At 45.0% G+C, this 576,716-nt stretch overlaps 1 protein-coding gene across 1 annotated transcript; it reads left to right on the forward strand.

Moving 5' to 3' along the window:
* The first annotated feature begins 53,827 nt into the window (after window positions 1-53,827).
* On the forward strand, window positions 53,828-327,992 carry CPZ (carboxypeptidase Z). The gene is made up of 11 exons (XM_069203449.1): window positions 53,828-54,113; window positions 101,766-101,795; window positions 204,665-205,039; window positions 246,312-246,527; window positions 249,295-249,491; window positions 252,477-252,638; window positions 273,166-273,324; window positions 289,670-289,805; window positions 295,796-295,935; window positions 311,098-311,197; window positions 326,990-327,992. Exons 1-11 carry the CDS (start codon window positions 53,918-53,920, stop codon window positions 327,352-327,354), a joined length of 2,076 nt encoding a protein of 691 aa, XP_069059550.1. The 5' UTR covers window positions 53,828-53,917; the 3' UTR covers window positions 327,355-327,992.
* The last annotated feature ends 248,724 nt before the right edge of the window (window positions 327,993-576,716 follow it).

Below are 576,716 nucleotides of genomic sequence, written 5' to 3' on the forward strand. Positions count from 1 at the left end.
GGGATTTGAAAGTGTTGTTCCACTCATGTTCTGAAAAGTTTATCCAATCTGTGCACATGGAGTTGGAAGGCATGGTGTCAGTGTTGGTAGGTCCTGCAATGGTGATCTGGATGCTATAGTAGTTGGTCAAGGTGAGTTGCATGGCGTGTTTGTACTTGACTCTGTCATTGGATGTTAAAATGGGTTTGGGAATGTGTCCTGCAATGTGGGTAGAATAGGTGACAAGTTGCTTTGGGCCCCTTGTTTTTGATGCTTTCCAGGAGGTTGGTGGTGTTGGTGTCACTGGGGTCTTCGAGGTGGAAGTTGAGATCTCCTAGGATGATGTATTGTTTGTCAATGGCAATCTGGGAGATGAGGTCAGGGATGGCGTTGCAGAAGCTGGAGCGTGGTCTCCCATCTGGAGCTTTTCCCATCTGGGCAGAGTTGGAAGTTGAGGTGCTCCATTATCAAGGTTGAGCAGTCTGTGGAGGTTGCACAGTAGATGGTTTCCTTGTAGTTAATGGCAATTCAAACCCATGTTTGTTGGTTTTGATACTGGTGTGTTATATTCCGGGTGGCAATGGCGAAGTCTGGTTCGGAGGCGGGATTCAGCCAGGTCTCACTGAGGAAGATGACATCCATGTGAGGTATGAGATCGTGTCCCAGATCTCTGTGGCATGCTTGCCAAGTAATTGAGCGTAGAGTAGAATGCACTGGAGTTGTGCCTTGGCATTCTCAGTTGGCGTTGTGTATGCGGTTGTGTTTGCGGTGTGTTTGTGTTATTGGTTGCTTCAGTGCTGCAGGTGAAGCAGCAGTGTTATCAGAAGAACGTTCCTCTGGTTGTGTGCAGAGATGTGCAGCAGCAGTGGTTGTTGTCGATGCGTCTGGAGTCCAGGGCTTGGAAGTATGTGGTGGTGTAGCTGGCCAGGGCCACAGGGTCAGGGTTCCTGGCACTAGGCGCGGTCCAGGCACAGATGGGCTTGCCTTTGGTGCGCTAGCGGTACACCCACTGTGTGCTATGCAGCCTCCATTACTAGATCCTGTGCAGTCGGTGGGGCTCTGTCAGCAGCGAGAAGCTGGGGGGAAGAGCAGGAAAACCGCAGGAATGTGACCAGGCAGAGCAGTGGGGAGCAAAAGGAGACTTCAAAACAGCAGGAAGAAAAAACAAAACAACAGTGGCACACAGCAGCATTAGAAAGCACAGTACATAGTAAATAAGGCTTATATAAGTAAATAAGACTGATACACCCAGTGGAAAACAGTGGAACAAAATTCAGCAGCAGTAGAGAGCTACACAAACTTGCAGCAGCAAAGGGGGTTGGTACAAGGCCTGTGCATAGAGAATACCCTCAATTAAATTATAAGGAATGCGTGCGACAAGGACTTGCCAATGAAACACTAAACCCCAACCTCAAGGGGGGAAATGTATTGTTGCCTGTGAATGCTGCAACTGTTCTTTGAATGATTAGAGTTAGAAATTAAACACTTCTTTGGCTTGTAAAATTAGTATTTGGCTGGACCTTCATTTATTGCTACTACCAGCTTTTTGTGAGTTCTGAGCTGTGTTCACAAATCTATGTCCACATCTCCCTCCCCCCCCCAAGGGAGTCTTAGGCTGCTTGTTCACACCTACCACTGAGAGTCAAGTGCAGAAGGAGTACTTGGCCCAATTGCTCAGGATCCATAGAAGGTCGGGCCCTGGAACATCAGGAGTCAAATGCATCAACCCCACGATTGGGCCCAGTAACCCCTGCATGCCCAGTAGGCAATTGAAATTGGTTTTGACAAGGAGATACTCAGCTATTCGCTTAGCAGTTCTCACCATATAAAGGAAGAACCTTGAAAGGCCATCTGCAATGTCATGGTCAATCCCTGGTCTGTACTCCACTGTTCAGTCCATGCCCTGTGGTGAGGTGGACCACCTCAACTGTTTGGGGTTTTCCTCTCTAATATGCATGAGCCATCTGAGAGGTGTGTGGTCAATGTGAACCTGGAAATGAGTCCAAAAAAGGGTATGGTTTCTTTCATGGTTTGATTACTGAAGAAGCTAAAGCTTCCCCCTCTATGACCCTCCACTGTGGCTCTCTGGGTAGTAGTCATCTACTGATAAAGGGAGCTGGTTGATACTGAACCTCATTGTTTAACTGTGATAACACTGCCCCAGTCCTATGTTCTGTTTGAACCACAAATTATTTGATGAAATCAGGTGTCTCAAGTACAGGTGCTGGGAATATGCCTCCTTCAGGGTGTCAAAGGCCTTCTGACTCCCCTCCGTTCATGTAACTTTCTTTGGATGGTTCTTTGAAGTCAGGTCCATCATGGGGCTACAATGGTGCGATAACCTTTGTTGAGTCTTCTCTAAGTACTTTCAGAACAAGGAAAGCACTCACCTGAGTATGGGTTTGGGGACCTTTTCAAGTCATGATTGTCTGAATCTTGGGCTGGAGAGGTGTCACATGTCCTCACCAACTTGGTTGTCCAGCTACACTACAGATCCCTGACCTATCTGTCACTTGCTGGTCTTGATAGTCAGCCTGCTTCTTGCAGGGTATAAAGTACTTCTCCGAGGTGGGTCAGGTGCTCCTGATAGGTGAAGCTGAAGACAGGAATATCATCTATATGTTCTGCACTAAAGGTCTTAAGTCCAGACAGTACCCTGTTCACCAGCCTGTGGAAGGTGGCAGTGGCATTCTTCAATCCAAAGGCATTGCCTTAAATTGAAAGTGGCCTTCAGGAGTGGGGAATGCTGGTTGCTCCTTATCTCCCTTAGTGAGGGCAATCTGCCACTACTCAGAAGTCAGATCAAATGTGCTGAAATACTTGGCAACCATGAAAATTGTCAATGAGCTCACCAACCCTGGGAATGGATGTTTTTCAGTTTGTGATAAACTTAACAGCTCCGGGAAAGTAGTGTGCATCAGTCTTTATGATGGCATGATGCAGAACCTGAATTCTGGTGACCATATTCTGGTTTGGCCTTGGGCACCAGTGCACTGCTGAGCTGGCCTGGGGACCAATAAAGGGCTCACTCCCACTCAGGGACATTTTGGAAACGTATTCCTTGATGCTGGCCCTTACCTTGTCTGACAAATAGGTAAGTTGCTACCAGTGTAAATATTATGAACACATCATTGGGTAAGTCTAGTTGTCAGTGAGAACAGCCCTACAAATGGCAGCAACAAATTGTGACCTTCTCTCTGTTGCTACTCTGTGGTATTGACTCACCTGGTTCCAAACGCAGGGACGACACTGGAGTCGGTGCTAGACCCCCACTACCTCCCAGGAAGAAGCTGGGCCCAGTGGCAACTTCTAGAGGGGAAGAGTAGAAAGGACAAAATAATAAAAGAGCACTTGCGGTACAAGTTCTGCTCAGTGGCAGTACTAATCTGCATAACGGGGTCATCACTCTTGGGACCTTCTGGTTATGTTAAGGTGGATGTACACAGGGCCAGCACTTCTGATTTTTGTACAGAAGAAGCTATCCAATAGGAACAACAGGAAGAGGCAATTACCATCTATACATCACCTCCTCTAGACCAGTTATAGTACAGTTTCTTCATAAAGAAAACATAAGAGCAGAATAACAGGTATTCAACTCTTGAAGAAGAACTTAAAATACTGGTTGGAGGGTGAACTCAGAATGTGATTGGAGTTACTGGCACTCTCAAGGCTGCACCCGGTACATGCATTGGCACCAGGTACATGCATTGGTGTCGGGAACACTCACAATGGAAATTAGAAGCAAGGTTGCTCTAGGTACATAGGGTTGAAATTTACACAAACTCTCAAGGTATGCTAAAGACCTGGTTACTCCCGGAAATAGGCTACACAGAACTGGGTGATACTCAGACCAAGGCTATATTTGGCACAAGGTTGGAGTTACAGACATTCTCAAGGTTGTAATCAGTACATTGGCTAGAACTTGGAGCAAGGCTGTACTAAAAACAAGGTCACTCTCAGCACAAGGTTGGAGTTACTAACACACTCTGAAAGTTGTGCTCAAAACATTGTTTGAAGTCAGGGAAACTCTCAAGGTATGCTAGAAACAAGGTTACACTTGATACACAAGTTGGAGTCAGGGATACTCCCAAGATATGTTAGAAAACAAGGTTAAAGTCTGTACATACATTGGAGTCGGGAACACTCCAAAAATATGCCAGAAAAACAGGCTACACTCAGTACATAGATTGGAGATACAAGGTTTATTCAGCAGACACTCCAATCCATTAGCAACACAGTTCTGGAGCCAAAGTTTGGAAAGAGGGTCTGGAGCCAGGCCCAGCAAGAACACTGAAGGCTAGAGTCTTGAAGGGAATTACAGACATACCTGAAACTAATACTAAGGCTTAGCACACACAAACCTGGAGGTAAGTACTTAGCCTGGGCAAGTACTTTCAATTGGAGTTCAAAGATGGCAGACAGGTCGATATAAGAAGCTCAAGAAGAGGCGGAATCGTAGCTCATGTAGAAAGACACTGGAAGTGTCAACAAAATTAGGATCTTGGTGTCAACAGGAAGGCTTTGAAGGCTAGAGTGCTGGGCGATTACAGGATTGATGAAAGTCTGCCCAACTCTGGAGATAAGAGCAGGAACGAAGCATGTGCTTGACAGGAATGCAGATAGATCTGGGCAAGTCAAGAAGTGAGTGCAGAGAAGTTGCTTGCAGAGGACTGAGATGGGTGCAAGTGCAGGTCAGGGTACAGGTACGAGGCCAATCCCAGATGCAGGCTCCAAGGGGTTATTTATACAGGAACCAGCAGTGTTCCAGAGAGGCACATGTCCCCATGGAATCTTCCTATGAACCTGGGGAAAATTAGGTGTTCCATACAATGGATATGAGGCCTAACAAGCAGCAGGTGCAAACAAAAATTGACAATAAGTACACTGGAACCTAAGTGCATGATGATACATTCCAGTGGTTCACAGTTGAAACATGACTATCCAAAATAGGCAAGTGATATCTGCTGGTGCTAACTAGTCTAAACTTCCAGAGTAATGGAACTGAAGGACCAATAGTTCAGGCCTTTGGGAAGGACAAAGCCATGGAGCACTCAACACAGAAAGGCGCCACAAATCAAATCAAATCAAACATATTTATTAAGCACTGCTATTCACCCCAGGGGCATCCAGGTACTGTACTGCGGTTTCAGTCAAAGAGCCAGGTCTTGAGTCTCTTCCTGAATTGGTCCAGCAATGGTGCAGTGTGGAAGTGGAGAGGCAGGTCATTCCAGGCTTTGGCGGCGAGGTAGGACAAGGAGCATCCTTGGATGTGGCTGCGGCCAATGTGCGGTGTCTGAGAGAGGATGTGCTGTATTGAGCATAGGTTTCCGGTCAATATTTGGAATATCAGGCAGCGGTTGAGATAGACTGGACGTTGGTTGTGGAAGGTCTTTGTAGGTGTGGGTAGAGAGCTTGAAAAGGCATCTTTCCTGCATGGGGAGCCAGTGGAGGGCTCTTAGGTGTTGGGTGATGTGTGTTCTCCTGGGCAGGTTGAGGATCAGTCTGGCTGCTGCATTTTGGGTAGTCTGGATTCTTTATATGAGAAGGTGGTGGTGCTGGTATAGGCAGCGTTGCTGAGTTAATTCAGCTGGTGAGGAGGGCCTGCATTACAGTTTTCCTAGTGTTGATGGGAAGCTATCTGACAATTTTCCAGAGCATGTGGATCATGCGGAAGCAGGCTGCGGAGACAACGTTGGCCTGTCATTTCATGGAGAGTTCACTGTCCAAGATGATACCGAGGTTATGGGCGTGTTCTTTCGACGTGGGGGTTATTATGTGCTGTGTTGGCCACCAGGAGTCATTCCGGAGGGCACTGTGTCTGGCGAAGAGCAGCACTTCCGTTTTGTCTGTGTTGAGTTTCAGGCTTGTCTTTCATCCATGTTGCAACATTCTTCATGCAGTTGTGGAAGTTGGTCTTTGCCGATGTGGAGTCCTCTGAGAGGGAAAGGATGAGCTGTGTAATGTTGATATGATGGGATCTGACAATGTCTGTGAGAGGTTACATGGAGATGTTGAAGAGGGTAGGGCTGAGAGATGAGTCTTGGAGTACGCCACAGATGGCGTGCTTGGGTTGTGAGGAGAAAGGAGGGAGGCTGACTCTCTGGTTGTGTCCCGTGAGGAAGAACGCATCAATCTGAGCGCATTGTCAGTGATTCTATACCATCATAGTTAATTGATGAGTGTGCGGTGGGAAACGGTGTTGAAAGCTGCGGAGAAGTCCAGGAGAAAGAGGACGGCTGACTCTCCTCTGTCAAGTAGAGCTTGGATTTCTCCGGGAACGGGAGGAGGGAGAAGGGGCCGTAGTTCTGAAGCTTGCTGGTGTCAGCCTACGGTTTCTTGAGGGGGGGTCTGACCTCAGTGTGTTTATATGCATTGGGAAAGGTGGCTGTCGTTATCGAGGCATTGAGGATGAAGGTGAGCTGGTCGCTTATCCTGGTGCTCCCGAGGATGAAGAGTCAATGGGGGCATGGGTCAGTGGGGGCTCCTGAGTTGACGTCAGGGTGGTCATTTTCATTGTGCTTAGCTGTTCCCATGCAGTAAACAGGTGTTTGGAGATTGTGGTTGATGGGTTGCCAAGGCGGTCGGAGGGTTAGGAAATCAAATTTCTGCTGATGGTTGCTATTTTGTTGTCTAAAGTAATCGGCAAGTGCATCACAGAGTTCCTGTGAGGGCGGGATAGAGTTCTGTGTGACTGATGGGCAAGTGAATACTCTGATGATGGTGAGGAGTTCCATGGTTTGGGTGAAGCTGTTCTCGATCCAGAGTGTAAAGGCCTCTATTTTTGCAACTTTGAGTTAGAGGGCTGACTTGTAGATGGTACGGTTAGTGTTGTTTCTGCTGGTTCGCCAACTTCTTTCCAGTTGTTTACATTTGCTTTTGGATGCTCTGAGTTTGGGTGTATACCAGCTGGCTCGTTTGGTGGGTCTGTGTGTCCTGAGTAGTGTGATGGGGGCAACATGGTTGATTGTGTTGGTGACCAAGGCATTGAAGTTCTCTACTGTTTAGTCCAGGTTGGTGATTCTGTTGGGCTGCAAGGTGCTGAGGGTATTGGTCAATTATTGCTTTGTGACCTTGGTCCAGCAGAGGTATGGGTTGTATGTTGGTAGGGGGAGGTGTGCGGGGAACCGGTGAGGGTGAAGTGTACTATAGAGTGATCCGTCCTACTGGGTTCTGATGTGTGGCTATATCTGAATCTGTTGCTGGGTGTGAAGATGGGGTCTAGCATATGTCCTGCTTTATATGTGGGGTCAGTGACTATCTGTTTGAGGCTGATGTTGTCTAGTCTTTTCAGCAGGTTGGTAGTGTTTGTGTCTCAGGAGTCATCTAGGTGGAAGTTGAGATAGCCCAGGAATTTGTAGTGTTCTGATTTGACGGTGAGCGGGGTAATGAATTAGTGTTACTGAGGCCAGTTCTTGGTCCTGGTGGTCTGTAGATGAGAGTTCCTTTGATGTTGATTCTGGCGTCGGCATGGAGCTGGAAATTCATCTGTTCCATAATCGGAGTTGTGTCATCATTGGTGATGGTGCATGTGATTGATTCTTTGTGTATGGTGGCGAGGCCCCCTCCATGTCTGATGATGCAGTTGCGGTGTTTCATCTTGAAGCCACTAGGGGTTGCTATAGCAATTTCTGGGGCAGATGCTGGGAGGAGTCAGGTAATGAAGGCCATGTCCAGGGCAACAGTGGAGATGGAGTCCCAGATTTTGGTGGCATGTTTGGAGAGTGATCTGGCATTGATCAGGATTCAGTTGAGTTGGACCAGCGTGGTGTCAACATCTGGGGGTGGAGTGGCCTTGTTCAATGTGTGTTGATAGGTGTTGGGGTGGCAGAGAATCTGCAGTAGATGCAGGTGAAAGGTTCTTCTGTGGAGCAAGGTGATCTGAGGTAGCAGTTGTTATTGTATGCATGATCCAGGGCACAGAGTTCTTCATCGGAGTACCCATGAGAGTGTGGAGGTGGCTGGGATCCTGGGACTGGGCATGGTATGGGCATGAAAGGGCAAAAACGGGCTTGCATTTGGCACACCAGAGGTGCACCCGCTATGCATGTCCACTACACAGCCATGCTGCGGTCTCCATAAAGTAGCCCTGGGAAGTGGGTCGAGCTGTCCTGGGGGCAGGAGGGCAGGGGCCTGGGTGGCGGGAAAAGATGGAGCAGGAGACACTGTGCAGGAAAATTAGCAAACAGGGAAGAAAAAGGAGACAGAAAAATGGCAGAAAAAACAATCAAGCAATCCTTAGCAAAAGCAGTCACACAAAAGGAATGACATGAAGCTGGCGAGCAGTGACTAACACACATAGAGCACAAGATTGAGTCATGATACTCTGCCAATGTAGGGGAGAACACTACTCCCTCCACAGACTCATTCTTGCCATTGTGGGATATGAATCTGGGAGAAGTTATTCACTCCATCAGTACCCATGAGCATGGCCATGTCTGCTTCTCAGAGTGAAGCTTAAGATGGTTGACATGAGTCACACTGTGGGGGGTCACTGCGGGTACCAAGATCCACCAGGTAGGTGAATTACCCATCTTCTCCACTACTGGGCAGTGCCAAGTTTATTTGTTCTAGAGGGCCCTGAGAGTCACAGGCTCAGCAACCCACACTTTTTGACCTGATAGGTACTCTACTAAAATTGTGTTTTGGTCAAAGCAGTGCTTGGTCAGCTCCTGACTGGACTCCAAGTTCTTATTAGCCGTTTTTATGTTCTTAGTCATAGTGGCTTGTTTGGGTTCCTTGAGAGGCTTCTCCCAACCTTATTGGTCAAGACTTCAGTTATCTCTGACAGCATACTCATACAATTGTATAATGCCCAATCCCTTTTGTGGTACCTCCGTGTAGAGAAATAAAAGGCATGGAAGTAGGACAACCCACTTCTTAAACAGTTTCTCAGACAACCCCATAGTCATGTATTTTAAGGTCTTGTTGAATATCTCCAGGGATCATTGGTTTGGGAATGATGAGGAGCCCTCTAGTGCCTTAATTGAGACATCTACAAAGCCAACACTGGATTCTAGTGATTCATAGTATATGTCCCAGAATGCTTCCATTACTCTTCAGAAGTGAGGCCAATCTTTTGGACAAGGATATACTTCATGTGAGTGTAGGAGCTCGCTACCCCCTCTTCTAGGGACAGGCGTGTATCCTTCCCCTACATTGGGATCAATTGCCACAGTAGGGCTTCCATTACTGTTGACCCACCCTTTGCATTCTTAATGCTTTTTCATAGGAGGTGACCAATTTGTCAATGCCATCCATCACCACACATGCAAGACACATCCACATTGATCTTTTTCAGACCCCAGGCATCCTAAACTGGCCTTCTTGTCCTCCAAGGTTAGTGTATTTTTTTAAGAGTGTGAGTTTCTTATCCTCCAGTGCAATGGCTGCCAGTCTGACTTGTAACCTCCCTTGCTAATTGCTTGTCACTGAGCTCGAACTGGTCATTTCAGAAGGGCTTTTGCTGGCGGAGCCTGCTTTACTTTCAGCCCTGAATGGTACATCTGAAAACTCATTTTGGGACATGTGGTCCTCTGCCCTTTCATCCATTGCTTCATCCTCAGAAAGGATCTGTGCTTGATAGGTTTCTTCCCAGGCCTTGAATGCCCTTTCATAATCTGCCATCCTGTCATCTGGCTCAACTTCATTTGCCTGTCTCTGAACAGGGTCTCCCACTGCACCACTCTGAGAGTTGTCAGGGTAGCCAGATCCATCATCCTGTTCCCTTACACTTCTTAAAAGGAGCAGACATTTGAATCAAAAGTAATTTGTAAAATATAACAATTGTCTAGTCAAAGACCTGATACCAATTGAAAATAAAAATAACAAAAATCAATACTTGCTTTCAGTTCAATTAAGGGATGTTTAATTTCCAACTTGAGTGCTGAGTGATACTGCTTAACATAAGTTCTGAAATCCACCACTGAAAAGTAATTTGAGAAAGTGGATTATTAGGTTGGGTGGACGGTAGTCCAACAAAAGGAATAAAGTCACTATTCTAGTTAGGTCCAGTAAAGGTTTCAGTAATTTAAGCCTCAACTCAACCCTTAGTAGTTGTGCCACAAAGCACACAGGCTCAACATAAGGAAATGGGAAACCATTTAAAAGTACCTACACACTTAAAAGGTCAAAAGCAAAACACAATACAAAGCCACTCAAATTTATAAAAATAGAGAATAAATGAATGAAGAAAATTACATCAAAATGACAAAATCCATTAAGGGGAATCATTGATATGACTTTTTATAATTCTAAATGAAAATACAGCCAGAAAGCAGAAAGCACCAACTGTGGTCATCAGGTTGCACTTCACTGTTGCCTACGTGAGATTTAGGACCCAAAGCAATGGAGTGTGGGTTAGGTTCAGAAACCAGGCATGACCTCGTCAGAAGTTGTACTTTCTAAACCAGTCTCTGAAATGGAAGTCAAAATTCATCAGCAGGGAAAGGCAGCAGGCTGTCGCTGAGAAGGGCTCCATGAGGCCAGATAGCTGTTGGATGACTGGTGAAGTCATTGACTTTTGGTAGGAAAGCTCTGCATGAGAAATTTTAAATGTGTGCCCAAGGAACATCCCTCACCAGCCAAATTCTTTTGGCCCTTTCACCCGGTGAACTTAGTCACGTTTTTGGAGCATGAATCCCTCCAGCAGTTCAAGCATCCAGTTTAGCTGAATAAGGCTCAACAAGGCCAGATATCTTCTATGCAATGTCCTGCTGAAATAATTTGCTGCTGTGGAGAAGCACTGAGTGGGAGCAACCTAAATCTTTGGCACATCAGCAATGCCTCTTCATTGGATTGACTTGGCAGGTTTGTCCAAGTCCTCTGGAGGTAATTGGAGCTTAAAAGTTACAGGTTTTTCAAAATGTTAGGAGGAGTACACTTTGACAGAGCGAAGGGTCCAAAGACCTCAGTATTAGCACTTGGGGGTCATGACTCACTCGAGCAAAAGCCACCAGCAGGGTCAGTGCAGGTCCAGTTGGAAACAGTCACCTGGCCTCTTCAGGAAAATGGCTTCTAGCAGCATGCTGTGTCCCTGTATCTTAACAGAAGGCAGACATCTGACCCTTGGAGTCCACTTCTTTGTCCTGGGTGCCATTAGGTTCAGGTCCAGTCTTCCAGGTCTCTACATAAGTCGCAACAGCGTGTCCAGTTCTTCTTCTGTCTCCCACGGGTCCAGTAGTATTCTGAAGAAAGCACCTATGGGTGCTACATTTATTCCTTGCACTATCCCATGGGTGAGGGTGATGCTTGTCCACTCCCTAACCAATAGAGAAAAACTTATCCCTGTAAAATAACCCTCTTCTGTAGCACTTATCCCACACTGCCCCTCTGCCTAAATCCAAGATGATACAATCCTTATCCCTTGTGCAGCGGCTGTGTGTGCACCCCAGAGGTATGGCCAGGAAAATGGGGAACTACTCCATTTTGGTCACTTCAGACCAGTTCTGGAGGCACCTACTCTCCCACTCACTGGAATTGGTGTCTGTCTGGCTATTTGGAAAAATGTGAATCCTGCTCAGATGTCAGCTATAATTTGGCTGTGACAGGGCACATCTATCTGAAGTTATTCAAGTTCCTGGACACAGCCCAGATGATCATCCTTTTAGAATAACAGAATACTTTCCCATATCCAAGGCCCTCTATCAGATCTGTTGCATGATCACACCTCTTTAAGGGGGCTTTTCAGCAGCCAAGTGACAGTTGGGAGCTCATGCAAATAGGCTTTCCAAAATATGTACTATAAATCTGTCTACACGAATGAATTGTTAAATAGTACAAAAAAAAAAAGAAACGTGCAGGTATTTCCTAGCCAGAGGTAACATTATGAAATTTAATATGGTATCCCAATGTTTTCCTATTTAACAGCTAACCCTGCTACAGTGAAAATGGCTTTTGGTGGCCTTTTTTACTGTAAGGGCATTATTAAAATTAAACATTTACATGTCCTAGTTTTAAATACGATGCATCTTGCCTTATAGGAACTTAGGCATGACTTGTGAATATTTTAGGGTTTAGGCCTGTCAAAAAGGGGATATTCTGACAAGTCGAATTTGCAGTTTTAAAACTACACAGACAGGCAACAGTGGTAAGTCTGTCATTATTTTTGCACTGTCACTGTAACAGGATGCCAATGTGTGCTACAGTTGGACTATCGACATTTAAGTTACAGACCCTGGGTACACATTTTGTATAATAAAAAAGGCCTTATAGATAAGTTGAATATGTCACTTATGAGTGTAGCCAATATTGACATGTTTCAGGAGTCCGAGCACATGCACTGCAGCCTGCCTGGCTAACAGAGTCTCCATGCACAGAGCCAAATAATCAGCAGCACCAGTCCAGAAAATGATTATAGAAAAAGAGTTATTTTCCTACAACCCTGTATCTTGTCTTCCTTAACTCCTCCTCTCTCCTTTTGGAGGAAGCAAAAGCAGTTTACTATATTTCACTTGTTAGTGCCACATGGATTACACTGGTGTTGCCACATAAAGTGCTAAGTAGTTAGAGGTTCCTCTTTTTACATGTTTTAGGTGGAAGAGTCTATTCTCCATTAGAAGCATGTCAAGCAGGGTTCAGATCGAGCCAACACATTAAAGGATATACCTACTTTTTGGAAATGACTATCTTTTGTGTGATAATCACCCAGATTGTTGCCTTTACTACCCTGTTTTTGCTGAGCCAATTTTTGTTTACTTTAGAACAATTTACTCTTGCTAACCAGTGGTACAGTGCTTGTGCTCTCCCTTTCAAGCATGGTCAAATTGGTATACACCTAATTGGTGCATTTATTTAATTTACTGATAAGACCCTAGTAATTGGTACTACATGTACTCAGGGCATGTAAATTAAAGGATACAAGTGGGTTCCCACACTCATTTTGTCATCCCCTAAAGTAGCACTGTAAAACATGTCTTGGACCAGCAACTTACGTTCTGTAGAGCAGTTTTACAACTGACATTTTCACCAAGTGAATCAACCATTTGCCTGACCTAAACCTTCTTTTTTATTACTTAGAAGTCACCTTTAAGATATGTCCTAAAGGTCAACAGATCAGGATGGATGGTATTTAAAAAGTAGAATATGTGTACTTACGTTTTACATGGTCTGTTATTGAATAAATCCTAAAGTAATTTTCATTATGGCAAGGCTAACACTGGGGTAACTTATTAAATTTAATAAGCAATCATTCCAGTTTGGTAACAGCAAGGAAATACATCTCTCACTCATTTGAATTTTAATTTAAAATACCTTTTAATGGTAAAGTCAGATTTTAAATTACTGTTTTGAAAATGCCATTTTTGGAAAGTTGCCATTGTTCTGACTAAACTAAATGTGCCTTTCTACCAGTGTCCAGAATCACATGACTGTAAACGGTTGTCCTATGGTGAGATGTGTGTTCCTTCCATACAGGGGATAGAAGGGGCTTGGGTGTGGGATGGGTGTTCCTCTCCTAAGTAAGATGACCTAGGGGTTGTACCTAGTCCTTCTTGAACTTCAAACTTTAACTTGAGGGCTATACTTCTGACTTCAGAAGATGCGTGCCCTGGCACTGGCAGTTACAACTCACACCTGGGCCTCCCTATTCTTTGCTTCAGTAGCCAGGCTGGCCTAGACCGAGGGAAAAGGGAAGAAATTACCCGAATTAGTTTAGGGCTAGACAAAGTGGGTTTTTCCACCCACGGGATGGCACTGAGTTTAAAAGTGTCAGCCCAAGAACCTCTCATCAGAACAATACTGGAACTGTGGAGACTCAAAAGATAAACTGTCTCACTATTTAAATCACTATTTAAAGCCTGATGGAAGAGTGGACCTGTTTGCCTAGAACCCAGGACCCTAGAAGTGACACGCTGCCAGAAGTCTTTCCCTGCAACTGCCCAGTTGATCAGTACCAACTGGACCTGCCTGGACCCTGTTAGTAGCCTCTGCTGGAGTGAGTCCCAAATGCCACGTGGTGCCTTCCAGGCCTTGCGTCATTGGCTAGGGTTAGAGTGTACTCCTACAACCTTAAAACTGCAAGAACTGGCCTTAAAACTGCAAGGACTGGACTCCAGGTGAAGAACCAGAGGTTCCAAGCTCTCTGTGTCAAAAAGAAAACTCCCCAGTTCCCTCGCATATGTGAAAGGAAGTCACTGAGGGCAGTGCAGAAACTTTACCTGACTACAAACAAGATCTTCCCAGACAGACCCTGGACTTTTGTGCACGGAGTTCCTTGCACCAGGCAACGGCTACTGAGCATTGACCATCAACTCAAAGTTCCACTCATCAACCAGTGACCACCTTGCAGTCTTCCAGCTAACGCAGGGTTCTGACTGAGGCCTGGGATTTCAGCAACTCGCTGTTGATGAACCCCTCTTGGAACCCAATCATGGAAAACCTAGTTGAAGAAACCTTCTCTAGTGAAACAGGATTAAATAAGAGGACTAACTTTCCATTTGGACATACCTGGTCCCTGTATCTGACCCATGCTCCACTGCGGTCTGCATTAATGTTTGACTTTGACCCAGTTCAGAATGATCAGATAATCAGAAACAGTACTTTGTTCTTTTTGGCAATTCTTCTGAAAATTTAAATAATCAAATATCTGGTTCTACTTGTTGGATGTTTATTATTTTAGTGTAATTCTAGTAGGGATTTTTCCTGTACTGTATTTTCACTTTAGTACTGTTTGAGTGCTGCATAAATACTTTACACATTGCTTCTAAGTGAAGTCTGACTGCTTTTGCACCAACAAAGGCTTAAGCACAGGTTTATTTATTGACATTTTTGCTTATTACTTAAGTGCTGCTCTCACTCCACTCAATAATAACCCAATTTCTTACAGTACTGATGCCACCCAACAGGGTTCTTTAGCAAGTTGTTTATGGATTAAAGGTCTCCATGGGTTCAGAGAAATCAGAGTAATTATCCGGAAGATGACAGGCTATATCACATGCTTTCCTACTTGTGAGTAGTATTTCATAGAAATATTAAAGCACTTCCAATAACTGACCCCGGTATGGTGGCCATGGAGCACATAAGCAGCCCTAAACATGTTGGACCTCAGCCTCTGGGTAAACCACAGCCTTATCTGAGACTAAAAGAGAAAGCAAAAAAATAGAAAGGCATTGCAAATTGTTTATTTTACAAAGTCTAAATTGGAATTAAAATGGGCATTGTCAGCTGATAAGAAACTGCTTGTTTTTGCCAAAGCTGAATGTTACTGTAACTGTAAACAAAGTTGAGGGCAGACCATTCATATATGCAAATTTTTTATTTGCCAGGTCACTTTCATCACCAAGTTGCAGGTCCACTGCTATTAGGCACTCGCAATATCCCACAGATCAGCTTGCTCCCTACTTTGAGGAAAAGATGTGGTGTGACGGCCAGAGCTGCAGACCTTGGAACTTGGAACTGGGGAACCAGGTTTGAGTCTCCACTTTGACTCAACATCCTGTGATTCTGAGCAAAACACGTTGGCCCATATTTAAGAAAACTTAGCACCGCCTTTGCACCATTATTTCTGATGCAAAAGCAACGCTAACCTAGTGCCATATTTATATTTTGTTGCTTGACCCACCTAGCAACACCAGTTCCAGAGTTAGTATAATTTTTTTGGCAGTGCCACCCCACCTCGCATCGTTTCGGGACAATAATATGCAAGGTAGGCGTTCCCTTCCAAAAAAAGACACTGTGGTGGTCATTCTGACCCTGGCGGTCTTTGACCGCCAGGGCGGAGGACCGCGGGAGCACCGCCGACAGGCCGGCGGTGCTCCAATGGGGATTCCGACCGCGGCGGTAAAGCCGCGGTCGGACCGGCACCACTGGCGGGGTCCCGCCAGTGTACCGCGGCCCCATTGAATCCTCCGCGGCGGCGCAGCTTGCTGCACCGCCGCGGGGATTCCGACCCCCCCTACCGCCATCCAGATCCCGGCGGTCGGACCGCCGAGATCCGGATGGCGGTAGGGGGGGTCGCGGGGCCCCTGGGGGCCCCTGCAGTGCCCATGCCACTGGCATGGGCATTGCAGGGGCCCCCGTAAGAGGGCCCCTAAATGTATTTCACTGTCTGCTGCGCAGACAGTGAAATACGCGACGGGTGCAACTGCACCCGTCGCACAGCTTCCACTCCGCCGGCTCGATTCCGAGCCGGCTTCATCGTGGAAGCCTCTTTCCCGCTGGGCTGGCTGGCGGTCTGAAGGCGACCGCCCGCCAGCCCAGCGGGAAAGTCAGAATTACGGCCGCGGTCTTTCGACCGCGGAACGGTAACCTGACGGCGGGACTTTGGCGGTCGGCCTCCGCCGCCCGCCAAGGTCAGAATGAGGGCCTAGATCTCTAGCGCCATATTTACTCCCTGACACAAAGACAATGCACGATAATCACCCGGTTCAAAAAGATGATGTTAAGTCTGATTAGCGTCACAATTTAACACCTGGTCAGACCAGGCATTAAAATTAGGCCCACATGCTACTACATAAGGAAAACACACTGAAGGAGCATTGGCAATCGCCCCGGACAACATGGATCTGTTATTGCTCAAGCTCGGCACATGCCATAGATGACAGCGATGACAACCTGCCCTACCAGCACCACCGCAGCAACCCCAAACACCACCACAGCAGCCACAAAGGCAGCATAGGAGGCGGGAGAGGATATTTGGACAGTGCACAACCATCCTTGTGCTGAGGGAACAAGATGTCATCAGACTCTATCATCTGAAGCAGGAGTCAATTGTACGCCTGCTGCACTACATTGCGCCAGATATCACTGCAAGAATCGAATCTCCAACAACTATGCTACCCATGACCAAACTCCGGTCTGTCGTCCAAATGTTGGCATCAGGATTGTTCCCGACAACTGGGACACAAGTGGGTGGGATCTCCCAGCCATCCTTCTCAGCCTTCCTTCCAAAGGTTCTGGCCGCAATCATGTACCTCACACCCCACTACACCCGGTTCCACAACAACCAGCAACTGCAGCAGGAGACCAAGCAAGGTTTCTAACAATTTGTTGGGTTCCCGCATGTGCTGGGTGCAATGGACTGCACCCATGTCCAACTTGTGCCACCTGCTGCAATGGAACACCTCTAGAGGAACCACAAACACACCCATTCCATAAATATACAGGCCATTGTGGACCAATGTGGGCTCTTCACAAGCATCCTAGCCAAATATCCCGGCAGCGTCCATTATGCCTACATATTCTGGCATTGCACCATCAACGAGAGGTTCCGGGATGGACAATATGGCAATGGCTAATTCGTAGTTAAGCCACTGTTATAAACGGGGTCTCTAGTTGGCAGAGATAGTCACCTTTGTCCAAATAGGGCACACAATCCGAGTCAGGGTAAGTCACACACTATCCAAATTATCCTGTGCCCACCCTCTTGTAGCTTGGCACTGAGCAGTCAGGCTTAACTTAGAAAGCAATTGGCAAAAGAATTTGTGCAATAAATCAAACAATAACACAGTGAAAACACCACAAAAATATACCACACAGGTTTAGAAAAATATAAGATATTTATCTAGTTAAATTAAGGTCAAACAATTAAGAATTAATAAGCACAAGTTGATATATCACTTTTGCAAGTTTAAAAAGAGTCTTAAATCTTAGAAATCAACAGTTGTCTCTTGGTTTCACAAAGTACTTGGTTCGTGTAAAAAATAACACGCTTGGAGACCGCAGAGGAGGAGATGCGTGGAAAAATAGGGCGTGCATTTTATTTTCCGGCGCGGCACAGACAATGTGTTGTTTCTTTCCAAGCTGCTAGGGGTTCTGCATCAATTTCCGGCACCCAGGCTTGGTTCCTCACTGCAATGTGGGGATTTTTTTTATGCTCAGGGACGATGTTTGGAAACTTTGGGTGTGGGGGACGAAGTCACAGGCATTGTGTCGATCTGGTGAGGTGATGTGTTAAATTTTCTGTTGCACTGCAGGTGCTGCGTCTATTCTTCACTATGGAAGTCGGACTGCGTCGTTCCCGTTTGGCTGTGCGTCTATCCGGTAGGGCTTTGTGTCGAATTTCCGGTGGCAAGGCGCTGTGTCGAATCTTCACTCGGGAAGACAGGCTGCCTTGTTCCGGTTCGGCTGTGCAGTGATTTTCTCACCGCGAGGCAAGCCAAGAGGTGTGTAATATCCAGCAAGTTGCATGTCGATTTTCGGCACAGATGGAGTTCCTTGAAGAGATGAAGTATTTTTGGCCCTGAGACTTCAGAAAACAGGAGGCTCAATCCAAGTCCTAGGAGAGCACTTCTCAGCAAAGTCAAAGGGCAGCAGGGCAACAGAAGGGAATCAGTCCTTCTCAGCAAAACAGTCCAGAGGAGTCCTTTGGGCAGGCAGGCAGTTCCTCTTGACAGGTTGCAGGTTCAGGTATATAAGTGTCTGATTTGGTGGGGTTAGGGACCCAGTGTACGTACCCCAAAATGCCTTTGAAGTGGGGGAGACTTCAAAGAGTGGTTTTGAAGTGCACTAGGTCTCCTTTCAGTACAGGTCTGTCTGCCATTGTGTGAGGGCAGGCCACTAGCCTTTGAAATATAAGTGTTAGGCCCTCCATCCTCATAGCCCAGGAAGACCCATTCAGTATGCAGATGAGTGCAGGTGTGGCTGAGTATCCTGTGTTTGTCTGAGTGAAATGCACAAGGAAGCTGTCAACCAGCCTAGTCTAGACGTTGATTGGAGACAGGCTGTAAGGCACAGATGGATTTTAAGTGCAGAGAAATGCTCACTTTCTGAAAGTGGCGTTTCTAAAATAGTAATATAAAATTCAACCTCACCAATAAGCAGGAGTTTCTATTACCTTTCTGGCCATACTAAATATGACATGTTTACCCCTTTCTGATTAGAATCTGCCACTCAAACAGTATATGAGTGTAGCCCTAATGCTGCCTATGAAAGGAGCATACCTCACAGTACTAGAAAAAGAATTTAGGAGTTTTCCACTACCACGACAAATAAAACACATATGTAGATGTCCTGCCTTTTACCTACATATCACCCTCCCCTATGGGTTACTTAGGACCTTCCTTAGGGGTGACATATGTAGAAAAAGAGGAGTTTAAGGCTTGGCAAGTATTTTTAAATGCCAAGTCTAAGTGGCAGTGAAACTGCACACACAGGCCTTGCAATGGCAGGCCTGACACATGGTTAAGGGGCTACTTATGTGGGTGGCTGGCACTATCAGTGCTGCAGGCCCACTATTAGCTTTTCATTTATAGGCCCTAGGCACACGTAGTGCACTTTTCTAGGGACGTATAAGAAAATTAAGTATGCCAATTGAGTATGAGCCAATGTTACCATGTTTTTAGGAAGAGAGCAAATGGCCAGAAACAATGAGGTCAGAAAAAGAAGAAGAGGAAGGCAAAATGTTTTGGGGTGACCCCACAGAGAGGCCATTTCCAACACCTACCATACCAATTATTACACAGACAACACACCAAACTTGTACGACAAACAATACATACACCACACTAAACAGACATGGACAGGGAAACACAAATGTACAGACAGCAACACATATGCCACATGCCCCACTACAGCGCATTCATTGCACATCACACACACACACCCATATGTACATTATACAGGCACAACCTAACTGATACACCACGTGAAAGACAGGTTGAGCTATGTACCCTTTGCATACAGAAAATGGACACAAACCACTACAAGTTTCTGCAGGTTGACATCTAAATACAGATGCCTCACACATAACACATAACAAGTTATAGCTCATTTATGTGAATGGCATTGGACATGTCAGCGTAAGAAGTCACTTATGGGCACAGCCCCACATTTGTCATGGTGTAGAAGTCTTAGGCGGCACCAATATCAAATGCCATCCAAGTGTTGCCATCATCAAATACATATCACCAAAACATAATAGACGTACCCATTGTGTTCACCTTCACCTGTCTGGTCCATTGTACCGCACACATGGGAAAACAACATCACCAGCCATGAAAGACCATGTGTAGGGAAGGACACCTCACAGCACACCTACAATCATACTTGATAATTCCACAACTCCCTAATATGATACCACAATACCAACAGGGGACTGTGGTACCTGGATTACTGACAATGTACTGGGAGAGGCTAGAGATGCATGTGGATGAGGACTGGTCATACGATGCAGGGCATTGAAGAAAATAATTTCAATCACACAGGTGTCTGAACACTCACGCATACACCACAAAACATACCATACAACTGTGCCACACTGTGTCCATGATCCACAAGCATATACATTTGCCAGCCAGCTATTTGCAACAACAACACTTTGTGCAAGGGAGCTTTAACAAGGGAAAAGGAGTGGGATAAACATGCTACACACAGGGCATAACACACAAAATAGGTTCAAAGTCCCAGAACATCATTCTTCTGCAGGTCTAAAGTGAAGGGACTGAGGGCCACATGTCAGGAAAGTGGCGCAGCATCGACAGCAATGCCACTGTAATTGTGCTCCTTTGCAGCACCCTACTGCCACCATGTAGGAGCTGTATACAATATATGGCGCACTATGGTGCAGAGTAGGTGCAATAGTGTCAAGATAATGGATGTCATTGATGGACTCTATAGGAGTACTGACAAAATACCTGACCATTTCATGCACAGTACATAGGGCCCCATTCAAATAAATGGTGTCCCCCCTCCTTATGCCTGCTCTGTGCAGGTGTTCAAAGTATCGACAAGAAATCATGCCTAGGAACCTTGGAGAATCCTCTGCCCCAATTTTGGTAGACCTGCTATTGTGTGAATCTCCCCCTTGTACACATGATGCCTGGCACAGGCATAATCATCCAAAAAGGATCACTAAGTGTCACATTGCATGCGTAGTGCCACATGAAAACATGGTGGCCTGAGTGTGGCCTTATAAGGCTACCATAGCGTCAATACAAATTACACTATTGTGGTACATGGAGGTGGTAGTTTCCACTAACATTAGGGCAGAGCCTCAAATATGGACAACACAACACATATTTTGCATAGTCGAACTGTCAGTCCAGAAATAATTAGACAATCACCAGGTCACTGGGGCACAACCCATGATAGTAATGTCCACCACCACACACCAATACAACCATTTAACCAACCAGGAACACACACAATACCAGAGGCAAGTCTAAGTCACTACTCCACCTAAAACTTACATCTGCCATGGCACATAGGTACCCACAAATATGCATGACTGACACATGTTCTCACATTCCTTCGCAGCCGACCAAGGTTACGGCATCAAGCAATGGGTGGTGACTGCTTTTGGCAACCTGACAACAGAGGAAGAGTGGGCCTACAATGAAGGCCACAAAAGGACACTAAGGGGGTAATTACAACCCTGGCGGTCAAAGACCGCCAGGGTTGTTGTGGCGATTGCACCGCCAACATGCTGGTGGTGCAATCCAAGGCATTATGACTGCGGCAGAAGCCCCGCGGTCACACCGCCGGGACCGGCAGTTTCCCACCACATTTGCCCCAGCGGTGAGAATTCAGATTACGAGTCCCCGACCGCCAGCCTTTTCCTGACGGTTTGCGGTACGGGGAGTCGCGGTCCCCCTGGGGGCCCCTGCACTGCCCATGCCACTGGCATGGGCAGTGCAGGGGCCCCGTGACAGGGCCCCATGCAGCTGTTCACTGTCTGCATAGCAGACAGTGAAAAGCGCGACGGGTGCAACTGCACCCGTCGCATGGCCGCAACACCGCCGGCTGCATTTGGAGCCGGCTCCTGTGTTGTGGCCGAGATCCCCGCCGGCCCAGCATGGATCTCATAATGACCGCGCCCTGGAGTGTGGCTGCATTGGTGGCCACCCAGCGGGCTGATCTTGGCGGGCGGCTGAAGCCGCACACCAAGGTCATAATGAGGGCCTAAATGTGGTAGAGAGTACATGTGGGCCCTGAAGTCAGGGTTCAGGTGCCTGGCTCTGATATAAGGAAGCCTATTGTATGCACCACCGCTGGTATGAAAGATAAACCTTGTATGTGCAATCTTGCATAACATTTGTAATCAGACTAATGTCCCCTGGGATGAACTGGTAGATGTTCCCAATTAGGAGGAGGATGACAATTAGGCAGCACAGGTGGAAGGGGAGGAACAACAAAAGACTGCAGTAGGAGTTTGCAGAAGACAACAAATTATACAGAGGTTCTTCACCTACAAACTATACAACAAACATCACCCTGTAAATATCACTAGTAAACATTTTGCACCGGATTGTCCATGGAGTGCTCCTAATTTGCTTCCAATACCATTGGTAAGTTGCCTATAACTCAGAGAGAGGGAAAAAAACACAACAGTTGCAGCGAATGTTGGAATTGTGATTTAAGAGGTCTAGCACCTCCATGACACACATCAGCATCACATTACTCACAATCATGGGGCTCTCTAAGGCCTAGATCCATGCACCAGAAATACCAAGTGGCATAATGTATGAGTTGAGCAAATTCTAGCCCCTTGCACCACATCATGCCTACACCAGGCAAGATGTATGCAAGGTGGGCGTACATATGGTAGGGTGTTTTTCTAAATGGTGTACTTGAAACTAAGGAACTATACTGTGTCACATCTCAGTCCGGTAGCTTTAACGCCAGAATTGAGCAGGTGTGGCACCATTGGTATCAATGGACCATTATGAACTGGTGAACTGGTTAGGGTTAGGGCAAAGGTTTGGCCCTAACCCTGCACAGTATATCTATGGCTTTACATGCTGTGAGCGCTATTGGCCCCAATCCTGCCTCATTGTGTGCTGTCTTTTAAATATAGCACACACATGTTGCCTGTGGCATGCGCTAAGGGCCACAAGACAAGTGTAGCAGCAATGGGGGCTGCTCCTCTCTCCACAAATATACCACATTACCAGGAATGATCAATAAAATGGGAGAATGCACCACCACATGAATGTGTGGCTGGAATGCAGGCATAGTCTTTAGCACTTCCAATGTACATTGCTGGACACATGCCACTCAGTTGTGACATATGCCTGCAGCTAATCTGGAAATCTGAATACTGCTGTACCAGTGTATGGCCCAGGTAGGAAAGGGTTAGCAATAACCTACAGTGGTTGGTTTGTGTCTGCAAAGTAACCCAGTAATGTCTGTATGACACTATCACACGTGACATATGAAAACATACCTCTCAATGACCCACACATGTCTGACCAAGAGAAAGTAACATACTGGGACCAAAACCCTAAAATGTCTAGGTCTCCCACGGCCAATCCTGTTTGGGTTGTGCATGTAAGTCTAGCAATGTACAAACATGTGACAGACCCATCCAAAATTGTATGGGTGAAGAAGGAGACAGAAATGTTGCATGTGGCATTTCACATAATCATAGCTGAGAGGACTCCACACACTAATAAGATACGCTCATAGGTTGTGAAATGCAGAAATGAGTGCATTCCCATGTGCACCAAAGGATGTGGAAGAACAGCTGAGAAACTTCCTCAGACACTTGGAGATACAACATGGGGAAGACACACTGCCACTACACAGGTGCTGTGACTGGTGTACTGTCATGTGTGTGTGGAAGTCATGTAATCTAGCAAAGTCTAGAAATGGGAGTGATACTATCACTTAGGCAGTAGAAGAAGATGGGTGCATCTACAAAGTCTCACGTGGTATCCTGTCCATATATGAAGGGACAATGTTGCAGTAGAAGATCTGCACAAAGGGTAAGTAGCCTGAAGAATGCCAGAACTGTAGGACCAAATCTATTCCAAACAAGATATGCTGTCAATGTTGGAGAAGGAACACACATAGACCAATACTGACTGTACAACACAACAATGTTACCATGTGATCACCAGACATATATTCACGGAGGACGTCTAGGTCAGTACATAACCCATTCATGTTGGCAACAACAACAACTATGTACTTGTCCATCGCATACCATTGTGACAGAAGGCAGTGGCAGATGACATTATCTGTCCCATGGGTTGGAAAACACAAGCAAGTTACACAAGATATAAATGCCCTAACCAAGCATCATATGGAAAATCCAAACAATGTATAACCATTTGTGTCTAACCATGCCAAATGATGAGACATGTCCTACACGAACAAGCAGCCAGTCCCCTGTACATGATGGGGCAAGCATGACATCAAGTAACCCAAAGTAAACCAAACATGGTAGGCCATGGGATCACAATTGTGCAGGTGTCTGTCTGCAGGGCACTGCACATTGTGCTGCTGAAGAGCAATGATGATGAAGGTAGAACCCCACCATATGCCCTCTAACTCCCCTGCTGAGGCTACATTGACTCTTGACGCAGTCAGGGGCCTGCTGCTTGTGCACAGTGCATTGAGCTGAGTGGAGCACCACCAACATGCATCAATACATGCAATCATGGGTCTGTATGGGTGCACAAAGTGACACAGGAGCAATGATGACCAAAGTGCCATTGTTGCCTGACTGCAACCCTGCAATACAATTGTATGCCAGTGTATGTAACAGTCTAAATAAACATGTTTTGGTCAATTGTACTGTATGTACCAAGGGTGTGCCTTCCACACATATGTCTGAATTTGCTGCACAAATGTACCACTTCAATGGCTCAGGCTTGGTATCGTGCATTGGAGTATGTACAAAAGTCAACTTTCCACTAATGAAAATATATATGTATCACATGATCATACATAGACCTATATGACCTTTAGATATTTTCCCACATAGGGAAACATAGGTGGCATATATATGAATGCAGAGCCATGAAACAATGGCCAACATATGTCCATGCTGGAAGATAGATGTGGAAGGTGTCATATCGCATTAACACATGGCTTTGGCATTCATTACACATATCAGTACACCATCTCCTGCAAATATATGCCTGGGGATCTATACGTTACATGTGTAGCATAGCATCATGAATCCTGAAATGTACAACACCCCACACTGTGGACACACATGCACTCACATTGCCATGGGTTATGTGAAATCAACCCAGCTATAGTCCACAGCATCCTATTTGTCCGACTTGTCAAGGGTATCACATGCATGAACATCTATTGGACATAGCCCATCATATCTAAAGCGGTGTGGGCAAACGTAGATTTGGAAATCAGACATGACAATGTTGTAGACCCACAAATATGTGTTACACATGTGGTAACATGTATGTTGAAAAAGTCTACCAACACATGCACATTTCAAATAGTAGCAGTCATCGCATGCATCACATACACGTGCAAACATATGGTAACACATTCTGATGTTACCGTTACATATATGAATTCACATGCACACACACACACGTAGTCATAACATACTGACTACATAGATGAATAGCCCCTATAACAAGGAATGAGAATCTCGGTGCACTGTCAGCCTTTCCAACAATATCCAAGCATTCCCATTACGAGTCAAAAATTCTGGCGCAAACGGCAATTCTCCATACATCGCAAAACAAGAAAAGGACGCCTGGCCCCTGCGCGTCAATCACAAGCCTTCATGTATAAAAAACCATGCATGACCGTCATGCATTAAAAAAAAATGGCGCATATCAGAAAACGTGACGCACACTCCGAGGAAGTGATGAAACAGTACTTCCTTTTTGCAAACATGGTACAGTGATTTCACTTTTACTTTACAGTCTTTTTGTCTGTGATTGTGAGAGGTTGGCTAGTGCTGTTTGAGGAGTAGTGTTTTTTCAGGGTTTTGTGCTGTGTCCTGTTGCTGTTCTGTCAATTTTGTCATTTTTGTAAGTTTTGTGTAATATTATTGTCCTGTCATAGTATGTGTTTTGTCAGGTGTTTGTCTTGGGGCAGCGTAGTCTGTTGGTGTATTTGGGTTTAGGTGGGGTAGTGTTAAATTATTTTTTAGGGTAACATATTGGCAGTGGAGGGACAGTGCAATATGTCGGGGAAGGGAAGAGGCCAATGCACGAGTGGAGATGAACTGGGCAGGTTCATCTGGTTGGTGAAGCACTACCTCCCCATGATGTTGAATATGAGTGGCCGGGTCACCCACGACTACCCAACGGAGGTATGGAAGCTGCTGTGGGGCAAGGTGCTCCACTACCTATGGAGAATCTTTGGTATCATGCGGAAGGACCACCATCTCAAATACCAGTGGGCAGATGTCATTGCACGAGAGGGAGATCTCCTGGATCCCCTGGTGATTCGGATTGGTGGACCAGTTGGTAAATACCCTTTCTGCCTTGCAACATCCTCATTTGCATGTGTATGAGAGGAGGACATAAGGTTGACTGCACCTTATTTTGGGAAGGGTTAGGACAGGAAGTTTAGGGCCAGATGTATCAAAACTTTTTGCATTTGTAAACGGTGCGATGTATGAAAGGCATTCGCAGTGCAAAAATAAGGAATCGCTAAAATAGCGATTTTTTGCGAATGAGACATGAATTTGCGTGTCGCAAACAGCATATCGCAAATAACAATATGAATTACCGAATCCGCTAAATCGGGACGCTATTTGCAATACGCTGATTACGACAGGCAAAAAACAATTCGCAATGCGATGCATCAAAAAATCGCAAATTGCGATTATTCGCAGAATGGTCTTTTGCACATACAATTTACCACAAACTGAAACCAGGTGGTAACCAGGTGCAACCTATATAAAGATGCCCAGAGTGCCTCAGCTGCTCTCCCACAATGGCTGCACTCAACGTAATGGCGAGGAGAATGAGGATCTTGGCAGGTTTGAGGAGAGGGAGGAGGAGACAGGAGCGCATTTTCAGAGTGCGCATTACCCTTTTTGACCAGACTAAAGAAGAAATTTATGAGAAGTACAGGTTAAGCTCAGCCATGATACTTGAGCTACAACCCATGCTGCAGCGCACAACACACATGACCAATAGCGTACCATCCCATGTGCAGGTATCATGTTCCCTGCACCTACTAGCCTCAGGGAGCTATCAAGGGGTCATAGCAGCAGCTGGAGGGGTATCACAGAGTGCCCTCTCTATATTTTTCAACGTATTCCTCAATGCCATGCTGAGCAGAATACAACAGTACATAAGATTCCCCAACACCCCACAGGCATTACAATAAACTAAAATTATTTTTTACCAGATAGCACAGTTCCCACATGTCCTAGGTGCCATTGATGGGACACATGTAGCAATCTGTCCACCATCGGCCAGTGAGTATGTGTATCGCAACTGTAAAAACAATCATTCTATGAACATACAGGTGATATGCAACGCCTCCTACATCATCACCGATCTTGTGGCCAGATACCCAGGGAGCACACATGACTCGTACATCTTTCGCCACAGCAGGATTCACAGAAGACTGCTAGCTGGCGAGTTTGGTGAAGGATATCTACTAGGTAATTTCACAGTTTACAATGTTGCATTGATGTAGGTGTGATGTCAGATATCACAAGTACTCATTTTACTCTCTGTGCATTCAGGAGACAGTGCCTACGCTGTGCACACCTATATGCTGACGTCCTACCTGAGCCCTGCAACTCCAGCAGAGAGGAGGTACAATGCTGCACATAGGGCAACCCGCAATGTGGTGGAGCGCACTTTTGGGCTACTGAAGAGCCACTTCAGGTGCATCCATAAGAGTGGAGGTGCACTACAGTACAGCCCAGAGACGACATGCAAAATTGTGTCCACATGTGTTATCTTGCACAACATAGCAACATAGCAACCACCAGGGGCATACCAGTGGAACTCACGGAGCCGGACTCAGATGAGGTTGATGATCCTTTACCACCCCTTCAACCAGCATACAGGAGCAGTGCAACAGAGGGCAGGCAAGACTTGCTGATATCACACACATCAATTTTTTATGTAAGTAATGACAACTCCACTTCAATTATATATATTTCTGTAGTTAGCATCTTTATTACCTTGTCTTCAGGTAACAAATGTGTCAATAGGACATAGCTATGCACAATAGGCAGACATGAACGATTAACAGTGTCACACTATTAGCATCATAGTATAACTATATTGCTACATGTTTAGGTAGTCCCGTGTAGCCCTCAACATCACTTCTTAAGTCCACACACTCCACATGAGTGCTCAGTGCCCTCGCTGGCACCTCTTGTAGCAGGTTCACATGCAGTACTGTGTCTGGCACTGCGACGCCTTGGATCAATCACAGGGACTGGCAGACTGCTGAGGCTAGAGGACTCCTCACTATCCCCTAAACCCAGTTCGCTGCGAGCTGATTGACAGATCTACAGAAGCTATCAAACATTCCCAAGAATTGGTGATGGCACCTGCGCTGGCTGACGCGCTCCCGCCGTATCTCAGTGCAGAGTTCCCCAATGGCATGTGTCAACTCCTTGGTGTTTTCAGCTGCTGTTTGCTGTCCCTCAGTCAGAGTCTCTAACTGCTTGTGTAGTAATCCCATATTGTAATTGTGAGACACAAACTGTCTGTGCAGTGACCTCATGTGTTTGCATTGCAGGCGCCACACCTTCAGCATGGAAGCTTCCAGGCTGCCAAAGATTGATGGGCCCTCGCCTTCAACTGTGCACTGTCTGCCTGCATTGTGGCACCTCCTGAGGGGAGTTGGCTGTTGCTGGCACAGGGACTGCTGTCTTCCTGTGGGACTAGCCTCTGGTGGTGGTGTGGGTTCGTCTTCTGGCATCTCATCTGAGTCCAGGTTATACTCTGGAAGTGGTAACACCCTTGCCCTGCGTCTAGTAGAAGCAATAGTGTAGGACTCACTGGTATTTGAGTCAGACTGTGGCTGTGTTTCTGCTTCCCCCACTTTTTCAGATCCTGCAGCAGCAGGGACCGGGGCCTCTGCAAGGACAATGTGCAGCATGTCAGTTGTTACATTTTTCACAGAATTTCACATTGTTGCTTTAAATGTACAATTGAATTGTGTCACTATAAGTTGTTTGCGGTGTTTCTCTATGCGGCTGACCACACTATCTTACTATTTATGTTGTGTATTTACCTTAGGGTTGCGTACTTCCACTCCCATAAGGCATAGTTGTGTTGCATGTAAGATGTGACATGGACTACTTTTCACTGTGCATCAAGCTAATATCTATTTCCTTAGGGGCATTTGTACATGCACGTATGGGGATACACATAATTACTGGCCTTACCTTTGCTGGTGTTGGGTGTCCCTGAGGTGTCAATGTCAGTAACGCCACTGACAGCTTCTGGAAGCAATGTGGACTCCACCAGGTCTTCCATGGGGGTGGACGGTGTCTGGGTGGATGGTCCGCCTCCGGTGCTCCTTGCCTCCTTTAGCCTGCTGGCCACCCTCTCTTTGGCACAGGAACGCAAGTCATACCATCGCTTGCGTATCTCCTCCACAGAGTGCTGCGCAACACCCATTGCTCATATTTTTGTCTGGCTGTCAGACCAGTTTCTGCTTCTCACTCTCAGGTACTTGGATTGAGTTCTTGCCAAATAGTTTATCATGGTTCCTAACAACCTCCTCAGTGAGCACCTCCAATTCTTGCTCACAGAATTTGAGCTTCCTCTTCCTGTCTCCCTTTTCCTTCCCATTTCCCACATTGGCCATGTTGCTGTTTGGTCCTGGCTTGCTCACAATGCTGGCTCCCTGGTGCTGGGCTCTGTCTTTCTCCCTGCTCCTGTGGGTGTGGCTCCTGGAAACAGCATGGGCTGACTCACTTCCTGGTTGTGATGTCATCAGGCTGTTCCAGTTTGCCGTTTTCGATATTTGCGATTTTCAATTACCGAATCGCATTTTTTTTAGTAATTCGGTATTTGCATCTCGCAAATTGCGTTTGCGAATTTTAAGAAATGGCTATTAGCGATTTTCAATTTTGATATAGCTATTTGAGTATCGCTAACTGGAATCTTGATACATCTGGCCCTTAGTGTCTTAACCAAATGGCATTTAGGAGAGCTTAGCAATGCACTGGTTGCAGACAAATTGCACATACCTCTTTGTGTACATTGATTATCACATATACACCATAAAGTGTAAAATATCAGACACGTGCAACGGTGCAAGAGTACATGTTTCTCATACACAAAATGACATGTCCATCATGGTAATTACAACTGTGTAAATGAAGTCAGTAATGTTGAAGCAATGGTAAACATGACACAGGGGTATTGTCAGTCATGGGTGTGTGTGTGCCGAGAGTCATGTATGTGCAGAGTGACATGACAGTTACAGAAATGTAAAAAGGAGTGATTGCAACATCTGTGTCTAATTTTTTGAAGGTGACGTTGCCAATGGAGACAACTACTACCTAACTATATATAATTTTTTTACAATTGCAAGCATTGTGGCTGTATGAAAGGCTGGTGCCACATGACGGCAGAACCAGGCCTGAGGAATGCAAGATGTGTATTCCTGCCGTAGGTGACAACCAAAAAATATAGCCTTAACATCAACTTGGTTACACTATTCCTTTATTGGAGGCAAAAAAAAAAATCTGCCTAAGGCTGGTTGATTACCTGACTGTTTCCTTGTCATCAAAAAACCAATTTCCACTTTGCATGTGTAGCATATTCATGTATGTTGCTAAGCATGGCAAGTGTAACCATACTGACAGGGTTGCCAACATCAGTGTCCTGACATCTGCCATGATATGCCATATGTTACATATGGCACACACATGATGGAGGTATATGTTGGTGCCATGAGATTAAGAACTGGCAAGCATCTGAGTGGTTGTCTGCTTATTCACATAGATCATCTACAAGAGTCAAAGCTTTAGCCAATGTACAGTATACTGTCCTCCCATATTGTTAAAAATATGTATCTGAAACCTGTACATATGACTGCCACCCAAATCTGTGCATGTTCTTCTGGGATAACTATGAACCATATATGTGAGAAACAGGTGTAATGCAGTGCTCGCTGCATTGGATTTTAAACACAGACCTGCCCTGTATTTCCTAGAGTACGGGCAGGCCTGCGTCTGCTCCTGCACCAGCATATAACTCAGCACCCAGCACCAACACAGGCATACTTGTACCACAGTGCAAGTGTGTCTGGGTTGAAGGGAGTGTCTACGTGCAGGAAGTTATCACTTCCTGGACATAAACAATCTACAATTGAGATATGCCACTTCTATGTGTGCTGCAAAATGCAGGGCACATAGTAGTGCCAAAACATCTGCCATGTTAGTTTGTAAATGTGCAGGAAGGGACGCCTACCTGCACATAAGCAAACATCCCTGGCATTTTATCTCTTTTCTGTGTGCCTTCAAATGGCGCACACATATTAGAAGAAAGACACATGGAGGTATTAAAGTATTCCTCACCTTCTCTTTGCCATGCTAACACCAAGCCTAGGGTGTTGTTACCCTTTTAGCGCTGGCAGTAAGTATGATGTCTTGTAAATCTGGGGCAGGGGCAAGCTATGGGTGTTACAATGGGATGGCCACTGCAACAACCATTGTATGCCCCTCTGACGCTGAATACTGTGTCAAGTTGGCCCATATGCACATGGAGGCATTACACTATAAAAAAGGCATAACAGCTCATTGTACATATGGTGTAGTGAAAAACACCAGAGGAGCATCACAGAAAGTGCTCTGGTGGTGGCAGGGTGTCTGTGATCTGGCCCTTTGTCTTACAGACAGAAATGAATGTAATAGTTGGCAGTTGTTTATTCCTAACAGAAAGCTGACTAGCTTACTCAGGTAAACAAGTTAAATGTGTAATAGTTGCCCATGCTCATAAATGTTCAAAATTCACAAAGTTATGTGTTCATGTCATGTCTTGCAGGTGGACATGCATCCTACAAAATTGTAGAGTAGTCCCAGTTGCAGCCAGTAAGTGTCATCTTGTGTGTCACATGTGTCATTCCAGGGTTTTGTGTGAGAGGATATGATGCGTAAAATGCGATGTTAACATGGCATGGGTGACCAATAATTTAACATCATCTGAGTTTGGGTTTTGACATCATGTCTGATGCAAAGTTCAGGATGGAGATTAAGTTATTTGTTGCACAAGTGCCAACATGTGCTGCTATCACATTGTGGGTGTTAGCAAAAGGAAAGCATGCCCACATACACAGTGATGTCAGTCAAGACATGTGACAGAGGTGCTGTTTATTTGATTAGCATGCCTGTTGCCAACATATTTGTCACAGCACATGTTACAGCACTGTGTGCCACATGTTGCTTTAATTTACTCAGGACATGGTGCAAATGATGTACGTGTGTTGAGGTCTCCAGTGGGCTTATCAAGGAAACACTTGCACCCATGGTGCCTCACTACTCTTCTGAAGCAAAATGAGGCAATGGCTGTGCAAGGAGCCTCATTGTCCTGGGCAACAGTCATTTGAGTACACATTGAGATTTCAGCTCTACTCTAGATGGATGTGGGACATGTCTACGGATCGTAGCAAACAAGATATGTGCAGATTAACCAACATGATCTATCCATCACGATAACTGTGAGTGAGCTTGGTCACATCAAGTGGGTATAGAATGTATATGTTGAGTATTTACCTCGTAAAACATGCATGTGCACAGGTAGTGCAATATTATGATAACTTGTTGCTGCAACCTGTGCAGCGCCACCCTTCCGCCCCTTAGGGCACCCCTACCACCACCATGTCTGCACTGCCTAAGAAATTTAGCACACCATGCCTCAGGGTAGGGGGCAATAGGAACAACATCCTTAGACAATATAGATGTACTGTTCAGGCTTAGGGCAAACAATATTGGCACTAACCCTGAACTGTACATTGGGACCCATTGTAAGCAATGATGTGTCCCCCCATAATGCCTGCTCTGAGCAGGTGTTAACCAAAGGAAACATAACTGATGCATTGGCATCTCTTAGAGTTACCAAGGGCATATTTCCTGCCCCCCTACTGGGTGAACCCCACCTTGCATCCATGATGCCAGGCCAAAGCATAATGTAGTGCAAGGTGTGTCAAAGTGGTGGAATTCATGAATTGCACTACTTTGTGACTATGGCAGGGATTTGGAACATGTTGGGCCACTTAATCCTCACAAGTAAGATGAGGAAAATGTGGCGCAAGGAGGCACTAGTCCAACTTACCTCTGGGCCCTAATGGTCAAAAACGGATAGCCGTTAACCCTGTGACATGAACATGATACCGTAGATGGCTGTTAGGAAGTTTAGTCTGGATTTGGTGATTGACATTATTTTGGATTGTCTGGTGGATAGCATGTGTCATTTGATGATGCTATGTATACTGCATGGTTGTTCAACCTCTACCCAATGGAGTATTTGATGTCATGTTCTCCTCATGTTTTAGCTGCCAGTATGACCCCAGCACAGAAGCGTGCTTTTGATAAGAGGGCTGAGCGTTTCTACCACATCATAGAGGTACAAGCAGGGTACAGGAAGATGTCCAGCACATATCAGCGGGAGAAGTCATTAGGTGTTTGACTTGCTTTCCCCATGGGGGACCTCTTAAACAGGCCACAAAAGGGCAAAGCACATCAGGCACCACGTCAAGGGTCAGGGGTGCCTCGGCTGGTTCAACCCGCTACACGTCCACAGCACCAATGGCAACACAAGCACAGCAACAGCCACCTGCAGCAGCCACATCCTCGAGCTTTGAGGCGGATATGAGGAGGGACATGACAGCCTTTATGGCCAGGTTGGACAGAGTGGAGCAGGACAATGCTCGCAATTTCAACTCCTAAAGTACTGAAAAAAGAAGCTGTAATCCAGGATATGGACAGCCTCCTAGTTCTTTCCATTCTCCTGTTCTATTTTGTAATTATCTTTAGTGGGTTTTAGGTAGGCAGTAATAGGTTAGGTAGCATAGATTAGGTTAGTTGTAGTATAGAGTAAGTATAGTTGGGGGTGGGTTTTAGTTTCATGTTTTGTTTTGAGCGTTGTATGTTTGGTTATGTGTGGGGCTCTATGTTAAAAAAAAATACAAACAAATATTTTAAAAAAATCCATTAAAAAGTGTCCAAAAATATATATTTTTGTTTAGGATATAGGTTTATATGTGTGGCTTTAGTTTATGTTGTCCTACTCATATCTTGTCTCTTAAAGGGGGGACAATGTTTAGTGTGTGGTGTTACATGTATAAGATAAATTTAGATTACAATAGATAGCTGTAGGGGTAAGTTTAGATAAGTTAGTAAAGGTTAGCTTACTGTAGGATAGTATTTAATTTAGGTTTTTATAAGGTGTTGTTTTTAAATACAAATAAATCCTGTCAGCTGTAGACAATAAGCTGTCCATGATGATTGAGTGTCTTGCTCATGTGTGCACTGACCAAGTTAGAGGAATGCCTTAGAATATGTTTTCTATATTGATTTATATGTTTACTATGTGTATCCCCTATGACCAAGGACCTGTCTGATTGGTTGCAATATGACATCAGCTACTCAAAATATTTTTCCTCCCCAGTTCTTGACAATCACATTGTGTATGTATTTAAAATCTTTGATAGGCAAGAATGGAACATCAACTGTCAACGCTTAGGTCTGTCACAAATATTCTTGTAAAGTGTAGCACATTTTACTTCACCTTATTTGGGGTATGTAACCTGGCACACTGACAGCTGTCCGTCACTGATCAATTTTGCCTTTTCAGTTCCACACATATTTGTTGTACTAGTGCTATCATCAGGGAAAATTATAGACACTTGAGTTGTGACCCATACATGCCATATGTCAACTTGCATGGATATCTGGTCAATACATGTTTTTAAGGTTCTTAAGTTGGTTGTAGTCCACAACAATATCAGTCAACTTTTTCAATTTAGAGTCCTAGTGTGTGGTTTTGTGTCTGACAGTAACCCACACATGTAATTAGGTTATGTTCTCATTGACATAGCTTCACACAATGCATACATTTAGATGAGTTGATGGATCACAGTAAAAGATGGTATGTTACATGTGAAGATGGGAATTTATTTACATGTGCAAGTTTATTCTGCAGTGCAGTACAATGTCCAGTTCACTGACCACATGAGAGATCCTGAGCCATTTGATGTACATTCAGAGTCCAAGGGTGAGGGACATGTCATGAGACATGGGTAGGAGAAGTGTGCATTAGTGGGAGGTGAAAATAGGTAGCAATTGAGACATGACAGTCCATAGCAGACAAGTCAACAGTGGTTGAGTTTGAGTAAAGAGGGCATGTTGCCGGCTGTCCCAACACTGGCATAATCTTAAGCACAGTACTAAGGAGATACTGTCCAAGTGGCACAGACTGGTGCTACCGGGTGGTTTTATGTGTGAATGTTGTTCCTTCCACATCTTCAACCTCTGATGTGTGTGGTGCCTCCTGTGCCATGGGTGGTGCTGTTGTTGAAGTTGATGGCGTCGCACACAAATCAGGGGATAGAGATGTGGAATCAAAGGTCCCAGCAGCTGCTATTTGTGGGAACATATAACTTCAGCAAGGAAGAACTGCAGATTTCTCAACACTGCAGCTACATCAGGGTGGTAGGCAGCCATGTTTTCCCTGAGTGAGCCCACTTCCCACTGTATGGACTCCATGGCATTTTGAATCACTCCCAATCTCTTATCTATCATGCTGCTGCCACTTTTGGAGGGCAATTGTTGAAGCCTCTGCCTCATGACAGCAGCTATGGCAGCCAGGGACTGCTGGAGTCCACATAGCAGGGAGTGGGTGCATCTGAGGGCAGCTGAGTTTTCCTTATTTGGAATGAGTCACCTCTGCACTCCCTCTAGGCTCCCTGCCATGGTCTCCATCCCCACCCACACATGCTTGGCCAGCTCCCGCTGACTCCTACTACTGTCCTCTGAAAGGTGATTCTGGGTCCTCAGAGTTCAGGGCTGTGGCAGGACTCATTGGTGATGTGTGTTGGTAGTTGGGTGGTTCATGTTGAGACCCTGCAACACTGTGGGGGTCACCAAGGTACCGCCGTCAGAACACCGCACCGCGGTCGAAAGACCGCGGCGGTGATTCTGACATTTGCCCTGTGCTGGCGGGCGGCCGCCAAAAGACCGCCCGCCAGCCCAGGGCAAATCAACCTTCCCACTAGGATGCCGGCTCAGAATTGAGCCGGCGGAGTGGGAAGGTGCGACGGGTGCAGTTGCACCCGTCGCGTATTTCAGTGTCTGCTGGGCAGACACTGAAATACTTTTTGGGGCCCTCTTACGGGGGCCCCTGCCGTGCCCATGCCATTGCATGGGCACGGCAGGGGCCCTGCGGCACCCCCTACCGCCATCCTGTTCATGGCGGGAGAGCCGCCATGAACAGGATGGCGGTAGGGGGTGTCAGAATCCCTATGGCGGCGGAGCGCCCCATGGCGGAGGATTCATGGAGGATTCAGACGGGCAGCGGAAAGTCGGCGGTACACCGCCGACTTTCCGTTTCTGGCCGCGGCTGAACCGCCGCGGTCAGAATGCCCAGCGGTGCACCGCCAGCCTGTTGGCGGTGCTACCGCCGACCTCCGCCATGGCGGTAATTACCGCCATGGTCAGAATGACCCCCTGTGTGTCTTCCCTGCGACTTGAGGTGGTGTCTAGAAGGAATCTAGGACATCCTGGAGAGTCTCTTCATTGATGGTTGGCAGCTGGTAATCTGAAAAAATCCAGGACAGGCAGATTGGTAGTAGGTAAGACATCATCTTCTGCAATGGGACGATGAAATGTCAATCTTTGACTGTAGTGGCTTTTGACATGGGTCATTATTTACTTGCTACTGGTGGTTCAGTGACATGTTACAGATCCCAGGATGTAGTTGTTTATTATGTGTTGCACTGTGCGTCACACATGGGGCAACCTTTCAAAGTATTTTGTGCATTGATCCCACACCACCATATTCCTTGCAGGCCCTTTGCCCTAGCCACTGACAACATGGTAGCACGTCATTTACATTCCTATTCACCATGGTGGACATTCCCACAGTACTGTAATGAGTGTTGTCACTATTTTGGTGCTTTACTGCATGGGCACCCTGAATGATGGCATTAGTGCAGCATAGCACAGGGAGGTCTATTGCTTACAATGCTTGTGTAACTTTGTCATTCGCCTTTAGCAGGCCCCACACATGTGCTAATTGGATGCCACAGTGCAAGCTTTATGGATTGCCAGCCACATTAGTTCATCCCTCTCTACATTAGGGACATTTCCTTGAATACAGCAAATCTGCCACAGGCATATATTGGTGTCAGTATGTACGATATCAATCAATGCAAGCATTTTGAGAGTTTGTTAATGTGGCACGAGGGGAATGGGCAGCTTGGATCCACATTGGCAACTATTTGTATGATGGTATTGTTGCATTACGGGCTCCTGACATTGTGTCGGTAGTGCAACATTGATGCCACTTGTGCCTATTCTTACGCATGAAGGTGTACTTTTATTCACAATGCCAACCATTCCCACAACACAGGCAATCTTGCTACAGATTGAAATGGGAGCTACTGGTACAGCAGCACAAATGATGATCACAGACATGCCCAATATGTTGCATATATTCACTTTTGTGCCCATCCCCAAATGGTGCATGGAGGTGTGTGAGAGTTGTTGTTGTTATTGTTATTGGGCCATCCTGTGCGAGTTGAATAGGACATGTTGCACACTGTTGTCCTGTTTTTTCTAAGTGGTGCAGCTCAGTTCAGTGGCAAATTTGCTGCACCATGCTGTGTCACTTTTGAAATATTAGGGATAGACAGTATTTACAGGAATACAGTGCACCCCTGCGTTTCCCCGGTGCTTACGTTTAATTAAGCTCCCTGCACCAACACAGGCATCCTTGCACCATAGTGCATGGGTGCCTGCTTTGAGGGGATAGACTGTTTATATGCAGGAAGGTATCCCTTCCTACACATAAACAATCTATTTTGGTGATTTGGCATTTTCATGTGTGCTGCAGGATGCAGCACACATAAGAAGGGCAATGATACGAGGAGGAAGGAAAACATTTTGCCTTGTTGTGCCATTCTAACAACACCCTTGCGGTGGTGTTGACTTTAGTCACAGCCTCAGGTTAACATATAGGCCCTCATTACAATCCTGGCAGATGGTGAAAAAAGGGCTGTAAGACCGCAAACAGGCTGGTGGTCATTACCGCCCCATTATGCAATTGGCGGTTTGGAATATGCCAAACCGCCAATGTCCCGCACCGTCCGCCACGGCGGTAACGACCGGCAGGCTGGAGACAACGGTCTCCAGCCCAGCGGCCGTCACTAGACCGCCGGCGGTATCAGGAACCCGCATACCGCCATGGATTTTGTGGGGTTTTCTACTGCCACAAATCCATAGCAGTATGCACCATCAGAGCCAGGGAATTTTTTTCCCTGGCACTGATTGGGGTCTCCCCCTCCCCTGAGTCCTGCCCCAACACCCACGAACCCTATACCACCCTCCAAATGTAGTAGGAGCCTCTCCCCACCCCCACCCCCACTGAAACCCCCACACATATCCCCCACACCCCCCACACGCATGCTCACACCACTCACACACATACACGCACACATACATGCACACATGCACACATACATATACATTACATTTCCCTTACATACATTACACCCCCCGCATGCATACACGGACTCACACAACCCCTCTACACACTCACACCCTCATGCACGCACACGTCACACCACACAACACCCCCCACCCCCCTCCCCAACGGACGATCTCCTTACCTGTTCCGGTGATCCTCTGGGAGGGAACAGGATCCATGGGGGCTGCTCCACTGCCAGCACCCTGTCACCAGAACACCGCCACGCCGAATACTGGGTCCTATTACGGTGGGCGGTGTTCTGATGACGTGGCGGTGACGGTGGAGCAGCCTCCACTTTACCGCTGATCACCAGTATGGATGCTGGTGGCTCTCCATCCAAAAAAGGGCACAGGGTTGCCAGCAGTCATAATATGGTTGGCGGAAGACCGCCAACACTGGCGGTCTTCGGCCCGGCGGAACCTCAGCGGTCTTAAGAAAAGACTGCTGATGTTGAAATGAAGGCCATAGTCTTGGATTTGGTGACGTTAAGCCACTGTAAGTGGCTTGAGACCATGTTGTGTATATGTCGGAGTGCATAGCGCCACCAGAGCATCACTAAAAGTGAGGCTCCAGTGGCAATGGGGCCTTTTGATTCTAGCCCTATGTGTCCCAAAGCAACCCATTTGAATGCATTCAGTGTAGTCTATGTGCCTCCCCCTTCTGCCATTTGTGAAGCTCCAGATAGTCCCTCCTGCAACTTACCATGCGATTGTGATAGTTCTTGGTAGTCTGTGCTGTCCTGTCCTGCAATTCCAGTGACCAGGTCCTTCAGGATGACTGCTGCTACCATCTCCTCCAGCTCATCTAGGTCCTCCTGGGGTGCAGGACTTCCACCTCCAGTCTGCAGTGCTGCCTTTAAGTTCCTGGCCAGTTTTTCCTTAGTTCTGCACTTGCAATTGTGCCAGCACTTCTTACAATCATTGACAGTCCTCTTAACCTCTGCCACACTGTTGACTTTATCCACTACTGCCTGCCATATAGCCTCTCTCCTACCTATTGGCAATTTGGAGCTAATAAAGAGCTGGTGTTGGTGCTCCGTCACCTCTCTGACCAAGATGTCATTTTCCTCATCACTAGCACAACACTTCTGCTTCCTTTTCTAGTTCTCTTAGGACTTTGCTGGTCCCTCCTAGCTGGTACTGGGCTGATTGTGATCTCTCTGGGGTCTCTCCTGGCCTACATTCTCCATCTTGTCTCCCACTTTTTTTTCTTGCTTGCACGTTTTGTTTTTACACTAATGCTGTTAAATATGGCACTAACACATTTAGCATTAAAAAAAAACATGCCAATATTCATGCTAACACCACTTTTCTAGCATTGGCATCATTTTTCTTTTCGACATGTCGCAAAGGTTAGCGTAATTTTTTTTTTTACGCTAACCATTCCGTAGCGTCATTGTGAGTAATTTTTTTAATATGGCACACCGATGGCACTAAGGAATGGCATTAGCTAGCATAATGTTTTTGACGCACAACTGCACTAGTGCAGTTGTGCTTCATTTTTGTTTTAAGATCCGGCGCACCATGGCACTACTTAGGGTCATTTTTTTACACTAGCTCTGAGCCGGCGTTAAAAGTGCTGAAAAAAAGTATCCAAGAAATCTCTTAGATTTCTTTGCACCGTTTTTTCAGCCCCCCCTAAATGGTGAACCCCCCTTTGCATACATTATGCTTGGTGCAGACATAATGTAGCACAAAGTATTAGAAGCGGCACAATGCACTCATTGCGCCACTTTGTAAATCTGGCACAGCAATTTTGGCCTCGTTGGGCTATACTAGTGTTGGACTTTTTTCCTTTTGCAGGATCATCTCCAATCGTTTTGCCTCCTGCCTTCTATTTTTTTTACCCACATTAGTAGCCCTATAAGTGTATATTTAAGGTAGGACATAAACTAATGTGTTTTATATGTCCTGACAGTGAAATACTGCCAAATTCGGTTTTCACTGTTGCAAGGCCTATCTCTCTCATAGGTTAGAGGGGCTGCCTCTAAACATGATTAAAGCATAGATTCCCTTTGGGAGCGGATAGACATGTGGTGTTTGTGGTCCCTGAACTCACAATTTAAAAATACATATTTTAGTAAAGTTGGTTTTGAGAGTGTGTTTGAAAATAACACTTTTATAAAGTAGGCATTTTCTTGCTTAAACCATTCTGTGACTCTGCCTGTTTGTGGATTCCCTGTGTGGGTCCGTTTGACAGTTGAACTGTTTGCACCTCTCTCTAAACAGTGACACAAAGGGAGCTGGAGTGTAGCCTGCATATCCTGAAGAGCCATCTGTGCTAGGAGGGAGGGGAGAAGTGGTCACTTACACCTGAAAGGGCTGTGCTTGCCCTCATACAATGCAGTCTCCAACCCCCTGGTGTGTGTCTGGGGCCTGGCCTGGGCAAGGTAGGATCTCACAAACAAGAGAGACTTTCCTTTGAAGTAGGCCTACTTCAAAGGCCAAAATGGGTATAAGAAGAGCACCCAGACCCCTGAAAAAAGTGAATCACTTCTGGAAATAAAGAGGAACCTCAGCCAGGAGAAGAGCTGAAGAGTTGAGGAGAAGTGATGCTCTGCCTGTGACTGTGCTTTGTGGAGCTATCCTGCAGCTGCTGCTTTTGCCTGGTGAAAGGGGACAAGGACTGGACTTTGTTGTGCATTCCTGCATGTGAAGAAATCTCCAAGGGCTTGTCCTGAGCTTGCCTACTGTTGTTGAAGTCTCAGGGCCATCAAATACTTCCCCTGCCAGCACCTGGACTCTCTGCTGAGACTCCTGCCCTGCCATGTGGTGCCCTATCCAGTTCCTGGGGCCTTGACAGGTGAAGCTGGCAGACCAAGATTGACAATCCACGCACAGACCGTCCTGCGGGGAAAATATTGATGCATCTTCCGAGATGCGGCTGAGAAAAGACACACCGCCGGCTTTGCGGCTGAAACTGACGCTCCACCTGCATCACGGCTTGAAGACCGACGCAGGCAGCTGGAAAAATGATGTGCAACACCCGCTGACGGAGGCTGGTAACATCACAACCCACATAGTGTGGTTTTGCTGATACCGTGCAGCAGGATTTTCAACGCAAACCTCGCTGGGCGCAGAAAAAAGACACAAAGTCTGCCCGGACCTGAGTACTTGCCCGGATTGACACATCGCTCTCCTGTGGAGAGGAATAGCGACACATGCCGACCCAACCGGAGGAGGAGACCAACGCACGGTCTCGCATGCAGGTGAGAAATTGACGCATCGCTAGCCTTTTCCGCCATACACTCGCTTGTGCATATTATTTTGACGCTACCCAGTTACTTTTCAACATTAACAGCGTTTTTACTGTTTTCTCAAAGATTTAAGACTCTTTTGCTTTTAAACTTAATAACTTTACTTGTGTATGTAGGATTTCTGTTGTTTTGGTCTTGTTTTGTTTAGATGAATATTTCCTATTTTTCTAAACCTCTGTTGTGTAATTTTGTAGTGTTTTCACTGAGTTACTGTGTGTGTTGGTACATATACTTTACACCTAGACTCTAAAGTTAAGCCTGCCTGCTTGTGCCAAGCTACCAAGGGAGTGAACGGGGAGGTTAGCTGAGGGTGATTATCCTTTACCCTGACTATAGTGAGGGTCCTTGCTTGGACAGAGGGCAACCCGACTGCCTAATAAAAGACCCCATTTCTAACTACTAGCACACAAAACAAAGTGGTGCAAGGAGGTGCTTGGGGCTCTTATTCTGACCTTTAATCTACCCATACATACAAAAAATGATTGTGTCCTTATATAATGTAACTGGTGTTCATGTAAAGGTCTGCTTCAGGTAGAATTTGTACAGTAGAGAACTGGAAAAAGGATAAAATAAGTATCATCTTTGCCTTGGTTTCCAAAGAGTTGAGTCAGGCCCTAACCTGAAGGGTGTCTCCACTTATCCATCTCCTACTAGTACATGTTAGTAAAGTGTCTCTAGCTCTTTTGGTGGCCTGGATAAGTCATATTCGATTCCCTGATTAGGTCACTTTTATATCCTGTCCTGTTGCATTGTCGCAACTATCATGTGAGGCTCTTCCCTGGACCCACTTCCTCCAAAGTTTTGGAATATGGCTAAAATGGCTCTTTCACAACATTTGCTTGAAGTTTGTAATGACTCCTTAATTAGTGCCTTGATACCAAAACAGTGGAAATGAACACTGACTTTCCCTTTGCCGAAGACACCTAATGCAGATTAAACTGTTCTGATTAACTTTCATCTTATCTCTCTTATTCTGTTTGCTGTTAAAAAATTGGAACGGTATCCCAACTTAATGCTGTCAGGATTCTTGGAGCAACACCACCACATTCACGACTGTGTACAGTCAGGTTTTTTGTCAGACACACAGTACTGAAAACTCCTTATAGACAGTTTAAGATGATCTGAGATTATTAGTAAAGAAGGCAGATCCTTTTGCTTTGGTTCTTCTCAATATGTCTGCAGCATTTTGACACAGTTTCTCTTTCCATTCTTCTTTCCAGACTTAGGGAGGCCGGTATTGGAGGAGCAGCCTACAAATGGTGTAAATTCTATTTAGAGGATGAATACCAAGCAACCTATCTCTAACCAAAGGGTCCCGCACAGGTCTGTAATTAGCCCCACATGTGCAATATCTACATACATCCACTGGCTACTCTAGTAGTCGTTTCATGTCACTTGAATGAATTGAACAAACAACACTCAAATGTTCATTGCCTTGAATAGCACAGGGGTGGATCCACTTGAGGCATATCTATACAAACATTTTCCCCTGGACTTCTTGTTAAAATCCAATCTTTCGCTATGTGGACTGTTAATTATCAACCTAAGAGCAACAGATATAACATCAATATCAAAAGTAACTAATTATGCTCCATCCACAATATTTAGAATCTCACCAATATTTAAGAAAATGCACATGAAATGTGTTACACCTGACAGCCTTAGGGTGGTCACCCCGGACTTTTTGGATATTGCTTTTGCTGGTTTTAAGACTCTGTGCATTTTACCACTGCTAACCAGTGCTAAAGTGCATATGCTCTCTCCCTTTAAATATGATAACATGGGATCATACCCAATTGGATTATTTAATTAACTTATAAATCCCTAGTAAATTGCACTATATGTGCCCAGGGCCTGAAGATTAAATGCTACTAGTGGGCCTACAGCACTGATTGTGCCATCCACTTAAGTAGCTCCTTAATCATGTCTCAGGCCTACCATTGCAAAGCCTGTGTGTGCAGTTTCACTGCCAATTTGAATTGGCATTTAAAAGTATTTGCCAAGCCTAAACCCCCCTTTTTCTACATATGTCACCCCTAAGGTATGTCCTAGGTAACCCATAGGGCAGGGTGCTGTGTAGGCAAAAGGCAGGACATCTAACTGTGTAGTTTACATGTCCTGGTTGTGTAAAACTCCTAAATGTGTTTTTACACTGTTGTGAGGCCTCCTCCTTTCATAGGTTAAGATTGGGACCACCCTCATATACTGGTTGAGTGGTAGCTGCTGATCTGAAAGGAGTAGGAAGGTCATATTTAGTATGGCCAGAATGGGGATACAAAATCCTGCTGACTGGTGAAGTTGGATTTAATATTACTATTTTATAAATGCCACTTTTAGAAATTGAGCATTTCTCTGCACTGAAATCCTTCTGTGCCTTACAATCCACGTCTGGCTGGGTTCAGTTGACAGCTCCCTTGTGCATTCACTCAGACATACCCAAAACACAGGATACACAGCCTCACTTGCATACATCTGCATTTTGAATGGGTCTTCCTGGGCTGGAAGAGTGGAGGGCTTGAACCTTACATGTCAAAGGACAGTAGCATGCCCTCACACAAAGAACACAAAGGACTGCCACACCCTCTTCTGGAACCCTGGCAGACAGAATCGAACTGAAATGGGACCTTGTGCACTTCTAAGCTACTCTTTGAAGTCTCCCCCACTCCAAAGACACATTTGGGTATTTAAACAGGGCCTCTGCCCCTACCAACTCAGACACTTCCTGGAGAAGAGAACCTGAACCAGAATCCACAAACTTCCCAGAAGAACTGCCTGGCTGCACAAAGGACTCACCTGACTGCTTTCTGTGAAGGAATGCTGCCTTGCTGTTGCCCTGCTGCCTTGCTGCTCTCTGGCTGTGCAGAGAAGTGCTCTCCAAGCGCTTAAATAGAGCTTGCCTCCTGTTCCCTAAAGTCTCAGGACCAAAAAGACTTCCTCTCTACAAGAAGGACTCCTTGTGCGGCACAAATCGCCACACAGCCTGCCAGAAACGACACACAGTCTGTATAGTGGTGAAAAATTCACTGCACGCCGAACCTGAACGACGCAGCCTGACTTCTCAACAAGAAGATCGATGCGGCGCCAGCGTAGTGACCGGAAATTTTACACACTGCCCACTGGATCGACGCACAGCCGAGCCGGAACAACGCAGCCCGACTTCCAGAGAGGAATCGACGCAGCACCTGCCGTGCGGTAGAAATTTCCAAGCAACGCCCACGGGATTGAAGCAGCCCCTGTGACTTCACCCTGTCAGCACTGGAAATTCATGCATCGTCCCCAATGGCTGAAAACCCCGCAACCCGAAGAGAATACAAGACCGAGCACCGGAAATCGACGCAAAGCCTTCCCTGCGTGAAAACTAAACGATGCATCGCTGTGTGCAGCCCAAGAAATCGATGCACACCTCCTTGTTTTCCACGCATCTCCTCCTCTGCGGATTGTTTTGACCTGCATTTATCCAGATACATTTTATATATTTTTCTAACCACTGTGTGGTGTATTTTTGTGGTATTTTACTGTGTTATTGCATGATTTATTGCACAAATACTTTACACATTGCCTTCTAAGTTAAGCCTGGCTGCTCAGTGCCAAGCTACCAGAGGGTGGGCACAGGATAATTTTGATTGTGTGTGACTTACCCTGACTATAGTGAGGGTCTTTGCTTGGACATGGGGTAACATGACTGCCAACCAAAGAGCCCATTTCTAACAATAATATAACATATTGGGTTCTGTCTGTTGCTTCAGTATGGAAATATTCTCTACCCACTGGAATGGCTAATGACCTGGGTTCCCAAAGGGGTTGAGGAATAGCTGATGCAACATAGCAAAAGATTCATCGATCTCACCTAAATTCAAAGGGAATTTGTAAGCAACACAAGGGCTAAAGAAATACCTTCATCCTGCTGCAGGGGGGGGGGGCACAAGTAAGGTTTCCATTGAACAATATGGTCCTCCTCAACCTGGAAAACACCATCTATTAGGCCAATTCCAGTTCACCATGTGTTAACTTTTTTTGTAACAAGACATCAGTGCACACCCTAGCCAAGGTCCTGTGCCCCCGGGACCTCTTATAGACCTGTGCCTTGCTCACCATGCTCCAAGGCCAGAAGTGAGGAAAATTAGGTCAAGCCAGGGCATAAAGGCAGCGTACAAAAGGGGGGCTTTAAATTCTGCATGCATCTTCCATAAATGGCACAGGTTCACTCACCTTCATCAAAGCTGTGTCCATGTTGAAGAGTATGAGGTATTATGTAGGGAGGGTGCCTTCCCACGTTCAGTATAACACTTTGAAAACTGTTATGCACATTCTAGAAGAACCATTTAGCATAAATCCAATTTCTGATCCTTTCAAAATCATCATTTGGAAATTCAGGTAGGTTTGTGAGGGCTCAGATGAAGGATTACATCATGAAAGTCACACCTGTTCATTTCTGTAGCATTGATCTGCCTCTTGAAAATTGTGAGACCTAGCATTCTAGGCGTGGTTTTACCTCTTAACTTTTGCCTTCAACACTCCTGTTTTGCTGGTTTCATTATTGCTGGCTTTAGGACTCTGTACACCTTATCACTGCTAGCTAAAGTGCTTGTGCTCTCTCCTTAAAACATGGCAGAATTGGATCATACCAAAGTGGCATTTTAAATTTACTTGTAAGTCCATAGCAAAGTGGCATTACCTGTGCCCAGGGCCTGTTAATTAAATGCTATTAGTGTGCCTGCAGCACTGATTACACCACCCACTTAAGTAGCCCTTTAAACATTTCTCAGGTGTGCCAGTGCAGACTGTGTGTTCAGTTGTAAACTGGCATGTCGTCCTGGCAAAAATAAAAATTTGCCAGGCCTAAATCTTCCCTTTCTATGCAAGTAAGTTACCGCTAGGGTAGGCCCTGGACAACCCAGAGAGCAGGGTGCAGTGTATTTAAATAGTTTGAAATGCACTTTTTAGTTTTACATGCCCTGGTTGTGGAAAACTCTTAAATTTGTTTTTCACTACTGCAAGGCCTGTATCTCCCATAGGCTAGCACTGGAGTTACCTCATAACATCTGATAAGTGCTAATTGCCAAATGGGAGAAGGTCACTATTTCAGGTTTGTTGTCTTTGGAATTGTAACTCCCTCATGGTGAAGTCGGATTTTAAATTACATTTAGTTCCTGTCGCCTTTCTCTGGGTTACTTGATTGAGTGTAATTGACAGTTGGGCTTTGTGTATTTCACCTAGACAGCCACTCTCAATATATGGATTAGATGTGCCTGAATAGACTGTCACTGCCAGGGTGGGAGGGCAGAGATGGGCACATCCCTACTTATACTTGAAAAGGATGTGTCCTGCCTCTACACTAAGTGGTGCATACCCGCTTGTAGTTAGACTAAGGTCATGTCAGGGAGGACAGTATACCTGGCAAAGACAAAAGCATTGGTGGACCTACATTCCGCAGAATTTGTAGAATTACTTTTAAAAAAATTGATATTCCACAAATATGCAGATTGGGCACTGCAGTGTGCAATGCATAACCCTCTGTGGCCTTACATAAGAATGTAGGGACACCAAGGGATATCCACTCCAGTGCATACCTCAGAGCCCTTACATACTTATGTTAGGGCACCAATGTGTATGCACTGCAGTGCAGTACATACCCCTCGGTACCCTTACATGAGTATGTAAGGGCACCAAGGAGTATCCATTCCAGGGCATACACCTCGGTGCCCTTACATACTTGTGTACTGCATATGGTGTCCTTACATGCTTGTGTGAGGGCAGCAAGGGGTATGTACTGCAGTGCATACCATTTAGCACCCTTACATTAGTATGTAAGGGCACCGAGGAGCACACCATGCTGTGCAGTGGTTTAAAGAGTGCTGGAAGAGGGAGCAGTCCCTATAATTTTAAAAAACAATGCAGATTAAACTTTATCTGCAGTGGTTATTAAACACAGAAGGACTGCCCCCTCGTCCAGCACTGTTAAATTAAAAACCACAGCAGAATAATTCCGCCTTGCGAAGTGACAGAATTTAGTCAGTAGTTCTGCATTTTGAGAGTAACGTGGAATTATAAAAATCCTACAATTACGCCAGTAGAATAAAAATTCCACCCACCATAACACACCCTTGGGATGGGCTCACACAATGCTCCACACAACAGGATTTAGGGTACACTTGTTCAGCAGGCATAACTCAGTCCCTGTAGCCAATCCTGAACTTGTGACTTTGCCCCAGTCTGGCTTGACCAGATATCCACATCTTTTTTGGCCCTATTTTTACTGAAAAGTTTAAACTTGCATATCTTCAGTTTTACTAAATACATTTTTGAAGTTTTGGTCTTGTGTTATTTATGAAATGTTGCTTTATTTTTCTAAATTGATGTGGGATTCTTCTTGTGTTGTGTTCTCACTTTTTTTACTGTTTGAAGTGTTGCATAAATGCTTTACACATTGTGGTGGACCTGGTCCTTTTTGCAGGTTCATCCCCAGACTTTTTGCCTCCTTCCTCCTATTTTTTCTGACCTCTTGCTGTTGGCTGTTGGCTCCACAACTCTGAGCACTTTATCAGTGCTGCCTTCTCATAGGATTGCATTGGAAATGTCCTGCCTTATGTGTAGGGGATATTGTCTGATTTATGAGGGGTAGCGTAGGCATCTTTGGCATGGTTGCAATGGTAGTATCATTACAGAAATGCCACTACTAAAAAGTGAGCATTTCTCTGTGCTTATGACTCTGGTGTTTTGTAGCTTGACTCCAATCCATGTCTAGGCACAATGACAGTTGGGTGTTGTGCATACTTTTCAGACAGCCTGTACACAGTGAGGATGGAGGTGTCACAGAGGTGCATCTGCATTTTGAATGGTCTTCTTGGGCTGAGAGAAGGGGAAGTTGGGGCACACCTGCATCTGTAAAGGCTGTGCCCTGGCCGAACACAAATGGCTTGTTTACCCCCAACTGAGGTTTGCAGCCTGTGCTGAAGGAGAGAGGGGGCACTCCCAGAGCCAGTTGTAATGTTGGAACCTCCTCTCCCCTTCTTGTTAAACCATTGCAATGGGAAGGGCAGGGTCCCCCAGGGGTCCTCCGATTCCCCCATTTCTCCAGCCTGGCGGATGGGGACTAGTAATCCCCAGGGCAGCACTGCTTGCAGCACTGCCCTGGTGGATTACAACCACCAGGACCGCCAAGACCGTCAGGCTGCAGGCTGGTGGCAGACTGGCGGTGTCGGCGGTTCGACCGTGGCGATCCGCCACGGTTATAATGGGGCTGTCGGACTTCCACGACCACGGCGGTCTGACTGCCACTGTAACCCTGTCCATCTGGCGACCGCCAGGGTCATAAAGACCCCCATAGTTTCAAAAATGAAAGTCAAAATGCCTCAGTTGAAGGGCTAATGTAACTGAGGTAACTTTCTAATAGTCCCTTTTCCTTTATATTTATTAAAAGTCTGACTTTACCATTGAGTTGGCTTTAAATAAATATTAAAAATGGACATTCAATTGCTTTTCTAGCTGGTCCCTAGTGTGGGTTATCAGAATTCATATTTAATATTGCTTCCCTGTGTGTCTCATTGGATCAAACCACCTTCAAACAGTTAAAATAACTGTTGCATGCTACTCCCTGTAAGGAAATTTCTACACGTCCTACTTTTCAATACCCTTCACCTTGTCTTGTGGGCTACGGGGCCTACATATGAGTATCTTTAAAAAATTTAAAAGAAGTTTTGTCTTGTCAAATGGGTCATTTTGACAGGTTAAGCTGCTGTTTTAAAACTGCAGCAACCAGGCTACAGTAGCAGGCCTGAAGTAGTGTTTGTCTTGTTAACACTAGTGAAAGACACAGTGGCTCTGTAGTCCTTGTATGACATTTAACTTTCCCTGTCATGTGTTATTTTTGGAATCTGTATACTATGGTCTTAAAGTGAACATGAATACGCCTATAGGGAGTAAACCAATTTCAACAAGTTTTAAAGGTCAGGACACATGCAGTGGGGCCTGGTTAGCAGTGTCCCAGTGCACAGTCACAAAAAACAACATCAGTCCACAAATATGGAAGTGATCACACAAAAAGAAGCACTCTCCCACAAGTGCTAAGTAAAAACACAAGTTAAGGTGTGTTTGTCTGTGTCTGTGTGACTGTGTTTACATGTGCGCTCTTATAAAAAGTGTGGTTTTAAAAGGGCATGGAGCTTAAAATGTCTGTTGCAGCAAAAATTGCACCCTTACATCTGGCACATCTGACAACACTATGGACATATTTCCAAAGCTAAAAGGTTTACCACATGGCCATGCAGTCCCAACAAATTATTTTCTTCCTATTTTTGTAATGGTAGATCTGGTTGTCGTCTGCTATTTTAGAGTATTGAAAGCAGATGCAAAGTCCAAGGCTAGATCTCCTAGAATTATACCAGAAGTATAATTCACTTCTACGTAAATTATAGATAAATACAATTCAACAAGTGGAGCTGGGTAGGATTAAAAACAGCATTTGAAGCTGGTGTAAATTTGTGAAATATTTCTTTGCACTGACTGCAAATGAAGTACATGATGGTAGTTTGTCTCCTGACAGAGGGGAAGGAGTTGCTGTCTCTACACAAGGGCCCTTGAAAAATGATACGCTGGTGATGCAGTCTGAGCTGAAGGAATCACAGAAACAGCCATGTCCACAGACTGGATGCCATAGTCTTGGGGTAGTCTGAGCCTTAGAGAACATTGTGAGAACTTCACCAGCTAGCTGGACCATGTGGAGTGGCCTGGGGTCACCATACCTCTTAAGCCTTATAATCATAAGGGGGCTGCATGTTCTGTAGTCACTAGTGCCCAAAAACACTAAGTAGCAGCAGTAGTTGAAAGCATGGCCTAGGGCAATCGGGCACTGGCCAACAGCACTACATGAATGGTATTACAAGTAGTGAAATGATTGGTGTATGTCTCTACCTCCTTGACTGTGGCTAGCTAAGAAGGACATCTGGGAAAGACTACAATCTGAAGTCTTCAGTATGCATCTCACACATAGGAGATTCTCATGCTGAAGGCATTAACACCCTATGCATTCTTGCTATGTCACTGTTCATTTCATTACTACTGAAGTGTGGCATTACAGAATTCCACTGGTATATTCTGTCCATTACTGAGCATCTGGTAGGATAATCCTTTTAGCTTATACATTCAAAACATCATTGAAGAAATTGTCACTTCGCTATTTCCAAATTTTTGGTGTCCCTCTTCACTCTCTAGAATATCAACAAAACACATTTTCCATGATTATTAAAGTCCTCCTTATTGCTTCTAGCAGTTTTCCTGGTCAGACCATAGTTTAATTAACATGTCCAGTGAAAGCAGGTTCTGTAAACAATCTAATATCTCTGCAAAAGAATCTTAAATTTTAACCTTCTGAATTTACACAACTACTTCAGGACTATATGGATCTAATTTATAGGCACATGGGGGATTTTAGTACTTCTGTATAATGTTCTTGTGCATTGGATACTATTCTCCCTTACCCACCTACAAACCTAATCCCATAAAGATCAATCAGTGGTTCACAGATAACCTTTGCCAACTGAAACGTGAAAGTAAAATATAAAAAGCAATTGGAATAAATCAAAAATACTTTCTCATCACATCACTTGCAGCATGCTATCTAAGGCTACAAATCAGATTGCTTCAATGTTAAAGAGAGAAGTCCCCCAATCATGGATTACTGAGACAGCTAATTAAGCAAGATAACTTTCTATCTATTGGAGATATTAGCCTATATTTTAATGACTAGCCTTCTGATACCTTCAAATGACATGTGTAACAGCAGCCTTACCTTCTCCACTAACATAATTGATGCTCTAGGTTTGAGTATCTCCTCCATAAACCCCTAACCTGATGACCCTCACCCAGTAGTACATACCTGCTCTGTCTCTGTTCATGAGTTTACAGCAGCCGTTAAAGGTAACTTGGAAAAACCTTGATGTATTTTTCCAAAATTCCTCCCTTCATGGGATCTTTGATAAACATAAATGGTTAGCCTGGGCCCACTGCACTGATTCGATTTACCAACAGACTGATCAATATTTTGCTCTCTCTCTGAGAGTAAATATGGGATGGCCTCAAAGATGGCATCATCACCACTACTGTTACATAAACATTCAGTAAAACTAGAAAAATCTTTCAAACTACTGATGTATCTTAGACTTAAAGTGTGTCCAAAAGGCACTTGAAACTTAAAGCAACAGCTCTCCATCAATTTCCATCCCACCTAGAATCAAACGATCTTCTCATGAACTTTCATTCATGTTTTAGATCCCACAGCAACACAGAGTCAATACTTGGAAGTATCAAGGAAGACATAATCAATAGCTGTGACCATAATGAACTTTGATAATGATTTTATAAGACCTTTCAGTCACCATCCACCACAAGATGTTGATCGTCTCACTTTATTAGGGTGTTATGGTGTTATTTTAACTTACCTCCTTCCTATCATTTTATGTTTGTTTTGTAAAGCATTGGACAAATCCTTCCAATGGCCTAGGGAGCACTGAATCATATACTCAGAAGATCAAAAATGGATTACATTCTGGTTAATGACTGAACATGTCTCAAAGAGTTTTCAACCAGGACCTCTCTACAGAGTAATCTCCAAACTTTTTGCATTCAACCCTCCTGTTTTCAGAACCAATTTGTATTTGGTTTTTAGGTCCCTGTGCACTTTACTACTGCTAACCAGTGCTAAAGTGCATGTGCTCAGACCCCTAAACATGGTACGATTGGCTTACACTGTTTGACACATTTAATTTACTTATAAGTCCCTGGGAAAGTGATATACCATATGCCCAGGGCTGGTAAATTAAATGTTAATAGTGGGCCTGCAGCACTCATTGTGCCACCCACTTAAATGTCCATTTACAAACATTTAAATAAGTTGTTTTTTAGCAATCACTTTGATTTGACAAATTAAGATTCTGTGTGGAGGAAATGACGCAGGTAGAGAGCTCCACGTGGATGATCCTTGCAAGTGATACCGCAAGCCTCTGAATTCCTTGTAATGTAGGTAATTTTACTCTACTATCTAAATGAGAAACTTAAAATATCTAGAGCGAAAAGGGGTTCCAGAAATGCCCAAACCCTGCTTAAGGAGCACACAACCACTTCAGTCGAGACGGATACATGAGCCAATCATTCTCTGGTAGTGCCATTAGAATCTGGAACTATCTGCCTCCCTCAGGCCATCTAATCACCTGCCTAGTCACTTTCAAATAGGACCTGAAGCTCCTATTTGACTGACACCTTGCTTAATGAACCTCGACCATACTTAAGTACTTTCTACACCAGGATCTGAACTAGCTTTGTTAAGTCACTCCACCATCTAATTCCATGCTTTAACTATGTACGACCTTTGACCAACTCGTGCAATTGTCTCTTGTCGGTGCTTAATTACTGTAACTGGCTGTAACCCTTGTAGTCTGCTAGTGCTGTAAAGCGCTTTGATGTCTTCCGGCCATGTCCACGCTATTTAAAAATACAAAGATAACTAAATAAGAATAAAATAAAATGCAAGAAGCCACATATAGGAATTATGAGGCTGCTTACGGTGCAGGCGCGCACAGCTAGAGGCTTACAAGTGTGTAAAACAACGCGACTTTCAGAAAATTTGAAGCCAGGTATTACGTGTCAGTGTGAATTGGCGCAACAAAGAAAATTGTAATATGTTGTGGATTGACTAGGTGGAGGTGATTTTCAGATGCAGGATTCCACTGAGATAATGAGTACTTGGCATCTGTTTATTACAAGAATAAGCTTCACTTACTTACAGCGCCTCATGTGCCCTTAGACAAAAAAGAATGGTTTGGGGGGGGGGGGGGGGGGGGGGGGAGGGGAGGGGTTGTTCAAATGTGACAAAAAAAAATCTTACTAAAACTTTAGAAGAGAAATAGTTGCGTCTCCTATACTCCCGGCACCAAACATGTTTAATCTGCACCGACGGGAGGCCACTGGTATTTTTGCTAAAAATGCATTCTCATGCAAACACGTCCACTCCGTTTGCATTCTCAAATTAGATTGATGGTAGGATGCGATCGCGCTCTAAACAAATCTACATACTCTCCTAACACAATTATTATTCCCTGACAGCTCCTCGGCACGAGATGAGTAAATCTCCACCAGAAAGACGCAAACTGGAGAAATCTCGATGTACCCTTTCATCCACTGAACGAATATATGCTTGGACACTCACACACACCCTCCCACAGGAGGCGCAAACAAACAATGAAGCCATTAAAACAACATTGAAGGCTGCACGACCTCCGCCACTTCCCCTCCAGCGCGCGTGCCAGCTGTAACATGATGCCACGGCCATGTGTGTTTTTTTAACTTTCAAGGAGGCAGTTTCAGCTGCATGGGCGATTTACACCGCTGCCTAGTCAGGCAGTCAGACACAAAGAACAGGCACAGCAGAGCGGAGACTGCCACATCACTGTATCTCCTACACAAAGAGGGAGTAATGATGATCGTGCTGCTCGGACTGTTGCTGAGCCCTTTGGCGGGGATCGTCCACTGCTCCCCGAGCTGCAGTCCTATGGATGAGGCACTAGGTAACACTGCTTTTTTTTTTTTTACGAATGATTCATTTTACAACCGGACAGGGTCTGCGTGTGACTGTATATTGCTTAAAACATGTGTAGTAAAGTTATGTGGGTAGTCAGCGAACCTGCTGCTTTCATGGTGTTTGGCAAAGTTCTGATAGAAGAGTTGTGTTTACTTTTACTGAAGTTTGATAACACATTATGATGAAAGTACTTAAAGCTGATATGTCAGAACTAGCCATTGGAGGATTGGTGCCCCATGTAGTGATTGCGGGCGAGCAATGAGACGTAGACTCCACAAGTACACGACATACGGTAATGTCTAACTCTTTGGACGTTGTGTGGAATGGGCCACGCGTTTTTCTCTCAACCCACAAAGAACACTGAGGACCCCGATAAGAAGACATTGCAGTTCATTCCCAGCATGTTGTTGAGCGGATGGTTTTCCTTCATAAATTATGTCATATAGAGAACCACGCGGTTACAAAATTGTATTACCTGTAATTGAAGCTAACATTACCGATGCAACATTTTTAATAGCAAAAGTATGACTCGGATTTCAAACTCGTGCCATCAGTTTAAATTGTGTGTAACTGACGCGCTTTATAATGATTGCAAACCAGAAACAGTATGGCATGTGGGGTAGGTAGAGACCACGTGTAATTCAAACAGTGGCATGATTTAATCAATTATAATTTTGCAATGGTTGCCCCACTTTATGGTTTAATGTGAGACAGATTTTTATCAAACACTTTCAACGTTACATAACAGAAACTAGTTCAGGGCATCCCATTTGACGTCATATGCTGCTTAAGCTAAAACATCTGGCTGTCTAGGTCAATTTAATTAATAGCTCATTTTTCAGATCTTGTTAGATGTATGGTTTAATTTTAGGTTAGAGCTCATGTCGTTGCAAAACAAGCATTGTCAAGCATATAGATCTGGTTTTAATGAGATAACGCATGTAAATAAATAAATGAACAATTGCTCTATGCTTGTATTTTGGGTTTGGGGATATAGGCAATGAGATGAATGCCACAGCATCTGGGTCTCACCCTGGGACAGTGAAACTGGGGGCAGTGGCGTAACAAAACTTGAGAAGACCCCCTGCAAAGTACCTGGGGAGGGCCCCACTTCCCCCTGGACCGAGTCAGAGGGCTGCCGCCCATGCACAGTGTACTGCGCAGATGGGGGCCCCCTGGAGCTCGGGCCCCCCCTGCACCGTAGGGGCTGCCGGGACCTTTGTTACGCCACTGACTGGGGACAAGGAGACACCAACAGGAGCCACAAACAACGTGGTGGGATGAATCACTCATGTGAAAGCCACTCATGTGAAAGACAGACAGTTATTAACACCTGGACAAAGACACTACCTACAGGGAGATACCTAGAAGCATGCTGAAATAGAATACAGGGAGACACCTACATCAATCAATCAATCATATATTTTTGGAGAGCACTACTCACCCATAGGCTCTCAAGGTGCTGAACGGGCGTGCCCTCAGAGATCTGTTGAAGAGGCAGGTCTTGAGGTCCTTCCTGAACTGAGTCAGCGATGGCGGCTGTCTAAGTTGAGGAGGTAAGGTGTTTCAATCTTTTGCTGCCAGGTATGAAAAAGACCTTCCTCCAGCCGAGGACTTCTTTATGCAGGGTACATTGGCGAGCGACTGCTGGGACGAGCGGATAGGTCTGGAAGGGGAGTATCAGGTGATGCAGTGGTTGAGGTAGCTGGGTCCACTGTTGTGGAGGCTCTGTAGGCATGTATGAGGAGTTTGAAGTTGATCCTATTCTCGACGGTGAGCCAGTGGAGGTTTTTCAGGTGTTCTGTGCTGTGTTCCCGGCAGGGGATGTTTAAGATGAGTCTGGCAGGTGCGTTCTGAATTTGTTGCAGCTTCTTAAGGTCTTCTTGGAGGTTCCGGCATAGAGTGCATTGCCATAGTCAAGTCCGCTTGTGATTAGGGAGTGTAGCACGGTTTTCCAGCAGTCGGTTGGTATCCATCTAAAGATCTTCCATAGGAGTCAGAGGGTATGAAAGCAGGTGGAGGCGATAGGGTTGACTTGTCTGGTCATGGTGAGCATTGAGTCGAGGATGACACCAAGGTTTTGTGCTCAGTGTGTATGGGTGGGGTGCCTGCTAAGTGTTGGGGGCCACCAGTAGTCGTCCCAGGCTGATGAGAAGGGTCCCAGGAAGAGGATCTCAGTTTTGTCGGAGTTCAGCTTAAGGCATCTCTCCGTCATCCAGGTGTCGACTGCTTCCATCCCATCCCTGAAGTTCTTCTTGGTTGTTGAGGGGTTCTCAGTCAGGGATATGATCAGCTGGGTGTCATCAACATAGAAGACAATATTCATAACTTAGTTCCTGACGATGGGGGAAAATGGGATCATGAAGATGTTGAACAGTGTGGAGCTCAGTGATGATCCTTGGGGTACTCCACAGCTGATGCAGTAGGTTCTGACAGGTGTGGTGGGAGCCTGACTTTCAGTGTTCTGCCTGTCACGATGGAGTGTATCCATTGAAGGCCCTTGCCGCGTTTGCCTACTGCGTGGAGTGTGGCGCATAGTGTGCGGTGAGACACTGTATCGAAGGCGGCTGAAAGATCAAGTAGGATCAGGGCTGCTGTTTGTCCGAGGTTGGGAAGGGAGCGGCTGTCATCTGTGGTGGCGAGCAAGGTGGTTTCTTGCTGTGGTTAGTTCTGAATCCTGAATGGGAGATCCAGGATGATGTTGTCCTCGATGTGTTGGCGTAGCTGAGTGTTGATAGCTTTCTCAGTGACTCTAGCTGGGAAGGGCAGCAGCGAGATGGGGCGGTAGTTCTTGAGGTCCATTCAGTCAGCTGTGAGGTTCTTCATAAGTGGGTGAATCTCGGCATGCTTTCATTCTTCGGAGTAGGTTGCTGACTCTAGGGAGCAGTTGATGTTCTTGCAGAGATCGAGTGCAATCGAGGCGCTGGCCTTATTGAAGATGTAGTGGGGGCAGGAGTCGGTCTGGGCTCCAGAGTGCATGCTGCTCATGAAGGAAAGGGTCTCATCTGTCGTGAGGGGGTTCCAGTTGTGCAAGAGTCATGGGGTTTCTGAGGATCCTGGCAGGTGTGTTGTTGGTGAGTTCAGAGAGTCTTGGGGTCTGAAACTGTTGTAGATGTATTTGATCTGATGGAAGAAGGTGACCAGTTTGTTGCCGAGATCCTGAAATGGAGGGATGTTAGTGGTCACAGCTTGTGGTTTGGCAAATTCTTTGATGACGTTGAAGAGTTCTTTAGTGTTGTGTGTGGTCCTGCAGGGCGGATTTTCTGGTGGACCTGATGAGGCCGTGGTGGGCTCTTGTGGCGGACATGAAGGTTGCAAGGTCTTCCAGGGATTTGCTGTTCCTCTGTTTCTTCTCCAGCCTCCTGCATGAACGCTTTGATTCCTGGAGGGCGGGGTGAACCAACTGGCTTTCTTGGATGAGTGTTTCCCTGTGGTCGTCCGTAGAAGGAACTAGGGTGCCGGCGCAGTCAGTGATCCATTTGTGGAGGTTGTGAGCCGAGGTATCAGCATCTATTGTTTTGGGGATGGTAAGTTGCTGAGAGTCTTGATGAGTTGCTCCTCTGAGGTCTGGTTCCATTTCCTCTAGGAGGGGCCCGTTGAGTGAGTGTGCGCTCTGGGTGTGGGGACGGGAAAGTTGATGCAGTGGTGGTCGGTTCAGCGTAGCGGGGTTGAGTTGACAATGGTGATGTTGCTGTTGGTGGAGAAAATGGGGTAGAGAGTGTCTCTGGTGCTGTACATTGGTGAGGCGACCAGTTGCTTGAGTCTGATTGTGTCCAGGTTCTCAAGTAGTGTTGAGGTGTGGTGGTAACTGAGATGTTGAAATGGAAGTTGAGGTGGCCGAGAAGAATATAGTTGCTGGAGGTGAGTGCACGGGGGGCTATGAGGTTGATGATATCACCGCTGAACGCTGGGCTCCGGGTGATCTGTAGATGAGGATGCCATGATTGGTGGTCTTAGGGGTGGTGTGCACTTGGAAGTGGAGTTGCTTCATGAGGGGGTGACTTTCTGTGTGTTGATTGTCAGTCGGAGGGTGGCCTTGTTGGCGATGGCTATGCCGCCTCCTGGTTTGGATGGAAGGTCCTTGCGTAGCAGCTTGTAGTCACTGGTTATGGAGATGTCCGGTCTGGATGTTGGGTTGGTCCATGTCTCAGTGAAGAAAGCGATGTCCAGGCGGGTGGTGTCTATCAGGTCCCAAAACTCAATGGTGTGTTTGTGCAGGGAGCGGACGTTGAGGAGGATGCACTTGAGGTGGTCTGGAGGCATTCAGCAGAAACATGCATGCAGAAACAGAGGAGCACAGAAAATGTGGGAGGAAGACACATACACAGTCACCAGGCACCCCCATGTGCAGATACCCCCAAGACCAAATGCGAGTGTTATATTAATTGTAAATCAATTATCTAAATGATTGGAAAGCATTGTGACCCTGAACATTGAGATTGTTGTCATGAAAACTAGTTGTGTTTATGAATCATAGAATTACATTGTGAATGTTAAATGTAATAGAAAGCCACAAAAAGTAAATAGTTGTTATAGATGTGTAAATATTTATATGTAAAAGTGCAAGAAATTTCACAAACTCTTTGGGCTGGCAAAGGAGAATAGCAGGACTGAGTAAGCAAGTGCAAAGCTGGAGTAAATGAGAGGATGGGCAGACTAAGTGGGTGTGAGGAAGAGAGGCGCTAATTTCATGCTAAATGCAACCTTCCAGAGATTCTGATGGGTCTCTCTCAGCCCAACATTGCAGTGGCCATGGGGGTTTTATTGTTAACTGTCTTGCCATAGAGGTTTTACGGTTAACTGTCTTGCCGCAGTCTTTTGTTTCCTTCTTTCTCGAATATGAAAAGTGCACAGCAAAAGAATGTTTCCTGGCTGACCATGATACTGTTTTCATCCAGGCCAGTCATTTCTCTGCACTGATGCTTAAAATACGAATTAACCCGAAGACATTCTTAGAGGGGCCAGAGAATCATGCTGAAATAAAGAAAAGATAGAGCTAGTAAGGACAGTAAGGAAGCAAGAAATGACGCGTAAGGACAACAAACATATAGAAAGGTATTCACCGAAAAAATGGATCTAGCAAAATACTGAAAGAAAATAAAAAAGGGGGTGACATAGAAAACATGAGTCTCAAAGAACCCAAAACACAGCAGAACTCTATATTCAGGCAAAAAAAAGGTTAGTCCACCACTTTCCTGTGCAGACTAGTGCTGTACCACATATCTCCAAGATAAGATCTATTGCTACCGACCCTCTACCTGCTCTGTTTCTGCAAAGCAAACCATATATGGTTCTCAAACTAGTTCTAAGTAGATGGGAGACACAACTATGGGACTGATTAAAATCTTGGGGGACAGAGTTACTATGTCACAAATGTGGCGGATATCTCGTGTGCCACAATACCATTCCATTATTTCATATGGAAATTGTAATCTGCTGGCTGGAATAACGGTCACATTCGTGACATGGCAACACACCCGGCAAGATCTAAATCAGGCCCTATATTTGCTATAGTACCGAAAATCTGAAAAACCTGCCTCTTGAAAATTTGCAAAATATCCAACTTCAGATTCTTAAAAGCAAACTTAAAATCCACTTTATCTGATCTCCTTTAATGACTACACTATTCCACACCCTATTCCTTCTTCCACTGACTTGTTGGCGCTATGTACCACACCATTGCCCGTGGTGCATGAGCTCATTGCAAAATGTGTCAACAAGGTAAAAATGCTTAATATACCGTAGGCCGTTTGTCTAGATCATTAGTGCCAATTTTAATTATGATTAGCTCGTCTGTGCTACAATAGACACACACCAAACATAATAGTTGATTAAATGATTACTTGATTGAGTGAATACTTTCACTCATATAGCTCAGTTTTTGAAACCACATTTGGTTTAGCAAATTCTAGTCACTGACAATGACAAATGAAATTATGGGACAAAGAGATGGCTTATGAAGCTATTACTTAACTAATATGGGCAGATTTACAAAGATGCCATGCAAGGCAACACCGCGAGCAAAGTTGATGCACTGAGTTACATAAGAGGGAGAGAGCAGGAAAATGCAACATCTACTAAGATGTGGCACTGTCCTGTTCTCTCTCTAATGCTGGTGCACCATCAGGCTGACTAGTGCCACACACACATCTTTGCATCCTAGTGCGAAGGTGTCTGTGTCATGTCTAGCATTGGTTTTGTACTGGATGGTACACGTTAGGAGGAATAAAAATATTTTTCATTTTTAACACCAGCTTCAAAGAGGCATTATTTTTTGGCAGAAAGTCCTATCTACTATTGTGAATCGGTAGGGCTTTGTGTCAAAAAGTAGCATGGGAATGCCCCTGTACCACCCATGGTCCCTTGGGGCAAAATAATGCAAAATAATGTGATACTTTTAGGCAACTTTCTAGATCAAAACTTGAAAGTAAACCCTAAATAAACATAGTGCAGGTCTGCAAATGAAGAGCAAAATGTAAATCTGTCCCTTAGTTTTATGGTAAAGTTATTTGTGGATAAGGTCTGTGGAGCAAGGCTGTGGTGGACAACCCTGCACTTTCAACTGCCCTCTGCCAAGTTCCGGTTTAGATAAACTGAGCCCAAAAGCTTCCTTGAGTAAATATATTTTGCTGTGTATCTACGCTGGAGAGTCCTAGGCCAGAACAGTATGTTAGCGTAGCATCTTGTGCCTGACGTCTTCTTTGAAAGGGGATTCACTACATCAGAAGCCAGGTGAGTTTGTCAAATATTGGAATTACACTGTCTATTTTCTAGTGATTTAGTATAATCTGACCTTCTACGTTTTAGAAGTCTCTCTGAATATCTCAGAATAACCATGGTGGTTTTGGGAGGCCGTGCAACCAGTTTATTATTACAGTTTGGCTTCTAAGTAAGCAAAGCTTCTCCCAACGTGTACATATAATTTTCGAAAGTGAATGGACTTGCACGTCTAAAAAGACATTCAGCTGGCGAAGTGCATTTTTTTCTGTATAGTTTTACATATGGCATAATCTAATTTAAAGCATTTACATCCCCATTCCCGAAGAAAGTTATGACATATGACCAATCCAAGTGACACCTTGTTGGGATATTCAGAAAGGTTTGAGATTCAGACATAGGCATAACACAGGACACATTTGCACCTGTTGTCCTAGTCTCTAGTGTTCTTATATTTTGTAATGTAGAATAGACGTCTCTGAAGGGGTAAGGATGCTCAAAAGTAAACTATTTATATTTCACTGACGTTATTTGAAATACATCTTTAATGTGATTCTGCGTGTAAACCACACATTTTCTCGGTGTGAGATTTACACCAGGAAACAGTCCTTCCGAACAAGATCCAGTTTGCACTGTTTTCAAGCTTTTAGCAGAGGTACATATTCCATTGAATTAGCTTGAAGGGGTGTGCATACATTTTGCGCTCAAGGGAATGATGAGAATGTATAATATATAAGCTATTTTTAATTACGTTATGTTTAAATTATGACACACTGAGGAATAATTTTATATCGTCATATCCGACTTTGACATATAGGTTACGATAACAGAAAACTATTCATTCAGTTGCTAGATTCTCACCATCTGCAAATACCCTATGCTCATTGAACTGTCCTCAGGTCTTTACTCTATGGATGCCAGTGCATTGTCTAATGCTAAATCCAGATAACACTGAATAGCTTTGTTTATCTCCTCTATCAGCTTTCAACTTCAATTGGTTAAAGTAGGATTCTAGAATAAAAGTCCAATACAACAGCAAAACATTTTAGGATGTCACGGCTAAATAATGCCGGTCCTATCATAAGTCGAATTGATGGTAGGGCAAGTTTTATTGTGCAATCGTGTATGTGTGTTAGTGCAACAGCTGGGGTAGAGTCGTATGCGTGTGTTTTTTTTGTTTTGTTTGTTTGTTTCTATGTGTGCAAAAAGTGAAGAACCTCAGAGATGTTTTAAGGCATGAGCAAAAGTAACTATAACTCGTGCCCTAAGGTAACTATAACTCGTGCCCCTGCCATGCTCAGTTTTTTCATCAAAACATTTTACTGCAAATATTACATTGATATTATCAATGATGTTATCAAAGATGTCATGAGGGCTGTAATGTGTGGGGGTAATTAGCAGTAAGATCACCTTTCAGTATGAGCCTTAAACATTCACACTTAAAGAAAAAAATAAAAAAATAAAGGATAATGGCATGTGATACACCTGGACTTGAACCCTCAATGCTCAGTGTGAGGGTCTGCAACCAATTCATTTTTTAAAAATAAATTTTTAAGGTCTTTATGTGCTATCTGGGACTACAGGGGGGGTAGGAGCCTCAAGGCCTTCCCCTCAGTCCCTAATGATTTTTTTAAAATATATTTTATTATATGGCCTTTACAGGCTATCTGTAACAGTGGGGGGAGCCTCAAGGCCTCCCCCACGGTCACATTGCTCCAGCAACCAAGGAGCTGCTTTGAGTAGCAGCTCTGTGGTTGCTGGAGCAATGCTTTCATCTCTGTTCCCTGCATACATCATTGCATGCAGGAAATATATATGAAAAATGTGCTTTCTGACAGCGGGATGTGTTTGACAGGTCCCGCTGTCAGATAGTGGACTTTGTTTGCTATGACTTGGATGCAGCTGTCAAAGCTGTGTCCTATGGGGGGCACCTCGGTACATAGCAGGAGCCTGCCCTGGGGGTGGCAGTCCCCAGGCCCATCAGTGGCTCTCTGAGGGGGGCACGCAGTCCCCCTCCAACGTAGAAGAAGCCCTGAGAAGGTGGTGGTCCCCAGGTCCTGGGGGTCTGAAACAGATCCCTTTCACTTTTTTTCATAGCCCAGGGGATGTGATGGTCTCTGGGACTGAGGGGTGCCCGCACAGAAAATGATGAATGTACCACATGCCATAAACGTAAAGACCCTGGGAGCTGGTACCCCCTCCACACATATTTTATTTTGTATGCATCACCCTGGGGAGGTAGTGGCCCTCACGGCTAAGGGGGGGCAGGCAGCCCCTCATTATGTATAAACGATTCCCTTGGGAGTTGGCCCACCCAGGGACTTCAAAAAGACAAAGCACAGGAGCCTACGTTTCATTTTGTTTTAGAATTTTCATTGGATCCGCTGTGACTCATGGTGAAAATTTTAAAAAAATGCTTTTTAGCTTTGGGGGAGGGGAGTCCCTCTGGAACCTCACCCCGAGAGCTAAGGGGTCAGGGTGTCTGTACCCTGGCCCCTTTTCTTTTTTTAAACATTTTTTTCTGGGACTTGGATGCAGAGTCTCTAGATGGCTGTCAACACTTCCTGGTAGAAGGGGTTGACAACCAATCGGATCTCAGCACGAGATCGGGAGGGGTTGCGAATCCTTTGAGTCCCTATATATACAAATCTGTTTTCCCCATAATTTCTCAAAAACTACTGAATGGAAATGAATCACAATAAATCAAAAGGTCGCTTTTTGGACCAGGACCTACCTTTCTGTCAAATTTGGTGTGTTTCTGTGCTATCGCTGTTCAATTTTTCCTATGGAAAAATGTATGTGAAAAAAGTGTTTTCTCGGCCCCCCATACAGATCACCCCAAATTTTTCCAGACAGCAGCGCAAGTGAGTATGCTATTTTTTTGGAAAATTTCAAGAAGATTCATCAAGCAGTGCCAAAGTTATTAGCAAGACAATAAACACTCTGTCTATAGAAACTTGGTCCTAACTATAACTACCTAGCTGTGACCGCCACCAGATATTATAAATATATATATATATTTTTTAAAACAAAGGTTAAAATAACCTTATAATAACGTGAAATGTTCAGTAACAGTGTAACATTTTAAACTCTAAAAAACACTGAAATTCACCAGTTATAGTAATATTTATCTCAAGTAACTTCAACTTTTGCTCTAAGGTAACTATAACTATAACTTGCAACTTCGCCATGCACAGTTTTCTCATCAATATTTTCATTGCATATGTCCCAGTGATTTCATCAATGATGCCATGAGTGATATATTATCTGGGGGTAATTAGCAGTGCATGGCCTTCAGACGTGCGCTACAGAGGGTTGGCCGCAGGACCTGGCCATAGGGATCCCATCCCCGAGGGCCTATTTTTCTTAAACGGCTAGGGGAGCACGTGGCCCCCTTCCCTGAGCCTGTTATGGCCCTTGAGATTTCATCTCCCAGAGTGATATATATTTTTAAGAGAGTGCATGGCTCCCTCCCTGATACTCATTTTGCCCTGGGGAACACATCCACCAGGGACACTAGTTAAAATTAAAGAGGAGGTGGCCTGCGTGGCCCTCCTCCCTGAGCTGTTATCGGTTCCGGTAACCCCATCCCCTGTGGCTGCTTTACTTAAAGTTGTCGTGCCCTGGTGCCCACCCAGGGCACCTACTCTGTACTCATTAGGGGCTGTGGGGGGAGCCCCAACCTGATCCCCAGGTGGAGTGGGATCCGGTATTGGAGTCATATTTTGATCTGTTTCCCTACCTGCATCCTTGCAGGCAGGTAAACAGATTTAAAGTCTGATTCCAACCAGTGGCAGCATTTTGAAAGCTCCTGTCAGCTGAGATCAGACTTTGTGTTTGCTCCTGCTTGATGGAAAATTGAAAAACGTTTCCCCCAAGCAGGATTAAAAATAGGTTTACCTGCCCGCATTGGTCCGGGCAGGGAAACTGCTATGTCCTGCTGGTGGGCTCCACAGGACTTAACTAGTGATCCAGGTATCAGATCTCTGGTCACCCGTGGCCACAGATGGTTCAGGGAGGATGGCTGCACAATCCCCCTCCCTTTTGCAAAGTTTAGAGGCCACAGGGAATGGGTTCTTGGGGCCTTTGGAGGATTGGGGAAGGGGGTGAGATTTGAGGATCATATAGAGTTTAGCTGACACATAGCACGTCTCCTCCAGGGGGAGGAGGTCATGGCTGACAAGCTTTCAGACTTTCAGCCAGACTCTAAATGTCTCCTTAGTCTCCAAATGACAGATTAAGGTGGGTAAATTGCAGGATTTTTCACTATTTACTCAGAAAAACCTCAACAAAACTAAACTATAGGAAACTTTTGAAAGCATTGCATAAGAAAGTCTTGTGCAAAATGTCAGCGCAGCTATGTTTGACAGTGTGGCAGAATAGTTTATAGTATATTTGTAGAATGTTTTCTGGCACTTTGTGCGCAAAGCAATGCTCCTAAAATAACTGCTTGCTGGAGGGAGGACAAAAGTGGTGTAAAGTATCAGTGAATTATTCCCAACTTTCTCAGCATTGTTAGACAAATAACCCAAATAACCAATGTTAAGAAAGATCCGTGATAGAACATGGGTAACAGAATTATTGTGTGGACAGAATAATGCATCAAAATAACGAGGACCAAAATATCAAGAAGGTAAGTACAAATAAGTATGTATACATTTATTATTTTTAACTGCACATCTATGTACCTTGAATAGATATACATTGCAATGGTACTTTTACATGGAGTTGTATATAGTAAAACTTTGCTTATCTATTGAAACTTACGTTCACAATATTTTTGTCCTCAATATTCTTGATCGGATATTTAGTGCCCATGATATTTCTTTCACAATATTTTGAATAAATACCATTAAGACATGTCATGACTTTTGGATGTGTGACCTCTTCTCAATTTTGTGACAGTTCTATGGAACACGCCTTTTAGCGTTAGAAAATGCCTATATGTTTTCCGCATTGGTAGACGTTTAACGTTTTGTGGTGACAGGGTTGTCCTTCTATCACTAATGCCTCGCTATGCTGAAGCACTGAGCTGAAAAGTGTTCAGGGGTTTCACTTGTAATTGGACTGGACAAATATTTTGTTTGCTGTGTGCTTCCTACAACTGTTAAGTAACAGCAAGCCAATATATCAAAAGTTCTTAATGAAGAGATGGGTGTAGATTTTCATCCATGCACTGATATATTACTTTCTCTGTTAGCCTTCTCAGTCTTGGCATGTGTCCATCATGGAAGACTATCAAGAGTCAAAAATCAGAAACATTTCTGAATAAGATCTGGTTCTTTTGATGACCTCCCAGAGGCGTCTCTATAGGGACACCTTTAGACCCAGTGTCCCAGCTCCATTTGTTACTGCTCCTTCCTCTTTAAGGCCCCACAACCGCAGTCGCTGTACTTGCAGGGAGACAACACAAAAATAAACAACACAGTCACTGAGTCTTGCCATGTACAATTAATCCAGCTAACTGTAAAATATTTCAATCTATAAAAAATATACACATAAAATATTTTATATATATATATATATATATATATATATATATATATATATACATACTTGCGGTCACCAGTAGGTAGTTATAGTTAGGGCCATGTTAACACAGGAAAAACATTTTTTGACTTGCCTGTATCTTTTGCGTCGTTTGAACAATCTTCACAAAATTTTCCTAAAAAAGTGTGCCGGTGATTCTTGTTGTGCATGGAAAGTTTTGGAATGATCTGTCAAACAGTGGAAGGGAAAAAGGGGAGGGTATAAAAAGTGTGTTTTCCATGTTAATTCCAATAGGCGTTTTGAACACGACTACAACCCGATCGGCTGGATGGAATTACACCAAATCGGGCAGAAAGCTAGATTTCCTTCAGCAGATTGTGCCTTTTGTTATTTGTTGTTAATTCGTTCAGTAGTTTTTGAGCTATAAAAGGGAAAATAAATTTGTATATCTAGGGCCACAGATCATAACAACGTTGCGATTATCATGACAAATTCCAAATATGCATGCCGATACGACTACTCAGGAAAAAGGTTTTGGCAGAAATGTGTTGGAGGGAAACCTTTTTCCTGAGTAAAGTGTATTTTGCAGTAACTTCAAAGGAGTCCAGGTCTTTCGTTCTACAGAGTATCATGTGTTGTACATTTGGGTTACCGGGACCCTACCCGGACCGCCACACTACAGCCTCTGCACTCTGGGCAGTTGGACTGTGTATATGTAGGAAAGTCCTCCTTTTTGCCCTGGTCACCCGAAACGTTTTGGACAGATATTGGTGGGTACTGACTCTTGGCTGTGCCCTGGGTACTGCTAACCAGTCCCAGGGCCAGTTCACTGGGCAATGTATACATGCAAATGAGGTTGATTATAATTGGCAGTATTAACCTACCTATAAGTCCCTAATATATGGTAGGACATGTAGGTTTCGAGCCCCAGCATAGGTAGTGCACCCATAGGTGAACTAATGATGTGCCCAGTGTCATTTTAAAGGCAGGCCTGCCTTGCTGGTTTGCTTTTAAACTAAAGTTACATGCAAATTCGACTTTGGAATTAAAAGTACTTATGAAGTCATAAACTACCTTATTGTTACATATAAGTCACCTCTAAGGTGGGCCCTAAGTGCCCCTAGGGCTGGGTGCTATGTAACTATAAGCAGGCACCTTATAGAAAGTGTTTTTGTAAACCCTAGTGAGGAAAAATAGCCAAGTCCGTTTTTCCCCACACTATTGTGAATGGGTTCTATAGACTTAAATGGGGATAATTTATTTTAATTAATGAAGTCCCAAAATGAGCTAGATATTTCAAGTTTGGTATCAAACTGATGATTGTTATAACAAATCCAACAACTTGCCATTGGTGAATTTAATATAACTAGTTCAGGAAAGAAATTTTATAACTCTACCTGAAAGTTGACAACTTCAGCTCTGTAGTGCCCTTCTCTGTTTGGCCAGCCTCTGGCAGCCTGGCCAGGCTGTCTTGATGAGGTGTGAAGTAGTCTGGGCTGAAGACAAAGCCAGTGCCTGGGGGAGGAGATCTGCCTCAGCAGATGGTAAAACAGGATGGGGGAGAGGAGCCAAAGGAGGAAAGGACATTTGGAGCAGCTCAGGGCCTCCCCCATTTCCTGCAAACCCAGACAACCAGGTGCCCTCTTGATTAGATTAGGAGAGGGCAGGAAAGGGGTGTGTTAAGGATTTCAAGCCATACCAGTAGGTGGACTCACGCAGACCTAACCTCCAAAATTTAGTGTCTGCCATTTTGGATTTTTGAAGAATGTTGCTCCCTAGCATTGATTTTTGCCACGTTTCCCAGGAAGTGGTCATCCAAGAGGGTGGTGGCATGCCTGTGATTGGACAGTTGTCCCCACTGCTTTTTACTCCAGGAGCAAGGAAAAATATGGCAGAGCTGCACCTGCACTTCAGATCCCTACCAGGAACAAGACAAGAAGAAGAAGGACTGCCCTGCCGGACCCCTGACCTGCACCTGGACACTGCACTCTGAATGACTGCACCAGCTGCACACTTCAGCTTCACTGCAAAAATGACTTTTCCTGGATTCAACTGGTTCAAGAAGCGACTCCCTGTTTGCTACAGGTAGAAAATAGCTAACCCGAGTTCACTGCATCAAAACCTGAAGAAACTGACCAGCTGACCACTGTCCAGTGCTCATTTTTGGAATTGAGCCAGGTGTGTTCTGGGAGTTGGAGTCCTACCTCTCAAGGAGCAACTCAGAGCTTCTGGAACTCTGGGGTGAGCTGTGGACTCCTAAACGACCTTCCACGACTTTCTGGAAGAAGATCCAGAAGTTTGGAGAGCTTTTGGAAAAAAGCTCCATAAAGGGACTGGCCTGACGTTGTGAGTCAAGCCGGCTTACGTCAAGCGTGACCTGGCCTGACTTGCAGGTTTGTCCCGCTGAAAAGCTCCAGAGCCTGAGACATCCATGATTTCACTGGGGCTACTGGAAAGGCAATCCGACAAATTGGCTTGCTGAGGAGGGTCGTCTGACGTCGGACAGAAAAAGGTCCAAAAAAGTGACAAAGTCTGAACGTAAAAAGCTGATCGGGACTTCCTGCGCAGGGTATCTGAGGAAGGCTCCAGGGACATCGGATCTAAATTCAACTTGGGCCCGGATGAAGATTTCCATCCTGAAAAATCGTCTAAGTACGAAGGTAGAATTCTTCAAGAGGTCTCCTGTGACACATATGTGCTCCAAGGAGGTCGGATCAAATTGGTGACTTTGTCCCGGTGAGAAAATTCTTCAAGAAAAAGACTACGTCTGAAGGTAAACCTTGGACCAAGGCCTCCTTCTTGCTGTAGCCGAGCAGGGCTCAATTGTGGTCAACCTTAAAGTTTGACTTCTCCCCGGTCGTGGTATGATCTAGATATAGATATATATATATATACCCCCACTGTGCATGGTCAAAGGTTGTGCAAGGCGGTGGTTGGATTAGTGTATAATAATTAAAATGACTTTACGTTAAAAAAGCCATAGAAATTCACTGAAAAAAACAAAGGTTACTGAACATTATAGTTAGGTACTGAATTTATTTGTATACAACCCTTTAAACACAGCAGTTATAGTTAAAGGTATTTCAAGTAACTATGACTAGCGCCCTAAGGTAACTATAACTTGCGCCTTCACTATGCACAGCTATTTAGTCCACATATTATATCATTGATGTCACCTTCTATGTCATCTTTGGTATTATCATTGCAACATTTGGAATACAATTATTGATGAGAAAACTGTGCATGGCGAGGGCGTGAGTTATAGTTACCTTAGGACGCAAGGTATAGTTACTTGAAATAACTCTCACTGCTGAATTTCTATGGTTTTGCATAAGTCACTTCAGAATTTAAAGATAACGTCTCTGTAACCTTTGTTATTTTCAGTAAATATACATAAATAGATAGATAGATAGATAGATAGATAGATAGATAGATAGATAGACACGAACACAGACACATAAAACGTTGATTTAAAAGTAAAAAAAATAATTTGTATATTTATTACCTACTAGTGGTTGCCAGTAGGTAGTTATAGTTAGGACATTGCTTGTATAGGAATAATGTTTTTTTCTGCTAATAATAAAAGGGGGGTGGTTCCAAAATGTGTTTTCGCCATGTAATCCCTCATAGGGATTTTAGACACATCAACAAACTGACCTGCTAGATGGAACTACATCAAATTTTACAGCTGTATCTTGGTCCAGAAAGAGTACTTTTTGTAATTTGGTGTAAATCTGTTTGGTAGCTTTTGAGTTATTGAAGAGAATCTAGAGATGCAGATCCACGCACCAACAGCAATGCCTTGAACGTAGCCTGATAGAAAAGTTGCAGGCGCCATTCTGTGGTGCCATTTTGTACACAGGCAATCGATCCCGAGGGGCAAAAATAAAACTTAAAAGTCATAGAAGTCGTTAGGGTAGAGGTACCCTGACCCCATCAGACTGATATAGGAGTCTGTGAAGGGCCCTTCATGGGCAAGAAAATTGCCAAAAAACATTTTTTGTGGGCACAAGAGGATCTGCGGATCCACTGCAGAGTTCAGCTCAGCCCACCATGTGAATCTGTGATAAATCCACAGATTCAGTCTCCAGTTAAAAAAACACATACACCCATTCACCCACACAGCCACTCACATTCCCCCTCACACACCCATTTCCAGTCACAGACCCACACACCCACTTACTCACCAACACAACCACTCGCACACCCACTCACAGATCTACAAAACCACTTGCACACCCACTCACAGAACCACACAGCCACTGATACATCTGCTCGAAGACAAACAAAACCACTCACACATCCACTCATAGACCCACACAGCCACTCACACATGCACTCACAGATTCACAAAACCAATTGCACACCCACTCACAGAACCACACAGCCACTGATATACCTGCTCGCATACCCACTCACACACCCACTTATACACCCACACAAACACTCACACTCACAATACAGCCACTCACAGACAAACAAAACCGCTCACACATCCACTCATAGACAGCCACTCACACATACACTCACACACCCACTCACACGCCCAAAACACCACACAGCCACTCAAACACCCACTCAGAGACCCACAAAACTACTCACACTCAGTCACAGACCAACACAGCGACTCACACACCCACTCACACACTTACACACCTAATTACTCACCCACACAACCTCTCACACACCCATACAGTCACTCGCACACCTACTCACAGACCCACAAAATGAATCACACACTAACTCACAGACCCACACAGCTGCTCACACACAGACACACACACACTCATATACTCAGACACCCACTTACACACCAGACAACCACTCACACACCCATAAAGCCACTCACACACCCACTTACAGACCCACAGCATGGAGTTGGCTTCATATGGGGGGGTTAGCCACAGCTCAGGTCCTGTGGCCAGTCCCCTGCTGCTCACAGCTGAAGGTGTGCACAACGTGGGGTTGACTGCATGCAGGGTGTTTGCCACAGGCCAGGCCCTGCTGCGAACCCTTGGCTTGCATTTCTGAAGGCCATTCGTTGCAGCAGTTAGAGGAATGTAAGGTAATTAAATATTACTTAATATTAAAAAAAAACTATAAATTGACTGAAAAAAACAAAGGTTACAGGGACATTATAGTTAGGAAATATAATAAAAAAGTTAGAAATTCACTTAAAACAAAGGTTACAGGTATGTATGGTTAGGTTCAGATTTTATACACATAAAACCATACAAATTCTGCTGTTATCGGTATCTCAAGAAATTAAAACTCATGCCCTAAGGTACCTATAACTCGCACCTTTGCCATGCACTACTAATTACCTCACAGATTACATCAATCATGACATCTTCTATGACATCATTTAATAATATCACTGCAACATTTGCATTAAAATTATTCATGAGAAAACTGTGCATGGCATAAATTATAGTTATCTGAGAGCAGGATTAAAAAATAGAGTGATCTGTTGTGTGACACATGTACACATGGTAGCTGTATTCTGTATATGACTATGGTGTTATCAGTGATGTCATGATTTTTGTCATTTAACCCCTTTGCTGCCAGGCCTTTTCCCCTCCTGTGTCGAGCCTTTTTTTGGCTATTTGGGGCAGTTCGCGCTTAGGCCCTCATAACTTTTTGTTCACATAACTTACCCACACCAAATTTGCATCCTTTTTTTCCAACATCCTAGGGATTCTAGTGGTACCCAGACTTTGTGGGTTCCCCTGAAGGAGACCAAGAAATTAGCCAAAGTACAGCAACAATTTCATTTTTTTTTTTAAAAAAAGGAAAAAAGGGCTGCAGAAGAATGCTCGTGTTTTTTTCCCTGAAAATGGCACCACTGTAAAATCACCATCTTCCCAGCTTTCAGGAACAGGCAGACTTGAATTAGAAAACCCCATTTTTCAACACAATTTTGACATTTTACTGGGACATACCCCATTTTTACTATTTTTTGTGTGCTTTCAGCCTCCTTCCAGTTAGTGACAGAAATGAATGAGAAACCAATGCTGGATCTCAGAAAGCTAAACATTTGTGAAAAGTAGACAAAATTCTCAATTTAGCAAGGGGTCACCTGTGTAGATCCTACAAGTGTTTCCTACAGAAAAGAACAGCTGAAGTAAAAGAGTATTGGAAATGAGGTGAAAAAAACAGCAATTTTTCTCCACATTTTACTCTGTAACTTTTTCCTGCGATGTCAGATTTTTTAAAGCAATATACCGTTACGTCAGCTGGACTCTCCTGGTTGCGGCGATATATAGGGCTTGTAGGTTCATCAAGAACCCCAGGTACCCAGAGCCAATAAATGAGCTGCACCTTGCAATGGGTTTTCATTCTATACAGGGTATACAACAATTCATTTGCTGAAATATAAAAAATGAAAAATAGGTATCAAGAAAACCTTTGTATTTCCAAAATGGCTACAAGATAAGGTGTTGAGAAGCAGTGGTTATTTGTACATCTCTGAATTCCGGGGTGCCCATACTAGCATGTGAATTACAGGGCATTTGTCAAATAGATGTCTTTTTTACACCCTGTCTTAAGTTTGGAAAGAAGAAATGTAGAGAAAGACAAGGGGCGATAACACTTGTTTTGCTATTCTGTGTTCCCCCATGTCTGCCAATAAAAAAGGTACCTCACTTGCGTGGGTAGGCCTAGCGCCTGTGGCAGGAACTGCCCCAAAACGCAACATGGACACTTCACATTTTCACAAAGAAAACAGAGCTGTTTTTTGCAAAGTGGCTAGCTGTGGATTTTGGCCTCTAGCTCAGCCGGCACCTAGGGAAACCTAGCAAACCTGCGCAGTTTTGAAAACTAGACACCTAGGGGAATTCAAGATGGGGTGACTTGTGGGGCTCTGACCAGATTCTGTTACCCAGAATCCTTTGCAAACCTCAAAATTTGGCCCAAAAAACACTTTTGCCTCTCATTTTGGTGATAGAAAGTTCAGGAATCAGAGAGGAGACGCAAATTTCCTTCCACCCAGTGCTCCCCAAGTCTCCTGATAAAAATGGTACCTCACTTGTGGGGGTAGGCCTACCGCCCGCGTCAGGAAAAACCCCAAAACACAACGTGGACACATCACATATTTTCACAAATAAAACAGAGCTGTTTTTTGTAAAGTGCCTAGCTGTGGATTTTGGCCTCTAGCTCAGCAGGCACCTAGAGAAACCTAGCAAACCTGCGCAGTTTTGAAAACTAGACACCTAGGGGAATCCAAGATGGGGTGACCTGTGGGGCTCTGACCAGGTTCTGTTACCCAGAGTCCTTTGCAAACCTCAAAATTTGGCCAAAAAAACACTTTTTACCCTCATTTCGGTGACAGACAGTTCTGGAATTAGAGAGGAGCCACAAATTTCCTTCCACCCAGCATTCCCTTGTGTCTCCTGATAAAAATGGTACCTCACTTGTGGGGGTAGGCCTAGCGCCCGCGACAGGAAAAAACCCAAAATACAACATGGACACATCACATTTTCCCAAAGAATACAGAGCTGTTTTTTGCAAAGCGCCTAGCTGTGGATTTTGGCCTCAAGCTCAGCCGTCACCTAGGGAAACCTAGCAAACATGCGCAGTTTTAAAAACTAGACACCTAGGAGAATCCAAGATGGGGTGACTTGTGGGGCTCTGACTAGGTTCTGATACCCAGAATCCTTTGCAAACCTCAAAATTTGGCCAAAAAATACTTTTTGCTCTCATTTCGGTGACAGAAAGTTCTAGAATCAGAGAGGAGCCACATATTTCCTTTCACCCAGCGTTCCCCCAAGTCTCCCGATAAAAATGGTACCTCAGTTGTGGGGGTAGGACTAGCGCCCGCAACAGGAAACGCCCCAAAACACAAAGTGGACACATCACATTTTCACAAAGAAAAGAGAGCTGTTTTTTGCAAAGCGCCTAGCTGTGGATTTTGGCCTGAAGCTCAGCCGGCACCTAGGGAAACCTAGCAAACCTGCGCAGTTTTGAAAACTAGACAGCTAGGGGAATTCAAGATGGGGTGACTTGTGGGGCTCTGACCAGATTCTGTTACCGAGAATCCTTTGCAAACCTCAAAATTTGGCCCCAAAAATACTTTTTCCTCTCATTGCAGTGACAGAAAGTTCTGGAATCAGAGAGGAGCCACAAATTTCCTTCCACTCAATGTTCCCCCAAGACTCCCGATAAAAATGGTACCTCACTTGTGGGGGCAGGCCTAGCGCCCGCGACAGGTAAAGCCCCAAAACACAAAGTGAACACATCACATTTTCACAAAGAAAACAGAGCTGTTTTTTGCAAAGCACCTGGCTGTGGATTTTGGCCTCTAGCTCAGCCGACACCTAGGGAAACCTAGCAAACCTGCGCAGTTTTGAAAACTAGACACCTAGGGGAATCCAAGATGGGGAGACTTGTGGGGCTCTGACCAGGTTCTGTTACCCAGAATCCTTTGCAAACCTCAAAATTTGTCAAAAAAACACTTGTTCCTCTCATTTCGGTGACAGAAAGTTCTGGAATCAGAGAGGAGCCACAAATTTCCTTCCACTCAGCGTTCCCCCAAGTCTCCCGATAAAAATGGCACCTCACTTTTGTGGTACAAAACTACCTGTTTTTGCAGGGGTGGTGGGCGGCAACTGCGTTTTTGGTCCTGGGCTCAGCAGCCTTCTAGGGAAACCTACCAAACCCAGATGTTTCTGAAAACTAGACACCCGAGGGAGTCAAGTGAGGTGTGACTTGCATGGATCCCCCAATGTTTTCTTACCCAGAATCCTCAGCAAACCTCAAATTTAGCTAAAAAATCAATGCACTGGGACAAATTTCATACTACCCAATGTTCCCCTCAGTCTCCCGGTAAAAATGATACCTTTTGTGTAGGTGGGCCAAGTGCTTTTGAAAGGGAAGAGCCAAAAACATGTTGATATTGAGGGGGAACCAAAGGGGATCCAAAAGGGCAGTTTGCAAAAAAGCATTTTCAGGCCGACAAGTGCAGCAGAATTTTTATCAGTATAGATGAGACAATGCTGAGTGGTAGGAATTTTGTGGATTCCTGCAGATTCCGGAAGGTTCCATCACAAAAACGTGGGAAAAATGTGTGATTTCCAGCAAAGTTGGAGGTTTGCAGGGGATTGTGGGTACAAAAATGGTGCAGATGTTTAATTTTCAGATGTGTCTAGGTCTTGTGGATTTTTCTACATGGCAGCGTCCCAAAGTCCATAAAGTGCAGCCCTCACCATTCCAAGTGGGATGATTTTGAGAGTTAGCCAAGCTCTCATGGCCCAAATGTAAAACTAAAACCCAAAATAATCAAATGTCTTCTTGCTTGCTGTGGGATAAGATGTTTTAGAGTCCGGGGGAGAGCAGAAAGACTGTTACCCCCTTCAGTTGGGAAGGGGGCATAACCAGGCCCATACTGGTTGGTAGCCACCACCCCAATATTTTTAGTTTTTTAAATTTCCCTGGCATGTAGTTGACTTTCTTCCCCCCAGGGTGTGGATCAGGGGTAATTGCCCTATCTGCCCACTGGTGGGCAGAACAACTTTGGCCCCATTTACCCCCACCCTCTTATTTTCGAAAAAAACCTTCCCTGGCCTCTGGTGGGCTTTCTGTGCCCCTTGGGGGCAGATGGGCCTTCTAAAAACCCAAGGGGGGCAGATATGGCCAACAGTAATGTGCCCCCATGGGAAGCGACCCTTACCCAAGGGGCTGCCCCCTAAAGAAAACACACGCATTCACACACACCAATCCCTGGTGCTTAAGTGGTTTCTGCCCCCCTTGGGAGCAGATTGGGCTAACAAAAATCGGCCAAATGGTCTAAATTCAAAATTGGCCCCACAGGGGAGCGACCCTTGCCTAAGGGGTTGCTCCCCACCGCTAAAAAACAAAAACAAAAAAACCCCTAAAAATAATTTCCCTGGTGCCTAGAGGGTTCTGACCCCCCGCGGGCAGATCGGCCTAAAACCAATAGGCCTATCTGCCCCCGGGGGGGCAGAAACGGCCTAAAATAAATCCCCCCGGGGAACTACTCTTGCCTAAGGGGTCGCTCCCCTTGCGTGAAATTGGCGCAAAAACAAAGATCCCTGGTGCCTATTGGTTTCTGCCCCCCTTGTGGGCAGATTGGCCTAACAAAAATCACCCGATCTGCCCTCAGGGGGGCAGAAATGACCTAAAATAAATTTGCCCCCCACCCCCCTGGGGAGCGACCCTTGCCTAAGAGGTCGCTCCCCTTGCGTGACATTGGCGCAAAAAAAAGATCCCCGATGCCTAGTGGTTTCCGCCCCCCTTGGGGGCAGATTGACCTAACAAAAAACAGCCGATCTGTCCCCAAGGGGGCAGAAATGGTCTAAATACAATTTGCCCCCAGGGCAGCGACCCTTGCCTTAAGGGTCGCTCCCCATCTCTAAAAAAACAAACAAAAAAAAACACACAAAAAAAAAATCGTCCTGGCACCTAGAGGTTTCTGCCCCCCCTGGGGCAGATCGGCCTAATAACAATTTGCTGATCTGCCCCTAGGGGGGGGGGGCAGAAATGGCCTAAAATAAATTTGCCCCTCTGCCCCCCCACACCCCTGGGGAGCGACCCTTGCCTGAAGGGGTCGCTCCCCTTGCATGACATTGGCGCAAATAAAAAGATCCCCGGTGCCTGGTGGTTTCTGCCGCCCTTGGGGGTAGATTGACCTAACAAAAATCGGCCGATCTGTCTCCAAGGGGGGCAGAAATGGTCTAAATACAATTTGCCCACCAGGGGAGCGACCTTTGCCTAAGGGGTGGCTCTTCATCTGTAAAAAAGCAAACCAAAGAAAAACCACACACAAAAAATTAGCCCTGGTGTCTAGTGGTTTAGACTGGCCTCATAGAAATAAGCCAATGTGCCCCTAGGGGGGTCAGAAAAGGCCTTGAAAAATATTGCCCCCCTGGGGAGCGACCCTTGCCCAAGGGGTCGCTCCTCTCATGCCAGTTTCATACAAAAAGAAATCCCTGGTGTCTAGTGGGCATTTCAAAAGCCGGATCACTTTACGTTCCGGCTTTTGAAATGCTCTGAGAGACTTCAAAGGGAAGGAAATTCCTTTCCTTCCCTTTGAAGCCTCTCAGGCCCCCATCACATGATCAGAAGAGAAGTGCTTTGCATTTCTCTTCTGATAGCGCTGGAAGCTGAGCTTCCAGCGCAATGGGGAAGTAGCCTCTGATGAGGTCAGCGGGCAAATGCTCTCTGACGTCATCAGACGTCACTAAGGGGGGTCAGGGGGGGGTCGGGGGTGGAAGGGGAAGGGCTTCCCCTTCCATCCCTGCCTTTAAGCCCACAGAGGGAGCGCTAGTGCTCCCTCTGAGCTCTGTGCCCAAGACGTAATGGTTACGTCCTCAGCACACGAGCACTGTGCCGCAGGACTCAACCATTACGTCTGTGGCAGAGAAGGGGTTAAGATTTCATCAGGCCAGGCTCTGCAGCCAACCCCAGCAATGCATGGCCAAAGGCCTGCACAGCAGGCGGTTGGCTGCCTGTGGAGATTTTATGCATGTGCTTCCAGCTCTCAGTTATGCACAGTTAAAAGGTATGCTCAGAGAGGGAGATGGGTGAATGTAATAATAAACTTAAGAATGAAGGAAAATAAAACATTTCCACATAGATAGATACTGTTGGAAATGGATTATTGGTAAGGTAAGTACCTACACTTAGCAATAGGCCACTAACCCCCGCTAGGTCCAGAAAGGTCTCATTAAATTAACCCCAGCTCAACCCTTGCTAGCTTGGCACTGAGCAAAAAGGCTTAACTTAGGAGACAAAGGGCTCGTGAACTCGTGAACAAGGGAGATGCGACTACCGAAATGCGTTGGGTGATTTTTGTTTTTTTGCCAAATTAAACTAATATAAAAAGAGACATCGAGTGACTGAGAAGTTTTTTTCTGTTTTTAGAAAAAACACAAAGAGGAATACGAAAAGGGATTCGCAATCCCGTCTCAGTCTGCTGTGGGGGCGCAGACCTACGCGTAACAAGTTGGAAAAATATATATATATATATATCCTATGCAAATAGCAAAAGACTTTGAGGCTGATTGATTTCACGTTTGGCTTGAGGCTGATTGATTTCACGTTTGGCTGTCGGAAAAACCCAACCACCAAACTCCCAATGCGGAGACCACCATGTGTTGGCGAGTTCCCCTCCGGCCCCATTACGGGTTTTTCCACTGGGCTGACCAGAGGGAATAAAGGTTTCTGCTGGACAGCCCAGTGGAAAACGAGCAGCGGCGTTGGACCCAGCTCAACATGGAGCACAGGGGTCACTCTGTAAGAGGTTGTATGGGTAAGTGACATTGTATGAGTAGCTGTATGGGTCAGTGAGTGGTTGTGTGAGTGCCTGTATGAGTGAGTGGGTGGTGAGTGGCTCTATGGGTGAGTGAGTGGTTGTGTGTGTACTTTTATGGGTCTGTGAATGGGCATGTGAGTGGTTGTGTGGGTGTGTGAGAGGTTCTATAGGCATGTGAGTGCTTCTGTGGAGGAAGTCATCAGTGATTATTAGATATTACTTTACACTACAAAAAATACAAATTCACTGAAAAACCAAAGGTTACAGAGACATTATAGTTAGGTTACCATTTTACCAACCCAAGATCATAGAAATTCAGCAGTTATTGTTATACTTAATTTTGGTAAATTAAATGTTGCTAGTGGGCCTGCAACACTGATTGTGCCACCCTCATAAGTATCCCATTAGCCATGTCTCAGGCCTGCCAATGCAAGGCCTGTGTGTGCAGTTTCACTGCCACTTTTACATGGCATTTGTTGGACTTGGCCCTTTTTCCAGGGTCATCCCCAATCTTTTTGCCTCTTTCCTCCTATTTTTTCTGACCTATTTTTGTCGGACTCTGGACACTTTACCACTGCTAACCAGTGGTAAAGTATATATCCTCTCAGTGTAAATTGTATTGGTGATTGGTTTATCCATGAATGGCATATTTGATTTACTAATAAGTCCCCAGTAAAGCGCACTAGAGATGCCCAGGGCCTGTAAATCAAATGCGACTAGTGTGCCTGTAGCACCGGTTGTGCCACCCACATTAGTAGCCATGTAAACATGTCTCAGATCTGCCACTGCAGAGTCTGTGTGTGCAGTTTAAACTGTGCCAATTCGACTTGGAAAGTGTACCCACTTGCCAGGCCTAAACCTTCCCTTTTCACACAAGTAGGACATCCCTAAGGTAAACCCTAGGTAGCCCCATGAGCAGGGTGCAGTATATGTTAAAGGTGGGGCATGTGCTGATGTGTTTTACATGTCCTGACAGTGACATACTGCCAAATTTGTTTTTCACTGTTGCAAGGCCTATCTCTCTCGTAGATTAACATGGGGGCTGCCTTTAAATATCCTTAAAGCGCAGATTCCCTTTGAGAGAAGATAGAAATATGGAGTTTAGGGCCTCTGAACTCACAATTTAAAAATACATCTTTTAGTGAAGTTGATTTTTAGATTGTGTGTTTGAAAATGGCACTTTTAGAAAGTAGGCATTTTCTTGTTTAAACCATTTTGTGACTCTGCCTGTTTGTGGATTCCCTGTCTGGGTCAGTTTGACAGTCGGGCTGTTTGCACCTCTCCTCTAGACAGTGACACAAAGGGAGCTGGGGTGTAGCCTGCATATCCTGATGAGCCATCTGTGCTGGAAGGGAGGGGAGGAGTGGTCACTGAAAGGGCTGTGCGTGCCCTCACACAATGCAGTCTCCAACCCCCTGGTGTGAGTCTGGAGCCTGGTCTGGGAAGGCAGGATCTTGTAAACAACAGAGACTTTCCTTTGAAGTTAGCCTACTTCAAAGACAGAAAGGGGTATAAGAAGAGGACCCAAAGCCCCATAAAATCAGATTACTTTGATGATTCAAGAGGAACCTCTGCCTGGAGAAGAGCTGAAGAGCTTAGGAAAAGTGCTGCCCTGTGACTGTGCTGTGTTGGATTATCCTGCAGTTGCTGCTTCTGCCTATGCAGGGGGACAGAGACTGGGCTTTGTTGCATTCCTGCTTGAGAAGTGACTCCAAGGGCTTGGAGTAGAGTATTCCTCCTGTTTTGAAGCCTCAGGGACAGGAAAGGCTTCACCAACCAGACCTGACTCTACTTGCTGTGGACTCTAGCTTGCCAGAGGGGGCCATTCCAGTTCCTATACCCCTGGAAGTAAATTCCTTGAGAAAATACAGTCAAACGATGCCAGACAATGCTGTGGGACTTCACAAAGGATATCGCTGCCCAGAACCGTAACGCCGCTTGCCCCGAGGCCATGGACCTCGCTGAGTGTGCCGAATCCAAAGACCCCATGAGGCTGTGGACCTTGTAGAAGTCTGACGACCCTGTAGGCTACGCATCACTGCAGCCTCTGATCCCACCTGATTTTGCTGACACCAGAGTGTCATAAGTCCAACATCCGTGAAGATCAACATCATCGCAGTGCTTGTGGCCCTGTGATGTCATTGCGATCCCATGAGGTTGCCCAGCTGCATCGTGACTCCACTGGACTTCGTATCTGCTGGAACCAAGGGACCGACTTAGCATCTCACACCCCTTCATCTCAACCGCCCTGTAGTGAGGACCCGACGCCGTTGCGCAATGCCACAGTCCTGCCCCGGGCACTGGAACCAACGATGCCGTGGACCCAGCGAAACTGCTCTCCCCGACTCCGTGCACCGGCCTGTTTTCTACTTGTTTCTTAAGGTACTGTAACTACTCCGTAAACGGCGCAATTGGAGTTGCACTTTAGGAAACGACTCTGTCACAATGCCACGTAATACCAAATTGCAATATTTGTACCTCAAGGCACTGTTTTCTTGCTTTTAAGTGCTAAATTCGTATTTATAACTGTATATTGTGGATTTTTATCGTATCTGGTCTTGTTTATTTAGGTAAAAAATGTACTGTTTTTCTAAACCTGTGTTGTGTCATTTTGTAGTGGTTCACTGTTTTACTGTGTGTGTTTGTAAAAATACTTAACACATTGTCTCTGAGTTTAGCCTGCCTGCTCATGCCAAACTACCCCGAGGGCGAGTGGGGATTAACTGAGTCTGACTCTCCTTTACCCTGACTAGAGTGAGGGTCCTTGCTTGGACAGGGGTAACCTGACTGCCAACCGAAGACCCCATTTCCAACAGCATTTTATATTTCATGTAAGTCACCCCTAAAATAGGCTCCAGATAACCCATAAGGCAGGGTGCTATGTAAGTAAAAGACAGGACATGTAATTGTAATTGTATTTATATAGGGCTTACTACCCCTGATGAGGCATCGAATCGCTTTTTGGCGAGTAGCACGCTACTCCGGAACAACCCAAGAGGAATTAGTGATGGATTAGTATAGGGAAATATGAGTACAGTATTATTATTATTATTATGAGTTAATTTGAGCAGAGGATATGTGAGTTTGTTAGTTGGATTCACTAGAAAAAAGGAGGGATAGAGGAGAGAAGAATCCAGAAGTGTTAATTGGGAGCTAATAGTAATAAGATGAGGCTTGGGATTAGTAAAGGAGAGATGGAGGAGGGAACAGTCTGTGGAAAGGGTTAGGGATATCATAGTAGCAGGAGGGGTTTGGGATGAGTCGAAGGTGAGATAAATGATGGAGAATTTAGAAAGGTTGTTTGGGAGATCATGGTAGTAAACTGAGGTTTGGGGTGAGCTAACTGCTGTAGAGGAGGGCCAAGCTTATGCAGGGTTATTTTGGAAATGAACATGGTAGAATGGGATTGGGATGAATCAGAGTGGGGATGGAGGATAGACTGATGGAGACATAGGGTGATGGGGAGACATAGTAAAGCTTACTTGTAAGTGATACGTGTCCTTGTAGTGAAAAAGTCCCGAAGTTGTTTTTTGCTATTGTGAACCCTTATCCTCTCAATGGACAGCATCAGAAATGTCTTTATATTCTTTTAGTTGGTAATTTCGGATGTGAAAGGAGTGGCATTGTCACTGGTTATGTTTGATTTTAGAAATGCCACTTTTAGGAAGTAGGCATTTCTCTACACTTATTGCTCTCTGTGCCTTACAGCCTGTCTTCAACCTATATTGGGTCTATGTTGGTTGACAGCTCTCCTTGTGCATTCCACCCAGACAGCTGTAAACACAGGACACTAAGCTCCATCTGCATTGATCTGCATACTGGCGGGTCTTCTTGGGCATGAAGGGTGGAAGGGTTCTCACTTACACTTTAAAGGCTAGTGGCCTCACCCCACACAAAGGACTTATAACCCCTGACGGATCTCCTGGCAGACAGGACTGAGTTGAAAGAGGAAAAGGTGCACTTCAAAACCACTTCAGCACTAACTATAAGTTGTGACCCTGCCATGCACTGCTTCTGACCTCACCCATGACATGTTTTATGACACCATTTATGACAGTACCAATGACATCCCAAATGACATCATTGATGATATCACTATGACATCACATGAATAAAGATCCTACATAGTAGATACTAACTTTTGTAAGGAGCCTTGAGTTATTATATAGAGTCGTCTCAGCATGACCATTTCTACTTAATACTGAAACCTGTGTCCACCAGGCATTAAGCTATGAACATGTGCTAGTTTTATAAAAAAAAGATTAACTCTCTGTATAGTTTTCACCACAGTATGAAGTATGTTCTTTAGCATCTTCAGATTGTGATTCTTTTTACCAAATAGTGTTTTTTGACAACTGTTGTGTAGAGTGTACACTGTTCCTAGTAGATTTGTTAATATTCTGTGATGTATTTATCATGAGACAAGGGTACTAGGGTAACCTCTGTTTTACCCCTCATGCTAACTGGGACCGCCTCCTCACCAAGCACCATACTAGCCAATCCTGGTGTATGTCCACTAGTTGAGGCTGGACCCTCTTGAGACATTTGGCATCTCCCTACATGTACCCATACCTATAGCACTCATAGCACTTGGGGATTAACTTCTCTGACTCCTTCAACCCACTCTTCTTGCGGTCATATTGGGACTGAGTATCCTTCCCCTGAGAACTATTTTGAGGGCTCTTGGAGAACTCCTTATTTTTATGTTTTCTCCCCCTCTCCCCTTTTTCTTTCATTAGTGAATTTATCCATCCATATGGGGATCCCCCTCACATATCTTCTTGTGGACCCTGGTGCCTAGCCAGTGGCCCCCCTTCTTAGGAAGCTTCCGGGGGTCAGTGAGGTTACCATCAACTATGTGTTGTCGAAGCTTTGTAAAGCAATAGATGAGCATGTGCTCCCTGTTAATCAAATTGTACAGAACTTTGTAGACATCCACATCACTAACTTTCACCTAACGATCCAATGCCTTGCTAAAAGTGATATACAAAATCCAGCTGGGACGGGCTATCCATAAACCTCTGCCTAAACTTCTGAAGTGTGAGACCATCTTTTCTGATACACATGTCCTTCATGAGTGGATACCTCACTCTGACCTTCTTCTCTAGAGCCAACAGTGCATTGCTCTCTTCACTGGGAATCTGCCTCCAGAGACTGGCTCCCCAGTCCTCCTCGGGGACCCTATGCATCTCCGAGGCAACCTCATAGGCCTCAAATCACTTGTCACAGTAAAGTCAGGCATCAGGGGCTAGTTGTATGAATCATGTTTGCTATTGCTGCGAATCTGGTGGCCCTTTTTGACTAAAAAAATGCATTCTGGTGTGTATGTTCCCAAATTAGGATTTGCTAACATATTACCGAATTGCAATTTAAAACTACAAATACATACTGATTCTGTATTTGTAAGTGGTGTGTTTAGGGCTTCTCTTCCAAATACCTAATCAGAATGTGATGTATGGATGTTTTGCAACCAAAATGTGGTCACAATACAATTTCGCTTTACTACCAACTCAACTCAAATTTGGTGGTAACCCATATGGGAAGGCTGGGATTCCTAATGGGTTGAAAATTGCAAACTTCCTCATTCACATTCATGAGGTACTTCGATTTGTGACCCGCTAGTAATTGCTAAATGAAACTCACAGTTTCATACATTAGAAACAGTGATTTCCTAGTTGCAATTTGCAGAAAATCTCAATTAGGAAATCATTTTGTTTTTTATGTTAGTACATCTGGCCCCAGTTCCTTGGGAATGTAGACCCTCCTGTCTTTTTTGGGCACTGGGGTATCACTGCCACCATTGCTGCAGGTTGCTCTGAAATCTGTTTGGCTTTTAAGTCCAGCTCTTTTTTTACTGATCCCATGAGCCAGTATAACTTTATTTTCCTCTGGGCCTTTATTTTTCCTCCAATGCTCTTTTTGCAGCAGCTGCCTCTGTGGTTGCCCCTAGTTTCAATTTGGCCAGCTTCAGCCTGAACTCCCTTTCAGCCTTCCTATCCTCCAGCTCCCTATGGGACAGGGTTTGGGAGGACACACTGCTCACTGCCTTGGCAGGGAGCTCCATATCTGGCAACAAATTGTCTTCCTCTTCCTCAGGGTGCTGCAGCTCAGGGTCTGCGGCCAGGCCTTTCTCCTTTAATTTCTCCTCCTCCTCCTCAAAACCATCTTTTCCTTGCTCCACTAAGGTTGTTGGCATTTTTTGACTTCTTCCAAGGCTCAGAGGGCTACTTGGAAGTCCATCTTTGTGGCCTTCTTTCCCAAATTCAGCCCACTCTCCTTGCATAGCCTCTCCAGCTCTGTCTTGCTGAGGTTATCCATACTGATCCGCTCAATCTTCATTTTATGCAAAAGGAGGTGAGGTAAAATTAAATTTGGAAAAATAAAAAATAGCCAAATCAGTAACTAGGAGATTTTGTAAATGAAATCTTATTTGATGTTGGATTATTTTTGGGGTTTTAGTGTAACAAAATTACTGAGTGGAACTCCACAAACACAAGTACTGGATCCTTCCATTGAACACCAATATTAAAAATTGGGTTATTAGTTGAAGGACGTATACATCCTTCTCAAACACAATCTTTGCAGGGTGACCCACAAAAGTCACCATTAAGCTTTTCTGAACCCTTAGGTACCTTGGCACAAAACCAGTCAGGCCTAACTTAGAGGCACTGTTTAAAGTATTTATGCAGCACACAAACAGCATAATTAAAAAAATAAAAGGAAATCAAAACAAATTAAATCTAATCAGTACAACCGAAGGTAAGAAATTTTAAAGTTTTAAGTGAAAGGTAGCAGCCAAAAGATCAAAACTCCAACTGCAGGCACAAAGTCATGCATGACCCGGGCAAAGTCAAAAGTTATGGCTGACCACCATAAAGCATGGTTTGTATACAAATGCTGGAATGGGCCCATTCTCGGCTTACCATCAGACTTAGAAGACACTTCAGAGAAAATTTCCTGAGAAGGTAAAGTTCAGTGGGGCATGGGGACCACCAGTGTCTGTGGAGGAGGCGTCATCATCAGGGAGCCGCTCAGCAAAGATGCAGTGAAGACTTCTATAGGCAAACTTTGCCATGTTTTTGAAGTTGAAAATCTCCAGTAGGGACAAAGCTGCAGGCTGTAGCTGATGAGGCCTCCACATGGTCGGATATCCTTTCTAAGAGGTCCCGCTGAACAGGATTTGCTGCTGCAGAGAATAACATAGCAGGAGCTACCACAAAGTCAGACTGAGCAGTGCTGGACCTCTGGTGGATCGGCAACCAGGTAGGTTCTGTCCTCTTCAGGTTCTCATGCCACTTTTTGATGAACATTTTTTAAGCCCCAAGTTTTAGGTTTTGGCTGGAGGAGCATCTTTAGCACCACTTCTAAGGGCCCAGGACTGGTTGGGAAACATTTGGGGCAGTCAAGGCTCACTCCAGGCAGAGGCCAAGTGGAGGGTTCAAGGTCTCTAGAGCTTGCTATGATTCTGTTGCTTGCACTGGAAGCCAACCAAGTAAGCCTTGAAGTAAATCAGGTGGTCCTGGGATCAAGCAGTAAGGCAAGTCTCAAGTATCAGGGCAGTCCTCTGGTAGCAAACAAGGCAGTTTTCAGAGGTACAAAAGCAGGCCTCAAACAGCAGAGCTTTTGTTTGAAGTACAAGGTAGTCTTTCTGGTGGCCCTGGACAGGTCCAGAAGTGAATTGAAGCGTTAGTCTAAGGGTCCAATATTTATGCCCACCTTTGAAGTGGGGGAACTTTCCAGGCTACCCCTCATCTAGCTCTGGAGATTTCCTTGTTTCCACTGCCTTGGCTCAAAGTGGTCTAGGGTGGCAACAGGCTGGTGTCAAGTTCCTTTGTGAGTGTGCTCGAGCCATTGCTTTAAAATCTAAGTGGGGCAGGGAACAGCTCTGCCCCACCCATCCTAACAACACCTAGTTGACCTTTGTGTAACTGTCTGGGAGGAATACACATAGGCCAGCTTCCATTTTAATCTCAGTCATGTGATGCATGACAAGGACTACAGACCCCAAATGGTGAGGACAAGAAAATGTCATCTATCTAAAAGTGCATTTTCAGAATTGTGACCTAAATTCTGACTTTACCATTTCAGAAGATTTTTAATTATAATTCTTTTGAGACCAGACATTACATTTTGACCTCTTCCTAATCAAAGGTTAGCATATATTAAATGTAATAAAGTAACCCAACGTAAGGTTGAGGTAGGCCTTACACTAGAGAAAAATGAATTTTGGGGATATTCACTACCAGGACATGTAAATCGTTAAAACATATGTCCAGTCCTTTAAATACAATGCACCCTACTCTCTGGGCTGTTTAGGACCCATAGGGGTGATATTTACAAATAAAAAAGATTTGGACCTGGCAAAAGGTTAATTTTACCAGGTTGAATTAGCACACAGACTATAATGGCAGACCTGAGGCTTGCTTTAAAGGGATACTTAAGTGGGTGGTGTAGTATTTTGAGACTATGTGCTCTAGGACTAGGCAGATCTGGATGGACTTAGAGAGGAGATTTCACAACCTGCTGGGCCGTGTTAAGGTGTGGTTAGTAATGGCTATGATGTAATAAGTGATTTGGTGTGTGTTTGTATGCAGAGGAATAAAGATGTCTAATCAATAGTCCAGTGTGTGGCGTGGTCTTTGCATGCTTCTGGGCTGGGGGATACGCTACAACTGGCGATGAACATAGGATACACAAAGATTGTCTATCTGCGTGGCCAACCGGATGCACTACAGCGGTCTTCTATTTAGACAGAAATTTTGACATTTGATGCCCAGACTTGAGCTGGTCCAAATCCAGGTGACCTTCTGATCTAGGACAGTCCCCTAATCCCTCATCAAAAAACAGGGATTGGGGGATTCTCTTGATCACGCCCTAGATTTGTATTCACAGATCACATCTGTCTCGGCTACATGCTCTGTGATACTCAATACTTTGAGGAAAAGTTTGGGCTTTCTTCCAGGGTTCTGTAGGAAAGCAGTTAGCAACACCAAGGTCACTTCAAGACTGGACTATGGTAATTCCCTGTATTTGGGGCTGCCTGAATAGTCTATTCAGTGTCTGCCTGTGTGTGGTGCAGAATGCTGCAATTCGATTGCTGCTGCAAATTCCTTGGTTTCAGTCGGTCTGTGCACATCTTTGGAGTCCACACTGGCTTCTGGTGCAGTAAAGAGGGAAGGCCCAAGATATGTTTACAAAATCTAGTACAGTGACATATTCCTCTTCTAAATTTAAGATCAACTGTCCCCATGCTTCTTACCATGCCTAGAGTTCATGTGCATGTACTGTAGGCCACTCTTTTACTTTTTTGGCAGCCAAACAGTGGGATTTCATGGCATTTGATATGCGTTTGGGGCTGTTATTGTCCATCTTTGAGAAGAATCTGAAAATGTGGCTTTTCAGTCTTGACTAATGCACGGTATCTTAGCATCAGGACACACTAGATTGGGTAGATGTTTTGTGCTTTAAAAAAAATCATGTTTTAAGTGCCATGACATATCAAAATTGAAACAAAAGCTAAAATGGTTTCTTTCTCAGAAGCGGTGAAGGGCCCTATACTTCCTCCATACCTGCCACGCGCTCCCAAAAAACAAAGCAAAACAACATAATGTTGGTGACCCAAGAGCAGGTCTAAAGTCTACAACATATGACAGCAGTATATAAAGGATAATATCAGCTCCCAGGGTCCAAGAAACAAGTCTATCCACTATTCCAAAAATGTAAGAGATGTGAAAATAATAATCCACAGTGTTTCATAAACTGGATACTGAAATGGCAGTAACTTAACAGCAGAGCAACTTCAGTGTTGTGGTGTAACTACATACGATGCGCTCTGCCTCGCCCCAGATCCAGCAGAATGTGGCGAGGGGGCTCTGAGATTCCTGTATCTCATAGATATCAGTGCCCGTGCTTTAATGCCGTTTTTTGTGCAATGCAATGTTTGGACTTCTTATCATAGGCACATTTTTGGCCCCTTTGTAATGCAGTGCAAAAGGATGTGCAAAATCAATAACTTGCTGCGATGACAATTCTGTGCACATTTTGTAAGCCAGCTGATGAACAACATTCTTTTTGATGTCCTTTATGCCCTTATACTGTGGCCGCATTGATATTCACATACCAATAATCTGTGGATCAACCCTTAAATGCCGGTGTTTGAACACATTTCCTGCAGTAATAGCTCATATTTGACTATTTCTCCAGCCTCATATTTCTCAGGTCATAGCTGGTGAAATGTCCAAGGACATCAGGACTGCAGCTTTCGTTGAATGTTGCTTGTCATCCCGATTTGGCTGTAATTTAAGTTTTTGTCCGAGATAGGAGTATTTATTACTCACTTTTCTTTTTTTCTTTTTTTATGCAGATTAGCTCTCTCTCTTTCCATCAACTTTAGAACCTGAGACTGCAAAAGATAGCCAATGCTGCTTAAAAATGCGAAAGAGTCTGCAGCAGATCCTGTCAAATTTAATCCTTAACTAGTGCTTAATTTGAGCCAGTTGCAGGTGGGGCCCACTGAAACTCATTTTTGTGGACCAGAACCGAGAGCAAGAAAAAAAAACATACATGGAGGAAAAAAGGAGGAAGAGTACATTCAAAGACTTTGACAAAGGGATAAAGCAAGAACCAGCAAGAGTAGGATAAAGGGCAAAAAGTGTAAAGTGTTGAATTAAAGCGGCATGTGGTAGAATTAAGACTAGCAGGGTATTCTGCACTCCCACATTCAATAGCACGGGAGACGGGCTTCTGAACAGAACACCGGGACCCTGCATTTAGAGCCAGATGTACAAAAGGTTTTAGATGTAAAAAAAGGCAAATTGGGCCATTTGCGACCTCTAAATAGCCTTTTGCCATGTACCACACCCATTTTGCGATCCTGTAACCTATTACCAAATCGCAAAATAGGGTTTGTGAGTTGGTATTAGGAAGTGGGATGTAAAGGACATCCCTTCCTAATAGCAAGTCACAGGGTCATGTACGAAAGTTTTGCAAACGGAATACGGTCAGAAAATATTCATGTTTTACCAACTCCATGAAGGAGGTGGTAACCCATTTGCGAATGTGAAGGGGGCCCCAAAGGGACCCTTTCTCCTTTGTGAATGTGGGTGCCAACATTTTTTAACAACTGGCAGTTCTCATTTTTGTTTTTGATTTGCATCATCTTAACCTTTAAGGAAAACGGTCTGCATTACAAAAAAAAAATTTGCTTTATTTAAAAAGCAATCTTAGACATTGTGGTCTGCTGACCCCAGCAGGTCATCATCCCTGTGATTACATGCCATTCCCAGTGGTTCGCAAATTGTGGCTGGCCACATAAATACTGATGAAGCAGGTCCGATTGCAACTCACTGGGAATCACAAACAGTGTCTGAGACACTGTTGTACATCACAGTTTGTGATTTCAAAATAGTGTATCGCTAAAATTCACTTTTAGGAAATCACAAAACCACGCTTTCGTTCATCTGACCCTTAGTCTATTACACATGTAGCACAGTCCTTAACAGCACCTCAGGCGACATTTGTCTGCAGACATCAATATTTACCATGGTCCTATTATAAGAAGGTGCAAAATGCAGCACTCAATTTAAATACTGGAATAAGGAAAAGCTAAACGGACTCACTGTGGAAAATTGAATTATCTTAAAAGTAGGTCGAACAACTCTTTCGGCGTGCACACCTGGAAATCCAGATGTTCACGTAATGAATCAGCAGTGCTGTTAAACTCCCCTCCTGTAAATGAAACCTAAAACCCTAAAGTAGTTTTCTCTAGAGGCAGCAGGAAACTGTTGCCAGACCATCCTTAAAATCTGAAAATTGCATCTAATCAGATAACACCTAATGCATTCTTAAGATTCTTGTAGACTAATGTTTAGCCTTCGGTGTTATTGGCCTGCTTTTTATGTTAGTTGAAGTGTTTGGATTATTTGTGTTTGTACATTCTCTATTTCTATATCTTTTTAACACTAGTACGAAAGTATTCAAAATGATCGATGTTTATATTCAAATTAAATAAGATTAGTATCAATATTCGCGACTTTCAAAAAATGCAAATATAATCCCTTTTATCTCTTGTAATGATAATGACTCTGACCTGTTCTAATTCCACTGCTGCTCAATGTTGAAATTAACATAGACAGTAAGACAATGTACAAATACTTATTTAGTTCCTATCAACGGCAGTTCATGCTGCCGAAAGCATCGACAAAGAAAGCAGAAAGAAAGGCTGTGCATAAATCTGTGCTTGGTTTGATTTTGAAAAGTGAAAAATATGTTGTTTGAACGCAGGTTTCTCATTGGTAATTCAAACATATATTATGTTTGATGTGTTTACCTGCAAATGCAGCAAGCACTAATCATGTTAAAATGAAACAAATACTGCCAAAATCAACAGGTCTGATGTCCTATGTGTGTGTGTTTTTTGTGTGCGTTTTAAGGCTGTCCAAGTAACTGCAGGGTGGATTATTTGGTAGTCGTTTGCAGCTCACACAACAACACACGCTGAAGGAAGAACTCACTTCCAAGGGGTAGGGAGACATCATCTCCGACCTCATCCAGCGAGGTTGTCTCGTCTGAAAGATTTTGCATTAAATTGAAATCTGTTTCTGTTTTTGTGTCTTCCCACTTCCTTTTACTCTATGGTGTTTTCGCTCTCTCTTTTCCCTTTTTTCTTCTCTCTCTCTCTCTCTCTCTCTCTCTCTCTCTCTCTCTCTCTCTCTCTCTCTCTCTCTCTCTCTCTCTCTCTCTCTCTCTCTCTCTCTCTTTCTTTTTTTGTTTTCTATGTTGTGGGTAAAGGAGGAATGTTATGTATATCACCTGGATAAGCCCATGCATGTCACCACGTAGTTGAAGGGGTGTTCTGATAGCTGACAAAGGGACTAGTGGTTGGTTTGTATAAGATAATGACAAAAAAGAAATAAAGGTGGCCATGTTTCTGACCCCGTGGATTGTTCTACCAGCTACAGCCTGGGGTCTGATCTGTGCTTTCTCCATGCCATTCACATTTCACAGCATACAACAACCTCCAGCCTTCTACCTTCACAACGAGTTACAGAACCTTAAAGGATCTCTCTTGCTCTCTTATTTTCCTTCAATTCTTTTATATTTTCAGGCAGCTATATTTATTATCTTCTACATTGCAACCTATTATGTGTAAATGTGGGCTAATCTCTAGTTTTTTTTTTTTTTTTTTTTTTAATCTGTTTATTAAACACAATCTTCACACAACAATACAATAGCTGTACGTTATTTTGCAGTTCGTTTATACACTTGTATAATTTTACACAGCATTGCTACACCGTAAGGTGTCAAAGAGAAAGGAGGGGAAGAGGGGATGGAAAGAGGGGAACGAGGGTAACTGGAAGGGAGAACCTTTATAACCAATCCTAAGAATGCGAGGAAATTAAGGGCGGGGTAAAAGGAGGGTACAGTGGCATTTAGCGTGCAAGCTATTGTGGGAAGTGATTGCGGCTTAAGGGGTCTGGCCAATCACTGACGGTATCCGTAATTAAGGTGGAGATCACCTCAAGGGTATAAAAAGTGTCTGTGGTGTTGACAGGTTCAAGGGCAGGGATATTTTACATGTTATAAATGTATGTTACATGCATGTATTAACGCGTGGGGTGTGACTGGGCACAGCTAAGAAATATCATTTGAGGAAGAAGGAGGATATTAGCGATGAGTGCATTTGAGGACAATCAGAGTTGATGCCGTGTGGCTAAAGTATTAACAGTGTCAGCCCAAGCTGTGTTGTTTGTGTGTTGTATCCTGTTCACGGGAGATACATGTCGTCTCTGGCCTCTATTGCCACCACGAACGTGTCCCAAACCTCCGGGCCCGCAAGAATGAGACCTCTGTATTGTAGCAAGCGCAGCGTCTGGGCTTCAGCTTGAGATCGGCTATGTAACTCATGTAGCCATGTCGCGTGGGAGGGGGCATGTGGAGCTTTCCAATGTGTTGCTATCAAACGTTTATACACCACAAATGCCAGGTCTATAAACCTGTGCGTATGTTTGTCTGTTTTGGCTCGATGTCGTATGCCGAGTAAGCAGGAGTCAGGCGTGGGTACCAGGGTGTGAGATGAGATCTCTGCTGTGATCTCCGTCACTCGTTGCCAGGCCGAGTTTATCGAATGGCAACTCCAAACCATATGATAGAAGTCAGCTGCTGGTGTAGCGCATCTGGGACATGTTGGCGTTGTATTGGGGTAGATGTTTGGGATGCGAGCTGGTGATAAATATGATTGGTGAAGATAATTAAATTGGGTGTAACGTAGGCGAGGATTACGGGATATTGATTTGATTGTTGCGAGGGCGGTAACCCAGGTCTTCTGTGGTAGTGGGGTAGGAAGGACAGAGTCCCAGCGCGCTTTCGCGTGTGGCAGTGTTGTGCATATTGCTTCGAGCAATGCTTTATATAGTGTGGTAATAATGCTCTTTGAGCTGCCAATGGTTAGGATAGTGGTGAGCAGTGAGGATTCGGGAGGTTCCGAGTCTCCTACGCCCCAGATATTGTTGAGCAATAGCTTTATGGCATTAAATGTTAGATAGGCCCCATTTTGCATAATGCCTACAGTCACCAGTTCCGCAAAAGTATGCATCGCGGAGCTAGAGTATAAATCACCTAATTGCAGCGTGTTCATTTCTTGTGTATCATGGTGTATTGACAGGGTTTGGGTACCCGGCAATTGAAGCAGTGGCAACAGAGGCGAATAGGGGAACGATGTGGTCTTATTTTGGACATATCTGCGCCAACAGAATCGGGCTGCCTCTCGTAATATTAGTCTGGAAGGCGTGTGGGGAGTGCTAGTTAGTATCGAGAGCAGCAGCCCCTGTGGTGCTGTATGTGTCTGTAACATCTTGCTTTCAACCGACGGGGTGTCTCGTAACCATGTGGACAGCCATGATAATTGAGCGGCTGCATAATATCTTTCAAAGTTAGGCATTCCCAGTCCACCCATCTCCTGCGGGTGTTGCGTTATTAACAACGCCACTCTGCGTCTATCTTTACCCCAGAGTAAATCAGTTAGCATTGATTGCAGCTTGTTAAAAAAAGAGCGTGGTAAGCACAGCGGGAGAGCTGTAAAGTAATACAAAAACCTTGGAAGAAAATCTCTAGGTTTATTTTATGTTCATTTTAGAATGTTCACCTCACACGGGGGCATTTGACAAACACCCCTTGACGTTCATCCCTGTGTGGGTTTGATAGGGATGAAGAATTTGGTGACGGTTGGATTAGGTGTTGTGCCATGTTATTATTTACTAAAGATGCTTCACTGCTTACCTGGATTGCAGATAGCTGTAACTCCTCATCATGTGATCGGGTACAGGAGTAGAAGTTACAGTTGAATCACTGTGATGGATTTCGTCGGTGTGGATTTAAAACCAGGATTTGTGCGTAACGGAGATTTTATATTTCGGAAACCCAGTAAGGTAATTAAAGTCAATAAAAACAATGTGATAACAGACAATGGTAGAACTTGGAATCTTAGGAGAGTGGTTAAATGTTCTAAGTGCATTCCTACTAATTCTGTTCCTCATTATGAGGCGAGTCTGGCTGGTGAATTTGCAACACTACATAGTGGAAGTGATCGTTTTTGTGGGGTAAGGAATGAGTATGTTCCTTCCATAGTATCTGAAACTGGGATTGAAATCAATCCTGAACTGGAGTTTAGCCAGTTTTATAGGACAAAAGTGACACAGAAGTGACATTGTAACTTCTTGTTTCAAGTTAGAAGGAAGATTGCAAGCCAAATCTGTGAAACAATGTTTTTAAATACATTTTTATGTGCATCTTCCTTACCTCATATACTTTTTAGTGGTAGATTCTAATCTAGCCCTGTCATGTTTTGTATGGCCAGAATGGTCATAGAAAATCCGGCTTACTGATGAAGTTAGATTTGAAGTTAGATTTAATATTACTATCTTAGAAATGCCACTTTTAGAAAGTGGGCATTTCTCTGCACTTACTGCCATCTGTGCCTTACAGCCTGTCTCAAATCCACGACTGGTCTGTGTTGGTTGACAGCCCCCCATTGTGCATTCCACCCAGACTGCCGTGAACACAGGACACTCAGCCACATCTGCAGTTGCCTGCATACTGAATGGGTCTCCATGGGCAGGAAGGGTGAAGGGGTTATCTCTTACACTTCAAAGGCTAGTGGCCTGCCCTCACCAAGGACTGGTAACCCCCCACAGGGATCCTGGCAGACAGGACTGGGCTGAAAGAGGAACTTGTGCCCTTCAAAACCACTCTTTGAAGTTTCCCACACTTCAAAGGCACTTTTGGGTATATTTACTGGGTCTCTGATCCTACCAAATAAGACACTTCTAGATCTACACCTGAACTCTGTCAGCGGAACTGCCTGGCTGCCCAAAGGAGTAATCTGGACTGCTTTGCTGAGAAGGACTGCTGCTCTGTTTGTTGCCCTGCTGCCTGCTGTCCTTTGACTCTGTTGGAAGAACTCTGTCTTCCCCAAAAGTGCTCTCCAAACGCTTGGATTGAGCTTGCCTCCTGCTCTGAAGTCTCAGGAACAGCAAAGACTTCACCTACTAGCTTTCAGCTAGTTTTCTGACTTCAAGGATGCCAGGAAGGAATTTAGCGATACCAGCACCTATGCCGCAGCCTGCTCCCTCTCTATGGGCATTGCTGCATGCAACTATTGCGGCCTACAACGCAAGTCCGACTTTGCCACAGCACTGCTGATGTCACACAGGGTCATCACAACACTGTGAAATCGACACATTACGTCTTGACCGACTGGATCCATCAACCCCGCCAGGTCAGAAGGAAGTGACGCATTGCCACTGACACTGCACCTGCTCTCCCTGCAACCAAATGTAACCAATGCTTCTCCTCTCCCTGCCTCGCAGTGCCTCCACACAAAGAGGAGCATAACCCCTGTAGAGTGTCTGGCACCAGGCAAGGAAGGGCAGGGACCTTGTGCACTTCAAAGTCTTCTCTTTGAATGCTCCCCAACTTCAAAGGCTCAACTAGGTATACGTAGTGGACCCCATATCCCAGCAAATCAGAATTCTGCTGGAACCAAGGATATTCTGCCAGGAGGAAGAGCTGCTGTGCTATAGGAGGGACTATGACAGTGCTAACTGCATTGCTGTGTTGTTCTACTGCCTGTTGATTGCTGTGCTGTAGGAGAGACCGCTACTTTGCTACCTGCTCTACTGTGTTGGCCTGTTGCCTGTTGCCTGCTTCACTGCTTGACACATGGAAAGGGGTTCAACAATGACGCCTTTTCTGACCACACATATACAATAAAAATGTATTTTGAATCAGGCCTTTAGGCCTGATAATGACATTGACGGACGGGATTACTCCATCTTAATTGTGACAAATATCCTATCGCCATATTACAAGTTCCATTATATCCTATGGAACTTGTAACACGGAGGACTGGATATCCAATACATTTGGGACAGAGTAATCCCCTCCGCCAAGGTCGTAATCAGGCCCTTAGTGCCTTGAAGTCTGAATACCATCAGCATTCTGTGTTTGTATATCTCACTGACCAGAGTCATGGTGCTCTGGCTTCTATTTATCTGATTTATGAACACTGGGCTTTCTGATGTATTGAGTAGCAGTGCCTCACACCAGTTAAAGGGAACTGTACAAAGTAATTTTTTCTTCACTTGCACTCGTATTCTCGGTCTTTTTCTGAACTATTTTTACTGGTATTATGACTCTGTGCATAGTGACACTGCTATTCTTTGTGCCCTTTGTGCCCCGGCACTGAAATGGGATAGACAAAACTGGTTTCCATCAATTGGTATATTTAAATTTCCTGTAAAACCATGATAGATAGCATCGAAACTTCACCACGTACATGGTAGTTAAATGTCATATGTGGGCAGTGGTATGGATTTACACTACCCACATATGTGACAAATGTAAGTGGCTGCCAGGAGCTCCACTATGTTCTGTCAGGGCTGCAGTTTAAAACATGTTATTGATGCACAGAAAGGAAAAGTTCCATGGAGGAAAGATTCTTTCTAGATACTGATATTTCGTCCATAAAGTGTGCCTCATAAGCCCACAGGGATCAATATAAAAACTGTTTTATACTAGATATTGGAAATAGTGTGCCCTAGCAGTGACTAAATACCCAGAATATGTTTCATTGTGTAGGTTCATTTAGATTCTCCATGAACAGATCTAGTTACAATTAAACTCTTTAATATATATTTTCACTTGAGAAAATACTAGCAAAATGATTCAAAGTTATTTTCCACTCAGCTTTGTAAATCTAGTTTCATGGTGAAAGTAGATTTTTGATAGCTTTTGATACATTTATTGACAGGAAGTGAGGGGGCACCTCATGCAAATAGGAAAGTAGTTCAGGCGGGGCAGAGCCCCTTGCAATGATGATAAAAGGGGTGGCCAATTTCTAGCTCCTGGGAATTTTTAAAAGGAAATGAAGTGGAAGCATTAGAAAATGAGGTAGGCATAGGGCAAGCAAGTAGACAGGATGGACTGGCAACTCACCACCTCCTTAGAACATGTCCAGAACTGAGAAGGCAACATCTGAAAAAAAGGCCCTCCTGTAAATGAAAGACTCAAGGACTCCTGACTCTCCTTGGCACATAGGGTTTGGAACTGCTCGCTAGGGGTTGAGTGGATGACCACCTATTTTCCTATTCAGAAAGCAGAAGGACTCCTGATTCAAAAAGGTGACAACAGAGGATTTAACCCCTCAGAACTCTTGCATGAAGAGATTCTTTGTACCTAAATACTTGAATTGAGGACCAAGTGCAGCAGGAATGACCAGAAAGAACTTTTCCAGCAGTAGGGAAAAAATGAGGCGTAGTGTTTTTTCCACTTCCAGAGGGCTGGAACAAGGAGTTCGAAAAACTAAGAGTGCAAGTAAAAGAGGGATGTACTGCTTGAAGTTTTTGCCACACTGAAAACAGGTTTATTGACACTTGGCAGTAAAGGTTGCTGTATCTGTCCTTCTGGAGCCCTGCCCAGCAGCAGCTTCCAAACTTTTCCTGCTGGAGGATTTTGAGAACCAAAAAAGCGCTAAGCCCAAAGGTGATGTCTAGGACCAGGACAAATATTTTGATTGACAAAGTGTCTTAGGGCTACAAAATTCATATTTGTCCGGTTTGAAGCTTTTGCCTCCAAAACAAATAGCTTCAGGTGGATAACAACATATCCAACTTCAAGGCATCGTCATCTTTGGACCTTACCCTGTTGAAAGTTCCATCATGGCTGGCCTAAAATCATACCTAGATTCTGAACCACAGCAATTTGATACTTTACATTGAGGAGTTACCTTTTACATGTGTTTTTACTTAAAACCTTAAACATTCCTATCTGCTGTTCTCCTTGTCGGATTCTGCAAATGTTTGGTGTATTTTTTTCTTATTGCTTGAAATAGAATTAAAAAATAAAAAATAGAAATTCACTTAAAATACCAAAGGTTACAGGGACGTTATAGTTAGGTTCACATTTCAAATGTGCAAAACCATAGAAATTCATCAGTTATAGTTAGAGTTACCTCAAGTAACTATAACTTGTGCCCTAAGGTAACTATAACTCGCGCCTCCGCCAAGCACAGTCTTTTTGTTAAAAATGTTCTTGCAAATATTACATTGGTATTATTAATGATGTTATCAAAGATGTCATGAGTGCCTTAATTTGTGGGGTAATCAGCTGTACATGGGGAGGGCCCGAGTTATAGTTACCGTAGGGCACGAGTGATAGTTGTTTGAGGTAATTCTAACTATAACTGCTGAATTTCTATGGTTTGTACGTTTAAAATGTGAGCCTTACTATAACTTAATAATGTTTTTTTCAGTGAATTTCTCTATCTTATTTTAAATTATATTTCCTAAAAATAATGTCCCTGTAACCTTTGGTATTTTCAGTGAATTTCTATGTTTTTTTATCATTTAGTAATTTTCATTACTAAATGTTAGTCCAATCACTGCCGCGCATGGCCTTTGGCTGTGCACGGCGGGGGTTGGCCACAGGGTTTGGCCTCCGGTCAGGCCTGAGGCCACCCCCCTATAAGCACTCAACCTTGTATCATGCACAGACTTCACCCGTGCACAGCAGGGGTTGCCTCCAATGGCTGGTCTGCAGCCAGTCCCTGTGGCCAAACCCCCTCACCACTCAACCCCATGCTGTTGCCAGCCCTTAGGCTGTGCGTGGCGGAAGTTGGCTGCAGCCTCTCTGGGTGTCAGAATAGGTGTGAGAGGGTTATCTAGGGTGAGAGTGGCTGTGAGAGTGTCTGTCTGGGTGTGAGAGTGCATACATCAGTATTCTAGTGGGTGTGGCAGTATGTGTGCGGGTCTGTGAGTGGGTGCATGAGGGTATCAGTGTATCTGTGAGTGGGTGTGTGAGAGTATGAGTGGGTCTGTGAGTGGGTGCATAACCGTCTGAGTGGGTCTGTGAGTGGGTGCATAAGGGTCTGACTGGGGTTGTGAGTGGGTGCATGAGGTGTGTGAGTGGGAGAAAGAGATTAAACGAGAGAGAGAAATAGAGTAAGAGGGAGAGAGATAGAGACTTTTTGAGGCTTTGATGAATGACATACTTAAAAGTAGATGTTTTTGCACAATTTTAAAAGAAAAATGTATTTGTCATTTAAAAAAAGTAAGATGATCTTTCATATGAGCCTTAAATATTTTCACTTTAAAAAATAAAATAAAAGAGGGAAACAAGTCCAGCTGGACTCGAACCCGCAATGCTGAGTGGGGAGGTCTGTGATCTTCACACTGAGCTATTGTTTTATTTTTTTACTTACTTTTTAGCCCTTTATTGGCTATCTGGGACTGTGGAGGAGCCAGTAAGAGCTCCCCCGCGGTCCCTACATGTTTTTTTTTTATATTTTGTAATCTGCCCCTTACAGGATATGTGGATCTGCAGTTCCGTGGTTGCTGGAGCAAACCTGCATGCAGAGAACAGAGATGACAGCTCTGCTTCTTGGCAGTGGGACCTTTTTGACAGGTTCTGCTGACAAAAAGCGGAGTGTTTGCTGTGACTTGGCTGCAGCAGCCAAGACACAGCAACAGCTATGTCCTTGGGGTGGGCACTCCGGGACATAGCAGGAGCTGGCCCTGGAGGGTGGTGGTCCCCAGAGCCATCAGTGGCTTCATGAGGGGGGTCACGTGACCCCCCCCCTCCAAAGTGCACATATACCTGGGGAGGTGATAGTCCCTGGGGCTACAGGAAGTCTGAAAATGACCCCCTTCACTTTCCTAACTCTTTGCCCCGAGGAGGTTGTGGCTGCGCAGCCTCCCCATATACAATATAAATATAGCCCTGGGGAGGTGGTTGTCCCCAGGGCAGCAGGGGGGCGATGGGCCTCCCCCACACAATTCACACATTTTGGCCTAGAGAGGTGGTCCCGAGGTATGGAGGCTGCTGGTCCAAATGCATAAGTGGCAAAAATCATCTCGGGAGGTGATGGTCCCAAGGGCTGTGAGGCCCCACCACATTCAAAATAATCAATGCCGCCGGGACCTGGCTCACCCGGGGGCTTATGAAAGAACAAGCACAGGAGTCTGCGCTTGTTTTTTTTTCATCTTTTTGCTGTGAATATCACAATTTTGCAGCAGAAAAATTTCTCAAAAACTACTGAACGGATTTACACCTAATAAGCAAAAGATCAATCTGTGTACCAAAGATAACTTTCTACCAAATTTGTTGTAAATCCGTCCAGTGGTTCGGGCTGTAGACAAGTCCAAAGGTCTGATGGGAATTAACATAGGGAACGCAACTTTTTTGACCCCCCCCCCTTTTTCTCAGCCCCGGCTTCACAGATTACCCCGAAACTTTAAATGCCCAACAAGAATCACCACAACACTTTGGAAAATGTTGTGAAGATTTGGCAAACGGTGCCAAAGATATAGGCAAGTCAAAAAACGCTTTTTCTTTGGAAACATGGTCCTAACTATAACTACCTTTTGGCGACCACCGCTAGGTAATATATACATATATATATATATATATATATATATATATATATATATATATATATATATATATATATATATTTAAATATATATATATATATATATATTTATTTATTTATATATATATATATATAAAATCTGTAAAGTTAGTACTGATTGTTGATTTGTTTAACTCTCTCTCTGGAGAATTGCCTGATGCTTGATCCATAACTATCAGGAGTCCAGAAAAATGTCATCGAGAATTGTGCTGAGGCCTAACCAGGCTGAGTATATTAAGTTGGTATGCTTTACCACTTCAGTAATCAGCTCACTTTCTAACAGGAAGAATTTGATGTCTTTGATCATCTAAGGGTTCTTTCTAGTGAACTATGTCTTCGATTACCTGCGCTAGTACATTCATTTCAGTTCATGACAGTGCTATTTGCTTTAAAGCCCGTTATGCAGTCTTTCATACTTACTTTACATAGAATAATTTATGGTGCGTATTAGAAATGAGACGTGCCTCCGAGCTGCATGCTAGACCCACTGCCCCTTCATAAGACTTGTTTAGACCTTCTTCCACAGGGTCACGTGGCAAACACACAGTGAGAATTGTCATTCTCAGTTATTCCAAGCCCTATATTCTAAATATGAAGAAAACATGTATTACTCGGATATAACAAAACAATTCGCAAACTGGCTCAGCGTGGTTGTTTCTGTCAAATCTATCGTTTTCTGTACACATTGAATACATTTCTCAAAATAGACTTAATTCCAAAGGCTTAATATAGTCCCTTTTGATTGCGGTAAACCCTATAATTTTGCCTAGAATTATGAAAAAATTATACCCATTTAGTGATGTACGAAGGCGTGGATTTGATCCGCACAAGACAAAGTGTTTTGTAGCCCAGAGACTACATTCTTTAGCAACATATACACTGTTTTTCTGGTAACTAGAATGTAAACCACAACCACGATAGGAATGCATTTGTTTGTACAGAGGGCAATTAATTCGTTTCATGACCATATGTTCTATCTTTAAGCGAAAGGTTTGCAGTTTTCTGTATTCTCAGAGTCCAGGGATGTCACACAAGTTCGCATTTTTCTACATTCGTGCTTACCAAGAACATTTTATTTATATGATGTGTAGACCGTATTTTGGAAAATGCTGCTGTGCTACTGTGTGTAAAATGCTAATATCGTATCCTGCATATGTTGCTCAAGAATAACTCATGTTTCTATGGGTTGTTTTCAGGGGAGTGTCTAATCCAAAGAGAAAAAAAAGGTAAGTATATTATTTCTTATACAATAATGGCGACTAAAGTCCAAATTATGCATTGTAGATGCCGGGTGTGTAATAAACGGGTAAATAAAACGTCATATATTTCTGCGGGAAGTCTATTAAAGGTATCTCAAAGTAGACAAGTTTTTTAAATGAACTAGGAGTGGTATACGTTTTTTGCACGTGTCATACATAGCCCCTTGCATATAGTCGAGTCGTGGGTTTCTCACTTTATGTCGACATCTGTGTTGTCCGATTTCTTTTGTAAATTACAAACAACAACAGATAAAGGGCATCTAGAATCTGTGAATAAATAGGTATTCTTGTTGAATCCTTGGAAAATAGATGTCAATGGACACTATACCAGTTTATAAGACATGTCTTTAGAGAACATAAGGTACTTGCATTAGCATCTCAGATTCTCATAATATCAATGATATCATTTAACATGTCATGAGTGACATAATATATGAAGTCATAAGGAGTGCATGGGAGGCATTGCTTAGTTTGTAGAAAAAAAATAGGTGACAGGGCCCTTGTCAGGAGGACACTGCAGCATGCACCACCCATTGCCCCCTGCCAGCACTGCAAATTACACTATCAACACAACTACTAACCATCACACTCCTACAAGTCACAGTTCAGACTGTTTCATGTAGGAATAGCTTGGTTGGCAGGTATTAGTCATTTTTGATTTATGTTGAATTAATAAACAACTGTTTTGCTAATATCTAGAGTAGACAAACAGCGTCTCCTTGTGGCAGACTGTTGACAATTAAGTCATCAAGAACCACTGGCTCAGATTAAGCACAGGTGGTGGACAAGTACTAGTTAGCTCTGTAAATTTTAACTGGTGAACTGTGAAGGTTTTGTGTTTTTTAAACATTTGTTTTTACCGTCTTTCAACACCCATCACGTCACTTTAAACTTTGTTTTTTGCAGTGAATTTCTAGGGTTATTTTTAAAGCGTGGTAATATGTTATAAGCATATCTTACTATAAAGTTACTTTAAACTTTTTCAGCTAATAATTATGTGTGTGTATGTTACACAGTAGTGGTCGCCACTAGGTATTAATAGTTAGGTTATCATAGTACATGGACTTTTTGCTTTGCTAAAAACTTTATTGCCGTTTAACAAATCTTAACCTACGCTCCTTCCTTGAATGTTTTGGAGTGATCTGTCAAGTGGGGCTGAGAAGAAAGGGGTGCATCAAAATGCAATTTCCAAGTGCACTTTCCATAGGGAATTCTACACACTCAGGCAAAACGACTGAGCGGAATTACTCTAAGTTTGGCAGACAGATCTTTACCTAGAAAGCTTGCTTTTTATGATTTGGTGCAAATCTGTTCAGTAAAAGAAATTTAGGTTCACAATTTGTACATATCTGGATGGTTGGGTTGTGGTAGTCCCTTGGGCATGCAACTTCAAATATTCGAGTGATTGGACTGGTCAAGGTTTTTTTTTTTTCCTGTCGGCTGTCTCACTCTAACAGAAGTGAGAAGCTCCAGCAAATATCACAGAAGCTCACATTCTGACAAACTGGTTGCAACATTAAGAAAAATATTGCGGTCACTATTAGGGGGTGCATGGATTTGTTCCCCATGTACCGAAAATGAAAAAAATAATAAAGTATGGAGAGTATCCTCCTAAACCTTGTGAAGGGGTCCAACAGGGAAGCCAGTGTGCAAGAAAATACAAATTTTGCAGTACATTGTCTTAATTGAAGATAACCTGCTGTCTATTATAGCCTTATAGTCCGCTGAAGTGGGCTATACCAGCCATTAAAGACCAGCTCCAGCGTTAAAGGCCAGAGCCGAAGGGGAGGGCTTTTAACAAGGGAGCAGGACTTTAAAGCCAGTATAGCTCAGCGACAGAGGGCTATGAGGCTATTAAAACATTCTGCCACTAGAGGGCAGAATGTTCTAATAAATAAAACAAAGGCCTCACGAACCCAAGGGGATTCATTGAAATCCCCTCAGGCTCATGAGGCCTTTGTTCACAGCAACAGCTGTGAACAAAAACATTGGAATGTTGGTGCTCCAGGCTTCTACAGTCCATTAGAAGCCTGGAGTACTCCATTGGTTTCAAGGAGCTCCCAACATTCCAATATTCTAATTTGAGTTCTTTCTACTTTGATTAGTTTTGTATTTCATTGGTTAGTTTCAAACCATAAATGATCTACACTAATGAACCTTAGCTTAAAAGAGGAGGGTGTCTACTTTTTAAAATATACAGTTTTACAGGTAACCCAATGAGTTTGGCACAAGCTCATCCCACATCTGCAGAAAATGTAAACATTGGAAATAATGTTCACCAAAATTGCAAACACTGTGGTAAAAAAGTTTTTTTCACAACTCTGCCTGTTCTTTAAAGCATTTTGAAGTCATTCTTAGCATTAAAAAAAACACTCACTTTCTTGCCCATCCCATTTTTTTACCCCCCCATTACCCTTCCCCAATTTTTGCAATATTTTGGCTGCTTTCTTAATTATGTCATGAGAAACGCACAAACCCTAGGTACTTTGAGCTTTGCCATTGTGTGTGGAAATGAGAACACAAATAAGGCCTGGATATATTTATCAAAAAATAACTCGGTACCAATGGAGAAAAGCATCAACCATTTAAGGGGTTAAAAGATGTGAGTGCTAAATATATGATCTGTTATTTTTCAGTCCCACCCTTCCACATTTGTATTTTCGACAAGTTTTTTTAATAAAAACTCATCCACTTCACTTTAATACTAGGACTCACTAACTGAGTAATATTATGGTGAGTGTTAGAAATGGGGTCTTTGGTTGACAGTCAGGTTACCCCCTGTTCCAGCAAGGACCCTCACTCTAGTCAGGGTAAAAGAGAATCACCCTCAGCTAACCCCTGCTTACCCCCTTGGTAGCTTGGCAGAGCAGTAGGCTTAACTTCCGAGTGCTAGGTGTAAAGAATTTTTACCAACACACACACAGTTTAGACAAATAGGAAATATTTATCTAAACAAAACAAGACCAAAATGACAAAAATCCGACATACACAAGTCAAGTTAAGAATTTTTAAAGATTAAACTAGAAAAATAGCACTTAAAAACACAAAATGCTTCAATGAGATGTTAGCATGGCGTCATGATGGAGTCGTTCTCAACAAGCCGACACCAGCGGCGCCGGACACAGAGTCGCATAGATAGACCCCCAACTACAGTACCTTTTGGTGAAGGGTGAAAACAAGTCGATGTGTGAAATCGGGGATCGCGGAATCTGTGCGAAACGTTGAATACGTGCACTGCGAGCGGTGTTGGTCACGACGGGGTGCAGAGACTTCAACGGAGTCACGGACTTCAGCGGGGCTGCAGCGGCATCGGACCTGCGAAGGTCATTGCGTTCCAGCGAAGATCACGGTGTCGGTTGCAGGCGGCGCCACTGGATTCAGCAGTGGCATCGGTCCGAAGTCGTCCGAAGTCGATTTCCTTGGATTTCCACCAGCTTTTCTTTCAAGGGCCCAGGGTCTGGATAGGGCACCACTTGTCAGAGCAGGAGTCTCTCCAGAGATTCCAGGGGCTGGCAGAGAGAAGTCTTTGCTGTCCCTGAGCCTTCAAACAACAGGATGCAAGCTCTAAATCAAGCCCTTGCAGATTTCTTCACAAGATGGAAGGCACACAAAGTCCAGTCATTGCCCTCTTATTCTGGCAGAAGCAGCAACTGCAGGATAGCTCCACAAAACACAGTCACAGGCAGGGCAGCACTTCTCCTCAGCTCTTCAGCTCTTCTCCAGGCAGAGGTTCCTCTTGTTTCCAGAAGTGTTCTAAAGTCTGTGGTTTTGGGTGCCCTTCTTATACCAAATTTCTCCTTTGAAGTAGGCCTACTTCAAAGTAAAGTCTCTTGTGAATGTGAAATTCTGGTTTGCCCAGGCCAGGCTCCAGACACTCACCAGGGGGTCGGAGACTGCATTTTGTGAGGACAGGCACAGCCCTTTCAGGTGTAAGTGACCACTCCTCCCCTCCCTCCTAGCACAGATGGCTCATCAGGATATGAAGGCTACACCCAGCTCCCTTTGTGTCACTGTCTAGTGTTAGGTGCAACCATCCAGGGAATCCACAAACAGGCAGAGTCACAGAAATGGTACAAGCAAGAAAATGCTCACTTTCTAAAAGTGGTATTTTCAAACACACAATCTTAAAATCAACTTTACTAAAAGATGTATTTTTAATTTGTGAGCTCAGAGACCCCAAACTCCACATGTCCATTCGCTCCCAAAGGAAATCTACACTTTAATCAATTTAAAGGTAACCCCCATGTTAACCTATGAGAGGGACAGGCCTTGCAACAGTGAAAAACAAATTTAGAAATATTTCACTGTCAGGACATATAAAACACATTACTATGGCGGTCATTCTGACTGCCGCCGCCCGCCAAAGTCCCGCCGTCAGAATACCGCTGTGCGGTAAAAAAAACGCCGCGGTAATTCTGAGTTTCCCGCTGGGCTGGCGGGCGACCGCCAGAAGGCCGCCCGCCAGCCCAGCGGGAAACCCCCTTCCATGAGGATGCCGGCTCCGAATGGAGCCGGCGGAGTGGAAGGGGTGCGATGGGTGCAGTTACACCCGTCGCGATTTTCAGTGTCTGCTTGGCAGACACTGAAAATCTTGGTGGGGCCCTGTTAGGGGGCCCCTGCAGTGCCCATGCCATTGGCATGGGCACTGCAGGGGCCCCCAGGGGCCCCACAACACCCGTAACCGCCAGCCAGGTTCTGGCGGTCAAAACCGCCAGAACCAGGCTGGCGGTAATGGGGTCGGAATCCCCATGGCGGCGCTGCCTGCAGCGCCCCCATGGAGGATTCCCCAGGGCAGCGGGAAACCGGCGGTACACCGCCGGTTTCCCGTTTCTGACCGCGGCTGTACCGCTGCGGTCAGAATGCCCATGGATGCACCGCCAGCCTGTTGGTGGTGCATCCGCGGTCCCCGGCCCTGGCGGTAGACAACCGCCAGGGTCGGAATTACCCCGTATATGTCCTACCTAAACCATACACTGCACCCTGCCCTTGGGGCTACCTAGGGCCTACCTTAGGGGTGTCTGACATGTAAGAAAAGGGAAGGTTTAGGCCTGGCAAGTGGGTACATTTGCCAAGTCGAATTTACAGTTAAAACTGCAGACACTGCAATGGCAGGTCTGAGACAAGATTACAGAGCTACTTATGTGGGTGGCACAACCAGTGCTGCAGGCCCACTAGTAGCATTTGATTTACAGGCCATGGTACCTCTAGTGCACTTTACTAGGGACTTACTAGTAAATCAAATATGCCAGTCATGGATAAACCAATTACATACAATTTATAAAGAGAGCATATGCACTTTAGCACTGGTTAGCAGTGGTAAAGTGCTCAGAGTTCAAAAGCCAACAGCAACAGGTCAGAACAAATAGGAGGCAGGAGGCAAAAAGATTGGGGATGACCCTGCATAAGCTAAAAAGTCCAACAGTGAGGTACACTTGCCATGGTTTATATTCACAGGTGTCTCAATTCCTCCACCCAAAACATTTCTATAGTTCATAATCAAATTCTTGTATCGTATGAGTGGGACATGTGCAACATACACAGTGTTAGAGGGAGTCACCATTGTGAAAAGGGCTTTCCTCGGTTCCCTAACTCAAAGTTAAACAAGGATGATACTCTGCAGAAAATTCCACAAAGCAGGGGTTCTACAGTGTGTGGGGTTGGTGCAACCCTGGATATAATAGCTACTGAACATTAAGGAACACTTGCATTACTGAGTCAAGCTAATCTTTATTGGATCCTCATCTTCTGCCTTTTCTTAGAAATGCTAAGGAAGCATCCAGTGAGCAGGTTGCCTTATCAGGGCTATTTGCATAATTTAATGAGCTTTCTCTCCAGCCCTCCAAATGTAATTAACCACACTGAACGAGCTGACTGAGAGGAGTTTAATAGTCTAAAATCTCTATATTTTATAAATGCGTTTTCGTAAGCAAAATATGTCTTTGTTTTTGGGGGCTTCATGAAAAACAACATACCCATATGCAGTTATAAGTGTTTTGTGAAGTATGTAAGACTGCATGTATTTTGAGTTTGCTACTGGCAGTGCTTGTTTTAACATCAGGGTAATCAACAGCAGAAAAGCAGCGCAGCAGGCTATAAACAAGCATTTGTAATTGCATTAGGTTTTCGCCTATGTCAATTCTTTTTGATTTTAACCACATACCAAATACATCAGCTAAGCCTCACACGAGAGATAGGGAAGAGCTCTAAACCTTCTGAAAAAAACACTGCTACCATTGGTGTGTTGTCACCATCTTTCTGGGGACAATACTAAATAAGGCTGCACTCAGACGACTGTAGAAGCTGTGCCCAACAACCACTTTTTCCTGCTTCTTATAGTGCAATTGGAAAAGAAGGACATGCGGTATATAAAAGCTCCAAGACAGTAAAGGAAGAGAGACATTCTGAAACAGACGAGCGGAGCCTCAAAGACCATCAGTGCTCTAGTGATGACACAGGGGATGGGGTGATGCTATCCACATCACTATGTTTATACTTTTGAACAAAAAGAAGTAAGTTAGCCAGACATATTTTTAGGTGTTTGACTGCACCAACCATTCCAATGAAGATCTATACATCCCCTCAAACTCAGCGCCTGGGTGATCATGCCTGGGAGGCTGGCACTGCAGTCACTAACAACCTTCGCTCCACTGAGCACAGGTGAAAGGGGGCATGTGGAACGAGCTGAACAAGAACAGGAAGGGGTGGGCTGCTTGGTATGGGGCAAAAACCAACAAGGGGTGGGGTACAAGAAACAACAAATTGGCATGCACGGACGGGACAACAAACAACAGGAGGCATTAAAATAACAGAGAGAGAGAGAAGGAGGAAGGGCAAATGAAGGAGCTGCCATTTGAGATGAAATCCAAACATGCAGTCCTAGGGAGTGTTAGCAAGAAAGTACAAAGTAAAGATTGCTGTCTCTTTAAAAAAAATCTCGTAGTTTTATGACCTATGGGGCGAGGAAGGTAAATGTAGGTGATCAAAGCTGAAGATGTAAATTGTTGCCCAGCGTAAAATGTTTCCTTCTTAAAATACACATAGTATGCGGGAGAGCTTATGCTGTTGCATGCCTTGCCATATGGTTAAGCAATCTGTGTTTCTGTTTTGTCTTTGGGCACAGGGGGTGGCGCTATAAGAAACCCAAACATACTGACTCATTCCTTTGTTTCGAGCCATAAGCTATTACTACTGCTTTGCTGGCCACATGATCACTGTAAAAAACAAGGCAAAATGTTAAGCATATTCAAAATGAGTACATGGCTAGGTTTAAGAAAACTCACGCTCTCTACAATACATAGCTAAAGGCATAGACAGGACTTTCTTATAACACATGGGAGTGCTTTATTTATTCAAGCCTAATAGTAAGTTTGTTCTTGAAATAAGTTCATGTTTCTCCTCACAAGTTACGAAAAAAAAAGAGAAAGGCCAGGCGGCGCTACAACAACGATCTCATTCTTCCCCGACGGGCCTCAACAACAAAAAGCCTTGCAATTAAATCCAAGAGCTTGGGGTCACTACAAGCCAAGGCTGTAACCAAAACCCTCCACTCATTAATAAATCACTATTGTTGGACACAGCCCTTTCCACAGGGTCATTCCCCAAACTTTTTGCCTTCTCCTCCTAATTGTTCTGACTCTTTTTGGCTGACGTTATGACTCTGGACACTTTACCACTGATAATCAGTGCTAAAGTGCATGTGCTCTCCCTTGTAAACTTGGCATGATTGCCTTATACCTGATCGGCACATATAATTTACCTGTAAGTCCCTCGTACAGTGGTATCTCTATACCCAGGGCCTCATATAAGTAGCCTCTCATACCAGTCTCAGGCCTGCAGGCGCGGAGCCTGCATGCACAGTTTGCTGCCACAGGGACCTAGCATCTAAATTTACTTACCAGGACCAGAACTCCCCTTTTACTACATGTAAGTCACTCCTAAGGTAGGCGTTAGATAGCCCTAAGGACAGGGTGCTTTGTATGTAGAAGGCAGGACATGTGCCTGGTTGTGTGGCCTGTCCTGGTAGTGACAAACAGCCTATTTGGTTTCTCACTGCTGTGAGTGCTGCCTGCTCATAGGATTGCATTGGAAATGCCCTGCCTTATGTGTAGGGGGTATTGTTTGATTTATGAGGAGTAGCGTAGGCATGTTTGGTATGGTTGTAAAGGTAGTGAGCAAAGTTGTTTACTGGTGTAGGTGGATTTTTATTACTATTTCAGAAATGCCACTTCTAGAAAGCGAGCATTTCTCTGTGCTTATGACTCTGGTGTTTTGCAGCTTGACTCCAATCCACGTCTGGGCAGAGTGACATTTGGGCCTTGTGCATGCTTCTCAGACAGCCTGTACACAGGGAGGGTGGAGGTGTCACAGAGGTGTATCTGCATTTTAAATACTTTTCCTGGGCTGAGAGAAGGGGGAGGCGGGGCACACATACATCTGTAAAGGATGTGCCCTGGCCTCACACAAAAGGGTTGTTTACCCCCAACTGATGTTTGGAGCCTGTGCTGGAGGAGAGAGGGGACACTCCCAGAACCAGTTGCAACTGGTTGGGATCTCCTCTCCCTTTCTTTGTGAAACCGTTGCAAAACTGAGTATAAGTACAAGGGTGTTTTCCCCACAATTTGGAGACACTCTGAACTTACCCGTAACTGGACACAAAGGCCCTCATTACAACCCTGGCAATCGGTGTTAAAGCGGCGGTAATACCGCCAACAGGCCAGCAGAAAAAAAAACTGGCTTACGACCATGGCGGAAACCGCCAACATAGACAGCCACTTTAACACTCCGACCGCCACGGAGGGACAGACAAACAACATGGCGGTAACCGCCAACAGTCAGGCGGAACACAATGTACCGCCCACACTATTATGACAGGCCAATCCTCCACCTTTTCCGGGGCGGATTCAATGCTAACAAAAACACGGCAGAAACAGGACTTGGAAGGGGAAACACTCACCTCTACACAACCCACGAGGAACCAGGAAGCCATGGAGCCTGGACTCCAAATACTCCCTGCGCTTGTCTTCCTGCTCCTCTACCAGGAGCACGACTGACAGCGGCGATGACCACGGTGAGTACTGCACCTACAAAACAGGGGAGGGGGTAGGGCAAACAGAGTGACACACACACGCAACACCCCCACCCCCACCCACTACAACACACACACCAATATATGCTGAAACATTACATTTACACCCGCCAACCCCCCCCCTTGAAGAACGCAATGACAAAAGGAAATGAGTTGAACGATTGTAATCATGTAAAATCCATTAATCAAAATTTTATATACACTATAAACAAATATGTACACCAAGAATTCAAGTCCAGGTACTGCACCAATATAGTCCGTGGACCATTGGGCCCAAAATGCATGGGCGAGGCCCACACAAGATACCTGATCGAAACGGAGAGAACACTGCAGGGGCATCAGATCGAAAAAAACAGGCACCTCATGGGGAAGGGAAGGGGGTGCACCTCAGCCGGATGAGTGCACGACGCTAGCTCCACGTGGGGGGTCCATGCCCATTGACGTATCCTAGGGAGGGCAAAGCCACCGTCTCTCAAGTCTCTCCAGTGGGTGGTTTGCCCACTGCTTTATCCTGGGGAGTGCAAAGCCACAGTCTCTCAAGTTGGTGGTTTGCCCACTGCTTTATCCTGGGGAGAGCAAAGTCACAGTCTTTCAAGTCTCTCAAGTGGGTGGTTTGCTCACTGCTGCATCCTGGGGAGTGCAAAGCCACAGTCTCTCAAGTCTCTCAAGTGGGTGGTTTGCCCACTGCTTTATCCTGGGGAGTGCAAAGCCAACGTCTCTCAAGTGGATGTCTTCCTCCACCGTTTCTGGAGGGGGCTTTGTGCCCAGAGTGCTTCATCCTGCCAAGGACTGAGGTAGTGGATGCCTTTCTCCACAGGTTCTGGAGGGGGCTTGGTGCCCAGAGTGCTTCATCCTGCCAAGGACTGAGGTAGTGGATGCCTTTCTCCACTGGTTCTGGACAGGGCTTGGTGCCCAGAGTGCCTCATCCTGACAAGGACTGAGGTAGTGGATGTGATACTCCACTGACGGTGGGGCAACATGGAAGCTGCCCAGGCCCCTGGAACTGACCACCAGCCTCCTACGAATGACCACTGGGGATGGCAGCCATGTCTGCGGTGGTGCCACTGGCTCAGGATGTGGTGTGGCCGCTGGTGGTGCTGGCGGCAGGCTCAGTAGCTGTGGTGCTTGCGGCGGTCATTGGGCAGCAGTGCTGGTGAGGGCTCACTGACCTCGGTGCTGGCGCTGGTGTCACGAGCGGCGGTGCTGGTGGGGGGCTCACTGACCTCTGTGCTGGCAGCGGTGTCATGAGCGCCGGTGCTGGTGGCGGGCTCACTGACCTTCGTGCTGGCGGCGGTGTCATGGGCGGCGGTGCTGGTGGCGGGCTCACTGACCGCGGTGAAGGGCACAGTGTCTGCCGTGCTGGTGAAGGGCTCATTGCGTTGGGTGCTGGCGGCGGTGCCCGTGTCTGCAGTCCATGTGGCGGTGCCAGTGGCGATCTTGTTCGCTGTGTAGGTTGACGGTGACGTTGACTTGCCATTCTTTTTCAGGCCCTTCCCCACCTTGGATGGTGGCGCAGCTGTCTTGCCACTCCCAACTGTTGTCTTGGCTGAGCCCTTGGTGGTAGGTGTTTTGGCCTTCTCCCTCCGGGATGTGGGCAACTTCTTCTGTTTTGGAGGTGGGGGAATGTCCTTGGCCTCGCTCCTTGGGACACTGGCAGCCCTGTTGCTTGGCGCACTCCAGAATCCGAACAATGCTGGCACCACTGTGTCTGGTGATGTGGTGGCTGAGGTGCTGGGTTGGGACCTGGAAAGGCAGGTCCTAGGGGACCGAAGGGGTGGGAGAGGTGAAGGGAAGAGGTCAAGGTTTGATAGTAAAAGTTTTTTAGACACACTGGGACGGGTAGATGGAGGGGGTTTGGGAGTGGAGGAAGAGGTAGTGGTTGTAGGAGGTGTTAGTTTGCTGACTTTGGGTGAAGGTGCATGGGCTGGAGGGTGGGTGTGTGACTGCGTTTGTGTACTTTGGGAGGAGGGCTCACAGACACTCTGGTAGAGGACACAGGGGATGTGTGAATGGTAGTGGGGGTGGTGATTGCACGTGAGCGGTGTGTGGTGATGGGCGTGCTGGTGATGGAGGTAGTGGCTGAGGATGTAGTGCATGCAGGTGTGAGTGGAGACGTGACAGGGAGGGAGGAGGGAGACGTGGAGGAGGGGGACACAGTGGAGTCAGTGGATGTTGGAATGTGTGCATGGGTATGATGCTTGTGTGAGTGCCTGTGGGATGTGTGATGCTTATATTTGCCAGAGCTACCCTTGTGTGTTGAGGTGTGTGCATGCTGGTCTGATGGTATGCTTGGGAAAGGCTGAGGTACTGGGGATTGGGTCTGGGTGGAGGAAGTTGGAGAGGGGAGGTTGGACACGGGGACAATGGCTGCCATCAGTGCTGAGGCCTGAGTCTGAAATGCTCGCTGTTGGGCTGCCTGGCCAGAATGAATGCCCTCCAGGTATGCATTTCTCTGTTGCAACTGCCTCTCTACACACTGGATGGCATTCAGAATGGTAGACTGCCCAACAGTGAGGGATGTCAGGAGGTCAATGGACTCCTCACTGAGGGTAGCAGGGCTGACTGGGGCAGGGCCTGAGGTGCCTGGGGAGAAGGAGATGCCCACCCTCCTGGGTGAGCGGCCATGGGGCACAAGCTGAGGGGCTGCTGGGAGGGCAGTGCTGGTAGGGGCGGTGGCAGCTGTACCTGTAGATGCAGGGGCACAGAGGGGCCCACCACCGCAAGGGATCTCCCGTCAGAGGAGGAGTCGGTGTTGCTAGTCTCTGCTCCAGACCCCCCCAATGGAGCTCCCCTCGCCCTCTGTCCCACTGGTGAATTCTGACTCCGTAGTCTCACCCTCCAGGGCCATGTGGGATGCAGCTCTCTCCTGCTCCGGTGGCACAGCTCCTCCACCTGATGATGCTAATGCACACAAGAACAGGGAGACCACAAAAAGGGGGAGAAAGAAAGTAGAAAGACATGTTCAGTACATGCAATACTGCTACCGTTGGCGGACATTACAGACACAGCAGCCCTCTGCACAACGCCATGCACTTAGAGTTCCCTAATTCCTCACAGGGACATGAGGTACATGGCCTATGCCTGATTGCTGCGCACATGGAAATCACAGGAGCCTGACTAGGTGTAGATGGCTCTTACTACTGTTGGGGTGCCACTTAGCCTGCTTCACAAAGGGTCCTTGCCTACAAGGCTTGCCCTAGCCTAGGGGAACCCACAGCCCACCTCCCCACCCAGACACCTCCAATGCGCACAGAGTCAGATGGATGTGACTGTACTCACCCCCTTGTGGCTGTTATGATGCCCTCAAGCGCCCATCCGACTCCGGATACAGCACGGCCAGGATCTGGAACATCAGGGGGGTCATGGTGCGACGGGCACCCCTCCCACATTGGGAGGCCATCCCCAGCTGGGCCTCCGCCATCTTCTTGCTCCAGCGGCGAATGTCCTCCATCTTTTACGGCAGTGGGTGCTCCGTCTGTGGTGGACCCCCAGGGTCCGGACGTCCTTGGCGATGGCATGCCAAATATCTTTCTTCTGGTGGGCGCTGACCTACAGGAATAGTACAGGGGAAAAGGTACAACATTAACCATCCGGACCGTCACAGTCATTGGCCCACGTTCCCACACTTGCCCTGACGCACATACACTCACAGTCAGATCATGCACGCCTCATCCCCCCCCATCTCCCATCCACACCACTCCAAACAGGCATTGCCCATACAGCATGCTCACAGTGTACTCACCTGTTTGTCTGGAGGACCGTACAGTAGCATGTACTGGGGGAGGACCCCATCCACTAGTTTATCCAACTACTCCGATGTGAAGGCAGGGGCCCTTTCCCCAGACACATGAGCCATCGTCGCTTCCAGACTGAGGTCACAGCAGCACTTGCAGTGTAGGTCCTCTCTTGTTGAAGATCAGGTATCAAGTGAGTGAACAGAGAGAAAATGGCGGTCACGTCCGTGGCGGTGCGTACCGTCACCGCCGGCGTACATCGTCATTGGCTCCTGGGACCCATAGGGTCCAATGTTAACCAATGCAGGATTGCGCCGCGGTCTTCGATCGCCTACCGCCACTGTGTACAATGCCAGCGCAGTTTCCTCATATCCCCTTGTCCCACATTACAGGTCAGGCAGCCGCCATTTCAGGGGGCCACATGGCATTAATTTTAAATCGTCACACATATCTAGGCCTTGCATACACACTAAGACAGGCACATAGCGGATTGACAAATGTGTGCAATAAGGTTGTTGTTTTAGTACCTCAGTGTTGGCTGACCCTCTGATCGCTGTTCTCATCCATAGAGCACGTCCGCAGGGGCAGGTGATGAGATGGCGGCATCCTCCGGTGTACAGACCGCTGGTGGACCTGTCGACAATGAATGAGTGACATGTAATTGTCACCTACAGACTTGATCGTGCCACAATCCATGAAATGTGTGCCCAGTTGGAGGCAGATCTGATGTCAGCTATCCGCCATCTCACAGGAATTCCCCCTCTAGTGCAGGTCCTGTCAGTACTCCATTTCCTGGTAAGTGGGTCTTTTCAAACTTCAGTGACCATAGCATCAGGGATGTCCCAGCCTATGTTCTCAACCATGTTGTCCAGAGTGTTGTCTGCCCTGCTGAAACACATGCGCAGCTACATCGTTTTCCCTCAAGTGGAGGATTTGCCTACAGTGAAAGGTGACTTCTATGCCCTGGGACATATCCCCAACATCATAGGTGCCACTGATGGGACACTTGTGGCCTTGGTACCCACCGCAGGAGTGAACAGGTGTACAGAAACTGGAAGAGCTACCATTCTATGAATGTGCAGATGGTGTGTTTGGCAGACCAGTACATCTCCCATGTGAACGCCAAGTTTCCTGGCTCAGTGCATGACCCTTACATTCTGAGGAATAGGAGCAATCCCTTGTGTGATGGGGCAACTCCAGAGGCCCCATATGTGGCTATTAGGTGAGGACAAGGACCCTAAACAGTGTGAATAGTTGTCTGGGTCTGGGCTTGTCCCTAACGGTTAGTGTGTGTCCCTCGACATTTACAGGTGACTCTGGCTACTCCAACCTGTCATGGCTACTGACCCCAGTGAGGAATCCCAGCACAAGGGCCGAGGAACGCTACAATGAGGCACATGGGTGAACTAGGAGGGTTATAGAGAGGACCTTCGGCCTCCTGAAGGCCAGGTTCCGGTGCCTCCATATGACAGGTGGTTCCCTATACTACTCACCAAAGAAGGTGTGCCAGGTCATCGTGGCCTGCTGTATGCTGCACAACTTGGCTTTGCGACGACAGGTGCCTTTTCTGCAGGAGGATGGTCCAGAAGGAGGTCTTGTGGCAGCTGTGAAGCCTTTGGACAGTGAAGAAGAGGAGGCAGAAGAACAGGACATAGACAACAGAAACACTGTGATCCAGCAATACTTCCAGTGAGACACAGGTAAGAAGACATCACTGCCTCCTACATCTGATAAAAGTGTTTGACCTATCATCTGTCTGTCACATTCACCCAGTGTATGGACCCTAATTTGTCACTTTCCCTTTCGATTTCACAGATGTGGGTCCCACTGTGTGACCTCTGCTATGTTACCTCATGGACTAGAGCTGTGTGACATAGGTATGTTGACAATACAATGGACATTGCTATTTCCCTCAGTTATTGCAAATACACATTTGTGAAAGCACAGACTGACTCCAGATTGTTTTGTGATTCAAGGGTGTTTATTTAAGTGCTAAATAGTGGAGGGGGTTGTAAAATGGGCAGGGGTGATGGTGGAGGAATGTCCATGGCAGAGTCCAGTCTATTTGTCTCACAGGTGCATTGTCCAAAGGGTCATAGGAAGTGGAGCTAGGGCAGTTTAAGGATGGACAGGGTGACAAAGTGGGACAGAAGGATGACATTCATGGTGGTCTCATTTCTTGGCTGGGGTCTTGGCATTGTTCTCTGTCTTTGTCCTGAATCTCAGGGACCGCTTGTGGGGTGGTTCTCCATCTGCAGGGGGTGGGGTGCTGGTGTCGTGGTCCTGTGGCGGTGTCTCCTGTCCACTAGCGCCGGCAGAGGTGTTCACAAGGTCCTTAAGCACCCCTACAATGGTGCCCAGGGTGGTGTTGATGGACTTGAGTTCCTCCCTGAACCCCAAATACTGTTCCTCCTGCAGCCGCTGGGTTTCCTGAAACTTGGCCAGTACCGTTGCCATCGTCTCCTGGGAATGGTGGTAGGCTCCCATGATGTTGGAGAGGGCCTCGTGGAGAGTGGGTTCCCTGGGCCTGTCGCCCAGCAGACCTCCCAGTTCCCCTGTTTTCCTGGGCCTCTGTCCCCTGAACCGTGTGCCCACTACCACTGCGCCCAGGTCCCTGCTGTTGTTGGGGTGGTGGGTTAGCCTGGGTTCCCTGTAGTGGTGGACACACTGCTGCTTGACGTGTCCTGGGGACAGAGGTATGGGCCCGCTGGGTGCTGTGCTGGTGTTTCCTGAGGGGGGAGGCTCTGTGGTGGCCTGTGACTGTGTGAGGGGAACCGACTGTCCCGAGGTCCCAGATGGGCCGGGCTGGTCATCTAGATCCAGTTGGACAGAGATGCTGTCATCACTGTGGGCCTCTTCTGTGGGGGGAGTGGACATGTCTGGAACCTCCTGTCCGGTGACGTTGGGTAGGGGTCGGCAGGGGTGTAAAGGCATGATTATTGCATCTGTGTGTGCCATGGTGTGCAATGGGTGAGTGACCCTGTACCCCAGTGCTTACATTCTTGTGTAGGAACTTGTGTGATAATTGTTTAGGGGTCTGTGTGGGTATGTGTAGTGGACATGCATTGGTGATGGGTATCCATGCTTTGTTGTTGCATGCAGGGATTGGTGTTGGGATGTGTGGTTTGTGAAAGTGGGACATATGTGAGGAGTTGAAGTGATGGGGTGAGGGTGGGGGTATGTGATACCATGCAGGTACTGATTTGGGATGAAGTAGTTAAAGATTTGACTTACCAGAGTCCATTCCTCCAGCTACTCCTACGAGGCCCTCAGGATGCAGTATAGCCAAGACCTGCTCCTCCCATCTTGTTAGTTGTGGGGGAGGAGGTGGGGGTCTGCCGCCAGTCCTCTGAACCGCAATGTGGTGTCTTGAGACCACGGAATGCACCTTCCCCCGTAGGTCATTCCACCTCTTCCTGATGTCATCCCGTGTTCTTGGGTGCTGTCCCACTGCGTTGACCCTGTCCACGATTCTGCGCCATAGCTCCATCTTCCTAGCTATGGAGGTGTGCTGCACCTGTGATCCGAATAGCTGTGGCTCTACCCGGATGCCTCAGAAAACCTGGGGTGTCTTTGCGGTGCCATGGGGTGGTGTGGCTGATGTGTGAGGCGGTGTGTGTTGTGATGTGTGGGGTGATGTTTATGGGGTGTGTGGTGTTTTGTGCGTGGATGTGCATGAGTGATGGTGTTGTGTGCCTCTGTATGCTGGTGTGGTCTTTGCTTTGCTGTCTCTCTGATTCTTCCAAATTTTGCGTTGTAAGGGTTTGTGGGTAATGTGGGTGTGTGTTATATATTTTATTTGGTGTGTGGGAGTGGTATGTGTATCAGGTGTGTTTTATTTCGAATTGTCCAATGTGGTTGTGTTTTGTAAAAGTGTGTGTATTTTGAGCGCAGCGGTGTGTACCGTCAATGGTTGAAAGACCGCTGCGTGGATTCGTGGGTCCTGATAGTGTGGGCATATTCCTGTTGGCGTGACGGTGGAGGTTTTGTTATCGCCGGTTTATCACTGACCTTTGGTGTGGCGGACTTGTGTGGGTGTCTAGATTTTGGCGGATTCTGAGCTGTGGGTCGTAATAGCTGTGGCGGAATTCCAAGGCCCCGGCGGTGTGTTGGCGGTCTTCTGCACGGCGGTAAGCGGGATTTACCGCCAATGTTGTAATGAGGGCCAAAATGCTTCTGGAGGGACTCACCAGGAACCACCTTGTACTACTGCTGCTGCTCACTTGGAAGAACTGCCACTGACTGCATTCACCTTGTGCTGGCCGGCTTCTGGGCCCTGCCGTCCTGTGCTCCATTTTTGCTGTTATCCCACAGGGGCTGGGTGTTGTGTCCGCTGACCCCTGCCATCATCTAGTAAAGTACCTGTAAAGCACTTCTGCCTATGCCCCTAGCGTTGGGAGCACTGTGTTTAATTATCCCCCAGCGCTTTGAGAGCACTTCCTCTGCTGGTTGCCCTTTCGCTCTGAAAGCGCCTTCTGGAATCCTGGAATCACCTCTGTGACCCGGGCGCTGTAAAATTGCCCCCAGCGCTCGTGAGTGCGTTGCCGTCAAGTTATTCACCGATGTTACCTGGGTGCCTTCAGGAAACAGAGCGCATCGGAATCGTACTCTGTCCTGTCCCCCCGGGGCATGAAGAAAGGGAAAAATCGGAGCAAGCGTACTCCTACAGTGTCCCCGGGATGAGGTACTCTCAGTGGAGCAGCCCCAGGGCACAAGCAGGCACCTACTTTGGTGCCTGCTCATCGCTGCAGCCTGAGCGGGCCTTTCTGAGTCTGAAGGAGACGGACAGGGAAGCAGGCCTCATCGGAGGCTCCCTGCCCCACCGGGCCTCTCAGTTGTCCTGGCGATGGGCAGGGGGAAAGGAAGCCTCATTGGAGGCTACCCCTGCCCCACCGGAGCCCACATTGTATTTCTTTTTGTGACCGCGGGTCAGGTCCCCTGGTTGGGCCCCATATTATTGTTCTGGCTTTGGCCTCCCCCTCTGGAGGGCCAGTTGCAGCCCAGGGCCCCCCCAGAGATCAGGGGCCTGATATAAAAACAGGAGGGGGTGCGTGCTGCCCCCCTCCCCTCGAACATCAGCCTAAGGCCCAGTTTTGCACAGAGGCTCGCCGGAAGGCCCCCTTGTTTTCTGCATGGCATTAGAGGTGCCCTTTCATGACAACAACAGGTACTTTTTATGAACATTTGGTTTCTAAATGTTCCTGATATGGACATTATTGATTAGTATGTTTACCTGTCTCTTTTGATGATGTGCCACGTATGTGCTGAGGTTCCTTTTATGGGCATTCTATGCTGCTATGTTTTATTATTTGCCATATATTTTTATAATGTTCCTGGTATGGACATTTATGATATTTCTATGACAAGTGCATTTCTTTGGTAAGTGATTCCTGACTACTGCTTACGTTGTAGAATAATAAGTAATTTCTGTGCGCTATTATATCTACTGCGTATTCTGCAGAGTACCATACGATGTTCTGACAACTGCTTTGTTTGGTCTAATTATGTTTTGTACAATACAGTTTATTTTTTATATAACTTGGTGTTCTGTTTCCTTTGTGGTGGGGATAGTGCATCACGTGTGTTGTGTGTGTTGTGCAAACGCTTTCCACATTGCCTACGGGTTAGGCCTGACTGCTCCTGCCAAGCTACCAAGGGGGTGAGCAGGGGTTATCTTGGACGTGTAAATCTCTTGCCCTGATTAGAGTGGGTGGGTTCTGCCGGGCTTAGGTGCATACCCTAGCCAACCAGAAACCCAATTTCTAACAACTATCATCACCACGCCACTAGCAGGGATGGATGCACTGTACTTAGTGTGAGTGAACATAGAATTAAAACAAATACCTAGATTCTCAGCAGAGCTTTAGTAAGGTGCAGTACTCTTTTGAAGGAATACTGGACTTAAAACAAGCAAAGTCAGGCACACAGCTGCAAGGGACACAGCCCACTCGTCCTGCATGCTCAGTCAAACAAATACCTTTGATATGGCCATAGTGGGGTCTCTGCAACAAAAGGGAGCAATAGGATAGGTGAGTGTGCATTACCCCCAGGGGACTGGTGAGTGCTGTATCAGAACTGGGATCACAGTTTCTCCACTGAGACCAGCACAGCAGGCTGAGCTGACAGCACTTGGGCACTGCTGTAGATTCAGAGCAAGGGTGTAGATCTTTTAGTGACAGCAACGGTGCTGACAGGCTTAAAGAAAGTTCCAGAAAGCAGATTGAAACAGTACTTGGGCTACAGGAGACTGACAAGAGCAAACACATGAGAAAGAACAGGAAATAGCATGCTACAGCCAATAGAAATGGTGGAAAAATAATGGCAAGCACAGGAACCAATGAAAAGCAAGGGGGTGGATGTAAGCCCTTTCCAGATAGGTATTAAGGTAAACGGCCTTAAGGCTGACTCCCGAACAACGAAGTCCTGGTTAACGAAAGCGGAACACCGCTTTCCTTAACCATGACTTCGTTATTTTGTGCCTTAACCACGCATGTGCTGAGCAACGCACATGCGTGGTTAAGGCACAAACAAGGGAGTCGGCTGAGGAGGAAGACGCGACGAGGCGACGATTCAGGTAAGTGGGGCGGGGTGGGGGGTTGGGGTATTTTCTGTTTTAGGGGTGGGGGTCGGGGTTTACGTTTTAGGGCCGGGGGTGGGGGTCAGGGTATTTTCTGTTTGGGGGGCGGGGGTGGGGGATGGGGTTTTAGGTTTAGGGCCAGGGTTGGGGGGTCGGGGTATTTTCTGGTTTAGGGGCGGGGTGAGGGGTTGGGGTTTTAGGTTTAGGGCCGGGGGTGGTGGGGTCAGGGTATTTTCTGGTTTAGGGGCGGGGGTGGGGGTTGGGGTTTTAGGGGTGGGTTGGGGGTCGGGTAATTTTAGGGGCGGGGAAGGGGGTTGGGGGGTTTCGGTTTAGGGGCAGGGTGGGGGGCTCGGAGTAATTTTAGGGGTGGGGGTTGGGGTACTTTAGGTTTCAGGGATGGGGTGGGGGTTGGGGTTGTTTTAGGTTTTGGGGGTAGGGTGCGGGTTAGTTTTAGGGTCGGGTGGGGGGTTGGGGTTTTAGGTTTTAGGGGTGGGTTGGGCGTCGGATAATTTTAGGGGCGGGGTGGGGGGTTGGGGGGGTTTAGGTTTAGGGGCAGGGTGGGAGGCTCGGAGTAGTTTTAGGGGTGGGGGTTGGGGTACTTTAGGTTTCAGGTTTAGGGCTGGGGGTGGTGGGGTCGGGGTATTTTCTGGTTTAGGGGCGGGGGTTGGGGTTTTAGGTTTTAGGGGTGGGGGTCAGGTAATTTTAGGGGCGGGGTGGGGGGTTGGGGGGGTTGAGGTTTAGGGGCAGAGTGGGGGGCTCGGAGTAGTTTTAGGGGTGGGGGTTGGGGTACTTTAGGTTTCAGGGATTGGGTGGGGGTTGTTTTAGGTTTTGGGGGTAGGGTGGGGGTCAGTTTTAGGGGCGGGGTGGGGGGTTGGGGTTTTAGGTTTTAGGGGTGGGTTGGGGGGGTCGGGTAATTTTAGGGGCGGGTTGGGGGGTTTAGGTTTAGGGGCAGGGTGGGGGGCTCAGAGTAGTTTTAGTGGTGGGGGTACTTTAGGTTTCAGAGATGGGGTGGGGGTTTGGGTTGTTTTAGGTTTTGGGGGTAGGGTGGGGGGCAGTTTTAGGGGCGGGCGGGGGTAGTTTTAGGGGCAAGGGTGGGGGGTTGGTGTGGTTTTAGGGGGGGTCGTGGTAATTTTTAGGGGTGTGAGTGGGGGTTAGGGGGGACGCATGCAGGAACAATGGATGCCTGTCACTAATGCCTTTACCAGGAATGCCTTTACAACGAAAAATCGTTGTTAAGGCATTCGTGGTAAAGGCATTAGTGTTAACAACGAGGTCGTTGTTCCGACCTCGTTGTTCTGGCATTCGTTGTTCCGGCAGGCGTCGTTCCGACATACAACCAGGTATTAACAATAGATTTCACAAGCACAGCTCAAGCGCTGTGCAGGCAAAACCTAACAAGCATTTTCAATGCAACGGGTCTCGCATTTGTTCGAGTTAGAGCTATTAGCGTTGTAAACTCCTAATCGGACTTTTCTTGCCACACAAATAAAAAGAAAAAAAATGCAGCGCGATCGCACTATGTAAAACGCAGGCGATCGCGCTGCGTGGAAAATGAACAGATAAAGCAGTCTGGAAAGCATGCTGAAAACATCGAGCCTCGTATGTTCTTAGTAGTTTACCGGTGCTGTGTAGGCGGGCTAAACACTGGAAAAGGCATGCATTCAGTATGCATGCCTTTTACAAATGAAAGCAAGCGGATTTTAAAAGGCAAGCCGACAAACTAATGAAAGTGACTGACGTGACCTGGGCGTGGTTGGAAGCCCAAAGAGAGATTACAGCATGGGATGGAGCGCTTTTCGCTCTCCAATAAAAAAGGGCTACAAACAGCCAAACTAAAATAGCTGCTATCAAATTTTATTTACTACTTAGGAGTGTCAGCCTTTTCCTTCTATAAATATGTTGCCCCATTGCACTTAGCTTTTAGCTTGGTACACTAGGTCAAAGAGATATACATTCTGGACTGTAGGAATAATTGTTCTATCTACAAAGTCCATAACTGTGTAGTTTGTTACTCGACTAGGCATTGCATACTCCATCTGTTAGTAATTTGCTTTATATTAATATTTTACGCCTCCCGTTTGAGCCTGGTGAACCTGTGAGTGTGATAGGACTGCAAGGTTGCAAAGAATCTTATTTGCACGAAATATACTATTGCGGAGACAATGTAAAGAGCCCTCAGGCCATAAAAAAGTGGCAACATGTATTTCGGATAGCAGAAAATTTGGAATAACGCCCTGAGAAGATGGCATTTCTCAGAGTCAAAATATTCCCAGAGCATGTCGGTTAATCCCAAAAGAGACAAAGACAAACATGATTGCATATTGTTAGGGTGTTCCATATAGCTACAAATATGTGCTTAATGTTTGTAAAAAAGGGGTAATTTGGAAAAGATATGAAGCAGGAGATGAGGATTGATAAACAGTGCATTTAAATAGACCGAAAACAATCTGAAGTGGCCATAATTCAACCAGTCAACCACTAACTAGCAAAAAGACCCCTAAAGAAATGGAGAACAAGTAAAGCTTAAAGACGGGTTGTTAAATATATGTAGAACAAATGCAACATTTATATTAGGCCTGGGCGAAATTATAATTACACCGAAGTAATCGGCATGATTTCAGTAATTGCGCATTATTATTATGTTGCAAAATTACCAAAATTACGCTCTTTCTCCAATATAAGTATTTAAGATTAATTTGGGGCAAATTTCTACTGCAGGAGCACAATACCAAGGAACTAAAAAAGAGTGAGCTGCTGCTGGCTGCTGCTGTTCGAGTCTTAATGCATGTAGAACCATATTTATACTTTTTTTGCGCCGCATTTGTGTAATTTTTTGATGCAAAAGTGACACAAACTTACAAAATACAGGCCCATATTTATACTTTTTTAGCACCCCATTTGCGCCGCTTTTTGATGCAAAAGCGGCGCAAATTTACAAAATACAATTGTATTTTGTAAGCTTGCTCCTCTTTTGCGTCAAAAAATTACCGAAATGCGGTGCTAAAAAAGTATAAATATTGGCCACAATATTTTGTAAATTTGCGTCTCTTAAGCATCAAAACATGACACAAATGCCGCGCAAAAAAAGTATAAATATGGGCCGTAGTGCTATCTTCATAGCGCAAAATGTATCCTCAGACCCATTGTGGATGCAAGGTTTACATTTTACTTGAAGAAAGATGCTGGATTACACTTTTCATCTAATTAAGTATAACTATGCCAATAATTACTCTACAGGGAATTACACCAGTTACTCCCCCCATCATTTATATACAGTTTGTTGGAGTTTTCAGAATAGTTTTACCTTCAAAGCATGAGGGCAAAAGCAGTGTAAGCCAAATAAAACATATGCACTCCATCCTCAAACTTAAACAGAAAATGAACAAAGGGAAACATTTGATTTTACCTATTATCGTATTTGAGATTAGAGTGAAACTGTTTCCTTGTAATTGAAACAAGGTGCCCCTGGCTTTTTTACATCTGTGATAAAAATATCATACAGATGTACAGGTACCTATAAAAGTGGAATATGAAACACTACTTCTTTTGAAGAATGCCAGAGTATGAGCACTGACCGGTCACAGATGTCACATCCCTAGAACTATCTTCAAAGAATAATTCAGCGTTTACAGCAAATGCTTGGTGAATGTCACTCTTCTCTTCACACATGTGAACATTGTTTACTCATTTGTGGAGCTCTGTATATAGAACATCAGCTTTCCGGTGGCTGTATTTACTTCTTGGCATCAATGTTACTGTTTATACCTGGCAACAGACCATCTATTTTCAACGGAAGTGCACTGCTTTTAAATCCGTTTTATTCCCCAAACTCTATCATTGTTAAAATGTAAAACTTCTGAGAAATGGCACGACAGGTGGTTAGCAGGCTTTTAGAAACACGCTGATATATTCCTTAGCACTGAGAACGAAGACAGGGGTTTCTGGTCTCTTATAGCTTAAATGAAACTTTTTAGTGCTAAAAAGAAGTTTCTTTTGATGTGCGGACTGAGTACATTGGTCTATGAAACGCGTGACAGAGTACAGAAACAGTTACTTTTCCAGGCAGCAAAGGATTGCTCAGTTTACTTGCTTCCCTTGCTAGAAAGTCTCCTGCCTCTTTGTAAAATCCTTTGGGAAGTTAGATTGAGTGCTGAAGGCCACAGGATTCCTCACATTCCTCAAGCATGTTAGTACAAACCGTCCCAGACTGAGAATGATAAATACCTAAATCACTATTACTGGCCTTACTGAGTTCACAAAGTACTCTAGTCTGCAACTGTGTCTGCTGAGGGGTCAACTCAGCGATGTCAAAAGCGGGAAGCAACCTGGGCTCCTTGGCCCAGGCCTCTGTACCACAGAGGACCCCAGAGCCAGCAGTAAAAAGGGCACTTATCATAATAAGGAGAAAGGAACCTTTTATGGCACTATAATGAGGATCATTATGTTTTTCCAATGTACGGGCCAATAGGTGGTGCTATATCCCAAAAACATTTAAATGTCGAGAAGGGTTTTCTTATTTTTATTATGATGCATGTATTGTGTCATTATTTACACAGTTTTCTGATCGTTGCACAAAAGATACAGTAAGTACAGCATGTAATATCCACATCAATCTCGTACATTTTAAAACAAAACAAGAGTGGCCGCCATTGCTCAAGGACCTTGCCTCTACCTCTGGGGTACACAGAATATCAAGGACATTGACGGAATATCCATAAGAGAATTATAAGATGCAAATAAGACTCCAGAACCAAAATATGATAACACCATCATAACCAAGAAGATCACGTATGACTACCTCCAATGGAGATTTCTACACAATGACCAATTGTTAGGGCAATCAGAATTGTGTTGGGCATTTTCCTACATGCGTGGCACTTAACTGTGCACACGCTCACTGTCACTTCTACCAGGGGAGTGGCTTCAGTTGAGTCATTTGGACAAACATGGGGTTTATACCGTAAGGAAGGTGATGGAATGTGGTAGAAAGCCACTGATATACAAGTAGGGGGAGGTTTCCAAGTGTGGGGAGGTGCGGGGAGGAGAGGAAGGGGATGCGCTTCTGGGATGTTTGCGTACTAGACGGGTAGTGTTTGTCCCATCCCCAGGAGTTTGATATATTCTGGGGCTAGTCGTTTGTCAAGGAAAGCAGATCAAACACATTGGAAACTCTCCATAGGGTCTTTGAGCCTGTAAATAACTCATTCACACAATACCGTCTTAAACATCTCAATGAGCCATTCGTCATAGGTAGGGATTCTCAGAGACATCCAATATCTTGGTGGTCTCGAAGAAGCAGTTTTGAGTATAGGTGATGGGCTGGCATATTATAAAATCCTGTGAGGAATTTCAATTGTGTGTGTTTATGTATTGGTAGCCAGTGTAGGTTCTTGATGTGTGCTGTGATGTGAGTTCTGTGTGGGTGGTTAGGGTGAGTCTGGCTAACAAGTTCTGGATGGTTTGTCAATCAATCAATCAATCGATCAGTACTTGTAGAGCGTGACTTATCACCCATGGGGTCTCAAGGTCCTGTTGTGGGTGTGCTGACCACTCAAAGAGCCACGTCGTGAGATCTTTCCAGAATTGCTTCAGTGATGCAGCCTGTCTGAGGTTGAGCGGGAGAGTACTCCATGTCTGAGCTGTGCTTTTCCTGATTCTGTAGATGGCGCCAAGAGTGAGATGGGAGGATCGGAGTTGCCTGGTGGGAGTGTAGAAAGTCAGGCAGTGGTTGAGTTAGTCTGGTCCGATGTTATGAAGTGCTTTATAGGTGTGAGTCAGTGGCTTGAAGGTGAAGCATTTGTCGACCGGGAGACAGTGGAGGTCTCTGTGTTGGGCAGAGATGTGGCTGTGGCGGGGGATGTCCAGGATGAGTCTGTCTGCTGCATTCTGGATTCTCTGTAGCTTTGCTTGTAGCTTCTTTGTGATGCCAGAGTAGAGTGTCTTGCCACAGTCCAATTTGCTGCTGACCAGGGCGTGGGTGACCATCCTCTTAGAATTGGTGGGGATCCACTTGAAGATCTTCTGAAGTGCTGAAGCATGCTGATGAGATGACATTGACTTGACGGGTCATGAAAAGCGTGAAGTCCCGCATGATGCCCAGGTTGCATGCATGAGCGGAGGGGGTGGGGGAGTTTCCTAGGGCAGCTGGCCACCAGGCATCGTCCCAGGTGCACGGGGTGGAGCTGAGTACAAGGATCTCTGTCTTGTCTGAGTTGAGCCTGAGGCATCTGGCTTCCATCCAGGCAGCAACTGCACTCATGCAATTGTGGAAGTTTATATTGGCTGTTGATGAGTAAGCGGTGAGGGAGAGGATCAGTTGGGTATCATCGGCATAGGAGTCATCTGCATAGGAGACAATGTTTAGTCCATGCTGTCTGACGATTTTAGTGAGCGGGGCCATGGAGATGTTGAAGAGGGTGGGGATAAGAGGGTAAGGATCCCTGAGGTCCTCTGCCGCAGGTTTCTTTGGGCACCGAAGTGTACAGTACAGTTTGTAGTCTTCTAGTGAGTTGGTTGGTGATCCCAGTATAGAGGGTGTTCCCATAGTACAACTTTCTGGTGATTAGGGCGTGGGTGACAGTTTTTCTAGTGTTCCTGTGAATAATTTTAAGATCTTCCTCAGCACCTTCAGTGCGTGGAAGCAGGATGCAGTGACAGCGTTGATTTGCGTGATCATATCCATTTTTATGTGGATGATTATTTCAAGGTTACACGCTTGAATTCTGCACGTGAGTGTGGGTCTATGTAAGGTCAGCCACTAGTTTGAGCTCTATGGTGTTCTTGCCGAAGATCACTACTTCTTTATTGCCAGTGCTGAGCATATAACAGTTGGTTTTCATTCAGCTATCGACTTCAGACACTGCAGGTGGTAAACCTGTTTCTTGTGTTGGCGATCATTTCTGAGAGGAAGAGCATAATTTGTGTGTCATCTGTGTAGGAGAGGATGTTGATGTCATGTGTGCAGATGACATTGTTCAGAGGGATCATGGATGCCTTGAAAAGAGTTGGACTGAGAAATGAACCTTGAGGCACTCTGCAGATGAGTTTATGGGACTCCAAGGAGTAAGATTCCAGGCTGATAGTTCCATTTATGAGTTTGTGGCAGTCAGACTTTCTCCCTCAAAGTTTCAAAGAATTTAAGATGCCTATGGTCAAATAGTTGATCATTGGTGAGTATGCCAAACCTTTGCCCTGGCGTCCACTGGATGGTGTGACCTCTTGTACAAATGCCTCAATTATTCCATTGTGGTGCTTTATCATGCAGTGTAAGGCCGACCTGGTTTATGAACATAGCTCCATATTCAGACCATAGTTTGCAGCACTGTAGTGGAGGAAAGAGGTGCAGTTGTCTTTTTCGTATCTAATAGTTGAAGAGCAGGACAGCTGGCCATGATTTGAAATCCTATAAGGACCCTCAAAGGTGTGTCACCCATCCTAGCCACATGTAGGGCCTTTGAGTCAACTTTAAGACTGTGTAATAGTGCTCAGTACATAGGAGGCAAAGGCCTCCGTACTTCCTATGGACAATCAGCTTCGAGATCTGCAGTTTCAGTTTCATCCCATCTCAAATAAAAACCTTAAGGCTCTTATCATTGGTTCATATGTTAGGTTTATTGACAAGCAGGGTGAGCACACCAAGAATAAAGGTGAATCCCAGGCCCTTACCATCTTGGCTTGCAACCTGTCCCATATTGAAAGATATAGCTGGGGGGTGTGTCCTAGCTTTCAGCAAGATGGCCGTCACTTTGTGAGGCTCTGCTGGGCTTCGGGCCTTATTCCTTTATTTCTCCTCGTTCGAGTGGCCGAATTTACCCACTGCCGCCCCAGGGGACTTCTGGGACCTGTGTACCGCCATCGGTCTTGGCGGCGGTCCCTGCTGTGTGCGGCAGGCCTGTCTCGAGCTGTCGGCTTCCTGGCCGGGTCTCGCGGATGGGCCGGGCCTGTGGCGTTAAGGGCTGTGCCGCCCCTCAGCCGCGCTGTGGCTGGCGGGCCTGCCGGGCCACGCTGTTTATGTTGCATTGAGGGATCCGGAGGGGGACACAGGGGCCTCCCTCCCGAGGCCTATTCAGCAGTCAGATCGGACCGTGGCCTCGCAGGATTTAGGGAGCTGGGGCACAGCGGCGCTGCCCTGGTGGCAGGGGTGAGGCCGGAGTGAGTAGGCCTCCCTGGTGGGCCCGCCCACGCTTGGATTTTTGCCACGCGGGCCTGAGCCTGGATTTGGCCCCAGATTTGTCTGAGTTGCCGGGGCACTGCCGGGTGCTCCCCCGAGTGGTCGGGGGGGCTGCGCCGGCCTTTGGCCGTGCATTGGCTGGTGGCCCTTGCCGGGCCGTGCTGTTCTAGGCGGCATTGAGAGATTTGGAGGGGGGCACAGGGGCCCCCCTCCCGAGGCCTGTTCGGCAGTCGGATCGCACTGTGGCCTCGCAGGATTTAGGATGCTTGGGCGCGGTAGCTCTGTCCCGGCGGCAAGGTCTGGGCTGGAGAGAAGAGGCCTCCTTGCTGGGCCCACCCACACTTGAATTTTTGCTGCGTGGGCCTGGGCCTTGATTTGACCCCAGATTTGGCTGTGTTGCGGGGGCTCTGCGGGCTGCTCCCCCGAGTGGTCGTATGGGGGGTGGCCTGCGGGGGCTTTTGCATTGCTTGGGAGCCGGGGGTGTGGCGGCGCACCCCTTTTTTTGGGGTCGGCTGCTGATTGCATCGGCCCGGTGCATCTGGATTTTGAGACCTTGGCACCGTAGAGGCCCGTTGAGTTTTTGGTGCAGCATCTCTCAGGTCATTGGAGGATTTTTTTTTTGTTTTTTTCGGACTGCCAGTGCAGTTAAGTGTGGAATTTCAGGAGAGGGCCGGGCAACCGGACGACGGTCTGTTCAGGCCACTGCCACTTGCTGTTTTCTGCTTGTACGCTGGATGTGGGAATTTTCTGGTACTTGGCCTGGATGGGTAGCTGCGACTGTTGCGGCTGAGGTGCGATACCACAGCCTGTTTCTGGTTTGGCCGGCCTGCCCCGGTTGGTTTTTTGGACCTCCAGTGGTGCCTGCTGACGCTAGAAGTTGTTGAGTTGACCCCCTTGGGTGCTGCCTGGGGCTGGGTGGTCTGTGCTGATGCGGGGCGGCTGTTGGATATGGGCAAATCCGATCAGCGTCAATCAAAGCTCACCTTTGACCGTGGGAAAAAGAGAGGAGGCTCCTCCGCCTCTGTGTCTGGTGATGGGCCTGTGGCTGAGGGCGGCCCGGAGGCCTCGGTCAAGGCTATGTTTCAGGATCTCAAGAGCAGCTTTGCAGGCATTGATGCTAAGCTCGACCATATGACTGAGCAGCTGGATCGCATTAAGGCCAGAGTGGACGATCATGACTCTAGACTTGATCATTTGGAGTCGCGCACATCTGATCTGGAGGACCACCATAATGGCGAAAGGGAACGACTGCTCCAAATGGAGCGGGTGTTGGACATTATTCGTGGTAAAGATGAGGATTTGGAGGCGCGCTCTCGCCGTAACAACATACGTATAATTGATCGGCCTGAATCCACGGATATGGGATGCATGGAAGATTTTGTGGAGGCCATGCTCTCAGAAGTTTTCCCTGGTGAACTCTCCTGGTTGCTCGTGATATAGAGAGCGCATAGGTCCTTGGGCCCTCGGCCCCCACCTGGTACTCCCCCATGTCCTATAATAGCTCACCTGCTAAATTATAGTGACAAGGATGCTGTCCTCAGGTTGGCCTGGGAGCAGAGACCGGTGACATACAAGAACACTGAACTTAATTTTTTCCCGGATTACACTCCTGGGGTTCAGGCTGCCCGGCGTGCCTTTTTGCCGGCTAAGCGCTTGCTGAGTCAGACAGACTCTAGATTTTCTCATGTCCACCCCGCGAAACTCAAGGTCCAGCATAAAGGGAAACTGTTTTTCTTTACTGACCCGAAGACGGTGGCTGAATTTGCTAAGACGGTGCCGAAGTGGCTGGAGACTTCAGGCCCGGGTGGCCCTGGGTCTGAGCACGCTGCCCTGAGTGATAATGACTGATTGGGTGCGGAGATTTTAACTGGGGACTCCTTGTCTGTCGGCTAGGGGCTCTCTCGATGTGCTCCTTATCATTCAGCTGCTCCACTTCTCTGTGTTCATGTATGGCCCTTTGCCCTCCTTCCCCTTGTCCTCTTTGGATGGCGGGATGGGTGGCTTGGCTTCTGCTCTTTGGATGCGTCCTTGTATTAATTTACCTGTTTTGTGTGGGCTTCTCGTTGTTATAGGGGTGGGGTTACTGCTTTGACCCGGTTGGGGCGTCTGCATGGGTGGGGTCTGTTTTGTGTCTGTTCTCCCTTTTCTGGTGCTCTTCCCTTTTCGCTTTCCTCTGTTGGCTACTTGTGGGCAGGCATATTTGATCATTGGGGCAGTGCTTCGCTTCTGCTTGGAGGTTACGCTGATGTAGAGTAATATGACAACAATTCGTTGTCTCACCTGGAATGTGCGTGGCTTGAATGATGTGATGCGTTTGGTGGAGTCGCTGGGCAACGGTGCGGTAATCTGGGGTGGCAACTTCAATGTGATCCTGGACCTAGTTGCGGACCGTAAGAGCTTGGCAAGGGTGCAGCATGTTGCTACAGCAAAGGCTTTGGCGTCCGTGATGGATGAGGGTGCTCTGGTGGATCTGTGGCGGGCAAAACATGGCACTGCTCGGGAGGGCACGTGTATTAATTATGCCCACAGCAGTTGGTCCAGTATAGATCGCTAGCTGGGCATGCGTGACGTGGAGCTCTGGGTGACGTCGGTGGAGCATCTGGCCCGCACTTTATCTGATCACTCAGTGAAATTGGTGCTGGAGGTGCCGAGCGCGTGGAGCGCATGTTTTTGTGGTGGCTGCCGCATGGGGCTCTCCGGGACCAGGTTTTTCAGAGGGAGGTTCGTGAGGCCATAGTACATTTTTTTGCTGAGAATAGTGGGTCTGTGAGCTCTGTGGGTACCCTATGGGAGGCCTTTAAAGTGGTCATCCCGGGTGTATGCCTCTCGAAGCAACACAGTGTATTGAGGGTGCTTTGCCGGGAGTTGGCTGACCTAGAGGGGAGGATAGCAGACTTGGAGCGGTGGTTGGTGCTGGACTGGTCGGGTGCGGTGCTTGTGGCTCTTCGGAGTGCTGTGTCTTCGTACAAGGAGGCCTCGCTTCTGGATATCTGTTTCCTGGGGAAATATGCCAGGGCGAGACGGTATGGTGAGGGGGAGAGGGCCGGACGCACGTTGGCGAATATGCTGCGGAGGCCATGGGCCAGTAATTATGTCACTGAAATCGACAGTGCAGAGGGTGATCGCGTTGCCGGGACGCAGGGTGTCATGAAGGTTTTCTCTTCTTTTTATGCAAATTTATATGCGGAGCCCTCAGGGCTGGATGTTGGTGCAGCTCAGGATTACTTTTCAGAGATTGCCCTGCTCTGGTTTGACGATGCGCACCGTTCTTATTTTGATGCTCCCTTTACAGTAGAGGAGGTCACTGCTGCGATACATAATTTGCCGGGAGACAGAGCTCCTGGGCTGGATGGCTTGACTCCTGCGTTCTATAAGGAGTACTCTGAAATACTTGCTCCACATCTCTTGGAGGTCTACGCGGAGGCCATGGAGACCGGGATACTTCCCGCCTCCCTGTGGGAGGCTTTGATTATTATAATCCTTAAACCTGGCAAGGATCATTATAGCTGCGACTCGTATCACCCTCTTTCTATGATTAATATCGACAACAACATTTTGGCTAAGATGATTGCGGCGTGGCTACAGCCACTGCTCCCAAAGCTGGTGCTGCCAGATCAGTCTGGGTTTGTGCCTGGCCGGTCCACGTCACATAATCTGTGTACGTTATTTGTGGTGGCTGGCTCTATGTGGGTTGCGGATGATGCAGTAGTGGTGTTCTTAGATGCTTCCAAGGCCTTTGACTCGCTAGCTTGGGAGTATATGTTTGCGTTGCTTGCCAGGGTTGGGCTGAGCGCGCGCTTTGTGAAGCTGATCCGATTGCTGTATTCAGCACCCTTCGCTCGTCTGCGCCTCAATGGGAATATTTCTGACCCTTTTCCGGTGGCTCGAGGAACCCGCCAGGGATGCCCTTTGTCCCCACTCCTTTTTGCTGTGGCCATGGATCCCCTTGCAGCGCAGCTGCGACAACATCATAGTGAAGTTGGTCTGCCGTTCCGGCAGCAGCCCATTTTAATTTCTATGTATGCTGACGATATTGCGCTATACGTGCGCGAGCCGCGGAAGAATCTTGATGTTCTGTTAGACTAAATTGTGCGCTTTGGTACCTTCCCTGGGATTGCGATCAATTGTTCTAAGTCTGTGGTGATGCCTTTGGTGGCGGGTGTGGCGGAATTGCCTTCCTGGTATCCAATTGGTTGGGCGAGTGGCCCTGTACGCTACTTGGGGATTTGGTTGAGCTGTGATGTGGAGACTCTTTGGTCGGCTAATTATGGTAAAGCGCTGATGTGGTTGGAGGATAGAGTCGAGGCATGGCGCTCATTGGGTGTATTGCTATTGCCCAAATGGTGGTCTTGCCTAAATTTTTGTATTTGTTTGTTAACCTCCCTCTTCTTCTTTCGGTGAGCTTTATGCGGCGTCTTCACTCTGCCTTAATACGCCTTGTCTGGGATGTGCGGCAGCCCCGAATTGCTTGGGAGAAGCTGACGCTTCCGATTGAGTTGTGTGGCTTGGCTGCCCCGGCTCTGGAGCTATACTATCTCTGTGCTCAGGCTCATTTTGCCATCGCCAAGGAGGTCCGGACCCTGGGGGCCCACCAGAGACAGGGCACCCACTGCCGGAAGAGATGGGAGGACATTCGCCGCTGCAGCAAGAAGATGGCGGAGGCTCAGCTGGGGATGGCCTCCCAACGTGGGAGGGGTGCCCGTCGTACCATGACCCCCCCAAATGTCCCTCTTCTGGTGGGCGCTGACCTACATGACATGCACAAGGGAAGAGGAACAGTCATTACCAATTGCACCATCAATGTGTGTGTGTCCCTCCATAATCTGACCATGTGGCCCATTTATTCCCATGCTTTACTGTAGTATGACTTCTGCCCCCTTCCCTCTTCCACCCAGCCCTGTCCACCCAGGCCTAGCCCCTACAATGTGCTCCCTGTGTACTAAACTGTTGGTCTGGAGGACCGTAGAGTAGCGTGTACTGGGGGAGGACCCCATCCACAAGTTTCTCCAACTCCTGTGCAGTGAAGGCAGGGGCCCTTTCCCCAGACGCAGTATCCATCGTCGCTTCCAGACCGAGGTCACAGCAGCACTATCAGTGTAGGTCCTCTCCTGTCGAAGGTCAGGTATCTAGTGATTGAAGAGATAGAAAATGGTGGTGACGTCCGCAGCGGTGACGTCCGCGGCGGGGCGCATCATCACCGCCGGCGCACCTGTTCATTGGCTCCTGGGACCCATAGGGTCCAATGTTAACCAATGCAGCATTGCGCCGCGCTCTATACCGCCTACCGCGACGGTGTGCAACGCCAGCGCTGTTACCCCACAATCCCATTGTCCCACTTTAGAGGTCAGGCAGCCGCCATTTCAGGTGCTACACTCAACACACATACAGGAAGGGTTTATTGTCTGGTGTAGTCTTGTGTGTGACTGTGGGTACATACCTGGAGGAATAGTGACTGTTTCTTCGCTGTTGTCCGTCGTAGGCACCGTCAGCTGGGACATATGAGAAGATGGCGGAATCCGCCGGTGTACCGACCGCTGGTGGACCTGTTGACAATGGAGGAGCGACATTTAATCGTGACCTACAGGTTTGACCGTGCCAATATCCAGGAACTGTGTACCCAGTTGGAGCCAGAGCTGATGTCACCAATCCGCCATCCGACTGGAATCCCCCCTGACGTGCAGGTGCTGTCAGTGCTCCATTTCCTTGCAAGTGGGTCATTTCAGACAACAGTGGCCATGGCATCAGGGATGTCCCAGCCTATGTTTTCCAACGTGTTGTCCAGAGTGTTGTCTGCCCTGCTGAAACACGTAAGGAGATACATCATTTTCCCTGAGGTGGAGGATTTGCCTACAGTGAAAGGTGACTTCTATGCCCTTGGACATATCCCCAATGTCATAGGTGCCATTGATGGAACCCATGTAGCTCTGGTCCCCCCTGCAGGAGTGAACAGGTGTACAGGAACAGGAAGAGTTATCATTCGATGAATGTCCAGATGGTCTGTTTGGCAGACCAGTACATCTCGCAGGTAAATGCTATGTTCCCTGGCTCAGTGCATGACGCCTACATCCTGCGCAATAGCAGCATCCCTGATATGATGGGTCAACTCCAGAGGCACCGTGTATGGCTATTGGCGGACTCTGGTTACCCCAACCTTTCCTGGCTATTGACCCCAGTGAGGAATCCCAGGACCAGGGCAGAGGAACGCTACAATGAGGCCCATGGGCGGACTAGCAGGGTTATCGAGCGCACCTTCGGCCTTCTTAAGGCCAGGTTCAGGTGCCTCCATATGACAGGTGGATCCCTATTCTACTCACCGAAGAAGGTGTGCGACATCATCATCGCCTGCTCCATGCTCCATAACTTGGCATTGCGACGCCAGCTGCCTTTCTGCAGGAGGATGATCCAGATGACGGTGTTGTAGCAGCTGGGGAGCCTGTGGAGCCTGTGGACAGTGATGAAGATGAAGCTGAGGAAGATGAAAACGACAACAGGGAGTCAGTCATACAGCAATATTTCCAGTGACACACAGGTGAGAACTTTTTCTTTTTTACCATTACATTGACTTTCACACATCTACCTCTATCCTGTACCTCCATTTCACTCACTATTTGTTAACTGAGTTGTCCCCTTCCATTTCAGTTTCACAAATGTGGTAACTTACGTGTCAACTGTTTGCATCCTTGAAGGACTTGTGACATAGGTATGTTAGCCTTCCAATGGGTAACCCATTATGAAACTGTAATTGATAATACAGATTTACAAATCATAGACTGACTCCATTTTTTTTTGGTGTTTCAAGGGTGTTTATTTAAGTGCAAAAAAATGAAGGGGGGTTGTAAAATGGTGATGGGTGATGGTGGAGGAATGTCCATGGCAGAGTCCAGTCTATTAGTCTCACAGGTACATTGCACATCTGGGCATTGGAAGTGGAGCTGGGGCAGTTCCGATTTGGGCAGGGTAACAAAGTGGGACAGTGGGAGGACAATCAGGGTGGTCTTTTATCCTGGCGGGGGTCTTGCCATCTTGCTCTATCCTGTTCCTGGATCTCAGGGCCCGCTTGCGTGGTGGTTGTCCGTCTGCAGGGGGTGGGGTGCTGGTCCTGTGGCGAGGCGTCCTGTACACTAGCGCCGGCGGACGTGGTGGGCAGTTTGTCGTCCTGGCTAGTGTCAGGGGCCCCTTGGAGTGCCACGGTGTCCCTCAAGGTCTTTTGAATGTCCGTCAGCATCCCTACGATGGTGCCCAGGGCGGAGCCGATGGTCCTGAGCTCCTCCCTGAACCCCAAATATTGTTCCTCCTGCAGACACAGGGTCTCCTGCAACCTGTCCAGGACCGTGGCCATCGTCTCCTGGGAGTGGTGGTATGCTCCCATGATGGAGGAGAGGGCCTCGTTGAGAGTGGGTTCCCTTGGCCTGTCCTCCCTCTGTCACACAGCAGCCCTCCCAGTTCCCCTATGTTCCTGTGCCTCCGTCCCCTGGACCGTGTGCCCACTACCACTGCCCCCAGGTCCCTGTTGTTGTTGGGGTGGTGGGTTAGCCTGGGTGCCCTGTAGTGGTGGACACACCGCTGATTGACCTGTCCTGGGTAGGGAGGTTTGGGCCCGCTGGGTGGGTGCTGTGCTGGTGTTACCAGAGGGTGGAAGCTCAGTGTTGGGCTGTGGCTGGGCAAGGGGAACCGACTGTCCCGAGGCCCACAATGGTCCAGGCTGGTCATCAAGATCCAGTGAGGCAGAGCTGCTGTCGTCACTGTGGGCCTCTTCTGGGGGTGGAGTGGTGTTGTCTGGTCCCTCTGGTGTGGTGACGTTCCTTCGGGTTCCTGCGGGGGTATAAGTACATGATTATTGCATGTGTGTGTTTCATGGTGTGCAATGGTTGGGTGTGCGTGAACCCCAGTGCAGGCATTCCTGTGGGGGGGCTTGTGTGCTGATGGTTGGGGGGTGTTCTGGGTCTGTGCAGTGGGCATGCTTTGGTGATGGGTGTCCATGCTTAGTTATGTCATGCAGGGCTTGGGGTTGGGATGGGTGGTTGGTGTCATGGGTAAATAGGTGAGGATTTGGGGTGATAGGGGAGTGTGTGATGGTGGGGGTGTGTGATATCATGCAGGTAGGGTGGGGTTACGATAGTTAAGATTTGACTTACCAGTGTCCGTTCCTCCAACGACTCCTCCAAGGCCCTCAGGATGCAAGATGGACAAGACTTGCTCCTCCCATGTTGTTAGTTGAGGGGGAGGAGGTGGTGGTCCTCCGCCAGTCCGCTGTACCGCGATGTGGTGCCTGGATACCGTTGAACGCACCTTCCCCCGTAGGTCGTTCCACCTCTTCCTGATGTCCTCCCTATTTCTTGGGTGCTGTCCCACAGCGTTGACCCTGTCGGCTATTCTTTGCCATAGCTCCATCTTCCTGGCTATTGATGTGTGCTGTACCTGTGAGCCAAATAGCTGTGGCTCTACCCGGATGATTTCCTCCACCATGACCCTGAGCTCCTCCTCGGAGAAGCGGGGGTGTCTTTGGCGTGACATGGGGTGTGTGTGATGAGTGGGGTGGTGTATGATTGATGAGTGTGGTGAGTGTAGTGGTATGTGGTGTTTTGTGCTTGGATGTTGCGTGGGTGATGGTGTAGTGTGCCTCTGTGTGATGGGGTTGTCTGTTCTGTGCTATCTCTCTGGCCTTCGTTCGTGAATTGTGGTCATAGGGGTTTTTGGGTGATGTGGGTGTGTGTTTCATATTGTGTTGGGTGTGTAGGAGTGGTGTGTGTATGTGTATCAGGTGTGTGTATATGTAATTGTCCAATATGGCTGTGTTTTGTAGATGTGTGTGTATTTTGAGCGCAGCGGTGTGTACCGCCAATGGAATACCGCGGTTGAAAGACCGCCGCGTCGATTCGTGGGTCGTAATAGCATGGGCATGTTTCTGTTGGCTTGGAGGTGTAGGATTTGTTTCCGCATGTTTATCGCTGACCTTTGGTGTGGCGGTATTGTGTGGGTGTCTGAATTTCTGCGGATTCCGTGATGTGTGTCATAATAGCTGTGGCGGTCTACCGCGGCCGCGGCGGTGTATTGGCGCTCTTCTGCACGGCGGTAAGCACCTTATACCGCCAATGTTGTAATGACCCCCCAAGTTTCTTGTCTAACGTTCCTCGGTTTATGGTATTTACGTCTACATTGCTATGGTCAGTGCTCCTTTGGTTGCTTTGGAACTTTTTGATGATGTGTATCGGTCGGCATCCTTCGGGTGCTTTGGCGTCAAGGATTGGGGTCCTAGATGTAGACTGGAACGTTGTTATATTGTCAATGTTTTTTTTTTGTTCATTGGGCTTGTCTACTGTTGGTTTTATTGTATGTTCATCATCATCATTCAACTTTATTTCGTTAAGTAGAAACATGCCATAAAAGTACAGTACAAACAGTAACATTTAAAATTAAGGAACACTAAAAATATGTATACAATAAAAAATAAAAAATTAAAAAGTAAAAAAAAGATTAAGATCCAAACAAAATATCAAAAGGCGAGTGTCTTGACAAAAAAGGGGGCCCCTCAACAAGGGACCAATTCCCAGGGTCCATAAATACTCAATAGTATGATGAGACAATATCTTTATGCTAAAAGCAAGAATGTTGAAATCAATCATCAGGAATCAATAAATATACATAAATAAATGTAAAAGTTAACTACCCAAACTTAGGGGCATATTTATACTCCGTTTGCGCCGAATTTGCGTCGTTTTTTTCGACGCAAATTCGACGCAAAACTAACTCCATATTTATACTTTGGCGTTAGACGCGTCTAGCGCCAAAGTTCATGGAGTTAGCGTCATTTTTTTGCGTGAACACCTTCCTTGCTTTAATGATATGCAAGGTAGGCGTTCCCGTCTTAAAAAATGACTGCGATGCATATGCGTCGTATTTATACTCCCGGGCAAAAATGACGCCCGGGAGTGGGCGGGACTAAAAAACCCGCATTTGCGCCGGATTTTAGCGCCTGGGTCAGGGCAGGCGTTAAGGGACCTGTGGGCTCAGAATGAGCCCAGAGGTGCCCTCCCCTGCCCCCAGGGACACCCCCTGCCACCCTTGCCCACCCCAGGAGGACACCCATGGATGGAGGGACCCATCCCAGGGAAGAAAAGGTAAGTTGTGGTAAGTATTTTTTTTTTAAAAAAAATGTGGCATAGGGGGGCCTGATTTGTGCCCCCCTACATGCCACTATGCCCAATGGCCATGCCCAGGGGACAGAAGTCCCCTGGGCATGGCCATTGGGCAAGGGGGCATGACTCCTGTCTTTGCTAAGACAGGAGTCATGTTAATGGCGCCTGGGCGCCCAAAAAAAATGGCGCAAATCGGGTTAAGACTATTTTTTTGCCTCAGCCTGACTTGCCCCATTTTTGGACGCCCAAACGCCATTTTTCCCTACGCCAGCGCTGCCTGGTGTACGTGGTCTAATCTTTTTGCCACAAAACTGCGTTAGCGCAGTTTTGCGTCAAAAAGTATAAATATGGCCCCAATTCTTTAAAATAGCTGATCTAAAACGCCATATTGCTTCGAGAAATTTTGCCACTGGTAAAACTACCTGGTCAGATGAATCAGATGTTAAAATTCTCTCAGCATGGAGATAAGACCTAACACCTATAGATTTACAAAGCGGAGTGATCCAAAGGGCTCTTTGTTTGTGATATGCATGACAATAGAAAAAAACATGTGAAACAGACTCTTCACTTTTACAACCCAAAGGGCAAAACTTGGATCTATTGGTAGAACTAGGCCATTTGTGCGTTAAAGTGCATAAAGGGAGAGACCCAACTCTAAGTCTGACAAAAAGAGCTTGTGGCAAATGGAGATAATGCAATGTCCATGAAGGGCCCAAATTCATAATGACATTTAGCTGATAGCTAACTGTCAGACATAGACAGTGGGACAATCTTAGCAAATTGCATAGTCTGGTCGTTGAGCCAAAAAGCATCCTTCAGTACCTGTACAGCATTTTTAGGAATAGAAGATGGGTCCAGCCAATAGGACCCTAGACCAAGGTGAGTTAGAGACTGTTCGACATAAACACACCATTTGGTTTTAGTAATAATGTTACGGGCCACCGAATTAAGAAGCCCGCAATGAAATGGAGAGAGGGCGTCAGTTAACCAAAGCCGGATCCAGAATAGCAAGGGCCTTAAGGCAGCAATCTGCAAAATAGAAAAAAGGTTTAGATCCATTCGGATGGGCAGAGATGGAGTACTGGAGGGGACTTTTAGCAGCATTTTCAAGAACTGTTTTTCTGCCCTTGCCAAGTTCACCAAATTGCAATGGCCCCAGAGTTCATCACCCTATAGGCCCCCCCACCCCTGGCTTGAGATTTGTATATTTTGAGGGCGGGAGACATTGCAAACTTGGGAGATCTAGAGGCAAATCTTACGATGCCACCTGCCCTTTGCTTCAAGCACAGTAAAGATTTCGGGCGGTGGGCATGCCAAAGATGCGAGTCTTCCAATTTGATACCCAAGTAATCAAAGGTGCCCACTCTTTCCAGGGAAACACTTTCTAGGTATACCGGCCTCGTCATTTTGCGCCTATTGTCCCCAAAGACCATGTATTTTGTTTTTGCTGAGTTGATTTCCAACCCGTGGTCCTTGCAGAACTCCGTAAATCGAGAGAGCAATCTTGAAAGGCCCATAGCAGTTCGTGAGAGTAGCAGGGTGTCATCTGCAAACAAAAGGCAAGGGAACTTTTGCCCATCCAAACTTGGGGCATCACCGTGGGAATCTAAAAGGTATGGAATACATGCATTAATAAACAACAAAAATAAGGTAGGCGCAAGAACACACCCCTGCCTCACGCCACGGACTGTAGGAAAAGCTGAAGACAAACTACCAGCCGAACCCCAACGAACTCTAGCATAATTATCGGAATAAAGATCTTTAATAATGTTGATCATAGAACCCGGAACTCCAGTGATGCTCAGCACCTCCCAGAACTTGGCACGCGGGACATTGTATGTTCATATAATATTCAATAAATAAAAAATATAAAAAATTAAAAAAAGATGTTGCTGAGACCATTTTCTACAGTCACTTTGGGCTTTTTTGAGGTACCTAGTTATTGGCCACAATATTTTCTAGACCTCTGGCAAAGTATTTAAGTTTGCTGGCTTTCCTTGGAAATTGTACCCTTCGTTGACTAACTTTGTTGTGCTATGTGACACGGGCATTGCTTCACTCTTTTCCCCGTTCACCTTATACCCAGAGATTGTAGAAAATTAGTTAATTTTCAACATCAATCAGTGCTTGTAAAGCCCAACTACTCACCCATTAGGGTCTCAGGGCACTGGGGGAGGAGGGGGAAAAGAGTAGTATATACTGGTGAGGTGGTTATTAAAAAAGCCATGTCTTCAGTTCCTTCGTGAAGCTGAGGAGGGAGGTGGTTTGTCTGATGTGGAGAGGAAGGGCGTTCCAGGTGGTGGCTGCGAGGTAGGAAAAGGAGTGTCCTCCTGTGCTGGTTTTCCTGATACGGGAGAGGGAGCTCTGGAGAGGGTACGTGGAGGTTGAGTCGCTGGTTCAGGTAGGCTGGTCCGGTGTTCTGGAGGGCTTTGTGTGCGTGGGTAAGGATCTTGAAGGTGATTCTTTTTTCTATGGGAAGCCAGTGCAGTGTACGCAGGTGTTGCAAGATGTGGCAGTGTTGAAGTAGGTTGAGGACCAGTCTGGCGGCGGCGTTCTGGATGTCTTGTAGTTTGCGGGTTAGTTTCTTCTTGATTCCGGCTTAGAGTACATTGGCGTAGTCCAGTCTGCTAGTAATCAGGGCATGTGTGACGGTCTTTCTATGTTCGAGGGGGATCCACTTGAAGGACTTGTGTAGGAGGCGGAGGGTGCGGAGGCAGGTGGAGGTGACTGAGTTGATTTGCTGGTTCATGCTAAGGTTGGAGTCCAGGATGATTCCGAGGTTGCGGGCTCAGCTGGTGGGGGTCGGCTTGTTTCGGAGGGTGGGTGGCCACCAGGAGCCATTCCATGCATTGGGTTGAGGGCCCATGATGAGTACTTCTGTCTTGTTTGCATTGAGTTGAAGGCAGCTGTATCTCATCCAGTTGGTGACTGCTTCCATGCCTTCATGGAAGTTGTGTCTGGCTTTGTCAGGTTTGTTGGCGAAGGAGGGGATAAGTAGGGTGTCGTCGGCGTAGGAGGTGATGTTGATTCCGTAGCTTCTGACTAGGGTGGCTAGCAGGGCCATGTAGATGTTAAACAATGTGGGGCTGAGGGAGAATCCCTGTGGCACTCCACAGGTGGTGGGCATGGGGTCTGCGAGGAAGGGGCGAGTTTCACTTGTTGAGTTCTGCCGGACAGAAAGGATTGGATCCAGTCGAGGACCTTGTCTCTGATGCCGGCTTCGTGGAGTCTTCTTATCAGGGTGTGATGGGAGACTGTGTCAAAGGCCACCGAGAGGTCTAGAGTCATGAGTGCAGGGATAGAGGTGTGTAAAGCAGACAGTGTAAGAAGGATGTCATCTGCGTACAACAGTATCTTGTAAGGTCCTGCTGGTGTATCAATACAATGAATATGTGGGGATTGGCATATGGCAGCCACCTAAGGTTCTAACACCAGCAGGAACAACAAGGGGAAAAGAGGACAACTCTGTTTTGGGCCCCCCGCCTACAGGGAACATATCCAAAAGGTGACACTCGCCGTTGGGTTGGGGAATAGGGGCAATAGAGGAAGAGGAGAAGCCTGTTGTGGCCCCCTGCCTACAGGGAGTGTATCCCAAAAGGTAACACTATCATAGTTGGACTCTTGCTCTACTAAAGACTGCTGGTTTAGGGATGACAGCACTTTTGTTTGTAGGCAACTAAGCCAATAATACAACAAGTCACAACTGTTGGCCCAACCCTCCCGCCTCACAAGCAGCACCAAAAACTCAAATAATAAAAGGTGATTTGTGGCAGCCTTTATGCATGGACTCAAGAGTGCGACATCTCAGTGGAGTCCTGGTTAAACAGAGATAACCCATTTCTCACATGAGCAACAAGTCTCATTCACACACAGGCAATGAAGGAGATGCAGTAAAGTTTTCAATAGGTTTTATTAACAAGACTGCTATCTACTGTAAAATGCATGGGCTGCAATAATTAGGATAATGTGCAATATAATAAACAGAATTGCAAAAATGAGAGTTGTGAATATAAAGACCCCCGCCATCTTGCAACAACTTGAGATGTAAAATAGGCCCCAATCCCATAGCATGGAGAACCTAATCTTTCATCTAAAGAGAGCTAGTTGTGTTAATCCTAATTTGCCAGTACCATGTCCTTGAGAAAAGCCCCCCAACCCTTGTTACCTTGGAATGAGGTCTCTAGATCAGACTTTGTCGGGAAATGGAGGCTGGGTCTGCTTCAAGGTGACATGTAGCATAGATAGCATTGATGGCATCTGGAAGGAATCCCTCTGATAAACTTGTCTGCATGAGATGTATTTATACCGATATTGTAGGACCCCTGATATAGGTATGTTCCCAAACAACAGATAAGAAGGCATGCTTCGGGTGGCAATTATATAAGCAATTCCCTCATAAAGTACATTGGGTTCCTGTCGCACGTAAGTGGGAAAGGTACATGATGTGCCTTTGATGCTGATAGTGTCAACTTCACAGAGTGGCACTGATAATGTGAAATCAAAACATCTTCCTAGCTATACACATAGCAGCCATAGAAATAATTAAATAAATGTGCTAAAAAAGAGCAGGCTAAGTAGGTTAAAAGTCACTAGGTGACGGGGGCACAGGCCTTAAAGCCTAGACTAAGCGATCTCCTGGTTCCCAATAAAACTAAATAGGATTCAGTACACCCTCTCCATTGCCAGAACAAGTATAATGCCATAATGATGGCAGAGAAGGGGCAGGAACCTAAGCTAAAATGCTCTGGACTATAACAAGCTAAAACCATAGTAAAATCTTATTAAAATCTTGTTAAAACTACTTAAAAACAGCTAAAACATACGAGGAGATAAAATGTCAACCATGACAAGCACAGCAGGCAAAAGTTAAGGGCAATTTTGGAATAACTTTGAAACTTTAGAATAAGCCAATGGTTAAACTTATTTAACAGTAATCATGTTCTTGGAGAATGTCCCCAAAGTCATCAAAAGGAAGGGCATCCAGAAGCGAATCCACATCATCAGATCGATGACAGGATTGGAAGATGGATTGACGGAGCAGTAGTGTGGAGTAGCCTCAAGCGCAGGATCACCCGCGAGGGTAGCACTATCCAAAGTGCCTAAAGGAGCCAGATAGTTAACCAAGTGTGGCTCATAAGTGGCCTAGCGAATCAGCCGCAGTCTCATGAGGCATGACTGTGAATGAACCCTCATCAGGAACATTAGCAGTTCTTGGTCCAGAGAAGGCACTGGCGGAACAGCAAGGCACACCGAAGGTAGATGTTCAAAGAGGCACCAGGTGCAACGAAAGACTGGTTGCACACACCATAAATCAGGTCGGAATGAAATTGACCAATCATGCTGCAGTTCTTCCAGCAACGGAGCACCTAAGAACTGCACCAGGCGATAACTGCACAGCTGGTTTAGTGGTAGTAGCTCCATCAGTCCGCTCAGCTGGGAAGGCACAACCTCTGCGTATCAGGAACAGCAGCTGCAGTATTCCGCCAATCAATTCCAAAGTCACAGGAAAGCTGCCAAACACACTTGAAATAGTGAATGGATGGCTGAAGGAATGACTCTGAAGACAGTCTGGAAGATGGACACGGATCCAGACCCGACAGCCTTAAAGAAGTGCACAATCCCTGTAGTGCTTGAAGCATTGAATATTCTGCATACCAGATCTCCAAAGTGCTTGGGAAAGTTGGCATTTAATAGGGATTGTATTTCGGCTGTTAATCTTGCTATCTGGAGAGCATACGTCTCTCTAGCCGATGTCAACGCAACTTGTTTCTCAAACAGTAGCGCCTTTAGTCTGCTCAGCTTGTCATAATTTACATTAGTAGTATAAATGTGAGGCCACATTTCTGCTAATCTTACCTCTTGTGTTGAAGGGAACTAAACATGTCCGCAACAAGTTACAAACTTGGAGACTGAAATTGCGTAGGCAATTCCTAGTCTCATACCGCAACAGCTCTGTTCATTCAGGACCACATACCTTCATTTGAAAGTATATGAAATGCTGGACAAATCAAAGGGACGTGAACTGGGTATCAGCATCTTGTTGGGAAAGTTTCCATATTTCATTGTATACTGCATATAGGAAACACTTTCTACGTGGTGTTCTGGGGCAGGAGATTGAGGTGTTCTCTAACTGCGTTCAGTGAGGATGATTTTAGCCACTGTTGGCATAATTTTCCCACACTATGGCGGTCATTACAACATTGGCGGTAAAAGCCACTTACCGCAGTGCAGAAGACCGCCAACACACGGCCGCGGAAATCCGTCACAGCTATTATGACCCACATCTCGGAATCCGCCAAAAGTCAGACACCCACACAAGTCCGCCACACCAAAGGTCAGTGATAAACTGGCAAAAACAAAACCTCCACCGTCACGCCAACAGAAATACGCCCACACTATCACGACACATGAATCCACGCGGCAGTCTTTCATCCGCGGTATTCCATTGGCGGTACACACCGCCGCGCTCAAAATACACACACTCTTACAAAACACAGCCAAATTGGACAATTCAAAATACACACACCTGATACACATACACACACCACTCCCACACACCCATTACAATATAAAACACACACCCACATCACCCACAAACCCCCACGACAAAAAATTCCGAAAGAAGGCCAGAGAGAGACACCACCAGCAAGAACAACAGCATCCTCAGGCACACTACACCATCACCCACACAACTTCCACGCACCTCACACAACACACCACTACATATCACCACACTTATCACCACACACTCCACCCCACACATCACCTACACCACCCCATGGCATGGCAAAGACACCCCAGTTTCTCGGAGGAGGAGCTCAGGGTCATGGTGGAGGAAATCGTCCGGGAAGAGCCACAGCTATTCAGATCACAGGTGCAGCACACCTCCATAGCTAGGAAGATGGAGCTATGGCAGAGAATAGTGGACAGGGTCAACACAGTGGGACAGCACTCAAGAAATCGGGAGGACATCATGAAGAGGTGTAACGACCTACGGGGGAAGGTGCGTTCCGTGGTCTCAAGACACCACCTGGCGGTTCAGCGGACTGGCGGCGGACCCCCACCTCCTCCCCCATAATTAACAACATGGGAGGAGCAGGTCTTGGCGATTCTGCATCCTGAGGGCCTCGCAGGAGTAGGTGGAGGAATGGACTCTGTTAAGTCAAAGCTTTACTATTACATCCCCCACCCTACCTGCATGCTATCACATACCCCCACCCTCACCCCAGCACCCCAACTCCTCACATATGTCCCAACATCACAAACCACACATCCCAACACCAAGCACTGCATGCAACAACAAAGCATGGACACCCATCACCAAAGCATGCCCAATGCACATACCCATACACCCCCCTAAACCATCATCACACAACCTCCCACACAGAAATGCTAGCACTGGGGTACACGGTCACCCACCCATTGCACACCATTACACACACAGATTTAATAAACATCCTTTTATACCCCTGCAGGACCCCTACCCAACGTCACCGGACAGGAGGGTCCACACATCTCCACACCACCAACAGAAGAGGCCCACAGTGATGACAGCACCTCTGTCCAACTGGATCTAGATGACCAGCCCGGACCATCAGGGACCTCATGGACAGTCTGTTCCCCTCACACAGGCACAGGCCACCACAGACCTCCCCCCCTCTGGAAACACCAGCACAGCACCCACCCAGCTGGCCCATTCCTCCGTCCCCAGGACACGTCAATCAGCAGTGTGTCCACCACTACAGGGAACCCAGGCTAACCCACCACCCCAACAAAAACAGGGACCTGGGGTAGTGGTAGTGGGCACACGGTCCAGGGGACGGAGGCGCAGGAACACAGGGGAACTGGGAGGGCTGCTGTGCGACAGGGGGCAGACAGGCCAAGGGAACCCACTCTCCACAAGGCCCTCTCCTCAATCATGGGAGCCCACCACCACTCCCAGGAGACAATGGCAACGGTACTGGCCAAGTTTCAGGAGACCCAGCGCATGCAGGAGGAACAGTATATGGGCTTCAGGGAGGAACTCAGAACCATTAGCTCCACCCTGGGCACCATCGTAGGGGTGCTGAAGGAACTACTCAACACCAGGAGGGACACTGTGGCACTCCAAGGGGCCCCTGACACTAGAATGGACAATGAACTGCCCACCACCTCTGCTGGCGCTAGTGGACAGGATGCCCCGCCACAGGACCACCACACTAGCACCCCACCCCCTGCAGATGGAGAACCACCCCGCAAACTGTCCCTGAGATCCAGGACAAAGACAGAGCACGATGCCAAGACCCCTGCCAAGAAATGAGACCACCCTGATTGTCATCCTACTGTCCCACTTTGTCACCCTGTCCATAATCAAACTGTCTCAGCTCCACTTCCTATGCCCATATGGGCAATGCACCTGTGAGACTAATAGACTGGACTCTGCCATGGACACACCTCCGCCATCACCCCTCACCATTTCACTACCCCCTCCAATATTGAGCATTTAAATAAACACACCTAAAGCACAAAACGATCTGGAGTCTGTCTGTGATTTCGAAATAGTGTATTAGCAATTACAGTGCTAAAATGTTTTTTAAATAGTAATGTCAACATACCTATGTCACACAGCTCTAGTCCATAAGGAATCTAAGCAGATGTCACACAGTGGGACCCACATCTATAAGGGAAAGTGACAACTCAGTGACCATACACTGGGTAAAAACGACAGACAGGAGAGAGGTAGGAGTGTCAAAGTACATGTAGTAGGCAGGTTTGGATTCCTACCTGTGTCTCACTGGAAATATTGCAGGATCACTGAGTCCCTGTTGTGCCTGTCTTCTTCCTCTGCCTCCTCATCACTGTCCACAGGCTTCACAGCTGCCACAACACCGCCATCTGGGCCATCCTCCTGCAGAAAAGGCACCTGGCGTCGCAAAGCCAAGTTGTGAAGCATACAGCAGGCCACAATGATCTGGCACACCTTCTTTGGTGAGTAGAATAGGGATCCACCTGTCAGATGGAGGCACCTGAACCTGGCCTTCAGGAGGCCGAAGGTCCGCTCGGTCACCCTCCTAGTTCGCCCATGGGCCTCATTGTAGCATTCCTCTGCCCTGGTCCTGGGATTCCTCACTGAGGTCAGTAGCCATGACAGGTTGGGGTAACCAGAGTCACCTGCAAATGGCGAGGGACAACTGTTAGACACACACTAACCTGTAGGGATAACCCCAGACCCAGACAACCATTCCCAATGACTTGCTTCCAGGTGCTCACCTAATAGCCACACACGGTGCCTCTGGAGTTGACCCATCACATAAGGGATGCTGCTATTCCGCAGGATGTGGGCGTCATGCACTGAGCCAGGGAACATGGCATTCACATGGGAGATGTACTGGTCTGCCAAACATACCATCTCTACATTCATAGAATGATAACTCTTCCAGTTTCTGTACACCTGTTCACTCCTGTAGGGGGGACCAAAGCCACATGGGTCCAATCAATGGCACCTATGATGCTGGGGATATGTCCCTAGGCATAGAAATCACCTTTCACTGTAGGCAAATCCTCCACCTGAGGGAAAACGATGTAGCTCCGCATGTGTTTCAGAAGGGCAGACATCACTCTGGACAATACGTTGGAAAACATAGGCTGGGGCATCCCTGATGCCATGGCCACAGTTGTTTGAAAAGAGCCATTTGCAAGGAAATGGAGCACTGACAGCACCTGCACTTGAGGGGGGATTCCTGTGGGATGGCGGATTGCTGACATCAGGTCTGGCTCCAATTGGGTACACAGTTCCTGGATTGTGGCACGGTCAAACCTGTGGGTGATTATCAAATGTCGCTCCTCCATTGTCGACAGGTCCACCAACGGTCGGTACACCGGAGGATGCCGCCATCTCCTCACATGTCCCAGCGGACAGTGCCTATGAAGGACAACAGCGAGAACAGAGTCAACCAACTCATAGGTATGTACCCACAGTTTACACAGAACACCATCCATACCCAAAAGGTGGCCTGTATGTGTCTTGAGTCTAGGCCTAGGTATGTGTAACGCAGTGGAAAATGAAGCCATGTGGGCCCCTGAAATGGCGTCTGTCTGACCTCTAAAGTGGGACAATGGGATGTGAGGTAACTGCGCTGGCGTTGTACACCGTCGCGGTAGGCGGTCGAAGACCGCAGCGCAATGCTGCATTGGTTAACATTGAACCCTATGGGTCTCAGGAGCCAATGACGATGTACGCCGGCAGTGACAGTACGCACCGCCGCGGACGTGACCGCCATTTTCTATCTGTTCAATCACTCGATACCTGATCTTCGACAGGAGTGGACCTACACTGCAAGTGCTGCTGTGACCTCGGTCTGGAAGAAACAATGGCTCGTGAGTCTGGGGAAAGGGCCCCTGCCTTCACATCGGAGGAGTTGGAGAAACTCGTGGACGGGGTCCTCCCCCAGTACAACATACTCTACGGTCCTCCAGACAAACAGGTAAGTGCACAGGGAGCATGTTGTAGGGGCTATGCCTGTGTGGAGAGGGCTGGATGTAAGAAGGAAGGGGGCAGAGTGCTGCGTGCATGAAAGACGGTGAATGCATTTGCCACATGGCAAGGGTAGGGATGGGGGCCAATCACTTTGACGGTGCAGTTGGTAATGACTTCTCTTTTTCCCCTGTACATTTCATGTAGGTCAGCGCCCACCAGAAGTAAGATATTTGGCGTGCCATCGCCAAGGACGTCCGGACCCTGGGGGTCTACCACAGACTGAGCACCCACTGCCGGAAAAGATGGGAGGACATTCGCCGCTGGAGCAAGAAGACGGCGGAGGCTCAGCTGGGGATGGCCTCCCAATGTGGGAGGGGTGCCCATCGCACCATGACCCCCCTGATGTTCAGGATCCCGGCGGTGGCCTACCCAGAGTTGGATGGGCGCTTGAGGGCATCACAGCAGACACAAGGGTGTGAGTACACTCTCATTCTGCTGACTTTGCGCGCAGTGGAGGGGTCTGGGTGGGGGAGGAGGGCTGTGGGTTTCCCTAGGCCAGGGCAAGTTCCGTAGGCAAGGCCCCTCCGTAAGGCAGGCCATGTGGCACCCCACCCCACCTCTGTAGAGTGCCAAGTTCAGCTATTCATGCCCCTGTGTCATCTATGTGTGCAGATGTCGTCCATAGCCTTGTAGGCCATTTCCCAGGAATTGAACAGTGGAGCCCAAGAGCGCGGCGTAGTGCAGGGGGCTTCTGTGTCTGTCGTGTCCGCCAACGGTAGCGGTAATCCATGCACTCAACATGTCTTTCTTCTGTCGTCCCCCCCCTTTTTGTGGTCTCCCTGTTCTTGTGTGCATTAGCATCATCAGGCGGAGGAGCAGTTGCACCGGAGCACGAGGCAGCTGCATCCCACATGGCCCTGGAGGGTGAGACTACGGACTCGGAATTCACCAGTGTGACGGAGGGCGAGGGGAGCTCCACGGCGGGGACAGGAGCTGACACCAGCAACAAGGACTCGTCCTCTGATGGGAGCTCCCTTGTGGTGGCGGCAACATCTGTGCCCCCCGCATCTACAGGTACAGCCGCCACCCCACCTACCAGCACCGCCCTCCCAGCAGCCCGTTAGCCTTCGCCCCGTGCCCGCTCACCCAGGATGGTGGGCATCACCTTCGCCCCAGGCACCTCAGGCCCTGCCCCAATCACCCCTGCTGCCCTCAGTGAGGAGGCATTTGACCTCCTCAGGTCCCTCACTGTTGGGCAGTCTACCATTTTGAATGCCATCCAGGGTGTAGAAAGGCAGTTGCAACAAACAAATGCATTTCTGGAGGGCATTCATTCTGGTCAGACGGCCCTTCACCGAGCTTTTCAGACTCTTGCCTCAGCACTGATGGCAGCCATTGTCCCCGTCTCTAGCCTCCCCCCTTCCAACTTCCTCCACCCAGACCCAATCCCCTGTACCTCTTCCTATCCCAAGCAAACCATCAGACCAGCCTGCACACACCTCAACACACAAGGGAAGCTCAGGCAAACATAAGCACCACACATCCCACAGGCACTCACGCAAGCAACACACACATGCAGACACACCAACATCTACTGCCTCCACTGTGTCCGCCTTGTCGTCATCTCCTACCTCCCTCCAAGTCTCGTCTACACTCACACCTGCATGCACTACCTCTACAGCCACTACGTCCATCACCAGCATACCCACCAGCACACCCCGCTCACGTGCAGTCACCACCCTCACTACCATTCACACGTCCCCTGTGTCGTCACCCAGTGTGTCTGTGACGCCCCCTCCAAAGATACACAAACGCAGGCACACACCCACCCAACAGCCATCCACCTCATGACAGCCTCCAGCGCATGCACTTTCACCCAAAGTCACCAAACGTACACCTCCTACTACCACCACCTCTTCCTCCACTCCCAAACCCCCTCCAGCTACCCGTCCCAGTGTGTCCAAAAAACTTTTCCTGTCCACCCTTGACCTTTTTCCACACCTTCCCCACCCCGTCCATCTCAGAGGTCCCGCAGTTGCACCTCATCCACAACATCTCCGGGACCAGTGGTGCCTGTAGTCACCGGTATGTGGAAGGCACCGGCCACCAGGACAGCAAGTGTGGTACAGAGCCACAGCACAGACAGTCCCCCACCTGTGAAGCATCAGAAGTTGGTCAGTGCCCGGCAGGAGAGGGGGAAGACTCCAGCCACCAAAGCCACTCCCAGGGGTCCGTTGGGAGTGTGGAGTCAGCTGTGACAACTTCCAAGGTGGGGAAGGGCCACAAGAAACCCAGCAAGTCTGGGTAGAGCAGCACAGCGTAGAAGACCGCCATCATCCCCGCTGCCCAGGATGCCACCGCCAGCCCAGCTGCCCAGGAGGCCACCGCCAGCACCAGCCCCGCTGGGCCTTGAAGGACCGCCAGCACCAGCCCCGCTGGGCCTTGAAGGACCGCCAGCACCAGCCCCGCTGGGCCTTGAAGGACCGCCAGCACCAGCCCCGCTGGGCCATGAAGGACCGCCAGCACCAGCCCTGCTGGGCCATGAAGGACCGCCAGCACCAGCCCTGCTGGGCCATGAAGGACCGCGAGCACCAGCCCCGCTGGGCCATTAAGGACCGCCAGCACAAGCCCCGCTGGGCCATGAAGGACCGCCAGCACAAGCCCCGCTGAACAGGGCACCGCCATCTCAAGCACCGCTGAACAGGGCACCGCCATCTCAAGCACCGCTGAACAGGGCACCGCCATCTCAAGCCCCGCTGAACAGGGCACCACCATCTCAAGCACCGCTGAACAGGGCACCGCCATCTCAAGCACCGCTGAATAGGGAACCGCCATCTCAAGCACCGCTGAACAGGGCACCACCATCTCAAGCACCGCTGAACAGGGCACCCCCATCTCAAACACCGCTAGCCCATGAGTGGCAGGGGCACTGACGCCACTGGGTTCGTCACGGGGTGAGTGATGCACTCTGGGCACCAGTCTCCTACCAGAACCAGTGGAGACTATCATCCACTACCTCTGCCCTTAGCAGGATGAAGCACTCGGGGCACCAGTCCCCCTCCAGAACCAGTGGAGAGATCCATCCACTACCTCTGTCCTTCACAGGATGAAGCACTCTGGGCACCAGTCCCCCTCCAGAACCAGTGGAGACTGTCATCCACTGCCTCTGTCCTTAACAGGATGAAGCACTCTGGGCACCAGTCCCCCTCCAGAACCAGTGGAGAGATCCATCCACTACCACTGTCCTTCACAGGATGAAGCACTCTGGGCACCAGTCCCCCTCCAGAACCAGTGGAGATTGTCATCCACTACCTCTGTCCTTAACAGGATGAAGCACTCTGGGCACCAGTCCCCCTCCAGAACCAGTGGAGAGATCCATCCACTACCTCTGTCCTTCACAGGATGAAGCACTCTGGGCACCAGTCCCCCTCCAGAACCAGTGGAGACTGTCATCCACTACCTCTGTCCTAAAAAGGATGAAGCACTTTGGGCACCAGTCCCCCTCCAGAACCAGTGGAGAGATACATCCACTACCTCTGTCCTTCACAGGATGAAGCACTCTGGGCACCAGTCCCCCTCCAGAACCAGTGGAGACTGTCATCCACTACCTCTGTTCTTAACACGATGAAGCACTCTGGGCACCAGTCCCCCTCCAGAACCAGTGGAGAGATCCATCCACTACCTCTGTCCTTCACAGGATGAAGCACTCTGGGCACCAGTCCCCCTCCAGAACCAGTGGAGACTGTCATCTACTTGAGAGACTGTGGCTTTGCACTCCCCAGGATTGAACAGTGGGCAACCCACCCACTGTAGAGACTTGAGAGACTGTGGCTTTGCACTCCCCAGGATTGAACAGTGGGCAACCCACCCACTGTAGAGACTTGAGAGACTGTGCCTTTGCACTCCCCATGATTGAACAGTGGGCATGTGGCCCCCTCGTGGATTTGGCGTCGTGCACTCAAGCGGCTGAGGTGCCCCCCCTTTCCCTCCCCCTGAGGTGCCTGTTTTCTTGCTGTCTGATGCCCCTGCAGTGTTCTCTCCATCATGGTCGGGGATCTTGTGTGGGCCTCGCCCATACCGTGTGGTCCCAGTGTTCCACGGACTTTCTTTGTGCAGTACCTGGACTACTATGCCTGGTATTTATTTTGTACATGGTGTATATATATATTTCTGCCTACTTGTTTTTAATATATTCCGATGGTTACACTCATTTCCTTTGGTCTTTGCATTCTTCTGGGGGGGTTTGGGGGGTGTAATTGTGATGTATTGATATGCATTAGTGTGTGTGTTGTGGTGGGTGAGGGTGGGAGTGTTGCGTGTGTGTGTCCCTGTTTTTTGCCTCCCCCTCCCCTGTGTCGTAGGTGCTGTACTCACTGCGGTCTTCGCCGCCGGCGTTCGTGCTCCTGGTAAAGGAGCAGGAAGGATATCACAGGTAGAATTTGGAGTTCCGGTTCCATGGTTTCCTCGTTCCTCGTGGAGTGTGTAGAGGCGAGCGTTTTCCCTTCAAAATTCCTGTTTCCGCTGTGTTTTTATCCGCGGTGAACCCACCCCGGAAAAGGAGGCGGATTGGCCTGTCATAATAGTGTGGGCGGTACATTGTCTCCCGTCTGTCTGTTGGTGGTGACCCCCGTGCTGTTTGTTTGTACCGCCGTGGCGGTCGGAGTGTTAAAGTGGCTGTCTTTGTTGGCGGTTTCCGCCACGGTCATAATTGCAATTTTTTTACCGCCGGCCTGTTGGCGGTCTTACGCTTTAACACCGTCCACCAGGGTTGTAATGACCACCTATATGTTGTAACTATATCTGCATGCTCTGGTGATATATAGCGAGGGCCTGGCCTACTCGTCCTAAAACCCCCTGAGGAATTAACAAAACGTTGATAACACCCATTGGTATCTATTGGCTACAATAACCACCCGCCTGGTCGTGTCAGTGAAACATTAAATGTACCATTCTGGACCCACTCATCGAGCACATCTTCAGTTGCATTCGTATATTTTTGCCATTTGTAAAATTTTGCACGGGCAGGTATACTCGCCATGTTTAATTCCCTGATTGTTGCTAAGCCTAAACAACACGTTTGTTGCACTGTTTCATTTTTAAAAATCATTTGAACAGGAATAAGACATGCTCTAAACAATGTTTCTTTTCCCTTAATTTGGCAATTTTATGTTTTTGTTCCCCAGACACTTTTCAGATCAATTGATTTGGACCAATATTCATAGCCTTCTATCGATAGCCGGGAAACAAAGGATTGCGAATATATAAGTTTCGTATTGGTCAATAACATGTGTAAATCCTTAGTAGGTGGTACCTTAAAATAATATGACTCAGCATTCTTTTGATTGTGCCCAGAAAAATATGGAAACTTTTCAGAATATGTTTTTGAACTCCCTTGCGGTGGAGTTGGGCAATGTTCCCATTGAGTGTAATTCAATACGGTTTTGGGACTGCTCGCTCTATGTATGAAATGGTGCCCATAGTAATTATAGCAAAACATATCTGTTAGAAATGGGGTCTTTGGTTGACAGTCAGGTTACCCCCTGTTCAAGCAAGGACCCTCACTCTAGTTAGGATAAAAGAGAATCACCCTCAGCTAACCCCTGCTTACCCCCTTGGTAGCTTGGCAGAGCAGTAGGCTTAACCTTAGAGTGCTGGGCGTAAAGTATTTGTACCAACACACACAGTAACTTAATGAAAACACTACAAAATGACACAACACCAGTTTAGAAAAATAGGAAATATTTATCTAGACAAAACAAGACCAAAACGACAAAAATCCAACATACACAAGTCAAGTTATGATTTTTAAAAGGTTTAAAATAAAAAGAGTCTTTAGGTAGTTGTAACAACACACTAGCGCTGCTAGCGTGTAAATGTACCTGGTTTGCGGCAAAAATAACCCCGCACGGGCGGTGTGCGTCGAAAATAACCCGGCACGGGTATATGCGTCGAAAACAGCTCGGCTCGGCGAGGCGCGTCGAAAAAGCCAGCCACGCGACGGTCCGAAGTCCCGCGGCGCTGGTTGCGATCTCTCAGCCTTCGTCAGCGATGCTGCGCGTCGTTTCTCCTGCTCCGGGCGTCGATTCTCCGGTCGCGTTTCCAGCGGCGTCGTTTCTCAGCTGCGGAGCCGGCGTCGCGTCGTTTTCTCAGCCGCGATCGGATTCGCGTCGATCTTTTCTCCGCACGGTGCGCGGTGCGTGTATTTTTGTCCTTAGGCTGCCAGCCTCTCCTTTCAGGGTCCCAGGAACTGGAAGGGCACCACAGAGCAGAGTAGGGGTCTCTCCAGAGACTCCAGGTGCTGGCAGGAAGAAGTCTTTGCTATCCCTGAGACTTCAATAACAGGAGGCAAGCTCTACATCAAGCCCTTGGAGATTTCTTCTTCAAGATGGAAGGCACACAAAGTCCAGTCTTTGCCCTCTTACTCTGGCAGAAGCAGCACTGCAGGAAAGCTCCACAAAGCACAGTCACAGGCAGGGCAGCATTTGTTCCTCAGCGATCAGCTCTTCTCCAGGCAGAGGTTCCCCTTGATTCCAGAAGTGTTTCTAAAGTTTGTAAGTTTGGGTGCCCTTCTTATACCCATTTTAGTCTTTGAAGTCACCTTCCTTCAAAGGGGACTCACACCTTCTTGTGAAATCCTGCCTTGCCCAGGCAAGGCCTCAGACACACACCAGGGGGCTGGAGACAGCATTGTCAGAGGCAGGCACAGTCCTTTCAGATGAGAGTGACCACTCCACCCCTCCCTCCTAGCAGAGATGGCTAATCAGGAATGCAGATCACACCCCAGCTCCCTTTGTGTCACTGTCTGGTGTGAGGTGAAAAACAACCTGACTGTCAACCAAAGACCCCATTTCTAACATTGGTGGCAGCGGTGGGATTTGGACTTGTATTTGTACTTGACATACAGTAATTAAGTGTACACTACTGTTTTGATCTCAGACCACTACGTGACCACATACTACTTGTCTTGTGATTCTGCTTTTTGTTCTCTGATGTCCTCCTGGAAGTATTGATAATATTTTTGGACTTTGTTTTTTGGTTGTGAAGCCTTTGCAGAAATGGAAGTCAATTTCTGGCACCTATCTATGTATAAAAAGTGGCAGCTTAAAGCATTCTGCATGGAAAGGGGACTGGCTGTGAACAAGGAATCCAGAAGGGAGGATCTTGAGTCAGCCCTGTTTCAGGATGAATTGAAACGTTGTCAGGCAACACCACCAAATGAGTCTGAGGAGGATAACTACTCTGAGGAGGAGGATTACTCCAAAGAGGAGGGCAGTGGCCCTGAGGAGGGAACAGAAAGAGATGATAGGCTCCTAGCTCGAATCCGGAGTCTGGAAGAGTTTAAGAGGGCCGAGGAGAAGAGAGCCTTAGCCCTGGCAGAAAGGAGGAGGGACTTAGAGATTAAAAAAATGATTTATGCTTACGAGCTTAAATTGAAAGAGCTGGAAGTCATGAGGGCTGAGTCCAGCTGGAATGGTGGCAGCAACAATTGTATATCCAGTGATGCTGCAGAAGTACACATGCCCAGAGAGGTGGTGCCCTACTTGAAGGAGGGAGTTAACACACGCCAGGAGGTTCAGGGGTATGAGGTAGCTCCAGTGATGCACAGGGTCCCTGAGGTGGATTGGGGAACTGGCATGGGGAGTCATATTCCTACTGGTGGGAGGGACACTCTACTGACTCTAGTTGAGAGTGACAGGGAGAGGGGTTCCCCCCAGGTAGAAGTCCTGGTTATGGAGTGTGAAGACATCCCAGAAGAGTGTGGGTTGAGTGTCAGGGACAGTCAGGTACTGTCTCACCAGTCTCAGGAGGGTGATTTGGGGTGCTTTTTCAAAGCAGAGTCACTGGATGGTTGGGTGAAGGGTACTTTGGTTAATTCATGTGAGGGGCTGAGTGATGTAGTTGCTGGAGAGCATATGTCTAGTCCTTATTTTCCAGAGCTATGCCAACACCAGGTGGAGTGTGAGTTCTCTGACCCCAGGGAGCTTACAATGGAGGCAGACTTCTGGGTGAGTACCAGAGAGTCTGAAGAGGCATTCGGGGGTGCTCCTGAGAGGAGTGGTCTAGGTAGTTCCCAACCAGGTGAGGTAGGGAAGGATTGTAGTGTCCCAGGTAGGTCCCAGTGTAGTGGGATGGGTGAGGGACCCCATGTCCAGTCTCAGAGGAGAGGGAATGGGGATGGGTTGAGGCCCAAGGTGCCCGAGATCCGGTCCCAGGTCCTGGAGGGTTCCCTGCGGGAACCCCAGGAGGGGAGCCTAGCCTGTACCATAGGGCCATCTGTTGAGGGAGACCCCACAGTGTCAGGAGAACTTGGGGGGGCGGCTGTAGCCAGCGTCCCACCAGTTCTGGTGTCTGGCAGTACCACTCCTAGTGAGGGGTTGCAGAAGTCCAGACAGAGGGTTGAGAGGGGGTTGCGGACCCCAGTGGAGAACCTGGAGGGTCAGGGGTCAGCTCTGAGTGCAGAGCCCCCCAGGAATGACCTTGGTGAGACCATTTCTGGGCTGGGGGGAATCCAGACTCTGTCAGATGGGCAGAGGTCAGGAGACCTGCGCCAGCCAGACTCTTGTATGGCCCTTGGGGAAAGTGTTTCCCTTGTGGGGGGTAGGTGTGCCCCCCAGGAAGTCCTGGTGCGCCAGGCAATGATTCAACCGCAGGATGGTGACTCTGGGTTGGATGATCAGGTTCAGGGGGTAAACTCTGACCTGATGGGGAGTACGTGTGCTCCCAAGGAAGTCCTGGTGCGCCAGGCAGTGGTTCAACCGCAGGGTGGTGACCCTGGGTTGGATGACCAGGTTCAGAGGGTAAACTCTGACCTGGTAGGGGGTAGGTATGCCCCCCAGGAAGTCCTGGGTTGCCAGGCAGTAATCCAGTCTGTGGGTACAGACCCTGGATTGGGAGGCCAGGTTAAGGGTGTCCCCCCTGACCTGGAGGAAGGGGCTACTGCTAACAGTGCCCCTACCATGTTGTCTTCTGGGGGGGCCACTCCTAGTTGGGTGGTTCAGGACCCCAGAGGAGAGGGCAGGGGGAGGGAAGCCTCACCCCTGGCCCTGGTCCAACCTGAAGGTACAGACCCCAGGTTGGAGGATCAGTTGCAGGTTAACATCCCTGCACTGATGGAAGAATTGTGCAGGACTGCTTCTACAAGCACCCTGACAGTTTTTGACTCTGGGGGTGCCGCTTCTGCAGGGAGGGTACAGAGCCCCAGAGGGGAGGACCAGGGTCAGGTTGTCATCCCTGACCTGGTGGAAGAGAGAGTGGTCAAAGGGTGCCAGGCACCTGGGGCTACCACCCCCCACTCTCCACAGTCACAGTGGTTAGAGAGGCCTGAGGTCGGGCTCTCATCCCTGACAGTTGTCTGGGGCCACTGTGGCTTGCTGTCCTGGTGGACAGAGTTGCCCCTGGGGGGGGAAGGACGAGAGTCACACCCCAGGGGTGGAGTGGGCAACACCATTGTGCTGGCCCTGGTGGTACTATCTGCCCATTGCAATACATCTGTGAGCAAAGTAAAGTTAGGTGTTGCACAGATGGTGTCTGTAGATGTGGAGAAGGGTTCCCCATGGGTTAGCTTAGTGGGCCCTGAGAGTATGGACAGAGGGATCCAACTGGAGTCAGGAAGGCGTAGAACTGGAGCATGCCCCTGCTGTTGTGGGCCTGGGTCCCTGTTCTATCGCCCCAATCAGGGAAGTACATCAAGGTATTGATTGTTCTCCCCTGGCTTTAGGCTGGTAGGGGGTCGTGTTGGACTTTTGCTTTTGCAGGGTCATCCCCAGACTTTTTTACCTCCTGCCTCCTATATTTTTCTGACATGTTGCTGTTGGCTTTTCAACTCTGAGCACTTTACCACTGCTAACCAGTGCTAAAGTGCATATGCTCTCCTGTTTAAATTGTATGTAAGTGGTTTATCCATGATTGGCATATTTGATTTACTAGTAAGTCCCTAGTAAGGTGCACTAGAGGTGCCAGGGCCTGTAAATCAAATGCTACTAGTGGGCCTGCAGCACTGGTTGTGCCACCCACATAAGTAGCTCTGTAATCATGTCTCAGACCTGCCACTGCAGTGTCTGTGTGTGTATTTTTACACTGTAAAGTCGACTTGGCAAGTGTACCCACTTGCCAGGCCTAAACCTTCCCTTTCCTTACATGTAAGGCACCCCTAAGGTATGCCCTAGGTAGCCCCAAGGGCAGGGTGCAGTGTATGGATAAGGTAGGACATATAGTAATGGGGTTTATATGTCCTGACAGTGAAATACTGCCAATTTCGTTTTCACTGTCACCATAATTTTCTTTAAATTGGTAAACATCTTCGTTTTCAAAGACAGTATAATATTGCAATTCAGTCATCATAGAATCAACTGTTTTCACATCCCAATCATCAGAAACAATGCCTGGTATCACTAGATCATTAATTGATAATTTGAACATATACAGTATTTGAATAACTTCCGTCAGACCATATATATCAAACATTACTCTGTCCCAAACAATCCCATCAGGAACTGGCATTGGGGAAATTTTCACAAATGATAAATCTCTTCAGACTTTATGTGATGGAAAATGTGGTTTCAAAACCTCCTCCACCAGTTCAACTGTTGTTCTTTCAGGAAGAAAATGACCATGTATTAATAAGAAAAAGGTAATAACAAAACCAATCCAAAGTAGAAAGACTAGGACAGTCAAAGAGAGCCATAGATAGTTCCATGGAAAAATAAAATACGTTTCTTTAAGCCAGTTTGTTAGCTTACGTGTACTTGACAAATCAGCTGTCGAAGAGGCGAATGAGTCTGAGAAATCATCATTGAAGTCGGCAAAAAAACCAGAGGCAGTTCGTGCAAATGGCGGAACCGTTGTCAGTGGTGGAGTTGGTGTTTCCTGAGGTGGCACACTATAGACAGCATCATCCGTTTGGCTTGAAGTCGAGTTGACTTGGTCAAATGTTTCTAATTTAGTTGACTTTAGTGGAACTAATGCAAGATCATCTTCCACCCTCCCCAAGCTCGGAGGGGTGTCGGTGTTGGTGTAAACAACATGTAGAGGAACTTATTCGCCAGTAGTGAGAGGGATTCAGGAACTACTGGATGTTCCTCTTGGTCGGCTGTGCAGGATCGGCCACATGGTGTAGTTTGACATTGTCAATAGAGATAAAATGATTTTCTTTGGCACCCACCAACGGTGGTAGAATGACAGTTCTAGTACCGTGTATCCCTAGTACAGGGACTGGTGCTCGATAAGAAGGGCCAAATTCCTTTTTCACTGCAACTTTTTCATGTACAAGATCCCCAACTCTAGGAATCCAGCCGGTAGATGTTACAGGCACATCCTTAATTCCTGTGGAGGCGGCACTTTTGGAAGAATTATCCTCATGGAACTGTTGCAATTCCTGTAAGACAGTGACACGTTCATTATTTCAAAAGGTGTTTTTGCTGCCTCCACACCAGGACCATCAAGATCCGGAACATACATTTGAGTTCCGAACAGGCACTCATTTGAAGTACGACCCCCCCAGGGACCTTCTAGACAGATTATTTAGTGCTCTCTGGACTCCATACAGGTGATTAAGCCAACTACGACCCGTACCTAGGACTCTGGCTGTTAAGGATTGCTTTAAATCATGGTTTAATCGCTCCACAGCACTATTTCCCTCGGGATGAAATGGAAACGAGTACTGGAGTTGGACCCCTAACGAAGCCATGGCGTCCCTGAATGCCCTTGAGGCGAAAGCAGGGCCCTGGTCCGAATGGAAAGCCGCAACAGCATATGTACCGATAAAGATTTGCAAATCTTTAATAACAGTCCACACCGACTAAGATCTATTTGTATGCACTATCAGGTGTTATGGGACCACAATGGTCCAAGTACACACATTGTAATGGTTTGTTTGAAATTAAGAGGGGTGTCTGCTGCGGGCGCTTGGCAGTGGAAACCTTGATTTGTTAACAGATGTCACAACAAAGGACATACTGCTTAGTCTCTTTGTAGAGACCTGGCCACCAATAGCGGGCCTGCAAGATCAAAATTGTAGCCACCACACCAGCATGGGCAGATGCCACCCCTTCATGCGCTGCTTTAATCAATTGTGATCTTATGTCTTTGTTAGGGATGTCTTGTACGCCTTCGCCTGGTATCTTAACTTCAGCGTTCAGCATACTTCCCATATGATAATTATATTTGTTAGGAAATCCTTTAGGATGGGGCTTACCATCAGCTGTAGCTTTCATGGCAGCCGAAATGTCTGGGTCCGGTTTGGAACTCGAGCGAGTCAATGCAGCTACAGTGGCTACTGACACTATTGACTTTGCAGCTTCATCAGCCAGTGTATTTCCAGCAACTTGTATTCCAACGCGCTGGAGTCCAAGTGTATGTACAACATGGACATTCGGTGCGTCTCTTTCAGGTCAGCTACTTTCCCCCACAGTGTTTAATGGTGTTGCCTTTGGAATCTCTGAAACCATTCTGGTGCCAATAATGCAGGTATTCATTAAAGGACTGGACACAATAATAGGAATCACAAACAATCAGGGTAAGCTGTGCAGGGTCAGTGTGTTCAAGTGCCATCAGCAGAGCTTTTAGCTCAGCCGATTGTGCTGTATAATCCCCTAGGGTCTGTGTAAAGGTATGTAGAGGACAAAATATATCCCCCTCCATATAGCCACTTACGACTGCCCAAGCAGCAGAATATTGATGTTTAGTTCCAATTGCAGGTTGTGCGGAGCCATTGGTGTACATGACTCTATGATACTGATCAACAGGCAAAGTATTTGCTGGAACAGGATATTCTACTTCACATTGTAGGAATTCCTGAGTTTGTAGCTCTGGGTAAAAAATGTAGTCTACATCAGTGGCTGTCAGAGACGTAGCCCATTGTATCCAACGTGGATGTAATGCTTTTGCGTTTGGAACACTAGCTTTTGTAACATCCTGTAGGGCTGGGATTGGAGAAACGACAATAATGTGTTTTCCTTGGGCAAGAGGTCTTTCTTTAATGGCAGCCATCTGTACAGCAGTGAGAATTTTCTCTGTGGGAGCAACGCGTTGTTCTGCTGCTGAGTACAAATGCCATTTATATGCAATCGTGATTGTCTCACCTTTATTAAATGTCACATAGGTGAAACCGATGGCCCCAGCTATTACTCTGATGACCAAATGTGTTTTGTTGTCCCTTGTGTGTAAATGTTGTGCTGCAAGCATGTCTGTCTGCAATTCTCAAAGAATACGTGTATGTTCAATTGTCCAGAATTTACTTGAAAAACCGGGACGTATTAAGTCAGATAAAGGTTTTATGCGTGTAGCATAATCTGGAATGTAGGTTCTGCCAAAATTTAAGAAACCCAATAATGATTGTAGTTTTTTATCGTAATCGGTGGTTGTAGCTGTGCGCACTTTTCTAAGAATTGTGGCGCTAGGCTCTTCCCTTCACTTGATAGCTCATATCCTAGAAACAGGACGCGGAGGAAAGGTATTTTTGTTTTTTTTAAGTTAAATTTGTAGCCAAATTCGGCAAACCCTACAACAATGCAGGCTACCTGTCTTAAATGTAGTAGTTCATCATCCGTGAGATATATATCATTTACATAGGACAATGCTTCGGCGTCTATCTCGTACAATATAGCAGTGACACGAGCTGCGAACAGTCCTGGGCTGTTCTTATACTCTTGAGGTAAACAACAGAATTTTTTCTGGGAGCCTAGTGCGCTAAAACTTAAGTCTCTACTCTCAGGTGCTATATTCTGGCAGAAGAACCCATTGGAAATGTCTAGTGTTGTTTTGTATTTTTTACGCACTATGTTGCTCATTAGTGCTGTGCTATGCGAATTTTGGATAGCATAGGTGCGTATATGACTGTTTAAATGTCTGTAGTCTAAGACTATTCTGTATGTATGGTCTGGTTTAGCTACTGGGAATAATGGGTTATTCATTGGTGAGACACAGGGTTCAATCATACCCTGGTACTCTAATTGCGTGAGTATTTCTCTCACTGGTGCTTTTGCTTCATGTTTTATAGGATACTGCGGTTGTGACTGAGGTTCACTTTTAATTGGAATTACATGGTAGGGGGATTCCTCATCCCATCCTACGTGATTTCTGTATAATGCGGGTGCTTGTGCTAGAGCCCATTCAATGGAATAGGATTCAGTGAGTTCCTCTGGAACAAGGGGCGAGAAAGAAGGCTTAATTACATCTTCTCCATGTGGGCAGGTACGGACAAAGTCAGGTGGCCAATCTTGTTCAGCCAAAAGATTGCATCTATTGTGCGTTCAATGTCTCCTTCTAAATGTAGCGTTTCTTTGTACACCCTATCAGGCTTGGAGACACGCATGTCCGCAGTTTCTATTTGTATAAAGTCATCAGTTGCTTTCACCTCCAGATGCTCTAGAAGATTCCAGCAAACTATTGTGACTTCTGCTGCACTGTCTAGCAAGGCTAGAGCCCAATTCTTCTTCTTCAAGAGGACCCTCTTCCTGTGTGGCATGTCGGACTGCGACTGCTGCCATTTTTCTTTTTAAATTGTTGCTTTTGTTGGGTGGGTTTCTCTTCCTTTTTAATAGAAACCTCCGAAGAGCGTTGTGATTCCTGTCTCGGTTTCACGTACTCTGTTCTTTGCTCTGATCGCCCACCTCTCTCATTTCCTTTTTGGGATGAGTCCTGAAAGGAATGAGATTGGCGTGTATCAGTATATTGATATCTATCAGGCGTTTTTATATTATCTCTATTTCTGAGATTATACCTATTTTGTGGGGTCTCCATACGCGGAGATTCTCCCCTTTCTTTCTTAGGAGTTTGTTGTTTTTTATCCCAGTGTTTCTTATTACCCTCAGGTGCTTGCTTGGGGGTATCTTTGCTTGATTTACCCTGAAATTGAGGTTTTTGTGGTCTGGCCCCTAGGCTATCTCAACCGATACTTGAATAGGACTCTGCTATTATTTTAGGCAGCTCTCGTTCTTGATCTTGTTGTGGAACATCACGAAGCTGCATGCGCACTGCAAGTGCGACTGCTTCCCCTTTAAGGTTACTTAAATTTATTGAGGACACTGTGGCAAAATTGCCCATCAATTGCATCCCCAAATCTAGGGCTGGGGCAGCCCCATATTCATCTTGAATTTGTTTCAGCACTTCCGGTAAATTGCAAGTGTCGGTGTACTGTGTGCAGTTGTGTAGAGCGGGGCAAATACCGTGCCCCAGGTATTACAGTTTTCTACTGTAGGGACCACCCCGAAGGGCAAGCACATTGTTAATATTCTATGTTTATCCTGAGGTCCCGTATGGGGAAATACTGCCTCCAGCATATTAATTTTCTGTGCCAACCAAAACGGAGTTTCCTCTCGTTTGGCGGGTACTTTACCCATAATGGAATGTACAGTCGCAGGATTTATACCTGGCGTTACTGCATGTGGATGAGCTGGAGCAGCACGAGCTGCGTTTGTATTTAGTGTTTGCATCACGAATTGTACTAATCATCTATATATTGCTATGAACTCGATATATAAGCGACGAACCTCAGCTACTGCTAAATTTGCTACCGCAGGTTGTGGTGTATAACGGCCAATAAAGGCCAGGTAGGACCGTCATTACTTAGTGGACCTAACCTTACTGGTAATATTGTGTGGGATAGGGCGCCACCAAGCCAATTATTATGTTCTTGATGAGATAGAGGTATCTCTAAATATGCATACGCTCTGTATTGTCCAGGCGCATACGCAGGTGTATATTGATGAAATGTATTTGTGTTCCCATCAACTGCTGGAAATGTTACCCAAGAGTAAAAAAGTTCTATTCTATAAGCTGCAATGGGCTTCCACCACGAATGTGACTGGACCTCCCTGGGCCGTTAGGGCATTTGCTAGTAAGTGTGCTGTTAGAGGTTGTCTATATTAAGAGCTATTTGTACCTGTTGGAGATTCGTCTTGTTAGTAACACTGAGTTCAGAGAAGGCACACCACAAAATGTTTTTTTTTCCTTTTAAAGTTCAAGCTTGAACAACCGCCAGTTGTAGTAGGCTTACCTACACAGCTGTGGTGGAAATCCTCAACACCTCGGACGTCTCCGCATACGGCATTGAGGTGTCATTATATATAATGAGACAGAGATACTCCAGAGGACCCGAAAATTAGAGCCTGACCAAATGTTGGCGGTGCCATGTCGCGTAGGCTCTCATTATTCTAATGAGACTACTGGATTTGGAGCAGCAAGATCGCCCACGGTGTGGGAGACTGAGTCTGACCTACTGCGGGTGACACCTGTCGCTCTAAATCCGGGTTTTGCTCCAGCTAACTAGGAGTGCCTCATCTCCACCAAGAAATAGAGATGATTGGGCAGCCGAGCGCATGACATATTATACTTCTCAGGGAAGTCGTGGTCACTCAGGTCGCATCCGGTTCTCTCATTCACAATTCGGTCTCATATGTAAATGACAATAAGAAACAGTATGAGTTTTAAAGACTGGTTTAATAAAACGACTGCATTTTAGATAGCAAAGCGTGAGCTGCCATAACCAGTACGACATAACATGACAATATTAAAATGGTTATGAGGAGAGTGAAGCATAAGAATAATGCTATCATATTGTCACTAGAATCTATGGACTATTTCCTATCTAAGTCATAATCTGAGCACAGCATGTTAAGCTCTACTTATGCCTTTCAGGTTCCCCTGGGAGGACATCAACCCTCATACCTGAGCAAAGGCCTGTCGTGTGCGTTAGCATCTGCAGCGAAGCATTCAGCAATCAGCATACAGTCGTGGTTCCCTGGCTGGAATCTCCCTCTTAACATATAATGGGACTAGGAAGTGTTTTTATAATAACACAGCTGATGTTCTAAGAAAATGTCCCTAAGTAAGGATGTGTATTTTCTATGAATGTTGGAGACTAAGGGGCTCATTCCGACCCCGGCGGTCAACGACCGCCGGGGCCGGGGTCGGCGGGAGCACCGCCAACAGGCTGGCGGTGCCCCGCAGGGCATTCTGACCACGGCGGTTTGGCCGCGGTCAGACCAGGAAAACCGGCGGTCTCCCGACGGTTTTCCGCTGCCCTAGGAATCCCCCATGGCGGCGCAGCTTGCTGCGCCGCCATGGGGGATTCCGACCCCCTTACCGCCATCCTGTTCCTGGCGGTTCCGACCGCCAGGAACAGGATGGCGGTGAGGGGTGTTGTGGGGCCCCTGGGGGCCCCTGCAGTGCCCATGCCAATGGCATGGGCACTGCAGGGGCCCCCGTAAGAGGGCCCCACTTTGAATTCCAGTGTCTGCTCAGCAGACACTGGAATTCGAGATGGGTGCAACTGCACCCGTCGCACCTTCCCACTCCGCCGGCTCCATTCGGAGCCGGCTTCCTCGTGGGAAGGGGTTTCCCGCTGGGCTGGCGGGCGGCCTTCTGGCGGTCGCCCGTCAGCCCAGTGGGAAAGCCAGAATGACCGCCGCGGTCTTTCGACTGCGGAGCGGCCATATGGCGGTTCCCTCCAGGCGGGCGGCTCCCGCCGCCCGCCGGGGTCTGAATGACCCCCTAAACTTCTACCACATTCACCGGCAATGTACCAAACTGTAGCCTTGAGTGAAGCACAAAGTGATCAAGAATGTCTTGTTTGAGAACACAGTTCTGGGCTAAGCAAAACAGTTAGATAGATGAAAATAAAACAATACCGTAAAACTGGTTATTGTAAAAATAACAATGCGAAGCCGAATAAAATATATCTAGGTCAAAGTGCACAGTGGCCTAGTGTGTTAAACTAACGTGCATGGAGCTATAAAAAATAGCTACACAACACTGGTCTCTATGCCTGGGGGTCCATAGTTAATTATCGACAAACCATGATACACTGAGATAATATGACATTAACGAGAACTATGCTGTTCCCGATTTTATGTTCATTCTTGCTTTTTATTTGCCTCTGAGATAAATTGTTGTGTGCCATATATCTGCTCATGATGTATTATCATGCCATGTCTTAACCTGCCTACCTGTTGTATGCATTGTTAACGTCTAATAAAATTAATAGAAGAAGAAAAAAATAACATATACAAATGCTTTCTGTGTATATATATATATATGTTCTGCTTTGAATCTTGGCTGGTTGCAAGCCCCAGAGTTTGGTGGCTTGTATTGAGTAAGCAGAGACTCCTTTGGATTTTGAATAGTAAGGTAATGAGATGATTTTTAGTGCAAGCCTAGAGTGCATTGTCCTGTTTTGTACTGTATTGCCTGAATTTACCATATATCTGTAGTGGTTCCTCTCCTAGACAAATTACAATGCAGAGTGTCTTGAATATTGCCCTTCCAGCAATAGTTAGCCAGTGGAGTATTTGTATGACTGGAATCATACACTCTCTTGGGTAAAGACAGAAAAAGAGTCTTGCACCAGCATTTTAAATTGGTAGACTGTTGTTTATGATGAACCTGGATGGACTAACATATAGGCTGTCTGTATAGTCAAGCTTGGAAATTACAAGGATGAGAATGGTAGTTCTCTGGAAAGCTATTGATGATTCAACAGTGTTTTCATTGTGTATTCAATGTGTAGAAGGCACTATTGGTAATGTTGATGTGGTATCAAGAATAGGGCTTAATCTACGGCTACCCTAGGTTTCTGACATTTCCTGATGTTTGTGGAGAGCCCTCAAGTTCCTACAGTGCTAGGTTTGTATGTTTGCCATTGTCCACAGAACATGATCTCTGTCTTTACAGTTTTAGGCGTTAGCGGGCTATGAACCACCCGTTTGTTTATTGTACAAAGGCATTCCTCAAGTTTTGAGTTGTAGAGGTCTTCCAGGCCATCCAGTTTTAGAATTATTTACATGTCAATTTCTTCTGTAACTTTCGAAAGTTGAGCAAGTACAGATCTTTCAAATATTTTTCTTAAGAATGGTCTATTTGATATAGGCCTGTATTTTGCTGGGTAAGACGGATTAATGATTTTGTTTTGAGGCGTTTACCAATGTAGGAGGTTTTCAGTTCAAATGATAATGAACCTTGTTGCAGAGACATGTTGAGCAAGCATCTAAGTACTATCCCTGCATTGGCTTGTCAAAGGATATCTTTAATGATTTTTGGGGGTGCTTCCAGTGATAATTTTGAGGAAATGTTTGTCAGAGAGGGAATGGAAAGGATGTACTGGTAGAAAATATTTTTTCTCTTTTTATGTTGGTTGGTATTGGGGCCTTACTCATGGAGTGTTGGGTTTCCATGGGTAAGACACCCTAAGGTTGCCAGGGGGACAGAATCTGTTGTGTACCTGATGCTTGAATAAACTTTTACTTGGAAAATCCTGCATTTGTATAGTTGGGCCATGATTTGGGGTGGTGTTGTCTGTGTTTCCTTTAAAATAGGTCTCTTCCTTTCTATTTTTGAAGATGATGACATGCAGATTTTGCCACTCTAGGACTGATGTATTTATTGATGATAATGATGTTTCATTGGGACTTTGTGCAATATTATATTTTGTGTATTTCATAAAAAGAAATGATGAAAGTGAGTATCTACATTAATGAGAGGGGTTATTTACTGGTCTTGAGAGGAAGTTTGCACAAGTAGAGAAGACATTTGTATAGTTACAATTGTTTTAATCAACAGAAGTAAATGTGTAAACTTGTAAGTTTTCAGAATTCTGATCCTTGTATTTTTATCAGAGTTTACTCTTGGAAATGAAGCATTTTACTACTGGTTTTAGATGTGTGTGGAGTAGTGCAGTCTTTTATGGTTTTGATGGCTCTTCTTCAGGCACTGTTATGGTGGAATAGAATGAGTTTATCTTTTTTATCTCTTTCTTTTCTCTGCTTGTGTTATGGGATGTTCAGTTCGGTTCTCATTCTCTTGATGTCAATAATCCATGTGGAGTCCTTTTTGAGGTTAACGCTGGATGTGGTCTTTATCTGTATCTGTGTGCCCAATGAAGTGGAGATCATTTTTTATACAAAGTGTATGTTTTGAGGTTGCATATTTTTGGGGGTTCTTACAAGATGGGAGTTGAGCTTGTGAAGTTCTTGTTTCTTCCACTGGCTGTATGCACATTTATTATTGTAGGTGAGCCTGTTTCAAAAAGGTAAACATACACTTTCCTATAAGTTTACAATTGTTTGCTATTTACAAAGAGATTTACAAGTAGTACCTTTATGAGTTCGGATTCTCCGCACATAAAAAGACCTATCATTTTATGTGCGGAGAGTCTGCACTTGTAAAGATAGTACATGTAGATCCCTTTTGTGAATAGCAAACAATTGAAAACTTACACAAAAGTATAAGTTTACCTTTGTGAATCAGGCCCGGTCGGTGTCTTTGTAATAATACAAAAGAATGGTGGCTGAGAAATTTTGTGGTGCACACAATCCAAGTATCTGTGAGTCAGCTAAATTGCCATCCAGTGTCTCATAGGATCCAACAAATCAAGGGGTGCTTCGGGGGAAGGGACTGCCACCTTGAACACCTCAAATAGGACAAAGTCCAAAACATTCACCATATCCGATCACTTCAAAAAGTTCAAGAGTTCAAAGCCATATTATTTCCTTTTGTAATTTATTCTCATTGGATTAAGTTTTTGTTTATTTTATTTTTATTTGTAGGTATAGTGTCACGATGTACAAATACAAATATAGTCCTTCATATATATCATAAATATATAGATACAAGGATGCTGTAGAGAAGGCCGAAAGAGGCAAAGAAGGATAAGATCTCTGACAGACCTGGTAACCCTAAACACTGTCCTTGCTTCCCATCCAAGCCTCCTTTCCTTCCACCTTTTTATCACCAGACCTCTATGAAAACAGCTTCTTTCATTCCAGGCCCTTGTTCATTTTCTCATACCAATCAGTGAAACAGGGGACAAGGTCAAACCTCCATCTTTGGAAGATCAATGATCTAGCCACCAACAATGCTATATACAAGAGCTTCTACGATCTTATTGGAATACCTGGGATGGGGCATATGTCCACTAATAGCAATGGGGTTTCTGATTGGATAGGGTATTAACCTAAGCCAGACAGAACCCAGCACTCTAGTCAGGGCAAGTAAGTTACACACCACAGATAACCTGTGCTCACCCTCTGGTTATTTGACTCAGAGCAAAAAGGCTTATCATCAGAGGTAATGTGTAAAGCATTTGTGCACAACACTCACACTGAAGCACAATGAATACACCACAAAAAAGACTCCACACAGGATTATATAAACATATCTGCATTCTATATTGTATATAACACAAGATTGAAAAAAATGAATTATAAATATTTTGTACGTTAGGTATGAATCATAAATAATTTGGATGTAATGCCATTACTCAGATAGCTCTTGTTATCCCAGATAATTCAAGTCAAAAACAACATATCACAATAGTGGTATGTGAAATGTAACTAGAAAGTACCTAAGTAGTGGTAGGTATTCATGGGCACAGGAACCCCTGCACACCTATTAGCAGGGTTATGATAATGCCATGGCCTGACTTAAAAGGAGTGGGGCACCAAAGCACTTGCTCGCCCACTTGTAGTAGTACAGTAATTTCCAAACACACATCCAAGGAGCTTCCCTGAATGAAGCAAGGTCTCTGGGGCAAGTGGGGGCCTCCTTCAAAGTTTTACCCCACAAGGCAAAAAGCAACGAAAGAACAAATGCGGCCCAACACAGGCATACACACTGTAGAAGTTCTAGCGGAGAGACCTCTCCTGCATGCAGGATTAAAAGTGCAGCTGCCCGCGAGAGCATGGTGCAGCTGCTGAAACACTGCTTCAACTTACCAGGCGGAGCAGCCCACGAAGGTGTGTGGGACAGCGATCTCTGTTCTGCGCCCCCCCCCAGTACCTTTGGGAGGATGACTACAACTGCTGGGGATGTCAGAGGGCCTTGGACACAAGGCTTGCTCTGCTGTGCGGTGAGTCATTGCAGCTCTACAACAAAGGTGGGGCTGTGTCAACACAGGTTCTGTGGCACACTTCCCTTTGCCTAGGCCACACGTCAGGCCGGGGGTGCATCAGCGTGCCTCTAGATCAATGTCCGGTAGCAGGCACAGTTCCTCACGGGCCGGGCTGCTCAGTAAGGTGAAATGCAAATGTTTCTGACAGCGAGCTTGCTGCTGGGGCAGGGCACTGATGGAGGAAGATGAAGCACCACTCTCCAAGCCTAATCAGGGCCCAATGCTCACTATGTACTGGTGGAGGAACCTTAACAAAGGTGCTGGTTTCCCTTGGAAAGGTGCTAAATCCGTACTCTGACAAGTACCTCAACAGCCCTCTGCAAGACAGGAGTTATATGGCAACAAAAATGGAATCCTTTAGGTCACTGGGTCTCCAGACGGGCAAGGAGGAGGAAGCCATCCAACCCTAGAGAACACTGGAGGGCACAAGGGCAGAGAGCAGGCAGCATGTCAGCACAAAAAGGCAGTTTGCAAAGTGGTAGTTTCTCCAGCACCCTAACAGACAGGCAGGCCAACACAACAAAGCAAGTAGTCCCAGTGGCAGTTCATCCTGGCATCACAGCAGTCCTCTGGTAATGTGCAGTCTATAGATCCAGCAGCATCAGGTTATAAGTCTCACGCAGTGTCTAAAAACATGGGATCAGAGACCCAGTACTTACACTCAAGAATGTCTTTGATGACTAGAAAGGAACCCTTAGAAGTGCACAATTCCTTTTAGCCCAGCCCTGGCTCCGGACGATCAGTAAGGGGTAAATCAGCCCTTTGTGTGAGGGCAGGACACAACCTTTTGACATGTAAGTGTGAACTACCTCTCCCTCTCCCAGCCCAGGAACAGGAAGACTATTAGTAAGCAGGACAATTCAGCTCTATCCCCAGTCCCACTCAGCCCTTCCTGTGTTGTGGCTGTTTAGGGAGTATGCACAAAATGTAGTGGTCACCCAGGCCAAATGTGTTTTGGATGTCAGGCTGCAAAGCATACAGAGTAATGAGCCCACTTTCTAAACGTATTACAAAACACAAGGGAACCTCAGGATAAGTAGGGACCAAGGGTAATTATGCATTATTAAGGGAGCAGAGGTCCCTAACTGAAATGAAATAGAAAATACACTGGGAACTAAAACATTAATGCCCAGGTAAACTTGAATTCACAGTTAAAATCTGATTTATTATACAATATCAAATTCAATATAAATATTCAGAAGAAACCCCCGTAGGACAAATTAAACTTGTATCAAAACAAGCACAGACAGAAAATTATGTGAGACAGTAAATCAGTGGTTCCCAACCTGTGGTCCGGGGACACCTGGGGTTCCGCAAAGCCTTCTCAGGGGGTCCGCGACTGCTTAGAAAATTAAAAAATATTAACAAATATAATGACTCAGGGGGGGGTTCCCGGATTCCAATGATGATTCAGTGGGAGTAACACTCTTTTGTGTACTCTTATATGGTTTTGCCAATCGGCTCCAAAACATCTAAAATGTGAATTAAATGGGAATGTTCATACAAGATTACGCCAAATAGAAATGACTTTGCTCTCTGTGCACTTTTCCTGATACGGACTGGAACTTTGTGGAGGCATTTGCAAATGCATGTAAGAGTACTCATTCAATTAATTTTATTTCAGATACACAGTATGAGGAAAAGGGTTGTTGGTTGACTGGAATGTGACCCCTGGTTAATCACCACGCACAATCACTTGAAGAGTGAACCACAAAAAGACACTATGGGGGTTATTCTAACTTTGGAGGAGTGTTAATCCGTCCCAAAAGTGACGGTAAAGTGACGGATATACCACCAGCCGTATTACGAGTTCCATAGGATATAATGGACTCGTAATACGGCTGGTGGTAAATCCGTCACTTTTCCGTCACTTTTGGGACGGATTAACACCTCCTCCAAAGTTAGAATAACCCCCTATATTAGCATGTGCTTGGGGGGCGTGGCTAGGCCGGGCAAGATGGAGGCCGCTTAATACATCAGCTCCCGAGGGGCCTATTAATTATCCGCAAAAACGAACCCCATCCCTTGACCATCCCTCGGAGTACCGCGCATCGGGGGTAACTGGAATAGAGAATAGTCAGCGGAGGGGATTACCGGTCTCTGGGACCCCTCAGGAGGAGAGCTGTGGAGCGTCGCGTCCGGGGCCCAGAAAGAAACTGGAGCCGGGGGCTCGAGTGCCGGTCTCCCTGGTGATGGTGAGGAGGCTCTGCGAGACGACGCAGAGCAGAGGAGGAGCGGCGCCGGTAGCGCGGCCCCTTTGATAGGGGAGAGAGCGCATTGCTCCGAGTAGAGGAGCAGTGGGCTCGGTCGGCCCCGGCGAGCCGGGGGAGCGGCGTGCAGTGCTCTGCCGGAGCGGTGGAGGCGGAGTTCTGCCCGGGCAGGCCGCGCGATCGGCGCTGGGCCTGCGGGACCCAGACTTTACACCAGTGAAGAAGAGCGGAGGCCCCCAAACACCTCGGGCCCTACTAGTTCCCTCGAGCACTGGGATGTGAAGAGTTGGACACCCGGGAAGAGCTCTCTATGAATCCCACCTCACCGCGAGGCCTAGACTCAGGTACAAATTGAGAGCAGCAGATGAGGCACACCTACGAGACATTGGAGAAGACTTTAGGCTCTCTGCAAAGATAATAGGGGCCCAATGGACCGCAAGTTCATTGAGTGTGATGCAGAGTGGGGCCTAGCGCTACACCTGGCGCCAATTCTTGGAAGAGGGCATGTCCGGGCCCGGAGGGCCTCAACATAGGGACAGTGCAAACTTGAGAACACGTTTTGCATGAACCCCTAGGGAGGAGAGCTGTGGAGCATCGCAACCGGGGCCCAGGAAGAAGCTGGGGCTCGAGTGCCGGTCTCCCTGGTGACAGTGAGGAGGCACTGCGAGATGCCGCGGAGCTGAGAAGGGGCGGCGCCGGCTGCACGCCCCCTTGATAGGCGGAGAGGGTGCATCGTTCCGAGCAGAGGAGTGGCGGGCTTGGTTGGCCCCTGCGGGCTGGGGGAGCGCCGTGCTGCGCTCCACCCGAGCGGTGGAGGGGGAGTCCTGCCCAGGCGGGCCACGCGATCGGCACTAGGCCTGCGGGACCCAGACTTTTTACCAGTGAAGAAGAGCTAAGGCACCCAAATACCTCAGGCCCTACTAGCTCCCTTGAGCACTGGGATGTGAAGAGTTGGACACCCGGGAAGAGCTCTCTATGAATCCGACCTCACTGCGAGGCCTAGACTCAGCTACAAATTGAGAACAGCAGATGGGGCACACCGACGAGACATTGGAGAAGATATTAGGCTCTCTGCAAAGATAAAAGGGGCCCCGTGGACGACGAGTTCATCGAGTGCGAAGCAGAGTGGGGCCTAGCGCTTCACCTGGTGCCAATTCTTGGAAGAGGGCATATCCGGGCCCGGAAGGCCTCCACATAGGGACAGTGCAAACTTGAGAACACGTTTTGCATGAACAACCGGAGTAACCAACGGAGGATTGACTGGGCACTGCCGTGCTAGTAAAAGAACCTGAACTGGAGGCACTGGATCTAGAGGTAGAAGGGTCAGGCGGAGGTGTGGCTTTGGCCTCAAGCACTGTTAAGATCCCAGGCTCCGGGCCATTCTGGGCTGATGACCTCTAAGGGAGTAAAGCGATGGAGCGCACCACTAACGCTGATCACGGTAGAGGGGACCTGCGAGACCTCACGCAAACCAAAGTACAAGATACCCTAGATAAAATACTTGGTGCAATTGAGGACACAAAAACAACCTTGAAGCATGACATCAATCAGGTGGCAGAGGAAATGGGCCTCCTGCATGCAAATCACCAGAAGCTTGTTGATAGAGTCAAGGAAACGGAGACCACGCTTGCGGACCTTACAAAACGAGACAAAAAGACCTAGAAGCCTCGGTACTGAGCTTCACGGACAGAGTGATGCGCCTGGAGTGCAGGGCAGAAGATGCAGACGGAAGGAATCGAAGGAACAATGTAAGAGTGGTAGGGCTCCCGGAAGGAGCAGAAGGCACAAATATGATAGAATTTCTTGAGGAATGGCAGCACACTGTGGTAGCACCGGGACAATTGACACCATTCTTCACGTTGGAGAGGGCACACTGAGTCCCCTCCAGACCCCTGGCACCAGGAAGACTGCCCGCGCAGTGGTCACCAGGCTGCTCCACTAAAAAGACAGAGACATTCTGCTCCAGAGAGTCAGAGAGGCGGGACCATTTAAGGTGGCGAATGGAGAAGTAACTCTTTTTCTGAACTTTACCATAGACGTCCAAATTAGGAGAGCATCATTCATGGCGGTGAAGACAGCCCTCAGAAAAGAAGGGATCCAATACTCTCTCCTTTTTCCAGCAAGATTGAGAGTGATTGCAGAGGACAAGACCACATTCTTCCAGAATCCAGAGGAGGCATGGGAGTGGATAGAGAACCGTGGAGGATGAACAGGGCGGCTTACGAAATCGGACAACACAAAGAGAAGGACACGGGGAGCTTCCCGGGGATGGTGTCTTTTTGCCTTTTGACTTTTTGCCTTTGCTGATGCCAAGTTATGATTTGAAAGTGTGCTGAGGCCTGCTAATCAGGCCCCAGCACCAGTGTTCTTTCCCTAACCTGTACCTTTGTTTCCACAATTGGCACACCCTGGCATCCAGGTAAGTCCCTTGTAACTGGTACCCCTGGCACCAAGGGCCCTGATGCCAGGGAAGGTCTCTAAGGGCTGCAGCATGTCTTATGCCACCCTGGAGACCCCTCACTCAGCACAGACACACTGCTTGCCAGCTTGTGTGTGCTGGTGGGGAGAGAATGACTAAGTCGACATGGCATTCCCCTCAGGGTACCATGCCAACCTCACACTGCCTATGGCATAGATAAGTCACCCCTCTAGCACGCCTTACAGCCCTAAGGCAGGGTGCACTATACCATAGGTGAGGGCATAAGTGCATGAGCACTATGCCCCTATAGTGTCTAAGCAAAACCTTAGACATTGTAAGTGCAGGGTAGCTATAAGAGTATATGGTCTGGGAGTCTGTCAAACACGAACTCCACAGCACCATAATGGCTACACTGAAAACTGGGAAGTTTGGTATCAAACTTCTCAGCACAATAAATGCACGCTGATGCCAGTGTACATTGTATTGTAAAATACACCCCAGAGGGCATCTTAGAGATGCCCCATGAAACCATACCCGACAACCAGTGTGGGCTGACTAGTTTTAGCAGCCTGCCACACACCAGACATGTTGCTGGCCACATGGGGAGAGTGCCTTTGTCACTCTGTGGCTTTTAACAAAGCCTGTACTGGGTGGAGGTGCTTCTCACCTCCCCCTGCAGGAACTGTAACACCTGGCGGTGAGCCTCAAAGGCTCAACCACTTTATTACAGCACCCCAGGGCACTCCAGCTAGTGGAGTTGCCCGCCCCCTCCGGCCACTGCCCCGCTTTTGGCGGCAAGGCCGGAGGAGATAATGAGAAAAACAAGGAGGAGTCACTGGCCAGTCAGGACAGCCCCTAAGGTGTCCTGAGCTGAGGTGACTCTGACTTTTAAAAATTCTCCATCTTGCAGATGGAGGATTCCCCCAATAGGATTAGGGATGTGCCCCCCTCCCCTCAGGGAGGAGGCACAAAGAGGGTGTGGCCACCCTCAGGGCTAGTAGCCATTGGCTACTAACCCCCCAGACCTCAACACACCCCTAAATTGAGTATTTAGGGGCTCCCAGAACCTAGGTAACTAGATTCCTGCAACCTAAGACGAAGAAGGACTGCTGAGCTGAAAAACCTGCAGAGAAGACGGGGACACCAACTGCTTTGGCCCCAGCTCTACCGGCTTGTCTCCCCACTTCAAGAACAACTACAACATCGACGCGTTCCTCAGGGTCCAGCGACCTCTGAAGCCTCAGAGGACTACCCTGCATCTAAAAGGACCAAGAACTCCCGAGGACAGCGGCTCTGCTCCAAAGAAGAAACATCTTTGCAACAAAGAAGCAACTTTTAAAGAACACACGTTTCCCGCCGGAAGCGTGAGACTTTGCACTCTGCACCCGACGCCCCCGGCTCGACTTGTGGAGAACCAACACTACAGGGAGGACACCCCGGCGACTGTGAGCCCATGAGTAGCCAGAGTTGACCCCCCTGAGCCCCTGCAGAAATGCATGCATAGGGAATCCGGAGGCTCCCCCTGACCGCGACTGCCTGCTTCAAAGAACCCGACGCCTGGTAAAGACACTGCACCCGCAGCCCCCAGAACCTGAAGGATCCGACCTCCAGTGCAGAAGTGACCCCCAGGTGGCCCTCTCCCTTGCCCAGGTGGTGGTTACCCCTTGCCTGCCTGCTTCGCTGAAGAGACCCTTGGGTCTCCCATTGAACTCCATTGCAAACCCGACGCCTGTTTACACTCTGCATCCGGCCGCCCCCGTGCCGCTGAGGGTGTACTTTTTGTGCTGACTTGTGTCCCACCCGGTGCCCTACAAAACCCCACTGGTCTGCCCTCCGAAGACGCGGGTACTTACCTGCTGGCAGACTGGAACCGGGGCACCCCCTTCTCCATTGAAGCCTATGCGTTTTGGGCACCACTTTGACCTCTGCACCTGACCGGCCCTGAGCTGCTGGTATGGTAACTTTGGGGTTGCTCTGAACCCCCAACGGTGGGCTACCTTGGACCCAACTTTGAACCCTGTAGGTGGTTTACTTACCTGCAAAACTAACAAACACTTACCTCCCCCAGGAACTGTTGAAAACTGCACTGTCTAGTTTTAAAATAGCTTATTGCCATTTTTGTGAAAACTTTACATGCTATTTTGCTGATGCAAAGTTCCTAAAGTTCCTAAGTGAAATACCTTTCATTTTAAGTATTACTTGCAAATCTTGAACCTGTGGTTCTTAAAATAAACTAAGAAAATATATTTTTCTATACAAAAACCTATTGGCCTGGAATTGTCTTTGAGTGTGTATTCCTCATTTATTGTCTGTGTGTGTACAACAAATGCTTAACACTACCCTCTGATAAGCCTACTGCTCGACCACACTACCACAAAATAGAGCATTAGAATTATCTCTTTTTGCCACTATCTTACTTCTAAGGGGAACCCTTGGACTCTGTGCATGCTATTTCTTACTTTGAAATAGTACATACAGAGCCAACTTCCTACATTGGTGGATCAGCGGTGGGGTACAAGACTTTGCATTTGCTGAACTACTCAGCCAATAACTGATCACACAACTAAATTCCAAAAATTGTCATTAGAAACTGATTTTTGAAAATGTGAGATATTTTTCTAAAAATTTTAAAGTCCTGCTAGGGCCTTGTGTTAGTCCCTGTTAGCATTTCTTTTAGAGTTTAAAAGTTTTGTAAAAGTTTGAATTAAGTTCTAGAGATAGTTTTAGATTCTTTAAAAGTATTCCAACTTTTAGAAACAAAATGTCTGCTGCAGAAGAGATAGTGATGGAACTCAACCTCACCCCTTACCTGCATCTTAGGATGTCAGAGTTAAGGTCTCTCTGCAAAATCAAAAAGATAAAGACTGGTTCAAACCCTACCAAAGTACAGCTCCAGGAGCTTTTGGCAGAGTTTGCTAAAAACAACCCCTCAGATGATGGCCTCACAGAGGGGGACACTAGTGATGTGGAGGACGTCCCACCTCCAGTCCTAGATAGGGAGCCCAGGGTTTCTCCAACCCTGACTCCACAAGTGATAGTCAGAGATGCTGCTTCTCTCACAGGAGAGTCCAACAGCTCTGGAAGCATTGACAGCAGTCTCAATGAAGATGACCTCCTGCTAGCCAGGATGGCCAAAAGATTGGCTTTGGAGAGACAGCTCCTAGCCATAGAAAGGGAAAGACAAGAGATGGGCTTAGGTCCCATCAATGGTGGCAGCAACATAAATAGGGTCAGAGATTCTCCTGACATGCAAAAAATCCCTAAAGGGATTGTAACTAAATATGAAGATGGTGATGACATCACCAAATTGTTCACAGCTTTTGAGAGGGCTTGCGCAACCAGAAAAGTTAACAGATCTCACTAGGGTGCTCTTCTTTGGGAAATGTTCACTGGAAAGTGTAGGGATAGACTCCTCACACTCTCTGGAAAAGATGCACAATCCTATGACCTCATGAAGGCTACCCTGATTGAGGGCTTTGGATTCTCAACTGAGGAGTACAGGATTAGGTTCAGGGGGGCTCAAAAATCCTCGAGCCAGACCTGGGTTGATTTTGTTGACTACTCAGTTAAAACACTGGATGGTTGGATTCATGGCAGTGGTGTAAATGATTATGATGGGCTGTACAATTTATTTGTGAAAGAACACCTGTTAAGTAATTGTTTCAATGATAAACTGCATCAGCAACTGGTAGACCTAGGACCAATTTCTCAATTTTGTGGAGACAAAAGGAAAAGTAACACATGCAGAGTGGAGAAGAATGATAAAAAGAGGGGAAGGGAAAAGCATATTAGGGGAGAGGAAAAATGACTCCCCTGAGACTAACTTAGCAACATTTTATGATAAGTCATTATCCAGTGGGCCACTTTTTCGTTTTGTGCCCCAGGCCTAATTTTGATCCCTGAATATGGAAAAAACATGCTTGTAATTGCCATCAATGTGAAAGAAGTGTGCATTCCCATCGGTATGCAATATATGTGAAATGGCATTCCCATGTGTGTAAAAACAGCAAGTTTTAATAGTGTCTTCAATATGAAGATGGCACTACAACATTGTTATCTATAAGAATACGTCTGTGAAAAATAATCAGTAGGAAATAATTAAGCTTTGAATTTTCATACGTATGCTTGTTGATATTGAAAAAGACACGGTTCCAAGTCTTTTCTTTCCAACGCTTTATTCCATTAAGCAGGATGCTACCAACCCTGGCAGTACAAGATGGGCAACTGCCTTGCCAGATCTTATCCTCCCACCACATTCCACATGTTGCTAAGCAATCAATACATCACTAACATTCCACACACAGTATAACCCAACATATCTCCCTTCCTAAAAATTGACAAAATACATTAAAACTATAATGATGATAAGCACAAAAACACAATAAATAATAAAAAAATTACAATACACAAAGATATTTAATATGTTGAAATCCACTAATCATTAACCATTAAAACATATTGCCATACATAAACAATGTTGGTATATTTTAACTTATATAATCTTTCAAATACTCCGGCCTCTTCACAACTCTTACACCTCTCTTCTTCCACTCTGCACCCCTCTCTGCAAACTCACCCTCATTTACATTCACTTTCCACCTCCTTAATTCCAACTCATTACATTTCACCACACTATCCACATTCCATCTCCTTCCATCATCTAACACCACACTATACCCTCTCACTTTTGTTATACGTTTGGGCACAGACCATTTGGATGACCCTTTCCTAGTTCTGTCCCAAACTTTCGTTCGCACCCAATCACCAACAGCTAATTTCCGTTCCGCCACTCCAGCTGTACCCTTACCTTCATATTTCTCTTGCATTTCCGTCACGACTCATTAAGCTTTCCTCATTCACCTTCCCCCTACCTGCCTTGCCCATCCACCCTGGCACAGCTTTGGTACAGGGTTTCCTTCCTTTCAATAACATAAACGGAGTCTCCATAGTAAGGGAATGTGGAGTGGTACGATAGTTCCACAACATGTCTTTGATTTCCTTCTTCCAATTCAATCTACTCTGCAATGCTAACTGAATGCACTCCCCCAACACCCTGTTAAATCTTTCCACCAGTCCATTCTCTCTAGGATGTGCGATGGCGGTTTTAACATGCTTTACTCCACAACTCTCCAGATAATTCTCAAATTCGATCGACGTAAACTGTGGACCATTGTCAGTTACTAACTCTTCAGGATAACCCTCCCGTTTCCATACCTCCTCACAAAACTCAACGACCGCACCTGATCTCACATCACGCACTAAACTGACCTCTGGCCATTTTGAGTGGTAATCCATCATAACAATAGCAAAGGTTTTGCCATTTTCATCTAAAACAAATGGACCACACACATCCATACCCACTTTCTTCCATGGCTCACACGGAAATGGAATGGGAATTACAGGAGTACTCTTGCCCACATGTGTTTTGTCACTGCACGCACAGCTCAAGCAATTTCTAACAAACCTTACAACATCACGGTCCATACCTGGCCACCAAAAATCCACTCTTGCCTTCCTCTTCATACCGGACATACCACCATGCCCTTCATGCAAAACACCTAACACTTTCTCCCTTAACTTATGCGGTACAACCACTCTGTCACCTCTCTTCAATACCCCATCCTGTTCAGATAACTCCGACCATACACTCCTAAAATTAGCTAACACATCCACCACCTCCCTTCCTAACTCCCTCCAATGCCTATCCAAATTTCTCCTCAATATTTGCATCACTTCATCCTCCATCATTTCTGACTTCCACTCGTCTTTCCCCACAGCTTTCAATTCTACAGCATGTATATCTGCCACAACCCAAACCTCATCTTCGTCGTTCTCCGTTCCCTCAATTGGTAGTCTAGACAAACAATCAGCATTCACATTTGCCACACCCGGAACATATTTAGTGACGAAGTCATATTCTTGTAACCTATATAACCATTTTGCTATACGTGGTGATGCACGGCTGGCACCCTTTGTCGTGAAAATGTCCACCAATGGTTTATGGTCCGTTCGTAGATCAAATCTTCTTCCCCACACATAATTCCTAAAATGCTGGACACCCCACCAACAAGCGAGAGCCTCCTTCTCAATCGCAGAATAAGTGGCTTCCGCACCTCTCAACGTTCTTGAGGCAAATGCAATCACGTACTCCTTACCCTTCCTCACTTGCATCAACACAGCCCCCAAACCGTACATGCTGGCATCTGTGGATATGATCGTATGGTCGCCCGTCACAAATGGCTTCAACTCCACTGCATTGACAATACTCTTTTTTAACTCAACAAACGCTTGTTGACAACCATCCGACCACTCAAACTTCTGGTTCTTTTTCATCAGTGTGCGTAGGGGCTGAGCGATGTCCGCAAAATTCTTTACAAATTTAGCATAGTACTCAGCTAGACCTAAGAATGACCTCAACTGATCTTTTTCCTTCGGATTCGGAGCTTTTTCTATCGCCTCCATCAGACCTACCCTTGGTTTAATTCCATCACCAGAAACTGTGTGGCCCAGATACTCCACACTTTGTCGCTCAAACTTGCATTTCTTCATTTCAACACTCAAACCTGCCCTTTCCAAAATTTAACACACCTTCCCTAACACTTTATCATGTTCCGTTCCACTTTCCGCCCATACCAGCACATCGTCCTGAAAGAATCTTACATTCTCAACCTCGCCCAACAAGTTTCGCATTATCCTTTGAAAGACCGCTGAGGCAGATGCCAGGCCAAATGGCATTCGTAAAAATCTAAATGCTCCCTCGGGTGTGATAAATGAAGTGAGATGCTTCGAATCTGGGTGTAATAAAATCTGATGATACGCATTAGACAGATCCAGTGTAGAAAACACGTTTCCACCTTGAATGCTGGCCAACAACTCATTTATATTTGGTATAGGGTGTCTGTCTATCCATATATTATCATTTAAATCTCTCAGGTCAACACACATCCTAATCTTGCCATTAGGTTTCCGAGCCAGTACCACTGGACTCAACCATTCCGAAGACTCCACCGCTTCTATCACCCCCAATTGTAATAATCTCGCCAATTCAGTTTTCAATGCATCCCTAAGCATCAATGGTACTCCTCTCACTTTATGCACCTTAGGTATCGCACCTTTTCTTAAAACAATCCTGTGCTGAAATTTTTTCAGACAACCCAGCTTGTCCCCAAATAACAAAGGAAATTTCGCCTTCCACTTTTCTGCATTAGGATTTTCTTGTAACACAGTCTGAACTTGTTCCTCGGTGTCCGGGTTCAATACAATGTTTAATGCTCTTTGTTCATTCCACCCTAACAAACATCTGCCTCTTTCCACAACATACACACAACATGTTATTTCCCTCTGTTTAAAATTTAGACTCCCTTGAAAATACCCTACAACCGATATCTTGGTACCTCCATAACCTACCAATCCAACTTTGGGTTCAGATAATTCCAGCTTTCCTAACCTAAGCCAAGTATCTCTATTAATCAGCGTATATGGAGAACATGAATCCGCCCACATGCTAACTGCTACACCATTCAGATTTACACTACACTTTGGTGGTCTGTAACACCCATTCTCAAGTAACATCACGTTGTTCTCAACTGAGACCTCTTCAGTAACAGCATTTAGCATCAATACTTGCACACCATCACCTTCTTCATCAGAATACGTCTTTTCTAACTTTTTTCCGTCAGCCTGCACACAATTCACACTTTTCTTCTTGATTACATTTTTCTTTTGGTTACAAACTTTGGAAAAATGACCCATTCTATTACAATTGAAACACTTAGCATTCGACGCTGGACAACTTCCAGAAAATGCCAGATGTTTCATGCTACCACATCTATAACATTTTTTTTTTCCTTCAAATATGCTTTCATTCTTAGTACTCTTGATCTTGTCCACTTCCTGAGGGGTCACATTATTGACATTGTGTTTTCCCAATTCCTTAATATAACGTGATGTATCTTCAATACGTCTCGCAACAACAATAGCCTCATCCAAAGAAGGATCTTTTAAACTCAAGAGTTTCTCCTGAATTTTTATATTTCTAGTACGATTTATCAATTGGTCTCTAATTATTTCCTCGTGTAGGTCCTTAAACTTGCATGTATTTGCTAATGTTCTCAACGCACTTACAAACTGATCCACAGACTCACATTGCGCTTGCGCTCTCGAAAAGAATCTGTGGCATTCCACCACTATACTCACTTTTTTGCTAAAATGACTTTCTAATGCCCCCATGGCCCTTACATACACATCCTCACCATCAACCTCTTCGTCAGATCCCTCCCCATTTTCAAGAACTTCACCACACGGTAGAGTTTTCAACACTTTCCTCCCTTCCACGCCCAAATTATGTTTTAACAAAGCTAATTTCCTTTTTGCTGTAAAAATAGCTCCACCCAAGGCTTCTAAATATGTTTCAAAAGCCTCTTGCCAATCTTCCCATGGCATAACAGGCTCCCCAGGAAGAGGTAAAAACATAGGTGGAGGCGCTATAGCTTGCATGGTTTACACTGAGATTTCACCGTACAAGTGTCCAATTACTATGTTACCACAGACTAAATACAATGTATTATATTACTTAATCTGTAACTCACTCTGCACAATTTAAGTTAAAATCCACATTCTACATTGAATGGAAAAAATATTGTCCAACACCAACACAGTGGCGCTGACCCCCAGTGAACAATAACGTTGAAGTACGACGATATTCCCACTTTCCAGATTTTTTACTGTTCAGGGCATCCTCCACTCTCAGCAAGCACCGCTTCACTTTCCAGTTGGTTGCTCACAACACGCAGATCTGACGCGCTTCCTCACATTTAATTTACGACGTCCACGTTGTTTTGCGACCGTCGGCCTTCTTTCTACAGCTGGTTGCCCTTGCCGCACACACAATAGTGACGCGCTCTCTCACGTCTTCTCCGTCTCGTGTCCTCTCCGTCGTCCTGGAGACTGGGCTGTTCCAGTTCTGCCTCTGAAAACTGGTCTCTGCACGAGTACAGCCAACGACGCTTTTCGTGACAAACTTGAAAGGTAACAAGCAGTTACCGCGCGGCAAATATGAGAAGTTAAGCTTTAGGTCCTCGTTGCCAAAATACCTTGAGATCAGATCCTTGTTAGCACCGGGGCTTAGTTTGACCAGAGCAAGCTTAATTTACCCTCACTCGCAGTAGCACGAAGTCATTACACGCTTTTCACAGCGCAGGCGACGTTGTCATCGGTTAACATGAATCCTTTTAAAACACAAGGTCTGCTGAGGATATGTCTATGACACTGCACTCCAATAAATCCATAAATCATATAAAATGCAGTAGAAGATTTCCACCAACGTCTAAAATAACGTCCAGTCACTGCCCACAAAGTCCAGAAGGCATCTCAAGGCTTCTCCTCCTATGCCAGGGTTGGCTCACTGATAATATCGCGATCCCATCCTCGTCGCCACTGAAAAAGACACGGTTCCAAGTCTTTTCTTTCCAACGCTTTATTCCATTAAGCAGGATGCTACCAACCCTGGCAGTACAAGATGGGCAACTGCCTTGCCAGATCTTTTCCTCCCACCACATTCCACATGTTGCTAAGCAATCAATACATCACTAACATTCCACACACAGTATAACCCAACAGATATGATTATGAAAGAAGTGCACATTGAGATTACCAGTTGTATGAAACAAATCTGAATACAGTTTATCATGAATATGAGGAAATATGCATTGGCATAACCATGAGTGTGAAAGACACATACACGGATGTTGCTCCACGTATGAAAAATGTCCCTTGCCACTAGTATGAATGATGTGTGTATGTGTGGGTCCCTTAAAAGGAACTGTGCTTGGACTTAGCCGTCCCTGAGAAAGAAACACAAATCATCATTGCTACCTCTATGGAATAAATGTATATATGCAATGTTTTTTTATATATTGTATATGTATTGCTACCAGCAAGAAAGAGATGTTTACAGATGTCGCTGTGAGTAAGGCGTGAGTGTGCGTATACAGTGGCATAGTGAAGAAATATGAAAGAATAGTGTCATACGATTAAACAATATATTAGTCAGCATGTGAAATCAGATTAGGGTTGAAAATGTGAAAGAAACGTTAGCTGTCAGAAACATCTGAAAGTTAAACATGTTCATGGACAGCATTAAAAACGTGAAAGAAATGTGCAACTGTGCTTGTTAGTGCAAGCACTGTGGTAAAAATGCTCATGGATTCCCATTTGTTTGAAAGAAATGTACAAAAATAGTTGCCATGGGCTTGAAAGAAGCCTGCTTAGGCGCTTCAATCTGCATTTATAAACAAGCAGGGACGGCTTCTGCGCTGTACCATTCTGTGATTCTGGGCAAGTCACTTATCTCTCCATGCGTTAAAAAAAGAAAATGCATGTTACATGAAGTGGTAATTAAGGATTATGTTATAGCCCTGTAAATGGAGCATAGGAGGGGCACAAGTAGGCTCTGCATTCCTCGTTCTTGAAGGCACAAGCTATTGGAAGACACACCTTGACATCCAAGTTCTGTCTCTGGATACACAGCAAATATGAGGAGATAAGATTGTTTATAGAAATGACACACTTGGAAGGACACTGTAAAGAAAGTTTTGGCATGGGACGGAGAAAGTGAACCTAGAGACCCCTCAGCCAGCAAATGAAAAGTAAGAAAACGTGAGTTGCAAAAAGAGCCAATGGCAAGCAAAGGGCAGAATGCATTCCCAGGTTAACTTTCTGAAACTGCTCATACCTCGTACCTAGCTCTGCTGTCTGATAGGATGCGACCTAAGAAATAGGACCCTCAGACCCACTCTTCAGTTCACTTTCTGGACCCATGGAAAGACCATCAGAGGACTACCTGCTGCTGAGGACTGCTGTGCACCACACAAGACTGCTTTGCTGAACCTAAAAGGACTGCTTTCCTGCCTGGAGCCTGTCTTGAACCCTCAGAGGCCTGCCTTGCTGCTTGAGCCCTGTTTCTTTTCCTGAACCTAGGACTACCAGAGTGACTCCAAGGGGTAGTTTGCTGGACTCCTATTCAGAGCTTCAGGAACAAGAACAGAAAAGAAGTTTATTATGCATAGTTATTAAAAACCGTAGCATACATTAACTCATTTTAATAGAAATTGCTGCAGCATCATACAATAAAAATACCCATACATTAAAAAAGTTAATATCATTTACAATAAAACATTTTTTAGCCGCAGCCATATGTAAAGATGGGGGAGCTCAGAGAATACAACCGACATTTGAAGAAAGTGGCATCTCACAGGAGTCCAATTTTTGTTTGACACAATCTTTAAAAATGTGATGAATTTACAGGACAGAAAAATGTCCGCTGCCTTAAGGCAAGCATTCATGGCTTGTCTGAATGAGTGGATGCCTTGCTGGTTAAAAAGTAGCATAAGCAGCCTCCTCCTCATGGACAGCAGCCCTGCATGCAAATTATATGAATAATGCTTTCTTCCGTAGCAATACATAGTCTACAGCAGACATCTTTAGGACCCTAAAGCCAGGGTACTGCGTGAGCAAGGCCAGGGAAAAGGCCAAAACGGTGCCCAACAAAAGATTATTTTAGGTGCCTGGGCGATCCTGCTTCTAAATAAAATTTGGGCTTAAGAGTTTTTATTCATTTAGGATCAACCAGGCATGAGATCTGGCTGAGAGAGCCTCTTTGTCTATTAATACAGATGTTTTGTTCACAGCACCATTGATAGCTTTTCTAAAGGGGTCTGGAAGCAAAGGCTTTTCCTATATGGATTGAAAGGCAAGATTATCAATTACCAGATCTAAATTCTGCCAGGATCGTGCGTTTCTGCTTGTTTAAACCTCTTCCCAGAGAGCTTGGTACAGTCGATTAGAGAGTCAATGATTTTATTCATTTCTAGAGTTTGATGTAGGCCCCTTTTCTTTGCAATTGCTTGATTTAATAGACCAAACTCTAGTCTTATCTGGGCCGGTGAAGCTCTGTGAAGGAAATGTAATAGCGATCTAAATATTTTCATAACAATTGTGTTTGAGATTACAGCGTCTCTACCTCGTACTGCCTCGCAACCATAGGTGATACTCCAAGGTAGTTTTGCTGCTGTTACTTTTAACAGCAGCAAGTAGCTTCGGCTGTCTAGTGATCTCTGAAAAGTGTGAAAAGCAAGGAGTAGATTATTCCCTTCCTCTGCAGATCCAACCTATGGTGGCGGAAGTAGCCCTTGTCATCGAATAGTAGTCCAAGATATCTGTATGTTCTAACTGACTCCATTTGTTGGCCTTGTAGATACCATCTGTGGGATTTCTGTAGCTTGCTGCTCACTTCCATAATCTTGGTCTTCTTCTCATTTATCGACATCCCATTGGCTGTTGAATAGTGCCAACTTATCTATGAGGCGCTGCAAGCCGATTTTGGTTTGGCTTAGGAGTATCACATCATCTGCATACAGAAGGTTGGAGATGTGCATGTTGCCTAATTTAAGCCGGGGCCAAGTCGGCTAGACAAAAGTTGAACAGGTGTGCCACGAGGACACACCCTTCCTTTAAACCCTGGGGGGCTTCAATTCCCCTTGACAGATAGTATCCATCTCCAATTCGTACTCTTAGCCAGGTGCCCGAATATAACAACTGTATTGCTTTTAAGAGGCGGGAAACAATTACCCCAGCGTGACAGTTTTTTCCAAGGAAGGTTAAGCTGCTCACAGGCGAATGCTGACTTGATATCCACAAAGCAGAAGTACATTTTTGCTTAATCAGTTTTTGACTGTCGATAATTATTGAGAGGGATAAATTATTCTTTGTCATACCAGCCCCTTGTACAAAACCTGTCTGGTTAGGAAGGTTAACATGTTTCTCTTCCACCCAGCACAATAGATCCATTAAAAGAATCCCAGCAAAGAGATTTGCCTCGCTGTCCTACAGCGCAATTAGGCTGTAGTTTTCCGGTAGATGATAATCACCTCCTTTGAAGATGGGTGAAATTATTGAATCTTTACATAAGTCTGGAAAAGTTTCAAGTTAAAGGGTATTGCTAAAGACCACGTAGGTGCTGGCCACCCTGGCACCTTGTCTTGTCTTCTCTTTTGAATATATGTACATATTTGCTCATCAGAGAAGCTAAAACCAAGGTCATCTGGAGTTGCAGAGTTTATTGTTGGGGCTTCGCAAAATAGCTCTTGGCTAAGAGGTGCTGTAGCCGCTGGTGGTGAGTTAAAGTGCTGTGTCAAGAAGTCCACCCAGCTTGATTCTGTTAAGTTTGAACTTGATACTGCTGAAAGGGGGCCTGTTGAAATAGTTAATCATTCTCCGGAAATGTCTCAAATTTTCTTTGTATTAAGGTTCAATGCTTTTGCCGAGAGACTTGGTTTTATTGTTATTTTCTCCTCCCAAAATACCCTTTGGTATATTTTGTTTTTAAGTTTCAGATTGGTTTGGATCGCGAGATTCCCTGGTTGCTTCCTGGCCTGCCTTAGAATTATACTGCGGTTCCTCCTTAAATTGCGGCATGAGCCAGATGTTTTGATGTTTTTTAAATCTTGTAGGTGCTCTATGAGTTGGTTAGGGAGTAGTTGTAGAAGCAGTGCCTGATGAGGCTGGAGGCAGTGGCCACAATTAACTCAATTGTGCCTTCTGACCAACATAACTTCCTGTAGTTTTTTGTGACAAAATCACCCGGCCCGGATTTTGCCTACTGTTGGTAAAGGCATTAGGTGCTAATTTCTCTAAGTTGATGCCCATGGTCGCTTTCCACTGTTGTTTTAATTGTTTAATCGGATATGATGTGATTAGGTAGAGTATGGGGAGACTTACTGCTGTGTAATCAGTTGTGGAGTGCGAGCTTGCAGAATAGTAGGACCACACTGGTGGAGTGTCTTGTTGGTACCTCCCACTCAGTAGTCTTAGACCAAGAGACTCAAGGTCTTTTACCAATGTTAGTGCCTTTACATCCCTGTGCCTGCTACTTGGTGATCCAGCGGTCTGCATAGGGACTGCCCAAGGAAGCCCTGTTGTAGTATTTGATCCTCTTGGGCAAAAGGGGACATCAGGTTCATGTTAAAGTCACCTGTCACTAGAATTTCTAGTAATGTTGGATCTTGTTGGCTTGCTAGTACAATGGTTACCGCTGTCCCATTTCTGAAATTTGACTATTAAAATGTTGTTATCATCTGACTCCACAAGCTCACTTTCTGTCTTGAGTGCTGCAGCTACGAAAATTGCCAGTTCCCCCTTTGGGCAGTCAAATCTCTTTGATTTAAATTCTGGACTATAATAACCAACAAAACCGTCCATCAGGAACGGTCGAGTGACCCATGTTTCTTGTGGGAGAATAACTTGATATTCTCTTGCAAGATTGATCAACTGCATATTATGACTTTTGGTATACACAACGTTTATGTTCCAGGAGCACAGTTTCATTTTTACTGTTGTATTTGGTGCTGACATTGGCTAAGATGACTGTGCTTGGATGCATCAGGAGTGACTGCCACCATTTAGGGCCTCCACTAGCCAGCCTAAGTTTAATGGAACGGAACTGTATTTGCCGATTGGGGAGTATGATATTTGCACCAGTGAATGCAGGGGAAAGGTGGGACCAATTTTACCAATGTGGTTCCTATGAAATGAGTGTACTTGCATTTTGTCTTTTTGTCCTCACATCGAGATAAGCTCTTCCAGGGGGGTAAGCGGAGCTGGGTAGGCTGCTGGATGAGACTTTCTAATCCTAATTCTCCACTTTAGAAAACATTTGTTCTCCTGGAGAACTTTCCTGACCAACTGGATAGACGCCCAGGTCACAAGGGTGGACTCTTACGTGTTATCTTCCTTGAGTGACAAGAACTTGACAGATTCGATATCCGCTGTGGATGTCCTTTCAAGGGATGGAATTGTCTTTAGAAGCTTAAAGATGTTACCTCGGTTAAGAATATTATGCCTACCCTTGGACTGGTATTCTGGAGTAAAGATTATTTGATTACCGTCAGCTAAGGGGCCATGCGGCTGACCAATATTATCTGGCCCTAGACTGGGAGGACCCTTAGTATGTTGTTCTCAGGCTTGAAAAGGCCCAGAGAATTTGTCAAAGGGCTAGTGACAGCTAAAGAGCAAGACTGGGCTGGCTGGGATTTGTTGGTCTTATATGTAGCTGTTTTTGTAGAGGTGGAGAGTTCTTGATAGTAATTCCTTCATGGACCTCCTCGAGGGCTGCTTTAGGTTCTTGATGGAACCAAGCCTCCTCACTTTGGCACCTACCCAACAGATTTGGCTTCACCAGGGAACTCAAGTTTGTGGAAATTGAGGAATGAGCTGGAATAACGGCCTGGCGCTCTTCAGGGGAGAGCCACTTCAAGATATTGTCCATGGGGTTTTGACAAATAAGGGCATTACAGAATTGCCTTTGCGTTTGCATAGACTCTTTAATAGTCTCAGTTACATTGTCAGCCTTTTTGCTTGTGCTGGAACAGGGAATGGCTACCATACTGCTTTGTATTTTATTTCAGGTCTTGCGCTGCTTCTTCATTTGTGGTTTTGTAATTGGCTTTCCTAGTTGCTCAGGTGGCCGTGGCTAGGACTTACAGGTGGTACTCTCACTTGAATTAAGGGTCTCGTTGGAGAGATTGCCTGGCTTCTCCATTTGAGATGTTTCTTGATAATCTCCCCCTATGCATGTTGATCCTGTGTTTATGATGCTGTGGCCACTGGTCCTGTCATATTCTTGAGTTGATTGTATTATAGAGGCTTGGTCCTTTTTGCCTCTTGGGATATCCAGTTTTAGTTTTAAATCTTCCATTAAGGAGATCAGAACGTTTGGGATTGTTGCAAGCTTGTTGATTAAAGGGTCATAGGTGCAGTCTTTATAGGTTGCTGCCGTGTGGTTTGTACCCAAATTATCAGATTGTTTAAATCAACCAACTTCTGTTCGATCCAAGAGACTGATTTTGCCATGACATTCAGCAAGTCCACTTGGATGTCCATTTTGGTTGAATGGTACATTAAAGCATCCAGTGTCATGATGTCCTGAAAAGAATGTCCCATACAGTCCCAACTTTGGATTTGGGGGTACTCTGTGTTGTTTTTTCCTGGGCTCTTGAAAACTGCAAGTGATCCTGCTTGAGGTCCAGGGTCTCTTTTGGGGGGTGTAGTCTGGGGCTTTGTGGTAGCATTATTGGTTGGCCGTGGGGTGCTCCAGCGATGTGCTTCCCCCTCCTTGTGAGGGTCTGTGTTATTTGCCCACTGGCAAGGCATGTAAAATTTTAATTACAAGGGTATAGGCCATCTATTGCTTGCATCATTGATGAATTAAAAATAGGTTGAGGTGAGTTCAATATGAGCCTGGGGTTGTCTGCTCTAGTTGCCCTGCTGCAGTTTGATGTGCATGATTTGATCTTCCGGGTGAAATTGTGTTTCCTGCCCTTTATTAATTGTTACTCTGATGTCAATTGGTGGTGGAGCACCATTTCTACATTTTGGTGAAAGGCCATATCTTGCCTCTTGCAACTCTCGTCAGCTTCGGCCTCCAGCTTAATCCCACTGAAGATTTCAAACTTTCAGAAAAGAAACTAAGGCCCATATTTATACTTTTTTAGCGCCGTATTTGTGTCATTTTTTAACGCAAAAGCGGCACAAACTTGCAAAATACAATTGTGTGGTGTTATCCTGCACGGAGGTGTGTTTTTATCTTTGGCTACTATGCAGGTGCTTTTTCTTCATCTCTATTCTGCACTGGGGTTGGTGTCCATATTTTGTTTTTTTGATCTTGTATCTAGTGCATGGGGTTACTCCATCTACATCATTTTCGGTGGGTGGGTTGTGAGTGTTCACAGAACTAGTGTATGAAATGTTTGGTACTATTAAAACGGTGTCATTATTACCGAATGCCCTGAGGAAGGTGGAATTTTTGAATTTGGATCCTTTGGTTGTGAATGTCCACCGAAACGTGCGTCGGCGAATTGGATGGGGCATCTTTAAATTGGATAAGATACCTTAGACACCTTATGGAGATTGGGTTTTTTGATCATTAAATTGAATATGAGATCGAATACAAAGAATAACACCTTGGAATACATTTGGAATTGAACTTTGTACTAATAAGACAAAGAGCTGGCAAGGTTCCCTTTTTGAGGAATCTATGTGACTAAACTCAGTCTGTGATTTATTCAATGACTATTCTTGGAGAATTTCTGTTATCAAATATTCGAAAGATATTCTTTACGTTCGTGCAATTTTGTTAATCTGATTTTTATGTAATATTTGTTATATGTTGTATGGTCTTACTGTTTTAGAATTGGGATGTGATAAGTATAGTTCCTGCTCCATAGTGTGTCTATGGGGGTCATTACAACCCTGGCGGTACAAGACCGCCAGGGCTGTAATGACGGAAGCACCGCCAACAGGCTGGCGGTGCTTCCCAGGTCATTACGACCGCGGCGGAAGTGCGCGCGGTCGCACTGCTGGGGCCGGCGGTCTCCCGCCACAATGGCCCCGGCGGTAGTAATCCGCCAGGGCAGCACTGCTAGCAGCGGTTTGAGCCGCCAGGGAAAGGCTGGCGGTACGGGGAGTTGCGGGGCCCTTGGGGGCCCATGCACTGCCCATGCCACTGGCATGGGCAGTGCAGGAGCCCCCTGACAGGGCCCTGTGCAGCTTTTCACTGTCTGCATAGCAGACCGTGAAAAGCGCGACAGGTGCAACTGCACCCGTCACAGGGCCGCAACACCGCCGGCTCCATTTGGAGCCATCTTCTGTGTTGCGGCGAGATCCCCGCTGGGGTTTCTGCCCTGCGGCCCAGCGGGAATCTCCAAATTGCCGCGGCGGGGTGCGGCTGCATTGGCGGCCGCCCGGCGGTCCGATCCAAGGTTGTAATGAGGTCTTATGTTTGTAATTTTGTCTTTTTTATGTCATAGAGTTTTGAGGTCCTTGTAGTCTTTGTTTTGTGTGTTTATTCTTCCTGTCTGAGTCTTTTGATTGTTTCCTTCATGTAAGGTAGGGGGGGTTGCATTCTATGATGATTTCTATAAATAATGTTAATTTTTGATATATTTTTTCTGCAACTATTATAAATAAATCTTGTTGTGTGTGGTATTATATTTTTGTTTTCTTTGAAGAAGTTTTCTGTGTATGATAGGAGATAGGAGAGAGATGTTTTCTATACTTTAGATATATGACCCTAGATCTCTCTCTTTATTGATTTAGGGACCCTGCGTTCTACTTGTTTTGTAAGTTTGCTACGTTTTTGCATCAAAAAGCGGTGCAAATGCGGCGCTAAAAAAGTACAAATATGGGCCTAAGCCTGAACATAAAAATCTTCACTGCAACTTTGTCCTGCGTATCCCCAATGATGATGCCTTCTCGTAAAACTCCACCTGCAGCCTTGCCTCGCTGAAGTTTGCCTTCTCACAACTTTTTCTCCAAATTGTTTTTTTCAGTCCAAAGTTAAGCTCCGACCAGTGCCACTCCACTTCTTGAATCCTAATGATGCTCTATCGTGGTCAGACATATTTTCCTACTTTTACCCTATCTCGCACTACTAGATGTCAGCGGTTGCCACTTTGATCTTTTAGGCATTAGTTTCCACAAAAAAGTTTAAAAAATCATAACTCTGGTTCTACTGATTGGAGTTTTGTGATTTGGGTGTGAAATACTGTATTAAAATGTACTATTCTTTCTAAATTGGTTTTGTATTTTTCTTGTATTGTGTTTTCACTTTACTATTGTTTTTGTGCGGCATAAATAATCAACATCTTGCCTCTAAGTTAAGCCTAACTGTTTTTGTGCCAAGCTACTAGAGGGTTAAACACAGGTTAATTTAGTTACTTTTGTTGTTCGCTCTAAAAAGGATTGTGGCTGTTGCTTGACCAGGGGTCACAATTCCACTTTCAAGCAACAACCCAATTTCTCACAACTAGGGTTTAAATGTAACAACATTTTAATGAATTTAGGCTGTGTATGTTTTGATACCCTCATACAGATCTGCAAGTTGGGCCTGCATCTTATATATCTTAATTACTGGAGAAATACTTTGAAATCCCAAACTCTTGGAAAACACTAAAGAAGCACTCATCCTGTAGCCCAACCGAGTATTACTCTTTTTATTTTTTTCTGCCAAAAGCAATTTGATGGAACCTAACACCTATATGACAAAAATCATGAAACCGTTGAATTATCTATAAATCTAAAGATATGAAGTGCTTAAAATATCTGGGGGGTTAAGGACAATACATTTTGTCTTTCAAAGATTGGACCATGTCCCTAGAAAAACAATTAGACAGCAGAGTCTGAAATCCTATGGCAGACCTGCATATTATTAATGTTAGAAATAGGGTCTTTGGTTGGCTGTCAGGTTACCCCCTGTCCAAGCAAGGACCCTCACTCTTGTCAGGGTATGTCACACACAATCCAAATTATCCTGTGGCCACCCTCTGGTAGCTTGGAACTGAGCAGTCAGGCTTAACTCAGAAGGCAATGTGTAAGGTATTTGTGCAATAGATCATGCAATAACACAGTATTGCACCACACAAATACACCACACAGTGTTTAGAAAAATATAGAATATTTATCTAATAAGATGCAGGTCAAAACGATTAGAATGCAATAAGTATACATTGAGATATCACTGTAAAAGTGATATAAAGTGTCTTATGTCTTTTAAAAGCAATAAATGTCTCTTTAACGCACAAGAACCGTAAAGGAGGAGATGCGTGGAAACAAAGGGGTGTGAGTCGATTTCTCAGGTCGCACACAGTGATGCGTCATTTAGTTTTCATGAAGGGACAGCTGTGCGTCGACTTCCAGCGCTCGTTCGTGGATCCTCTTCGGGTTGCTGGGTTTTCGGACGCCCCAGGGATGATGCATGGATTTCCTGCGCTGGCAGGACGAAGTCACAGGAACTGCTTCCATTCGGTGGGTGTTGCATCAACATTTTTACCGCACGCCAGGCGCTGTGTCGATTCCTCTCTGGAAGTCGTGCTGCGTTGTTCCAGCTCAGCTGTGCGCCGATCCGGTGGGCCGTGCATCGATTTCCAGGTTGCTCCGCTGGTGCTGCGTTGATCTTCTTGATACGAAGTCGGGCTGTGCGTCGTTTCTGGTGAATTTCGCCACACAAGAAGTCCTTCTTGTAGAGGTGAAGTCTTTTTGGTCCTGAGATTTGAGGGAACAGGAGGCAGGATCTATCCTTGGGGAGCACTTCTCACTACAGCCAGAGAGCAGCAAGGCAGCAGGGCCACAGCAAGGCAGCAGCCCTTCACAGAAGCAGACAGGTGAGTCCGTTGGGCAGCCAGGCAGTTCTTCTTGGCAGGATGCAAGTTCTGGTTCAGGTTCTCTTCTCCAGAAAGTGTCTGAGTTGGTAGGGGCAGAGGTAGAGGCAGAGGCCCTTTTTAAATACCCAAATGTGCCTTTGAAGTGGGGGAGACTTCAAAGAGTGGCTTAGAAGTGCACAAGGTCCCCTTTCAGTTCAATCTTGTCTGCCAGAGTCCCAGGAGGGGGTGTTGCAGTCCTTTGTGTGAAGCCAGGCTTCTGTCCTTTGCCATGTAAGTGTCAGGCCCTCCATGCTCCCAGCCCAGGAAGACCTATTCAAAATGCAGATGTATGCAAGTGAGGCTGATTATCCTGTGTTTGGGGTGTGTCTGAGTAAATGCACAAGGGAGCTGTCAACTAAACCCAGCCAGACATGGATTGTAAGGCACAGAAGGATTTAAGTGCAGAGAAATGCTCACTTTCTAAAAGTGGCATTTCTAAAATAGTAATATTAAATACAACTTCACCAGGCAGCAGGATTTTGTATACCATTCTGGCCATACTAAATATGACCTTTCAGATCAGCAGCTACCACTCAAACAATATATGAAGGCAGCCCCAATGTTAGCCTATGAAGGGAGCAGGCCTCAAAGCAGTGTAAAAATGAATTTACGAGTTTTACACTACCAGGGCATATAAACTACATAGGTACATGTCCTGCCTTTTGCCTACACAGCACCCTGCCCTACGGTTACCTAAGGCACACCTTAGGGGTGACTTATATGTAGAAAAAGGAGAGTTTTAGGCTTGGCAAGTACTTTTAAATGCTAAGTGGCTTGGCAGTGAAACTGCACACACAGGCCTTGCAATGGCAGTCCTGAGACAAGGTTAAGGAGCTATTAAGTGGATGGCACAACCAGTGCAGCAGGCCCACTAGTAGCATTTAATCTACAGGCCCTGGGAACATATAGTGCACTCTACTAGGGACTTATAAGTAAATTAAATAGTTCAATTGAGCAAATGCACTTTAGCACTGGTAAAGTGTGCAGAGTCTTTAAACCAGCAAAAACAGTATCTAAAAAGTGGAGGGAGTCAGGCAAAAAGTTAGGGGTGACCACCCTAAGGCTGTCAGGTCTAACAATTAACATATAGGGGGTGATTATGACCTTGGCGGACGGCGGAGGCCGTCCGCCAAGGTACCGCCGCCAAATGACCGCACCGCGGTCAAAAGACCGCGGCGGCCATTCAGACATTTCCTCTGGGCCGGCGGGCGCTCTCCAAAAGAGCGCCCGCCGGCCCAGAGGAAATACCCCTGCAACGAGGACGCCGGCTCAGAATTGAGCCGGCGTAGTTGCAGGGGTGCGACGGGTGCAGTTTGCACCCGTCGCGTATTTCAGTGTCTGCATTGAAGACACTGAAATACACAGTGGGGCCCTCTTACGGGGGCCCCTGCAGTGCCCATGCCATTGGCATGGGCACTGCAGGGGGGCCCCCAGGGGCCCCGCGGCACCCCCTACCGCCATCCTGTTCCTGGCGGGAGACCCGCCAGGAACAGGATGGCAGTAGGGGGTGTCAGAATCCCCATGGCGGCGGAGCGCGCTCCGCCGCCATGGAGGATTCCCCCGAGCAGCGGGAAGTCGGCGGGAAGTCGGCGGGAGACCGCCGATTTTCCGCTTCTGACCGCGGCTGAACCGCCGCGGTCAGAATGCTCGTGGGAGCACCGCCAGCCTGTTGGCAGTGCTCCCGTGGTCGGTGGCCCTGGCGGCCACCGGCCGCCAGGGTCAGAATGACCCCCATAGTGTGCCAAAGGTAGGGTGTTGATTTTAATACCGGCCAAAGTAAGGCATCATTCAAACAGCTAACTAGAGTTGAAACCACATCATTTATATATAAAATACTGTTTGGGTCAGTTTACACTCTTGGCAAACACAAACACATTGGTTTACTACAATAGGTTGTATTAGTTCACCACTGGGTCCCCATCTTATGATAACAAAGCTCCCAACATGTAGTGGAATGACTTGGTTTAATAAGGGGGCTCATAAGTCCATCTCAAACAGACCTGGCCATAAAGCATTGTGGAATATTGTATCAAAAGAAGATTTGAGATCAACAAATGATATATAGACAACAGATTATTCCAGTATTACATATATCTATAGTAAAATATTGAATTGGAATGCTTGATCAGTGGTAATAACATTTTCTCAAAAACTAGCCAAGTAAGAAAAAATTACAACAAACTCGGAAAAACACATTTTCACTTTCAACTAAACCATTTTTCAGCAAACCATTTGGTAAATAACTATAAACCAACAGCATCATATTATAGTGAGTTAGATCTTTAGCAAATACTTTTTGATTTTACTAAAAATGTATGCATAATATACTTACTTAAAGGGTCTTTCAGCCAACTCTCTTCATCCACTGATCTGTTGTTGTGTCATTCCCATTTTGCTTCTGCCCACCATAGCATACAGCATGGGGCAATGGGGCAGCGTACTTCAGCCATTGGCTAACTTCCCTTTGAGTGACTGCATTTTGCTCATTCACCATGAGCACATCCGTACACCAGGTAGTTCCCATCAATTACAGTGTTTTTGTTTTTACTTTAGAATTATTTTAGTGTTGCCTTTGTGTGTAGAGCCTGAGGTGAAAGCAGGATACTTTATACCAGATGTGAGCACACAAAACATTCTACACTTTTTAGTTCTTGTCTCCTGCCAATGCTGAGTGTTTATACTGCTGCTATCTCACAGCAGAATATGTTTTGTCCATTTGAAACTTTTATACACGTGAATTTATAAGCTGAAAATCTTTCAGAAAATGTATTCTTGACTCAGTTTCCCCAATGATTCTATAATAAACTTTACCCAGGAGAAAACAACCTTTATCATGTTTAAGTTGAAGCACTTGTAACACATTTTTAAAAATGTATGTCCTTCTTTACTTCCTTCTTTATTTGTTTCATTTTTATTTATTTCTTTATTTCATTCCTTCTTTTGTTTTGTTTTGTTCTTTCTTTCTTTCTTTTCCTCCTTCTTTTCTTCCTACTTTTCTATTTTATGAATGAACCTTTCTTTCATTCATTCTTTCTTTTTTTCTTCATTCTGTCATTTCTGTCTTTTTTCTTCTTACATTTCCTTCATTTTTTCTGTTTTCTTTCTTTCTTCCTTTTCTTCCTTTCTCAAACACAAGACTCTGGCAGCCAATGGCAAAATGATTGTCTGTTTTAGATTTGTGTCACCCAAGACCTTTTGACTTTACTAAAATCATGTGTGTTAGAAATGGGGTCTTTGGTTGACAGTCAGGTTACCCCCTGTTCAAGCAAGGACCCTCACTCTAGTCAGGGTAAAAGAGAATCACCATCAGCTAACCACTGCTTACCCCCTTGGTAGCTTGGCAGAGCAGTAGGCTTAACTTCAGAGTGCTAGGTGTAGAGTATTTGTACCAAAACACACAGTAACTCAATGAAAACACTACAAAATGACACAACACAGGTTTAGAACCATAGGAACTATTTATCTAAACAAAACAAGACCAAAACTACAAATATCTGACATACACAAATGAAGTTATGAATATGTAAAGATTAAACAAAAAAATAGCGCTTAGAAACACAAAATGCTTTGATGAGTGTTAACACGACATCGTGACGGAGTCATTCCCAACAGTCCGACACCAGCAGCGCTGGACACAGAGTCGCGTAGACCCCCAAGTACAGTGCCTTTGGTGAAGAGTGAAAACAAGTTGATGTGCGAAGTCGGGGATCGTGGTGTCTGTGCGAAACGTTGAATCCGTGCACTTCGAGTGGTGTCGGTCACGGCGTGGTGCGGCGACTTCCACTGAGTCACAGACTTCAGCTGGGTTGCAGCGACTTGGGGCCTGCGAAGGTCGTCGCGTTCCAGCGAAGATCACGGAATCGGTTGCAGGCGGCATCACCGGATTCAGCAGCGGCATCGGTCCGAAGTCGTCCGAAGTCAATTTCCTTGGATTACCACCAGCTTTCCTTTCAAGGGCCCAGGGACTGGATAGGGCACCACTTGTCAGAGCAGGAGTCTCTCCAGAGGCTCCATGTGCTGGCAGAGAGAAGTCCTTGCTGTCCCTGAGACTTCAAACAACAGGAGGCAAGCTCTAAATCAAGCCCTTGGAGATTTCTTCACAAGATGGAAGGCACACAAAGTCCAGTCTTTGTCCTCTTACTCTGGCAGAAGCAGAAACTGCAGGATAGCTCCACAAAGCACAGTCACAGGCAGGGCAGCACTTCTCAGCTCTTCAGCTCTTCTCCAGGCAGAGGTTCCTCTTATTTCCAGAAGTGTTCTAAAGTCTGTGGTTTTGGGTGCCCTTCTTATACCCAATTTCCCCTTTGAAGTAGGCCTACTTCAAAGTAAAGTCTCTTGAATGTGAAATCCTGCCTTGCCCAGGCCAGGCCCCAGACACTCACTAGGGGGTCGGAGACTGCATTGTGTGAGGACAGGCACAGTCCTTTCAGGTGCAAGTGATCACTCCTCCTCTCCCTCCGAGCACTGATGGCTCATCAGGAAATGCATACTACACCACAGCTCCTTTGTGTCACTGTCTAGTGTGAGGTGCAACAAGCCCATCTGTCAAACTGACCCAGACAGGGAATCCACAAACAGGCAGAGTCACAGAAATGGTATAAGCAAGAAAATTATCACTTTCTAAAAGTGGCATTTTCAAACACACAATCTCATAATCAACTTTACTAAAAGATGTATTTTTTAATTGTGAGCTCATAGACCCCAAACTCCACATGTCCATCTGCTCCCAAAGGGAATCTACATTTTAATCAGATTTAAAGGTAGCCCCCATGTTAACCTATGAGAGGGACAGGCCTTGCAACAGTGAAAAACAAATTTAGCAATCTTTCACTGTCAGGACATATAAAACACATTACTATGGGGGTCACTCCTACCCTGGCGGTCCGAGACCGCCAGGGTAGGGGACGGAGGAAGCACCGCCAACAGGCTGGCGGTGCTTCTGGGGCTATTCTGACTGCGGCGGTAAAGCCGCGGTCAGAAAAGGGAAGCCGGCGGTTTTCCGCCGGTTTCCCGCTGCCTCTGTGAATCCTCCACGGCGGCGCTGCAAGCAGCGCCGCCATGGGGATTCCGACCTCCTTCCCGCCAGCCTGGTTCTGGTGGTTTTCACCGCCAGAACCAGGCTGGCGGGAACGGGTGTCGTGGGGCCCCTGGGGGCCCCTGCAGTGCCCACTGGCATGGGCACTGCAGGGGCCCCCTAACAGGGCCCCACATTGATTTTCAGTGTCTGCTTGGCAGACACTGAAAATCGCGACGGGTGCAACTGCACCCGTCGCACACCAGCAACTCCGCCGGCTCCATTCGGAGCCGGCTTCTTCGTTGCTGGTGCTTTCCCGCTGGGCGGGCGGGCGGCCTTTTGGCGGTCGCCCGCCAGCCCAGCGGGAAAGTCAGAATGACCGCCGCGGTCTTTTGACCGCCGCGGTCTTTTGACCGCGGTATGGTCTTCTGGCGGTTCCCGCTTGGCGGGCGGCGGTCGGAATGAGGGCCTATATGTCCTACCTTAACCATACACTGTACCCTGCCCTTGGGGCTGCCTAGGGCCTACCTTAGGGGTGCCTTATATGTAAGAAAAGGGAAGGTTTGGGCCTGGCAAGTGGGTACACTTGCCAAGTCAAATTTACAGTTAAAACTGCACACACAGACACTGCAGTGGCAGGTCTGAGACATGATTACAGAGCTATTCATGTGGGTGGCACAATCGGTGCTGCAGGCCCACTAGTAGCATTTGATTTACAGGCCCTGGCACCTCTAGTGCACATTACTAGGGACTTACTAGTAAACCAAATATGCCAGTCATGGATAAACCAATTACATACACATTTCGTAAAGGAGCGCTTGCACTTTAGCACTGGTTATCAGCGGTAAAGTGCCTAGAGTAACAAAAACAGCAAAATTAGAGTCCAGCACACATCAACAACCTAGGGAACAGAGGCAAAAAGTTAAGGGAGACCACGCCAAGGATGAAAAATCTAACAATGTGTATGACATAATTACCTATCCTGATTTTCTGCTTTACTTCATCCATTTCTCTGTGGCTGTGTCATTCACCTTTTCCTCCAACCCACTCAAGCATTCATCAAGGGGCAGTGCATCAGCTCACCTCAGCCATTGAATGACGTTACTATGATTTAGGCATGCTCCCCTTTCAAAATTAGCACATCCACTCAAAAAGTAGGTTCCTTCATTTCCAGGGGATACATGGAAAAATGTGTTTTTAGAGACCAGAAACATTTTTGCTTAGCCAATTTTTGTTTAGATTGATGAACGCCATGAGCAGTAACGTTTTGCAAAAACCGTGACAAAACAAGAATTTCCAAAAAGCTGCCAGACAATGTCAGAGCTATCGGCTTTGTCAGTGCCTGTTTTATATACTGGTACAATTTCTGACCCAAGCCAAGACTCAGTACTCCTGTAGAACTACTTCCTGTTTTCATAAATGCTTTTGTAAATCACCCTTTCAGAGTGCAATTTATTTTCTGTAGTTTTCACTCCCTTCCCTTCCAGTAGCCCCTTAGCAGCAGACTGCCGGGCTGTAAAGGCATTAAGGACATGTTAAGTGGTTAACACTGCGTCACTGGGACACAAAGGGTTCATAAGGCAAATTCAGAGGCTGGCATTTTGATGAATAGCTGTCCATGCTCAAGGCATGGTTACAGAAGTAGTCCCTGATCCTTATGATCCCCATTTCATTGCTTGTTTTTCAGTAGTCAACACATGGAAGCAAACAGCAGTAATACTCCAGGCACAAGTGTTAAGCACAACTTAAAAATAAACTTAGCTGACTCAGATGTAATCTGTTCTGTGAAATCCAAGGGGGGCAGTTGTAGTTTTACAAGGGAGTCATGCAACACAACTCAGCTAGACAGCTTGCTGCTCTGCGTTCCAGGACAGGGAAAGAGCAGAAAAGTGTCATATCTACTGAGATAAGATGCATTTCTGTGTTCTCACTGCGCCAGCGCACTGTATGCTACCTAACACAAATGCAGGCATCCCTGCAGGTTTGGGATCCCTTACTGCACAAAAACAATCCTTAGAGGCATTTTCCTCTTTTGACATGTGTTGAGGTAGTACACGTCGAAAGAGGACATAACAAGGTGAAATGAAGATATTTCTCCTTCTTATACCTTACTTGGGAAGGCATACCATTTTGACGCAATCCCAGGTTTATTGACCTTAGTAGATCTGGGATTGCATTAAAATTCGTGACAGGATGCATGGGAATGCCCATGTTCCACCAATGGAACACCTTCTCAATGCAGAGGAACACAAAGCAACAATTTAGGCTACCTTTCTTTGCTCTGGATTTACTAAACCACACAGAGTCACGTAAGGTAGTAGTAAAGTCCGGTTAAAGTAGTCAAGTCTGCTTAAACCTTGCGTTGCCTTGCATGGCGCACGGGCAATGCAAGCCCTTAGTAAATCTGCCCTTAGGAGTTACATAGGCAGTCTCTGCATACGATATTTGGAAGTTTACTTCCGTTATTCCCTCAAATATTTTACATGTGCCCATATACACGTGTCTTGCTTTAGCCAATTTCTGAATTGATTTTTAACTAAAATATTTTCATAGTATTGCCACACCGGTTCCCGCTGCTATTTTATTTGCTCCCTCGCCCCAGTGTTGATGTTCTGCCAACGAGCTTGCGCAACCTGTCAGCCAGCTGCTGGATAAATTAGAATTTGCGTCCCTGAAAAACATGTTTACATGTGCCAGACTTGCATGATAGTAACCTCAGGAATTAAGATGTTGAAACTGAAACAATCAGTTCCCACTTAGAGCATATCCGCTACTATTGCACATGTTTGTATAGATATTGCAGATGATTGTTGTGCACCTATACTTTACTGTAAATGTGTCTTGTAAATTAATTCGTATTTGCCAATCACATCCACCTTAAGTCTATTTGCTTCTTTCAGCGACCTGCATTGATCTCTCCTTGGGTTACTGCGAGGATCTCCCCTACGCAAAAACAGCGCTGCCGAATTTGTTAAATCAGAAGACGAGAGAAGAAATTGACTTCAGCCCCGAATACATTTTACTCAGCGTCATCGATTCTCTGCTTGGAGGTGAATGCAATCCCGACATCAGGCTCATGGGCTGCTCCATCCTGGCTCCTCGGTGTGAGAAAGGCAAAGTTGTGAAGCCTTGCAGGCACGTGTGTGAAGCTTTGAGGAAAAGCTGTCTTCCTGCCTTTGATGCAATTGACATGGCCTGGCCTTACTTCCTAGACTGTGACCGCTTCTTCGTTGGTGAAGAGGAAGGCTGCAGCAACCCACTGGAAAAGCTCAGAGGTAAGCTATGTTAACATGGCATTTATGGAGAAAGCACTTCCTGCGTCCCAACAGGCTGCTTGATACTGTGTGAGTGAGATATATTAGTGCACAGCACAAAATCTTCCATATAGCTCCCCAACAGATGTCAAGAAGCCCAGACTCTATCCATTGTATGTGCTGAAATGTTAACTCTACAATTGCTTCCACAATCTAAGGTATCTAAGACACCTTAAAAGCTATGCGGTATGAAATATGTTATTGGTTGACGAAGAGGCTGTGATAGGAAATCGTAATGAGGAAAGCATTAAGGCCCACCTCACCGGTTTTGCTGTAAATTATGGTGTGGCAGTTCTACATCTGGTATTACCCAAACCACACGTGTTGAACATTCTTGGATTTAGAATTACTGTGGAATTAAATCAATCCCATTTAGATATCCTATGCTATAGGAATGGCAACTGTCAATTATCAACGTGATCATGCGGCTACAGCATTTTCTGCAAAGCTATGGATTTGCTGCATTTGACACATGATCCATCATCTTCTGAATAATCTGCAGATTTTAACAAAAAGTTTGTTTCAATCCAGACACATCAAAGTTACTAAAACTGTGACAACACATGTTCCTGCACATTGAAAGACCTTCACAAACATTGACTGGTAATTTCTTTGTTGCATTTTCTTGCATGTGGTTGTTAAACTGGTACTAATAAGACTAAGGGCCAGATTTAGAACTCGGAGGACAGGAACTCTATCACAAGTGTGACAGATATCCCGTCCGCCAAAAAAGAAATCCCATTGGATAGAATGGGATTTACATTTTAGCGGATGGGATACCCGTCACCGTTGTGAAGGAGTAACCGATCTTCCGATTTCTAAATCAGTCCATATTCTTTGCTCAGACTGTTAGTCCGTGTAAATATGTAAACATATTAAGTAATACCATCACAAAATGTGCTGTGTTATGCTTAATAATAAGCTTTTCTTGACACATAGTTTAGTCAATCCTGCTGCGTATTTTAGTTCTCCCGTGTCACTTAGGCCCATATTTATACTTTTTTAGCACCGCATTTGCATCATTTTCTGACGCAAAAGCGGCGCAAACTTGCAAAATACAATTGTATTTTGTAAATTAGCGCCGTTTTTGCATCAAAAAGCGGCGCAAATGCAGCGCTAAAAAAGTATAAATATGGGCCTTAATTCCACTGACCCTGACTATAGTTAATGGCCAGAGGATAGTGGTGCTACTGCACCCATTTCCACGTGATGTTACCAAATTACAGGTCCACTATAGTTGTGCATCATGTACTACCGTATGCATAATGACCACAAGGCTCGAAATAATAACTTGGGCCCTTATCCATATTATGAAGTAATAAATTGCTTGTTAGGTGCGCCTAGCATAGTAAACAATTTTAAAGCTCCCGAATGCTGTAGCACAAATCATGGTTTCTCAGTGGCTACAGGAGAGGGCACTTTAATGTAATTTCATTATAACGACATGACAATAATCCGTAGGTCCAATGTATATCATACATTTCCGAGCTCCCAAAGAAAACGTGCCCTAAGAACAAAATCGGTTTTAGTCTAGATGGAATAAGGGATGGAATGCAAGCTTTTTTTCCAGTGCTTCATAGTGTACCATTTCACCGGCCTTCCACAAATTACTCTTAGTGCAATAATAAAAGCATTGACAAAACCAATTGATCGGGCTTTTATAGAACAACACATGCAGATACAAGTATGCACACATGTATCTCAATGTAAAAGCATATTAATGGCAAGTGCATTTGCTATGTCTTTGTCTCAATATTGGACAGCATAAGTGGTAGTGATGGCGTGGTATATAAAAAAAAACACATTTGTTTACATAGGCTTTGCCTGGAGACATTGAGTATTTATGGTGATACTGGTGATGGTACTGGTGGTATGGATGATGGTAGAGGTATTACATATATGAGATAAAGAAATTAATCTGACATAAATGTGAGGGTTGAATGTATTTCCGATGTAAAAGTCCCTCTTGCATTGCAATGGGAACACTTTATATTGAAGACAGAATGATATGCATAACAGGCAATGGCAAAGCCAATGCCAACTCTTCGTATTTTGGTAAATACATGGTAACAAGACAACTAAATAATTAAAGCTAATGTAAGACAACTAAAGCTGTCTAGATTCAGGCCTAAAAAACATAAAATGGATGATCCTCATTCATTCAGGTGAAACGACATGGTGGATATAGATGCAAAACTCTTCATAAAATCTGGTTGGAAAAAATGCAAGACTGAGCTGTAGATAATTACATCATGAGCCCCTTTAAGAGGTAATTTTGATTGGGGCTTTCAACAATTGTGCACTCAACTGAAATCTAAATGTTCATTGAGAAAGCAAAAATGAACTTTACACCTTTTTGTTTAATCACAAGAAGTAAGTAGTATTATTAGATACAAACTTTGGCAAAAGCTCTTAGCAACATATATTAATCATTCTCTGATCTTTGTAATTCAATGGCTATAGGAAGACAGAATATCACATGCTGATATGGAGTGCAAGATGAACCTTAAATCAAATTCAACACGCAAGCCAAGTCAGTTCTGTGCCTTTGTGTCTTTATTCTCCAAACTTTACATAAATTATACAGCAGAATAATTGTAATCTTCTAGATGATGTTTAAAGCCTCCAAGAAACAAAGGCTTCCTACTTTAACAAATTGATGGTTCAGCAATCCTGGAATGGACCACTAACACTATATTGTTATCAATAAGGGTTGAGGTCTGGCATTGCAAAAAATGTTGAAAAGCCAAAATAATTGTATTTTATAATTCCCCTGTGCCTTTACATTTTGGGTATGGACATGTGGGTCCCCTCGTGATGACGCAGAAAAAGAAGGTCCGACATATATTCATGTATACCGTGTAATCAATACATATAATGAAGTGTGATTTTAGTAAAGAAATAATGTACGAGGGAAATTGTGCCCTCGGGGTAGTTCGCCATCCTTATAACCGAGCTTTATTAATCACGAAGTATTAAAAATGTAGTAATCCGTCATAATCGCAAATGTATGCCATGATTTCTTGTTTGATTTATGTTTTGCTTAGCTTAAATTTAGTACAGGCTTTGGCCTAGTTGCTTGGTTTCAAATTCTAACTGCGTGATTTTTTTCCTTTAACTAATGAAACATATATTCTTGCTTGAAGTTGTATTTTTCCAGTAGAAACTGGCTGGTACACTTATCTCCAAGGTTTCGTGCTAGGCCGGTTACATCCCCTTTGATACAAGGTCAGTCTCTGAAGGTGCGGGCAATGAAGGTACAGATAGTAAAATAATTGGCAAACCATGATACAATTTGTGTTCCAAGGCTCCAAGGACAGTGTATGCATAAATGGGCGCTAGTAAAAGACAATTTTTGATTGGACAATTTGAAGCTAACATATGAACCCTCCAATGGAAGACCCTGCAAAATTTGGAATGTTTCTTACTTAAACCCACCGGACAAAGAGAAGTCAGCCATTTTCCTCGATGCCAGTTTGAAGCCTGATGCCAGACTCCATTTTGGACGACACCCTGATGCCCTCTTCTCTATCTGAGAGACAGAGACTTTAAGAATTCTCACCCTAGAGACTATAACTTTGATTTGCCCCGTCTTGCCCATGCAGTAACATTACCCTATTCTCCTTGCCGCTGCAAGGAAACTTGCCCTTAACTTTGCCCCTTTGAAACTTACCCCATGCTGATCAACCGGTACCTGGAGGACGAAGACTTTTCTTGAATGCTGATTGTATTTGGTAAATATGAAAGGATAATTGTATTATGCATTGTGGTTTTCCTTTTAGGTACCAACTGCTATTTTGATAGGATCCTAGCTAGAAGTTTTCCAAATTTGTGTTGACTAAATTCGTTTTGCATGAAGTCCCACATGCCGATGCTAATTAGAGGTTAGTCGAGGTATTCATTCAATGTATCATGGAGAATTTAAATCTTGTTATGCTGACCGAATGTATGCAATTAGTCAAATACAGTTAGTCACATTGGTGATTTGCATTGCTATAACAGAGTGTATCATCATTCAGATTTTACGTAGATTGCGTTTCTTCCGCCGTTATGGACAGCTAGTAATGTTCATATACATATATCAATTGGTTTTGAGACATATATATATCGTGCAAGCTTTGTTAATATAGGGAAATAAATTCACTAACTTTTAATAAACAGGTGTGGTTATTCATGACTGAAAGGTCATGGTGCGCCGAAATACCAACTGTTATTGATTTCTGACGTGCTATATTGATCTATTAATTGAGTATTGATTACCGGTTACAGTAGTTATGGATTATTGATCTGAGTGACTCGACTATTTTAGGATGAGGAGAGCCCGACTCGGTTAAAAGATTCACCGACCTCCAACGTGTCCAGGTACAGGTAATTTATAAGGGCTGGACGCGTTATCACTCGTCCTCAGGGACTCCCTTAACTGTAGATTAATGCTTTGAACCAACCTTTTAGGAAAATCCTCATGAAAGAAGACCCCTATTGGTGTCCACACCCCCAGTACTAAGGGGCAGCAAGATCCTAAGTTCACTCAACAAGAGATTGCTGATGACAGCTGATTCACAGTGCTAAGGGTGCCTGGGTTCATTCTGAAACATTTCCTACTGGTCTTTCCATCTAAATTGAAACCAGAGGCTTCACCTGGGAGTGCCCCCCGTTTTTGTAGGTGTAAACACCAAGAACATTAGTCTGCCCAAGACTAATGATAATAGAATATGTTTTCATTGATAAAATGGACAAGATTAGGCTTCAGGGGTGTATTGTAATTCATCATATTTATTTTTTATAAATATAATATTGCAAATTAAGGGCCTGATTTAGATCTCGGCGGAGGGCTTACTCCGTCACAAACGTGACAGCTATCCTGTCTGCCATATTATGATCTCCATAGGATATAGTGGGTTGTAATATGGAGGCCGGGATGTCCGTCGGGTTTGTGACGGTGTATTCTCCTCTGCCAAGTTCTAAATCAGGCCCAAAATGTTTATTTTCTAAAGAATGCTAGTTGTTTAAATTGCCAACATGTGTATTTCGACCTCTTTGATAATTGCCTCACTTCCTCCAATCAAAGTATTGCAAAATGTGGAGTCAGTTTGCCTGTTGCAACATATTTAAGTAATGCTTCAATTAGTGTTAGTACATCTTGTTTATGCTGTTCAATTTCTAGTAAAGATGTAAATCATTAAACACGAATAGGAAAATAACGTGAAAGAGACAAAAAGAACCACAAAGAACACAAAAACAAACATAATGAAAATTATCAAAAGACTACTTTTACTATCAATAGGATTATTATCAATTCAGCATTGTTAAATATCCATACTGTTATATTGAAACACTGACAATATTCAGTTGCAAGGACTGGATTTATAGTTTGGCGGACAGGTCATCTGCCACAAACACAGCAGTGTACCTTGTCCACCAAACTGATACTCCTCCTCTGCTATATAGAGTTGGACAAGCTGACATGTTTCTGACAGTGGTATCCCCACTGATGGAAATCCTTCTCTGATGGGCCAACGGAGCTGGAGCCATCCGTGTAAGTACCACAGACAATCCTTCCTATTTAGAGTGAATGGTCTGATGTCTTTTTTCTGTTTCAAACAGCCATACCCTGGGAGAAAGCAGAGAGTTTGCTTTTGACAAACAGAGATGTTTTCCGGGCAGCGTCTTGAAACACTGTGGCCACTCAAAAAACTGTCAGTGCTTTCGGGGGAGTCACTGTGACAGCAGCTCCTCCGAAGGCATAAAGATCTCTGCATGGCTAAATTTGTTGGGTGGTGTCAGTCTAGCCAGAGTGACGAAGGTAATGATATACACCAACCTGGAAGACAGCAGATCACCCGCCTAACTTTAAGTCAGGTCCATTGAAAATTCTGCAGAGCTTACAGAGATCTCTAAATATGATGGGTGGTAGTCGAGGGTGGTAACCTACGGCCTCCTTCATGGACGGTGGGCCACTTGCCAAACTCTAAATCAAGCCCTAAATCATTTACATCTCCCTTAAGAAGTCAATACTTCATTCAATTTTAATTGAAACCAGGTGTCTCCAACCAGTCAATAGCGAGCTACTAGGAGCTCCCAGACACCTTCAGAATAGCTCACAGCCTTGAGTTCATTTTTCAAATAAGCACAAAGTCATATTTTCCTTTTAAAGTTAAGAGAAGGCTCTATTTATTTTACATCATTATCACTAGGCTGCAGATAGCAGGGGCTGATAATGGGCAGTGCTCAGTCATAGTTATGACCCAATTTGGGGCTGAGGCACAGTGGTGAACAACTGAAGCACTGAGGTATTTAACTCTTAGATAAAAGTCCTTGTCAACTCAATATAAGAGCTATGAAAGGGTGTTTCTGCATGGTTTTAAATGAGAGAAAAATAAAATGAAAAGATACCTTAATGATTAAGTTAAGTCTTAATTTTAATTTTCTCCCATTTCAAATTGTCACATTTAAAAACAGCCTCTTTCCTCTGTGGGCAGTAGACATTTTGCTATAAGTTTAACTGAAAAATACAGTCATGTTTTTTTTTAAATAAGAGAAATTTAAAGTGCAGAATAACATTCCATATTATGTACATTGTTTCAGAAATTTTTTCTCCACTTTCAAATTCTCCCTTTAAAAAAAATGATTTTATGATTGTGTTATACATATATCGGTGCCACATATGGCAAAACATATGTTCTGTGCTGCAAGTACATGCAACACGGGCTCTTAGTCAACCATACAAATAAATCCCATTCATACGCACACAAGCTCATACATCTTCAAACAGCATGCTCTCAATGACACACATGGCAGCCCTGTCATAGCGCCCGTAGCCAAAGTATTTTGTTCAAACCCTAGTATCTGGCTCTTGGGACATTATGTTTAAAGTCAATGAAGCTGCATGTGAGGGTGTCTAATAACAATGCCCACGGTTTTTAGTCTTCAGTAGCTCATGATGATTTTAGAACATGGATTCTGTGAGTATCATATTAACTGATCTAGAGAAGGTAAACAATGTGAAGGTGAGTTCTGAGAGCAAGAGAAAAAAACAAAATTATTGGGAGACATATATCTCATAGAGAAAACCAGAATTTGTTATTTAAGTAGTCCCTGAAGAAGAAACATGTTTTAACGTAAAAGTCCATGGCAGTCAGTGCAAGGATACAACATTGAAGATATGTGATTAGAGCTTTAGTCCATCTGTAAAGCAAGCTGGTGTGAGAATCCTCTGGGATGTTCAGTTATTGGAAAGAACAATTGTTTTAGATAGAGATGCAGCACAACAGACCAAACATGACATGTTAAGTGAGAGGGCTGACACGACCCTGCGGGACATAAGTAGCATACTAACTACCAAGACATAGATTGAGGTAGTGAAAAAATGACGTGCAACAGTATTTATCTAGCCAAACATGAATAATGTTGCAGACCTGATACCATGGACATGGATTCACCAAAACACCAGGCGTTGCTGAAGTGATATCATATGCCCTTTGCCTTGTGATAGCATCAGAATAGACAATTTAAGCACACACTTCAGTGCCAGTCTGTCAGTGCCCAAGTGAGGTACACATTTCGATTCCAAACAGTGTGACATCTTACAAACGCCAGTCAATCCTTGCAAAAATGATATTTGGAAACTCATGCAAATGAATTCAGGAAATCTTCCTAGCATCTCACTGTTCTTCTACCTTCAGTGTCCTATTAGTTTCACATTCTGCACTTTCCAAATACATTTTGAGTCATAATATATCTGAAAAGGTATTTGGAACGGGTTGGGCTATGGGAAGGAAAACATGCATAGATCTCCCCTTTCCTTCCTTTAGCCAAACAAACATTTTTCATTCATGGATTTGTAATTTTGCTACATGGTGTTAGTTAATACCTTTATAGGATACACTCAAATTGACCATCATGGCATGTTGCAGATTGGTAACTATCCAAATCAATGCATTTACTTGCTTAGCACACTCTGACTTGTCTTTATATCCTTCAGTTTTAGGCAAGCAATAAAATTGGCGTTGTAGACAAAAGCAATGTGCACAAGATCGTACAGTATGGACAAGCCAGGATTTAAACCATAATCTTTATTTGAAGCCCCCATCTTTGTCATTCATTGTATCTTCTTTTCAAAATATACCTCTTGCACAAATATGCTAATGAATAGAACTGCTAAAAATACTTTAAATATTGGTTCTGTCACTTTACTCTTTATCCAAGGAATCTATGTTCTTAAAATAATAAGAATTCTTATGCTGCAGACCATTTATTACTGTATCAGTCAATGCAAACTGTATAATGACAGCCCTTCTGACTGGCAACTCCAATTAATGTATGTGCCTTTAGGTTGGTTAAAATTTGTATATCAAATAGGTGGGACATCCACTTTTAGGGACTGGTGGCTAGTAGACTGTTTTTCTCTTCAATAGTGGTGATGGTCAGTCTTTAGAACACACAGAGTGTACACCTGGGCCATATCAGGAATACTTGTATGTTGTAGAGATCCTATGACGAGGACTTTGCTGGCTAATGAGCTTTGATGGAACCCTTACTTCCCACCCAATATGTAATCCACATTCGTCCCAGGGTGATTAGTGATTATACTAAATTGACAACACTGACAGCCCTGTGTAGATGGCAACACTTAGCCACAATGTTCCTCAGGTGGAGTCTGCAACGCCTCCCTGCCATGAATCCTCTTTACATACTCTGATGTCGAGCTTGATGCACTGCGGACAGTCCTAAGGCACAAATGTCCTTATGTTGTCTTTGGACATTGCAGACACACAGACAATGTTCAATGCCAAATCAGACCAAGAGCTGGAAAGGTAGTGAGTATGAAGAGAAAGATTAAAGAAAAGGGACAGAGAGAAACAAAGAGATAGAGCGCTATGAGAATAAACAAGACCAGTGACACTTGGGTCCAGCCCAGCCTATGTTAGGTGACTCATTGTATCAGTGAAGATGGAGGCAGCACTCATGTGTTGTTAACACTGTCATAACCTCATCAGGGGTATAAAGGAGCTAGGGCTGGCATCAGCACCACCATCATAGGTATACCATAAGTGATTAGATTAAAACTGAACATTTCTTAGGTTAACATGTGCTGCATGGCAGTTGGAAGGATGGCAAAACTGATCTGCCATTAGCCCTTTGACATTCATGGGGTTTTCCTGGCTGCAGGAAGTTCTGCCTTTGAGCATGTGGCTTCTAGCTGCAAGGAAACACAAGTGTGTGGTGTCAGAGTGGGAGGAGAAGCCTGCTTGCAGTCAAAGAGGGTGCCTAGATATATACTTCTATTGTAGAGGACCTATTTTTCTTCCCTTTAAAAAAACACTTAGGTAAACCCACAGATTCCCATTTTCACAATTTCTCACATCTGTAGTAATAAAGTACCACTCAAAGTGTCAAATGTAAGCAGTTGTAACACCATACATAGGCACAATGAAAATATGAAAATGTCACCCATAATCACACTGAAAATGTGGCAGCTATGTAGTGCTGTAGGAGACAAATAAACACACACTGGTGTAAAGTAGCCTTGCCAAGTGTCGGAGATCTTAGATTTGACTAACACTTTTTATTAATTTGCCCCATCACCATGAGAATTGAAGACTGCCATGCTGTCCTAGCTGAGTAAATAACATTTATTGTGTTACTTGTATTCCTCTTTCCTCACCATGCAGTATTGCAAAGATTCATTCCTGAAAGAGCAGTGACACATCATGGCTGGTCGGACCCAAGCCTGACAATGTGTGTTGGTTATGGCATGGTTCAGTGCATTTAGTCTAAGACTGAACTCTAATTGGACAGCAACTGCTTTGTCTTAGCTCCTACATGAAAATGTGTCTACATTTACGTATCCCCACAACTGTCGTGCAGTGCAGCTATCACCAAGGCACTAGATAGTTCTGAGGCAATAACCAGGGAAGAGCGTAGAATATGCTTTATATGCCTTATTACTAAGAACAGTCTCTGTTATATGAGGAGTATGGCCAGTGGGATGAGCTGACAAATAGCGCTGCTAGGTCACCATTAAGCAAAGTCCCCACAAATTAGGAGTGTCTTTTATGTGGTTGGTAGGGACCTCTGACTGACCAGCAACTGATAGTCAATGTCTCTATTGGCCTGACCACACAATTAGCACTCAAAAAACCTGTAACATCCTGCTTGGGCACTCACAGAATTCATGAGGTGGTTCAGCCTGGCAACACCCAAAAAGTCACAGGTGAATCCATGACTGATCGTGCTTCACAGCACTAACAGTGTGCTCTCTATGGTCTAACTCTTCAACCTGGTTTGCAGGTTCCTTAGTTCAAGGTGTCAATTTGTCCACCCACCCACAGTGATTCAGCATCCTGAACTGGCAAAGACAGGTAGGCTAGCCAATATACCTTTAGCAGTGAATATTGCACTGAGTGTGCCAGTGAAGCAGTACCACTAGATTGTTGTCTACCACTGATCCATTATGCCGGAGAAGAAGCCATTTTTACACCACTTTTAATTTATGAAGCATATTGACACCAACTACCTGGGCTGCTAACTGGTAATAGCAACATCCTACTTGCAAAGAATCAGACAACAGTGGAAACATAAAATACAGTGGACTAGATGCACAAACGTTCTATTCACAAAAAGTGGCTGAAAATTGCTCACCAACTTTTTGCGAATGCAATAGAATTTTTTGAACCATCCAAAGCACTAAGGTAATTTAATGAAAATCCAGTTCACAGTGGGATCAGCAAACCACCACAATTGTGCTCTCTTACACACTCTCTCTCTCTCTCTCTTGCTCTCTCTCTCTAAATATATATATATATATATATATATATATATATATATATATATATATCTGTATATATATATACATATATATATGTATATTTGTGTGTGTGTATGAAACAAGGAAGGTGGCACTCATCACGGGCAAGGGAAAGACCGCACTACAAAGTATTGATGATAAAAAAAAAGAACAATGGCGACGCGTTTCGATCTTACAAATATATTCCTCACAGCCCATACTTCACAACATGCTCCACCCCACTTAAAAAACAACATAAAACACCCACAAATAAACATAGTGAAAATACTATGACTCAGCCATTACTGTCCACTGGAAAGAAAACCACCTTCCCAAGGAAATGTATACATTAGAAGTATAACATGATATTTAAATAAAGTGTACAATTATTAATATGAAAACACAGGAAAAATAATTAATTACTTAAATCTATCATATTTAAGGAAGAGATATGAATTAATCTTGTAAATACTTAGGCCCTCATAAAAACCATGGTTATCGGTGATAAAGCGGCGGTAATACCGCCATCTGGCAGGCGGTAAATACTGCTAAATTATGACCATGGCGGAAACAACTCAGACAGACAGCCACTTTAATACACCGACCGCCAGGGCGGAATCGACAGGCACCAAGGAGGTAGCCGCCTACAGCCAGGCAGAAGTCAATGTTCCGCCCACTGTATTATGACACATCAATCCGCCACCTTTTCCGGGGAGGTCCCAACGATATCAAAAGACTGCCCTGAAGGGAAACGACTCACCTGTGGAGACACTGGGAAGAACCACGCCACCATGGAGCCTGAGCTGCATATCTTCCCAATGCTCTTCTAGGTCCTGCTACACCACAAACATAAACGCCAGCAACGACGACCACGGTGAGTACTGCCGCCTAGCACACAGGGAAGGGGGGAAAAAAAACGAGAGTGACACACACACACAACACACACACACCCACCTCCAACACCATACACACAAGCAGATGCAGTAACATAACATATTTACCGTGTACCCCTCAGGAATAATGCAAGGACAACAGCAATAGATCAAAGTGAGTGTACTAAGATAAATATAGTAGAAATACGTGCATCCAAATCCAAAACTACATACATATTTACAAATTAAGAGACACTGCCCATTCCTCAATGTTCGTGGGCCACAGGGCCACATTACAAAGTCGAAGGCCCTACTTGTCTCCTGCAATAACACAGAGAGGACACTGCAGGGGCATCACTTCAAAAATAGGTAGGCACCTCAGGGGGACGGGGAACGGTGGGGCACCTCAGCGGGAGGATGGAACAAATCCACTGGTCCCGAAGGGAGCAACATGCCCTGTGCTTGGTCCTGGGGAGTGCAAGTCCACCGTCTCTCAAGTGGGTGACTTGCCCACTGGCTCTGGAGGGGACAGCATGCCCATTGCTCTTTGTCCTGGGGAGTGCAAGGCCACAGCCTCTCAAGTGGGTTACTTGCCCACTGGCTCTGGCGGGGGCAACATGCAAATTGCTCTTTGTCCTGGGGAGTACAAGGCCACAGTCTTTCAAGTGGGTGACTTGCCCACATGCTCTGGAGGGGGCAACATGCCCTGTGCTTGGTCCTGGGGAGGATGGGGTTGGTGGGTGTCTTACCCACTTGTTCTGGAGGGGGAATTGTTCCCTGTGATCTTCATCCTGGGGAGGATGGGGTGAGTGGATGGCATCTCCACTGGTTCTAGAGGGGGCATTGTGCCCTGTGATCTACATCCTGGGGAGGATGGGGTGAGTTGATGGCACCTCCACTGGTTCTGGAGGGGGCATTGTGCCCTGTGATCTACATCCTGGGGAGGATGGGGTGAGTTGATGGCATCTTCACTGGTTCTGGAGGGGGCATCATGCCCTGTGATGCTGGTCTTGGGGAGTGTAAGGTTACAGTCTCTCAGCTGGGTGTCATACCCACAGTGTTTGCAGGGGCTGCACGCACAACAGCCCATGGATACAGGACTACACACTGTCCGCCGGTGGTGACGGCTGCTCAGTGGTGGCAGTGGTGGTGGTGCTGCTGGTAGTGGTGGGGAGAGGATCCATCCCATCCCCTGCAGCCTCAGATGGCTGCCCACTGGTGCTGCTGCTGCTGGTGGTGGTGCTGGTGGCGGTGCTGCAGGTGGAGCTGGTGGTGGGAGGAGGCTCCAGCCCATCCCCTGCAGCCTCGGACGGCTGCCCACTGGTGCTGCTGCTGCTGGTGGTGGTGCCGGGGGCGGTGCTGCTGGTGGAGCTGGTGGTGGGGGAGGCTCCAGCCCATCCCCTACAGCCTCGGACGGCTGCCCACTGGTGCTGCTGCTGCTGGGGGCGGTGATGGTGGTGGAGCTGGTGGTGGGGGGCGGCACCAGCCCATCCTCTGCAGCCTCGGACGGCTGCCCACTAGTGCTGCTGCTGCTGGTGGTGGAGCTGGGGGAGGTACTGCTGGTGGAGCTGGTGGAGCTGGTGGTGGGGGGAGGCTCCAGACCATCCCCTGCAGCCTCGGATGGCTGCACCACCATGGTTGGTTGTGTGGGCTCCAACTGAGCTGCAGCACCAGGTCCCTTGTCCTTTCTGCCTGCTGGTGCAGGCCCTTGCCCTTCCTGGCAGCAGCTAGGGATTCCTCCTTCCCCTTCCTGGCAGCAGCTGGGGATTCCTCCTTTTCCTTCCGTACAGCAGCTGGCGGTGGCACCTTTCCCTTCCTTTCAGCAGCTGGGGGTGGCATCTTTCCATTCCTTTCAGCAGCTGGGGGTGGCATCTTTCCATTCTTGGCAGCACTTGGGACAGGTACCCTTTCCGTGTGGCTGCCTGGTGCCCGGGATCCTTTCCCACCAGGAGTTCCTATGGACATTACTGGGCCCGTGGACTGGGTAGCTGATGTGCTTGCCTGGGTTTTACACACCCTGGCCAGATGTGAAGGACGGGGGGGAGAAGGGGTAGGGAAGAGGTCAACGGTGGAGAGGAAAAGCTTCTTAGGGACATTGGGGCGGGAAGAGGGAAAACGGTTGGGAGTGGAGGAAGAGGGAGTGGTTGTAGGAGGTGTCTGTCTGCTGTGTTTGGGTGCAGGTGCATGGGCTGGATGCTGTTGTGAGGTGGATGGCTGTTGGGTGTCTGAGTGCTTGCATTTGTGTACCTTGGGAGGGGGGGCACAGACACAGTGGGAGAGGAAACAGGGGACGTGTGCATGGCTGTTTGGGTGGTGTCTGCAGGTGAGGTGTGTGTTCTGCTAGGTGTGGTGGTGATGGTGGTTGTGGATGATGGTGTAGTGCATGCAGGTGTGAGGGTAGACGCAACTGGGAGGGAGGTGGAGGGGGAGGAGGAGGGGGACACAGTGGAGGCAGTGGATGTTGGTATGTCTGCATCTGGATGGTGTTTGTGTGAGTGCCAGTGGGATGTTGTGTGGTGCTTGCATTTACCATGTCCACTTTTGTGTATTGTCCTGTGTGCATGCTCGTCTGTCTGTGTGCTTGGGATAGGTTGGGGTTAAGGGGAATGGGCTTGGGCAGAGGAAGTTGGAGGGTGGAAACAGGAACAATGGCTGCCATCAGAGAGGAGGCCAGAGCCTGGATTGATCTCTGTTGGGCCGCCAAGCCAGTGTGAATGCCATCCAGAAATGCATTGGTCTGTTGCATTTGGGCTGCCAGCCCCTGGATGCCATTCACAAGGGTTGCTGCCCAACAGAGATGGATCGCAGGAGGTCAATAACCTCCTCACTCAGGGCAGCAGGGCTCACTGGGGCAGGGCCTGAGGTGCCTGGGGCGAAGGAGATGTCCACCCTCCTGGGTTAGTGGGCATGGGCAACTTGCTGAGGGGCTGCTGGGAGGGCGGTGCTGGTACAGGCATGGCGGCTGTACCTGTAGCTGGGGTGGGCACAGAGGTGTCTGCCACCACCATGGAGCTTCCATCGGAGGAGGTATCTGTATCCTAACCGTTCCCTCCAGTCTCCGCTGTGGTGCTCCCCTTGCCCTCCGTCCCACTGGTGCCCTCAATGTCGGTGGACTCTGCCTCCTGGGTCCTGTGGGATGCAGCTCCCTCCGTCGCAGGTGCCACTGCTCCTCCGCCAGATGATGCTAACGCACATAAGGACAGGGTGACAAAACAAAAAGGGGGGGATAGACAAAGGATACACGTACACAACACAATCACACACACAGAACAGCCCTAGGCAATGCACTACCAGTAGCAATGCTAGTCACCAGGGCATAGGGAGGGACACATACTGCAAACTGCAGCATACCTGGGACCCACAAAGCCCTGCCCATTAGCGGATGCCTACTAGCTAGGTTGAAGGAAATTCACATCAGAACCCTGCCCAACATGGATCCTACTCTGCAATGTCAGGCCTAGCCTAAGGGCACCCACAGGCACACATCCCCTACGCGGATACCACCCCAGCAGGCGTAAGTACTGATGATGGGCACTGAACTCACCCCCTTGTGGCTGCTTTGATGCCTCCAAGAACCCATCCAGCTCCGTATAGGCCACCGCCAGTATGCGGGCCGTCAGGGGGTCAGGGTTCGATGTGCACCCCTTCCTCGTTGGGAGGCCATCCCCAGCTGGGCCTCCGCCGTCTTCCGTGCCCAGCATCTCATGTCCTCCCACTGTTTCTGACAGTGGGTGCTCCGTAGACCCCCAGGGTCCATACATCCTTGGCGATGGCACTCCATATACCCTTCTTTTGATGGGCGTTGACCTACAGAGGAAATATACACAGGGAAAGGTATTAGTTAGATCGTCCTGCCTGTTATACTCATGGCCCACCATACCCCTTCCCATTCCCCTTACGCACAGACATGGCCCAGCATAAATGCTGCACGCTGCCAAGGGCCCATCCACCAACCCCCCCAACTTGAGGCCTTCACAAAGCACTCCATGCATTCATACCACATGCATCGTGCTCACAGTGTACTCACCTGTTTGTCTGCAGGCCCATACAGCAGTCTGTACTGGGGTAGGACCCCATCCACCAGTCTCTCCAACTCCACCGAGGTGAAGGCAGGGGCCCTTTCCCCAGTTACACGAGCGATGGTAGGTTCCAGACACAGGTCACAGCAGCACATGCAGTGTAGGTCCTCTCATGTTGAAGGTCAGGTAGCAAGTGAGTGTACAGATAGAAAATGGCGATGATGTCCGCAGCGGTGCATACCGTCACTGCCGGTGTACATCACCATTGGCCACTGTACCCCATAGGGCCCAATGATAACCAATGAGGAGTTGCACAGCGGTTCCCGACCGCCTCCCGCAATGGCGCACAACGTCAGTGGAATTACCTCACTTCCCCCTGTCCCTCAATACAGGACAGACGGATGCCATTTCAGGGGGTGCAGGCCATGGATCCTAAATGCATCGCAGTTCACGATTGTACATTAATATGCCACTAATTAATTATATAAATCACATCATGCATTGAACTGTAGTGGTTACAATGTACAGTTAATGACAGGCTCCTCACTCTTTTGCTCCATAGATTGCAACTTCTGCGGATGAATAGGAGATGGAGAAATCCCCCGTGTACAGACCCCTGGCGGACTTGGCAACAATGGAGGACAGGCACATTATCCTCACCTACAGACTTGATAGGGCCACAATCCCAGAGCTATGTGCCCAATTGGAGCTAACCTGATATCTGCTATCCATCACCCCACTGGGATCCCCCCTCTTGTGCAAGTCTTATCTGTGCTCCATTTCTTGGCAAACTGGTTCTTTCCAAGTGACAGTGGGCTTGGCAGCAGGAATGTCACAGCCAATGTTTTCAATCGCGCTGATAAGAGTGTTGTCTGCCCTGATCAAACACATGTGGAGCTACATCGTTTTCCCCCAGGTGAAGGATTTGACCACAGTGAAGGCTGACTTCTCTGCAATGGGACATATCCCCAACATTATTGGGACTATTGATTGAATATATATAGCATTTGTCCCCCCCCCGCCCGGCGAAATGAACAGGTCTTCAGAAATTGAAAAGGTTTTCACTCAAATGTGCAGATGGTGTGTTTGGCGGACCAGTACATCTCCCATGTCAGTGCTAAGTATCCTGGGTCGGTGCATGATGCTTTTATCCTGAGGAATAGCCGCATCCCAAATGTGATGGCTCAACTCCAAAGGCACAGGGTGTGGCTAATAGGTGAGCCCTGGTTCCCACCCAGTGGGTGTTGGTGTATGGGTATGGTGTGGGCCATAAGGGTTAGTGTATGGCTAACAGTTGTCCCTCAATATTTGCAGGTGACTCTGGTTGCCCCAACCTCTCACGGCTACTGACCCCTGTGAGGAATGCCAGGACAAGGGCAGAGGAACGTTACAATGAGTCACATGGGCGAACAAAAAGGATAATTGAACATACATTTGGCCTTCTGAAGGCGAGGTTTTGGTGCCTCCATCTAACATGTGGATCCCTCTTCTACTCACCCAAGAAGGTCTGCCAGATCATTGTGGCATGCTGTATGTTGCACAACCTTGCCTTGAGATGCCATGTGCCTTTTCTGCAGGAGGAGGAGGCTGGAGATGGTCGTGTGGCAGCAGTGGACCCTGTGGACAGTGAAGAAGAGGAGGCAGATGATGAGGACAACAGAACTGCAGTGATGCGTTAATACTTCCAATGACACACAGGTAAGACAGTGTTGCTTCAAATTTCATTGACAGTTTAATGTTTGACATTGTCACTGGCAGGCTGTGACTACTTCTATGGCCACTCACTGTACCCTTTGGCATCTCTATTTGCAGATACTGGTGCCCCACTATCGCTCCTGGTGTATTCACTGCAGCCAACTAGAGGTCTTTACTATGTATACATTACTGTACAGTTGAATTGCAACGTTTAAACCTTGTTAAACAAATACATGCTTAAATCATTTGACATACTCCATACTTCAAAGTGTGTTTATTACAGTGCTCAGAAGAAAAGTGGGAAGTGCAATGGGTTGATGATAGAGGAAAGTCCAGGGTAGAGTCCAGTCTATTTGTAGCACAGGTGCATTGTCCAAGGGGGCATAGGAAGGGGAGCAATAGCAGTTCAAGGTGGACAGGTTAAATGTAAATTAGCATTTGTATAGCGCACTACTCACCCGTTAGGGTCTCAAGGCACTGTACTCATACTGCTATGGAACCCCTCCTGGCTTTTCCCTGTGAGGCGCCCACTCTTGAGCACCCCCAGGGTGAAGCCAGGCATCCAAGCGCTGTTGGGGCCGTTGTGGAGATTAAGCAAGCTATTGCCCAGAGTTGCAGAGTGGGACCCATGAATTAGATTAGGCACCGAGGCGAGAATTATCTGGTCAAGGGGAATTGAGCCCAAGACCTGCCGAAGCGGGACTTGAACCCTGGTCTTGAGCCAGATCTCTGCTTCAGGGTCTGCCGCTCTAACCATTGAGCCACACTTCTCCACTCTGGGAGAAGACAGAGTGGAACACAAGGTGACAATCAGGAGAGTCTTATTTCCTGCAGGGGTCTGGGCAATAGTTTCTGGCGTCTGCCTAGATCGCAGGGAACGTTTGCGTGGTGGTTCTCCTTCTGCAGGGGCCTCTTGTCCACTAGCGGCAGCAGAGGTGGAGGGCTGTTCATTAGTCTGGCTAGTGGCAGGGGTCCGCTGGTGTGACACTGCCTCCCTCATAATGATGGCCATGTCTGCCAGCACCCCTGCATTGGAGACCAGGGCGGTGTTAATGGCCTTCAAGTCCTCCCTGATTCCCTGCTACTGTCCCTCCTGCAGATGCCTGTTCTCCTGAACGTTGTCCAGGATCTGGACCAGCGTATCCTGGGAATGTTGGTATGCTCCCAGGATCACAGTGAGTGCCTCCTGGAGAGTCAGTTTCCTGGGCCTGTCCTCCTCCTGGCACACAACAGTCCTCCCAGCTTCCCTGTTGTCCTGTGCCTCTGTCCCCTGACCCGTGTGCCCACTGACCCCAGGTCCCTGATTGTCCTGGGTTTGTAGGGTGTCTTGGGGTCCCTGTAGAGGTGGACACAATGCTGATTGACATGTCCTGGAGACAGAGGTATGGGCCTGCTGGGTGGGTGCTGAGGTGGTGTCTCCTGAGGGGGGAGGCTCTGTGGTGGTGTGTGACTGGGCTTGGGTAACCGACTGTCCGGAGGTCCCTGATGGGCCAGGTTGGTCATCCAGATCAAGGCAAGCAGAACTGCTGTCATCATTGTGGGTCTCTTCTGTGGGGGGACTGGATGTTGCTGGCACCTCTTCTCCAGTGACATTGGCAGGGATACCCGTGGGGATGTAAATGCAGTGTTAGTGTTTCTGTATGTGATATATTGTGCATGGGTGGGTTGCCCTCTATGGTTGTTATTGCCCTGGCAGCTTGCCTTATGTGAGTTGTTATTTGGTGGGCTAGGTGTTTCCCTCTGTTGTGCATGCTTTAGTAATAGGTGTCCATGCAGGTTTGTGAGTGGTGTCCATGCATTGGTGGTGCATGCAGAGCTTGGTATTGGGATGGGTGAGATGTGATTGTGGGGTGTGTGTGAGGTGGTGGAGAGATGGGAGTGATGGTGGGGTCATGTGATGGCATACAAGGGGGTGATAGAAATAGTTGAGAGTTCACTTACGAGAGTCCAGTCCTCCTCCTACTCCTGCCAGTCCCTTAGGATGCATGATTGCCAAGACTTGTTCCTCCCATGTTGTTAGTTGTGGGGGAGGAGGTGGAGGTCCACAGCCAGTCCTCTACACAGCTAGTTGGTGTCTTGCTGCCATGGAACACACCTTCCATCGTAGGTTGTTCCAACTCTTCCTGATGTCATCCCTTGTTCTGGGGTGCTGTCCCACGGTGTTAACTTTGTCCACGATCCTCCACCATAGCTCCACCTTCCTAGCAATGGATATCTGCTGCACCTGTGATCCAAATAGATGTGGCTGTACCCGGATGATTTTCTCCACCATAACCCTCAGCTCCTCCTCAGAGAATCTGGGGTGTCGCTGTGGTGACATGGGGGTTGTGTGAGTAGGGTGATGTGTTGGGGTGTGTGTTGTGAGGTGCGTAAGTGGTGTATAGGTGATGGTGGTATGTGGCTCTGGATGTATGTGTGCTCTTGCTGTCTCTGTTGGTAATTAATTGTTGTTGTAAAGGCTAGAGGGTACTGTGGGTGTGTGTTTTATAGTGGTGGGGGTATGTGGTGTATGGGTGTCAGGTGTGTGTAGTTTCAATTGTCCAATGTGGTGTTGTTTTGCTTGAGTATGTGTGTATTTTGAGTGCGGCGGTATGTATCTCCAATGGTTTACCATCGTTGAATGTCCACTGTGATGATTCGTGAGTCATAATGTGATGGGCGTAGTTCTGTTGGCGTGACGGTGTGGGTTTTGATACCGCCCGTTTATCACTGACCTTTGGTATGGCGGAGTTGTGTCTGTATAATGATGGATTGGTATGTGTGTGTCATAATATGGTAAGCGGATATCTGTGGCGGCAGCGGTATGTTGGCGGCATTCAGCATGGCGGTAAGTGGGATTTACGGCCACTGTCATGAGGGCCTTAATTTCTTTAGATCAAACAATTACATAATCAGGGCAAACATGTATAATATTAAATCTCGTGGACATTTCATTATTCACCTAGAATCAATTACGTGATGATGTCAAAAATCCCACTGTTAGACTTGACAGCCTTAGGGTGGTCACCCCTAACTTTTTGCCTGCCTCCCTCCACTTTTTAGACACCGTTTTTGCTGGCTTTTAGACTCTGCGCACTTTATCACTGCTAACCAGTGCTAAAGTGCATATGCTCTCTCCCTTTAAACATGGTAACCTTGGATCATACCTGATTGGACTATTTAATGTACTTATAAGTCCCTAGTAATGTGCACTATATGTGCCTAGGGCCTGTAGATTAAATGCTACTAGTGGGCCTGTAGCACTGGTTGTGCCACCCACTTAAGTAGCCCCTTTTCCTTGTCTCAGGCCTGCCATTGCAAGGCCTGTGTCTGCAGTTTCACTGTCACCTCGACTTGGCATTTAAAAGTACTTGCCAAGCCTAAACCTCCCCTTTCTCCACATATAAGTCACCTCTAATGTGTGCCCTAGGTAACCCCTAGAGCAGGGTGCTGTGTGGGTGAAAGGCAGGACATGTACCTGTGTAGTTTACATGGCCTGATGGTGTAAAACCCGTAAATTTGTTTTTACACTACTGTGAGGCCTGCTCCCTTCATAGGCTAACATTGGGGCTGCCCTCATACAGTATTGAAGTGGTAGCTGCTGATCTGAAAGGAGTAGGAAGGTCATATTTAGTATGGCCAGAATGGTAATACAAAATCCTGCTGACTGGTGAAGTTGGATTTATTATTACTATTCTAGAAATGCCACTTTAAGAAAGTGAGCTTTTCTTAGCACTTAAATCTTTCTGTGCCTTACAATCCACGTCTGGCTGGGTTTAGTTGACAACTCCTTGTGCATTCACTCAGGCACACCCCAAACACAGGGTACTCAGCCTCACTTGCATACATCTGCATTTTGAATGGGTCTTCCTGGGCTGGGAGGGTGGAGGGCCTGCTCTAACACAAAGGACTGCCACACCCCCTACTGGGACCCTGGCAGACAGGATTGAACTGAAAGGGGACCTGGTGCACTTCTTAGCCACTCTTTGAAGTCTCCCCCACTTCAAAGGCACATTTGGGTATAAAACAGGGCCTCTGCCCTACCTCATCAGACACTTGCTGGAGAAGAAACCTGAACCAGAACCTGCATCCTGCCAAGAAGAACTGCCTGGCTGCCTAAAGGACTCACCTGTCTGCTTTCTACAAAGGACTGCTGCCTTGCTGTTGCCCTGCTGCCTTGCTGAACTCTTGCCTTGCTGCTGAAGTGCTCTCCAAGGGCTTGGATAGAGCTTGCCTCCTATTCCCTGAAGTCTCAGGACCAAAAAGACTTCTCTTTTTCATTTGGACGCCTTGTGCACCGAACAATTCAACGCACATCTTGTTCCACGGTGAAAAATTCACCGCACACTGATCCGGAAAGACGCCGCTCGACGCGACACCTGCGGTGCGACCGGAACTTCGACGCACGGCCTCGCCTGGACAACGCCGCCCGACTTCAGAAAGGAAATCGATGCAACGCCTTCCGTGAGGGATAAGATTCTACGCACAGCCCACCGGAACAACGCTCAGCCAGAAAACAAGCCTAGGATTCCACGCACAGACCCCGGGACACCTGGTAATCCTGCAAACCACAGAAGGAGACTGTCCGCGCACCGGAAAACGATGCACGACTTCCCCGCGTGAAAAATAATGACGCAAGTCCGTGTGTGCAGGGGAGAAATCGACGCACACACCATTTTTCCACGTATCTTTTCTTCTGCGGCCCTTTGCAGAGATTTTCCACTTTAAACCAGGTACTTTGTGTTTGAAAGAGACTTTGTTTGCTTTTTAAAGACTTAAGACACTTTATATCACTTTTCAGTGATATCTCTACAATTTCATATTGAATCTTTATTGGTTTTGATCTGCAAATATCCAGATAAATATTATATATTTTTCTAAACACTGTGTGGTGTATTTTTGTGGTGCTATATTGTGTTATTGTATGATTTATTGCACAAATACTTTACACATTGCCTTCTAAGTTAAGCCTGACTGCTCGTGCCAAGCTACCAGAGGGTGGGCACAGGATAATTTGGATTGTGTGTGACTAGAGTGAGGGTTCTTGCTTGGACAGAGGGTAACCTGACTGCCAACCAAAAACCCCATTTCTAACACCCACAAACATTAAATCTTTCCCTATTTTAAATTATATTATCAGGCCAAGTGTTCATACTAGTTCTTGAGCAGACAAACCACACATTTTTCCAGTACTATGGTCACAGAATTATATATGTGTAAGCACATCTACTTATAAATACTTACGGAACATTTTTAACATACAAAAAAGCTTGTATCATCTCTATAACAATCCCACAAATGAAAACATTCTTATATAGAAAATCCTGAAAACCTATGACTCAACCCACATGAACAAAAAGTTCCTCATCCATGTTAAGCCCCATAGGGGTATTACTATGAAGATGGACAATGTATTCGGATTCCATGATGCGTAACCTCCTCTCCCTGTCGCCACCTCTGGCTGTACACAGCACCCTGTCAAAAATGGTACTTCCCACATATATTAGGCCACACAGGCAAGTGAGGACATAAACACAAAAACCCTTGTTGCATGTAATCAATTTGTCACTTCTCTTGCTTCTTCCATTAGGTAACACAAAAGTTTTTACATTCTTGCTCCCTCTACATTGGTGTTTTTCCACATTTGATAACTCCCTTTTGTTCTAATAAGCACCCTTCCTGTTTGGTTTTCATACTGAAGTTGCTCTGAACTAGCATATCTCTCAGAGACTTAGATTTACGATAAGTGATCGGGGATACGGTGAAATTCTCCATCCAATGACAGGATCAGATTTAATCAGATGCCAATGTTTTGTGATCATTCTCTTGATATTGGCTGACTCAGAATTGTAAGTGGTAATCAGCCTTACTGCCTGTTCATCTCCTGAAACTTTGGTTCTCTGGATAAAGAGATCCAATCTGTTTCAAGTGCTTGCTCTCTCATTGGCAGCCTTTAATACATGCCAGCAATATCTCTCTCTCTCTGAATTTTCCTAGCATGGTTCTCTCTTCCTTCTTAAATGCTTCCATATTACTGCAGTTGCATTTAGCTCTAAGGAGTTCCCCATAGGGGGTACTCCATTTAAGATTAGTGGGATGATGACTGTCCGCATGTAATAAACTATTACCTGCTGTTTTTTACGGCAAAGAGAAGTGCATACTTTACCGCCCTTTATCTTCTACATGCATATCCAAAAAATCTATTTCAGTGCTGTGTATCTGGTATGTAAATACCAAATTCAGCTCATTACGTAAGATGTATTCTAGGATTTCTTGCCATTCGCTCTTTGGACCATCCCATATTACAAAAAGATAATCAATATACCTGGTCCAAAATATTATATACTCCTCCTGAAATGGGAAATAATAATGACAATGTACTTATAATGACAAAATTGGGCCTAATGTCACATAGATTTAACACAAATTGGTAATCTTGCTAGGAATTCATTCAAAGAGTTAATTTTCACAATCCAGCCCAAGCTGGCCATCAGTGCAACATATTGTACAAAAAATGACAACATTAAAACTATTTACACTAATTTTCTAAATCAATCGACTCCTTTAGAATTCATAGCACCAGTCTGTATTCATAATCAAGCCCAAATGGGCCAATCATGCACCATATTGTACTTGTATACATTACTGTAATAACCGAACATGTATATGCATGATTCCATTATCTTCACACTCACATTTTGTCAAAATTCAATGATTCTCCACATTCTCCAAATTGATGGGGTTACATAGTTCTAGTCCAACTTATACTACCCAACAGAGTCCTGCTAGGTAATGCCTACAACATCCTGTTCTAATAGGTTTGCATATTACACATGAATCGGGTTGATCTCCCAATATGTGTACTTATACACAGCTTATCCTAAAGTGTTAGACTGTCACTTTATTACATTGCAATTTACTATAAAATCATGATGGGTGCCTTTCCCATCTCCTAAATTGATAAATCCACACAATTATCTATACTAACAGTAATCTAAACCAAGCAAAAGTGTTAATACGATGAAAACATAATGATAACTTTTAAATTGCCATCATAGGAAAAATCCCATAAAATGATGGAATGGAAGTGGGAATCAGGAAGGAGAAAAATCTACTGACCAATCCAGTACATACCAGTTACTTCCTATTTGTGTAAATGTATATTTAGTTCCTCATCCAGATTAAGACCTCCTGGACTCAGGTCTCAAGATCAATGATCAATTCAGATTCCCTTTTTCTAAGCAGTAAAGTCCTATTTCCTCCAATTGGATTGTGTCTAATTTGTTGCACTGCAAAGAAGGATAGTCTGTTACAATCACTATCATGTTTTTCTTTAAAGTGTCTAGCTACTGGATAATTAATGTCCTCATGATCTATAGCTCTTAAGTGTTCATGTACTCTCTTCCTCAGTGTACCGGTAGTACTGCCCACATATCTTAGAGAACAAAGGCATGTGAGAATGTAGATTACATATTGGGAACTGCATGTGAGAAACTGTTTGATCTTCCGATTCTTATTCCCTACCACTTTGTACTCACTTTTACTAGAGCTGTTTTTGCCTGCCTTGCAATGTCACAGGGAAAGAAACCCTTCAGATCATGTTCTCCAATACCCTTGGTGAAAGTAATATTATTATGAACCAAGGAGTCTCTCACTGTTCTGGCTTTCCTAAATGTGATTCTAGGTCTCCCGCCCACCTTGTTATGGATAATGGGATCACTTTTAAGAATTCCCCAATGTTTAGTCAGTGTCTGCCTGATCTCTCTTGAGTTCCCATCCAATGCTGTAATGACTCGTTTAGTAGTATCCGATGCCGGTGTTCTATTGTCAAAGAGCATGGCTTCCCTATTCATGTTGGAAACACATTTCACTGCTTTGTTAAGAACCCATATAGGGAAACCTCTTTAAATCTTGTAAGTATATTCTTCTGCTCCTCTTTGAAGGTGGTATCAGTGCGACAATTTCTTTAGGCCCTGAGGAGTTCTCTATAAGGGATACTCCTCTTGAGGTTTTCTGGATGGCCGCTACAGGCATGAAGAATGCTGTTCCCCGCAGTGGGTTTTCGAAAGAGACAAGTATGGATCATGTCAGCTCTTAACACAACTACAACATCCGAATATTCAATCTGAGTTTGGCTCAAAGTCTGTGTGAACATTAGATTCCAAACATTAGCATTCGAACAGGTAACTAACTCATTTGCACTTTCTTCTGTATCATTCCAAATGATGAACAGATCATCAATGTACCTGAGCCACAACACTACACTTTCCATGAATTTCTTCAAGATACCGACGGTGAACACTTGCTCCTCCTACCAGCCCAGGAAGAGGTTCGCAAAGCTGGGGATGAAGCAAGTGCCCATCGCAGTCCCTTATATCTATCTATATAAGTCTTCATTGAACAAGAAGAAGTTATTTTCTAAACAATGCCTAATCATTTCACTTATCATCTTGGTGTGGTCTAATATTCTGATAGGTCTTGCTCTGCTATACCTAGCTCATGATAAATGATAGTGTACAAAGAGTTGACATCCAACGTCATTAAGCAGAAATTCAATTCCCACAGTATGCCATTTATGTTTTTCAAAAAATCTTTAGTATCTTTAACATATGACAGTAAGCACTGTACATAATCCCTGAGAGTTTCATCAACATACTGTACTTAGAAACATTCTCCGTGGCACTATCTCTAGACAATACTGTAGGTGTTCCTGGTGGATTCACAGAGTCTTTGCGTATCTTTGGAAGTAGATATAGGACCAGTATCTTGGGAAATTATTTTTTCAAAAAACAGTATTAGTCCCATGCAAGTATACCTCTGTCCTTCCATGCGTTCAATGTGTCCCAAAGAGAGACAATACTGTTGACATATTGAGATCTATTGAATTTTTCATAAAACATATTTTCATTTAGTTGTCTTAATGCCTCTTTGTCTGAAGGGTGAATGCTAATCCCCTCATCCTGGGCCAAAGAATGAATAGCTTTTAGTTGTTCAGTAGTTAAATTGTTTTTGTATTGTTTGTAGCATCTCCTTCTAATTTTTTTAAGATCCTGAGGAACAACTTCCTGGAAAGTGTCTATATTGTCATATGGCATGTTGGGGCAGAAAGTAGAAGATGGTTTTACTTACTCGGATAGACATCATCATGTTTGATACCCAATGACTCTAAAATTTCATTGGTGTCCGCTGACACATTATTGGATCTTATTGTCTCATTTTCCAAATCATGTAAAGTTGTGAGTAGATCAATCTCACCTATCGTCAGCATTTCTGACACTTCATTAGCTGTAGTGAAAATCACTTTCTCTTAGGAGGTATTCCTGAGGGCATGCCATTTTTGTAATTTAAGTTTCCTCGTGTATTTGAAGAGTTCAATCATGGTTTTAACATAATCAAATCCTCAGAGAGGACAGAAAGAGAGCCCTAAACATAGGATTTGTTTTTCAGAATCTGTCAGAACTCTTGTGGGGACATTAACAATAATTTTATTAACCATGATAGCATCCGTTATTCCTCTTCCAAGGGGTTTCTGCACGTCTTTACCATTTGCCCAGTGATTCTGATCCACTGCATTTCCTGTCTGGGTCTCTGTCTCCTTTGTTTACTCCTCCCTGTCCTCTGCTTCTTATGGTAGACCCTCTGCCTCTCTTTTTTGTTGTCGTGAATTCTTGTGATTCCTTCTCAATAGTCTGTATTGATCTAGAAAAGTAGTTAATTTTCCACTGCTTTCACTGCCCTACATAGTATCAGATGTACTGGAGCTATCAATACTCGTATTACGGTGTCTGTTATCAGTAGATCCTCCCTTTGAAGTTTGTTCCGTATTTTTTTCTTTTCTGATTTTGTTTGTGAATTTATCAAACTCAGCATCAAATTTACGATTGTATGTTGGAGTTCTCCCATTGGCATAGTCATCGTATTCTCTTTGAAATTTGAATTGTTTTCTTCTTTTTATGTCATCTTCATGTTTAACTAAAGTCTTATCCATCTCCGATTTAAACTTGTCAATTGTCTCTTGTTCAGATCTCTCCTTTAGTTTGTTCCATATAGATTCAATCTCTGCCAGGAGTCTCTCTCTATCCAACCAGGCATATTTAACCAGGATTTCCAGCATTCTTTTTGAGCTTAGGGCTAGATTTCCAGCCCATTCAAGTAATATGGTGGGTTTGGTGGTTCGTAGGAAGGCATAATATGTATTCTTAAACCTCTCAGAACCATTACCTTCTCGATGTAATTTTGAAGAGAAGTGTCCTCCCACCATTTTGATATTTCTGCTCTACTTAATTTTTCAATTTTTTTTATCAGATGTCATAGATCCTGCATGTCACTGGTCGGTTTGGACTGTCCTGCTGCCCCAATATGGTTCACATTAAACAAAGCCTGTGCCGCTGCTTTTCGAATATTGTCAATTTCTTCCAACATCACCAGGATATAAATCGGATAAAATCACCAATCAAATCCACTTTGAAAGAATACCCACAAATTAGCCATCCCTCTCCATAATACACAAGTTCCCCCGCCACAATCATCAATGTTGAGAGCAGTAGTGACCCAGATTCCCTAGTAGATTGGCTTAATGCACAGGAACAAAGTAATTTATCTACTTGTTTATTTACTGTTACGATGTTGCACTGATGGCCCACTTTGGCTGGATTGTGAAAACTAACTCTTTGAATGAATTCCTAATGAGATTACCAATTTGTGTGAAATCTATGTGAAATTAGGCCCAATTTTCTCATTATAAATACATTTGTCATTATTATTTCCCATTTCAGGAGGGGAACCATGCAATTTTCTGCTTTGATAGCAACGTAGAGAAATACATCCATATATACGCAAAACACCTACATTAATTCAAATACATAATAAAGATTTGTGATAGGTTTTTGGTTCAATCTGTTTGGAAGGGGATGTGTTTTAATTTTGTCGGATGATCTATAAATGAATCGTTAACACAAATATAGGATGGATTGATTTACAGGGAGTAATACTATAACATCAATTATGGTAAATAGAGTTTTACTATTCTGTCATGGCGGCCCCATTTCAGACAGTGTTTTTGCTCCATTTGTTTACGTCTATGTAGTATTTAAATCACTGAGAGTGACGAGTACAAATCATGTGATCAAGGCAGCGTAGTCAGCCGAAACGTGTAATTTTGTAATAAATCTCTACAACCACACCACCTGAGTGAGCGTTTACATCGTTGGAATTTCAAAAATGGGACTACATATATAAATGTATATATATATATATATATAAATGTGTATATATATATATATATATATATATATATATATATATATATATATATATATATACATATATATATATACAAAAAATGTAGAAAGTAGGTCCTAACTATAACGACATACTGGTGGTGACCAACACTAGGATAAATAATTATATATACATGTTCGATGGCATGTGTAGATGCAGATACACATGCTATGCATAGCTCTTCCGAAATCTAGTGTTGGGCTCGAAGTGTTACAAGTTGTTTTTCTTCTAAGAAGTCTTTTCGGAGTCACGGGATCAAGTGACTCCTCCTCTCGGTTCCATTGCGCATGGGCTTCGACTCCATTGTTACATTGTTTTCTTTCCTCAGTTGGGTTCAGACGTGTTTCCTTTCACTCAAGAGATTTCGATTCGGAAAACCATAGAAAACCTTCTTACTCGTCTGTATTATTTCAATCCCGTTTCCCATCTAGCATCAAACCGGTAGTACCGTTGGAAACTTCATTTTTTCCGCCCTTCAGGGCGTGTGCACCCAACTTGTGCCATGGAAAGCCTAATGGATCGGACTCCATTCCGATTCTGCCCTCTGTGCCACGCAAAGTACCCCTACACAGACCAGCACTCGGTTTGTAATTTGTGCCTTTCTCCAGAACATCGGGAGGAAGATTGTGAGGCCTGTCATTCATTTCAATCAAAGAAGACCCTCCGAGATTGCAGAGCCCAAAGACTCGAAATGGCGTCGAAAAGCAGTGAACATCTTGATGTCATGGAGGAAGAGCAGGCACAGACAGCAGTCTCCATCCGAGACACAGACTCCGAACAAGAGTCGGAAGACGACAGACCCATCACAGCTGGCCAGCATGTGAGTATGCCTGCCCCTACACCCCTTCACAAAAAACATTTAAAGGCCTTGGGTACACCACTGCCGGAAGGCCATGTTCGGACCTGTGTGTCCTTTGGGGTCGGCACCGAAAAAGGCCACTCCTCCCTCTACTTCGGAGTCGAGTAAACCTGTTAAAGGCACAGTTTCGGAGGCCAGTAAAAAAGTCCATTCTTCAGAGTCGAAAATTCGGCAATCGGCTTCGGAGACGAGACCTTCGACTACCTTTTCCAGACTGAAAAAACTACGCACTTCGGAGCCGAAAAAATCCTCATATGCAGAGGAACAAGGACTTTAAAAAAAATTGAGAGAATCTCATAAGACTGAGCCTGAAACTGAACCAATTTTACAGGTTATGGATGAGAGACAGTCCAGAATACCTATCCATAAGGAGACAGGAAGAATTATCACTGCACCTCCTTTAAAGACAAAAAGAAAGTTGGCTCTCCAAGAGGAATTGACTCTATACAGCCACCACCAAACGTGCAAAAACAAAAGGAGAAGCCATTACCTCTCCATACTTCTCCTCCTCAATCTCCACAATTATCTTTCTCACCTCACAACAGCCCACAACCACTGCCTTCTCCAACACATTCTTTATATTCACAAGGAGGTACCTCAGACCCATGGGATCTCTATAACCCTGATCCCATCCCAGATAATGACCCAGATATTTACCAATCAAAACTTTCTCCTTCAGAAGATACCACTGCATACACCCAAGTAATATCCAGGGCAACCATGCATTCAGAGCCACTAGCAGAAGATTTCTTATTTAATACACTGTCTTCTACACATTCAAGGTACCAGTGTCTCCAAATGTTACCAGGCATGCTACCAGGCATGCTACCAGGCATGGTTAAACACGTAGACCAAATTTTTAGCAAGCCTGTAAATGCTAGGATTATCACACCTAGAATTGATAAAAAGTATAAGACTGCACCTGCGGACCCAGATTACATTTCTCACCGGGTCCCTCCTGACTCAGTGGTAGTCAGTGCAGCAAGAAAGATGGCAAATAGTCAGTCTTCAGGAGATGCACTACCTCCTGATAAGGAAACTCAAAAATTTGACACAGCAGGGAAAAGAGTTGCTACACAAGCAGCAAATCAGTGGAGAATTGAAAATTCTCAGGCACTCTTAGCCAGGTATGATGGGGCCCATTGGGATGAAATGCAGGATATTTTACAGCATCTCCCAAAAGAGCACCAAAAAAGGGCACAACAAGTAGTAGAAGAGGGGCAAGCGATTAGCAATAATCAAATAAGATCCGCCCTTGATGCTGCTGATACAACTGCAAGGAGTATAAACACTGCTGTCACAATCAGAAGACATGCATGGCTATGCTCCTCTGGTTTTAAACCAGAAATTTAACAGGCAGTACTTAATATGCCTTTTGATAAAAAGCTCCTCTTTGGCCCAGAAGTGGATACCACTATTGAAAAATTGAGGAAGGACTCGGATACTGTGAAAGCAATGGGCGCTTTATACATCACCCCATACAGAGGCTCCTTTCGCAGGCCACAGTTTCAAAGAGGGTTTAAGTCACAATCCTCAGAGGCTTCCACCTCCCAAACAAAGCAATCACAACAAACCCAGTATCAACGAGGTGGGTTTAGAGGATCCTATAGAGGTCTATACTTCAGAAATAGAGGTAAATTCCAAACCTCTAAACAAACAACATCACAGCCTAAACATTGTCTTCCTTCCCTCCCTTCCACTCCACACATCTCCTGTGGGGGGAAGACAACATCAGTTCCACTCTCATTATCAAAATATCACCACAGACAACTGGGTATTATCAATTATCCAAAATGGCTATTGCCTAGAACTAATATCCACCCCTCCAAACATTCCACCACAATATCACAAGTTATCCCCCGAACATACAGTTCTATTACAACAAGAAGTACAATCTCTACTGTTAAAGCAAGCAATAGAATTAGTTCCACAGTCTTAACAAGGAACAGGAGTATACTCACTATACTTCTTAATTCCCCAAAAAGATGGCACCCTCAGGCCCATATTAGACCTCAGGCCCCTCAACCTATTCATCTTGTCAGAGCATTTTCACATGGTAACTCTGCAAGATGTTATTGCACTACTGCAAAAACAAGATTTTATGACTGTTCTAGATCTCCACATACCCATCCGTCCAGCTCACAGAAAATACCTCAGGCTTGTCATAGCAGGAAAACACTACCAGCTCAAAGTGTTGCCATTTAGCATAACAACAGCTCCAAGGGTGTTCACAAAGTGTCTAGCAGTAGTAGCGGCCTACTTGAAAAGACAACACATCCACGGCTTTCCATATCTAGACGACTGGCTAATAAAATCAAGCAATCTTACACAATGCCAAAAACATACTCGTTATGTGATAGAAACTCTGCACACACTAGGGTTCTCTCTAAACTACCAAAAGTCACACCTTCAACCAGCACAAGTACAACCGTACCTAGGTGCTATCCAAAATACTCAATTAGCTCTACTGTATCCAAATATACAAAGGATACAAGCTTTACAAAATGCAATACCACTCCTACAGCCAAATCAACAATACACTGTAAGATTTATCATGAAGATTCTAGGAATGATGGCATCTTTCATAACAATAGTCCCACATACAAGATTAAACATGAGGCCCTTACAACAGTGCCTTGCAGAACAATGGTCACAAGCACACAGTCAACTTCAAGATCTAGTGTTGATGGACCGCCAAACACTTATGTCCCTTCAATGGTGGAATCGCAGCAATTTAATGACGGCGGTCGTTTCAAGACCCTGTTCCTCAGACCATAATTTCAACAGATGCATCAATGATCGGTTGGGGAGCTCACCTAAACAATCATACCATTCAAGGGCAATGGGATGTCAAACAGAAACAGCTTCACATAAACCACTTAGAATTATTAGCTGTGTTCCTTGCCCTAAAATCATTTCAAACTCTTCTCAAACAGAAGATGTTCTCATAAAAACAGACAACATGACAACCATGTATTATCTCAACAAACAGGGAGGGACACATTCATCTCAGCTGTCCCTTCTAGCCCAAAGTATTTGGAAATGGGCAATTCACAATCAAATTCATTTACTAGAACAATACATTCCAGGGATAGACAATCAGTTGGCAGATTTCCCCAGCCGAAATCACCAACAAACACAAGAATGGGAGATTCACTCCCAAGTACTTCAAAGGTACTTTAAAAAATGGGGAACACCAGACATAAATCTATTCACAACAAGCGAAAACGCAAAATGCCAAAACTTCGCATCCAGACACCCACATCCCCCATCCAAGGGCAATGCTCTATGGATCAATTGGTTAGGGACATTTGCTTACACTTTTCCCCCTCTCCCACTCCTTCCATTTCTAGTCAACAAATTACGTCAAACGTCACTCAACATGATACTCATAGCACCAACATGGGCATGTCAGCCTTGGTACACAACACTACTAGACATATCTGTAGTACCTAACTCCAAACTCCCAAACAGACCAGATTTGTTAACACAAAACAGAGGTCAAATCAGGAATCCAAACCCCAATGCTCTCAATCTAGCGATTTGGCTCCTGAAGTCATAGAATTTGGTTATTTAAATCTTCCATCAGAATGTATGGAAGTAATTAAACAAGCATGAAAATCTACTACTAGACATTGCTACGCAAACAAGTGGAAAAGATTTGTCTACTATTGTCAGTCCAAGAGCATAGATCCACTTACAGCAAGATACTGTATGCTATTTACTCATTTGCAGAAATCAAATTAGGCTTTTTCATCCATCAAGATACACCTTACTGCAATATCTTCATACTTACAGACTATTCAACATACTTTTGTATTCAGAGTTCCTGTTATCAAAGCCTTCATGGAAGGTTTACAATGCATCCTTCCACCCAGACTACCACCTGTTCCATCATGGAATTTAAATATTGTACTTACCAGACGCATGAGACCACCTTTTGAACCCATGCACTCTTGCCAAATTCAATTTTTAACATGGAAGGTCGCCTTCCTTGTAGCTATTACTTCTTTAAGAAGAGTTAGTGAAATACAAGCATTCAATCTTGACGAACCTTTTTTCCTAGTGCTAATGCATAAGGTTGCACTAAGAGCAAATCCAAAATTTCTACCAAAAGTAGTATCTAATTTTCACATCAATCAAACAGTGGAATTGCCAGTCTTCTTTCCACAGCCAGATTCTTTGGCAGAAAGAGCTCTTCATACCCTAGATCTCAAAAGAGCTCTTATGTACTACATAGACAGAACTAAAGATTTTAGGAAAACAAAGCAACTTTTTGTTGCTTTCCAACAACCACATACAGGCAATCCTATATCAAAGCAAGGTTTAGCAAGATGGATTGTTAGATGTATACAAACATGTTGTAACAAAGTAAAGAGACAACTTTTGATCACTCCGAAGGCACATTCTACAAGAAAGAAAGGTGCATCAATGTTTTTTTTAGGAAACATACCAATGGTTGACATATGTAAAGCAGCTACATGGTCAACCCCTCATACATTTACAAAACACTACTGTGTTGATGTGTTCTCACAGCAACAAGCCACTGTAGGCCAAGCTGTCTTAAAAACGTTATTTCAAACAACTTGAACTCCTACAGGCTAGCCACAGCTTTTTGGGAGGACTAACTGCTTTGTAGTCTATACATAGCATGTGTATCTGCAGCTACACATACCATCGAACGGAAAATGTTACTTACCCAGTGTACATCTGTTTGTCAGTCAGTCATAAATTCTTTTATTTAGCCTAAACCTTAAAAGTATAAAAACAATAAAATGTACAAAGTTCATCATAAAAATCCTATACATATACCGTTGATTATACAAAATTCATTAAGAAGGAAATTCCCTGTTACATAATACATTTACATGCATAATTCATAATTCATTCTAATTCTTATTATCAGACTCTACTTGCATGATTCATTAAGATGTTTCAGCCTTCAGCCAAGTTAATTTCTTAATGATTCTTTAAAATACTACATGCTAACCAAATTATCCCACATACAATTCTAATGTGACTCTGATCCTTACAGTGACATAAAGTGCAATTTCCGATTTAAAGTGCTCTACATTTTGTCTCAAGCCTCTTTAATATATGGCAAATTTTCCATATTACCATGACCCACTACAAGAATTCTTTTTTTTTTTTTGTAACAATCTATTTATGCCATTTGAAACTCTTTGTTCGCCTTTACTCCCTACATTATACCTGGCACTATAAGTTCAAGTTCAGTTAAAACCCCTCTTAATCCTATTAGAAATTGGCCTAGCACACAAGTTACATTAAAAAATCTCATGTCTATTAGTAGCCTAATTGCTTGATCCCGATTAATAATATTATATTTCTTAAAAACTGGTTTTAAAAACTTCTTACGCACCTCTAAAAACCAATAACAATCCAAAAGTAGGTGTTGCATGCTGAATTTCTGTTGTAAACCACATGTACATAAGCCCTGGATATCACTGAATAATGATTTTGCTTTAAGGTCCCTATAGCCTGGATTCAATCCAATTGGAAATTTTAACACTGCGTCCTTTAATCTTGGGTTAGGTAGAGCCTACATATAGGGAAAATTTTCCGGGTTCCTCCATCCCCCTACCATAGCCTGGTTTGAGATTTTACACTCTAAATACTTCAGATCTATTTCTCTTGCCCTTTCCTTCACTATTGTTCATAAATTTTGTTTCGGGATCTGTGCACTGCACCACTGATTACCGGGTAAGCCTTAGAGAACACAGATATTCTCTAACCGTGCTCTCACTTGTAGCGCCCAATACAATTGCTTGTTGTTATTTCTTTTTTACACAAGCTTGCGATCTTACAGATCCCCTCGTCTCTTACGCTTAACCAAAACCTCAGCGCTGCTTGCAGTCCCTGGTAAGTTCAAGCCGTCATTTGACATTCTACTCTTATAGCTTATAACATACTCAACGGAGGTAACAATAGCATACGCTTTACGAAAAAACTTTATTCCATCTCCCAATTTAATTTCCCTGAGAGTACTAGGACTTTCACCCCATATTGAAACTGGGGACACACCATGACATTGAAAGCAGAGATAAGCGTCTGGATGGAAGGACCCACATATTTCCTACTAAATTGTTTCAATCCCCAGACTGATGATAAAGCTTTAATTTTTAGGGCTTCAAGATGATCTTGCCATCTCAAGTCTGAGTAAACCACATGCCTAAATACTTATATTTTTTTACCTTCTCTAGTTTTTCACCTCCTAGCAAGAAAGTAAAATCACTCTTCACTTTCCCTATGGGCCTAATTTTTGTTTTTTCTAAATTTACTGCCATTTTTTTCCATTGCCAATAACAGTGGAACACCTCTAATTTCCTTTGTAAACCTAACTCCATCATATCCATTATCACTAAATCATCAGCATTTAATAGGCAAGAAACATGTATGCCATCCATTTTTTGGCTTAGGCCTTTAACCTCCTGCAGCAACCCGGGCAGGTCTTACAGAAATAATGTAAATAATATTGGTGCCAACACACAACCTTGGCTCAAACCGTTCTTTATAGGGATCTTTTTTGACAATGAGCCACTCGTGTCTAAAATTACGTAGGCCCACTTTTGTGAGTGCAGAGCCTGAAGGAGATATAATAAGTCCAAATCAATCCCTAACTGTCTTAGCATGTCCCATAGCAATTTCCTATCTACCAAATCAAATGCGGCACGAAAATCCACAAAACAACAGAACAGGTTTCCTCGCATTTCCATTGATTTTTTTGCTAAAGACCACAAACTAAAGCAGTGGTCAATAGTCTAATGCCCTTCCTTAAATCTGCCTTGTTCTACAGGTATCAAATCATTTTTTGGGTTGTAATGGGTCCTCCTTTTTATAAATCGGTCTTATCGTGGCACCCTTCCAATTCTCTGGAAAACGGCCGTAATCAAGAATTTTACAAAACGTATCATTAAAAAATGTAGTCCACCAATCAATGTTTTTTTTATTATTAAAGCTGGGAGATTATCTGGGCCGGCCGCTTTGGTTAGTTTAAGTGCTACTATGGTTTCTTTTATTTTTTGAGGGGCAAAAGCTAGTCTCATATTCTCCCCCGTCTTCCTGATGACACCATACCCTTCCTCAGTATCGAAGCCATCATATACAGTAGACAAATATTTATACCAATCCTTTTCTTCAACCAAGCACCGCATGGTTCCTATTACTTCCCCTCTCTTACCAACTGCCAGAAGCCCCTAATATTCCGTGTTCTTATCACTTCGATCATTGTGTCCCAATTTTTACCAATATATTCCCGTTTCTTCTGTCTTATGATTGCTTTATAACTCTGTTTTGCCTGACAGAGCTGCACTTCTGTGTCAATAGTGGGTCTTTTCCTAAATGCCCTTTCTAATCTTCGCATCTTTTGCTTTTTGCACCTACATTGCCAATTAAACCATACTATTGCACATCTGTTTGGGGCATGTAGTGCTGCAGATTCAAATGCACCCTCCCTCCTTGCCGGAAGCCTGTAGACGTTTACGTTTTTAACATTTGTTCATATGTATATACATTTACATTTGCATGGACATCTCTTTGCATTTCTATACTCTATCACTCCTTCCTTCGCCCTCTGTGGGAAAACAATCTAACAATGGAGTCGATGCCCATGCGCAATGGAACCGAGAGGAGTCACTCGATACCATGACTCCGAAAAGACTTCTTCGGAGAAAAACAACTCATAAAACTCTGAGCACAACACTAGATGTCAGAAGAGCTATGCATAGCATGTGAATCTGCAGCACTACATGCCACAAACAGATGTTCACTGGGTAAGTGACACTTTCCATATATATATATACATTGCAATATTCCAAACAACTCAGTCTCTCCTCTGGACCAGCAACATGGCAGCACAGATGGCACCTCAGTCCAGTTCAATGAAATATTATTTTATTATCCTTTTGGGTGTCTCTGTCACCGTATTATTTCAAACAAATGCAAAACACATTAAAAGAAAAGAAGGAGCCTATGCGGTTTCTCTCACGCTTTCAATCGGGCCTCACAAATATACTGTATATATTGGCACCGGCCCTTTTTGCAAATGGGTTATCAACCCAACTCAGATGTCTGAAACTTTTGCAACGTTTTGCAACCGGATTTCCATCACAAAACATGGATACATTAGATTGCAAACTTCATTTTCGAAGGGACGTCATAAACCCCCTTCCTAATGTGCTCTGCATTTCTAAACCCATTTTGTGAAGCAATAACCATTTACTGATTCGCAAAATGGGTTTAGTACCGAGCAATAAGCCATGTGGCATTTGCAAACCCAGTGATTTTTAGATTCGGAAGCTTGGCAACTGCAAAAAGGCTTTGTACATCTGCTCCAATGCTCCTTCTAGTTCTATATACACAGAAAGAAATTCCATGAAACATGGTATTGTTGGTAAGAGGTGTTAAAAGTGTGTTATTACATTTGCTTGTTCAGAGAATGCACCACTGTGCACACTCCCCTGAGAAACCCATAGCCCTGCTGTTTGGCCTTATAGTTTGATAACATTATTTTATATATGCTGAATGTGGCACACTTTCAGCAAGTTCAGAGTTTCAAGACCTGAAACACATTTAAAAGAAAAACTACAAGAGTACAAGATTCAGAAAGCAACACGCTGCCTCAAATTGCATACAATTTTTGTGAGGGGCATGGGGCCAAGGTATAACTGCTTGGTTTTACTTGCAACAAGACTCCACTCAAAGTGTCACACAAGACAATTAAATGACACACCTAAGCACAAAGCCACACGTTAGCAATCACAAAACACAGCAGTCATTCTAAACGAGAAAATAGCGCACCTACTGTGACTGGCTGCAAGACTGTTGGCAGCATTTCATACAGCCCTAACGGGCCTGTTGTCCAGGGCCTAGGGTCCAGCAGCACTGGGAGATAGGCATACACACCTTATGGCAGTTCTGGTAACTCCTCCTCAGTGCTGTCCATCAGTGCCTGCTGGTGAAGGAAGTTCCTGCCTGGTGGATTGGTGGGCCTGGGAAACCTTGAAGGGTGTGTTGCTAGACAACACTTCAGCAAACTCTTAGCTGATGGAACAAATTAAAAAATGTACAGATCTCAACTGTAACTTGTCGCCAGCAAGAGCAGCCTGGAAATCACAGGGCTTTTTTTACTTGTAGGTGAAAATGTTGTGCTTCCTCTGCTTCTCACGCTGCTGTATGCAGCCTAAGTTTAGGAGTAAGAAGGACAGGGGCAGGGGTCAGAAAGGGCAAGGTAGGGGTCACAACTGCAACCCCTGGGATCCCATAAATGACATCCATGGTTAACATCTGGGAAGGTGGTGAGTCCACAAGGTTTTCCCAGTATGAACCCAAGGCTCACTGGTTTAGCGCGCAATACAATAAAAAACATCTTTATAGGTTTCAGGCATTTGACATAAATCAAGTTTAGATGTCCATGCTTGAGGAAAGAGCAGGCCATCAGCATGTAGTTCTGTTGGATATGGTGGATGTGGAAGGAATCATTCTATCCTGTCCATCACGTTCTTTAGATGAAAGAACAGTATGCTTTGGTTACCTTTGTGCAAAGCAGTAGAGAGGTTAAGCAGAAACATAGCAAAGACATAGGGGGTCATTACAAGTTTGGCAAACTTCCAAAGGGAGGTTTCTTCCACACAGACTACCTCCCCACCGGCCCCATTAAGAGTTTCCCGCTAGGCTGGCGGGCAGAAACCTCAGTTTCCGCCCACCAGCTTAGCAGCAAACAGGCTAGAGCATTGTCACCGGCTCGTAATCGAGCCGGCGGCAATGCTGTATCCTGAAGGGTGTTTCTTCCACACAGACTACCTCCCCACCGGCCCCATTAAGAGTTTCCCGCTAGGCTGGCGGGCAGAAACCTCAGTTTCCGCCCACCAGCTTAGCAGCAAACAGGCTAGAGCATTGTCACCGGCTCGTAATCGAGCCGGCGGCAATGCTGTATCCTGCAGGGTGCACAGCACCCTTGCATTGTTCACTGTCTGCAAAGCAGACAGTGAACAATGCAAGGGTGCTGGCCAGGAGGGGCCATGCCAAGTGCATGGGCAGTGCAGGGGCCGTCCTGGGGCTACCTGCTCCCATTCTCCGCTAGCATTTTCATGACGGTGGCACCGCCATGAAACTGCTGGTGGAGAAGGGGGTTGTACTCCCCAGGGCAGCACTGCCTTTGCAGATTAGGACTGCCCCCTGCCTCCAGACCGGCAGGATATCTGATCCTGGTGGAGCTGGTGGTTCCCTGGCGGGCCCGACTGCCAGGGTTGTAATGTGGTGCTTGGACCGCCGCATTGGCAGCGATCCGACCACCATCCACGAGTCTGGGGATCTAGTGACTGCCAGACTCATGACCCCCATATTCTTAGTGTGAGACCTGAATATTTAGCAAGGGAATATTGTTATACATCAATGTTGGCGTCATAATATTGAGGACAATAATATCAACTGATAGGCTGGTATATTTCTTCTATACCTACTCCTCATATATACACCATGATGATATATATGTTGAAGGTGTGCAGTTGTGGAGTCAAGAATAGTAAATCTAACCTTCCTGCATACACTCACCTTTCAAAATTTATGTTCTCAATATTTTTGCTACATTATTAAAATATTACAATTTTTTCTACTCCAGATCACCACCCATATTCTTTTAGTCTGTTTCCCAATTCTTTAGCTAACATGTTTGTTGATGTTAGATGCACATTCAATGGAAACTCTAAAAGTTTTTGTTATGTTATGTGCAGTTGTACACTGCATTCCACTCCCTTTGCGAATCCTAGAGTATTTATATGTGTGGTCTGGTTGCATTAATTATATTGAAGTGCTCTTTCCGGCATTCTTTGGAGTGTGTGGAGGGAAGTGTTTTTTATGAACTGATCATTGTTCTTGTCTGGATGCCTGAAACTACCATAGAGCATATAGAACCACATTATTAGTTGTTATGTGGAGCGACAATAAAAACCAGGGGCGACTGATGAACAAGACATTGCAGACATTAATGTTGCCTTCCCCGCATCTATTTTAAACAGGTCAGGGCACAACTAAATTTCTACTAAATTAAAACATATTTTAAATCTCCGAATATTTCACAGCAAAGCTGCTAGAATTTGGCATGGCATTAAAGGACAAGAGCACAAAGCCCTCACCCAGATGTCACTCTTTTGGCACCAAGTAGAGAGAAGTATGGAAAGTTCAATATTATGAACAATGCATAGGTCCTCAAGTGCAAGCCACTGAACCTGTTACAAAAACAATCACCAAAAATCCCACCAGATATCTGTTGACTACATGACATTGTGAGAGTGTTTCAAGATATGTCACAAAAACACTAGGAAGATGCTAATACCTGTCTCTCAGCAAGCTAATCTACTAAACTACGAAGACATTGGTCTGGAGCAAGGCATGACGCTCACCTGGGTGCACTAGAACTACCAACATGAATGTGCTGTTTGTCATACACCTTCAACCATCACATGGTACCCTAGATGACAGGTTTTACCTGCAGTGTAGCACAATTAACTGAATGTTAGCCACTAATAAATTTTTTGTCTTCTGCTAGTGCCATGAAGTCACCTTGAGATGAGGTTAGGTTCTTCACAAACCACTCAAATATATAGATACATTATTGAAATGTTAAATTTTTTTATTTGAGTTCTATAGCAGATTGGCTTAATTCCCACCGATTGATTTCATTATGTCTTAACTCCTGGATGCTGAGATGTTCTTTTTCTTGATACAGGCAATACAGAAATGAACGTAGAAGAGAGTATTCCTGCAATGCCAAGCACTTTCATTCATTTCACTCACCATTCCTACAACCAGATGGTCACAGTTCTAAAGAAGACAGCAGCAAGATGCTCCCACATCTCAACAACCTACAGCATTGGACGTAGCTTTGAAGGCAAAGAACTACTTGTGATTGAGTTTTCAAGCAACCCTGGTCAACACGACCTTCGTAAGTAGATACGTTTGATGCAACTAGGAACTATTTTCCTGCTTCCTTTCTCTTTTGATAAAGCCAGCATAAGCATATATTCCTTATGCAGTAATTATGACTACCAAAGCAGACTTTTTTATTGTGTGTGTGTGAGGATAGTATAATATAATATTTGAAGTAATTTCTTTATCTTTCACGTTAATTAAATTGTATCTCAATAAGGAGAAATGTTGCATTATCAAACTCCTGCTACTGCTTTCAATACATGGACATTTAGGAACCTTCAGTTTTGCTGTATGAATTTAATTGACCTCATTCATGTAACACCAGTGATGTTTTTATATGAAGTCTAATAGCCAGTTTCAACCTGATAATACAACAGTTTATCAAATTAGCACATTGTGGTCAAAACATAAAGTAAGGTGCAGTAATCTGCATGGAATTATTTGGCTCACTCTCCGGAAATGCAGAGGAGAGACCAAGAGCATAAAGATGTCCATGCATCTTGAGCAGGGTCGACTGTGAGGAATTGCCAAACAGATACCCTCTTCCTGTGTTTTTCCATTAAAAAAAATATGTTTTGCTTTGAAAAGTATATTTGACTCTTTTAACACAGCTGTAAGGTTCATTGAAATAATTCAGGCAATATAAATGTAACTTTTAGAAATGTTGTGTTGTGTTCAGGTAATTTGTGTAATTTATGCAATTTTGTGTTATGCAAATGACATAAAATATCAGGGATATGTACCATCCTTAACTCAAAGGGCATAAATATATGCCCAAATATAGTTAAAATAGCATACTAATACATTATGTAGAGTCAGCAAAAAAGTCTAAGAGTATAAGGGAAGCAGTTGTTTAATCACAGCAACTCAGAAATACTGTAGCAAACAATGCTCCTGGTTTTCAAAGGATTTATTACAGCAAATTCCTAACATCTACATAAGTGTTTTGAAAAAGTCAAGTCATTCTGTGGATTGGTACAGCACAATCTACTAATGAATAATCAATGACTTGAGATAATATGTCCTACGAAGCTCCACCAAGCAACTGAAAACCAGGAGTACCTATTTAAAGTGTTCTTGAAACTCTTAAATGGCGTTTTCAAAAAACATATAACATATAACAAAGATGGCAATTAAGTACACAGGACTGAGAAACAGTTGCAAGTTGCTGGTCGCTTCCTTATATACTAAACATGAGCTCCACAAAAATGTGACAACAAATATCATGAGACTACCAAACCACTTGAGATTATGGCTGCCATTTGGGATAGGGAATAAGATCTATTAATAAAATAAGGCATATAAATGAGTGTCCTCCATATTGGAACTGGAAACAAATACTGTAGAGTAATAGCATCTTCCATGTTCTCCAGTGCTATCATCCACTGAGGAAAATGAGAAAGGCAACATTTACTGTACAACTGCCAATGTGATTTGCAAATGTTAGCCCTCATAACCTGTCCTCTTCTTTGTGTAGTGGTTAAAGTCTTTACAGTATGATGCTGCCTGACAGCAGTTATGACAAGAAGTGGTGAATTTGTTCTGGATACGACATGTGATGAAGTGGATTGTTTTTGTGAAGAATTTGAAGTTTGTGCCGGTGAGGAAAAACAACTCAGAGAGACACACCTCAGGAGAATATGTGTGAACCTTTAGACGTGTCAGCCCTAGGGTGGGCTTTCCCCAAACCTTTTGCCTGCTTGCCTCATATTTTTGCTGATTCTTTTGTTGTCCTTAGCACTCTGAGCACTTTAACACTGCTGACCAGTGCTAAAGTGCATGCGCTTCTCCCCTAAGCAGGGTAACATTGGTCTATACCCAATTGACATATTTAATTTACTTGTAAGTCTCTTGTAAAGTGGTATACCATATATCCAGGGCTTGTAAATTAAATGCTACCAGTGGGCCTTCAGCACTGGTTGTGCCACCCACTGAAGTAGACTTTAAAACATGTCTCAGGCCTATCACTGCAGAGCCTGTGTATGCTGTTTGACTGCCACTTGGACTTAGCATGTAAAAGCCCTTGCCAAGCCTTAAACTTCCCCTTTATTACATGTAAGTCAGCCCTAAGGCAGACCTTAGGTAGCCTGTAGAGAATGGTGCTTTGTAACTAAAAGGTATGGCATGTACTTTTACGTGTCCTAGTAGGGCAAAATACCCAGATTTGTTTTTCACTACTGTGAGGCTTATTCCTCTCAGTAGGAATTCCTTGTTACTCCTTTACGTTGTAATTTCTGATTGAGAAGGAGTAGCTATGTCATGTTTTATATTATTGGAATGGCAATGATAAATCCTCTTTACTGGTAAAGTCGGATTTAACATTACTATTTTAGAAATCCCACTTTTAGAAAGGGATCCTCTACACAAAAGGCAGCAGGTTAAGAGGAGCAGTAGAACTGACAGCACTCTATAACACACATTTTTGTAATTTGTGCAGAGGGTGGTAATGAAGAGATCTAAATTCAGATATCTACTGAAAATCATAGTAGACATACAATTAACATAGTCCTCACTTTTCAAGCAATTTGTCGAATTAGTTTAGCTTCTTTGTTCTTCATCACTAAATTTAACATTTTGAGTGTTCATTTATTTTTCAAAGACAAAACTGGGGGATATCATTTGAACGTCGACCAAAGAGAATCAATTGTTGCTAGATTGTGTAACATTTGAAAATACAGTTCTTTGATGAGTTGTGGAGTTTCTACATTTTCTTGATTTTAAAATATATTCAAATGAGATGAAAGTATAGGTAAATAATTTATTTAATATTGTCTTTACAGTGGAACCGGAATTCAGATACATTGGCAACATGCATGGAAATGAAGTAGTTGGAAAAGAACTGCTGACATACTTAGCACAGTATTTATGCTCAGAATATCTACTCGGAAATCAAAGGATTCAGACTTTGATTAACAATACTAGAATTCACTTTCTCCCATCTATGAACCCTGATGGATATGAACTTGCAGCAGAAGAGGTAAACATATCTCACAGAAGGTTGTTATTCACTCACTGCCAGTCATCGCATTTATTGAAAATGTAACACATTTTACTATAAAGCTTATGCATGAAATACCTACCAAAACCAACATTTTATTTTTTAGGAAGCAGTATTTTTAAAGTGGAAAGTACAGCGAAATTCGCATGCCACAATAAGCGCAAATGTTACCTAATACTTCTTCTAAAATCCTACTTCAAACTGTAGGCATGAGTAATGATAAAATGTGAGCAGTAGAAAGGGATATGCTTTATCAAACTAAAAATACTACCCTGGAAGTAACATCCCTCGCACCACATGACCCAGAAGTGATGGTATCAACGGAACCTAACCTGAATGTGACAACACCTAAGTACATTGACCCAGAAGTAACATCACCTTTGTCCCTGTCACCTTGAAATGATGCTCCCCTTGAGCTCTTCCATACATATTTTCAACTATATATTGACCCTGACGTTAAATTACTCATGACTATCTGACCTGAAAGTGACATTACCGAAGGACTCTTTCCCGAAAGTAATCTTACCCATGAGTTCTGGCCTGGAAGCCCATCTCAGAAATTAACACTGATCTAGAAATAAATATATGGAATTGATTTTGCCCATGACCCCAGGCCCAGGATTCCCACTAACTCCAGGGTTATTAAGTGATGTCATTCCTTGGTCAAGATCACATGGCTGATGTCTGTCTGGGGTCAGTTACATGGGTGACACCACTACTAGGACAGGGTTTGTGGGTGACATCACTGCTGGATCAGAAGCACATGGGTGATGTCACTTCTGGGTTATGTTGTAATAGTATGTTTTGAAAGTGTAGAACTCTGTTTAGAAGGTCCCGAGCTGAAAAAGGACTTATTAAGTGAACTTTGGTAAATTAATTATTCTCTTGGGAAGATGCTTAGTTGCTCCACACGCTCAGTAGGAAGCTAGTATTTTTAGGAGACCAACTACAGTGAATGCACAAATAGATTATCAATAGGAAACAGATGTAATCAGCCTTCAAAATCATGCAACGTTAGCACCATATTTTATGTTGGCACAGTTTGCAGGTATCTTTATTGGTGAATTAATGCACCTTTTAATAACAATGGCAGGATTCCTTTCCTGTAGGAGTGAAAGGCTTTGGTATCAACTTTGTAGGGAGCCCCTTATATGTATCCCCCATACCAAAGGGTGTGTAATGGTCTACATCATACGCTGGTCAAATTAATTTCCTGTGTCGGGGTTTGGGGATGAAATCAAATCCCAGTCACATGACCTTCAGGGGTCAGGTCTCATGGGTGACGTAATGACTTGGGGCCACATGTACAGAGATCCGGTTTTGCGACTCACAAACTGCGAGTCGCAAAACCGGATGTACAACAGTGTCAATGGCAATGGGGTCGCAAATGACCTACCTCATGAATATCATGAGGTAGGTCGCAATTTGCGACCCCGTTGGGAATGGCGGCACTCACAGGGATGGTGGCCTGCTGGGGTCAGCAGACCACCATGTGTGTGACTGCTTTTAGATAAAGCAATATTTTTTTTTTTTTAAATGCAGCCCGTAAAACGGAATGCATTTTGAAAACAAAAATGAAAGGTTTTCTTTTCATTTTTTCAGAGCAGGCAGTGGCCCGTGGGACCACTGGCTGCTCTGAAAAAATGTTTTCACATGCATTCACAAAGGGGACGGGGTCCCACAGGGACCCCTTCCCTTTTGCAAATGGGTTAGCACCAATTTGAGACTGGTGCTAACTGCGATTATTTTGTGACTGCATTCGCGGTCACAAAACAATCATACATCGGACTGCGACTTGCAATTAGGAAGGGAACGCCCCTTCCTAATTGCGACTCGCACACCCTTTTTGCAATTCAGTAAATAGATTACTGAATCGCAAAATAGGGTCTGTACATACCAAATGTTTTTTTACTGCTGCAAATCGGGCCGTTTGTGACAGTAAAAATGGTACGTACATCTGGCCACTGGTCACATGGCCTCCAGGAGTCAGGTTTGTGGGTGTTGGCACACCCTGGCCACATAGCCTTCCAGGGTTGGTGTTTGTGGGTGACATCACAACCTCATTAATGACCTTCTGGGGTTGATATTTTTGGGTGACAGCGCACCCTGGTCACATAGACTTTCGGGGCCAATGTCAGTGGCTGACATGACACCTTGGTCACATGACCTTCTGTGATCGAGGTTCCTGGTGACAGTACATCCAAGTGTCGGTGCTGGGGCCCCAGAAGTCCTGGTTCCAAATGTGGCATCACAACTGTCACTTTTAGGGCTGATCGAAGGAATCCTTTTTCTACTCAAGCCTTTCAAACTGATTTATTGAATGTGGAAGTATTGACATGACCAAGATCAACAGATCAGTCACACTGGATCTAGCGAGGCCAATGCCTTGTTTATTCAAAGTTTATTCATTGCCTTTTGATGGTCTGGACCATACTCATGCTACTTGCTGGCTGAATTATTTTTGACACATTTGAAACTATAAAAGTTCTTTAAAATAATAACATCCAATCACCTCCTTAGGAAAATATCATAGGTTTATCAGTATGAATGCCTTTCAGATTCACTCAAGTAAAACTTAGTGATTATAAAGTTTTGGGACAGAACGTCAAAATCACTGAAATTTTCAAGCTATAGTAGATGTGCAGCCTAACCTACTCTCGTGACCGCACACGTTTCATCATGATGAAATCACAAAAGGCATCGTCAGTGACCTTACTCACATCATAAAGTGACCCACTTGTGGTATCACAGAAAGTAATTTTTTTATGGAAATTACAGTATAGCGTCTAAAATGTTGTGTTAACTTTGTAATAATTAGGTTCTTGTTTACATATTATTATCCAAAATGCCTCATTAATTTCTTATGCAGTTAAACAGCAAGTTGCTAATAATTTGTTTCCTAAAGTTATATTTTAAGTTATGCTGTGTGGAGCATTTTATCTGTTTTATAATGCTGCTTTGCAGGGTGCTGGGTATAATGGATGGACAAATGGAAGACAAAATGCTCAGAATCTTGATCTAAACCGAAACTTTCCAGATTTGACTTCAGAAGTGCACAAAGTAATGAGGATGCGAGGGGCACGTGTTGATCATCTTCCCATCCCAGAAATATACTGGGAGGGTCAGGTAAGCAGTTTAAATATCCCTAAAGTTCCTGCAGGTATCATAGTCAGGCTAGGTTCCCTGGAGTGGGTGTTTACCAGCAGTGGCTCACCCATAAGAGCGGAGGAGCATCACCCCCTACCACAATGCTGCGCAGAAAGTGTGAAAAATAAAATGGTAATAAAATAATTTTATTGCCATTTTATTTTCTCCTCTCTGCAGTTGGACCAAGGGTGAGGGCAGGGCCAGTGGGGTATTGCTGCAGATAGCCACTTCAGTTTGACATGCACATGTCAGTTTGGCTGGCTATCTTGCGAACGCCAGCCCGACATGCACAATTCAAACCTCTCCAACCTAGCTGTCTTAGACAGCCGGGTGGAGAGCAGGCATAGTCCTCCAATGTCTTTAGGAGTGCAGAGCTATCCTACTCCAGCCAATCCTGGTGCTTTACTCATGCTGCCTAATATTGTTAACAGCATTAGAGCAGCATCTGAACTGAGTGAGGGAGTTGCCTGTGGGACATCGTGCTCAGAAGAGTATGAACCATGGACTGGAGAACATCAGGGACAGGCAGGGACATGCTGCAAGCTGCTAAGTTATGTTAAACTTTAATTTTGCTATGTAAATGTATTTTTTTTAATTTAAATAAAGTAATATAACTGGTGCTCACATTAAGATCTGCAATACTGGGTCAAGTTCTGCTTGACTGCCCCTACATTTTCATATGTCACCAGCCACCACTGGTGATTATAAATCTTCCTAAATATGAAAATGGCCAGTGCGCCAAGCAATCAAAACTCATGGTACATATTCTTCAACAGCCAGTGCAAGTGCCTTAACTGTCCTTGGATAGCCGGGTAGACATCTTTGATGACTCTAAGGCCTTGATTACAACTAAGCCAGAAAATGTAAACCCTTATAGAAACACCTGTTTGTTTCGAAGTTGGAATTATGAACTACGAGGTGTTTACAACACTTGGGGGGTCATTCCGACCCCGGCGGTCATTGACCGCCGGGGCCGGGGTCGGCGGGAGCACTGCCAACAGGCTGGCGGTGCCCCGCAGGGCATTCTGACCGCGGCGGTTTAGCCGCGGTTAGAACAGGAAAACCGGCGGTGTCCCGCCGGTTTTCCGCTGCCCTATGGAATCCTCCATGGCGGCGCAGCTTGCTGCGCCGCCATGGGGATTCCGACACCCCATACCGCCATCCTGTTCCTGGCGGTTCGCCCGCCAGGAACAGGATGGCGGTATGGGGTGTCGTGGGGCCCCTGGGGGCCCCTGCAGTGCCCATGCCAATGGCATGGGCACTGCAGGGGCCCCTGTAAGAGGGCCCCACAAAGAATTTCAGTGTCTGCCTAACAGACACTAAAATTCGCGACGGGTGCAACTGCACCCGTCGCACCTTCCCACTCTGCCGGCTCCATTCAGAGCCAGCTTCCTCGTGGGAAGGGGTTTCCCGCTGGGCTGGCGGGCGGCCTTCTGGCGGTCGCCCGCCAGCCCAGCGGGAAACACAGAATCACCGTAGCGGTCTTAGGACCGCGGAGCGGTGTTCTGTCGGGGGAACTCTGGCGGGCGGCCTCTGCCGCCCGCCAGAGTTGGAATCACCCCCTTGGTTACTACAGAGAACAGTAAAGTTTGTATCTTTGTAATGTTCATCCTGTATCTATCAGCTGGTCAAGCCTGATGATGTTTATCAAGAGAAAATGCTCATAAAATTCCAGGAGAGGTGGATTGTGGCTAGGAAGCGCCAACATCTCTGTGATATGGTTCATTTTGAAAACATGTACTTGTATTACCAATAAAACTACTGAACCCCGAGGTGTTAAATTTAATTGGGTGCGCTAAATATAGCATCTTCCACAAAGGCACTCATAATCAGGGCATCTGGCTTAACACAAGCGACATTACATGGTTAAAATAAAAATAAAACAGGGGTGGAGTGTACACAAGGCTTTTAAGAATACCGTGTGTGTACATAAGATGTATTTACAGTACAAACATTTCAGATCAAACGACAAACACACAAGTTACAATATTACTTAATACCCAATTGAATACTGAATTGTGTAGTGAAGGCATAATGAGTCAGTACTCACAGTGTCTACATAACATTCTGAAAAGGGAGCATCGAACACAAACAGAGAGCTGTAAACAGAGGACTAACTTCAGGGCCACTGGATAAATTCTATGTACTGCTCATACAAACTTAAAATTATCATCAAACTCTAACAAAAGGAACTCTAATCATAGCTAGTGGCAAAATAATTAACAGTGTATATAGTATCCATAGTTTGTAAGAGCCCATTGTTTGCAAAGCTCTATAGATTTAGACACTGCTATCAGCTGAATAATAAACTTTCCCACTCAAGTCAGCGAAGGTGATCTTTTAGGTGCTTGTGAACACCAAATAGATATAGCAAACAGCAAACACTACAAGAACAACAGTAAAATGGACACCTGTATGATATGGGGACATTACCTTCGAGTTCACATATGTACATTGGGGGACGTTGTTAATAAGTCAACCTTGGTGTGTATAATGATAGGACAAAATAACAGCACATGAGCGCACATTGCTTAGACTGGACCACCGAGGTCCCTTGATTCAACTCTGCTGTAATCAGCAATGTTGGAGGAAGCACAAGACAAATGAACAACATGCTAAAGGTTAGTTTAAACACAGTTGTGCTCACCAGACTGAATCATACCATGTCAACTACATTTGAATTGTTTCTCTTAATGGGCGGCGGCATTGTCCATAAGCAGGTCCCCGGGAATGTAGTGAGCCGGGCCGCCGCCCATTAAGAGCACGCAAGTTTCTATTCATTTTCTACCGCCTCTACAGTTGATGCATTCTTGCATCTTCTGCCGTAAGGCACCTTCTCCATTGTCCTGAGGAGGCCGGATTCTTTAAGACTGTTGGAATTCCTCAATTGTTGGACTTATAACTTGCGGATTGTATTGGACTTCTTTCCAGTGATCGGTTTCTCTCACTGAGGCCAGATAATTTCTTTGGACTACGGTCACTACCTTTTATTGTGACTGCTTGCCACTGGATGGTTAAAGCAGCCTATGCTTTATGTATTACGGTGCCCGAATGAAATTGCTGGGTGTGGTTCTTTATGTATAGGACTTGTATATATTTAGATTTTATTTGGTGTATTTGTCTTTTCAGGTGCACAGGTAATTCGTTGACACTACGATTTCATTATCTTGACTATATTAAAAGAAATTACTTTTCAGTGAAAAATTTAGGTTTTCGCTTCGATAGTTGGGTATTAATTTTTTTCCTTCTGGATATCTTGTTTGTTGTACTAATTTGAAGAAAGATGGCACAATGCCCCTCGCAACAGAGTTTTTACACGTAGTTATCAAAGCAAAAATTAAAATCAGGCAGTGTTAGAAATGGGGTCTTTAGTTGGCAGTCAGGTTACCCCCTGTTCAAGCAAGGACCCTCACTCTAGTCAGGGTAAAAGAGAATCACCTTCAGCTAACCCCCGCTCACCTCCTTGGAAGCTTGGCACGAGCAGTAGGTTTAACTTCAGAGTGCTAGGTGTAAAGTATTTGTACCAACACACACAGTAACTTAAAGAAAACACTACAAAATGACACAACACAGGTTTAGAAAAATAGAAAATATTAATCTAAACAAAACAAGACCAAAACGACAAAAATCCGCAATACACCAATCAAGTTATCACTAAAAATGCAAAAAGAGTCTTCATATAATTTAAACACACACTAACACTGTTAGTGTGAAAATGTACCTTGGGTGCATAAAAAATAACCATGCACGGGTGAGTGTGCATCAAAAAGGGCTTGCGATGCGTCAATTTCACTCACAAGCAAGACCTTGTGTCATTTCTCCTTTTGTCGGGTCGGGCGCTTCGTTTCTTCTCTCTGCAGGAGTGCGATGCGTCGATCCGGTCAGCATTCTCAGGTCTGGGCAGGCCTTGTGTTGTTTTTACTTGTGTCAGAAATCCAGCCGCACAAGGATCTGAAAACCACGCAGTGCGGGTTGCGATCTTACCAGCCTCCGTCAGCGATGCTGTGCGTCGTTTCTCCAGCTCCGGGCGTCGATCTTCGGGTCGCGTTGCAGGCGAGCGTAGAATTTCAGCCGCGAAGCCGGTGGCGCATTGATTTTTCAGCTGCAGAATGGAGTCGCGTCAATCTTTTTCCCGCACGGCATTCTGTGCATGGATTTCTTCTTCTTAGGCTGCCAGCTTCTCCTTTCAGGGTCCCAGGAACTGGATGGGCACCATTTGGCAGAGTAGGAGTCTCTCCAGAGACTCCAGGTACTGGCAGAGAGAAGTCTTTGCTGTCCCTGACACTTCAAACAACAGGAGATAAGCTCTAAATCAAGCCCTTAGAGATCTTCACAAGCAGGGAGGCACACAACGTCCAGTCTTTGCCCTCTTACTCTGGCAGAAGCAGTAACTGTAGGATAGCTCCACAAAGCACAGTCACAGGCAGGGCAGCTCTTCAGCTCTTCTCCAGGCAGAGGTTCCTCTTGGTTTCCAGAAGTGTTCTAAAGTCTGTGGTTTTGGGTGTCCTTCTTATACCCAATTTCTCCTTTGAAGTAGGCCTACTTCAAAGCAAAGTCTCTCTTGAATGTGAAATCCTGCCTTGCCCAGGCCAGGCCCCAGACACTCACCAGGGGGTTGGAGATTGCATTGTGTAAGGACAGGCACAACCCTTTCAGGGGTGAGTGACCACTCCTCCCCTCCCTCCTAGCACAGATGGCTCATCGGGAAATGCAGATTACACCCCAGCTCCCTTTGTGTCACTGTCTAGTGAGAGGTGCAACCTGTCCCACTGTCAAACTGACCCAGACAGGGAATCCACAAACAGGCAGAGTCACAGAAATGGCATTAGCAAGAAAATGCCCACTTTCTAAAAGTGGCATTTTCAAACACACAATCTTAAAATCAACTTTACTAAAAGATGTATTTTTAAAATGTGAGCTCATAGACCCCAAACTCCATGTCTATCCGCTCCCAAAGGGAATCTACACTTTAATCAGAGTTAAAGGTAGCCCCCATGTTAACCTGTGAGAGGGACAGGCCTTGCAACAGTGAAACACACATTTAGCAGTATTTCACTGTTAGGACATAATCAACACATTACTATATGTCCTATCTTAACCATACACTGCACCCTGCCCTTGGGGCTACCTAGGGCCTACCTTAGGGTTGTCTTACATGTAAGGAAAGGGAAGGTTTAGGCCTGGCAAATGGGTACACTTGCCAACTCGAATTTACAGTTAAAACTGCACACACAGCCACTGCATTGGCAGGTCTGAGACATGATTACAGAGCTACTTATGTGGGTGGCACAACCAGTGCTGCAGACCCACTAGTAGCATTTGATTTACAGGCCCTGGCACCTCTAGTGCACTTTACTATGCACTTACTAGTGAATCAAATATGCCAATCATGGATAAACCAATCAACCATACAATTTACACAGAGAGCATGTGCACTTTAGCACTGGTTAGCAGTGGTAAAATGCCCAGAGTTGAAAAGCCAACAGAAACAGGTCCGAAAAAGTAGGATGCAGGAGGCAAAGAGATTGGGGATGACCCTGCAAAAGGTAAAAATCCAAAAGGCAGGTATTGAGGGGTGAGAAATAGTTGATTGTTAAGATTCTTTTATTTCACCTCCTCCTCTGTTATAGGTGTAAAATCTGACCAACAAGAAGAATGCTGAGCTATTTGATCCAATCTTTTTGGAGGTGCTGCTACTGGCGTAAATGATGAGAAAATAGCCACCTCAGAGCTGTGCAAGTGCATGGGAAGTGTCTTGGGCAAATGATTTGTGCTTTTCACCAAGGAGTTGTAGATCATAAAAAGTTCCTTGGTGGGGTTATTTGCCATTAACATTTTATTTTTTAACACATAGACCTAATACATTTCACAAGTTCTTTGTTTGCTCTAAATTATAATTTACAGGCTTATTTTCTTAAGTCTGAGTATTTGTGTCCCCAGATCCTCTCTAGCTTTTTACATTTCCTTTTCGCCAGGACTAGTTCTTGAGAGTACTAAAAGGCTGACAGGGTTTTACGGTGTAGAGCACCAGTTTAAAGGGGTAGCACCTCATCTAGAGCCATACATTTCAGGTTTTGAACTGACTGACATCCTCATCAACATTGGTATTTAGCTGAATAGCCAGCTCAGAACTTTCTAGAGAGTCCCTTATTCTAATTTTAATCAAGCACTATAAGATATTTCATTGGCAGTTGAGATGGTGGACTGTTTCCTATCACGTGTAGGTGGAAAAAAATCACCTCATGGACAGACCATAGTACTTCCTTAACACCATCCATGGTGACCAGTCCTGCTGTAGCATAAATGTAAAACAATATATGTCCTGCTTGGTGGGTCGACTGTTGGACATAGTACTGCAGCTCAAACCCCGAATAAGGACTCTCAAAACGACCAGAAAATTGGTCTCCAGAAAGCAGCAGAAATTACCTTGTGAAGTCAACTGGTAAAATTCTTTGCATGATCCATTGGGCTATAAATCAACATCAACTTCACTGAACACTTGTTATGCACATGCACATGGCATCGGAAGAGCCACTAATTCATGCACAAGAAAAGTGTCTGCTCTAGTTTACGCAACCAAAATGAGAAAAAATGTCAGTCTACTTCGAGAAAGAAGTCAGAGTAACCCAGTAAAAACCATCAAGCATCAAGTTATTGACAGGAAATGTGCAATACGAAGCTTTAAAAACACAAATTCATATGATTCATACAAATCAAAGTTTTACAGTGATAACTGCATAAATATTTGCAAAGCTAACATTTATTAAAATGAAATAAACGGCCATAGAGGGTACCCACTTCTGCTCCTAACCAGTAAACATAATTTGACTTAGAAAGGCCAGTGGACAACTGCCCTTGGTCCATCCAGGCAGCTCAAGAATAATAATCAGGTGCCCCCACCTTGGGATTGCCAAGACAGGTTTAAGAAGGGTACTTCCGAGAGACTACGTCAGTGGAATCAATGGACGTTGTGCTTATTTTCTGAATACAAAGAAGTCCCTGAGAAGCATTCAATCTCCAAATTAGAAGTTCCTGTGGATCCAGAGACTTACAATCTCTATCAAAAATGAAAACCGAGGGGAATATATCGGTGAAAATGAAAATAATTATATTGATGGAACAGCCTATGTGCTTATACTAGAGGTTTGAACCTAGAACTAACTTGCCAAATAATCCTGAAACTGTGTAATTTCTTGAATTTTATATGCCTTTCCCTCTCAATTTAGGCATGCTCAACTTTCATCTTTACTCAAAAAGAATCTTGTTGCAGTTAATCTAGAAACCAGACCTGGCCTGATACTTGTTTTCATGTAAAAGTACATTGAGAAAGTAATGAGTATCCAATATTAAACTGCATTGCAAAATTCAAAACCATGTACAGCTTTCTATGGAACAATTTGATCAAACTATCATAGAGAATGCAATAGTTCAGGTTGCCATTTATATTTGCATTTGGATTTGGATTTTTTAAGCACAATATCACTGGTACTTCTCTGAATGTGAGAGATGATAAGGAACATCTGATTAGGGAAATAGACAATTTTTGAGTGACTTCTGATTGGACCTGCATGGTGTGCTGTAGTGATCCCCTGTCCTGAGTTCCCGTCTGAGTATAACTTGCATTCTGTTTTTTTTTTTATTTTGGCCCTAGACGCACAATAATCTAATGTGTACGCAGAGGCATAGGCATGTCCTTTGATATGAGTGAGATCCTGTATCTATCCTGTGACCTCAAGTGGCACACATGTTTGTGCCCTCATTGAACTGAGGGGCTCACCTATGTGTGCCCTCATTGAACTCAGTGTTCTGTACCTGTTATGGATTTAGAACATGAAGCAGTGGTGATCCTTTTTATCAGTGCCAGTGAATTGGATGCCTTTGGGCTCATTTGTGTTAGTATTTTCATACTCTGTGGTACTTACATGGTCTCCATGAGCTAGGGTAATAGTGACCTGTGAAGTCCATTTTGGATGCCCCAATCCAGCTCGTTGCACAAGATGGAGGTAAAAAGAGAGTGGAAGTATATCACTGACACCAGAAGCTGGAGGGAGGAGACCTAGGCACCACAGTGAAGGGAGAGGGAACAAAGCTTTAAAAAAAAAAAATTATTAGCCTTTTGATGAGCAAGAAGCAGCAGATTAATAATCCTGAGGCACTGCCATGTTGTAGATAATTTGTTAAAGGATGGGCTGCAGACTCTGTTGTGCAATGTGAAGGAGACCTCTCGAAGAGGCAGGAAGTCCCAGCCTCTTGTTATTCCTTGATAACATTCTTCTAGTTGGCTGAAAACAGCCAGTTGTACAAACCGCACACCTATTTGTGACTGTTATGGATACTACAGGTTAAAGACTACGCTGCTACTAGAACTATCACTCTACACTAGGCTGTGTCAGGAGCACAGCCTGGAAGGGATACTGAGAGGTAGAGCTATCATAAACCAATTGTATATGCAAACAGGGGATTCACATTCCTACTGATCCATTTGTTGCTCCAGTTTCAATTTCTCTATGACATAGGAAGAGATATTTTTGCAGAGATTGTGCAAACAGAGTTGGTGTTTACCTGATATCCAATTTCCAAGTCATGAGGAGCTGGATGAGCTGAGTATGTCCTCAGGTGCCTAGAAATCAGACTGCCTGCTGAGAGAGGGATGGTGCCTGCCAACCCTGCAGAAGGAATGACTGCTCAGGAGCAGTGTGGTGTAACATCACCCCAGTATGGTGGGTCTGCAGATGTACAGCACTATGGACAGCAATTTGTGTGCACAGGTGTCGGCGGGCCCTAGAATCTCCCTTGTGATTCTAGTTACAAATCATGAAGTGCAACCTATCTTGAGCCCCTGTGCCAAAATGTGAGGATATGCTGTCTCCTGAGCCACTTTGCCCAAAGCTTGACATTGCAGAGGGGCCTGAGAAACTTTGCCTGAACTGTAAAGCAGAGGAGTGACCTGAGCTGCCCTATCGAAAATGTACAACTGCAACATCACCTGTGAAGGAAGCAAATAGGATATGCTGGTTTACTTTCAGCCACAGAAACAAGGCAACTGTCAAGTCTGAAATGAGCATGGCAGCCATTAAGACCCAGCCCCAACAATGGACTTGTTGAGTGAGCACCCATAACTAATCCACAGACTAAGCGATATTGCAAGAGTGTTGGGTTTAATCTTCATTTGAGCCTAATCTAGCTAGATATTGCTCAAGGGAGTGATCCATCTCAACTAAAGGGTTGGGAAGCGGGATTATGGAGGTAGAGGCATTAACATATATCTAGTGCTTGGACACTAAGATTTTATGTGTGCATACCTGTGTTTCGTGATTAAATCTAGAGTGCATTAAATTACTTTCTTTCCTTTTCAATCATTTGTTATCCTGATGTGAGTTTGTTCAGTGCTGAGCTTGAGCACCCCACATTACCTCCCAAAAAAGCCTGTGACTGTTGGCCATTGGTACCACTGATAGTCAAGTGCTGAAGGGACTTTACCTTCCCCAGTTTGCAGAGCCATATTAGGATGGACCTCTGGCCATCAGTAACAAAACATGGTGGAGGGCTATGAGCCCCTCCTTGTCCTATGGCACTCTGAACAGGGTCTGACAACTTCTTAACTGTAGCATGTGTTACAGGAGTTTCAGGTCATTGCGACCTGATAGGAAAGTCCAGTCATCCATATAGTTATTGTGAAAAAGTAGAATATATAATTACCGAAAAAAGGCGTAAGCACACTGGAGTATACTTTAGGATTATTCCAATGATATAATGAGGAGAGTTTTCATTAAGGACATGATGGGCATACAGAGTATTTTGAAAATAGTGCTTTAATAAATAGTTTGCCAAAATAAGGCATTCAAAATAGGCTTAGCACAGCAGTAGCCCAGGGCACACATAATAGGGCAGGCAGCCTGGTTTAAACAATTTGACATCTAGTTTAAAGTGAGCATTTGATGCCAGGGTAAATACTATTAGTGTAGCATAACCTAGACTCAATAAGGCATGCCACACAGATCAACCTGCTCTCAAGTGGCAGCAGGGCAGACACATGGTGTAGATGATGCACATGAAAAGTGCCTGATGAAATAACTGGGTATTCTTGAACATCCATTTGAAAATGAAGCATCTATTTTGGTATCAACATATTTCACAGGTTGTAGATGAGGTCCAAAATCAGTAAGACAGAGGAAATGCCACACATGGTGATTGCTCCTGCTATGATGATTTCTACCTTATCCTTATTACGTTTAGGTCATGTCAACCATGTAGATACTGCCAAAGACCATCTCTAAGTTGGGAGATGTCTCGAAATGAGTTTGCGAGCTTGAAAATCAGTTGACTGCCATCACCAAACAAATATGTGTTGGCCCAAAGTGATGAATGACAGCAGCCATTTCATATAAAGATTAAATACAGGCAATAATGCAGCACCCTGAGGAACTCCACATGAAACTGCTGAAATATGATAAGTTGCTGTGAACTGTCTCTTTGAAAAGAGGTGAACCTGTCAAGGACTCTGTTGGTTATGTTGGAAGCACACAGATGAGACAAAAGAAACTGCAGCATGTCAAACATTGGCCACAATTGTTAGCATTGTTATCTCAGTGTCATGAAGAGGACAACAGCCCGAATAAGCACTGTTTAGGATTCCATTTTGTTCCAAAAGGAGCAAAGCTGTTTGACCAGATGAGTTCTGACTGCAGCAGCAGCTGAAGCAGAGCAATAGGCCAGTAGTTGGTAGGCAACACAACAATTAAGGTCATGCTTTTTCAGTTTTGGATAATCTCTGCAGGTTCTTTGAAGCAGTGTTTTTTAAATGCTTGCCATGTTAAGAATATGTGGATCCACGGTGGGTTGGCTGTGATGCTTTCTGAAAGTTATATTTCAATTCCCATTATTCCTATTAGCTTGAAATGTACTCTAGCGATCCAAGCTATCTCTCAAAATAGTTATATATATTTAAAAGCACTGGGAACTTATATTTTGAGAGACTCAATAGCAGTACTACCTCAAGAACACCAAGACCCAAACACAACAATTTTTGTTCTAACCCAGAATTATGGATACCTATAGTTATACTAAAATCTGACCCCAAGAAACTCAGAGTTTTTACTGTTCATGAAGCCATACATTTGTACCTTGAAGAATGTATCCCTTTGGGCATTACTTCACCCCTCTTTGCACTTGCCTGATCAGCATTAGTCAATATGACAAAGCATGCTCCTGTACTCCCCAACACCAACCTGGTGGCTTTATACCAGCTCATTCAACTTAGTAAAATCAAGAAAATCATTGTTCCATTGTGCTACTCTTTATTCTACCTAGACCTCTTCATATAAGTCGCTATGAGGCATTCCCCTTTCTGGACTGCCCAAAATGACCCAGGATCAACTCAGAGGAATTCTCAAGTTTGTGAGTCAGTCATTTGACCATAGCTACTTTCTTCTGAATGTCTTACTGGGGTTACTTTTCAAATCTATAATCCCCACCTTGTGCACCAGCAACATAGTCAGTTCAGTTCCATCAATAACCATACCTTCATGAATAACTCACTACTGGAGGTGTTCAGTCAACAAGGTGTGAGTCTGTTAGATGCTAGAAATTTGACGTATTAAGATACAAATCTGTTAATTGGTTATTTCCTGTTACTGTGCATAAAAATTATTTTTAACCAACTACACAGACTGAATGATTTCGTATTTTTCTAATGCTCTCAAGACACCTTGATTAGAGTGTAATTGTTAAAAGACCAGATACAACTCTATTGCTACCTCTGCAGCTCATGTTTTCTCTGTTCTTCTTTGGTCATTCTCTTCTATTCTTCTTGTTAATTGGAAATGGCCATAGTCTGGGCATGCCATGCTATGTAACTAGTTTAATCAATGAATAAATAAACATAACAACCAATCCAGGTTCTAGTTTGGGGGTTCCAACCTGGTGCCCCTCTAGCAGAAACGTTTGATTTATAATAAGTCAGTGTACTGTGCTATTTCTCTCAAGAGAGCAGCCAATACAGAAATACTGCGATCACTTTTTACATAGTCACACCTTTGACAGAGTTACATGTAAATATTAAACTTTAATTTGCCTTTAGTTTGTCTTGTCGACAACATTCAGGATCAGGTTTCTCCAAGGAAGAAAAATGTTCCCTAAAGTTGTATTGCCAAGAATGAGTTTCTGCTGTGAAACTTACAGAGTATTTATTAATATGTAAATCCCTACTTCACTTTGGCCTTTACATTACATTAATTAACGTTAAGCAGTTGGCTGGAAAATCCTTTATGTGATGAGGAAAACAGCATGCAATAGCCAAAATAAGGGGGAGATCCACTAGATTATCATATCTTAATGTTTGAAACTATAACTAGCATCACTTCACTTGACGGAGCTACTGGCCATCCCAGACATATCTGCCACCAGCATTTGGTGTGTAAGACGTACATAATTGAAGTTAACAATGGGGCCAACCCCAGGACAACCAATCTTAGGCAGTCCCTCTGCGGCAATATCCAGAGCCCAGTGGAAGTTTACAGACCCGCAAAACAACCTTAACCAACAACACCTGCATATCCCGGGGCCAAGCCAAACAAAGCAAAATAAAAAAACAGTATGTTGACCCCAGAAACGATGCATGGAAAGCTGCAATACCCTTATCATGAACATAGTTGTTTAGTTGTTCTAACGCCTCATCTGTGATAAACCTTCATTAGTGATTAGCCATAAACAGTCATTGAAATTAGCCAGGTGTAATGAAATAAACAACTCTAACTCTTGCTTCCTATTCACTGATCATCACAAACTACATCCTTAATACCTACACTGGTGACATCACTAGTAATATCTTAAAAATATAATTTTAAAGGCCAGTAGTTTGGGCTTTTTATTAGTGAAACTGCTTGTTGAATGGTGTAGAGATGAATGTGTAAAGTGTTGTATGGATGCCTGAGCCAGTGAATACATAGGAAAGTGAATGACTAAGGCTGCTTGGGTGTGTAAATGTGAATGCCTAGGAGAATATGAGTGTGAATGTTTAATGCCGGTTGGTGGATGTGAGTGTGCGGTTGAAGGTGATGTGCAAAGGTTATTAGACACCTCTATGTGTTCCTCCAGTACCGCACATAGCTAACATGTCCCATTTTGTACCATTCCACTGATTACCTTTCCCAAGGTTCCATCACACATTCCATTTCGAGACCCCTCCTCATGTCCCACATAAACAGACTGCCTTGTATGACAAGCCCAAGCCGCCTCCATGTTCTGCATTTGACCCAAGTGATGCATATTATATTTGATTACACAGAATAAATTATTCTACAGTTTTATTTTGGGGGCAAGGAAAATACTTATGCCCCTGCTATTGATCTGGTCACAGGACTAACAAAAATGTTTTGAAGGAAATGTGAATGTAACTTTCTAATGAATGAGATTTCAGGTAATAAGTATGAAGAGTTTTGCGACAATCACTGTTATTAAGGATAACGGTTAGTTTTAGTAGAACTATCACATAGTATTACAAGCCCTTCACGTTGATGGGCAACATTATTTAGAAATAATACAAAATACTACAATACAACTCTTTCACAGCAAAGGATAACTGTAAAATAGTGATTTAAAACAAAAAAGTTGGAATAAAGTGGAAAGCTTCTTACAAATATTATGAGTGTTATCAGCCAAAACCTTTTCCGGTCAGCTACTGCTGGCTTCCTTCAAGTGTTGACTCTTTTTGTTTAATATGGAAACTACAGAAAAGCCTTAATTTACATTGCATTATGTTTTATTCAGTGTTTCCACAGAATTATGTGCATGATTTTAGTAACACATGGCTTTAGTGGCAGCCCTCTTTGAGTACCCTTTGCTTCTTTTGACAGGTATTAAACATTAACATGTTTGTGGTAGTGGAGCTCCAAGGAATGCTGTGGATACTTGTGGCCAGATTTATAAAGCACTTGCATTGCCCTTGCATCAGGCAAGGAGTTGCAATGGAAAGCAAGCCCATAAATCAGATTTACTATGTCACTTTGCGTGACTTTGCATGGCATAGTAAATCTGGAGTAACGCAAGGCAGCCAAGTCTCTACCTTGCATTACTCTGCTCTGGGAAGGTGTTCTATGGGTGGAGCAGGGATGTTCCAGGGCATCCACCCATGATTTCTGGCCCATTCCCAGTTTTTATTACAGTGGTAAACCTGGGAATGTGTCAAAATGCTAAACCTTCCTAGGTGATGGGTAAATAACTCAATTTCTCCTCTTCACATTATTTCACCTTTCTCTGTGTCCTGCATTTTGCAGGACACATAGAAAGAGGAAAAAGCCTCAGAGTATTGTTTATGTGCTGGAAGGTGCCCCTTCCTGCATAAAGACAACATTGCACCATAGAGTAAACAATGCCTTCATTGGAGCTGCACTCAGAACTCCAACGCAGATGGAAAGCAGGTATGCACTGTATTTTAGTAGGCGTGCTACATACCTGCCCTCTCCATTTGATGCAGTGCAGCACAGCAAGTTGCCTTGCTGCATTGTGTTGCATCACATCTTTGTAAATCTTCCCCTTAATGTGAAGACGTCAGAGAGAAGGGCTCAGGAGGCTGTTGGGCAGTCTGCATAATAAATAAGCAGCTCAGCAGGAGAAAGGTTACCAGGGGTGTACCTTTGTTATATTGGTGCTAACACGCCTAGGAATCCTAGCTATTATCTACAGTGAATAGTGGATTTTGCGCTAGAGGACGATGGATCAAAGCGACATAGTTTTGAGGGGATGTCATCAATGAACATCGTGAGTATCAACAAAAGGTTAATAACAATCAATATATTAAACTCCAATTAATAACCACACCAGTTTATAAAAAATAATTCATAGATTTATTTCCCTATATTAACAATGCTAATGTCACGAAAATAACTCATCCCTGTTCTCATCACCCTGCAATTGCTACCTATTGAGATACCTTTACAAAATGACCTGCCTAGTTCCCCAAGTCTTACACACAGATGTGTCTATTTAGTGCTAGCACATTTACATCTTGGTCATTCTTTTATTTTGGAAAAGCCCAGAAATTATTTAGAAATTATTTTTTTCTGTCTGTGCCCTGATGTTTTGTAACTTCTTACTCCTTAAGTTTCTGATATTCACTTCCCCTGTGGCAATCAAAAAATCCTGAAACACCTTTGTAGGAAATGTATTCTTTATGCATAATTTAGCCATTTTCTTTTGACTGAATTGCTGAAATATTTGCACCTGAGTGCATTAGAAGGTTGTTAAAGTTCCCCCAATGTATGTGCTGCTCATGTTCTTGCAGACATGTTCATTTGGTGTCTTCCGATCACTTTAGTTCAAAGTGATCAAAAGAAATCGGATCTCTTACTCTGCCGGTACACAAAGAAATCCATCACACTGCACAAAGCGAAAACATTTCAGTGGGATTTTAACCACTTGAAACAAAGATGCACTGAGGGTCAATCTGAAAAAGAAGCCAGTAAAGAGGAACAAAAACAAAAAATCACAACCCACCTCCAATTAGGTCCCACATTATAAAAGCATAAAGAAAAGGTCACGGATATATACTACCTTTCAATTGTAAATATTATGTACCAAACAACATCTCCTGTAGCCAACATCATTTTTTATTCACTTATATTCATGATTGTAATTCCTAACATCAAACATAATATAATACTCATTTTGTTTTTGTTATAGTCCCTGTCCTGCTGCTATATTGCTTTTTCTCAAGGAACTCTTATGTTATTTATTTGCCATTAAAGAGGAAACCTTACCTCCTGAAGCGAGGGTGCGCACAGGAAACCAAGCACACTACCACAAATGCATACTGCCAACAGAAGCAATGGCATCCTGAAATGAAGAAGGTATACCACCTATTTTTGTGAAGCCTTAGAAAACACAGTTCCATACCACTGGCCATGTGCAAAGCATACGGTACAGAAGTGACGCTAATGAGGTCCATCTAACCTTCAGGCATATATAGTGGAACCCTGTAGACCATCTCCATGTTCTTCATACAAAATTCGTGCTCTGAGGAAGACCTTCATGCACTTTGGAGGCCCACAGAAGGTCAAAATGTGTTGGCGTGTATCATTAGGTTGAGGGTACATAATTATGTTTATTGCAAAAGACCTATAAGAAATTTAGACTGTCAAAAACTTGAATTGTAACTTTAGGCTCCAATCCTATAGTTCCTATCAATTGTTTGCTATAAGTAAAAGAGGATTGAAATGATTGGATGTAACATGTTTTATATGGTGGATGCTTTTTCCTGATTTTTCTATATGCTGAACTTCTGATGAATTAAATTAACACTTATTTTATGTATATGCCATGATGATAATGTCCATACATGATTTAACTGAAATCATTGTTTTTTATTTTGTTCTTGCAAGTAATTTGAACCTATGTCTGTTTTTTGTAATGCACAAAAAAATGAAATATATGGACAAATCTTTGAATAAAATTCATGGCTTGAGATTTATTGCAGTTTAAATCTGAGAGTGGGCTTATCTAAAGTGAGTGGGACCATGAAAGTGAGTAACACAGAAACAATATGTTATCTGATTGTTGTGGGGGAAAGGAGAAAGGCTGAGACTCTTGGAATTATTTTTTGGAATGTGTGACAGTGCCTTTGAAGCAGGAATCCCCATAACCTGGTCTCACAGAATGAGGTGAAATGAGCAGAAAGACAATTAGTGGAGGTTTTCCACTGGTAGAAAGAGGTTGGCATCTCATTATAAATTTGCATGTTGACTTTGATAGGCCCAACTGGTAAAGGCTGACTTACTTATAAGTCTCTAATTTATGGTACCCAGGGCATGTAAGGCAGATTGACCACTGAGGGCTGCAGCCCTGTTTGTGCCACCTTGTCTGTAACAATGTAAAGAATAGCTCCCAATCTGCCACTGCAGACTGGAAGGACAATGTTTTTACTACCAGCTCGACATTGTCATTCATACCATGACAAAGTCAACCTGTCTTTATTAAGTAGGGCATATATTTTTAATATGTGAGGGATGTAGGGCCAACAGCCCTAAGTAGGATGCCTTTTGTCCCTGCAGACAAAGTGGAGACAGGTTCAAGGAGGGAAAACTCACCCCCAAACTGGTTTTAACATGGTTGTGTAGCCCTCTGGTAGCCACGCCTCTAGGGTGGGTTACCGCTACCAAGATCCTGACAATTGAGGAAGGGTCATACCATCCTGAAAGCGGCAAGAATGTGGCACTCTGGAATAACCAGATGCCACACATCACAGGACCTTCATCACTAGGTAGGAGGATATCCAGGAGCCCATTGGATAGTGACTGCATGGTCCCCTCAGAGCACTTTCCTGGGATAAATATGGTACCCTTAGCACTCTTACCCTCAGATCACACTGTAAATGGGGAGAGGACTGGAGAAGGACTGCCCAGCTGCCCCTGAACCTGCACAAAGAGAGGCTGCATTATCAGAAGGATTGTACCTGCAGCACTTTGGGATAGCAAAGTTTGGACTGTGCCTGTGGCTCTTGACTTGGGAAAAAGTTGATTCCCAGCCCCAACTGCAGCAGTGACTCAAAGAATCAGTCGGATGATCTCCTGGAACTAGCTTCAAGGACATAACAGCTGAAGTAGCCCAAACGACAAGTTGGTAGCCACCACAGAAGTTTTGTCACTACCTGTCGCTGGCCACCCAAGAGGACAAATCCGAGATAGCCAGAAGTTGCACCATAGTCTTCCTAATCTTGGAGAGCTATCCAAGTTCAGATCTGTCACACCTAAGGGTAACTAGCCCCCACGTAAGGATAGCCCCCAACCGTGGTGCAGACTGACAAGTTTCCTAGCATCAGCTGGCCTGCTACTGCATCATAAAAAACTTCGAGAGACCCAGATTTCTGTGGCCAAGTTTGCTCCACTTCACCCATGGAGCAAGAAGCACCTACAAAGGCCTGTGGACTGCACTACAACTGGAGCATCCTTTGAGCATCCTCTGCCTGCTTCCGTCAGCATTGGGGTGATGGTGATGACTTCTGTCTACACTTAGTAGTCATTTTTTGGCTGCTTGGTTGTCATAGAATGACGCTAGGCTGGTCAGCGACATATTTTTTGCCGCTAACCAGCCTAACGTCGTTTCAGACCCACTAGCGCCATTTTCCCTAATGCTACCCCCCTACAGGCTAGCATCTTTTTTTTAAATGCTAGCCATTCCTTAGCGCCATCTTGCATCATTTATTAAATATGGTGCAAAGATGGCTCTAAGGAATGGCACAGCCGGCGTTAAGAAAAATGACGCAAAACAGTTTTGCGGCATTTTTCATAAATATGGGCCCATGTGTCTGTGTGAGATCAGGGTTAGATGTGTGAGTGCAGGGAGAGCAGTGTTGCTGTATTAAAGCAGGGTAATCTTTGCTTCAGAGTGAGGGCAGAGAGAGAGCTGTGTGTCTGAGTGCAGAGTGAGACTTGAGTCTGTAGGTGCAGTATGGTGCATGCAGAAGGGTAAAATCTTTCACAAAAAAGGTAGTAGGATTTCTTGAAATATATTAGGCAAAATACACAATTTGCATCCAGGAGAGAGAACCTCCTCTTTCAACTCAGGCGTGCATGCTGCATTAGTTAGTGCGTTGTACTCACATCAAACCAATTCGCCCCACCACTTATGAAATCCACCAGCTACCGCTGCTTGAGGTTAAGTAACAAGCCTGACTCGACCCATGATGATATTTGTGAGTGTACTGGATGATAAGGCCCCATAGCCATTTCATACACTACACACAAATCCTCACAACTACCATACTTGTGTTTTTAGTCCCTGGATGAAACATGTTTTTAAACAGCTGTAAAGAAACTGTTGGTATTTTAAAATAAACAAACATTTAATTTGTGAAGTCAACGAGGGGAGGAGGCAGTGCTCCCCTGCATCACTACCTACTCCCCCTCCCCAGAGACTGCCCAACATAATTCCCAAAGGGGAAACTGTCACATTCTTTAAGAAGCAATTGAAAAGGGGGAGGCCGTTTCATACCCCTTTCTAATTGGAATTCTGAATAAGTATGTAAAACCCTTTTTTTGATTCAGAAAGATATTTACAGATCACAAAGGGAGTTTAGTACATTTTGCAATTGCAAATCCTGTGGTTTTGTAAACCAGGAGATTTGATAATACAAAATCCTTCTTTGAGTAGTTGGTAACATATTAATGGACCCAATTCACAAATGTAAACTTAGATGTTTGGTCTAAACTTAGACCAAATGTCAAAGTTTAAGACTTCGGGAATTCACAAACGGAATTCATGAGGTGTATCCGTACGTTCCACTCGGGAGAATTGAGAAATGGTGTATCTTCTCCTCTTGTCTACTTTGAACTGCATTATTAGATGACCTCTAGACAGTATCCAGATGTCCTCAGAGGACTGGTTCTCTGAAGAAAGCTAAATAAAATCCTTACATTTTGCCAGTTCTTGGTTTTGTCTTCAATAAAAAGTGCTTTGATTTAATTAGTTTTAGAATTTGTGCTATTGCTTTCATTCAAGTAATCGAACTGAAAGGTAATGTTTAGGCGTTAAAAGCTATATTTTATGCAGCCACTAGATGGCAGTGTTGCATTATGGAATACCATCCTCTCAAAGCAATCAACAGTATAAGTTAGGCTTCCTGTTTTTGCCACAGTAGAGCGGTGAGTAAGGTTAAAGCAATATTAAACATGTGGGTCCAGATTTACTATGTTCGAGTTGTGGCACTTTTGTTGCCCATCCCTGATGCAAAATCATTTTTGCCATTTATTAAGCCACGCATAGACACTCTGCGTGGTTTAGTAAATACATCATTTAAAAAAACATAATAATCAGGAGAATGTACTTACCTCATTGACTTCTTTCGACGTACAAATTCAGGCGGGAGAAAGCCAAAATAAAGTAATTTTTGGCTTCAAAATTCATGAGTCTTCCGCCTGAGGCATGTCGATTGGCATGTATGATAGCACTGTCTTGTGTTACTTTGCATCAAATAGGCATCACGTGAGTAGAGAATGGGTGTTCCCATGCATCCACTTATGTACTTTGATGTAAACACAGATTTACAAAGATTTGTAAATCTGGGTTTGCGCCAAAATACTCCTACCTGACAGAGGCGTAATAAAGAGAAATATCTATATTTCTCCTCCTTACTTAATTTATCATGTGTTGTGCATTCTGTGGCACACATAGAAAGAGGACTATGCCCCCAAGGATTGTTTGTGCACAAAACGATCCTGTTGGTAACACAGACACCCTTGCACAAAGGTACCTGAATCAGCGCCATCCAGCGCACAATGCGCCAACACAAGGAGAGAGCAGACACACTATTATATTAATAAATAAGGAGCATTTCTGTTCTCTTTTAATGCAATGCAGTGCGTCAAGTTCCCTTAATGCTGCGCCATCTTGCGTTAAAATAACTATAAATATGCTCCGTCTTGCTTAACTGCTGATAACACTGTCCATTTATTTATATTAATGGATACTATGGAGAACAAAGTCCATTTACAGCTTCAGGTTTTGCATTTCACAGATTGCACCAGAGACAAAGGCTGTTATGAAATGGATGAGGTCGACGCCATTTGTTTTGGGCGCCAGTCTTCACGGAGGAGACCTGGTTGTCAGTTATCCTTATGACTTCTCAAAGCACCCTCTAGAAGAGAAGATGTTCTCTCCCACCCCCGATGAGAAGGTATTTCTTCTTTAGCACCTAAGTGATTTCTCATCAATAAATTGTTTAAAAAATATATTACTATGTGAGTTAAAAGATGTTTTTTTGCAGTTTTGCTGGAATTACTTCAGTTAAGAGAAAAAATGCTTCTCAAAGTTTAATATAGTTTTTAGTACTAAAAATGCTGCCATATAAAACTCAAATTACCGAAATTCTGCTTGCAATTTTAAAAGATTCAATGTTTGTTTAATCATCTTTTTATATTGGCTGGCTTTTTCATTTCTGATTGGTCGTGGTGGGAGGATAGTGAATGAGATTTTCATAAAAGTTGGTAGTTAATAGGAGAGGGAAGGAGAACAGTGGTTGTGCAGCCTGTGTGTAATGGACAGGTGAAGATGGTGGTCGGTGTCTTTCCATCAGTGCTATATCCTGTTTTGGTGGGTGGTGGGAGGATGTGTCACAGAATTCCAAAGGTTTGCACTCTTACTTCTACAGCATTTATATACTTTCATATCAGATACATGTGTGTGCCCAGTTGTGCAATTTCATAATGGAATGGCATATCTTCTTAGAGTATACATTTGATTTCAGGGACTTATTATCTCCGAACTTAAAACAGCTTGTAACGTGCTATTCAAACACAAAGGTGTAATTTTGAAATGGATGCATAATACAAATATGGAAAAATAAATCAATATGTGCCAGGGTGTTTGTGCTATCACTTCTAGAGTGTGAGCTACAGGGACATCGGCATTACATCTGTTATACACAAACCCTGATGGCATACTTTTAAAAATATTGGGGCATATTTATACTCCGTTTGCACCGAATTTGCGTCGTTTTTTTCAACGCAAATTCGACGCAAAACTAACTCCATATTTATACTTTGCCGTTAGACGCGTCTAGCGCCAAAGTTCATGGAGTTAGCGTCATTTTTTTGCGTGAACACCTTCCTTGCGTTAATGATATGCAAGGTAGGCGTTCCCGTCTTCAAAAATGACTGCGATGCATATGCGTCGTATTTATACTCCCGGGCAAAAATGACGCCCGGGAGTGGGCGGGTCTAAAAAACCCGCATTTGCGCCGGATTTTAGCGCCTGGGTCAGGGCAGGCGTTAAGGGACCTGTGGGCTCAGAATGAGTCCAGAGGTGCCCTTCCCTGCCCCCAGGGACACCCCCTGTCACCCTTGCCCACCCCAGGAGGACACCCAAGGATGGAGGGACCCACCCCAGGGACATTAAGGTAAGTCCAGGTAAGTATTATTATTTTTTTTTTTTTGTGGCATAGGGGGGCCTGATTTGTGCCCCCCTACATGCCACTATGCCCAATGACCATGCCCAGGGGACAGAAGTCCCCTGGGCATGGCCATTGGGCAAGGGGGCATGACTCCTGTCTTTGCTAAGACAGGAGTCATTTCAATGGGGGATGGGCGTCGTAAAAAAATGGCGCAAATCGGGTTGTGGCGATTTTTTTGCCTCAGCCTGACTTGCACCATTTCTGGACGCCCATACGCCATTTTCCCCCTATGCCGGCGCTGCCTGGTGTACGTCGTTTTTTTAAACGCACACCAGACAGCGCCGGCGGCTAACGCCGGCTAACGTCATTGAATAAATACGGCGCCCGCATGGCGCTTCAGAATGGCGTTAGCCGGCGCAAATTTTTTTTACGCAAAACTGCGTTGGCGCAGTTTTGCGTCAAAAAGTATAAATATGGGCCATTATCTCTCAATTGATTTGATGTTTCTCAAACAGTAAAAGTAACACTTGGTGTCCTACTCCTGCCTGTATGCAGTGACCTAGCAAGAGTACCGGGAACCCTTGTTCAAGTACCAAAAATGTGTCCCTTAATCCAATAATTAGGTAGTAACAAACATGCATAATTCAGCTGCAAAAGGCACCTCACAGTGCTAAGCACCGGTGCCACTGCCCCAGTTGCACTAATGATAGTTCTGCTCCTCTCCTCTGAATAGCCCACACTCTTCATCTCTTCCTTGTTCTCTGAATCATTCTACCTTTTTCCTCTCACACTCTGCCTCTCCCCTTCTCTCTGTGAGCTTTTCTCTCCTCCTCCATCCTTTACTGATATTTCAATTCTCCACTGCAAACCTCCTCCGCTTCTCTCCTGCACCTCTTTTGTCCCTTTCACAATCTCTAATATGTCCCTATATAGCTTCACTTTCCTTACTTTAGCCTAGTCCTATGTATCCCTACTTTCTTCCTTGCATCTCCACTCCCCCTTCCTCTCGCTTCCTCTGCATCTTGCTGTTTTTCTCCTTTAATTCACCCTTCCCCTTCCCACCTGTGCCACGCTCCATTTCTCCCTTCCCTCTCTCCTGTCTTCAAAGTATTCCATTCTGCACTGTATCTAGTCCTTCCCTCTCTTTTATCCTTTAGCCCCTTTCATTCACACTCTCTCTATGTTGTCACCAATCTCGCTAGTAGCTCTCCATTCTCCTCTGCATCTCTCCACATCCTGTCCTTGTCTTTCTGCTTTCCCATGCATCTTTTCATTTTTCCCTTGATTCTCTTTAGGTTGTCCTCTTTCTATTCACACGAGTATCTTTCCTTCTTTCCTTATGTCTCGCTAAATCTTGCTCTGGGTCCCGGTGCTACTGTACCCGCTGCACGACTGATTCCTGCCTGTGTACTTCATTGCTGCATATTAGTTATGTCCACTGAACGTAAACGTACTGAGCGTGGTGCTCAAACAAAAAGAATACAGTGTTTCAGTATTTTTTTCAACAAAAGGGGGCAGTGTTGCATTATGCTTTGCTACGTTGTTTGGGTTATTTAAATGCAGTGAAGTATATTTAAACTGCATATTTTGCGCACTTGGGCCCATATTTATACTTTTTGACGCTAAACTGCGCTAACGCAGTTTAGCGTCAAAAAGTTTTGCGCCGTCTAACGCCATTCTGAAGCGCCATGCGGGCGCCGTATTTATGGAATGGCGTTAGACGGCGCAATCAGACCGGCGCTGCCTGGTTTGCGTGGGAAAAAACCACGTAGACCAGACAGCGCCGGCGTAGGGGGAAAATGGCGTATGGGCGTCTTAAAATGGGGCAAGTCAGGTTACGTCGAAAAAATCGTCTTAACCCGACTTGCGCCATTTATTTTCGACGCCCATCCCCCATCAACATGACTCCTATCATTGTAAAGATAGGAGTCATGCCCCCTTGCCCAATGGCCATGCCCAGGGGACTTCTGTCCCCTGGGCATGGTCATTGGGCATAGTGGCATGTAGGGGGGCACAAATCAGGCCCCCCTATGCCAAAAAAAATTATTAAAAAAAAAAAAACAAATACTTACCTGAACTTACCTGAATGTCCCTGGGGTGGGTCCCTCCAGCCTTGGGTGTCCTCCTGGGGTGGGCAAGGGTGGCAGGGGGGGTCCCTGGGGGCAGGGGAGGGCACTGTGGGCTCATTTTGAGCCCACTTGTCCCTTAACGCCATGCCTGACCCAGGCGTTAAAAAGCGGCGCAAATGCGCCGTTTTTAGCCACGCCCACTCCCGGGCGTCTCTTTTGCCCGGGAGTATAAATACCACGTAAAGGCCTGGGAGTCATTTTTTAGACGGGAACGCCTCCCTTGCATATCATTAACGCAAGGAAGGGGTTCACGCTAAAAAATGACGCACATTCCGGGAACTTTGGCGCTATTCGCCTCTAACGCCATAGTATAAATATGGCGTTAGTTTGCGTTAGTTTTGCGTCGAAATTGCGTCAAAAAAAACGACGCAATTTCGGCGCAAACGGAGTATAAATATGCCCCTTGGTTGCCCTTTCTCACAGTTAATGCTTTGACATTGCTAAACAAATTGAAATACTGTCGCATTGTTATAATCAAATGAAATAAGCTCGTATCAAGACACACAATACAGACGCATCGTCTCTTACAGAGAGAGCCAATGTCCGCTGTAGCAGTGAATGTGGGAGAACCGCACTTGGAATTAGTGTTAGTGGGAGTGTTAGTATTTCCGGGTCACAGTACTACAGGAGAATCACAGGATGATTCATGATAGGGTTCAAGTCTACAAATGTCCGAAGGACTTTTCTGTCCCAACAGACGGAGACTTGGTAACAAGACAAGTGACTGTGAGGAATACTTTCCCTTTGTTTGAACATTGCTGAATGGTTATCCCTAGTATCATTTAAGTTGGCTCGTGATACTTCAAGAGTGAGAACCTGGTTACATAGAGTAATATCTACTAGAATTCTGGTTCTGGAGGTGGTAGATGTCACAATCTGGAATTGTTGGAATGTGGTTTATTAATTTGGTACAGGGAAACTTAACAAATTGCAGTGCTGTGACCTGAAGAGAGAGGTCACCCTGGAAGCCAGTGTACCATGTTAAAGAGGAAGCTGAAGGCCATTGGCCGTGAACCGTGTGAAATTGTGAACTCATAGCTGCCACTTTGTGCTTGAAACTGGAGTAGCACCACCAGGACTGCCACCGGAGATATTCAGGCCCATATTTATACTTTTTGATGCACAACTGCGCCAACGCAGTTGTGCGTCAAAAATTTTAACGCCGGCTAACGCCATTCCAAAGCGCCATGCGGGCGCCTTATTTATTGGATGACGTTAGCCGGCGCTGCGGAATGTTGTGCGTAAAAAAAAATTACTCACACCAGGCAGCTCCGGCGTAGGGGAAAATGGAGCTTGGGCGTCAAAAAATGGGGCAAGTCAGGTCTGAGGCAAAATATTGGCCTCAACCCGATTTGCGCCATTTCTTTTGACTCCCAACCCCCATTGAAATGACTCCTGTCTTAGCAAAGACAGCAGTCATGCCCCCTTGCCCAATGGCCATGCCCAGGGGACTTATGTCCCTTGGGCATGGTCATTGGGCATTGTGGCATGTAGGGGGGCACAAATCAGGCCCCCCTATGCCACAAAAAAAAAAAAAACTACTTACCTCAACTTACCTTAAGTTCCCTGGGATGGGTCCCTCCATCCTTGGGCGTCCTCCTGGGGTGGGCAACGGTGGCAGGGGGTGTCCCTGGGGGCATGGGAGGGCACCTCTGGGCTCCTTCCGAGCCCACAGGTCCCTTAACGCCTGCCCTGATCAGGCGTTAAAAAATGACGCAAAAGCGTCTGGACGTAATTTTTTAAGGCCCGCCCACTCCTGTGCGTCATTTTTGCACGGGAGTTTAAATAAGGCGCACATGCCTTAGAGTCATTTTTTAGAAGGGAACGCCTACCTTGCATATCATTAACGCAAGGTAGGTGTCCACGCTAAAAAATGACGCAAACTCCAAGATCTTTGGCGCTAGACGGGTCTAACGCTAAAGTATAAATATGGAGTTAGCTTTGCGTCAGATTTGCGTTAAAAAAAACAATGCAAATCCGGCACAAACAGAGTATAAATATGCCCCTCAGTGCTGATTGCGACAATGGAAGAGCACCTTGGAGGAGCACCTTGGAGGTCCAAGTCCCATGCTGTCCATGACAAGACTACTGCTCATCGCTGGCACCAGCAGAAGTTGACCATAACCCAGGACCGCTGAATGCTCCTGGGCCTATCATCTCAACTCCAGTGGGAGCGTTGAGACTGCACCTCAAATTGGAGAACTTTTGTTGGTGGGGGGACCTTGTTTGACTGAATGCCCTAAGGCACTGGGATGCTTTTGAGATTGAAGAGCAATTGTGAATCTTCTAAAACGTGTATTGTGTAGCGTTATGTAACCTGGATGCTACCACAAGTAAATGGGAACTAACCCCATTCTGTAGCAAAAAGAACTGGACACTGGTGCCCGTGCAGGCAGGGCTAGGTTGTAAACCTTGCGAATTGTGTTTTATTATTTACTGTGTACCGTATTTCCCTTTGTATGGAAAGAACACATTTTATAAAAGCAAGTATTTGGCTGAACACTCATTTACTGAGGCCGCTGAATGTACGTTGCGTTGGGAGCACGTGTTTGCTGTACACCTACCTCCTCCTTGAGGAGCCGTGCAGTGTTCGACTTGTAATGCCACTGAGAGTTAAGTGCGGAAGGCTTATGTGGCCCAGTTGCTCAGACCTATAGTAGGCTGGGCCACAGCACATCAGGAGTAAAAGGTCTAACCCCATGTTTGGCACTGAAACCCCTGCTTGCCCCATGACCCTCTTAAAGGTGTTTTGACAGGTCCTTGTGCCTTTGCTTGTTACTGTAATTGCCATGAGAATGGTCTACTGGCCTGGTATATCACAGTAGGAAATACAGACAAATACATTTATACGTAACTTTCTTCAATTAAGAATGCTTATAACAACACCAATAGAGCACCTTACTTCACCTTATACCTACTGCATATTCTCTGTACCTTGCATAAACACATTTTTCACTTGCAATTTCCCAGAAAAACAATCTACCACAATACAGAACAATATAATACAAACTGCAAGATTGTTCACAATGAGCTGCTCTACCAGTGGGTGAACCTTAATGGCGGAATTAAGTCCAATTTGCTGATTCAGATGATCAAGTGTAGCCATCAGCTGAGCTAAAGAGAAATGGCTTGTCATCAGAGATGGGAGCTGAGAAGAAAATGTACCTGCTCGAGGTGGAACTGAGCAGTTCTTGCAAAATTGTAGAAGGTCCCCTCTTGGAGATGACTGCATAGATTTTCCAGACTGTCCACAAATACCACTGATGGTCAGTAGACAAGTGTTAGTGAAATGCTTTGCTGTCCTGTAGGCTGGCTTGTGAGACAGCTAATGAAGAGGTATCAACACAGATAAGGAGCTTTCCACCCTTTTGTAAATTCCAAATTCCCAGCATGCCATTCAGAATCTCGGATTACCTGAAAGCAATTGACTGAATGAATGACTAAGCTTGTAAAAACACATTGCCTTGTGTCTATGTGTATCATTGTGCTTTTCAGAACGTGAAAAGGAAAGTGTGAGAAGTAGCTGGGGATTGAGTCATGTGCTAATTAATTGTGATGAGGCTAGCACACTTAATAAGTTCAGGCAGAGTGTACATTTCTACAAAACCTAGTTGAAATGCAAAGCCTAAGGAAAAAGGATGAACACCTGCTCTTATGAAGAAGATACTTGATCTTGCTGGGTAAAACGGGAAGGCTCTGTTATCCGCCAACTTGACTCCAAGGATTTGTTGATGACGCACATTTATAAATGATTGAAAGTCTCTCCCATGGAATTTCCCTCTAGTGGCTGGAGAGAGCAGATCGTCTTAGAACAGAAGGAGATGTTGCCTGCCTGGAAAAAATTCAGTTGACTGTCAGATTGCAGTGGTGGACCAAGTGTTAAACATTTTAGAACTTATATTCATGCTATAGTGCTGGAGAAATTGACATCCGAAAGCTTTAGGCCCAGATTTATGTGGGCCTAGCACCATTCCAACACCACATTAGCATCATTTTTTGATGCTAATGTGGCATTGGAAAGCCATAAATGCTGCACCATATTTACAAAATGGGGCAGTGCTTGCATTGTGCCACTTTATAACCTCTTGCCCCACATTATACCTGCGCCAGATATAATGTATGCAAGGGGGAGACCCGGCATTAGGGGGGCCAAAACAATGATGCAAAGAAATCTATGAGACTTCTTTGTGTCATTTTAATCAGCATTTGTTAACGCCTGCTAAGAACAGGTTACAAAAAGAGGCTCCCATTGTGTTCACTGGGCCTCTGGGTGCTTTGCAGGATTAGCGTCATAATTTTTTAAGATACTCCTGAAAAGCGCCGGACTAGCATAAAAAATTCGACGGCGCAAACACGGTGGCGTTAGGGGCGTGCTAAGGGGCGCAAGAAAAGCGGCGCTCCACTAGGTGAAGCGCCACTTTTCATAAATCTGCCCCTTAATCGCTGAATAATGGACTGGTAAAGGGTGCTAAAAGTATCTACATATCTAGATCTAGAGTAACTGGTTTTGGAATGCAAAATGCCTCTCACCAATGTTTGTTGCACGGAGGAAACTGGTTCATAGTTGGTAGTATAAGACAGTTTATTTTCTTTTGCAAGATTTTAATTGGCAGTTCTCTGGGCAATTGCATGAGTGGAAGTGATGTGAGGGCAGGTGTTGGTGTCAGCATTTATATTTTGCTTTTGTGTACTTGATAGAGAAGGGAAAGAAAAGGCTTAACAAATTTGACGAGAGTATTGCTTGCATTCATGGCCTTGTAAATGGATTTCAGATAATTGTTAAATTTGTCTGTGATAATATCTGGTTTGCGGTTGTGCACTGTGCTGAGTGCACAGGGGGATTTAGATATATGGTAGAATCCTTTGAAGTTTGCAGATGGAACCCTTACTAGAGTGAGGTTATATGGTATGCTACACTAATATGATCAATGCTCATTCAATCATCGGACTTGTCCAGTATGAAGGGAAGGGTCGCTTTACCTCTCCTCCTGTTTAACTTTCAATTAAAATATCACTACTGTATTCATATATGAAACAGTGTCATTGCCTAAGGTTGAGCATGGAAAAAATGTGGAATTTTACGACTGTGCTGAAGAATCATGAAAGAATAAGTATATGTGCCAAACCTAATCAAAGATATCTCCAAGAACTAGGAAAATCACCAATAGCCATCTTGGTAATGTACAATGTTATCCAAAAAAAAATGAAGATTTATGAGAAAGTGAAGTAAACCAACTTTCAGGTCACTAAGAGAAAGATTTTCCATAGCTCGACCGCAATTCACACCAGCACATGATACAATGATTTACATAGAAAGATAATAGGCACCTCTGAGGATTCCTATTAGTTATAAATTGTATATATGTCTTGGCTGTGAGATTCTAGATTATTCATTTGGAGAAATGGTTTCATGAAATCAGAAATCTAGTATATTGCTTGTTGACAGCACAATCCAATGAAAAATTAAAAGCTGAATTTACCTGCAGGTAGTAATGGCACAGAGTAGCAGACTTTTCACTAGAAAAAAATGCTCGCTAAATAGTTAAGCAGATGCAAATATTTTAAACTAATTAAACCATTCTAGTACAAAGGAGACAATTTAAATAAAAAAACTTCCATAATAACAGAAAAGATACAATTGCGTGAATGACAGATATACCTTTTTAAAGTTATTGATTAAAAAAAAAATGCACAGCAAGGCACACATTGTGGTAAACAGGATCAATGCATGGTTTTAGCCTGATCCAGATGAAGCAAGGGTGGTGTTAGCCTGTTGGGCCTCACCAGTCAAGAGATTCTTCTTAGGGATTTCAGCTTGATTAGAAATGCCTTCTTAAATCCCTCAACATCTGCCCTAGTGGAAGTACTACCTTTGGATGCAACAGTAGCTATTGAGGGCCACAGTTAAACAGGGAATCTGAGTTGGTGCCTCTAGGTTTCCCTGGGAAATGAGCACCTACGAAAGGAAATAGTAATTCATCATCAGGTTATCTGGTAATTCCTTCATTTTCATCAGGGTTCCTATTGGACATTTCACCTGCATGAAGCAGGTAACGTCTGCGAAGAAAAAAGGTGAGTTCATGTCATTCCAAGGGGTCTGGTAACAGGAGTTAAGGGTCCCATTGGAACCAACAGGGCACTCATAATGAGTCCTGTAGCCTTTTTTTGCTATGTAAGTCCAAATACTCCTGCAGTGCATTGGAGTTCGCCACCAGAAACTTGAAGCAGAACTCTGTGGACAGCAACGTCACCTGCATGGTAAACTGCCATGTATTCCTGACCTGAGGGCCTTACAACATGTGAAACAAGTACCCTGAAATGTGCTTGGCCCTGAAAATAGGCTAATCTAGCATGTGGGAAGAGGCCTAGATGAGTTCCTTGCAAAGCGAGGTCCAGAACCTATTATGTTAACAGGAAGGGATGCCCAGACTATACACCCATAGTGGGAGTGGGGTTACTCTTTCTACTCTTCCTCTCCTCCTTAAGTGACTTCCTCTGACAGTGAAAGAGTACTGCCTTGATCCCTATGGCGTGAGTGTGGAGATACATACAGGCTAAATTTAGAAAACCAGTGAGGACATTGTTAGCATTGGACTGCTGACCTCCTTAACACTGCCATTTGGCAGACTGTAGTGATGAGAGGTGGAACTGCACTTTTTTATTGTTCAAAGTGAGGAGGTACCTAGTCAGGGAATACCTTTTACTGTTTCAAAAATAAAATATAACACATTGGTTACTGTTTAATGTAAAATTGAAGGAAGCAAAGCAAAAGAATAAAATACAGGCTCTTGCTAAAAGCTAAAAATCCATAAAATTTAATGCTAGCAGATATCCGCTATTTCTCAATATAAGTCAAGGGAGGTCAGGCATGTGAAACTTGTTACTTTCTGCAAGCCCTTATCCAATGAGCAGGTGGCAGGATGTTCTCACTGAGGAAGCACAGATCATCCTTGAGAAAAAGATATAATTTATAAATACAGTACTAAGCTCATTATCCTCCTAGAATTCTGCTTCCATTTGCCAGGTTCACATGCACGGTTGTTCTTCTTGGAAATGTGCAAATGTACAGCCTTCACTTATACTCCTTTTGGGCATACATCTAAAATTGGCTAGCATATTCAAAGCTACTGGACCCTCCAAATCACTGTAAAACATCCATATTTCATTCTAAAGCATTGGTACGGTACAATACTGTAAGGCATATGAAAATATTTGCATGACACAAACAAGATACAGGTTTTCACTACTGTTTCGGGAAGTCTGATTGTAGGTCTCACACACCATTGTCACTAATGCACTGTTCCCAGTGCTGGTGTGCATTTGCACCGGCATGAGAAACATTGCATTCATAATGTTTGGATGAATTGTCTCAGTGTGCGTCCAGTGCACCCATTACAGATGTAATTGGTGGCCCATATTATTAATGTATCTTATTGAGTTATTCAAAACATCAAATGCCATAAAATAGAGCCAGATATTAAGTGGTCCCTGAGACACTCAAATGGGATTGAAAAGTGAGATAAGACTGGTTGGGGCTACTTATATGTTTTAGGAGCCATTCAAGTTCTTTCCTGTGTTTAGTACAAAACATTAAGCATAGACAAGATAGTTTTAAATCACAATTTAAATATATGAGATTTAATGCTTTTCACCAGCATGTAGTCGCACATTGAACAGAGGAAGACACCAGTTGCTAAACAAAAAAAAGTGAAAGAAAACAGACTTGACGGGGTCAGCTCTGTATTGTAAAAACTGGTCATCTCCCATCCTATGTTGTGTTCAAGGCCACAGAATTACGTTGAAAAATAAAACATCAACACAAAAAGTGATGGGTGGAAGGCTTTGCAGCTAAATACAGCAATGAACATTTTGCAAATCAGATACAAGTCTCACCCCAATTGGTCAAGCCTGCACAGGCCACACCACCTCCAAACAAGAACTAAAGCATCCAGAACCAGGTTTTGCTCTTTGAAGCCTCTCCAGTAAAGGATAGTTGAGTCCTATGGTCGAGCTTAGGTGTTGCACATATGAAGTCTCAATTAAAAAAACAAAATATGTTGACCAGAGTAACATTTAAATTAAACTCAGTTACTGGTGATTACTCTGGGAAAGAGACTGCAGCTAATTGGCATAAAGATGGTGCTTTTAATATTTAGTGGCACACTGTATTTTTATCTCATTCCCCTTGACTATTTAAGGGCTAATGCTTTGTTTCTACTGTTCATCTTTGTTTCAGCCATGTGAAGCTTACTTTTTCATAAGTTCATTGTTAACATTTTTGAAAGTATACTTTGACTGTGTCATTGTGCGAAACTGAACTGTGGAAGAGGGGTGGAGGTCAACCAACAGCTGTAGTCCATTGCAGGGTGAACAACAACAGTCACTAAATTAACCTGTGCTTAACTCTGGGTAGCTTGTCACAGAATGCAGTCAGGCTTAAGTTAAAGGCAATGTGTAAAGTGTTTATGCTGCACACAACCGTAATAAATTGAAACACAGCACAGCATTAAAAAAACACACACCAATTTAGAAAAATAGAGCAAATTCTAATAAATTATTTGACCTCAAAACAACATCCAATAAGTAGAACCAGAGTTATAATTATTTATATTTTTAACTGAAATCTAACGTCTAAAAAATTAAATTGCCAAACACCGGTATCTGGTCGCACAAATCCAGGTCAAATTTTTGAAAAATGGCCAACTGCGAAGGATCCCAGATCAGATACAAGAAGTGGATTGGGCCCAGTCAGCGCTTACCTTCGTACTTACAATACATTTTGAAGAAAATGTTCTGAGAAGGTAAAGTTCAGCAGGACAAGCCTACAGGAGGTGTCAGAGATGAAAGTGTTGTCATCGGAAAGCCACTGTACTAAGTTGCATTGAAGATTTTCACGTTCAGAAGTAGTCACTTTTTTAGAAGTTCAAAATTTCCAGCTGGATGAGGCAGGAGGCGGTAGCCAACAAGAGTTCCAGGAGTCTGGATACCTCTTTGGCGAATGACTACTGAACAGGATCCTGCCAGCAGATCTCATATTCATCCACACCTAGTTCCTCTAGTGTGTGATTGGGTGGAATTCACAAAGTCTAAATGCCAGCTACACCAAGTCATGTGACCTAGGACAGGCTGCAGGCAAAAAATGCCTAAGGGCCGGAAAATGCTAACTCTCTAAAAATGTCATTTTCATAATTGCCATTTAAAATCTGACTTTATCATTAAAGAGAATTTGTAAGTATATTTTCCAATACACCAAGTATGAAATGCGTTTCCAATCAAATGTTAGCACTTTGTTATGTTATCCTATGGGACAGATAGGCCTCACAGTAGTGAAAAACACATTTAGGAGGTTTTCGCTGCCAGGACATCTAAAACTTAATAGTGTATGTCTAACCTTTTAATTACAATGCATCCTGCCCTGTAGGCTACCTAGGGCCTACCTCAGAGAGGTGATTTATATGGCGTTCTGTTGTCAAGTTGAATTTGGAGTTAAATAAACTGCATTCAGGCTACACTGGAAGGCATAGGACATGTTTTCAGGGACTACTTAGGTTGGTGGCAGAGTAAGTGCTTCAAGTCCACTAGTCGCAATTAACTTACAGGCCCTGGGTATGTGGTTTATCACTCTACAAGGGACTTACAAGCCAATTAAAAATGCCAAACAGATGTAAACCAATTTTAACATGTTTAGGGGAGTGAGCACAGCACTCTAACACTAGTTAGCAGTTGTAAAGTGAAAAGGCCAACTGAAATGAATTTCAGTGAAAAATTGGGAAAAACAGACAAAAAGTGTGGACGAAGACCACCTAATGCTGACAATTATACAGTCTACTGTCTCTCTTTTGAGTTACTCTGCCTATGCACTTAATTCTTAAGTATGTTGCTGAAAATGTGGAATAAATGTAGGCCCTCATTATAAGAACAGCGGTAAAAACCACCTATTGCCGCGGTGGCGGCTGCCAAAAGACCGCTGCTGCGGCTACCAGCTGCCATATTATGACCACAGCCGGATTTCCGCCACAAGAATGGCAGAAATCTGGTAAGGTGGCGCTACTACCACCAGCGGCGCCATACCAGTAGACCGCCGGCAGCTGTATTATGACAAACAAAACGGCCTGGCAGTGTTCTGCTGGCGGGCACTGCTGATGGTAGCAGCGTCCCATCCCATCTTCTGCTGGAAGACCCCCTGGCTCCAGGTAAGTCGGGTCTCCGACAGGGGAGGGGGGTGGGGGTGTTGTGTGTGTGTGGGGGTGTGTGCATGTATGGATGTGTGAGTGCGTGTATGCTGTGAAATGTGAATTTGTGTCTGTATGTGTGAATGAGTATGTGTATTCATGTGTGTGTGTGTGAAGGGAGGTGTGGATGTAGGGGGGCTGGTGGGATTGGGAGAGGTGGGGGTTAGGGGGGTATCTAGAGAGGTAGGGGGGACCTCAGTCAGTGACAGGGAAAGGATTCCCTGTCACTGATATGGCCTACCGCCATGGTTTTCCTGGCATTTATGAATGCCACAAAAACCATGGCGGTGGGCGGGGTCATAATCCTGCAGGCAGCACAATGGCGGCTGCTGGGCTTGAGATGGATGTTTCAAGCCCGGCGGCTGTTACCACCGTGGCGGTGGGAGTGATACATTGGCGGGTACTTACCGCCACATAATCGCCGACCGCCGTGGTCGTAATGACCCCCTCTACGTGTAAACAAATGAAATTGAAATCATCTGGAAATCTTCCATCTCTTTAATGTCCTAATCTTCTTCTGCACTTGTTGCATGGCTTGGAAAGTCTTGCTGCTTATGTCTTGCTCGAAACATGTATTTGTGTATTTGTAAAGTGCATTCAGAGCAGAGGTATCGAAGCATTAAGCAGATGAGAAGGTTGAGGCGGAGCAGCCGCCTATAGTGCGAACAGTCAAGTCTTTAAATGCTTCTGAATTGCCAGGAGGGGTGATATCTCTCTTATTTTTGGAGGGAACAAGTTCCAGAGCCCGACAGCAGCCACTGAAAAGGCTTTGTCCCCTCATTCGGCTTTTTTACTTCTTCCTGTCAGGGCCAACCTGAGCCCAGTCAATCTTAAAGGACAGTTGGGAGTGTACCAGTTGATAGCAGATTGCAGGTATTCTGATCCTTGAGAGTGCAGGGCTTTGTGAGTCAAGGACAGTGCCTTAAAGGCAATTGATTTGTAATGGTAAGCCAGTGCATGTTTCTTTAAAACTTCTGTGATGGGGGAGGATTTAGGCAGACCAAGCACTATTCGGGCAGTAGCGTTCTGTATTAGCTGCAATTTATAAGGGGATGATTGGTTTATATTTAAATACAGGGCATTACAGTAGTCCAGTCCAGAGATTATGAGGGCCAGCACCACAATCACCCTGAGGTCTGCAGGAATGAATCACAGAACCTTCTTTAGAATTCTAATTATCCAAAAGCAGGTATTGGCAACTTTGTTTATCTGTGAATTAAAAGTCAGATTTGAGTTGCAGATAACCCCGAGGTTCCTGGCTTCGGAAATAGGAGTGGGAAGAGGTCCACAGATCTCAGGCCACCAGCTATGATTCCAAATGGAGGTTTTTGCCCGAAAGATAATGACCTGCGTTTTATCCCGATTCATCTTCATCCAGTTACTGACTGCTTTCTTGCAGGATTGAAATCTGTCTGCCGTAATCTGTATCCTGTCATGCACATTGACAATAATTTGGGTGTCATCAGAGAATGACGACACCCTCAGTGAAGAGGCTGATCCGCTCCCTCCCCGCTCAGTCCCTACCCCTCCAGCACACCAAGAATGGTGGCAATAAAAAGTCAAAGACGGGGCTCTAACTGGCCCGTTAACCGCTCTTGGGCAAGCACAACAGTACAGCACAGGCAAAAATTAAATGGTGTTTTCTAAGTTATGTGATAGAAATATTTCTCCTTTTAACAGTAGTGAGCAACGTAAAATATTTTTAAACGGTGCTAAATGGCATTAAAGCAAAAAGCATTAAAATGTAAGTAATAAAATGCGCGAGAGCGTTCTCACCTTAATCGTGGACCTTAAAGGGTTAACACAGATCGAATGTTAGTGCAGAGACCAGCTATCGAGTGTAGTTGTACTTGTAATCAGCAACATTAAAAAACATTGGTTTCTCTACTCATTTAGATTTATTTATTTCGTCCCAGGTTTGGGAAAATATTACATAGTAAATCTGGAAACGTGTTAAGGCGTTTCAGTGGATGTAGCAATATGGTCATTTGAGATATGAAAACCATGTCTGCAGATTTATAATCAAACAGTGAAGACCTACAGTGAAAACTGATTTACCACAAATATCTTCATCACCTTTTGTTCTGTTCCCTAAATGTACCCATATGGTACACAGGCCATATGTCATCCCCTGTTAGTTAATCTGGGTTATTTGTTTCAATAGCCGGTGTTCATAATCCTTTCCTGACCACTTTTAGCAACTTGTTTTCCTTCTTCTTCTTCACTTTTGACTGATGGTTAGTGGTTCGTTTATAATTCTATCCGTATGCTCTGCTTTCTCTTTCCACGCACTGGCCATTGCTTCACATTATTTTAAACGATTTATTTCAAAAAGAACAATTTCGTACTTTGGAAACAATGTTTTCTGCCAACCATCCATCACATGAATATATTTTGGCGAAACTTCTTAGGTGATGTATTTAGTCCCTTACAAACAAAAATGCATTCTCATTTTTAGGTGTAGTTATTTCCTTTATGTCTGCTTTTTATTTGCTTGTCCACTGTGATGAATCCACCGTCATCCAATTATGCGTTGTGGGGCCCTGTGATTGCTCGTACTGTTGTTATCAACAATATGTTTACCTTTTGTTTTTTAAGAATTCATCACGGGGATAGCTGATTGACTACAAAACATTTGCCTCACCTTTTTATCGTTAGATTACGTGTGTCGTTGCTATGAGTAGTATACTCAGTTTTAAAGAAAAATAAAACATGTTATTTATTACTGTTGTATTGAGTCGCAATGACATAACTTCATTTGCATTGCAGGTTTTTAAATTATTAGCTAAAACCTATGCCAATGCACACCGTGTTATGTCTTCTACCTCAACCACCAGGTGTGGTGGTAATTTTGCTGAAAAAGGCGGGATAGTTAATGGTGCTGAATGGTACAGCTTCGCTGGTGGTAAGTTATTTTAACGATTGATGCTACATAAAAATCTTCTTACAGAGGAGATGTGGGAGGATGTTCTGCATTTATGATAATTGCTCTGAATATTTACCAGTTGCCTTTAATAAACCAACTCAAACTCTTCCACATCACTGTGGGCTTAAATCTCAAAATAAGTACTAAGGGGCAAATTTAAGAGCCCTTAGCACCACCAGAGCGTTACTTTTAGTGATGCTCCGGTGGTGCTATGCCCTGTGCCATGTTTACAAGGTGGCGTTAAGCCACTTTTTGTGGATTAATGCCACCTTGTAAATACAGCCCCTTCACATGCAGCCCTTTGCGTGTAAGGGGCGTGCAATGGGTGTTGCTGTGGGTGTGCCACAGCAACACCCATTGCATTTTGACGCCACCTCAGGTTTATGAGATTTCGTAAACCTGAGGCAGTGCCAAAATCTAACACCACCCTATGGCCCTCTTCATTTTTTGTTTTTTCTATGTGTGCTGTACTCTGCAGCACGCATAGAAAGAGTAAAATTCCAGACATGATTGTTTATGTGTGGGAAGGTCTCCCTTCCTGCACATAAACAATCATTTCAAAATGACGCTTTGGCACTTCTGTGTGCGCTGCATTCTGCAGCACACACAAAAGTGCCAAATCGCCATTAGTGATTGTTTATGTGCAGGAAGGGACACCTTACAACACATAAACAATCAAACCCCTCAACGCAGACATCCTTGCACGATGGTGCAAGGATACCTGCGTTGGCGCTAGTCAGCTCCATTTAGTGCCAGCGCAGAGGACAACACTGGGGAGTGTTGTGTTCAATTAAATACGGCGCATCCCTGCATTGTGAAAATTATGGAGCACGGGCTGCTAATTTTGGTGCAGTGTTGCACTCCATCATTTTCTTTTAAATATGGGCCTAAATTCCTCCTATGCGTGCGTTGTTGAACCTGTAAATGTGCCTTTGTCTATATACATGCACGTGTAAATACTTTGTATACGCTAATTTTCACAACATATCTTTTTTCTTCACAGAGATAATTTTAGCTTCCATGGACAGATACCTACCAAAATGCACTTTTCACCTTCTTGGGCACGCATTCCTTTTCCACAAAGCACACAACTTCCCCCTTGAAGCAGATTTGCTCATATCATACTGGTGTAATGTTGCCTTTGAGCAAATCTATTTGTTATCATAAATTCACATTTGGCTAATGCATATCTATAAGGTGTATTCATACATAAAGATATTTCCATGCCTGAGTTCAACTCACATTTCAGTCAGTACCTTTCAGAATCAGGCGGAGCTACATGGGACTAGCTACATCGTGGGAAAGTGAATTAGACACTCTCCCGAAAAAGGGCACTTTATTTATTTTTACACACATGCATGGTAGATATGGTTGCCCTCATCCCTCCAAAAGCTCAGAGAAGGCAGAGGTCAAGCCACACCATGAATGAAGGCATGGTTAAAGAACAATGATGAGGGACATACCACATTTCCCTCCCTTTCCTCCATTTGAGTCACTCTCTCAAATTTAAACATGCTGCTCAAACCATTCTGCGCACTTAATCTCAATATAGTTGCAAAAAAATTAAATCTTGGGAGGGAGGAGCAAAGTCCTAATCCATGTTTCAATGTGAATAGGGAATTGTACCCAGTATCTCTTAAACTGCAACTTTTAAAGGCAATTTTGGGGCCTAATCTATCATCATACATAACTGACTAGTATTTGCTAACAGTTATTCATATACACCTTTTAAATATAATTTTATCTTGGAAAAGCCCAGAAACATCATTCTATCAAGAGCAGGATTGTTAGAAATTTGGTCTCTAGTTGGCAGATATAGGCACCCTGTCCAAGTTGGGACCACAATCCTAGTAAGGGTAAGTCAGATACACTTCCTAAATTAACCTATGCTCACTCTCTGGCAGCTTGACACAGTACAGTCAGGCTTAACTTAAGAGGCAATGTGTAAAGTATGTGTGCAACATATTTAAAATACAGTAACTTAATGTAAACACCACAAAATGACTCCATAAATATTTAGAAAAATAGAGAATATTTATCTGAATAAAACAAGACCAAAACGACCAAAATGCATCAAGTAGAAGTGGAGCTATACAATTTTAAAGATTAAGAGGGTAAGACTGCCAGGACCGCAGTTGCGGTCGGATTGCTGCGGTAGCGCCACAGTCAGACTACCTGATTACGAGTTTTAGTGTTGGCGGTCCTAATCCACCAGGGCAGCGCCTCAAGCAGCGCTGGCCTGGGGATTACGAATCCCTTCTCCGCCAGCGATTACATGGCCTTAGCACGACCATATAAAGGCTGGCGGGGACGGGGTGTAGGGCATCACAGGGGGGCCCTGTACTGCCCATGCACTCGGAATGGGCCCTCCTGGCCAGCCCAGTTGCGATGTTCAAAATGGGTGCTGGTGTACCGTATACACTACAGCATTGCCGCCAGCTCTATTATAAGCTGGAGACAATTCTGTAGGCCATTTCCCACTCGAATACTCAGTGGAAAACTCTTAATGGGGTCGGCTGGAAGGCGGCTGCACTTGCCAAAACCTGTGGACAAGCTTTTCTATCCGCCGAAGTCATAATGACCCCCTAAATGTGAAAACAGGTCCCTAGTGTCAAAAGTTTACTTGAGGTCATGAGGGACCAGTGAAAATCCAAAATCCAGGATGACCACGATGCAGAACCCAACAGAACCCAGACAGGGGCTGGTGAAACACTAACTTTGATGGAGCAGAGCGTCAACGGTGAGGGCGCACTGTATCAATATTTGTAATGCACTCAAGACACTGTGTTGTTGTCAGGCTCCAGATGGTTCAATTGGCTTATTACTGATTGCCACATTTATCCTGCTTGTATGTCCCTAGTATATTATGTATGTAGAAGGTGCACCCAGAGCCTAATTGCACTTGTGGACTGCAGCACCTAGTGTGCCTTTGACTACATTGGCAGTACACACATGGCTACGGCCCTGCGCTGCGTAGCCTAACTGCTTCAATGCGATACCTGCTGTCATCCCTATGTGGGCTTGAAGACTACAAAGCCATGCAAGTAGGCAATACTGAACTTCCCCAACCCAGGTAGGACTTGTTGACCAGCTTCTGGAAGGAAGCAGTAGCATTCCTTAATCTGAAGGGCATCATTGGAGTTGGAAATGTCCCTTTGGGTTAGAGAATGCTAAACTCCCCTTTGCACACCAAATTAGGGCAATCTGGCACTTCCCATAAGTCAAGACAAAGCATTCTGAGGATCTTGCCACCCACCAACTTGTCAATGGGATCAGCAGTCCAGGATACTGGATATGCATCAGGCTTGATGACTGAGTTGAGTCCCCAGTTGCCCACACAGAATTACCGTTCGAGGGTGCTATCCAGTTGGGCAGCCCTTGGTTCCAAGACCAGAGCGCTACACTAGGGACTACTGAAGGACAAGGACCATTCAATATCACTGATGCCTTGTGCTTTTTTCTGTTATTTCTACTTATAACTTTTAAAATTATTTTTGTAATGTTGGTGTCATTTATTTATTAGCCTTTACTACATGTATCTTGTTCGGTTTGAGATTCGTATTTCTTGGAGTATTGACTTTATTAATGTTTTGGTACTGCATAAATTCTTTGCACATTGCCCTGAGTTGAGCCTGTCTGTGCTATGCCATAGCTATGAGGGGGCTGACCGCAGGTTAACCTAGTGACTTTGAGGGTTCATCCTGAGACCAGTAATGATTATTGCTTGAGGTGGGCACATGTCCACCCCAAATAATATTCCAATTTCATACAATTAACTTGACCAAAAGTAAACACTTGGTCTAGGGTGGACGTTCCTGCAGTAATACTTTTACATTCAGGAGTGTGAACTGGAATGCTATCATGAAAGAAGAAGGATGTTGACACTGGTGGAATAGAGAACACCCACAAAGTCATAATTTTATGTGGAATTACCATTTCAATTTCATTTCCATTTACACATATGTCTCCTCTGAAAAATCGATGTCGCAAGGTACGATTCTGGTGAAAAGTATCCAAACATCCATATATATCTTGGATATGTACAGCAAGAAGATTCTTCACAGTATTTTAATCCTCGAGTAGGAAAAAGAAATAAACTTTTACATACTCAATAATTTTCTACCACACTTAGGGCCACATGTTCGAATACTTGGAATTGTGATTTCCTAGTTGCTATTTCATGCGAATCGCAATTAGGAAATCACAATTCCAAATGTAAGAAACTCTACTGAGTTTCTTTTGCGATTCCTGGTGGGTTGCAAATAGCCCTACCTCATTAATATTAATGAGGTAGGTCGCAATTTGCGACCCACAGGGAATTGCAAAAGTCACAGAAATGGTGGCCTGCTGGTGTCAGCAGACCACCATGTCTGTGACTGCTTTAAAAAAAAAAAAGCTATCAGTTTGTTTAAATACAATCCGTTTTCTTTAAAGAAACATAGGCTGCTTTTTAAAATAAAAAAATGTAATGTTTCAGTTTCATCACTGCCTGCTCTTAACAAACATTTTCTCATGCATTCACAAAGGGGAAGGGGTCCCTTGGGGACCCCTTCCCCTTTGCAAATGGGTTAGCATCAATTTGAAATTGATGCTAACTGCGATTGTTTTGCAACCACATTCATGGTCACAAAAAAATCATAAATGCCATTTAGATGCGGTATTAGGAAGGGACGTCCTGGACATGCCCCTTCCTAATACCGAATTGCAAATCCAAAACGTTTGGGCTTTGTACCTCCCGAAAAGCATTTTCCTAGTCGCAAATGGGCCTTTGCAAATAGAAAAATGCTTTGTACATATGCCCCTTAGTCCTGTGGCTTATCCACCCAGAGATCAATTTGAAGGAATAATAATAGATTAGCAGGAAAACTCATGAAAAATCAATGTTTTGGGTTTCTGTTCATCAGTTCTCTTCGATAAGTATGTAAATTCCCCAAATTCTGAAAATCAATTCAAGTCATAGGAGGAAGTCTATGCCATGTTATAAGAGATTTTGGGAATCAGCCCCCTTATTCATCATCTAATTTGGATTTGGTCGTGGATTGATTATCTAGGACATTTTGGTAGGACTTCAACCTTGAGCATGGATACATTACCTAAAGTTAAGCCCAGGGTGCCTCAGAAAGTCTGTCTTTAATAAATGTCCAAGAATATGTGATTCAGTGCAATGAGTCCAGCAATATTGCACAAGGGTCTGATTTAGAAATATGTTTTTAAGAGTAACTGATTCTTAGCATGGACTTTCGAGGAATGATTACTTATGGACATGAAGAAAACATTCCTTTTCTATGTGTAAGCATATTGCATTCCTTGAAATGTATCACAGCTATACCTGGATTAAGACACTAAAGCACACCAAAAACGCTTTGTGCCTCATGCCAACGAATTGTTACAAACATATTCACAATTATTTTGTTTGACTAGTTGGATCTTACTCCTGGTTAAGATCTGAAGTGTTCCGGAACTTCATTGTATTTTTCACAAAGCATTTCACATGAGTAATTGTGCCATATCCCATGCTGAGGTTTGATGTATTCATGAGTTAGACATGTTTATGTTGAAAAAATGTTTGATATTCATAAATTGTTTTCCCTTCATAATCCTAGTTATTGACCACAATTGCTCCACTACTGTGGACACAAACATCTCCCGGTATGAGGATGCACACATAGTGCAGGATCAGATTGCAAGAACAAGAAAACCACACACCAGTCAAGCAGTTAACAGCCACATATGAATGTAATCAAATAATGACAGGCATAATATGTTTTCAAATATTTCTAGTGTAAGCTTTTGTAGCCATATTGTTGAGTGATTTTCTCTAAACAGGCCTTAGAAACCTTTCTTTGTTGGTGCTGGGGTAGATGCAAACATGTTTTTTACTATCAGTTTAACTTTCCAATCTGTTCTGTTTTAACAACATCTTATGTTAATCACTAATGGAATTGCTTCACTATGAATCTCTGTTACAGGGATGCCAGATTTTAGTTATCTTCACACAAACTGCTTTGAACTTACAATAGAAGTGGGCTGTGAGAAGTTTCCTACTGAAGATGAACTATACACTGCCTGGCAGGACAATAAAGAGGCTCTGCTGAGTTTAATGGAAATGGTATGCAAGTTTTTATTTATATGTACTGCACCTAATCCCACAGCTCGAGTGTCAATATTTAGGGTTGGTTGGCTGCCATCGAAATAAAAGGAGGACTGCCTTTCCTCTTAATAATGTATTATCTTTCAAGTGAAATGCTTTGGACAGTAAATGCACTGTTCATTACAACAAGAGAAAGTATGTTTTCAAAAATAAGTATATCCTGTTCTTCACTCAAACAGTGTAAATATATAGGCCCTCATTCTGACCTTGGCGGTCGGCGGAGAGGCGGCGGTCGGACCGCGAACAGACCGGCGGTATTAAAAATGGCATTCTGACCGCAGCGGTCACCGCCGCGACCGACCGCCACTTCCCCACTCCGACAGCCACGGCGGTCATGACCGACGGGCTGGAGTCTGCGCACTCCGGTCCGGCGGTCGACCCAAGAACGCCAACGGTATCATGACCCTGCTTACCGCCGCGGTTTCTGGCGTTCGGGAACCGCCATGCGAACCATGGCGGTAGGCACTATCGGGGCCAGGGAATTCCTTCCCTGGCACTGATAGGGGTCTCCCCCACCCCCCACTGCCCCCCCGAGTCCTCCCCCCACACCCTCCACCCCCCTGCCACCCCCCAGAGGTGGTACGAACCCCCTCCCCACCCCCACCCCGACATGCACATACACGCACCCCGACATGCACACACCCCCAACATGCACATATACACACCCCCTACACACACACATACACAACGGGGACACATACCCGCACACATACATGCCGACATGCGCACCCGCCGAACTACACACATTGCCCATAGGCACAGCAGCACTCCCCGCCCGCATGCACGCACTCACACACCCCCTCTACACACTCACACGCACACCCCCATGCACGCACACATCACACAACACCCCCCCACCCCCTCCCCTCACGGACGATCAACTTACCTTGTGCGTTGGTCCTCCGGGAGGCGACGGGAGCCATAGGGACGTGACCGCCAACAGAAGACCGCCAACAGAAGACCGCCACACAGAAATGTGGGTCGTAATTCTGGGGGCGGTGTTCTGCTGGCGTGGCGGTGGAGGTTGACCAGTCTCCACTTTCCCGCCGACCGCCAGTGTGGCTGCTGGCGGTATTCCGGCGGAACGCTCCCAGCGGTCGGAATATGCGCAGCGGCATACCGCCGCGGTCGGCGGTCTTTACCGCGGCGGTAACTCGGCGGTCTTGCGAAAAGACCGCCAAGGTCAGAATGAGGGCCATAATGTGTTGGCAGGAGAACTACATGATTATATTGCTTTACATTTGAAAGCAGTGGCGGACAAAGATGCCCTAGGCCCAAAGGCAAGCAAAGAAAATTGACTTCCACTTCTTGTTTTGATAGTAAAAAACTGTTCTAATCAAGGTGCACTGGGCTTCGTAGACCCATGCGCCTCTGTGCTACTGCACTTTCTGTGTTTACTGTTCTGCACCCTTTCTGAAAGACAAATAATACAAACATATCAGAACCACAAAATAATACGATGACATGTGGCAGCACTTATAAAGATCAACGAACATCAAAAATCAGTTTCAACAATGCAACAATTCAGTTTTCCAATGGTTTATGCCAACGTGTTTTGCAACAAGACTGTCTGTTATTCAGCGCAAAATAGAGTGTTATTAATGCATGAAATAATTACACGGATTTCTGTCCTCTCTATTTAAATTGACTAGTGTCTGCAGTCCATTTAAACATATGATCAATCACCAGGACTAGCCTGATTATTTGGTATATATTAGAAAAATAGTATGACAACCCAAAAGCTATTGGAAGACGGGCTGATATACTGGAGAGGACAGACATTTGTATAATTACTGTAAACATGACCAAAACATATTTTTTCACGAGGAAGAGAAAAATTACTCAAGAAATACGAGTTGTCATAAATTTGGCATAAACCTTTCAACAATTGAATTAATTAAAATAAATTATTAGTCCTGCTTGAACCTATATAAGGGTTGGCCTATATAAGTCCATCCAGTTGTTGTCAATGTATGTAATAAATACTTTGGAAAGTGTTAACATTTGTAAAGTGACTGCTCTCCAGCATTTCCAATCTGTTACTCTGTTTTTATCTCACACATAGTAATAATCTCAATGGGGAAGAAACACTGAAACTCACATAAAGACCAATCAATATCGCCAGTTGCTTCCTTGGACCTAACTCACAGGCCAACTGGCTCCACACTGATCCCTGTGTACTCCGAGCTGTTTCTGCCCTGTATCGCTAACTGACCACTTTTAATTGATTTACTATTTTTGACTAAACCACTCCAGCAGCCACAACACTGGTCACTAATTACAATATTGAAGTGGCAGGAGTTTTTTTTTTTAATGAAAATCTCAAAACTACCTCCTTGGAAGTTGGAATTGTATTCAGGTCAAGCTCAGGCTTCTCAGGTCTTTGTTGAGGCCGAGGACACCAGAGTTAAGCAGGACTTCCATAGATGTGAATTTGCTTGAAAGTTGAAATGTTATGCAAGAAAATAGAAAACATGACCGATCCAGCATCTGGCACCATCTGGAGATATTGGGAATGTTAACTGTCATATATAGGGCTGAAGTGCTCTAAAATGTGTTAATAAATGTCATAGCATGAGGCCCTGAAAAGTTCTGGGCCTGTGGAACAATGATCCATTTTGCTACAGTTGTGGCTGCTATGAGGAAGGGGTGGGGCAGAGTGAAGAGCAGGGGTTGAGGGGGGCAGTCAAATAAAAAAATAAACATACCTGCCGCTCCGCGATGCACTGCACCACTCCAGCCGCCTTGTCTTTCCCCCCAACCAATCACGGCACTTCTTTCATGCTGTTACAGGCTCAAATGATGCTCAGGGAGGGAGTGGAGCATTGCACTTGGAGGAGGCTGGCCCTGCCCCACCCTATGAAGGTGGAAAAAATAAAGAGATAATAAAATTTTTATCATCCCTTTATTTTTCTGCTTTTTGTCAGTGGGGCAACACTCTTCTGCCGTAGCGGAAGGGCCACCCCTGTTTGGCCATCTCCCTTCAGTAGCAAATTACTACTTCATTGTTCCACAGTCAACTCTACATTCTCCCCTAGATATATGCTGAGAGAATTTTAAAAAGATCAGTTTGAAAGACTAAATATTTATTGGTTTATGTTAACCATGCCTAATATTTCTGCAATATGGATAGTGCCTAGTGAGTGCAGGTAGAAACAAAACTTGCAAATTCTGAATTGAATTAACCTCTTTCGTAAATAAAGTGAAGCTTGCCTCATTATAGGCATCAAGGTGCAAACCTATGCTTCCGTGACTTCTAGTAAGCCTGTATGCTCATGATACTACACGTATTTAGACAGTGATGACTAGTGATGCAGTTTATATCAGATTACAGCTCAGCAAATACAATTAAAGAAGAATATCATATTAGCAATGTAATACATTCACATACATTATTGTAAAGATGGTATTGTAACCATGTCGGGAACATTTCGTATGCATTTTATAATCTTTATTTCTGACTGTTCATGAGACTTTCTAGAGAAAAAATATTTTTCAAAATAACTCATGAATTAGGAGCTTCTGTGTAGTACAGTAAACCAGTCAACAGTGCTCCACACAACAAGACCAAATTCTGACAGAGCTGTCTCGGACGTTCCTCCTTCGAGGTCAGTAAAACGAATGCTGTCCAGATAGTTAACAACTAACTAATAAACTCCTCTTATTAAAATGTATAGGAACAATTCAATTCGTGATGTGCCCTTCATAAATAGATATTTCTAACTTCATTTCTGTGCTGCAGATGATAGCGCATATTTCAGCTCACGCCTCAGTGATAAAACTGAACTAAGTGACTTTAATTTTGTAACTTAAAATTCCAATTTTCACTATTCATATTTTGGATGTGGTTTTTTTTTAGCAACGGCAATTGTATCTACTAGGACATTTATTTTCTCATTGACAAAGAACAGACCACAACGAAAGGATTTGCCCTGATAGGACAAACTCAATTTTATATGATAAAGATTACATTTGTCAGAACCCATTGCAGTTGTATTAGGATGATAGTTTACAGATTCATTTCGTGGCGTAAGAAGATGCAATTCGGTCTTCAAGCAGGCAACATAGTACAAAAACTTGTCTCTATATTTAAACTTTTCATTTTCAACTTTCTTCAATCATACCCGTGTGCGGTGTTATTTTGTCAAGCCTTTTTGAATGTCTTCTTTGGTTTTTTCAACACCAGTTGTGCTAATGACCATTTTCACCTTGCCAAGGAGGGATATATTTTGTGATGTAAATCTTAAGCCTTCCCTGCCCGTGCTCAAAACCTAGCTGTTTTCTGTTTATTTTGTCTCTTCTAAATCCCACCGTTTTTTTCATTGTATTTTTAACATTGACTATCCATTTTAAGTAGCATTAAGGAAACATTTTAGGGACATATTTACAACCCCTAGCACCATATTAGCGTAATAATGTTTTTACGCTAAGGTGGTGATACTCAATCCCCCACCTGTGCCATATTTACAAAAGGGTGCAATACAAGCATTACACCACTTTGTAACCCTTTGTGCCACATCATACCTACTTCAGGTATAATGTATGCAAGGGGGGCCCTCTCCCACAGGGAGGCCCAAAAAATTTACAAGATTTCACTGCACCATTCTAGTGTCATTTTTTAATGTCTGCCCAGGGCAGGCGTTAAAGTGACACTAGTGCATTAGACTATGGGCCAACCTGTGTTTTGCTGGACTTGGCGCTAGTCCAGCAAAGCGCCACAATATCATCAAAAATTCTGAAGTTATTGTCCTACTGTGCGCCTTGGTGCACTGTATTGTAAATACAGCTCTACCATGGTGTCATTAGGGGGGCCGCAGGGCAATGCTAGGAAACTGGCACATTGGAGCCGATGCGGCAGTTCCTTGTGAATATGCCCCTTACTCTCCCTCTATGGCCCAGATATAAGATGGCATAGCGCCATTCTAATGACACATTAGCATCATTTTTTTATGCTAATGTGGTGTTGGATGGCCAAAGCCGCCACACCATATCTACAAAGTAGCACAATGCATGCATTGCACCACTTTGGAAATCTTTGCACTATATTATGCCTGTGCCGGGGGCATTCCCCTGTTAGGGGGGGCTTAAAAAATGTTGGAAAGAAATCTAAGAGATTTCTTTGCATCATTTTTTGGGCACTTTTAACACCTGCTCTTAGCAGGCGTTAAAAGGAGGCTCCCATTGGTTACAAAAGGCCTCTGCGTGCTTTGCAGGATTAGCCTCAAAATATTTGACACTAATCCTGCAACGCGCCGAACTAGCATTAACAATTCTGAAGCTAGTGCCCTAACTACTGCCATGGTTCACTGTATACTAAGTATGGTGCACATTTAGTGGGAGGTGTTAGGGGGCACTAAGGGGCACTACAAAAGTGGCGCTGCGCTAGGTGCAGCACCACTTTTCATAAATCTGCCCCATGACGTCCCTTTTTCTCAAACCAGCAAATGTTGGTTCAACTCTTCATCCACAACTTAACTTGCATCCATCAGTCTTTCAACAACTGACTTATTAAGATATTCACCCCCTTGCCAGTACACACAACCACACGCACCAAATTGAAAACTATAAAGTAGTGCTTGTATTAAAAAAAACTAAAAATAGACCTGTTGGTTTACTCAATGCTTGTTTTATCCCGCAGTAACAATGAAAATAGAGGAGCCTGTCTTATGTGCAAACCCTGATCTTTTCACATGCGTGTGCCCAGTATCATGAACGAAACGAGGTTGCCCTTAACCGCTTGAGTGCGGGCGTCGACCACTGGCCGACGCCCACACACCCTCCCTGGTGCGGGTCACGACCAGTGGCCGACACCAGGAAGGGCATTAATAAATCCTCGGGTGCGTCGCGCCCGAGGATTTTTTTTTTTTTTTTTTACTACCCCCGGGAGACACGGAAGCTACCGTGTCTCCCCCCGCCCGCCCCTTTGTGACGTCAGCGCGCCGCAAGGCGCGCTGACGTTGCAAAGGTGTTTTCCCCATGAAAGCAGGAAGCAGCCTTGCGGCCGCTTCCTGCTTTCATGGGGAAAACGGCCTTTTACACGTTCGGGAAGGCCTCGTAAGAAAGGGGAGAGTCTCCCCTTTCTTACGAGGCCTTCCTGAAAGTGTTTCCTGGCCCCCGGTCGCAGCTGTGCTGCGATCGGGGGCCAGAAAACACTTTCAGGTTTCCTGGCTCCCCCGATCGCAGCACAGCTGCGATCGGGGGGGCCAGGAAACATTTTGAAAAGGCCTCGTAAGAAAGGGGAGACTCTCCCCTTTCTTACGAGGCCTTCTGAAACTGTTTCTGGCCCCCGATCGCAGCTGTGTTTCAGAAGGCCTCGTAAGGAAGGGGAGAGTCTCCCCTTTCTTACGAGGCCTTCTGAAACGGTTTCCTGGCCCCCGATCGCAGCACAGCTGCGATCGGGGGCCAGGAAACCCCACTAGATACCAGGGATTTCACTTTTGGGGGGCGGCCCCCCCGGAAAACGGGCTGCCCCCCCGGCATAATTTTTTTTATTAAAAAAAAGGTAGGTGCCCCCTGGGGGGGGGGCGCAATTGCGCCCCCCCAGGGGATTTTTTTTTTTTTTCAAAAAAAAAAAAAGAAAAAAAAAAATGAAATGACAGGGGGTCGCCCGTGGGCAGGGAGACCCCCTGTGGGGGCAATTTTTTTTTTAGATGTTGTAGGGTTTCCCTGGGGGCCATTTTGGCCCCCCAGGAAACCATACAGCAACAAAAAAATATATCTATGTATATATCTATATATATATATATATATCTATGTAGATAGATATATCTAGGTACATGGATATATCTATAGATATATCTATGTAGAGATATATATATATATATATATATATATATATATATATATATATAGGTAGATCTGTATCAAAGAGATTTATAAAGCGCGCTACTCACCTGTGAGGGTCTCAAGGTGCTGCGGGGGGGGGGACAGGGGGAGGGAAAGGGGCTAGGAGGTTCATTGTTCAAAAAGCCAGGTTTTGAGGCCCTTCCTGAAAAGAAGTAGGTTTTGGGTCTTGCGAATGTGGGTTGTGAGTGCGTTCCAGGTTTTGGGTGCAATGTAGGAGAAGGATCTGCCCCCGGTGGTGGTGTGTTTGATGCGGGGGACAGAGGCGAGAGAGAGGTCAGCTGAGCGGACGTTTCGTGTGGGGGTGTGGAAGGTGACTCTCGTTGAGGTAGGCAGGGCCTGTGTTGTGGAGTGATTTGTGTGCGAGGATGAGGATCTTGAAGGTGATCCTTTTGTCAATGGGGAGCCAGTGGAGGAATTTGAGGTGTGGAGAGATGTGTTCGTGTCGGCGGAGGTCGAGGATGAGTCGTGCTGCTGAGTTCTGGATGCGTGTAGTTTGCACTTGAGTTTTAGAGTGGTGCCGGCGTAGAGGGCGTTTCCGTAATCAAGCCTGCTGCTGATGAGTGCGTGAGTGACAGTTTTTCTGGTCTCTGTGGGGATCCATTTGAATGTTTTTCAGTATACGGAGTTTGTTGAAGCATGAGGAGGTAAGAGCGTTGATTTGTTGGGTCATAGAGAGGGAGGAGTCTAGGATGATGCTGAGGTTGCGTGCGTAGTAGGCGGGGGTGGGTGCAGGGCCTAGCGTGGCGGGCCACCATGGGGGGTCCCAGGTGTTTTTGTGTGGGCCAAAGAGGATTATTTCGGTTTTGCTTGAGTTGAGTTTCAGGTGGTTGGCTGTCATATATACATCACTTTTGTCAATATGTGTGTGGTTTCCCTGGGGGGAAAAGGGTCCGACTTGTCTAGTGGCAGTTTTAGTGCCATAAAGAAGCGCAGAAGGTTTATATGCCTACTGCAAAGAGCACATCTGTATTTTATGTAAATAGCTGAGTACATTAGTAAAGTCTATGGAGAGATGAAGGGCACTTTTTCTGGGTGGTAATGAGGGAATCCGAGGAGGAGGGAGTGGGAGCACCAATAATGATTGTTGGACTGGGCGCAGGAGGTGCTAAAGACTGTGACGAATGGTATGCGACAAGGTGTTTTTTGAGTGTCTTGAAAGTACGTGCTGATTGAGGGAAGAAGCGCAGGTAAGGTGGCCTCTACTGTTGCACGTATCTCACACACACCATCGATTTTGTGACTGTCTACGTAGGCTAGTGTTTTAGAGCAACAGTTTAGCCAATAGCAGAGATGGCATCTTGATGGATGACTGCTGCCTGCACTTGGGTTATAGAGGACCGCTCTGACATAGGATCAGAGACTGAGACATCAGATACTGAGACAGCATCTGAGGGATAGGACAATGGCGCAGACTCTGGGAGTGATTTTTCAGTCAGAGGAGTCCCATTCGAAAACTCCTCTTCCAGTACATTATGAGGGAGGTGATGAGGACAGTCCTGCTGTCCCTTCGCAAGCTGTTCGTGCAACTGGGTAATAGTGGGTTAGGCCAACCCAGAGAGCAGGTGAATGCGGCGGCAAGCAGAGAGAGAGTGCTCTCTTGGGAGCTCACCAATTTAGTTCAGCCCCAAATTCCACCACCCAAATCATATTGTGGAAACATCAAAATTGTCTATGGCAAAACAAACTGGTTTTGTAAGGCAGGCACCTGTGTTTTTGGTCCTGGATTCGGCGGCCATATAGAGAAACACACTAAACCCAAACATTTCTGGAAACTAGACATTCTGGGGAGTCCACAGAGGTGTGACTTGTGTGGATTCCCCAAAGTTTTCTTACCCAGAATACCCAGCAAAGCTGAAATGTTGAAAAAAACCTCTATTTTTCTCGCATTTCTGTCACACAAACTACAGGAATATGCTGGGATCCACAACATTCCTACCACCCAGTGACTCCTCTTCTGTCCTGATAAAAACACTACCCCACTTGAGTGCCTACACCTAGTGCCTGTGTCAGGAATGGATCACCCCAGGGTCAACAGCTGCCTCACGTAAGGACCAACATTGACCGTTGTGTGATCTATTCCTGTCGCAGGCACCAGGCCTAACCACACAAGTGAGGTATCATATTTATCGGGAGACTTGGGGGAACGCTGGGTGGAAGGAAATTTGTGGCTCCTCTCGGATTCCAGAACTTTCTGTCACCGAAATTTGAGGAAAACGTGGTATTTTAGCCACATTTTGAGGTTTGCAAAGGATTCTGGGTAACAGAACCTGGTCCGAGCCCCACAAGTCACTTCATCTTGGATTCCCCTGGGTTTCTAGTTTTCAAAAATGTGCTGGTTTGCTAGGTTTCCCCAGGTGCCGGCTGAGCTAGAGGCCAAATTCCACAGGTAGGCACTGTTTTCTATGAAAAAATGTGATGTGTCCATGTTCTGTTTTGGGGCATATCCTGTCGCGGCCGCTAGGCCTACCCACACAAGTGAGGTATCATTTTTATCAGGAGACTTAGGGGAACGCCGGGTGGAAGGAAATTTGTGGCTCCTCTCAGATTCCAGAACTTTCTGTCACCGAAATGTGAGGAAAACTTGTTTTTTTAGCCACTTTTTGAGGTTTGCAAAGGATTCTGGGTAACAGAACCTGGTCCGAGCCCCGCAAATCACCCCTCCTTGGATTCCCCTAGGTCTCTAGTTTTCAGAAATGCACAGGTTTGGTAGGTTTCCCTAGGTGCCCGCTGAGCTAGAGGCCAAAATCTACTGGTAGGCACTTCTCAAAAAACACCTCTGTTTTCTTCCAAAAATTTGTATGTGCCCACGTTGCGCTTTGGGGCGTTTCCTGTCGCGGGCGCTAGGCCTACCCACACAAGTGAGGTATCATTTTTATCGGGAGACTTGGGGGAACGCCGGGTGGAAGGAAATTTGTGGCTCCTCTCAGATTCCATAACTTTCTGTCACCGAAATGTGAGGAAAACTTGTTTTTTTAGCCACTTTTTGAGGTTTGCAAAGGATTCTGGGTAACAGAACCTGGTCCGAGCCCCGCAAGTCACCCCTCCTTAGATTCCCCTAGGTCTCTAGTTTTCAGAAATGCACAGGTTTGATAGGTTTCCCTAGGTGCCGGGTGAGCTAGAGGCCAAAATCTACAGGTAGGCACTTCTCAAAAAACACCTCTGTTTTCTTCCAAAAATTTGGATGTGTCCACGTTGCGCTTTGGGGCGTTTCCTGTCGCGGGCGCTAGGCCTACCCACACAAGTGAGGTATCATTTTTATCGGGAGACTTGGGGGAACGCCGGGTAGAAGGAAATTTGTGGCTCCTCTCAGATTCCAGAACTTTCTGTCACCGAAATGTGAGGAAAACTTGTTTTTTTAGCCACTTTTTGAGGTTTGCAAAGGATTCTGGGTAACAGAACCTGGTCCGAGCCCCGCGAGTCACCCCTCCTTGGATTCCCCTAGGTCTCTAGTTTTCAGAAATGCACAGGTTTGGTAGGTTTCCCTAGGTGCCGGCTGAGCTAGAGGCCAAAATCTACAGGTAGGCACTTCTCAAAAAACACCTCTGTTTTCTTCCAAAAATTTGTATGTGCCCACGTTGCGCTTTGGGGCGTTTCCTGTCGCGGGCGCTAGGCCTACCCACACAAGTGAGGTATCATTTTTATCGGGAGACTTGGGGGAACGCCGGGTGGAAGGAAATTTGTGGCTCCTCTCAGATTCCATAACTTTCTGTCACCGAAATGTGAGGAAAACTTGTTTTTTTAGCCACTTTTTGAGGTTTGCAAAGGATTCTGGGTAACAGAACCTGGTCCGAGCCCCGCAAGTCACCCCTCCTTAGATTCCCCTAGGTCTCTAGTTTTCAGAAATGCACAGGTTTGATAGGTTTCCCTAGGTGCCGGGTGAGCTAGAGGCCAAAATCTACAGGTAGGCACTTCTCAAAAAACACCTCTGTTTTCTTCCAAAAATTTGGATGTGTCCACGTTGCGCTTTGGGGCGTTTCCTGTCGCGGGCGCTAGGCCTACCCACACAAGTGAGGTATCATTTTTATCGGGAGATTTGGGGGAGCGCCGGGTAGAAGGAAATTTGTGGCTCCTCTCAGATTCCAGAACTTTCTGTCACCGAAATGTGAGGAAAACTTGTTTTTTTAGCCACTTTTTGAGGTTTGCAAAGGATTCTGGGTAACAGAACCTGGTCCGAGCCCCGCAAGTCACCCCTCCTTAGATTCCCCTAGGTCTCTAGTTTTCAGAAATGCACAGGTTTGATAGGTTTCCCTAGGTGCCGGGTGAGCTAGAGGCCAAAATCTACAGGTAGGCACTTCTCAAAAAACACCTCTGTTTTCTTCCAAAAATTTGGATGTGTCCACGTTGCGCTTTGGGGCGTTTCCTGTCGCGGGCGCTAGGCCTACCCACACAAGTGAGGTATCATTTTTATCGGGAGACTTGGGGGAACGCCGGGTAGAAGGAAATTTGTGGCTCCTCTCAGATTCCAGAACTTTCTGTCACCGAAATGTGAGGAAAACTTGTTTTTTTAGCCACTTTTTGAGGTTTGCAAAGGATTCTGGGTAACAGAACCTGGTCCGAGCCCCGCGAGTCACCCCTCCTTGGATTCCCCTAGGTCTCTAGTTTTCAGAAATGCACAGGTTTGGTAGGTTTCCCTAGGTGCCGGCTGAGCTAGAGGCCAAAATCTACAGGTAGGCACTTCTCAAAAAACACCTCTGTTTTCTTCCAAAAATTTGTATGTGCCCACGTTGCGCTTTGGGGCGTTTCCTGTCGCGGGCGCTAGGCCTACCCACACAAATGAGGTATCATTTTTATCGGGAGACTTGGGGGAACGCCGGGTGGAAGGAAATTTGTGGCTCCTCTCAGATTCCATAACTTTCTGTCACCGAAATGTGAGGAAAACTTGTTTTTTTAGCCACTTTTTGAGGTTTGCAAAGGATTCTGGGTAACAGAACCTGGTCCGAGCCCCGCAAGTCACCCCTCCTTAGATTCCCCTAGGTCTCTAGTTTTCAGAAATGCACAGGTTTGATAGGTTTCCCTAGGTGCCGGGTGAGCTAGAGGCCAAAATCTACAGGTAGGCACTTCTCAAAAAACACCTCTGTTTTCTTCCAAAAATTTGCATGTGTCCACGTTGCGCTTTGGGGCGTTTCCTGTCGCGGGCGCTAGGCCTACCCACACAAGTGAGGTATCATTTTTATCGGGAGACTTGGGGGAACGCCGGGTAGAAGGAAATTTGTGGCTCCTCTCAGATTCCAGAACTTTCTGTCACCGAAATGTGAGGAAAACTTCTTATTTTAGCCACTTTTTGAGGTTTGCAAAGGATTCTGGGTAACAGAACCTGGTCCGAGCCCCGCGAGTCACCCCTCCTTGGATTCCCCTAGGTCTCTAGTTTTCAGAAATGCACAGGTTTGGTAGGTTTCCCTAGGTGCCGGCTGAGCTAGAGGCCAAAATCTACAGGTAGGCACTTCTCAAAAAACACCTCTGTTTTCTTCCAAAAATTTGGATGTGTCCACGTTGTGCTTTGGGGCGTTTCCTGTCGCGGGCCCTAGGCCTACCCACACAAGTGAGGTATCATTTTTATCGGGAGACTTGGGGGAACGCCGGGTGGAAGGAAATTTGTGGCTCCTCTCAGATTCCAGAACTTTCTGTCACCGAAATGTGAGGAAAACTTGTTTTTTTAGCCACTTTTTGAGGTTTGCAAAGGATTCTGGGTAACAGAACCTGGTCCGAGCCCCGCGAGTCACCCCTCCTTGGATTCCCCTAGGTCTCTAGTTTTCAGAAATGCACAGGTTTGGTAGGTTTCCCTATGTGCCGGCTGAGCTAGAGGCCAAAATCTACAGGTAGGCACTTTGGAAAAAACAGCTGTGTTTTCTATAAAAAAAATAGGATGTGTCCATGTTGTGTTTTGGGGCATTTCCTGTCGCGGGCACTAGGCCTACCCACACAAGTGAGGTATCATTTTTATCGGGAGACTTGGGGGAACACAGAATAGCAAAACAAGTGTTATTGCCCCTTATCTTTCTCTATATTTTTTCTTTCCAAATATAAGAGAGTGTGTAAAAAAGACGTCTATTTGAGAAATGCCCTGCAATTCACATGCTAGTATGGGCACCTCGGAATTCAGCGATGTGCAAATAACCACTGCTCCTCAAAACCTTATCTTGATCCCATTTTGGAAATGCAAAGGTTTTCTTGATACCTCTTTTTCACTCTTCATATTTCAGCAAATGAATTGCTGTATACCCAGTATAGAATGAAAACCAACTGCAGGGTGCAGCTCATTTATTGGCTCTGGGTACCTAGGGTTCTTGATGAACCTACAAGCCCTTTATATCCCCGCAACCAGAAGAGTCCAGCAGACAAAACGGTATATTGCTTTCAGAAATCTGACATCGCAGGAAAAAGTTATAGAGTAAAACATAAAGAAAAATGGCTCAATTTCAATATTTTTTTATTTCAGCTGTTATTTTCTGTAGGAAAACCTTGTAGGATCTACACAAATGACCCCTTGCTGAATTCAGAATTTTGTCTAGTTTTCATAAATGTTTAGCATTCCGGGATCCAGCATTGGTTTCACACCCATTCCTGTCACTAACTGGAAGGAGGCTGAAAGCACCAAGGGGCATATTTATACTCCGTTTGCGCCGAATTAGCGTCGTTTTTTTCGACGCAAATTCGGCGCAAAACTAACGCCATATTTATACTTTGGCGTTAGACGCGTCTAGCGCCAAAGTATGGGCAAATAGCGTCATTTTTTTGCGTGAACGCCTTCCTTGCGTTAATGAGATGCAAGGAAGGCGTTCCCGTCTAAATTCGTCGTATTTATACTCCCGGGCAAAAATCACGCCCGGGAGTGGTCGGGTCAAAAAACCCCGCATTTGCGCCACTTTTTAACGCCTGGGTCAGGGTAGGCGTTAAGGGGCCTGTGGGCTCAAAATGAGCCCACAGGTGCCCTCCCCTGCCCCCAGGGACCCCCCCTGCCACCCTTGCCCACCCCAGGAGGACACCCAAGGATGGAGGGACCCATCCCAGGGACATTCAGGTAAGTTCAGGTAAGTATAAATTTCTTTTTTTTTTTTTTTTTTGGGTGGCATAGGGGGGCCTTATTTGTGCCCCCCAACATGCCACTATGCCCAATGACCATGCCCAGGGGACATAAGTCCCCTGGGCATGGCCATTGGGCAAGGGGGCATGACTCCTGTCTTTACTAAGACAGGAGTCATGTAAATGGCGTCTGGGCGTCGTTAAAAATGGCGCAAATCGGGTGGAGGCGATTTTTTGCGTCAACCTGACTTGCACCATTTTTAAGACGCCCTAGCGCCACTTTTCCCAACGCCGGAGCTGCCTGGTGTACGTGTTTTTTTTCCACGCACACCAGGCAGCGCCGGTCTGCTTGCGCCGGCTAACGCCATTCAATAAATACGGCGCCCGCATGGCGCTTCAGAATGACGTTAGCCGGCGCTATCAAAATTTTTTGACGCTAAACTGCGTTAGCGCAGTTTAGCGTCAAAAAGTATAAATACGGGCCCAAATATAGTAGAAATGGGGTATGTCCCAGTAAAATGCAAAATTTGTGTTGAAAAATTTGGTTTTCTGATTCAAGTCTGCCCGTTCCTGAAAGGTGGGAAGATAGTGATTTCAGCACCAGAAACCCTTTGTTGATGGCGTTTTCAGGGAAAAAACCACAAGCCTTCTTCGGCAGCCCTTTTTTCCCATTTTTTTGGAAAAAACTAAATTTTCACTGTATTTTGGCTATTTTCTTGGTCTCCTCCAGGGGAAACCACCAACTCTGGGTACCATTAGAATCCATAGGATGTTGGAAAAAAAGGACGCAAATTTGGCGTGGTTAGCTTATGTTGACAAAAAGTTATGAAGCCCTAAGCGTGAACTACCCCAAATAGCCAAAAAAGGGCTCAGCACTGGGGGGGAAAAGGCCCAGCAGCTAAGGGGTTAACGGCTGGGCCTTGTGCACGGTCCAGAAATCACAAGCAAGTGAAAGGACGCTTTTGTGAGTTGTCCCCCAAATCTCATATGCAAATGCGAAATGTGGCTGATGTTTTCAAAAGGAACACGTTTAGAATTTCCACGTGTTGCCATTTAAGTATCTTTTGTGCCACGACCAGGACTTGAGCTGGAATCACATATATTGTGTCATGTTGAAGCTTTTAGTTAGATTTTCTGACGTGTTCTTGTGACTACATACACTGAAAATATTTTCATTGCTAAATATAAAATTCAATCATTGCAAGTGAAGGCATTAATACTTTGGTGTATTTTATTTCCTTCCTTCTACATTAGGCTCATCGTGGTATAAAAGGTGTGGTAAAGGATGAATTTGGGAATCCAATCAAGAAAGCTCGCATTTCAGTCAGAAACATACGGCACGACATTTTCACAGGTAGAGTATGCCCACCATTATACGACAAACAATGTACTTGAAAGCATTGTATTCTCTTTCGATTCTGGCAGACTTGCACAAGATACACTTGTTAACAGGTGTGTGTAGGGTCATCTTTGCACAAGAGATAGCAGGGTGCGAAGCAAATCTTGTCACCACCTCAGTGGGTAGCTAGCCACATGGTGCTCTAGCCTCCTAGAAACTTTAATTCTAGTCCTGTCTTTACTAGTTGTCCAACAGTTGAATTAAACTAGATTAATCAGTCCACCTCCTTTTGTCTTTCACTGTACACTTTTGCAGTCTATTATGCTTCTCTCTGTAGTTAACCTTCTATCATGCTATCAATGACTTAATGTAATTGCGCTGTTTGTTGGATAGGGCTTCCAAAAGAAGCCTTTGTATCATAGCATCAATGCAAAAACACAGTGAGGCAAAAGAAAGAAAAGCTTCAAAGAGTAAACAGACTTTCCTACGTGGTCTTCCTGCATTTTCTTTTAAAACTTTTACTTTTCAGTTTAGAAAGAACACTTTAGCACAATACAACAGTACAGTTGGCATGGAAAAGCAAGAAAGACAAGGTATATTGTATACATAACAATGTTTGTTTAGATCTTTTCATCACCTTTGCGTCTCCACAAGGCATTCTACAGGGAGTTCCTCCCCACTTGTCCTAGAAGCATAACGCAGAGCCATTGTTCGACATTAGCACTCTGCCCTCTCCTGCTGTGAGCCCACACTCGCAGAATCATCCACGCTGTCACCAACGCTAGTGTTCTTGTCTGCATTTGTCTTCCTGCATTTAGCAGTTCACCTTCTATGTTGCACTAGTTGACGTCATGCCCAGTGTGATCTACACAGCCAAGCAACCAAAGGTCTCCCTCAGGTCCGGAAGTTTCTTTACAATTACAGCCACATAATTTATGTTTCCAAAGTCAGCAGTATTCTTATTATTTCTCAGCTAGCTTATTTTTTAAGTGACGTTAAATAACGTGTCAACCGATAATTATATTAACAAATTACCAGAAATGTGAGAACAACATGGCAATTGATAATGCTGCATATTATTTCTATTGGTAGAAAACATAATGACATATCACACTATAATGTGTGCAAGGGGGCATTCCGGCACTAGAAAGTCTGCAAAAATGCACCATTTTTGGCTTTGTTTTTAATGCCTGTTCAAAGCAGGCATTAAGATGACGCACCCATAGAAACCTATGGGCCTCCTTGCACTTTGCTGCACTAGCATCAACATTTTTGACGCTAGTGCAGCAAGGCGCCACAACACCATCAGAAATGTTGACGCTATTGGCCTAATGACGTCAATGGTGAGCCTTATAGTAAATACAGTGCACCCATGGTGTCATTAGGTGGGGCAGGGGTGACACAAGAAAACAGGTGCATCAGCACTGATGCACCAGTTTCTTGTAAATATGCCCCACTGTATCACCATGCCTTAAAAGAAACATTGTGATACTAACAACAATGTCTCAACAGGTGTTTATTTGAAAAGAATTAGGCAACATTAAATTCACGTGCAACAACAAAAAGGGGAAACAAATCAATTACATATCAGAAAGATCAACAGCAATGTTCCAATTATCAGTAATTTGTTGAAAAGGAACTACTAATCTAAAATATGAATATCAAAAGAGGAACAGGTCGAATCATTTAAAACAACTACCCAAAATATATTTGTAATATTAAAAAGAATATTGGAGCTAAAAATGAGTTGCCAAAACCTGAGGATACATGGACACATCAAAAGCATATATTTCAGATCTGTGAGTTTTCCTTACAAGACCAACAAGTAACACATAATACATGATTTATTTTGCTGAGTGCACAAATATTATCATAAGTCTTTTATATATGAAAACAAAGTTTGGGTTGCACTTGCAATGCATGTGGATTTATGAACTGGTGTCTTGATCTTATTCTGTAATGTAATGAGTCAAGATGTATTTAAATCTTGCTCCCATAAAATTTCAGTTTATGACATTAGTATAATGTATGTCAGGACTAAGAGTTTAGGTTTACACATGCTTTTAGTTGTGGAGACACCTATTTACTATATGAACATTATCTGTATTTGCATGGTTTAGGTTGGTTCCTGTGAAGGTTAGGTTGGTGTGTGGTAACGCAATACGGGTTGATGGGAATAAGTGGTGGAACAAATCCAAGGTAGTCAAACTCCCATTTAAATCTAAAGTACAGCAAGATGGTGAGCAACTGCAGGTTGATGATTCATGCACTGAAGCAGTATCAGATCATTAAAATTTAAGGCATCAGGAAACGCCAATACGCAAGAGCAATAGAATACTAAAGGCACTGTGGAGATTTTGTTAAGGACACTCATCTGTGAATGTTCATGTTGTCACATCATTTGATCTTCAGATGTGATTTATTTAAGTTAATTGTATCTAAAATATTTTGTTTGCAGGACTATATTTGGGTAAATAAATTTTAAGTAGATAGGTCAAAAGTTTTCCTAATTGTATGGTACGCTCCTTCACCAAAAAGAAAAATATATATATCAATATAGTATCTAAGCATAGCGGTTAATATGAAGGGATATTTTTTACATGATGTTTATTGTAGTAGTCTTGCGGGGGTTAGTATGGTCATGGATTAGAACTTCCATTATAGAATGTTGTTCATTAGGCATTCTTTAGAATGTTGAGGATTGACAAACATTAAAACAAGAGCCGGCTGGGGATGAGGGAGCTGGAGCTGTCTGATGTGACCGCATACACACATTCCATTTTGATATTTTGAAAAGGCAATCATCCATAGCATACAATAATACAAAACACTGGGAACTATTGGTGACTGTCATAAGTACACTCAAACATGCAATCTGTCAACCCTCCACCACCAATTTTGGAAAGTCCAGGGGAGCCACACATACCATGGAGACAGTCTTATGATACTTTCAAAGCATATTTGGGAGCTATTGGAGCAGCAAGATTCAGACCTGAAAGCAAAAAATATCTTCTTGTTCATTGTATAGGGTTTGAGGGAAGAGCTATATTTAAACACCTACCGGATATTCAGGCTCTGGACATAGTAGAACTTGATGAATACGGAGAGGCAATAACCAAAATGAGTAACAGATCTGATGCTCCACCAAGCTAGCAAGGCAAGTTAACAAATCAGCAAGGAATATGTTTTTCAAGAGAAATCGGAAGACCAGTGAAGACTTAGATTCTTACATTTCAGTTTTGAGAACATTGGCAGCAGAGTGTGAATTTGGAACTTTTGAAGACTAACTAATTTGTGACCAATTTATATGTCCATGCACAGACAGATCCATTAAAAAGAAGCTATTATCACTAGCCAATCTTCCTTAACAGAGACAATCAAGATTGTGAAAAGCATTGAATCTTCAATAAAGTCGGCCAAAGAACTGGAACAGACAATGGAGAATAAGGTCAATGTAATCAGAGGCAAGGATGAAAAAGTAAAAACAAACAAGATGGCCACGCAGAATCGTATGTACAATAAGTCTAGCAACCCAAACACATTCTTCAGACAAAGGAACAGTTTACATCAAAAGGGAGTGAAAACATGTCAAGCCTTATATGTTCAATGTAGAACTTGTGGCAAAGTTGGTCGCTTTGCCATAGTGTGCCAGAGTTGTAAATGTATGAGTTCTAATGTAATATCGGTGGTTACTATATGACCATATATTTGTAAGGTTTTTGTAAGGTTTTATGTATGTAGCTCTTTGTAGACATCTGATATACCTTGCAATACTAGACTATATTTTCCCTCAAAGGAGCTTGGTATTTTAGTTTGTTTTGAAAATCTGAAAAAGAAAGAATCTTTTTCCTTGAAAAACGTTGAGGTACCAATAACCACCTCCTTAGCTCTCCAGGTATTCCAGCAACAGTTATACATTTCAAGAAAATGTCTCCATAGTTTCCTTCCCTGCAATCATAGTATAACCAGTCTGTCCAGTAGTCTTACACAACAGATGAAACATGGGTAAAAGACATCCACCATACCTAGTAATAAACCATAAAGTGTCATCCTACCTGACCCCCATTTTAAATTTGTTTTTCAAAGTATTTTAAGCCTCTAATCATAGTTAATCCATATGTAGTCCAATTTGTAAGAATGCTCATGTTTAGTGTCCGTCCTGGACCATCACAAATAAAACCTTTGTCAAACGTTTAGGTGTATGATCTAGATGATAGTGTCAATGGCATATAGATGAAAGGCACAAAAATGCCACCCCCCAATGGTTGTTAATGCATTTGTACACTTTTCATCTAGGTTAGGGACTTTACTTCATGTAGACCAAAGATGAGCTGATCTGACACACAGCCTTCTTCAGTTTTCATTTGTATTGTATGTTTCACAACTGACTCACACCATAAAACATACTTTTTAACGATTGTTTAGTGTGTGTACCAGCCTAGTAGACTCTTTAGGATCCACTGGCTTAGTATTGAGTGGCAATGGAAACTGCTGTGATTTCAAGAGAGAGAGGGACAGCTGGAAGTAGGGTCCTCCATCATACTGTGTTAGAGGAAATTCTACCTCCATACTTAGCACTTCCTCAGAAACTGGAGAATTATCCATTCCATGTGATCAATTCTATTAGCCACAACATCACATACTGGACATATATCATTACACATCAATAACCATACTGCAGTACATCGACCAGAATTAAAACTGTAATAAAAGTATGGGTCACTATTTCAGTACAACAGGGGACACTGCATAGTTGTCTGACCTCTCACTTTGTGAAAACACAGGTTAATTTCTACTGAAAAAAATCCTCTGACCAGAACACGGCCAACTGTAGAATGTTGCATGTAGAATTGTTCTGCTACCGTTACATCCTTGATACTCAAATAACTCTAATGGGATGGTGGCCAAAGATGCGAAGGTTGTATGTGGTTATATCACATTTTGAAGGCTCTTTTCAAACCTGCTATCATTTCTTCCAGTTAAATGTCGAGATAAACCAAACCACCTCTCTTGGTTATAACAAAGTAAAGCTTTGCTGTAAACCACTGTAAGGACACTTTGTGCAGCTTTTCTTTTGAGTCTCTTGGTCTATTATTGAAATTGTGCTGAGCTAGTGAAGTGATTTTAGAATCCCATCAAGTTTAAGTCAATTTGTATTGATGACAAGATTGCTTTGGGGAGAACTATCATGCTACTAAAACTCCTTCATTTTTTTGAGTGAGTCCTATGCACATCCCAGCTTGTATTTGTAAGAACCAATCATTTCTGAAATGATAGGGCTCACAATCACATTAATGACCTAAAAGCTGCCTTATGATAATGACGGATTGGACAAATGGCATATCCCGCTGCTGCTCAACATGAGGCTGCCATGCACAGTTTCAGTTTCACTTGTGATATTTCTGATGAGGAAGATGAAATACTTGGAAACTTGATAAGCCCTATTAAATTTCTGATCTTTCTAGTGCTGGAGAAATAGCCAAAGACAACGGTCTCTTTTTTATGCAGAGATAAGGTTTTTGAGGTTAGGGCTTGTTAGAGCCCTCCTCGCTTCGGTAGTCGACTTTGGCGGCCATTTTGGGGCCATACTTAGGGTCAGCAGTCTAGTTGTCGGCTGACATCGTGTAATAGCCCATTTCTGCTTCCTTAAAATGAGGACTCAGACGAGGCAAGCCCGTCTGCGCCCGTCCGCGACCGGTCGGGGCCCGGGGCAAGACCCCATGCCAAATCAGAGGCTATTCCAGTGTAATGCCTTTTCCGAAAAACGAACTTCTCTCTTTGAATTATGGTACTCAAAGTCAAAACTTTATTAGGTTAGAGCCATCGGGGAATAAAGTCTCCGTCTGCGCTGCTTGAAACTGGAGCTACAATAGCTCCTTAGGGGAAAGCACCTCCCATCCTACTAGCCGTTACAAAGTATCGGTTATGGATACGAATTTCAGGATAAATAAAGGGACTAATTGGGGGCTTATTAATACTAGATCTTTAGTTAAACATGCCCTTGAAATTCGAGAACTAATGGAAGCGTCCAATCTTGACGGTCTTTTTATTACGGAGACCTGGGCTAGAGAGGAATCCACTCCTGATTTTATAATTGCTACCCCACCCGGATTCTCCTCTGTACGACAGGACAGGGGAGAGAAGAGAGGTGGTGGCCTTGCTATTATTTTTAAAAATCATTTTAGCTGCATACTGGAGACGCTCAATATCAGGCAGTCAGTGTGTGACAAGGCTTTTTTTTAAATCCGTCACCGACACACTATCGTACTTGAAGGTCTGTTACTTTATAGACCTCCTGGCCCGACGAAAGGCTTTATGTCAGCTTGGCCCACTATGCTTGAACCTCTGATTTTGTCTCAGAAAGCAATTATCCTAGGGGATTTTAATTAGCATCTTGAAGACCAATCAGATCCTATAATAGCAGACTTTCTCAGCTCCATGTTATGTCTGGAATGGCAAGTGGGTCCATTGGTTCCTTCCCACACGGCTGGCCGTACTCTTGACGGTATTTTTCACATACCAAGGCAAATTATCTGCTTAGATAATAGGTCTGTATTGGAGCAATCACCACTTAGTGTCCTTTAATTTGGTCAGCCAAGACCCAGCTCCTAAAATTTGTAACAAGGGACAATTAAAGAGACCGTGGCACAAGATTAATTCGCGCAATTTGCCCTGGCCGCTTAAAGCTGGCTGGGAGCAGGTGAAAGTAGAGAACTGATTAGAGAGTTTTGATCTAGGGATGAGAACGGCCATGGACCTGTTAGCTCCACCAGGTCGGGCAAACCCGAAGGCCCATCGGCATCCCTCTGCGTCTGGGTTCTCCGATGATTTGAAAAATCTTCAAAGACAATATAGCAGGCAAGAGCGGAAATGGCTATTGAATAAATCAAAGCTAGAAAAGGATAAACTCATAGCCACCCTGGAAAATTACAAAATGGCTATTAGGGTGGCTACAAACTAATTACTTTTCCAAGACCATTAGAGAAGCCATGAAAGCTCCTAAATAACTTTTTAAGACTATACGTGCCTTGATCTCTAATACGGGATCTCCTGTCTTGGAGAACTCAGCCATGTTTTGTCAAAAGGTCGCTGACCATTTCGAAGGTAAGGTTCTTAACCTTAAGGCAGCGTTTAGGACCTCTCACTCGGACTTGGAAAAAATCAATGTGGAGCCTAGTGTGATTTTGGATGAGAGTAAGCATTTACATGGCTTTCAGCCCCTTGCATTTAAAAAACTTTTGGATCTATTAATGCTGACCAAATCTGGCTCTCCTAATGATTCCTGCCCACCACGTGTTCTAAAGGTAGCACCTAATCTCATTGCTTCCGCTTTAGAACCTGTGTTTGCCGACATTTTGGAAGATGGCTGTTTCCCGGGAAGCTGGAAAGAATCTATTGTCATCCCTCTTACTAAAAAACCCGGCAAAGAGGCGTCTGATTTGTCTAATCTCCGTCCGATTTCGCTTCTACCAACATTTGGAAACATTTTTGAAAAACATCTTAATAGTGAGCTAGCGGATTTTTTACAAGTTAACAGAAAGCTAGACCCTTCCCAAAATGGCTTTCGCAGCGGGCATAGCACAGAATCTGATCTACTATCCACATCAGATCTGATCCGCAGAAGAGTTGACAAAGGAGAAAGCACCATTCTGGTCTTACTTGACCTATCCGCTGCCTTTGATACCATTTCACACCACATCCTGTTACATCGTCTGCATCAGGCTGGTGTCAGGAGCAAAGCTCTAAAATTACTCAGTTCTTTTCTGACCAACAGAACCAGCACGGTGTCATGTGGCGAGCAGCGATCCTCTCCTTTCCAACTGCCCTGCAGAGTACCTCAGGTTTCCTCCCTTAGTCCCACCCTTTTTAATTTGTATGTGGCACCTTTGACCAATTTGGTACGATCTTTTGGCATTCACATTGTTTCTTATGCTGACGATACTCAGCTTATCGTCCCTATAGCCCACAATTGGGAAGAGTCTAGGGAGAATTTTCGGCTGTGTATGGGAGCTATTAACAACTGGATTAAATTTAACTGGGACAAGACCGAAATTCTTTGTTTCGGTCACAATAATATCCCCTGGGATGCCAGTTGGTGGCCGGAACAATGTGGGGGTTGTCCCCTACCGAGACCCTCGGTTAAAAATTTGGGCATCATTTTTGACTGTGCTCTCTCCTTTGAATCACAAATTAATAACCCGATCAAAAGCTGTTTTTGGCTTTGAAAACGCTTAGGAAAATCCTCCATCTTTTGGAGGAAGATCTTAGAATTCCAGTTGTTTTGGCCCTAGTCATGTCAAGACTTGATTATTGCAATGCATTGCTGCTAAAAGCGAATAAAGCCACAATATGCAAACTCCAAATGATTCAGAATACTGCAGCTCGCCTTATTTAGAATCTTCCCCGCGACTCCTCAGCCAGTAGTTGCCTAAATCGGCTACACTGGCTCCCGGTTGAGAGGAGAATTCAATTTAAATCCTTGTGCCTAATACATAAAGCTCTCCAGGACGAGGGCTGTGAATATTTAAAGTCGGCATTTCAATTTTAGCAGCCCCCTAGATCCCTTAGATCTTCATCTAAATACTTGATTGCTGTCCCTCGCTGTCATAGGGCCAGATGGGGGGACCGAGCCTTCACAGTGGAAGGGGCCAGACTATGGAATGCCCTCCCTGGTTTGCTGTGACAATTAGAGTCATATGCCATGTTCAGGAAAAAATTGAAGACCTGGCTTTTTGCTAAATAGAGGGGGCTTCTTCTTCTGGTTGGGAGTTTTGGGAATTCAGTATTCTAGCTCAGATTAGCAGTTCGATGCATCTGCTGGAATGCGCTCTAGAAATACCCAATACATACATACATACATACATACATACATACATACATATAGAAAAGGTATGAAGGTAAGCTTGTAAAATAAAGGGAAATTCAATAATGTGGCCTTTCAGAAATGCTGATTCAGGAACAAACCTGGCACAGGGAGTACAAAGGGATCTTCGGAGCAGAGGTAGGCTTTGAATCTCCACTTAAAACTTGTAATGTGACCAGAAAAGATTTTCTGCTGTATGTCACGAACTTGCCAGATGAGAAGGGAACACTTTCCCAGAACAGCCTAGAAACAAAAGGAATGCTATGAATAGGGTCAGGATCATAAGAAGAAGTGATATTTCCAAAACCATGTTCAGTGTTCACACCAGAATTTAGTGGAAGCCCATCAAGGGATTTAGAAATAAAAGTATAATTTCCTCACAATACAGTTGTTTTGAGTAGTCCTGCCTTTAAAATAACTCACTGAAAATATAAGCAGAGGCCCTTGGTACCCCTGACACTACTGATAGCATGATGTCTTCCACACATGGTGTAGGAGACCCTGAATGTGGTGGGTTTGAGCAGACACTGTACAGTATTTATCTTAGATTCCTGACAGGAGCATGGCTGCTAACCAGAAACCATGAGCACTGGGAAGGATGCTAGTTAGATGGCAGGACTATTAATAGGTTTTGCGTTTGGGCTTATGAATATGATGCACTGTCAAACAAACATTGCAATGAGTTCTGTTAAGAAAATAATTGGCTACAGCAAATTGTGAAAGCAGAACTGAGTCTGTATTGGTTAATAAATATAGGGACATATTTAAGAGCGCCTAGCATCACTTTTAGTGACGCTCTGGCAGCGCTATGCACTGCACTGTATTTACAAGTTGGCGATAAGTCACTTTTTGTAGTTTAACGCCAACTTTTAAATACGGCCCATTCACACGCAGCACTTTGTGTGGAAGGAGTGTGCAATGGGTGTTACTGTGGGCATGCCACAGCAACACCCATTGCATTTTGATGCTCCCCAGATTTATGAGTTTTCATAAATCTGAGGTAGCGCCAAGACCCAACGCCAACCGAGGGGTGGTATTAAAGTGGCACAAATGCCTTCACTTCTCCTTCTTTTTCGCTCTTTCTATGTGTGCTACATTTTGCAGCACACATAAAAAGAGCAAATCGCCATTGACAATTGTTTTTGTGGAGGAAGGTGTCCCTTCCTGCAGATAAACAATCTCCCCTTCAATGCAGCCATCCTTGCACAATGGTGCGAAGGTGGATGCACTGGTGCGCAGCAGCAAATTTTGCGCCCGAGCAGGGGGAAACACAGGGGTGTGTCGTATTATTGTTTTTTTGTATTTTTAGGAGAGCGGTGATTTCTGCGTGCTTCCAGGGGTCTGGGTAGGTGGGGAGTCATAAGAGGAGTTGATTATGTCGCGGAGTATGGGGGCGATGGTTGGGCTGGCTTTGTTGTAGATGCGATGAGGGCAGGGGTCGGAGGGGGTTCCGGAGTGGATGGAATTAATGTTTTTTTTGGTTTCTTCGTGTGTTAGGGGCCCAGGTGGTAAGTGTGGTGGGGGGGTCATGAGTGTGGGGTTGAGTTGGGTGAGTGAGAGTTGGTGTGGTGTGTGTGTGTGGTATGAAGCTGTTGTGGATGTCCATGATTTTGTGGTGGAAGTGGTTGGAGAGGGCGTCACATAGGGGCTGTGTGTGTGTGGGGTCTATGTTGCTGGCTTTGGGTTTGGCTAGCTCCTTAATGATGGTGAAGAGTTCTTTGCTGTTTTGGGAGTTGTTGTCAAGGCGAGTCTTGTAGTGATTACTCTTGGTGGTGCGTATGAGTTGGTGATGGGTGAGAGTGGAAGTTTTAGGGTGGAGAAGTTGGTTGTAGAGGGCTCTTGTCGCCATATTTTCTCAGCATGGCGGCATTTGCGCTTGGAGTCTTGGAGTTGGGGGGTGAACCATGGGGCGTTCTTGATGTTGCGGGTGGCGATGTGTTTTTTGAGGGGGGCTAGTGTGTCTGCGCAGGTAGTGATCCATTTAGAGAGGTTGTGTGCTCCTGTGTTGGGGTCGTTGGTGTGGGGGGGAAGGTTGTGAGCCAGTTGGGAGTTCAGGCGTTCTGTGGGGATCTTGTCCCACATGCGGTAGGGCATGGTGTGCTGATGGTTGTGTGTGGGGGGGTTTGATGAAGGAGAAGTGGACGCATTGGTGGTCAGTCCAGTGGAGTTCGGTGGTGCGGGCGTAGGTTATGTGTTGGCTAGAGGTGAAAATTGCATTGAGCGTGTGTCCTGCTGAGTGGGTGGGTGCAGTGACCAGTTGTTTGAGTCCAAGGTTGGTGAGGTTGTCTATGAGGGAGGTGGAGTTGTGGTCTTGAAGGTTCTTCAAGTGAAAGTTGATATCACAAAGGAGGATGTAGTCTGTGGAGGTGAGGGTGTGCGAGCTGATGGTGTCGGCGATGGTGTCGCAGAAAGCGGGGCGTGGTCCTGGTTGTCTGTAGATTAGTGTACCTCTGAGAGTGGAGTTGTTTTTAATGTGGATTAGGAAGTGCATGTCTTTTGTGCTGTCGATAGTGTCTTGGGAGTTGGTGGTGATTTTAATGGTGTCTTTGTGTAGGATGGTGATGCCACCACCTGGCTTCTTAAGGCGGTCTTTGCGTTGGAGTTTGTATCCCTTGGGGGTGGCGATGGCTATGTCGGGTTCTGAGGAGGGGTTGGTCCAGGTTTCCGTGAGGAAGACGATGTCAGGTGAGTGTGATGTGATGAGATCCCAGAGTTCTATGGCATGTTTGTGAAGGGAGTGGGTATTGAGGAGCAGGCAGTTGAGGTGGTTGTGGTGGGTGGTGTTGGTGTGGTGCATGAGGGTTTTGTTGCGGGGTGTGTTCTGGTTGTGGGGTGGTGTGCAGCGGGGCTGGTTGGTGGGGGCAGAGCAGGTGAGTATTGCGTTGGGGTGTTGTGTTTGTTGTGGGGGGGGTCACTGTGGTTGGAGTGCGGTGTGAGGGATGTGGAACAGGAGAAATGACAGATGTAGCAGTTGAAGGGGCCATGAGTGTGTGTGGGGCTGGAAAGGGTGCAGGTGGGGTGAGGGCCTGAGTTGAGAGAGTGGAGGGTGAGGGGGGAGTAGAGTTGTCTGAGGGGGCCAGGGTGTCTGGCGCTGGGCGCGGTCTTGGCACGGACGGGCGCAGACGGGCTTGCCTTTAGCGGCGCGTCCGCGCTGCGGCCGGCATAAGAGGGGAGGTGGGAGGGAGTGGCAGCTGGGAGGATGGGGTGGATTAACCAATGAGAGGGCAGGGTGGCGGGGAGCGGGGCTCAAAGCGGGAAACAGGAAAAGGAACGGAGCGGAGAGTCGAGGTGGAGGGAGGGGGTGGGGCCGCGGGGAGGCAGCGGCGAGGGAGAGCCGGGGAAAGAAAGATTGGAGCTGAAAAAGCAGGTAAAATCTGGCAGCCGGGTTTAGCGGCGGAGAGGAGGGAAGCGACCTTCCCCACCAAGGTAACCTAGAAACTAGTCAACGCCCGCCTATCCCACTTTCTCGAGGAAAACAACACTCTTGACCCCTCACGATCCGGGTTCCGCAGGAACCACCCTCATCGCATGTACTAACGACATCATGACCAGAGTCAACAAAGGCAAGACTGTCGCACTCATCCTCCTAGACCTCTCCGCAGCCTTTGACACTGTCTGTCACCACACACTCTGCAGACACCTCCACAACACAGGAATTCACCACAAAGCCTCAGACTGGCTCACCTCCTTCCTCACCAACGAGACCCAAAGAGTCTGCCTTCCACATTTCCACTCGACCGCTACCAAAATCATCTGCGGAGTCCCCCAAGGTTCCTCCCTCAGCCCCACACTCTTCAACATTTACATGATCCCCCTAGCCAACATCCTCCGACCACACGGAATCACTATGCTCTCCTACACAGACGACACCCAACTCATCCTCTCCCTCTCCTGCAACCCAACCACTGCCAAAACCAACCTACACGCTGCTCTCCTCGACACCGCCAACTGGATGACAACTAACCACCTCAAGCTTAACTCTAACAAAACCAAAATCATCATCTTTGTCCCCAACAAAACCATATGGGACGACTCCTGGTGGCCCACCGCCCTAGGCCCGCACCCACCCCGCAAACGACGTACTCAACCTCGGCATCATCCTGGACCCCTCCCTCTCCATGAGAAAGCAAATCAGTGTACTAACCTCCTCCTGCTTCCACACACTCCGCATACTGAAAAAATCCTTCAAATGGATTCCCCCAGAGACCAGGAAGACAGTCACCCATGCACTCATCAGCAGCAGACTAGACTACTGTAACGCCCTCTACGCCGGCACCACACTCAAACTCAAATGCAAACTCCAGAGAATCCAGAACACAGCCGCATGCCTCGTCCTTGGCCTCCCCCGCCACAAACAAATCTCACTGCACCTCAAATTCCTTCACTGGCTCCCCATAGACAAGAGAATAACTTTCAAGATCCTCATCCACGCACACAAATCCCTCCACAACACCGGCCCAACCTACCTCAACAAAAGAGTGAACTTCCACACTCCCACCCGCAACCTCCGATCAGCCGACCTCGCACTAGCTACAGTCCCCTGCATCCAACGAACCACCACAGGAGGCAGGGCCTTCTCTTACCTCGCCCCCATAACCTGGAACTTCCTCCCCACCAACCTCCGCAAAACCAAAGAGCTCCTGCTCTTCAGAAAAAACTTCAAGACATGGGTGTTCGAACAGTAACCCCCCATCACCGCCCCCCCCTCACAAGCGCCTTGAGACCCTCACAGGTGAGTAACGCGCTCTATAATTTATTTTGATTGATTGATTGTAAATATGGCACATTCCCGTGTTTTGTAAATGACTGTGCGCGACGCTGCCGCATTTGGCGCAGCAACGCACACAGTCATTATCACTTAAATCTGCCCTATAGTGATGGAGCTTTGGGGTATTCGTTAGATAGCTGTCTTGTCTCTTTTAGGTAATTCTCTGATAAAATGAATCGATAAGGTGCTATAGTGGCTATAGGTGTGTGAACAAGAATTTGCAATACGATGTAAGTTTTACTTATAATTTTAAGGCAAAATTAAAAATGTAGGCCCTGATTTATACTTTTTTGCACCGCATTCGTGTCATTTTTTGATGCACATGGCTTCAAGCATTCTCCAATTTGTTAATATTTTCATCTTTATACAAAGCAGATTCAGTACAAATAAATATGAGACCTCGGGCACATTTATAAGTAATGGTAAAATCGCGCAACAGCTTGTAGATGTTGGAACAATAATCTGGGGTACCTGCATTGATTAAAATAGAGGACCTGAATAATTAAGGTATATTTGGCTGTCAATGTGTGTTTTTGGACAAAAATATCTTTCCTGGGGTCGGACTGACCTATAGAGCGATCAAGCAGTGTCCAAAGTGCTGGTCTGAAAGGTCAGATGTGTGGGCCATTTGTTGGCTGTTTGTGGTCCTATTTAATGATCTGCGTAACTGGTTTTTACTGTTGATTTCTCTTTTATTGAAACAAACAGTGCCTGCAGCAAGCTCAAATCTATACAGTTTTCAATACCTTGCAAAATACTTATAAAGCTTGGAGCAAATTTATCAATATTTCCCACAGTACATTTATATCTGGTGCAAGGGTTCCTTTGTTGCAGGCAAGATTTTTTGTGCAGGAAAGAATACCTTTCTGCACAAACTGAAGTGTTTTGCTTTTAGGCATGACTATCTTGAGACCCTCCATGAAAGATTTAATGACCAGAATCCTGAAGAGAGAGATGTGTTGTCTATTCTGAAGGTATGAGGCTTTGGTGGCTAGGTGTAGTTAAATGGAGGTGGAGGCTAGACCACAAACCTGCAAGTGCAGTAAGTAGTAGACAATGTCTGGCACTATGGCTTTAAAGGGATCAATATCTTTTGAGTGACAGTAGTACAAGAATCTCTTGGCTTCACCGCCTCCACCAGAGGTCTGAGACTGCCTGTCAAACCAGCACCACAATATTCACTTTCACTGCACCTTTATTAAAGGAGCACCTAGTGCTTAGTATCCAAAAAAATATAAAAATCTTTTTTAACATCTATATCTGTTCTGAATGAAAAGGGCATATCAAATGCTTTGCAAAGAAATAAAATATTAATTAACTCAAGGATACTATATTGAGTGAAAAGGTTCCTTTCCTCAACAATTTAACTCTGCAGTGTAAGTCGAGGCATATACTTCCCCTTTCTTGACCAAAACTGTGTCGGCTATATATTCCTAGAAGAGGCAGCTGATCAAATATTTAAAAGCAAATGCTAAATGCAGGCTCGCTAAAATATTAATTCAAACGTGTATAAAGGTAACACACTCACAAGCTGTGAAACATAGCTACGACAGGGGTGCCCAACCAGGGAATAAAATGTCCTTATGACAAAAGCAAAGAGTAGTGAGATTTTCCCCAATAGATCTCTGCCAGATTTTACAAGGGAACATTGTATTATGAAAAAGTTGCAAATGTGGTAATTTTGCAGTCTTGATTTGAGTGCAAACTGTGTCGAAAAAAAGAACTCCCGCAAGGTTTGTGTTGAGAACATAAATATGGTGTAGAAAAAACTATTGTTTTCACTACAGCATATGTACTTGTGCCTCACTGTATTTGTACATTGATTTTCCTGATTTTGGAGTTGTAAAAAAGAGGACTATGGCGATATAACGCTAGAAGCATAATTACATCTTCATGTTTATTAAAATGTTGAGTTCTCAATACTCCAGAACTCCATTTATGTGCTGCACACTGTCCAAGTAGGAGTTCTTTCCCTCCTCTTGATTCCCCTCTGGAATACGCTCACCTCTTAGGTCCTGCATATTCTGAAACAATCTGACACATAACCAATACAAACTAAATATGGTCTGCAATTTTGACAGACGTATTTCCCACTACAGTTCTGAAAGGTATTATTAATTCAATAGTATTTTGCACTTGTAAGGATTAAAGACAATTTTCGATCTTCTCATTTTAGGTGCTGACGGGGACTACTGGAGGATATTGGTACCCGGGACGCACATCGTCAGCGCTCATGCCACAGGGTACACAAAGGTGATGAAGAAGATCACTCTACCAGCAAAAATGACTAAGGCTGGTCGGGTTGACTTTACCCTAAGGCGTACTAAAATCCAAAGGCCAAAATTTGATAATCTTCCACTGGAGGACATTTATGATCGATTCGACCCGTTAGACCACTTTGACCCACATAAGCAGCATGGATCAAGTGGAGCAACCGAGGAAGGAGGTGAACCGTCAGCAGACAGAGGAAAGCCTTGGTGGTGGACATACTTTAGTACTCAAGGTCAAAACAGGCCTGTTTGGCTTCTCAAAAACCATTAGGTGTTGTTACAGTTTTATTTTCAGATACAGTAGTGTGACATTCCAAACCTTCATACTCTTTTATAAAGAAAAAGGACTATACGTATGATAATTTTGTAACAACCCCCATAAGAAATATTTTAGAAGTAAATGTCATTCTTTAACTGAACATAGTAATGATATTCTAGGAAGTGTGCTTTCCTTCTTTTGTTTACTGGGATTTAGGCCAAAATAACCCATCACCACATATTCTAAACCATTACAAAACTAATCATTACACTGTATCTTTTTTAGTAAATCAATGTACACATGCAACCTTACGCTTACAAACCCAGGGATTAGCGTACTTCTAAAAATTAGAAGAAGGTATACCATGATGGTTTGTATCAGTTCAGTTTTAGCCACTGATTATGATAGATAGATAGATAGATAGATAGATAGATAGATAGATAGATAGATAGATAGATAGATAGATAGATAGATAGATAGATAGATAGATAGTCGTTCACAGCGCGTATCCTGCAATCCAGTCTGATTTATTAAATGCATTTTTTATGTTCTCAAGAACATTTCTCCTGGTGTCTAATGCAAGCACATTGTTGACGAGTACATTGATAGTAAAACAATAAAACAAAGTGTAAACTTGTTGATGGACTGTACATATATCTATGTGTAACAATGATGTTCTTCCAAGACTTTCTGGGAATAATCCATGATGTTGGTGTGAAATGAGGTCTATCTATAAATAGCTATTTTGTGTTTTTAGTTATATTTTGCCTCTATTATACTGGGTGCTGACAGGAGATAAGGAACTAGCGGACTTCGTAAGACCTCGGCTGCGTCAGAGGAGGCCATGGCTACTGCTGCCCTTGCAAAGGACCAGTTGAAGAATTCAGACATTGACCACATCGCCATCCACAGGAAGATCTTAAGGATTTTGGTGGCCTGAGGCCAAAAGTATTTTGGGTGCCTTGTTCGGGACACCTTAGAATTTATGATCTAATTTAATTTCGTTCATACAGTGTCTGGCCAGGTCACTGACAGTGTAATGGTATACTGATCCGAATTCTAAATGTGTTTGCATCTAACATTCGGGGACAGTGAAGTGTGTTTTCAGTATAGTAATCCAGTAGCAGCTCACTAATATAAATTGAAACATTCTCTGTGATCCCCAAACATTTCTCATGTGTGAGGACCTTTTTTCGAGTCAAAAGAATGTCTTTTATGGCTACTGCACGGTGTTGAAAAACATAAACACAACAGGTCTCTGCAAAATGACTGTAACATTGATGCTGGATGAAGAGATAAGGAATGATGGAGTTTGAGGGTCAAGAGGGTAAGGCAAACGTGTGGGGTGATCAGAGACAGAATCAATGTGGCCTATAATAAACAATGTGGGTGGTGTGGGAGCACACTAGGGTTGGAAGGAGACAGCATCGTTTTTTTGTTTTTATACTGTACTGCAAAACTTCAATAAAATGTGATATAAAATAAACTTGGAAGGGAAATGGTATTTAAAATAGTTTCTGTTCAAGAATCATTAAATGTCATCAGGGCAGGACTGTCTACAGAACTGGGCTGTCTCAAGCAGACAGCTGATAAGAATATTAAGGGGCCCCTTGAAATTCTGGGGCCCTGGGCCAGCGCCCATTCTGCCAATGCTTTCAAACGTCTCTGTCCAGCTGACAGACCAAGATCTCTCTGCCTTCAATATAGCAACTGGTGCAGTGGTCAAACAGAAGACACTGAACAATTGATGAGTACCTTTGATGCACCCAGTGTGCAATTTCTGTTTTGTTTCCATGAAAGAAACGAACAATACAGGAATCTGTTTCTTAAAAAGCAAAAAAAATGAACCACTGAGTATCTTTCCTTGATAATGTGGGGCATTAATAGAATACCCCAGCGATGCCTTTCATGTCCATCCCAGGCCAGAAAAGGATAGCGAGGGACAGTCGACCCTCCCTAAAAAAGGGAGGTCAAGGAGAGGTCAAATTCTGCTGCCCAGGCAAAGTCAGTTTTATCAGACATGGGTGCCATTTAACGCTCTGCCATCGGAAACTTTGCAATTGTCATACCTCTAAATGGTTTAGAGAGCGTAGTACACCTGATACGGCCGTACTGCATAGTATATGATAAAGCAATCAGGGCCAGATTTATGCTGGCCTTGCGCAGTTCGAACACCACATTAGCGTCATAATTTTGACGCTAATGTGGCGTTAAAAGGGTGAAAACACTGCGCCATATTTACAAATTTACAATGCAAGCATTGCGCCACTTTATAACCCCTTGTGCTACATTATGCCTTTGCCAGGAATAATGTATGCAAGAGGGGCATTCTGGCGCTAGGGGGGGGTAAAAATGGCGCAAAGGAATCTATGAGATTTCTTTGCGCCATTTTTATCAGCATTTGTTAATGCCTGCTAAGTGCAGGCGTTAAACAGAGGCTCCCATTGATTACAATGGGCCTCAGGGTGCTTTGAAGGATTTAGCATAATTTTTTACGCTAATCCTGCAAAGCGCCGGACTAGAGTAAAAAAATGATGACGCTAGTCACTCTAACTACCGCCATGGTGCACCGTATTTTAAACACGGTGCACCATGGTGTTGTTAGGGGAGAGCGCTAAGGGGTGAAAGAAAAGTGGCACCATTTTTCATAAATATGCCCCTTAGCATGTTCTTTGTGGGGTTGAACTGGAAGTTAGAGTAATGTCTGTCATAATAATGTTTTGTTGGAGGCAAAGGGGCAGACAACTATTTAGTCTGAAAGTAGAAGGGCCCCTCATTTATTTTCTAAATCTCCCTGCACTGGTGTTTGATGATTTAAAATAGAAAAGACTGAATTGCACAAAGGACGACCCTCTTTGAAAAGCTGGCTGTCTTAACCATGTCCAGTTGTATACACACTGTAAAATTTATGATTTCCATTCCTTCTCTCAAATCTGCTATACTGTGTTACAGTTCAAAACAGTACTGGTCTTCGGACAAACACTGAAAACAAGCTAAAATATGGAGAAACCCTATAGCAATCTAACCTGCAAGATAGAAGGCAAGTGTCCTGAGTTTCAGGAAAATGGTTCAGAAACACAAACCTGTTTCACAGTTTATAGCTTGACCTTAAACAAAGTTAACAAGCATTTGCAAAGCCAAAGGATCTCACCTATGTAAGAGCTATTGGCTTTGCAAATGTGTTTTAGCCATGTTGTATACCAGCGTGGCTGTTGTTCAGCATGGGTAAAAGTTAGTGGCTTAGTGGAAAGTGGCATGGAGTGTCATAGAGTGGAATAGCGAAGAGTGTTGTGATTTGGAGTGGTATAGTGTGGAGAAGCGCAGAGTGACATACACTGGAGCTTAGAGTGATGTAGAGTTCAGTGGCAGAAAGTGCAGTGTTGCAGAGTAGAATGTCAGAGCGTAGTGGTATGAAGTGGAGTAGAGTGACGTAGAGAGCAGTGGTGAAGAGTACAGTGATGCAGAGTAGAGTGCAGTGACAGAGTGCAGTGACATAGAGTGTAGAGTGCACTGGTGTAAAGTGCAGTGGTTAAGAGGAGAGTGGTGTAGAGTGGAGTGGTGCACAATGGAGAAGAGTGGCTGAGAGTGCAGTGGCATAAACTAGATTGTTTCAGAGTAAAGTGGCACAGAGTGGAGTGGTGCAGGGCATAGTGCAGTTGCATAGAGTTGCATAGAGTTGCATAGAGTGTAGTGGCGTAAAGTTGTGTAGAGTGAAGTGGCATGGACTGCAGTGGTGCTGAGTAGATTAGAGTGGTGTCCAGTAGATTGGCATAGAGTGCAGGGGTCTAGAGTTGGGTGTTAAAGGGTAAAGTGCATTGGCATAGAGTGTACTGCATGGAGTGCAGTGGCATAGAGTGCAGTGTTGCAATGTGGCATAAGGTACAGTGGTGTCGACGAGGGTTGTGCAAAGTAGATTGGTGTGGCCTAGATCATAGTGGTATAGAGTGCAGTGGCATAGAGTCTAGTGGTATAGAGTAGAGTGGCGAAGAGTGGAACGGCATAGAGTAGATTGGTACAGGGAAGAGTATAGAGGCACAGCTTGAAGTGGCATAGAGTGCAGTGGCGTAACGTAGAGTGGTGCAGAGTGCAGTGGCGTGGAGAGGTGTACAGTGAAGTGGTGCAGAGTCAAGTGTAGTGGCATAGAGTGGAGTATTCATGGTGTGGTAGTACACTGCCATTACAGACAACACATTTTCAATTGAAATGACAATTACATCTGCATAGACATACAGTTTTACTAATAAAACTATACATTGCTCAGACGAAAATGTGTGGAAATTGCATCACCTAGTGTAATGATCTGTTTTGATCATATTAAAGTTTTTTTTCCAGCACACTTCAGAAAAAACAAAATGTGCTTCATTTTTGTTCCTAATTCTTATATATTCTGAAATACTTATAGAGTTAAAATGTTATCAGTGTGCTATAAAAAACCTCTTTCTGACCCCCAGTACCTAGCAAGATTGCCACATAAATCCTCTCACTTTGATGTCAAAGAAAGAGTGAGAGAGAGAAAAGTAAACAAACAAGGGAAGGTAGGAACTCAAGCTGGACAGCCTAAAACAAATAAATCCAGCAAATGGAAATAAGCAAATATGAGTTGCAAACCACAAAGCCAATGGCAAGCAATGCGCAGATTGCATTCCCAGGTCAGCTTTCCGAATGTCCTCAAGATGTATTTAGCAAACCACACTCACAAATACCAATTTGCTTTGGTTTGTGAATGCCCCAAAAAGTTTAGTGTTAGTTTAGCATTACAAAAGTAACGCTAAACCTTTGAGAGTCTGGGCCCAAATATGATTTAGAATCTGAATCTTTGAAGTTTTATGTTGGGGGATCTCCTTCCTTTAGAAGTGCTTTAACATCTGTTCTCCTTTCCTCTAGGAAGCAGTCTATAACGGTTGTATGATAGAACCACGCATGCCTTAACAATGTGGTCGGAACCACAATGGCCCGTTTCCACACATCCCTTTATCATCACGCAAGCCTTTACAATGAATTTCATTGTAAAAGCATGCCTAGTAAAGGCATATGTGGAAATGACATTCGTGGTTCTGTCATACAATGAGGCCCACCAGCCCTGAAGCCCACAACTACCCCACCCCTAATAGCTAAACTACCCTGACCCCTCCACCCACCCTGAGCCCTAAAAAAATGATCCCAACACCCCCACCCCAGGCCCCAAAAACTAAACTACCCCGCATTCCTCACCCACCCTAAGCCCTAAACAAAAAACGATCCCAACCCCCCAGTCCCCATAAAAACTAATTTACCCCGACCCCCTCACCTGCCCTGAGCCCTAAAAAAACGACCCCAAAATTCCACCTCTGTCCCTAAAAACTAAACTACCCTGACACCCACCACCCACCATAAGCCCTAAATTTATCCCACCGCTAAAAACTACCCATCAACCCGGCCCCAACCCCACTTACCTCACTGCGTCCTCTCCCTATCCTTCCTTCTCTTATCTCCTACCTCCTCCCGCCCTTCCTTAAACCTTCCCCCTCCCCTTTAAAGATAAACTACCCTGCCCCCTCCCTAAGCCCTCAATAAAACAAATACCCAACTCCCCCACTTCCTCTCCCCCTAAAAGAAAAATAGACCATCCCCCCCACCCTAAGCCCAGCCCAGGGACCCAGGCAGCAAAAGCTGCCAGGCCTGTTGTGCACCGGCCTGTTGTGTGTGCACAACAGGCCTGAAACAGCAGCTTTCTTTCACTGCCTACGGCCCTGGCCTGAATTCAGGATAGGACCATAGGCAGCAAAAGCTGCCATTTCAGTCCTTGTTTGAGCATCAGTGTGCACAAACAATGACAACAAAAGAGACAAGGACTTTCCTGGGTCTTCCTGTGGGGGGTCCTCCTCTCCTCGTCATCCGATGGCGATGGGAAGTCCTCCTCTCCAGCTGCTGCCCCCCTCCTCTGCTCCAGTGCACGCTGCAGCCCAGACTGTCTGCGCTTGCACTGTGCAGCCCATACTGGGCTGCAGCGCACACCGGGTAAGCTCCGCTCTGCTGGCAGGGCTAGCGGAGTTTTTTTTATACTTCCGTGTTCCAAGCGAGCATGGAGTTACAAAAACTCAGTTAGCTTCGCCAGCAGAGAGGAGCTCCTTGTACACCTTTAGTCCTCTCCTGATCCACTCTGGCTTTTTCTGTGCCTTAACAACGCCTATGTGTAGTTTGGCATAAGCGTGGTTAAGACACAGAAAAAGTAATGCGTTGTTCCGGCAAGTGTGCTTACTCTTGCATGCTCCCTGTCCACGTCATTCACAATGCCTTGTTAAGGATGTTTCCAGTCTGTAATAGATGGAGGAACTCAATCAGATAGCCCCACTACACAGGCCATGGGATTGACTAGAGATTCACACCTTGATGTCAGCCACAGTTATATGTCAATCAAAAGGTTAACCCAGGGTGTCAGTCCTACTTTCCTGATTCTCTTATCAGCCTCATCTCCTTCCTGAAATGTGCCCAGGCCCCTTCCCAGTGACCATTTTCTGAATCAATGAGCACCCTTTGAAGTGCACAGAAAAGCCTAGCTCTCCCTTCCTTCAGTGTGCCCCAATCAGCTTACTGGAATTTAGCCATACACAAATCTGTCTGTGGGGATTCATCTTCCTCCTCTCCTCATGTTCCTCCAGTCAGCCCTGAGTTTTCCAGAATGGAACCTAGGGTCTTCCATGTGCTAGAGTGCTAGGGGCCCCAGAAAATTATTACTCTCCAGGTCCGGGCTCAACACTAACCAGAGCTCAGGGTGAGTGACACCATCACAAAGCTCACCCTCAGAGGTCAACAGAATCTTTGGACTTGGTGAAGAGTGTAGTAGTCAGAATTATTCAACCACAAGTCAATGACTTTATACCATAAACAATACTTAACACCATAACAAATTAACACTAAATCAAAACTCCAAACTGAATAGAGTTTCAAAGTTTTATTACAATCTCAAAATCAATGTCACATAAATGGTGTGCAAAACTAAATTATAGAAACATGAAAACCATAGGCTGACCGAAACATCTAAAAAGATTCAACCTACTAAACATCAATACTGTTAGACACTCCAAAAGAATATTATAGATGAGCAACAATACAATATAGCAACAGTTATTAATATTTAAAGCAGATGATGGTGACATCAATATATCATGTGTGGGAACGGGCTAACTAATGCGGACAAAAGCAAAATCAAAGAAAGACAAAAATAATTTGGAAAGCATCTAACTAGGGCATTTCACTAAAAATATGCTGGCATAAGTGACTAAGCTAACATGGAAACAAGAAACCACATTTAGTTATACCTTTCCCCATGGGCCAGCATACAGGAAGATTCCACAGGAATGGTCACCTTCTTCCAACCCCAGTTGACAGCAGCACCTTACAATCCATATATGGAAGGCAAATTACTTAATTGAAAACATTATTTATGTGATGTCAAAGTAATTTTAAACATATATTTACTTTACTTCACATGTTAAAGGAATTCATTTCATTCAATTAAAGTGTGTTTAATTCATATTCATTTAATACTTGTTAGACCTGACATGCCTTAGGGTGGTCACCCCTAACTTTTTGCCTGCCTCCCTCCACTTTTTGGACTCTGTTTTGCTGGCTTTTAGACTCTGTGCACTTTACCACTGCTAACCAGTGCTAAAGTGCATATGCTCTCTCCCTTTTAAACATGGTAACCTTGGATCATACCTGATTGGACTATTTAATTTTCTTATAAGTCCCTAGTATTGTGCACTATATGTGCCTAGGGCCTGTAGATTAAATGCTACTAGTGGGCCTGCAGCACTGGTTGTGCCACCCACTGAAGTAGCCCCTTTACCTGGTCCCAGGCCTGCCATTGCAAGGCCTGTATGTGCAGTTTCACTGTCCCCTCGACTTGACATTTAAAAGTACTTGCCAAGCCTAAACCTCCCCTTTCTCCACATGTAAGTCACCTCTAATGTGTGCCCTAGGTAACCCCTAGAGCAGGGTGCTGTGTGGGTAAAAGGCAGGACATGTACCTGTGTAGGTTACATGTCCTGGTAGTGTAAAACTCCTAAATTCGTTTTTGCACTACTGGGGGCCTGCTCCCTTCATAGGCTAACATTGGGGCTGCCCTCATACAGTATTGAAGTGGTAGCTGCTGATCAGAAAGGAGTAGGAAGGTCATATTTAGTATGGCCAGAATGGTAATACCAAGTCCTGCTGACTGGTGAAGTTGGATTTGATATTATTATTCTAGAAATGCCACTTTTAGAAAGTGAGCATTTCTCTGCACTTAAATCTTTCTGTGCCTTACAATCCACGTCTGGCTGGGCTTCGTTGACAGCTCCTTGTGCATTCACTCAGACACACCCCAAACACAGGGTACTCAGCCTCACTTGCATGCATCTGCATTTTGAATGGGTCTTCCTGGGCTGGGAGGGTGGAGGGCCTGCTCTCACACAAAGGGCTGCCACACCTCCTACTGGGACCCTGGCAGACAGGATTGAACTGAAAGGGGACCTGGTGCACTTCTTAGCCACTCTTTGAAGTCTCCCCCACTTCAAAGGCACATTTGGGTATAAAACAGGGCCTCTGCCCTACCTCATCAGACACTTGCTGGAGAAGAAACCTGAACCAGAAACTACATCCTGCCAAGAAGAACTGCCTGGCTGCTCAAAGGACTCACCTGTCTGCTTTCTCCAAAGGACTGCTGCCTTGCTGTTGGCCTGCTGCCTTGCTGAACTCTTGTCTGGCTGTAAAAGTGCTCTCCAAGGGCTTGGATAGAGCTTGCCTCCTGTTCCCTGAAGTCTCAGGACCAAAAAGACTTCTCTTTTTCATTTGGACTCTTCGTGCGCCGCAAATTTTGACGCACAGCTTGTTCCGCAGCGAGAAAAACGCTGCACACCGATGCTGATCAACTCGACGCCTTCGGGGCGACCGGAACTTCGACACACGGCCTCGCAAGGACAACGCCACCCGACTTCCAGAGGAGAAATCGACGCGACGCCTGCTGTGAGAGCGAAACTTCGACGCACAGCCCCGCGGAACGACGCGCAGCTGGAAAACAAGCAGGGGAATCCACGCACAGACCCCGGGACATCTGGTAATCCCCGCGACCCACAGAAAGAGACTGTCCGCGCGCCAGAAAACGATGCACGACTTCCCCGCGTGAAAAATAACTACGCAAGTCCGTGTGTGCTGGGGAGAAATCGAAGCACACACCCTTTTTCCACGTATCTCTTCTTCTGCGGCCCCTTGCGGAGATTTTCCACTCCAAACCAGGTACTTTGTGCTTGAAAGAGACTTTGTTTGCTTTTGAAAGACTTAAGACACTTTGGGCCTGATTACAACTTTGGAGGAGGTGTTAATCCGTCCCAAATGTGACGGATATACCACCAGCCGTATTACGAGTTCTATAGGATATAATGGACTCGTAATACGGCTGGTGGTATATCCGTCACTTTACCGTCACTTTTGGGACGGATTAACACCTCCTCCAAAGTTGTAATCAGGCCCTTTATATCACTTTCCAGTGATATCTCTACAATTTCACATTGCATCTTTATTCGTTTTGACCTACAATTATCCTGATAAATATTATATGTTTTTCTAAACACTGTGTGGTGTATTTTTGTGGTGCTGTATTGTGGTATTGTATGATTTATTGCTCAAATACTTTACACATTGCCTTCTAAGTTAAGCCTGACTGCTTGTACCAAGCTGCCAGAGGGTGGGCACCGGCTAATTTTGGATTGTGTGTGACTTACCCTGACTAGAGTGAGGGTTCTTGCCTGAAAAGAGGGTGATCTGACTGCCAACCAAAAAACCCATTTCTAACAATACTCATAATACATTTTATTTCTACTGATTCTATCTAAAAATAATTCTTCCTTATTAATATTCATAAATAATTCACTCAAAATACATATGCATGTTAAACGTGATGTCAAAATACGAATGGTCAGCAAAAATGTCCCCCACAATTTAAACGTTTACATTTTAATTTCTTAGTTATTTTTTTAGTTAGGCCTTTAAATGCAGGTTAATTTATCACCATTTGCTAACTTCTATGCCATTCATTAATTAATAAATATTTATCTCTCTCACATGCATTGCATCATTCACAGGCACACACGCACTCAGAACATGCAAAAAGCATACATGCGCTGAACAGAGTTACATCCTTTATGTACAGTACCAGTCACAGGCACACATAGGCTCAGCACATGCATATCATATACAAACACTGCACAGCACTGCATTATTCCTGTATAATGCCACTCACAGACACACATACATCTAACATGTTTATACAGTACATACTGCACAGCTCTTCACACCAAACTGAAGTAGGCCAAGGGTGGTTTAAGCACACAGCATCAGAACTTTCCATGAGTGAACTTGTAGGCATCATTCCAGACACTGGTAAAAATGACTTGTTAATGATTACTATACTGTATGCTGCCACTACCACATGTGTGCTGCTTAACTACTGGCAAAGGCAGTAGCCTTTCACCACTATGAGGGTAGGCTTTTGGCCCCTCCCCCCTTGGTCCACAAATAATACAATTCATAAGCCAGGCCTATCTCTTTCTGCTATGTGGTTCCTACTCTGGTAATAGGACTGCTTGTTTAGGACAGCAAAACAGCAGAGTGTAGGAGACTATCTACACCATTTGTACCTGTCGGCCTAACCCCTGACTAGCTCACAGTGCCTCACCTATACCCCCAAACCTACCAGGGTGGAAGGTGATTATGGCAACCTGAACATGACATGCAGACTCTCCAGGGAACCCAGGGAAACAGATCTTGCCCCTTTCGGTTATTACTCATGCATACCAAGGCTAGACAAAAAAAGATGTGAGATAAGTTTTCAATATATATATTGAAACAATAACAATTTTTTATACAAAGGGTGAGCTGCAATAATTAGGCAGATGGAACAAAATACTGTAATCAGCATTACAAGCATGGTAAAGAAGATGAACAGTCCAACCATGATGTATGGAGTTCTAGATGTTCTAGAGGTTTCTACCTAACCATGAGTCTACGTTAAGAGCATAGCGGGTGTACCCTATGCCTGGCCCAATCTAAGGGATTAGCCCCTACCCCATACCTGGAGAGAGTGTCAGGAGTCTGTAGGTGATGTATATGGCAATCCTTGCAGGAGGCTCGTAGATCAGCTCCAGCCGGGCTGTATGTCAAACAGCATGTATCCCAGGATAGTCATGCCCGGAAAGCCCTCTACTCCCACTCCCCCGTGTCAGTGCACGGTTTGTATAATAAATCATACTGTATTGGTTGTACAGTTCTGATGCGATACTATGTCCAGATGTTAGAAGCTGTTTCCTGAATAGGCAAAACTACTAGCGTATTGTGTACATTGTTCTTTTGCCTTGCACAGAAACTACAAATGATATGTCCTCCAAAGACTAAGTAAAAAAGCAGCTTATTCCTCATGTTCCTGGAATATAAGCAGGCTGAAAAAAATATGTGGAAATTATCACTAAAAAGCAGATTTACTAAAACGAATAACACATGAAAAGTGAAGCTAAAATAGGGGTTACCAATGCAGGTCCACGAGGTCCTCATCAAATCCGTGTCCGCCATGGCAACAAAAATCAGCATAAGAGATCCAAACATCAATACAGTTGGGGCACTCAAGGCACGTACAAGAAGTGCACGTATATCACCAGGTAAGGGCCTTCTCTGTCCCAACACCATATCTTCAACATTTTGAGGAGTTCAAGAAGAGATACGGAGGTACTGATATTGAGTGGGAGGTCATTCCATGCTTTAGGAGGAATGTAGGAGAACATCCATCCTCCTGATCTGATACAATGTATGCGTGGGATGTGTGTAAATTGGAGTTCTGTGGAGGGGAGGTATTTGAGTGATTGGTGGAAGGAGATGGTTCAGGTAGGTAGGGCCAACATTTTCTAGTGCCTTGAATGTGTAAATGAGGAGTTTGAAATGAGTGTCTTTGTGTATCAGGAGCCTGTGGAGCGCCATGAGGTGAGGTGTGATTTGAGTCCTATATGGAAGCTTGAGGATGAGTCTGGTTGCCGAGTCCTGGGTGGTTTGTTGTCTTCTGGTGCATTGATTGGTGATCCCAGTGTAGAGGATTTCCCTTAATTCAACTTGTTGGTGATTAGGCCATGAGTGATGATTTTTCTGGCATTGCTTGGTAGCTATTTGATGACTTTTCCTCAGCATGTTGAGGGTATGGAAGCAAGATGTAGTGAAGGAGCTGACTTATGCGGTCCTTCCATTTTGATGTTGATGATGATTCTGAGGTTCCTGGTCTGTAACTTAACATCTTTGATCAGGCTGGCAGTGAACTTTTTTCTTATGTTGGAGGTTTTGTCTGAGAGGGAAAGTATGATTTGTGTTATTAGTGAGGGGAGAGGATGTTGATGTTGTGTGCACACAGAACATTGGTTAAAAGAGATCATGTATGTGTTAAAGAAGGTAGGGCTGAGCAATGAACCTTGATGCACTCTGCAGATGAGTTTGTGGGCTTCTAAGGAGTGAAGTGCCAGGCTGACAGCTTGTGTTACAGCCATTAGGGAGAAGCAGATCTAGTGGCATCTTAAAGGTTAATCTTGTGCAGGTGCCTGATGAGGATGGGGTCTGAGACTGTATCAAATTCTGCAGACATGTCCAGGAGAATGAGGGATGCTATGTCTCCTCTGTCAAGAATCCTGTGGATGTCATCTGTGGCAGTTATGAGTGCTGATTCTGTACTGTCATTGGGCTTGAATCTAGACTGCAATGCATTGGGTAAATGGTGGTTGCTGAGGTGGCCAGTGAGGCATTGGTTGACTAGATTCCCTAAAACCTTGGTTGGTTATGGTAGGAGAGAGATGGGTTTACAGCTGAAGAGCGTGGCTAGGTCAGTTGATAGTTTGTTGACCAGGTGGTGTGACAATGTAATGTTTTCAGGTGTCTGGCAATGTGGCTGATTGATGAAGGCCTTGAGAATGGGTGTTAGTGTTTCGCTGACCGGTAGATGTTTCTGTTGAAGGTGTGGTGGTGGTAAGGGTCAGATAGGGCCTCCAAGTGGATGGTCTTCAAGGTAGCATGGATAGCAGCAGTTTGATATTGGAGATGGTGGGCAACAAGGTCCAGGTCTCTTGTTCAGTTGTAATGGGAAGTTAAGTTGTGATGTGACAGGATTCAGATGAGGGTCTAAGTTGCCATATATGGAGGTAATATTGTTTGCAGAAGAATTCCAAGAGCTAGTTGCAAAGGTCTTGCAAGAGTAAAATGTTGTTGGAGACAGCTGGATGGACAGTCAAATATCTGATGATGGTTAAGATTTCCTAGTTTCTGTTAGTTCAGGCGTCAATGCGGTCTGCCAGAGCTTTGGGCTTGGTGTTGCATATTTGCTGGTGGTAATGTCTTAGTGCTTCTTTGAAGATGTCTTTATCCATGGTGTCATCACTATTTTTCATTTTCTCTCCAGTTAGTGCATATTTGAAGATGTCTTCATCCTGTGGTGTCATGAATTGTACTCCATTTGCTCTCCAGGTGCTTGCAGTGGCATTTCGTCAGCCTTACTTCTTCTCTGTGCCAGCTAGCCAGAGGTCGGGTTGTTGGCATTATGTTACACTTGAAAGAGCCAGGGTTTTGGTGCAAGCAGTGATCCAACTTTAGAGGTTCCTAATGGCTTTTAGCAACTTATTAGTGTGCTTGGGTGGTGCATGGTGAGGGCAAAAGCCAAGTCCTTTTATGTGACACTTTTTGAGCAGCGACAAGCAAGTGTGATGGTAGTGGGTCTGTGCTGGTGCGGGATGGGTATGCTGAAACTGGCAAGGACATGGTCTTTCAAAGTTATAGTTGCTGGCTTGTTCACTGTGATGTTGCTGACTGATGAGAAAGTTGGGTCCCATAGGCGTCTGGTGGTGAAGGTGGCTTCAGTAAAGTCCTGGGTGTAGCCGAGGCTACTGAGGTTTTCTAGAAGGAACTTAGAACTTGGGCCAATGTGGTGTCCCAGGTAAGAGTTAAGTTCTTCGAGGAGGATGAAGGTATTGGCAATGATGATGAGGAGTGCGACAAATTCTGTGATGCCACTGGTGAAATTGGTGCAGGTTTCTGGTAGTCTTTATATGAGAGTCCTGCCTAGGGAGAAGTTAGATGTGATACATATTTTAAACCTGAGGTGTTCTATATGGCTGGTGCGGGTGTTTGTGTAGGTGGTACAGCTGGCTGTGTCTTTGAATAGGATGATGACTCCACCTATTGGCTTGTACTCATGGTCTTGAGAACTGGTAGAGATTGCTGTGACTATGCATGGGAAGAAGAGCAGGTTCATAATATGGTTCTTCATTAAGTCCCATATCTTCAGGGCATTTTTGGCGAGCAAGCAGATATTGAGGAGCATGAACACAAGTGTGGTGTGTTGTGTTGGTCTGTGAGAGTATAAGTGAGTGGCTGGCTTGTGCGAATGTTAGCTAGTGGGGTTCTGAGTGCTGTTGATGTCGGAGCAGTGGGCATATGCTGTAGGGGAGTGCATAACAATGCTACTGCTGTGTCACATGTTCTGGTGTGACAGCAGTGTGGAGAGCAACAGCCGGGGTGGAGAGCATAGAGGAGTGAAGGAGGGTAGCACTGGGTAGGAGGAGTCCCAGGGTTCCTGGCAGTGGGCACCGTCCAGTAATGGATGGGTTCATACAGGTTTGCCTTTTGCTGGCCTTCAGCGCAGCAGTGTTGTGCCCGCTGCAGATCTGCACTGTGGCTGCTATTAAGTAGGTCCTGGGAGAGGGGAGAAGCATAGAGGGCAGTTGGGAGTGTGCAAATGTATATTAAGAAATTATGTTCTCTGTTTTTGCTTTCTTTTGAATACAATCATAGCAGGAAACGAGTGATGTCACTTTCTGTGCTGAAGAATGATAGGAAATGCAGTGATGTCACTTGCTGTCCACTTCGTGACCACCATCAATGGGCACATAATGATATTGTGTTCTAGTTTGGCGTAGACGTGCCACTGGCCTCAGAAAACATTAGGAAACATTAGACTGAGCATTCCAGAAGGTGTATCAGAACCACAAATCATTCAGATATAAACTCTATAGTCAGACACTAGTTGATTACACCATAGTGACAGCACATTTAGCTGACTGTGATCGTGTGAGAGTGTGTTCTGACTCACTTAACCCCTATAGATTTTTTTATTTTAGATCATTTTTGGGCGTCTGCTGTCAGTGAGTCTCAGTAATTGAGTATTCTTCACAATAAGCTTTGCTAAAATGGACTTGAGTGCTAACTACTAGAGCCTACCTTTTAAAATAAGGCCAACTGCTGCACAGGTAGAGCAAAAGACTCTGCTCTGGTTACACACATGTACATGCATATGCACATGTGCGTGCAAAGACAGTGGGACTACTGTCCAAATCACTCAGTTCCAGCACATAGGTAGCCAATGCAGATGCATGGCCGTACTTGTTCAGTATCAATTAAAAAAGGGATCTATTTATTCCACTGTTAACTTGCAAGCATTCAATTTAATATCGGTTCAGTATAGAATAATTCAACAATTTGGCATCTGTAGCTGTCTATTTTTGCCTATAATCATGGTGGCGTTAATTCTGGAGGAATTAGTTCAGTCATTTAATTTCCAGAGCCAAGCATTCTTTTTTCCCCGGTGACTTCAATGCCACAATATCATATCAATTTGCTCAAAATGAAAAGGAGAGAGCATATAATTATGGATTTAATGTATCACAATCGTATTTTTCAAAATTCGCTGGGGTGATCCCAAAGGTTTACATAACTCTTATATTTGATACACCATAGTCTTAGTATATTAAAATAACTTAGCAGTGGACATGGCAGGAAGAGACAGTCGTTGCTTACAGTGGCATACTTGGTTATTAGACTTCACTTGGTAAAAGGGAATGATTTGTAATTTTTCAACTACTTTGCCAGGATTGATCAGATAAACCCGATCATTGGGCAAATACATGCCTAGCTGAAATTCTTTAATTTGCAAGGCGAACCCTCTGATTATAAAACTTACATGGTCAGAGAAGAAATTTAGAGAACTAGGAAAATGGGGTGGAAGCTTTTTTAAATTTTCTATAACTAAGAAGTACGATCATAGCTCCATGCTGCAATCTGGCCTATTCCCTATGAGGAAAGTGTACTAATGTCTTTCTCTCTAATTCTTCAGGGGACAATGAGACATAGATAAGGACGTTTAAAAAAAAAAAATAATAATAATGGGGCTAATGCTAACCGCAGAGGGATTCCCAGAAAACTTTGTGCTATTTGCTCGTACCCAAATATAAGAAATTGAAAGGTTCACGGAAATTGATCATGGACTATAAACATTTCTGTAAGAAAAAAATGTACTGCTAGGTATACTAAGTGGGCTTGATGTTGGATACACTCAAAATTATTAATAAGAAGAATGTTTAATTCCTGGTGACTAAAGAAACTACGGCCCAGATTTACAAGCAGCCTGCGCTGCCGATGCGTCACTTTTTTTGACACATTGGCAGCACAGGCTGCTGACCCATATCTACAAGCCATGCAAAGCCACTTTGCGTGGCTCACATTACTTGTAGATATGGAGTAAGGCTGCGTTGCCTTACTTTGCATCTGGGAGGCATTTCCATGGGTGTTGCGTGGGTGCTCCCACGCAACACCCATGGATTTTGAAGCATTACCAGATTTACAGGATTTTGTAAACCTTGAAATGTGTCAAAAGCCTACACCACTCCAGGCGTGGCATAGAAGTGACGCAACAGAGAGAAATATCTTTATTTCTCCCTGTTTTTTCCTCTTTCTATGTTTGCTGCATTTTGGTGCTAGGGTGCCTGCTTTGGCGCACAGCAGAAATTGCTCGCCAGTGCAGGGGAAAAGGACATGAATGTGCTGTATCTCATACATATGGCGCATTCTTACCCTTTTGTTTTGACACAGAACAGTGCAGCAAGAAGGTTCGCATTACTGTCCTGTGCCAAAACATTGTAAATCCTGCCGTATTATTTTTAGTAGTGCTTTGGGCAGAATTACATTTTCACATTCATTCTGTCACCAATATTCTCAAGGCCCCCTCATTCGCGCAGACTCTAGAACAGATCAAAATACTTATTTGATTTGTGTGTATTGTAATGTTTATATAAACTTGCAGTACAATAAACTAGTAAAGCATGAGGTTTATTTCCAACTGATTTGGAGGAAATTGTTGATTAGATTAAAAACTCTAAGGCCGGGATTTAAGATGTCCTAGAGCCTCCTTGCGCCACATTAGCATCATTTCTTTTACATTAATGTGGACCAATGAGCCCAAAAGTGCTATATCACATTTACAAAGTGGTGCAATGCATGCATTGTGCCACTTTGTAACCCCTTGCACCACATTATGTCTGGGCCAGGCATAATCTATGCAAGGGGGGCATTCCCCTGTTCGAGGGGCCAAAAAATGGTGCAAAGAAATCTAAAAGATTTCTTTGCACCATTTCTTGCTGCATTTTTTTTAATGCCTGCACAGAGCAGGCGTTAAAAGGAGGCACACCATTATTTATAATGAGCCTCAATGTGCTTTGCCGGATTAGCGTCAAAGTTTCTGATGCTAATCCCGCAAAGAACCAAACAAGTGTCAAAAATGTTGACACTAGTTCCCTAGCTATCGCCATGGTGCGCTGTATCTTAAATCCGCTCACACATGATGGCATTAGGGGAGCACGAAGGGCCATAAGAAAAGTGATGCTGCATTGGATGCAGGGCCACCTTTCTTAAATCAGGCCCTAAATGTTCAGGTTTGGGTTGACAGTCCAGTATTTTGATAAAGTTTTGTGAACTGGAGGGTGATTTTGGAAAAAATATACATGGACACATTGGTTGAGATATATTGTAGAAGATTACTAATGAGGTTTACCTTCAGTTTCAAACATCAAGTTTCAGGTTTTCAAACTTTCAGTTTCAATACTCATGAAATGAGAGGGTGAAGAATGTTATGATGGCTACCCCCAACAGTATATTATTGTCAAATAATCTTCACTTTCATTTGCATTTAATGAATTGCTCTATTATCTACTTCTGAAACTGGCTTTAGCGTGTCCCATTCCACTATCAGGAAGTGCAGGTGCTTGCTGCTCTGTCTAGAATGGCTCACCTGAATGACCCTCTAATTTAACATGACTAAAATAACCAAAGACCCCATCAGCGAATTCCTCAGAAAGACATACATACAGCAACTTGAGAGTGATAGAGTGTTCCGTACTAGTAATTTACCTGTACTTGGACGCTCTTTCGGCCGATGAATCTTTTGGCTAAGTGGGACTCTCTTCACCCGAGATCAGTCAATTTAATCAAATCAATAATCAATAACAAACGTAAGCAATGCCCTGATCAACATAACACTTAACAATTAATCCAGAATACATTTCGGCGAACCATGACCTTTCGGTCATGAATAACCACACCAGTTTATTCAAAGTTAATGAATTTATTTCCCTATATTAACAAAGCTAGCACAATATAGATGTGTCTCAACACCAAATGATAAACGTAAATGAACATTAATAGCTGTCCATAGCGACGAAACAGGTGCAATCTATGCAGCATTTGAATAACAAGGCATTCGATGATAGCAATGCAAATCACTAAAACTATAATCTGTAATGAGCTAATTGCATACATTTAGTCAGCATAACAAGGTCTCAAATTGCATCGTGCAACAAAAGGAATCCTCATCTAACCTCAAATTAGCATCGGCATGTGGGACTTCATGCAAAAACACTTTAGCAACATTAATTTAGAAAACTCCTAACTAGGGCTCTTATCAAAAATCAGCAGTTGGTTACCTAAAAGAAACACAATGCAATTGTACAATTTCCTTTCATATTTACCAATTACAATCAGCATTCAAGAAAGTCTTCGTCTCACAGGTACCGTTTCTCGATCAGCATGGGACGGGGCAAAGGGGCAGGGGTGGACGGGGCAGTTGCCTCACGGCGGCAAGATAAACTACTACTTCATGCAAAGGGACAAATCAAAGTTAAAGTCTCTAGGGTAAGAATCATTTAAGTCTCTTTCTCTCGATTAGAGAAAGCATCAAAGTCTCTTTCAAAATGGCGTCACAGCAAGGTGGGCCATATTAGCTGCAAAATGGCTCAATGGGTGTGATGTCGGGTAATAGCTACTTTCTTCTCGTACACCTGGTTTAAATAGACAACAGTTCAAATCCAGTAGGGTCTTCCATTGGAGGGTTCATAGGTTGGCTTCAAATTGTCCAATCAAAAACAACAGTTCTCAAGCTTTTACTTAAGCATACATTATCCTTGGAGACGGGTACGCAAGTTGCAACATTTTATACCAATTAACTCATTTTCAGAGCTTCCATTGTCCGCACCTGCAGATTGACCTTGGAGCAAAGAGAAAAATGCCAGGCTGGCACTAAACCTTAAGATAAGCATGTGAACGATCTCAGTGGAAAAGTACAGCTTCAAGCAGAAATACACGTTTATTAGCACATTGGAAAAATACGAGCATCTAAACCGTGAGACCAGACAACTAGGCCAAAGCCTCCACTAAAGTTATGCTAAGCTAAAACATTTCAAACAAGCAAATCGTAGCACACGTTTATGATTATGTCGGATTAGTGCAATTCTAATACATTACGTTATATAAAGCACGCTTATAAATGTTGGCAAACTACTCTGAGGGCACATTTTGTCCCCGTACAATCTTTATTAGTTCGGTTAAAGTCACACATGATTATTTCACACTACGTTTATGCGCTAATAAATGTAAAACCTTCATGTCTGCGTCATCAATCCCTCCTCTGATGACTACTTGTCATCACACAAACTATTCCCACAAATTTTATTCCATTAAAATTCTGTCAGTTCTCTTTTCCTTTTAGTTCCCCTAGTTTTCGCTTTGTATTCTTCTGCCATTCTTTTCATCATTTTCTCTTCCTTCCTTCTCTTAATTCTTGCCATAATCATTATTATTCCCCTTTTTATTCCCCAAATTCCAAATATACAAATCAGTACTATTAATATTCCCTGTATTATTTTTAGTAATATTCCATTCCAAATTCCCCCAATCCAATTTCCCACTGAAGCAAGTCCTTTTCCAACCTTCTCCCACACCCCTGGTTCTTTCAATTCCTTCAAATCTGCACTCTCTTTTGTTAGATTAGCAAGCATAGTTTTAATTTTCACACTGTTGTCGGGAATATACGTGCAACAGTGGCGCGCACCAAGCATTTTGCAAACGCCGCCATCCTTTGCTAAAAGATTGTCTAAGGCAAGCCTGTTTTGAAGAGTCATAGCTCTTTCCGCTGCAAGTTCAGCATCTATCAGGATTATAGCACCTGAAAACTTTGTCAACATGTTATCCACTATAGTAGACAACTTTCTTATTTTGATGGAATTCAGCACAACTCCCAACGAAGGAATCATGGCTCCAAATATATCTCCTACCACAGCAGCTGCGGTCTCTCTTTTCTGGATACGATGGGATCCAGATGTCTTTGGAATCATCGATAGGTCATCCAGTTGATAAACTTTTGGGAACACTATACCCAAATAACATCTTCCCCACCATCCCTTCGGAAGACGATAATAGGCATTATACCCACAAATGTAATATACACCTGGTATGACAGGGTCAAGTCCGTTCATCATGAATGTCCATTTGGCCTTAAAGATAAACGTATGTTTACACTCACTCGCTCCTACGAAAATGTTATCATAATAAGATTCACCTCGATATATACAAAATTTCCCTACATGCCAAGCATCTAAAGCTATTCTCCCTTGTGTCTTTATTGCGGCAAAATCATAGTGATCTACTGAAGTCCTCTTACTTAGCTCTTTTTCTAATTTCGCATTCATTTGTGCCCTTCTATCATCCGTGCGATCTAAAAAGCTTATTTCTACTGCAGAGAGCAAGCAGGTAAGGTTTTCCCTATGAGCGTGAGCCGTTTCAAAAGGTTGCATTGGCTCAAAAAATTCCCTCATTATTTTAGCATCCCAATCTTTAGCAATCTGGCTTAGCTGCGCTATTATAGGAACATATGCAAAGGTAACATCATAATTTGAGTAAAAATACTGTATGTTAGTCTGACCATAAAATCTAGACATTACTATACTACATGTAATCCCGTATGTAAGAGGCATGTGGTGATAAGTCACCCCTTCCTTTACTGATGTCGGTATCTGTGTACACACATAACAATCTTTCGCATCCATAGTCTCAACATATTCTGTTAGCAAGCGATAGAAAACATTATACGAAAGTTCTTTCTTATCATGCAAGTGTCTCTCATCTAATTCTAGTCTTTTCAATGCGGTTAGTTCAGTGACAGTAACAGGAGCAAAAGTAGAAGCATCAATTTTCTCATTCTCACCCTTACCATGCTTTGCAAGCACTATTGCCATTATTATTAGTACACATGCAATTATCAAGCCTATACACGCATATTTACAATATTTCTTTCTACTGTTTTGCGTCATGATCTGTATAGAATCAGAGAGCTAGAAGCACCTATAAAGAAACTATTTAGCAATTCAGTTACAAAGCTGAACGAGCGCAATGTTCACACAATTTTCTTCAAGAGGCCAGTCACTTATCGGTTAGCAGCATTTGTCTCAATTCGGCAATAACTCAGTCTTTTATCAGTTCAGCAAGTGTCTTATCCGGTTTAGCAATGTCTCAGCTGGTTGTTTGTATCACGTTAGATTGTAGCAAGCAATGTCATTTATTACCCTTTCAATCGACAGAGTCCATAAAACTTTTCTTTTCTATTGGTATCTCTTCTTCTTCGTTCTCGAGGCTAAGAGATACAAATTCGTCAGTCCAATCGTCATTGACTACATATGCCCATTCTGGACCGGAATATCTCCTGTTTGGTATCCTTTTCCTTTTCAATTTTGCTTCTCTTTTCGATTCTGCCTCACTGGTACTTTCCTCTTTGGCCAAGTCTTTTCCTTCACTTGAGGATGGTACCACGACAGTCACTTCCTTTCTTTTCTCTTTCACTTTTGGCCTTTCTCCGTCGTTCAAATTTTCTTTAGTCCTTTGTTTTATTGGCGATATACTTAGTCTCCTCTTTGCACGGTGTCCATTTGATGGCCCTGCGATCTTTTCTGTGGAAGCTTGAACTGTTTCGTTCTGTTCTGCCTGGTCCCCTCCTTCTGGGGAATCAATCACGTTCTCCTTTTCTTTTTCTCTATCGTCTGCTTCTGGGAAAGCCCTCCTCTGATCAGGCTCTCCTGCCTTTTCACCTCTTTCGAGCCCTTCGTCACCGTTACTTTCTTCAGACTCTTTATCACTTTCAGCTGCTTCAGGCTCTTTATCACCTTCATCTACTTCAGGCTCTTTGCTACCCTCAGCTGCTTCAGGCTTTTTGTCACCTTCAGCTGCTTCGTCGCTGTCTGAGGTTTCTCCTTGGTCTTCCCCAAGGGAGTCGGTCGTTTCGTCCTCAGAGAATATTTCTCTCTCTTCTGTTCCTGCCTGTTCGCTTTCAGTTCGGTTTTGCTCTGTCTCAGCGCTCAGCACTGTTTTATCAGGCACTGGCAGTTTCAGCGCTTCAACTTCCTCATCTGTGGGACACAACACTTTCTTTGTGTGACTGGCGTGAATCCAGTTGGGAACTCCCGCACACTTCACAGCGGTAGTGGTCGTCAGGATCACTTGGAAAGGGCCTTTCCAACGGGGTTCCAGACACGACTTTCTCACGTGCTTCTTTACCACGACCCAGTCACCTGCTTTCAGTGTGTGTCCTGGACCTTGGATCGGTGGCAAGGTGGTTGCTTCCACCTGGTGAGAGAAAGAGCGAACCACGTCAGCCAGACCTTTGCAGTAGTCTAACACCATATCATCTGTAATATTCAAAAGCGTGTTTGCGGGAACTGCAGGAAGTCTCATAGCCCTGCCCATGAGAATTTCGTGCGGAGACAATCCAGTCTTTCTATCAGGGGTGTTTCTCATTGACATTAGCACCAAGGGCAATGCGTCAGGCCATTTCAAATTTGTCGATGCACATATTTTCGCCATTCTTGATTTCAATGTACCATTCATTTGTTCCACCAGTCCTGAGGCTTCAGGGCGATAGCTACAATGCAGTTTTTGCTCAATGTTCAGTGCTGCGCAAAGTAACTTTATCACCTCGTTATTGAAGTGACTTCCCCTATCTGATTCTAAAGAGATCGGGAATCCGAAACGTGGTATTAACTCCCTCAACAATAGTTTTGCAACTGTAAGGCAGTCATTTCTACGTGTGGGGTATGCTTCAATCCAGTGACTAAAAATGCACACAATCACAACACATACTTCAGACCTCCATGCACAGGCATCTCAATGAAGTCCATCTGCATTCTACTAAATGGGCCACTGGCCCTGCCAATGTGGCTCGCGTTCACAACTGTTCCCTTTCATGGGTTCATCTGCTGACAAATGACACATCGATGGCAAACTGCTTCTGCAGCTTGACGAAATCTGGGGTTAAACCAATCAGTTTTGAACAATCTTATCATGGCATCTCTCCCTAGGTGAGCCTGCCCATGATAGAACCGCGCTAGCTGCGATAAGAGACTATTTGGCAAAACAAATTTTCCCTCATTTGAAACCCATAACTCATCTGGTCTCTTTATACATTGTGACTTAATCCAGGAATCTCTTTCATCCTCCCTGACGTTATTCTGTAATGCTTTTAGTTCATCTATTGTATCTACGACCTTCAAGGCAAATGCTTCAGCTGGTTCGAGTTCTGGTTCACTTATCGAATTCCATTCATCTCTGAGTAATATACAGTTCAAGGCACAAAATCTTGCGACTTGATCCGCATATGCATTTCCCAGAGAAACATAGTCCTGTCCTTTTGTATGAGCACTACACTTTACCACTGCAACTTCGGCTGGCATTTGAATAGCGTGTAACAATTCCCTTATCCTCTCCCCGTTTTTCACTGGGGATCCTGAAGAAGTCAGGAAACCTCTCTGTGACCATAATTGCCCAAAGTCGTGCACAATTCCGAACCCGTACTGACTATCGGTGTAAATGGTGACTTTCATCAATGCAGACAGTTGACATGCTCTTGTAAGGGCTACAAGTTCTGCTACTTGTGCAGAATAGACTCCTTGAAGCCAGGACGCTTCCAAGACACCTGTTACAGTACATACAGCATATCCTGCTTTCAAAATTCCCATCCCATCTCTTAGACATGAACCATCAACGAAAACAATTTGGTCATTTTCATCAAGCTTAGTATCCTTAATGTCAGGTCGAGGTTTTGTGCAAAATTCAGTCACCTGAAGGCAGTCATGCTCGACGTCTTCAGCGTTCTCAACTTCAGCATTTTCACCGGGAAGCAAGGTTGCTGGATTCAACGTAGTGCACCTTTTCAGCTGCACATTCGGTGAGCCCAGAATTATCGTTTCATACCTTGTGAGTCTTGCTCCAGTCATGTGTTGCGTTCGGGAGCGGGTCAAAAGTATCTCAACTGAGTGAGGGACCATGACTGTTACTGGGTGTCCCATCACTATTCCTTCACTCTGAGTGAGGCTGATACCAACTGCTGCTACGGCGCGCAAACACCCTGGAAGTGCTGCTGCGACCGGATCCAAAGTAGCTGAAAAATACGCTACTGGTCTGTTTATGCCACCATGGGCTTGAGTCAAGACAGACAAAGAACATGCATCACGTTCATGACAAAACAATGTGAAAGGCTTTGTGTAATCAGGCATACCTAAAGCTGGAGCCCTGCACATGCATTCTTTCAATTCGATAAAAGCATCCATCTCATCTCCTTTCAGCTCAATTTGATCCAAGGCATCCTTCTGGGTCAGCTTCAGTAAAGGCTTTGCTAGAGTCGAGAAGTTGGGAATCCACTGACGACAGTAGCTTACCATTCCCCAAAACTTCCTCACCTCCCTCCTTGTCTTTAGTGGACTCATTTGAAGTACACTCGTTATTCTTTCCTTCATTATTCTCCGTGACCCTTTCTCTATCTGGTGACCCAAGTATTTCACTTTCTTCTGACAAAACTGCAATTTGGAAGGAGACACCTTGTGTCCATTCCTTCCCAAATGGTTCAACAGAGCAATGGTATCGGCTGTGCAGCCACTTTCTGTCTTTGATGCAATCAGTAAGTCATCGATGTACTGTACTAGGGTTGACTCGAATGGCAATTCTAATGCTTCCAAGTCTTTCTTTAGAATCTGATTGAATATTGACGGTGACTCAGAAAACCCTTGAGGTATTCGACACCAACTGTACACTCTGTCTAGGAATTTGAAACAAAAGAGAAATTGACTGTCCTCATGAAGAGGCACCGAAAAGAATGCTTGTGACAAGTCGATGACTGAGAACCACTCGGTATCGCAAGGGACTTGAAACATTATCACAGCTGGATTTGGTACGACCGGGCAACATTTAATTATGATGTCATTTATTTTCCTCAAGTCCTGTACAATCCGGACCTTTCCACTCGGCTTTATTAGTCCCATGATTGGTGAATTACATGGACTGCTTAACACTTCTTTCAGTACTCCCTGCTTGTTTATGCGCTAATAAATGTAAAACCTTCATTTCTGCGTCATCAAGAGTGTAGGATCCTCTTAGGCTCAGGACTACAATTTTTGTTTAAAATGGTAGCGGAGGACAAAGCTTTGCAGTAGTAATGGAAGGCTGTAGATTTTATTATAAAGAAAGTGATAACATTAAGTTATATGAAGAAATTGACGAGTAAGATAATCCTAGGGCCTGATGACTGCAAGCACTATGTTCTATCCTAAATGTGCTCCTACCAAGCCAGAGGACATCATCAATGTTTCAAGTTAGTCAGGATTTACAAGAACCTCTATCTCTTCACTTATCAGAATTCACTGGTAAAACAGAGGTAACGACGACTCATATAGCGACAAGCCATTAATTAAACAGCAATAGTTAATACGGACTGAGTAAGTTTGCTGCACCAAGAATATTAGGTGAGTCCTCAGGGGCACAGTCTAAAACATTTCTGTAATACAGAATCAAGACTACTGTAGGCACAGGAAGGTTTTTGTGGCCAAAGGAAAAGAGCCAGGATAAGAAGCTCTGCCTCCAGATTATATTTGCCTTGCAGCAGTGGCTGTTGTATTAGTTTTGTTTTGCTCAGTTCACATCTGTTTGCGTCTGAAACCTTCTTTATTTTTGCCCTGTTACGGTGTTTGTACTCAAGTGCTCTGCCCCTTTTACTCTATAGGTCCTGTTGCACTGACCTGACCTCCAAAGACAGCAAACTTTCTATGCTTCTCATTATATGGCATCATTTGCGCCTATCCTACTCCACCTGAGCTCATTCTGAACAACGTCCAATCCATTTAATTTATTTGGTGATCTCCAGGTAGCCATGAGGCTTCTTGTGTTATAGTTGGTACTAGCGCCAAATAGTCACTCTGCATTCATTAAATCATATTAGTTCTGCTACATTGTATAAGGAATTGTCCTCTGTCCTTTGCTGAAGAACTCCGACACACCTAGCTGTTTACCTAAAACTGACATCCCCGAATTTGCCAGATGAAACAACCTGTGTTTTTTCTCTCCCTTTCCCTCTTCACTGCTGTCCCACAGGCCTGTATTCAACAGTTTTTTGGACCCAACCCATAAGGGGAGAAAGTGGCATTCACGTTGTTAGACCTGACAGCCTTAGGGTGGTCCCCCCTAACTTTTTGCCTGCCTCCCTCCACTTTTTGGACACTGTTTTTGCTGGCTTTTAGACTCTGCACACTTTACCACTGCTAACCAGTGCTAAAGTGCATATGCTGTCTCCCTTTAAACATGGTAACCTTGGATCACACCCAATTGGACTATTTGATTTACTTCTAAGTCCCTAGTAAAGTGCACTATATGTGCCTAGGACCTGTAGATTAAATGCTACTAGCGGGCCTGCAGCACTGCTTGTGCTACCCACTTAAGTAGCCCCTTAACCTTGTCTCAGGCCTGCCATTGCAAGGCCTGTGTGTGCAGTTTCACTGTCACTTCGACTTGGCATTTAAAAGTACTTGCCAAGCCTAAAACGCCCCTTTTTTCTACATATAATTCACCCCTAATGTGTGCCCTAGGTGACCCCTAGAGCAGGGTGCTGTGTGGGTAAAAGGCAGGACATGTACCTGTGTAGTTTACATGTCCCGGTAGTGTAAAACTCCTAAATGTGTTTTTTACACTACTGTGAGGCCTGCTCCCTTCATAGGCTAACATTGGGGCTGCCCTCATACATTGTTGAAGTGGTAGCTGCTGATCTGAAAGGAGTAGGAAGGTCATATTTAGTATGGCCAGAATGGTAATACAAAATCCTGCTGACTGGTGAAGTTGGATTTAATATTACTATTTTAGAAATGCCACTTTTAGAAAGTGAGCATTTTTTCTGCACTTAAATCTTTCTGTGCCTTACAATCCACGTCTGGTTGGGTTTAGTTGACAACTCCTTGTGCATACACTCAGACACACCCCAAACACAGGGTACCCAGCCTCACTTGCATACATCTTCATTTTGAATGGGTCTTCCTGGGCTTGGAGGGTGGAGGGCCTGCTCTCACACAAAGGACTGCCACACCCCCTACTGGGACCCTGGCAGACACGATTGAACTGAAAGGGGACCTAGTGCACTTCTAAGCCACTCTTTGAAGTGTCCCCCACTTCAAAGGCACATTTGGGTATAAAACAGGGCCTCTGCCCTACCACCTCAGACACTTCCTGGAGAAGAAACCTGAACCAGAACCTGCACCCTGACAAGAAGAACTGCCTGGCTGCCCAAAGGACTCACCTGACTGCTTTCTACAGACGACTGCTGCCTTGCTGTTGCCCTGCTGCCTTGCTGAACTCTTGCCTTGCTGCAGAAGTGCCCTCCAAGGGCTTGGATAGAGCTTGCCTCTTGTTCCCTGAAGTCTTAGGACCAAAAATAATTCTCTCTTGCAACTGGACTCCTTGTGCGGTGAAAAATTCGAAGCACAGCTTGCTCCGCGTGAAAAAATTCACTGCACGCCAGACTGGAACAACGCCGCTCGACTTTGCGAGGAAAAGATCGACGCAGCGCCTGCAGTGCGACCGGAACTACGACGCACGGCCCACCTGGATAACACCACCCGACTTCCAGAGGGGAAATCGACGCAGCGCCTGCCGTGAGGGAGAAATTTCCACGCACAGCCCACCGGAACGACGTGCAGCCGGACAACAAGCCCAGGATTCCATGCACAGACCCCGGGGCATCTGAAAACCCCACGACCCACAGAGGAGACCTGTCCATGTGCCGGAAAATGACACAACGTCTTCCCCGCATGAAAAATAATGACGCAAGTCCGTGTGTGAAGGGGCGAAACCAACGCACACACCATTTTTCACGCATCTCCTCCTCTGTGGACCTTTGTGGAGATTTTTCACTCCAAACCAGGTACTTTGTGCTTGAAAGAGACTTTGTTTGCTTTTTAAACACTTAAGACACTTTATATCACTTTCCAGTGATATCGTTACAATCTCTTATTGCATCTTTTATCGTTTTGACCTACAAATATCCAGATAAATATTATATATTTTTCTGAACACTGTGTGGTGTATTTCTGTGGTGCTAAATTGTGTTATTGTATGATTTATTGCACAAATACTTTACACATTGCCTTCTAAGTTAAGCCTGACTTCTCAGTGCTAATCTACCAGAGGGTGGGCACAGGATAATTTGGATTGTGTGTGACTTACCCTCCCTAGAGTGAGGGTCCTTGCTTGGACAGGGGGTAACCTGACTGCCAACCAAAGACCCAATTTCTAACACACATCTAGTGATCTGACTCACCCCCCCCACACACACACTTTCTGCTCCAGATCTTGATATGTGGTTTTCCAAGATGAGACGCAATGGTACAGTTGTTAAATAGTTTCCAAAGAGGAAAGCTCCGTAAAGAGAAAAGCTAAAATGCTCCACTGTTTTCCCTTAGTGGGGAAGAACTCCATTTGCTATTTTAAAGCCTACTCCACCTAGGAGGGGAGCATCTGCATCTGTTTACAGGTCTTTCACAGAAATGGGTGGAACACATTCATTATGGCTTCTTACAGAGCATAACTTCATTTATGATTTAAAATAAATGTGTCTCAGGTGACAAAAGCCTAAATGAAGAGAGTAATGCTCTGATTAATTCTAGTTCCAATCATAGATAGACAATACATTTTCATAAATGTCATTTTATAGCATACACCAGTCTACTATGTGTGATACATCTATAATCTATTTCTATATCTATATCTATATAGCTCTGGCTCTAGCTCAATGTCTACATTGATTTCTGTAAGAAAGGAAAAATTAGTTGGGGCGGATGGTAGTCCACCATAGGTCACTGGGGATCTCATGCACAAAGAATCCGTTTGGTAAAAATTGTCACAAATTGTGTACCAACTTTACAGAATTGTTTTTGACTTACAAAACAACCTCAGTACTAATAGGTTAGTTCACAATAGTTCAAATCGTAGTTGGTTGTAATTCAACCTAGATCATCAACATTCATGAGGTAGGTCTCAAATTGTGACCCACTACAGTTGACCACAATCGCAAGGATGGCAATCAGTTGTGGTCAGCAGAACACCATGTATGTGATTGCTTTAAAAAAAAGATAATATATTTTTGGTTTTTAAAAAGCAGACTTTTTACCTTAAAGGAAAATGGTATGCATTGAAAATGCAACATGAAAAGTTACATAAACCTTTTAGGAGTGGGCAGTGGTAGCATGGATCACAGTCTACTCCTAAAAATATTATTTTTCAACAGTCGCAAAGAGGAAGGGGTACTTTGTGGAGGGTTACCATCTCCTTTTAGTTGGTGGTAAAATATTAATGTTTTGTGATCAGATTTTGGTCACAAAATGTTAATACATACCCCTCTCTAATACTGATTCCTTATTGTTTCCAAAATCCAGTTAACAAATTCTGAAAACATTTTCTGAATAGTTTATTGGGTTTAGTACATTTCAAAACATGCATTAGCAGTCACAAACCCTCAGATTGATTAAATCTGAGGGTTTGTGACTGCTAAAACACTTTGTACACGAGTTCCTAAGTCATCAATCAATTAGGTCCAGTCAAATAGTTTCAATAATTCAAAACTAATCTCAACCCCTTGTAGTCATAACTTTAAAAACAGACACAACACAAAAAAAAAACAATTTTTTTTAAAATAGAGAAAACTTTTAAAAAACAATTGAATACCAAAATGACAAAAACACAAAAACAGGAACCAGAGATATGAATTTTAGAAGATTTAAGAGAAAAAGCACCAGAAACATGAAAAACAACAATCAATATTCACTGTTCGTGGGTGACTTAACTGCAATGTCAGGTCAATTGCAATCGAGCACAGGTGAAGTACACCATGCTGGTTTGTCCTGGTCAAATGTGTTACTTTAGCACTAGCAAACGGCTTGTTGTTCAACCAGGGCAACAGAGTAAATTTCTCTATTGTCCTGGTGGATAGAACACCTCCATATTTATAAATGACCACCAATCAGGGGGTCATTTAAAGACTATTGGCAGAAGTCACTGTCGTGCCGGCTCCTGTTAATGCCTTCTCCTGTTTGGTGCAGGACTCTGCCAGCGGGACAGAGACCTCAAATAAAAAGGTTCCTTTATTAATTTGCAAGAAGAAAACCATGAAACAGGACTTTTTAAAATTAAAAAAATATAATGTTTCCCTCCCCATGAGAGTCCTCTCCTTTGGTGAGGGAAGCATTTAGGAGTTTTCAATGCCCCTTACCAGCAGGGTTTTCTGGGTAGTGACAGGAAGTGCAAACTGACCTGTAATTGTGGCCATCTAAATTAGGTGGGTTGAATGACAGGTCATTCTCCAACAGCCCTTATTCACTGGGGATGCCAGAGGGGACTAATCAGGGCAGCAACAGAGTAGTCTCTGCTGTGATTAATTCTATATATATATATATATATTCTATATATAAATTTAGCAGGCAGATCAAGTTCTTTGTGGGACGGATACTCTGCTATTGTTGCAATGGAGTATCCTTACCACCAAGCATCAGATTGGGCCAGTAATCTCTGAAATGGATGTCAAAATCTTTCAGTGGCCATGGCAGCAGGCTCTTTCTGTCCAGTAAAGTCCCTTCTTAATCAGATTTGAGTGAGGTCCCGCTAAAGCAATTGTTTTAGGAGGGAAAAGCTCAGAATGGTAAAAATCAAATTTTGCACCCAGCAAAACCTCTCATTGATCACTCATTGATCACTTTTTGCATCTTTACCCAGTAATTACCAGTGGCTGAGATTAATTCAAACATTTCATCCTCATCAATTCATTGTTTACTTTAGTCCAACTGGTCAGGTGACACTTCAAGAAAAGGCCTCTTGCAGCTTGTTGTGTCTCCGTAGCTAAAGAGGAGGTCAGCTATCTTACACTTGGAGTCTATTTCTGTGTCCTAGGCAAACGTGATATCAGGTCCAGTCCTTCAGATCTCCTCACAGGTCTCACACAGCAAGTTCAATCTTTCAGTTTTTTCCAGAAGGCCAGAAAGTGTTCTGGAACAGTTGCTTGGGGTGATACATTTATTGTTAGCACTTGCTAGTGGGTTAGAGTGACTCCTGGCTCCTCCATAACCAATGGGGTAAACGTTCGCAGGGACAAGGCAGTAAGATGTCACCTTACATTTACTAGTGAAAATACAGGCCCCTTGACAAGTTAATTAGGTTCCTGCTGGGTCCTCATAACTAAAAAACACCTCCCCACACCCAGGCCATTGTTTCTGCTCTGGAAGCATTTTTCACACCTCATGAAGGTCAAGCATTGACAGGACACATGCTTGCTGGATAATTCAAGTTACTCTCCAGGTGTTTTAGGAACCAAAAAGGTAACTTTCTAAAAGTTACTTTAAAAAAATATTTATTAGAAATGTAACCTCACCATTGTATGGATTTGTAATGAATATTAAAAATAGTGGGTGAATCATTTTTCTAACTTGTCCCAAACCTGAGTCAGCACAATTAATATTTTAATCTGTTGTCAGGATGTGAAAAATCAAAGGCAAGATTAGTTCATGGCTCCTTCTGGGTCATGGACAGGACAAATGTGTAATTAGTGCATGGCGCTAGACTGAGGTGTCTGCTCTACTGCTCTAAGATATATGAGCAGCATTGTGCATGATGAATAACTCTTTCAGTCTGAGTAATGGAAATCAACCTTCAGTTAGATTTCTGCCTTATGACAAACAGTTGGCATAGGTTGGTAACAGGACTGTTCTTTTTATTTTGCAGGGAGTACATCGGGACTATGAGCTTTAGCAGCATCAATCATGCACTGCCATTTTGGACAGGGCTAAAGTACAAAACTGTGCCTCACCCGCCAGATGATGCGCATAATTGAAGAGCTGCCTGGAGACAGAGCGCATCCTTTGAAGTACTGATTTGTGGCCTTTTTGTTTCTGGCGTTGTGTGACTGGTTATCAGTCTCTGTGTTCCTGGCTTCGTGCCCCTGACTGGAGATCCAGGTAAGGGGAATTACAACCCCCCCTTTTTTAGCTTTAGTACCTTGGCTTTTTGGAGAGCTTAGTACTCTCACCATCAGGAGCAGTGCAGATCTTGCTGAAGCAAGCGCAACCATCCGAGCACGTAAGTGTGCAGAACGTGTTAGTTACAATAGAGAGGCCTCTTAAATAATCTTTTGTGTGCAAAAGAAGTGGGCATATAAAGATAGACTCAATTGTTACTTGTTGAGACTTTGAAGTTCAGAGCGATTGCTGGCAAAGTTCAAGGGTGGTAAAAAAACAGGTCAAAACAGATACATGTGTGAAAAGTTTGAAGCACAATATCGCCTTTACATTTGCTATTCCAATTGTTGATGCTAAACAAGGAAGTTCAAGCACAAGCAGGTAACAAACTGACAGTTCTTATAGTACATGTATTGAAAACAGAGAAGACGATAAGTAGAACCTTTACTAGTCAAAGATTGTGTTTGCGGTATGTATGTGGTTTCTGTATGTTAGCAATGTAATGGTGTAGACTGAGGGATTATCCTGGTGTTACAAAATACCTTAGTTTTGCAGCTGGCACATACATAGAAACAAGATCCAGTGGGGGAGATTAAAAAGTGATAAGCCCAACTCAGCTGACTCCAACCAATATGAAGAAAGCCTAACAGATAATAGGTATTTACTTTGAGCTGCTTCTAAAACATACCTATTACAAGCTATTACAGTGTATGGGTGAATAATCGGATTACAGGTCTCCTCCATTGCTGTTCACATCCCACAACCCTTTCCCTCACTTAATCATCCCAATAGTCTGTGCCTCAATGGTATGCAGAATTGGGAATATATGGAGAGGAGTAACCTTTTTGTATGACACACTGATCCTGAGGAGCCTCATCAAACACATCACACCTTGACAGCTGTACTCTGGTTTTCCTCATGGGAAAGCCAGAGCCTTGCACAGTGAAAGTATCTTTTGGGGCTTTGTCACTGGTGGTAAGTGATTACATGACATTTCTACATGTCCCACTTTTAAATACCATGCACTCTGTCTTGTGGGCTATAAGACCCTCATGGGGTGACATTAATATTTAAAAGGGAGTTTTTTTCTAGGGATGAGCATTACTTGATATTGCATAATTACATGATATTACAGCAAAATTATACCAGTTTTTGCAGAATTATGTGAGTAGAGTAAGACAGCACTTAGCGCTATTTTCGGAGTGCATAATGTACCCTTTCATCCAGAATGGACCCAAAGAAGATTTCTGTTCTAAATAACTACCTCTTAATGCTACAAAATACGAACAGCATCAGTCAGTAGCTGCTAAGTTTATTGTGCCTGTGCTCCTGCAGTAGTATCAGCGTGCCACATTGCTCAGAATTACGTGAATAGACATAATTTTGCAAGTAAAGAGTAACACAAAATAACTGAAATTACTCCAGTTACTTCAGTGTAATTAAAATTACAGGCCCAGGCCTAGCTTTTTCCCTGTTAAAAAGGGTTATTTTGACAGGTTGTGCTACTTGTTCACATTGCAAGACTCAGGCTACACTAGCAGGCCTGAAGTCATGTATTTCCTATCATTTTAGTGGATGGCATAGTAAGTGCTGCAGTCCACAGGTGACATTTAACTTTCCATGCAATGGGTGTAGATTCTACACCAAAAACTACAGCCTTAAAAGAGGGTTAAATATGAAATTCAGGGACCAGGCAATTTGTACATGTTTTAGGGACCCAAACACTTGCACTAGGCACTTGACAGCAGTAGGCCACTGTGCAGAGTATAAAAAACAGCAATGAAATCCAGCAGAAATGGGGAAAATCTCACAAAAGGGCATTTTTCACAGTATCTTCATCTATAGTCATACCTATATCTATTGATCTATATTCATAGCTTTATCTATTGGTTACAGAATCAACAAAAGTAATCAATGTATTTGGTAATGACACTGATATTCTAGCAGGTGATTCCAAAATGTATTGAATATCAGTAATGAAAGAAGGAGTAACGTTAGAGGTGGCTTAAAACTAGCATTTCCCATTTGAAGACTATGAGAACGTCTCCCTTTTGGCTTCGATCACCCCCAGAACGTTTTGACTGACACTGGTGGGTACTGACTCTGATTATGCCCTGGGCACTGCTAACAAGCCCAGGACCAGTGATCTGGGTAAAATGGTATATGCAAATTAGGCAGAATTATAAAAGGCTCCGATGACCTACCTATAAGTCCTGAGTATATGGTAGGGCATGTAGGTTTAGGGGCCCTCGTACAGTTAGGTCACCCATGATTGCACTGCTGCAGTCTCTGGTATCATTGTTAAAGCAGGCCTGTCTTGCTGGCTGCTTTTAAAATAAAACCAACCCCAAATTAGACTTTGGAACTAAAAGTAATTCTAAAGACACAAAGGCCCATATTTATTCTTTTTGATGCAAAACTACGCCGACGCACGGCGGCGCAAACCACAGGTGTAAGTCATTTTTTTTTACGCACACCGCAGCATCACGTCGTAAAGGAAAATGACGTTAACGAGGCGGAAATGACTGTGAGCCGATTTACGACACCGCAAACCGGATATGCAGCGTTTTTTGAGGCAATAGCATAAAAATTTCCCGCAAACACAGCCATTTCAGCAGAGGGGAGCCAAAATGGATTCCAGATGCCTGTACAGACCCCAGGAAGATGAAAACAGACCAGGAACCAGCCAGGAGGACCCACACAAGAACCAGGACAAGGAAAAGAAGAAAATAAAGTGTCACTTCAGTGCAGAGGAGCAGGAAATTCTGGTGAAAGAGGTGACGGAACACCAGCACCAACTGTTTGTCACCTCAAAGTTGCCAATCAGTAGGAGAGAGGCAATATGGCATAAAATTGTTGACAAGATTAACAGTGTGGCAGAAGTATGCAGAGCAGTCATCGAGTGCAAGAAACGCTGGCATGACTGCAAGCGCAGGACCAAGGAAAAGATGGCCAGGAACAGGAAGGCAGCACTGCAGACTGGAGGTGGGAGTCCAGCACACCAGGGGCCCCTGGACCACATGGAGGAGATGGTCGCAGCCGTCATCCCTGCGGAGATCGTCACAGGGATTCAAGGACAGGACAGTGCAGACTATCAGGAGACAACGCACATGCAGGGTAAGTCGCATGGGAAACTAAAATGCACCAATGTTAACTGCAACGGGGGGGGAATACTGACTACACAATGCATGTAAGTCATCATATACATGGAGTGGCATGGGTAAAGGGGTACGGCACGGGGCATGGCCTGTACATAGAAAAGCTGGGGCACACCATAACACAACACCAACAACATTTCCATGGGGGAATGCTGCCATGCCAATGATGTTGCAAAGGTAAAGCCATGCCAGGAGGGAAGGGCACAATGTCAAACTGACATCCCATCACACGTCAGCCACTATACCCCCTACATTAACTAGGGCCCAATTAACAACCTCTAGCCATACCGACAATTGGAATGTAACATTGACAACAGTTGCCACTACCACCTCCTCTGTGTGTGCTGGTCAAGTAGCCAATGGCAGTAACGTCCCCATGGATCATACACACCTAAATTTGAGGGTTTAGGATGCCAATGTTAACAATCCCCTGAAACAAGACAAATGTTCCAGTCTTGTCATATGTGAATGCCCATTGACATCAGCCAATGTCATCAACATTAGGAGCTACACAGCACTAAGGTCACACCCATGCTGCATATGTCAGGGTCCATCCTGTTGCTGGGTCACAATGCAACATCCCAAATGTCATACTGTTCAGACAACAGCATTGATGGGGAGGACACATGTAACTGGTCACTGAAATACACCTGCACAGTCAGAGGAGGAAATAGGACACTGCTATGACAATCAGGGCAATCCAATGTACCACACATTCCCCAACATCAGCAGTACACATTACCAATACTGACATCCATATCGTGCCACAACAATGCTATGCATAGTATACGCTACATTTCAACTACATATAAGTGGATGTGAAAGATCAGAGACTGGGGCAGGTCCAGATTGTTAAGTGTGTTGCTAGTGCCATCAGAGCACTCACAGCCAGTGAAAGGTCTCACCATGAGAATGGAAATAGACAGAGGGTTGAGTAGGACAAGAAGGTGGCAATTCACTATTTGGCCAAAAACCAACACCTAGAGGATGTGATGCTGACAAGTCTACTAACTGACCACAATACATGTGACATGAAGGTGGGGCATAGAACTGGGAGAATGCCCATCTGAAAGTCTGGATCAATGAACAGGAACCAATATCACAATGTGAAATCATCACAAGGCAGGCATGTCACATCACAAATGCCACAACACAGACACACTAATTGTACCCAATTTCATTGCAGAGGATGATGGATCTCCTGTGGATATGCCTGTCCAGGACTACCCTGATGACATGGATGACGAGCTGACTAACATCAGCCACCAGACCCTCCAAGATGTCCTTGGAACCCTCCAGACCCCACCTTCAGTCACAAGGAGGAGCACAGAATAAGCAGCCATCACAAAGGACCCACCCACAACACCAATTGTACAACCTGCCAGCTCCAATACAGCTGAGGACTCAGATGACACAGGCACCAGCTTTGAGAGAACTATAGTGGGAGTACAGCGGGAGCTGGCCAAGGAGGTGCGGGTGGGGATGCAAAATATGGCAGCCAGTCTTGAGGGGATGCGTTCGTGCATGATGTCATCTGCAGATCTGGCAGCAGCCATGCAAGCGCTAAAATCCATTCTGCAAGGACTACAACAAACTGAAAAGGAATTCACCACTGCAGTAAGGGAGTTGCCACAGTACCTCGCACCCCAAACCTTCCACTGCATGCACAAATGCAATCATGACCCCCTCAGGGCCGACCTGGCTGCCTACCATCGTGATGTGGCTGCTATTCTTAAGAACCAGCAGATCCTCCTTGCAGCAGTACTCCCCTTAAGACCCCCCCAGGTAGCAGCTACCGGGATGTCTGACTCCACGTCTACACACACTGAGGTGTGTGTTGGCCCTTCAAACCACCACCACCAAGGGAGGGGAGGCAACACACACATCAGAAGATGAAGACATGGAATAGATCACTTTTACACGTAAAAGTACCCGGAAGCACTAGTCCCTGCCACATGGCCACCTATTACTAAGGTCCTGCGGTTTGTAACATGCCAGGATGTAGGATCACAATGGAAGATGTCAATATAATGGACTCACAATAATGGACAATGTACATATAGCACTACAGCACTTTTCAATAAATAGCACTTACACAATCACTTTGTCTCTGAGTAATGTGACACATCAACCGTGCGGTAGACCACTAAATTTTGCCTCCTGTCAAATTACATAGCTTGTCAATACAACTGTCCTGAAATAATGTAGGCTGATAACTATGCACAGTGGCCTGGATTCTCCATACTCTGCCCTTCCTGAGGGTAATATCTGAGGAAAAGAGAAACTATACACCATAATGCTGTGTTGGACAGAATAATGCTTCCTCAAGGGATATCTAAACCATAAAATAGTGCCTTCAAATTGTTGCTTCAATGCAAAACTAACACATGTAACATTGCCCACAAATATAAGCGAGCAGTCACTAAAGTGCATGAATGTAGGTATATGAGTTTACATCCAAATAAGTAATCTTGCTGAACAGTGTAACAAATGATCTATGTGAGTTATGTACACTATACTACAAGAGAGCTTACTACCACTCACCTTATAAGGGTTTCCTTGGACATCAGACTGCAGTCAGACATAACACAGTGTCCCCAATCATAAATCTGGAAGCACTGTATGTGACATTGAAAACATAATTAATGAAAAAACACGTTGGGATCCATAGTAACTGTGATTGGTGGTTGCAATGAATGGTCTAATCTTTGCAAGGTAGCTTTGGGGTAGCTGCCAATGTTACAGCTCAGTTGAGATTTGTTTGCAGCATAGGACACAAATTGTAATACTATAGAAAAACTGTACACTCATGCCAAGGCCCTGATCTACAAGCATGTCACACATACTGTAAAGGGTTTAGTACATATTTATTAAACATTAAAAACAGAAGTAAAAACTCGGGGAAACGCCTTACCTACCCTAATCTACTCTAACTACTCATTACCCACAACTGTCCCTAACTAACCTAAGCTAAACTTACTTATCACATTTAACGAAATGTTCTAAACATCAACCCCCCACCCCCCTTATGAGACGGGACACATGGAGGACAACAGACACTAACCTAAACACATACTATCCTATACTAAACAAATATATATTTCCTTGGTTTTTTTTGTTGTATTTTTTTTTTTTTTTTAACACACAAGAACCCGAACATTGCCATCCACCCACCCACCCACCCACTCAAAAAGAAACAGTAGAAATATTCAGGACCCCCCCATCCACTAACACTAACTAAACTAACATCCTATACTAACCCAACACTAAGCCCCCTAAACCCACAAAGTATAAGAATCAGGAAAGAGGAGAGAAGGGAGGGAATCATGTCCGTCAACACTACTACAGGTTGGCCCCCCGGAGGGTCCTCTTGATTGACCGCACCTGCCGGTTTACAGGTCGCACCTCCTGCTGCAGTCGACTCATTTTACGCAGGACACAGTCCAATTTACGCTGCATCTGTACAAAAGCAGCAGGGTCAATGGTTGCAGCTGGGGTGGTCTGGGTGCCAGCCGAGGAAGTGTGGGGCCATGTAGTGTCCATGGCTGTGGGCTGCCCTGCAGGTGGTGCTGTGCTTGGGCCTGGAGCACTTGCTGAGGTAGTTGCCGCAACGGTCCCAGCTGCTGGTGGTGCCACCTGGGTGGTAGTGGTGGTGGTGCTGGTGGTGCTGGTGATAGCTGTGGTGAGCAAAGAAGAGCCACCTTGTGGAAATGCCCTCCAGGCTCCGGAGGCCTGTTCGTGCCGGTATCTGCGGGCCATTTGTCAGTACCCAGACTCTACTTGAAGTATGTGCTGATACCTCATTGCCCGCCGTTGAAACTCCCTGACCTGGATGGGTGTTATATTTGCAGCTGTGAAGACAAATAGAAAATCTAACATTATGAGCTGCATTGTGTGAAATGGCACAAGAGGTAAATCAGACAATACAACAATTGTACTTGTAACAGCTCATATCATCATACAGATCATTGACTGTCCCTGAGGATGTACATGGCAAGCCAGCCTACAAAGGTTCTATCACACATAGCACATCCAAACCCTACAAGATGGGTAACAACTGGCATGATTTTGGCATCTATGTTCTGCCAGTTGTCAGCTAACAATCATGCAGCACATCCTCCGCCAATGCCAGGGCTACAAATGTCATTGTACGGGATGGAAATCTAGTGCCACATGATCTGCAAGTTGTAAATGGACTTGTAAATGGACTTGCTAGTATAGTATAGTGTATACTAGGTTCAGACAAAAGATTCACTGATTTACATGTCTGTCTACCAAAACTGTATCATCAGTCCTAGGTACACTACCCATGCCTGTGTTTGAGGGTGGGGGGTGGACTAACAACTAACAATTTCAAACAACCAGGACACCCAGGAAGCTTAGGAAAGCTGGACATGTGTTTGGCTCAACACACACACCACAGGTAAGGAGTATCTCCAAATAGGAGACAGCAAACCCTTGACCAATCCCAGTGCCACACATGCCTGGAAATGCAGACCTTTGTCCACATCATTTACTACCAGTAAGCCATGACTTACAACAAACATAGAGATGCAAGAACACCCCTGGCCATGAGTTGCATGCACACCTAGGCCATTGCACTCAAGTGCCACATACTCGTAGCACTTCATGTGGAGCTACATGCTGCTAAGAAGTTCAACCTACAGTTTAATCAGTACATTAGTGAATTGGGAAGCAGAAGTCTGTGGGTAAACATTTTGCAGCCCCATTCTGGGAGAATTTGGGTCTGACTGGCTGACTAAATCACAAATTAGGTCCAGTGCGACTCTTTCTGATACAAGTATTATCCACATTACTCATCCCTCTTCACATTGCGGGGCCTACAGGACTGACCTAGAATCCCTAAATAAGACAATAGGATAAGGATTGGCCAACTCAAAGATGGTAATAAAATGAAATTCCACTCATGGAACAAAACAAAAGATTGGCCAACACATCACACCATGCTATGTGTTCAACACACAGGAGTCCATCACACATCACCAGCAAACACAACACATAACAGACATATCAACACTTACTGGAGTTGTCTGGGTCCTCAAATCTAGCCACCTCACCAACAGTGTAGGATGCCGGTCCAACTGTAAGGCACGGAAGGGAGAAATGTGCTCAATTTCTGTGCACTGTACAACAATTCCAAAGACAAATACTATGTGTAAGATTACATAAGTAAGTAAAGCAACTCAGACGTGATGATACTGCATCCGATATAACATGTACATACCATGGGTCTCAAGTGAGTGTTACACACATATCTGCACACATGCGGTGGCCCTAACTCTCATGTGGTGGCAAACATGCTCCTTCATTAGTGAGCAGACATAATAATGGAGTGTATTCGTCTCATCATGTGTATCCAAGAGAGACATCCAAAGCCACTTTCCGTGAGGACTGCATTACCAGTCAACCAGCCATTGTGACCATGACAAATTTATGACACACAGGTACAATGTACAGAGGGGCAGGGACAGTTGTTAGCCCTCATGTTGTTACAGTTTCTTCATTTGATGTGGCCCAGCTATGAAGAGTTGCACCAACCATAGAGATATGAACCCATGTCCATACCTTTGGCCAGCCATCCCTAAACGAAAGGTGGAACAACAAACTCCAAATACCAGATTACCAGAATACAAGATGTTAGCTGAGCGCAGCTAGAACTTGTTCCCTATGTGTCCAAATCCAGATCTGACATGTATCCGAAATGAAGGAGGGCCACAATAATCCCTAAAATTTTGGGAATTTCCGTGATCGGTTTACATACACACTCAGCAGACACACATGAGACATATGTTTGGGCCACATTGCTATCATCAATTGACGTGAAGCCTGTACTAATTTTCAGACTCATGTAGTGTTTCAAAAGTCAATCTAGCTGTTGCGTCAACAAATGTTGGTAATGAATTGGAAATTTCTATACCTCACAGGCAAATGTGACCTATACCTATACATAATTGGCTCCTGATTTGTGTTGCTGTTTGACACAAAGGCGGCACTAACTTACAAAATGCAAAAGTATTCAGTAAGTTTGCAGAGCTCTTGCTTCCTAACAGCTAGCAATTGTGGTCCTTAACAAAGTAGATATATAACCCTGTATGTTTCAGAAGCCTTCCACACACTCAACAACATTGCCAGCAAATAATGTACATATCATCTGATGTCACTACAGAGAATTTAATCGTGCACATTTACATGATTTGTACTCGCCAACAGGGCCACCAATCACAATCCCCAAGTGGTCCAGCAGATCTTGCTCCCTGGAGATAAGGTCAGCCCAGCGGTGCTTCAGCTGATGGTCATTCCTTGGTGTCCGATAAATGCGTTGCAGGTGATGCAAGACCTTTGCCCACCTGAGCCTCCGTGCCTCAGTGTGATACCCCTGTATCACCCGCCCACCTGCCTCAATCATAAGGGGTAGGAAATGGCACACCAGCCATATAAAACCACCCAGCTCCTCCTCATCCATCTTGCCAAGACGAGGCCTACCCAACATCTTAGCAGCAAAAGATAAATAGGGGATAAAGGGGAACAAAGGAGAATAGGGGGAAAGTAGAATAGGAAAAACTTAAACTAAACAACTAACACAGCCCAACTAGCCCAAACTAACACTACCCACAACAGACTCCCAACAAAACAAAGACAATACTATACAACACAATTGTACACAAAAGACACTCAGACAGGATACAACAACAATTTTGTATTCACAAAAAGACAATATATAGACCACACAGGAGACAAAAGCACAATTTGACCAGACAAAACTCTCAACACAGCCACACAGTCAGGAAGTATCACAGACTGCGAAGTGAAAGTGAAAGTATACCCACTGTACATAATCTGTAAACAGGATATCCTATTACATCACTTCCTGTCTAAAATGGCAGCCGTTTTTATCGTTCTGCATCAAAAAAATGTGACGCATACAGTCTGGGCATCATTTATTTCGATGCACAGGAGTAGAAATTAGCCCGCATCCATATGTTTGGAAATAGTTTTACACTTAACCAATTTTCTGAGGTACAGTGTGGAAGAGGCAATGTTTTTTTCAGGGCATTATGCGTCGTTTTTCGGTCATAAGCGTCATTTTTTGATGCGTATGCTTCAAAATTTCAGGTCATTAACTGGGTTTGAGTCATTTTATCATTTTAATGTTATATTACATTTGTGACAAAACTGAGATAGGCTGATTGCACCCACTTTGGTCATGACGGTGTATGGGCACATGTGAGACATCATACTACTGCGGACCATGATCCGCTACTTCATTTACAGGATTTTCACTATTGACTGACGCACTAGATGGCCAAACGTGTGGCCTACATATCTGTATTGCACAAATTGGGCATGTTTGGCGTCAGGAGAGGATAGCAAGGTGACGCACATAAGTACAATACCTCAATGCCTATGGCTCAATGCGTGTGCATTGGCTACTAATGTAGTTGTTGACCCACTGTGTGTGCCTCACAAGATGCATCTTTGCAAATATGCTTGTATAACTGTGAAGTCAATGTGTCCAACCCTCAGATGCAAGTCAGTGTGGAAATGAGGGACATGTGTTAGTCATACATGTAGCAACATCTGTTGTGTGCACTTCCTTGTTTTTGGGTAACGTAAACACCACAAATGACGAAGCATGCACCGGATAGGTGGCAGACGCTTGTTCATGTCAATGGTCCAAAACTTGCCCATCACATGTCCTGGAAATTTGGATACTGCTTCCTAGGCACTTGTTGGTGAACCCACCGTGAGTCGGGCACATGTACAGACTAAGTGGGTACCATGTTATTGACACGGAAAGCCATAGGTGAACCACAAATGTAATATCACGCCACAGTTGTGGTCCTATGACTGAGCCACAACTCTCCTGCGGCAGTGGTGGACCAGTAGATGAAGCAGCACATGGCCACATATTTCCAGTGATCAATTGTACAGAGGTGTCTGGTTCATGTGTGTGGTCCAATGTTGATCCTGTATATTTTTATGGGTCCATGTTGTCACAGTTACGTCCAGGTCTCATCATGAGTCATTGGCGGATATTCCTGTATCTACTGAGTATCCTTCGGGGATCAATGGAAGTAAAGCAGATGAGGACATAAGAACCTCCATGGGGATGGTCCCACCCTGTCACTGCAGACGTGTTATGAGACTGTCAACAGGGCAACCTTGGTGTGCTGAGTGAGTTCATATCTCAGGAGTCATGTTCCGGCAGGTGTCATTACAACATTTGTACACAGGTGGGCCTGTAAAGTTCCCATTGCATCTGGGAACATCATAGCCTCTGTGTTGATTAATCTTGCAGCTATTTAGCATGCACAGCCCATCAATATGTTGTGAGCAATGTGATTCCACATATGAACTATCAGGGTCCTAACATGTGTGGACTTTTCATGCACATTATCTGACGTTGCTGGTTCTGCTGGAGGCACCATGCCCAATCCCTGCATACGGGCATGGTATACTGTCACGCTTTGTCGCTCATGCATACATGAGACCCAGACAAGGGACAGGCCATGATTTGGGTATTTGGAGACAAGTTCCCAATTATGGTACGATAAATAAGCAGATTATGCTAAGTAACTTATTTGAGTATGCATTGAAGAACCACATGACAAAATACCCCCAGAGGAATGTGAGGGTTGGGAAAGCAAGTATGATACATATGTAGCCACAACGAACCTTTAGGGTAACGCACAGACAGGTGCCAGTCAGGCTGACAGGATGCAGGGTCAATCAGGATCCAGCAATTTCACAAGGTACATACTCAGTGGTCTGACTAAGACTGGTCAGAGGAAGAACAAGACAGTTGACATGGAAAACTGTGTTTGTCCTGTGTTTTGGAAGGTGACACATAAACCCAAGGGCTGTGTTACACAGCTTATTTTTCTAGCAATACATATCAGTGTAATCGACAAAATGGCAGCTTCTATGCTGTTCCAAGCATCTGCAAGGGCAGTGCATGTTCAAATGGCTGGTCTACATGGAGGTGCTCACAGGTGTGTGCTGCATCAGTTTCTCAGAAGTCCTGTAGGTGAGATTCTTGTTCAAATGGCCAACAGTACCTTTCACATGGGAAGCAAACTACAGGTGATAACAGGGCTTAGAGACTACAAGCCAGTGCATAATTTAACCTGACGTCCATGCAGACAGATGTACAATGATTATGGCATACCATACGAAAGGGTGGAGCACACTGGATTACTATTGTTAGTCTGTGTGTGTGTAGATGAGGGAATATCTGGGTACACATATTACCATTCCAGGGACCTTTTAAGACAGGTGGGATGAGACCAAGAGCATGGGTGTGTCAGGACTTAGGACATGGGCTGACATGTACATGGAATGTCATGTGCGCAATGCTTGTCATAGGTGTGGCACTTGTACTGTCTATGTTCTGCTTAGATGGAATTCTAGTCACAGTTAGTCCTTGCAAAGATAGGTGCTGTACGACTTACTGCTGACAAGAAGCTGGTCATACATTCCTGTTACCAATGCAATAGCACATCCACTGCCTCATGTATGAGGCTATTTTTTTCCCTTATTGACTGATGGCGTCTTAGTTGTGTGCCAAATGCGGCGATGAACCATGTTGCCAACATGTATGTGTGTAATAGGTGTGGTCCTCTGCTATTGCCCTTCAAAGGTGAAATGTACAGGAAATATGTCATTTACAGTGTGTGTGAATGTGACTGTTGTATAATACGCATCACAATTGCTTTGGACATTTCTGTGTCCTGATCGGTATGTCAGCAATGCTCCATGAGGCTACACTCTTATTCTGATAGTTAGAGATAAAGGTGAGCAGAAATGATTACCCAGACCAATATATGGTGATTATTATCGGTGTTTATTTACATATGTTGATACAGTGGTGATAGTGAGTTGTTTAAAAAGAAGTTGTTTACAATATGTTGGCGCCTAAGCAATCCAGCAGCTGTGTTTTATTGTTCCCCCTCATGTTGCAGGCCAGCACCCTCTTCTTCCTCCTCTTCAGGCATTTGTGACTCTGGTTCTAATAGGGGAATGTTCCTTCGTACACAAATGTTGTGCAGGATGGCACATGTTAAAATGATCTTGCAGACCATTTCTGGTGAGTATAGGAGGCAGACATCAGTGATGTCAAGGCACCTGAATCTCGACTTGAGGATGCCAAAGGTCCTCTCGACTATGGTGCGTGTTCTCCTATGTGCCTCATTGTAGGCACGCTCTGCTGCAGTGCTTGGGTTGCCAAATGGTGTCATAATCCATGGCTGGATCCCATACCCCTGATCAGCTGAAAGAGAAAATGATTGGGATCATGTTGATGTAGCTTGCCCCATTAATATCACCTTGCATGGCAGTAGTTGTCTTGTGTTGTCTGTGACTCTTTTGTGTTATTGTTTGATGCCTAGGCTTCTAGTATGTACCACCTGCATTGGGTTGTTTCCTTGGCTGAACAAGTGTTTTCCTGCTGACCGGTTGTCAGCAGTATGTTTTGGGATTTGCAGTACAGTGTGCACTCCCTAGCATTGTGACTTGTGATACAAGGGTTCCTGTGTCTTCACTGGGGGTGAGATGATTGTTCCATACACAAATTCAATTTGAAAGTGGTGGTAACACGTTAACATCTATGTACCCTGGACATCATATACTTTTAGACATATGCAATGGATTAATTTAAACATCAGTGAGCTGCTTACATTTTGCAAGTTGACAATTAGCCAAACTTCTCCATATGTTGTGATCATTGACGTCTTGACATTAGACTGTACACTAATTTCAGATGTGTGACAGGTTCACTGCAGACCAATCAAACATGCCTAGCGGTGTCACGACCTCAGTGTGTTCCTGTTCACATGTTGCTGACGTGGTGTTTGTGTTGTTTGTCCTAGAGGGTTTCTGTGTAGTGTGTATATAACTAGGTTTCTGCACTTACAAACAAGTAGTCCATTTCCATATCGTCCATCCTGGAAGTGTTGATTGATGGTACAGTGACGGAAGATGAATGAGTCATGTACACTCCCAGGATACTTTGCCATGATATTGATGATCAATCCTTGGTGATCGACAATGGCCTGAACATTGATGGAATGTGTTTGCTTCCTGTTGCGGTATAGGTGTTCAGTTGCAGCGGGTGGCACAAGGCATATATGTGTGCAGTCAATGGCACCAAGGACGTTGCGGAATCCATTAATGAGGTAAAACCCCTGTTTTGTCTCCTGATGCTTCTGCTCTGTGTTTGGGAAGCAGATGTGGCGGGGTGTGAGTCTGATGATGGCATCCAGTACCTTGGGCAGAAAGGTGGAGAATGATGGCTGTGATATCCCAGCAACCAGAGCGCCTGTGGTTTGAAAGGAGCCACTTGCCAACATGTGTAGTACAGCTAGCAGCTTGGTTTCTGTTGGGATGGTGCAGGATGTCAGCAAGCTGGGTGCTAACTGTGGCTCAATGTTGCGCAGCAGCTGCTGAATGGCTTGCCAGTTCAACCTGTACCTCTGGATGATGTCATGTTCCCTGAGGCAATGAAGGGTTGTCCTGGTGCGGAATATCCTCTCCTGCCTTCTGCGTTGCCTTTGGGGTCCCTGCTGGTGTTGTGGTAGCTGCTGTTGTTGTTGCTGTGCTCTGCGTCTGCGTGCACGCTGGATGAGAAGCACCTCCATGTCTTCCTTTTGCTGGTCTGCTGTTGCTTCTGTGTGTTCTGATTAAATACAGGTGTGTTTGCCCCATTTTAACGCCTGTCCTGACCCAGGCATTAATTTTTGATGCAAACCGGTCTGTGCATCATTATCCGACTCCGCCACCCGGGCGTGCAGGATTTTTGCCCGGTAGCATAAATACGACACACGAGCGTTTAAGTCATTTTTTAGACGGGAACGCCAACCTTTCATATGATTAAAGTAAGGCAGTTTCCTGCATCCAGAAAATGACACACACGTCAGGATTTTGACATCTGTGGGCTTGGGCGTCAAAGTTTAAATATGGGGCAAGGTTTGCGCCTAATGTGCGTCAAAATTTTTGATGCACATTTGGTGCAGACGGAGTTTTAATATGCCCTAAAATACCTTATTTTTACATATAAGTCACCCCTAAGGTCTGCCGTAGGTGCTCCGTGGGTTGAGGGCAGTGTAAGTATAGCCGGGACTTCATAAAATATATTATGTAAGCCCTGGTGAGGCAAAAACATCCAAATTGATTTTTACCCTGTGTAGTACCATAGCCTAACATTGGGAGGCTTTATTTAAAAATGATAGTGTTATTTCCACCAGAAAAGAGCTAAATATTTCATGTTTGATATAAAATAAAAGTTAGAATAAATCCAACAACTTACCAATGTTGGAATTATTATAACTAGTACACGGAGAGTGTGTTAGACCTTTTTCTGAAAGTTACCAAATCAGCCATGTAGTGCCCTTTCCTGGTTGGTCAGCCTCTGGCAGCCTGAGCCAAGCTACCTTATGAGGTGTGAGGTGGCCTGGGCTTAAACGAAGGAAGCATCTGCTGGGACGAGAATGGCTGCAGCATATGGCAAAGCAGGAAGTTGGGTAGAGTTATCAAACTGGTTTTCAAAGGAGGGAAAGCCACCAAGGACAGAAACTCGACCTCTCCCAATTTCTGCTCCCCCAGCTAGATGGGAGCCCCAGTAATTACACTGAGAGAGGCATTAGGGAAACATAGCCACATCATTGTGTGGGCTCAGCCAGATGTAACATCAAAGGAGAGATTCTCTCTATATTGGATTTTCAAAGAATGTTGCTTTCTGGGATTGATTTTTCCCACACTTTGCAGGAAGTGATCACCCTCAGAGGGTGGTACCCTGTACTCCATTGGTCAGGTGTGCCCTCCCATGCTTGCCAACCCAGGAGCAAGGATAAATATGGCAGAGCTGCCCAGCAATTCAGATCCCTGTGAAGATAATACTGGGGAAGAAGGACTGCCCTGCTGATCCTCTGGTCTGCACCTGAAGGACTGCACCCACAAAGACCGCACTCTAGGCTTCACCACAAGAACTTTGTCTCACTTCTGCAACTCCAGGAGTGGACTCCCTGTAAGCTTCAGGTACAAAAGAGATGACCACAGTCCTGTGCATCAAGTCCTGAAAGAAGAGCCTAGCTGCCAAGTGGCCATTTGAGGATTCTGACCAGTTGCATTCTGGGAACTGTGGTCCCGACTTCCAAGGTGCAACACAGAGCTTCTGGAACCTTGGATCAAGTTTGTGGACACTTCAAGGACCCAAACAAAACTTCTGGAAGATGATGCAGAGGTTTGGAGAAGTTTGGAGCAACTTTGTGAAAAAGCTCCATAAAGTGACCGACCTGTCGACAAGAGTCAAGCTGGTAACGTCTAACCGCGACCCAGCCTGAATTTCAGGTTTGTTCTGCTAAAGCTCCAGAGCTTTACCCCATTGACAAGATTTCCAGGAGTTGACTGGGACCTCACACTGAGCCAAGCCGAAAACACTGCATCGCCAGCTCGCCTGAAGCAGAGCCTCAACCGACAACAAGAGAAAAAACTACAAAAAAGAGACTAACGGCCTGATTTATATGTTGTTTGCAAACATGCCACTGTTGCTTTTTTGTCGGATTTCCCACCCGCTGGCTTGGCAGCCCGCTCACCCTATTTAGATGTTGATGGGACCATCAACGAAAGACTGCCACAGTCCTGCCGACTCAGCCAGACTTGGGATCCTGCTTTGACGGAGTAATGAGAAGCAGTGGCTAGTGGCGGTACTCCAGCCACTGTTCCACCAAGCAGATTCCAATTGACGTTCCCACCAGGCCAACTGTGGTGGGAATACCTCCAACCCAAGGCTGGCAGGTTGGGGGAGAAATGGGTTGAAAACCCTCCTACTTTCCCATTTTCCTTTACTTTTTTCCACAGGAAAATGACTGGAGGACCCATGTTAATGCTGCTGACACTTGTGCAGAAAGGACATCAACCCTGTCATTGCTGAACACAAAGGTGACCAGTACAGGGGACATGTACACAAAGCTTTACCATTGAATGTGACCCGACCATCAACGTACATGTAAGTAACTGTATGTGCAACTGTACTCCACCTCACAGGGGCAACAATGGGTCATCGAGGTACCTCAGGGAACAGGGGCATGGGGTGGTGGGGATGGGGATTTATGACTGGGAGAGGGGGGCTTAGATTTACGTTTGGTAGGTTAAGGGGGCTTAGGTTTAGTCACAGCAGCTGGTGGAGCGGACTTGGCCTGGGGTGCGGCAGACGTTCCTTGGCCAGCACGGGATCTCTTCCTCACAGGGGATGTAGCACGGGAATGGGAAGGGCGGACAGGGGCAGGCTGTGACGTTTGAGTAGTGGACAGGGCAAGGAGGTGAGCACGTTTAGGGACGAGACGGGGTGGGCCAGTGGGTTCAAATAGGTCAACACAGGATAGGAAAAGTTTCTTAGGTGCAATTGGGGTGGACCTGGAGGAAGGTGTGGGGGTGGAGGTAGAGGGAGTGGTCATGACAGGTGTAGGTGTGCATGACGTGGCTGCAGGTAACTGGACAGTATGCTGAGGTGTGGTGGATGTGTGATGGATGTGTGTTTTGGTGTGTTTGAGCTTCTTGGGAGGAGGGGGGTGGACACAGTGGGACAAGACAGGCTGCCCGTGTAAATGTATGTTGTCTGGGTGTCTGCAAGTATGGTGAGTGTGCTGCATGTGTCAACTAAAGTCCTTGTGGTGAGCGCAGATGTGTTGTCTGGGGTTCATGAATGGGTGTGTGCTATTGTGATTGCAGGACAAGGGTCAACAACATTGAATGAGGGTGCAGTGCCTGTGGGTGTGCATGTACAGGGGACAGACAGGGAGGCGGAAGAGGTGGACACACTGGGGGGAGTGGTTGTTGATATGTGTACATGTATGGCTGTGTGTATGCTTGTGGTGGGAGGTGTGGTGCTTGTGTTTTGAAGTGTGCTTCTTGTGTGTTGAGGTGTGTGCCTGCGTGTCAGAATGTGTGCTTTGGACGGGTGAAGGGAGTGGGGTGCTGGAAGGGGTAGAGGTGTTTGGAGGGGGAACGGAATAACCAGGGACATTGGCTTTCATCCAAGAGGAGGCCAGAGCCTGAAAGATCTCTGTAGGCCAGACACAGCACTGTGAATGCCATCCAGATAGGCATTGGTCTGCTGCACCTCTGATGCTAGCCCCTGGATGGCATTGATGATGGTTGTCTGCCGTACAGAGATGTTTCTCAGGAGGTCAATGGCCTCCTCCGTGAGGGAAGCAGGGCTGACTGAGGCAGGGGAGGAGGTGCCTGGGGTGAAGGAGACACCAACCCTTCTGGGTGAGCAGGCACAGGCAACTCGGTGCTGAGCAACTGGGAGGGCGGTGATGGTATGGGGGGTGGTGGTAGATGACACAGTAGGGGTGGGCCACCGAGGGTCCGCCACCGCCAGGGAGCTCCCTTTCGGAGGAGGTATCGGAGTCACAACCTCCAGTGGTAGTTGCCTCCCCTGTGGTACTCCCCTCCCCCTCCAACCCACTGGTCCCCTTGGTGTCGGATGACTCTGCCTCAGAGAATCCGTGGACCACTACCTTCCAACTCGTCGCTGCCTCAGCTCCCTCGCGATGATGCTGATGTACACAGACAACACAAAAGAACAGCGATGGGGAGACAAAACAGGAGAGACACTTGTAAATAGAGGTACATTGGTGGTTCACACATACACCCATCCAGAAAACCTTCCACCAGGCAGCACCTACTGCTATACACATGGCTATGCCCCTGACTAATGACCAAAACCCTGCTCTACAGCCATTCTCCAACTAACTTAAGGACCTGACGTACTGCAGACTTGCCCCAAACACCCCTACTCCCCACAGGGGGCATTATGTATATGGACATCAGTCATAGTCCCTGCCACTAGACAGCATAAATACGAATGCACACACACACATATCCATCAAGGGGCCAAAATATGGTATATGTACTCACCCCCTTGTGACTGCTGTGCAGCCTTCAAGCGCCCATCCAGGTCCGGGTACACCACCACCAGGATGCGTTGCATAAGGGGGGGGTCAGTGCCCGATGGGCACCCCGTCCTTGTTGGGAGGACTTCCCCAGCTGGGCCTCACAGATCTTCCTCGCCCAGTGCCGCAGGTCCTCCTACTTCTTCCTACAGTGGGTGCTCCGCCAGTTGTAGACCCACAGGGTCTCCACTTCCTTGGCGATGGCATGCCAAAGTCCCCTCTTCTGGTGGGCACTTACCTATAAGGGACACACAGAAAGGTAACACTGAGGTCAGACACTGGCCAATCATATACAGCTGGCTATACGTCCACTATGGGAGGCACATTACAAACAGCCTAACAGCACACACACAGCATGTCAGGAACCCTGGACCACAGTGTCACAAGTGCACACATGTATGCAGCCAACACCAACCACTGCACACATCCATGCCCCCCAATCCTCCTACTCACCTGTACCTTTGGCCGACCGTAGAGCTTGGCGTACAGGGGCAGGATCCCATCCACAAGCTTCTCCAATTCCTTGATGGTGAAGGCTGGGGCCTTTTCCCCTGCAATACGTGCCATTTCCATGATCAGAGGTAGGACACAGCAGTACACTGGGTGGAGTAACTGCATGCACAAGATCAGGGAGTCAAGTGAAGTTGGGGTGACAAGTTTGTGTACGCACCACGGCGGTGTGCACCGTCACCGCCGGCAGCGATCATGATATGCTAAGAATGCCTATTGACAACCATGTTAACCAATGAATTTGCGCACGGCGGTAAACACCACCTTATGCAATTACGTCAACCTCTAGCAGTATGAGGTCACTTCCACCATGACACTTCTGGATTACAGGGGGCAGACATTTTGGCCTTAGCTACGCAGTTGTAAAAACCCTCATCAGCATAATGCAGGCCCTATTGTCCCCTAAACACCCACAGGCATGTCACAATATACATTACCTCACCTGACCAGTCCTGATATATCATTGTGGTCATGTTGTTGTAATGTCACACACACTAAGCATTTGTGTCGTCGACAATCATGCCAGCAGTGCTGAATGAAAAACAATGTGTGCAGATGTATGTGTGTTCGTCACACGTGTTTTCACCTCCTCCTAGGTACAGAACCTTGTGGCGAGGAAGGGCCCCATCGGTGTACAGACCACTTGTTGATTTGCGGACCATGGTGGAGTGTCACATCGTTATCAATTACAGACTCACTCGTGCAACTATTCATGAACTTTGTGCATTACTGGGTGTAGCACTGAGACCGGCAAATCGTAATCAGCATGCCATCCCTACTGAAGTGCAGGTGCTCTCTGCACTCCATTTCCTGGCCACAGGCTCATTTCAAGTGACAGTGGGAATGGGTGCAGGTTTTTCACAGCCAATGTTTAGCATTATACTGTCCAGATTCCTGAATGCATTTGTACGACACCTACAGTCCTATGTGAGGTTTCCCCAAAGTGCTGACCTCCCTGCCATCAAGTCGGACTTCTATGCCTTTGCCAACATACCCCATGTGATAGGTGCCACCGATGGCACCCTCATAGCTATCATCCCCCCAAGAGTCAGTAACAGGTGTAAAGAAACAGGATCAACTTTCATTCCATGATCATTCAATTGGTGTGTACTGCAGACCAGTACATCTCACATGTGAATGCCATGTTCCCTGGTTCAGTCCATGATTCCTTTGTGCTGAGCGACAGTAGTGTGCCACACAAGATGAAACAACTACAATAGGGCAGAGGGTGGATCATAGGTAGATGTTTCTGACACTTTTTGCCACATAGCAGAGAGCCAGGCTGTCTGCCTCTGAGAAATGTCAATTACAGTCCTGTTTTGCACCTTTTTCTAGGTGATTCTGGCTGTCCCAACTTGTTTTGGTTCCTGCCACCAGTGAGGAATCCTGGAACAGATGCAGAGAGGAATTACAATGAGGTCCATGGATGTACTAAGAGGGTGATGGAGCACACAATAGGTCTCTTGAAGGCTAGATTTTGTTGCCTACATATCTCTGGTGGTTCCCTGGCCTATGGGCCTGAAAAGGTGTGTAGAATAGTGGTGGCCTGCTGCATGCTGCACAACGTGGCTGTGAGAAATTCTATCCCCCTTTTGGAGGAGGAGGGTGCTGTTTATCCAGACCAGCTTCCTCAGAGAGGGGATGAGAGTGATGGTGATGATGAGGAGAGAGAACATGTAAATACCAGGACCCAACTGATACAACTCTACTTCCAGTAACTTTGTGGTACAATTGGATGAGATTGCTGTCTGTGCATCATACTGTCAGTGTGCATTGTCATCTAGGGGGTGTTGGGTCGATGCTCATTGCCACTGTGACCAGGTCTGCATAGGACAGGTTACAATATAGCATAATAGTTCAACACATATGTAGGCACAACAACATGTAATGTGTGTGGTGCATTTCCTGCTACTCAGATAATAATAAAAGAGTTATCATACAGTTGCATCCATACTTCACTTTGTTTCAACTTAATGACAGGGGACATTGTAACAGGTGAAAAGGTGTTTTATTTGGTGCAGGGATTCAATTGTGAAGATTACAGTGATGGGAGTGGGCTACTGGTGGTTGTACAATATGACATCATGGTTGCAGCATTGTTGGCAGTAGTGGTAGGTCCATCAATGCTTAGAAGAGTTTGTTGTAGTTTTCACACGGTTTGGTCGTTTATTCACTGGGACACTTGGAGGACAGTTCTTGCCAGAGTCACTTCTTTGAGGGGGCCTTGGCCTTGGCAGGTGTCCCTCTGCCATATCTGGGCCTGAGGGTCTGTTTGGGCGCCTGGTGTTGGCCGGTACAGGTTGAGATGGATGTCCCCTTTATGTCCTGAGAGGGTGGTACATGTGCAGTTGCTGCTGATGCTGTTGTTATCCGTCCTGTATCCTGGCCTGTAGTAGGGGCCTCCTGGTCTGTGTGGGCCTCAAGCTGTGTTGGGACAAGGTGCAGCAGCACACCTGCTATGCTGGCCATTGTGGCATTGTGCAGTTTCCACTGCTCCATGGCCTCTTGGTGGTGTGCTAGCTGCATCATTTGACTCTGCTCCAGGGTGGATACTATCTGGGCCAATCTGTCCTAGGTATGGTGATATGCTCCCAGGACCTCAGAGATCATGTCCTGGGCTGCAGCATCTATTCTGTGGCCTCCCCCCTGGGCCACTTATGCCCTCCCACTGGGGCTAGCACCCTGTGGCTGTGTCCCCTGCACAGGTCTGGCGGTACCAATTGTACTGGGGCCATCGTCTTCCTGCCTGTTGGTAGGGGGTGACTGTGGCCTCTGTACTTGTGTTCCACCAGTCTGTGGCCTGGATACAGAGGTATGGGGATGGTTGCCCTGGGCTGATGTTGTTGGCTGGGTGGTAGGGGTGTCAATGGTATCCTGGGTGGGGCTGCTGGATGGTGACAGTCCAGGACTGTGTGAGGGGCCAGGGTGATCATCAGTGTCCAGGGTTCCATCCCCAGTGTCCTGGAAGGTTCCTTTGTCTCCCTGTGGGGCACTGCCACTTCTTGTCCTGTCCATCAGGGTGGCATGGGTGGACGTGCCTGTTGGGGGGGGAGGGACATGTCTGTTACATTAGCATGATCGGATGGGGTGCACAGGACTGGGCTTTTGTGCAGGTTTTCACACTTTAGGGCCATGCAGGTTGCTTTTGTGAGGTTAGCATTGCTTTTTTCTTAGGATGTGGAGGTGCATTGTGGGTGCTGTAGGCCATTGTGATTCCTTGCAGGGGTGGGTGGCTGTGCACAGGGGGAGGGATGTGGGCCTGTTAGTGGGCGTGCAGGGTGACTGGAGGTGGTGATTGTGGCATGGGTGGGGTTGTGGTCCTGGTGGTAGTTGGAGGGGTGAGGTGGTGCATGCATTCCAGGTGTGATGGATATGGGGTAATTGTACATGACTTACCTGAGTCCATTCCTCCAGTGAGTCCCTCAGGGTGCAGGATGGCCAGTACCCTTTCCTCCCAGTCAGTGTTGGCGGGGTGGTGTTGGTGGAGGTCCTCCTCCGGTCTTCTGGACTGCAATGTGGTGCCTAAATGCCATGGACCTGACCTTCCCACGCAAGTTGTTCCATCTCTTGCCGATGTCATCCCTGGTACATGGATGGTGTCCCACTGCATTGACCTTGTTGACTATTGTGTGCCATAGCTCCATCTTCCTGGTGATGGGTGTGTGCTGGACCTGTTCCCCGAATAATTGTGGCTCGACCTTCAGGATCTCGTCTACCATGGTCCTTAGCTCCCTTTCTGTGAAGTGTGGGTGTTTGGGGGGTGCCATGGTGAGTGCTGTGAATGGTGTCTTGTGTGGATCTAGGTGAGGGTGCTCTTGTGTGGTTGGGTGTATGTATCGTGGATTGTGGCGTTCGGTGTCTGCTTCTCGGTTCTCTCTATCAGTTGGCCTAATGTCGTTGCAAAGGATTGTGGGGTATGTTTGTGAGTGTTTTATAGTGTTGTGGATGTGTGTCAGGTGTGTGGGTTTCAAACTTGCCAATGTATCCATTTCTTGCTGTTGGGTCCACTTCCCGCCCGTGGCGGTCTGTACCGCCAATGGTCGTTCGGCTTGCACTGATCTCAGCGGTGCTTTGTGCTGAGTTATTTGTAGGGCAGGGCATTTGTGTGCTCAGCCGTGGTGTGGTGGGAGGTCCAGAATATCCGCCGACAAGGCCCTGGCGGTGAATGGTGGCAGAGAGATTTTTGTCATATTCTGATTTTTTATTCATTATATGGTGGGTTTCTATTCAACACCAATGGCGGTCTTCTGTTCACCGTCGCCACGGCGTTTACCGCTGTGTTCATAATGAGGGCCTTAAACTCGTAGAATTTACTAGGGGTGTGCCATCTTTATAGTACAATTGGTCTCCCACAAAAACAACACATATTACACACTTTGAACTATGTCATAACAAGAAAGCTCCAAGCTACATGCACAGCTAAACATTTAGGTCCTCTTTGGTATATAATTACCAAATACACTCATATTTCATACCAGACTAATACTATACATGAGACACAGCTACTGGCTCCTTCATGCACACACATTAGAATATATGCCTATGCTGTGAACAATCCTTTGTCATTTCTAAATCATGCCGCATACAGGCCTATTTTTGTGCCTCTTACAAACACATTGATGATCATAAAACTGAACTGGTGTGCTCTGTTTGTCTGCACTGCCTCTCTCTTACTGGACTGACCGCTCACCTTAGGGGGAGACTGTTCCTTATAACACATGTGTAGGAAAGTGCCCCTTCTGGCATGGCTACCCCCCTCCACTTTTTTGCCAGGTATTGATGCTAACTTGACTGAGTGTGTGCTGGGATCCTGCTAACCAGGCGAAAGCACCAGTGTTCTTTCCCTAAACTGTACCTTTGTTTCCACAATTGGCACACCACTGGCATACAGCTAAGTCCCTTGTAAAAGCTAACAGTGGTACCAATGGTTGCATGTATTCCAACACCCTAAGTTATCCCTCACCAAGCACATGCACTCTGCCATTGCAGACTGTGTGTGCTGGTGGGGAGAAAAATACAGTCAACATGGCACCTCTTCCAGGGTGCTAGGCCCACAAACCCCTGCCTGTGGCATAGGTAAGTCACCGTTCTAGCAGGTCTTATAGCCCTAGAACAGGGTGCACTATACCATAGATGAGGGTACAGCTGCATGAGCAATATGCCCCTACAGTGTCTACGTCCATTCTTAGACATTGTAAGTGCAGTGTGGCCATATTCAGCACATGATCTGGGAGTTTGTCATTACGAACTCCACAGCTCCATGATGGCTTCACTGAAGGCTGGGATGATTGGTGTCAAACTTCTCAGCACAATAAACCCACACTTATGCCAGTGTTGGATTTACTGCATAATGCACATAGAGGGTATCTTAGCGATGCCCCCTGTATTTTACCCAACACTTTAGTGTAAGGCTGACCAGTCTTGTGCCAGCCTGCCACTAACAGACACATTTCTGAACCCATGGGGTGATAGACTTTGTGCTCTCTGGGGTCAGGAACAAAGCCTGCTCGGGGCAGAGGTGCTTCACACCTACCCCCTGCAAGAACTGTAACACTTGGCTGTGGGCCTCAAAGGCTCAGGCCTCCTGTTACAGTGTCCCATGGCACTCCATATAGTGGAGATGCCCACTCCTCGGATCAAGCTCCACTTTTGGCAGCAAGTCCAGCGGGGAAATTAGGAAAATCAAGGAGGAGTGATCACCCCTAAGGTGTCCAGAGCTGAAGTGACCCCCTCCTTGCAGAATCCTCCATCTTGTTTTGGAGGGGGGACTAATAGGGTTAGGAACACCCCCCCCCACCCCAAAGGGAGTGGGAACAGGAATGGTGTAGCCATTGGCTACTGCCTTCAGGACCTTGTAATGCCCCTAGTTCTAGTATTTAGGAGCTCCCCTGAACCTTACTCACCAGGTTCCTGGTGACCTCAAGAAGATGAAGAAAGAAGAAAGAAGAAGGGCTGCTAAGCCGACCCCAGAAGAGAAGACTCCAGATGACAACTGACCTGGCCCCAGCCCTACCGGCCTCTCTGCAGCTTCCAATACCCCTGCTCCAAGAAAGCAACGCATCTTGCAGGACCAGTGACTGCTACAAATCCCCAGAGGACTGCCTGCCCAGCAGAGGGCCACGAACTCCCAAGGACAGCAGCCCTGTCTACAAGAAACTTCCAAAAAGGACTTCAGAACTGCCATGGATCTGCAAACTCTGCGAACTCTGCACCTGATGCCACAGCCTGTGTCCAGGTGGCCCACAGGTCCAGAGAAGGTCCCCAGATCATTCCCACCTCAAGTCCACCCTGGGTTGATTGCTTGAATTCAGAGGACCCCCATGACCATGACCAGATCCGATGAAGATTCCAAACACCCAAGAAGACCCCTGCACCCGAAGTCCCCTCACCTTTGGGAATCCGAACGATGGTCCAGCAACATCCAGCGGACACCTCTCCTGCCTGTCCAGCCTTTGGTTTACCGGAACCGACACCCTGGACCCATCCTGCAACATCTTTTGTGACCCCCAGGGTCACCAGATTGAAAAGCATTGGGCCTCCAACGCTGGGTTTGCACCCTGCAACCAGCCACCTCTGTGCTGATGAGGGTGTGTGTTTGGTGTAAACCTGTGGCCTCCCTGGTGCTCCTCTAAACCCCCAGGTCTGCTCCCGAAGGACGCGGGTACCTACCTGCCCGCAGATTTGTTTTAAGTACCCCAGTATCCAAAGGTTCCCATTCTAAACCCAACAACAACTTTGACCTCTGCACCTGGCCTGTCCCATACTGCTGGTAGTGCATGTTTGGGGTCAACTTGTTTGTTTATGTTTTATTGCATAATTACTTAAAATCATTGCAACCGTACAAGAGGAAAGGTTAAAAACACCATAAACGAATTAATAAATTCTTGCTTTCTTTGTGGTATTTTGTCCGGTTAAGCCATGTTCCCATGTTGATTGTCTTGAGATAGATAGTCATACTTACTGTCACAACACTGATTTACTGACTGTTCAATTATACATTTCTCAAAGGGAATCTAGGTGGAAAACATCAGAAAGCGTTTTTTTTTTTTTACTGATAAAATATAAATAGTCCATTCCACAGGTGGAGTATGCAGAGTGCTGTTGGTTGGAATGCTCAGCCATTACTCATAAGCCTGGAGCTAACAGTGTTCATTTCCTCTCCCAGTTGCAGGCTTGTTTTCTCATCTTGGGTTTTTGTGGCATGTTTTAAGGAATGTTCTGTTTTTCAAATACATTTTGCAAAACAGGCCATGTGTTACAGAGTCAATCCTTTCAGACTAAGCAGGATAGCCTGCTGGCATGTTCTGATACCATTTGCGTTGAAAATGTCTTTCAGATACAGCTTTCTTCAGGGTAGCAGAGCGGGGCAAATGCAAAGGATGTGCATGATATTAAGTCTTCCCGGTGATGTGTGCAAAGTCTGCGTCTGTTGTCTGTGGGTCTAAGCCATTTTGGTTCGCCTCCAATTCAGGTAGTAGGCCGAGTCTGGCATGTAGCACCTTTATTTTTAGTGACGTTTTTAATATTTCTGCCATATAAGGTTGTGCTGTTGGAGCCTTATATGTGTTAACTGTGATCGATTTCTGAACTTATCTTTGTCCTTGCCCCAGGAGAGCATCTTGATTTGTTTGTTTTGAAGTTGCTTGAAATTTTTATTGGGGTAAAGACTTTTGCCATAGCTCCTCTGCCTGCAGATGCTTTATGGCAAATGCGATTCTCTTTAGCCATGGATTTGGAACCGCCTGGTTTGTGTTGATTTCCTCCCAGATCAGTGCCTTTAGTGTGTTTGGTTGTGCCTGTCTTAACATGGATGCATGTTTGAGCAGTGCCCCGTCTTGTACTAATGTTTGATCTTGTAATCCGAATTCCAACCTAATCTGTCCTGGCGAGGAGCTGTGTGGAAGGCAGAAGAGAAGGTGAAAGACCTTGCTTTGTGCAATGTTCATGAAGTCATTAAGTTTGCTTGGATATATTTCCGAACCGTGTTAGGGCTGGCAGGAATTTTGCTTTAATCATTGTAAGGAGTGGATACCAGATTTGGCTTTGTAGGTTTGAGGCCAGGGCTAGGACTGATGCAAGAAGAGATGCCAACCTTTCTTTCAGGGTGTTTAGGTGCAGGTGATGCGTCCAGCGCTCCTGTAGCCAGACGCCAAGGTATTCATAGCTTCTGCTTCTTTCCACAGATTGATTCCCACAGAACTATTTATTCTTCTTAATTATCCATTTACCAAAGATGATTACCTTGGTTTTCTCTGTGTTTACCACTAGCTCATTAGTCGTGCAATATTGATTGAAGGTGGTTAGCACTTTTTGGAGTCCTGTTTGGTCCTGGTGGAGGCCTGCGGTCCTGGTGGAGGCCTGTTGGCTCCTGCTGAATCTTGGACTTACTGTATGTCCTGACGCAGGGGTGCCTTGCGTGGTGCCTTGCTTGGTGTCCCCAAGAGAGTGCAGCTGGCGAGCGGGACTCATCAGCCCCCCCACAAGCTGCACCACATTCCACCAACTTGCTATGGCAGACACGTTATTTGTTTCTTTATGGAAGCGCAGCTTAATGTAGTTTTCTTTGTAGAAAAACCTTTACCACAATGTTGCCAATGTAATTTATTTTGAGAGCTTCACCGTCTCTTTTGTTATTTAACAGACGATCCTGGCATTGACTTCTCTGTAGACTCTTGTGATTCAACTTGAACTTTGACCTGTGGACATCTTAACCCCCGGAGACTGGAGTTGTAAATCGAGTAATTACTTTCAAAACATGCTAATACTTTCCCTCCTTTAGGACTCTATTGACTCCTAAGAAAAATTGCAGTGTCAACTTTCGAAATAGAAAAGTGTTACTTGCTTGTAAACTACTTTACCTGCAAAAACCAAAGTCCATTTGATACATATGCTTGATAACAATTGACAACTGCACTTACCTGGAACAAAGTTCTTCTGGTTCTAGTAAGAAAGTAACAAAATATATTTTTGCTATATAAAAACAAATGGCCTGGAGTTAGTCATTGAGTATTTGCCTCATTTCTTGATTGTGTGTTTTCAACAAATGCTTTGCATTACCCTCTGATAAGCCTAACTGCTCAACCAGACTTCCACAAACAAGAGCATTTGCATTATATACTTTAGCCTCTATTAGGCATCTGCGGAACCCATGGACTCTGTGTACACTATACCTCATTTTGGTATATTATATACAGAGCCAGCGTCCTATAAACAACATGCATATTAAGGATCGCTATTTCTTGTCATCTTTAAAAGATTTAAGGAGATTATTGGTAAAATACTGGCAAAGGATCAACTAAGATAAAATACTAAGTACATTCTTACCAGAAAAACTACTGTTCATCTATATCACATGGAGAAATATAAATATATGTTGATCAAAGCAGAAAAAATATAAATTGAAAAAACAGCAGAACATAATTTTAACTGGTTGATGTTTTTGAACTGCAACAATGTCATCAATGGCAGTGTACCAACTCATCCACGAACAAGACAGTTGATCAAAACAAAAGCATTCCATACATGCAGCAGTACCTACATCATTTATTTAATTATGTCGCCTTGTGGACTGAGGAAGAGAAGACAAACAATAGCTGGAACAACCATAAATTGAATCTATGGGTACACCATGTAGATAATCATAGAACGTTTCAATTATTAAAGCAGATTTCAACTTTCCCATGGGGTGGTGACATGGAACAACATTTGAATCAGTGTGGGACTTGTTGCATAACTAAATTGGAAACATCAGCACTGAAAGGAATGAATGAGGCTGGAAGTTATATTTTTTTTAACACCTTAAAAATTGATTAAAATTCAATTAATTCATTTAATTTCATTCAATAAAATTTGCAGATGATGAAGAACCATCACCATTTACAAAAGTTAGCATTGTCAAATTAAAATCAGAGATCATAAACATGGAAGAAAGACTAATGTAGAGAGCGTACATTAGAAAATGGTAAAACAGTATTTGTAAAAATGGAAGAATAATGTACAGAAGTGTTATAACAATTTCAGAATGAAAATGGGGTAAAACCAGCCCTGGACTCAGGATGCAATTAATAGGCAACTTTGCAACAGTGTCCTCAATTATATTGAGAAACCTTAAAGGGGAAGCAGTAGCACTGCAGTACACCAGTGGCACTGGGACATTCCTCAACATGAACAGGAACACGAGATGTCTAAGATTATTGCTAAGACTCATACTAGTATAAATTGGGATAGTCTGGGAGCCAGACCAGGTAAACCACAATTAAAAGGTAAATCCAAAACAAGCGCAAGAGGGTCCTAAAAAATGCTGAGATAAACAAATAAATAAAAACAATAAACGAAAATAAAAAGGAGCATAACCGCGCTCAGAGACCTCAGAGAAGCAACATAATTTAAGAAATAGGGAAACTTTAAAAACCCTTGATGGATACCAATATACTGACACTCACCCATCTTGTTGCTTCCAGGACTCACTACACAAATGCAGCGAGAGAGGAGAGTGGTCAGATCACTGAAACAAGTATGTGAACCTGACAAAGGAGTCACAATGCTCATCAGACGTTTCGGTCAAGAAGGAAGAGAAACTTCCACAACAAACACCACAATTCAAAAAGAAAAAGGTTGCAGCAATTTCGACTAAACATGCCACACAAATTAAGAAACATACTGATGAACAGGACGTGGGCAATGACTCTGCTAGACAGCGCAGCAGAGATCACAATAGTTCTCGAGAATCTTCTAGAAATTCTGGATATGACACCAACTAATGACTTTCTCAAAGTCAAAACTGCAGATAGGTTTGTCGCTCTACCGGACATGGTTTACAAATTAAAAATTCAAAATGATGGGGATAGAGTGCACTATCAAAGTGACCTTCTGGGTAAGATAAACATTAGGTTTTGATATCCTCTTGGAAGAAAAAGATTAGCCACCTGAATTTGTCTGTATGCTCCCATAAGGGGAAGATGTCATTTTTCTCAGTCCATGTTCCAGAAGCAGTAAAAGAGGCTTATGCCTCAGATTGAACAAGCCCTAGTCCTGTACCACAACCATGTGGGGAGGGACAGAAATTCCCCTTACACCTTATATTATTAAGGTCCACTCCACAAATACAATGACAATACCCCATTAAACATGAGGCTAAAGTACCAGTGAGGGAAATTCTTGAGTACCGAGGAGTAACTCAACCCTGCATATCTCCAATGAATAACCTCTTGTTTCCCGTAGCCAAGACGGACCCTTCATATTGAATAGTCTTAGGTCACAGACACTTAAACAGTCATACAAGTACATTTGCCATAAAATATGTGCAGAGCACATCAATTAGCAACAACATACTGTGTAAGAAAGCTTAGATATTTCCAAATTTTTTTCTGTCAAAATCTAATGCCCACAAGCAGGGATTTAACTGCCTTCACTGCGCTTGGCTCTCAAGGAATATTTTGTAGACTCCCTCAAGGGTATAAGAATAACCCAGGTTTGTTCTCTGCCCATGTAACATCAGTATTATATGACATTGCTCATGAGGCATAGTGTTATGACGATTACATCTATCTGACAGACAATGATATCAACACTCATTTAGCCAGGGTGAATCACATCATTTTGGGATTCGCTGCACAGGGCTACAAATCCAATTTCAAGAAAACAAAGAATGCTTTTGTAAATAACTAATTTTTAGGATATTAATTATCAAATGAGGGAAAGAGCCTGGCACCCCACTTTCTAGAATGTGCAGATTTACATCCTCCAAATGCCATAAAAATACTTCAGTCATTGCTAGGTTTTTTCAATTTTGGCAGACCTATATTCCAGAATATACACAAAGCATAAAACCACTCTATGACGTAATTGTCCAGATTTCTCAAGCAAACATTGGACACCCGAACACACAAACAGTCTCAGAGCATTACAGATAGGCCTGCTTGAAGCAAATAAAATAAAACAAATTTGGTTATCAGGGTAATTCCTTGTACTATTGGGTTCACCTATGTCACATTCAATGAAGGTAACACAGTACCCATAGCAAACAAATCTCATTTGTACTCCAATGCTGAACAGTGTTTTGCACCAACAGAAAAAATCCTGACTGCTGTTCAAATGGCTGTAATAGAGGATAGTCCTTTAGAATGGGAAAATGCATTATTACTGTTACCCCAATACCAAACCTTGAGGCTGTCACCAAAGCCAGCGTTCCAAATGCAAAAACATTACATCCAGGTTGGATTAATAGGCTACCTCTGTGACTGCAACTGATATTGATTATGTTTTTGATTCAAAACTCCAGACCCAAGAATTCCTTCAATATGAAGTTGAATACCCCATGTCCACAAACATTTTGCCTCTTGGACAATGTTGTACTATCATTTACACCAATGGCTCAGCTCAACAAGCTGTAGGTACCAAAAACCAATACTTCACTGCTTGCACAGCTGTTTGAGCGGTAATGAGGGATGGTAAATTCCTCCATTCCTAGGGGACTGCACAGCACAACTAGTAAAGCTGAAGGCTCTAATCTTGGCACTGGAACACATGGGTCCTGAAATTTCTACCTTGATTGTGTGAGATATGTACTGCTGTTTGGGGTTCCTTTAATGAGTATTTAGACTACAGACGCCTATATGTGTTCCAAAGGAAACACCATAAAACACAAAATCTTGTGAGGGAAGGTAGCAGATCTTAAAGAGAAACTGCTAAGTGATCATGTATTACATACATTGGGTCACCAACGTGTTGGAATACATGTTGTAGGAAATAATCTGGCTGATGAAGCTACCAAATCTGCAGTAGCCAGGGCTTCTATTGCTGCAAATACTCGTTCCCATACAAAATTGGATGATGAAACTTTGGCTGCTGTGAAAGCTTTGTTTGATGGCAAGCCCATGCCATGAGCATGCCCCTCAAAATATTCCTACCACTTAACCACTTAGTTGCTGGGCCTTCCCCCCCTGCTGTGCGGAGCCCTTTTTTGGCTATTTGTGGTAGTTAGCTCTTAGGCCTTCATAACTTTTTGTCCACATAAGCTATCCACACCAAGTCTCCGTCCTTTTTTTCCATCATCCTTGGGATTCTAAAGGTACCCAGAGTTTGTAGGTTCCCCTGGAGGAGACTAAGAAATTAGCAAAAATACAGCAAAAATTTTGTTTTAAAAAAAAAGAAATGGGAAAAAAGGGTTGCCGAAGAAGGCTTGATGTTTTTTCCCTGAAAATGGCATCAACAAAGGGTTTGCGGTGCTAAAATAACCATCTTCCCAGCTTTTAGAAACAGGAAGACTTGAATCAGAAAACCACATTTTTCAACACAATTTTGGCATCTTACAGAGACATACCCCATTTTATTATTTTTTGTGCTTTCAGCCTCCTTCCAGTTAGTGACAGGAATGGGGGTGAAACAAATGCTGGATCCCAGAATGCTAACCATTTCTGGAAAGTAGACAAAATTTTGAATTCAGCAAGGGGCCATATGTGTAGATCCTACAAGGTTATCCCACAGAAAATAACAGCTGAAAAACAATATTGAAATTGAGGTGAAAAAAACAGCCATTTTTCTCCATGTTTTACTCTGTAAGTTTTTCCTGCAATATCAGATTTTTTAAAGCGATATATCGTTACGTCTGCTGGACTCTTCTGGTTGCAGGGATATATAGTTCATCAAGATCCCTAGGTACCCAGAGGCAATAAATGAGCTACACCTTGCAATGGGTTTTATTTCTATACTGGGTATACAGCAATTCATTTACTGAAATATAAAGAGTGAAAAATAGGTATCAAGAAAACCTTTATATTTTCAAAATGAGCATAAGATGGTGAGAAGCAGTGGTTATTTGCACATCTCTGTATTCTGGGGTGCCCATACTAGCATGTGAATTACAGGGCATTTCTCAAATAGCCGTCTTTTTTTACACAATGTCTTACATTTGGAAGAAAAAAATGTAGCGAAAGACAAAGGGCAATAACACTTGTTTTGCTATTCTGTGTTCCCCCAAGTCTCCCGATATAAATGGTAGCTCACTTGAATGGATAGGCCTAATGCTTGCGACAGGAAATGCAACATGGACACATCACATTTTCACATTGAAATCTGGTGTGTTTTTTGCAAAGTGCCTAGCTGTAGATTTTGGCCTCTAGCTCAGCCGGCACCTAGGGAAACATACCAAACCTACGCAAACATATTATAGTTCTGAAAAAGGTTTAATGTACAGCATGGCTAAATATTTCAGCCACTTCACTGGGGACCTGGTACTTCTCCAGCTGTTTTTCGGTTTAGGGAAAATTCCCAGCTTCTGACGTCAGAAGAAGTTCTGGCAGTGTTCTGTGACACTGTACTCTGAGTGCTTTTGGCTCCACAGGGACATATAGCCACAACCAGTGGTACTGCACCTTCTGCTGTTGACTCTACAGGGACATCTAGTGATGACCTACAACACTACACCCTTGTGCTGCTGACTCCACAGTTAAATATTTAAAAGGCCTGCTAGGCCTCAACATGTGTAATACACTATGCCTTCAAGGGGCTGATTATATGGTCACACTGCAATGGTCTTTGTCATTCTTTTTTCATGTGATTATGCCATCTAGAAGCTGACTATATGGTGACATGACAAGTTTCTTATGAATGCTATTTTTAATGTGGTGCTCTATAGTGGGTGTTCAGACCATCACAGTCTAATGCCAAGTGTATGAAGGAATGCACAAACACAGTTTATTTCTGATAAAGGTTTAATGTGCAGCATGGCTAAATATTTCAGTCATTTCACTGAGGACCTGGTTCTTTTCCAGCCATTTCTAGGTTTGGGGGACATTCTGAGCTTCTAACGTCAAAAGAAGTTCTAGTAGCATTCTGTGACACTGTACTCTGAATGCTTCCAGCTCCACAGGGGCATCTAACCACCGCTCTGAATATTGAATGAAGTTGATTGAGTGTGTGGGGAACATGATATTGATAAATACAGGTTACCTATGCTTTATTTAGAGAATACCTTATTACATTGCAAAATATATTGTTAAAAGACACCATACAACAAATAAGTTGTTTAGGCATTGCAAAAATAAAATAATTAATGTGCCCAGTATTCCCTCACCAGCTAAATTTGATAATTGGCAAAAGACTTTAAATGTCACTTGTAGGAGGCTGGACTGGCTTGTAGTGAGTACCAAGGGGTACTTGCACCTTGCACCAGTCCCAGTTATCCCTTATTAGTGTATAGGGTGTCTAGCAGCTTAGGCTGATAGATAATGGTAGCTTAGCAGAGCAGCTTAGGCTGAACTAGGAGACGTGTGAAGCTACTACAGTACCACTTAGTGTCATATGCACAATATCATAAGAAAACACAATACACAGTTATACTAAAAATAAAGGTACTTTATTTTTATGACAATATGCCAAAGTATCTTAGAGTGTACCCTCAGTGAGAAGATAGGAAATATACACAAGATATATATACACAATAGCAAAAATATGCAGTATAGTCTTAGAAAACAGTGCAAACAATGTATAGTTACAATAGGATGCAATGGGGAAACATAGAGATAGGGGCAACACAAACCATATACTCCAAAAGTGGAATGCGAACCACGAATGGACCCCAAACCTATGTGACCTTGTAGAGGGTCGCTGGGACTATTAGAAAATAGTGAGAGTTAGGAAAATAACCCTCCCCAAGACCCTGAAAAGTGAGTGCAAAGTGCACTAAAGTTCCCCTAAGGACAAAGAAGTCGTGTTAGAGGAATAATGCAGGAAAGACACAAACCAGCAATGCAACAACTGTGGATTTCCAATCTAGGGTACCTGTGGAACAAGGGGACCAAGTCCAAAAGTCACAAGCAAGTCGGAGATGGGCAGATGCCCAGGAAATGCCAGCTGCGGGTGCAAAGAAGCTTCTACTGGACAGAAGAAGCTGAGGTTTCTGCAGGAACGAAAAGGGCTAGAGACTTCCCCTTTGGTGGACGGATCTTTCTCGCCTTGGAGAGTCGTGCAGAAGTGTTTTCCCGCCAGAAGGACGCCAAAAAGCCTTGCTAGTCATAAATCGTGCGTTTGGCGATTTTGGACACTGCCGGGGCCCAGGAGGGACCAGGAGGTCGCAAATTGGACCTGAATGAGAGAAGGGACGTCGAGCAAGACAAAGAGCCCTCACTGAAGCAGGTAGCACCCGGAGAAGTGCCAGAAACAGGCACTACGATGATGCGTGAAACAGTGCTTGCCGAAGTTGCACAAAGGAGTCCCACGTCGCCGGAGACCAACTTAGAAAGTCGTGCAATGCAGGTTAGAGTGCCGTGGACCCAGGCTTGGCTGTGCACGAAGGATTTCCACCGGAAGTGCACAGGGGCCGGAGTAGCTGCAAAGTCGCGGTTCCCAGCAATGCAGCCCAGCGAGGTGAGGCAAGGACTTACCTCCACCAAACTTGGACTGAAGAGTCACTGGACTGTGGGGGTCACTTGGACAGAGTCGCTGGATTCGAGGGACCTTGCTCGTCGTGCTGAGAGGAGACCCAAGGGACCGGTAATGCAGCTTTTGGTGCCTGCGGTTGCAGGGGGAAGATTCCGTCGACCCACGGAAGATTTCTTCGGAGCTTCTGGTGCAGAGAGGAGGCAGACTACCCCCACAGCATGCACAAGCAGGAAAACAGTCGAGAAGGCGGCAGGATCAGCGTTACAGAGTTGCAGTAGTCGTCTTTGCTACTATGTTGCAGGTTTGCAGGCTTCCAGCGCGGTCAGCAGTCGATTCCTTATCAGAAGGTGAAGAGAGAGATGCAGAGGAACTCGGATGAGCTCTTGCATTCGTTATCTAAAGTTTCCCCAGAGACAGAGACCCTAAATAGCCAGAAAAGAGGGTTTGGCTACCTAGGAGAGAGGATAGGCTACTAACACCTGAAGGAGCCTATCAGCAGGAGTCTCTGACGTCACCTGGTGGCACTGGCCACTCAGAGCAGTCCAGTGTGCCAGCAGCACCTCTGTTTCCAAGATGGCAGAGGTCTGGAGCACACTGGAGGAGCTCTGGACACCTCCCAGGGGAGGTGCAGGTCAGGGGAGTGGTCACTCCCCTTTCCTTTGTCCAGTTTCGCGCCAGAGCAGGGGCTAAGGGGTCCCTGAACCGGTGTAGACTGGCTTATGCAGAATTGGGCACATCTGTGCCCAACAAAGCATTTCCAGAGGCTGGGGGAGGCTACTCCTCCCCTGCCTTCACACCATTTTCCAAAGGGAGAGGGTGTCACACCCTCTCTCAGAGGAAGTTCTTTGTTCTGCCATCCTGGGCCAGGCCTGGCTGGACCCCAGGAGGGCAGCTGCCTGTCTGAGGGGTTGGCAGCAGCAGCAGCTGCAGTGAAACCCCAGGAAGGGCAGTTTGGCAGTACGGGTCTGTGCTACAGACCACTGGGATCATGGGATTGTGCCACTATGCCAGGATGGCATAGAGGGGGCAATTCCATGATCATAGACATGTTACATGGCCATATTCGGAGTTACCATTGTGAAGCTACATATAGGTAGTGACCTATATGTAGTGCACGCGTGTAATGGTGTCCCCGCACTCACAAAGTTCAGGGAATTGGCTCTGAACAATGTGGGGGCACCTTGGCTAGTGCCAGGGTGCCCTCACACTAAGTAACTTTGCACCTAACCTTTACCAGGTAAAGGTTAGACATATAGGTGACTTATAAGTTACTTAAGTGCAGTGTAAAATGGCTGTGAAATAACGTGGACGTTATTTCACTCAGGCTGCAGTGGCAGGCCTGTGTAAGAATTGTCAGAGCTCCCTATGGGTGGCAAAAGAAATGCTGCAGCCCATAGGGATCTCCTGGAACCCCAATACCCTGGGTACCTCAGTACCATATACTAGGGAATTATAAGGGTGTTCCAGTAAGCCAATGTAAATTGGTAAAAATGGTCACTAGCCTGTCAGTGACAATTTGGAAAGAAATGAGAGAGCATAACCACTGAGGTTCTGGTTAGCAGAGCCTCAGTGAGACAGTTAGTCACTACACAGGTAACACATTCAGGCACACTTATGAGCACTGGGGCCCTGGGTTACCAGGGTCCCAGTGACACATACAACTAAAACAACATATATACAGTGAAAAATGGGGGTAACATGCCAGGCAAGATGGTACTTTCCTACACCACTGAAGAACAACTCAATAGTTGGGTTCAGAATGGCACCTTTAGTTCAACACTTTCAGATCCCAACAGGTGGTTATTGTGGCCAGTGGACACAAATGGTTGTCGTGCAGGTTTTGTTAACTCCACACGGGGTTTTGGATTGAGCAGACTTGACCATTGTTACCTCACCACACAACACTCTTGTATTATAATAACATACAGATTGGGCAAACTTTGTCAACAATGGTTAATATGTTCCACGTTAAAAGCTGTCAAAGAACACCTTATTCTCCTTTCAGAAGCAATAGACTGTTAGGACCTAGAAAATCACATTCAAAATGTTTTTTATATACAACATATAATGAAATTTGGAAGCTTTCCCAAAAGTCTCTACCTCAATTATTTTCACAGTGTTGCAGTACCTGTGGTTGGCCATGTGTGTTGCTCAATTTCCTCCAGCTCTGAGTCGTAGTAATTTACTGCTGGTTTGGGGCCCTGTTTGCTGTAGTAATTTTAGAAGTGCAATTGCAAATAGCAATGTACTTACTCTTTTCTGAGTAGGTGCACGTCCCTCACTAACCGCTCAGTAGCTCCCTAACGTCTCCCTTCCTCCTCCCAAAGGCCCTCCTACTTAGTAGTAAGAATGCTGCTTTTCCCAAATAGTATACTTATATGTGTAAGGACCTTCCCAATGAAAATCTAGGAGAGATATACTAAATGTATTACAAAATGAAGTTTGTTAATAGGTCCGTCTGTATGATGTTACAATTTCCTGATATAACTGTACAGATGTAAACAGTGTTCAAACCTTACTGGGTTATATAAAAGGTCACAATGAGCATAGTGTACATTCCAAAAACATCAAAATCTGTAGAAGAATAGAGAGCAATAATTGCTACAACTATTAACACATTTAGGGAGACTAGCAACATTTAATCAAAGCAGATCACAATTTAAATTTTTTTAAAAATCTCCTTACATTGTTATGAAAATGCATAACATGAGAAACTTGAACACAAACAACAACTTTTTTCCTGTCTAGGTGAAGTGACATTTTCTAAGAGCAGATATCATCAGGAAAAACATTAACTTTTAAAATGTGAAGTAGGAATATGACAGAAACTTGCTTCAAAGTTATTTTTACTTTTTATCAAAAGTCAATGATGAAAGTAGATTTTTGATATCAGTAGCGTATATTTTGAAAACTGTACTTTGTGTTGCCTAAAGTACAGCCAACACTAAATAAGTTCTATTCATTGCCTTTTCTTCATTTACTATAATTATCATCCAAATGAGGTGGGACATGCTGGCTTACTAGAGCAACATACAACAAAGTCTAAAGCTAGAAAAACTGTCATCATTCAAATACGGACACTGAGATGACCATATGTGAATCTGATGATATAACAAGGACTTTACAAACAACCTTCTCTTTCATGTGAAAGGCTCAAACTGAATATCCAAGTGGTTAAAACCTTGTAATCCAGAACAGCTGAATGGGAAGCTGTTCCAAGATCAGACATTGTGGAGTTCCAACAATTATATGGGATGGATTCTAAGATGGGTCTCTGAGTAGGCTTATAGGGGGTGAATCTTGAAACTTGTCTTGACTTGAGCCACCATATTTCTTTACTATTTTCAGCAGTACATAATCACAATGATTACTATTTGCACATAAAACACATAGGCCCTCATTTCAACTTTGGTGGGTGGCAAGCTCCACCCGCCAAGTTGAATCCGCTGCGCGGCCACCAATGCGGCCAAACTCCCGCTGTGGCCATTTGGAGATCCCCGTTAGTTTCCACCCGCCGGCACAGCGGGGATCTTGGCCGCAACACGGGAGCCGGCTCTAAATGGAGCCGGTGGTTTTGCGGCTGTGCGACGGGTGCAGTTGCACCCGTTGCGGTTTTCGCTGTCTGCTATGCAGACAGTGAAAAGCTCCATGGGGCCATGGCAGGCGGCCCCTGTACTGCCCATGCCAGAGGCAGAGGCCCCACGACTCCCCTTTCCTCCAGCCTTTTCATGGCGGTTCATACCGCCATGAAAAGGCTAGCGGGAGGGGGACTCGTAATCCAAGCGCTGCCGTGGGGGATTACAACCGCCGGGACCAATGTGGCGGGAAACCGCCAGTCATAGCGGTGCGACCGCAGCACTTCCGCCACGGTCGTAATCCCATGGGAAGCACCGCCAGCCTGTTGGCGGTGCTTCCGTCGAAACAGCCTTGGCGGTCTTTGACCACCAGGGTTGTAATGAGGTCCATAATACATTACATATAACAAAGTATATTACATTTGCATTACATATATCAAAGTATATTACAATGTCCCATAAACTACTAATTAATATAGCCTGTTGGTCCTGGAATTATACAACCAATAGGTTTTTCAATATATCCCTCTATATGTCAGTTGGTCTTGCAGTTCTGAAATAATTATCAACAGATATGATCAGGACAACTACCATTTTGCACAAATTTTATTCTTTTCATAAAAGACGAAGGCTTTTTTATAGGCTTCTTCTTGCAAGCTATCTGGCTTTTTTTAAAGTGCAGAGTCATATTCAGAATAATAGCCTATTGACTTGATCTATAATCAGCTTAATTTTTCTACTCTCTGTTTCTATTTAAATACAATGTAGAGGGGCTTTTGCAGAGCTGAAAGTTTTGTGCAAACACAAGAGTAAAACGACAATAAAAGCAATTTGTGTTAACTTTTCAATACCAATACCTTCAAGTTTAACATGAAAACTTTAACATAGCAAACCTAATGATGTTTTCTTTGTAATGCTAACCAGCAAAGTGCAAGTGATTTTTTGTAATATGGAGTTAAAAATAAGGCTAAAAGTTAAAAAAAAAACAAGGGTAATAAACAATGCCAAAGAATATAGAAATAGTGCAAAACTAGTGATTAGTTAACGAAGTGCATGGTGCTTTGTGCAATCTGGAACCAAATAGGGTTTAGGACTGCTGAAATAGCAATATTATCAAAGATTGTGATAAACCTATATGCAAAAATGCATGGAAAAAGTGAAGATACAGCTGTGCAGAAAACAGCTAAAAAGAAAAACGTTGTCCAGGCTTATGCCTGGCTAAAGTGGTCTTTAATAAGGCCGCAATTGGTCCTCCCACAGGTGTGTGATGCAGAGATTTTCAAATGGAGTATCTCTATCAACCAACATGTTATAAGATCAGAGGGCTTGTACAATTTTATTTAACAATTTCCTATATCTAGGACCAGACTCTCCGGGGCATTCTTTTTACAGCTCTTGTTATAATCCAGCCAGCAAAAATGTACACAGTACTGCCCAAAAGCTCCTTCAGGTCTGTTCTATCGCAGAATGTTAGCACCTCTCTGCAGGGTTGAATGTTGTATTTTAAAAACAGGGGATGTATGTAGTATTGCTGGACACTCAATAACATTTCACATAACAACATTAAATGTGTATGGTGTCAGAGTCACCTACTGAACAACTGCAATGGTCTGACATGTTGTGTGGGCTTTAAACCATGTTTTAGTGTAGGACAGGACAAGCAGGGTTCTGATTTTGTCTTGAGGTGTGTTAGAAAAGAGGCCTCTAAAAAGGTAGAAGAGTAACTGCTGGAGGACTTTTGATCTCAGGAACTGAAATTTCCCTCTAAACATCACCTGACAAAAGACAAGAAAGTGCATCCATACTGTGAAAAAGATCTAGCTTCTTGTTGTGAGTAAAGTGCACTGGATCTTGTGAGAGCCCTGACTGAAGAGATAGCTGGTGCTTGGAAGCCTGCACATATGATTGTGGTGTGGAGGGGATACCAAGAGTGACTTTCTCAGCAATAGAAAGTACTTATATTTAGTCATCTTTATGGTTACTGGACGAAGTGAACAGAACAACAAAGCTCCAAAGAAAGGTGCAATTGAGTTGACTACAGAGTTCCAGTTTGACTCGCTCTAAGGCTATTAATGTGGTAGTCAAAGCTATTTATTGCAAGACTACTACTGAGGATTACCAGAGATGGTGGAGTTCTTGCTGGCTTCAGATTTTACATCACAGACTGACGTGGCCAGTGAGGTCGTCTCAATTACCATTAGACTGCGGTTACCTTACAATCACACCTAGCTCTTGATGTACCATAAGGATTGACTTTGATTGGTAAATGGATGTTTCTTGGTGCTTTTTTTTCAAAAACATAAAAAACTATTTTCTCATGATCTTGTTATATTTTTTTTACTAATGCTTATGTCATTTTCATTACTAATATTATTCATTGTTTGTCTACTTTTGTCTTGGAACTTAATTTTGGTATGTCTTAACTTTAACATTGTTTGGTACTGCTTGAACTTAACACACATTTTCTGGAAAATTGCCTGCAGATTGTGCCACAGCTACTTGGATTTAAGCACAGTTTCTCTTTGAAAGGTGTTGAAACCTAACCAGGATGTGCTTATTAAGTTGATAGGTGCATCACCTTCGAAACGGGTAGGCCAATTTCTGACATACAGGTTTGCAAACTTGATACAGAATAGGTTGACTATAGAAGATATGTCATTGGCACTATAATGGCACTAGCTATTTTCATATCTTTCTGTCCACTAGTGGGTGCTACCATTATAAAGCACAATGTGCCTTCTTTCAGGAGACGCAGCAGTTTACACGGACTATCTGTTGAATGCAGAACTCATTTTGGATAGAAGACTATCCACATTCAAAACAATACAGTGTGCTTGTTATAAGACACTTATTTGAATTGACGTTTACAAAACTATGCAAATGCTATAATACCTGTCAAGTGTTATTTTTCAGGAATGTCAGAGTGTGAAAAAATTATAAGTCAAATATGAAAATCAAACCATTTTATTAACCAATTAGATGAGACTAGCATTAGACCATACTTCAATTATGTGTTTTTAATCTTTAATCAGCTTGTTTCAGCATGTTTTAGTTTTTGTGTTGTTTTTAGTGGAGAAATCCATGTTTCCAAGATGGCTGACCCATAACATACATTTCATGTATTTTATCATCAGAACTTGTATGGAGTCACTCACATTCCAAAAGGAACAATTGCCTGGCATGGGACACTCATGTTGCTCTGCAAAGTCCTTCATCATGCAGGTTTTGTGCTTCCACACAAAGATGATTGCATTAACTGCTTGCCCAGCCATGTAGAATCTGTTTTTTGTTACAGAGCAGCAGTGACAAAGGAGGCCCATAGGGTTTATTTCTTTTTAGAAGCGTATTATCCCGTGCTCAGAGGTTGCAGAGTTGTTCAACTATTTCAGGCTCTCCAGTATTGAACTGTATACAAAACTTGTCAAAAATGAAGAGACTGTGCCACATTCTATAGTACTAATAAAAGTTAGAGCAACAACATTAGGCACCATCAATACTCAGACCAATTGTAACCTAGAATTTTGTGAACTCATTTTATGAGAAAAAAACCGAGGCCCATATTTATGTGTTTTGTGGCAAAGGACATAGCAGCAAATCACCTTGCTGCGCTCCCATGAGTCACAGGGACATAGTAGGAATGCACCGCATTTATAAAATACGGCATACTCCTGATCTTTCTCCTTGTGCTGGGGCCCTCTGGCAGCCTAGCACCAACACAGGCTTCCTTACACCATGGTGCAAGGTTGCCTGTGTTGCATGCAGGCTTGGTTTTCTGCAGGAAGGGAAACCTTCCCGCACAAACAAAAATCTTGAGAGGCTTTTTCTTCTTTCTGCAGCACACATAGAAAGAGGAAAAAACAGGAGAAATAACAACATTTCTCCCCATTACACCTCTCCTGGGGAGGCGTATCTTTTTGGGGCATTCTCGTTTGGTAAATAGGGAAATGCGTCATAAACAATGGTTTGCCTCCCTTTCACGGAGTAACGTAACCTATCGATTTGCGCTGCCTTTCCTTATTCCATATTTGTGAAGCCTTTTAAAGGCACAAAAAAGTGGGTTTTCTTGGCATAAAAAATATGACGTAGTGGTTTGTCCCATGCATTTACCACATTGAGTGGTGCAAGCATGGCGCACACCAGTATGGGCCTAAGTTTGTGTCCTTTAAATAATGAAATGTTTCACTTGTAGTTCATGGAATTGATAAATGCTAAGCATTTTATAAATGTGCATGCATTGCTCAGTGACTGTACATTTGAAATGCAAGGCAAAATAAGTCTGAGGAGGAAAGAAGTTCACTCACAGTCCAGTGCATTATCTCCTTTTAATCTGGCTTCATCTATTTACACGTGGAAAGATGGCATGACGTGCGAGTAGTAGTTATGACAATTGTTTTACAATTTCCTTGTTCCAAATCACATAAAAGAAAAGGTTGCAGCTCCACTGATTGCCAAATAGAGTTAAACAATCAGGATTACATAATGAATCCAGGACTCAGGTCTCCTAACATGAGTCGCAATAGTAATTATTGATGTGTATGTTGGCAACATAGGCAGAGTCCATGAGTTAATTTCAACCATTTATCCACGTTCATTGACCCATTCACACCCCTACTAGAGTTTATGGCAAACGTTTTTTTCGCTTCCTTCTGAGGAGCAACTAGGAAAAGTTCCAAAAAACAGAACATAAACTACATCACAACTTAACAGAATTCTCAAGTCCATAGAAATCTCCCTGTCCCCATGTTCACCCTCTTTAGTTAGTATTACTCAAGACTGTTTAATGTTAGGATGTTTAATTAAGCATTACAGAGATTAATATTTATTTGCGGAGAATTTATTTTTAAGCCATTTTAAATGACATAACCAGTGTCTTTGTTTGTATGTGCAGTTTGTTTCGAATTTTGTGCACCGTATCAGTAAGATTGGTGAGTTTTTTGGTTTAAGAAATTGTTAATTAACATTTGCACTAGAAAAATTAGTAGTTTTAGGAAAACTAAAGGAAACATAATTGATAGAGGGCCCATGTGAAGGCTCGGGGAGGCGATCAGGTCAGTGAGGTCACTACCACTCACTTTCAAATGACAATGTTTTTTCAACAATGCACCACCATTTTGTGTATAGCCGTCACATTGCTTAGGCTGTATTAAGAGCTGGAGCTTTTTCAGTGATTTTTAGGTGAAAATTAATGAAAGAGTGCAGCAGTAGCACACGTTTTTCTAAAGACATTACGGTCTCTCACTGAGAATGACTAAACACGCTTGAGCAGAATTCATGCGTAGGGATCACCTTTTTGGTAACCTAGCAATGCACTATGCCAGCAGTTAGTTTATCACAACGACCACGTGTTACGAAGTTCGGTAGATGGAAAAATTAATATATTTTAATATAAATTTAAGAATTTAAAATTAATACGCAAATAAATAGAATTACCAGTAGAGCAGAGTTAATTATAGAGCGAGGCTTTGCCAACATGACTGAGCAGGAATCAGCGCAGGCATCACAGGCAGACCTATTTAGGAAGATTGTCTACCAAGAATGACATTTAGCAGTTAAAGAGATGGTAAAGGAGGTCTTCAAACTAAGAAGACAGATAGGCTCAGGATGAGGAGGAGTATTTTTCAATCTCAGAAAGAGAAGGAGAATTTCACAAGCGATTCACGAGGTAAATGTGTAAAAATGTGAAAAAGAGAGGAGTCCCTAGCAGCTCAAAGGGATTAGATGTCCAAAGTGACAATCCAGATGGGGAATGTAGAACTGCATTTGAGGTCAGCAAACTGTATGACTTTAAGCTGACTGATAGGCATCATGATATTGACAAATGTATTTTCGATTCAGATTATAATGATGTTTAAATGAAGAACTAAATATAAATTTCAGGAAAAAAAAGATGAAAGGAAAATAAGGTGTTGGAGTCCTTGGGCGAAAAGTTGTTTGATCCTATGGAGATAAAACACCCTAGAAGCAAAGAAGTGTGGCCACTAGATTACATTAATTTGTGGCTCAGCAGGCCATTAGCAAAATTGGAAAGGAGCGAATTGACAGCAGAGTGCTCATGTCCTATAATAGGCTAGAAAGGTACTTTGACCCCACGCATTGGTCCAGAGGTGATCACGTATCTATTTAAAATGGGCAAAGACCCAAGAAAGGGATTGAAAAAATCCCTGAAGACATGCTAAGATAAAGCTTTAGACATCCTTCGTCCAGTGTCAAGGTTTTTTTTATTTAGTGGAGGAGGCATAGATAAAAGAAACGGATGTAAATATTCACCTGTTATGAAGATGGAGACAAAGCTATTTGCTTTTTAGACAATGCCAATGCTGGTTTGCTGGCAGAGAGGCTCAAAACTATTGTGAATCGTATTAATCCAAAGACGCAGGACTTTGGGGTAAAACAGTCCAGTGATAAGGAGAAAGGACTGGGGTTCAGGGACAGCATGGTAACGAACATTGGAAGGTATGTTCAGACATTTACAAGCCTGGATTAGGCTCAGTACTCCATGAAGAGAGTGTTTTCACCACCACTCGGGAGTGTCCACCGGAAGAGGATGACTCTGTAACTGAAGAACTTGAGTTTGTGTTCTCTATGGCACTACCCACACCCTCCTGGTCATTGGGTCCTTTCATGTCCGAACTGTAACATCTGAACCCACTGGGAGCAGCTGTATTTCCAACGACGTTGGCCCCCTCTCCTTTGCTTTCCCTGAATGAATCTGAAATTACATGTAAAATTGTTTTATTTATTGCAACTGTGTTTCTACATCCGACCATCACATATCAACAGAAAACATGTATTAATTGCACATATCACACCAGCTTCATAGTTCACTATATTGGTTTCAACATTAGCATGAGTACATACATGCATGCTATGAAACCTGAAAACAGTTAGTTCCAATTATGTCATAACCCCAGACAGCTCCAAATGCATTGATGGACTTGTCTACCTTGTCTACACCGCATCCTTATTCCCATACTGTGATAGTTGATCAACTTGTATACTTTGGCTCTTGTACTATTCCATAGTAAAATGATGTTACCAAATAGGAGGGCTACAAAATATACATTTCCACAATGTACACATAAGGCTCAGATTTCATCAAATATTCATTAACCTTACAACACATTGTGATGTCATGAAGGTCCAGTTAAAGACCAATATGCCATCAGTATGTACTGTAGCAGAAATTATGTCCCATGCAAATGCTCATTGCACAATGTTGATGCTTTTGAATTGAAATGTCATCAGATGTCCACTTCTGAAAAAGTCTAATGAAACCTGTACTGAAATAGTTTAGCTATGTAACACATGTAGCATAGAAAAATAGCATGGAGACATTGAGGGCCAAAGTTTTGGGAGAAAGATACTCCAAATGCACAAAGTATAAGACTTCTTGTAGCCATAGGAACATCCCCAATCCTGCTTGGTACAGGTGATAATACCATTCATAGAATGCATTCTACAGGCCAATACACCTTTGAAGGTTGCTGTGTGTCAGTGAACATCTATGACATGTATATGTGGGATTAGTATGCTCCTAATGGGATGGCATATCACAGCACTAACTGGTAGAGCAACCACAAATTGCCTTGTAAGGATGAGTGTAGACACTCACATATGATCTCTATATTTCTACATCCCACTCTCCGATGCATGTCACCAGTCAGTGAATTAATTTTGAAATACTACTGCAGATGAACTAACAACAGGGAAATGTACACTGGGCAACATGTAGGCATTAATGCTGATAGCACCAGTGATGATTGCACACTCATGTCACTGTTGAATCCCAACTTACCAATGGAAAATGTTGTCCAGTCACTGCATAAAGAGTGCACTGTATGCCATGTCACATGTAATAGGGCACCATCATACGAGAGACAGTAGTGAGGGAACAAAAACCCTTACACCAGGAAGATAAGTGGCCTGTTTGGTACAATTGTTACTCAGAACATCAAAGAACATGAGATGATTTATCAGTTTACTCAGCCATGTGTCTGCCCAAGACATTGCATTGTTAGTGGACTGGACTTTGCTGTGTTTCTTGTCATAAAGATAATAGGCACAGCATAACAGCATGCTCCTACTACCAGACGTACACAAACAGTAACTATTCTTGTGTGCAGCACATGGGCCACCCCCAATATCATGGGGAATTGCCTGTCTGTAACACTTTGGCCAGGACTCACCATCTTTTAGCTGCTGCTGGCCCTCAACTGCCTGCCAGTATGCGGGCCATTGGGGCTCAGGGTCCGGCACTCTCCTTCCACATTGGGAGGACATCCCCAGCTGGATCTCTGTGATCTTCTGGGTCCAGCACCTCAGGTCCTTCCACCTCTTCTGGCAATGGATGCTGTGCCAGTGATAGACCCCCAGGTAGACCCCCAGGGTCGGCACCTTCTGGGTGATGGCTTTCCAAATGGATTTCTTTTGATGGGCGTTCACCTCTATGGATACAATAGATGAATATACAGATTATAATAACAATTTTTTCGAAATCTATTCGGTTGAAACACTTTTTTTTACATTAAACACAAGCCCAAATCAATAGTCAACACACTACATGTATAGTTGCTGAGCAGTACAAAGATATGAATACACACTTTTGGAGTTGTCTGCTGACCACCCTCAACCCTTGTCATGTCGCATACTGATTAAGCCAGCCCACATGTAGCCCATGGCCATCCTACGTGTACTGTGATATCAGCTACTATGACACACAACACACCATTGTGACCTTCTGAAGGGTAAACTACTTTTGCATGATTGTATAGACACCTTTACAGCCAGATCCATTGACCTGATGCATACAGTCCATACAGCATGGTACCATTGTGTCGACTACATCTTAAGACTTAGGTCACAAAAAAAGGGCTGGCATGTGTGTCACTTACAGCTTCCTCTCTAGAGATGTGTGGATATGTGGATTTAATAATGAGTTTGAGTGGTAGGCATTGCCATCACAGGTCACAGTGTGCCATATGTGGCACTGTTACAGGGATGACGTCACCATATCACTGTATTTATTTATTGTTTAGTTTAATGCAGCTTAGCTGGAGATTCACATATCAAATTCTCTTCAGAAGTAACCAACTATCTGCAATGTTATTGTGTCACATGTGCAATAGGCCTGTACAGTGCAAGCATGACTAATGGAAAAGTTACAGCAGACCTTTGGGAGTAAGGGGCCTGTCATAAGTAAACGATACACATTGACAATGTTGGTCAATGGAAAGCAGTATCAGGTCACGGGGTTCCCTCTGAAAAACATGAATTTTTTGTTGGTTACATAACTATAAATTAAACCGAGTTACAATGACTAACAAAAACATGGGTAAAGCTTATCGGACTGTTAACACATACAGATCTGATATCTCTTCAGAACATGTCAGAGTGGACGGAAGACCTGTTGGTGAACATCCTTTAGTCTGCCAATTATTGAAGGGAGTACGTTTTGTCAAACCTCCAATTCCTAAATACAATGTTATGTGGGATGTTAATACTGTACTTCATCTTTTTATTACATGGCCAGATAATGATCTGTTATTGCTTAAACACTTGTCTGCTAAATTGACAATGCTTTTATGTTTGGTATCTATTAAGTATGTTTCTGATGTGAAAGCTTTAGTTGTTTTCTCTTTCTGTTTTTCCGCTATGGGCGTTTATTTCCAGGTCAGTAGACGTACCAAAACTAATTTATCATCTGTATTTTACCCCTTTTTTCCCTCTCAACCCAAGCTGTGTGTTGGCAATTGTTTAAAATCTTACGTTTCTTGAACTGCAGATCTTAGAAACCTTTCTACCTCCCAGTTACTAATTTCCTTTCAAAGACCACATAAGCCTGTTTCTGCTCCCACTCTGGCCTTTTGGATTAAATGGCTCATGTCCCTTGCGGGCATTTCTACCCTTTCTTTTGGTGCCCACTCGGTGAGAGGGGCTGCTGCCTCTCGTGCCTTTTGGGCGGGGGCTGGATTGCAGGATATTCTTAGATCTGCAGATTGGTCAAACGTCAATACTTTTAGAACTTTTTATTGTAAACCTGTTGATCATTCATTGGACAACGATATTTCTTTGCTTTAAATTAGCATAATATGAGCCTCCGGTCTTGTAATAAAGTTGAGATTTTCCTAGCCTTGGTGTTTGAAAGGCTAGATTGTATTAAAGACACGGAGGCGAGTATTCAAATCTTTCAATTATTCTCGTGTTATTTGTTATGCCTCGCTTAAGCACCTGCTTTGCTCCTCTTTTTACGCACTCTGATATCTATACATCTGTTTTGTGAACACCAGTGGATGAAAGGACTAGGCTGATCCATATTATTAGGTAACTGATACTGGCAATTAAAGGTTACAGCTTTTTTAGTGGATACAATAAAAGCTATAATTTACTGTGATAGATCCTAATTGTAAAGGAAAACTGTTTGCCACACAGGAATCTGAGCATTTTGGATGAACATCGTGTGGTGACCCATATGAAGACTTCAAACTTTTTTGTAAAAGTTATATTTATTTGTATTTACATAGGGTACATGGGATCATTATTATGTCTGTGCAAAACCCAGAATTATTTACAATTGTTAATTATAAAGTTAAGAGAACTTAATAAAGCAGTGCTTAAATATGTCTTGCTGGTTTGACTTTAATATAGAACACATTCTAGTTTTATCATTCTCACAAGTAGCAGGGATTTTCTTACAGTTTTCATATGAAAGTAAATTACATATCTTTACATTTCCGACTCAAAACATTATGCTGTATTAGTGATTGCTAACCTATGGTTTTACATGTTTTGCACTTGAGTCTTAAATTATCCTTTCTATGCAAAAGTCGATGCTAGAGCCCTGAGGCCTATATTTATACTTTTTTAGCGCCGCATTTGCGTCATTTGTTGACGCAAAAGCAGTGCAAACTTGCAAAATACAATTGTATTTTAAGTTTGCGCCATTTTTGTGTAAAAAAGAGGTGCAAATGCAGTGCTAAAAAAGTATAAATATGGGTCAGAGAGACTAATGACCAAAACACATTCTGGCCCTATGAGCACTACACTAGGCCTACAAGATAAGACTCTGATTTACTAACACTTCGCACTGTGCTATGATTTACTTTCCAGTGCAAATTCCTGTAGTGGGATTTACTTTCCACCACAAATAGTGGTTTGCATTGGAATGTTGCCTGAAGTAGGGCAAAGTAGCACTATGTGACCTAGAGTTACTTAATATCAAGGGGGCACAATAGTTCTCTTCCTCTTTGTGTGAACTAACTCCAAATGGAATGAAGAAGTATCCACGTGGGAAATGACAGCAAGTCTTCGAGCTGTAGTCAAAAAATTCATAGGACCAGAGGCCATGTGCATTTGTGCCTCAAATCAGAAACAAAACCCATAAAATGTCCAAATTCAAAGTTTATCTCAGAATTAGAAGTGCCCTCGAATATGGTTGATTCAAAGGTCACCTGCAAAATCTGTTCGGATTCTGCAGGCAGGTGAGTGTGCAGGAACAAGAAGCATAAAAAGCTCTTCAAGTTTGGACATGCCAAGATAATTCATCCAAGAAAGCGGGTACTTGCAAAATATTTAGGGGAGGACAACACAATTTAGGCTTTCAAAGGAGGATTGGCAATTAACACCTTTCTTTCTGGTTGTAGTTAGGCTGCAAGAGCAAGAACAAGAAAGATCCAAGAGTGTTGCGGGACAAAGCATGCCCTGCATTTATTTTTGGACTTAATCAATCAATCAGGGGATTTGTAAAGTGCAGTACTCACTCGTGAGGGTCTCAAGGTGCTGAGAAGAGGAGGGGAAGAATGTGGAAGAGGAGTGCTGCTACTGCTCGAAGAGCCAGGACTTGAGAAGTTTCCTGAAGGTAAGGAGGTCTTTGGTGTGGCACAGGTGGGTGGGAAGAGTGTTCCACGTTTTGGCGGTGAGGTGCGAGAATGATCTACCGCCGGTTGTAGTTCTCCAGGCGCGTGGGATGGTTGCGAAGGCAAGGTCGGCGGAGCGGAGATGCCGGGTCGGGGTGTACAAGGAGAGTCGTCTTTTGAGGTATTCTGGTCCTGTGTTGTGCAGTGCTTTGTGAGCATGGGTGAGGAGTTTGAAGGTGATTCTCTTGTTGACTGGGAGCCAGTGCGGGGTTTTCAGGTGGTCTGTGATGTGGCAGTGTTGGGGGATGTCCGGGATGAGGCGTGCGGAGGCGTTCTGGATGCGTTGCGGCCTCTTCTGGAGTTTGCTCGTGGTTCCTACATAGAAGGCATTGCGGTAGTCCAGTTTGCTGCTTATGAGGGCTTGGGTGACTGTTCTTCTGGTTTCAGTGGGTATCCATTTGAAGATCTATCGGAGCATGCTGAGGATGTTGAAGCAGGAGAAGAAGATGCCGTTGACTTGCTGGGTCATGGATAGTGAGGGGTCCAGGATGAATCCTAGGCTGTGTGCATGGTCGGTGGGAGACGGAGCGGTTCGGAGAGTGGCAGGCCACCAGGAGTCATCTCATGTGGAGGGAGTGGAAGATGAGGACTTCCTTCATGGAGGTAGGTCTTGGCGGAGTCCTTGGTGAGGAAGAGGATCAGCTGGGTGTCGTTGGCGTATGAGATGATGTTGAGATGGCCTAATGTGATGAGATCTTTTGAGATCAAAAGCCCATTGCTTTTCCAAGTATTCTGCCCTATTTAAAAGGGATGTTTTTGTAGGGTGTTTATGTTTTTCTGCTTTGGGGTTTCAATTGTTAAAATCTGAGTGACAAAATATATATTTGTCTAAAATGTTCAATGCTTAATTCATTCAATAATAAGTGCCTGTTCCCACAATTATTCTGACGAGGCGGTGCAAGACAAGGAAGAAGTCCTTACCCCGTAGCTGCAGCACCACTACCTCCTCCTGGAAGCTCCTATCTGGTGAACAGCATGCACACCATCTTGGAGGCGAGTAAGACCCATTTTATTATCTACATTGTTGTTTGTAGAAATAGAAGAAGGGCTGCCAGTATTCTTAATTGTGAACAATTAATATGCTGGCTGCCCTTCTTTTGTTTCTGTGGCCCACTGCAGAAATAAAAGATTGATTTGTACCTTAATGCAGTTTCAGACAGGGACCTTGAGAATTCATCAGGTGGAAAAGAGTTCTGCTGAAATATTAATTCTGGTGGTGCCCAGAGGAAACCATCAGCACAACGTGACTACTGCACATTTTTAGTATTATTTTCATGTCTGGGAATGATTGAGACTTCTTTAAAAGGTGTTAGGGTTGTGTAAATTGATTGCATTGTGATTGAGTGGAATAGCTCATTACAGTGAGATACAGTAGAAGAGGAATGTGGGCTTTATTCACATCTCAAATGCACGAGAAGAGGAATGTGGGCTTTATTCACGTCTCAAATGAGTGCAGCTACTTTGATATTGAAGTTAGATATGATCTCGTCATACATTGAGTCTGAAGAAGCAGCATAACATCGATTGTCTACTGTGGAAAAGTGGAATAGGCTTACAAGTCTTCTTCTGGGTTGCCACTAGAGGTGGTGATGGTGGAAGAGAAGGGAAAGGAGTGGTAGGAGGTTGATTTGGGTGAAATGTTGGACAAGCTGTGTATATGCAGGCTGATGAGCAGCAAGATAAAGAACTGCAGGAGGGATGATTGTCTGGATGAGGAGTAGCAAACAAAGAACATGAATATGATGACGAAAAAGAGGCAGAAGTGAAAGGGGCCTAAAGATCACTTGGCATGCATACAGATCAGGGGGTATGGCTTAAAGGTAAGATGGCATGACACAAAGCATGCACACACATTATCAGGTTCCAGGGGACTATATCAGAATATACAGATTCCCTCTGGTTGTTAATAAAGCTAAATGAGGAAACTATGATGATCCCACTATGCCATCATGCTTGGCATAGAAAAGCTTAAGAATATTTTTAACATGCTTGTAGTAGTAGACAATAAAACTACTACACTCAAATCACACTTGCTACTGGATCTAGAGGTTGAAAGGCACGTTTAATAACCACAGCTACAAACCATACAAACAGGGAACAACAGTGGTGAGGAGGATAGAAAGAAGCTGCTGTGTCCTCACATGAGCTTGTCTCGCCTTCTCATTATCGCCAATGGTATTGCTTTGTGACCACTGCCTCACTATAGGCCTGGTTATCTCCTATTTAAGCAAAAATGGTGCCATTCTCACAAACTGTCGGCTAACAACAATGGGATACATTTAGATTTGATAGAGCGTTCCATACTAATAATTTACCTGTATTTTGGACGCTCTTTAGGCCGATGAATCTTTTGGCTAAGTGGAACTCTCTTCACCCGAGATCAGTCAATTCAATGTAATCAATAATCAATAACGAACATAAGCAATGCCCTGATCAACATAACACTTAACAATTAATCCAGAATACATTTCGATGAAACCATGACCTTTCAGTCATGAATAACCACACCAGTTTATTGCAAAGTTAGTGAATTTATTTCCCTATATTAACAAAGCTAGCACAATATAAACGTGTCTCAACACCAAATGATATATGTAGATGAACATTAATAGCTGTCCATAACGGCGGAAAAGATGCAATCTATGCAGCATTTGAATAACAAGGCATTCGATAATAGCAATGCAAATCACTAATACTATAATCTGTAATGAACTAATTGCATACATTTAGTCAGCATAACAAGGTCTCAAATTGCATCGTGCAACAAAAAGGAATCCTCATCTAACCTCAAATTAGCATCGGCATGTGGGACTTCATGCAAAAACAATTTAGCAACATTAATTTGGAAAACTCCTAACTAGGGCTCTTATCAAAAATCAGCAGTTGGTTACCTAAAAGAAACACAATGCAATTGCACAATGTCCTTTCATATTTACCAATTTCAATCAGCATTCAAGGAAGTCTTCGTCTCACAGGTACCGTTTCTCGATCAGCATGGGACGGGGCAAAGGGGCAAGGTGGACGGGGCAATTGCCTCACGGCGGCAAGATAAAACTACTACTTCATGCAAAGGGATCAAAGTTAAAGTCTCTAGGGTAAGAATCATTTAAAGTCTCTTTCTCTCGATTAGAGAAAGCATCAGAGTCTCTTTCAAAATGGCGTCGCAGCAAGGTGGGCCATAATAGCTGCAAAATGGCGCAATAGGTGCAATGTCAGGTAATAGCTACTTTCTTCTCGTGCACCTGGTTTAAATAGACAACAGTTCAAATCCAGTAGGGTCTTCCATTGGAGGGTTCATAGGTTGGCTTCAAATTATCCAATCAAAAACAACAGTTCTCAAGCTTTTACTTAAGCATACATTATCCTTGGAGACGGGTACGCAAGTTGCAACATTTTATACCAATTAACTCACTTTCAGAGCTTCCATTGTCCGCACCTGCAGATTGACCTTGGAGCAAAGAGAAAAATGCCAGGCTGGCACGAAACCTTAAGATAAGCATGTGAACGATCTCAGTGGAAAAGTACAGCTTCAAGCAGAAATACACGTTTATTAGCACATTGGAAAAATACAAGCATCTAAATCGTGAGACCAGACAACTAGGCCGAAGCCTGCACTAAAGTTATGCTAAGCTAAAACATTTCAAACAAGCAAATCATAGCACACGTTTACGATTATGTTAGATTCGTAAAATTCTAATACATCACTTTATATAAAGCACGCTTATAAATGTTGGCAAACTACTCTGAGGGCACATTTTGTCCCCGTACAATCTTTATTAGTTTGGTTAAAGTCACTCTTGATTATTGCAGCACTACGTTTAAGCACTAATAAATGTAAAACCTTCATTTCAGCTTCATCAATCCCTCCTCTGATGACTACTTGTCATCACACAAACTATTCCCACAAATTTTATTCCATTAAAATTCTGTCAGTTCTCTTTTCCTTTTAGTTCCCCTAGTTTTCACTTTATATTCTTCTGCCATTCTTTTCATCATTTTCTCTTCCTTCCTTCTTTTAATTCTTTCCATAATCATTATTATTCCCCTTTTTATTCCCCAAATTCCAAATATACAAATCAGTACTATTAATATTCCCTGTATTATTTTTAGTAATATTCCATTCCAAATTCCACCAATCCAATTTCCCACTGAAGCAAGTCCTTTTCCAACCTTCTCCCACACTCCTGGTTCTTTCAGTTCCTTCACATCTGCACTCTCTTTTGTTAGATTAGCAAGCATAGTTTTAATTTTCACACTGTTGTCTGGAATATACGTGCAACAGTGGCGCGCACCAAGCATTTTGCAAACGCCGCCATCCTTTGCTAAAAGAATGTCTAAGGCAAGCCTGTTTTGAAGAGTCATAGCTCTTTCCGCTGCAAGTTCAGCATCTATCAGGATTATAGCACCTGAAAACTTTGTCAACATGTTATCCACTATAGTAGACAACTTTCTTATTTTGATGGAATTCAACACAACTCCCAATGAAGGAATCATGGCTCCAAATATATCTCCTACCACAGCCGCTGCGGTCTCTCTTTTCTGGATACGATGGGATCCAGATGTCTTTGGAATCATCGATAGGTCATCCAGTTGATAAACCTTTGGGAACACTATACCCAAATAACATCTCCCCCACCATCCCTTCGGAAGACGATAATAGGCATTATACCCACAAATGTAATATACACCTGGTATGACAGGGTCAAGTCCGTTCATCATGAATGTCCATTTGGCCTTAAAGATAAACGTATGTTTACACTCACTTGCTCCTACGAAAATATTATCATAATAAGATTCACCTCGATATATACAAAATTTCCCTACATGCCAAGCATCTAAAGCTATTCTCCCTTGTGTCTTTATTGCGGCAAAATCATAATGATCTACTGAAGTCCTCTTACTTAGCTCTTTTTCTAATTTCGCATTCATTTGTGCCCTTCTATCATCTGTGCGATCTAAAAAGCTTATTTCTACTGCAGTGAGCGAGCAGGTAAGATTTTCCCTATGAGCGTGAGCCGTTTCAAAAGGTTGCATTGGCTCGAAAAATTCCCTCATTATTTTAGCATCCCAATCTTTAGCAATCTGGCTTAGCTGCGCTATTATAGGAACATATGCAAAGGTAACATCATAATTTGAGTAAAAATACTGTATGTTAGTTTGACCATAAAATCTAGAAGTTACTATACTACATGTAATCCCGTATGTAAGAGGCATGTGGTGATAAGTCACCCCTTCCTTTACTGATGTCGGTATCTGTGTACACACATAACAATCTTTCGCATCCATAGTCTCAACATATTCTGTTAGCAAGCGATAGAAAACATTATACGAAAGTTCTTTCTTATCATGCAAGTGTCTCTCATCTAATTCTAGTCTTCTCAATGCAGTTAGTTCAGTGACAGTAACAGGAGCAAAAGTAGAAGCATCGGTTCTCTCATTCTCACCCTTTCCACGTGTAGCGAGCACTATTCCCACTATTATTAGTACACATGCAATTATCAAGCCTATACACGCATATTTACAATATTTATTTCTACTGTTTTGTGTAGCCATGATCTGTATAGAATCAGAGAGCTAGAAGCACCTATAAAGAAACTATTTAGCAATTCAGTTACAAAGCTGAACGAGCGCAATGTTCACACAGTTTTCTTCGAGAGGCCAGTCACTTATCGGTTAGCAGCATTTGTCTCAATTCGGCAATAACTCATTCTTTTATCAGTTCAGCAAGTGTCTTATCCGGTTTAGCAATGTCTCAGCTGGTTGTTTGTATCACGTTAGATTGTAGCAAGCAATGTCATTTATCACCCTTTCAATCAACAGCGTCCATAAAACTTTTCTTTTCTATTGGTATCTCTTCTTCTTCGTTCTCGAGGCTTAAAGATACAAATTCGTCAGTCCAATCGTCATTGACTGCATAGGCCCATTCTGGACCGGAATATCTCCTGTTCGGTATCCTTTTCCTTTTCAATTTTGCTTCTCTTTTCGATTCTGCTTCGCTGGTACTTTCCTCTTTGGCCAAGTCTTTTCTTTCACTTGGGGTTGGTGCCACGACAGACACTTCCTTTCTTTTCTCTTTTACTTTTGGCCTTTCTCCGTCGTTAAAATTTTCTCTAGTTCTTAGTTTTATTGGCGATATACTTAGTCTCCTCTTTGCACCGTGTCCACTTGATGGACCTGCGATCTTTTCTGTGGAAGCTTGAACAGTTTCGTTCTGTCCTGCCTTGTCCCCTCCTTCTGGGGAATCAATCACGTTCTCTTTTTCTTTTTCTGTATCGTCTGCTTCTGGGAAAGCCCTCCTCTGATCAGGCTCTCCTGCTTCTTCACCTCTTTCGAGCCCTTCGTCACCGTTACTTTCGTCAGGCTCTTTATCACTTTCAGCTGCTTCAGGCTCTTTGTCACCTTCAGCTGCTTCAGGCTCTTTGCTACCCTCTGCTGCTTCAGGTTCTTTGTCACCTTCAGCTGCTTCGTCGCTGTCTGAGGTCTCTCCTTGGTCTTCCCCAAGTGAGTCGGTCGTTTCGTCCTCAGAGAATATTTCTCTCTCTTCTGTTCCTGCCTGTTCGCTTTCAGTTCGGTTTTGCTCTGTCTCAGCGCTCAGCACTGTTTTATCAGGCACTGGCAGTTTCAGCGCTTCAACTTCCTCATCTGTGGGACACAACACTTTCTTTGTGTGACTGGCGTGAATCCAGTTGGGAACTCCCGCACACTTCACAGCGGTAGTTGTCGTCAGGATCACTTGGAAAGGGCCTTTCCAACGGGGTTCCAGACACGACTTCCTCACGTGCTTCTTTACCACGACCCAGTCACCTGCTTTCAGTGTGTGTCCTGGACCTTGAATCGGTGGCAAGGTGGTCGCTTCCACCTGGTGAGAGAAAGAGCGAACCACGTCAGCCAGACCTTTGCAGTAGTCTAACACCATATCATCTGTAATATTCAAAAGCGCGTTTGCTGGAACTGCAGGCAGTCTCATAGCCCTGCCCATGAGAATTTCGTGCGGAGACAATCCAGTCTTTCTGTCAGGGGTGTTTCTCATTGACATTAACACCAAAGGCAATGCGTCAGGCCATTTCAAATTTGTCGATGCACATATTTTCGCCATTCTTGATTTCAGCGTACCATTCATTTGTTCCACCAGTCCTGAGGCTTCTGGGCGATAGCTACAATGCAGTTTTTGCTCAATGTTCAGCGCTTCGCAAAGTAACTTTATCACCTCGTTATTGAAGTGACTTCCTCTATCTGATTCTAAAGAGATCGGGAATCCAAAACGTGGTATTAACTCCCTCAACAATAGCTTTGCAACTGTAAGGCTGTCATTTCTACGTGTGGGGTATGCCTCAATCCAGTGACTAAAAATGCACACAATCACCAACACATATTTCAGACCTCCATGCACAGGCATCTCAATGAAGTCCATCTGCATTCTACTAAACGGGCCACTCGCCCTACCAATGTGGCTCGCGTTCACAACCGTTCCCTTCCCTGGGTTCATCTGCTGGCAAGTGACACATCGATGGCAAACTGCTTCTGCAGCTTGACGGAATCTGGGGTTAAACCAATCAGTTTTGAACAATCTTATCATGGCATCTCTCCCTAGGTGAGCCTGCCCATGATAGAACCGCGCAAGCTGCGATAAGAGACTATTTGGCAAAACAAACTTTCCCTCATTTGAAACCCATAACTCATCTGGTCTCTTTATACATTGTGATTTAATCCAGGAATCTCTTTCATCCTCCCTGACGTTATTCTGTAATGCTTTTAATTCATCCATTGTATCTATGACCTTCAAGGCAAATGCTTCAGCTGGTTCGAGTTCTGGTTCACTTATTGAGTTCCATTCATCCCTGAGTAATATACAGTTCAAGGCACAAAATCTTGCGACTTGATCCGCATATGCATTTCCCAGAGAAACATAGTCCTGTCCTTTTGTATGAGCACTACACTTTACCACTGCAACTTCGGCTGGCATTTGAATGGCGTGTAACAATTCCCTTATTCTCTCCCCGTTTTTCACTGGGGATCCTGAAGAAGTCAGGAAACCTCTCTGTGACCATAGTTGGCCAAAGTCGTGCACAATTCCAAACCCGTACTGACTATCAGTGTAAATGGTGACTTTCATCAGTGTAGACAATTAGCATGCTCTTGTAAGGGCTACAAGTTCTGCTACTTGTGCAGAATAGACTCCTTGGAGCCAGGATGCTTCCAAGACACCTGTTACAGTACATACGGCATATCCTGCTTTCAAAATTCCCATCCCATCTCTTAGACATGACCCATCAACAAAAACAATTTGGTCATTTTCATCAAGCTTAGTATCCTTAATGTCAGGTCGGGGTTTTGTGAAAAATTCAGTCACCTGAAGGCAGTCATGCTCGACGTCTTCAGCGTTCTCAATTTCAGCATTTTCACCGGGAAGCAAGGTTGCTGGATTCAACGAAGTGCACCTTTTCAGCTGCACATTCGGTGAGCCCAGAATTATCGTTTCATACCTTGTGAGTCTTGCTCCAGTCATGTGTTGCGTTCGGGAGCGGGTCAAAAGTATCTCAACTGAGTGAGGGACCATGACTGTTACTGGGTGTCCCATCACTATTCCTTCACTCTGAGTGAGGCTAATACCAACTGCTGCTACGGCGCGCAAACACCCAGGCAGTGCTGCTGCGACCGGATCCAAAGTAGCTGAAAAATGCGCTACTGGTCTGTTTATGCCACCATGGGCTTGGGTCAAGACAGACAAAGAACATGCATCACGTTCATGACAAAACAATGTGAAAGGCTTTGTGTAATCAGGCATACCTAAAGCTGGAGCCCTGCACATGCATTCTTTCAATTCGATAAAAGCATCCATCTCATCTCCTTTCAGCTCAATTTGATCCAAGGCATCCTTCTGGGTCAATTTCAGTAAAGGCTTTGCTAGAGTTGAGAAGTTGGGAATCCACTGACGACAGTAGCTCACCATACCCAAAAACTTCCTCACCTCCCTCCTTGTCTTTGGTGGACTCATTTGGAGTACACTTGTTATTCTTTCCTTCATTATTCTCCGTGACCCTTTCTCTATTTGATGACCCAAGTATTTTACTTTCTTCTGACAGAACTGCAATTTTGAAGGAGACACCTTGTGTCCATTCCTTCCCAAATGGTTCAACAGAGCAATGGTGTCGGCTGTGCAGCCACTTTCTGTCTTTGATGCAATCAGTAAGTCATCGATGAACTGTACTAGGGTTGACTCGAATGGCAATTCTAATGCTTCCAAGTCTTTCTTTAGAATCTGATTGAAAATTGATGGTGACTCAGAAAACCCTTGAGGAATTCGACACCAACTGTACACTCTGTCTAAGAATTTGAAACAAAAGAGAAATTGACTGTCCTCATGAAGAGGCACCGAAAAGAATGCTTGTGACAAGTCGATGACTGAGAACCACTCGGCATCACAAGGGACTTGAAACATTATCACAGCTGGATTTGGTACGACAGGGCAACATTTAATTATGATGTCATTTATCTTCCTCACGTCCTGTACAATTCGGACCTTTCCACTCGGCTTTATTAGTCCCATGATTGGTGAATTACATGGACTGCTTAACACTTCTTTCAGTACTCCCTGTTTTACAAATTCGTCAATGATTGGGCAACTTTCATGAGGGTGTCTTGTGCCATGTGGTATTGTGGGGTTTGGGGAAAGGTTGCATTGGGCTTTACAGTCACTTTCACTGGTTCCACTCCTTTCATCAATCCCACCTCTTTCCCTGTCATATCCCACACTTCCTTTCCGACTGTTTCCCGTAATTCAGTTGGAATATCTTCTTCAGTTATCATCGGGAAAAGGCAAATCAGAGGATACTCTTCATCGACAGTTTCCATCTCATCCCCCTCTACACTGTCCTCTTCTTCCCCATCACTGCTCGTCTGAATTTTAATCCCATCGTTCGAACACATAATCGAACATCCCAATTTGCACAATAGGTCTCTCCCTAACAGTGCTATCGGGCTTGAGTCACATACCACAAATTAATGTAACCCTTGATAGTTACCAATGCTGACTGGTACCGGATCTGTAATTGGGTTTGTCAGGTGCCTGTTTGCTACTCCCACCACTTGAACTGTTCTCCCTGAGAGTGGCAAATTTGGTACTTCAATGCTCTTAACAGTTGAACGTGTGGCTCCTGTGTCAACCAAGAATGAGACACGATGACCCATTACTCTTCCCTCCACGTACGGACCCTTTTGATCAACTTCCAAGGATGCTGCAAGCACACAATCTCCTTCCTCTCCTGAACTTTCACTCTCCCATACATTGTTTATTCCATCCTCACTGTGTAATGGGAACTGTTGTACGGTGCCATTTGTATTCATTACCTGACCCGAGACCTGTGGAGGAACCATCACTTGCTGCTGACTCATTGGTGCCAAAGGTATTTGCATTTGCTGATTAGGTACCATGGGAAACTGCTGTTGCATTGGCTGCATTTGCGTCATCTGCATACGGGGCATCTGCATCTGCTGCGGCTGCATAGGCTGTAATCCCTGCAGCTGATTTATGGTCTGGAAATTTGGGTTTGGACCTCTCATTTTCGGTCCCCTCATTGTCTGAAATGCATTGACATCATTGTTTTGCTGACCAACACCTGCACCTTCCTGCACCACCATCGGGCACTCGCGTTTCCAATGTCCGACAATTCCGCACACGTGACACGGCATCACCTTTTTCAATGCCTGCACACCATTCGGAGTCACAACAGTGTTCAAATCCGTACCATTATTCCCAAAACCTCCTCTGCCTCTGCCTCTCGCCTGTGGCTGAAACATCATATTTCCCTGCAACTGCGGCTGCGGTTGCGGTACCTGCTGTTGGAACCCTTGCAACCCTTGCAAACCTTGCAGACCTGTCTGAGCTGCTTTAAGTTGCATCATCATCACCTTCTCTTTCAACTTTTTCTGTTTCACTTCAATTTCGTCGCTACAGTATTTCGCATAATTCAACACCTCATCAATAGGTTTCGACTGCCAACAAATCAAATGCGACTTTATCATCTGACTTATCTCTGGTCTCAGCCCTTCCACAAATCTAAACACAAAATGAAGCATGTCCTTCTCCTCTATTGTTTCCGTGCCACTATAGTTCTTGAACGCCTTCAACAACCTCTCATAGTAACTATGAATCAACTCTTTAGCCTCTTGGGCAGTTCGATCGATCTTCCGCCAATCCACATTTTTCGCGGCAACCTTCGTCTTCAAATGCTCAATCACCTTATAGTACAAGCTCATCACCATAGGTGATGGTGCACCCGTATCCCTGTCTCTCTCTGGTTCACTTGTCGGCCAACCTACAGCTCTTTTGCAATCCTCCCACAAATCTGCCGGAACCACAATCTCAAAGAGAGTGTTCAGGTCTTCCCAGAGACATTTTGCAAGCTTCACAAACCTATCAGTCTGTTGATACCATTCAATCGGTTTCTCTCTCAGTTTGGGAAAATCATCCGTAAAAGACTGAATGTCGCTTCTGTGCCATGGTACATGTATTAATTTTCCCCTGCTGTCTCCCTCATTGGTAACATGGTTACTGCATCACTACTCTGCGGTCTTTTCTCGTTGAGCTCTGGGACACTGTCTTTCCTCTTTTCCTTTCTCTTTACCCATCTGCTTTCCCATTTGTCTAAGCACCTCCACACTTGTGCACTCTGCAACAATTCTCTAAGGTGCGCCTTCATGCCTGCTGACCTCATGTGTTCAAAATCTGTGGTCCCGAAATCCAACCTGTAGCTCCTGCTCAAGTGTTTCGTCTTGTCTATATCAACCCCGTTTTTGTCAGCTATTTCTTGCAAGCTTCTATGTACCTTGTTCACTTCTCTCGTAATCCTGGGACATAGATACCTCAGCTCTTCTTCCGAGTAGGACTCTAACCTATTCACACCCATAGTCCCTTCCACCAATTCTTGTGCTTCCATGTTCAACCTGACCCTATTCAGATAATCTTCTCCCTTCCCACTGGCTGAGCATTGTGTGGAATTCAGACTGTTGAACCACTGTGTCAGCTGTTGCGCATTCAACCCCATCAGTGTAGCGTTCACATCGACTGCCATTGATGGTTGCGGCAACTTTTCAGTGTTCGATGATAGCCGTTTCATCAGTGGGGGACTCGACCTCACCAGTAGTGACTGAGCACATATGGGACTAAACTCCATCAAGGACCCAGATCCAGTTGGCTGAGCCGCTATCGGAGTTATCCCTGGAGTGTTTTCTATGCACCTCCTTTCTGTCCCATTCTGCAGCATTGATCCCTGACCGCTCATACCTAAGTTAGGCTGACTGTACAAAGGTACCGGTGGACCTACAGTAATGGGTAGTGATATCGCATCTGGGTTCTGTCCATTTCCCATGTTCTGAGACATGTTCATTCCCACACTATGGGTCATCATTGCCGGCATGCCCATCTGACTCCCCGTCATCTGAGCATGTGCGTTTCCCCCCTGCATCTGCTTTCGAGGCATCAAAAACTGGGTTGATTCAGCTTGTGCCAGTGTTGGGTTGTGACCATTCTGTCCTCCCATTACGGTTGGATCTAGAATCATTCCCGTACTGTTGTCACTGCTGTAGTACCTTGGGACCTGCGGCTGATAATTTTCTGCTGGTTTCAATATGGGCACATCTGGATATATTCTCCTAACCTGCGGTATCTGCGGGGTGAACAGTAAACTCGGGTCCTTAGATCCCGATGATGCTCCTGAACTCTGAGTTTCACTGTTCTGTACCGGTGCCGGAGGGGCAGAACTGGTACTTGGACCTTGTCCACTCTCTGCATAAGGTGGTGGACGGTCGTTCAGCAATTGCATGATTAACTCCTCATCCTCTAACTCCTCTTCTCTTCTCAACTTTTCCTCGTCCTCTCTATCCTTGGTACACCTCCCATTTGTCTTACAGGTAACCTTCTTGCCTGTCGTCTCCTCTTCTTCCTTGGTAATTGCGGGAAACAATTTTATCCCCTGCAATACATCCGACCTCCACACCTTCTGTGCATTATCCCACCTAGCGTCCGCTAGTGTCTTTTCTACCTTTCTTATCCTGGTCTCGAACTTATTTTGCTGTTGCTGTCTAGCCATCAGTTCCCAAATCGCTAGAGCCTCAAACTGTGCTGGCCTTGGAGGCACCTTCATGTCGTACATCGCGAATCTCAAATTCTCTAGGATCCTTATATTGAATGTCCCATGGACCGGGAACGCTACGCTCCCATGTTTCTCTGTCAGCTTGTGCCATTGCTTTAGCCAAAGGCACGGAGCTACCCCCTTTTCCTCCATTACAATGTAAGCTGGTGTGCCTTCGGGTGGCGTCTCCTCTCCTACGCTCGCTTTAATGTGAGTCTCCCCCTTCATCGCACACTTTAATGCTTTAAAAAATTTCATTTTCTCGCCTTTTATTTCACAAAGTTTGTAATCAATAAGTGACTTTAATTCCCGGAATACTCTTCGCTTGCCTTTCCCCTTCCAATCGAGCCCCACGGACTGCGTCCAATCCGTGCGCGACCCTTTTCTGCAACCAACCTATCCCAGCGCGGCTCCTAGTGACGTCACACTCACATACTCTGCGGCTGACAAAGCCTCGCGGCTAATCCTCCTTCACTCAGCTCCTCTCGTAACAACTTCTAGCATGTATCGCGAGCAACCAAAAAATTATAATAAAACAGATCTGTCGGTTTACTACAGGAAGGGTAACACAATCGCTTCAGGACCTTAGGGATTTTTCACTAGCCTCGGCAGTTATTCCATCTTTCTCGGTCCCCACTTTCGCAAGCAAATCTGACCCGCAGACTCTGCTCTCAACTTGTCAGTGATCTATTCTAGTGCACTTAGAATTTTGTCAAAGCCCGAAGTCGAAGTTTCTTTCACTCCCTTAACACACGTACCAACTCGTTGACCACGCCCGATCAACCTACTAAACCGACCAGACCACAACATAAAACAAGTGTCTCATACACTTTTCAACATACTCCGGAGTCTCTTGACCTCGCAGGGCCCGTCTCAACAACAACAACCACGTGGACCTTTTTATACACGAAGCGCCACATGCACATGAAGTTCGACGACTTCCCTACTCTCACACTCGGAGTCGCACCTCCGCTATTTCTATGAAGTTCGACGACTTCCCTATTTCTACATTCGGAGTCGCACCTCCGCTATTCTCTAAAATCCTCGCAACCTTTTCACACAATCTGCGGCAATAAGCTGTGCAAGCGCAAAATCCTAACTTCACTCCTACCATCACTAGTACCGCCAACGCTGATCTCACACCTCCATTCTCTTCATTCGCAAGCTCCGAGATCCCGGGAAAGTCGCGGTGGACTTAGCCCATCATCATTTTCTCAATCTGTTTTACCCAAGAAAATCTAATTCAATTTCTCGAGTGGGATCTCAAAAGTCGAAACCGTTAATTCAACACCATGTATGTCTCTAGTGGGGTCCCAAAAGTCTAAACCGTTAATTCAACACCATGTATGTCTCGAGTGGGGTCCCAAAAGTCTAAACCGTCCTCTGCTACCATCTACTGATAGAGCGTTCCATACTAATAATTTACCTGTATTTTGGACGCTCTTTAGGCCGATGAATCTTTTGGCTAAGTGGAACTCTCTTCACCCGAGATCAGTCAATTCAATGTAATCAATAATCAATAACGAACATAAGCAATGCCCTGATCAACATAACACTTAACAATTAATCCAGAATACATTTCGACGAAACCATGACCTTTCGGTCATGAATAACCACACCAGTTTATTGCAAAGTTAGTGAATTTATTTCCCTATATTAACAAAGCTAGCACAATATAAACGTGTCTCAACACCAAATGATATATGTAGATGAACATTAATAGCTGTCCATAACGGCGGAAAAGATGCAATCTATGCAGGATTTGAATAACAAGGCATTCGATAATAGCAATGCAAATCACTAATACTATAATCTGTAATGAACTAATTGCATACATTTAGTCAGCATAACAAGGTCTCAAATTGCATCGTGCAACAAAAAGGAATCCTCATCTAACCTCAAATTAGCATCGGCATGTGGGACTTCATGCAAAAACAATTTAGCAACATTAATTTGGAAAACTCCTAACTAGGTCTCTTATCAAAAATCAGCAGTTGGTTACCTAAAAGAAACACAATGCAATTGCACAATGTCCTTTCATATTTACCAATTTCAATCAGCATTCAAGGAAGTCTTCGTCTCACAGGTACCGTTTCTCGATCAGCATGGGACGGGGCAAACGGGCAAGGTGGACGGGGCAATTGCCTCACGGCGGCAAGATAAAACTACTACTTCATGCAAAGGGATCAAAGTTAAAGTCTCTAGGGTAAGAATCATTTAAAGTCTCTTTCTCTCGATTAGAGAAAGCATCAGAGTCTCTTTCAAAATGGCGTCGCAGCAAGGTGGGCCATAATAGCTGCAAAATGGCGCAATGGGTGCAATGTCGGGTAATAGCTACTTTCTTCTCGTGCACCTGGTTTAAATAGACAACAGTTCAAATCCAGTAGGGTCTTCCATTGGAGGGTTCATAGGTTGGCTTCAAATTATCCAATCAAAAACAACAGTTCTCAAGCTTTTACTTAAGCATACATTATCCTTGGAGACGGGTACGCAAGTTGCAACATTTTATACCAATTAACTCACTTTCAGAGCTTCCATTGTCCGCACCTGCAGATTGACCTTGGAGCAAAGAGAAAAATGCCAGGCTGGCACGAAACCTTAAGATAAGCATGTGAACGATCTCAGTGGAAAAGTACAGCTTCAAGCAGAAATACACGTTTATTAGCACATTGGAAAAATACGAGCATCTAAATCGTGAGACCAGACAACTAGGCCGAAGCCTGCACTAAAGTTATGCTAAGCTAAAACATTTCAAACAAGCAAATCATAGCACACGTTTACGATTATGTTAGATTCGTAAAATTCTAATACATCACGTTATATAAAGCACGCTTATAAATGTTGGCAAACTACTCTGAGGGCACATTTTGTCCCCGTACAATCTTTATTAGTTCGGTTAAAGTCACTCTTGATTATTGCAGCACTACGTTTAAGCACTAATAAATGTAAAACCTTCATTTCAGCTTCATCAGATTTGACTTCCTTGGAGTGTTTCCCCCCCCCCCAAACCTTTTGCCTTCCATCTTCCTGTTTTGCTGAATTTGTTTTTGTGGGCCTTAGGACTCTGTGCACTTTACCACTGCTAACCAGTATTAACGTCCTTGTGCTCACGTATGCCGTTAAGCATGAGCCAAACATGTAATGCGTGTTTTCATGTGTGCATGTGCATATTCATTGTAGGCATTGTAATACTGTTAGTCACGAGTCAAAAGTGCAATGCTTGTTTTCATATGCGGATGTGTAGTGCACTGTGGCAGTTTCAGATCGTCTCCAGTATACAGCAGCATCGCACGTTAATTGCCAAACATGTGCTTAACATTAAACTGATCCCTCACTGTCAACCGGCAGCTATGCAAACAGGTTTGCCATTGGCTTTGAGCATGGAGGAGCTGTTGCTGCCTACGCGTGTTCTTCTGTACCTGGTCCCACGCAACTATAAAAACCTTCGGGCCCCCGCTTAGTCTCGTTTGTATTGGCAGTAGCATTTACGTGGCTCCAAGGTCCCCATCATTGACAGACATCCGCTCTCAGCAGTAGTCTTCCGTGTCCTGCTCTTCGGATCCCTTCCTCTACCACAGCTCCAGCTACCACAGTACCTGAAAAAGAAGCACAACGAGTTAGAACTTCCCTTGCTTCGAGCCCCAAGCACAGAGAAAGGTAGGAAAAAGACATAGCAAATAACACAAACCAATTTATTCTTTCTGGATTATAAAAGCAGTGTTTGAATTACCTTAGTTTTTCTGGAACAACTTTCACCATTTTGGTGAAGGTGAATAACAGGAAAGCCGTATTTCCTGTAATAGCTCCTTGTTCTGGAATTGGTTTAGATAGTTGGTATTTTCAAATTGTGAAATGTGAAGCAACCCTTCGCCAACACTAAAAGCCTTGAAAGAGACTATTACTCTGGAGAACTACAAGGAAAACTGTCTTAAAAGCTTTATTACATTGCACAAAAAACATCGAAAAATCAAGTCTTGAAACTCCTATATGGATTGTTGAAGCAGCCAATCCTCTAGGAATAGTTTTGTGACATTGCAATACGTTGTTTAAAGAATTAAAATCTGAGTCGTTTATGAACCAAACATTATGAAAACAGTAGTTTGTATGGTAGATATGTCAGACTCTACGTGACTGACTATATTTTAATGAGTGCATTTTCGTTGCCGAAATTAAGCCCAGCTCATACTATTGAACCCTGTTAGACCTGACAGCCTGAGGTGGTCATCCCCCAACTTTTTTGCCTGCATCGACTTTTCTGACACAGTTTTTGCTTGTTTTAGGACTCTGTGCATTTTACCACTGCTAATCAGTGCTAAAGTGCATATGCTCTCTCCCTTAAACATGGTAACGTTGGTTAATTCGCAATTGGCATATTTGATTTACTTGTAAGTCCCTAGTAAAGTGCACTACATGTGCCCAGGGCCTGTAAATTGAATGCTACTAGTGGGCCTGCAGCACTGGTTGTGCCACCTAAATAAGTAGTCCTTGAACCATGTCTCAGGCCTGTCACTGCCACTTCGACTTGGCTTTTAAAAGTACTTACCAAGGTTTAAACTCCCCTTTTCCTACATATAAGTCACCCCTAAGGTAGACCCTAGGTAACCCATAGGGCAGGGTGCTATGTAGGTAAAAGGCAGGACATGTACATGTGTGTTTTATATGCTTTGGTAGTAGAAAACTCCTAAATTTGTTTTCCACTACTGTGAGGCCTGCTCCTTTCATAGGATAGCTTTAGGGCTACCCTCATATACTGTTTGAGTGGTAGATTCTGATCAGAAAAGGGTGACCAGGTCATATTTAATATGGCCAGAATGGTAATAGAAAATACTGCTTGCTGATGAGGTTGGATTCTTATATTACTATATTAGAAAAGCCACCTTTTTGAAAGTGAGAATTTCTCTGCACTTAAAATCCATCTGTGCCTTACAGCCTGTCTCCAATCCACATCTGGGCTGGGCTGATTGACAGCTCCCTTGTGCATTTCACCCACACAACCACAAACACAGGATACTCAGTCATACCTGCACTCATCTGCATACTGAATGGGTCTTCCTGGGCTTGGAGGGTGGAGGGCCTGACACTTACATTTCAGAAGCTAGTGTTCTGCCCTCACACAACGGACTTTCAAACCCCCTACTGGTCCACTGGCAGACAGATATGTACTGAAAGGGGACCTTGTGCACTTCAAAAAGAATCTTTGAAGTCTCCCCTTCTTCAAAGGCATTTTTGGGTATATAAACTTTGTCTCTGACCCCACCAACCCAGACACTTCTAGACCTGAACCTGCAACTTGTCAAGAGGAACTGCCTGGCTGCCCAAAGGACTCCCCTGGATTGCTTTGCTTTGAAGGACTGCTGCTCTGCTGTTGTCCTGCTGCCCTGCTGCCCTCTGACTTTGCTGAGAAGTGCTCTCCAACGGCTTGGATTGAGCTTGCCTCCTGTTTTCTGAAATCTCAGGGCCCAAAAAAATCATCTTTTCAAGGATCTCCTTCTGAAACGAAAATCAATGCACAGCCTGCCGGAAACAACGCACAGCCTGCCTTGCAATGAGAAAATCACAGCACAGCCGAACCAGAATGACGCAGCCCTACTTCCCGTGAGAAGATCGATGCAACGCCTGCGTTGTGACCAGAAATATAACCCACAGCCCTACCGGATCGATGCACAGCTGAGAAGGAACGATACAGCCCGACTTCCTGAGTGAAGAATCAACGCAGGACCTGCCCTGCGACAGAAAATTCACCTACCGGATCGCGCAACACCTGTGACTTCTTGCTGCATGGCCAGGATTTTCCTTGCATCGTTCCTGGGCACCAAAAGATCCTCACATCGCAGTGAGGAACCAAGACTGCGTGCCAGAAATTGAAGTAAAGCCCCTTGCAGCGTGGAAAAAAACGATGCATCGTCTGTGTCGTGTTGGAAGATCCGACGCACACCTTATTTTTTATCCACGCATCTCCTCCTCTGCGGTCTCCGTGCATGGTAATTTTGATGCAAACCATGTATTTGTACACACAGGAGACAACTGATGTATTCTGAGATTTAAGACTCTCCTTAATCCTGCAAAAGTGATATTTCAACTTGTGCCTATTGGATGTTTATTATTTTGACCTTAATTTAACCCGATAATATCTCATATTTTTCTAAACCTGTGTGGTCTATTTTTGGGGTGTTTTCATTGAGTTACTGCATGATTTTTTGCACAAGTACTTTACACATTGCCTTCTAAATTAAGTCTGACTGCTCAGTGCCCAGCTACCAGAGGGTGGGCACAGGATAATTTGGATTGTGTGTGACCTACCATGACTAGGATTGCGGTCCCTATTTGGACAAAGATGAAGACCTGTGGCAACTAGAAACCCTATTTCTAACAAACCCTGAATACTGAACCCGAAATCTTCTAGACTCCAGAGGTGCCTAGAGCTGGAAAGGCTGAGATCGCAAGAGTCCCGGTATTTATTTCTCTCTCATCCCAACCCTCTTGGGAACTTCCAGCATGCAATGTATTCTTCATTATTATCTTGCCAGTTCTTACTCGGATTTGGGGAATGTCATCACCCCATCTGAACCACTTGGACTTCAGGTGAGTGTTTCGCAACACAGATCCCTGACTCACAGCGTCATCAGAACTGGTACAGCGTGACACATCTTGACGCAGGACTTCTTATCACAACACCCTGCAGTTCCTGATGGGCAGCCTCATTGAAACCAATGTAGTGTGACACATCTTGACGCAGCACTTTTCATTACAGCACCTCGCAGCTCCTAATCAGCAGCCTCATCAAAGCTGATGCAGCACTGCACAACTCAACGCAGCACATTTCCGATCCTGATCGGTGGCCCTCATCGGAATTAGTGGAACTCGATGTGGTGCAACACAGGACCTTGCATATCAGTCCAAGTATAACCAGATACATTGCCCAGAGGGTGAAACTCGGTTCTGTACAGGCCTGCGCTCCATTGCGGTCAGTCTGAACTTATTAATTTTGTCCCATTTCTTTTGTGATCACATAATGAAAGCTGGCACTGTGCACTGTTTGGTGCGATTTTTATATAAGTCTTTGAAATTTGTTTTTGCTTGTTCTGATTTTCTATTTATTTGATTTTACTCCATCCTTCTAAATTGGTATGGGATTTTTCTTGTTGTGGTGTTCTCACTTTACTACTCTTTGTGTGCTTGTGTGCTGCATAAATATTTTACACCTTGCCTCTGCAAGCGCGCCTGGTCCTTAGTAAGTAAACTTACAAGGGGACGCGTATAGGCCGATGAACCTTTTGGATCGCATGAAGTATCCTAGCTATGTAGTAAACGATGAACATCAATTATCAATGTAATCAATCAACAACCACTAAGAGAATCATTAAGCATGAGCCAATAAATCAACAATTCATGAATAACCACAACCCAATTATACGTTTTATCAATTTTATTTCCCTATTGATTACCATACTAAGTTATCAAATTAGATCAAACTTTATTCAATCAACTCAGAATTAGTTCATTAATGACCACCACCAACATAATCTAATCATATGCTCGAATTCTTCAACATAAGCCAACAAAGATGAATATAGCAGCATTAATAGCAGAATTCAGCAAATCAGTCCATCAATCATTTGTCACTGTCAAAGTCACCCAAAAGACCCTTTCCTAACCCAGATTGGCATTAGCATGTAGGACTTCATGCAAAACAATTTAGAAAACATGAATTTAGAAAACATCAAGCTAAGAGAATAATTATAAAAACAGCGCAGTTGGTACCTAGAAAGAAAAGGCATAAAGGTTAATCAGTCACATTGTCATAGCTACCTATCCACGAAATGGATCAGCAACAAGTTAGTCTTCGTCCTCAGGTCATTAATCGATCAGCAACACATCAGGCTCTCAATAGCATGAGCCCAATGACATAATCTCGAATCGCATCTTCTGGCATCAGCATTTCACACCTCGCATCTGAAACTTTAGCCCCTTGTCATGACTTTTTATTGGAGTTTTTCAGTCCATTCCCCTAATTCCTAATTGGTCAATCAGTCCTCCATAGGTGACATTACCCAATACCTTTTATTCTACATATCTATGAGTTCTAGTATTTCGTCTTTCTCAGTCCATGAATTGGTCCACTCTACGATGCCCTCATCATCTGGCTCTCTAGGTATCGAATTGTTGCATGTTCCTCTTCAGTCAGTGCCTCTATTGTTCAAGTCCTGGGAAAATACATTTAGCCTACTAGACACATAATTGTATGAATTTGACTTCATCATCTCCTGTCCATCGGTACATTGCAGAAAATTCTAGCTAAGCACACAGTTCATGGTCGGTTCATAGGCACTAGCAACTTCTACAGTGTACATTTATTAATTCTACTTCTGCATGAGGCCTGGCAAGTAGGTCACAGCTTTGGCTAAGTTAGCTTCTACAATATAATACAAAACATAGGTTATACATCTCATTATGGCATATTACTACATCATTATTACACATTTACATTATTTCACGCATTTTGAGTTATTTTAGTACAAGTTGGTACATGTGGCTGACATACCACGTGGGCACATTTTTCAAGAACATGCACATTAGTAATCTCTACGATTAATTTATCTATGCACTCTTATAAATCATAACATATATGCATTTTTAATAATTTCTAATTAGCATATATGCGTCAACACCTCTAGGTTAACTCAGATTGATTTTGTGCCAGGCTACCAGGAGATTAAGCACATGTTAACTTAGTGACTTTTTGTGGTTCACCCTGGCAAGGATTGTGGTTGTTGCTCAAGTGGGGCTTCACCTTCCTCAACCTATTACACAGTTTCTCACAGATGCTTTACCAGGTCTTCCAGAAAATTGTGTGGGCAGTTCCCTATTAAAGTGTTGTGTTGTTAGTTTTCTCCTCCGTTCCTCACAACAGAAATGACAACCTTACTAATGAAAATCATTCTACCATAAAGTAAAAAAAAAAAAAGAGATGTTACACATTGTTTTGATTGTGGGTGTTGATTAAAGGAACGTTCCAAAGTTTGCGAATTTGAGTAATTTGAAATTGTTGATGTTTTTGGAGGCAAGTTTAGTTGTTAGGCTGTTGATGCTTTGTTTATTGTACCCCATGATTGATGAAAGTAAAATACCCCCCCCCAAAAAAATTGAAAGTTCAAACACCCCTCCAAAATAAGAAAACACACATAGGTATTAATTTTCAGGATTTGATTTTAAAAAGTAATTACATTTGAGCTATATTTGTTCCGCAGGCTACTGATGAAGCAGAAAAAGAAAGGTTAACAAATATTCATATATCATGTAACAAAATCGTATAAGGTAGTGTGATTTTAGCAAAGAAAAATAATGTATGTGGGAAAATGTGCCCACGAGGTAGTTCGCCATTATTATAAATGAGTTTAATTAATCTTGAAGAATCGACAATGTAGTAATCCGTCATAATTGCAAATGTATTCTATGATTTTCTTGTTGAAACTGTTATATGCTTAGCTTAAATTTAGCAGAGGCTTTGGCCTAGGTGCCTGGTCTCAAATTTGACTGCATGGTTTTCACTTGTGTGAACAAAAACGTGCTTAAAGTTTAAAGGCTGTTTTTTTCCAGTAGAATGACAAATACACTTATCTCAAGGTTTCGTGCTAGGCAACTTTCATCCCCTTTGAAGCAAGGTCAGTTTCTGCAGGTGCAGACAATAAAGACACTGATACAGAAATAATTGGCAAACTTTGTTGCTACTTTTGTTCCAAAGCTCCAAGGACACCTTATGCATAAATGAGTACTAAGAGAAAGACACTATTCATTGGTCAAAAGGAAGCCACCCTATGAACCCTCCAAAGGAAGACCCTGAAGAATTTGGAACATTTTCTTACTTAAACCCACCAGACAAAGAGAAGTCAGCCATTTTCTTGATGCCATTTTGAAGTCAGATTCAAGACGCCATTTTAAATGACTCTCTGATGCTTTTTCTCTATTCCAGAGGGAAACTTTAAAGAATTCTCACCCTAGAGACTTTAACTTTACCCCGTCTTGCCCATGCAAAAACTTTTGCCCCAATTTCCTTGCTGCTGCAAGGAAAACTTGACTTAAACTTTGCCCCTTTGAAATCTGCCCCATGCTGATCGAACCGGTACCTGAAGGACGAAGACCTATCTTGAATGCTGATTGTATTTGGTAATTATGAAAGGATAAATGTATTATGCATTGTGTTTTCCTTCTTAGGTACCAACTGCTTATTTTGACAGAGCCCAAGCCAGAAGTTTTCTAAATTTGTGTTGACTAAATTCGTTTTGCATGAAGTCCCACATGCCAATGCTAATTAGAGGTTAGTTGAGGTATTCACTTGATGCACCATGTTGAACTGAAATCTTGTTATGCTGACCGATGTATGCAATTAGTCAAATTCAGTTACTTATATTAGTGATTTGCATTGCTATAACCGAGTGCATTATAATCCAGATTTTGCGTAGATTGCGTTTCTTCCGTCACTATGGACAGCTAGTAATGTTCGTATATGTATACCATTTGATTTTGAGACTTACTTATATTGGGCTAGCTTTGTTAATATAGGGAAATAAACTCAATATCTTTTAATAAACACGTGTGGTTATTCATGACTGAAAGGTCATGGTGTGTCAAATTACTGATTGTTATTGATTCCTAATGTGTTGTTTGATTACTAATTGAGTATTGGTCATTGACTATAAATGGTTATTGATTATTGATTTGAGGGATCCGACTATTCTTGGATGAGGAGAACCCAACTCGGTTAATAGGTTCACCGACCTCCAGCGTGTCCGAATATGAGTAATTTATAAGGATTGTACACGCTATCAGTAGATGGTAGCAGAGGTTGATGGTTTTGCCCTTTGGGACTCCATTCAAACAATAGACGGATTCAGGTTAGAATTTTATTTGATAAAAACAAATTGGAGAGATGATGATGCCCTAAATCCCCAATGACTTTTCCGGAATCTCGGAGCTTGCGAATGGAGGAAATGGAGGTGTGAGACTGTGTTTGGCGTTTCTAGTGACAGTATGAGTGAAGATAGGGTTTCGCGCTTGCACAGCTTATGCCGCCGATGAATTGTGAAGTTTGCGAGGATTTTAGGGAGTTACGAACTCCAATCAAAATTTTAGAGGAGTGATACTCCAAAGTGTGAGAGTAGGGAAGTCGTTGAACTTCATATGAGTGTAGCGCTGTGTGCAGGAAAAATTGTCCACGTGGTTGTTGATGTTGAGACGGGCCCTGCGAGGTTAAGAGACTTCGGAGTATGTTGAAAAGTGTATGAGACACTTGATTGATGTTGTAATCTGTTCGGTTTATTAGGTTGATCGGGCGTGGTCAACGAGTCAGTATGAATATTGAGGAATGAAAGAAAATTTTGACTTTGAGATTTGACTAATTCTAAGGTGCATGAAAATAGTTCATTGATCAGTTGAGAGTAAAGTTTGCGGGTCCAATTTTGCTTGCGAAAGGTGGAAACCGAGAAAGATGGAATAACTGCCGAGGCTAGTGAAAAATCCCTAAGGTTTCTGAAGTGATTGTATTACCCTTCCTGTAGTAAACCGACAGATTTGTTTTCTTCTTTTTGGTTAGTGCTCGCGATATATTACAGAAATTAGTTTTGGGTGAAGCTGAATGAAGGAGGACAAGCCGCGAGACTTTGTCAGCCGCAGTGTGTGAGTGTGACATCACTAGGAGCCGCGCTGGGATAGGTTGGTTGGTGAGAAGGGTCGAGCACGGATTGGACGCAGTCTGTGAAGCGCAATTGGTGGGGAAAGGCAAGCGAAGAGTATTCCGGGAATTAAAGTCACTTATTGATTACATTTTTGAGAAAATAAAAGATGGAAAGATGACATTTTTCAAAGCACTTAAGAGTGCCTTGAGGGGAGATGTACATATTAAAGCAAATGTAGGAGAAGACACACCGCCTGAGGGTACACCAGCTTACATCGTAATCGAAGAAAAGGGTGTTACACTATGTCTTTGGTTAAAGCAATGGTGTAAATTAACAGAAGAGCATGGAAGTGTAGCGTTTCCCATCCATGGGACATTTAACCTAAGAGTCTTGGAGAATTTGAGGTTTGCGCTATACGACATGAAAGTACCTCCAAGACCAGCACATTTTGAAGCATTAGCAATTTGGGAGCAAATGGCTAGAAGGCAACTACAAAATAAATTTGAGACAAGAGTGAGAAAAGTAGAAAAGACACTAGCGGATGCTAGATGGGATAGCACCCAAAAAGTTTGGAGATCAGATATATTGCAGGGAATTAAATTGTTTCCAGCAATTACTGATGAAGCAGAGATGGAAGGAAGGAAAGCTACCTATAAAACAAACAGGAGTCAGTCCAGAGATAGAGAAAACAATAGAAACTCGAAAAGGTCAGATGAATCAGATGATGAGGAGTTCATTATGCAATTGCTAAATGACCGTCCACCACCATATGTGGAAACTGAAAATGGCCCAAGCACTAGTACTGCCCCTCCGGAACCAATACAGGGTACTGTAACCCCGAATTTGAGAATATTGCAGAGGCAAAGTAGTCCCGATATGCCTTTTACACCAGAAATACCACAAGTTCAGAGAATATATCCTGACATGGCTAAACTGAAACCTGTCAATGATTATCAGCCACAGGTTCAAAGGCGCTATTATGATGAGCATAATTTGGAAATGACTGCTAATTTAATGGTGCAGGGAGGACAGAATTATCAAAAACCGACATTGATTCAAACTGAATCAACACAAATTTTGATACCTCAAAAGCAGATACAAGAAGTGCCAATGTACATTCAAACAGCAGAAAACCAGTTGGACGTGCCAGAAATGATGAGCCATAATGCGGGAATTAACATGCCACAGAATTTGGGAAACAGACAGAATCCGGATGCCATATCTTTGCCTATCACTGTAGGTCCGCCAGTACCATTGTATATACAGGCAAAGCAGAGTGTATGCGATCAAGGGGTAATGACACAAAATGAGACAGGAAGGAGATACATAGAAAATACTCAAGAAACGACTCCGGTAGGAACACTGCCAAATAGATCTGGGTCTTTGTTGGAATTTAATCCAATTCCAATTTGTGCTCCGTCAACTGTGGTAAGGTCAAGTCCACCACTAATAGTACCGTTAACTTCAAAAACAGAAATGTTACAGAAACCATCAGTGGCAGTCGATGTAAATGCTACATTGATGGGGCTGAACACACAAAAGTTAACACAATGGTTGAACAGCCTGAACTCCCCACAGAGTACACCCAGCGGGAAAGGAGAAGAATATTTGAATAGAACAAGATTGGGCATTGAAGCAGATGAACTAGTAGAAGGAACAATGGGTCTGAACAGGTTAGAATCATACACAGAAGAAGAGCTGAGATACATTTGCCCTAGAATTACAAGAGAAGTAAGCAGCATACATAGGAGGCTACAAGAAATTGCAGACAGACACGAAGTAGACATAGGTAAAACCAAACACTTGAGCAGAAGTTACAGGTTAGACTTTGAGACAAAAGATTTTGAACACATGAGGCCTGCAGGAATGAAAACACACCTTAAAGAGTTACTGCAAAGCGTGCAGGTTTGGAGATGTCTAGACAAGTGGGAGAGTAGGTGGGTTAAGAAAAAAGATAAGAAGAAAGAAAGTACACCAGATCGGAATGAGAAAGTACAACAGAATGATGATCTGATAACCATGTTACCAATGAGAGAAACAGCAGGGGGGAAACGTGTCCATGTACAGGTGTGACATTCAATCTTTTACGGATGATTTCTCAAAATTAAGAGAGAAACCGATCGAATGGTATCAACAAACAGATAGAGTTGTGAAACTCTCATAATGTCTTTGGGAAGATCTGAATACTTTATTCGAAATTGTTGTTCCGGCAGATTTGTCGGAAGATTGTAAAAGGGCTGTAGGTTGGCCAACAAGTGATCCAGAAAGAGATAGGGACACAGGTGCACCATCGCCTACGGTAATGAGTTAATATCATAAGGTGATTGAGCATTTAAAAACAAAAGTTGCATCGAAAAATGTAGATTGGCAGAGAATTGACAGAACAGCACAAGAAGTTAAAGAGTTGATACATGCATACTATGAGAGATTGTTGAAAGCGTTTAAAAATTACAGTGGCACGGAAACGATTGAGGCAAAGGACATGCTACATTTTGTGTTCAGATTTGTGGAAGGATTGAGACCCGAAACCAGCCAGATGATTAAAATGCATTTGATTTGTTGGCAGTCAAAGTCGATCGATGAAGTGTTGCACTATGCAAAATACTGCAGTGATGAGACTGAGACAAAGCAGAAAAGGTTGAAAGAGAAAGTGATGGTGATGCAGATTAGAGTAGCTCAGTCAGGTTTGCAAGGTTTTCAACAACAGTTGCCGCAGCAGCAACAGCAGGGAAATGCTATGTTTCAGCCACAGATGAGAGGCAGAGGCCGAGGAGGTTTTGTGAATAATGGTCCTGATTTAAATAATGTTGTGATTCCTAATGGTATACAGGCTATGAAGAAAGTGATGCTATGTCACACGTGTGGAATCGTCGGGCATTGGAAATGGGAGTGCCCAATGTTGGTGCAGGAAGGTGTAGGTCAGCAAAACAATGATGTCAATACATTTCAGAATATGAGAGGACAGAAATTGAGAGGTCCAAACCCAAGTTTCCAGAATAATGTAAGTCAGATGCAGGGTCTACAACCCATACGGCAACAGCAGGTGCAAATGCCCCGTGCACAAATGGCACAGTTGCAGCCAATGCAACAGCAGTTTCCTTTGGTACCTAATCAGCAAATGCAAATACCCTTAGCACCAATGAATCAGCAACAAGTAATACTTCCTCAACAGGTCACGGGTCAAGGAATGAATGAAAGTGACACAGTACACCAATTCCCCTTACACAGTGAGAATGGAATAAACAATGTATGGGAGAGTGAGAGTTCAGATGAGGAGGGAAATTGTATGCTTGCAGCATCTTTGGAAGTTGATCAAAAGGGACCGTATGTGGAAGGAAGAGTTATGGGTCACAGCGTTTCATTCTTGGTTGACACAGGAGCTACACGCTCTACAGTCAGAAGTATCGAAGTACCAAATTTGCCACTTTCAGGGAGAACAGTTCAAGTAGTGGGAGTAGCAAATAGGTATCTGACAAACCCAATTACAGATCCAGTGCAAGTCAAAATTGGTAACTTTCAAGTGTCACATAAATTTGTGGTGTATGACTCAAGTCCGATATCCCTATTAGGGAGAGATTTGTTGTGCAAATTGGGATGCTCGATTATGTGCTCAAATAATGGAATTAAAATTCAGACAAACAGTGATGAGGAAGAAGAGGACAGTTTAGGAGAGGATGAAATGGAAACTGTCGATGAGGAGTATCCCCTGATTACTCTCTATCCTATGCTCACTGAAGCAGATATTCCAGCTGAGTTACAAGAAACAGTTGAAAAGGAAGTGTGGGATATGACAGGGAAAGAAGTAGGGCTGGGCAAAGGAGCAGAACCAGTGAAAGTGACTGTAAAACCTTATGTAAATTTTCCTCAGACTTCGCAATACCACATGTCACAAGACACTCTCATGAAAGTCGCCCACCTCATTGACGAGTTTGTGAAACAGGGAGTACTGAAAGAAGTACTAAGTAGCCCATGTAATTCACCAATCATGGGACTAATAAAACCAAGTAGAAAGGTCCGAATTGTTCAAGATCTGAGAAAAATAAATGACATATTAGTCAAATGTTGTCCTGTAGTACCAAATCCAGCTGTGATAATGTTTCAAATTCCATGTGATGCAGAGTGGTTCTCAGTCATTGATTTGTCAAAAGCATTCTTTTCTGTGCCTCTTCATGAGGACAGCCAATTTCCCTTTTGTTTTAAATTCCTGGACAGAGTCTACAGTTAGTGTCGAATTCCTCAAGGGTTTTCGGAGTCACCATCAATTTTCAATCAGATTTTAAAGAAAAACTTGGAATCATTGGAATTACCTTTTGAATCAACCTTAGTGCAGTATATTGACGATTTACTGATCACATCCAAAACAGAGAATGACTGTACGGTTGACACTATTGCCCTACTGAACCATTTGGGAAGGAATGGACACAAAGTGTCTCCTTCAAAATTACAATTCTGCCAGAAGAAAGTGAAACATTTTGGTCACCAAATAGAAAAAGGGCCGAGAAGAATAATGAAAGAAAGGATAACGAGTGTACTTCAAATGAGTCCACCCAAAACTAGAAAAGAGGTGAAAATGTTTTTGGGAATGGTGAGCTACTGTCGCCAATGGATTCCCAATTTCTCGACACTAGCCAAACCTTTACTGAAACTGACCCAGAAAGATGCGCAGGATGAAATAGTGTTGAAAAGCGATTAAATGGATACCTTTGTTGAATTAAAGGAATGCATGTGCAGAGCTCCAGCTTTAGGTATGCCTGATTACGCAAAGCCGTTTACATTGTTTTGTCATGAACGTGATGCATGTTCCTTGTCTGTCTTGACTCAAGCCCATGGTGGCGTAAACAGACCAGTAGCATATTTTTCAGCTACTTTGGATCCAGTCGCAGCAGCCTTACCAGGATGCTTGTGTGCTGTAGCAGCAGTTGGTATAAGCTTAAATCAGAGTGAGGGAACAGTAATGGGACATCCCTTAACAGTTATGGTCCCTCACTCAGTCGAAATACTTTTGACACGTTCCCGAACACAGCACATGACTGGTGCTAGGCTTACAAGGTACGAGACAATAATTTTGGGATCACCAAATGTGCAATTGAAAAGGTGCACCACATTGAATCCAGCAACATTGTTTCCCAGTGAGAATGTTGAGGTTGAACATGCAGATGATATTGAGCATGACTGTCTTCAGGTGACTGAATTTTGTACTAAACCAAGACCTGATATCAAAGACACCCGATTGGAAGAAAATGATCAAATTATTTTTGTTGATGGTTCATGTTTAAGAGATGCACTAGGAATATTGAAAGCAGGATATGCTGTGTGCACAATAAGTGGTGTTCTGGAAGCATCTTGGCTTCAAGGAGTTTTACTCTGCACAAGTAGCGGAACTAGTAGCCCTTACTAGAGCTTGCCAACTTTCCGCATTAATGGAAGTTACCATTTACACTGACAGTCAGTACGGATTTGGAATAGTGCATGATTTTGGACAATTATGGTAACAGAGGGGTTTCATGACCTCTTCAGGATCACCAGTGAAAAATGGTGAAAGAATAAGAGAATTGTTACATGCTATCCAGTTACCAGGAGAAGTAGCAGTAGTAAAATGCAGTGCACACTCGAAATCACAAGACTTCGTTTCTTTGGGAAATGGATATGCAGATCAAGTCGCGAGGTTTTGTGCATTGAACAGTATATTGCTCAGAGATTAATGGAACTTGATAAATGAGCCAGAACTTGAACCAAGTGAAGCCTTTGCTCTAAAAGTTGTAGACACAATCGAAGAATTGAAATTCCTACAAAATAATGTCAGTAAGGATGAAAAACTCTCATGGAGTAAATTACAATGCGTAAAGAAACCAAATGATTTGTGGGTTTCAAGCGAAGGGAGATTAGTTTTGCCAGACAGTATTTTTACACAATTAGCCAGGTTGTATCATGGACAAGCCCACCTTGGATGGTATGCCATGATTAGATTATTCAAAATTGATTGGTTTAACCCCAAATTTCGCCAAGTTGCTGAAGCAGTTTGCCATTGTTGCATCATTTGCCAACAAATGAACACAGGGAAAGGAAAAGTAGTAAATTTGAGCCACATTGGAAGAGCAGGTGGGCCATTCAGCAGGATGCAAATGGATTTCATTGAGATGCCTATGCATGCAGGCTTGGAATATGTGTTGGTGATTGTGTGTATTTTTAGTCACTGGACTGAAACATACCCTACACGCAGAAATGACAGTCTCACAGTTGCAAAACTACTCCTGAGAGAACTAATACCACGTTTTGGATTCCCGATCTCTTTAGAATCAGATAGGGGAAGTCACTTCAATAACGAAGTAATCAAATTATTGTGTGCAGCACTGAACATTGAACAAAAATTGCATTGTAGCTACCGCCCTGAAGCATCAGGACTAGTGGAGCAAATGAATGGGCCGCTGAAATCAAGAATGGTGAAAATATGCGCATCCAAAATTTGAAATGGCCTGACGCGTTGCCTTTGGTGTTAATGTCAATGAGAAACACACCTGATAGAAAGACTGGACTCTCACTGCATGAAATCCTCATGGGCAGAGCCATGAGACTTCCAGCAGTTCCTGCAAATGCTCTTGTAAATATTACAGATGATATGGTATTGGACTACTGCAAAGGTCTGGCTGATGTGGTCCGCTGTTTTTCTCACCAGGTGGAGGCAACCACCTTGCCACCGATCCAAGGTCCAGGACACGCCCTGAAAGCAGGTGACTGGGTCGTTATAAAGAAGCATGTGAGGAAGTCGAGTCTGGAACCCCGTTTGAAAGGACCTTTTCAAGTGAATCTGACAACTACCACTGCTGTGAAGTGTGCGGGAGTTTCCAACTGGATTCACGGCAGTCACACGAAAAGGGTGACGTGTCCCACAGGAAATTGAAGCGCTGAAATTACCAGCAACTGACAGGAAAGTACCAGGCACTGAGACGGAAAGAAGAGAGTCTGAGAGCGAACAAGAAGAAATCGAGTCAGAAGAAATATTCTCTGAGGAAGAGAAGGTCGTTCCTCTTGGAGAAAACGGAGAAGAAGTCTCAGGAAGCGACAAAGATGCTGGAGGTGACAAAGATCCTATCTCAAGTGAAGAAGCAGGAGAGCCTAATAAGAGGAGGGCTTTCCCAGAAGCAGACGATACAGGAAAAGAAGGAGAAACCCTGATTGACCTCCTAGGGGAAGAAGACAAGGCAGAGCAGAGTGAAATTGTTCAAATTCCTCCAGAACCGGTTGCAGGTCCATCAGGTGAAAACAGCGCGAAACAGAGACAAAGCATATCGCCAGTGAAATCAAAGACTAAAGAAACAGTAAAAGAAAATGAAGGGCCAAAATTGAAAGAGAAAAGAAAAGAAGTGTCTATCGCAATAACAACATCGAATGAAGAAAAAGACACAGCCAAAGAACAAGACATAAGTGAAAGGGAATCGAAAGGAGATGCAAAATTGAAAAGGAAAAGAATACCGAGCAGAAGATATTCAGGTCCAGAGTGGGCATATACAGCCACTAACGATTGGTCAGACGAATTTCTATCTCTCAGTCTCGAAAACGAAGAAGCAGAATGATACTTTGGTACTTGAAAAGTGAAATTGCGTTTCCATTACCGAATAAGACATTGATAACCTGATTGACTTTTGAACCGAAGAAGACATTGATAACTTGATTGACTTTGAAACTGATTTTGAGACAAAGCTGCTAAACCGACAAGAGACTAAGCTGCTAAAGAAAACCGTGTGTACTTTGACCTCGTTCAACTTTATATATATCTGCAAATTTGATTTGATAACTTGTCTTCAGCTTTCTGATTCTATATAGGTCATGCCAGGCAGTAATACAAAAGGACATAAAATGAAGTATTGTAAATACATGTGTATAAGTCTAATAACTGCATGCATACTAATAATTATGGCAATAATTCTTGGAATGCATGGAGGGAATGAAAGAGACGCAAATGATGCTTCTACTTCTAAAACTACTACGTAATTAATTCCTTTGCAGAAACTCGAACAAGACGAGAAATATTTACACAACAAGAAGAAACTTTCTTCTAACGTCTTCTATCGTTTTCTGAATGAGTATGTTGAGACAATGGACGCGAAATATTGTTATGTGTGCACACAAATACCTACCTCAGTAATAGAAGGAGTGACATATCATAGCATGCCTCTTACGTATGGAATAACATGTAGCTTGTTACTGACCAGATTTTATGGCCAGGAGTCTATTCAATACTTCTATTCCAATCATGATGTCATGTTTTCATATGTCCCCATAATACAGTACTTGAGTAAAGTAGCAAGAGATTATTATATAAAAATTGTTAGGGGTTTCTTTGAACCACTATCACCTTTTTCCACAGCTCAAGCTCATAGAGAAAACCTTACATGCTTGCTTTCACAGGTAGAGAAAAGCTTTTAGATCACACTGAAGATAGAAGGAAAGTGGTAAAGGAGAAATTAGAAAGAGAATTACACAAAAGGACATCTGTAGATAACTGTGCTTTTGCCCCAATAAAGACACAAGGGAAATTATCTTTAGATGCAATACACATAGGGAAGCTTTGTATATATAGACCTAAATCCTATTATGACACAATCTTTGTAGGAAGGAGTGAATGTAAACACGCGTTTTTGTTTCAGGCTAAATGGACATTCATGTTAAATGGCCTAGATCCAGCTACTCCAGGAGTATACTATATTTCTGGACTCAACGCCTATTATCATCTTCCAAAGGGATGGTATGGGAGATGTTATTTGGGAATAGTATTTCCAAAGATTTTTCAACTGGGCGACTTTAAGAAATTTCCAAAGCTTTCTGAATTACATCGTATTCAGAAGAGGGAGACAGCTTCTGGTGTGGTAGGAGATATATACGGAGCAATGATTCATTCCGTAGGAGTTATACTGAATTCAATTAAAATACAAAAGTTGTCTACTATTGTGGATAACATGCTGACAAAATTCTTAGGAGCCATGATCCTGATTGATGCTGAACTTGCTGCAGAAAGAGCTATGACTCTTCAAAACCGGCTGGCTTTAGACATTCTTTTAGCAAAGAATGGCGGCGTTTGCAAAATGCTTAGTGCACGTCACTGTTGTTCTTATATACAGATAACAGTGGACAAATTAGGAAAATGCTTACAAATTTAACTAACGAGAGTGCAGATTTGAAAGAATTGAAAGAACCAGGAGTATGGGAAAAGGTTGGAAAAGGATTTGCTTCCGTGGGAAAATGGCTCAGCAACATTTGGAATGGACTATTACTGAAAATAGTAAAAGGAATATTAATAATACTAATTTGCTTATTAGGTATTTGGGGAATATGGAAAGCTATTAAAATATTGAAATCAAGAAGCAAGAGGAGAAGAGAAGAGAAAGAACAAAATGAAATAGTAGAAATATACAGAGAAAAATCAAAGGGAACAAAAAGGAAGAGGGAATTGACTGAAATGCCAAATTACTAAAACAGAATTTTAATTAAATAAAATTTGTGGTAGAAGATTTGATGTGATGACATAATTAGTCATCAGAGGAGGGATTGATGAAGCAGAAAAAGAAAGGCTAACAAATATTCATATATCATGTAACAAAATCGTATAAGGTAGTGTGATTTTAGCAAAGAAAAATAATGTATGTGGGAAAATGTGCCCACGAGGTAGTTTGCCATTATTATAAACAAGCTTAATTAATCATGAAGAATCGACACTGTAGTAATCCGTCATAATTGCAAATGTATTCTATGATTTTCTTGTTGAAACTGTTATATGCTTAGCTTAAATTTAGCAGAGGCTTTGGCCTAGTTGCCTGGTCTCAAATTTGACTGTGTGGTTTTCACTTGTATGAACAAAAACGAGCTTAAAGTTTAAAGGCTGTATTTTTCCAGTAGAATGACTGATACACTTATCTCAAGGTTTCGTGCTAGGCAACTTTCATCCCCTTTGAAGCAACGTCAGTTTCTGCAGGTGCAGACAATAAAGACACTGATACAGAAATAATTGGCAAACTTTGTTGCTACTTGTGTTCCAAAGCTCCAAGGACACCTTATGTATAAATGAGTACTAAGAGAAAGACACTATTCATTGGTCAAAAGGAAGCCACCCTATGAACCCTCCAATGGAAGACCCTGAAGAATTTGGAACGTTTTCTTACTTAAACCCACCGGACAAAGAGAAGTCAGCCATTTTCTTGATGCCATTTTGAAGCCAGATTCAAGACGCCATTTTAAATGACACTTTGATGCTTTTTCTCTAGTCCAGAGAGAGACTTTAAAGAATTCTCACCCTAGAGACTTCACCTTTGACTTTACCCCGTCTTGCCCATGCAATTACTTTTGCCCCATTTTCCTTGCTGCCGCAAGGAAAACTTGACTTAAACTTTGCCCCTTTGAAGTCTGCCCCATGCTGATCGAACCGGTACCTGAAGGACGAAGACCCATCTTGAATGCTGATTGTATTTGGTAATTATGAAAGGATAAATGTAATATGCATTGTGTTTTCCTTCTTAGGTACCAACTGCCTATTTTGACAGAGCCCAAGCCAAAAGTTTTCTAAATTTGTGTTGACTAAATTCGTTTTGCATGAAGCCCCACATGCCAATGCTAATTAGAGGTTAGTTGAGGTATTCATTTGATGCACCATGTTGAACTGAAATCTTGTTATGCTGACCGATGTATGTAATTAGTCAAATTCAGTTACTTATATTAGTGATTTGCATTGCTATAACCGAGTGCATTATAATCCAGATTTTGCGTAGATTGCGTTTCTTCCGTCGCTATGGACAGCTAGTAATGTTCGTATATGTATACCATTTGATTTTGAGACTTACTTATATTGTGCTAGCTTTGTTAATATAGGGAAATAAACTCATTAACTTTTAATAAACAGGTGTGGTTATTCATGACTGAAAGGTCATGTTGTGTCAAATTACTGATTGTTATTGATTCCTAATGTGTTGTTTGATTACTAATTGAGTATTGGTCATTGACTATAAATGGTTATTGATTATTGATTTGAGGGATCCGACTATTCTTCGATGAGGAGAACCCAACTCGGTTAAAAGGTTCACCGACCTCCAGCGTGTCCAAATATGAGTAATTTATAAGGACTGGACGCGCTATCACTACTCGCCTCTTGCATTTACATTCTGGTAAGGCAGGAGAAGTGCTTCATTAGTCACCTACAACAGCAGCCCCCCAACTCTAAGTCTAAGTTTATGCAGCAGCCACCACCCTCCTCTGACTACCAAAGGCTTGTACCACGAAGGAAGTGCTTCTCTGGACATAACTTGATCTTTAACTTGAACTAGCTTCATATGCTGTCATAATTTGAGAGATTTATGAACGAACAAGGTATTCACGCCACAGTACTGCAATGTTCACCCTGTACACACACAGGCTGTATGCAGCACAATATTTAAATTTGTACTGCGAGCAACCTTTCACTTTACAGAGCAAAACATGTAAAATCCCTGACAGTTCAAAAGAGTCTGTCAGCAGAAAGTCATTAACTGCCTCAATAATGTTATTGAGGTGGAATTCGGCTGTGACTACTTATGGAAATTGTGAATGCCAGACTAAATATGAAAAAGTTGTGAAGTCAGGATTCTTTTCACAAATTCTGGGACTTGGGCCTGTATGTAACAGCAGACCTCCACACCAGCATTTGCATGTACCATTGTGCAGGGTGTGCAAAGCTGAAAGGGAACATTTCACCTCCCTGCTTGTTTGCGACTTCCACTGTGGAAGCTCTGTAATAATTAAGTATTGTTGTAGGGCAACAAGAGGTCTACCAAGCTCTGTGAACGAGGTAAGAGCTAAGACTAGTAGCCCCTACTGCATACCACAAGTGCACATTTTACTATATGCATGTGAACAAGGCAAATTTATGCACATGCAGCACTTTTTGCTCATGCACAAATTCACAATTTCACTGGATTGTCCTACTGATGTGCTCTAGAGCAAATTAAAAAACGATTTAATATACTAGGGCCAGAGAGGGATGGGTTCATTACCCCATGCTGCCTTTGTGTATTAGGTTCACACGGAAACTAATTATAGTTGCAATATGTTGTGGAAGATTAAGATTATCAAATATATAAAGGAGTTACCAGCATAATGAGTATCCGGGAAAAGCTTTCTACTTGAGTGGGTCTGCATTTTACTGTATTTCATTTATTTTCTGTTATGTACTAGGTCAGAAGAATCAGAAAAATGAAGATATCATTTGTGATGTTTGCTTATAGTCTGCCAGTGGCCAGTGACAGTGTACAGTGTTGCATACACTGGCTAATATGAACAATATAAAAACACTTTACTCGTAAACTAATCTCTCCTTAGTGGCATTGCTTATTTCCCAGTTTTCAAAAGGGGTCATCTTTTTATGGAAGTATAGACAATGTTCTGAGGCTGTATGCTTCGGCTCCCTGGAGTGAATAGAGTTCAATGTGGCATGGGTAATCTGTTTGCTTTGCAATTATTTTCCGTCAGTGGAGACAAATTGGATCTTACAATAAAATCTGTCAGTGCAAGTCAGCCAAATCTGTCAACTGGAAAAGGATTTGACTTGTTTAAGTGGGAACAGGACTTTCATAATAACTGTCTTTTGAGAGCTTAAATAAAACAACACAGAATAAACAAATATCAAAAGCTATACACCTCACAAACAAGTATTTTATATCCGCCTGAACAATACACAGATATGTGGCTAAATAAAAAAAATCTGCATTTTTATTTAAAATTTTAAACTCACTATTTGATCAGTAACAGGGGGAAGGTAAACCAAAAATCAATAAATATAGGACTTAGGTCCATTTTTGTAAAACTACTGGTGTAAAGCAACCTATTGTATAGCTTTTAGAGATGTCATAGTTGCTACCGCTTGTGTGTTGCCTTCTCACCCCTCACCTGAATCTGATCTGTTAGTGTCATGTACAGTTTTATCTATCAAGGGAATTGACTCTGGCTAAACGTAGGTAGTGATGCGCACCAGTAACTGCCTTCCTGGTGTTTGTGTATCTTTGAAAAGTCCATTGAGGATTTTGTGTACAGCTGGGTTCTCTCGAAGACAGACACCTGCGAGAAAGTTAAATATTAATTGGAAGTCGATGTTGTCCATTCCTTTGTTTTTTTTCAGATGTTAAGCTAGTTTCGAATTAGCATTCTAGAACCGCAATGCTTAGTTGTAAGGAGCAGTGAGTGCAGCTGCAAAAAATAAATGCAATTGTTTGGAGGAAAAATAACATGAATATAAACACAATGTTTTCTGTAGCAGTCCATTCCGTGAGCTTGCAATTTTGAAGCTGTGCTAATAACAGGTGTCATTAATCCATGTGATATAAACGTTATCAACCTCAGAAAGTTAGAATGTTATTTTATGTGGTATTGTATAAAGCTATCTTATTGTATGGTTGGTTACACTATATTATGTTATGGTATGGATATGAGCATAGTGCTATGAGCAAGCTGGAGAAATGAGCTGAGTGAGCTGGCCAAGTCATTCATGTGTGGAAAGTTGGGAGGAATGGTGAATTTGAATTTTTTGAAAGGCCATGCAAGGAGACCAGAATCTACTTACTTATTATGAAAATTAGTGTCACTTTCGAATCACATAATACCTTTGATTAGTACACAGGATAGTCAGTGAGCTAAAAATGATTGTAATTAGTATCCTAGGGGTACCACCATTGAATCTCGATTTATTACCACTTAGCCAATGTACTTCTGTTGATGACCCTGGCCTGAATATTTCTCTTTGTAGGAGTCTCCTAAAAGAAACATAGTTTCTCTTCTGCCCTCAGTCCAGCATTTATATCACTCTATCTTCTGAGGTCCTGGAAAAAAAATCGTTCTGCAGTTCAAAGGTCAGGCCTATAGTAACAACACTGAAGAAGAGAATAGAGGCCAACCCATGATGGTTTCCATAACGAGTTTCATAAATGTTTTTTGCAAAAACTCATCCTGGGGGACCCTGTGACTTCGCTCCGCAAGCGTAGGATTCCACGCATCGTCCCCGGGGCGTCTGAAAACTCTGCAACCCAAAGAGGATCCAAGTCCGCATGCCAGAAATCAACGCAACGTCTTCCCTGTGTGGAAAATAACGACGCAAGTCTGTGTGGGAAGGGGTGAAAACGTTGCACACTCACCGTTTTCCACGCATCTCCTCCTCTGCGGTTCCTTACGATGATTTTTCAACGCAAACCAGGTACTTTGCCCTGCAAGAGATACTTTTTGTTTCTAGGAGAACTTAAGACACTGTGGCGGGCATTACAACATTGGCGGTAAAAGCCGCTTACCGCCGTGCAGAAGACCGCCAACACACCGCTGCGGCCCGGAATTCTGCCGCAGCTATTATGACCCACAGCACGGAATCCACCAATATTCAGACACCCACACAAGTCCGCCACACCAAAGGTCAGTGATAAACTGACGAAAACAAAACCGACACTGTCACCCCAACAGAAATACGCCCACACTATCACGACCCACTAATCCACGCGGCGGTCTTTCAACCGCAGTATTCAAAATACACACACATTTACAAAACACAACCACATTGGACAATTCCAAATACACACACCTGCTACACATGCACCCACCACTCCCACACACCCAATACAATATAAAACACATACCCACATCACCCAGAAACCCCTACGACCACAACTGAGAAAGAAGCACAGAGAGAGACACCGCCATCAACAATACTAGCATCCACAGGCACACAACACCATCACCCACATAACTTCCACGCACCTCACACACCACACTACATATCAGCACACTTATCACCACACACACCATCCCACACATCACCCACACCACCCCATGGCACGGCAAAGACACCCCAGGTTCTCAGAGGAGGAGCTCAGGGTCATGGTGGAGGAAATCGTCCGGGTAGAGCCACAGCTATTCAGATCACAGGTGCAGCACACCTCCATTGCAAGGAAGATGGAGCTATGGCGAAGAATAATGGACAGGGTCAACGCAGTGAGACAGCACCCAAGAAATCGGGATGACATCAGGAGAGGTGGAACGACCTACGGGGGAAGGTGCGTTCCGTGGTCTCAAGACACCACCTTGCGGTTCAGCGGACTGGCGGCAGACCCCCACCTCCTCCCCCACAACTAAAAACATGGGAGGAGCAGGTCTTGGCGATTCTGCATCCTGAGGGCCTCGCAGGAGTAGCTGGAGGAATGGACTCTGGTAAGTCAAATCTTAACTATTACATCCCCCACCCTACCTACATGACATCACATACCCCCACCCTCAACCCCATCACTCCAACTCCTAACAAATGTCCCAACATCACAAACCACACATCCTAACACCAAACCCTGCCTGCAACAACAAAGCTTGGACACCCATCACTAAAGCATGACCACTGCACATACCCATACTCCCCCCTAAACCATCATCACACAAGGTCCCACACAGGAATGCAAGCACTGGGGTACACGGTCACCAACCCATTGCACACCATGCCACACACAGATGTAATAAACATCCTTTTATACCCCTGCAGGACCCCTACCCAACGTCACCGAACAGGAGGGTCGACACATGTCCACACCACCAACAGAAGAGGCCCACGGTGATGACAGCACCTCTGTCCAACTGGATCTAGATGACCAGCCCGGCCCATCGGGGACCTCGGGACAGTCGGTTCCCCTCACATAGTCACAGGCCACTACAGACCTTCCCCCCTCTGGAAACACCAGCACAGCACCCACCCAGCGGGCCCATAACTCCGTCCCCAGGACATGTCAGTCAGCAGTGTGTCTACCACTACAGGGTACCCAGGCTAACCCACACCCCAACAACAACAGGGACCTGGGGGCAGTGGCAGTGAGCACACAGTCCAGGGGACGGAGGCCCAGGAACACAGGGGAACTGGGAGGGCTGCTTTGCGACAGGGGGAGGAGAGGCCAAGGGAACCCACTCTCCACGAGGCCCTCTCCAACATCATGGGAGCCTACCACCACTCCCAGGAGACGATGGCAACGGTACTGGCCAAGTTTCAGGAGACCCAGCGCCTGCAGGAGGAACAGTATATGGGATTCAGGGAGGAACTCAGAGCCATCAATTCCACCCTGGACACCATCGTAGGGGTGCTGAAGGAAGTACTCAATACCAGGAGGGACACTGTGGCACTACAAGGGGCCCCTGACGCTAGCCTGGACAATGAACTGCCCACCTCCTCCGCCGGTGCTACTGAACAGGAGGCACCGCCACAGGACCACCACACCAGCACCCCACCCCCTGCAGAGGGAGAACCACCTCGCAAACGGTCCCTGAGATCGAGGACAAAGACAGAGAACGATGCCAAGACCCCTGCCAAGAAATTAGACCACCCTGAATGTCATCCTACTGTCCCACTTTGTCACCCTGTCCATCCTTAAACTGCCCCAGCTCCATTTCCTATGCCCATTTGGGCAATGCACCTGTGAGACTAATAGACTGGACTCTGCCATGGACATTCCTCCGCCATCACCCCTCACCATTTTGCTACCTCCTCCAATATTGAGCACTAAAATAAACACCCTTAAAGCACAAAACAATCTGGAGTCAGTCTGTGATTTCGGAATAGTGTATTAGCAATTACAGTGTCAAAAAGCTCTTTCATTTGTAATGTCAACATACCTATGTCACACAGCTGTAGTCCATGAGGAATCAAAGCAGATGTCACACTGTGGGACACACATCTGTGAAATCGTAAGGGAAAGTGACAACTCAGTGACCATACACTGGGTGAAAACGACAGACAGTAGAGAGGTAGTAGTGTTAAAGTACATGTAGTAGGCAGGTTTGTATTCTTACCTGTGTCTCACTGGAAATATTGCTGGATCACTGAGTCCCTGTTGTCCCTGTCTTCTTCTTCTGCTTCCTCGTCTTCACTGTCCACAGGCTCCACAGCTGCAACAACACCGCCATCTGGACCATCCTCCTGCAGAAAAGGCACCTGTCATCGCAAAGCTAAGTTGTGAAGCATACAGCAGGCCACGATGATCTGGCACACCTTCTTTGGTGAGTAGAATAGGGATCCACCTGTCATATGGAGGCACCTGAACCTGGCCTTCAGGAGGCTGAAGGTCCGCTCGATTATCCGCTGTGTACACCCATGTGCCTCATTGGTGCGTTCCTCTGCCCTTGTCCTGGGATTCCTCACTGGGGTCAGTAGCCATGACAGGTTGGGGTAACCAGAGTCACCTGCAAATGGTGAGGGACAACTGTTAGACACACACTAACCTGTAGGGATATCCCCAGACCCAGACAACCATTCCCACTGTCTTGCTTCCAGGTGCTCACCTAATAGCCACACATGGTGCCTCTGGAGATGACCCATCACATAAGGGATGCTGCTATTCCACAGGATGTAGGCATCATGCACTGAGCCAGGGAACTTGGCATTAACATAGGAGATGTACTGGTCTGCCAAACAAACAATCTGTACATTCATGGAATGGTAACTCTTCCGGTTTCTGTACACCTGTTCAGTCCTGCGGAGGGGTACCAAAGCCACATGGGTCCCATCAGTGGCACCTATGATATTGGAGATATGTCCCAGGGCAGAGAAATCACCTTTCACTGTAGGCAAATCCTCCACCTGAGGGAAAACGATGTAGCTCTGCATGTGTTTCAGAAGGGCAGACAACACTCTGGACAACACGTTGGAAAACATAGGCTGGGACATCCCTGATGCTATGGCCACTGTTGTTTGAAATGACCCACTTGCAAGGAAATGGAGCACTGACAGCACCTGCACTTGAGGGGGGATTCCTGTGGGATGGCGGATTGCTGACATCAGGTCTGGCTCCAGCTGGGTACACAGTTCCTGGATTGTGGCACGGTCAAGCCTGTAGGTGATGATCACATGTCTTTTCTCCATTGTCGACAGGTCCACCAGCGGTCTGTACACTGGAGGATGCTGCCATCTCCTCACATGTCCCAGTGGACGGTGCCTATGAAGGACAACAGTGAGCACAGAGTCAACCAACTCAGAGGTACGTACCCACAACTTACACAGAACACGAATCATAATCCAAAAAGTGGCCTGTATGTGTGTTGAGTCTAGGTCTAGGTATGTGTGACGAAGTTAAAAATTAAGCCATGTGGGCCCCTGAAATGGCAGCTGCCTGACCTGTAAAGTTGGACAATGGGATGTGAGGTAACTGCGCTGGCATTGTACACCGTCGCGGTAGGTGGTCGAAGACCGCGGCACAATGCTGTGTTGGTTAACATTGGACTCTATGGGTCCCAGGGGTCAATGATGATGTACGCCGGCGGTGATGGTACGCACCGCCGTGGATGTGACCGCCATTTTCTATCTGTTCAATCACTCGATACCTGATCTTCGACAGGGGAGGACCTACACTGGAAGTGCTGCTGTGACCTCGGTCTGGAAGAGACAATGGCTCGAGTGTCTGGGGAAAGGGCCCCTGCCTTCACATCGGAGGAGTTGGAGAAACTCGTGGACGGGGTCCTCCTCCAGTACACGCGACTCTACAGTCCTCAAGAAAAACAGTTAAGTACACTGGGAGCATGCTGTATGGGCTATATCTGTGTGGAGTGGGGTGGATTTAAGAAGGGGGGGAGATTGTGGTGTGCATGAAAGGACGGTGAGTGCATGTGCCACATGGCAAGGGTAGGGATGGGGCCAATGACTGTGATGGTGCAGTTGGTAATACGTTTCTCTTCCCCCTGTACAATTCATGTAGGTCAGCGCCCACCAGAAAAAAGATATTTGCCGTACCATCACCAAGGACGTCCGGACCCTGGGGGTCTACCACAGACGGTGCACCCACTGCCGGAAAAGATGGGAGGACATTCGCTGCTGGAGCAAGAAGACGGCGGAGGCTCAGCTTGGGATGGCCTCCCAATGTGGGAGGGGTGCCCGTCGCACCATGACCCCCCTGATGTTCAGGATCCTGACGGTTGCGTACCCGGAGTTGGATGGGCGCTTGAGGGCATCACAGCAGTCACAAGGGGGAAAGTACACTCTCATCCTGCTGATTCTGCGCGCAGTGGAAGTGTCTGGGTGGGGGAGGTGGGCTGTGGGTTTCCCTAGGCCAGGGCGAGTTCCGTAGGCAAGGTCCCTCCGTAAGGCAGGCCATGTGGCACCCCACCCCACCTCTGTAGAGTGCCAAGTACACCTAGTCATGCCCCTGTGTCATCCATGTGTGCAGATGTCATCCATAGCCTAGTAGGCCATTTCCCAGGAATTGAACAGTGGAGCCCAAGAGCGCGGCGTAGTGCAGGGGGCTTCTGTGTCTGTCGTGTCCGCCAACGGTAGTGGTAATGCATGCACTCAACATGTCTTTCTTCTGTAGTCCCCCCCCCCCTTTTTGTGGTCTCCCTGTTCTTGTGTGCATTAGCATCATCAGGTAGAGGAGCAGTGGCACCGGAGCACAAGGAGGCTGCATCGCACATGGCCATGGGGGGCCACACTACGGACTCGGACTTCACCAGTGGGACGGAGGGCGAGGGGACCTCCACGGTGGGGACAGGAGCTGAGACCAGCGACACGGACTCCTCCTCTGATGGGAGCTCCCTTGTGGTGGTGGCAACATCTGTGCCCCCCCATCTTCAGGTACAGCCGCCACCCCCCCTACCAGCACTGCTCTCCCAGCAGCTCCTCAGCCTTTGCCCCGTGCCCACTCACCCGTGAGGGTGGGCATCACCTTTGCCCCAGGCACCTCAGCCTCTGCCTCAGTCACCCCTGCTGCCCATAGTGAGGAGGCAATTGACCTCCTCAGGTCCCTCACTGTTGGGCAGTCTACCATTTTGAATGCCATCCAGGGTGTCGAAAGGCAGTTGCAACAAACCAATGCATTCCTGGAGAGCATTCATTCTGGTCAGGCGGCCCTTCAGCGAGCTTTTCAGACTCTGGCCTCAGCACTGATAGCAGCCATTGGCCCTGTCTCTAGCCTCCCCCTCCAACTCCCTCCACCCAGACCCAATCCCCTGTACCGCAGCCTATCACAAGCACACCTACAGACCAGCATGCACACACGTCAACACACAAGGGAAGCTCTTGCAAACATAAGCACCACACATCCCACAGGCACTCACGCAAGCATCACACACATGCAGACACACCAACATCCACTGCCTCCACTGTGTCCCTCCTCCTCGTCTCCCTCCTCCCTCCCAGTCTCGTCTCCACTCACATCTGCTTACACTACATCTACAGCCACTACTGCCATCTCCAGCACACCCACCACCACACCCTGCTCACGTGCAGTCACCACCCCCACTACCATTCACACGTCCCCTGTGTCCTCTCGCAGTGTGTTTGTGATGCCACCTCACAAGATACACAAACGCAGGCACATACCCACCCAACAGCCATCCACCTCACGACAGCTTCCAGCGCATGAACCTTCACCCAAAGTCAGCAAACGAACACCTCCTATGACCACAACCACTTCCTCCACTCCCAAACCCCCTCCAGCTACCCGTTCCAGTGTCTCCAAAAAACTTTGCCTGTCCAACCTTGACCTCTTTCCCACATCTCCCCCACCCCGTCCATCTCCTAGGTCCAGAACTAGCACCTCAGCCATAACATCTCCGGGACCAGTGGTGCCTGTAGTCACCGGAATCTGGAGTGCACCAGCCACCAAGGCAGCCAGTGTGGCACGGAGCCACAGCACGGACAGTCCCCCACCTGTCAAGCATCAAAAGTTGGGCAGTGCCAGGCGGGAGAGGGGGAAGACTTCACCCACCAAAGCCGCTCCCGGGGGTCCCGGTGGGAGTGTGGATTCAGCTGCGACACCTTCCAAGGTGGGGAAGGGCCACAAGAAACCAGGAAAGTCTGAGAAGAGCAGCACGGCGGAGGAGACCGCCATCATCCCCGCTGCCCAGGAGGCCACAGCCGTCATCCCCGCTAGCCAGGAGGCCACAGCCATCATCCCCGCTGCCCAGGAGGCTACCGCCATCATCCCCGCTGCCCAGGAGGCCACCGCCATCATCCCCGCTGGGCCAGAGAGGACCGCCAGCACAAGCCCTGCTGGGCTAGAGAGGACCGCCAGCACAAGCCCCGCTCGGCTAGAGAGGATCGGCACAAGCCCCGCTGGGACAGAGAGGAACACCAGCACAAGCCCCGCTGGGACAGAGAGGACCGCCAGCACAAGCCCCGCTGGGACAGAGAGGACCGCCAGCACAAGCCACGCTGGGACAGAGAGGACCGCCAGCACAAGCCCCGCTGGGATAGAGAGGACCGCCAGCAGCTGAGTCACTGCAAAGGAGCCCGCCGCTCCAAGCACCGCTGAACAGGGCACCGCCGCTCCAAGCACCGCTGAACAGGGCACTGCTGCTCCAAGCACCGCTGAACAGGGCACCGCCACCTCAAGCACCGCTGAACAGGGCACCGCCGCTCCAAGCACCACTGAACAGGGCACCACCGCCTCAAGCACCGCTGAACAGGGCACCGCCGCTCCAAGCACCGCTGAACAGGGCACCGCCGCCTCAAGCACCGCTGAACAGGGCAGCGCCGCCTCAAGCACCTCTGAACAGGGCACCGCCACCCCAAGCACTGCTGAAAAGGGCACCGCAGCTCCAAGCACTGCTGAACAGGGCACCGCTGCCTCAAGCACCGCTGAACAGGGCACCGTCGCCTCAAGCACCGCTGGCCCATGAGTGCCAAGGGTACTGACGCTACTGAGTCCGTAACAAGCAGGATGAAGCACTCTGGGCACAATGCCCCCTCCAGAACCAGTGGAGAGATACATCCACTACCTCTGTCCTTAGCAGGATAAAGCACTCTGGGCACAAGGCCCCCTCCAGAACCAGTGGATATTGCCATCCACTACCTCTGTCCTTAGCAGGATGAAGCACTCTGGGCACAGAGCCCCCTCCAGAACCAGTGGAGAAAGGCATCCACTTGAGAGACTGTGGCTTTGCACTCCCCGGGATTGAACAGTGGGCAACCCACCCACTGTATAGACATGAGAGACTGTGGCTTTGCACTCCCCAGGATTGAACAGCATGTGGCCCTCTCATGGATTTGGCATTGTGCACTCAACCGGCTGAGGTTCCCCCCCTTTCCCTCCCCCTGAGGTGCCTGTTTTCTTGCTCTTTGATGCCCCTGCACTGTTTTCTCCATCATGGTCGGGGATCTTGTGTGGGCCTCGCCCATACCGTGTGGGCCCAGTGTTCCACAGACTTAATTGTACCACTACCTGGACTACTATGCTTGGTCTATATTTTGTTTATGGTGTATATATATATTTTTACGTACTTGATTTTAATATATTACAATGGTTACACTCATTTTCTTTTGTCTTTGCATTCTTCCGGGGGGGGCGGTTGGGGGTGTAACTATCATGTATAAATATGTATTAGTGTGTGTGTTGTAGTGGGTGAGGGTGGGGGTGGGGGTGTTGCATGTGTTTGTCCCTGTTTTTTCGCTCCCGTGTCGTAGTTGCAGTACTCACCGTGGTCTTCGCCGCCGGCATTCGTGCTCCTGGTAGAGGAGCAGGAAGACTATCGCAGGGAGAATTTGGAGTTCCGGCTCCATGGTGTCCTGGTTCCTCGTGGGGTGTGTAGAGGTGAGCATTTTCCCTTCGAAGTCCTGTTTCCGCTGTGTTTTTGTCCGCGGTGAATCCGCCCCGGAAAAGGTGGCGAATTGGTAGGTTGTGATACTGTGGGCGGTACTTTGTCTTCCGCCTGTCTGTTGGCGGTGACCGCTAAGCTGTTTGTCTGTACTGCCATGATGGTCGGAGTGTTAAAGTGGCTGTCTTTGTTGGCGGTTTCCGCCACGGTCGTAATTGCAAGTTTTTTACCGCTGGCCTGTTGGCGGTCTTACCGCCGCTTTAACACAGACCACCAGGGTTGTAATGACCACCTGTTTATTGATTTTACAGTAATATTTTTTACTTTAAGGACACTTGATATCACTTTCAGTGATAGCCCTACATTTGCGTATTTCATCTTCAATCGTTTTGACCTGCATTTATCCAGATAAATATTATATATTTTTCTATACACTGTGTGGTGTATTTTTGTGGTGTTATATTCTGATATTGTATGGTTTATTGCACAAATACTTTACACATTGCCTTCTAAGTTAAGCCTGACTGCTCAGTGCCAAGCTAGCAGAGGGTGGGCACAGGATAATTTGGATTGTGTGTGACTTACCCTGACTAGATTGAGGGTCCTTGATTGGACGGGGGTAACCTGACTGCCAACCAAAGACCCCATTTCTAACGATTCCTTTTCTTTTAATATTTTTTTCATTTTCACATCGCAAATTTTCCCTTATATATAATATCGTGGCCAGTGCTACTGCTTGTTTGTATGGCAGGGCTGCTCAATATTTGGAATCTACGTGCTGTTTTCTGGACTGTGTATGTGTAGTGAGAGTAAGGGTCCACGCAGGTAAGTAGTTATTTTTCTCTTTTTCAATTATAATTGTAGAAAACAGGAGTAGCCCCGGTGTCCACATGAACTGCCGCTTCTATCAACTGTCTATCCTCCAGGCTTCTTCCCCTACAATTTACATTCCACAACCTAAACATTCTACCACCTATTACACACCCTCTCCCCAGCAAAATGTAAAAATAAAACATAGCTATAACTATTTCTGAACTGAACAAATATAATTACCAAAGTGCAACAATATAATACACCCAAGTGGTCCATGGGATTTTCAGCACAAACACAAAAGTTCCTCTTCCTCGTACTTCGTCGCACTGATCCTCCATCTGTATCATTCCTTAGCTCAAGGCTACCATGCACACCACCAACCCCTCCTTTGTGACTACCACTTATCATGCCTTCTCTCCCACTTAATCTGCTTGCCTCAAGCACACTGTCATCGCCCAACACATAACCATTACTTCCGACGTTCTTTTCCTGAACACCATTCTTCTTTCTTCCAGAATGGCAACAACTAATACGCCGTACATTCCAAAATTTGCTATCCTCTAGTCTTACAACACTTTCCAATAACTTTCACTATCTTTAATGGTTCTCACCAACTATGTTCTCCTTTCTTTACAAACCCTACTTTCTTCGATCTCACATACTGTCCCACTATCACCAGTGGTACCTCTTTCCTACCATTCTGAGTACACATTGTACGTCTGTGTATCCTTTCTACTCTCCTTCTCATTTCTGGATATTCCTTCTCTTCAAACTTCTCCTTATTTAAGTGCTTTAACCATCATTGCCCCAACTTAGTAGATGATTCCCTTTCTCTCTATAGCGCAAAAGGCATTTTGCCTGTCACCGAATGATGTGTCACTCTATGGGATAGTAAACTTTTCTGGAGACGTTTTCGCGATGGCAACCCAGATTTCAATGCCAACTGTATGGTTTGTTTATTCACCTTGTTAAATCATTCCATTCCCTTCAGGATGATACAGTGAAACTTTCACATACTTAATACCTAAATCTCTCAGGAAGGAATTCATTTTCTCAGAAATTAGCTGTACTCCATTATCAGATACTAATGTTTCTGGGACCCCTTCATGTGAAAAAACATCTTCCAAGAATTTATTGACCACATCGCAGACACATTTCTTACCCTTCCCACTTCTGGCCATTTAAAACAGTAGTAAGTAAACACAATGGTGTAGTTATCTTTGGAGGACAAAGTTGAAAACGGTCCAATGCAATCTATGGATAATTTATCACATAGTCCTTCAGGCAGTTCTACTCTGGTCAGTTGTACAACCAAATGTTCAGCTACCTTGTCACTCTCTCCCCAAGCTCTACAATTGCTGATCCATCAGTCCACCATGGTGTCCATCTCTAGCCACCAAAAATGTTCCTTAATTTTCCTTCTAGTGCCAGATATTCCTCCATGCCCATCATGCCTGAGTTTAACAATGATGGCTTGTACTCCACCCAGCAGAACAATTTTATCACTTCTCATTAGAAATCCCTGGCTCTTCGTAAGTTCCTCCCTCATTTTCCAAAAAGTACCACACTCTCCTCTCAATTTGTCCTTACCTTGGCCAACCACTTAACATGTACTTCATAAAATGTTGTATTGTCACATCCCATTCCCTTGCATCTATCCATACGGTTTCTGTTAACACATGGCTATCCCCCTAAACTTGCCAGCGTGTTCCTTCCCTCACCTGATTTCAAAATGTGGACTAATGGTTTGTGATTGGTCCGAATTTAAAATTTGTTTCACCACACATGCAATCAAAATCGCTTCACTGCCCACATTGCTGCCAATAACTCTTTTCAGTGACGGAGTAATAACGTTCAGCTTGCGTCAATGTGTGGGAAGCATATGCTACTACCCAAACCTCATTATTTTTGCCCCTCCGAGCCAGTACAGCACCCACTCCATACCCACCACCGTCAACAGATATTAAACATTCTGCACCCATTATAAATGATTTTAAACAAGGTGCATGTGGAATGTCTCTTTTAGTTTCTTGAAAGCATATGGATTGTTCACGAGACCAACAAATCAATCTTAAGAAGGACATACATTTTTTATTTCTGGCTCTGGTGCATTCATTATTGCATCAATGTGCTCAATTTTAGGACAAATTCCATCTTTCAAGATCACATAGCCCAGGTATTCTGCCTGCCATATACCAAACTTGCATTTCTCTTTTTTGACTATCAACCCACTCCTTTTAAGGGCCACCAAGACTTGCTGTAATGCATCATTGTGTTCTGATTGAGTATTTCCAAATATCAATATGTCATCTCGGAAAACTTTAGCGCATTTTATTCCAAATAAAATACTGCTCATATCCCTTTGAAAAACAGAAGATGTGCTCACTAACCCAAATGGCATCCTTTTGTATCAGAACAACCCTTCTGGCATTATGAAAGCAGTACAATGTTTAGATTCTTACTCTAGTTCAATTTAATGATATGCACCAGATCCATATAGTCTAAACATTTCTTCCCAACATGATTAACTTTGTACGCCGAATAAACAAGTGGATTTGTACTCAGGTCAATTTTCATTCTGAATTCTTCTATGTGAGACCAACTGAAAATCATTGCTCCCTTATTGGATCTGCCCATAAAAATTCCTGCATAGGAATACTATGACCAGTGTAACTACCTGGGTTAACATCAGGAGGATATAACTCCCTTCCAGGCCCCAGTTTAGTAAACATATTCTTACTCATTATGGCATACCATGCACAAGAATCCACCATGGTCTCAACATAAATACCATCAATGCAAATGTTGCAACTGGGTAAACACTTAACTTCTTCACTTCTAGTATCTTGATCACTTTGGACGCTCAACACCAAACCCTGTAAGCTTCCACCTTCCACTTCTGCATCCTCCATCACTAGATTGACTTTCTGATTCACATCCACACTTTTACATACTCTACTAAAATCACCCTTTCTCCTACATGTACTGCATATTTTGCTTAAAGCCGGGGAACTCTTAGAATTGGGTAGGTGGCTACTTGACCCACATCTGAAGCAAAACAATCCCCTGCTAGAACCCCAAAGTTACGTGCATCATTATTCCTCATGTCTAATATACGCTCTTTGATTTTATTATCCTTTCCTCCCACCACTGCACATACCCCACTGCCGCTACCACTCACATTCTCATTCCTAACAGTTTGATATATTTTTTCTGACACCTCAGTGTTCCTAGCCACATTCACCACTGCCTTCAAGGACACTTCACCACATGACCACAACTTCTCTTGGATTTCCTTGGATTTAGTTTTCAGAAGTAGTTGGTCTCTTAACATCTGATCATACAAAATGTGTTCGAAATCACATGTGACAGTCAAACCCCCCAGTGAGTGACAAATTGATCAATTGTTTCATCTTCCTTCTGAAAGTAAAACTTAAATCGTTCCATAACCACATTTATTTTCCTTCCAAATCTATCCTGCAACTGCTTTGTGGCATATTGGTACACATCCAGTTGTTTGCATTCTCAACTGGAGGCAAGTTCTTGAATTCTCATAATCCGATTGCACCCAATCTATGTTTCAATAAGGGCAAATGTCTTTCAGGGGAGCATTCCTCCTCCTCCAATACTACCACATACTCCTCAAATAAATCCCATGTTATTTGTGGTTCCCCTGGTTCTGCCAAAAAGAAGGGAAGCGGTTAGATGCTTGCCATGATGACTGCACCTTCTCCCCTTAGCAAGAATGTATTTCCCTACTCCCTCCACATACCAAGTATGGCAGTGAAGATGATGCACACTTATACTAATGATGGACCTGATAGTTTTAGGACAATATACTTCCAATTTAACAATCCACGGTTTTGCATGTTTTGCAGCAGGAGGAGGAGACGGCCACCAGATCAAGGGCAGGAGCCCTTTAAAATCAAGCTTGCGCTCCCGCTACCGCGGGAAGCGCGTTTTGCAGCAGGAGGAGGAGGCGGCCACCAGATCAAGGGCAGGAGCCCTTTAAAATCAAGCTTGCGCTCCCGCTACCGCGGGAAGTGCGTTCTGCAGCAGGAGGAGGAGGCCACTTTAAAATCAAGCTCGCGCTCCCGCTACCGCGGGACGCGCCCGGGCCAAGGGCGGGCCCATCCTGCGCCCGTCAGAGCCTGACAGAGGCTGGGCTGGGCCACCCCCCTGACATCCTTTTTTCCAGCACCCATTGATATTGGTTCCTACAGGGCTGTAAGGAGACGTTTGGACTCAGACTTGTAGCTGGTTCCAGCTCTGTGGACAGGGCAGAAGCCCTAAATAATTCTCTTGTACCCCCGCCTTGTGCCCACCAGAGCCAGGAGGAGGCTGGGCTGGGCACCCCCCTCTTGTTATTTGATTTAGAAATCGCATATACCCTGCCTGTGACTAGCTAAGAGTGCCTAACATAGTTAACCCCTTATACATAATGGGGAAAAAAAAAAAAAACCAAATAGGGAACGGTATAAATACCAAAACCCAGAGAACTACTAATACAATTACCAATTACCTTACAGATGCAATGGGAAAAATAAACGAAGAAATCATTAATGCTGAAGCACGTCTAGTGGCAACAAAAAATGTTCTAAATGAGGCTATCACCGAAGTGAGCTTTGAGGCTGTAGGCTTAACTTCTGAATTAAAAGCCCCAACAGAACAATTTATTGGGCCAGATTCTAGATTTTCTCTAGGCCCTTTACTTCCTACAGATATATTAGAGGAAATTGACTCACCAAACAGTACAGACGACCAAATCCCTTCACCACCCAAGAAAAAAAGAAGTAGTCAGATCACTAAATCCAAGTCCATGCTAGTACACTCACAGCTTCCTAGGAGTAACAAACAAATTACAGAAATGCATGGGGGTCATGCAGTAGTACTATCATCAGATAACGATGGTTCCTTACAAAAACATGTGGAAACCCTTTTTAAGAAACTGAATGGCAAGTTAGATCATATAGAGTCAAAAGTATTGTTAGAATTTAAGGAGATAAAAGAACGCATAACCAAGATAGAAGTAAGTGTTAATTCAATGACTAAACCGAAAACTCTGCCTCTTGGCAGTGATCTTATATCAAACGAGAATCAAGAGGCTGCAGCCTTAAGGAATAGAGCAATGATAGGGTTTGCAGATCCTAACAAAAGGAGTATTAAATGCCGGCACCCCATACAGGAAGAAATCCCTTAGCCCAAGGCACCTATGATTAATCAAATGGAGCATTTGGATAGAAATCATAGATGCCAGTCCCTGACTAGAAATAGACCCGTGAAAGAGGTGTTGCAACTACCGCCAGATGCTACTCCATATACAATCATTCTCAAAAATGTTCCCAAACTAGGCCCAAATACCGTCGAGACCTGGCCAGATATACGTATGGTAGTACACTGGATATCAGGGAATATATGTACACCAGATATACTATTTTGTGAAATCTTATATGCAAGGAGAGTTGACTGGGTGGGAAATCTGGAGGAAGAAGAGGGAGATTGTATTGTGGTCAACTTTCGTAATCCTCGTTTTGTGGGCCAACTGCTAGCAGATTTGGATATAAGACATCGAAAATTGTAAAAACTTGAGGAGGGAGATTATGGCTGTTCCCCTAGGATACTTTTACAGAATGATGAACACCTCAGGCATAAGAGACACAGGGGTTACAGGGAATACATCCAGTATCTTGGACAGGCATAATAAATTATAGTATTCTAACCGTTTTGCCCCCCTGAGTAACATGGAGGATCTAGATTGACTGCAGGAGAACATGAGTAGAAAAGTGACTTCGCTGCCCAATAAAACACAACCTATTACTATAGTGCCCAAATCAAAACCTCCAAGTGGTAATGGTGACACTGAGACAGATGGGAGACCCTTAGTAGGAGACCTAATTATACTCATGTCATGGAATATAGCTGGAGTAAAAATGAAAATGGTTGAGAAGGAATGGCAGACTATAATAAGTTCATCACATATAATCTGCCTACAAGAGACATGGCACACAGGATCCTTTTTTATGGAAGACTATGCCACATTCTCCACACCAGCCTCGGCCTCAACCAGGGGAAGGGCAAAGGGAGGTCTAGCAATTTTGATTTCAACATTGGTACCCTACACACTGGTGAAATCCTCCCTCGATTCCCCTCACTACCAGTTTTTATACTTTCGGATAGATGGGATCTTAGGAATTGTATTAATAAACTATTACAACAATAAATTTGATGCTATTAATGGAGTAGTGGCATCGACTCTTCAGGATGACCTACAGGTCTTTGTAAACGATATAACTTCAAGTTATATAATAAAATGGGCTGGAGATTTTAATACCGGGACATGCAAGAATACTATAGGAAAGACATGTGGACTCATCGACGATGGGGGAAGTGCTCAACTGCACTTTTTGGCATAATAACTATGGACCTGTATTGAATGAAATATTATTTAGACATGACTTAGAGCTGATGGAGCAAGATGGGCATAAAGGAGTGAAGCTTCCGTCGTTTGTAGGAAGAGGACATTTCTCATTAATCGACCACATACTAATGTCAAAGAGTCATATGGATATGGTTGTTTCATTGAAGATTGAGCCTACTATCTATAGTGATCATTACCCCTTGTTACTGACTATGAGATTAGCCAAACTCTTTAATATAGGTGAACGATTAGCAATGGATATAGGAATAAGAAGGGAAAACGGATTTGCAATTAAATGGACTGGGATAAATGAAATAGATGTGATGAACAAAGTTGTGACACAACACCGTCAAGAAATTCTCACATGTACAGAATATAATCAAAATCCATACACGATCCTAGGATCCTTTAACCAACTTAGAAACGCCATTGCAGGAAGTTTAGTGAGAACATAGGGGGAAATAAAAGAACAGAAAAGTGGGGTGGTTTGATCACAATTGCACATCAGCTAGCCAGGAACTAAAACAAGCCCTGCAGGCCCGACCAAGAAATAGAGAAGAAGTAATTATTTAGCGCTTTAACTACAAACATGCATTAAAGACCAGAAAGGCACAATTGAGAGTTAGTACTTTATTTTGGAAAACAATTAATCAACCCTTCCTAAAAAATAGTGATGTACCCGAAATAACAGTACACGTTCCTTTATTGGAATGGCTTTCTCATTTCGGTTAAATTTTTAACCCAGATAATCTGACTATTCACCCGTCAAATAATGGGATAATTGAGATCAATCCACCCTTCTTGAAACCAGTTAGTCTAGGGGAAGTGAAATTTGCTATGGGAAGATGCTCAAAAGGGAAGGCGCCGGGCCCTGACGGGGTACCAGTAGATGCTTATTTGACACATGTTGACTTATGGTGCCCTATCCTGACCCAAGTCTTTCTGAGTGTGACAAAGGGATACATTTTAACATCATGGAGTGAAAGTATAATTGTCCCTATTTTTAAAAAGGGGGATAGAGGCGACCCCAAATGTTATCGGCCAATTTCACTTTTAGATACCTCTGTCAAACTGCTGGGAAGAGTACTCGTAGAAAGATTAGAAACATGGGCAACTAACAATCATATACTTACAGAGGCCCAACTGGGATTTAGTCCTGGGGTTGGTACCCTCAAAAAATGTGTAAACCTTAACCTAATAATAAGTAAATATACAATAGCAAAGAAGGGTCATGTGTTCCTCTGTTTTGCAGATCTTAGCAGTGCTTTTGATTTGGTGAATCATGCTAAGTTGTGGAAAGTTTTAACAGATATGGGTGCGCCCTCAGATATAATAAGCTTCTTGGCGCAACTATACAACCATCTAACAGCACGGGTGAGATATGGAAGAAATGGTGAATGTACGCCAGGTTTTAGGATAGGGAGAGGAATAAGGTTGTGTTTTGGCGCCGCTCCTATTTTCCCTTTACATAAATGGAGTAGATGCCCACCTAATTTAGAAATTGATAGCCCTAAAATAGGAGAATGTTCTATTCCAGTCCTTTTATATGCAGATGATGCAGTACTGCTGTCACAAACTGCAAATGGGTTTCAGCGATTAATTGAGGGCTTCGTGGAATTTATGGAGGAAAGAGATATGATGTTGAATATGAGCAAAACAGTGGTAATGAATGACTTGTGGACAGGGAAAGGCCAGGAAGAAAACTTACTTTATTAAGGGTCATAAATGTGAAGAGGTGAATGGATTTACATACTTGGGTATACAATTTTCTAATATGGGACATTGGAAACAACACCTAGAAATTATTGAGATGAAGTATATTAGGACAACTGAGGCTGTCTTTAGATTCTCCCAAAAAATTGGTAATAAACCCCTATGGGAAATGCTGCAAATTTACAAAAGTAAATCAATCAGCAGCATCACATATGGTTCTGCCCTTTGGGGCCTGATGCCCGAGATCCATTCATTACAAGTGCTAGAGAATACATTTTTTAACAGATTACTTGCAGTCCCAAATACCACCTCCACATACATGGTACATAAGGAACTGGGCAGCCCTTAGATGGTAGATCTAATATATATAAATGCGTTGTTGGCTTGGCATGGTATTTGGTCAAAAGAAGGGACGCATTTTACCCAAAAGATTATTAAAGATTGTCTTACATTAGAACATTGGGATAGAATCCCATGGTTCATGCACTTAAAAGATCTGTTGAGAGGTATAAATCTAACACAAAATTTAGAAACCCCAGGCATAGTCCTCCAATTTAGTAAGAAAGAATTGAAAAATCAATTAATGGCATGGAGGGTTAGTGATAGAGAAAATAGAGAATGCATGAAATCAACAGTAGCACATTATATGATCGAAAACAATGAGGTAATACCAAAATACTTACTGACAGTTGCAAATACTCAGCATAGCCTTCCCAAAGGTGATGATTTGGAGTAAAAGCCTACCGAAGTGCCCCTGCGTGGGACGATTTGCACAATCCACAATGCACTTTATTATATCTTGTAAATTCTATCATGACATTAGGAAACAATTTTTAAAACCACTATTTATTACTAACAATTTATTTTATTGTAGAGAAGCTTTTAACTATTTATTTAAATTGGATACCAATGAGAAATGTGAAGCAGTGATAACATTTATCCTACATGCAATTGAACAGAGGAAAAAGTTGTTTTATTTAGAAAAACTCCGATATGAGAATGAATAACCGCCTAATTTGTTGCAACAAAGGTTTTTATCCATTTATTTATTAGTAATGTATCTGGAAGTATTTTATTGTATAACCTTTTTATCTTAAAGAGACTGTTTTCTTTTATGGAGTAAAATCCGAATAAAGATTGTTTTGAATTGAATTGAACAACCCACCAATATGTGTCACAATCACCATATATATGTAATATGATGTTCCTACAAAATCAGTATGTGCGCCATTTGTTGAGCATGGCACTATCGCCAGTTCAATGTGTTCAGTGTGCCAATCACTGTATGTCTTCAGACTTGACAGAAATCAGTGGGTGTGCCAATCACCATTTATTCAGCATGGCAGTCTATTTAGTTCAATTTATTCAGTGTGCCAATTACTGTAACATCTTCAGAATTAATACAGCAATCAGTGTGCCAATCACAGTTTATTCATTATGGCACTATTTCAAGTCCAATTTATTCAGTGTGCCAATCACTGTTATGCTTCCAAATTTAGTATAAACCACGGGCGTGCCAATCATCACTTTCCAAGCTTGGTACAATTTTGTGAATTCTTTGTTAAAAAAAATATACCAATAACTTCTTAAAGCACTGACAACCTATGGTCAATTATGGATATATCCACTTGGTGTGCCAATCACCATTCTGTGATCGCCACACATCACCAATGTTTATTTACCACTTCCCCAATATGGCTGCCAATAAAAACAAGTGCAGATTGGAATAACAAGGAATTATCATTAAATTATTTCCTTCAACGCTGCCACTTAATTTTTTACTAACACTTATTATGTGCATCAGTGAACTTTAAGTGTGTCATGCCACTCCTGGACAAATGGCTAATTACATTCAGTACAAACCGCCTAACAGTCACATCCATATTTTTCATATGGCCGCTGTGTGCACCTACAGCCTCACACACTCTCCAGTGTTCATGCTGGAATAGACGTACTTTATTTTGCCTGTAATGCCTGAAATCACCTTTACTCATATGTTACCGCCGCAATAATTCATGTTCCCAAAAATGCAACTAGCGGTAGCACCACAGGCTGCCAACACTCCTCAGTGGTAGAATCCACACGTACAGCAATGTGAATCGTTAGTGAGCTGCCTTACATCTGTCCAGGGCCGGTCCATCTTATCCTCGTTGCCACTGTGGTGAAAGTAAGGGTCCACGAAGGTAAGTAGTTATTTTTCTCTTCTTTAATTGTAATTAGAACATTGGAATGTTGGCATGTCCATTGAAGACAATGGAGTGCTGCGGGCTTTTACTGGCTGGTAAAAGCCCGCAGTGCCAACATTCCAATGGGCTTTGTTCACAGCAGCAGCTGTGAACAAAGCCTCACGGAGCCCGAGGGGATTCTAATCCCCTCGGGCTCCGTGAGCAATTTGTTTTTTTTAAGAGAACATTCTGCCCTGAGTGGCAGAATGGTCTAATAGCCTTAGAACCCGCCGTAGCGGGCTCTACCGGCTATTAAAGGCCCTTTCCCTTGTTAAATGCCCTCGCCTTCGGCTCGGGCATTTAACTCGGGAGCGGGCCTTTAATAGCCGGTAGAGCCCGATACGGCGGGTTCTAAGGCTATATTGTAGATAACAGAAGTGGCCCCAGCGTCTGCATGAACTGCCGCTTCTATCAACTGTCAATCCTCCCTGCGCAACATTCTCCCCTTACATTTTACATCCTACACCCTCAAAATTTCACCATCTACCATAGTATGTCTTGCATTTTGCAAAGATGAAGTAAAATTCTGATTACAGCATAACCCCTGTGTAAGAAGCTGGCTCAGTATATACTATCTCAAAGTGAGAGATAGAGTGCACAGAGTCAAGGGGTTCTCCAAGAGGCTTCACAGAGGCAATTATAGATAATACTAATGCTCTGTTTGTGGTAGTGTGGTCAAGCAGTTAGGCTTATCAGAGGGTAGGGTTAAGCATTTGTTGGACACACACAGGCAATACATGAGAACACACACTCAATGACTTAACTCCAAGCCAATAGGTTTTTTTTATCGAAAAATATTATTTTCTTAATTTATTTTAGAACCCCAAGATTCAAATTGCAGGTAAGTACATTAAATGTAAGGTACTTTGCATAGGTATAGTTAGGACTTTGAACCAAAACAATGATGTACACCGGTCTTCATAAAATGGGAATAAGCTATTTTAATAGTGTACACTGTGCAAAATTCAATAGTTCCTGGGGGAGGTAAGTACAGTTAGGTTAGTGTGGTTAGTAAAGCACTTACAAGTTCAGTCTCAGGGGCATTGGTAGCCCACCGTTGGGGGTTCAAGTCAACCCCAAACACCCAGCACCAGCAACACAGGGCCGGTCAGGTGCGGAGATCAAAGAGGGGCCCAAATAACATAGGGGGTTATTACAACTTTGGAGGAGGTGTTAATCTGTCCCAAAAGTGACGGTAAAGTGACGGATATACCACCAGCCGTATTACGAGTCCATTATATCCTATTGAACTCGTAATACGGCTGGTGGTATATCCGTCACTTTACCGTCACTTTTGGGACGGATTAACACCTCCTCCAAAGTTGTAATAACCCCCATAGCGCCTATGGAGACAGGAGATGCTCCGGTCCTAGTCTGCTGGCATGTAAGTACCTGCGTCCTCTGGGAGCAGACCCGGGGGGTTTAGTAGAGCATTGGGGGGTCCCAAGTAGGCACACAAAGCACACCCTCAACAGCACAGGGGCGGCCGGGTGCAGTGGACAAACAAGGTGCCAGGTTTGTAATTGAATGGAGGGACCTGGGGGTCATTCAGACGTTGCAGGCAGGGCACAGGGGGGCTTCTCGGGCCAGCCACCAACTGGGAAATGGTGAGGGTCACCTGCTGGTCACTGCTGCACTGGTGGTTGGTTCTTCATGAGGCTGGGGGCTGTGGATGCAGTGCTTCTTCCAGGCGTTGGGTTTCTTCTTTCCGGGCAGTTGCGGTCAGAGGGATCCTCGGGATTCCCTCTGCAGGCATCGTTGTGGGAGTGCAGAGAGGTTAGCCCAGGGTGGACACGTTGTCAGAGTTGCCTGGGGATACTCTCTGGGTCGTTGGTTTCTCTGGACACAGGCCAGGGGCATTGGGTGCAGAGTGGTGGGGGCTCACTCTTCTGTAGTGACGTGCAAGTCCCTTTAAAGATGGTTTCTTCTTGCTTTAGGTAGACAGTTCTGCTGTCCTCTGGAGTTATTGGTCCTTTGTAGCTGCAGGGCATTCTTCTGAGTTGGCAGAGGTCGCTGGGCCTGCAGTATGCGACACTGGTGCAGGTTCTTTGAAATAAGTGACAGGCCGGTAGGGCTGGGGCCAAAGCAGTTGTCTTCTTCCTTCTTCTCTGCGGGGTTTTCAGGTAAGAAGTCCTTCTTCTTTGTAGGTCATCAGGAATCTAAAATCCTGGGTTCAGGTTCACCCCTAAATACTGAATTTAGGGGTGTGTTAGGGTCACAGGGCATTAGCCAATGGCTACTGTCCTTGAGGGTGGCTACACCCTCCTTGTGCTCCCTCCCTTTGGGGAGGGGACAACATCCCTATTACTATTCGGCTAAATCCTCCAAAACAAGATGGAGGATTTTTCAGGAAGGTGTTCACTTCAGCTCTGGGCACCTTAAGGGTGGGCCTGGCTGAGGAGGTGTCTCTTTCTTGTTTTTTTCATTTATCCCCAAACTTGCCACTAAAAGTGTGGGCCGGTTACCGGGAGGGGACGGCATCTCCATTAGCTGGAGTGCCCTGGGGCACTGTAACACCAGGCTTGAACCTTCTGAGGCTCACCGCCAGGTGTTACAGTTCCTGCAGGTGGAGGTGTGAAGCACCTCCACCCAGTGAAGGCTTTGTTTCTGGCTCCAGAGCACAAAGGCTTGCGCCCCAGGGGGCCAGAAACTCATCTCTCAGTGGCAGGCTGGCACAGGCCAGTCAGTCCTGAACTGAAGGATTGGGTAAAATACAGGGGGCATCTCTAAGATGTCCTCTGTGTGCATTTGTAAATAAATCCAGCACTGGTATCAGTGTGGGTTTATTATTCTGAGAAGTTTGATACCAAACTTCCCAGTGTTCAGTGTAGCAAGTATAGAACTGTGGAGTTTGTTTTGTTTTGACAAACTCCCAGACCTATATACTTAATAATATAGCCACACTGTACTTACAATGTCTAAGAATGTAGTTAGACACTGTAGGGGCACATTGCTCATGCAGCTCTGCTCTCACCTGTGGTATAGTGCACCCAGCCTTAGGCCTTTAAGGCCTGCTACAGGGGTAACTTACCTATGCCACAGGCAGTATTTTGTGTGCATTGCATCCTGAGGGGGATGCCATGTCGACTTTGCCTTTTTCTCCCCACCAAGACACACAGGCGGCCCAGCAGGAAAGGCCCTGCAACATAGAAGCCGGCTCCGAATGGAGAAGCCGAGTGTTGCAGGGGTGTGACGGGTGCAGTCGCACCCGTCGCGATTTTCACTGTCTGCTAAGCAGACAGTGAAAATCATGCTGGGGCCCTATTAGCGGGCCCCTGCACTGCCCATGCCAGTGGCATGGGCAGTGCAGGGGCCCCCAGGGGCCCCACGACACCCGTTCCCGCCATCCTGTTCCTGGTGGTAAAAACCGCCAGAAACAGGGTGGCGGGAAGGGGGTCGGAATCTCCATGGCAGCGCTGCTTGCAGCGCCGCCATGGAGATTCAGCCCAGACAGGGGAAATCCGGCGGGAAACCGCCGGATCCCCTTTTCTGACCGCGGCTTTACCGCCGCGGTCAGAATGGGCAGGGAAGCACCGCCAGCCTGTTGGCGGTGCTTCCGTGGTCATCCACCCTGGCGGTCGATGACCGCCAGGTTTGGAATGACCCCCACAATCTTCAATGGCAGTGTGCATGTGTTAGGTGAGAGATCCCTTAGGGTCATACAACACATGCTGCAACCCTCAGGGACCTTTCCTGGTCACAGGCCCCTTGGTACCACTGGTACCCTTTACAAGGGACTTATCTGTGTGCCAGGGATGTGCCAATTGTGGAAACAATCGTACATTTTTAGTGAAAGAACACCAGTGCTGGGGCCCGGTTAGCAGGGTCCCAGCACACTCTCAGTCAAGTCAGCATCAATATCAGGCAAAAGGATGCAGGGGTAATTGCAACAAGGGCATTTTCCTACACCCTGTTTTACTTCAAAGAGGCAAGAATGTAGAAAAGGTTTTTTCTCAAAACACTAAACAATCAATAAGTTGTTTGGTATGCAGAAACTGCAGGCTTACGTTTATCATTAGTAATTCTACAGCTGTGGAGACTCCACACATAAAAAGAAAGGCCTGTCTCTACCTTTGTAAATTAAGCTCAATATGTCTATCAGCTTACTACTCTGACTTATTCAAAAGGTTCCCTAAACTTATTCATGCATAACCATTTTACAGTATTAAAATAACGTCATCCATATTGATACTTATTAAACAAAATGTCACATGTCAAATGCTGTACAGTTCAATATTTTATTTATATATATTTTTAATTTCAAAGGCCAGTGTACACATTCGGATACAGCTACAGACTGTAATATGTATTCCTTCAGATCTTATTGTCAGAATACAATACAATTCTTCTGTATACCAGCTGAATTAGGAGGATATTTCCTGACTGTGAGAAAATCCCTTTCTTGTGTGATCATTTTTTGCTGACTTGTATTGCTAGAATTTAAACTCAGCACAATGGGGCACTGCTGTCCAGTCACCAGCTTATATGCCATTGACCGTAAAACTTGATAAAACATTTTGATTTCCAATACTTAAGGAGCTTCAGCAGGACCTCATAGGAGCTTTTGTTGGAATGCTATGCCAGACATGCAACAAAAGAAGGAAAGTCCATCTTTCGTACAACACAAGCTGTTGAACTCATTGTAAACTATGCCATTTTATATTGTGTACCATGTGCCTTACATTCTGATGTAAATGGTGCTGTGGCTTGATTTACCATTAGAATCGAAAGGTTTGCTGTTGCCTCAACAAAACATCACTGTTTGCGTTATGCCTTATGTACATCTAATCTTGGTATTTAACCACCACTGCTTGTATTGCACCAGTGGCAGAATCTCATTGGATTTTGTGACTTCTAAACAAAATCTCAGTGCCCATCTTGGTTAACTGGATCATTTAAAGTGACGCAACCCAAGAACCATCATTTGGTACTCCAGTGTGTTCACAGACAGTAGCAGCAACTTTTCTGGAGGGCTGACTTCTGCAGCACTGTGAAACCCATGCACTCCTTGAGACTGCTGCAGAAGTCAACTAGGCTGTATTTCACACTGGAGAATTCCAGTAAGGTTCTCTAGTCATGTTTCATTAAAACCAGAGAAGCACCATTGATTTAGTTGGGAGTCTTGCTCTCGCCTGTTACCAAGTCAATACGTATCCTGAGTAAACTGGAAGTAAACACAAAGAGCCATATTTATACTTTTTGACGCAAAACTGCGCTAACGCAGTTTTGCGTCAAAAAAATTAGCGCCGGCTAACGCCATTCTGAAGCACCATGTGGGCGCAGTATTTAATCAATGACGTTAGCCGGCGTTAGCCGCCGGCGCTGCCTGGTGTGCGTGAAAAAAAACGACGTACACCAGGCAGCGCCGGCGTAGGGGGATATGGAGCTTGGGTGCCAAAAAATGGGGCAAGTCAGGCTGAGGCAAATTTTCCGCCTCAACCCGATTTGCGCCATTTTTTTCGACTCCCAGCCCCCATAGAAATGACTCCTGTCTTAGCAAAGACAGGAGTCATGCCCCCTTGCCCAATGGCCATGCCCAGGGGACTTCTGTCCCCTGGGCATGGTCATTGGGCATAGTGGCATGTAGGGGGGCACAAATCAGGATCCCCTATGCCACAAAAAAAAATTAAAAAAATACTTACCGGAACTTACCTTAATGTGCCTGGGATGGGTCCCTCTAGTCTTGGGTGTCCTCCTGGGGTGGGCAAGGGTGACAGGGGGTGTCCCTGGGGGCATGGGAGGGCACCTCTGGGCTCCTTCCGAGCCCACAGGTCCCTTAACGCCTGCCTTGTCCAGGTGCTAAAAAACGGCGCAAAAGCGGCCGTACGTCATTTTTTTTGAGCCGCCCACTCCCGGGCGTGAATTTTGCCCGGGAGTGTAAATACGGCGCACATGCCTCGGAGTCAATTTTTTAGGCGGGAACGCCTACCTTGCATATCATTAACGCAAAGTAGGTGTCCACGCTAAAAAATGACGCAAACTCCATGGACTTTGGCGCTAGACGCGTCTAACGCCAAAGTATAAATATGGAGTTAGTTTTGTGTCGGAATTGCGTCAAAAAAAACGACGCAATTCCGGCGCAAACAGAGTATAAATATGCCCCAAAGAGTAAAAAAGGATGATGTTAGAACTGAATCTTTGTTTTCAGAAATGCATTAAAAGAGATAGATATTTCCTTGCAATCCACCACTGAAATAATAACAACAAGAACAAGAGAGAAATACTTTGAAGTAAAATAGTGTTTTGAAATTTCCTTCTTCAGATTTCTTTGGAAAATTCCAAAGACCTAATTTAGAGTTCGGGAACAGGTTACTCCATTTTTGACAGAATAACCCATCCACTGAACTCTGAATCAGGTCCCAAGTGTTAAAACTGAACTGAAAGAACATTACTGATGTTCTCCTACTTTACTTCCTAGGCCATAAATAATTCCACTTAACTCTGCAATCAAAAGTGAAAACTGTTTGGAAAAGACTTTGGAGGATGAACTTGCACTGGTTCATTATGTTTTTCTTATTCACCTTTTTTCTTTTCAGGTAAAGAGTGTTTTCTAAGAAGTTAATTTTTAAGTGTCTGACAGATACCAGAGATAAAGGTCCTAACAACTTTGACTATCTCATTTCACATATTTTTTTCCCACAGCAGCTTGCTAAATCCCTTCCCATTCTCTGGCCACTTTTGAAGATGCTGCTCCCAAGGAGCTCAGATGACCTGGTTGTACGTATTTGCTTTGAGAGGACCTTGTCTTCGAAACTTTCACAACTGGAGGATTTTGAGCTCCAAAATAGACTAAAGGCATGATTTATTATTTAACAGATGGGATAGTGTCCATTGAGATGGTGGGGAACATTATAACCACCATTGTACCGGTATGCCGTTCTTGAGATTTGGGGATGAATAACGGAGGCTCAACCAATGGAGAGTTTATAGTCTTTCAATCTCTAAATTAGGTAGGCAGACCGAGAGGTTAGCGACAGAGTACTCAATCTTGTTTCTCATAAAGTGCCTTGTCCTTGAAATTCTTAATCTACCCACCTATCCAAAGGTAGAAATATTTAACGGTTGAAGATATGAAAAGTATCTACCTAACCAGAGGACTTCAGCAGCTGCAAAATGTGAATTTTCCTTCTCTGAGCTTTTTCCACCAAAACAAACAACTTCAGAGGGTCTTCGTTTAATGGATAGCCAACTTTGAGAGGACTTAAAAGGGCACATCTCCTCAAGGATTTTGCCTTCCATTTCAGACACTAAGTCAAATAGTAAAATCTTTGATAGGGATGATCCGCTTGAGGTAACCCACCTGTGTTTCATCATGGTCAGCATGAATTTCTATTTCCAACACACTACATTAATTATTTCTAGTTTCCACCCCCTGGACCATGTGGAGGGGGTCACAGAGCAATCCTGTTGGACCACATTAATTTATTGTTGCAGTGCCACCGATCCCTTTGGACTCTCACAAAAGCCAGAACATCCTTCTGTACCAGAGATAGTGCCACAGTACCACAGGGGGCACCCAGGCTACTAAAAGAGTCCTGCTGGATTTTGTAAGGCATGGGCAAACAGGGTTCTGGCCCATAGCCCCAGCCTTTCAGGGGGCCCCCTTGATATACCCTGCTCTGTTCTGTGGAGAGTCTTGCCGTGATGACCATAAATAATTCTTAAACAGATTATTTTAAACACTGTTTTGCTTTAATTTATTTTTAATGTTGATGATGTGTGAAGGTCTATTGCAAACATTTTACAGAGGAGTGTTGTGTTAATTTTTCATGCAGTAGCTATAAAAAGGAGTCTTTCAGATCAAAACTGGACCTAACATATGAGAAACGGGAGGACCGCACATAGTTTATTTGTAGTAATTTTAGGTAGATGTTGCTGTTCTACAATATTTAAAACACATCAATGTCCCTGAATAGTAGATGTTTAGAATTTGGACATGTGTGTCTGTACTATGTCAATGATCTGGCCAAAGAAGACATTAAACAGCTGAAATCGACCATAAATTCAAAACTGTTCAGAACAGGGCCCCTCCAAAGTGTGTTTGGCCCAAGGCCCCCAAAATCCTTAAGATTTCCCTGGATTGGAAAGTCATTTTTTTTTAAAACAGGAGTATGGTTGCTACGGCTGGTTCGGTGCATGACCTGCACAGTGGTGTGTTGGCTATTCACATGGGGTTGAATGCAGGGCCTGGCCACAGACAAGGTTTTGCCCCCAATCTCATTGTCATTTGAGATGTCATCAGTGATGCCATAGAACATGTCATGACATGTGTCATATGTGAGGTCATTAGCACTGCATAGCTGCGGGCAAGCTATAGTTAGTGCTGCTAAACATAACTGCAAACTTTCTGTGTTTTTTTAGTCCAAATGTTAACATTGTCCGTGGAAAATTCATCTAACTATGGTGTTACTTTAACCTTTGTTTTTTCAGTGAATTTCTCTGTTTTTTTTAAAGTAACTTGATTTATAATTTAATGTTAATCTATAATAGAGTAGAGAATAAAACATGGTTGGAAATATATATAAATATTTCAAAAGTGATGGCCCTCGTGAGGTGCTCATGGGATTCAAATGCACAATTCCCTTTGCAGGGGGCTGTACTTCCTGTTTGGCTCTGTGCATATTAGGGTGTTTGAAAGCACTGGTCTCTCATTTAAGAGCTCTCTCTCAGATCACAGGTGTGCTTAGTTAGGTGTGTGGATGGACTGGCCTTTCCTTTCAGATCTCTCTCTCAGATGACAGGTGTGCATAGTAGGGTGTGTGGAGAGAGACAGGCCACTCCACTAAGGCCTATCTGCGAGATGACAAATGTGCATAGAAGTGAGTTGAGAGAGACTGCCCTTTCTTCTCTCACCTCTCTCAGACATGGCAGGAGTGCGTATTACGGTGTGTGTACATAGGCTGGGTTATTCTTTCAGATCTCTCTCTCAGATGACAGGTGTATGTAGTAGGGTGTGTAGAAAGAGAATGGCCTCTCCACTAAGACCTCTCTCTCTCTCAGATGATGGAAGTTGCATATTAGTGAGTGGAGAGGTACTTCCCTTTCCTCTCACATCTCTCTCTGACATGAAGAGTGTGCGTATTTGGTTGTATACATCAACTGGCCTCTTCTGTCAGACCTCTCTCTCAGATGATGAGTATGCATATGTGTGGAGAGAGACTGGCCTCTCCACTCAGTTCTCACTCTGAGATGATGAGTGTGCATTGTAGTGAGTAGGGAGAGGCTTTTCTCTACTCTCAGACCTCTCTCTGAGATGACAGCAGGGGTGGCTCTTCCATAAGGCCAGAGAAGCGTTTCCCACCACCACCAGTGGCAGCTGCTAACCTTTCAAAGAAAAGGACAATAAACTATGTTAATTATCCTTTTCTTAGAAAGAGGTGGGGCTGTGGGGTGACGAGTGTGAGAGGGAGTGCTCAGCCCTCCCCATCAGAGAGCATGTGTGTTTGGCTGGACATCTAGGGCCGGCCAAACACACATGCGCACAAGGCTCTCTCCATCCCAGAGAGCCTGCACAGGCTTCCAGTCTACCTGAGAGCGCCTGCTAGGCTGGAGAGAGCCCCCACAGGCTTCCAGTTTGCCTGGGAGCAACCTGGCTGGGCACTCCCAGCTCTAAGCAGCGTCAGGATTGGCGAAGGGCAGGCTGGAAGCCTGCGCTTGCCTGCTGCGAGATGGGAGGAAGTAGAGGAGTGGCACGGCATGGGAGTGGAGGTAAGTGGATTAATGATTTTCTATTTAAGGTCATTTTTCTGTCTCTCTCTCTTCCCCCGTGCACGTGCCGCCCCACCCCGTCCCTTCTAATAAGTGCAAGCCGCGACTGGATGACAGATGTGTGTAGTAAAATGTGGGAACAAATATTGGCCTCTCTGCTGAGACATTTGTCCCAGATGATAGCTGTTCATAGTAGTGAGTGATAAGAGATTACCCTTTCCTCTCCGACCTCTCTCTGATATGATGAGTGAGGATAGTAGTAAGTTGAGAGGGACTACCGTTCCCTCTCTGGCCTCTCTTTTAGGTGACAGTTATGCATAGTAGTGAGTGGAGAGGGACTGCCCTGTCTTCTCAGACCTTTCTATGAGATGACAGGTGTGCATATTAGAGTGTGTAGATGAACTGGCCTCTCCTGTCAGACCTGTCTCTCAGGTGGCAGGTGTGCATAGTAGGGTGTGTGGATGAACTGACCTCTCCTTCAGACCTCTCACCACTGAGACATCTGTCTCAGATGACAAGTGTATGTAGTAGGGCAGTGGTTCCCAACCTGTGGGCTGGGGACCCCTGGGGGTCCGCGAAGCCTCCTCAGGGGGTCCGCGACTGCTTAGAAAATTGAATAATATTAAGTTCCAACTACCAGTAATGACTCAGTGGGGGTCCCTGGATTCCAATAATGATTCGGTGGGGGTCCCCGGGCTCCAGTATTGATAAAATGGGGATCCACAGAAGTCAAAAGGTTGGGAACCACTGTAGTAGGGTGTATGGAGGGACTGGCCACTCCTTTCACACCTCTCACTCTGATGACAGGCATGCATAGTAGTAAGTGTGGAGGGAATAATCTCTCCTGTCAGATCTCTCTCTGAGATGATGGGTGTGTGTAGTAGTTTTTGAGAGGAGTGACAAGCCTCTCCTGTCAGACATCTCTCTCAGATGACAGGTGTGCTTCATACATGTGAGGCATGACTAGCCTCTACTTTCAGACCTCTCATTCAGTTGATAGTTATGCATAGCAGTGTGTGAGGAGCAACTGCCCTCTCCTGGCAGACCTCTCCTTCAGATGACAGGTGTGCATAATAGGTTGTGTGGATAGATTGGCCTCTCTTTTCAGGCCTTTCTATCACATGACAGGTATGCATAATAGTGTGTAGGGGTGGACTGCCCTCTCCTGTCAGACCTCTCTCCCAGACCTCTCTCTCAAATGAAGGGTGTGCACATTTGGGTGTGTGGATGAACTGACCTCTCATTCAGAACTCTCTTTCAAATGATGGGTATGCACAGTAGTGTGTGAGGAAGGACTGTCCTCTCGTGTCAGACGTCTCTCTCAGATGACGGGTGTGCATACTAGGTTGTGTGGGTGAACCAGCCTCACCTGTCAGACCTTTCTCACAGTTGATTGATGTGTATAGTAGAGTATGTTGTTGGACTACACTCTTCTTTCAGACCTCTTTTTCAGAAGACAGGATTGTTGTACTGTGTGGGGAGGGAGCTGGGAGAGACGTCTCAATAAACAGGACAGTCTCTCTCCATACAACTTACTAAGCACACCCATCACTTGAGACGGAGGTCTCTATGGAGAGGTCAGTCATTCCCCATCCACCCTACTACAAACACCCATCACCTGAGAGAGATGTATCATAGGAGAGGCCAGTCCATCCACACAGCCTACTATGCATACCTGTCATCTGAGAGGGGTTTGAAAGAAGAGGGTAGTTCCTTCCCATACCCTATTATGCAGAACTCTAAGGGACGGTTGTCAGTGGAGAAGCTAATCCCTCCCATATGCTATTATTGTTCTATAATTGTTTTGTAATCTCACAAGAGACTCGCAAGAGTAGTGTGCAAGCTTCAAGGAATGAAGCATGCTGCATGGGGATCATTCGATCTCATGAGCATCTTGCAAGAAACCGGATGGAAAATGACTGAGCCTGCCAAGAGTTGTTGTATGATCCCACAAGAGTCCTGTGAGATTGTATGGGAAGAAGTAAAAAAAGGACAAAGTCTCAACCAATAGTTACCATTCTTATTACATGTTGAAGAAATTCTGTAATGTGATTGGGTACAGAGCCAGAGATAGCTCATTTTTCCTGGTGCTTTGGAGGAGAAAGAAGTCTTATTGAGTTGCGCTCTGCAGAAGTGAATTAATGTGGAGCTGAAAGAGACTGGTGTGTTCATCTGCATTTAATAAAGGACTCCAAGTTCAGGTATTTAATAATACATTTTGTAAACTTTGTTGTGAAGTGTCAGTAATTGTACTAATGTTGGTAAACGTATTCTACACCATGTTTACAGAGTGGAAATCTGTATGGGGAGGTGTGGATACATAAATATAGCTTTTGAGAGGTACACATAATGCAATGATATCTGTTCAAAATTTTCAGAGAGTGTTAAAAATGATATTTTTGCAACTGTATATACTTGGCAGTAAAGGAAGTACTGTTTCTTAAATCATAAAACAAATAATGTAATAATACAAGCTCTAATGTTCTCATGAACCTCATTGTTTATATATTTCATCACTAGGAGATATTTGAGTGGTGATATTGCTATTTCAAGAGTGAAACTGTGTTGCGTGTGTTAGCAAAACTGTGTCAAGATGATTGTGTTACTTTAGAAACTGTTATGGAAGGAGAGTGGATGGCATGTTATAATTTAATTGCAAAAATATGAAAAAGACTGGTTGAGGGTGTGGCATTATACAGGAGAAGGGAATAACAAGTTACTGGTGTGCTTGATATTAATATGTGATTTTGGGTGAAAATTGTAGTAAAGCTTTTGTATCACTGTTGTGAATTATTGGTCAGTATGTAACTACATGAATCAAAATCTAGTAGGCAAATAAAGCAAAAAGGGGGAAAACATTGGTGGCTGCTGATGACTGTAAAAAAATGTTGTTATATAGTTTTTTGTTTTGTTTATTTAATAATTTTTGATACAGATTGTTACTATAGTTGTTGTAGTTCTGTATTGTTGTAAATTGTTTTATTGTAATAAAAAAGTTTAAAGTTACTTTTGATTTCTTTGCTAAATGCTTGTTACAAACAGCAATACTATTATAGAAGTACAATAATGACCAAAATTGTTCCATCTTCAGGGAGTGTAAATATGCTGGTGCATGTATATGTATCTCTAATGTAGTATGCACATCTTTTATTCTAGAGACATATAGTAATGAAGAAGCCAACTATTTTGTTATTTCGCTATTGTGACTTGTCATGCAATAGTGAGGTGTTAGTAAAGAGATCAGTCCTTGTCCATGCTGAAGTATAGGGACCTCCGATAGAAGAAAGAGTTATTGGCACAAAGAACAGTGCATCTTCATACTCAATCAGTCAAAAATATTTTATTCGGAGTTAGATAATAATCCATAAAAGAATACACATACAAAACATTACATTAAATATGTAACTTAGTTTAAAAAATAAAATCCAACAAAATTAAGAAGTTTAAAAACTGTATGAATTAAAATTGAATATTTCTGGTTAAGGCTGTCCAATGCATTAAGTTGAATTTAACACTGCACAACTTAAAATGTACAATTGGCTAACAAGTAGTTCCATACGATTATAGATAATTTCCCCACCTTTTCCTCTCTTTTACTACTGAGGAGAAAAAAAGATAACTAACAACGCAAACCATAATGGATTGTAATAACTGTAAATAATGAATTGTTTCCTTGCATGACCTAATGTTAAGTAACCTAAATATGGAGTTACAGAGGACCTTCTCAGCTCGTTATATAATTCACAGAATAAGAACATATGCAGTTGTGTTTGCGTTATCTGAGAATCACATGGACAAGGCAATAAATCCTTGGAGCTATGTGCCTTTGATGGGTGAGCAACCAAAAAGTGGGTCATACCCAGGCAAAACGTTATCAAATAAAATCAATAGTGTTGTGGGACATTTAACAGATAAGGCTCTATTTTGAGGGTAGTGCATAAAGGGAGACATGCTATCCCCATACCTTTCCCCTCCATCTATCCTCTGCCATTTTTGCACACAGCTCATTTTTAATCACTGCAGCAACCTGTTTAGCTATAGACCTGGGATTAGTAAACAGGTCTAATCTATTAATGCTGCCCGGCATTTTCTTAATGTATATTACCTATGTGCACCTCTCCACCCCTTACAGTTTCATACAATCCATGATCAATGATTCGGTAAGGGCCACTTCTGGTCTAATACAAAAGGACAACCAGATAAATACTGGTGGTAACTTAATCATATCCTCAATAAAATGAATTCCCAGTTCCTCGTGTGTAATAATAGGAGGTACACTAGTGAAGAGTGAGAACAAACTCCTCAGGAATGTATTTTCCCTTATCTGCAGAGGGATATCTGTGCCATATGTAGCAATTGATGTAGGCCTTACTATATAAATTATGGTATTTTGTTTGAGTGGCGCACAACACAGTTTGGTAATGAATTTACACAATACTACCACTGCCTGGTTGCATCGCGTGACGTTAATTTCTCGGAGGCAGTTCCCTTTACACTCATTGCCATTTTCTTACTATGCCATGAATGCCCTAAACATTGAAATTGAATCAGTCGAGGAGAGACTGGATGCTGCTAAGAAGTCTTTTGTTCCCCCTCTGCAGTCCGTAGCGAAGGAATGAAGTCAACAGTCTTTGCAAGGTGCGATGGGCGAGTGTGCTCAGGAGGTTGGGAAGGAAAGGAATGAAGGTAAAATCCCTAGCCTCCCCTAATGGGTCCGTTTTACAGGGGAAATTAGATATTTCTTCTGTGGGGATACTGGTGGTGCTGACACAATTATTAATTACAAAAACGTGTGCTCGGATGAAATTGTCTCCCCACCCACTAAGTGCGAGAAGCCGGCCCCTCAGAACTTGGGTACTATTAAGATGAAAGGATCTAAATTCAATGGGCCTTTTAAGGTCATACCCCAGACACACAAGATACATGCTAGAGGTCAGAGATATTCAGGGGGTCCATTGGGATCCCTGCATTTGGGGAACAATTGCCTGGATGGAGGACTGGTTGAGATTATATTGGAGAAACCATTTAAACCTCTGACCAGTATATTGAACTGTATTGATTCTACTCTAAAAAATCTACTGGAGTCTGTGAAACTTAACACATTACCCACCCAAAACTTGGAGGAGGGTAAAGAGATCTGTCCTTCGGGTCCATCAAAGGACTGTGTTAGTGCCGGACAAAGTTGGCCCATGCAATTTAGACCAGGAGCCCCCACTCACTCATGGATATTATTACAGATCAACCAGTCAGTACCAATGTGTTGCCTGAGAAGTCTTTAGCTGTACCTGAGGGGCTATCAGGGTGAAGGATCCCAGAGATTTGAGGCTGATCTATATTCCAAGGGCCGAAACCTACCTGTATTGCAGCTTCCCTACCAATGTACTCCTTAAGTACTGGTGCTAAAAATGTTCCTGTGTTATCCCACAAAGGTATGGAGCAGGATCACAAACTCAAAAAAACAACATGGTTCATTGATTTAAAAACTCACTGATGAGTCATCGACAGTAGAATGGTAAAATTGGTGTGAGGAGGGTTCAGTGGGTACACCACACTAAAAAGTGAGTACCTGGTGATTGTGTGGTGGTTAATTTGAGAAATCGTGTCAGGTAGCATGGATACTGAATCAGTCTAGAACCCAGCAGTAGCGAAATTTTAACATACAGGCTGTGCCTGTGGGGTATTTCTATGAGCCTAATTGTGCTGAAACTACCCGAATGGGAGAAACCATTTTGCTGTGTCCCCTCAGAGTCACTATGGCCCCTTGGGTACCCCTATGGAAGAGGTAGACTGACCTGAGGAGAGTGATGGGCCATCTGCCCCAACCAATTTGATAATTCTGAGTCACATCCTCAATATCAAACTGGATGGGCTCAACCGTAGATCCTCAAACAGTGTTCATTTGAGTGACGGTGTGTTGGTTAAGAAGGCTGGGGAGAAATGGCTTAAACCACATTTGCTGGAAATAGAGTGTAGGAGCTCTGATACACTAGGGATAGATACCATTATACAATATGCAGAGGCTGGCGGGAGCCCTGCACATGATTGGAAAATGCTACTATGAAATGTGTCCGGAATCAGGGAGAAAGTTACAAATAGTAATTGGATCACTATGCTAAAAAATTAACAGGAAGTCTGCCTACAAGAAACATGGGTCACATTGGGGGCGTGGCCAAGGACCCGGAGATGGCGCACGCCTGAACTCTTAGCTCCGGAGGGTCCGGGGAGTAGAAAGTCAAAATCGTGCCTTCCCCGGGCCGAATGAGGTCCAGGCTGCGGGGCGAGACCAGAGGAGGGGGCGGAGCGTGTGTGGGCCCCTGCGGCGACCCCAGGGGTGCCGAATCTGCCCATCGGGGACTTCGGAGTCCGCGGGTCTGAGCACGCGGCAGAGGCCGCAGCCTTGCGTGGTGCCGCGAGCCGAGGTGGTGAGTGCGCGGACGGCACAGAACAGCGGGAGGCGCCGAGCAGGCTCTCCGGTGGCGGCGGAGGTGCTGGCGGGGGCCCAGGTGAGATCGCGCACAGCTGAGGCGCACGGAGACTGTGCCACTGGATGCGGGCGGCCCCGGAATAACACAGGGGGCAGGAACGGGATCGGGGTCGTGGCCACGGGCGGGGCAGCAGGTTGAGGCGGCCCGGAGGCCTTGCGTGGACCAGAGGAGAGGGGCGAGTGTGTGTGGGCCCCTGCGGCGACCCCGGGGTGCTGAATCTGCCCGTCGGGGACTTCGGAGTCCGTGGGTCTGGGCACGCAGCAGAGGCCGCGGCCTTGCGTGGTGCCGTGAATCGAGGTGGTGAGTGCGCGGACGGCACAGAACAGCGGGAGGCACCAAGCGGGCTCTCCGGCAGCGGCAGAGGTGCTGGCGGGGGCTGGGGGGCCCAGGTGAGATCGCGCACTGCTGAGGCGCACGGAGACTGAGACACTGGATACGGGCGACCCCAGAAGAACACAGGGGGCAGGCCCGGGATCGGGGCCGCGGCCACGGGCAGGGCTGCAGGTTCAGGCGACCCGGAGGCTGTAGAAAGCAGAGGTTGCCGGCGGAGACTACCAGCTGGGGTGGAGATGCCGTTTGGGTTCTGGTGGCCCAGCGGAAGACACACTCTGACGGGTGGTGAAGTGGTGCTACTCTGGGCCACGGGCGAGGCCCCTAGGAAGGATTGGGGACGAAGCGAGGCCAAGAGCGAGAGAGAGGCAGTGTGGAACGATTTCGAGGTAGCGACGTGACCCGGGGTCAAACTGCGGGGCCGCTTGACTTGAGGTGGGCCTTTGGGCCCTGGCACACACCGAAGAAGCGGAGAGAACGAGGGATAACGGGACCTGGTGGACCCCTGCAGACACCGGTGAGCTAGATGCAGGGTGGCTGGTTCGACCGAGCCGGGGGTCGGATCGGGGTGGCCCCGGACGGAGGCGGCCCGTGACCCATGGGTGTTGAATGAGTACCCGGGGCTGAGGAACCCAGAAGATAGGATCAAGCAAGCGAGGAAAAAGGGCCGACTGATGAAGCTGGCGGATGGCGGATCGCGCCCCCAGGGTTGAGCGAGGGGTGGATTGCCTAAAAGGTAGAACCGTGGACTCCCCCGGGCGCATTGGAGTACTGGAGATCCATAAAGGAGTAGGACTGAGCACAGAAGTGTCCCTGGTGCAACAAGTGAGACAAGCGGGAGAGAATTTAGTGCCACGATGAAGAGTGACAGTTGAGAGTCCACGACGGGCTAAAGGACCCGGAGCTGAAACGGATAGCGCTTAAACATAGAGCGCCTGGGGAGAGGCATTCCGGAGCGGAACAACTGAAACAGCTGGGGCAGCTGTCGGGGGCCCGGGGCGAGGTCCGCTGTTGATCAGATGCCCCCCAGGAGCCGCCACAAGAACAGAACCATGGACACTGCAGCTCAGTCCGGGAGCGGTGACTCGGACCCACAGGGCCACATGCAGATCAAAGTCCAGGATACTTTAGATAAAATACTCGGGGCGATCGAAGACACCAAAACAACGTTGCAACGGGAGATCAGTCAAGTAGCTGTGGAGGTGAGCCTACTGAGAGCGGACCACCATAAACTGGCAGACAGAGTCAAAGAGACAGAAACTGTACTGGCCGAGATAGCACCAAAGCAGAAAGACCTGAGGGCTGAAGTGACCTCCCAGGCTGACAGAGTGGTGCGCCTCGAAAAAAGAGCTGAAGATGCAGAGGGGAGGAACAGAAGGAACAATGTGCGCGTGGTGGGCCTCCCGGAGGGGGCTGAGGGGAAGAACATTGTTGAATTTCTGGAGAAATGGTTCAGTACGGCAGTGGCGCCAGGGCGCTTGACCCCATTCTACACGCTGGAACGAGCACATCGGGTGCCGGCGAGACCCCTTGCTCCGGGGAGACCCCCCGGGCCGTGATAGCTAAACTCTTACACTACAGAGACAGGGACTCCCTCCTGCAAAGGGCCAGGGAGTCGGGCCCATTTAAAGTCGCAAATGGGGAGGTGACGCTGTTCCCGGACTTTAACCTGGAGGTGCAAAACAAGCGGTCTTCGTTTCTGGCAGTTAAGAGAGCCCTAAGAGAGGAGGGAATCCAGTATTCGCTACTCTACCCAGCCAGATTGAGAGTGATACTGGAAGGGAAGACAACATTCCTCCAATCCCCTGAGGAGGCATGGGAATGGCTTGAGACACGTGGCCCCCAGGCGGGGGGTCCCACTGGAGAGGGCCCGACCAGTGGCAATGCTCGCCGAGCCCTGAAGGGAAGGAAGACCAGAGACCGCAGACGACTGGCGCCCACACAAACACAGAAAGAGAAAGGCAGGAAGGAAGCGCTGGAAGCGGCGGCACGCATGGGTGGGGAGGCATCCCCCCAGGAAGGTTCAGGGAATGAAACGGACGACACGTTGGTGTCCTCTGCGAAAGACCTGGAGCATTCGGCCTGAGCCCCGAAGGTGACCCCACAAACAGCTGACGAACTTGGCTAGCCTGGGCCTGCGGAAGGCGCCGGGGACTGGGCATGTCAAGTGTAATGGCGGCCCCTCCGGACTTGGCCACCCCCGGAACAGAACCTCGCCTATTCAAAATGGCGAGTACTGCTGATCAAAGGTTGAACAAGTTGCACGGTTGCATAGTTTACTGGGCAGCCTACAGGTTAGGAGGTGCCCTGGGGATGGGGAGTTGGGATACACAGTTACAAGTTAATATGGCAATGTGGGTGCCGGAATTTGATTGCGGCAAAGACATGATGATGTAGGAAAATATCCTCGTGACTGGGGAGAAGCGGGGGTATTGTCACCAGTATGAAATCATGAAATGGCGGACTATAATTTATTGACCTGGAACGTTAGGGGGATGGGCACTCCAGCTAAAAGGCACAAAATACTCTCTTATTTAAAGAGAAGGGGGGTACAGGTGGCATTACTACAGGAAACACACCTGGCGTCTGGAGAGGGAGAGAAGCTAAGGCGCAGGTGGAGGGGGCAGGTGTTTGCAACAGAATACTCAGCTTATGCAAGAGGCGCTTTAGTATGGATCAGAGCGGGGGTCCCCTTCATAATGACCTCTTCCAATATAGACCGGGAGGGAAGATTTGTGATATTGGAAGGGAGGCTACAAGGTATCCCGATAGTCTTAAGCTGCATATATGCCCCCAACCAAGACCAGGTCCCCTTTATGACGAGCCTATCGAGACACCTCACACGCCAAAGCGCTGGGGAGCTATTAGTAGGGGGGGACTTCAATGCAGTACTAGACACAAATCTGGACTGGTCCACCCCGCCTCTGCAAGGGGCAGCGACAATCAAAACAGCCAGAAGGCTGAGTGAGTGGCTGGACACGTGGGGGTTGTCGGACATCTGGCGAATGCACCACCCAACGTCTAGTGAATATTCATACTACTCGGGTCTCCACCGAGTGCATACCAGAATTGACAGAGTAGTCTGCACAGCAGGCCTGATAAGTAATATGACACGCTCAGAATACTTAGCCCGCACTTTGTCTGATCATAATCCCTTGTTAATAACGATGAGGATGTCGGAGGATAGACCCCTTATACCATCATGGAGGCTTTCTCCCTCGGCACTTGAGGACCAGGTGTACAGAGAGGCCCTAAGCGGCCACTTGGCAGAATATATTGAGACGAATAAGGGGTCTACTCCCTCTAGGGCCTTAGAATGGGAGGCGCTTAAGGTAGTGACGAGGGGCTTCTGCCTGGGGCAGTCGGTGGGGGTGAGGCGTACACTTGAAAAATAATTGAATGACCTGGAGAAGGATATGCACGAGAGGGAGTTGGGACAAGGGAAGACAGCGCAGGAGAATGAAGAATATAACCGAGCTTGTAGGGAACACTCCCGCATTGAAGAGCAACTCCGGTGCCACAATAGGCAAAAATATTTAGCATCCCTACATGCGGAAGAGGGTAGATCGGGGAGACTACTGGCGTGGCTGGTCCGCCCGGGAGGGCAGGGTGAGCCCATCACATGTGTAATAGACGGGGAGGGGTCTCGCAGACTCAGGCCGGGCCCCATAAACGATGCGTTCAGAGAGTATTACTCGCAGTTGTACGGGAAACCCAGCGAACTGCAGATGGAATCTTTCGATAGATACTTACAGCAAATCCCACTACCAACACTGAGCGCAGATGAGAGAGACAGCCTGGGGGGACCAGTAACGATAGAGGAAGTAAATTAAGCTATAGAACAGTTAGCACCCGGAAAGACCCCAGGGACAGACGGTCTCCCCATGGATTTCTATAAAAAATACAAATTACTGCTGGCCCCCCAATTGACAGGGTTGTACACGGAGGCGCTGCAATATGGAGAACTACCACACACAATGCGGGAGGCTTTAGTGGTACCGCTCCCCAAGACAAAAGACAGGGAAGCTCCGGTGACGGACTTTAGGCCTTTATCAATGTTAAACAGCGACTTCAAAATACTTAGTAAGATAATGGCTGCCCGGTTGCTCCCTCTTATGACAAAGTTAGTGCACGCTGACCAGAATGGTTTTGTCCCCGGCCGTAGTACCTCCCTGAACCTGAGAAGGGTGTTTACGATCTTGCACATGCCTAGGGATCAGAGACCGCCAGAGGGAGCCTTACTCGCGGTGGATTTCGAGAAGGCCTTCGATTCCATCAGATGGGACTATTTAAGGACTGTGATGCTTAAAATGGGGCTGGGGGAGAATTGGGTAAAATGGGTGGACTTGCTGTACTCATCCCCGTTAGCAAGAGTTAAAACCGGAAGGATGATCTCCAGTGCATACCCAGTATACAGGGGAACTAGGCAGGGCTGCCCCTTGTCCCCGCTACTGTTTGCCCTGGCAATCGAACCCCTGGCATCGCAGCTGCGATGTGAAGGCGTGGGCAAGGGAATTATTTGGGGTCCGTCCGAACATATAGTCTCCCTGTATGCAGATGATATACTTATTTACATGAGAGACGCGTCAAGAGGACTCACGTGGGCATTGGGAATACTGGAAGACTTCGGGGGCCTATCGGGACTCCGACTTAATCGGAGGAAAACATATGTATTCCCCGTGATGTCAGACAGTGCACGCCCAGATGCGTGCCCAGCTGACGTAAATTGGGCCCCGCGGACATTTAAATACTTGGGCATACAAATATTTCACGAATTAAACGATCTTAGGGACGGTAACCTCGGCAGGACGCTTAGATCATTGCGCTCCTCGGTGGGATTTTGGAGATCATTAAAACTAACAATCATGGCCAGAGTGGCGCTCTCAAAAATGGTCATGCTACCACGCCTCCTCTACTATTTTGCTAACTTACCACTACAGATCCCCGCGGCATGGTTCCGAGAGTTGAACGCCTTGCTCAGAGAACTAATATGGGATGAGGGCCGCAGAAGAACTGCGCTCTCGACCATCTGTAGGCCGACGCGGTTGGGAGGCCTGGGCGCCCCAGATTTCGTAGGCTATTACCTGGCATCACAGTTACAATGGGTGGCCGGCTGGCTAGCGGGTAGGGGGCGGCTGGACCTGGCCACCGCAAACGGTGAAATTGACGTAGCTCAGATTACAGCAAATATGGCGGGCAGGAAGATGGCCCCCATTAGAGGCAACATAATGTACAATGTGGCGATGAGATGCTGGAAACAATGTGAGAGGAGGACTGGAGTGGGGCCACCGTACTCTCCCGCTCTGCCGCTGGCGGCCGTCGCTCTGGACGTGAGAGCGGAGGGGCCAGGGGGACTGGGTTTGGGGCCTTGGACGAGAGCAGGGATAGAGACAGTGGGGGAGCTATTCAGGGAGGGGGTGCTGAGGAGCTTTGCTGATGTAGTAGAGGGGGGGGTCCCAATAGGACAGTTTTTACTCTTTGGAAGGCTGGTGCATACCCTGAAGGAGCATTGGACCACGGTCAACGCAGAACCCGCTCCCCACGGGGTGTTGCAGCTCCTGCTGACAGAGGGAGAGGAAACTCACCTAATAGCAAAAATATACAAGTCCCAGATAGAGGTAGCAGTGGATCCCCTGCGATCCCTAAGAGAAAAATGGGTGAAGACAATTGGGCGGGACCTGACCGAGTCAGAGTGGACTAGAGCACTTGCTCACCTTGGGGTGATCTCACGCAACACTAGGCTGAGATACATACAATACAACTATCTACACAGAACATACCTTACTCCTCAACGGCTGCACCGCATATACGGGGGGAGCCCAGGACTTGCCCCAGATGTGGAGACGGGGAACCCGACTTTGATCATATGATGTGGGGATGCACGATGCTCCAGAGGGGATGGAAGGCGATGACGACTAATCTCATGGAGCTGTTCGGGACGGAACTCCGGCCAACCCCCGACATTTGTCTATTGGGCCTCAGAGCTAGTGCCAAATGGAGCAGGGTAGAGAGTCGTTTCCTTGACCTGTCCCTGGCCCTCTACAAAGGCTGATTACGAAGGGCTGGAAGTCGAATGCACCCCCCTCATTGACAGAATGGAGAGGCGATGTCACAAGATGGTCCAGAGCTGAACTGCAGGTCCTTAAGGCCGAGGAGGCCAGGGGAGTCCGCCAGACACCCATCGCCCCGGAGTGGGAAAACCTAGTGATAAGATGGGACGGCCTAACGAAGGGACCAATGGTACCTGAGGGGATGGGATGAACCAATTGAGAGGGTCACCTGATGTGCTTGTAAGCGAAAGTTCCAGAAAACAGGATGGGAGGAACATCAGGAGCCCCGCTGGCCCGGGCGCAGAGGGAGTGAGTACAGAGGACAGGACGCAATAACTAAAAGAACGAAGGAGAGAGGGGAATAGTAGATAGGCCGCTCCTCATAGTATGAAACTCTATGTAAACCCCCCCCTCTTTGAAGTTAAGCAGTCACACCCACATGAGCCATTAAGCCTATATACAGTTTGTAGTGGAGTTAAGTCTGTTATCAGGTCACCAATATTAAAAGTAACGAGGGGCACTGTAAGTACTGTCTCCATAAAGTCGGATTGATTAAGTGATGTGAGCAATATTACACAAGTATTATTAAACTACTGAATTGAGCAAGTAATTGTGAAACACAATGCAAACAAAGCAAAACAGTGGTGCGGACAACTTAAGAGATGTGTATAATAATGACAAAACGTTACTGTAAAATGACCTACAAATGTAAAACAGCAAACAGTTAAATAAAAATATATTTGGAAAAAAAAAAAAAAAAAGAAACATGGGTCACATTGGAGAAATGGACACCTGGAGGACAAAGTAGTGGGGTCTGATGAATCTGATTAATATTTCTTAAGAAGCTAAAGTGGTTAAATTCCAGACTGACTCTCCCTATTATCAGTTAGTAATACTAGATTTGAAAGGCAGCCCAACAATGCTAATAGTTAATTTTGATCATAATAATTTCTTGAGATCTAATGTTGATATTATACATCCCTTTGCTAAGACTATTGAGGAAATTGTATCCTGCATGGATAAGGATTATATAATTGTGTGGGATGGTGATTTTAATGTTTCCCTCTGTACTATTGGGGATGATAAGGTGTGTGGGGGAGTTTGTGATGATCGCAGTAATTACTCTCACTTTCCTCATAACTCCGTGGGGATATTTTAAATAGTGTCATGAGGCCTTATGATTTAGTTCTGATGAATGATATCTCACGTAACACACTGCCCCTGATGTAACCTTTACTGGGAGAAGACGGTGCTCAGTTATCGATCATATAATGGTGTCAAAGTTGTGGTTTAAAAAAATGGGTGCTTCCAAGTAATTACCATTGGATTAAGTGATCATAATCCGTCGGTTCTTACAATTTGCATTGGATATAGGAGAATGGGTGAGCAGGGACTGGGATGCCCTATTAAATATAATAGGAATAAGGGTGTGCAATGTAAATGGCAAAATGTGAATTCAATGTCCTCTGTAGTCGGCAATAACATGGCAAAATTTCAACAGTGTTCAAACACTGAATTTTCACCAACCCAGGTGCTGGGAGCTTTTGCAGAGATCTGTGCATCTTTTAATGTTTATTTAACTTTATGAACTCAATCTGAATTAATCAAACCAGTTAAATGATTTGACAAGTCATGCACACGTGCCCATGCTGAACTTATACGGGCCTCAAAGGCCACTCCAAAGAGTCAGATTGAAGTTATAAAGTATAAAGCCCAGTATAAGAAGGCAATTTCTTTCAGGAAAAAGATGACTAGATAAGAGTTGTGGGAGAAATTAGTGGATGCTAATAATGGGGCACAGTTCTGGATAGTAGTTAATACTCCTTTCTTCACCCCAACTCAACCAAGGGTATTAAGATTCTCAGTCCAGGACCTAGGTGGCTCACTCGTTTTACAAATATCTACTCATGTGATGTGGGTGAGTGTGTGAAGTTTGTGATAGACGGATCAGAGAATTCTAATAGTGAGGAAGTGGTTATTCATGTGAGTGATGTGATATTGGCAATTAACTGGTCACTCCCAAATAAGGCCCTAGGGACAGGCGGTGTCCCAGCTGATCTTTTTAAGAACGATCTAGATCTGTGGGCACCAATTCTGGTTAACGTTTTTAGAGCTGCTGTAAAGACTGCTCCTCCCTCAGCTTGGTCCAAAGCTATTATTGTCCCAATTTTCAAAAAAGGCGATTGGAAAGATCATGCATGCTATCGTCTTATTTTATTGATTGACGCTACAGAACTTTTTTGGGGCAGAATTCTTTTAGATCGCTTGGAAGCATGGGTATTCGATAATAATATTATTTCTCAGATGCAGTATGGTTTTCGTAGTAGTGGGGACGGTTGTTTAAACCTTAATCTGTTAAGAGAAAAGTACATAGGGGCCAGGCAAGGATGTTTATATTTGACACTCATGGATTTAAATTGTGGGATTCAATAATGTTGTCAGAAGGAAACTATGGACCAAACTGATCAAACAATCAAAGATCAAAGCTAATACTAAGATTGTGCACATGGAACTCCACGGTGATGTAGCAGCAAAGTTCAGATATGGGCTAGATAGAGTACATACTCATTTGTTTAAGGTTGGGAAGGGGGTTAGACAAGGGTGTGTTCTGCCTTCCTTCTTTTTACCTTTTATGTAAACGGCCTAGAGGAAACCCAGCAGAGGTCAAGGTGAACCCTCCCAAGATAGGTGGCAGACCACAATCAGTATTCATATACACTGATGATTGTGTCCTCATGGCCACAACAGGGAAGGGGCTCCAAAAGTTGCTAAATAAATTTATGGAGTTTATGACATCATTGGGTCGGTCCACCTATAGGGTAAAATCTTACACCATGGTGTGTGGTTGCCCTAGAAGTAGGGTTCCCCGGTTTTATATTGGAGATACCGTCTGAATTGTGTAACCACATTTACCTGTTTATACTCTAATATGCACCCCTATCACCTGCTACACACAAAGTATTGCATATGACTTTCACCATTGCAATATGTCCGAAAAAGAGGTAAGTATGTCCCTACAATAAAGTATGGACACCAACTGTGCAAGACACAATTTTCAACAGAGAGGATACAATATTTTATACTGTACTATGGAAATTCATCACTATGAAGAGAGGTATGCACAGAGAGAACAGTCTCTACCCACAGTCTACTTTACACATATGTTACCTCGGTGAGATGTTGCAGCTGAAAGGGCAATGTGTTTAGATACAATAGCCTCTATAGTTGTAATGCAAGACAGACTTCTCAGCATAGAGGTAACTTCATCTCTATACCTTGCTTGTACATCTGTCAACTTTAAGAGGTGGGACCCTTATCACAGTCAAATTTAAATACCCATCATCCAAGAGACAGGTCACTGGGGAGGGGCCACACTGTAGTACACCAACTTATTATGCAAGACAGATGTGTCAGCAAACAGGACATTTCCTCTGCAAAGCCCACTATGCATAACTCTCAGCATGGGAAGAGGTTTGAGCAGAGAGATAATTTTTTCTGAAAGCCTTTTACAGACACCTCCCACCCTGGTAAGATGTATTAGCGGGTAGGTCACTCCCTTCCTAGATATCACTGTGGATGCCTGTTGCTCTAGGGAGGTGTGAAAGCAGAGAGGCCACTGCTTATCCACACTGCATTGGCATTCCTGTTGTCTTCGAGAGAGATGTTAGTGGTGAAGAACATTTTTCCCTACCCACACTACTGTATATGTCTGTCGTGCTGTGCAGACCTGTGCCTAAACAGGCAAATTAATTATCACATCCTAATATATATCGGCACACTGGTTACCTTCATGCAAGATTTCAGTGGAGAGGTCACTCTCTTCATATAGTCTGGTATATACTGTTTTTAGGCTGTGGAGAATATCAATGAGAACAGTGTCTCCTTACACCCTACTGTGTACTGTTGTTAAAATGTAAAAGGTCTCATATGAGAGTCTACTTTTTCCCCATATCATACTAATGGTGATTCGAAGGCATAAGTGCTGTAATAAATGAAAGTGTAAACTCTTGCAGGATTGCAAAAAAATCTTGATGCAAAGTATTAATGGTGAGACTGTCTCTCCCAACATTCTACTATACACACTTGTAGCCCTGGGTGTTAGTGAAGAACTCATTCACTCCTCACACCCTACTGTGCACTGCTGTTATGTGTGAAGTTTCAGTGGAGAGGCCACTTTCTCTCTACCCTAGTAAGGGGGACTATAATGGATAAGTACTGTAATGAACAAAAGTGTAAATATTTCCTCAAAAACATTTTACAACCTTGCAAGACTCTCTTGGGAGTGTATACACCCGAAAACAGAAAAATGGTGCATAGAAATCCTATCTCAAGAGAAAGGTTTTAGTACAGAGTCTTGTGTGTTTCAACAGTGTAACCTTCATACCCTAGGATACAGAGCTATTATGCATTAAATATAGTTTGAACGTTTGAGCTTGCAAGACTCTTGTAAAGGTTGGACAAATATACCAGTGAGAGCAGGCATTTGGGTGCTCCCTCTCTCGCTAGATTCTTTCAGGTATTATTATCTAAAAATAAGGGATATATACCATGACAAAAATCACATAAAGTTGCAATAGGGTGGCTCTTACAAGAGACTTTGGGTCTCATTACAAGTTTGGCGGTCATGATATCGCCAAACATGCTGTGACTGTCAGTCCACACCGGGTGCGGCCATCCGAATGCCAAATTACGACTTTGGCAGGAGGACCAGCAAAAAGACTACTGTCCCCACCAAGATCATAGATCGGATGATGGCAGTCAGGCTTGTAATCAGCCATGGTGGTGCTGAACTCAGCGCCACCTGGCTGATTACAACCCCACTTTCCACCTGCCATGAAGAGACAGGAGGAAAGCCAGTTCTGGGGGCCACATGCTTTGCAGACAGTGCGAATTTCGAGGGTGCAGGAGTGTTAGGATATTGACCAGGTCACTAGGTCACTGCCACCACAGTAATCTGTCATCAAGCCTGAGGGCTCACAATCCAAAATGTTCTCAACCATTGGTAACAATTGATGCCGCTTCATACCTCTATGGCCAATCCAAGATATGTACAAGTTTGGAAATCCAATATTTTTGTCATTACCACAATTAATGCCATGTTCTCTAGCCCAGTGCATGAAGCTGTGGCCCAAAATCCAGAGTGGCCCATGGTGCTGTATGGAGATCTCAGTCACAAGAGGAGTGCTCAGCAGGATGAGTAAGCTTCAGGAGCAATATGTAGTTACAGGAAAAAGAAAAAATCAGAGGATGGCAAAATACAAATGCAATTGGTAAATTTTTGTCAGTTGCAAAAGAAGGTTAGGTTGTGATTAACTCCTGTTTGTATGGTGCATAGTTACTTGACAAACAGAATGGACTTTTCTATTGACTGATTTTCAAATTTTGGTGCAATCCCTCTAGAGTCTTGTGAGAGTCATCGGCAAGCTTCTGACGGTGAAGCTTAATGTGGGGGTCCTCTTACAATACTGTGGGACTCTCACGAGAGTCACATGGAACTTGACCGAGTGACCCTGCCATGAGGTCTTAATTTTCATCTTTCGAGAGTCTCGCGAGTCGGATTGTAGAGGGTGAGAAAAGAGCATGTATTACCACAGTACCTGTACCATTAACTGGTTAAAACAACCATAAAGAAAAAAGGTAATAGAAGTAAAGCACAAGTAGTCAAGATGAATTATAAAGCAAAAATAAAAGGCTGGACAAACTATTATGGGGGATTATGGTACATGTAGTACATGTTCTGTGAAATAGATTTCTTCTGTGAAGTGAGGTTATGTTAGGGGGAACCAATAGTTGATTTTCCCTCTTCAAAATTAAAATAAAGCCCCATGTGATTGGTTGCAAGGCTTGAGGGTTGATATACTCATAAGTGTAACCTAATCTCAGACACATGAGATTGCTCTTGGTGATTTGGAGGTGAAGCAAATGTAATCTCTTTGACTTGTGCTTAACAAAGGTAATTTAACATTTGATTGAAAGTGATTGGTGTATTCAGCTACCTTCAAGACATAGCCTTATTTTCAGATAAGTAAAAATATACTGTAATTTAATTATGAAGCCTCTGGTGGAATACTAAAATAAAATATTGTATTTAGAAACAACTTTTAACATTTTGTTTGTTTTGCCAGTGCTAGATGTTTAAAATGCTGAATAGAAAATAAAAGTGTTTGTTATTGATCAGTAGCTCATTATATTTTCACATATTGCTGAGTTTCTAGTTGGCTATGGAGATAGTTCTTGTTTTATGATCGAGATGTTTCTTAGTGGTGGTTTATGTACATTCTAACTGTTCAAGTTAGTCTGTATATCTTTGGACAGTGAGTGTCCTAAGTACAGTTAAAGATATACTAGAATGTGTTTTGCACCAAATAGTGTGCACTAAGTGAATTCAATCATAGATGCAGGTTACTCAGAGAGAATGGCCCTCATTACGAGTCTGGCAGTCTGACGGTAAGACCACCCAGTGGCGGCCACCAAAAGACCGCCATATTACGAGTCACACTATGAACACCACCAAAAAATAGCTAATTTTCCAAAAAAAAACGGGACACTGGAGGACAGAAAAGAGGTGGTTTCACCACCAGCACCGCCAGCCCGACAAAAAACCTCCCATCTTATTATGATCCGCAAATCACAATAGCGGTTCTTCCATGATGGAAAACCATTGGTGGTGTGAATCACAATGGACCAACTCACTTCAGTCAGAACACAACACCACATTGCATAGTTTGAATACCCCACACCTGACACACATCCACATATCCGACACACCTACTCACTGCACTATAAAACACAACCCTACACAACCCACAATCCTTTGCATCCAGAACGCCATTCCCATTCACTGAGAACTGAAAAAATATAGATTTTAGCCTTTTACACCATAGGCACACATACATATTTAACTCAGCACTCACCCCTCATCAGCGCAACATTCAAATTATGTACATCACTAGCACACAAAATCCGCTACCACCATTGCTCTCTCACATCACAGCACCTACACCTCACCATTTATCAAACACTGCACCCTTTCACTTACAACACCCTCACACACCGTCCCCACAACCACCACTCTGTCCCCACAAAAACACCCATGTTTCACTGATGAACAATTGAGAGTCATGCTGGATGAAATTGTAAGGGTAGAGCCACACCTGTTCGGAGCACAGGTCCAACAACATCTATTGCTAGGAAAATGGAGTTGTGGCAAAGAATAGACAACAGGGTCAATTCTGTAGGAAGTCATCCACGCAGAAAGAAGGACATCAGGAAGAGGTGGAATGACCTATGGGGAAAGGTGTGTTCCATGGCTTCCAGGAGCCAGTTAGCCATACAGAAGACTGGCAGTGGACACCCACCTCCTCCCCCTACTTTCACATCATGGGAGGATCATATCTTGAACATTCTGCATCCTGAGGGACTGACAGCAATACCTGCGGGAGTGGAGTCTGGTAGGTACCCCCAGCATTCATGTCACGCAATTCTCCTGTCCTGCAAGATCCTTCACCACCTTAACCCACCCAATTAACATACACCCACCCACCTCTGTCCAAATCACCTAATCTCCATCTCTGGCATGCCACATCTCCATTGAACTCCTCTGGCCTCACAGTCCTTGGAAAGGTCACATGAACTACTTGCTAATCATATCACTACAACTCCCAGAATGCACCATACCCTTAATGTGAAAACATGGAATGTACACAAAATATTGCATCATGTATATATAACTAATTTAACATCTACACCATCTTGATTGTACTAGTGTGAAACAGTACATGGCAATGACAGCAGTACTATGGCTCACTCACACCTGCATCCCAGGCAAAACACAGCTATAACTGTGTGAGCATTAATAATGGCCATAGATTAAAGATCCCAAGCGATTAATGTACTCACCTGGTTTGGAAAGTCAGATGGCTTAGTTGATGCACATGCAGTACATCCAGATACAGATCAATGTCCCTTGCTTATTCACATACTGTGTTCCTACATGGACACCATAGTGCATTATACAGCTCTAATGTATGCCATCTAGCATGTCTGACTGTTCACTAGGTAACAGAGGTGAATAGTCACATCCATAATCAGACAATATCAGATGGCATTAGCAGTACAATCACTACCAACCTAGTCTAAAAACTATTTACAAGGAGTATGGAAATCAAGTCACAGAGTTGTATGTACAACTAAGGTATGCTGTGCAGCAGCTGCCAATGTCATTGCTTGGAATCATGTTAAGGCACTGTCTGCATCTCACACAAAAGCAACAATATACCCATTTTAACCTAAACTCTGTATCTTACTTCCTCTACAGGTAACCTTTCCATTGCCACCATGCAGAGGATACCAGAGACTGTCACTCCCCATTTGGATGAAGGCCCTAGTGAGGACATCAACCTTGGATGTCTGGACACTGATGAACAACCTGGCCCATCTGGACACCTGGTCAGTCAAGGACTCTCTGTCTCACCCTGTCCACATCATCTCCTCCCAGCCCTGTCGCATTGACATCACAGGTAACCATTCACCCCCAAACCTGTATTGTAACATCTATTGTATGCCCCACAGTACAGGTACCTTAGTCTAACCTTGCCACCCCTGACAATGAAAGACCTGCAACCCCTGAGAGTGGGCACACTGTGCCAGGGCCTCCAAGGGACAAAACTGACCAAGAAACCATCTCCCAAGTCTTGGGAATCTACCAAAGTTCCCAAGGCATGATGGGCCAAGTCATCACCATGCTGGGAGGAATCAAAATGCTGCAGAGGGACCACCACCAGGAAGTCGTGCTGCAGTGGCAGGCACAACTGGCCCACCTGGCTTCCATTGCAGGGGTGTTGAGGGACCTGAATACCACCCTGAATAGGTCTTGTACCACACATCTGGCCCCTTCCACTAGCAATGAAACATCAGCCCCTTCCACATCTGTGGCTGCTAGTGGAATGGAAACCCTGCCAGGGGAAGGACATGCCCCAGACACCCCTCCCTCTGTAGCTGAAGAACCCTCCGCAAATGCAGACATACAGCCAGACATCCAGCAGGAGCAGATTCCAAGACCAAACCCACTGCCAGGAAGTGAACCTGTCCTGAACTGTTCCCCGTGTGTGCCACAGATACACCCTGTTGACTGTTCTGAGACCAAACTCCATTTTCCCATGGTACAAAGTCACTGTACTTGGGTATCCAACTGTGTAACAGCTATCCTGATGATGCCAACCACCATGACATCACCAATCACATATTTTTCAATTCATTCCTTTTATAGTCGCAAATATTCTTTTGATATGCACAATAAATCAAACTTAAACACAGGTCCTGTTAATGTGTCTTTTCTCATCCATGTATAATAGTCATGCATGCCAACTCTGGTCTGATTATGAGCCTCTCTATTGTACATCCATTGGTATGGACATCAAATGGGGACTCCATCAGCAGGAGACTCATTTCAACAGAAATGTAACAGCACAAATTTCCAATAAGATGATATTTAGTTCTACACACATATACCAGTAGAATTGCAAACAGCTCATAGAGCAACACCAAGAGTAGCATCAGGATGTATGCTAAGGCATTGCAAATTGCAAAAACACAGAATTCAGAAGTCAGGGTCATATTACACTTACTACAAGACGGAAGCCTCACTGATAGGTCCTCTGTATCACCTGGTGGAGCCTCATCACATAGCCATACCATAGCTTCAAATTCATATATCCCATTGAACATACATAGATGTTTAGTGAAGTACCTCGTCCTGAAACCTTTCACTTACATTGGTCCCATACCTGTAGGATTGTCTCTCACCTATGTCAGTCTACAGTGACCTGCACCTTGGTCTGCAAAATATAAACACAAGGACAACTAGGTCCAGTATAGATCACAAACAACTAAACCTATTGTGAAGCGAGAGCCTATGTTCCAACATCTGCACGAGACAGACACATCTCCAGGCACAATATACACCATTTGACAACCTCCTATACACAACAGGTGAAAGAAATGGGAAACCACTTTTCCACCCCAATTTCTGGATGGTCTAACAATCACTGTCATACCCCACTTACACAACACAAATATCACCTGATTTCAGTCATGTCCACTTCTCATGCCTGTCAGCAATTCCCATCTGCTTCTGACACTGTCTTACATTAGCCAAGGTTGCAGAGCCAAACAGCATCTAGGGCAATCTGTAGGTGAAAGGGAAAAGGGATAGAACATAGCACAATACAAGCCTCACATCAGAGAAGGCATGTCCAGAAGTGTAAATTTGCATCTGCTGTTACAATGCATGATACTATAGACCATTCTATCCTGTACACAATGCAAGCATTCAGTCTGCATGTACCACTCACTCATAGGCATTGGAGCTCACTACACACCCACAGATGATGCAAGAAAGGAGATGACATGCTATCCATCAACACCTGATTGCACAGTTATATCAGAACTATGGGGGTCATTATGAACACGGCGGGAAACCCCCATGTTTGTAATGAGGGCCTATATGTCAACTTCACATACCTATTAGTCATTTGAAGACCTGATTGATGAGATCTGCCCTAGAGTCTCCTGCTTCATCTTCCTCTGGCTCTTTCTCACTTGGCATTTCTGCATTTCCACCCACGGGCACTGCTGCCTCCCCATCAACTGGCATTAATGGGATGTTACGTCTCAGGGCAAGATTGTGGAGCATGTTGCCTTGGTGGGTGAGTAGAGGAGGGCTCCTCCTGATAAGTCCAACCACCTAAATCATGCCTTCAGAGCCCAAAAGTCCAACGACACGCCATGTCCTCTCGTGGGCCTCATTGTAGCGCACTTCCCCAGGCGTGGTTGGGCACCTCACTGGTGTCAACAGCCAAGGATGGTTTGGATATCCAGTCACCTGTGAACAAAATGGTAGAACAACACAAACATGTATGTGGGACATGCAACATTGTGATGGCAGGAAACATACATTGCAAACACACATTCCAATTGTAACTTACCAGCCAGCCAGGCCCTCTCTGTGTGGAGCTGTGTCATTATCAGTGTGACATTGTTGTTCTGCATGATGAAGGAATCATGGATTGATCCTGGGTACTTTGCTGTGAATTGTGAAATATACAGGTCTGCCAGACCACCATCCGAACGTTGATGGTGTCGCATAGGTTCTCATTATCCTAATGAGGCTACTGGATTTGGGGCGGCAAAAGCACATAGATTGTGGGATACTAAGTACAATTCCACACAATGTGACATCTGTCGACCTAAGCTGGGTGTTCTGGTTAACTAGCAGCACCTCATCTCCACCCAAGAGCAGAGATGATCGTTGTAACCGGGCGCATGACAAGAAAAACTCCTCAGGGGAATCGTGGTCAATCAGATCGCATCCCTTTCTCTCAGTTACATTAGTCTCACATAGTAAAAGACAAACAGAGGCAGAATATAGTTCAATAAGGGGTTATTGAAGTAACTGCATCTTAGATAAAATGCCATGTATTGCAATAACTTGATGATAAAACATAATAAAAGCAAAAGGGTGACAAGGAGTGTGAAACACAAAACAGTCCCACCATACTGTCACTAGGTGTGATATACAGTTCTCCTACCTACGCTATGTTACGGCACAGCATAATAAGCCTAATCTGCCCTTCAGGTTTCCCCCCGGGAAAACATCATCCCTCATACCTGAGTAAGGAAGCCTGTAGTCTAGAGAGACACCGTCTCCATGTAGGCCAGGGGTTCGGCAGTCTAACCAAGCAGCTGTAGCAAGGCAATCAGCATGCAGTTGTGGTCATCTTCCTGGAATCTCCCTCTAACATGTGCGGGACAAAGGAGTGTTTTTATAATAAAACAGTTGACCTTCTAAGAAATGCTCCCCATGTATGAGTGTGTATGTTTCTGTGAATGTTGGAGAGACCACTTTTGCTGGCAACCCTATCTGACTGCAGCCTTGAAGAAAGCACAAAGTGAAATAAATGTCTTACTAAGAATGTAATGCTTTCCTAGGCAAAAGAACAATGAGCTAGAGAGAAATAAAACAACACCGCAAATGTGGCTATTGCTAAAAACATAAAGCAATGCTGAATAAAATGTAACTGGGCTAAAGTGCACCAAGGCCAGGCCTAGTTTTTAAAATGACGTGTCAAATATATGACTAAAGTAGCTATACAACACCCTCCCCTTGCAGGTTCAAAGGTGGTTTAAAATCTTAAAATAAAGCCTAATAAAATCTATCAATAAAAGCGTATAAACATAAATGTCTATAGTGGCAAGTTAAAAGAAACTTGAGCAGGAATAATAAGGACAATTTAAAAATTCAATAGTGGTACCAAAGGTAGCCAAATTCAAAGGTCAGTGTAATTTTGAAAGTCAGCTATTATATCCAGGACAATTGAAGCCAGGAAAAGTTCTACTTTGACAGGTGGTAAAATATCCAAATCGTTTCCAAGGAAAACCATAGAGCACTCGTGTTCCAAAGCCTGAGCTCCAGCTGAGGCAGCAGCATTCCGTGTTGTGCCCAGTGTTGAGTTGAGAGTTGCAGTATCCACAAAGGGCAACTCATAGACAGCTTCCTGTAGCAAACGCACCCTCAGCGTGGATGTCTGATAATGAGCCCTCATCGAGAACATCAACAGATCAGCGTCCAATGAACGTAAGCGCCGATTAGAAAGACAGACTTTCCGTCCACATTCAAAAAGGCACCAAAGGCTTTGAAAAATGGGCTGCACACAATCCAAAACCGGTTGGAATGACAAGGGCTAGTTGCACTCCAGTTGTTCCAGGAGTAGTGCTCCGAAATACTGCATCATGCGTTCACGACACAGTTGTGCTGGTGGAAGTGCTTTCAGTCCTCCTTGCTGTGAAGGGACAGCCATTGCGCAGAAAAAATAGCAATAGCAAGATGCTACCTATTATAACCAAAGTAATTGAAAATCCCCAGAAAATGCTCAAAAATATTGAGTGTATGGCTGAAGGTATTAAACCAAATATAGAAGAGAAGATGTGAATTAAACCAGAACCAACAGCCTTAAAGAAATGCGTGATTCCAGCAGTAAGGGATGTGTGGAATATTCGTCCCATGAGTTCACCAAATGTCTCAGGAAATTTGTGCTTAAAATGAGGCCCTCATTATGACATTGGCTATAAATCCCGCTTACCGCCACGGTGACGGGCGTCAATATGCCGCCGCGGAGGTGAACATCCGTTCGCCAAATTATGACACAAACACACCAATCCGAAAGAATACTGCCAAATACACAAATCCACCAGCCCAAAGGTCAGTGATAAAGTGGCAGTACCAACACCCATACCGTTACACTGACAAAACAACACCCACCACATCATGACCCACGAATCTCCACGGCGGACAGTCAATGGCGGTAAACCATTGGCGGTACACACCGGCACGCTCACAATGGACACCCAAATACTGAACTTTACAACATTGGCCAATACCAAAAGCACACACCTGACACTAATACTCACCCAACACCCACACACCCACAACACTATAAAACACACACCCACATTACCAACAACCCTTTACGAATACAAATTATTGCCACGAGACTGACTCCAAGACCACTGCGACAACTGGACACACACACCACTTACTCCCATACATCCCTCAAGCACCCTACTTCACACACCCAACCACAGTACCCAACACCCACACACCTACACAGACCACACAACACCCACGTCCCCACAAAGACACCCCCGTGTCACAGATGAGGAGTTGCAGGTCATGATGAAGGAAATAGTCAGGGTAGAGCCACAGCTGTTTGGAGCACTGGTACATCAAATATCCATTGCCAGGAAGATAGAGCCATGGCGGAGAATTGTGGACAGGGTGAACGCCGTGGGACAGCATCCAAGAACAAGGAATGACATCAGGAAGAGGTGGAACGACCTACGGGGAAGGTATGTTCTATGGCAGCAAGGCACCAGCTTGCCACACAGAGGACTGGCGGTGGACCCCCACCTCCTCCCCCACAGCTCACTGCATGGGTGGAGCAGGTCTTGGCAATCCTGCATCCTGAGGGACTCACAGGAATAGCCGGAGGACTGGACACTGGTGAGTCAACATTTACTACTTCACCCCCATACTTGCATGCCATCTCACCCCTTCACCCTCACTCCCATCACTCCACTCCATCCCACACTCTGCACCTACACATGTGACTAACTCCAATGCCAAGCCCTGCATGCTATACCAATGCATGGACAGCACTCACAGCCCTGCATGGACACCCATCACAAAAGCATACACAGCATAGAAGAACTAGCAAACCCACACTACATCACCATACACAAACAAATGTGGCAGAGCAACAGCAACGATAGGGGGAAGCTAGGGATGTACAATATATCACAGACATGAAGCATAATACATCACTTACATTGCCACAGGTGCCCGAGCCAATGTCAGCGGAGAGGAGGTTCCACCACAAACCAGTCCCCAACAGAATATGCCCCCAGTGATGACAGTAACTCTGGACTTCTGGATCTGGATGAACTACCTGGCCCATCATGGACCACTGGTCAGTCGGTCACCCCAGCCCACTCCCAGTCAACCACAGAGCTTCCCCCATCTGTATCCAACACCACAGCACCTACCCAGTGTACCCACACCTCTGTACCCAGGACACGTCAATCAGCAATGTGCCCACCTGTACAGGGAACCAGCCCACACCTCGCCCAGAAGACAATCAGGGACCTGGGGTCAGTGGCAGTGGGCACACCATTCAGGGGACACAGGTACAGGGCAACAGGGATACTGGGAGTACTGCTGTGGGCCAAGGGCTGGGCAGGCCCGGGGAACTGACTCTCCAGAAGGCACTCACCAAGATCCTCGGGGCCAACCAACAATCCAAGTACACGATGGGCCAGATGCTTACCAACATGCAGGAGAACAAGCGGCTCCATGAGGAACCCCATCAGGAGATCAGGGAGGACTTGCAGGCCCTCAACACCACCATGGTCTCCATAGCAGGGGTGCTGGCAGACAGAGCCAACATCATTAGGGGATCGACAGCACACCAGCAGGCCCCTAACACTAGCCAGTCTGTTGACCAGCCCTCCACTTCTGCTACAGATACTGGGCAAGAGGCCCCGCCATAGGACCCACAGACCACCAGCACCCCTCCCCCTGCAAAAGGTGAACCACCCGGCAAACATTTCCTGAGACCCAGACAGAAGCCAGAGATACTTACCAAGACCACCGCCAGGAAATGAAACTCTCCTGATTCTCCCATTATGTCCCATCCTGTCATCTTGTCTACTTTGAACTGCCTTTGCCCCCCTTCCTATGGTCCCTTAGACACTGGACCTGTGCTACAAACAGACTGGAACAATACCATGGACTTTCCTCTACCATCACCCCATTCCATTGCACCTTTCTCTCAATTATTTGCACTACAATAAACAACCTTGAACACAACTTGAGTGACACTGTTTTATCTTTTGAAAATGTGCATTTATGGGAACAGTCACATCATCTGCAAATGATTGGAACATTATGATAGCATACAAATAATGATCTGTAGTTGTCTGTAGTAATCACATCATTACACAGTTGTCACATCACAAACATCTGTAAAATGACAAGCCATAGGTGACAGTAAGTTGAGATGCAAAGGAAGTGAATGCCTTCATGCTACAGCCACACAGATAAATCAATAGTCAGAGTAATGGTCAGTTCCACTGTCCCACCTGTGTGTCATTGGAAGTATTGACGTATAACTGATGTTCTGTTGTCCACATCCTCATCTTCTGCCTCCTCATCTTCACTGTCCTCAGGGTCAACTCCTGCCACGGGGTAATCTCCAGTCTCCTCCTCCTGCAGAAAAGGCACATGTCGTCTGAGGGTCAGGTTGTGCAACATGCAGCATGCCACTACTATCTGATAGACCTTCCCAGGTGAGTAGCACAGGGATTCCCCTGTCAGATGCAGGCATATGAACCTGGACTTCAGGAGGGTGAAGCTCCTTTCGATTATTCTCCTGGTTTACCCATGTGCATCATTATAATGGTTCTCAGCCCCTGTCCTGGCATTCCTCACAGGGGTCAGGAGTCACAATAGGTTTGGGTAGCCTGAGTCACCTGCAAGTATTGAGGGACAAACATTAGCCTTACACAATGCTATGGGGATGACTCCTGAAGGCATACACTGACATACAGTGGGTGGGGACTCTGGCTCACCTATTAGCCACACCTTGTGCCTCTGTAGTTGGGCCATCACATTTGGGAAGCTGTTATTTCTCAGAATGAAGAAGTCATGCACCAACCCAGGATACTTGGAAGTGACATGGGAGATGTACTGGTCCATCAGTGGAAACTCTTCTGATTCCTGAATACTTGTTCATTCTGGCAGGTGGGACAAACGCAATATGTGTACTGTCAATCGCCCCAATAATATTGTGTATATGTCCCATTGCATAGAATCCTGCCTTCGCAGTGGCCAAATCTTCCACCTGGGAGAAAGCAATGTAGCTGCACATGTGTTTCACCAAGGCAGACAATACCCTTGCCAGCACGACTGAGAACATTGGCTGTGACATTCCTGCTGCCAAGCTCACTGTCACTTGGAAAGAACCAGTTGCCTTGAAATGGGGCACTGATAAAACCTGCACAAGAGGGGATCCCAGTGAGATGAGGGATAGCTGAAATAAGGTCATGCTCCAATTGGGCACACAGCTCTGTGATTGTGGCCCAGTCCAGTCTATAGGTGAGTATTATGTCCCTCATTACAACATTGGCGGTAAAAGCCGCTTACCGCCTTGCAGAAGACCACCAACACACCGCTGTGGAATTCCGCCACAGCTATTATGACCCACAGTACGGAATCCGCCAAAATTCAGACATCCACACAAGTTCGCCACACCAAAGGTCAGTGATAAACTGGTGAAAACAAAACCTCCACCATCACGCCAACAGAAATACACCCACACTATCACGATACACGAATCCTTGCATGGGTCTTTTAACCGCGGTATTCCATTGGCGGTACACACCACTGTGCTCAAAATACACACACATTTACAAAACACAGCCACATTGGACAATTTGAAACACACCTACCTGATACACATACACAAACCACACCCACACACCCAATACAATATAAAACACACACCCAATTCACCCACAAACCCCTACGACCAAAATTCCAAACAAAGGAACCACAAACAACTACCAAGCATCCACAGGCACACAATACCATCACCCACAGAACTTTCACGCACCTCACACAACACACCACTAAATATCACCACACTTATCACTACACACACCACCCCACACATCACCCACACCACCCCATGGCACAGCTAAGACACCCCAGGTTCTCAGAGGAGGAGCTCAGTGTCATGGTGGAGGAAATCGTCTGGGTAGAGCCACAGCTATTTGGATCGCAAGTGCAGCAACTCCATAGCTAGGTAGATGGAGCTATAGCACAATAGTGGACAGGGTCAACGCAGTGGGACAGCACCCAAGAAATTGGGATGACATCAGGAAGAGGTGGAACGACCTAAGGGTGGAAGGTGCGTTCTGTGGTCTCAAGACACCACCTTGCGGTTCAGCGGACTGGCAGCGGACCCCCACCTCCTCCCCCACAACTAACAACATGGGAGGAGCAGGTCTTGGCGATTCTGCATCCTGAGGGCCTCGCAGGACTAGATGGAGGAATGGACTCTGCTAAGTCAAATCTTAACTATTACATCCCCCACCCTACCTGCATGCCATCACATACCCCACCCTCACCCACACCCCCATCACTCCTCACAAATGTCCCACTATCACAACCCACCCATCCCAACACCAAGCCCTGCATGCAACAACAAAGCATGGACACCCATCACCAAAGCATGCCCACTGCACATAGCCATACACCCCCCTAAACCATCATCACAGGAGGTCCTACAGAGGAATGCAAGCACTGGGGTACACGGACACCCACCCATTACACACCATGGCACACACAGATGTAATAAACATCCTTTTATACCCCTGCAGGACCCCTACTCAACGTCACCGGACAGGAGGGTCCACACATATCCACACCACCAACAGAAGGGAACCAATGTGAAGACAGCAGCTCTGTCCAACTGGATCTAGATGACCAGCCCGGCCCATCGGGCACCTCAGGACAGTCAGTTCCCCTCAAACAGTCACAGGCCACTACAGACCTTCCCCCCTCTGGAAACACCAGCACAGCACCCACCCAGCGGGCCCATACCTCTATCCCCAGGACACGACAATCGGCAGTGTGTCTACCACTACAGGGAACCCAGGCTAACCCACCACCCCAACAACAACAGGGATCTGGGGGCAGTGGTAGTGGGCACACTGTCCAGGGGACGGAGGCCCAGGAACACAGGGGAACTGGGAGGGCTGCTGTGCGACAGGGGGAGGACAGGCCAAGGGAACCCACTCTCCACAAGGCCCTCCCCTCCATCATGGAAGCCTACCACCACTCCCAGGAGATGATGGCAACGGTACTGGCCAAGTTTCAGGAGACCCAGTGCCTGTAGGAGGAACAGTATATGGGCTTCAGGGAGGAACTCAGAGCCATCAATTCCACCCTGGGCACCATCGTAGGGGTGCTGAAGGAACTACTCAACACGAGGAGGTACACTGTGGCACAACAAGGGGCCCCTGACACTAGCATGGACTATGAACTGCCCACCACCTCCGCCGGTGATAGTGTACAGGAGGCTCCGCCACAGGAACACCACACCAGCACCCCACCCCTGCAGAGGGAGAACCACCCCGCAAACGGTCCCTGAGATCCAGAACAAAGACAGAGAACGATGCCAAGACCCCGCCAAGAAATGAGACCACCCTGAATGTCATCCTACTGTCACCCTGTCCATCCTCAAACTGCCCCAGCTCCACTTCCTATGCCCATTTGGGCAATGCACCTGTGAGACTAATAGACTGGACTCTGCCATGGACATTCCTCCACCATCACCCCTCACCATTTTACACCCCCCTCCAATATTGAGCACTTAAATAAACACAGTTGAAGCACAAAACAATCTGGAGTCAATCTGTGATTTCGGAATAGTGTATTAGCAATTACAGTGGCAAAATGCTCTTTCAATTGTAATGTCAACATACCTATGTCACACAGCTCTAGTCCATGAGGAAACAAAGCAGATGTCACACTGTGGGACACACATCTGTGAAATCGTAAGGGAAAGTGACAACTCAGTGACCATACACTGGGTGAAAACGACAGACAGTAGAGAGGTAGTAGTGTTAAAGTACATGTAGTAGGCATGTTTGTATTCTTACCTGTGTCTCACTGGAAATATTGCAGGATCACCGAGTTCCTGTTGTCCATGTCCTCTTCTTTTGCTTCCTCGTCTTCACTGTCCACAGTCTCCACAGCTGCAACAACACTGCCATCTGGACCATCCTCCTGCAGAAAAGGCACCTGTCGTCGCAAGCTAAGTTGTGAAGCATACAGCAGGCCACGATGATATGGCACACCTTCTTTGGTGAGTAGAATAGGGATCCACCTGTCATATGGAGGCACCTGAACCTGGCCTTCAGGAGGACGAAAGTCCACTCTATTATCCGGCAAGTTCGCCCATGGGCCTCATTGTAGCGTTCCTCTGCCCTTGTCCTGGGATTCCTCACTGGGGTCACTAGCCATGACAGGTTAGGGTAACCAGAGTCACCTGCAAATGGCGAGGGACAACTGTTAGACACGCACTAACCTGGAGGGGTATCCCCAGACCCAGAAAACCATTCCCACTGACTTGCTTCTAGGTGCTCACCTATTAGCCACACACGGTGCCTCTGGAGTTGACCCATCACATAAGGGATGCTGCTATTCCGCAGGATGTAGGCGTCGTGCACTGAGCCAGGGAACTTGGCATTCACATGGGAGATGTACTGGTCTGCCAAACACACCATCTGCACATTCATGGAATGATAACTCTTCCGGTTTCTGCACACCTGTTCACTCCTGCGGGGGGTACCAAAGCCACATGGGTCCCATCAATGGCACCTATGATGTTGGGGATATGTCCCAGGGCATAGAAGTGTCCTTTCACTGTAGGCAAATCCTCCACTTGAAGGAAAACAATGTACCTCTGCATGTGTTTCAGCAGGGCAGACAACACTCTGGACAACACGTTGGAAAACATAGGCTGGGACATCCCTGATGCTATGGCCACTGTTGTTTGAAATGACCCACTTGCAAGGAAATGGAGTACTGACAGCACCTGCACTTGAGGGGGGATTCCTGTGGGATGGCGGATTGCTGACATCAGGTCTGGCTCCAGCTGGGCACACAGTGCCTGGATTGTGGCACGGTCAAGCCTGTAGGTGATGATCACATGTCTTTCCTCCATTGTCGACAGGTCCACAGCGGTCTGTACACCGGAGGATGCCGCCATCTCCTCACATGTCCCAGCGGACTGTGCCTATGAAGGACAACAGCGAGCACAGAGTCAAACAACTCAGAGGTACATACCCACAGTTTACACAGAACACAAATCATAATCCGAAAATTGGCCTGTATGTGTGTTGAGGCTAGGCCTAGGTATGTGTGACGCAGTAAAAGATTAAGCCATGTGGGACCATGAAATGGCAGCTGCCTGACCTGTAAAGTGGGACAATAGGATGTAAGGTAAGGCGCTGGCGTTGTACACCGTCGCGGTAGGCGGTCAAAGACCGCGTCGCAATGCTGCATTGGTTAACATTGGATCCTATGGGTCCCAGGAGCCAATGACGATGTACGCCGGCGGGGACGGTATGCACCACCGTGGACGTAACCGCCATTTTCTATCTGTTCAATCACTCGATACTTGATCTTCGACAGGAGAGGACCTACACTGCAAGTGCTACTGTGACCTCGGTCTGGAAGAGACAATGGCTTGTGCGACTGGGGAAAGGGCCCCTGCCTTCACATCGGAGGAGTTGGAGAAACTCGTGGATGGGGTCCTCCCCCAGTACACAGTACTCTACGGCCCTCCAGACAAACAGGTAAATACACTGGAAGCATGCTGTATGGGCTATGCCTGTGTGGAGTGGGGTTGATGAAAGCTGGGGGGGGGAGAATGAGGCGTGCATGAAATGACGGTGAGTGCATGTGCATCATGGCAAGGGTAGGGATGGGGGCCAATGACTGTGATGGTGCATTTGGTGATAACTTTTCTTTTCTCCCTGTACAATTCATGTAGGTCAGCGCCCACCAAAAAAAAGATATTTGGCGTGCCATCGCCAAGGACGTCCGGAGCCTGGGAGTATATTCCTACTGACGGAGCACCCACTGCCGAAAAAGTTGGGAAGACATTCGCCTATGGAGCAAGAAGACGGCGGAGGCCCAGCTGGGGATGGCCTCCCAACGCGGAAGGGGTGCCCGTCGCACCATGACCCCCCTGATGTTCAGGATCCTGGCGGTGGTGTACCCGGAGTTGGATGGGCGCCTGGGGGCATCACAGCAGCCACAAGGGGGTGAGTACACTCTCATTCTGCTGATTTTGCGTGCAGTGGAGGTGTCTGGGTGGGGGAGGTGGGCTGTGGGTTTCCCTAGGCCAGGGCGAGTTTAGGAGGCAAGGTCCCCTTGTTCTGGCAGAGCCTTTGGCACCCCACCCCACCTGTGTACAGTGCCAAGTACACCTAGTCAGGCTCCTGTGTCATCCATGTGCGCAGATGTCCTCCATAGCCTCGTAGGCCATGTCCCGTGGATTGAACAGTGGAGGCCAAGTGTGCGGCGTTGTGCAGGGGGCTTCTGTGTCTGTTGTTTCCGGCAACGGTAGCGGTAATGCATGCACTCAACATGTCTTTCTTCTGTCGTCCCCCCCTTTTTGTGGTCTCCCTGTTCTTGTGTGCATTAGCATCATCAGGCGGAGGAGCAGTGGCCCACGAGCAGGAGGGAGCTGCATCCTACATGGCCCTGGAGGGCGAGACAACAGACTCGGAGTTCACCAGTGGGACGGAGGGCGAGGCGAGCTCCCTTGTGGTGGAGGCAACATCTGTGCCCCCGCATCTACAGGTACAGCCGCCACCAGCACCGCCTCCCAGCAGCTCCTCAGCCTTTGCCCCGTGCCCACTCACCCAGGAGGGTGGGCATGACCTTCGCCCCAGGCATCTCAGCCCCTGCCCCAGTCACCCCTGCTGCCCTCAGTGAGGAGGCCATTGACCTCCTCAGGTCCCTCACTGTTGGACAGTCTACCATTTTGAATGCCATCCAGGGTGTAGAAAGGCAGTTGCAACAAACAACTGCATTTCTGGAGGACATTCATTCTGGTCAGGCGGCCCTTCAGCAAGCTTTCCAGACTCTGGCCTCAGCACTGATGGCAGCTATTGTCCCTGTGTTTAGCCTCCCCCATCCAACTTCCTCCACCCAGACCCAATCCCCTCTACCTCAGCCTATTCCAAGCACACCTTCAGACCAGCATACACACACCTCAACACACAAGGGAAGCTCAGGCAAACATAAGCACCACACATCCCACAGGCACTCACGCAAGCATCACACACATGCAGGCACACCAACATCCACTGCCTCCACTGTGTCCCCCTCCTCCTCGTCTCTCTCCTCCCTCTCAGTCCCATCTCCACTCACACCTGCATGCACTACATCTACAGCCACTACTGCCATCACCAGCATACACACCACCACACCCCGCTCATGTGCAGTCACCACCCCCACTGCCATTCACACTTCTCCTGTGTCCTCTCCCAGTGTGTCTGTGACGCCACCTCCCAAGATACACAAACGCAGGCACACACCCACCCAATAGCCATCCACCTCACGACAACCTCCAGCGCATGCACCTTCATCCAAAGTCCCCAAACGAACACCTCCTACAACCACAACCTCTTCCTCCACTCCCAAACCCCCTCCAGCTACCCGTCCCAGTGTTTCCAAAAAACTTTTCCTTTCCAACCTTGCCCTCTTTCCCACACCTCCCCCACCCCGTCCGTCTCCTAGGGCCCAACTCTCCAGGTCCCAACCTACCACCTCAGCCACAACATCTCCGGGACCAGTGGTGCCTGTAGTCACCGGAATCTGGAGTGCACCGGCCACCAGGGCAGCCAGTGTGGCACGAAGCCACAGCACGGACAGTCACCCACCTGTGAAGAATCAAAAGTTGGCCAGTGCCCGGTGGGAGAGGGGAAAGACTCCAGCCACCAAAGCCGCTCCCAGAGGTACAGGTGGGAGTGTGGAGTCAGCTGCAACACCTTCCAAGGTGGGGAAGGGCCACAAGAAAGTCAGCAGGTCTGGGAAGAGCAGCACGGTGGAGAAGACCACCATCATCCCAGCTGCCCAGGAACCCACTGCCATCATCCCCACTGCCCAGGAGACCACCACCAGCACCTGCCCTGCTGCCCAAGAGGCCACCGCCAGCACCTGCCCTGCTGCCCAAGAGGCCACCGCCAGCACCAGCCCCGCTGGGCCAGAGAGGACCGCCAGCACAAGCCCCGCTGGGCAAGACAGGACTGCAAGCACCAGCCCCGCTGGGCCAGAGAGGACCGCCAGCACAACCCCCGCTGGGCCAGACAGGACCGCCAGCACCAGTCCCGCTGGGCCAGAGAGGACCGCCAGCACCAGCCCTGCTGGGCCAGACAGGACCGCCAGCACCAGCCCTGCTGGGCCAGACAGGACCACCAGCACCAGCCCCACTAGGCCAGACAGGACCGCCAGCACCAGCCCCGCTGGGCCAGACAGGACTGCCAGCACCAGCCCCGCTGGGCCATGAAGGACCCCCAGCAGCTGAGTCACTGCAAAGGACACCACCACCACAAGCACCACTGAAAAGGGCACCGCCCCACAAGCACCGCTGAACAGGGCACCGCCGCCACAAGCACCGCTGAACAGGGCACCGCCGCCACATGCACCGCTGAACAGGGCACCGCCGCCACATGCACCGCTGCACAGGGCACCGCCACCACAAGCACCGCTGAACAGGGCACCGCCGCCACAAGCACTGCTGAACAGGGAACTGCTGCCACATGTACCGCTGGCCCATGAGCGCCAAGGGCACTGACGCTTCTAAGTCTGTCACAAGCAGGATGAGGCACTCTGGGCACCAAGCCCCCTCCAGAACCAGTGGAGAGATCTATCCACTACCTCAGACCTTGGCAGGATGAAGCACTCTGGGCACCAAGCCCCCTCCAGAACCAGTGGAGAGATCCATCTACTACCTCAGTCCTTGGCAGAATGAAGCACTCTGGGCAGAAGGCCCCCTCCAGAACCAGTGGAGACTGTCATCCACTTGAGAGACTGTGGTTTTGCACTCCCCAGGATGCAGCAGTGGGCAATCCACCCACTGTAGAGACTCGAGAGACTGTGGCTTTGCACTCCCCAGGATTGAACAGTGGGCAAACCACCCACTGTAGAGACTTGTGAGACTGTGGCTTTGCACTCCCCAGGATTGAACAGTGGGCAAACCACCCACTGTAGAGACTTGAGAGACTGTGGCTTTGCACTCCCCAGGATTGAACAGTGGGCAACCCACCCACTGTAGAGACTTGAGAGACTGTGGCTTTGCCCTCCCCAGGATTGAACAGTGGGCATGTGGTCCCCTCATGGATTTGGCGTTGTGCACTCAACCGGCTGAGGTGCCCCCCCTTTCCGTCCCCGTGAGGTGCCTGTTTTACTGCTATCTGATGCCCCTGCAGTGTTCTCTCCATCATGGTCGGAGATCTTGTGTGGGCCTCGCCCATACCGTGTGGGCCCAGTGTTCCATGGACTTCAATGGAGCACTACCTGTACTACTATTCTTGGTGAATATTTTGCTTATAGTGTATATATGTATTTTTGCGTACTGGATTTTAATTTATTACAATGGTTACACTCATTTTCTTTGGTCTTTCTTCCAGGGTGTTTGGGGGGTGTAGCTATAATGTATCATGATGTATTAGTGTGTGTGTTGTCGTGGGTGATGTTGCGTGTTGCGTGTGTGTGTCCCTGTTTTTTCCCTCCCCCTGTGTCTTAGGTGCAGTACTCACCGTGGTCTTCGCCGCCGGCGTTCGTGCTCCTGGTAGAGGAGCAAGAAGATAAGGGTTGGCAGGATCTGCAGCTCTGGTTCCATGGCGTCCTGGTTCCTTGTGGGGTGTGTAGAGGTGAGCGTATTCCCTTCGAGGTGCTGTTTCTGCCGTGTTTTTGTCCGCGTTGAATCCGCCCCGGAAAAGGTGGCAGATTGGTAGGTTGTGATAGGTTGTGATACTGTGGGCGGTACATTGTCTCCCGCCTGTCTGTTGGCGGTGACCGCCGTTCTGTTTGTTTGTACCGCCGTGGCGGTTGGAGTGTTAAAGTGGCTGTCTTTGTTGGCGGTTTCTGCCACGGTCGTAATTCCAATGTTTTTACCGCCGACCTGTTGGCGGTCTTACCGCCGCTTTAACACCGTCCGCCAGGGTTGTAATCACCACCTATGTGCCTGTCCTCCAGTGTAGCCAAATCCACAAGGGGTCAGTAAACGGGGGCTTGTCTCCTCCTCCTACTCATCCACAATGGTAGGTATCTAAAGGACACAAGAGTGAGTAGGCTATCACATTTTGAACAATGGAACCACCACCTCAGTGTGCATACAGGATTTATGTGATGGGACAGTTGGAACGCAATGTATGTGCAAATTTCCGCAATGACACAGTCATGTAAAGAACTGAATGTTGTCCACCACCATGAAATGGCGACCCCCTGTCCTGTATGTAGGGAGAGGTGGAAGTGAGGTAACTCTGCCGACATTGGGCATTGTGCCGGAAGGTGGTCTTGCACAGCCGTGCAATTCCTCATTGGCTAATATGGGGCTCTAAGGTGTACAGTGGCCAATGGGGATCAGCGATGGTGATGGCGCAGACATGACCACCATTTTCTGTCTATAACCTCACTTGATTCCTTACTGTCCACAGGACAACACCTAAATTGCGTGTGCTGCTGTGACCTGTGTCGGGAACCTACCATGGCCCATGTGACCCGGAAAACGGCCCCTGCCTTCACTTTGACGGAGTTGGAGCGCTTGGTTGATGGGGTCCTACCCAAGTATGGACTGTTGTATGGGCCTCCAGACCAACAGGTGAGTACACCTTGGACACGATGCATGTGGGAAGGTTGCATGGAGATGTGTGTGCAGGCATCATATAATTTGTGGGGGGATATGTCTGGTGGTAGTGTACATGGTGTGTGTTGGGCGATGTGTATGCCAATGGAGTTGGAAACGGGATTTATGGGCCATATCTTTGACAGGCTGGATTGTATGTGTAATGCTGTCCTACTGTCCGTATTACCTCTGCAGGTCAGCGCCCATCAAAAGAAGTGATTGTGGTGTGCCATCGCCAAGGACATGTGGACCCTGGGGGTCTACAGCAGGTGGAGCACTCACGGCAGGAAACGGTGGGAGGACCTGAGACACTGGGCACGGAAGACCGCGGGGCCCAGCTGGGGATTGTCTCCCAACGAGGAAGGGGTGCTCGTAGGAACCTGACCCTCCTGATGGCCTGCATACTGGCGGTGGCTTACCCAGAGCTGGATGGGCGCTTGAGGGCATCACAGCAGCCACAAGGGGGTGAGTACAGTGGGCATTACTACAATAATTGTTAGGTGGCATGGGATCCTGGTGGTGGGTGTGAGTTATTGGGTGCCCGTTAATTCCAGGACATACATTGCAGCGTGATCGAGCTCAAGGGTAATGGTTGTATGGCAAATGCAGGTAACTTAGCTCGGTTGCATTCCATGTCAGTCAGGGCTTTGTTGGTCCCAGGAGGGATGCAGTTGGAGCAGAACCAGGAGGTGACAACACAGACTCTGATTCATCCTCCGATGGAAGCTCCCTGGTGGTGGCGGGCACCTCTGTGACCACTCCAGCTGCAGGTACAGCCACCACCCCAGTACCAGCACCGCCATCACAGTAGCTCCTCAACGAGTTGCCCATGCCCGCTCACCCAGGAGGGTGGGCGTCTGCTTCATTCCAGGCACCTCAGGCCCTGCCCCAGTGAGCCCTGCTGTCCTGAGTGAGGAGGCTATTGACCTCCTGAGATCCATCTCTGTAGGGCAGTCAACCATTGTGAATGCCATCCAGGGGCTGGCATCCCAGATGCAGCAATGCAATGCATTCCTAAGGACTTCCACTGTGGATTGGTGGCCCAACAGATAGATTCAGGCTCTGGCCTCCTCTCTGATGGCAGCCATTGTCCCTGATCCTACCGTCCCCCCTCCAACTACCACTTCCCAGTCCCAGTCTCCTGAACCTCAACCCATCCCATGCACACATACATAAGAGCATGTGCACAAGACATCACATCAGAGTGGCACAGTCAAACACAGGCACCACACTTCAGTCCACAAGCACTCACAAAAACAACAGACAGTTGCACACACATCCACATCCACTGTCTCCACTGTCTCCCCCTCCTCCTCCACCTCCCTCACAGTTACGTCCACACTCATCCAGTTGACCTCTTTCCTCCCCCTTATCCAGCCCTTAAGAGCAGTGTCCCAAAGACCCAACCCAGCACCTCAGCCAAACAGTCCACGGGGACAGTGGAGGCACCTCCTAGTCATGGCGGCAAGACAGAAGGATCCCACTCCATCAGCCAGGAAAGGGAATGATCCACCCCACCAGCCAGGAAAGGGAAGGATCCCACTCCACCAGCCAGGAAAGGGAAGGATCCAACTCCACCAGCCAGGAAAGGGAGGGATCCCACTCCACCAGCCAGGAAAGGGAGGTATCCCACTCCACCAGCCAGATAAGGGAAGGATCCCACTCCACCAGCCAGGAAAGGGAGGGATCCCACTCCACCAGCCAGGAAAGGGAAGAAGCCCTCATCCCCTGCAGAGACACAGCAGCCCTCACCTGCAGCAGAGGCTGCCCAGGAGGCCCCTTACCCCGCTGAGACACAGCAGCCCTCACCCCCTGCAGAGGCTGGTAGGTTACCACCACCACCACCACCAGTGGGCACAGGACCCTCATCCCCTGCTGAGACAAAACAGCCCTCACCTCCTGCAGAGGCTGGCAGGGTACAAACACTACCACCACCAGTGGGCACGGGCCCTCATCCCCTGCTGTGACACAACACCCCTCACCTGCAGCAGAGGGCATGTAGGCCACCCTCTAGGGACTAATGTACAAGGCGCCCCCTCCAGAACCAGTGGGCACGTTCCCCCCTCAGAGACTGTGACCTTGCACTCCCCAGCAATTTGAAATGGGCTTGGAGCCCCCTCCAGAACCAGTGAGCAAGTTCCCCACCTCAGAGACTGTGACCTTGCACTCCCCAGCAAAGGATAATGGGCAAGGAGCCCCCTCCAGAACCAGTGTGCAAGTTCCCGACTTCAGCTGAGGTGCCCCCCCATCCCCTTTCCCCCTGAGGTGCCTGTCCACTTCCAAGATGTTGCCCCTGCACAGTTTTGTGCACAGTTAGTCAAAATCAAGTGGCCACTTGGCCTGTGCCCTGTGGCCATGCGGTCCTTTTGTACTTTGGACTGGGCATTGGCCCTTTCTTGATAATTGTTCATATATCTTTGCTCTCCAATTGGCTCATTGGTGGCTGTTGCCATGCAATTACAATCTCAGGACTGCCGACCTGTAGTCCTTGTATTATTATGCCATGTTTCCTGTGCCATTGGTTTACGTCTGCAGCTGGTGGTGTTTATGGTATGTGTGTGAATGATGTGTGTTGTGCGTGTGTGTGTCACTCTCCTATTCCTCCCTCCCTCCCTTGTGTGCTAGGCGGCTGTATTCATCTTAGTTGTCTTCGTCGGCGATGGTGTTCCAGGTGGAGCATGGTGTAGAAGATCATCACGAAGATTTGAAGTTCCGGTTCCATGGCGGTGTTGATTTTCTCTGTGTTTCTGATGGTGAGGCTTTGGTCTTCTATGTTGTGTTTCCACCAGGCTTTTGATGGCATTAATATCACCCCGGAAATCATGGTGGTTTGCTGTATCATGATATGGTAGGGGGTACCTTGTCTTCCGCCTGGCTATTGATGGCTATTGCCGTGGTGCAGGGTGTTAATCCCCTGGCGGTTGGTGTGGTACATTGGCTGTCTATGAGAGTTCGCACCGCCATGGTCTTAATTTGGCAGTACTTACCACCAGCCTGTTGGCAGTATTACTGCCACTTTAACAGTCATTGCCAATGTCATAATGACCACCTGAATCTCTGCCGATGACCTTGCAACCTGAAGCGGATAGGTCTCACGTGCAGATGTAAGTGCCATATGTTTTTGAAACAATAAAGCCTTGAGTCTGGTCAACTTGTCAAAATTCACATCAGAAGTAGCAAAATGAGGCCAAATGTCTGCTACCCCTCTTTATTGTGTAGGGGGAAAGAGGACATTCTCACAACACGTAAAAGTTTGGAAGGCTGAAATGACATAAGCAATTCCAGCTCGTATTCCACAACAGCTCTTACTATTAAGGATGACATAGCTGCCATTTGAGAGAACCTGGAATGCAGGTCTACTCAAGTGGACTGGAACTCCCTTCAGATAACAAGCCAAATTTGCCACAGAGGCATTACATGCCCCATGCAGGGACAGCTGTTTAAAAACCATCAAATGGCTCACAGAAGCCTTGCATTCACTACCTTTAAGAAAGACCTCTTTCATGCCTTTGAAACACTTGTACGAAAAGGGAAACTCCCGAACTTTGTGTATATAACTGTCTCCCAGCCTTTCATATCTGCCTACTGGAATGTGTTTCAAACAGGATGTGAATTGAAGTGTTGAAATAGGCAGATTTATAACCCTTTGTATTAGCTATTCAGCAGATGGTATTTCAGCCACAGTAAAAGGCAACTTTGCTAATATCTTGATGTTTAGCATGATGTAAGTTGCTTCCTTCTTAGCCATTATTTGTTGTTGTCATGTTAAATTAAATGTTAAAAAAATGTGCCTTGTGCTGACGTGTTGCCAGGGAACCCGACTTGCTTTAGTGTCTGTAGTGTCTAACCTAACTGTATAATGGGCCTTAGGTCACTCTGTCAATGGTGTAAAGATAACATGTCACTCTGTGCTATATCTATTGCAGAGGATACAATGTTATTTAATGTATAAATCTGGAAAAGGTGTTACTTCCTTTATCTACAATGGCAACATTTTCCTGATCAGTTTGCCTCAACCGGGCAGCCGCTTCTTGTTGGGGAAGTTTTCAAATTTCATTATATACTGCATATAAGAAAGTTTTTCGGTGTTGTCTTCTGGGGCCTAAGGGGAAATCCTGTGAATCTGTTTCATTACACAGGAGACTGAGGTGTTCTTTAATAGCATCTAGTGAGGACATTTTCAACCATTGCAGGCATAATTTTCATACACTATGGTGGTCATTATGATCTTGCTGGGTTACCCCACCGAGATCTGCGCTGACGGTCAACAGAAGACTGCCAGCTCGAAGAACCCCCTGCCAGCCACATAATGAACTTCCAGCTGGGCCTGAACATTGATGCCAGCTCCAAATGGAAAAGGTAGCAATGTGGCAGTGCGGCGGGTGCAGCAGCACATGTCGCGCATTTCCTTGCCCGTAATTCGGGCAGTGAAATGCGCAATGGGGCTGTGCATGGGCGCCCCTGCACTGCCCATGCCAAGTCCATGGGCAGTGCAGGGGCCCCGGGGGGGCCCGAGCCACTCATTTTGCCAGCTTTTCCCTGGCGGTGTAAACCACCAGGGAAAGGCTGGTGGAATTTTAGAACAAGTTACTGCAGCAACAGAAGCCATAGCTACTGCTGATTTGGCTGCTTCATCATCTAAAGTGTTGCCTGCAACATGTATTCCAACACGCTGATTTCCTAGTATATGTACAACATGGATGTTGGATAGTGTTTCCATCAGATCCGCTACTTTCCCCCACAGACATCTGTGTTTAATGTGATTCCTTTTGAATCTCTAAACCCATTCTGGCACCAGTGATGCAGATATTAATTGAAGGACTGGACACAATAGTATGAATTGCAGACAATCAGCATCATCTGCTCACAAGCCGTATGTTCCAGTGCCATCACCAGAGCCTTGAATTCTGTGAGTTGTGCAGTGTAGCCCCCTAGGGTCTGCGTGTAAGTATGTTGTGGATGGAATTCGCCATCCTTTATGTATCCACTCACGACTGTGCAAGCGGTGGAATATTTATGTTTGGTGCCTATAGCTGGTTGGGCTGAACCATCAGTGTACAAAATTGTCTGATTTTGTTCAATAGGCAATGTGTTTGCTTGAACTGGATATTGAAGTTCATATTGCAAAAACTCTTGAGTTTGTAATTTTGAGTCAAAGATATAGGCCCTCATTACAACCCTGGCGGTTGGTGATAAAGCGGCGGGAATACCGCCAGCAGGCCTGCGGTAAACAAAATGGAATTTTGACCTCAGTGGAAAACACCAGCACAGACAGCCACTTTAACACACTGAACGCCACAGCGGTAGCAACAAGCACCGCGGCGGTAACCGCCAACAGTCAGACGGAAGACAATGTACTGCCCACAGTATTACAACAAGCCAATTCGCCAGCTTTTCTGGGGCTGTACCAATGCCATCAAAAGCACGGCGAAAACAGTACACAGAAGGGAAACGACTCACCTCTCAACACTCAAGGAAGAACCATGACGCCATGAAGCCAGAACTGCAGATCTTCCGCATGCTGGTATACCTCCTCCTACACCAGTAACACAAACGGTGGTGAAGACGACCACGGTGAGTATCACACCTAGCACACAAGGGATGGGGGGATGAAAAAGAGAGTGACACACACACACGTAACATGCAACACCCTTACCCCCACACCCACCCCCAACACCATACATACAAACTGATGCAACAACATTAAATATCCACCCCGTACCCCTCAGGGATAAAGCCAGTGTAATAATATACATTTAGAGAAATACATCCTTAAAGTACAAAACATATATCTACAATATATACAAATGGAGGGACAATGCCCAGTCCAAAATGTCCGTGGCCCACAGGGCCATAAAACATAGGCAAAAGCCACACTTGACTCCTGCCTCAATACGGAGAGAACACTGTTGAGGCATCAGGTCAAAGATACATAGGCACCTCAGGGGGAAGGGGAACGGGGGCACCTCAGCCAGAAGATGGTAAAAGGCCCCTGCTCCTGGAGGGGGGTACATGCCCTCTGCAATGTCCTGGGGAGTGAAAAGCCACAGTCTCTCTAGTGAGTGGTTTGCCCACTGCTTCGTCCTAGGGAGTGCAAAGCCGCAGTCTCTCTAGTGGGTGGTTTGCCCACTGCTTGGTCCTGGGGGGTGCAAGGCCACAGTCACTCTAGTGGGTGGTTTACCCACTGCTTGGTCCTGGGGATTGCAAGGTCCCAGTCTCTCTAGTGGGTGGTTTGCCCACTGCTTGGTCCTGGGGAGAGCAAAGCCACAGTCTCTCTAGTGGGTGGTTTGCCCACAGGTTGGTCCTGGGGAGTGCAAGGCCACAGTCTCTCTCGTGGGTGTTTTGCCCACTGCTTGGTCCTGGGGAGTGCAAAGCCACAGTCTCTCAAGTGGGTGGTTTGCCCACTGCTTGGTCCTGTGGAGTGCAAAGCCACAGTCTTTCTAGTGGTTGCCTTCTTCCACTAGTTCTGGAGGGGCCCTTGTGCCCAGTGTGCTTCATCCTGGCAAGGAGGGGGTGAGTGGATGCCTTCTTACACTGGTTCTTGAGGGGGTCTTGTGCCCAGTGAGCTTTGTCCTGGCTAGAAGGGGGTGAGTGGATGCCTTCTTCCACTGGTTCTGGAGGAGGCCTGGTGCCCAGTGTGCTTCATCCTGGCAAGGAGGGGGTGAGTGGATGCCTTCTTCCACCGGTTCTGGAGGGGGCCTTGTGCCCAGTGAGCTTCGTCCTGGCAAGGAGGGGGTGAGTGGATCCCTTGGTAGCTGGTGGACCCTTCTTGCCCTTGGCAGCTGGTGCAGGCACACTGGCAGAGCTGACAGGTGTCTCCTTGGAGCCTCTCACACCTGCAGTAGCTGCAGAACCTACAGTGGCCGTGGAATGAGTGGCTGAGATGCTGGCCTCGGTTCTGCCCACCCTGGCCCGAAGTGAAGGACGAGGGGGAGGGGCAGGGAATAGGTCAAGGGTGGAGAGGAAAAGCCTTTTAGGGACACTGGGGCTGGAAGAGGGTGAAGGTTTGGGAGTGGAGGAAGAGGGGGTGGTGGTAGGAGGTGTCTGTCTGCTATGTTTGGGTGCAGGTGCATGGGCTGGATGCTGTCGTGAGGTGGATGGCTGTTGGGTGTCTGAGTGCTTGCGTTTGTATACTTTGGGAGGAGGGGGCACAGACACAGTGGTAGAGGACAGAGGGGACGTGTGCATGGATGTGGGGGTGGTGATTGCCAGTGAGGTGCATGTAGTGATAGGCGTGATGGTGATGGAGGTAGTGGATGAGGATGTAGTGCATGCAGGTGTGAGTGGAGGCGCTACTGGGAGGGAGGTGGATGAGGAGGAGGAGGGGGACACAGTGGATACAGTGGATGTTGGTGTTTCTGCATCTGGATGGTGCTTGTGTGAGTGCCTGTGGGACGAAGTGTGGTGCTTGTGTTTGCCTGATCCTCTTCTGTGTGTTTATTTGGGTGCATGCTGGTCTGAAGGTGTGCTTGGGATAGGCTGGGGTTGAAGGGATTGGGACTGGGTAGAGGAAGTTGGAGTGGGGAGGCTAGAGAAAGGGACAATGGCTGCCATCAGTGAGTTGGCCAGAGCCTGGAATGATCTCTGTTGGGCTGCCAAGCCAGAGTGAATGCCCTCCAGGAATGCATTTGTTTGTTGCAAATGCCCTGCCAGCTCCTGGATGGCATTCAGTATGGTTGACTACCCAGCAGAGATGGATCTCAGGAGGTCAATAGCCTCCTCACTGAGGCCAGCTGGGATGACTGGGGCAGGGTCTGAGGTGCCTGGGGCGAAGGAGATGCCCACCCTCCTGGGTGAGCAGGCACGGGAAACACGTTGAGGGGCTGCTGGGATGGCGGCTGTACCTGTAGTTGGGGTGGGCACAGAGGTGTCCGCCACCGCCAGGGAGCTTCCATCGGAAGAGGTGTCGCTGTCAGAACTGTCCCCTCCAGTCTACGCCGTGGTGCTTCCTTCGCCTCCGTCCCACTGGTGCCCTCACCGTCAGTGGATTTGGCCTAATGGGCCATATGGGATGCAGCTCCCTCCGTCGCCGGTGTCTCTGCTCCGCCGCCAGATGATGCTAATGCAAACAAGGACAGGGTGACAAAACTAAAAAGGGGGGGAGAGACAGAGGATGCACTTGGTCAATGCCAGCAACAACACCACCGTTGGCGTACACAGCACACAGGAAACAGCCCTATGCAGTAGTCCATGAACTACCAGTTACAATGCTAGTCACCAGGCCATGGGGTCTATAGCCAATAGCAGCACGCCTGAAAACCACAGGACCCTTCCCAGTAGTAGATGGCCACTAGCATTTCTGGGGTTGGAGTGCATCTGAGCCTGCCCTGCCATGTTCGTCCTGGCCTAGGGGCACCCACAGACCCACATCCCCCACCCAGATAACACCTCAACACGCGCAATTTCAAGCCCCCTTGTGGCTGCTGTGATGCCTTTAAGCGCCCATCCAACTCTGGATAGGCCACCGCCAGGATGCGGAACATCAGGGGGGTCAGGCTACGACGGGCACTCTTTCCTCGTTGGAAGGCCATCCCTAGCTGGGCCTCTGCCGTCTTTCTTGCCCGGCGGCAAATGTCCTCCTACCGTTTGCGGCACTGGGTGCTCTGCCTGTCAAAGACCCCCAGGGTCCGCACCTCCTTGGCGATGGCACGCCAAATACCCTTTTTCTGATGGGCGCTGACCTGCAGAAAAAGATCCATAAGAAAAGGTATTAGTCATACCGTCCGGCCTGTTACACTTATGGCCCGCCATATCCCTCCCATCCCCTTACGCACAGACATTGCCCACTATACATGCAGCACTCAGCCCAGGACCCCTCAGCCACCTCCCACACGAGACTTACCCACACAGCAATTCACATATTCATGCCCCATGCATCGTGCTCACAGTGTACTAACCTGTTGGTCTGGATGACCATAAAGTAAATGGTACTGGGGTAGCACCCTATCCACTAGTCTCTCCAACTCCTCCGAAGTGAAGGCAGGGTCCCTTTCCCCAGACATTCGAGCCATGGTCGCTTCCAGACACAGGTCACAGCAGCACTTGCAGTGTAGGTCCTCTCCTGTTGAAGGTCAGGTAGCAAGTGAGTGAACAGATAGAAAATGGCGGTCACGTCTGTGGCGGTGCATACCGTCACTGCCGGCGTTCATCACCATTGGCTCCTGGAACCCATAGGCCCCAATGATAACCAATGAGGTGTTGCACGGCGGTCATCGACCGCCTCCCGCAACGGCGCACAACATCAGCGGAATTACCTCATTTCCACTTGTCTCTCGTCACAGGTCAGGTGGCCACCATTTCAGCGGGGAACAGGCCATGGCACCTAACTGCATCACATCAGACATAGGCACATCAACTGACATAAACGTTCACATACTGTTTCTGTAACAAAATGCAAGGCATTTTACTCTGAGGATATCTTTGAATATGACCATCTGCTTACCGTTTTTCACCCTAGAATTCAACCTGTGAGGATGAATAGGAGATGGAGACATACCTCCATGTTCAGAGCCCTGGTGTACCTGGCGACAATGGAGGACATCCTAACCTACAGACTTGATAGGGCCACAATCCAAGAGGAGTGTGCCCAATAGGAGCCAGACCTGATCTCAACTATCCGCCACCCCACTGGTATTCCCCCTCTTGCGCAAATCCTATCAGTGCTTCATTTCTTGGCAAGTGGGTCCTTCCAAGTGACAGTGGCCATGGCAGCAGGGATGTCATAGCCTATGTTCTCAAACATGCTGACCAGAGTGTTGTCAGCCCTGATGAAACACATGCACAGCTACATCGTATTCCCCCAGGTTGAGGATTTGGCCACAGTGAAGGCTGACTTCTATGCACTGGAACATATCCCCAACATCATTGATGCTATTGATGGTATACATATTGCCTTTGCCCCCCCCCCCGGAGAAATGAACAGGTGTTCAGAAATCAAAAGAGCTTTCACTCTCTGAATGTGCAGATAGTGTGCCTGGCAGACCAGTACATCTCCCATGTCAATGCAAAGTATCCTGGGTCTGTGCATAATGCCTTTATCTTGAGGAATAGCAGCATTCCATATGTGATTTCTCAACTCCAGAGGCACAGGGTGTGGCTAATTGGTGAGCCCATAGTCCCTACCCAGTGTCTGTTGGTATATGGGTCTGGGCTTGGCCCTAGGTTGAGTGTCTGGCTAACTGGTATCCCTCGATATTTACAGGTCACTCTGGTTACCCCAACCTATCATGGTTAATGTCCCCAGTGAGGAATGCCAGGACAAGGGCAGAGGAACATTACAATGAGGCACATGGGTGAACAAGGAGGATCATTGAGCGCATCTTTGGCCTCCTGAAGACTAGATTCCGGTGCCTTCATCTGACAGGTGGATCCCTGTCCTACTCACCCAAGAAGGTGTACCAGATCATTGTTGCAAGTTGCACAACCTGGCCTCAAGACGCCAGGTGCCTTTTCTGCAGGAAGATGAGGCTGGAGCTGGTCGTGTGGCAGCGGTGGAGCCTGTGGAGCAATTATCTACTGTGGGAACCATACCAAATGGCAAGCACATCATGAGGATTCTATGTTTGTCCTGAGGACCAGTATGGGGAAAGACTGCTTCCAACGCATTCGTTTTTTGAGCTAACCAAAACATTTTCTTCTCGCTTGGTGGGTGCTTTACCCATGATCAAATGTACAGTTGCCGGGTTAATGCCTGGTGTAACTGCGTGTTGTTGTGCTGGGGCAGCATGTGCAGGGTTAGTATTTAGTTTTTGAATTACAAACTGTACAAGCAGTCTGTATATTACAGTGAACTCTATATACAAGTGGCGGTCCTCAGCTACTGCTAAGGTTGCTGCATCAGGGTGCGGTGTATATGTGGCCAATAAAGGTCAGGTCGGGCCATCGTTGTTCAGAGGACCAAATCTAAAATGTAATATCTTATGTGGTAGGGCACCATCAAGCCAATTGTTATGGTATTGATTAGATAAATGTATTTATAAATATGCATAATCTCTGTACTGTGCGGGTATGTTTGCAGGTGTATAATGATGAAATGTATTTTTGTTCCCATCTACTGGTGGAAAAGTGACCCAAGAATAAAATGTTTCTGTTCTGAAGGCTGGATAAGCCTCAACAACAAATGTGACTTGAGCTCTCTGGGCCGTTAGGCCATTTGCCAATAAGTGTGCCGTAAGGGCGGTCGCATATTTACTGCAATGATTGCCTGTTGTGGGTTCGCCATGTTAATGGTAAAGTATATGTTCAGAGATAAGGACACCAACTGGGGACTGATCCTTTTAAAGTTCAAGCTTGAACAACCTACAGCTTTATATAGGTACTACCTACTTAGCTAAGGAGGAAATCCTCAATACCACGGACGTCTCTGTATATAGTATTGAGGTGTCTTTAGCCTTTAGTGAGACAGAGATACTTAGGAGGATCCGATAATTAGTGCCTGACCAAATGTTGGCGTCCCCATATCATGCAGGTTCTCATTTTCCTAATGAGGCTACTGGAGTTCGGGCAGCAGAATCTCATAGACTGTGGGGTACTAAGTACAATTCCACACCATCTGACGCCTGTTGGCCTAATCCGGGTTTTCCAGCAGCACCTCATCTCCACGTAAGAGCAGGGATCATTGAGGCAACCGAGCACATGACAAGAAAGACTCCTCAGGGGAATCGTGGTCGATCAGATCTTGTTTCTTTCTCTCAGTTACATTAGTCTCACATAGGCAAAGACCAACAGAGGCAGAATATAGTTCAATAAGGGTTTATTGAAGGTACTGTATCTTAGATAAAATGGCATGTATTGAAATAGCTAGGATAATAAAACATAATAAAAGCAAAAGGGTGACTAGGAGTGTGAAACACAAAAACAGTCCTACCATACTGTCAGTGAGAGTGATATATAGTTCTCCTACCTATGCTCTGTTACAGCACAGCATAATAAGTCTAATCCGCCCTTCAGGTTTCCCCCCTGGGAAAACATTATCCCTCATACCTGAGTAAGGAAGCCTTTAGTGTAGAGAGACACCGTCCACATGTAGGCCAGGGGTTTGGCAGTCTAGGCAAGCAGCTGTAGCAAGCCAATCAGCATGCAGTCCTGGTCATCTGGCTGGAATCTCCCTCTAACTTGTATGGGACAAAGGAATATTTTTATAATAAAACAGTTGACATTCTAAGAGATGGTCCCCATGTATGAGTGTGTATGTTTCTGTGAATGTTGGAGAGAGACGTACCACTTTTGCTGGCAACCCTATCTGACTGCAGCCTTGAAGAAAGCACAAAGTGAAATGAATGTCCTACTAAGAACGTAATGCTTTCCTAGGTGAAAGAACAATGAGATAGAAAGAAAGAAAACAACACCGCAAATGTGGCTATTGCTAGAAAAATAAAGCGATGCTGAATAAAATGTAACTGGGCTAAAGTGCACAACGGCAGGCCTAGTTTGCTAAAATAACGTGTCTAAAATATGGCTAAAATAGCTATACAACAATTGAGTGGTAGATTTTCCTATTCCTATACACCTATACATTGGCACTAGGGTAACCAAGGCTACATGGGTACCGTTAATGGCTCCAATCACATGTGGAATGTGTCCATTGCATAAAAGTCTGCCTTCACATAGGCCATATCAGCTATTTGGGGAAACCTGATATAGCTTTCCAGGTGCTCCAACAATGCACACAGTACATCCTTCAAAACCAGACTGAACTTGGGCTGAGGCATCACTGCAGTGAGAGCCACTATATTCTGAAAGGAGCCAGTGGCCAGGAAGTGTAGCACTGACAAGACTTGAACGATGGGAGGCATGCAATAGGGATTGTGAATGGCAGGCAACAGATCTGGCTCCAAGTGTTTACAAAGATGCATGATAGTAGGACGCTTCAGATGATATGTCTGAATATAATGTCTTTCCTCCATGGTGTGCGGATCTACTAGTGTACGGTACACTGGTGTTTGTCTTCTTTTCCTCATGGCAGGGTAACTATGTGAAAACATGTAAACATAGTATGTAACCTGCAGCATGCTCACATCAAGTACAGTTAAAAAAATTACTCAACAGCTGTTGAGGACGGCTACTACCTCTGATGTATGCAGTGCAGCACATAGCTGTGCATCTGATTACACCCTCCTCGGTCAACATTTCCTTAACTAAATATGGGATCAGACTTAATAATTCACCTGTTACTGTGCATGTTTGTAAGACGAATCATTTAGATATGTGTAGCACATATTTTGGGACATTATCGACAATTTCGAAACACATAGGAACTTCTGAGTAGTTGTACATTACGATCACCACATGTAGTCCAACAACACTGCATTGACAGCACAGATGTACAAAAAGTCACCTAGACATGAGGGCAGGACCAACAGATGTACTGCACAATATGGGCCATAGTTAATGACCAGATCATTTTACACTTCCATACATGAAATGTGTTCAAAATGGCAGCCGCCTGACGTACTGGACATGTTGAAGTGACCACTATATAATGAGCCTAAGGTTGCTGAACCTGGGTCAGCCCAGTGCTTTCGAGCCTTCCTACTGGGTCTGGCTCATAATGTGCCTTTAGCTGGACATTTGGGGCAGGACAAGACCTTTGAGTGGCTTTTCACCCACTTTTACTGGCCCCAAATGCGCACGCCCTCAGATGCACACTGTAGGCCTTTCCAAACTTGTCAGACAAGTGGCAAGAGTGGGGGTAAATACGAGGCTCCCCTCAAACCTTTCCCTGTAGTCAGCACCCCCTTTGAAAGGGTTGGTATCGACATTGTGGTGTCTCGGGATCCTAAGACAGCCATGGTCAACAGGTTTATCCTGGTCTTGGTGGACCATGCCACCTGGAGACCAGAAGCCATTCCTTTGCGGTCAATCACCTCCCCGGTGGTGGGATGTGCTAGAATAGTTTTTTTTTACCCGTATGGGGTTCCCTAAGGCAGTGGTATCTGATAGGGGTACCGACTTTATATCAACCTATATGAAGTCTCTATAGAAGGAGTGTGGGGAGACCCATAAGTTAACCACTCCTTACCACCCCCAAGGAAAGGTCTGGTTGAGAGATTCAACTGCACCTTGAAAGGCATGATCACGGGCCTGTCAGAGCCCTTGAGGCATAAGTGGGACATCCTCTTGCCATGCCTCCTTTTCACCTACAGGGAGGTGCCTCAAAAGGGTCTTGGATTTAGCCCCTTTGAGTTACTGTATCAGGGAGATTTGAGTCTGGTTAGGGAAGGTTTGGAGAAGATCTCCAGTAAGCCCCCCCAGGATGAATGCAGTTACATGCTGCCTTTTAGGAACCAGACACCTCGCTTAGGATGCTCACCCAAGAGAACCTGAAAGCAAGCCAGGAAGATATGAAGCTCTGGTATGACGAGAATGCCACTCTGGTTGAGTTCCAGCTTGGCCAAACAGTTTGGGTAATGGCCCCAGTGGAGCCTAGGGCTCTCCAAGAAAAGTGGACTAGGCCATTTGAGATAGTGGAGCGCCAGAGCGATGTCACCTATCTGGTGAACTTGTGGACTCCCAGGAACCCTTTGAGGGTCCTACAAGTCAATCGCCTCAAGCCTCATTTTGAGAAGCCTGAGGTAACAATGCTCTTGGCAACAGATGATGGGTGGAGGAAGAGAATGAGCATCTTCCTGACCTCCTGTCTGCTACGGAGAAGGATAGGTCTGTGGAGCGTGTGAACCTCTCCTCCTCACTGACCCCAGAGCAACAGAGGGACTGTCGCCAAGTGTTGGGACAGTTTGCCTCCCTATTTTCCTTGATCCCAGGGGTCACTCATCTGTGTACACCTGATTTGGACACTGGGGACAGTCCTCCTGTAAAACATAAAGTTTACAGAGTGACTGACAAGGATGAGGTGTCAAAGATGTTAGCATTAGGGGTTATTGAGTTTTCCAGTAGCCCTTGGGCCATCCCTGTGGTCTTTGTCCCAAAAGCTGCTGCTCCTGATACCACTCCAGAACTCAGGTTCTGTGTGGATTACTGTGGACTCAATGCAGTCACTAAGACTGACATGCACCCCATCCTCCAAGCTGATGAGCTCATTGATCGGTTAGGGGCTGAGAAATATCTTAGCATGTTTGACTTAATGTCTGGATATTGGCAGATTGCTCTTACTGAGGGGGCCAAGGAGAGGTCCACATTATCTACCCCAGATGGGCACTAACAGTTTAGGGTGATGCTCTTTGGGATGAAAAATGCCCCTGCCACCTTTCAGAGGTTGGTTAACCAGGAGTTGGCTGAGCTGGATGATTTCAGTGCTGCGTACCTGGATGACATTGCCATGTTCAGTTCCAATTGGGAGGAACATTTGCAGCACCTCTGTAGAGTGTTAGAGGCCCTGCAAAAGGCCGGCCTCACTATTAAGGCTAGCAAGTGCCAAATAGGGCAGGGTTCTGTGGTGTACTTGGGACACCAGGTAGGGAGTGGCAAAGTGGCACCTCTACAACCGAAGATTGACATTATTCTGGCTTGGGAGCCCCCCAAGTCCCAGACTGACGTGAGAGCCTTTTTAGGCCTCACATCTTACTATAGGAGGTTTGTTAAGGGGTATGACACATTGTTGCTCCATCAAAAAAGTTAACCTCTAACAAGCAACCAAAGAAGGTGATCTGGACTGAGTCCTACCAGACAGCTTTTGAGGCCCTGAAGGCAGCCATGTGCACGGCACCCTTGCTGAAGGCACCTGACTTTTCCAAGGAGTTTTTCATGCAGACTGACACTTCAGAGCATGGTGTGTTAGCACTATTGTCACAGCTAAACAAAGAGGGCCTACATCAACCTGCAGGCTTCATCAGTAGGAGGTTACTTCCCAGGAAACGTAGGTGGAGTGCAATTGATCGTGATGCTTTTGCTGTGGTCTGGGCATGGAAGAAGCTAAGACCCTACTTGGTCGTGACTCACTTCTGGGTTCAGACCAACCACAGGCCCCTCAGATGGTTAATGCAGATGAGGGGTGAGAATCCAAAACTGTTGAGGTGGTCCATTTCCCTACAGGGAATGGACTTTATGGTGGAACACCGCCTTTGAACAGAACACGCCAATGCTGGTCATCTGTCCAGATTCTTCCGCCTTAGTGATGAGAACTACCATGAGGTTGGATAGTTCTCCCCACTTTCAGCTGTGGGGGACACATGTTAGACCTGGCATCCTTGCCATCATCTCCCCTAACTTTTTGCCTCTACTTCCCAGGTTGTTTCTGCGTGCTGGACTCTGTTTTTGCTGTTTTTGTTACTGTGGGCACTTTACCACTGCTGACCAGTGCTAAAGTGCAAGTGCCCCCTATGTGAAATTGTATGTATTGGCTTTTCCATGATTGGCATATTTGATTTACTAATAGTTCCCTAGTAAAGTACCCCAGTGTTTCCCAGGGCCTCTAAGTCAAATGCTACTAGTGGGCTGGCAGCACTTGTTGTGACACCCACACGAGTAGCCCTGTAAACATGGCTCAGACCTGCCACTGCAGTGTCTGTGTGTGCAGTTTCTAACTGCCAGTTTGATTTGGCAAATGTACCCATTTGCCGGGCCCAAACCTTCCCTTTTTACATATGTAAGGCACCCTAAGGTAGGCCCTAGGCAGCCCCATGGGCAGGGTGCAGTGTATGTTAAAGGTGGTACATATACTGATGTGTTTTACATGTCCTAACAGTGAAATACTGCCAAATTCAGTTTTCACTGTGCAAGGTCTATCTCTCTCATGGGTTAACATGGGAGCTGCCTTTAAATAATATTAAAGTGCAGATTCCCTTTGAGAGCTGATAGAAATGTGGAGTTTGGGATCTCTGAACTCACAATTTAACAATACACCTTTTAGTGAAGTTAGTTTTTAGATTGTTGGTTTGAAAATGCCACTTTAAGAAAGTAGGCATTTTCTTGCTTAAACCATTCTGTGACTCTGCTTGTTTATGGATTCGCTGTCTGGGTCAATTTGACAGTTGGGCTGTTTGTGCATCACCTCTAGACAGTGACACAAAGGGTACTAGGATGTAGCCTGCAAATCCTGATGAGCCATCTGTGCTAGAGTTTTGGGAGGAGTGGTCACTCTCCTGAAAGGGCTGTGCCTGCCCTCACACAATGCAGTCTCCAACCCCCGGGTGTGTGTCTGGGGCCTGGCCTGGGCAAGACAGTATCTTGTGAACAACAGAGACTTTCGGATGAAGCTTGCCTACTTCAAAGGCAACATCAATCAGTATTTGTAAAGCACGGCTACTCACCCATTAGGGTCTCAAGGCGTGTGGGGGAGGGGAGAGGCCTCATCCATGGAGCCAGGTCTTCATGAAGATGGTGAGCGACAGGCTTCGTCTGAGGTGCAGGGGGAGGTTGTTCCAGCTCAGTTTAGGTAAAAGATTGTTCTCCGGCAATGGTTTTGCGGATGCGAGGGACAGTGGCCAGGGCCATCTGGGACAAGCAGAGGGATCTGGCGGGGAGGTGGAAGGAGACTCTGTGGTTCAGGTAGGCTGGTCCTGCATTGTGTATTGACGTTTTTTGATGTTCCTAGTTGAGGTGCCGGTGTAGAGGGTGTTGCCGCAGTTGAGCTTGCTTATGACTAAGGCGTAAGTGACTGTCCTGCGACAGTCTGCTGGGCTACATCAAAGATCTTCTGGAGTTTGTGGAGTGTGTGCCAGCAGGAGGAGGCGACAGTTTACCTGGCAGGAAGGAGTATAAGTATTGATCCCAAAATCCCAGACTTTAGATCACTTTTGGAATCAAGAGGAACCTCTGCCAAGGAGAAGAGCTGAGGAGAAGTGTTGCCCCAGCCTGTGACTGTGCTTTGTTGGGCTAGCCTGCAGTTGCTGCTTTTGCCTGTAGAAGGGGACAAAGACTGGACTTTGTGGTATATTCCTGCTTGAGAAGAATCTCCAAGGGCTTGGAGTAGAGCTTGCCTCCTGTTTTGAAGCCTCAGGGACAGCAAAGGCTTCACCATCCAGTTTTGAGTCTACATGCTATGGATTCTACAAACACAAGATTAGTGGAGCACACCAAAAAATCAATATATTCAAAAAATTATTTTTTAACTGAAAAAACTATCTTATAAATCAAATTGAAGAACAACCCTCAAATTATTTCTTATGATTTCTTAAGGTGTTGGTACTATTGTAGAAAAAAAATAGTAAATAAACATCAAAAAGAAAAAAATATATGAAAAGACAGTAATATCAAAAAGAGGAAAACTTTATGTCATGAAAAAATCACAGTGTTATACATGTATTACAGATAATACACACAGTACATAGATAAATGCAAAATACAAAAGACATCAGCTGACACGTGTTTCGTCCAAACCAGACTTCTTCAAGGCTGAGAAAATCATAACAAATAACATACCATTACAACATATACATATATCATTTGTAAAAATATACATAATATATTTATTTTGTATAAACATTTTTATTTTATTAAAAGAAGAATGATTAAAGTCACCACCCCACTCACCATAATACCAGTGTAACAACTCTTGAATCATAGAAAAAGAAAGAAAAACCAACGCCATATATTTATTACCACACAATGTTAGGATATTTAACAGAGAGAGAAGATTGCATGCACCACCCCAAGTACAACCAATTGTTAGGTTTGTAAAAGCACACACTATATAGTTTTATATGGCATGCAACACCTGTGAATCAAGGATTCCAACACACTGAGTTCATTTGGGTCCAGTATACCCCTTATCACACCTAAGTATGGGTGCTATTTGATTTTGGATAAATACCTTAAACATTCCAATGGCACTCGGCCCCGTAACCCCCTTAGGGACTACCGAAAAGAAAAGAAAGAATCAGTTATCCTTCTTTATTTGAGAAAGCTTATGATGCCAATGTCTACAATATTGTCATCCATACTGACCTCGGTTTTAACAAGAGAAACCCATCTTTTGGTATCTTCAAAGTGTAATCCATAAAATGTTATTAGCAACTTTATTTTATCCTTCTGGTCTGAACTAGGGGACAGCACATTTTGAATGTCCCTTACCACATGTAACCACAACAATCGAATAACCCAGATTTAATCAAAACCTATACCCATCAGATAACGATTACAACTAATACATAGATCCCAACAACAAAACCATAATTGACCTGATGAATGTAAGTGTTCCTCGCCCAATAACCTCCTAAAATTAAACCCTAATGTTTATTTACAACTACCAAAATTGGGGGGAATAATCTAGTCACCTAAAAGACAACATAATTTAATATATACACACATGTCAACTTCCCTGTACCTTGACATAATTTTCAACAAAGTCCATGCATTCACATCAATATACTAGCTGAAATCGCCAATCATATCTCACCTGAAACAAAAATCAGTGTCTGTATTCACATCTCTCCTTTCCTCCCAGTTCGCGCCAACACCTTATGTGCGAGCAACCTGCCTGAACGTAAAACCAGCAACATAAATAAAGGGACTTAATTATCGTATGCCCAATCGTAGCGCGAGTTGAATCATTTACGCGCTCACAAGTAAGAAAAAGAAAACAGAGAAGAAGGACTTCTCTATTTCCAAAAGCAATACTTCGTCGGCCATCTTGAAACGTTCGGATATAAATATATTGTTAACCCAATGGTATATACAAAATAACTCACCCTCATGAAAGTACCGGCAAATACAGAAATAAAAAAAATAAAAAATAAAATTAGATTGCTATGTGCCCAATCGCGGCGCAAACTTAACAATTATCGCGCTCGCCAATAGTTAAATGTATAATAAACAGAGATGAAAGAATTCTCTTTTTCACAGGACACCTCAGCAGCCATCTTAAGGGCTAACATCCATAGATTATATCCTAAACACCTCAAAAGAGTTACACCTATTAGAAAAAACGGGCATCGTAATTACCACGCTCGTCAGTACACAATATTTATGAACACCAAAGAAGAACTTCTCAATTTTGTCAGAAAAAAGCACAAAGGCCATCAAAAACACTGAAACCATATAACCGGTAGATCGTAAGCCAGTAAAATCCAATGAGTCATTTCATTAAAAAAGACCCAATGCTCAATTTATGATTTCTAGTCAATAATCCTAATACAATATGTTAATCAAACTATTAGAATGTGCATTTATTTCAATAGTTGAGTTGCCAATTCTTTGTCTGTTGCATGCTATGGATTCTAGCTTGCCAGATGGTGCTATTCCTGTTCCTGGGCCTCTGGAAGTGAATTCCTGGAGAAAACCTGTCTAACGACGCCGGACGATGCAATGCGACTTCGCTAAGGATGCCGCTGCACAGAAACTGAAACACCACCTGCCCCAAAGCAGTGGACCTCGCAGAAGCACGACAACCTCAATGACTGCTCCGCAGGGCTCGAGTCGCCACAGCTGCTAATCCTGCACAACTTTGCTGAGATCAGAGTGTGGTAAGTCTGGCGTCTGTGACATCCAATTCCCTCACAGCACCTGTAGCTCTGTGACATCATTGTGACCCCATGAGGTCGCCCCACAGCACTGTGACTTCGTCAGACTTCGTATCTGCCAGAGGTACCAAGGGACCGACACCTCCTCACCTCCACCGCTCTGCAGTAAGGACCAGATGCTGCTGCACAATGCCTCTGCTCTTCTGCTCCGTAGCACCTGAACTGATGCTTTATCGGAAACAGCAACGCCTTGCTCCCTGACTCAGTGCACAGGTCTGTTTTTTACTTGTTTTACGAAGGTACTGTACCTGGGGGTCTGCACGACTTCATAAACAGTGCCAGTGGCGTTGCATTGTTGGAAACTACTCTGTCACAACTAAATATCAAATTGCAGCATTTGTGCCTCTAGGCACTATTTTTTGTGTTTTTAAGTGTTAAAATCATATTTTTAATGGTGCATTAGGGATTTTTATCATGTTGAGTCTTGTTTATTTAGATAAATAATTTACTATTTTTCTAAACCTGTGTTGTCTCATTTTGTAGTGGTTTACTTTATTACTGTGTGTGTTGGTACAAATTCTTAACACATTGTCTCTGAGTTAAGCCGGCCTGCTCATGCCAAGCTACTAAGGGGATGAGCAGGGGTTAACTGAGTGTGATTCTCCTTTACCCTGACTAGAGTGAGGGTCCTTGCGTGGACAGAGGGCAACCTGACTGCCAACCAAAGACCCCATTTCTAACAGTAACGTAATAGGTAATGTTCTTTTCCACCCACAGCTGGTGGTTGAAAGCATTATTCAACACAAAGAGAAACCTTCATGTCAGGCTTTGACAGATCTTTTCAATTTAGAACATACTGAAAAGCACATGTGGATGTTGTTTTCCATCATGAACACTGAATCAACTCTGGTCACTGCACAGTCTACCTTAAAAATGCATCTGGCTGGGCTCAATGTGGTGATGCTTCTCTGACAGTAAAGCAGAAAATACATTGAAATCTTCCAAATTCCTACCTCATATTCCTACAACCAAAGTTCGAGGCGGTAACAAAACAGCCTCAAGGCTGGACAAACCTAAAGCATTTACCTAACAAACCAAAGGAATTTCGAAAGTCAGGCCAAGGAACAAATGAAAGTGATAAGCCTGGTAAATACCCACAGAAGTGAATTACAGCATGTTGAGAGACAGTGCAAGTGCGCTTCCTAGGCGCGACCTAAAAAGGAGAATTTTTTTTTAAAAATGCCAAAAAGAATCCAGTGCCTATGGGGTCACTTGTGCTCTTGGACAAGCTTGTCCTAGCAGACCTGCTTGAAGTAAAAATTATTTGCTTGCACAAGCAGCAAAATGGCGCTTTATTAAAAAAGCAGGGTTATTGTCTGCCTCTGCACTTGGAATCTGCAAGGGCACAGTATCCCCTTGAGCAAAAATTGTTGAAGCCCCTGTAGAGCTGTCTAGCTCTGCAGCATGCGTGAACTCTGCCTGTGCAATCCTTTGCGGATGTGTAGACCTCAGGTGTCTCCACATCCCTGTGGTACTCATACTACATTGCTTATTTCTGCTCCCCAACTGCATAATTTGCTGCAGATACTTTGCAGAAACCTTCTTCGCACCTGGCCTCATTTCAAAGAATTGCCACACCAAGGATTTCATGGGTGGCTGAGGTGGTTGAGCTGGTGCAGAAGCCCCTCGCTGTTCATCTGAATCAGATGAAAGCACCTTTCTGCTGAAAGGGAAACAAGATAAGAGAGCAAGTCAAATATGTCTACACTCACCAAAGTCCAGTACTGAAATAAAGAAAAAAGGCTGGAACCTTCTTCTAAAGAAAGACATCCATATGAATCAATCAGAATCCTTTTTTAGAATGTACTTCCTCTCCCAAACCTCTCATGAGTGTCTCGCAGGCATCTCTCTAGATTGTAAAAAATACTTCCTTTATATCTATGTCTACAGAACAATACATAATTCTTTTTTTACTTTAAACAACATGTGTAATGTTCTGTTTTGTTAAAAAACATAGTAAAAATCTGCCACTAACTTAATTCTATATGTACAATCTTACGAATGTTTGCGAACCAAACAGGAAGTACAACCCCCTCGGAGTCCACACAGGACATTGTGTATCCTGCTTCGGCCAGCATCTTGCGACAGTCTCCACCCACCCCCCTACAACAGGTCACAGGGCAGTTCCAGTAGCAGGTATTCTAAACACAAAGCATGAAGTCTGGTACCCATGATAGGGACACATAGGCCCTCATTACAACATTGGCGGTAAAAACCGCCAACTGCCTTGGCGACTGCCACCAAAAGACCATTGCCGTGGCTACCAGCTGTCCGCCATATTATGACCACAGACGGATTTCTGCCAGAAGGATGGCAGAAATTTGGTTGTGACCATGCTGGCGGATGGCTGTAAGGTGGAGCTGTTCCAGCAGCAGCGCCACGCCAGTAGACTCCGCCAGCTGTATTATGACCAAAAATACGGCCTGGCGGTGTTCTGCTGGCGGATGCTTCTGCTGGCAGCAGGATCCCGTCCCGTCTTCTGCCAGAGGACCCCCTGCACACAGGTAAGTGGGTGCTCCGACAGGGGAAGGGACGGGGTGTTGTCTGTGTGGGTGTGTGTGTGTATGTTTGTATGTGCGTGTATGCAGGTGTGTGTTGCGTGTTGTATGCGAGTGTGCGTGTATGAAGGTGTGAGTGCATTTATGTTATGTTTTGTGAATGTGTGTGATCGTGCATGTTTGAAAGTGTGTGCGGGTGTGTGTGTGAGTGGAAGTATGCATGGATGGATGTTTGTGGTAATGTGTGTGTGTATGTGTGTGTGGGGCAGTGAATATAGTGGGGGTGGGGGACATTGGAGAGGCAGGCGGTGTGGTGGGGTAACTGGAGAGGGAGGGGGAGCTTCCCTGTCACTGATAGTGCCTACCACCATGATTTTCGTGGCGCTAAGGGAGCCACGAAAACCATGGCAGTAGGCAGGGTCATAATCCAGCAGGTGGAACAGTGACGCCCACTAGGCTGGAGATAGATATCTCCAGCCGGGCGGCTGTCACCGGCATGGCGGTCGGAGTGGTACATTGGCTGGTTGGCTTCATCCAACCCGCCAATGTCATAATAAATGGGTGGTACGTTCAGCCTGTTGGCGGTACTTACCGCCATGTTACAACCGACCGCCGGGGTCAAAATGACCCCCATAGTCTACCCCAGTAATCAGTCTAATGCCCCCATATTTTAGTCCATTTTGTGGGACAACCCCTTCCCTCGTAATCTACCCTCCCTGCCAGAATGCACTAATCCATGTCACTCTTCCAGTTACCATGCCAGTTGAGCCCTCCATATCCATTGTGCTTAGCCATCATTAATCCCAAAGTCATCTAGATCTGGTCCATTCTGGTGAGGTTATTTGCTTCCGAGACATTTAAAAGGTACCACCTTGAGGAGGCCTCCATGTGTTCCTTAAAATTGTTCAGGCAAGTGATCATTGATTACAAGTACAGCTGAATGGCAGGACAACTCCATATCATGTGGAAAACTAATCCCACCTCATTGCAGTTTCTAAGACACAGTGGAATAGCTGCTCTGTCCAGCTTTACCAAGGTAGTACATGCATAATAGCATCTATGTAGTATTTTTAACAGCACTAGGCAAAACCTGGACTTGAGCGGCAGCTCCCGGGGGGATGCAAGGCCTCAGACCACTCATCATCTTCCAGGCCCTCAAGGTCCTGTTCCCATTGTTCCTGCAGTTGAGTGAAGGTATCGAGTGAGTTGTTGATCAGTTTATGGTAATTGAGGGAGATTGCCTTTCTGGGCATGTGGTCATCCAATAATTTATCCTTGAGTAGTGAGGATTTAGGGAGTTCCTCCCCCTTTGGCAATGCGTTTTGCAATGAGTGGCATATTTGCATGTATCGCTAGGCTTCAGTGGGTGCTAGTTAGTACTGGCTTTGAGGTTCAGTGAACAGGATTTCCCCTCCCTGTGTTCACAGGCCCCCCTACCCTAGAGAGGCCAATAAAGTCCCATTTGTCAAAGTCTCACTGTATCTCCCGCTGTGCTGTGTCCCACAGAGGAGTGGTCTGTGTACTCTTAGCTCACCAAGGCATTAAAGTGTATGCCAAGGAGTGAGTGTGACTGCTATTGGGCTTGGGAAGGATGTTTTGTGCGCTCCTCCATAGATGGCCCTAAGGTAGCCCCCCGGTCACATGACCTGTCTATTCATGTGGTAGGCTAGTTACCCCTCCAGGAGATGAGTCCAGTGGTTGATGACAATGAGCAGCGCAGCCCAGCCCAGAAATATTTATGTGTGGGCTATCCGTGCTGGACCCCCATCCCAGAGTAGTAGGCGGGTTTCACTTTTCAACCATCTGAAAGTAGGATGTCAGGACCGGGTAAGGTGTGTTTTGAAGCACATAAAGTAACAGAGTAATGCCGTAATTTTGAATGGGGGTGCTTTCCCCAATAGTGACAGAGGCAGAGTTCTCCAATGTTGGACATCTCTGCACAGGCAAGCGGGTGGTGGCTCTAGTCTATGAGCAAAGAAGACACCTGGGTCTGCCTTGATGTAGATCCCTAGGTAACAAAACCCCTCCTCTGCAGTGGTAGCTCCACAATCCTGGGGCAGACATGGTTAGGGATTTGTTCCAGTTGATAGTGTAGAACAAGTACTCTATCTAGAGTATTGATTGAATCTGAGACATAACGTAAAATGTCATCAGAATAAAGGGAGATCATATCCTCACATTCCTGCATCCACTTCAGTCAGTCTAATCAGGAGGTCATGCCTTATCTAGGCTGCCAGCAGCTCCAGGTCCGGGGAAAATATTAAGGGGGAAAGTGGACATCCCTCTCTTATGCCCCACCGAGGACGGAATATTGTGGATGTGCCTCCATTTACTATCACTTGAGTTGGAGGAGCAGTGTATAGGAGTTGCACCCATTCTATGAAGCGTGGAACAAAACCCAGTTTAGCTAAGATTTCAAACATGAATGGGCACTTGTCAAAAGCCATGTGTGCATCGAGCGAGAGCATAAGGGTATCTTCACGAATCTCAACTGGACGCCCCAGGACCCCATGTAGACACTGCAAATTGAGAAAGGTGCTTCGCCCTTGCATGAACCCGGACTGAGAAGCCAGCAGTTTTGTCAAGATCTTCACCGCTGCGTTCAATTTCTAGATTGGATTGAATGAGTCACAGTCCTTTGGCGGTTCCCCTCTTTACTTATGACTACTATATTTGCTAACCTCTGGTCTCTGGGCAAGGAACCCATCTTGCAACTTTCCTTAAACATTCACAGGAGGTGGGGTGAAACCTTAGAAGCAGTGAGCTTGTAGAGCTCAATGAGCAGGTCATTAGGGCCCATTGCCTTGCCAAGGATTAAGTCACAGATCTCGTTTACTACTTGAGTTTCCGTGACCTCCTCTTCGGGGAGTGATCTGTCTGACTGTGAAGGTCCTGGGAGTTGTATGCCTGACAATAAGTTTGACTCTCGGCCATGGCGTTGAGTCCTGGGGAGTAGAGGTGTGTGTGTAGGAGGCCACAAAGGCAATTTCCACCACTTGACTGTTTCACACCTCCTCCCCCTTCAATATTTCAAGAACCCAACGGTTGGCTTTCTCCTTCCTGTCCAGCCAGGCCAAGAGCTTCCCTACCTTGTCATAGAGTCTATGATGGGATGTGCGGAGACTTGCTCTAAGTAGCTTCCATTGCAGTGTCTCTGTATTCTTTCTGCTTTAAAGTTAAGGTGTGATGTAGGCCCTCTCATTCTCTGTCAGTGAGCTTGGACTCTGTCTTTTGAATATCCCACTCAACTGTCCCCAAACAACCCCTTTTTCCTTTGTGTGCCCTACTATCAGTGAGATACCCTGACCGTTTATGACTGCCTTATATGCTTCCCACAGGGTCTGTGCTGAGTCCACCAAGCCCTTTGTTCTCTTCAAAGTATCTCTGTGTGGCCTGCAGGAGAACAGTATGGATGCAGGGTACCTTTAGGTACCAGTAGCTGAGCACAATTCACCAGTGGTCATGGCAATCAGGCAAACTGCAGATCGCCTAGACTAGGGAAGGATCAGAAATACCCCTGGCAAGGTGGTGAAGCTTTCTGAAGTGTGAAAGTTGATGAGACAGGGTGAGAATACAGTCTATGTGCGTCAGGCTGCCATGTGCCCCTGAGTGGTATGTGAATTGTTGTGCCACTGGATTGTGGGCCTGCCATGTGTCAACTAGTTAGAGGTCCATCAAAAAATCAGCTAAGGGACAGCAGGGTGACCCTTCTTTCCTGGGAGGTTAGCGGTCCCTAGAGTCACAGAGGGCCATGTTAAATATGCCCATTACTAACCCACCATCAGGGAGACGGAGGAGGAGAGCACTTAGCTCAGGGAGCACCGTATCCTATAGTCTCAGAAAGACATAAACTGAGATGATGTTGAGCGTCTAGCCCTCCCAGAAGGCACCACGCACCTCCCGTGCATGTCTGTCTAGATGGTCTGTATGGTGAGCAGCAGTGACTTACGCAATAGGATACCCACCCGTCAAAAGCCCGAGGTATAGCCCATTTGGGCCTCCATTTTATATCCCTATCAGTCCAATGCCCAAAAAGTGTTTCCATGGAGATGGGTCTTGTGTAGGAGAACCACGTCTGGAGAGTGCCTGTTAAGGAATTATAGTCCTAGCTCTCTTTTGATGTTGTGTCCCAACCCATTAACATTCCAAGAGAGCATCTTGAAACTAGGAGCAGCTAGTGTGGTGGTCATGGGTGTTTGAGAGAGATGTGCAGTGTTCAGAGAAGATGGATTACTCAGTGAAGGGAGTCAGTGACAAAGTGCTACAAATAGAACATTGTGTCAAGAACTTAACAAAGCAAATAAAGTCCCCAGTAAATCCCCTTTCCCTGCATAGCAGACCTAGACCTGCATCCCCTCCCCACTCTGCAGAGCGCCTGTCACCCCTACACAACATGTTCAACAATAGGTGGCTGAGGCCAGAGCCAATGAGCCCTCCATCTGCCCTATCCCAAATGAAATGAAAAGAGTATACCAATGTTATGTAGGTTACTGTAGAATCATTCAGTCACCTTTTGTGGCAGCCATCCCATATTTTGCCAGCCGTCTTGATTTTAATGTCCGTAAAATGTTTCCTTCGACTGACCGTTTTAATCTCTGTTTAGACAGGCAATTGCTGCCCTGTGGGTAACCACCGTAGATGATTTGAGTGCATATATTCACAGTATCCGTTGCTACAGGGAGCCACATCACTTCTGTTAACTGCCAACTTTGCTCCATGAGTATGGTGTGCTAGCTTCCTGTCTCTGCCTCGCAGAGTATGCCTGAGGTTTAGGCCCACCAACGGTCCTCCAGCCATCAAGCCTGTACCATGTTGCCTCAGGGGTTTGAAAATACCAAGTCTTGCCTTCAGCAGTGACACTCAGTTTTGCAGGAAAGATCATTGAGTACTAGATCGTGTGATCCATCAGAGCTCTGTTAACTTTCAGAAAGCTGTGATGCATCCTTTAAACATCAAGCATAAAGGTCAGAAAAAAAGGTAATGGCTGTGTTTTCATAGGTAAGCAGTGAGGCACTGCTGGCCATCTGTAGTGTGACATCACAATCTTGATAGTTGAATATTCTGGCTTTGATTGGACAGCGTTGAATTCCCAGCTTCAACTGGGCACCAGGGATTTGATGGGTCTGTTCTATCGAGAAGTAGTTGGAGCGGCCACAAGGCTGCAAACCTTTAAGTACAAGGTCCTTAACAGATCTACTGCCGGCCTCTCTGATCAGTCACCCCAATTTTACAAATATTGTTGCACCTTGAGTGCCCTTTCATAGATCTCTAGATGAGCCTCCAAGTTGTACGCAGTTCACTGACCTGAACTTTCGGAGCCATCATGCCTACCTTGAGGACAGCAGGGAACTTATAGTTAGGAAATTAAATTTTAAAACCTTAGAAATTCACTGAAAAAACTAAGGTTACAGGGACATTATAGCTAGACAAAGAATTTTTTAAAAACTTAGATGTTCACTGAAAAAAACAACGGTTACAGGGACATTATATTTGGGCTCACATTTCACATGTACTAAACCAGTGAAATTCAGCAGTTATAGTTACCTGAGCTAACTATAACTTACTCTCCCACAATGCACTTCTCATGACCTCACATATTACATCACTCATTACATGGTCAGTGACATCACTGATGACATCACTGATACCACAGCATAGGCAAAACCTTATAAAGACATCAACCTTGGTAGGCCGCATGATGGGATACATCGTGATAATGCATATACAACAACAAAGCTATTCTGCTTTTACAACTGGTTCCAAATACGAAAGATAGGAACTTGGTAACTTTCAAGGCCATCTTTGTCTAAATTTAAGGGTCCTATCATTACATTCTGTTGATTCACTTTTACTTTTTAAATAGAAAGTGTAATGACCAGATCTAATGCTAAATCATTCAAGAAAAATGCTAGCAATAGTTGTGTATGTTTTACCAGACATACATATTTGTCCTGCTTTAAAGTTAGTGATCTCAGTAATAGCACCCGACCCTCTCTTCACCTCTAGTGACAGAGTCAGAATCAGATTCAAACACATCACAGAACTCTCCTGGTCTGACCACAGCACAGCATTGTCCACTTCACCATCGCCTGCGCTTAACACACCACCACCAAGAATCATAGAGCCAACGACCTCAGCTGGAGCAGAGTAACAGAAACACTGTGTATGCAGGCCCTCAGCTCATTCCAACCCAAGGCCTCATCCTACCTCAACCAGGCCATCTTGAACTTCTCCATCTGGATCACTGAATGCAGCAACTTAATGACCCTTCTAAAATCAGCCAGAACCAACAAAACCTCAACAATCTACAGCTGCTACAGAAATGGTGATCCAGCAATAATCCCTCCAATAGAACCGACCACACACCAACCCTCAACAACTACCACTGAATAATACAGGAGGCCAAGAGAGCAGCCATCACAACCCGCATCGACTCAGCAACCAACCGCTTGAAATACTTTTTCAGATTAGTCAAAGAATACTCCAACCTGGCAGCCACAGATAGCACCATCCACCCTTCCCAAGAACTCTGCAACACCCTCTCAGACTACTTCCACAGCACGATCGCGACCATATTCAGCTTTGATCCCAACCAATGATCTCCACCCTCAGCTCTCTCAATCCCCAGTGGACACCAACAGAACAATCTCCACATGGTCATCACTCACCACTCAATCCACCTCACCCATCATGTCACCCATCCATTCCTCTACCACCTGTTCAGCCTCAGAACCAAGGTCATCAGCATTGTACTCACCAAAATTTCCAACACCTCCATCACCTCCGCAGTTTTTCTGGACAAATTAAAACATGCGGAAATCAAACCCCTCCTGAAAAAAACCTCCTCCAACCCCAACAAACTCAAAAACTACTGATCCATCTCTCTACTCCCCTACGCTGCCAAAGGACTTGAGAACGCCATCAAACAGCAGCTTACCAGCTATCTGGAAGAAAAAGACTTACTGGGCATCTATTTATCAGGTTTCTGTTCAAACCACAGTACTGAGACCACACTCATCGCCGCCACTGACAATATAAGAGCACTCCTCGATCACAGGGAAACTGTCGCCCTGATCTTCCTCAACCTATCGGCCGCTTTTGACACCATTTCCCACCATGACCTCAACAACAGACTCCACACCATCGGAATACAAGACAACACCCTCAAATGAATCGCCTCCTTCCTGACAGAACGCACTCAGAGTACCCGACTACCTCCCTTTACCTCAGCACCCAAGTGCATCATTTGCTGTGTACCCCAAGGTTCATCCCTCAGTCCCACATTGTTCACATTGGGTACCCTAATTGATAAAGAACTGCAACCCTTTATGACAAACCTGTAAGAGACACCAAAGATATTCTACAAAAGTTACAAAACATTGATTGGCAATCTGATTATTTTCTAGTCACTATTGACGTTGTCAGCCTCTATACCTCCATAAAACATAGTGACGGCCTAGCAGCTGTTAGAAGAAGCCTATCCACAAAATCAGTGAAGTATCTGGAACGTAACTCAATGATTATGGAAATGTTTCAATTTTGTTTAGAAAATAATTATTTCCTATTTGATGGTAAGTTCTATTTACAACTTCAAGGTACCACGATGGGGGCAAAATTTGCCCCACCTTATGCCTGTATACTGATGGGTGCAGTAGAAAACCATTGGTTATGGAATGACCAAACTGAACATCTCTCCAAACATATAATCTTTTGGGGCCGGTACATTGATGATATCTTGTTAATCTGGCAAGGCCAGAAGGGCCCTTTAAACCAATTTTTACAGTCACTAGTGCCAAACAATGGGGGCATTGACATTACTTATCAAATCTCCAACTCATCAGTAGAATATTTGGACCTCTTGATCCTTATAAAAGAAGACAAGTTACACACAAAATTATTTCGTAAAATGACAGCAGCAAATTCAATCCTCCATGCCAACAGTTGGCACCCTTCAAGTACCATGCGAATTATTCCTCAGGGGGAATACAAAAGAGCCAGATTGAATTGTTCTACCACATCAGACTATGACATAGTTTCCACTCAAATGACTGAGAGATTAACGGCCAGGGGTTACAACAGTCAATCACTCAACGCAACTAAGGAAAAACTACGTGATATGGACCGTACTAAGTTACTCAGCAAATCGCATACACCGAATACGAAGCCTGTTATCCGGTTTATCACTGAATTTCATAATGGTCATCATTTGATTCGGAAACTTCTTCGCAAACATTGGTACCTTCTACAAAATAACCCTTCCATTAATCAACACATAACCAATTTTCCACAAATAGGCTTCAGACGGGCCCCCAACCTTAGAGACAAACTTTGCTCTTCCTTTTTTCAAAATCAGTCTCCAACATCATTTCTACTTCCAAAACCAAAGGTTTTTTTTACATGCAGCAAATGTTCAATTTGCAAGTGGGGCCTCTCCAAAACTACAATAACTACAATCAATGAGCAAAGGTTTTATATTAATGACTTTATAAACTGCGAAAGCCCAAATGTTGTCGATATAATATGGTGCCCATGCCATCAAGCCTACATAGGCAGTACCATTCGCCCGCTCAAAATACGAATTCAAGAACACTATTGCAATATACAAAAATTGGATATGAAAGCACCACTAGTTGAACATTTTACAGAATTTCCCTTTCATGAACGCAATTTTACATTTTGTAGCCTTCGACGTATAAAACCAACCCCTCGAGGTGGTAACACTGCATTACGCCTGCGCAAGGAGGAAAGTAGACTCATTATTCGATATGACACAGGAAACCACGGACTGAACAAAGACTATGAGTGGCACTATTAGTTATTGTAAAACTGCGATATCTAACTGTGATGTCACCTAAGTGCTCTTTGTAACATGGTTCTTGTAATAATGTCACTGTAAAAATGTATTTTATTTTTTTGCCTAGAATACCTGGCTAATTTTCTTTTCTTCTCTCTTTAGTTCTTTACTTATGCACCTTTGTCTTTTCTCAAAATGAGTAATTGATATCTCTTTCATATGGTGCAACTTTGTCCTTGCTTTCAATGCCTTTTTTTCCCTCAGGTGTTAAGGCTACATCAAACACGTACAGAAATAACATTCCTTATCTCTTTCAATCCATTTTTGATCTTTTACTTTCCAACTAATTATTCTTTTCTTCAAGAGATCATCGACACATAGGGTCGCAATAATTTGATTACACCCTTTAGTCACCATTTAGGATATCATCATTTGTACTGCTCTATTGTAAGATGGCGCCGCTCTTGGTTATTACCAAGAAGACGCCCTCGAAGTTTGAGTGCCACCAGTGTGCCGGTAGCACTCTTAGTCCTTTTTCATTGTACATGCCCGATAGTTTACATCGAGGCAGGACAAGCGATTACTGTTTACCGGCCGCATATAAAGACGCGAGCCGACTCTCGGCGAGCCGCTTGGCAGGACAAGAGATCATTTCTTTACCGGCCGCAATTAAAGACGCGAGCCGGCTTCCGACGCGCCGCTTGTATTTTTGATTGTTTTCTTCAGGCGACGTTTGAGACAGATAATATATTTAAAGAAAACGGGTGAGTCCTGTCGCGGGGGAGCTTTTCCCCTTTCATTTAACATTTGGCCTTTTTCTTTCATAGTCATTACCTAACGGCATAAATATGCGGATTATGTTACTAATGTAAAGTGTCTAACTATCCTTAGAACATATAAAACGGGTGGTTTTCTTATAGTTTTGGTCCTTCATAAGGCATAACCAATGGCACTTAGCTTGATTCTCTGCTACTGTTTTCTTGAGAAATTCCATAGACATGGCTGCTGTCTTTTTTATTCCTCTCTCATTTGTCTTTTGAGTCTAGTTCCAAACTATAATTGTGTTAATTTTTTATTTAATACAGACAGTACTTTGTTCCCTTACAATATCTTCTTACTTGATATTTTTAGCCGGAAAGACTTTTCTTGACTGTTAATTAGTGTATAACCTATTGATATCAGTTATGTGATGTTATATACATACACTTATATTTCAGGATATTTGCTGTATTACTACTTATATTTTTGACTGATGATTTGGCCGTTTGAACAAATTATGACTTGAAATGGTATGTCTGCTCTCCCTTTCTTTTCTTTTCTTCTTTTTTTCTTTTCTTTTCTTAGTTTTCTTCCTCTCCCTCTCTCTTTTTCTATCTTCTTTCTTCTTCCTGCATGTACAGCAACACCTACCATTTTGACTCACATTTTCTCTTAAAATAACAAGGTCACTCTTCGAAAGCATGCCTTTTCTATACTCTAGTCACCCTAGATAAAATCTTTTTACCACTATTAACAATATATATTTATTTGTTCTGGCCTTTCCCATGTACCAAACCTTTCCCTTACCTGGCACTGTTTTGCCACTTATTTGGCTTTTTGTTTTCTTGCTTTTGATAATTATCTGGACTTGGAGAAGCATTTCTTCAGATAGCATGACTATTCACATGGGCCAATTGGGCCCTATCCTTAGTAATTCTCTCGGGATTTTCCTGGCACGTCACTTTGGCTTCTCTCACCTGTGTTAATATAACTTCACTTGTCTCTACATTTTCCTCAGTCTCATGACATCTCTTTTTCTCCCCCAGCCTTGAGAAAGCCCTGGCTTACGTGCCCATGAGGCGAAACATGTGTTGGCTGGCCCAAATTCATACACTTTTTGGATCTCTTTGTGTGCTTACATTTTCATTGAGAATCGAAATATTTTCCTAAAATAAAATAAAATTGGATATCAAGAAATACATATTTGCATTGAAAAAGTGGGACCTCACTATTTTTCCTGAACCACATTGTTCAATACCTCATTGTGAGAAAGGGCCACTTTTGAAATGGTAGTACCCCTCACTTTTTGCCTGAAAAATGATGTGGTTTCAAACTGTAAGTCCCCTTGGCCCCTACTAAATAGGTTCCCAGGGCCAGATCTCTTCCCCGGAACTGTACTATGTTTGGCACTACAGTCACCTTTGTAAGTCCCTAGTAAATGGTATCCCGGATACTAAGGGCATGGGTACTGAAGAGGGCCCTTCAGAGGTGCAGCATCAATTGTGCGTCTCTGGGAAGCTCCACACCAGCTTCATGCAAAATCAAGACAGGGTGTATCAAAAGTTGCAAACTCGACATGACACTAGCCAAGAATGCCATGTCCAATAACACCCCTTGCATAATACAGAGCACGCCTTACAGCCCTAAGGCAGGGTGCACTGTATTATGCATGTGAGGGCACAGTATTATGCATGTGAGGGCATGTGTTCAAGAGCAAATATACCCCTACTGTGTCTTTGCTAATTCTTACACATAGTAAGTGTACAGGGAACCGTAGCAAATGCATGTGCTGGACACTGGTCATTACGAGTTCTCCAGCTACATGATGGCCTCTCTGAACCCTGGGTCGTTTGGTATTAAATAACTCAGAATAATAAACCCACACTGATGCCAGTGTTGGATTTATTACAAAATGTACCCATAGGGCACCTTAGATGTACCCCCTGCAAATCCTAACAGCCCTGTCCTGGTTGCTGACTGATCCTAACCAGTTTGCCTCCACCAGACATGATCCTGGACTCTTGGGGTGAGAATCTGTGCTCTCAGGAACCAGAACACAAAAGCCTTTCCTGGGCAGAGGTATCAGACCTCCTCCCCCAGGCAGGCACCCTACACCAGCAGTCAGCTTCAAAGGCTTTGCAGCCTTTGAAATCTGACCTCCGCCTCTGCTGCAAGCAACAGATGGCCGCCCATTTGTTTTCCCCCCACTTCTTCCTCCTGCTCCACAGAATCTTCAGATGGGTCCCAGGAAAACCGTCACCCAGGCCCTCATCACCAGCCACCTCGACTTCGGCAACTCTCTCTACGCCAGCATCACCTCCCAGCTCCTCAAGAGACTCCAGACAATACAGAACATCACAGACAGACTCATCCTGGACCTTCCCAGTCACATCCACATCACCCCTCACCTCAGAAACCTCCACTGCTTCCCATCCAGAAGAGATGCCACTTCAAGCTCCTCACGCACACCTACAAAGTCCTACATGATCAAGGACCAGACTTCCTTAACCACTGTCTATGCTTCCACCAACCAACCAGACTGCTGTACTCCTCTTCTCTGGCCCTTGCACACACAACAAGAATGCAGTGCACTCGCAGGGGGGCTACTCTTTTCCTACATTGCCACCAAGGCTTGCATGATCCCTCCCCCTCTGAACTTCACCCTCAGTGGCAGACTTCAAGAAGAGACTCAAGACCTGGCTCCTCGACAGAGACATCGCACCCAATCACCCGTATATCCCTGGGGTGACATCGCCATGATCTACAAATGATTGATTGATTGAGCATATAATTTAGTACTATTTGCTCTGCTTCATTGTAAAATTAAAATACCATACTTCCCACTTCTTGCCACATGTAAAGTTGACAGTTCATTGGTTCAACAATTTGGACATATAATATTTTTGTAGCTTTTTTCACAAATGTGTCACAGTCACACTTTTGGAATCCAGTAGTGTTAAATAAAAAACACAGGAGGCAGAGCTTGCCAGGCTCAAAGATGACCGCAGCCTAGGCTAGCTCCCTGGGCTGTTTAGCATTCCTCTTAAATTCTGGTGTGGAAATCACACTGCAACTGTTGACATGTTGACTGCAGACCCTGCTGTTACAATATTGGCAGAAGAAATGGGCTGTGGAAACTAAATTGCAGCAGAACACCAGCACAGGGCCTGTGTTGTGACGGGCATCTGCCATAAGCAGAGAGATGTGTGGATGCTGTGGCAGCATACATGGGAGGCATTCCAGTTCGATTCCCCTCGCGGCCCCTGGGCTGAGGACCGGAGAGCCTGGGCAAGTGCTCAATGCCTACTTGACGTGGAGCACTACGGGTCTGAGAAACTACCGTAACGAGAAGCCCACAGCCCTGCTATCGTGCAGCCTGCCTCACATGTTTGAGACCTTACACTGGAAGCATGCAGCATGGAATGCATGAAGAGCCTTACTGGGGACAGCGGTGCGGCATAATGGGCAGTGGAATCAAGGGGCATGAATTGCTGAGACCAGGAAATCCCCTCTCTCAGTCCAAGTTCCCCATAGCACAGTGAAACTGGGTACCAGCCTCACCATTGGTGGAGCAATGCTAAAGGAACAAGGTGAGTGGGCACCCTGGGCAAACAACACGCTCTAAGCTCACATAGGGGAGGGGCCCACAGTACTCATATTTGGACTTTCTTGGCCAGAGCTTCCCTCTACTGGTTGTGCAAGTGGTAGATTGTGGTGGGGTCCTTGTAGGAGACAGGTTCACAGCACATTGAAACCCCCAGGGGGCAGCTACTAACTGTCAACTTCTGAGCGGGCTGTTTTACCACCATCATTAAGGGGAACAAGTTGTGCTCACAGTTGGAAGGTGCTAACACACAACCCCTGGGGGGCATGAAAGATTAGTGCAACAGGTCGTGGACAAAACTATTTGGGCACAATGAAGCCAGTGGATGCATAACCCTCCCTTATGCAAGAAAAGGAGAGTACCTGCTACTATGAACTTTGAACAGTGATGAGGCCCCACACAGAACCATATGCAGGTTGGGGTCAGTGCGACCAGTCCCTAGGCTATGATGCTAGCATCTGATTAGCTGAACTGCAAGCACCCAACAGAGGGATGATTCCCATTCCCACAGCAGGAGGATCTCTTGACCAGTGGAACGCAAGGTGGTACTGGTCAGAACCTGTGGAGGTGCCTGACTCTGCACTTGTCCTGCCAATAGTCTTGGCATGTAGAAGTAGCGCCCCTATGGGGTAGTTTTGCTGTAGTGCACCCCAGAGTGAACAGTGACTTGGAGTGGGGCCTGGTGTGTGGAGGCAGAGTGGCCCTTTAGCACTATGGTAAGGCAGACAAGTCACAGTCCAAGCTGCAGTTTGATCTCAGAAAAACCTCCAAACTTCGAGAGGAAGGCACAGGGTGATAGGCTCCATGCAGAGGGAACCTGACACAGACATGGACACTGACCTGAAGCAGATCTTAGAGGCCATGCAACACAGCCTTACCAAGATAGATGGGAGAATAGACGCCCTGACCTTCAGAATGGATCACATATCGAAAAAGCTGGACAGACTAGCAGAGCACATAGATATGGTGGAGCTGCGACTTTTGGAAGCAGAAGACAAACAAATTACTATGTCTGCGTCACAAAAACAAATGAACAAGTTACTGCAAAAGCTGCAAGCAAAAGCTGTGGATCTCGAGGCCCGCTCATAAAGGAATAACCTCCCAACAGTAGACGTGGCGGAGTCTATCTATATCGCGAATATGGAGCGGTATGTGGAACGCCTCCTAACCAACCTGCTGGGGCGCGAGACCATCTCTGAGGTCTTCATAGGGAAGCAAGCTCACTGCTATCTTGTGCCACGTCCGGTCCCAGGGGTTACACCACAACGTATGATACCTAGATTGCTGACTTATGGGGCTTGTGATGCAGTGCTGTGCAGGGCATGAGATCTTGGGGCAATCCACCACGAGGGCTCAAAGATATCTCGGTATCCGGACTTCACACAGCAGGTACAGGACGTAAGGAGACAATTTATTTCATGGAAGAGATGTCTGTGAGAAGTCCAACTGGAATATAGCTTGTTGTACCACACTCGATTGCGAGAACTGATTGATAGAAAGTGACAATTCTGACTGACTCAAAGCAGCTGTGCTGGTACCTCAAATGCCAGGATGCTGGGGGAAGGCAGCACTGCTCCCCTAGATCTGACATTGGAGACACTAATAGTACCCTGGAGATAGAGGAGTAGGCTCTCCTTATCAGGCTGGATGGCTTGACTCCCCTGGTGTGCGTCTGAGGAGGGGTTCTGGTGTTCTGCCCGGATGCTCTGCCTAGATCATGTAGGTGATGACTCCTTCACCAGACAGTACTGAGATAGCTGGGTGAACTGCTGAGACATGGACACAAACTAAAGCAGATGGAGGCATAGAAGGAGATGGGTAAGATGTTTCCCCCATTTACACTGCAGATGTGTGACTAGCTGTTGTACATACAGGTTATACTTGTGCTCAAGGTTGTGGTAGTATCTGTGGTTCTATAATGTGTATATAAAAGATTTTTAGACACACTATATATGGTAGCATGGCCCTCTGTCAGTCATACACAGCATGGGACAATGTGCCTCATAACATCTGTCCCCATGTGTGCACCACATTACTTAGCTCAGTAGTTTATTGGGTGGGGATGGTGAGGAGTCAGGGGGGTTTGTATTGCTGTGTAAGTTAGGAGAATTAATGGCATGGGTGGGGGAGGGTAGTAATTTTAATCAATTTTATATAATGTGCTGGCATTAGTTGTGTGAACTGATCAGTATGCTGTAGAGCATGCTTGGAAGAGTGGAGCCAATTGATGACGGCTGAGAATGAGCATACAGCAGTGGTGGGAAAGGCCAGGCCTGTACTGCTTAGGTGTATGATGTAGAATGTTAGGGGGCTCAATGATCCAAAGGCACAAAATTGATCTCATGATATTACAGGAAACACATTTAGTGCCAGGGAGTGGTCTGCTCATGCGCAGGAGTGTGCAGGGGACCTGTTGCGTGGCCAGTTCACTTCTCCTGACCAACGGTCTTATTTTGAATGTGTAGAGTGTCAGGTCTTAAGGTGCAGGAATTGTGATAGCACACTGTGCCAAGGATGATCTTGCAATATTACTGTTTGGTGTGTATGGACCCAACCATGATGTCCTACAGGTTTCTCAGGCACTCAATGCAAGGTTGGCACAATGGGGTCATTTCCCCAAACTTTAGGGAGGTGAATTCAATTGCGTGCTCTGTCCAGAACTTGAATGACCCAGAGGACCATCATGGCAGCCATCAGTGGCAGCCTATGCCATAACAAAGATGGCCATTTGGAGTGGACTACTCAACATCTGGTGAAATAGGGCTTCTACAACCCCAAGGTACACACACTACTCATCAGTGTATGACACTGGCATGCAAGTTGATTTCTGGGTGCTGTCCCGGAGGCTAGCTTTTTGGATGCAAAGGTGTGAACTACATCTCATATGTATTTCAACCATTCGCCAGATCTATTTGAACTGGAGTTGCATGCCCAGGGACCAATAGCATTCTCCTGGTGGTTCCCCCCAAATTCTCTTGAGGACGCAGTCTTCTGGGATGCACTACTTTATATACATGACCTGGAACACAACCTGGCACCAGTACACCAAGAGGTTGTACTGTTTGCCAGGCACTCAGGGCTCCATATAAATTGAGACAAATCTATCATATTCCCGCTTACGGGCATCACAACACCAATACAGGTGACATATCCATTGCAGTGGCCCACAGACACTGGGTGCTATCTAGAGATATGGGTGCACAGGGACTTGGCAGTAGTGATGCAAGACAACTATGGTAGGGCTATCCAGAGACTATTGAAAGTGATACACTGTTAGATCAAGCTGCCACTATCCTTAGCTGGGTGCATAGCCATCATGAAAATGGTGGTGTTATCTGGATTCTTAGATTTATTTACGAAGATTCGAGTCTTGCTCCCCCAAGCTGTTTTTTTTATGTCCTCTGTGCTCTAATAATTTGATTTGCATAGGCAGGCAAACATCTGCAGGTGAGTTGGGAGACCTTGACATTCCATATGATATGGGGGTCTTGACACTCCTGACCTAGAAACATACTATAGAACAACACAATGTTCCTTTGCACATTATTGGATATATGGCCCTCGGGAAGTGCCACATCTATAGTTACAGCGGGATGCTACACCACCACTGACTCTGCCTGGTGCTATTTGAAAGGTTGGTGATGCTCTACACTGCATTAGATTCAGTGAATACTATGATTTGCTCCTGGCAGTGTCTCCTAGAACAACAAGCTGGGTCACAGTTACATTCTCCCCTTGTGCCATTAAACTGGTGTCTTTGTTAACACTGGGGCAACCTGCTTCTTGCAGGACAAAGCCAGTATTTAACAGACGCATCTTTTGGCGAATCCTGATAATTGAATGCAAAAATTGTGAAACAGTAAAACCACTATCTTGCCTCATGTCATATTTCAATAGTCGGATTGCCTCAGTATGTTTCCTAACTCCCAGATTTTGGCACAGCAGAACTAACCGCCTCCTTTTCCCTTTCAAATAGGCAAGACAGAAAAACAGAGCATGTCCCTTTTTTCCTCTGCATCCCGCAAGAGATACAAGCTTGATAAGCTGAATCACCTACCCGAGCCTACCTAGGGGTAAAAGAAGAAAGGAGCAATGTGCCTTAACCAATTTGGAGGTAGAATATCTGGGCGGCTGCAGGGTCGATCTCATCCAGAAACTGCTCTGCCCAGAAGGCATCCTTCCCCAGAAGGAAGGCATCAGTCAGGGTCCCAAAGGAGGATTGTGCCTGCTGTAAGCTTCGCCTAGACTGACCATAGTTCTCCTTGATAGTTAGCTTACTAATATATAGGGCTATTGATGGGTCATCCCACAATATCCCATTGCCTGACATTTTGGGGGTTTCTCTGACATACTTGATCCACAATATTTTGCTAGAGCCAGGGTGGCCCAGGAACTCTTCAACTCCAGATGATAGGAGAGAAAGCTCAGGAGTGGCCCAAATCCTCCTCTAATGAAAGATTGGTCTTATGCTTATCTGTTCAGAAATTGACCACAGCCCCATATCGCGCGTAAGGGGGAGTAAAGGAATACTAGCAGGAAGGTTCAACAATTGCACAAAATGCGATTTTCCACTACTATGAAGGCCACAGTATCCTTGTGGCCCCAGAGCTCTACACCATAGAGGGCAACAGCTTGAGATTGCTATTTATAGATTTGTTGTGCTGGGAGGATTGAACAAAGATGGGATCAACAAGGCATTTTAACCAGACCCCCAGTATATTGCTCTAATTTGAGGCTGCGCCTGTCGATGTGATTGTGCCAGTCCAGCTGCTCTGTAAGAATCAGCCCTAGATACTCAAAGGTGTGTAATCTCTCCAGGGGCACACCTATGAGCCTGGGTTTAGGTCTGGTAGAACAGCAGGGATTGAAAACCATAAATTTTGTTTTAGCTACATTTATTTTTAACCCCGCTGACTACAGAAGATGTCACATCTATCCAGGATCTGCTGCAACCATATAGGGGACTTGGAAAGTACAAGAGTATCGGTTGCAAACATCTGGTTAGGAACCCTGATGCCTGACAGGCTTGGGACATCACACTCGCATTGGTTCAAATGGGCTGCTAGGCCATTGACGTAAAGGGTGAAAAGATTGGGGGCGAGGACACAACCCAGCCTAACCCCTCTAATGACAGGAAATGTATCTGTCATCTCACCCAGTTGTCCACATCGCACCTGCTCATAATTTGTGTTCATGCAGCCTTATTATGATAGCCAGGAGATAAGTGGGGACCATATCCAACAGCACTTGTCACAGCAAAGATATAGGGACCAGGTTGAAGGCCGACTGAAGATCCACAAATACTACATATAGCCGACTGCCCCCAAGGGTCACTGTTGTCCAAAAGAGAAGTTGAAGGTGAAAAGCCTGGTCCACGGTGCTGGTGCATTCCCGAAAGCATGACTGTAAGGAGTGAGAATGTCTTTTGCAGCCATTTAGTATTTGACTCTTTCCAAAAGAATTATGCTAAACAGCTTTTGTGAGCTGTTTAGCAGGCTTATCGGTTTGTAGTTGAATGGCAGTGTAGGGGGACCCTTTTTCTATAGTGGATTGGTTTTGGCCCCCTGCCAGGTGTGAGGGATTTGTGCCTCCTTTAGGATGGCATTCGAAAGCAAATAAAACTGAGAACTCCATATGTCTACCTCACTTAAGAACAAGTTGCCTTGGATCTTGTTTGACCCTGGAGCTTTATGGTGACTGATCTTAAGAATCGCTGATCTCATCTCCTGGGCAGTAATTGAAGGGATCTCCTCCTGCTCTCTCCCTACAGCCCTATTGTCATTGTTGGTGCTGCAGCAGACAACTGTAGGTTCATTATCTGCATCCGTTGCAGAATAAAGGCTAAAGAAGTGGTTGACCCATCCCACTGTGGGTATAGAGGTTTTGGTTATGCGATGACCCTCTTGGGAGCCGGTACAGACAATGTTCCAGAAAGTACGATGATCACCTAGTCCAACCGCCTCCAAGAGGGTTTCCCACTTCTCAGCCCCCCACTCCCTTTTTGCTTGGTTAATAGCTTTTTTATTATCCACCATGGACCTTTACTCGCACTTCTATCATGTTGCCTGATGGCAAGCATCAGGGCTGTTCTGACACCCTTACAAGTTTGATTGTACGAGGAAAGGGAGGTATGCTTCCCAACAGTGCTTTTGGTTTCAACTAAGAAGAGCTTCCCAAGCCTCTCAAAAATATTATGAATGGTGGTGAACTTTTAACTGGCTTCTCTGGGATAGTAAACCTTCCAAGCTTGATGCTACAAGTTTATATATTTCCTCAACCATCTCTTGGGAATGGGACATCTTGCCCCACTTTATTCTACGTGTGTTTTTCTGGAGGACCTCAACCTCTGATTAAACGGTTCAATGGAGCTACTTATTTTATAATGAGAGAGAAGAACTACATAGAGAACTACGACATTGTGATCACTGACCTGCCTCAACAGTACCTCCATATCCACATGATGCAGCCAGACCTTCACATCCACCTAGATGTAATCAATTAGACTGCTACTATGGAAGTGGTTGAAAGTGTGCCTGTCCTCTCTATCAGAGAAGGTTCTAGCGTTGGCTGCATGCAGGCCCTGATTCAGGGTTAGGGCATTCATTTGTAATGCCAGTGGGGGGCAGCTTTTGATACAGTCAGGTAAAATGCACAAAATATCAATGGTAGTGATTGGTATTTCCTCCACCTTACAGGTGAGCACTGTGCTGTTCCAGGTTGTCAACCTCCGTGAAGGTCAGCCCTTGTCCATGGTTGTAGCAACTTTATTAAAGTTGTAATAACCCATTCAATGTACTGGCTTAATACACCAAGAATCCTGGAAAAGGCAGAGGTGATGTGTGTTGATGAACTGTGCCCAATTAGGGGACTTTGGTTTGGAAGTGAGCCCAGCAACTGACATCCTGGTAATTTTCAACCTCATATCTACATCTCCTCAACCCTCTTCGTGAATGACTTGGAAAGCATCTGTTATAACAGGGTCCGAGGGCAAAGTGTGTCAGTCAACCTCTGCCAAGGCATCAAAGCAATTAGAGATGGGGAAGCCAAGTACACCCCATACACCAACAGGATTATTGAGGACAAAAGCCCTAGGTGGGTACAGCAGTTGATGGTGAAGTTAGGCAAGGCCACCTGGTCTACCAAGGTGGTGTGGTTTATAAAAGTAGGTCAATGGCAACAGCTCAATGCTGGATGAACCCCCTCTTTGGCTAGAGTGACCTAGGAGCAATCTTTCCACTAAGTACGCTGACCTAAAGTTGACAACGCAGTCCATGGGGCAATCCATCTGTCTTGGGACTATCCATCCCACTCTACGAGATATAGTACCTCGCTTTTCTGATGTAGGGGGAAGTCTCTATAAAGAACAAACCAATTCAAAACTTTATTGGTGAGCTCACCAGGGACTTTCTTCTGACCCTCATGCAACTGGGGAACCCCATTGAGTACTGCCATATACGGGCAGGAAGCAAGTGGAAGGTTGATCATGAGGTGCCTCTTCTGGAGAGTGTGAGTTTCTAGCTGGGGAGAAGACTTCCCTGTTAACCTACCCGAGCTGCCCATATTGCCCGAGAGTACCCCTTGTAATTTTTGATTGTCATACTCTCTGGAATCATGTTGTGGGGCAGTGTTAGACTTGGCATCCTTGGTGTGATCTCCCTGTCTTTTTTGCCTCTGCTTCCTATGTTTTGACTGTGTGATGGGCTCTGTTTTTGCTCTTTTTGGTACTCTGGGCACTTTACCACTGTTTACCAGTGCTAAAGTGCAAGTGCTCCCAGTGTAAATTGTAGGTACAATTGAGTTTTCCACGATTGGCATATATGATTTCTGGTAAAGTGCACTAGAGGTACCCAGGGCCTGTAAATCAAATGCTACTAGTGGGCCTGCAGCACTGGTTGTACCACCCACCTGAGTAGCCTGCCACTGTAGTGTCTGTGTTTGCAATTTTAAACTGCCAATATGACCTGGCAAGTGTACCCACTTGCCAGGCCTAAACCTTCCCTTTTTATACATGTAAGACACCCCTAAGGTAGGCCCTAGGTAGCCCAATGGGCAGGGTGCATTGTAAATTAATGGTGGGACATATACTGAAGTGTTTAACATGTCCTAACAGTGAAATACTGGCAAATTTAGTTTTCACTGTTGAAAGGCGTATCTCTCTCATAGGTTAACATGGGGATTGCCTTTAAATATCTTTTAAGTGGCGTATCCCTTTGAGAGCAGATACAAATATGGAGTTTGGTGTCTCTGAACTCACAATTCAAAGATACATATTTTAGTAAAGTTGTTTTTTGAATTGCCAGTTTGAAAATGCCACTTTTAGAAAGTGGGCATTTTCTTGCCTAAATCACTCTGTGACTGTGCCTGCTTGTGTATTCCTTGTCTGGATCAGACTGACAGTTGGGCTGTTTGTGAATTCTCTCTAGACAGTGACACAAAGGGGGCTGGAGTGTAGCCTGCATATCCTGATGAGCCATCTGAGCTAGAATGGAGGGAGGAGTGGCCACTTACACCTGAATGGGTTGTGCCTGCCCTCACACAATGCAGTCTCCAACTCCCTGATATGTGCCTGGGGCCAGGCCTGGTAAGGCAGGATCTTGTGAACAACATAGACTTTCCTTTGAAGTTTGCCTACTTCAAAGGCAGAAAGAGGTATAAGTAGTGGACCCAAAGCCCCAGATTTTTAGATTAATTCTGGAATCAAGAGGAATCTCTGACAAGGAGAAGAGCTGAAGAGCTGGAGGAGGCTACTGCCCTGTTGCTTGTAACTGTGCTGGGTTGGCCTGCAGTTGCTGCTTCTGCTGGAGAGACGACAAAGGCTGGACATTGTGGTATATTCATGCTTATGAATAATCTCCCAGGGCTTGGATTGAGCTTGCCTCCTGTTTTGAAGTCTCATGGCCATCAAAAATACTTCCTCTGCCCGCACCTGGACTCTCTGCTGAGACTCCTGCTCTACCAAGTGGTGCTCTATCCAGTCTCTGAGCCCTTGAGAGGTGAAGTTGACAGAACAAGGACTGAAATCTATGCACAGAACACCTTGCTGAGAAAATTCCAATGCACCACCTGCAATACGGCTGAAAATTGACACTCCATCTGCATCGCGGCTGGGAGATCGACGCATTGCTGCTGGAGAAACAATGCAACACCCACCTGCGGCTGCTGATAACAACGCAAACCCTACACAGTGCGGTTTTCCAACACCGTGCGGATGGATTTCTCACACATCATCGCTAGGAGTCAAAAATCATCGCAAGCCGGCGCAGATTCGAGGTGTCCTGTCTGGAAAATGATGCATCACTCTCTTGCGGGAGAGAAAAATGACGCATCACCTACTCGACTGGAGAAGAAATGACGCACAAACTCACTTGCAAGTGAGAAATCAACGCATCATTTTTTACGCAAACCAGGTACTTTGTGTAACAACAACGTTTCCATTGTTTTCTGTGGAGTAAGTCTCTTATTCTTTTGAAAATTCATATCTTGTATATGTTGTATTTTTGTTGTTTTGGTCTTGTTTTATTTAGATAAATATTACCTATTTTTCTAAACTGGTGTGGTGTCCGTTTTGTAGTGTGACTAGACTAGAGTGAGGGTCCCTACTTGGACAGAGTGCAAACTGACTGACAGCCAGAGACCCCATTTCTAAAAGGTAGTGAGTTGAATGGCATGTGAAGGGTAAGTGGCAGATTGATGATTGTTTGCTGTCATGCAATCTGGCAGGACATGACCCGCAGGGGCCTGTGTGATTGGCAGGCTGACAGTTTTCAGGTGATTGACTGGATGTCAGGCCTACCCTTGAGACTGGACAGGGAGTGAAGGGGGCACATGGCTGTGCTTGCCTAATTTCTCCTAGCCCCTGTTCAATTGCATGTTGAATTGCATGTAGGCAGGAAAAAATTGGTGTAAGTTCCACAGACATTGTACTTCTAAATTTGAGTAGGCAGACCTCCATTGGATTAGTAGCCCAGGGAGGGATGGGGTTGGGGGCTAGTCTCTCCACTTCGCTGCTGGGGTTGTACGGTGTTGAATCAGGATCTTGAGGGAGTGGAGACAACTGCAGAAGAATCATTAGGCGGTCAGTTAGTCTGGCTTGACTGGGCCTGATGCCTAAGCCTCTTGGTAGCCATGGTTGTCTTAGTGTGCCTACCTTTGTTTGACTTGTCAGAACTGGTGATGTGACAAAAATGGAGATGGGACACTGAAGTAGGAGAAACAACATTTGTGGGGTGTGCAATCACTCCAGCTCGGTGCAGGTACGGGCAGGGATACCGGGCCCTGGGATAGTCTCCTTACAGTAAGTTCAGTTCCTGTAGAGATCACTCCCATCACTCTCTGCAGCATCCTATCAATGGAACTAGTCTTGGGAGAGAGCAGTGAAATTTGGGGCCCTGTAGCTTTCTTCTCACCTATCATAGGCGGGATCAAGGATCAAGGCTGAGGCACGCCGACTGATAGGAACTATAAGAAACTATGAGCCATAGCCTGTAGCGGAAGAAGAACTGGGGTAATTTCAAGTCCATTCGATATGCATGAAAGGGTGCCAGTGCAAAGGAGCGAGAAAAACAAGTGTTGCAGATACCAGTACAAATGGTAATTAAAGTAAACTCTACCGCTTACCTCCTGCCCCTCTGGCTAAAGCAGATAGCCACAGGTAGCCGCCAACTCCACCTACAGGTCTTTGACCAACTCAAGAAATGAGGGTTACAAAAATGTTGTATGGAAATGCTTCCCTTTTTCCAGGCTCAACTTGATTTTCCAACTCTCACCTCGGTTTCTTCCCAACACCGACCTCAGGCCACCAGGCATGATACGTAGTCATCCTCAAATAGCAAGATTCAACTATGAGTCAGCCTTGGTCTCAAAAGGGACTCAAATACACTTCAAAGATGCCAGTTCCACCTGGGACCCTTGCCCCACCAAGCGCAACATCAGCCCACCGGCCACCACTGCCCTGCTGCATGCCTCTAAACCTACTCATCTCCCTGGGTGGGTTTAGTACAGTGATGGCACTGCAAAATGCAGTGAGCTGTAGCAATTGGCAATCAGGAAACAAGTCAGCCAATCAAAGGCCGAGATACCAAAAGGAAGGACTTCATACCTAGTTTGCAGACGAACTTCACGGATGCCTGGCTGTGCAGCACAACACAACAGCACAGCACTTCACGGGTTTCACAGCCTCATGAACCCACAAGTCAATCCCAGAAGGAGGCAGGAAATCTGACACATAAGAAGAGCAGGAGGGAGAAAGCATGGTGGCATAGCTGCGAGTCTGCACTCAACTGCAACAGACCTGTAGGTGGGCATAAGCACGGCTGCCTAGGGGGAAGAGCTGCATTGTGGCATACCTGGAAGAGTGCATGCTGCTGTCAGCCCTCCAAATTCATCCATGGTCAGAAAAAGGGTGGAAAGACTACCCAACCCAGTTGCTTTTATGTTTGCTATGTGGTAAAAAACCTGAAAATGATCAGTGTGGATAGTGAAGGTGCTGAGTGCTAAAGAATGTGTGATAAAGGTTAAATGCCTTCAATGTAGGCATTAGGCACACCATACCTTCTTCTATAACAATGATCATTAGTTCTGCTGCTGTCTTTGTTGTTGAAGACAGTTTTTTAAAGAAGACAACTTTCTAGAACACTCCTACCCTCATTTGAAAGAACACCTACTCTAATCTCTTTCAGAGTATTTCCATATGCAATGTCCGATCCTTGTCATTAATTCTTTGTATTCAAAATGTAAACAAATATTCACAATTCCAATTCTTCCCAAACAAATTAATAGTTTCATAATGAAGCAGTATTCTGAACATAGGGTGACCATTCACCGGTGTAAGTTACAACAGATATTTAAAAAAATCTAATATATTCCTCCAAATAGGACATCATAATACATTCTCAGAAACTCTTGCATTCTCAAATGTACAAAGGGATGCATTAAGTTTGAGGACAAGCTCACCTCATTGATGATTAAAAGTTTACAATTTTTTAACACTCTTGATACTTCATGACAAGCTTCACCAGATCGTTTTTAGTATTCCAGATTTTTGTCATCGTCCACTGGAAGCATCAAAAGTCGATGCAAATTAATATCTTTGATATTGTATGTAGCTTATCCAGTAGGTGATGTAACCACACATGTTAAATTGCAGCCTGTAGTCATCTATTGGAAAGCAGTAAGAACTTGTATTAAGAAACCTTTACCAGTACCAGCTTGACTGCTGACATATAACAGTATAGGATTGAATGTTGAGGAAGCACACTATTTCTTGTCACAAAGCAACCCATTCTAAACTGCAGATTCTGCATCCATATATATATTTCCATTTGCTTATCATTTAGTTGTCCGACTAAGGCCCTGATTTAGAGTGTGATGGGCTGGTTTCTCCATCGCAACGTGACAGATATCCTATCCTCCGTATTGCGATTCCTATAGGATATAATGGGGTTGTATTATGGAAGACAGGGTATCCATGACATTTGTGATGAAGTAACCCCGTTCGCTAAACTGTAAATCAGGTCATAAATCTGCCAAATTAATTGTTTCCTGTCTTGCACCATTACAGACTCCACCTCATTCATTATAATAGCACCTTCTTTTTCAATAATAGGCTGTTGGTCCTGGCTTTGAGGACCTAAACGTTGGCTGCTTTGGGAGCTGTCCATAGCTAACTCAGCAGCAAGTGCATCTTCCTGTTCAATGTCATCATTCAACATTTTAAAGAAGTTTGGAAATACTGAGCACTCGATGGCATTCTCTGCAGCATTGAAAGAGTCTTCAAAGCTGTCAAACTCTTGTAGTAACTATGATTCAAAATGCCAAGGCTTAATCAGCAGCAAAAGTGCCAAATAGTCTCTTTTACAGCAGTCTGGTAACTCATTTTTCTAGGGGTAATTAGACTGCATTTGCTATGTTTCACCAAACACCCATTGCAACTAACTACTGCACATTTACCTTCATGTATATTTTTTGTCACATTATTTCTATAGGTGTAGTTCTGGAGTACTTAATGGAGACAAACATTTTCAAGATGTACACTCCTTTTTCGATAATAATTGTCCAGCGTGTTTGTTTTTACAATGCTTGTACTATCTGGCTCAAATTTGGCAAGATACTGAGTGCATATTTATACTTTTTGGTGCAAAACTGCACTAACGCAGTTTTGCATCAAAAAGTTTTGCACTAGCTTGCACCATTCTTGAGCGCCAGCCGAGCACCATCTTTATGGAATGGTGCAAGCCGGCGCAAAGGGTAGGCTAGTGGCAAAACAAATGACGTTAGCTGGGTGTGGGTGGTTGTATGAGAGAAGGGGGTTTTGCACCACAAAATGATGTTAGGCTAATTAGAGTAAAAAAAATTACTCTAACCAGCCTAGAGTCATTTTGTGACGCAAAACTATCCATGTCACATGATTCCTGTTTTAGAAAAGACAGGAGTCATGTCCACCACCCCAGTGGCCAGCACAGGGGACCAGGGTCCCCTGGGAATGGCCATTGCACCCAGTGCCATGTAGGGGGCCCATTGTAGGACCCCCAATAGCACTTTAAAAAAATACTTACCTGTTCTTACATATACTTACCTCGGAGGGAGTCCCCATCCTCTGCTGTCTCTCTAGTGTGGGTGGGGGTGTCCCTGGGGACAGTGGAAGGCACCTATGGGCTTATTCCATGGTGTTCCACCATGGAAATATGCCCACAGGTCCCCTAACGCCTGCCCTGACCCAGGCGTTAAATAATGGTGCAAAGCAAGCTTTGCACCATTATTTGACCCCTCCCCCCGCTTGTGATTTTAGCACAGGGGGATAAATATGGCGCTAAGGCCATAAAGTCATTTTTTGCACGGGAATGCCTACCTTGCATCTCATTAATGAAAGGTAGGTTTCCACGTCCAAAAAATTACTTTAACTCCATAACTTTGGTGCTAGATGGGTCTAGCGCCAAAGTATAAATATGGAGTTCATTTTTCACTGAATTTGAATAAAATAATGACGCAAAGTTGGTGCAAAACAAGAATAAATATGCCCCTGAATTTCTGAAAACAATTTCAAAACTCTGTTTTGAGCTGATGCCTGGAATGACCCCCAAAATTCCACTCTACTTAGGATATAAACTAGTTGAACTCAAATGGTCATAGAGCTGATAGGGTCCAATCAGATCCAATTCTTCTGCAAAAAAGTGCAAAAGCATCTTCAAACTGAAGCTGTACCTTTTTTTGTTAGACACTTTTCAGCAGAAATCTCTTCCAACACATCTTCCCAGATGTTTTAAGTATTAAATAACATAATAAGCAACAGCTATAGAGCTGTCTGCCACAAACTGAATAGCCATATTAGCATTCCACTTTTTCAAAATGACAGGATTGTAGTCAATGATACATTTCAAAACTTCTATTCTCCTGAGGTTTTAGATGTTTTGGTAGTATACTAGTAAGTATATGTCTTGCTGAAGACATAAACCTGTTTACTCTTCCTTTTCAAATAACAGGTCTTGGAAATCCAAAACAACATTTTGTGTAAAGTTTTCCTTTTGCACTGTATTTCAGCTGATAGTACTTTCCACATCTGAGAGATTAGAAATGCAGTGCTTGCTACTTTATGCTTTTTTTTCTTTTTGGATACTACATAAGAGATACTGTTCTATGAAAGAAAGTACAGACTCATCTGTTTCAAATTTGGGTCCATCTTTTATCCACAACAGCATATGAATATGAGGAGCAACTGTTGCTTGGTACTTTTTGCACCAAAAGAAATCATTAACTTTTCCAAGAGGTGGATTTTTTTGTTACAGATGAAGGACAACAGAGATCAATCAATCAATCAATAAGTATTTGTAAAGCGTGACTACTCACCTGTGAGGGTCTCAATGTGCTAGGGGGAGGGGAGGAGCCTCATCCGAAGAGTCACGTCTTGTTGTGCCGGCGTAGAAGGCGTTGCCGTAGTCAAGCTTGCTAGTGACTAAGGCATGGGTGAGTGTCCTGCGACAGTCTGCTAGGATCCATTTGAAGATCTTCCGAAGTTTGCAGAGTGTGAGCAGGACATGGATAGGGAGGAGTCGAGGGTGATTCTTAAGTTGCGGGCATGCTCAGTTGGTGCAAGGGGAGCACTGAGGGATGTGGGCCACCAGGAGTCGTCCCAAGCTGAGGTGCCATTTCCGAAGATGATGAGCTCAGTTTTGTCAGAGTTGAGCTTGAGTTAGCTTTCTGTCATCCAGGTGACGACGGCTTTCATTCCTGATTGGAAGTTCCTTTTGGCTTAGTCCGGGGTCTTCATTGAGGGAAATGATGAGTTGTGTGTCATCGGCATATGACATAATGTTCATATCGTGGCTTCTGACAATGGCGGCGAGAGGGGCCATTTATACGTTGAACAGTGTGGGACTCAGTGAGGATCCTTGGGGGACTCCGCAGTTGTCTCCTGTGGGTCTGGAAGTGTATGGCGGGAGTCAGAGCATCTGCATCCTCCCGGAGAGGAAGGAGTGGATCCATTCCAATGCTCTTCTGTGGGTTCCTATGTTGTGAAGTCTGGTGCACAGAGTGCTGTGGAAGACAATGTTGAATGCTGATGAGAGGTTGAGGAGTATGAATGTTGCGGTGTGGCTGTGGTCTAGGAGCAATCTGATGTCGTTAGTGGCTGCCAGGAGGGCTGTCTCTGTGCTGTGGTTGCTGCGGAAGACGGACTGGGAGCTATCCAGGGAGATGTTGGCCTCTATGAAATTCCGTAGTTGTGATTTGTTTGATTTCTCCAGTACTTTAGCCGGTTAGGGTAGCAGCGAGATGGGTCGGAAATTCTTTTGTTCTAATGGTTCGGCTGAAGGTTTCGTCAGAAGAGGGCATATTTCTAGTCCTCTGGGAAGGTGCCTGTGTTGATGGAGCAGTTGATTGTGTTCAGGAGCTCGGGGCGATGGATGTGCTGGCTCTAATGTATATGTGGTGGAAGGGGTCCGAGGGGGCTCGGGAGTGGGTGCTGTTCATCATGTTGACTGTTTCCTCTGTGGTGAGCGTGGACCAGCTGTGACTGGTCTGGGTGGGTACTGGGGGGTGGGTTCAGTCACAGGTTCCGGTGCCAGGAAGCTGTTCTAGATGTCCTGGATCTTGTGTTGGAAAAAGGAGGCGAGTTTGTTGCAGCGGTCCTGTGATGGGAGATGCTATGGCTTTGGAGGGGTAATCTGTGAACTCATTGATGACTGAGAAGAGTTCCTTAGAGTTGTGTGCGGAGGAGTTGATGCCCTCCCGGAGTGCGTCCTTCCTTGCGTTCTAGATTTTTTTGTCTGTGGGCGGTGGTTGCGGCTCTGAATAAGGCGAGGTCTTCGCTGGATTGTCTGTTCCTCTATTTTTTCTCTAAATGTCTCCGGGTACGCTTTGATTCTTGGAGATTAGTGGTGAACTAGCTGGCTTTCTTATGTATGCATTTGGCCAATGTCAGCCGGAGACGGGCTAGAGTGCTGGCGCATTTGGTGATCTATGCATTGTGATTGCGCGCTGCTATGTTGGTGTCGTCGGAGGGAGGGTTTTGGCAAGCGATGAGGTGAGTTGCTCATTGGTGATTTAATTCCATTTCCTGTGAGGGGTCTTGGAGGTGCCGGTGCGTTCGCTGGATGCAGTGATTGTGAAGTGTATGCATCGGTGGTCGGTCCAGTCTGGGTGGAGATGTTCTCAATGGTTGCTTGAGGTGAAGATGGGGTCCAGTGTGTGTTCTGCGATATGTGTGGATGCGGAGACCAGCTGTCCGAGGCCGAGCGTGGCGAGGTTGTCGAGTAGAGCATTGGTGTTTGGGTCGGTGTGGTCCTCGAGGTGGAAATTCAGGTTGCCAAGGAGGAGGTAGTCGACTGACACCAGGGCCTGGGGGGTAGCAATCTCTTTGATGTTGTCTATGAAAGCTGAGCTTGAAATCCATGGTTAAAGTACTTGACAACATTTTCACCCTCCAAAAAGCAAAGTTCTCTTGGTGTCTTCAATTTAATGCCTTTAATATTAGAGTTTGCTTACCTCAAAAAATCATGCAAATCATCCCATGCATATTCTGCACAATTCAGTGCTACAAACCACTGAGTTGGTGTAGCTACATTTCGTAACATATTCTTTGAGCTCACCATGACAACGATACCAGTAGTCATTGGTCCCATGTTTGCAAGCCATCACACTTATCAAACTGTACTCAAGCTTCTCATCTTTTCCATTCATTTTTTCAACAAAGTATTTTGCAGACATATTTTGCACATTAACTATTGTCTTCAGAATGTGGTTAACAGCAAATGACTGTCTATTCAAATCACTTTCAAATAGGAGATAGAATAAATATGAAAAACTTTGTGAAAATCTAGGATCCTCTGAATATAATCTTGTTGATCTATATTTCAGTTGCAGGTTTTCGTACAGGGCGGTCATCATATGGTCTGCCTCATCTAGTTGAAACTAGTTGAGGAAAACATGGATGTTCTAAACCTTTCTCCCACATACTCATTGGAGCGCATTTAGCTTGTTTCCTCTGATATAGCTCAGTGGCATTCCCATTGCCTCTTTTGAATTCAGTGGATGGATACAGTAGTGCTCATATAGTTCTTCAGATGTACGTCTATCCACTTTTTCAAACTGTCCACTTGAAGGCAACATTTCTCCCTCCAAGCAACTTCCATGTGCGAGAAAATCTACATATCTTTATAGTACACATTATTCTCTTTAAGATACAATGTAGCTTTTTTTACCTTATTTGCATCCACTAGTTGCTTCCAGGTTGTTTTGTGTTTTGTGGGCACACCAATCACTAGAATAACAAGTGAGTCATCCAAATCTCTTTCTACACAAACAGTTTCAATATTGCATTTAAAGTGACTGTGTTGGTGACTGTATGGGTGTGTAAATGGGTATGTAAGTGGCTCTAGATGAGTAACTGGCTGTGTTAGTGAGTGTTTGACTGTGTAACTGAGTGTGCAACTGTCTCTGATAGTGGTTCATTGATAATGGCTGTGTGGATGGATGTGCGGTTACCTTTGAAGCCATCTGACTGGGTGTGTAAGTGACTGTATAGTTTTGTAAATAGGAATATGAGTGAGTATATGTATAGGTGAGTGGGTGTATAACTGTACGTATGCATGTGCAATTGCCTGTTTACCTAACTGTTTGAGTGCTGGGTATATGAATGGCTGTATAGGTGTGTGAGTTGGTATGACAGTGCCTGCATGTGTCTGTGAATGACTATGCAGGTGGATCTATAGGTGAATAATTAGATGTTTGAATGCTTTCATTGTTGTGCTTCTGAGTGTGTCATTCACAAATGCATTTGTAGGGGTGTAACTGGGTGTGTGAGTGCCTGCCTGACTATGTGAGTGGATACAAATTGCATATTATTACATTTATTATTACATTTTATACTATAACCATATACAAACCCATTTCTAATATAAAACATATTCATTCATAGTGGCATAATATAATTACTATATTTTCATTATACCAGTTCCTCTTTCTCCTTTGCTGGTCAAAATGTTTTTACTTAATGTCCTCATCGCACCTTTCTTCTATTTTGCCGTTAACTGTTCTGTCTAGTTCTGTCTAGACACATTTTCTCTCAGGTTATTTGCAGTTATATTTTTCCATATAGTTTTGTATAGAACACCCTATTGCACTTACTGGTAAAATATATTTGCTGTTCTCCAACTCTTCTCTTATTATCACCTAATATCTCTTTTTAGTGCAAATCCCAAGTCAGAAATATAGCAATGCTTTTCCACTCTCAGGACAAAAGTACCAATAATGGCTACCCTTCCCACTCTGCTCTCACTGATACTGCTGTATTTAGCAAATCACAGACTTCCTTTTAGCTTTTAATTTTGTTATACTACTTCTAAATGGTCAGTACTTTTTAACCCTTTCTAGGTCTCCTGTAAAGAAGCCCAATTTGGTAGTCTTTTTGAGCGGATCCACGGATCCATCAAGGTGCTCAGCATATCCCCCCTACGAAAATAAATGGTGGATTTGTGGATCCACAAGGAAGCCTTTACAAGAATTTAACTATATTCTGTTAATCATTTAGAGTTTACTTTGTTAAAAATACTCAATTACAATCCATACACTCCCAACTGAGCAATTCTTGTACATCACTTTGCTTTTCAATTTCATATTGTTGTCTCTTTTGTTCCCTTGCCCCACACTCTTTTAGCTCTGATTTCATATTAACCATATTTGGAACACTCTCTTCACAAGAATGTTTCTGAGCAGCATGCTAGCTTCAAATTAAACTGTAGCAGGTGTGGTTGACGGTTTGCAATTCCAAGTATATCCCAAACAACATAACTTTTTTTATTTTTTCAAAGCCAATTCCAGAGTTTTCTACTTTTTTCTTAAAAGCACTACCTAATTTAAGTTCTCTTCACATTTCCACCATTCAAACAAATACATTGTTGGTACTGTCCTCCATTTTAAATGTCTTTCTTCTTCAAAACTGCTGCCTTCTGCTGCAGCCTTTCCCTTTTACCTCCTCTTTGTATCCAAAATGGTCAGTGTGGCTTATGGGACATAGTTTTGTGTTTTGGATGAGAGAAAGTAAAAGAAAGAGTGACAATGACAGGGACCTAGGTTTACCTAACATAGACATAACTTGGGTTGGTGAGGGTTAAAGTGGCATCTGTTGCTGTCGTCGGTTGAATGCATTGCAGATTGCCAACATCCAGATCTCATGATTGTGCACTGTGGTAGCAATGACCTAGTCACAATTATTTCGGTAGGACTGGAAATCCTAATGAAGGATATTTTTACTAAACTGATAACATTTTTCTCACATACTGTCTTGGTTTTCTGCAAAATTTGCCAAAGGTAGAAGTGGCAGTGGTCAACCAAAGTTTGTCTACAGATAAAGAAATCAAGGAAAAATGTCAATAAAACTGTTTCTGCATTTCTCCGGGACCACAACATAGGCTCTGTATATCACAACAACTTACCCTTCGATGTGGACAGAAAATATTGAAAAGACAGAGACCATTTAACAGACGTAGGCAACAGGGTGTTCCTCAACAACTTGAAAGACTACATTCTCTTCTCTGTCTAATAATCATTAACACAAAAAACAATACATTTTGGCTCCACAACGGATAAGCAGATCTATTCACAATCAAAAACACTCAATCAAAACAACAACCCATTTAATACAGTAAGGGCCATATGTAGCAAGAAATGGGTTTGCGACTCACAAATTGCAAGTTGGAGTTACTCGCAATTTGCGAGTCGCAAACCCATATGCAGAATGGTGTTCCTGACAACATCTGTGAATCGCTAGGGGGTCGCAAAGACCCACCTCATTAATATTAATGAGGTGGGTCGCAATTTGCGACCCCCTACGATTCCCTGCACTCACAGGGATGGTGGCCTGCTGGAGACAGCAGACCACCATGTCTGTGACTGCTTTTTTAATAAAGCAGTTTTTTTAAAATTTGGTATTGCAGCCCATTTTCCTTAAAGGAAAACGACTTGCAATACACTTGGGAAAATGAAACCATTTGGTTTCATTTTTTCAGAGTAGGCAGTGGACCACTGCCTGCTCTGAAAAAATATTTTTGGCACCATTCACAAAGGGGAGGGGGTCCCATGGGTACCCCTTCCCTTTTGCGAATGAGTTAGCACCCACTTCACATCGGTGCTAACTGCAAATTGCTTTGCGACCGCGTTCGCAGTCACAAAGCAATTCTGCATTGTGGTGCGAATCGCAAATAGGAAGGGGAGCACCCCTTCCTATTTGTGAGTCGCATTCCCATTTTGCGAGTCGGTAATGGGAATGGGTAATGGGAATGTGGCAGTTTGTGCCATGCAAAACGGTTCCTACATCTGGCCCTAAATGTATTAGTGATAGTAAAGGTTTGTGAGTGGTATGTGGGAGTGATAGTGGTGTCTGATTGGGTGTGTGAGTGGCTGTATGAGTGTGTGAGAGGGTGTGTGAGTGACTGTACGGGTCAGTGAGTGGGTGGGAGTGGCATGTGAGTAGCTCTCTGGGTATTTGAATGGGTGTTTGAGTGTGAAAATATGTGTGTTAATGATTTTGTGTGTCTGAGTTGGTCTGTGAGTGGGTCTGTGAGTGGGTGGATGAGTCTGTGAGTGGCTATGTGAGTGGGTATGTGACTGGCTGTATGAGTGTGAGAGTAGGTGACTAAGTTGCTGTATGAATTTCTCAGTGGCTGTGTGAGTGGCTGTATGAATGTGTGAGTGGATGTATAAGTGGTTGTGTGGGTGTGTGAGTGGGTGTGTGAGTGTGTGTATGGGTGGCTGTGTGGGTATGTGAGTGGCTGTGTGAGTGCTTGTTTGGGTCTGTGACTGGGTGTATTAGTGGTTTTGTGGGTCTATGAGTGGGTGTGTGAGTGGGTATGTGAGCGGGTACATGTGTATGAGTGGGTATGTGAGTAGGTGTGTGAGTGGTTGTGTGGCTCTGTGAGCAGCTGTGTGAGTGGTTGTATGGGTCTATAAGTGGGTGTGTGAGTGATTTTTGTGTCGGTGAGTGGCTGTACGGGTGTGTGAGTAGGTATGTTCATAGTTGTGTGGCTCTGTGAGTGGGTCTGTGAGTGGGTGTGTGAGAGGCTGTATGGTTGTGTATATGAGTATATGAGTGGTTGTGTGAGTAGCTGTATGGGTGTCAGAGTAAGTGTGTGAGAGTCTGTCTTGGTGTGTGAGTGAGTGTATGGGTATGTGAGTTGGTATCTGAGTGGCTATATGTTAGTGGATGTATGAGTAGTTTAGTGGATATGTGACTGGGTGTATGAGTGTGTGAATGGGTGTCTGAGTGGGTGTGTGAGTGTGCAAATGGGTGTGTGAGCATATGAATGGGTATGTGTGCATGTGTGTGTGTCAATGGCTCTGATGGCCTGTGAATGGGTGTGTGAGTGGTTTTGTGGGTCTGTGAGTGGATACATGTGGTTGTTAATGTGTATGTGAGTGGGGGGGTGAGTGTCTGTATGGGTGTGTGAGTATTTGTGTAGTTCTGTGAGTGACTATTTGTTTGATGTTTAGGATTGTGAGTGGGGTATAAGTGGTTTTGTGGGTCTGTGGAGGGATGTGTTAGTGGCTGGATGGGTGTGTGAGTGGGAATGTGGGTGACTGTGGGTCTGTTAGTGGGTATGTAATTGGTTTTCTTGGTCTGTGACCAGGTGTTTGAGTGGCTGAGTGGATCTGTGAGTGAGTATATGAGCATTTGAGGGAGCATGTGAGTGGCTGTTTGGGTCTATGAGTGGCTATGTGAGTGGC

The sequence above is a fragment of the Pleurodeles waltl genome, chromosome 1_2 (assembly GCF_031143425.1).
Source record: "Pleurodeles waltl isolate 20211129_DDA chromosome 1_2, aPleWal1.hap1.20221129, whole genome shotgun sequence".
NCBI classification, from domain to species: Eukaryota; Metazoa; Chordata; class Amphibia; order Caudata; family Salamandridae; genus Pleurodeles; species Pleurodeles waltl.

Bases quoted from the DNA above. Each gene is read 5' to 3' on its own strand.
- CPZ (XM_069203449.1), top strand. From the start codon at position 53,918: ATGGGCGATTTACACCGCTGCCTAGTCAGGCAGTCAGACACAAAGAAC. The intron at 54,114-101,765 runs GTAACACTGCTT...GGTTGTTTTCAG, and splicing joins TCCTATGGATGAGGCACTAG to GGGAGTGTCTAATCCAAAGA. The intron at 295,936-311,097 runs GTATGCAAGTTT...CTTCTACATTAG, and splicing joins TGCTGAGTTTAATGGAAATG to GCTCATCGTGGTATAAAAGG.